The sequence below is a fragment of the Schistocerca gregaria genome, chromosome 1 (genome assembly GCF_023897955.1).
Source record: "Schistocerca gregaria isolate iqSchGreg1 chromosome 1, iqSchGreg1.2, whole genome shotgun sequence".
Taxonomy (NCBI): Eukaryota; Metazoa; Arthropoda; class Insecta; order Orthoptera; family Acrididae; genus Schistocerca; species Schistocerca gregaria.
Window position 1 is genome coordinate 579,437,438 of NC_064920.1, and position 576,716 is coordinate 580,014,153.

The window sequence follows — 576,716 nt, forward strand, 5'->3', positions numbered from 1 at the left end:
GCAAAATGGCTAAACAGGAATGGCTAGAGGACAAATGTAAGGATGTAGAGGCTTACCTCACGAGGGGTAAGAAAGATACTGCCTACAGGAAAATTAAAGAGACCTTCAGAGAACCACTTGCATGAATATCAAGAGCTCAGATGGAAACCCAGTTCTAAGCAAAGAAGGGAAAGCAGAAAGGTGGGAGTCAAGGGGCGATGTACTTGAGGACAATATTATGGAAATGGAAGAGGATGTCGATGAAGATGAAATGGGAGATATGATACTGCGTGAAGAGTTTGACAGAGCACTGAAAGACCTGAGTCGAAACAAGGCCCTTAGAGTAGGCAGCATTCCAGTAGAACTACTGACAGCCTTGGGAGAGCCAGTCCTGACAAAACTCTACCATCTGATGAGCAAGATGTATGAGACAGGCGAAATACCCTCAGACTTCGAGAAGAATATAATAATACCAATCCCAAAAAAAGCAGCTGTTGACAATGTGAAAATTACAGAACTATCAGTTTAATAAGTCACACCTGCAAAATACTAACGCAAATTCTTTACAGACGAATGGAAAAACTGGTAGAAGCCGACCTCTGGGAAGATCAGTTTCGATTCCGTAGAAATGTTGGAACACATGAGGCAATACTGACCCTACGACTTATCTTACACAATAGATTAAGGAAAGACAAACCTATGTTTCTAGCTTTTGTAGACTTAGAGGAAGCTTTTAACATTGTTGACTGGAATACGCTCTTTCAAATTCAGAATGTGGCAGGGGTAAAATACAGGGAGCAAAGGGCTATTTACAATTTGTACAGAAACCAGATGGCAGTTATAAGAGTCGAGGGACATGAAAGGCAAGCAGTGGTTTGGAAGGCAGTAAGACAATCTGTGTATTGAGCAAGCAGTAAAGGAAACGAAAGAAAAGTTCGGAGGACGTATTAAAATCCATGGAGAAGAAATAAAAACTTTGAGGTTTGCCGATGACATTGTAATTCTGTCAGAGACAACAAAGGATTTGGAAGAGCAGTTAAACAGAATGGACAGTGTCTTGAAAGGTGGGTATAAGATGAACATCAACAAAAGTCGGGTGATGCTGCGGGAATTAGATTAGGAAATGAGACACTTAAAGTGGTAAAGAATTTTTGCTATTTGGGGAGCAAAATAACTGATTATGGTCGAAGTAGAGAGGATATAAAATGTAGACTGGCAATGGCAAGGAATGCGTTTCTGAAGAAGAGAAATTTGTCAACATCAGGTATAGATTTAAGTGTCAGGAAGTCGTTTCTGAAAGTATTTGTATGGAGTGTAGCCATGTATGGAAGTGAAACATGGACGATAAATAGTTTAGATAAGAAGAGAATAGAAGCTTTCGAAATGCGGTGCTACAGAAGAATGCTGAAGATTAGATGGGTAGATCACGTAACTAATTAGGAGGTACTGAATAGAATTGGGGAGGAGTTTGTGGCACAACTTGACTAGAAGAAAGGGATCGGTTGGTAGGACATGTTCTGAGGCATCAAGGATCACCAATTTCTAACTGGGGGGCAGCGTGGAGGGTAAAAATCGTAGAGGGAGACAAAGAGATGAATACACTAAGCAGATTCAGAAGGATGTAGGCTGCAGTAAGTACTGGGAGATGAAGAGGCTTGACAGTATAGACCAGCATGGAGAGCTGCATCAAACCAGTCTCAGGACTGAAGAACACAACAACAACAACAATGTCAGCCTTAGATGTAAGCCATTGTAATATGCATTGTAATGTCAAAATGTGTATGTGCATTTTAAGTGTATATTGAGCCATATGTAAAAGATGAACTTGAAAAGCTAACAAAAAAGGAAAAAACCTCAAGGACTAAAAACATTTCTCGCGCCAAAGTGAACAACGGAATAGAATGTGGTATCTAAACGCCTGTGCAATAGTGCAACGAACCAATTATGGTAATGTCATGCTTCGCAAAGTGTGATACATTAATCAGCAAACTACAATTGTGTAAGCATCACTTACCTTGATGTCAGATGTTGATGTGCAGTGTTCACCCCACTGAAAATGTGGATACAAAAGAGAAGATCCTTCCCGGGCCGTATCAAAGGTGAATTCTCTACCGCAGCATTGGTTCCTGGAGAATAAACGCACATGCACTGCACTCACAATCGAAGACCACGCCATAGCAAATTATTCGACGGATAGTACGGCACTCAATGTGAAAGTGACCCTAAAACTGTGAGTGGATGCGCGGGCGACTGTACCCAATAATTTGTGGAACATTTAACGGTTGTTGGGCAATCAACAAACATATTTAGCGTGCATGAGCACCGAGACTAGCAATGTTGCCGAAGAGAGAAGTAATTGCTCTTGGAGTGCCCTCATGCAAATACTTGGTAAATTATCATTCTATATGTAAGTCGTGTGTTTTCCTATAAGATAATGTATAATCAAAACAAACTGACGTATCCAGCCCAAAAATACACAGAGAAATACACTGACAAATAAAGGTCATTGTACCCCCTTTAGCACAAACTTAAAATTAATTTATACAAATATATATTGAAAGCACTGTGCGCCTCCGTTGCATGTCGCCGCACAGAGTGGGGGCAATTGTATTGGTATGTAATTAAAGCCCTGACAAAAAACATTAGAGCGACCACTGTAAGTATCAGCAATATTTGTATTTTACTATGATGGAAGACGGTAACAAATGAGGGAAACCTCATTCAATTTTTTTGTCAATTAATAGAGAGACTTTGTCTTTAATTCTTGTGGAGAGAAGACGTTTTTCTTATGAATCAATGTGTTGTCTGAATAATAATCCTATGAAAACATTAAGTCTAGAAGTTCGTTTTTGTGCAAAACCATGAAAGTTTTCCTTTCTTCCGTGCAATAGCTCAATGTCAGGTAAACAGGCGGCCTTCATCGGAAGAAGAATCTCTATCAAGAACTAATGATTAACACACGGTCAAGAGATAAATACTCATGGCGGAAGAAGATGAATATAACCAAGAATACCAGATGTAAATTCACGACACCACTGGTTCAAAAGTGAAAGAGAATAATAACAGTGTTAATAATATGGCACAGTATCTGAAGTTGAACAGAAGGAACATCGGATTTAATCACTGCAAAATTCATAAAAAACATCAAGTATGCCAATGATACAACCAATCTGTTTAACAGAAGGTAACAGATGTGGAACCCAGTTGAGATTTATCATGGTTGGTCGCCACGTGGTTGGCAGTGAGGGCCAAATGGACTGCAACAAGGTGAACTTGATGCTCCTCAGTGGAGGAGGAAAAGATCAGTATATCATCTATTTAAGTATAAGCAAATGACAGAGGGAGCAAAATGGAATCAATGAACTGCTGCCACGTCTGCGGAATATTTTCAGTCCATAAGGCATGTAACAGTATTGAAATAGGCCAAAGCGTGTGATGATGGCCATCTTCAGATTATCTGGTGGATGCATAGGAATCTGATGACACACTTTGGAACAATCTAAAATGGATAACAAGTTAGAACCATGAAGTAATTGTGTGGAATCCTGTATATGGGGTATGGGGTAGTTATCAGTAATGATGTGAGTGTTAAGGGACCTGTAGTCCCTGCACATGTGTACGGTGCCCACTTTTTTGAGGAACAAGATGAACGGGTGAAGAACAGTTCTTATCGGTGGGGTGGAGTACACTTGGAGCCAACAGATCCTGAATAATGTCCTCAGTGCACACATGTTTGGAAGTGTTAAGGCGTCTGGTCTTATAATATGCAGATGGGCCATCGGTGGTACAGATCCTGTGACAAGTGTCATTACTGATGGCCGATACTGGCGAAGAGGGATCGGTAAAAGGGGCAAGAAGGGATCTGCAGGCAACGTTGAATCACTGAACTTGATGAACCAGAGCCATGTAGGCGAGGTGTCGAGTGTAGTCGACAACGGAAGGTGTAGTGCAAGAAGTGTGCAGTGCAAAGAATCAGGAGGTGCGCATGCATGTGCTTCTTGGAGATTCTTCTGCGGTGATGCGAAAATGACAGCAGGCTGTGGAATGCTCGACACAGGAGCAGGTTGGCAAAAGGACATAGAAGAAGCGTGTTTTGGGTCGCCTTGTTGTGTTTCTACAGATAGGCAACATATTGTATGTTGTGCATGTGACAACTCAGCAGAGGTAGAGGCAATGCGGGTACATAAGGCGGCATTCTGGACTTGGAGTTCGTCAATTTGCGAGCGCACATCCAACAGGTCAGAGAGCCGTGTAAGGGACCTTGCTCGAGCAGGGATGCACATGTGGAAAGCATAGGCAAGGAGGTGGAGAGTGAAGTTGTGCTAAACTCGTGTGAGCATGGAACAGTAGAGCCAGCTGTCTGGTGGAGTGCAGTGGCTTGCAGGCCTGGTGAAAGTCATAATGATGATGATGATGATGATGATAATGATCATCATCATCATCATCATCATCATTACATTCTTTCAAAATTACTTTATCAACAACATCAATAACAACACAAATCTCATCACCATCAAAGTCATGTCCCTCACCTACATTCATTTGCAATAATCTACCAAACTCAGACTTACCCACCTCAGTTATTTCACAGCTCTCATTCACATCTACATAAAAAAAATACCACCTAATTCAGAACCAATACAGTCATGCTCAGTTTTACACACATCCATAACACTGTTTTCTTTCCAAGAGAAGAAATCATTTGTACACACTACATATAAATTCTCATCGCTCTCATTTTCTGGTTTGTGAATAGTATCTACAGCACTATAATTAAACATAGTATCCCAAAACTTGTGATCAAAGCATAAGAAATCTGATGTTCCTTCTGTTCAACTTCAGATGCTGTGCCACATCATTAACACTGTTATTGTTCTCTAATTGCAAGTGTAAATTAGGGGCCCTGTACTTGTTGTTTTCCCTTACCAAAAAACTGTGGACCTTCATTGAGGCAGACTTCTGCTTCCTGCTTCCTGCTTAAATTGCCCATGGTGATCCCCATTATTCCTATTTTGCTGGTGTTCAAAATTTCTTCTCTATTAATGTATTGACCCTGATAGAATATACCACTATCTGTAGTTATTACCACTGTGATCCATATCACTTCACTTATTATGGTGCATGCTTCTTTCTGATGCTCTATCCAGCCTGTCAACGTAAAATAAAAATTGTTCAAGGCAATCATCAGGTCTGTGTACCAAATCCCACTGCATTCTCTCTGGTAATCTCATTTTGAGTGTGCGGCATCTCTGGCACAGAGTGCCCTATCTTTGATTCTTTATTTCTTTGGACTGGTTTGTTCTGCTTCTAGCTCATTCTTTGCAGGCAAATTGTTCTACTTGTAATGTTTGTTCATTTTGTCTCAGTAATTAATAAATACATATTAGATACTTAGTGTGTATTATTACCGACCAACCATCTGTGATAACCACAGTGGTGATCCCGAGACCATCATCGTCTCATCGCGAGTTATTTTGTGCTAGTTTTCATCATTTATGATCTTTGTGTGCCACCTCGCATTGTTTCGGTCACAATGGATCCACCAGTTGTAACATTCCGGGCTTATGGTTACCACCCCTGTGTTGTGTATTACTAGATCAATACTCTTATACCTCCAGCTATAATTAAATTCAATTACTTTTTGATAATAAGAAAAAAGCTTTTAGAAGAATAATAGCAATACCAAGCAATAGTAGTTGCTGTACCATTTGTACCATAAACAATTAAAATCAGGTTCAGGAAATTAATATATGGTAAACGTTTAGATAAAAGGATAATATATTTTGTTCTCATGATCTATAAATGGTAGGAATTAAATCTCAAGCCTAATTAGCAAAATAAATTGATCATTTACCATTATTAGAATGCTTCTTTCTGTAATTTCAATATTAATGTGCTTTTCATGTGTTTAGAAAATGTCTTAAACTTGTTCTACAAAGTAGGGAATATTATAGAATGTTTGTTAGTTTTGTTAAGCTATTTCATATTATAAATTATGTTTTGCATTATTGTAACCAGTAGCACATTGTAGGAAGAGTACTGTCAGGGGGAAGAGTGCTGGACCCAGTAGTGGACAGACCTGTGCATATAGCTGAGATAAGTTCTTGGTGCATGATTCATGTTTGGATTAACAATAGAGCAACCCGTGTGTTGTACACTGTTTAAAACAGCATATTAGAACAGTGCAGTGATGGATTATTTCAGAGCGGTAAACAGTTTTATTTGATATAGCAAAAGTCAGAATGATATGTGACTTTATATTCATACTATGTTGAGTATTAGTATTGAACAATGCAATGAACCTCACACACTCGTTTCTATCAAATTACTGCATCTGGACTATTTAATATGGCCAGTGTGGTATGTGCTACCATCGGTTAACTGTAGTAGTAACAACGAGGCTTATTACACTGAAGATTGATCATGAGCTCATAAGATACAGGTTTTGAATTGAATAAATCTACATACTTACTTTACTTCAGTTGTGGCCTACATCATTGTAGTGAAATCCATAATGGTAACCTGTATTTATTGAACTAGCATATTTTAGCTCATTCATGCAGTCGTAGAGGGACACTGAAGGCAAGATATTCATAGGTATTTAAGTCTTTCGGTGCAAGTGTTACATGCCCTATTAACTGTGCCTGCGATCATGAGTGGTAAAGTGTACCTAAAGCGAGTTTGGTTAAAACTGAACAATTATTTATACCTGGCCACCTAACCTTACCGGCTCAGCATGGCCACCATCTAGTGTAGCGGCACAACAACAGCCACGACATGGACAGTGCACACCACCTAATGACATTGTGGACAATCTTCCAGTTAAAGACATTGTGGTTTATCCTTCATCTACTCCGTTACATTCAGGTTGGTTTTACATGCCAATTAAGTTTCAGAACTGCGAATCAAACATATCTATGCACGGGGTAGCAAATTCTTATATGCCTAGTGTCACAGCATCGCCCTTGCATGTTGTCTTGGCAACGCTGGTCGCCTCTACTGTGCTGGTTCCTGCGACTGTTGCACCATGGTTGCACCATAACCACCTTCCGCCCATTTACATAATGGCACTGGCTGTTCTGCCTGTGCCGGTTCCCAGGTCAGCTCCCCCATGGTTGTGCTGCAACTGCCTTCCACCCACTGTTGCAATGGCACTGGCCATTCACCCGTGCTGCGTTCTTCATCGGTCCTGCAGTTTGGACACACCAATTTGACTTTTACACCCGCCCCCTCCACATCAAGTGCTGCATGCGGCCACTGCTCCACACAGACCTCAGGCGATGCATCATTTGCTGCTGCTGCACTTCTGGTGTCAGAGGCGACCTGCTCTGCTCTCCTGACTGATTTGCAAAAAGATAACCCTAAGACTTGGTTCACCTTAATGGATCACCTACTGGACATCCACGGCATTTCAGACAACAACTCCCATTTTGTCAGCCTGGTGAGTAACCTCCATGCTCATCCGGATCTCATCAGCGACTTGCGTCTCTCACTGCCCACCTTGCACAAGTATTTGATGGCGAAAGCACTGCTCATAGAGCACCTTTCTCACCCTTTGGCGTAGGCTATCCACCACATTATTCACAACGAGCATCTTGAGGACTTCACTCCTTCACAGCTTTGGTGGCTCCTACAAACATTAATTGATGCTCGAGCATTGCCTGATGCCGCACTTTGGGCATTTTAATGGTCAAAATGCCTTTGGATCTGCAACTTCATCTACTGTCTCATGTCGCCGACCCACTTGAGGTTCGTTTATGCATGGCAGATCAGGCTTACATTATCATTTGTCACCAACACCCCCTGTCACGGACATCTCCTTCACCCTCAGTTGAGATGCCTGTACCTTCAGTTCAGTGCCCTGCCGGCACAGGCCAGTGCACTCACCTTGGTGTCTCAGCTGCCAGTCAGGAGCTGCCACCCAGCGGCCTACAGGAGGTACTGCCTGCAGTCTCCCTACAGCCCCTGACCTCGCCCAAGCAGTAGCCCGATTGGCTACCAACTATGATGCAGTCAGCTGCGGCCCCTATCCGCTCTGCACCACCTCGCCTACTGGTCTACCCACTGTAATGGTTCCACGCTACTTACAAGGATGCCGCCCACAACTGCTGCGTGCCTTGCACCTACTCAAATGATTCTGGCAGGTACATTTAGGTGCCACGTTCCTCTGTGGCACGTACCATTTGATGCTGCACCACTTGCTTCAGCAACACGATGCCTCTATGCCCAGACATGTCATCGGGCATTCGCTTTCTCATTGACACTGGTGCCGATGTTAGCATTATCCTGGCCAAGCACACTGGCGACACACTTTCAACTACTACCTTCACCTTGACCACCGCCAATCATTCTCGTATTGCCATCCATGGCTCCATCAAGATGTTGCTTCGCTTATCACCAGTCCACACGTTTCCTTGGACATTCCACATTGCCAGTGTGGATGAACCTGTGATGGAGTTGGATTTTGGCAAAACATGATGATGATGATGATCACTATGACCTATCACCAGACCTGCAAGCCACCGTGCTCCACCACACAGCTAGCTCTACTGTTCCGTGCTCACACGAGTTTAGCACAACTTCACTCTGCCCCTCCTTACCTATGCTTTCCACATGTGCATCCCTGCTTGAGCACATTACTGCCCAGCTCTGACCTGTCAGACATGTGCTCACAAATTGACGAACTCCACATTCTGAATGCCGCCTTATGTACCCGCATTGCCTCTACCTCTGCTGAGTTGTCACATGCACAACGTACAGTGATGATGATGATGATGATGATGATGATGATGATGATGATGATGATGGTGAGTATCAGGTATTTGTGGAGTTTAAGAATAATGAAGTTTTATAGTTATTTGCGGATACAGATAAGGTAACTGATGTTTGTGATGATGTAAGTGGGAGCCATGGTATAACAGTTGAATCAAAGGAGTTTTTCATTAATGTCATACAGAGTAATGATCCAAACAGTATAGGTGAGTTACTTGTAAGCCTAGACAATAAAGGTAAAAACATTTTGAAGTTTGTTAGGGACCAGATTGATGATAACATGGATAAATGTGCATTGTGGAATAAATTAGCTGTGGTTACTCAAAATTTCTATCCAAATTGGTGGAATAAAGTGCAAGAAGATCTAAGTAGGACATGTAATTTTGATAGTAATGTATTGTGTGCTCTTTCTGTGATAAGTGATGTTAGTTGTGCTATAGAACCAATTCAGTGTTTTCGATCTATACCTGACAACATGTGTAACCAAAGTAATGTTATGACAACAGTAAAACTGATAAAACCCTGCAAAAACAGTATGGATATAGAATTTGATGAAATTGGAAGTGATCTTTTACTAGAAGTGTCAAATAACAGAGATGATGATTCAGATTTTGGATGGTCTTACATTAAGATTAAAATTGAACAGTGGGAAGGGAACTGTTTGTCTGATACAGGTAGCCTGATTTGTGGCATATCTGAACAATTTAGATAAGAGGTGCTAGTGGTAAGCAAAGCATGTATGTAAAATGTGAAGTACTGTTAATGTTTCATATAGAGGACAAGACCTTTGAACGTGGATGCATATTGATACCTAGTCTAGAAGAAAATATACACTATGTCTGTAGATTTATAAGACTACATAAGTGTGTTTTGTTTGTCATTAATGTAGTATGTAAGCTGAAGTAATTTTTAAAGATGTCTCTTATCTATTGACTGAGTTAAAATCTATAATACACCATATAAATATGTTCTCTAATAGATTTGTGCTTTAGAACTTGGTACATATATGCCATAAGACCAAATGAGTAGATGCAATTTCGAAATGGGACAATGTTCATAATATGTGCAGTAAAAATTAGGAATAGTATCTTAGTATAACTGTGTATATCATCTTGTTAGTTCATTTTTTTATTGCATTTAACTCGGTTCATTAATGTTTCATATGTGAACACTTTTTAATCTCAACTGACATAAATCCCACATAGTTGACTATCAAATATGAATAGGGAGAGCTTATCTTATGTGATGTGTAAAAGCTACTGAACAGCGTATGTAGTACACAAAACAATGTTTTAGGATTTGATGTGAATGCTAGACAGGCAGTTACTTATCCACTGGAGCGTGTGATGAGAACTCTAAGGAGGAAACTGAAAGATGTGGGTGGTCCTATCTCCAAACTGCTGTGTGACTGTACTGTGCTGGACCAGTCAACTTACAAGAGATCATGGGGGGCTGGGTAATGTACTCAAGCATCTGTCAACTATATATGTATTGTAATTGATATTTGTGAACTGTTAGCCAAGGCCGCTGAAGATAGTGTTATTCAGCATAAATGCATGTTTTTTCAGGTAGGGGGATTGACTTTCCAATACATAATATAACTTTAAATCAGTACATATTTTTTATCATTTGTAAGTGAATCTTCTAGATCTTTATGTAGGTTAGTTGTATGGTCAATCAGCAAACAGTGTGGAAGACATTTACTAGTATAGACAGTATAACAATACGTATACATGTCTGCTTCTGTACACAGACTTTGGTACACAAGCTACTGGATTTTGCTAATGACTCTGTACCTGTATTTATCCTAATATTGTATCTGATTGGAACTTGAGTTGTGGACAGGTTCATTCTTAACTCTGTTTTGGGTAACCATGATCATTGCGACAGAGAGAGAGAGAGAGAGAGAGAGAGAGAGAGAGAGAGAGAGAGAGAGAGAGAGAGAGAGTGTGTGTGTGTGTGTGTGTGTGTGTGTGTGTGTGTGTGTGTGTAGGCGCGCGCGCACTCAAGGAGTGCATACAACCATTGACTGAGGCTTCTCACAATTACTCTTTGCATATAATTGAACTTATTGATTTGATTATGAACGTTATTCATTTTGTTGTGTCAAAAGTATGTTTGCTGGTTTGTACCCATACTAGTATTTTTCCATTATTTTGTCCTTTAATGAATTAACACATCCTTAAATACTATGGTTTATGTGGCTGATTGATTCCTACTCATTATTGATTATATTCTCCTGGTCTGTACAAATTGTTGTGAGTTTTGAGTCGGCTCACTTGTCATACACTTAGGCTCTGAAATTTTTCTCTTCTCTTTTGAAGATTTTGAAAGTTCAGTTGTACAGATGTCAACTTACAATTTGTAATTATAGTAATTCACCTTGTCTCTGTAATTATTTCTATAGTTTAGTGGTGTAATGTTGTAGTTTTGACCTGAAAATCTGAATGCCATGTCCTGATATATGTATAGATCACAACTTATATCATAGATATTTTTTTATGTTTTCTGTAATATGTTATGTATGATATACTTCTATACATCTGTAATCTATCTTTTGGCATTATTTTGTACATTGTTTGGCAAACCTTATAGTCTGTCACAAAATGTGTAAACACACTGTTTCCAAATTTTGTGAGGGGGGTATTATAATAGGACACCCTTTTCTAACACAACTTATTTTCTTTTTCTTATAGAAGTAGCTGATACCAGGGTTAATCTGGAATGTCATATACGTGAACATTATCTCAGCTGTTTCATTGAAAGAATTTCATATGATTTTGTGTACAATGTATTATATTTCTGGCTAAAAGGTATAAAATATATTAATTTGTTACAATCGATACAGCTAAAATTACTTTTCCTTTAAAAATACACATATCGAAAACAATTTTGCATCACCCCAGTTCCCAGAACTCCTGAAGATAGACATTGACTGTGGATATTGTATCACAGACACAGTCCCTTAGACTGTTCAGGCATATCTCTAAACGTGCCCAAAGATGTAAACAACCATGCATGAGCAGTGCCTATTAGACGGAGGAGGTCCGACAGCCAATCAGTTCCAGTCATTCCACCAGGAAGGAGGTACACGGCTCGTATTGTCTGTAGTTCAACAATGCCTAAAGAGTCAATACCTTGGATCGATTGGGTCTGCCTTGTTACTCTGTGACAGGAAGGGCTCTCTACAAGGAAAATGTCCAGGCATCTCGGAGTGTACCAAAGCGATGTTGTTTGGACATGGAGGAGATACAGAGAGGCAGGCCACTCAGGCTGCCCAAGGGCTACTACCGCAATGGATGACCATTACCTATGGATTATGGCCTGGAGGAACCCTGACAGCAGTGCCACCATGTTGAATAATGCTTTTTGTGCAGCCACAAGATGTTGTGTTATGACTCCAATGGTGCGCAATAGGCTGCGTGATATACTCCTTTACTTCCGACGTCCATCACAAGGTCCATCTTTGCAACCACAACACAATGCAGCACAGTACAGGTGGGCCCAACAACATGCCAAATGGACCCCTCAGGATTGGCATCATATTCTCTTCACCGATGAGTCTCGCATATGCTTCCAACCAGACAATTGTCGGAGACGTGTTTGGAGGCAACCCAGTCAGGATGAATGCCTCAGACACACTGTCCAGCAAGTGCAGCAAGGTGGAGGTTCCCTGCTGTTTTGGGGTGGCACTGAGTGGGGCCGATGTACAGTGCTGGTGGTCATGGAAGGTGCTGTAACGGCTGTAGGGTACGTGAAAGCCATCCTCTGACCGATAGTGCAACCCTATCGGCAAGGCATTCACCTTCATGGATGACAATTTGCACCCCCATCATGCACATCTCATGATTGACTTCCTTCAGGATAATGACATTGTTCAACTAGAGTGGCTAGCATGTTCTCCAGACATGAACCCTATCGAACACGCCTGGGATAGATTGAAAAGAGCTGCTTATGGATGACATAACCCACCATCCATTCTGAGGGATCTATGCCAAATTACCATTGAAGTGTGGGACAAACTGGACCAACAGTGCCTTGATGAACTTCTGGATAGTATGCTACGATGAATACAGGCATGCGTCAATGCAAGAGGACGTGCCACTGGGTATTAGAGATGTGTGGTTTTCAAGAGCAATAAAAAGGGTGAAAATGATGTTTATGTTGATCTCTAATCCAATTTGCTGTACAAGTTGTGGAACTCTCGGAACTGAGGTGATGCAAAACTTTTTTGAAGTGTGTATTTGAAATTATGAAATATCTGTCATACTTACAATTCATATTATTAATTGCACTTGGTGAAGATTCTCCTTTGATCAAGAAAATTTGTAAACTCTTTTATTTTGTAAACTCTTTTATTTTGTAAACTCTTTGGACTATTGTGAGTACCGTGGAATGAGTTAGTAGTAGTGGGCATGCCTCTGATGGAAACAGAAGTGTATTTAATTTTGTCAATAACAATGTAATTGTTGGTTTTATGGAAATGGAGATTGTGAAGTCAGTGCCACCTAGAAGAAAGGGTAAAATAAAAAAAAAAGTCATAGCAACAAAAAGTACTTCATCAGTTATTCAGATCAACTGGATTATGATAATGATGATGATGTTTGGTTTGTGGGGCGCTCAACTGTGCAGTTATCAGCACTTGTACAAATTCCGAACCTTGACTCAGGCCAATCTCACCACTTTCATAAAGGATGATGAAATGATGAGGACAACACAAACACACAGTCATCTAGAGGCAGGTGAAAACCCCTGACCCTACCGGGAATTGAACCTGGGACCCAGTGCTCAGATCAACTGGAGCCCACTAAGTAAAAAAATTACAGCCTCAAGAATTTACCCCCAGATGTCAGAAATGCAACCAACAATAAGAGAAAATGAAGATAAGTAAAAAGTTTTTTATATATATCTCATGCCTCTCAAAGCTTTTGAAAATAATAAAGAGACTAAGAAAAAATTTAATACTGACATATGGGAGGGTAAGATTACAACTGCCATTGCACAAGTTATGCCTGATTTGTTGTAATGATTGTGGGAAGAAATTGATTACTGATGGGATGTTTGACACTTCATAAATGGTTGTAACATCAAAACAAAATGACGCTTGCCTCTTCTATACGAAAAGTGAGGTTATTTGCTACAAAATGGCTTATCTGCTGATTCTGTATGTTGTGTCAATAAATTTCTATATTGTTCCAAAGTTGTAAAGTCTTTTTTGACTCATCCTGTATTTGATAATGAGATAATACTGACTTTTATTTCAATTTGCTAGCTGTATTAAACTCTTTCATATTCTGTATAGAAATTTGCCTGTTTTGTTATTTTTGTGAAGATTTATTTAATAACGATATATAGGTGTAATTACTTTTCTGGCAAAGAAGAGTACTAATTTTATTAATGTTATTTTTCAATCTTCTAATATTTGAACAATAAATTTGCATATGTCTAGAGTACAAGACTTAAATTTACAAGCATAAATCTCATTTTATACTACTATGATGACAATTTTGGAAACCTTGACTTAAGTAGTAAAATCCTTTTGCAAAATATAAATATAATATGCCATTTTAATTTCTGTAATTGTATTAACTGAACACCATTGTAGTGACAACACCTACACACATCATAAAATTTCTCTTTTAGGAAAATGTTTTTCAGAAAATTAATTATCTCTGTGTCAAAAGTAACATTGGACAGTTCGGTTATCTTGGCATCAGTATTTTGTTCGTATTTCCATGAGTGCAAAATTATTAGTGGGCTATTGTAACTGAACTGCTCAGTGACCCACTTTTGTCATATATTGTTTTCAATGCACACAGTCAACCTGAATATCCGATACATTACGACAACAAGATCACTCAACAACAAACATTTGTCTGAGCTCATAGGAATATTTGCTTCTTATTTTTGAGGAAACAATTAGTAAAGTATTATTTTATCTAATTATAAAAATGTAAAAACATAAAAATACTACAAATTTATGGTAACTATATTTTTCTAAATTTTGAAAGGACAATTAAAATTATTATTATTATTATTATTATTATTAGTAGTAGTAGTAGTAGTAGTAGTAGTAGTAGTATGGTCATTATTAATTCTGTATTTTTTGGAACATAGCTTGAAAAACATTTGTAATGTAAGCTACTAGTCACATAAATCTCTGTGAATGTGAAAATAATAATCTTTAAAAAAGTTGTCTTTGTAGTTATAGATTTCTGTCTTTGGTGCACATTTTATTTTTGTACTGTTTGGTTTGTAAAGAGCAGTACATGCTTGGTGTGAGACAATATGTGTTTGTTAACTTTGGTTTATGTACTTGTGTAGTTGTGGCTAAAAATGTTAGACTGAAGGAAAGTGGAATAAATTTGTGTAGACCACCTACAGATTTTATTATTCATATTAATGTCCATTGCAAAAGCTGAACCTATTTATACTACTGCAACCAACAGCAACAAGTAATCCTTATAGGCAACAGAGCCTACATGATGAAGAAACTCTCTGTAGATTAGTTCAGATGTTCTTTGCACAACAGTTTTTAGCATGGATAGGGACTGCAACTGCTGTGTTCGGATGCAGGCTGAGTTGGCATCCCTTCGCTCCCAGCTTCAGGCAGTGTTGGCTTTGGTCACACAGCTTGAGGCTGTTGCCAATGGGCATCACTGTGGATGTCCAGATGGGAGTTTGTCGGGGATGGCCAGCTCGTCCCACGCATCCCCCAATCGGACTACGACTATGGCTGCCCGGGATACTGCCCACATTGAGGCTGATCCCTTACCTGTGGTAGAGTGGGAGATCATCTCAAGGTGTGGCAGGGGGCGAAAGACATTCCGGAGGGCCGAATGGAAGGCCTCTCCAGTTTGTCTGACGAACCGGTTTCAGGTTCTGTCTCAGGCTGATACTGACTTTGGCCGGACATGGCTGCTTGTCCTGTTTCAGAGGTTGCCCCTCAGTCTGCAAGATCAGGGCGGTTGCAGAGGGTGGGCATACTGGTAGTTGGGAGCTCCAACGTCATGTGCGTAATGGGGCCCCTTAGGGATATGGCAGCAAGAGAGGGGAAGAAAACCAATGTGCACTCCATGTGCATACTGGGGAGAGTCATTCCAGATGTGGAAAGGGTCCTTCCGGATGCCATGAAGGGTACAGGGTGCACCCATCTGCAGGTGGTCGCTCATGTTGGCACCAATGATGTGTGTCACTATGGATCAGAGGAAATCCTCTCTGGCTTCGGGCGGCTATCTGATTTGGTGAAGACTGCCAGTCTCGCTAGCGGGATGAAAGCAGAGTTCACCATCTGCAGCATCGTCGACAGGACTGACTGCGGACCTTTGGTACAGAGCCGAGTGGAGGGTCTGAATCAGAGGCTGAGACGGTTCTGTGACAGTGTGGGCTGCAGATTCCTCGGCTTGCGCCATAGGGTGGTGGGGTTTCAGGTACCGCTGGATAGGTCAGGAGTCCACTACACGCAGCAAGCAGCTACATGGGTATCAGGGGTTGTGTGGCATGGACTAGGCAGTTTTTTAGGTTAGATGGCCTCGGGAAAGTACAGAAAGGGCAACAGCATCAAAGGTTGTGGGGCAAAGTCAGGACATGCGGGGACCAAGCAGCAATCGGTATTGTAATTGTAAACTGTCGAAGCTGCATTTGTAAAGTACCGGAACTTCAACCACTGGTAGAAAGCACTGACGCTGAAATCGTTTTAGGTACAGAAAGCTGGCTGAAGCAAGAGGTAAATTCTGCCAAAATTTTTACAAAGGCACAGACGGTGTTCAGAAAGGATAGATTGCATGCAACCTGTGGTGACGTGTTTGTCGCTGTTAGTAGTAGTTTATCCTGTGGTGAAGTAGAAGTGGATAGTTCCTGTGAATTATTATGGGTGGAGGTTACACTCAACAACCGAGCTAGGTTAATAATTGGCTCCTTTTACCGACCTCCCGACTCAGCAGCATTAGTGGCAGAACAACTGAGAGAAAATCTGGAATACATTTCACATAAATTTTCTCAGCATGTTATAATCTTAGGTGGAGATTTCAATTTACCAGATATAGACTGAGATACTCATATGTTTAGGACGGGTGGTAGGGACAGAGCATCAAGTGACATTATACTGAGTGCAGTATCCGAAAATTACCTTGAGCAATTAAACAGAGAACCGACTCGTGGAGATAACATCTTGGACCTACTGATAACAAACAGACCTGAACTTTTCGACTCTGTATGTGCAGAACAGTGAATCAGTGATCATAAGGCCATTGCAGCATTCCTGAATATGAATGTTAATAGGAATATAAAACAAGGGAGGAAGATTTATCTGTTTAGGAAGAGTAATAGAAGGCAGATTTCAGACTACCTAACAGATCAGAACGAAAATTTCTGTTCCGACACTGACAATGTTGAGTGTTTATGGAAAAAGTGCAAGGCAATTGTAAAATGCGTTTTAGACAGGTACGTGCTGAGTAAAACTGTGAGGGACAGGAAAAACCCACCGTAGTACAACAACAAAGTTAGGAAACTACTGCGAAAGCAAAGAGAGCTTCACTCCAAGTTTAAACGCAGCCAAAACCTCTGAGACAAACAGAAGCTAAACGATGTCAAAGTTAGCGTAAGGAGGGCTATGTGTGAAGCGTTCAGTGAATTCGAAAGTAAAATTCTATGTACCGACTTGACAGAAAATCCTAGGAAGTTCTGGTCTTACATTAAATCAGTAAGTGGCTTGAAACAGCATATCCAGACACTCCGGGATGATGATGGCATTGAAACAGAGGATGACACGCGTAAAGCTGAAATACTAAACACCTTTTTCCAAAGCTGTTTCGCAGATGAAGATTGCACTGCAGTTCCTTCTCTAAATCCTCACACAAACGAAAAAATGGCTGACATCGAAATAAGTGTCCAAGGAATAGAAAAGCAACTGGAATCACTCAACAGGGGAAAGTCCACTGGACCTGATGGGATACCAATTCGATTCTACACAGAGTATGCGAAAGAACTTGCCCCCCTTCTAACAGCCATGTACCACAGGTCTCTAGAGGAATGGAAGGTTCCAAATGATTGAAAAAAAGCACAGGTAGTCCCAGTCTTCAAGAAGAGTCATCGAGCAGATGCGCAAAACTATAGACCTATATCTCTGACGTCAATCTGTTGTAGAATTTTAGAACATGTTTTTTGCTCGAGTATCATGTCGTTTTTGGAAACCCAGAATCTACTCTGTAGGAATCAACATGGATTCCGGAAACAGTGATCATGTGAGACCCAACTTGCTTCATTTGTTCCTGAGACCGAGAAAATATTAGATACACACTCCCTGGTAGATGCTATTTTCCTTGACTTCCGGAAGGCATTCAATACAGTTCCGCACTGTTGCCTGATAAACAAATTAAGAGCCTATGGAATATCAGACCACCTGTGTGGCTGGATTGAAGAGTTTTTAGCAAACAGAACACAGCATGTTGTTATCAATGGAGAGATGTCTACAGGCGTTAAAGTAACCTCTGGCGTGCCACAGGGGAGTGTTATGGGACCATTGGTTTTTACAATATATATAAATGACCTAGTAGATAGTGTCAGAACTTCCATGCGGCTTTTCGCGGTTGATGCTGTAGTATACAGAGAAGTTGCAGCATTAGAAAATTGCAGCGAAATGCAGGAAGATCTGCAGCTGATAGGCACTTGGTGCAGGGAGTGGCAACTGACCCTTAACATAGACAAATGTAATGTATTGCGAATACGTAGAAAGAGGGATCCTTTATTGTATGATTATATGATAGCGGAACAAACACTGGTAGCAGTTACTTCTATATAATATTTGGGAACGATTTGAAGTGGAATGATCATATAAAATTAATTTTTGGTAAGACGGGTACCAGGTTGAGATTCATTGGGAGAGTCCTTAGAAAATGTAGTCCATCAACAGAGGAGGTGGCTTACAAAACACTCGTTCGACCTATACTTGAGTATTGCTCATCAGTGTGGGATCCGTACGAGATTGGGTTGACGGAGGAGATACAGAAGATCCAAAGAAGAGCGGCGCATTTTGTCACAGGGTTATTTGGTAACCGTGATAGCGTTACGGAGATGTTTAGCCAACTCAAGTGGCAGACTCTGCAAGAGAGGCACTCTGCTTCACGGTGTAGCTTGTTCGCCAGTTTTCGAGAGGGTGTGTTTCTGGATGAGGTATCGAATATATTACTTCCACCTACTTATACCTCCCGAGGAGATCATGAATGTAAAATTAGAGAGATTAGAGCATGCACGGAGGCTTTCAGACAGTCATTCTTCCCGCGAACCATACGCAACTGGAACAGGAAAGCGAGGTAATGACAGTGGCACGTAAAGTGCCCTCCGCCACACATCGTTGGGTGGCTTGCGGAGTATAAACGTAGATGTAGATGTAGATGAAACTACAATGCACTTTGACAAAAAAGACAACACAAACTAGTTTGATAATTATCATCCCATTCACGTATGAACTCTTAATGTTTTTCCCCTTTATTCTTCAGTGGTTTAAAACATTGCAGAACCTCATACTGTACAACATCATTGTGTAATTAGTCTTTGAGAAGACACTTTTTAAGTTTCACAAAATTCTGTATCTTTAAAGGTGGAAAGCATCAGAGGTTGTAGGCAGCTGCCATTGTGTGGGAGATACCACAATACGAAAGTACTTATGATACTAGTCTAGAATGGAAAACCTTTCCACAATCATAAATCATCACATGGATGTTACGTGCTTCAAACTGGTGTCTTCTACAAGGAACCTCACAATTTCCAAAGCTACAGCAATCAGCACACTTTGATGACACCATTTCGGATATAGGGAATCAGAACAGATTATTATTCATTGACTCCCATTTGTTGATTTTAGAAACATCCCCAAGATGTCAGTTTCAATTCAGTGGGATTGCACTGCTGCAGGCAGAATGGGCACCATATGTGGCATGTGCTTCACTTGCTGACATAGCTTAACCTTGCTCATGCAGTGTCTAGAGGATTGATGGAGACCTTTACGTGCATCTGATTCTGTCTATAGTCTTCACGAATCCTAGATGACCAGATGGTGGAGTGTCATAGAAAAACTTCATACTGACCAACTATTTCTGCCACATCATATCATCCTTCTTCTTATACAATATTCCATTTGTTAACTGGAACCCTTATTTGATCAGTTCCTCTGCCTCTTCTATGGTTTTCAGCAATGCTCGCTCTTCCCTCTGTTCAGCAGCAATGACATTTAATGCAGCAATTGCTGACAAGGAACCTCTTGAGTGCGAGGTCTCAAAAGGCCAATGATGTCTATGGCATTCGACACCCCAAATATTGTCTACCATGCAATCAAAATAAGGGCTGCTAACAGCAACAGTGGGTAGGACATGAGGTATCAAATGGTGGGCACAGAATAAGGCTATGGAGTGTAGCTGAACTACTTAGTCAATGAGTAACTCACAGTAGTCCTACAGTGCTAGTAGTTTTGATACAAAGCAGAGCAATGCAATGATAAACAAAGCAAACATTGCATTATAGCAAGATGAGGCACAGGGATGTGTGGTGTCATGTATGCTCAAATGTGTGGACAATGTACATGAGGATTACAGTGACGCTGATATGTAATTCACAAGTGAAAATGATATTGAAACAGATGTTCAGCCACATAGTTCATCATCATTGTCAGACAGGGAGCCACAGATCCTGTCTCCAGTAAGACATAATAATCATTGTCCAACGGGTGAGTACTAAACATAACTACATACATGGAACAATATGTGCAGCATAGTTAAAAAAAATGTTATGAACAGATTTAGAATAAGTCCACAGCAATATAACCATGTAGTGCATAAGAAAGACACTGGATATTCAAGGGAGGATAAAACACACGTGTTATGAAAACTGGTGTTTGCACATTTCAAGGATGCTCGATGCAATTTACAGGATGTGCATGATAGTGACCTACTACATTATGCACATCGAACTGTGCATGATATGGATTACAGTACTTCAGTGTAATCAGTGAATGCTTGCATAACTTCAGATAGTTCTACAGAAATGGAAAACATAAGATAACAAAATTTCAAACAAAGCATCAACTTGATGATGCAGCAAACTGCAGAATCACCCTGAAAAATTATAAACTCCAAAAACAAACTTTTGCCACTGTTTGGTAGGGAATTTGTTTTCAACTCCGACCAACTGAGACTGGAAGAGAAAATGCATATGAAAGGAGCCCTGGAAATTAGAGTTAACAAGAGAGTTGTATCAATATCAGCTAACATCAATGGCATAAAACATGCATATACAATTATGATGACTTTTAATCTGGCTGGAAAGTTATTTACTGTGCTGCAAGAAGCAGGAGGTGCTCTGCTTCCTATAATTCTTTCTAATACACAAGTTACATGTCTGTTTACATATGAAAGTTGATTTTGGAATTTTTGTTTGTGTGAGACCTAGTGTACAAGATTCATGTGCCAATTTGAAATTCTAGATTTTACTTTTCCTATCACTTCTGCATAATCTCTTATTGATTGTATCAGTACCTGTTGTATTGTGAAATTACCAACATTCACAGGTGCTGCAATAAACTTGTGCTGTTATTGTCAATTGCAGGCTTAAACTAATTTGTGCTCTTGGAAAAGTTTTGGAAGAGTGGGCCTATCCTCGTTCAGAACAATAGTTCTCTATTTCATTTTATAATTGTGTGAGAAATATATTATTTTTGAGAATATTCAGACGCTTATAAAATATATTTTCATAGAAAGTATAGGATATATGATCACTTGTCCACTTGACTGTGAGAGGCATTTCAATGGTAAAACTAGACGTCCTGTACAGGTTGGATGGGAACCAAGGGGACTCGGAGCGTTGTACCAAACTCTCTAACCAACAAGTCTGAGCTGCTGTCTTTCACTGAAACTGAGGTGACTCACTTCACATATTTGAGGGAAACCTGTTTTGTCTGGTGTCAAGAGGAGGCAAAAGCAAAAATGGTAGGGGTCTATTAATTGTTAGCAGTTAACATGTATGGCAAGTGATAGTACTCCTTAGGGAAATGGAAGCAAGGGACAGGAAAGAACACCAGACACACTCAGTGTGTATGCCTGGAGGCCTCATTAAACATGTTGAAGAGGCTATCCTGTCAGCCATTGAAGGAACAGGTTGCAACCAACTGCAGATTGTCGCACATGTCAGAACAAATGATGCCAGTCATCTGGGCTCTTTGGTCACACTTGGGTCACTCCAACGATTGACAGAGAATTTGAGAAGACCAGGCTTGCACATGGAGTTTCAATTAAGCTCACAATCTGCAGTATTCTCCCCAGAACTGATTAAGGCACTTTGATTCTGAGTCAAGAAGAAGGACTGAACCAGAGACCTCAAAAGTCCTGCAACAAGCTAGGCTGTGACTTCCTGGACTTTCGCCATAGGATAGAGAACTGTATGGTCTCCCTAAAGAGGTCAGGGGTGCATTACACTTCAAAGGCTGCTACTTTGGTTGCTGACTGTGTGAGGGGTGTACACAAGAGTTTTTTTTACTTATTTATTTATTTATTTATTTTTTTTTTTTTAGATTAGGTGACTCTCCGTCCAGTCCAGATAACAACAGCTGTAGGAAACCCAGAAGTAACAGTGTAAGATCAAAAGAAATGCCTCCCATGGGTTAGTGTATTAAAATCCTAATGATAAACTGCTGAAGCATTTGCAACAAAATGTCGGAGTTTGAAGCACTCCTGAAGAGCAGTGAAACTCACATAATACTAGGTACAGAAAGCTGGTTGAAAGCTGAAATTGATAGCAGTGAGATTTGTTGGGGAAATTTAAGTGTATATCAAAAGGACAGGAATATGGGTAATGGAGATGGTGTATTTGTGGCAGCAGACAAGAAACTTAAATCCAATGAGAGAGAAATTGAAGCTGCATGGATATTCTATGGGCAAGACTTATTATTGGCGGGGAGGAGTCACAAAATGATAATCGGATCCTTCTGTCCCCCACCAGACTAATCTCCTGACATAACCAAAAAAGATAGAGAAAAACCTCACTTCACTTGTTCCCCAATCATACTGTAATCACCAGCTGAGACTCTAATCATCTGACAATTAACTAGAAAAATTAGTTTTGTTAGTGAAGTGGGTGATAAGACAGCCTGTGAAACATTTCTAAATTCTTTCTCTGAAAACTACCTAGAACATACAGCTCAGAACCCCACTCGTGATGTAAATACATTGGACCTAATGCCAACAAATAGACCTGACCTCTTTGAGGACATATAAGTCAAAACTGGTATCAGTGACACATGGTGCAATTGTTGTAACAATGATTACCAAAGTACATAGTACAACTATGGTTGAAGTTTAAAAGAGTAGCTGAAAGTGCACTGAATAGATAATTGTATACCCAGTAGAACAGTTCATAACATGAGGTACCTTCCCTGGTATAAAGTCATTGTAAAGAAACTTCTAAGGAAACAGAGATTACTACATACTAGGTAAAACAAAGCATAGGGTTATAGACAGACAGATGATGATGATGATGATGATGATGATGTTGTTTGGTTTGTGGGGTGCTCAACTGTGTGGTCATCAGTGCCCGTACAAAGTCCCAATTTTAACACAGTCCAATTATATTACACACTCAAATATAGCCACAGTCACAAATGATGATGATGAAATGATGAGCACAACACAAAACCCAGTCCCCCAGTAGAGAAAAATCCCTAACCCGGCCGGGAATCAAACCTGGGACCCTGTGATCCAGAGGCAGCAATGCTAGTCCATAGACCTTGAGATGCGGGCAGACAGACAAATGCTGAATGAAACTTGTTTGGCTGTCAAGAGGGCAATGCATGAAGTCATCAGTAACTACCATAGCAGATTACTGTCAAATGGTCTTTCACAGAATCCATAGAAATTCTGGTCCCATGTAAAGAGACAGGAACTGAAATTGATCATTATGAACTGAAATTGAAGGCAGCAAATCAAAAACTGAAATGCTTTAACTCTATTTTTGAATATTCCTTTAGAAAGGAAAACCCAGAAGAATTTCCCCAATTTAATCCTTATACCACTGAAAACATGAGTGAAATAAGCATTAGTTTTAGTGTTGTTAAGAAACAGCTGAAATTGTTAAAGCTGTACTGAGCACCAGGGCCTGATAAAATTACAGCCATAGCCCCTCTTCTAACTATAATACAGATCTACCATCCAATATTCTTGACATCAGTTTGTAGTAGAATCTTAGAACATATTGTGAGCCCAGACCGAATGACGTACCTCAAACAGAATGGATTCCGAAAACATCGATCATGTAAAACCCAACTTGCACTTTTCTTACATGACATACTGAAAGCTTTGGATCAAGCTAGGCAGGTTGATGCAGTATTTCTTGTTTTCTGAAAAGCATTTGACCTATGCTTATTATCAAAATTATGATCATATGTTGTATGAAGTGAAATTTGTGACTGGATTGAGGGCTTTTTGGTAGGTAGGACGTAGCATGTTATCTCAGCTGGACAATCATCATCAGATGTAGAAGTAACTTTGGATATGCCCCAGGGAAGTGTGTTGGGTCCCTCGCTGTTCTTGTTGTATCATTATGATCTTGCATACAATGTTAACAATAACCTCAGAGATTATGCAGATATGCAATTACCTCTAATGAAGTACTGTCTGAAAGAAGCTGCATAAATTTTGAGTCAGATCTTGATAAGATTTCAAACTGGTGCAAAGATTGCCAACTTTCTTTAAATATTCAATAATGCAAAATTGTGCACTTTACAAAACACAAAAACGTAGTATTCTATGACTATAATATCAATGAGTCACTGTTGGAATTGGCCAACCAAACAAATACCTGGGTGTAATGCTTTGTGGGGATATGAAATGAAATGATCACACACACTCGGTCATGGGTGAAGAGGTGGTATACTTCAGCTTATTGATAGAATACTGTGGAAGTGCAATCAGTCTACAAAGGAGATTGCTCACAAATCACTCGTGTGACCGGGGATATTGAACATATACTGAGAAGAGCAGCACAAATGGTCTCACATTTGTTTGATTCATGGGAGAGAGTCACACAGATACTGAAGAAACTAACCTGGCAGACTCTTGAAAATAGATGTAAACTATCCTGTGGAAATCTAATTAGGAACCAGCTTTAAATTATGACTCTAGGAATATATTACAATCCCCTGCACATTGCTCAGATAGGGATCATGAGTATAAATTTCAGTAATTACAGCATGCACAGAGGCATTCAGTCATTTCCTCACACTCAATAAGTGAATGGAATGGTAGGAAGACCTAATAATCAATAAGTGGAACGTGCCCTCTGCCACCCGCTTCACAGTGGTTTGTAGAGTATAGATGTTGGTCTAGGTGTAGATGTAGTGTGTGTGATCTCACAAGGGAAGTAGGAAATATTTATGTCACGGGAACAAGATTGGGAAAATTAGAATAAGAGAACTACAACTATGGTATGATAACTGGTTTTGGGCAATAACTGGTCAAAATAACTTTCATTTACTTGATTCCTGGTCTGTGTATAAAAATCATACTCCTTTAGAGGAAACTATCCCTCTTGAAAAGTGTGTGACATCGCAATTTCTCTCACCTGGAACCACTGAACAATTTCAGCCTCTAGATGTTTGTTTTTTTAATGCCTGTAAAACATATTATTGCACTATCTGCAGCTATGACTTGAATGATGATAAGCTTCACAACAGACTGTTTCACATTCAGTTGCATGCCATCACATTCCATCAGCTATCATCCCATTACTCTAGGTACTTCAAGATTTTTATTCCTTTAACAACAAAGAGGCACTTTTTTTTTATTCAGGCAGAGGCCAGCAGTCCAAAAAAATTTCAATACAGTTGTCAGGTGATTTAGATGTTCTTCAATAGCTTAAAAAATGATAATTTGATCCATATAACAAAGACACATTGAAATGGAAGGCTTAAACCAGAGGCTCAGACGATTCTGCGGAGATCTAGGGTGCAAATTTCTCGACCTCCGCTATCGGGTGGAGAAATGTAGGGTCCCCCTGAATAGGTCAGGCGTGCACTACACGCCGGAAGTGGCTACACGCCGGAAGTGGCTACAAGGGTAGCGGAGTAGGTGTGGAGTGCACATGAGGGTTTTTTAGGTTAGAGAATTCTCTCCCTAGGCCCGACAAGACGCCTCCTGAGACGTGGCAAGGTAGGAGTAGGCAAAATGCAACAGGGAATAACAATATTAATGTGCTAATAGTAAACTGCAGCAGCGTCTATAGGAAGGTCCCAGAACTGCTCTCATTAATAAACGGTCACAACGCCCATATAGTACTCGGGACAGAAAGTTGGCTGAAACCAGAAGTAAACAGTAATGAAATCCTAAACTCAGATTGGAATGTATACCGCAGAGACAGGCTGGACAGTGAAGGGGGAGGCGTGTTTATAGCGGTAAGAAGTGCAATAGTATCAAAGGAAATTGACGGAGATCCGAGATGTGAAATATTTGGGTGAAGGTCACGGTTAAAGCAGGCTCAGACATGGTAATTGGATGTCTCTATAGGTCCCCAGGGTCAGCAGCTGTTGTGGCTGAGCACCTGAAGGATAATTTGGAAAATATTTCGAGTAGATTTCCCCACCATGTTATAGTTCTGGGAGGAGATTTTAATTTGCCGGATATAGACTGGGAGACTCGAAACGTTCATAACGGGTGGCAGGGACAAAGAATCCAGAGAATTTTTTTTAAGTGCTTTATCTGAATACTACCTTGAACAGTTAAACAGATAACCAACTCGTGCCGATAACATACTAGACCTTCTGGTGACAAACAGACCCGAACTATTTGAAACAGTTAATGCAGGACAGGGAATCAGTGAGCATAAAGCAGTTACTGCATCGATGATTTCAGCCGTAAATAGAAATATTAAAAAAGGTAGGAAGATTTTTCTGTTTAGTAAAAGTGACAAAAAGCAGATTACAGAGTACCTGACGGCTCAATACAAAAGTTTTGTCTCAAGTACAGATAGTGTTGAGGATCAGTGGACAAAGTTCAAAACCATCATACCATCATACAACATGTGTTAGATGAGTATGTGCCAAGCAAGACCGTAAGAGATGGAAAAGAGCCACTGTGGTACAACAACCGAGTTGGAAAACTGCTGCGGAAGCAAAGGGAACTTCACAGCAAACATAAATATAGCCACAGCCTTGCAGACAAACAAAAATTACGCGATGCGAAATGTAGTGTGAGGAGGGCTATGCGAGAGGCGTTCAGTAATCGTGAAAGCATTACGGAGATGATAGATAAACTCCAGTGGAAGACTCTGCAGGAAAGACGCTCAGTAGCTCGGTACGGGCTTTTGTTAAAGTTTCGAGAACATACCTTCACCAAAGAGTCAAGCACTATATTTCTCCCTCCTACGTATACCTCATGAAGAGACCATGAGGATAAAATCAGAGAGATTAGAACCCACACAGAAGCATACCGACAATCCTTCTTTCCACGAACAATACAGGACTGGAATAGAAGGGAGAACCGATAGAGGTATTCAGGGTACCCTCCGCCACACACCGTCAGGTGGCTTGCGGAGTATGGATGTAGATGTAGAGACCATTTAAGGTGTCAAAGCAGGTTGCCCATCTTATGTTCGAAGGTGGCTACAGTGTTGCCCATCCTATGAATTCGAAAGTAAAGTTCTATGTACTGACTTGGCAGAAAATCCTAAGAAATTTTGGTCCTATGTCAAAGCGGTAGGTGGATCAAAACAAAATGTCCAGACACTCTGTAACCAAAATGGTACTGAAACTGAGGATGACAGACTAAAGACCGAAATACTAAATGTCTTTTTCCAAAGCTGTTTCACAGAGGAAGACTGCACTGTAGTTCCTTCTCTAGATTGTCGCACAGATGACAAAATGGTAGATGTCGAAATAGACAACAGACGGATAGAGAAACAATTAAAATCGCTCAAAAGAGGAAAGGCCGCTGGAACGATGGGATACCAGTTCGATTTTACACAGAGTATGCGAAGGAACTTGCCCCCCTTCTTGCAGCGGTGTACCATAGGTCTATAGAAGAGCGTAGCATTCCAAAGGATTGGAAAAGGGCACAGATCATCCCCTTTTACAAGAAGGGACGTCGAACAGATGTGCAGAACTATAGACCTATATCTCTAACGTCGATCAGTTGTAGAATTTTGGAACATGTATTATGTTCGAGTATAATGACTTTTATGGAGACTAGAAATCTACTCTGTAGGAATCAGCATTGGTTTCGAAAAAGATGGTTGTGTGAAACCCAGCTCGCGCTATTCGTCCACGAGACTCAGAGGGCCATTGACACGGGTTCACAGGTAGATGCCATGTTTCTTCACTTCCGCAAGGCGTTCGATACAGTTCCCCACAGTCGTTTAATGAACAAAGTAAGAGCATATTGACTATCAGACCAATTGTGTGATTGGATTGAGGAGTTCCTAGATAACAGAACGCAGCTTGTCATTCTCAATGGAGAGAAGTCTTCCGAAGTAAGAGTGATTTCAGGTGTGCCACAGGGGAGTGTCATAGGACCGTTGCTATTCACAATATACATAAATGACCTGGTGGATGACATTGGAAGTTCTCTGAGGCTTTTTGCAGATGATGCTGTGGTGTATTGAGAAGTTGTAACAGTGGAAAATTGTACTGAAATACAGGAGGATCTGCAGTAATTGATGCATGGTTCAGGGAATGGCAATTGAATCTCAATGTAGACAAGTGTAATGTGTTGTGAATACATAGAAAGATAGATCCATTATCATTTAGCTACAAAATAGCAGGTCAGCAACCGGAAACAGTTAATTCCATGAATTATCTGGGAGTACACATTAGGAGTGATTTAAAATGGAATGATCATTTAAAGTTGGTTGTCGGCAAAGCAGATGCCAGACTGAGATTCATTGGAAGAATCCTAAGGAAATGCAATCCGAAAACAGAGGAAGTAGGTTACAGTATGCTTGTTCACCCACTGCTTGAAAACTGCTCACCAGTGTGGGGTCCGTACCAGATAGGGTTGATAGAAGAGATAGAGAACATCCAACGGAGAGCAGCGTGCTTTGTTACAGGATCATTTAGTAATCGCGAAAGCGTTACGGAGATGATAGATAAACTCTAGTGGAAGACTCTGCAGGAGAGACGCTCAGTAGCTCGGTACGGGCTTTTGTTAAAGTTTTGAGAACATACCTTCACCAAAGAATCAAGCAGTATATTGCTCCCTCCTACGTATATCTCACGAAGAGCCCATGAGGATAAAATCAGAGAGATTAGAACCCACACAGAAGCATACCAACAATCCTTCTTTCCACGAACAATACAGGACTGGAATAGAAGGGAGAACCGATAGAGTTATTCAGGGTACCCTCCGCCACACACCGTCAGGTGGCTTGCGGAGTATGGATGTAGATGTAGAGACCATTTAAGGTGTCAAAGCAGGTTGCCCATCTCATGTTCGAAGGTGGCTACAGTATTGCTTTATCAGATATAGTATAACTTTGAAATCTTAGAGCCCATCAGGAGATATGAAAGCAGTTTTGCCCAGTTAGCCTTGACAACATAAATGTGTAAATAGCCTGCCTGCATGTCCATAGTTGAGAAAAACTTCGCTACTTTCAACAGACAATTATGTCAACAATGAGCAGAAAGTCATTGGTAGTGAATGAGAAATCTCATGTGCCATGCTTCTCCTTCACAAGGACCACAGGAGATGAACAAAGACTCTCTGTAGGTTCAACACTGTCATCTTGCAGCATCTCCTCCACTTTTTCACAGACTCTCCATCGTTCAGTTGGCAACATGCTGTATGAGTGCTGGATAATTGCTTGATGATCCCCAGTTGTGGTGTAGTGTTTTATTGTGAGCTTCTTGGTCTTTTTTTTTTTCTTTTTTTCTTCTCCGCTCCTGATCTGAAAGCATCTGGAAATTGTTGCAGAATGGCTGTCACTAGCCAGTGTTGTACCTCAGACAGGCCAGTGCCATTGGCAGTTTGATAGTTAGCTTCCTCCACTGCATTCCCTGTAGTGGTAGCAGACCTTGAATCATCATCATTGTCACTGAGCTGCCCATCTTAGACTGGTTCAGTTGCTCCCATGCACATAAATTTAAGGATGAGTTGTGGTTGGTCATGACAATTAATGATCCAAATTTCTTCTTGACCACTTAGAATGCTCAGAATCGTCATTGGCATGTGAATAGTGCCAGGACAGAGGGGGGGGGGGGGGGGGGGGGGGGGGGCATAAAATATAATGGACAGTGAATGATAACTGCTAACTGAATAATTAAAAAATATTGGAAAGAATAACTGAAATAAATTGGAAGGTACATATATCTCGGGTGAACTTTATCTTGCACTAATCAACAGACCTCCAATGTCAATACATTTTTGATCAATATTCATTATTTAAATTTACGTACTATATGTTATCCCCACTGTGCACAGAGCTGTTTATGACAACGCTGTTACTGGATCACCCCTCCAGTGCTCACACTAATTCCTCTTGTCTGCTTTGATCCTCTTGATGCAGGATTCTCGGCACGGGCAAAATAATGAACCGATGATTTTTTAAGTAGGGTTAGAATACACAATTTTTGAACAATACTGGCACAATGGAGCTCATCATACATCTGTTCACTACCATACAGAAATGAATCAATTGGAGAGTGTATCTCTACTCTTCTCTTTACCCCATATTGTGGGTAACCAGGGAAAGTATCCGACTTCTCTAAAAGCATAGGTTTGTTTTGTGTCAAATGCTATTTTGAAATGTCAGTATTTTAACAATTCTGCCTCATAACCTTACCTCTGCTTCCTTTAAGCCTGAATTTATTTTAGCTAGAAATTGACTTTCTCTTTTACAGATTATTCCACAGTATATACATAGATTTTGCATCCTGACACTACCTTTTCAGCAAGGGTGCTGCCCCTATCCAGCATCCAAGCTTCAGCTTTTTTCAGTTATTTCCTTTACATCTGCACATATCTTATCTCTCTGTTTTTTGGCAAAGTTTCACTTTAAATTTAACTTGTCTACTCTTAGACTTAACGTTTGCACTTCTGTAGGTAAGTTTTTACATATGTCTTGCAGCTCACGTACTGCATTCGTCACATTTTTTACCAACACATCCACTTGGGATTGCATCTCCTGAATTTGAGAATATGCTTCATTAAGGTTTTGTAACTCATCTGCAAGTTGTTCCTGTTTATCGTCTGTGGATGGTACTTTTTCCATTAATGTATTTATATAGTGGGACATGTTGGTAATTATTTCTTGTTTTAGTTGTTTACCTAGCTCTGCCACCTTCCCAGATACTTCATCCGATAATTCAATGCATATAGTTTTGCTCACCTCACTGAACAGTTGACTAAAACTATTCTTGAAATCATTAAATGCCCAATTTCGTTGTGTAAACTGTTGTCCTATACCCTTAAGTTGTTGTGTTACACTTTGCTGAAATTCCTGTTGTTTTTTTAAGTGTTAGTTGCACGAGTTGTGTCAAACTGTGTGTGTCACTAGTATTTACATTGTATTTATGAAGTGTTTCCTGTTCTTGCATTTGTGACATCATGAGCAAATAGTCAAGGAAAGTTTTGCTGTGACTAACTTCAGTTTCACTATTTCAAAAAATGTTTCCTGGTTCGAACTGAGAAATTGGCTCATTAAGCATCATAAAAGTGACATCATAATTAGTTATATTACCAGTGTCATCATGTTTTAATAGTGGGACACCAACCTCATTGTTTTGGTAGCCATCGGCCAATCCACAAGTTAGTGTGTTACTTTCAACTGTTGCCAAGCTCAGATTTCTGACATCTTGCATTTTGTAATGAGTTTTCAACAATGACCATTTCCTTTACTCAACTGTGAATAGTGTTTAACAAAATTATGAAATAAAGTTTTTGAAATGAAATTTTGTCTTTATTGGCACTTTATCTGCATATTCACTAAACAACATAATTATTCTCTGATATTGTCTTATAGAACTTGATGAGCTATCTTTTACTGTAATGTTGACTTTATACAAACTTTCAACTTTTCTTTTGAAATGCACTTTCTGTATAGAATATTAATTGGAAGGATGAGAGATTATCTACTGGGAGAGAGGCAGTGCCAAGCATGGCATATAAGAATACAGCGTAACAGCTTAACCACTGAAATCAGCATTCCTGGCACATTTCGTTTTTAGGCAGATTTAATTATAATTTGCTCCTTCAAGTTTTTATTGGTCCCAATCTCGTGAACATGCAACAAATGTCTCATTAGTTTCTTGTAATGTTAAATGCTTTATTTATTTCAAAAAAAATTTTTATCTAAACAATTGAAAGGTCAGGTCATATTCTGCTCAGCGCCATGACTGACATTGAATAGTGGCAGAATAGGGGGCGGAATAAAATATAATGGAAATTGATTGATAATTTCTGACTGAGAAATGAAAAAATTGGAAAGAATATTTGAAAGAAATTGGAAGGTACACATATCCTGGGTGAACTTTATCTGGCACTAATGTCAACGGACCTCCAATGTCAATGCATTTTAAATCAATATTCATCATTTAAATTGATGTACTACTTCTTGTTATCCCCACTGTGCACAGAGCTGGTTATGACAATGCCGTTACTTGATCGTCACTGCCCTGCTCACACAATTTCCTCGTCTGCTTCAATCCTCTTGATGTAGGATTCCTGGCGCGATTTGGTCTTCCTAATAACTTTTTTAACACTTTTTAATGTACGGTTAGAATACACACTTTTGAACAATTCTGGCACTGTGGAGCACGTCGTATGTCCGTCCACTAACACTTATAGAGACAAACAGGTGAAGATACAGAAATTAATCAATTTCTAGACTTGACAAAAGTTTCACCAGTCAACTCAGCATCTAGATTGATGACTGAAGTTCAGTTTGTTGATGACAGTGGAATGACAACAACTTCAATAATAAACAACCATCCTGAGCAATCTCTGTGTGTAATTTTTGAAACAACTTCTTCAATCTGGGGCTCTGATCTTTCACAATCTATTATTGTCTGTGATCCCTTCAAGAAGTCCGAGATCAACACTATAACTACATTCTGTGAAAATGACAAATTCAGAGGGTTGTGTCCACGACTGGTTGAGGATAAAACTACTGCAGAAACTGGGCATCTGGGAGTGTAAGAAATTACAAAGTGTGGCACCAGTGAGGCCACCAACAGACTAAGGGGCATCTTACCTGAGAGAGAGATGAGAAGGCACATATCTGAATTGGTTTTTGATTGGCTGCTAAGAGAAGTTAAAGTCTGTTTCAGCTCACTCTCACCAGTTCACCCTGTGGCCCCAAACATGACCATTTGCAACCCTCTGATCGGTTACTTGAGGGTGCTTCGGAAGTAAACATCCATCAGTAATGCTTCACTGAAACATCACCCCATCTACATTACTGACTATGAGGATGAGATGCATGTGAACAAGGATTGGGTTGGCAGTGACATCCCATGGTGTCCAGTACCATATCAGCACAAGCCTAGTTATGACTCCCTAGTGAAACACAGTTACTCTATACAAATAACAAAAACTGAAAAGTAAAAGTTTCATTTGGAAAGTAAAGCTTCTCCCAGTCAGTCTGTTGGGCCACTATGCACATTATCTCTCCCTTATGTAGGAGCAGTTTAACTGACTTCAAGATAGCAAATACAATAGTTGAATCATTTAAATGATTAGAATGGTTAACTTTATAAAAGTGATCCCTTGGACAGGTGGCATTTACTACAGGTTGCTGAAAATCTCTTAAGTCAGTAAAAAGGGGCAAGGGTACAAACTCTGGCAATTTTAGTTTCTTTACAGATAATACTACAATAATTTTTGAGATCAGAATTGACTGAGTTTAGTTATCAATATTGGAATTGTGTAGCTAATCAAAGTGGTTTGCTTATATGGTGGTGTGGCGGTGTGGAGATGAGACCAGATGCAGCGACGATGTTTGGTTTGTGGAGGGCTCAACTGCACTGTCATCAGTGCCTGCACAAAGTCCCAATTTTTATACATTCCAATTCTTTTACACAGTCCAATCTAGCCACAGTCACAAATGATGATGATGATGATGATGATGATGATGATGATGATGATGATGATGATGACAGCGTGCCATACCCAGGTGGAAAGATGGACTACTGTGGTTGGGAATGACAGCACGGGGGCTGGCAAGGGTGGTTGTCAGGTGTAAAGGTCAGGCCACAGGTTATGCAAGACTGAAACACTCCATCAAATGGGAACATCGGTGGATGCTTTTGGAAGTTTATTTCAACACAAAATGAGGGGGGGGGGGGGGGGGGGTACTTTGATTAAGTTGATAAAATTTACTATATCTTCTGTAAATTCCACAGTTCTGTTGTATTAAAGTTCTAATGTCAAATATTAATGAAGAATCCAGCATGAACTAACTATCCATTCATGTGGTCTCTATAATGTACTAATACCACCACTACAGTCTTTTAGAACATTTTTTAAAAATTGGTTCATGTATTTATCCCAATGAGGTTGATATTAACTGATAAATCCAAATTTCCTACTAGAAATTACTCATTTGGCTTTCTGCCCATACACATTATAACATAACATTCTACATATCATTCCCTTCACCAATGTATGACAGCTGATATACTTTCCGTATTACAGAGTATGCAAGAGAACAAGACCATTTAATGGAAACGAGCTAATATGTAAACATCTTAAACCTAACCCTTAACAATAAGAGGGTCTCATGCCTTGAAGAAGCCATATTTCAAAATGTCTTTAGTTATGATATTCACATGATGGCCATTGCTCGGGTACAGCTGGTTTTGGCAATTTGAATCACTTATGTATCTTCTGTCACATATTTAGCAGAGCAGGTATGTTCTGGGATAACTACATTATGCACATATTCATGTGTGTTCCAATCAGCAATGTACAAAGTGACATGATGAGGAGTTACCTGGCTTCACTGTCATGCTAATAATTCCTTTGAAGAATGTGAGCATTCAAGTTATTAGGCAGCATAGTAGGCTGTGGCAGCACAATAGGTATTTTAGGCAAAAGCAGTAGAAAATATCTGAAAATTGTATTATGTACGTAAGTTAAACAAGTAGATAATCAAACAGTGGGTGCTACAACATCACAATAAGAACTTTTGACTAGAAGTCCACTGTCAGCTGAAATAACTTAGCAAGTTGAGATGAATGGATAATTACAGCAGAGAAGAGCTACTATTGTTAGCCATGGTACTGAGTACAGAAAGCTATCATCAGCAGGTACAAACAAGGGTTCACATATCACGACAACCATGCAGAAGCAAGAGGGTGTCTTGGTTTCTCATGTAAACAAAGTAACTTCACTATCCGTGGCACCAGTATGGAGCAACCAGCTTTTATGAATGCAAAGCTGAAACTCAGTGAGTTGCATGACAGAGTGTGTTTGATGATCTTTACTAACAATCAGAATGTAATTTGTTTGCCAAACAATAGGTTTCTGAACAGCTGTCCAGGCAGCTGGGAGGGTCTGAAGGTGGTAATACCAAAACTCGCAATTAGCACAAGTGAGAGGTAGGGATATCCATGCGTTTAACACATACATAGACCATGACATTCAAGAGAGTTAACAAATGAATTTGTAAACAAAGACAGCTAATTAAAAATTCTCATACTTGTAAGAAAAATTGCAACAAGATCATTGTAATGTACACTGGGGTAACAGTCTCTCCAAACTTGTAACATTTTACGCAAACCACCACATTGCACACCACATCAGGTAACCTACTATGTGATGAACTGGAATCAGGTATTAACTACAGAGAAATGAGAGATAAATGGTTAGGGAGGTTTAGTCAGTTTCTTCCTCTCAGATGAAAAGAACATCTGGCAGAACACAAAAATTTAGTTCAAAAGATTGCAATACATAAATAGAAAAAAGGGTTTCTTCCTGGCTTCTTATGGTGTTGCTGAAACACTTGCTGATCAACTATTGATATACTGAATCATACCATATAAAGTAACACTGATCACTTACTGAGATAACTGCTTAAGGACAGATGTAGGGCAAAATGTGTTCTTGTGCTTAAAATATATATATCTCCAAAGATACTACAGCTATAATAGTAAAATTTGACACTATTTTGTACAACATAATGCTTGATGTTTTGTGCAATTTATGTTTGAAAGTGCACATCGACATACATTTTATAAGGATTTGCATTTTTAATTACCATTGTATCTATAATGTACCTTTTCTTATAAACAAATCAATCAATTCACGGGAATTTCACATTTTATACTTGTGTAAGAGGCTAATAAAAAGTGTAGACAGATTTTTATCGATGCTGCTTTGAAACTAATTTTTCAGTTTTGTGTTACCTAGGACTGCTTTATTTTTTACAAATTTGAAGGAAACGTTTTTCAGAGAAAAAATAACGGAAAAGTGCTGCATAGGGGTATTCAATAATTAATCCTTCAAACTATGTCAAATTTCAGGTTTTTAGCTTTTATAGTTCCTGAGAAAAGGTACATCATAGCTCAAAAAAGGTCATTTACAACAGTTTGCCTTTAAAGTGTGTATTTCAAGTTTTGAAAATATTGATGTATCTCTAGTGACTAATGCTGTCCATATTCATACTCTGTGTTCTCTTCCTCATCTTCCTGGAGTAATATCTTCCTTTGGCTAGCCCACATTTGCATTTTTTCTTCTGCTGCTTGAGATTTGCCCAGTAGTACCTTCATCAATGCTTCTGAGTATCTTCAGTGTGAATGCGACTGGGTGGAAGCCTAGTTCCTGCAGGCACTTAATCCTATTTACATTTCCACTATTGAACATAAGACAGTAATCACAGACAGCTATATTCACAGCAATTGAGGATACAAATAAAATTTTTGGTCGACACATCCATATGGATGTTCTCATTTGTATTATGTGTTTACCCATGTACAAATTTTTCAGCAATTCTAGATTGGCTAGCTACCTGCAAGTTGTTTTTATGACATCTAAAACAGCAAGTGGCAAATCATGTTTCTGTGTGTATGGCTTTCCACTGTCTTCTGCCTGAAGATATTTGCACCGCGATATGTCACAAAGAGAATGTTGAGGATTATCATCCATCTTCTAATTTCTTGCCTTTCATTGACAAGTTTCTAGAATGAAGTATATCAAGCAGATACGTAGGTACATCATGGCAACAAGTGGAGGCAAGGGTGGGGGAGGCAAGTGTGTGTGTGTGTGGGGGGGGGGGAGGCAAGTGTGTGTGTGTGTGTGGGGGGGGGGCAAGTGTGTGTGTGTGTGGGGGGGCAAGTGTGTGTGTGTGTGTGGGGGGGCAAGTGTGTGTGTGTGTGTGTGGGGGGGCAAGTGTGTGTGTGTGTGTGGGGGGGCAAGTCTGTGTGTGTGTGGGGGGGGGAAGTGTGTGTGTGTGGGGTGGGCACAAAGTGTGTGTGTGTGTGGGGGGGGGAGCACCAAGTGTGTGTGTGGGGGGGGAGCACCAAGTGTGTGTGTGTGGGAGGGGGCACCAAGTGTGTGTGTGTGGGAGGGGGCACCAAGTGTGTGTGTGTGTGCGGGGGGGCACCAAGTGTGTGTGTGTGTGCGGGGGGGCACCAAGTGTGGGTGTGTGTGCGGGGGGGCACCAAGTGTGGGTGTGTGTGGGGGGGGGGGCACCAAGTGTGGGTGTGGGGGGGGGGAGCACCAAGTGTGGGTGTGGGGGAGGGGAGCACCAAGTGTGTGTGTGTGTGTGGGGGGGGCACCAAGTGTGTGTGTGTGGGGGGGGGGCACCAAGTGTGTGTGTGTGTGGGGGGAGAGCACCAAGTGTGTGTGTGTGTGGGGGGAGAGCACCAAGTGTGTGGGTGTGTGGGAGGAGGCACCTAGTGTGGGGGGGCACCTAGTGTGGGGGGGGCACCTAGTGTGGGGGGGGGCGGGCACCTAGTGTGGGGCGGGCACCTAGTGTGGGGGGGGCACCTAGTGTGGGGGGGGGCACCTAGTGTGGGGGGGGCACCTAGTGTGGGGGGGGGGCACATAGTGTGGGGGGGGGGGCACCTAGTGTGGGGGGGCGCACCTAGTGTGGGGGGGGGGCACCTAGTGTGGGGGGGCACCTAGTGTGGGGGGGGCACCTAGTGTGGGGGGGCACCTAGTGTGGGGGGGGCACCTAGTGTGGGGGGGCACCTAGTGTGGGGGGGCACCTAGTGTGGGGGGGCACCTAGTGTGGGGGGGCACCTAGTGTGGGGGGGCACCTAGTGTGGGGGGGCACCTAGTGTGGGGGGGGCACCAAGTGTGGGTGTGGGGGGGGGCACCAAGTGTGGGTGTGGGGGGGGGCACCAAGTGTGGGTGTGGGGGGGCACCAAGTGTGGGTGTGGGGGGGGACCCAGTGTGGGTGTGTGGGGGGGGCACCAAGTGTGGGTGTGTGGGGGGGGGGCACCAAGTGTGTGTGTGTGGGGGGGCACCAAGTGTGTGTGTGTGTGTGGGGAGGGGGCACCAAGTGTGTGTGTGTGTGTGGGGAGGGGGCACCAAGTGTGTGTGTGTGTGTGTGTGTGTGTGGGGAGGGGGCACCAAGTGTGTGTGTGTGTGTGGGGAGGGGGCACCAAGTGTGTGTGTGTGTGTGTGTGGGGAGGGGGCACCAAGTGTGTGTGTGTGTGCGGGGGGGCACCAAGTGTGGGTGTGTGTGTGGGGGGGCACCAAGTGTGGGTGTGTGGGGGGGGCACCAAGTGTGGGTGTGTGGGGGGCACCAAGTGTGGGTGTGTGGGGGGCACCAAGTGTGGGTGTGTGGGGGGGCACCGAGTGTGTGTGTGTGGGGGGGGCACCAAGTGTGGGTGTGTGGGGGGGGCACCAAGTGTGGGTGTGTGGGGGGGGCACCAAGTGTGGGTGTGTGTGGGGCACCAAGTGTGGGTGTGTGTGGGGCACCAAGTGTGGGTGTGTGTGGGGCACCAAGTGTGTGTGTGTGTGTGTGTGGGTGGGGGGGGCACCAAGTGTGTGTGTGTGGGGGGGCACCAAGTGTGTGTGTGGGGGGGGGGGGCACCAAGTGTGTATGTGTGGGGGGGGCACCAAGTGTGTGTGTGTGGGGGGAGCACCAAGTGTGTGTGTGTGTGTGTGTGTGTGTGTGTGTGTGTGTGTGTTTGGGGGGGGCGCCAAGTGTGTGTGTGTGTGTGTGTGTGTGTGTGTGTGTGTGTGTGTGTGTGTGTGTGTGTGTGTGTGTGTGTGTGTGTGTGTGTGTGTGTGTGTGTGTTTGGGGGGGGGGGGCGCCAAGTGTGTGTGTGTGTGTGTCTGGGGGGGTGCCAAGTGTGTGTGTGTGTGGGGGGGGCGCCAAGTGTGTGTGTGTGTGGGGGGGGCGCCAAGTGTGTGTGTGTGTGGGGGGGGGGCGCCAAGTGTGTGTGGTGGCGCCAAGTGAGTGTGTGTGTGTGTGTGTGCGCGGGGGCGCCAAGTGTGTGTGTGTGGGGGGGGCGGCAAATGTGTGTGTGTGTGTGTGGGGGGGGGGCGCCAAGTGTGTGTGTGTGGGGGGGGGGGCGCCAAGTGTGTGTGTGTGTGTGTGTGTGTGTGTGTGTGTGTGTGTGTGTGTGTGTGTGTGTGTGTGTGTGTGTGGGAGGGGGGCGCCAAGTGTGTGTGTGTGGGGGGCGCCAAGTGTGTGTGTGGGGGGGGCGCCAAGTGTGTGTGTGTGGGGGGGGGCAGTGTGTGTGTGTGGGATGGGGGGGGGCAGGGGGCCAAGTGTGTGTGTGTGTGTGTGTGTGTGCGGGGGGCCAAGTGTGTGTGTGTGTGTGTGTGCGGCGGGCCACGTGTGTGTGTGGGTGGGTGGGTGGGGGGCCAAATGTGTGTGGGGGGGGCCAAATGTGTGTGGGGGGGCCAAATGTGTGTGTGGGGGGGCCAAATGTGAGTGTGGGGGGGGCAAATGTGTGTGAGTGGGGGGGGGCAAGTGTGTGTGTGGGAGGGGGGGGGGCAAGTGTGTGTGTGTGTGTGTGTGTGTGTGTGTGTGTGTGTGTGTGTGTGTGTGTGTGTGTGTGTGTGTGTGTGTGTGTGTGTGTGTGTGTGGGGGGGGGGGCAAGTGTGTGTGTGTGTGGGGGGGGCCAAGTGTGTGTGTGTGTGGGGGGGGCCAAGTGTGTGTGTGTGTGGGGGGGGGCCAAGTGTGTGTGTGTGTGAGGGGGGGGCCAAGTGTGTGTGTGTGTGTGGGGGGGCCAAGTGTGTGTGTGTGTGTGTGGGGGGGGGGGCCAAGTGTGTGTGTGTGTGAGGGGGGGGCCAAGTGTGTGTGTGTGTGTGTGGGGGGGCCAAGTGTGTGTGTGTGTGTGGGGGGGGGGGCAAGTGTGTGTGTGTGTGGGGGGGGGGCAAGTGTGTGTGTGTGTGGGGGGGGCAAGTGTGTGTGTGTGTGTGTGTGTGTGTGTGTGTGTGTGTGTGTGTGTGTGTGTGTGTGTGTGTGTGTGTGTGTGTGTGTGGGGGGGGGGGGGGGCAATTGTGTGTGTGTGGGGGGGCCAATTGTGTGTGTGGGGGCCAATTGTGTGTGTGGGGGGGCCAATTGTGTGTGGGGGGGGCAAGTGTGTGTGTGGGGGGGCCAATTGTGTGTGGGGGGGGGCAAGTGTGTGTGTGGGGGGGGGCAAGTGTATGTGTGTGTGGAGGGCCAACTGTGTGTGTGGGGGGGGGCAAGTGTGTGTGTGTGTGGGGGTCAAGTGTGTGTGTGGGGGGCCTAGTGTGTGTGTGTGTGTGTGTGTGTGTGTGTGTGTGTGTGTGTGTGTGTGTGTGTGTGTGTGTGTGTGTGTGTGTGTGTGTGTGTGTGTGTGTGTGTGTGTGGGGGGGGGGGGGGGCAAAGTGTGTGTGGGGGGGGGCCCAAGTGTGTGTGTGTGGGGGGGGCCAAGTGTGTGTGTGTGTGTGTGTGTGTGTGTGTGTGTGTGTGTGTGTTGGGGGGGCCAAGTGTGTGTGTGGGTGGGGGGGCAAGTGTGTGTGTGAGTGTGTGAGTGTGTGTGTGTGTGTGTGTGTGTGTGTGTGTGTGTGGTGGGGGGGGCAAGTGTGTGTGTGTGGGGGGGCAAGTGTGTGTGTGTGTGTGTGTGTGTGTGTGTGTGTGTGTGTGTGTGTGTGTGTGTGTGTGTGTGTGTGTGTGTGTGTGTGTGTGTGTGTGTGATTGTGGGGGGGGGGCGGGGAAGTGTGGGAGCAATGGCTCATTGTCGTTGTGCTTGTTGAGACATTTGTAGTGTCTGACGTCAGTGCACTGCTAGTTGGCTTGCAAAGCACTTGGTTACATTAGTTATCAATTGCTGGCACACATAACAGTTCTATTGTATTTGTTCAGGTGTAGTGGTGTATGTATTTTCATCATGAGTAAATGAGAACATACAACATTAACTCTCCAAGAAAAACTGATGCTTTGGAGTGGATAGACAATGGTGAGAAAGTACCTAAACTGGCAACAGAACTTGGTATTAGTTAAGAAACCATTTGTGATTGGGAGAAGAACCAAGTGAAGTTTGAACAGTCCTGTTCAATGTCTTCAGGAAAAAACACTCCAAACTCAGCAGACTTTGAAACAGTCCCAGTACGATAAAGATCTTTCAGTGGAGCACTGGTTCAGGAGAAGGCTGTGTACCTGAACAAGTTAATGAATAGTGATGAGTATGGGTTGGCTCGACATATTCAAAATTGTCATGGGATCCGTCAGCTAACAATTACTGGAGAGAAGTTTTCCTCTGACCATGATGCAGTGAAGGAATACTTGGGTGAGTTTGAAAAGTGATAAGAGAAGGAAAGTATTCTCCCTAAAAAATTTATAATGCTGGCGAGACTGGCCTTAATTTTAGGGCATTGCAAAACAAAAAGCCTGGCATCAAAAGCAGAAGACCATGCTCCTGGTTTTAAAATGTTCAAATATCATGCGACTTAATTAGTGTGCAGCAATGCTGCCTTTAATGCTGATTGGCAAAGCTGCTGAACCCAGAGCTTTTAAAAACTGCAACATGGAGTCCCTGCCCACATATTATTGCAACCAGAAAAAAACATGGATGGATGACAAGCTGTTCAAAGAATGGTTTCACAGCCAGTTTGGTCCCTCTGTTTGACAGAGACAATCATTGGTCTCCCAATGCAATTATTTTGATTGATAACGCACCAACTCACTGCAGAACTGAGGAATTATCTGATGGGGAAATTGTGGCGAACTTTTTGCCGCTGAATGTTACAGCCGATAGACCAGGGCGTACTGCAAACATTAAAACTGATTTACAGAAAATAATTTTTAAGAGTGTTGATCCAATATTTTAGCATTACTTTAGTGGACAAAATAAAAGGAGACAATGTGAGGGATGATGATTATTGGGGCGGGGGTGAGGGGGAGGAGTAGTAGGACGGGGGCGGCGGTCGAGGAGGAGGAGTAGTAGGACGGGGGCGGCGGTCGAGGAGGAGGAGTAGTAGGACCGGGGGCGGCGGTCGAGGAGGAGTAGTAGTAGTACGGGGGCGGCGGACGAGGAGGAGGAGGAGGAGGAGGAGTAGTAGTAGTACGGGGGCGGCGGTCGAGGAGGAGGAGGAGGAGTAGTAGTACGGGGGCGGCGGTCGAGGAGGAGGAGGAGGAGGAGTAGTAGTACGGGGGCGGCGGTCGAGGAGGAGGAGGAGGACGAGGAGTAGTTGTACGGGGGCGGCGGTCGAGGAGGAGGAGGAGGAGTAGTAGTAGTACGGGGCGGCGGTCGAGGAGGAGGAGGAGGAGTAGTAGTAGTAGTACGCGGCGGCGGTCGAGGAGGAGGAGGAGGAGTAGTAGTAGTACGGGGCGGCGGTCGAGGAGGAGGAGGAGGAGTAGTAGTAGTACGGGGGCGGCGGTCGAGGAGGAGGAGTAGTAGTAGTAGTACGGGGGCGGCGGTCGAGGAGGAGGAGTAGTAGTAGCACGGGGGCGGCGGTCGAGGAGCAGGAGTAGTAGTAGTACGGGGGCGGCGGTCGAGGAGCAGGAGTAGTAGTAGGACGGGGGCGGCGGTCGAGGAGGAGTAGTAGTAGTAGTACGGGGGCGGCGGTCGAGGAGGAGTAGTAGTAGTAGGACGGGGGCGGCGGTCGAAGAGGAGTAGTAGTAGTAGGACGGGGGCGGCGGTCGAGGAGGAGTAGTAGTAGGACGGGGGCGGCGGTCGAGGAGGAGGAGTAGTAGTAGGACGGGGGCGGCGGTCGAGGAGGAGGAGTAGTAGTAGGACGGGGGCGGCGGTCTAGGAGGAGCAGTAGTAGGACGGGGGCGGCGGTCGAGGAGGAGCAGTAGTAGGACGGGGGCGGCGGTCGAGGAGGAGCAGTAGTAGGACGGGGGCGGCGGTCGAGGAGGAGCAGTAGTAGGACGGGGGCGGCGGTCGAGGAGGAGCAGTAGTAGGACGGGGGCGGCGGTCGAGGAGGAGCTGCAGTAGGACGGGGGCGGCGGACGAGGAGGAGCAGCAGTAGGACGGGGGCGGCGGTCGAGGAGGAGCAGCAGTAGGACGGGGGCGGCGGTCGAGGAGGAGCAGCAGTAGTACGGGGGCGGCGGTCGAGGAGGAGCAGCAGTAGTACGGGGGCGGCGGTCGAGGAGGAGCAGCAGTAGTACGGGGGCGGCGGTCGAGGAGGAGCAGTAGTAGTACGGGGGCGGCGGTCGAGGAGGAGGAGCAGTAGTAGTACGGGGGCGGCGGTCGAGGAGGAGGAGCAGTAGTAGTACGGGGGCGGCGGTCGAGGAGGAGGAGCAGTAGTAGTAGTACGGGGGCGGCGGTCGAGGAGGAGGAGCAGTAGTAGTAGTACGGGGGCGGCGGTCGAGGAGGAGGAGCAGTAGTAGTAGTACGGGGGCGGCGGTCGAGGAGGAGGAGCAGTAGTAGTAGTACGGGGGCGGCGGTCGAGGAGGAGGAGCAGTAGTAGTAGTACGGGGACGGCGGTCGAGGAGGAGGAGCAGTAGTAGTAGTACGGGGGCGGCGGTCGAGGAGGAGTAGCAGTAGTAGTAGTACGGGGGCGGCGGTCGAGGAGGAGTAGCAGTAGTAGTAGTACGGGGGCGGCGGTCGAGGAGGAGGAGCAGTAGTAGTAGTACGGGGGCGGCGGTCGAGGAGGAGTAGCAGTAGTAGTAGTACGGGGGCGGGGGTCGAGGAGGAGTAGCAGTAGTAGTAGTACGGGGGCGGCGGTCGAGGAGGAGTAGCAGTAGTAGTAGTACGGGGGCGGCGGTCGAGGAGGAGGAGCAGTAGTAGTAGTACGGGGGCGGCGGTCGAGGGGGAGGAGCAGTAGTAGTAGTAGTACGGGGGCGGCGGTCGAGGAGGAGGAGTAGTAGTAGTAGTAGTACGGGGGCGGCGGTCGAGGAGGAGGAGTAGTAGTAGTAGTAGTACGGGGGCGGCGGTCGAGGAGGAGGAGTAGTAGTAGTAGTAGTAGTACGGGGGCGGCGGTCGAGGAGGAGGAGTAGTAGTAGTAGTAGTACGGGGGCGGCGGTCGAGGAGGAGGAGTAGTAGTAGTAGTAGTAGTACGGGGGCGGCGGTCGAGGAGGAGGAGTAGTAGTAGTAGTACGGGGGCGGCGGTCGAGGAGGAGGAGGAGTAGTAGTAGTAGTAGTACGGGGGCGGCGGTCGAGGAGGAGGAGGAGTAGTAGTAGTAGTAGTAGTAGTACGGGGGCGGCGGTCGAGGAGGAGGAGGAGGAGTAGTAGTAGTAGTAGTACGGGGGCGGCGGTCGAGGAGGAGGAGGAGTAGTAGTAGTAGTAGTAGTACGGGGGCGGCGGTCGAGGAGGAGGAGGAGGAGTAGTAGTAGTAGTAGTAGTACGGGGGCGGCGGTCGAGGAGGAGGAGGAGGAGTAGTAGTAGTAGTAGTAGTAGTACGGGGGCGGCGGTCGAGGAGGAGGAGGAGGAGTAGTAGTAGTACGGGGGCGGCGGTCGAGGAGGAGGAGGAGTAGTAGTAGTAGTACGGGGGCGGCGGTCGAGGAGGAGGAGGAGTAGTAGTAGTAGTACGGGGGCGGCGGTCGAGGAGGAGGAGTAGTAGTAGTAGTAGTACGGGGGCGGCGGTCGAGGAGGAGGAGTAGTAGTAGTAGTAGTACGGGGGCGGCGGTCGAGGAGGAGGAGTAGTAGTAGTAGTAGTACGGGGGCGGCGGTCGAGGAGGAGGAGTAGTAGTAGTAGTAGTACGGGGGCGGCGGTCGAGGAGGAGGAGTAGTAGTAGTAGTAGTACGGGGGCGGCGGTCGAGGAGGAGGAGTAGTAGTAGTAGTACGGGGGCGGCGGTCGAGGAGGAGTAGTAGTAGTAGTAGTAGTACGGGGGCGGCGGTCGAGGAGGAGGCGTAGTAGTAGGACGGGGGCGGCGGTCGAGGAGGAGGAGTAGTAGTAGGACGGGGGCGGCGGTCGAGGAGGAGGAGGAGTAGTAGTAGTAGGACGGGGGCGGCGGTCGAGGAGGAGGAGGAGTAGTAGTAGTAGTACGGGGGCGGCGGTCGAGGAGGAGGAGTAGTAGTAGTAGTAGTACGGGGGCGGCGGTCGAGGAGGAGGAGTAGTAGTAGTAGTAGTACGGGGGCGGCGGTCGAGGAGGAGGAGCAGTAGTAGTACGGGGGCGGCGGTCGAGGAGGAGGAGCAGTAGTAGTACGGGGGCGGCGGTCGAGGAGGAGGAGCAGTAGTAGTAGTACGGGGGCGGCGGTCGAGGAGGAGGAGCAGTAGTAGTAGTACGGGGGCGGCGGTCGAGGAGGAGGAGCAGTAGTAGTAGTACGGGGGCGGCGGTCGAGGAGGAGGAGCAGTAGTAGTAGTACGGGGGCGGCGGTCGAGGAGGAGGAGCAGTAGTAGTAGTACGGGGGCGGCGGTCGAGGAGGAGTAGCAGTAGTAGTAGTACGGGGGCGGCGGTCGAGGAGGAGGAGCAGTAGTAGTAGTACGGGGGCGGCGGTCGAGGAGGAGTAGCAGTAGTAGTAGTACGGGGGCGGCGGTCGAGGAGGAGTAGCAGTAGTAGTAGTACGGGGGCGGCGGTCGAGGAGGAGTAGCAGTAGTAGTAGTACGGGGGCGGCGGTCGAGGAGGAGTAGCAGTAGTAGTAGTACGGGGGCGGCGGTCGAGGAGGAGTAGCAGTAGTAGTAGTACGGGGGCGGCGGTCGAGGAGGAGTAGCAGTAGTAGTAGTACGGGGGCGGCGGTCGAGGAGGAGGAGCAGTAGTAGTAGTACGGGGGCGGCGGTCGAGGAGGAGGAGTAGTAGTAGTAGTAGTACGGGGGCGGCGGTCGAGGAGGAGGAGTAGTAGTAGTAGTAGTAGTACGGGGGCGGCGGTCGAGGAGGAGGAGTAGTAGTAGTAGTAGTACGGGGGCGGCGGTCGAGGAGGAGGAGTAGTAGTAGTAGTACGGGGGCGGCGGTCGAGGAGGAGGAGGAGTAGTAGTAGTAGTAGTACGGGGGCGGCGGTCGAGGAGGAGGAGGAGGAGTAGTAGTAGTAGTAGTACGGGGGCGGCGGTCGAGGAGGAGGAGGAGGAGTAGTAGTAGTAGTAGTACGGGGGCGGCGGTCGAGGAGGAGGAGGAGTAGTAGTAGTAGTAGTAGTACGGGGGCGGCGGTCGAGGAGGAGGAGTAGTAGTAGTAGTAGTACGGGGGCGGCGGTCGAGGAGGAGGAGGAGGAGTAGTAGTAGTAGTAGTACGGGGGCGGCGGTCGAGGAGGAGGAGGAGGAGGAGTAGTAGTAGTAGTAGTAGTAGTAGTAGTACGGGGGCGGCGGTCGAGGAGGAGGAGGAGGAGTAGTAGTAGTACGGGGGCGGCGGTCGAGGAGGAGGAGGAGTAGTAGTAGTAGTACGGGGGCGGCGGTCGAGGAGGAGGAGGAGTAGTAGTAGTAGTACGGGGGCGGCGGTCGAGGAGGAGGAGGAGGAGTAGTAGTAGTAGTAGTACGGGGGCGGCGGTCGAGGAGGAGGAGGAGGAGTAGTAGTAGTAGTACGGGGGCGGCGGTCGAGGAGGAGGAGTAGTAGTAGTAGTAGTAAGGGGGCGGCGGTCGAGGAGGAGGAGTAGTAGTAGTAGTAGTACGGGGGCGGCGGTCGAGGAGGAGGAGTAGTAGTAGTAGTAGTACGGGGGCGGCGGTCGAGGAGGAGGAGTAGTAGTAGGACGGGGGCGGCGGTCGAGGAGGAGGAGTAGTAGTAGGACGGGGGCGGCGGTCGAGGAGGAGGAGTAGTAGTAGGACGGGGGCGGCGGTCGAGGAGGAGGAGGAGTAGTAGTAGGACGGGGGCGGCGGTCGAGGAGGAGGAGGAGTAGTAGCAGGACGGGGGCGGCGGTCGAGGAGGAGGAGGAGTAGTAGCAGGACGGAGGCGGCGGTCGAGGAGGAGGAGTAGTAGCAGGACGGGGGCGGCGGTCGAGGAGGAGGAGTAGTAGCAGGACGGGGGCGGCGGTCGAGGAGGAGCAGTAGTAGCAGTACGGGGGCGGCGGTCGAGGAGGAGCAGTAGTAGCAGTACGGGGGCGGCGGTCGAGGAGGAGCAGTAGTAGCAGTACGGGGGCGGCGGTCGAGGAGGAGCAGTAGTAGCAGTACGGGGGCGGCGGTCGAGGAGGAGCAGTAGTAGCAGTACGGGGGCGGCGGTCGAGGAGGAGCAGTAGTAGCAGTACGGGGACGGCGGTCGAGGAGGAGCAGTAGTAGCAGTACGGGGGCGGCGGTCGAGGAGGAGCAGTAGTAGCAGTACGGGGGCGGCGGTCGAGGAGGAGCAGTAGTAGTAGTAGTACGGGGGCGGCGGTCGAGGAGGAGCAGTAGTAGTAGTAGTACGGGGGCGGCGGTCGAGGAGGAGGAGTAGTAGTAGTAGTACGGGGGCGGCGGTCGAGGAGGAGGAGTAGTAGTAGTAGTAGTACGGGGGGGGCGGTCGAGGAGGAGGAGTAGTAGTAGTAGTACGGGGGCGGCGGTCGAGGAGGAGGAGTAGTAGTAGTAGTACGGGGGCGGCGGTCGAGGAGGAGTAGTAGTAGTAGTAGTAGTACGGGGGCGGCGGTCGAGGAGGAGGAGGAGTAGTAGTAGTACGGGGGCGGCGGTCGAGGAGGAGGAGTAGTAGTAGTAGTAGTACGGGGGCGGCGGTCGAGGAGGAGGAGTAGTAGTAGTAGTAGTACGGGGGCGGCGGTCGAGGAGGAGGAGTAGTAGTAGTAGTACGGGGGCGGCGGTCGAGGAGGAGGAGTAGTAGTAGTAGTAGTACGGGGGCGGCGGTCGAGGAGGAGGAGTAGTAGTAGTAGTACGGGGGCGGCGGTCGAGGAGGAGTAGTAGTAGTAGTACGGGGGCGGCGGTCGAGGAGGAGTAGTAGGACGGGGGCGGCGGTCGAGGAGGAGTAGTAGGACGGGGGCGGCGGTCGAGGAGGAGTAGTAGGACGGGGGCGGCGGTCGAGGAGGAGTAGTAGGACGGGGGCGGCGGTCGAGGAGGAGTAGTAGGACGGGGGCGGCGGTCGAGGAGGAGTAGTAGGACGGGGGCGGCGTTCGAGGAGGAGTAGTAGGACGGGGGCGGCGGTCGAGGAGGAGTAGTAGGACGGGGGCGGCGGTCGAGGAGTAGTTGTACGGGGCGGGGGTTGAGGAGTTGTACGGGGCGGGGGTCGAGGAGTTGTACGGGGCGGGGGTCGAGGAGTTGTACGGGGCGGGGGTCGAGGAGTTGTACGGGGCGGGGGTCGAGGAGTTGTACGGGGGGGGTCGAGGAGTAGTACGGGGGGGGGGCGTCGAGGTGTACTACGGGGGGGGTCGAGGAGTAGTACGGGGGGGGGGGTCGAGGTGTACTACGGGGGGGTCGAGGAGTAGTACGGGGGGGTCGAGGAGTAGTACGGGGGGGTCGAGGAGTAGTACGGGGGGGAGAGGAGTAGTACGGGGGGGAGAGGAGTAGTACGGGGGGAGAGGAGTAGTACGGGGGGAGAGGAGTAGTACGGGGGGGAGAGGAGTAGTACGGGGGGGAGAGGAGTAGTACGGGGGGGGAGAGGAGTAGTACGGGGGGGGAGAGGAGTAGTACGGGGGGTGAGGAGTAGTATGGGGGGGTGAGGAGTAGTACGGGGGGGTGAGGAGTAGAACGGGGGGGGGGCGAGGAGTAGTACGGGAGGGTGGGGTGAGGTGAGGTGTAGTACGGGGGGTTGGGGTGAGATGAGGTGTAGTATGGGGGGGGGGGTGGGTTAGTACAGGGAGGTGGGGTGAGGCGTAGTACGGGGGGGTTGGGTGGGGTGAGGCGTAGTAAGGGGGTGAGGCGTAGTACGGGGGGGTTGGGTGGGGTGAGGCGTAGTAAGGGGGTGAGGCGTAGTAAGGGGGTGAGGCGTAGTAAGGGGGTGAGGCGTAGTAAGGGGGTGAGGCGTAGTAAGGGGGTGAGGCGTAGTAAGGGGGGGTTGGGTGGGGTGAGGTGTAGTGGGGGGATGGGGTAATGTGTAGTACGGGCAGGTAATGTGTAGTATGGGCGGTTAATGTGTAGTACGGAGGGTGGGGTGATGTGTAGTAGGTGCGGGTATGTGGGGAGTATGGGGGCGTATGGGGGGTACGGGTGGATAATGGGGGGCTACAGGGGGAGTACGGGGGGGTACGGGGAGGCGGTACGGGTGGAGTACGGGGAGGCGGTACGGGGCGTACGGGTGGTACGGGGGATGTACGGGGGGTACAGAGGGTGTACGGGGGGTACAGGGGGTGTACGGGGGGTACAGGGGGTGTACGGGGGGTACAGGGGGTGTACGGGGGGTTTACGGGGGGTACGGGGGGTGTACGGGGGGTACAGGGGGTGTACGGGGGGTTGAAGGGGTGTACGGGGGTGGGTTGGGGTCGTGTACGGGGGGGTTGGGGGTGTGTACGGGTGGAGTATGGGGGGGGGTTAGGGGAGTGGGTAAGGGTAAGGGGGAGTACGGGGTGAGGGTACGGGGGGGAGGGTACGGGGGGGAGGGTACGGGGGGGAGGGTACGGGGGGGAGGGTACGGCGGGGAGGGTACAGCGGGGAGGGTACGGCGGGGAGGGTACGGGGTGGAGGGTACGGGGTGGAGGGTACGGGGCGGAGGGTACGGGGGGGAGGGTACGGGGGGGGGGGAGGGTTAGGGGGGGAGGGTACGGGGGAGGGTACAGGGGGAGGGTACGGGGGGAGGGTACGGGGGGAGGGTCTTGGGTGTGTACGGGGGGAGGGTCTTGGGTGTGTACGGGGGGAGGGTGTGGGGTGTGTACGGGGGGAGGGTGTGGGGGAATATGGGGGAGGGTATGGTTTGAGTACGGGGGGAGGGTATGGGGGAGTACGGGGGGGAGGGTATGGTGGGAGTACGGGGGGGAGGGTATGGTGGGAGTACGGGGGGGGAGGGTATGGTGGGAGTACGGGTGTGGGGGGAGGGTATGGTGGGAGTACGGGTGTGGGGGGAGGGTATGGTGGGAGTACGGCTGTGGGGGGAGGGTATGGTGGGAGTACGGGTGTGGGGGGAGGGTATGGTGGGAGTACGGGTGTGGGGGGAGGGTATGGTCGGAGTACGGGTGTGGGGGGAGGGTATGGTCGGAGTACGGGTGTGGGGGGAGGGTATGGTCGGAGTACGGGTGTGGGGGGAGGGTATGGTCGGAGTACGGGTGTGGGGGGGAGGGTATGGTCGGAGTACGGGTGTGGGGGGAGGGTATGGTCGGAGTACGGGTGTGGGGGGAGGGTATGGTCGGAGTACGGGTGTGGGGGGAGGGTATGGTCGGAGTACGGGTGTGGGGGGGAGGGTATGGTCGGAGTACGGGTGTGGGGGGGAGGGTATGGTCGGAGTACGGGTGTGGGGGGGAGGGTATGGTCGGAGTACGGGTGTGGGGGGAGGGTATGGTCGGAGTACGGGTGTGGGGGGAGGGTATGGTCGGAGTACGGGTGTGGGGGGAGGGTATGGTCGGAGTACGGGTGTGGGGGGAGGGTATGGTCGGAGTACGGGTGGGGGGGGAGGGTATGGTCGGAGTACGGGTGTGGGGGGAGGGTATGGTCGGAGTACGGGTGTGGGGGGAGGGTATGGTCGGAGTACGGGTGTGGGGGGAGGGTATGGTCGGAGTACGGGTGTGGGGTGTGGGAGGGTATGGTCGGAGTACGGGTGTGGGGGGAGGGTATGGTCGGAGTACGGGTGTGGGGGGAGGGTATGGTCTGAGTACGGGTGTGGGGGGAGGGTATGGTCTGAGTACGGGTGTGGGGGGAGGGTATGGTCTGAGTACGGGTGTGGGGGGAGGGTATGGTCTGAGTACGGGTGTGGGGGGAGGGTATGGTCTGAGTACGGGTGTGGGGGGAGGGTATGGTGTGAGTACGGGGGGGGAGGGAATGGTGTGAGTACGGGGGGGAGGGAATGGTGTGAGTACGGGGGGGGAGGGTATGGTGGGAGTACGGGGGGGGAGGGTATGGTGGGAGTACGGGGGGGGAGGGTATGGTGGGAGTACGGGGGGGAGGGTATGGTGGGAGTACGGGGGGGGGGAGGGTATGGTGGGAGTACGGGGGGGGGAGGGTATGGTGGGAGTACGGGGGGGGGGAGGGTATGGTGGGAGTACGGGGGGGGGGAGGGTATGGTGGGAGTACGGGGGGGGAGGGTATGGTGGGAGTACGGGGGGGAGGGTATGGTGGGAGTACGGGGGGGAGGGTATGGTGGGAGTACGGGGGGGGAGGGTATGGTGGGAGTACGGGGGGGGGGAGGGTATGGTGGGAGTACGGGGGGGGAGGGTATGGTGGGAGTACGGGGGGGAGGGTATGGTGGGAGTACGGGGGGGAGGGTATGGTGGGAGTACGGGGGGGGGAGGGTATGGTGGGAGTACGGGGGGGAGGGTATGGTGGGAGTACGGGGGGGAGGGTATGGTGGGAGTACGGGGGGGAGGGTATGGTGGGAGTACGGGGGGGAGGGTATGGTGGGAGTACGGGGGGGAGGGTATGGTGGGAGTACGGGGGGGAGGGTATGGTGGGAGTACGGGGGGGAGGGTATGGTGGGAGTACGGGGGGGAGGGTATGGTGGGAGTACGGGGGGGGAGGGTATGGTGGGAGTACGGGGGGGGAGGGTATGGTGGGAGTACGGGGGGGGAGGGTATGGTGGGAGTACGGGGGGGAGGGTATGGTGGGAGTACGGGGGGGAGGGTATGGTGGGAGTACGGGGGGGAGGGTATGGTGGGAGTACGGGGGGAGGGTATGGTGGGAGTACGGGGGGGAGGGTATGGTGGGAGTACGGGGGGGAGGGTATGGTGGGAGTACGGGGGGGAGGGTATGGTGGGAGTACGGGGGGGAGGGTATGGTGGGAGTACGGGGGGGGAGGGTATGGTGGGAGTACGGGGGGGGAGGGTATGGTGGGAGTACGGGGGGGGAGGGTATGGTGGGAGTACGGGGGGGGAGGGTATGGTGGGAGTACGGGGGGGGAGGGTATGGTGGGAGTACGGGGGGGGAGGGTATGGTGGGAGTACGGGGGGGGAGGGTATGGTGGGAGTACGGGGGGGGAGGGTATGGTGGGAGTACGGGGGGGGAGGGTATGGTGGGAGTACGGGGGGGAGGGTATGGTGGGAGTACGGGGGGGAGGGTATGGTGGGAGTACGGGGGGGAGGGTATGGTGGGAGTACGGGGGGGGGGAGGGTATGGTGGGAGTACGGGGGGGGGGGAGGGTATGGTGGGAGTACGGGGGGGGGAGGGTATGGTGGGAGTACGGGGGGGGGGAGGGTATGGTGGGAGTACGGGGGGGGGAGGGTATGGTGGGAGTACGGTGGGGGGGGGTATGGTGGGAGTACGGTGGGGGGGAGGGTATGGTGGGAGTACGGTGGGGGGGAGGGTATGGTGGGAGTATGGGGGGGGTATGGGTGGGGGTACAGGGGGAATATGGGAGAGATATATCCTCCACTGCTTGTGCAAATTCCTCTTGCCTGCTCCGAACCTCCTGATGCAGGATATCTGCAACGGGCAAAATGATGAACACACAGGGATGCACATCTCACATGTGAATTAATTTTTGCCATTTTTTAATAATTTTTTATGACTTTCAATGTACAGTTGAGATACACATTTTTTTAAAAAAATAATGATGGTATGACGGATCCAAGCATACATCCACACACTACCACTTATCGAAACAAAAAGGTGAAGATACACAAATTACTGAATTGAAGAGCTTATTTATTTTTTCATGGAGATGTATCAAAACAATATCCTTGCAACCAAACAACTTTTTAATTTACCTTCCCCATTGAGTACATCCCATTCACTTTAAATAAAGCTTACATGTTGAATAGTGTTGGGGGGACTAGAAAAGTGATGTATATATACTGGAAATCCTAATAAATTCTGGCTGGTAATTGTTCAGGTATTGGAGTTGTGGGTATGATTATATTTTGCAATCTTCAAATGTCACTGGTACCTGCTGTGGGACTCTTGACAATTTGTGAATCGACACCAACAGGTTGTCGTTTGTTCGCTGTAGCCTGTGTTATTTACGTGCATATTTTGAGATACGGTAATATTTTCTTCTCAAAATTGCAGCTTTTAGGTTAATGTTTACTTCGTTCATGATTTCATTTTCTTTTTTCTGAATGTCCTTTTCTACTACATCTGTGTATAACTTACAATCTGTAACTAACTTCTCTGCAATGGTGTTACCTTTATCTAGCGTACCTGCTTCAGCTTGACTAATGATATCACCGAGATTTTCCATTAATATCTCTCTCCTTCTTAGCACATGCTGAGTCAACTTCTAATGTTACTACCCTTAAAGTCCTCTACAACTACAGGTATGCCTCCATAGTCTTTATTTAATTTGTTAATGACAGTGGTTACCTTTTTTTATTGTCAAAACCAACTGGTTTTGTGTTGCTTCAATGTTTGTGTTGGCATCTGATTTTCTTTATCTGTTCTACTAGATTGGGCTGGTCATTAAAACAATCTACCTTCTGTTTTACCTCTGTAATGTTACTGTTACCTTAAGAAAGTACTTCACGGTTTACCTGCGTTTTCATATCATTCAATTTTTTGTCTATTTCAGTGTGAAAATTTTTGGCTAAGTCATCGAATTTCTGTGAGACTGTGTCTTGTAAATCCTTCAATACTTGGTTTCATTCTATTTAGATCTTGTGTAACAGTGTTTTGTTGCTGTTTTACCATGTTAACAACTTGTGTAACAGTGTTTTGCTGCTGCTTTACCATGTTCATATCTTGTGTCGAATTACTGAAACTGGTGCTTATATGGTGTTTCATATAATCAAATTTCACATTTATGTTAGATAGTAGCTGCCATAGCAGTGCTCCAGTTGTACTACTGTGGTTGCTATCCGCTGTACTTCCCAAGTGAATGTTTGTGTTGCGACCAAGTGGTGTTTGTAACATGTCAAGATTCATATTTAGATTGCTCTCCGACGTTTCATTCATGTGCAGTATGTCACTCTGGGAGATGTGTGACTACTGTCTCATAAACTGTAAACACTGTGTCATCAAGATTATTCTGTTGTGGGGCGTCGCTATCATTTGTTACTCCTGCGACACTCATCTCTGGTCTACTTAAACCTTTGGCAGTAGGCATGCATGGCACCTGAACTTCAATTGTTCGATCTCACATGGCGTGCAGTGAACGCAAGGACTTTCCCTTCCAGCTGCGGTTTGAGAGTGCGAAAGGCTGGGGGGTAATTCTTCGTTGCAGTGGCTCAAGCACAGTGCTCAGCAACCGTCTTTGCATCGGTAGGTAACAAGCCATTTATGTTAACACCAAGAACACCTGTTGGGGTCTGGTACCAGAAAACACGTTTGATTTTTGTCCAGGCTTGGGACCCAATGGTCGAGACATATCTCTACCAACACTCCTGCTTCCATCATTTGATAAGTTGGTCAACATGGGCACGGAGCTGTTTAAAGGCAATGAGGTGCTCCAGGGAAGGATAAAACTTATGCCGCTGTTGAGCTCGCTGATGCTCCTTAACTGCTTTAGCGACGACCAAGGTACTGACTTTTGCCAGAGGCACCCTTAAGAGCAAGGGATCATGTTTTCTGCCACAGAAACAATTGTTGTAGTCACCTGCTCAACTATGACATCGATGTTAATATGTGGGGAAGATTCCACGGTGACAGCAGATGTGTGACAGTCTCCCAGTCTCTCTTGTTTAAATCCTATCTGGAAAGGCAACCGTGGTCCTGACACCAGGGCAGTGACAGGAAGATGGAGAAATGGTCATTACCACACAGGTCATCATGTGCTCTCCAGTGGATACATGGGAGATCAAGACCCGAATATGTGCCACATGCCACACTGAAATGTGTAGCGGCCCCAGTATTTAAGAGGCAGAGGTCGAACTGAGACAGAAAAGTTTTGACATCTCTGCCTCGGCCAGTAAGCATGGTGCCACCCCACAACGGGTTACAAGCGTTAAAATCTCCCAAAAGTAGGAAAGATTTTGGGAGATGATTGATCAGTGCAGCCAATGCGTTCAGGGATACTGCACCATCTGGAGGAAGATATACGGTGCAGACAGTTATTTCCTGCATCGTCCTTATCCTGACAGCCACAGCTTCAAGAAGGGTTTGATGGGGCACAGGTTCACTACAGACTGAGTTTAGGACATAAACGCTAACTCCACTTGACACTCTATTATAGTCGATACGGTTCCTGTAGTATCCCATAGCTACAGCTACAGAGGGCAGGCATCTGCATTGCCAGCAACGAGGTTTCCTTGAGGGCAACACAGAAAGCAGGTGTAAAGCTGAACAGTTGCTGTAGCTCAACCAGGCGGTGAAAAAAACTGCACCAATTCCATTGGAGGATGACATCATTGTGAGACTAAGAAGGCATGGAACATCACCTGCTTTTTGCTTGAGCAGTCTACATCCATTGCATCTGAGGGTCCTGCGAGATCTAGGTCCTCAGCGGAGGCCCCTCCAACTCATCCGCAGACCTGTAGGTTAGCGGTGGTGTAGGTGCCATCGCAGTTCCCTTAGTCTTCGGACCTTTTTTTTCGGTTTCTCTCACTGTTCTGTGGGTTTCCCTGGCTGGGAAGACTTTACTGATTCATTCTCTGGGACTGAGGATGAGCATGACACCCTACGACCAGCTGCTTTTGGGCTCTTCAGACACTGGCGGGTGCCACCGTTCCCACTAGCAGAAACCTGGGAACTGAGTGACCCAAGGGACCCCATCCTAGCAAGAGAATCCAAAGAAGACTTATGCTTCTCTGACTCTGAAGTGGAGACTGATATTTCTGATGGTTGGGGGGGGGGGGGGTGTTGCTCCAGAAATAGGTGGTGCGGGAGCAACAAGGAGGGACGAGCCCCCCCCCACCATCAAGGGGGCAGGTGTAGTCTTCTGGTTCTGAGAGGCGACAGGAATGCGAGGAACTGATGGGGGCTACAACTGTTCTCAGTAGCGGCAGTGCAAGAGGTGGTCACAGCGACAGGATGGAGATGCTCAAATTTCCTCTTAGCCTCAGTTTAGGTCAGTCTGTCCTGGGTCTTATATTCCAAGCTTTTCCTCTCTTTCCGCAAAATCCTGCTGTCTGGTGAGCAAGGTGTATGATGCTCTCTTCGGTTGACACATGTGGGAGGGGGGGCACGTGGAGAATTGGGATGTGATGGACGTCCACTATCTTGACATGTGACACTGCAAGTGCAGTGGGAAGACATATGGTCAAACTTCCAGGACTTAAAGCACTTCATCAGGGAGGGAGATATGGCTTCATGTCACAGCAGGAGACCATCACCTTGACCTTCTCGGGCCATTTGTCACCCTCGAAGGACATGCCGGAGGAAATAAACATCTCACCACTCTAAATTGGCACACTGCTCATCGTCAGACTGTAAAAGAATGTCCCTGTGGAATGTAATACCCTGGACCATATTTAAGCTCTTATGGGGCATGATGATACCAAACATCCCCCAACCTGTCACAAGCGAGTAATGCCCGTGACTGGGCAGAGGATGCTGCTTTTATCAAGACTGACCCAAAGCACATTTTTGGCAACCCTCCACCTCCCAAAACTTGTCCTCCAAATGCTCCACAAAAATGAGGCTTCATGCACATGAAAAGATATCCCATCAACTCTAGTATATACAAGAAACAGGTAGAAGAGATTAAAACGACGAAACAGATTACCATGGCTGGCTCGCTCGCTCGCTCATCTTGAGAATAAAAAGGAGAAGGCAGCCACTCTGCAATTATGCATTTAACGCACTAGGGTGGAGGACACAGAGGCACAAAGAACATGCAAATACAACGTAAAACTAAATCAGCCGATAAGGCATTGTCAGATAAAATTAGCGGTGAGTTCGGTAACTGGAGATTTTGTTGCAGGGCTGTCAAAGTGGGACAGTGCACCAGAATATGGGCCACAGACAACTGAGACAGGTCCCTGTGAGAGGCCCGCATGGATGACTGCCCCACATTCGCAGTCTCCTCAATGGCACGCAGTTTGTTCTGCATACTGATACTATGTCATTCAGACTCCCAAAGCCGGAAAACCTGGTGACATAAAAACGAACACAGGTGAGTTATTGGAATTTCAACCTCCATAAGTAGTTTCCGTGTAGACTTTTTGGCCAGACTGTTAGCAAGTTCATTGCCTGGGATTCCAATGTGTCCTGGGGTCCACACAAACACCACTGGATGACTACACCATTCCAGGGCATAGATGGACTCCTGGACAGTCACAACCAAAGGATGATGAGGGTAGCACTGGTTGATAGCTTGTAGGCTGATCAATGAGTCAGTACACAGAAGAAACGACTCCCCAGGGCATCAATGGATGTGCTCAAGAATACAAGATATAGCCACCATACATGAAGCCGATGTGACCATCAGCCATCTGTGTAAATCACTTAATAGCCTTGGTACATGTCAAGAATTGAGATGAAGTGACACCGGAGAGCTGCAGGGTGAACAGAGGCCTTTGGGCCATGGGAAAGGACCAGGTGAAGCTGTGGCCTAGGTGTACACCATGAAGGTGTATGTGATTGAACCTTGAGTATAGGTGGTAAAGGCAAAGACTCCAGTTCAGATAGAAGGGATTGGACGCAAACTGCAATTATAAGACCTGACCTGGGCCACCGATGTGGGAGATCAACCACAGTGGGTGGGAAAAGGATATGGTAAATCGGATGCACAGGAGAACTACGAACATGTGCAATGTAACTAGTGAGCAGTTATGCATGCCTGACCTGCAATGGAGGAACTCCAGCCTCCACAAGAGCGCTGGTCACCAGACTCATCCTATAAGCTGCCATCACTATGCTAACCGCACAGTGGTGCACTGGGTCAAGTAAATGCAATGCTGAGGGCGCCGCCGAAACGTAAACCACACTCACATAGTCAAGGTGGGATTGAACAAGAGCTCTGTAGAGCTGCAGCAGTGTAGGGCGATCAATGCCCAAGTTGGTGTTACTCAGGCAGCAGAGGGTATTGAGGTGCTGCCAACACTTCCGCTTAAGCTAACGAAGGTGAGGAAGCCAAGTCAATCGGCCACAGAAAACCATTCCTAGGAATCGCTATGTCTCCACTAGAGTGAGTGGATCATCATTAAGGTGAATTTATCGTTCCAAATGAACGATAAAACACCAACGTAAGTGCAAAACACACAACTTTGCGGCCAAAACTGGAAACTGAGGGCTAGAGCAAATTACTCCACCTTGTGGATGGCTCCCTATAGGTGCTGCTCAGTAACACCAGTACTGATGGAGCAGTATGAAATGCAGAAGTCTTCTGCATACAGAGAGGGTGAGACAGCCAGCCCTACAGCTGCTGCTAGACCATTATGAGCCACTAAAAAACAGAGATACAATCAATACAGAGCCCTCCAGGACCTCATTCTCCTGGATATTGGGGGAACTATGAGAGGTGCCAACTTTGACATGGAAAGTATGGAGTGACAGGAAATTGTGGATAAAAATCGGGCCTCGGATACCCCACTCGTAATGTGGCAAGGATATGATGTTGCCAGGTGGTGTCATACGCTTTTTGTAAATCAAAAAAGATGGCAACAAGATGTTGGCATCTGAAAAAGGCTGTTTGAATGGCAGACTCTAGCGACACAAGATTATCAGTGGTAGAGTCACCCTGGTGAGTAGGCCACGTGACAGATGTTTAATCATCTCACTGTGGATCCGATTGGGCCCAGGAGCTGTGTTAGTGCCCTTGCACATTGCCCTGAGGAGCTCCCACTCTGTAAATGTGGTGTTATAGGGTTCACAGTGGCATGTAGTGAACAAGAGGACTTTCTCTTCCTTTCACCGTTTGAGAGTGCAAAAGGCTGGGGGTTAATTCTCAGATGCATAGGTGCGAGCATAGTGCTCAGCAAATTGCTTGGCAACCGTCTTTGCGTCGGTAGATAACATGCTATTTATTTTAATACCCAGAACACCTGTTGGTGTCTGGTACCCAAAAACTCGTTTGATATTTGCCCAGACTTAGGAAGGTGACATGGCACCCAATGGTCGACACATACCTCTGCCAACACTCCTGTTACACCTTTTGATAAGCTAGCTAACACAGGCACGGAGCTGTTTAAAGGCTATGAGGTGTTCCAGGGAAGGGTGCCACTTATGTCACTGTAGAGCTCGCCAATATCTCTCTAACTGCCTCAGCAACTTCCAGGGGACTGTCTTTTACCTGGCGCACCCTAAGTAACAAAGGATCACATTTTCTGCCGCAGAAATGATCGTTACTATGTAGGAGAGATTCAACAGTGACAGCAGAGGTTAAAGTTTGACAGTCCGTCTTGTTTAAAGCCCATCTGGAGAGGTGTCTGTGGGCCTGACACCGAGGCAGTGACAGGAAGATGGGGAAATGGTCACTACTACACAGATTGTCATGTGCTCTTCAGTGGATAGATGGGAGAAGGCCAGGACTGCAAATCTGGAGATCAACGGCCTAGTATGTGCCATATGCCCCAGTCGACTTGTGACAGTAAATTTTCGAAATCTCTGCCTCAGCCAGTAACAACTGTGCCACCCCACAAGGGGTTATGACAGTTAAGATCTCTCAGAAGTAGAAAAGATTTCGGGAGTTTATCAATCAGTGCAGGCAACGCGTTCAGGGGTACTGCACCATCTGATGGAAGGTATATGTTGCAGACAGTTATTTCCTGCGTTGTCCTCATCCTGACAGCCACAGCTTCAAGAGGGATTTGAAGGGGCACAGGTTCAATGCAAACCGAGTTAAGACATAGGTAAAAGTCACCTGACACTATTATAGTTGCTACAGTTCCTGTAATATCCATTACAGCCACAAAGGGCAGGGGTCCGCATTGCCAGAAACCAGGTTTCTGGAGGGCATTGCAGAAAGCAGGTGTAAAGCTTAACAGTTGCTGTACCTAAGCCAGGTGGTGGAAAAGCCACCACAATTCCACTGAAAGATGACGTTATAGTGAGGCTGGGAACGCATGAAGAGGCAGGTTATGCCTCAGGGTCACCTGCTGCCACTGAGTGAGTGTTTGTAGCCATTTCTATGATGGACAGGCAGCAGTGAGATCCAGGTCCACAGGGGACTCCAAGATCTCCACTGCATCCTCAGATGCAGCATTGACAGGGAGTGGTGGTGTTGGGGCCACCAGAGGGTCCTGTTTCTTAGCAGACTAGTACTTAGTGACAATTTCTCTTTAGGAGCTTGTTGGGAAGGTTTCTCCAAGGCAGCTTCAAACACAGAGGAAGGCCATGAAGCTCTTTGTCCAGCAGCTTTTGGCTCCTTGAGCCACTGGCAAGTGTCCAACATGGCATTAGTGGAGACCTCAGAAGAGAGGGGCCCAACGGACCCCTGCCGCACAAGAGGAGCTGGATGATGCTGTTGCTTCTATGGCAGGGGACCTATGTTACCTGCGTTTGTGGGGCCTTGCTGCAGAAGTAGGTGCTTTGGGAGCAACGGAGGAATATTTGGCCCCTACCACCAAGGGAGTGGGTTTATTCTGGTGGCCCAGAGGTCCCACTGTTCGTGGCACAGAGTGAGGAACCACTGGCACTTGGGACGGCGATGGTGATGTGGCTTCAGCATACGACGACATCAACCGGATGGCGTGTAATCTTTCAAATTTCTGTTTAGCCTCTGTGCAAGTCAACTGGTCCAGGTTCTTGTACTCCACAATTTTTCGCTCCTTTTGAAGTACTGGACAGTCTGGCGAGCAGGGGGAGTGGTGTTCTCCGCAGCTGACGCAAGTGGGAGGTGGCGCACATGGAAAGTCTGGGTGCAGTGGACGTCCACAGCCTCGACACGTGGCGCTGGAAGTGAAGCGGGAAGACACGAGCCTAAATTTCCAGCACTGCATAGGGGGAGGGACGTATGATTTAACGTCACAGCAGTAAACCATAGCCTTGACCTTTTCAGGCAATGAATCACCCTCAGAGGCCAAGATAAAGGCACCAGTAGCAACTCTGTTGTCTTTGGGTCCCCTGCACACGCGAAGGATGAAATGAACAGCCTGCCAATCTAAATTGGCGTGGAGCTTGCTGACAGACTGCAAGAGGTGGTCACGATGGAAAATAATTCCTTGGAAAATGTTGAGGCTTTTACGGGAAGTGACGGAACAGGAATATCACCCAGCTTGTCACAGGCGAGTGACACCGGGATTGGACTGGGAATGCTGTCTGTATCAAGACTGCACCGTTTCGCATCTTGGACAGCGCTGTCACTTCACCAAATTTATCCTCAAGGTGTTCAACGAAAAACTGAGGATTTGTCGATAGGAAAAAAAGTCCCCCCCATCGGTTCTGCTACAGACTAAAAACCAAGGCAGAATGTGGCTCTCTCCATTCTGTAGCTTTACGTCCCACCCATGGTGTAGCAGGGGAGGGAAATGATTTATGGTCATACCTGTCGGCATTGTATTCTATCTTGCCTGTACAGTCACCAGCAAGACATGACTTATTCCGCTTCATTGTGGGTCATCCGCCCTGATGCTACCCACTCCTACCAGGGACTCTCCCCACGGGCGCCACCCAGCCTCAGCAAGGGCCACCAGCAGTATGGCCATTGCCGGGAGTCCCGATGCCCCAGGGAGATGGGCATCTACTCCATGGCACATGTCACGAGTTTATAGCTCAGGTATCAGCAGTGTGATCACTGTGTTGTCAGGAGGCTACTACCAAATGGGCATATGACAGTCCCACAACGGGTTGGCTACAATGCTGGATATGAGGTGCTAAGAAGTCAATCGTCATTGTCAGCACAGAAAGCGACACTGCATAGTGCATGGAAGAAAACGTGCCCAGGAAGGTGTCCTCGCCTGAGAGATGGGGATGAGCAGGACCACAATGTCACAACAAGAAAGTGGGTTGCAGATCTCAATGGACAATGGACACAATGAACCATGTAAAGTGCCCTTCTCCAATTGGCTTGCTCTTCAGGAAAATTTTGAAGAATGGAGGTCAGATCCTACAGGGGACCATCACATAAAGGCCAGAAGGTGAGACACTTTTTAGTCACAACAGGTAGGAATACCTCGGTCCTCTTCTAGGTCCTGGGCCCACCGGAGGAAGGGGAGGACCATGGGTGGGGCTTAGCATATGGATAGCTGTGGAGGGGGGGGGGGGGGTGAATGGGTGGTACTTGTGCCATATCTGGGGCTGTTGCTAACATTACGTGTTGTTTTGAAAATATTGGAACAACGGCTAAGCAATGTGTTTCACGCAATTCAAATTGCAAATCGTCTCCAGTTACAAATGATCTAAGCAATTACTAACTTAAACAACAGACATGACAGTCTGCAATATAGTTGGGAATGTCGTGAAGCCTTCACCACAGCAAAGAACTGAGAGGCTGCAAAATGTGGAAATAAATCAGAGGTACAGAAACTTTGCTTGACTGATAGTCAACTGCTAACACAAAGACAATATGAGATTAAGTATATTCAAGAGTGTAAAAGTAATCAGTACCAATACTTTGTTTCCTGGTCATTAGAGCCAAAGCATGAACTCTGATTTTACTGAAGGAACACTCCTTACTTGTTCAATAGCTTCATCAGTTTGCACTTTACTTGATATTTCCCCTTTTCTTGGGAGTAATGTAGCCTTTGTCATCAAAAATGCTGAAATTCACTCCTGGGGAATGTCTAGAGAGATATAATAGGAAATTGCAGACTCTTTAGATGTAAATTATTTATTTTTTAAAAGCAAGAAATTAACAATGGTTACAAATTATGCATATATGATATCTTAACCGGCCAACAAAAACTTTTCACAATGGTCATACTGTGGACAACATTCATTATTACTACATAATAGTAAAAACTACTTCCACTGTTGTGATACAAATGAATTTATTAGCTATTTTGTTAGCACTTTAAAATGAATTTGAAATTTCAATTTTCATACAACGCTGTTTAATGTTAATTAGGTGACAAAACAAGCAGACATATGGCAAGGAAGCCTCGCACCAAAACCAGCAGTAAAGTATATCTAAGATGTCAATTAGGATTAAGTGGCTTTGACCATTCTGCATTCAGTATCAAATGATCATATCCATGCCCATTAAGAAATTTAATGGCCTTTTCAGCATCACTTCTGCTCTTGAAGTGTATGTAGGCAAAACCCTTGCACAAGTTTGTGTTCTTATCTTTTGCCAGATAAAGTTTTTGTACGGGACCAAACTGTCTAACCAAATCTTCCAAATCAACATCTGTAGTACTATCAGATAAGTTAGAAATTCTAATTGCAGCTTCATCACGTCCTCCACGGAGATCAAGTCGTTTTGCGCCCCCATCGCGAAAACCAGGAGCTACATATTTATTTCCTGGTTTCTTATCATCTGCTCCAATTCCTCCCAGACCTGGACCTTTATCAATAGACTTATCTAAATTTAGATTTGTTGTTCCATGTGGACACTTTGTTGTCCAATGGTCACCGGCACAGTTGCGGCATTTAACGTTTCCTTTGTCTTTAAGTTTCTCCAAAATATTTTCTTCTGGCTTGTCTTCTTCCTTGCTTGATACAAACTGCATAATCACATCTTCAGCAACAGTTGTAGTAGCAGCATTGGGACCTGGCTTATCATTTTTGGATTCTCCAAATTTCTTCCAGGTTTTCCTCTGGGCAACTGAATTTGAAACTTTAATGCGTTCAATTTTGTAAGTGGTAATGACTTTCACTTTACGATTATCTTCATCTACTTTGTAATCTGTGACAATTTTATAACCATTTTCAATAACTTCTGAAGTAGGTGGTAGGGCAGCAGATGATGCTGGTCCTTCTTCTTCAACATCATCAGCCCAACTGGATTTCACTTCTTCCAGAGCAGGCATTATTTAACTCTTGATACCTAAAAACAACACAATATTTGAATAAGTGTTCAATACGCAAAATGTATTTTTTTTATGTTGGCAGAAAAGCAACAGATTTTATAAAGGTTATAAAACACATCTCTACTATCATCTGGGATGGAGGGGAGAGGGGGTGAGGCTGAAGTGGGCTAATTCATAATACTGCACTCTTAATTAAATAAAAATTTACAAGCAAGCTAAATTTCATTTTATATAGTCACAACTAACAAAACTAGTTTAATAAACTAATGGACATATGATATCTGACATATCAGATGTACCATGAGGCTGGACAACAGAAAGATGGAATAATGGACAGTATACAGCACTACCATCTGCAAACCCTCTAATAATGCTTTCCAGATTGTCTCTGAAATCACTTATATAGATTAAGTACAGCAGAGGATGTACAACACTTCCCTGAGGAACCCTGGATATTACTCCGAGGTTTCACTCAATGACTTCCTATCAATTACTGTGAATTGTGACCTTTCTGGAAGGAAATCTTTAATCTAGTCACCCAACAGACGATACCACAGAGGCACGCAATTTGATTGAAAGCAGCTTATGAGGAATGGCGTCAAATGTAGAAAGCTGGAATCAACTTGAGAGCCCCTGTCTATAGCACTGATAATTGTGTGAACAAAGACACTGAGTTACACAAGAACTATATTTTTGAATCTGTGTTGGTTTGATGCCAATAGATCATTTTCTTTAACATAATTCATGATGTCTGAACTCAGTATACATTCCAAATTTCTTCTGCAAATCCACACCAACGACATGGATCTGCAATTCAGTGGATTACTTCTATATCTTCTCTTGTGTATTGGTGTGACCTGTACAACTTAGGTGTTTTTAGATACGATCTTTTATCGAGCAAGTGTCTGCATACAACAGCTAAAAAAGGAGCTATTTCATACGCATATTCTGAAAGGAATCTAACTGGTATACAATTTGGATCAGGAGACCTGCCTCTACTAAGTGAGAAGTTCTTTGTACAAATATGGCATCTCTTCCAAAGTACTTGTGTTGGCAGCTGTTTGAGTTTATTCTGGAACATTTACTGCATCTTCTTTGGTGATAATTTTGGGAAACTTCAGTAACTCCACTTTTGTGGCACTGTCAACAGTAATATCATTGCTGTTTTGCATTCTGTCTTGTTACTGGTATACTTTAATAACACCTGAATCTCTTTGGATATTCTGGCAGGTTTAGAGAGAGATATGTTGTGGAAATGACTTAATGCATCTCGCTTTGAAGTCAGTACTAAGTTCTGAGCATCTGGAAACTGTTGAGTGTCAAGAGAGCACTGTGTGAAGCCTTCAATGACTACAGTAGCAGAATACTGTCGAATGATCTTTCAGGAAACCCTAAGAAATTCTGGGTAAGTAAAGGCTGTTAGTGGCACCAAAGTTATTGCCTGGTCCCTAGCGAATAAGAGAAACTGAAATGGAGGGTATCAAAGCAAAAGCTGAAATTTCAATTTAGTTTTCAAATGTTCCTTTACAAAGGAAAACCCAGGAGAATTGCCCCAATTTAATCCTCGTACTACTGAAAAGATGAATGAAATGAGAAGCAGGTGAAACTGTTAAAACTGAACAAAGCTCCAGGGCCCAATGTAATCCCTATCAGATTCTATACTGAATTTGCAACGGAGCGAGCCCCTGTTCTAGCTATAGTCTCTTATAAAGCCCTCATAAAAACTGTGTCCAGTAGTTGGAAAGTCACACCTTTCTACAAGCAGCATAGTAGGAGCAATCCACAAAACTACCATATCCTTCACATTGACTTGTCCTACAATTTTAGAACATATATCTCCTCCATGTCAACCAGTATGGATTCTGAAAACATTGATCACACGGAACCCAACTCACATTTTTCTCCTCTTATGACATACTGAACGCTTTGGATCAAGGCAGGGAGATAGCTGCAGTATTTCTTCATTTCTGAAAAGCATTTGACTCAGTACCACACCTACACTTATTGTCAAATGTATGATCACAAAGGGTTTCAAGTGAAATTTGTGAATGGATTGGACCTTTTTTTTTTTTTTAAGGGAGGATGCAGCAAGTTATCTTGGACGGAGACTCGCCAACACATGTAGAAGTAACTTTTGGCATGCTCCAGAGAAGTGTGTTGGTACCCTTGCTGTTCATGTTGTACATTATTAACCTTGCAGACAATATTAATAGCAACTTCAGGCTTTTTAAAGATGATGCAGTTATCTATAATGACATACTGTCTGAAAGCAGCAGCATGAAAGTTCAAATAGATCTTGGTAAAATTTCAAAGTGGTGCAAACATTGGCATCTTGCTTTAATTGTTCAAAACTGCAAAATTGTAGACTTCATAAAATGAAGAACATGGTATCCTATGACCATAAAATCAATGAGTCATAGCTGGAATCTGCAAATTCATGGGGCTAACATTTTGTACGGATAAGAAATGGAATGATCACACGGACTCTGTTGTGAATAAAGCTGGTGGCAGACTGGTTTATTGGTAGAATACTGTGGAAATGCAGTCAGTCTACAAACGAGATAGCTTACAAATCCATTTTAGAATATTGCTTGTGTGTGTGTGTGTGTGTGTGTGTGCGCGTGTCTTACCAAATAGGGCGAGGCACACACCACGGGGGTGTACACAGAGGGGCCCGGAAAAGAGGTGGAACAGGGAAACACCCAAGCCAGGAAAGAAGCTGTTTGACACGTACGGTGATCGGACAACCCAACCGGGGATGACGTTCTGGCAGATGAACGACTGACTGCGGGAAGAGGACACGTTAATTTGGATGCCCGGGCAAGCTAAAAACATGGGCAACATAAGCAGCCAGTAATTGTTGGCGTCGTAACCGCAGTGGAGGAACACCTGTCTCCACAAGTATGCTGTCCACAGGGCTGGTTCGAAAGGCACCAGTGGCAAGGCGTATCCCGCTGTGGAGGATTGGGTCCAGCACCCGCAACGCAGATGGGGATGCTGAGCCATAAGCCAGACTTCCGTAGTCCAGACGGGACTGGATTAACACCTGGTAAAGCCGTAGGAGAGTAGATCGGTCGGCGCCCCACCTGGTGCGGCTCAGGCATCGCACAGCATTTAGATGCCGCCAACACGCCTGTTTAAGCTGCCGAATATGAGGCAGCCAAGTCAACCGGGCATCAAAAACCATTCCCAAAAACCTATGTGACTCCACCACTTTAAGAAGCTCGCCGTCAAGATAAAGCCGCGGCTCCGGGTGAACAGTGCGTCGCCGGCAGAAATGCATAACGCAGGTCTTGGCTGCCGAAAACTGAAAACCATGCGCTACAGCCCAAGACTGCGCCTTGCGGATTGTGCCCTGTAGCTGACGTTCTGCAGCTGCAATGCCAATAGAGCTGTAGTAATGGCAGAAGTCGTCAGCATACAGGGAAGCGGAGACAGTATTTCCCACGGCTGCAGCGAGCCCGTTAATAGCTATTAAAAACAGACACACACTGAGAACAGAACCCTGTGGCACACCGTTCTCCTGGACTTGGGAGGAACTATATGAGGCCGCGACGCGCACGCGGAAGGTACGATACGACAGAAAATTGCAGATATAGATCGGCAGAGGGCCCCGAAGATCCCATCCATGAAGCGTAGAAAGGATGTGATGACGCCATGTCGTATCATACGCCTTCCACATGTCAAAAAAGACAGCAACCAGATGCTGACGGCGGGCAAAGGCAGTATGGATGGCCGACTCCAGGCTCACCAGATTGTCGGCAGCGGATTGGCCTTTACGGAACCCACCCTGAGACGGAGCCAGAAGGCCCCGAGATTCCAGTACCCAATTCAAGCGCCGGCTCGCCATCCGTTCAAGCAACTTGCAAAGAACGTTGGTGAGGCTAATGGGACGGTAGCTGTCCACCTCCAAAGGGTTCTTCCCTGGTTTCAGAATGGGGACAACAAGACTTTCCCACCATTGCGACGGAAACTCACCCTCGACCCAAATGCGGTTGTAAAGATCGAGGAGGCGTCACTGGCAGTCCACTGAAAGATGTTTCTGCATCTGGGAGTGGATGCTATCTGGCCCAGGAGCGGTATCAGGACAAGCGGCGAGGGCACTTCGAAATTCCCACTCACTGAATGGAACATTGTACAATTCAGGATGGTGAGTGCGAAAAGAAAGACTCCGACGTTCTATCGGCTCCTTAATGGAGCGGAAGCCCAAGGGGTAGTTGGCAGAAGCGGAATTCATAGCAAAGTGCTCTGCCAAGCGGTGGCGAATCTTGGCCCAGACCTGCGATGGAGTAACATGGAGGCCAATGGTGGACACATACCGCTCCCAGCACTCCTGCTTGCGTTGGCAGATAATGCAGCAGGCTTGCGCACGCAGCCGTTTGAAGGCGATAAGGTGGTCGATTGAGGGATGTCCCTTGTGACGCTGGAGCACCCACCGGCGAGCTTTAATCGCTTCAGCGATCTCAGTCGACCACCAAGGCACAGTCCGCCGCCGAAGGGACCCAGAAAAACGGGCAATGGCAGATTTGGCGGCAGTAACGATGCCGGTGGTGACCGATTGAACCACTGCTCAATAGCGGCAGTGGAGGAGAACAAATCCCAGTCAGCCTGATTCATAGCCCATCTGCTAGGGCGCCCAGAAGAGTGATGCTGTGGCAGTGACAGAAAGATTGGAAAGTGGTCACTACCACACAGGTCGTCATGCACTCTCCATTGGACAGATGGTAAGATGCTAGGGCTACAGATGGAAAGGTCAATGGCGGAGTATGTGCCATGCGCCACACTGAAGTGTGTGAAGGCACCATCATTTAAGATCGAGCTGCGCCAATAAATGCTCAACGATGGCGCCTCGACCTGTTGCCACTGACCCACCCCACAGATGGTTATGGGCGTTAAAGTCACCCAGTAACAGGAAAGGTGGAGGCAATTGGGCTATCAGAGCAGCCAGGACATGCTGCGCGACATCACCATCCGGTGGAAGGTAAAGACTGCAGACGGTAACAGCCTGTGGCATCCACACCCGAACAGCGACAGCCTCTAAAGGTGTGTGGAGAGGTACAGACTCACGGTGAAGAGAGTTCAGGACATAGATACAGACGCCAATAGACACCCTTTCATAAGCTGCCCGGTTCTTATAATAACCCCGATAGCCACGGAGGGCGGGGGTTCGCATTGCCGGAAACCAAGTTTCCTGCAGACCAATGCAGAGGAAAGGGTGAAGGCTGATAAGTTGGCAGAGCTCAGCTAGATGGTGTAAGAACCGCCACAGTTCCACTGGAGGATGGTGTCGTCCATGGCTGAGAAAGGCGTGACGGGACTGGGAACGGAGATTACGCCGCTGGGTCACCTGCTGCCTCCGATTTAGCACCTGTGATAGTGCTTTCCATGGCGTCTGATGGACCGGTGAGATCGAGGTCCTCAGCGGACGCCAGAATCTCCACCGCATCCTCAGACGCAGAGCTGGAAGGTTGCGGTGGGATGGCTGCCACTGCAGGTTCCTTGGGCTGAGAGCTCTTCTTGGGTTTCTCACGCCGTTCCTTGGGTGGCACCGGCTGGGAGGGCTTCACCGATTCAGTCTCCGGGACGGAGGAGGATCGTGAAGCCCTACGACCAGCTGATTGCGGGCACTTACGCCATTGTCGGTCGTCAGGCTTCTCGCTGGCGGAAACCTGGGACACACCGTCAGGTGGCTTGCGGAGTACGGATGTAGATGTAGATGTAGAGGGACCCAAGAGACCCCTTGCGAGCATGAGAAGCCGAAGAAGTTGGACACTTCTCCGGCTTAGAAGTGGGGACGGACGTCCCCGATGGGTGGGATGGTATTGCTCCTGAGGTAGGTGGTGCAGGAGCAACCCGGTGGGTAGAGCCCCCCACTGGCGAGGGGGCAGGAGGAGTTTTACTACTCGTCGATCCACGCACAATTGGAGAAACAGACGGGGCTAGCACAGGTGTTGCAGCAGCAGCGTAGGAAGATGTCATTCTCACAGGATGGAGTCCGTCGTATTTCCTCTTGGCCTTAGTATAGGTTAGTCGGTACAGGGTCTTGTATTCCATGACTTTACGCCCTTTCTGGAAAATTTGGCAGTCTGGTGAGCAAGGTGAATGGTTGGTTGGTTGGGTGTGGGATTGAAGGGACCAGACTGCTAAGGTCATCGGTCCCTTGTTCCACGATAAAATCACACGAAATAAAAACTGTCAGTCGTTAAAAACGGAGAACTGAGACAAGGGACGACACAATACAAGAAAGACAGACAAAGACCAGACAAACGGAACTAAAATCACACCGAGTGTGAAGGTGGTTGGCCGACCATGAAAATAAGGAAAAGCCAACCACCAAATGACATTAAAACCCACAGTTTAAAACCACAGGCCAAAGGCCCAAGTCAATACAGGAAATAAAAGGACAAACACTCAAATCATACGATAAAAACCCCCTGCCCGAATAAAACTCAACACGAGGTCCGCCATAGCAACGTCATCACATAAAAGGGCAGGGAGGGTATCAGGCAGCGCAAACGTCTGCCTGAGTCCTGTTAAAAGCGGGCAGTCCACCAAAATGTGGACCACCGTCAGAGCTGCCCCGCAGCGACATAGCGGTGGGTCCTCCCGGCGCAACAAATGGTCGTGCGTCAGCCACGTGTGGCCAACGCGCAGCCGGCAGAGGACGACAGAGTCCTTCCGAGAGGCCCGCATGGAGGAGCGCCACACACCGGTCGTCACACACATCCATGCCCAAGGCAGGATTCGAACCTACGACCGTAGCGGTCCCGCGGTTCCAGACTGAAGTGCCTATATCAGCACGGCCACTCCGACCGGCAAGACAGAAATAGTTCAGAGTGATGCCTATCATCACTGTGCTCATGCACTAGCTTGGAAATAGGTTTATCCGATTCGCAAGGTTTGTAAAGTAGATATACGACACGGAATCCGCGCCTGCCGCTTACGAACATCGGCATGTGGTAAACTTGTTGGGCGTGGGCAGGGTGCGCCACTCATCACCCCAGGCACCAAGCACTTTCTGGCGCAAAAGCGACAGGAGATCACACTCCATAAGGCCGAGTTCCAGAGCCGGTGAACTCACTGCCTGTTTAGCCAGCGTGACAACCCGCTCATTGCCCGTGATGCCGACATGACCTGGGGTCCAAACAAAGACCACGGAGCGGCCGCAACGGGCAAGAGCATGGAGCGACTCGTGGATGGCCATCACCAGACGGGAACGAGGAAAGCACTGGTCAAGAGCTCGTAAACCACTCAGGGAGTCACTACAGATGACAAAGGACTTACCTGAGTGGGAGCGGATATACTCTAGGGCGCGATAGATGGCAACCAACTCGGCAGTGTATACACTGTTCCCGGGTGCCAGGGCTGGAGGAGGGACCGAGTCTTTCGGACCCTGTGCCAAATCCAGCCGAATGCATGGTCGGCGCACACACCAAGGGGGCAGATGGAGATTGGCCCGGAAAACAGGCGGGAGAGGAAAAAACTCAATCCCACACAGTAGAGCCCGGATGCGAACCGCGATCGTACACCCTGACCGGGGCCGCCTGTCTGGAAGATGGACGATCGAGTGCGGGAACAGGAGACGGTAGTTGGGATGCCCTGGCAAGCTACAAACGTGGGCAGCATAAGCGGCCAGAAGTTGGTCGCGCCGGATCCGCAATGGAGGAACACCAGCCTCCACAAGTAAGCTGTCAACAGGGCTTGTCCGAAATGCTCCTGTGGCGAGTCGGATCCCGCAGTGATGGATGGGATCCAGCAATTGCAATGCTGATGGTGATGCCGAACCATAAGCCACACACCCATAATCAAGGCGGGACTGGATCAGCACTTGATACAGCCGGAGAAGGGTGGACCGATCGGCACCCCATCCGGTGTGGCTAAGGCAACGGAGAGCGTTTAAATGCCGCCAGCATGTTTGTTTAAGCTGCCTAATATGAGGCAGCCAAGTCAACCGGGCATCAAATACCAGTCCCAAGAACCGATGCGCCTCTACCACAGCAAGAGGTTCACCGTCAAGGTAAAGGCGTGGCTCAGGGTGAACCGTGCGACGCCGGCAGAAATGCATAACGCAGGTCTTAGCGGCGCTACAGCCCACGACTGCGCCTTGCGGATAGCGCCCTGCAGCTGGCGCTCAGCAACTGCAATGCCAGCGGAGCTGTAGTAGAGGCAGAAGTCGTCTGCATACAACGAAGCTGCGACGGACGATCCCACCGCCTCAGCGAGCCCATTGATCGCAATTAAAAACAGGGAGACACTGAGGACAGACCCCTGTGGGACCCCGTTCTCCTGGACCCGGGACGAACTATGGGACGCAGCAACTTGCACGCGGAAGGAACAATACGACAAAAAATTCTGAATAAAAATCGGGAGCGGGCCCCTAAGACCCCACCCATGAAGTGTGGCCAGGATGTGATATCGCCAAGTCGTATCGTACACCTTCCGCATGTCGAAGAAGACGGCAACCAGATGTTGGCGGCGTGCAAAGGCTGTACGGACGGCACACTCTAGGGAGACCAGATTATCGACGGTAGAGCGGCCTTTACGGAACCCACTCTGAGACGGAGCCAGAAGGCCTCGAGACTCGAGGAGCCAACTCAACCTCCGGCTCACCATACGTTCTAGCAACTTGCAAAGAACGTTGGTGAGGCTTATGGGGCGGTAGCTGTCCACCTCCAGCGGGTTCTTGCCAGGTTTCAACACGGGGAGGACGATGCTTTCTCGCCATTGAGACGGAAACACACCCTCAACCCAGATGCGGTTGAAAACATCTAGGAGGCGTCGCTGGCAATTCACAGAGAGGTGTTTCAGCATCTGGCTGTGGATGCGGTCTGGCCCAGGAGCCGTATCAGGGCAAGCAGATAGTGCACTCTGGAATTCCCAGTCGCTGAAAGGAGCATTGTACGACTCCGCGTGGCGCGTGTGAAAGGAAAGCTTCCAACTTTCCAACCGCTCTTTCCGGGAGTGGAAGGCCAGTGGGTAATTCGTAGATGCGGAACACTGAGCAAAATGCTCTGCTAACCGGTCCGCAATCGTGTCGGAGTCGGGACACACCACTCCATTCAGCGAAAGCCCAGGGACAGAGACAGGTGGCCGATAGCCATGGAGTCGCCTAATCTTAGCCCAAACCTGCGATGCAGAGGTACGGACGCCAATGGTGGAAACATACCGTTCCCAGCACTCCTGCTTCCGTTGGCGAATAAGGCGTCGGCCACGGGCACGGAGCTGTTTAAAAACGATGAGGTTCTCCAAGGACGGGTGCCGCTTATGGCGTTGAAGAGCCCGCCGGCGATCTCTAATCGCCTCTGCGATCTCGGGCGCCCACCAAGGCACAGTCCTCCGCCGAGGGGACCCGGATGAACAGGGAATCGCAGATGCCGCCGCAGAAACGATGCCGGTGGTGACCGACTGAACCACCGCATCAATGGTGTCAGGGGAAGGAGGTGCGATAGTGGCGAGAGAGGAGAACAAGCCCCAATCAGCCTTATTCACAGCCCATCTGGAGGGGCGTTCAGAAGAGTGACGCTGTGGTAGTGACAGAAAGATGGGGAAATGGTCACTACCACATAAGTCGTCATGGACACGCCAGTGGATGGATGGTGAAAGTCCGGGGCTGCAGATAGAAAGGTCGATGGCCGAAAATGTACCATGGACTACACTGAAATGTGTCGGCTCTCCCGTGTTTAAGAGGCAGAGGTCAAGCTGCGAGAGAAGAGTCTCGACATCTCTACCCCGGCCAGTAATCTCGGCGCTACCCCACAGGGGGTTATGGGCGTTAAAGTCGCCCAGTAACACAAAAGGAGGAGGCAGTTGTGCTATCAATGCAGCCAACACATGACGCGAGACATCACCATCTGGCGGAAGATACAAACTGCAGACAGTAATAGGCTGAGGCGTCCACATCCTTACAGAGACAGCCTCTAAAGGTGTGTGAAGAGGTACACATTCGCTGTACACAGAGTTAAGGATGTAGACGCAGACTCCACCAGATACCCTCTCATAAGCTGCCCGGTTCTTGTAATAACCCCGATACCCACGTAGGGCAGGGGTCCGCATTGCCGGAAACCAAGTTTCCTGTAGGGCAATGCAGAGGAAAGGGTGACTGCTGATGAGTTGGCGAAGCTCAGCAAGGAAAAAAGCGCTGCAGTTCCACTGGAGTATCACTTTGTCCATGTCCGAAAAAGGCGTGAAGGGACCGAGGAGGCAGATCACGCCACTGGGTCACCTGCTGCCACCGATGGAGGACCAGTACAATCTGCTTCCATGGTGTCCGAGGGTCCGGCGAGATCCAGGTCCTCAGCGGACGCCCGGATCTCCACCTTATCCTCGGACGCAGGGCCTGTAGGGAGCAGTGGGGTGGATGCCACCGCGTGTTCCTTGGCCTTAGAGGTCTTCTTCTTCGTCTTGTCTCTCTGGTCCTTGGGTTTCATTGGCTGGGAGGGCTCCAGCGAGTCAGTCTCCGGGACGGAGGAGGAGCGGGAAGCCCTGCGACCAGCTGCTGGTCTGCTTTTCTTCCAGTGGCTGACGTCACCCTTCCCAGAGGCGGAAACCTGGGAAGGAAGGGACCCAAGGGACCCTTTCCGTGCTATTCGAGCCGGGGAAGTTTGAGGCTTCCCCAGCTTAGAAGTGGGGACTGATGTCCCCGATGGTTGGGGGGTTGCTGCTCCTGAGGCAGGTAGTGCAGGAGCAGCAGGGAGTGAAGTGCCCCCCACCAACAAGGGGGCAGGTGTAGCATTCCAGCTCTGAGAGGTGGCAGTCTGAGGGAGAGCTAATGGGGCCATAAGAGTAGCAGTCATTCGAACAGGATGGAGGTGTTCGAACTTCTGCCTGGCCTCAGTGTATGTCAGGCGGTCCAGTGTCATACTCCATGATTTTGCGCTCTTTCTGGAAGATACTGCAGTCCGGCGAGCAAGGCGAGTGGTGCTCTCCGCAGTTTACACAGATGGGAGGCGGAGCACATGGAGTATTGGGATGTGATGGGCGACCACAATCTCGACATGTGAGGCTGGAAGTACAGCGGGAAGACATATGCCCGAACTTCCAGCACTTAAAGCACCGCATCGGGGGAGGGATATATGGCTTGACTTCACAACGACAGACCATCACCTTGACCTTCTCAGGTAAAGTATCACCCTCGAAGGCCAAGATGAAGGCACCGGTGGCAACCTGCTTATCCCTTGGACCACGATGTACGCGCCGGACGAAGTGAACACCTCGCCACTCTAAATTGGCGCAAAGCTCGACATCGGACTGCAATAGAAGGTCCCGATGGAATATTATGCCCTGGACCATATTAAGACTCTTATGGGGAGTGATTGTAACCGGAACATCCCCCAGCTTGTTACAATCGAGTAACCGGCGGGACTGGGCGGAAGACGCCGATTTGATCAAAACCGAGCCCGAGCACATTTTGGACAAGCCCTCCACCTCCCCGAACTTGTCCTCTAAGTGCTCGACGAAGAACTGAGGCTTCATGGATGTAAAGGATTCACCATCCGCTCTCGTACACACCAGGTAGCGGGGCGAGTATGTTTCGCTGGCATCCTTAGTCTTTCGTTCCTCCCATGGTGTAGCCAGGGAGGGGAACGATTTGGGGTCATATGTAGTTGCGTTGTATTGAGCCCTGGAACGCTTAGAGACTGCTGGAGGCTGACCGCCAGCAAGAGATGATGTACCACGCTTCATTGCGGGTCATCCGCCCTGATGCCACCTACTCCGACCAAGGGCCCTCCCCACGGGCGCCACCCAGCCTCAGCAACGACCACCTGGCAGGATGGCCATTGCCGGGAGTCCCAATGCCCCAAGGAGATAGGCATCTACTCCTTGGCATACGTGGGGAGTTAACGGCGCTGGCATCATCAGAGCGATCCCTGTGCAGTCAGGGGGCTACAACCAACAGGGTACATGGCGGCCCCACCACAACGGACTGGCTACCGTGCTGGATTTCAGGTGATGTAGTCCAATATCGTCATTGGCGCATAAAGCGACACAGCATAGCAGACTGCAATAAACTGCACCCAAGAACAAATCCACGCCCAAGAGATGGTAGGTGATCGGGACTGCTAAGCGATGACGACAAACCTGGCTAGAGATGGTAATGCATGATGGGCACATCGCTCCTTGTAAGGCGCCCTTCCCCAATCGGCTCGCTCTTCGGAAAATTTAGAAGGATGGAGGTCAAACCCGTTAGGGGACCATCTCACAAGGCCAAAACGTTTGAGACTCCTTTTAGTCGCCTCTTACGACAGGCAGGAATACCGTGGGCCTATTCTTACCCCCGAACCCACAGGGGGAAAGGTGAATGGTGCTCCCCGCAGTTGACACAGATGGGAGGCGGGGCACATGGAGTATTGAGATGTGATGGGCATCCGCAATCTCGACATGTGAGGCTGGAAGTGCAGCGAGAAGACATATGGCCCAACTTCCAGCACTTAAAGCACCGCATAGGGGGAGGGATATAGGGCTTAACGTCACATCAGTAGACCATCACCTTGACTTTTTCCGGTAATGTATCCCCTTCGAAGGCCAAGATTAAGGCACCGGTAGCAATCTGATTTTCCTTCGGACCCCGATGAACACGCCGGACGAAATGTACACCTCGGCGCTCTAAATTGGCGCGCAGCTCTTCATCAGACTGCAAAAGAAGATCCCTATGGTAAATAACTCCCTGGACCATATTTAAACTCTTATGGGGTGTGATCGTAACGGCAACATCCCCAACTTGTCACAAGCGAGTAACCGTCGTGAATGGGCAGAGGATGCCGTTTGTATCAGGACTGACCCAGAGCGCATTTTTGACAAGCCCTCCACCTCCCCAAACTTGTCCTCTAAATGCTCGACGAAGAACTGAGGCTTTGTGGAGAGAAAAGACTCTCCATCAACCCTTGTACAAACTAAGAAGCGGGGCGAATAACTGCTACTGCCATCCTGAGACTTACGTTCCTCCCACGGTGTGGCCAGGGAGGGGAACGTTTTCGGATCGTATTTCTGAGCGTTAAACTGAGCCCGAGAACGCTTAGAGACTGCTGGTGGCTGGCCACCAGCAAGAGACGATGTACCACGCTTCATTGCATGTCATCCGCCCTGATGCCACCTACTCCGACCAAAGGCCCTCCCCACGGGCGCCACCCAGCCACGGCAAGAGCTACCTGGCAGGATGGCCGTTGTCGGGAGTCCCGATACCCCAGGAGGATAGGCATCTACTCCTTGGCATACGTGGGGAGTTAACGGCGCAGGCATCAGTAGAGCGATCCCTGTGTTGTCAGGCGGCTACAACCAACAGGGTACATGGCGGCCCAACCACAACGGACTGGCTACCGTGCTGGATGTTAGGTAACATGTGGTCCATGGTCGCCGTCGGTGCAGAAAGACGCACTGCACAGTGCAAGGTGTTATCTGCACGCAGAAAAAGAGTCATGCCCAAGAGATGGAGAGCGGACAGGACTGCAGTTCAACAGTGTATAAGCTGGCGAAAGGTCTGATCGCAAGATGGACACAATGCACCAAGTAAGGCGCCCTTCCCCAATCGGCTCGCTCTTCGGAAAATTTTGAGAGATGGAGGTCAAACCCAACAGGGGACCATCATACAAGGCCGAAAAGTTTGAGACTCCTTTTAGTCGCCTCTTACAACAGGCAGGAATACCGCGGGCCTATTCTAACCCCGAACCCGCAGGGGGATCCGCTGCAGAGTGAAAATTTCATTCTAGATTGAATTGAACTGGTGAATTATCGTGACAGAAAGACCAGGATATCTGCTAAGGTGATCACAACTTTAACATAAAATTTAATAGGGATAACAAGAAAAATGCTGGTGAACAACACCAAGATAAATAAAAATCCACAACTCACCACATTAGTTCAAGCAAACGCTCCTATTAACTCTGCAGATGAGAATAAAAGAGGATGGGACAAAAATTATTCAGTACGTTAAGGGAGAAAAAAGTATAACATTACAGGTCAGGACTGATCTATGAAGTCTTGAATATCTTACTTGTATTTGTCAGTTGGTAGGAAGAAATTGAGATTTCGGGCATTTCTTTATATAGTTTTGCGTGTCCTGACACTACGCAAAGCTGTCATTTAGTTGCATGCGATTTGCGATCTGCTATGTTTCATTTTCTGATAATAAATAATATTTTTTTCTTATTAGCATTAAAATATAATGACGATAAAGGTTTGAGATCATTTGGAATAATATTTTAATAACTATGTAGATGATGGACGCCATTCTTTCACTCTTAGGAAAAAAAGTGTTAATTGTGCGTTTAAGTATGGTCAGTGTCGGGATCAGTGATTACGATTCGAGAAATAATTGATTTGACGAAGTTCAATCGCACACAATCACATGGGGCGAATTATGACCTTGGAATTAATTGTAGATGTATGCAGGTCAATTTTGTGACAGGCTAGCAAGTGTTGTCAGTGTGTCACGGTATCAAGACTGCTTTCGCGGCGCCGATGGTTTGCTTTAAACTTGCGAGAGTTTACACGAATTCTTAATTATTGCTAAAGGGTAGAATATTTGATGGTTATACCACTGTTGATGGGCCATTGTGGAGGAATTAAGTTTGGATAGAAAGATCAATTTCAAAATCCAATATAAATCCTATTGATCGAGGTAGCCTAGCAACCCAAAAGTTCATATGTGGTTATCAGCAGAAACAGTGTACTATTTTTCATGCACACATTTACGCTCTACATCGAGGTGAGAATCATTTGCGGGTGCGAAATTAACATTCAAAAACATTTGACTGAATAAAAGGCAAGACATAAAGAAGTTTATTTGTATATTTTGTTATTTCATGAACAGTGATATTTTCTTATACTGGTGTAGAGTCTTACGTATTATTAATATTATGACAGACTGGTCGTAAGTGCTCTTATTACAAGTAGAGTTTTTGGCTTGATTTAGAGTAGCTGGTTCTTAGAGTCTCAAAGATTAAGTGAAGAATAAAATCACACTCAAATAATGCTGCATCGAAACCCATTATCTTTATACTATATTAAGCTATTTATCCTGGAATCAGGTGGTATCATGGCCATGTAATTGTGTTTTGTCAACAACAAATAGGTAAATACAAACAAAAATTTCTCATGCTCTGTTATTGATGAGGGAAAGAAGCGACGACAATGATGACATACACGTATACATATACAAACGGTATATGTGGCGCCTTACAATACAACATGACGACGTCACAGTATAATGGGACATGCAATCAATGGTGGGAAGATGAAAACAGTATGACAACATGGACTGCACGAAAGACTGAAAGAGGAGGCCACTTCATAGACTTTTAAAGCGTCTAATTCAGTCACTGCAGACACTGGACTCAATGCTAAAAAGAAAGTGTGTGAGTGTGTGCGTGTGTGCGCGCGCGCGCGTTTTTTGGCACAGGGACAATACTTTGGGTTCCATTATCATATCCTCTTATCTTGTTCCATTCACAAATGGGGCATAGCAATGACAACTGACTCACTTCCCAAGATGTATGTGGAGGGAAGTGATGTACTACAATTAATAAAACATTCCGAGCTATTATGCCATGGTTGAATGGATTTCACTTTACAACCCGATATTTCATCCCATCTGCAGAGGACAATTTCAACGCAAACTGTAACTTTGTTGAACGTCCGATTCACACCCAACTGAAAGACATACTGTTGTCCTAAAGAACATCCATATCACGTCTTTTAACACTGACTGGTGAAGAACCAAGACTTATGAGAAATACTGAACAATCAGTCACATGAGGTTTTGAAAGTCACTTCTTTCGTGGAAGGCTTACATTTCCTAAGGATTCCTGCAATGAATTTATGTGGCATCTGCTTAACCTACAACTAGTTTTTCCTTGTTTCTCCACATAAAACAACAGATATTCTACTGTTGCTAATGCTTCCACTGATCACAAATTGTGTACTCTAACAATGTCACAGGAATGCTATGTCAATCTGCCTATTTAAGTATAATACAACTGATAGCTCTGATCCAAGCATCTATCCTCTACAGATCTTCCAGGAATTTTCTACAGCTTTCTTCTGCCGAGACTCTGCTACCAACCAATACCACTGGAGGCAATTTCAGAATATGGCACCTTTAATCTGCTTTCCACTGAGACCATAGTTTCTGTTAAGGCTGTAAGTATGTAGCATATGATATCAACGTCTCAATTTTCTTTTAGGCAAAGTCACACATTAGCACCAAGGATCTTATACCTTAAGATGAATTCGAAACCACAATGTTCCACTGTAATACTTAAGTAATTTTATCAGTGACATTTATCTAAGTCTTCTTTTTGTGAAGGCAAAGTCCAGTGAAGGAGGCTAGAATAGAGTAAACTTGATAAGCTAGACAGTTCTCATACGCAGTTGCCCTAGTCCAAAGTTTCTGAATTTATTAGACTTATAAAAATGTAGGGAAGTCATTATCAGGTTGTTTCAGACTAGTTTTCTGCACAGTCCAGCTTTTTGAGGTACAATTGTCCGTTTGTGGTGCTTTCACTGCTGGGGATATTCAAATATGTTTTACTTCATCGGATTGGTGGCCCACATTCCTTATGTGGGTTTCCTGGAAGAAACTACAGGTTTAGAGGCAAATTCACCTTAGGAATTGCACATCTAAGACAATTTATTTCAGCTAAGACAGCAATCATGTGAGACACAGGCTTACAAAATGAAACCAAAATCAGTGGTTGCATTTATTAGGTTCTGGACAAGAAATCCACCTCTTTACAAGAACTTCTTGTTCAAACATTTTTTTAAAACTTTTCTTCCTCCTGATATGGTAACAAAGCAAACAACACACTAAGGCTATGATCACATGTGGCATTTTCCCACCAGAATTCCATCAGGAGAAAACATGGCAGAAATTTCAGCAAGAGTCCTGGTCACACAGAGCAGGAAAAAATGCCACGCATTGGCAGTGAGGCTTCCAGGTATACACACTGGAGTACCAATTTATTGAAATCGGCATTGAACAGTGTGTCATTATACAACATATAAGTTTTTGCATTAAATTTATTACTCCCTCATTGTCAAACCTCCCCCCATGAACCATAGACCTTGCCGTTGGTGGGGAGGCTTGCGTGCCTCAGCGATACAGATAGCCGTACCGTAGGTGCAACCACAACGGAGGGGTATCTTGAGAGGCCAGACAAACGTGTGGTTTCTGAAGAGGGGCAGCAGCCTTTTCAGTAGTTGCAGGGGCAACAGTCTGGATGATTGATCTGGCCTTGTAACATTAACCAAAACGGCCTTGCTGCACTGGTACTGTGAACGGCTGAAAGCAAGGGGAAACTACAGCCGTAATTTTTCCTGAGGGCATGCAGCTTTACTGTATGATTAAAGTATGTTGGCGTCCTCTTGGGTAAAATAGTCCCCCATTCGGATCTCCGGACGGGGACTACACAAGAGGATGTCGTTTATCAGGAGAAAGAGAACTGGCGTTCTACGGATCAGAGTGTGGAATGTCAGATCCCTTCATCAGGCAGGTAGGTTAGAAAATTTAAAAAGGGAAATGGATAGGTTGAAGTTAAATATAGTGGGAATTAGTGAAGTTCAGTGGCACGAGGAACAAGACTTCTGGTCACATAACTACAGGGTTATAAACACAAAATCAAATAGGGGTAATGCAGGAGTAGGTTTAATAATGAATAGGAAAATAGGAATGCGGGTAAGCTACTACTAACAGCATAGTGAACGCATTACTGTGGCCAAGATAGGTACGAAGTCCACACCTACTACAGTAGTACAAATTTATATGCCAACTAGCTCTGCAGATGACGAAGAAATTGAAGAAATGTATGATGAAATTATTCAGATATTGAAGGGAGATGAAAATTTAATAGTCATTGGTGACTGGAATTCGGTAGTAGGAAAAGGGAGAGAAGGAAACGTAGTAGGTGAATATGGACTGGGGCAAAGAAATGAAAGAGGAAGCTGCCTGGTAGAATTTTGCACAGAGCACAGCTTAATCATATATAACACTTGGTTCAAAAATCATAAAAGAAGGCTGTATACATGGAAGATGCCTGGAGATACTAAAAGGTATCAGATAGATTATACAATGGTAAGACAGAGATTTAGGAACCAGGTTTTAAATTGTCAGACATTTCCAGAGGCAGATGTGGACTCTGACCACAATCTATTGGTTATGACCTGTAGATTAAAACTGAAGAAACTGCAAAATGGTGGGAATTTAAGGAGATGGGACCAGGATAAACTAAAAGAACCAGAGGTTGTACAGAGTCTCAGGGTGCAATTGACAGGAATGGGGGAAAGAAATACAGCAGAAGAAGAATGGGTAGCTTTGAGGGATGAAGTAGTGAAGGCAGCAGAGGGTCAAGTAGGTAAAATATGACGGCTAGTAGAAATCCTTGGGTAACAGAAGAAATATTGAATTTAATTGATGAAAGGAGAAAATATAAAAATGCACTAAATGAAGCAGGCAAAAAGGAATACAGACGTATAAAAAATGAGATCAACAGGAAGTGCAAAATGGCTAAGCAGGGATGGCTAGAGGACAAATGTAAGGATGTAGAGGCTATCTCACTAGGGGTAAGATAGCCACTGCCTACAGGAAAATTAAATAGACCCTTGGAGATAAGAGAACCACTTGTATGAACATCAAGGCCTCAGATGGAAACTCTGATCTAAGCAAAGAAGGGAAAGCAGAAAAGTGGAAGGAGTATATAGAGGGTCTATACAAGGGCGATGTACTTGAGGACAATATTATGGAAATGGAAGAGGATGTAGATGAAGACGAAGACGAAACGGGAGATACGATACTGCGTGTAGAGTTTGACAGAGCACTGAAAGACCTGAGTCGAAACAAGGCCCCCGGAGTAGACAACATTCCAGTAGAACTACAGACGGCCTTGGGAGAGCCAGTCGTGACAAAACTCTACCATCTGGTGAGCAAGATGTACGAGACAGGCGAAGTACCCTCAGACTTCACGAAGAATATAATAATTCCAGTCCCAAAGAAAGAAGGTGTTGACAGATGTGAAAATTACCGAACTATCAGTTGAATATGTCACAGCTGCAAAATACTAACGCAAGTTCTTTACAGGCGAATGGAAAAACTGATAGAAGCTGACCTTGGCGAAGATCAGTTGGGATTCTGTAGAAATGTTGGAACACGTGAGGCAATACTGACCCTACGACTTATCTTAGAAGCTAGATTAAGGAAGGGCAAACCTACATTTCTAGCATTTGTAGACTTAGAGAAAGCTTTTGACAATGTTGACTGGAATACTCGCTTTCAAATTATAAAGGTGGCAGGGGTAAAATACAGGGAGCGAAAGGCTATTTACAATTTGTACAGAAACTAGATGGCAGTAATAAGAGTCGAGACATGAAAGGGAAGCAGTGGTTGGGAAGGGAGTGAGACAGGGTTGTAGTCTCTCCCCAATGTTATTCAATCTGTATACTGAACAAGCAGTGAAGGAAACAAAAGAAAAATTCTGAGTAGATATTAAAATCCATGGGGAAGAAATAAAAACTTTGAGGTTCGCCGATGACATTGTAATTCTGTCAGAGACAGCAAAGGACTTGGAAGAGCAGTTGAACGGAATGGATAGTGTCTTGAAAGGAGGATATAAGATGAACATCAACAAGAGCAAAACGAGGATAATGGAATGTAGTCGAATTAAGTCTGGTGACGCTGAGGGAATTAGATTAGGAAATGAGACACTTAAAGTAGTAAAGGAGTTTTGCTATTTGGGGAGCAAAATAACTGATGATGGTCGAAGTAGGGAGGATATAAAATGTAGACTGGCAATGGCAAGGAAAGCGTATCTGAAGAAGAGAAATTTGTTAACATCGAGTCTAGATTTAAGTGTCAGGAAGTCGTTTCTGCAAGTATTTGTATGAAGTGTAACCATGTATGGAAGTGAAACATGGACGATAACTAGTTTGGACAAGAAGAGAATAGAAGCTTTCGAAATGTGGTGCTACAGAAGAATGCTGAAGATTAGATGGGTAGATCACATAACTAATGAGGAAGTATTGAATAGGATTGGGGAGAAGAGAAATTTGTGGCACAACTTGACCAGAAGAAGGGATCGGTGGTAGGACATGTTCTGAGGCATCAAGGGATCACCAATTTAGTATTGGAGGGCAGCGTAGAGGGTAAAAATCGCAGTGGGAGACCAAAAGATGACTACGCTAAGCAGATTCAGAAGGATTTGGGTTGCAGTGGGTTCTGGGAGATGAAGCTTGCACAGGATAGAGTAGCATGGAGAGCTGCATCAAACCAGTCTCAGGACTGAAGACCACAACAACAAACAACAACATTGTCAAAGAGTCAAAGCCAACAGAGGAAATTGTTAAACCAGCCTGTACTAAGTGACAGAACAGACGAGATGAAGTTCGTTCTACTTCGGGAACTGAAGGCATATCCCAGTATCATTCATTCAAAGTATTATTGAATGTGTCAACTGATTTACTATAAAACTGATAATTCTGGGAAAAATAAAAAAAATACAATGCTCAGGCACTGTTTATTTTGATTGTTTAAGTAGCTGTGGTAGATGGCCATCCTTGTTTCAGATACACTGATGTGGTAAGCTGTGACCATGAAGTAGATTTGGATTTGTTTGAAGCAACTGACTTTGGGAAAAAACTTTAGACACAGACATTAAATTTGTCTCAATCAAAATCCTTTGTAAACTGGCCTACCCATAGACTCTTCATTTGCACTTGGGGCTAACAAGTTCTAAATTTCCCTATCTGAACACAAAAAGGAGGAAGTGAGAATGTTAGCAATCTCATTGTTTCATCATGGATAACACTCCGTGATAAGAGAATGCCCCAAATTCAAAGCAATAATCCTAACATTTGGCTGGAGGGACTAATCTGAATCTGTGGCCAAAGAGGTAGCTGAACCCTGCTGGTCCTGAACTATAAATAATTTGAAGACTTATTATTTATTCTATCTAGGCTATGACTTTGATGTGCTTACCACTAAAATCAATTAGATAACAAATTTGAAAATTTCAAAGGTGATGTATAGTTCATTATAATCCAGCATTATAATGCAGGCACACAGTAGACAGCCAGTAAGGGCCACAAAAGAACTTAAAAGCAAGATCGTTACTAACAACATTGTTCACAATCATGGTTAACTTTAAGGGCAATAACAGTGGCATGTAAGACAATAAAATGAACATGTCCAGATATTTCAACATCATCTGGTGAACAATTAATAAAATTAATGAAACAACCACAGTCACTGAATAAGGAATCAAAATTTAGTGGTATTTGTAACAGTCCAAGAAAAACAACAAGCTTATAATATAACAACATTGTTTGAGACAGTTATAACTTTTGAAAAGTGAATACTGCTTTGACAATGGGTACAAATTAAAAAGAAAATAAACATTTAATTTACTGATGAATTTTTATTTATCTACAACAAATACTTCAACTTCTCTATGAAGAGTGTGTGTGTGTGTGTGTGTGTGGGGGGGGGGGGGGGGTGGGAGAGGGAGAAAGAGAGAAATATTTATCATGAAAGATTTTTCATTACCACATTTTGAAAGTATTGTAACCCAAGTCTCATTAGTAACTGCAAAACTGATGCGAGCAGTAATTAGTTCATCATGTGTGAAGTGAACCAATATGGAAGGTCCGCTGCTACCACTTTCAATTTAAATACAATGTACCTAAAGAAAATACCTCTAAGTTTCAGTTGCATCTGTAACACTGCGATCACACTAGAACTGTGTTCACAAGGGTCATTTTCTTTGAAGCTGGAATTGTTTGAGGGGGGAAAAAAAAATCATGAAGATTTGCTAGCTTTTGTTGCTGAGTTAAGTGAGCTAGGATACTTCAAACTTCGTCATCATGACTTTTTTGTCTAGTAGACAGAAAGATCTTAATCTTCGCCCAGCTGAGAAGCTGCATGTGACAATAACTATGCGAACAGATCAAAGATAATCTATACTACAAATCTAAACCAATTGAATGAATGAAACATATGAAATGATACAGATGGTTTCATTCTTCATTAAAATTACTGTGGTCACAGTTCCGAGACCTTTCTTCAATTATAAGATATGGTAAATTTAATAGTTTCAGAGGCTTGATAAAATAGAATACCATGTTGGCGGTGCTTTCCACTAACTAATGGGCAAATTTGTTGAAACAAAATTTAATTAGTGTGCCTCTTTCCAGGCATTGTTTCCTGATAGGTAGATCTACGGTTATTTAAGAACAATTATTTGTATGAATGGCAAGTTCCGGGATCTTAGTTCTACGTATTTTCTAATTCTGAAGAGGGTGGGCATCGGAGAAATGGGTTTAGTATATACGCAAAGAAAATGATGGATTGTGAACTTTAAATTCAATGCATGTTTTTTGGTTAAGTACTATAAAATTTCAACATATCAGAAGTTGGTCGAACTGAGATCCCACATCACTTGACACGGAATGATCCAATTTCAAGACTTACGCGCACAGTAAAATGATTGAAAATTACAAGTAGCAATACGGCAGACTTAAAACAATTTTTTGGGTAGACGACATGGGTATACACGGAACTATAAGTGCTAGTCCACATGCTTTGTAGAATTCAAATCGAGATAAACTGATAGTCATTTCACTGGCTACACTGGATCAAACTAATCTTCCTAAATGCCACGTCTTCTTAAAGTAAGTCAACTGTCTACTTGTTGGTTTACAAGTGTAAAAGGTTCAATAAAAAAGGGACAAAAACCTTTTTCAAAGTCGAAAGTACAATAGTCTCACTGCAGAAATCTACACAATTGTCTGGTGCTTGTACGTCAACGGATATGCCCCTATAACTATAACGAATTATGTCAACGTCAAAAAAACATCCATGTGACATAAATATTACCTTCTAGCAAACGTTGTATAACACTCACGGATGCAAAACTGATGATGGGACACGATTTAATATACAATATGGATGAAGCCAATCACATTCACCTTCGGTGAAAAGCTCGCACGTCTGAAATTCTCTATATAGCGTAGTCAAAGATTACAGAACCATCAGAGACGTAGTATTTCATTGAGCTACCGCCTATGGCTAATACTGGAGATAACCGGTTGTCACGTTTAAATTAATAGCAGAAATAGTGATAATTCAAAGAGACTGTATGCGATAAAGTATATTGAAGAAACAGAATATTTTAAAAATCGAATATAGGAGAGCAATAGTTGAAAATGTTTATTGTGTAATATTATCTTTGGAAAGAAGCTAACTGATCATAGGAAAGAAGATGTTTTTGAAAGAGTGTGTTTGATAGCGTACTGTGTTATTGTGAAGTTTATATTTTGAGAAATAAACCTGTTTACGTGGAGCGATTAATTTTTGTTATTAGTTTGTTCGAAAAATGGAACTTCCGAAACCACCACAAGGTAGGGACGCTTAGCAGATCAACAAACATCTGAAGCGGCACTGTACCTACTTGCAAATACGGCAAACGTGATTCGGTAATGGTATTGTAACTCAAAGCGTTTGGCATTAGAGTATGGAGCGTACACTTAAGGATTTAAACCAACATTGGTAGTAAATGTTGGTGCTCCCTAAATTTGTACCAATAGCAGGAAAAAATAAGACTTGTGTTGTGTAGCTAACCTCGTTAACATTTATTTATTGACTTTTTCATTTCTGTTTTAGAAATTGAGCAACGGAATATAATTGATAAACTAGCACAGTTTGTAGCACGAAATGGACCGGAGTTCGAGCAAATGACAAAGAACAAACAGAAAGGCAACCCTAAATTTGCATTTCTTTTTGGAGGAGAGCACTTTAATTATTACCAATATAAAGTCACAACAGAACAAGCTAGTAAGTACATGTCGTTTTGGAAGCTGCAAAATATGTAACCCCACTATTAGAAAAAGAAAAATACATACACCATTCCAAACTGAATATTAGTCATTTCATTCTTTTCGCAAGTATTATTTTGAAAGTGGTTTTCCCATGTTAGATTTCACTGGTTCCTTAAGGCCCTCGTTTTCTGTACTGCGGCATATTTTCATGCACACAGCTTATCTTGGGATAGTTTGAAAATTGTGGATTGGCGCTTAAATTTAGCAGTTGATTGATCTGTGTGTGCATTAATACCTATTCGCGCACAACCTTTGATTGATTTGTGTTGTACAGAATTTTGTGTCTAGTGAAAGTCTGTGATGAACTCACTCTTACAGATGTGTCACACCGTCTACTTGTTCTGCATAAATATCCATTTATAGTGACGGTTTGTACTTGGAAAACTTGCTTTATTTTCTGCATTTTGATGGATTCTTACATAAATTGGAAAATTTGATGACAGGTGATCCACAGAATAGCCCTAGGTTTGAATTGTGTTGGAAGGTGACATTTTGGTTGTGAACTGATGAAGTCAATGAATATGAATATGTAATAAAGGTTCTGGTAACAGATTGATCTTTAGTGTCATCCAGTGTCTATATTCTCCCCGTATTTTACACCTTTCATTACAAATGTTTTAAACTGTTAGTTAAATTCAGAAAACTTCTATCGTGTGGTACACATCAGTCTGCGATGGACATTTTGGTGTGTATTATGTACACACATCTTTCATCAACTATGGAAAATTAGGGGGTTTGGGAGGGGAGTGGCAGCGAAGGGGCCTCTACCTAAAGATTTAACATGAACTCAGTCTGCAGTTAGTAAGTCTTTGATTATCATCAGTTATATTGAAAATGTTGTTGGTTGTTGGAGGTGTCCTGTTCCACTCTTCTAATTTGACCTGTGACATAATGGTGGGCGGTGTGTAAAATCATTGTGGCATAGTGTTAGTGACATGGTTTGTGTTTGTAGGTGTCACGTAGTAGTATTTTGTGGTGTGCTCTTTTGATGTTGAGGCTTGAAGTAGTTTGTGTTACGTGTGGTATTCGGTCACTGTACTCTAATTAAAACCATTGAATGAACTTTTGTTCAGAGGACTGTTTTTTGTCAACAGTGAGTTATTATTTTTTTTCATTTTATATATAGTGTTGTATATGTTCTATGGAATGAAATGTAATAGTGCTTTCTTTTTCTTTTTTTTTTTTAAAGATCTTTGGTGGCTGGTGTTACTGTGATAATAATTGGTGATTGAGTCAATGTGGAACCTTGTTCGAGAGAGCTGGGTTGCCCTTGAGGCAGATTGTTTCGCTGACCTTTTATTTTTGTAGTCGGTTCTCTTTAAATTTTTGTGCATGAGACTGGAGTATGAGAAGTGTGTTTCATTGCTTTTCCTTTTGTAGGGGAATCGGTTCAGAATATATTAAGTTCAGGGAAATATGGAAGTGTCCGATCCCACCCGTCTGCTTTGACCAATGATGTCACAAATATGGCGGAAACGACCATAAAACACAATTCCAATATGGCACACACAAAGTCGTTTCATACACATTATGAGGACGAAAATACATCGAAAAACAAACACACACACTTTCCACAAAAAGCCTAATGACACCAACAGGACAAGTGCGGAAAATGGTGTGTTTTTGGGTGGGGCCAAACTAAATATAAACAAATTTAGACACCCACCCCCATACAAAACCACACAAAATGATGAAAAAAAAAAAAAAGACATCACAAAACTCCCCACGTACCACTAAACAAAATGTCATCTGGAATCGGACACTTCCCTTGACCTATATAGCTCAACAGCGGCTTCCGATCCCATAAATTAGGATCAAACACTTCCTTTGGCCTATATAGTTCAGAAACATCTCCCAATACCAACACCAACATACAAAGCCACACATTGGGATCGAACACTTCCCTTGACCTGTGCAGTGTTAATTTTATCTGTCATATCCATTCCTGAACAAAAACAACAACCAATTAACTTTACTAAAATTACCACATTACATGCAGCGAACAACACTAAATTAACCTTCATACAAAATTGTTAACTCACTGAAACGAATTCCACTACAAACACAACCGACACTCGAACAATTCTTGATAATGAGCAAAAGCAAACTGAGCCCATTACACCACACAAACGAAAACCCCTGAACATACTACCAGAGAGCACAACAAACCACACCACGACGACATCTACAAACACGCCACACTCACAAACCAAACTCCACGCCATCATGACGCCACACACGACAACACCTTATGTCACGGGTCGAAGCCGATGCATGGGATTGGACGCTTCTGTCGACCCAAGTTCAGGAGGAGTTGAGCGGTGGAGGGGGGGACTGGGTTGGTAGAGGAAATTGACAGGTCTCAATTTGGGAAGAGGACATGTGAGATGGGTAGCTCGTGAGTTGGTTTGTGGGTGTAGGGGGCTGTTATGTCGGGTGGTGGGTATGCAGATTGTGTTTTGTGTGGACATACTAAGAGGGAACTTGTGGGACGGATTGAAGAATACATTGAGGAGGAAAGTACAATGACGTCAGATGCATCTTTGTCTTACATGGGTTTGGCAAAAGGAGGTATGGTGGTTAACCATAGTATTCAGTTAAAGGATTAAGACACTGGGTCTTGCACAAATAATGTAGAGGGTGAAACTCCTGGCAGATGAAAACTGTGTGCTGGACCAACACTTGAACTCGTGGGCAAGTGCTCTACCTCTTCTCATAAGAGCTCATGGAAACTTCCTGGCAGATTAAAACTGTGTGCCCGACCAAGACTCGAACTCGGGACCTTTGCCTTTCGCGGGCAAGTGCTCTACCATCTGAGCTACCGAAGCACGACTCACACCCGGTACTCACAGCTTTACTTCTGCCAGTACCTCGTCTCCTACCTTCCAAACTTTACAGAAGCTCTTCTGCAAACCTTGCAGAACTAGCACTCCTGAAAGAAAGGATATAGCGGAGACATGGCTTAGCCACAGACTGGGTGATGTTTCCAGAATGAGATTTTCGCTCTGCAGCGGAGTGTGCGCTGATATGAAACTTCCTGGCAGATTAAAACTGTGTGCCCGACTTCGAGTCTCGGTCGGGAACACAGTTTTAATCTGCCAGGAAGTTTCATATCAGCGCACATTCCACTGCAAAGTGGTTGTTTCATTCTACTATAAATGGTTTCATATGGGGGGGGGGGGGGGGAGGAGCATTAAATCTGTGATAGGGAGGGGAAGAGGCACTCTACCAATTTGCAATCTCATTTAGATGAGTATTGTGGGCACAGAGCGTGCCAGACAATTTTTTTTCTTTTAATGGGGCATGTTTTGTGGGGGTGGGTTTGGGGGTTATTTCTTTTTATTTTTTTCTGAGGACTTACTTGGATTTTTTTAAAAGAAAGATGTGAATGTTTTTTTTATTTTGTTTGTCATATTTTTTTAATTGTGTTTTGTTTACGAGTGGTATAGGTTGAGTTGGTGTTGGCTTAAGGCTGGGAAGCTGGGGGTCTAGGGAGTTCTTGGAATATTTGTGTTGTGTGTGTGTTGGGGGGGGGGGAGGGTGGTCACATAGGTGTATTTGTCAATGGTTTTGATTGGTAAGTAATTTTTTGTTTTGTTTTGAGGCATTTTTTATGCTGTGTTTGTTTTGGGTTCATTATTTGTGTTTTAATCAGTCTAGTGAATCTTGGAGTTTTGGGTTTTTGATTAATGAATGGGGTTTTGGTATCATTGGTTGCATTTGAGCTATATATGTATATATATTATTCATACAAATTAAGTTGACACTCAGCACAGTGACTGATGGGAATGGCTATAAATGGGAAATGCCTTTACAGTTGCTCCCATGAGCCACTGCACTGAGTGTGGACATAGTTTGCACCTATAGTATGTAGACTGAAGTGATGAATGATGATTTCTACCGAAGCCAGGATTCAACAACGAGGCTTCTGATGTTCGTTAATGACTTGTACCTGAATATATACATCATAGAGTTTTCAGATTTGAAAACTTATCTGGAACTGTGTAGTTTTATTCGAGCTGTATAGGTCATGTGAAATCTGCAGTACTGGGATTTTTTATTTGCATTTGCGTTCTAGGTATCGGGTGTTTCGTTTGTGCCATATGGATACAGTGAAATTCACAATAAACTACTTTGGAGTTCCATGTGTTGGTTTTTTCCTAGTAATGGCTTTGTTTGGGCTATGTGGCATAATTTTAATTTGCAGTATCTCGTTTTAATGTTTTCAGTATAAAGGGCTTTGTCTGAATGTATAGATCAAGCGAAGTCTGCTAGTTCTGTGGTCTTTTATGTCTGCTGCATTATGTCATATTTTGCAAATGTTTCCATTTTGATTTTGTGGATAATGTGTGTTTTCAGGTGGTGCTATTTTCCTATTACTGTATTTTTAAATTGTCCCCGCCCTAAACCCCCTACTTCCCATGGTTGTCCCAATAGTTTTATTATTTTGCTTGAGTGATATGTTATGCATGTGCTGTTATGATTGCTATATTGAATATGCTGGAAGTAGGGATGTCTGCCATGTTGATGATGTTATGGGTCAAAGGACACCGGTGGAATTGGATGCTTCAGTTATACCAGTGTTAATGTTGTAATGTGTAAGTGACCTGCTGCTGAGATAATATCAAGAGTAATTTCAATTTGTACAAAATATTTATCAAAATTCTCTCTTGATTGAATGTGTTGCTGTTACTATTTTATTTTTGAACTTACTGAAATGTGTTGGCAACATAATTCCCTTGTATGAGCTTTAGTCCTTTTTTGAGACCATAAGTTTGGCACAGTATAGGAGACTGTCTGAGACTACATCAAATAAGTCAGTACACTGATGATTAAAATCGGAATGACAATTATAGATTCTGGTAACATCAGTGCCCAAGAACATTTGAAGTCCGTGGACAGCAGATGAGCTGTTATTGTTATGCTCTTTTCTGTCTGACACGGACAATGAAATTCAATTAGGAAGTGTATAATATCCGTGTAACTGTGTGGAAGTGCTCTGTCTTACTAAAAGGTGAAGTTGTTGTGCTCATCTTTGTGTTACAGGGAACATTCATAATGTAGTTTCCTTGTATAGAAACTGTCCACTTGTTGCTCATATAAATAATGTCTCTAAATCTCTGTGCCTACCGGTAAATTAATGTTCAGCACAGTACTATACTGTGTATAGTTGAGGGTTACAAAACACTTTGGAATCATGCCTATGATACATGGACTTGTGTAAATTCTGTAATCAGCGTGTTCATAATTTCTAGTATTTAACACTATGGATGGAAAAATTCGCTTCATTGAAAGGGCAGAAAAATAAATTATTATCACACATGATGCTATGTTGTGTGTGGAAAAAGAAGAGCCTTGCCATCTAGCATCACTGATGCCAACTTTCAGCTGTGAAATGCAAAAGACTGTTAGTGGTGTTGAAGCTATGTAACTGAAAACGATAGTCGCTGAATTGCGGAGACACTCAGGGATTGATTGCTACACAGATCTTTGGCAAAACTGCATTATACGATTTGTTATGATAGACATGTAAAGCTGACGTGCCAAACCTATGGTATTTATCTGGGCTCTTTCTTTTGTTTTATAGTTGGTACTTGGCTTTTCCATTGTTGCTCCAGAATGAAAGTTTCAGTTATCAGTATGCAAAATGGAGATAAATGACAGAATAAAGCTGCATGATGGGGCATAGTTTGATCACATACTGAAAATACTGCTATAATATTAAGTCTATTAGACGGAGTCCTTCTCTTGCAGTAGAGACCCTCACAGTTGCACATCTCCAACAAACTCGGCCAATGTCTTTGGGTGCTAGCGTCTGACATAGGTAAGAGTACATAGTGGCTTACTCCCCAACTGTTTTTACATTTTCCATAGTTTTTGTGTGTGACATAAACACATAATATGTACCACAATTCTCGCCAGAGATTTAACTTCCATGTAAGACGGCTTTTCTAAATTTTTATTTCCATCGTAGTTTTTATATACAATAGTACTTCAGAATTGCACTAGTTTAGAGAACAATTTACACTACAGATCAGTCTCCTGCAACCATTATTTTGCATTCACATTCTTTGGCTTAGTGCCAATTTACACATTCCATAAAGCATACACTAAAATGAAGGGGAAACGTTGTGTGTGGTTAGATGGGCCACAAGGCGCATGTCAGTACTGTGCACACAGTTCAAACAACGTATAATTGTGTCAAATGCTAGCAGGAAATCAACAATTCTTGCTTTCTCTGTGGCTGCTGAGTGACTTGAAAGTAAACGTGTCATTGTGGGTGTAAAAAGGGGATAAGCAGACTGGAGAAGTGGGAAGCTTGACACTTAATCAAATATTATTTCCTTTAGAGGATGGGTACTCATTTAAAATTAAATGAGAATGAGGTAGGATTATTATGGATTCCTACTGGATCTTGTGCAATAGAAATGAATGCAGCAGTACATTGTCATTAGAACAACAGTTACTTCTTCCGAGACGTTACTGGCTGCTATAAGATTCCACAGCTGGTGAATTGAAGTCTGTCAAAAACCCAGACTTACGATATGTAAGTGTCCTCATTGTCAACACCATTTGTCCTTGAGATCTGTGTGACACGCAGTTCTCAGCAGTATTCTGAACACAGAGTTTTCTTTCTTTTTAATGTCCTCTACTGTTGTCTATGGCCTATACTCTTTTTAACATGAAGTATGTTATGTTCAGTGCTGAAGCATGTTTCTTACTGTTGTTATAATTGTTACTTCTGCTGTCAAAGAGATGTAATATTGTCCAATTAAAATATGTTCTTTGCACCAACTTGTCATTTATACCTTCTTTCTTCTTTAAATCACTTTGTCAGCATGCTGTAGGAGGCGCAAAGTTCACAGCACACTTCTATCAGCAGCATTTATGTAACATACAACTTTTCATGCATGGATATAGTTAGTATAAATAGTATAAATATATGTAAAAACAAAGATGATGTAACTTACCAAACGAAAGTGCTGGCATGTTGATAGAAACACACAGAATTCAAGCTTTCACAACCAACGGTTGCCTCATCAGGAAAGAGGGAAGGAGAGGGAAAGATGAAAGGATGTCGGCTTTAAGGGAGAGGGTAAGGAGTCATTCCAATCCCGGGAGTGGAAAGACTTACCTTAGGGGGAAAAAAGGACAGGTATACACTCGCACACACCCTAGTTAGTTGGGTAGTTTCATGTTTCCATGGATCATTTTGCGTGATAAATTGTGGTGGTGTGGAATAACTCATTTTTTATTCACATTGCAAATTAATTTGAAAATTTGGCTACATGCTGACCATTCATAAACTACTTTTATTTTTTAAAATATACAGATATGTATCACTAATTCCTACCCACCACCATTCACGCGTTACAGTAATAGAAATTCTACGAAGTAGGGGGAGTTGTCAAGGAGGAACTTTTTCAGTTCATTTTCAAAATTTCTTTGCTGTCTGTCAGACATTTTATATCACTGGCTTAGTGATCAAAAGTTTTTGTTACAGCGTTTTTTGCCCTTTTTTTTCTAAAGACAACATGGAGTAATGAATGTCTTTTTTTTCCTTCTGCCATTCCAATTATGTACATCATTGTTTCTTTTGAACTGTGGTGGATTATTTACAACTAACTTCTTTAGGACGTAAATTTATTGTGAAGCAGTAATCAGAATATCAACTCCGTAAAAAGATGTCTATAAGACGATTATGAGTGAGCACCACATTTTATTCTCACAGCATGTTTTTGAACAATGACTACATTCTTTCTTAAAGTTGGGTTACTCCAGAACATTATTTCATATCACACTATTGAATGAAATTTTGCAAAAATGTCAGTTTACTGATTTGTCTCTCTCCAAGATTTGCAATGATTATAAATTTAAAAAGTTTCTGAACTAAGTTGTTTTAAGCATTCCAAAATGTGCTTTTTCCTTTTTAAATTCTCATCAATATAGTCATTTAAGAATTTTGAAGTTATCACCCTATTTATTATTTCCTCACCAGATGTTATACTTATCATTGGTGTAGTGCCCCTAGATGTACAGAACTATATATATTGTGTCTTTTTAAAATTGAGGCTGAAACCATTTGTAAAAAATGGTTAACTTTATTTACCATTTCTTCTGCTTCTGTTTGTTTGCTTTGATTGATTAAATAATAGTGTCACCTGCAAAAAAGAAAACATAATTTGCTTATTGCATATTAAATGGAAGACTGTTTGGATATGACATCCCCCCCCCCCCCCCCCACACACAAAAAAAAAAAAAATGCTCACGAAACAACTGTGCAGACGGCATCAGTGTGTAGATGAACATGTAAGTGTTGTGTTGTGTTTCTCTGTCTATTGGCATATTCTGCTTGTGAAGCCATTATGACAACTTTAAAGAACAAAGAGTGTGTGTGAAATTTCGTTTCCTGCTTAAAAAATCGATAATGGAGAATCACAAGGGCTTCAAGAGGCTTTTCAGGAGCATGCTATGTGTATGGTTTGGGTGCTTTCAACAAGGTGAGATGAGTGTTGCAGACTAACCTCATTCGAAAAGCCCTGTGACATTTCAGAACAAGGAAAACATTGAAAAGATCACAAAAAAAAAAAAAAATCAACGAGAATAATCATTTCACAGTCAACCAAATTTCAGCAGAGACAGGTGTGAGTTGGAGCTCTTGCCAGCAGATTTTGAATGAGGATTTGTACATGTGACATAATGTCACTAAATTTGTTCCGCACCTTCCCACAAAGAAGGAAAAAACCATGCTCATGATTGTGTGCTAGGATTTGAAAACAGAGATTGAAAGGGATCCAAACTTTTGAACATAGTCATTACAAATAATGACAGTTGCTGTTCCAGGAACAGAAACCAAGCAATGTCAAGCCAATGGATTCCCAACTCTCCCAGACCCAAAAAGAAAAAAAAGAAGAAGGGCAAGTGAGGGCAAATGTGAAGATGATGATTATTGCATTTTTTGATAGTCATGGAATTGTGCATCGGCAATTTGTACCCACTGGCCAAGTTGCTAACTAGCAGCTTTATTTAGAAATTTTAAGGTGTCCACAAGAGGATGTATGGAGGAAATGCCTGGAGCTTCGGCAATCAGATGGCTGGGTCATTCATCGCAAAAATGGTCCCATACATGCAGCCTCACGAGTGGCCCACTATTCAGCATCTCAAGGGTGGTCTTTTGTTTCCCAATCCACCTTATTCATCAGACCTATCTCCATGGGACTTTTTCTTATTCCTATTAATGAAAAAAATGCTATAAGGGAAGTGTTATGATTATGTAGAGGTGCTAAAACCAGCTTCCCAAAGGGTACTGGACGATATCAAAGTTATAAGGTTCGAGACATGCTTTGAACAGTGAGGAGAAAGACTTCACAAGTGCATTGCATCTAATGGACAGTACTTTGAATTTGACTGAAAGAATTTTGTAAAAAGGTTCATAAATAAATTTTTTATGTGAAAAATCCATTTTTTGCCATATGTGAGGAATAATAGTGAATCTGTTATTGTGCCTTGGGGTACCCCTAAGATCATTTCTCCCCAGTCAGAATTACTTCCATGGACTATATTGGTTGATTTAATAATTATAACTTTCTGCAGTCTCCTGGTTAGATGTGACATTATCCATTAGTTGGCTATACCACCAATCGTGTAAAACTTCAATTTACCTAGGCAGTCAAATGCGTTAGATAGGTCACAGAAAATACCAACTGGAGCTATTTCATTACGTAATGCTTCTAACATTTGGCTAGTGAACATGTAAAAGGGTTATTGCGTGTCATATAAACCAGAAAAATGGCAAAATGCAACCCACCAACTTCGTTTTGCATGAAATTAGGTACATGTAGTTTGTTTATGCATATAACGACTAGTTCAAAAATTCAGACCTCTATCTTAAGCCAGTCCAGAGCTAAAGCAGCCTGACTTTCAGCCTAAAATACTAGAAAACTTCACCTGTGGCTGTTGCGAGTTCAATAAGTAATTTTAAATTTATTTAATTTATCCTAAAATTAAAGTAGGAAAGATGCACTTATGTAAAATTTCCTGCAGAATTCAAATATTGTACAAGATTTATTGTAATCACATTATAAAGTGCCATTTGAGTCTTTAAAATAGAATTATTACTTTCTTTGAAATGTCCGCATCTTGAATTACATGTTACTGTGTGCAAACTATAGTTACAGTGTCCCATTATTCTCGCTGGTATCATTGGAAAGAGAAGAAAATTGCCTTTAAAACAGACTTAAAAAATCTTTGGGAAAGACTACTCTAGTAATCATAAAAACAATATTTAGGTCATATTAACAAATTATTCCACTATTACATGCAGAAACAAAAATGTATTCAAGATAATATCCACATTTACATGTGCAGGTATAGAAATTTATTCAGCTGATTATATAAAACTACAGTTTAGAGTACAAAATGTCATTGGATAGATAAAAAAACCTACTCACTAAGCGACAGCAGGAGAACACATACATGAAAAAATACAAAGTATTCTAAAAAATTAGTTAGCTACAAAATACTCCAGTCCTCATTTGTCAATTTTTGCACCCTACGGAAAATTGATTTTGCTCACCTGCCATTGTTGTTGGTTGTTCTGTAGAACAGTACATACTATATTTTGAAATGGGATCTGAGAAATAAACACATCAAAAAAAGTTTTGCATCACATCATTTCCGAAAGTTCTGGAACCAGTCCAGAAAATTGCAGTAGAGATCAACATAAGCATCATTTCCGCCCTTCTTATTGCACATTAAAACCACACATTGCATGTTGTACCACCATACAGCGAGACCTTCGGAGGTGGTGGTCCAGATTGCTGTACATACCAATACCTCTAATATACAGTAGCACGTCGTCTTCCATTGATGCATTCCTTTATTTGTCATGGCATACTATCCACAAGTTCATCAAAGCACTGTTGGTCCAGATTGTTCCACTCTTCAATGGTGATTCAGCATGGAACCCTCATACCGGTTGGTAGTTCACATCGCCCATAAACAGCCCTTTTCAGTCTATCCCAGGCATGTTCGATAGGGTTCATGTCTCGAGAACATGTTGGCCACACTAGTCGAGCGATGTTGTTATCCTGTAGGAAGTCATTCACAAGATGTACACGATAGTGACGCGAATTGTCATCCATGAAGATGAATGCCTCACAATATGTTGCCAATATGGTTGCACTATCGGTTGGAGGATGTCATTCATGTATCATACAGCCATTATGGCGCCTTCCATGACCACCAGCGGCATACTTCAGCCCCACATAATGCCACCCCAAAACAGCAGGGAACCTTCACCTTGCTGCACAGTGTGTCTAAGGCATTCAGCCTGACTGGGTTGCCTCCAAACACGTCACTGACGATTGTCTGGTTGAAGGCGTGTGCAACAATCATCTGTGATGAGAATGTGATGCCAATCCTGAGCGGTCCATTCGGCATGTTGTTGGGCCCAGCTGTACCGTGCTGCATGGTGTTGTGGTTGCAAAGATGGACCTCGCCATGGACATGGAGAGTGAATGTGCGCATCATGCAGCCTATTGTGCACAGTTTTGAGTCGTAACACAATGTCCTGTGGCTGCACAAAAAACAGGCATTGCTGTCAGGATTCCTCTGAGCCACAATCCGTAGGTAGCAGTCATCCACTGCAGTAGTATCTCTTGGGCGGCCTAAGGGAGGCATGTCATCGACAGTTACTATCTCTCTCTATTTCCTCCATGTCCGAACATCATCACTTTGGTTCCCTCTGAGACGCCTGGACACATCCCTTGTTGAGAGCCCTTTCTGGCACAAAGTAACAACGTGGACGCGATCGAACTGCAATATTGACCATCTAGGCATGGTTGAACTACAGAGAACACGAGCCTGTATCTCCTTCCTGGTGGAATGATTGGAACTGATTGGCTGTTGGACCCCCTCTGTCTAATAGGCACTGCTCATGCATGGTTGTTTACAACTTTAGGCAGGTTTAGTGACATCTCTGAACAGTCAAAGGGACTGTGTCTGTGATACAGTATCCACAGTCAACATTTGTCTTCAGAAGTTCTGGGAACCTGGGTGATGCAAAACTTTTTTTGCTGTGTGTATAACCCTATCTGGCCAGCAGAAAGACACTGTTGGATCTGCTGGATGCATAAATCTAATGCTCGCGTCTCCCTGATCTAAATTTGTAATTTCAATAGTACCAGTACATGAATTAGAATCGTATTTACAGCAAACAAATGAACTTACTTTGAAGGACTCTGCACTATGTGTTTGCATATTAGAAAAATTAAATTGCAAAGAATAGTTGCTGCACTGCTAACTCTTTTTGCAGCCAGAGTATTAGTTCATAAAGGTACAAATTGGTAGAGATTTGTGGTGCATGCCTCAGTTTTTGATTTTGTTAATTACTGTCACAGATTAGTTCATGTAGAATTTACTTCTTTTTCTTCTAAATTAAAAAAATGGATTTTAGAAAAATTTTCTCTGGAAAACTCAAGCTTTTTTTAGGATCAAAAATTTGCTCCTTATATGTCTCTGTCAATTTGCCTCTATCACCATCCATTGCATGCAGTCCCCAATACCATCACAAAGGGATTTTCCGTGACTTGTTGCAAAGAAAGAACACATGGCAGTGATTCCAAAATCAATCTCATGATCATTAAAAAGCTGTTGCAATTTTTGTATTTATTGCTGCACCCATCCATGGAGTACCCTATTTTATTAACAACAGGGCAGTGATACGTAACTGACTCTACAATTATGGACTGAATGTTATAGACAAAAGCAGCATCATGATTTAAATCATCAGAAATATAACAATTCTTGCATCAGGATTTTTATAGTATATAACAGCAGGATGTAAGTGCATGACATACGAGTTCAGTGAGATTTTGTGCTGCATCTCGTTGTATAAGATCATAATTTTCAGTGGTAGCTATTAATACTACTACCTCATTTTGATTCATATTATTTTTTTCTCTCTTTCAAAAATGCAGCTTGACTTTTTGTCATGTAACTATGTGGAAGTAAAGTTTCTAGTTTAATTACTAAAATATCAGTAAATTCATTAAATGGTAGGATCATATCAATAAGCTGAGTTCTGTCAACTGACGTCCACTAATAGAATATTTTTCGTCGTCTTCCTCAAGTTGAAATTTAGTTTCAGTGTAATCTGTTGAATTTCTTGGAGGAGGACATTTCTCACAAATTCTTAACCTGGAATCCCAGTTTTCTTTACTACAAACTATTTTATCTGTGAAAGAATTTACTTCATCCTTCGTATTTAAATTTAGACCTCATAAAAGCAAATCAACTTTATGGTGTATGGTGCATACACAAACAGCATGTCTTCCTGATGAATCAGCAAGTACCCACCATTTAGTATGCATTTCACAAAATTTTGAATATCCCAATGTAATGTGAGGATGAATTTGCTTCAATGCTGTGCATATAGCTCATATGAATTACTAATTATTAAATGTTTCTAAGCATGACCATTTCTTACAAGTAATACAGTTCCAACAGGTAACTGTCTTCTTTGTTTTGGGTCCAGTAGTGAGCAGATTCCTTTTGCATTATGAATGTCCCTAGATTCATGTATCGTTCTTTGTGACACACCAAAGGTTCCTTGAATTTTTTTCTCTTTCCACAATTCAGGAGCATACAAATCTTTTCCTGCCTACTGACAATTGGTAAATTTTCTTTAATTAATTCAACCAGTCTGTCTAAATCATTAGTCTTTTGTTTTTTGCCATGTTTAGTCACTATACTTTCAGGCTCAGAACTGCTGTCTTTGCATAATTTTTTTCTCGTACTTTTCTTTCATAAATTTTACCTAGCTGCCTTTATTTTACATTTCCAATAACTTTCTTTCTGGTGTGGAGGTAGAGGATGCACATTAAGTTTATCCAGCTCCTCTGTATCTTCTGCTGCTTTGCCATCCGCCCAATCTTCATTGGACATGGTCTTCACTTTGCTGTTACTTTGCAGACTGTTGTCTTCATTTGTCTTCTTTTGATCTGCATCTGAAATCTCACTTATGGCATGCTTATGGCATGTTGAACACATTTTCTGCCGAGGGATGACAGGGGGCTTAACATGTAATATCTCATGGAACTGTTTAGCAAGATCAAGTGAAACAACTCGCAAATCCTGCTTTATTGTTTTTTAAATGGATTGCAACAATGCAAATGAGCATAACTTTCATCTGATTCAGGTACTCAAATTTTCAGTGTTTGCAAACATTCCTTAACTTATCGTGTTGCTCAATTCCTGTTCGCCAGGCAGCTGTTCTTTCTGTAAATCAGTAAATGTGGTAGCTGCATTGTTCGTTACAACAAGTGAACAGATAGTCTAAAGGCACTCTGCTTGTAGGAAAGAAAGTACCAATGCTGCATGGTGAGTGATTTGTGAAATCTACAGGTCTACTTACCAAACTCCTCCACTTAAGTTAATTTTTTACAACAAGGGATTTATTTCTCCTTTAAAATGCTTAACAGTAAATCAATCATGCTGCTTTATAAGTATTCAGTTGTAATTTACCAATGTAATTAAAGTATAGTGTTCAGATTGTGGACCAACCACAATAGCTACAATTTCTCTTGGCAGCCACTTTGAAAGAGGCATATTAAGCAATGACACATGGTGTGGGAGAGAAATTTGAGAAGTTTTCTGTGATGCAGTGATATTTTTTGTAATTTGCCATTTTTAGCTCTATCATAGGCCTAGCTGTCATTTCCCCAAAGATTTTTTTAGTCTGTTTTATAGGAAATTTTCTCCTCTTTTCCATTATAGTAGCCATAATATTGAGACACTTTAACTGCAGTCTGTACACAGAATTTGTAGTTTAAGTTATGAACGTAATATTTCTATTTTCAAGGCTCAAATGACCTTTCGCAATGTTATTACAACCTGATACAATACTTGAATTGTGCAGAAAATTTTATATAACTATAAAAAATCTCAAATCTTTCGTACTTCAATTTTAGGATAAAACTACTTACTGAATTCACAAGCACTGTGGATGATCAGGTTGTTATTGTTGTGGAATGGCTTAAGATAGAGGCCTGAAATTTTAAACCAGTCATTATATATATAAACCAACCATGTGTACCAAATTTCATGAAAATCTGAGTTGGTGGATTGTGTGCCGTGATTCAGTTGATATGGAATGACTCGAAAGGCATTCTCAGTAGAGCAACTCTTCTGAAGCCTGAATGGTGATTTGCTGAAGATATTATTGTTGCTAAGGTGAGATTCTATCTAGAATACACCACCTTCTCAAAGATTTTGGAAAATATCAACAGTGAACCAGGTGGAAGCTAATGACTTCTTACTTTGATTTAGTGATGCATTACATGTTTTAGATAAGACCAGAGTTATTATATGGGAACAGATCTTTAATACTCTATTGGAAGCAGCATTGAAACCAGGTGAGCTTTTATGCAACATGTAGGGGCAAGGTTGTGTGGCGAGTTTAGGCAGTCTGTAAACTCGACAGCCTCTTGTACTGTAAAAGAAGTGTGTAAATGGGCTCTTAGACAACACTCAGCAAGGTTATCATACCTCAGCCATACCTGCTCTTTGTGTTGTGCTACAGACCAGTCTGTCACCTCAATCAAGATTTCATAGGGGCAGGGGAAGGCAGGTGCAGATTGGCACCATCACCTATTGACCAAAATTCTAATGTTATAGGGAAGTTTATCATTGTTGCTTTCTTCACACTGTTTCCTTTGATCAGTGTGGCACTCGGAGAAATTCTATGACGAACTCTCTCTTTACAGGCTCTGTTAGGCAAGAGATGTATTATGAATAGTTTCAGATATGAGTAGTTGTAAATAAAAATTTCATTAAAAATCTCCCCAATTTTCAGCACTGCAGCTTTGATTATTTCAATGTCTTGTGTGAAATAAATCTTCCAAAACTGATCATGAGTGGAAAAAATTCATTAATTTCCAGTCACGTAAAATTATTTTTCAACAATCTCACATCCATCTTCAGTACTCTTTTTCACTCGTATGTGTATGAAGAGTACATGATTACTCGTGGGTATGGCCTTAGGAAATCCCTCTTGACGTTTCCCCCCCCACCCCTCCACTCCGCCCTCTCTCCACTTCCCTCACCACTTCCACCGCCATTTTCTTCCATTAGAGTAGAGATGTGCACGTTATCTGTGGAGGTCGCTTTTACTCTAGACTTCACACAGTATTTACATGTACACTTGATAAGTCACCCTACGATATATGATGGAGAGTTCTTTGGGTGATATTGAGAACATTGTTCTAATTTTTAAAGAAATATATTTATAGACCTCACATTTTGATTTTGAGGTTGACACTTCTTAAAAGGACATAAAATTACTGTCACCAAGAGCAGTGAGTGCTATTTGCACAGTCCTAGCTGACATTCGGCACATTGATCAATGGGAGGCACTGTATTGACAAATTCTTTCATGGCCCCTCATATCAGCCACAGCACTGACTGTTGACTTGGGCTGTGTGTGCAGTATTTTATATTGCAATGTCATAATTTATAGGGAGTAAACTGTACCTACCTGCTCCAACGTGTACAGTCCTAGTTTGGTTAAAGGTGTATGATTCATTAGTCTGCTATGCCAACATATTTAGATATAATAAATAAAAAATTCAAATGTGGTAAACCCTGAGGGAATTAGGATGATCATTGGGGCCTGTATAATTAGCCTTTTTCTCAACATCTGGGTTGAAGCTGGTGAGCCACCACGGTGGTAGACTCTCATTGAGGAAAACCAATGAAATACTGTACGTATAACAAACACTTCATACCGCACTGTTCATTTTCGCTTGTGAAAGAATCTTTTGTTTTTTTAGAACTAAAAATGAGAGCAAGAGGAGGGGGGGTTTTATTATTAAAATTTTCATTGTTTGATTATTTTCAACCAAATTTGTCTCATAGTGTCTGAGCACTCGAGATGCGGTTATCATGTAGCTAAACAAACTACAGTAAGATATTTTAAGATGTTTTCAAGCATACATAAGTAAACCACATGTTTAGAGAAAAACATCTTACGTGGGAAGCAAATTTTTTTGCCATAGTGTCTGTTTCTGTAAAAAGTAACCTAAATAATTATCTACATAAAAATGTTCCATTTATTATAAAAAGAAGTAAATGCAATATTATAATTAAAATTAATTTGACTAATGCATCTGAGGAGGTTAGAGACATGAGAGTTAAATGTTTTTTAAAAATGTAATGAAGTTTCACTGTTTCAGATTGTATGTGATTAAACTGACAGTTAATATCATCAGAGTATTCAATATTTTCTTCTTAAAACAGATCCTGACATTTTTTGAGGGTGCAGGCTCTGATTTGTTCTATATTTTTAGCCAAAAGTGAGACGGACGTGAGTGCTGTCTGTTGATTATATGCTTGTAATCCTTCGGGCTCAGATTATAATTTACAAACGTAAGAGGAATCTATGAAGAAAATGTCAACATTTGTAACCTTCCAGTATCACCAGTGATATTACAAATTATAGCTTGGGAATGTAGCTCTTCTCTTTCTCCCCTTTAGAACTAGCTTAAGCATGTCCACATAAGTGACGTTCATTTTGCAGAGTAGACACAGTAAGAGAACTTTATTCAGATGTCAGAATAAAAATACTTTTTACCATGTATATGAGACTCCTCTGCTTCCTGGCTCTGAGTCAGCAAAAGCTGCGAGACTGTGAGTGAATTATTTTTTCTGTGGTTCATACTAATTTCTGCATTGGAAGACTACTGAATGGCCATTATGTAGACTGCTGAATGCTTTATTTGATTTTTATGTACTGTGATTGGATTCTTTGCGCTCAAGTGATTGCTGAAACCATTTCTGGTACATTGTTGGCTCTACCCAGCTTTATTCCTTGAAAAAGAAAGCATTAATCCACAGAGAGGGCCGAAAAATAGGAAATAGGAAAATCTTGTGGAAAGACTGGAATGGAAAGCAAATCTTACATATCCTGCACTACTCCTCTCCCTGTCTGTCTCTATGCAGGGTGCAGTATCCTCTATATACTCCCCAATAAAAAAGGACCAGAACAAGTATGTGCACTGTATTTAATTGACTGACTGATCTACTTTTAAGATTACAGAATTACTACCAGTGTTTCCACAAAAACATTTGGTGTTATGACCATTGATTTTCTTAATGCAATGGCTTCATTCATATTCATGTTGGTTAATACTGTTCGCCCTACATGTTGCACTGTAGATGTTTGCTTTGGTATTTCAATTTTTGGTATCAACTGCTTTGAACTCAGATTTGTTTATTATGTGTGAGGCCGTGTATCATTGCCTGAACTACTTCAGATAAAGTTGTATGGTGTGAGAAGGGACTGTTGGCTCTGCGACTGAGGCTTATGTTGTCACATGTCAGGATGATATTTATTCACTTTAACAACATCATTCCATTACACATATATACTGTTTTGGAATGCAGCAGTATTATGAAAAGGAAAGTTGCTACTCACCAAATAGCGGAGATGCTGAGTCGCAGATAGGCACACAAAAAGACTGTCACAAACAAGATTTTGACCAGCAAGGCCTTTGTCAAAAATAGATCACACACACTAAATCACACAATCAGATGCAACTTTCTCAAGCATGACTGCAGTCTCTAGCAACTGAAGCCAGTTGCCAGAGGCTGCAGCCATATGTGTGTGAGTTGCATCAAAATAAACTAATGTGTATCTGATTTGGGACATTTGTATGCTCAAGAACTACTTTTTCTTTGCAGTTTTGAAACAGAAAGCTGCTAGAGGTGACAGCAACATTATCCCAGGAGGTGGTATGAATGTTTCGCAGCAACAGCAGCAGCAACAACAACAACAACAACAACAACAACAGGCACCACCTCCTCAGGCACAGCAGCAACAACAGCCCCAGCAAGTTCTAATGCCTGCTTCCACGGTTATTGCTGGCGGAGGGAACCCCCTTTCGCTGGCAGCTGCCACTCAATGGCTCGTTGTGGCACAGCAGCAGCAACAACAGCAGCAGCAACAGCAGCAGCAGCAGCCATCACAGCAGACACAGCAGCAACAGCAACAACAAACACCAGCAACCATAACACTTGATGCATTATCTCTTCAGCAGAACCAGTTACAAGAACAGATTGTCCAGAGTGAGCAAAATTTAGCTGCACAGCATACTGTAAGTACATTGTTCACTGAAACATGTAACTTCCTCTGTAATATGGCAGTATATTTTGCAACTGTTCTACACACAGCGCTCTCCCACAACTGTTTGTTTAGTTCCTTTTGTAGTCACCTTCTGTACGACAATTCCATGCCCATGTCAATAGAACGGAAGATTTTTCAGAGTGATGGAAGACAAGAGTTTGTGCAGAGTCCCTTATCCTATGATCAGATTTCCCCTTTTAATTCCCCTGTACATCAGTTACCATATGTTGACATCAATATATTCCAGCTGCTGGAGAACAATTTTAGAGAATAATGAATGTGTATCATTGATGCATGTAAAATTCTGGTTGAAAATTACTAATTATTTAGGAATAAAGGAGACCACTGACCAAAAGGCACAAGTGCCGCTTCTTCGATAGGCACATATTTGTCTCCCTACATTGTGTTAGCTGGCAGTTGTCTGAGCAAAATGTAGGGAGACAGGTGTGTGTGTGTGTGTGTGTGTGTGTGTGTGTGTGTGTGTGTGTGTGTGCGTGCGTGCGTGCGTGCGTGCATGCGTGCATGCATGCATGCAAGGTTTTCCTGCAGCTAGAAAAAAGAAGTGCATCCCAAAAGCCAGTCAAGCTCCATACCTTTTGTTTGTGTGCCTGTAGAAGATGCAGCACTTCTGCCTTCCAGTGAGTCGTCTGCTTTATTCCTGAATGTTTATCATTCTCTTGTAAGCACTTTTCATTTTTATGTTCAGCACTCCTTTCTGGAAGGTGAATGTGTAACAGACTTTTCTGTTTGAAATTCTAGACAAATGCTTGCCAGCTGATGTACATTCTGCCGTTAGGGTGGGGTGAATAGGGGTGAGGATACACGATTGTAAAGCTACTGTGTGAAACTATTGAAGTAGATCTATTGGAAACTGTTGTCACAACTTATGTGTTGAAATAAAATATTTATCTACAGCAGTGACACACTTTAACCTCTAAAACTTAATACCCTCTAATTTCTAATGATTAGTTATCAGACTGGACACTTGTACTCACTAACGAACCAAGTAACACAGACAACATTATGCAGTAGAATTAAAATACTCGCATTGGGCAACACTGTGACAATGAGATCTTTTGCAATTCTGCTCTCATAAATAATTACTTAAATAAGAGATTAGGAGCTAATTTTAGACGGAGTATCAACAATTATGAAAAGGGTGGATTGCTACTCACCACAAAGAGGACACATTGAGCTCAGACAGGCACAGTGAAGAGACTGTTACACACTGAGCTTTCAGCTGAAGCCCTTTTCAGGAAAGAAAGGAAAACACATGCATGTTCGCACACAGACATGCGCATGTGCCTGCTTGTGTGAATGTCTTTTCATTGTGCATGTGTGCAGCTCAATGTGTCCTCTTTGGAGTTAGTAGTAATCTATCTTTTTTCATAATTGCTGTTACACATGTAATTACATTAGTGTAAGTGTTAGTGTCATGTCAAAATAAGGTAAAATTGTGCAAAAGTATATTTTCTTATTGTGCCTCCAGCCATAATTTTAGACCTACATTTACACGCAAGAATTGTATCAAAACAGTAACCGAAATTTCCTTGTAATTTGTTTAATTGCATCTAGCATCAGAATCAACCAACTGTGTGAGATAAGTGTAGAAGTTGCCTAAGATCAATTAAACCAAGTGTGTTCTGTGAATCTTACAGGCTATTGTTTCATCAGGGTGGAAGCAGTGGGGAAGAGAATGGGGTGACGAGTGGGACTCTCCCGTAGAATTGTAGGTTATGCCAGAAATCCTGGAAAATCAATGAACAGGAGGTGAAGATATGTGGCTTTCAGTCAGAGTTAAAAAGGGTAAAATTTGAATTATGACAGCTGTATGGGTAAGGGGTATTAGGGAAAGATGGCAAGCAGAGAGCAAATGAGAAAATTGTTACCAAATTTGAAATTCAGTTAAGCAATAGACTTTGCTTGTTACCAGAACTGGAGAAGGAAGAGCATTGTGCAGATGTAGAGAAATGAAAGATGCAGTGGAACAATACTCAGGAACTTAGATTAGTTGGGTGAAAGACAGAAAGAGTTCTGCTGCTAGGTAGCAGACATGGGAGACTGTAGGCCACCAGCTACAGGATAAATTAGATGTAGAGCACCAGATCACGAGTTTTCAATAACCAAGTGTGAGTCTTAGGCAGGTAATGGAAAACTTAAGTTAAATTTGTAAGGCTTTCAACAAAGATAATTAGTTGTTAGTAGTTGAGAGAGGTGGAAACAGTCTGGCTAAAAATGTAAAATACAGGCTAGTAGTAGCCTGGACAAAATAGGGACAGCTACTGAGCTCACAAATGTTGGTTTTGTCTGTGGCACCGTGAATAGCCTTGAGTTAAGCCTGCTGTGAAGCAAGTAAACATGAGGAGGTTACATTAGATGGATGCAAGGTCTCATATTGGTGCTGTTCCAGTAGCTGTTAGAAGATGGGGAATACAGGGTGATTATAATTAAAGTTAAACTTTAGAACCACTGTAGAAAAAACACCACTGGTCAGAATGATGTCAAATTGCAATGGAATATTATCGGAGAAGAGGGAAAACATATGTCAGAAGAAAAATAAATAGTTACAAAATGTAACAATAGATGGTGTTGTAAGTGTCATAATTTAATAGTGGTCGACTACAAATGACAAATGAATCATACAACAATGCCTAAGGTGTATGTTTGATGTTAAACAAACTGTACTACTCAGTGTGCATGGGTGTACAAGTGTGATACTGTTATTTACGTAAGCCCATCCACCATGGGAAGGTCATATCACATTGGATGGGAAAAATTGGTTTTTAATTGTCCTGAGGCCAAAAACCGCATAAAATGCATCACTCACATTGGTTTTTAATTGTCCTGAGGCCAAAAACCGCATAAGAAGCATCAATCATGTCGGTTTTTAATTGTCATGAGACCAAAAACTGCTTAAAAAGAATCAATTGGATTATTAACTTCCATGTGACTGGCACCAAGCGTGTTCAATATGCTGTCCACCATTTTGTGCATCAAGGTGAAATTGAGAAACAGCAAGTTCCACAACTGATTGAAGTTTTTCCAGGGTCACATTCAGAATGTGTTGCGCAATGCGTGCCTTCACTGCAGCTAAGTTTGCAGTTGGAACACTGAACACAACATCTTTCAGGTAGCCCCACAGCCAGAAGTCACATGGATAAAGATCAGGTGATTGGGACGGCCAGGCTCTAGAGAAATGGCAGCTGATAATTCTAGCATTTCCAATATGGAACTTCAACAGCTGCTTAACTGGATCTGCAATGTGCGGAGGCAAGCCATCTTGCATAAAAATGATCCCATCCACACATCAACACTGTGGGAGAGCTGGAATGATGTGGCTGCACAAAAGTCACTCATAGCACTTACCATTTACGGTACAGGTAACAGGACTGGAAGCACGTGTCTCTTCGAAAAAATATGGCCATATGATAAATAATGTCGCAAACCCGCACCACACAGTGATTTTTCAGGATGAAGTGGTACTGGTTGATTTGCATGTGGATTTTCCATTGCCCATAATCGACGATTCTGTGTATTGACATATCCTGTCAGATGGAAGTGGGCTTGATCTGTCCACAAAATCTTCCACGGCCAATCATTGCCCACTTCCACGCGAACAAGAAATTCTCTTGCTGGCAGGTCAACAGGATGCAACTCATGCACAGGGGTTATTTTGAATGGATAGCAGAGAAGGATGTTTCATAGGATTTTACGCACCATGCTCTTTGGTATGTCCAATTTTCGGGCAATTCTCCATTCACTACACATTTGCACACCACCATTCATCTCCTCCTGCATTTCTGTGGCCACTGCTTCCACTGATGTTGAATAAATTTGTTTCCTCCCTCTACCAGGTTGCACACCAGAAGAACCTGTCTTCGAATTTCCAAATAATTTTCTCCAGACCCTTGGCAGTCATCGGACCAACGCCTTTTTTCAAATCCATCATTGTCCGGAACTTCTGCAGAACGTGCACAGTCATCATACTTGGAATACAGCTTTACAAGCAGAGCACGATTATGCATTCAGACAGTCATGACAAATGTCACAGACCCGAAAGGAGGAAAAGTCGTGTACCCGACATGTTTATACCAACTTCAGTGGGTCATGTGCATGTCAGATGTTTTCATTTACGTATTCTGACACATACAGTGCCATCTATTGATCAGTTTTCACACTAATTTTTTTTTCTTCTGCCATACATTTTCCTCCTCCTCCAGTAACATTCCGTTGCAATTTGACATCATTCTGACCAGTGGTGTTATTTCTACAGTGTTTTGAAAGTTTAGCTTTAATTATAATCACCCTGCACTTCTTATGGTCTACATCTGAATATCAGTGGTAAGGACAAGTTAGCAGAAAACATAAGGGAGCCCACAAGCACACAATGACAAATACCTGTGGTTGGGGTAGGTGAGATACACATTAGGTCGGTTGGGGTAGGTGAGACACACATTTGGTCAAATTAAAATATCAGATTGACAGCATAAGGGAAATTAAATTGGCCGAAACTCTCAGTTCATTTCATGATAATAGACCAAAAGCCGACATCAACTTGCTTCATCAAAATATTAGGAGGTGAAAAATACAATAAATGAGTTGTTAATTTGTTTGCAACATCTTAGTAATTGGAAAGAAATTGACACCTTCTGTCTGTGTGAACACAATAAAAGAAATAAAAGCCCAAGGGGAGGAATTTAAAAAGTTAGATGGGTTGTCTAATAGTATTACAACCCAAAGGACAAGCATTGTCAGATTTAAAAAGACAAGGGGAGGAGGTAGCTACAGAAGTAGTCAGTATCTCTAATATAGAAGAGTCCTTATTAAATTTACAAAAGGAGTTGCAGATTACAATTGTAAAACAGTGTGATTTAGTCAGGAAAGAGGTTCAAGAACGGTTTAAAGATGTAAACAATAAGAAGCTACAAATGGAGGAATTGTGTAATGATGAATTAGAAAGTGTACATAATCAAAACTCAGCTACGCGAGGCTGAGTAAAGGCTTGAGTACAAAGTAGAGATTGTGGTGAAGTAATTGGTGCCCCAGATGCTTTCATTAGTTTGGAGGGGCACCTACAAGAATTAGTTGAACAAAAGGCACAAGAGAAAGTTGAATCCACTAGTGCTACAACTAATTCTTTGGACCCTACCGTTGAACATTAGAAAGTATACGATGATCGTAAACCTAGGTCACAAGTTCAATCTTTAGTAAGGCTCATTTGAATGTGTTAATAATTATGACACGAAAATAATTAGCTTCTAATGACTCACCGTGTGCATCAGGAGAGTGACAGAAAATCGATGTCTGGGAGGTGCAAAGATCCACACTGTGAGATGTATGTATTGCACTTCACAAAATGGACATTGTTGACATTAAAGAAATTTTCGAAACAAACAATTTACATGTACCATGAGTACCAAATGAAAATTAGCATGGCACAGTGATCACAAAGGTTTGCATCATCAAGATAAAAGGCGAACCCCTTGGGAGTTAGAAACTCTGCAGGACATTGAGCCAGGTATCCACTCTTAAAGAATGTGTAAAGAATTATATTGGTGTAATGGGGTAGTGAGAACTGGTGGAATGTGATGCAATGCAACTGCCATTTTACCACTCTTGCTTGCTGTGGTGTAGATAATGCTTGTTGTCCTTGCAAGATCACGCACATGAAAAAAAAAATCATATTGGGCAGAGCATCTCCAACTCCTTGCAGCTCAAAAAATAACTTTCCAGACAAATTACCATGCAGATTAACAGTCAGCATAATTGTGTGTGGATTTGTTAAGAGATTGATGTTAATTGATCTTGGATACAACTCTCTTGGTTCCTACCTGCAATTTCCAGGGTTATTTTCATATGCATTTTCTTTTCAAATCCTGATTGCTCAGAGTTCAAAACAAATTCCTTACAAATGATATGTTGTTGTTGTTGTTGTGGTCTTCAGTCCTGAGACTGGTTTGATGCAGCTCTCCATGCTACTATATGCTGTACGAGCTTCTTCATCTCCCAGTACCTACTGCAACCTACATCCCCTGATGCCTCAGAACATGTCCTACCAACCGATCCCTTCTCCTACTCAAGTTGTGCCACAAACTCCTCCCCAATTCCATTCAATACCTCCTCATTACTTATGTGATCTACCCATCTAATATTCAGTATTCTTCTGTAGCACCACATTTCGAAAGCTTCTATTCTCTTCTTGTCCAAACTATTTATCGTCTATGTTTCACTTCCATACGTGGCTCCACTCCATACAAATACTTTCAGAAATGGCTTCCTGACACTGAAATCTATACTCGATGTTAACAAATTTCTCTTCTTCAGAAACGCTTTCCTTGGCATTGCCAGTCTACATTTTGTATCCTCTCTACTTCGACCATCATCAGTTATTTTGCTCCCCAAATAACAAAACTAGCAAACTTTAAGTTTCTCATTTCCTAATCTAATTTCCTCAGCATCACTCGACTTAATTCGACTACATTCCATTATCCTCGTTTTGCTTTTGTTGATGTTCATCTTATACCCTCCTTTCAAGACACCATCCATTTCATTCAACTGCTCTTCCAAGTACTTTGCTGTCTGACAGAATTACAATGTCATCGGCGAACCTCAAAGTTTTTATTTCTTCCCCATGGATTTTAATATCGTCTCCGAATTTTTCTTTTGTTTCCTTCACTGCTTGCTCAATATACGGATTGAATAACATTGGGGAGAGACTACGACCCTGTCTCACTCCCTTCCCCAACCACTGCTTCCCTTTCATGTCCCTCGACTCTTATAACTGCCATCTGGTTTCTGTACAAATTGTAAATAGCCTTTTGCTCCCTGTATTTTACCCCTGCCACCTTCAGAATTCCAGTCAACATTGTCAAAAGCTTTCTCCAAGTCTACAAATGCTAGAAATGTAGGTTAGCCTTTTCTTAATCTAGCTTCTAAGATAAGTCGTAGGGTCAGTATTGCCTCACGTGTTCCAACATTTCTACGGAATCCAAACTGATCTTCACCGAGGTCGGCTTCTACTAGTTTTTCCATTCGTCTGTAAAGAATACGCATTAGTATTTTGCAGCCATGATTTATTAAATCTATAAATTTTCAGGGCTATTCTGGAGTTTGATATGCATCTTCAAGTTTATACTTCGTTTGAAATTTCATTATTTTATGTCTTCCAATGCTGTATCACTGTTTGAAATTATGCAACCATCCCCTGCTTACCTTGAAATCACTGTAATCTGTGTTGTGCACAAGTTTTTTGCATAACTAGTTAGGTGACTATCATGTGCACATTCTAAACTGTATTGAGGTTCCTTGAAATGCAAACTCTAGTTTTTGAAACAAATGTCCGTTGTCTTCCCTTGAATATCTGTAGTTTTTCTTGTGTACTACTTGGTCATATTGCTGTTGACTTATTTGAAATCTGTTCACAATTGTTTTATTTTATTTTATCTTATTTCTTATTGGTATGCTGTGAATGATTTTCCATGTGCATAATTATGTTTAGTACCCGCACCGTGGACAACAATTGCCCTTTACTATGTTTCACTGGAGATGAGAGATTTGTGGCTCCCTGACTGACAAGGGTGATAGACTACATGGCTCGACACCTCTTTCGATATCACTTTCACTTGTTAAGAATGTATCATCATCAAGGTACTCCTCAAGTACATTTTCCACACAGTCAAGTGTATATGACACCACATTAGAGGTCTGCGCGGATGAGGATATATCCGCAGATATCCGCGGTATTTGTTACTTGGCGGATAAAATCGCGCCCGGCGCGGATATCCGCGGGTCACCTGCAGATAATGAACAAGGCATCTGCCCAGTACGTATGTTGCAATGTTAGTTCAAAACTTGAAGTCTATTGACAGTCTTGGAATCTTGCAGGGCCCCGGTAGAGCGGATATCTGTTGTCCTTAGCCCCTGGCTACGACCGACGTAACTGTACCCAAGAGACCTGCGCCTAATCCGTTTCTGCGACCGTGTCTTTTGTGGCCTGTGAAATGCTCTGGGTGGCAAACCTGCCCACTGTCTACCAGACAGGTGCCCGTTGCAATTTTCCGCTGCCTTCAGTTAGCGCTTTGTAATGACCGTGTGACAACGTGCATCGTAGCAAACATCAGTGAGAGTTCTTCAAATGAACACCATATCGATTGATACAATTTCGAGTAAGGTGAAAAAAGGTGATTTTACATTAGTGAAGTAAAACAAATTGAAATCGCTAATTTGGAAAAAATTCGCATATGTATTTGATGGCAACGAAAAGATAAAAGATATAGTGGCTTGTTTTACAAGTAAAAAAAGTATATTCCTACACTTGACACAAAAGTGGAACTTTAAATTTGCTAGAACATTCATGTGAGGCTCGACAAAGTAGCATAATTACTTATTTAAATGCCAAGAGAGACGTGAAAGTTACTGAAGCCAGGAAACCCATTGTAGGAATAATTAGATAGGGTAAATAGGCCATTGGCAAACTTCAGTATTTGGAGAGTAAAGATAAGGCTCAGAGGCTGTGCATATGGTTGAGGAATTCGGGTGGGGTATATCAATTTTTATGTAGGCATTGGAAGAGAGAGACAGGTGAACCCAAGGAAGGGAAGGTCTGTTCCTTCGTCAGGTGAATCCATGTATGGAATGACCAGAACCATTTTTATGTATAAAGGGATTAAAAATACAGCACTAACAACAAAATACAATAAGATATGTATACAATATCTGCCCATAAGAGAAGCTGTAAATGCAGCTCTTACAGAGGTAGGAAGCTGGACACTTGACAGTTAAAGTCACACAATTGAAGCGTTCTCCAAAATAGTTAAAGGCTCAAAGACTTTCCTGGGCACTGATGATTCTATGAACTGATGTTTCCACTCTTGGTTGACTTACCCCAGATCTGAGATTTGAAATTGTGTGAAGTCCAAATGTAACTCATTAGGGTAAAGATGGATACAAACAAGTTTTGTCTCAATAAATTTGAGAAACATATGTGGTTGTGACCAGTGAATTAAAAGAAATCATAAATGTAATGATAGGCTGAATAAACAAGGCAAGTATCTCCCGTGTTCTGATGTACAGAAATGAAACAATGTACATGTAACATTATTACATGATTATACAAAGGCAAGTCTCATACACAAGAGAAATGAAAAGCAAAAGGGGAAAAACTGTTTGCCAGTTGATATTTTTAATGAGCGACAGTATCATGAATCAGGCATACACTCCTAACTTCAATGATGTTGAGTGTGAAAGAATCCTGTTATAAAGACACTCTTATCTGTTAACTAAGCAACCTGAATTATGTAGTATATATATTTTCACTAATGGAAATGGAAAAGGGAAGAAGTAAGCTCTTGTAAAGTCCAAGATAAGGGAAAGAGTATGTGAGAAATGATGAGTCGATACATAAGTTACAAAGCAAAGGAATCATGATGGTGATGGAGATTTTGGTAAATATTCTCTAATTATAAAGTATCAACAGAAATCAAATATATTTAAACATGTTTTGGTTGTTTTAAGAGGTATAAATGGGTTTAGTCTTAAGGACATTAAGGACTGAGAATAATAATAAGAAAATCAATATGTAGTCAGCAAATACATGGTTGACCTCTTATTTAATAAATTGGATGCTGAAAGTTACTTTAGGCTGTTCAAGTAATACAAAGAGGTGTGCCACATCATCTGCGTGGGGAGATACTACAATGATTGGCCCACTACCTTGTTTGCTTTATATTAATTATCTGCCATTTCATTTGAATCAGGAGGCAGAATTAGTCCTGTTTGGGGATGATACAAGCATTATTGTGAAGCCGAACAAAGGTTCATCAACAGAGAAAATAGTAAATGATGCTTTTGTGAAAGTTAGCGAATGGTTTTACACAAATGGGCTAGCTTTATACTTAAATATGTAGTTTACTCAGTTTTGTTCTTTGGAAAATATCTCACATCCTTTTAATTGTGTGCACCAACCAGAAATAATAAACAGGACAGGAACTTGTAAGTTCTAAGCTGTATGTATCGTGGTTCAGCTACTTTTGCCATAAGAATTACTGCCAACTTCAGGGGTGTAGAAGTCAGTACATTAACATATGTTCACAGCTTGTGGTTTAGTGGCTAGCGTCACTGTGGACTGGGTATTTGTGTTGTTTTAGTCATTGCATCTCACCTTCATTGATGCGCAAGTTGCTGAAATGGCATCAAATAGAAATATTTGCAACAGGTGGCCAAATAGCACAACAGGATCACCTGCCCAGTAATGCCACACAATCATTCCATTTCAGTTAACATATTTTGCATATTTTCATCCATTGATGTCTTGTAGGGTAATATTTTGGAGTCACTCATTGCTAAGGCAAAAAGTGTTCATTGCACAAAAACAAATACTTGGAATTATGTGTGGAATTTACACACATACATCTCTTTAAAATAAGCAGCTGGGAATATTAAATGCAGTCTCACGCTACATTTACTCGGTTAAGAAATTTCTTGTCAGCTGTCCATCTAAGTTTAGGTTAAATATATTGCAAACAAAGATTCCAAGACTTACCAAGCGGGAAAGCGCCGGTAGATAGGCACGATAAATAAAACACACAAACACACACACAGAATTTCTAGCTTTCGCAACCGACGGTTGCTTCTTCAGGAAAGAGGGAAGGAGAGGGAAAGATGAAAGGATGTGGGTTTTAAGGGGGAAGGTAAGGAGTCATTCCAATCCCGGGAGCGGAAAGACTTCCCTTAGGGTGAAAAAATGACAGGTGTACACTCGCACACACTCACACATATCGATCCGCACATACACAGACACAAGCAGACATTTGTAAAGGCAGAGAGTTCGGGCAGAGATGTCAGTCGAGGCGGAAGTACAGAGGCAAAGAAGTTGTTGAAAGACAGGTGAGGTATGAGTGGCAGCAACTTGAAATTAGCGGAGGTTGAGGCCTGGCGGATATCGAGAAGAGAGGATATACTGAAGGGCGAGTTCCCATCTCCGGAGTTCGGATAGGTTGGTGTTGGTGGGAAGTATCCAGATAAGCCGGACGGTGTAACACTGTGCCAAGATGTGCTGGCCGTGCACCAAGGCATGTTTAGCCACAGGGTGATCCTCATTACCAACAAACACTGTCTGCCTGTGTCCATTCATGCGAATGGACAGTTTGTTGCTGGTCATTCCCACTTAGAAAGCGTCACAGTGTAGGCAGGTCAGTTGGTAAATCAAGTGGGTGCTTTCACACATGGCTCTTCCTTTGATCGTGTACACCTTCCAGGTTACAGGACTGGAGTAGGTGGTGGTGGGAGGGTGCATAGGACAGGTTTTACACTGGGGGCAGTTACAAGGGTAGGAGCCAGAGGGTAGATAAGGTGGTTTGGGGATTTCATAGGGATGCACCAAGAGGTTACGAAGATTAGGTGGACGGTGGAAAGACACTCTTGGTGGAGTGGGGAGGATTTCATGAAGGACGGATCTCATTTCGGGGCAGGATTTCAGGAAGTCGTATCCCTGCTGGAGAGCCACATTCAGTGTCTGATCCAGTCCCGGGAAATATCCTGTCACAAGTGGGGCACTTTTAGGTTTCTTCTGTGAGAGGTTCTGGGTTTGAGGGGATGAGGAAGTGGCTCTGGTTATCTGCTTCTGTACCAGGTCGGGAGGGTAGTTGCGGGATGCGAAAGCTGTTTTCAGGTTGTTGGTGTAATGGTTCAGGGATTCAGGACTGGAGCAGATTCGTGTGTTATCTTCATAGTCTTAGATGTTATTGAATTTAGCATATGTTAAAATTCAGGAGTAAGAAACATGTATTTTTTTGTTTTCTCCAAAAAAATTCTGCCCCGAGATACAGGCCTCCAAAGATGACACTGCAAATGCCATTTTGAAGATGCAAATTTTGGATTTTTTTTATTTTTATTGCTGTATCTCTGTAACAGTTATAGATACGTTGTTAGAGTTTTTTATATTTGGAAGATAATTCCTCTATGGTTACAATGGTATCCTTTGTTTGAACATATGTCAGATTTCTTTTACTGCCACCTTTTGAATTTTTTTTTTATAATTTACATAAATTTTTTTTTTCAATAATGTCAATCCAGAAAAGTTGATTTTTTTTCTGTTGATTAGTACCATGTAGTAATACATTCTCTGTCTAGGAGAGCTTCCACTTTTAAGTTGGACAAGTTTATTTTATAAAAATGGGTAATGTATGTTTTCACTGAAGTTGTTTCTTACTAATTTCTTTGTTACAGTGTTTATTTTGATTGTCTTTGTTGCAGTTATTTCTTATTAGATGTTTCATTGCAGTTTTCTGTATTGTAGTTGTTCAGTGCTAATTTGTTTACTGAAGAGGCTTCTAAGAAATCTGAGGTCATCCAGTGAGTTCTGTGTTTTCGCGAGGAATTTGCCATTTGACACAGTTGCAGTGTGTTTTGTGAAAAGGACTATTTGAAATGTCATCTGACTTTGGCCACAGGAGAGTGAAATGTGCTGACTATTTGCATATGTAAGATATATAAGACAAACAAAAAAACACACTTTGTTCAGGTTGGGAATAAGTGTTCTCATTTGAAGACGCTGTTCAAAGTGAAGATGTTTCCAATGACGACCTTTTGTGTTCTAAATGTTTTGACAGAATAACAGCAATGAATCTGAACAAGGTGAAGCCTCCCATGGTGCAGATGATGCAGATTTTCCATCAATAGGTGAAGAATTAAATATCCTGAATCAGTCAACTACAGAGGTAGAAACTGTGGTCAGGGAAGTCGAGTCATAAGCTCTGTGCATCAAAAAGTGTAGAGCAAGTACTAAAGCTATGGATGAATACACCGCAGCAAAACTGACCACACCCTTCAAAGCGGAAATTCCATCTTCAGAAGAAAATGAACCTAAGTAGTCTTGCACCTCTTGCCAGGAATTTTTCACAAATATCAATTCAGCTGTTGAATATTGTGCATCCTACAGTGAAAAGGTGCAAGTTTTAACTACTATTCCAGACACATTTTCAAAGATAACAATTTTGAACCACGTTTCATCAGACAAATCAAGAAATGTGAGGTCTGTAAAAGGAGTCTTTGGAAGACCAGATCCCTATTATGGTCATCGTATAGAAGCAGCTCAAGTTCAGATAGTGCAGTCATCTTATCAGGAAGATAAATGAGATTGTTCTCACCAGAGTGCCAACAAAAAAGACACTATAACTGTAACAGTTCAAAAACTTGTGGAAGTGAAGAGGAACATGACTCGCAGTATTAAATAAACTTTTAAAATTTATAAGAGCAACTATATAACTTCACCTATTGGGAGATCAAAACTTTATGCACTACGACCTAAGTGGGTAGTTCCACACCCACCTAGAGATGTCTGTTTATGTGTGTACTGCGTGAGTTTTGAACTTTGTGTGGGAACTTTGAAGAACTTAGTGTAGCACGTGACATATGACACCTTGTTTGGCTGTGTGAAGTCATTAGTAGTCTGTGGTGTAAAGTGAGAGACTTGTTTGTTTCAAGAATGTGGTGACTGCCCTGGAAAGGGAGGACTGTCTTTACAGACACTTGGCCTGAAAGATGTAGCAGATAACTCTGTAGGAATTACATATGTGACGTGGGAGGAAAATAAACTAATTAAGAAAACTGTTGCCTTTGACAGTTTCATTGATGAACGTGGTAGTTGGTCAGTGAAAGCAGTAATACACCAGCACCTGAAGAAATTGCAACATATTGTAGAAGTGAAAGGCTGTGTACATGCTGAAGAACTATTTTTAATGCTTCACTGTGATTTTTCTGAGAACTGGTCTGTAGTTCTCCCACAAGAAGTAAAAAGGTATCATTGGGGGTAATGACCAAGTTTAAATTTGTATAGGATTGACATATTTTCAAAACAAGACCACAAGTGTTGCAGTTATAAGAGATGACACAGGACATGACTCAGCACATGCTTTGCTAGCAATGTGCAAAATTCTTCAACTGCAAACAGGAGCAGAGAAGATGATCATTATTTCTGATGGTGCTCCTAGTCATTTTAAAAATTCTTTCCAGCTGTTTGAATTGAGTAAGTCGCTTGTGCCAACTGACTGGATATACAATGCTACTGGTCATGGGAAGGGGCCTTTTGATGGTGTAGGAGGGCTGCTGAAGCACCATGCTACAAAACATAATCTTTCCAGACCAAGTACAGCAGCTGCAATTCAGAATACTGATGATTTTATGAGAGTCGTGAAATCATACACACCCACAGCCCTCATTCTTCTGTCTAAAGAGGAAATTGAAGTATTCCGTGAGTAGGAAAAAGAAGAATGGTCCAGACAAACTACTCCTGTGAAAGGCACTCAGAAGACACATTTTTGGACTCAAAGTTAAGGGCGAACTTATATTGCACGCAGATAGTAGTAGTAGTAGTAGTAGTAGTAGCTTTATGCATCCGTAGACCTCTTTTCAAGGATATAGGACATGTCAAAGCATTTACAAGTTTAGAGCAATTTAAAATAAGCTAATTCATATACACATATATATACAGACTTCTAGTTAGAGACAATCATTAGATTTACTCCTAGTATACAATACTTTTTTTTTTACAAGTAACTTACTGCCACACTGTTCACTCACATGTCACACACACACACACACACACACACACACACACACACATGGTGATCTCTGGACCATTTTCTGTACCACAACTTCCCATTTGCTATCCTGAAAAACTGAGTAAGCATCCCTCCATAATGAGTGAGATGTTGAGCTCAGAAAGAGGAAGAGGTGTTAGTATTGTGCTATGCATAGCTTGGGGGTAAGTATTTCTAGAAAGGAAAAAAAAACATAAAGTGAAAGTGTTATGTGGAATGTTGGATGTTTGATAATCATTATTATTATTATTATTATTATTATTATTATTTATTTATTTATTTATTTGTATAATATTTTTTTATCAATTCCCTACCCTGTTTTATCTAAGTAATCCTTCATTGTATAAAATCTATTGCATAACAGATACTTTTTAGCTGCCTTTTTAAATAAGCGTATTTTTGCAATTTTTTAAACTTCTTTTGGTAATTTATTGTACAGTTTTATTCCTTGGCAGAAAATGATGTTTTGAGTTGTATGTTTATTTTTTCGTGGTAAATGTAAGTTGAGTCTCTCTCTTGTTACATGGTCATGGACAGAGCTGTTTGTGCAGTAATTACCTATGTTATTTTTGATGTGTACAACTGACAGGTAAATGTATTCACATGGAGCAGTTAAAATCCCCAGTGTTTTGAACAGATCTTTACAATGAACTCGACTAGTATTTTTGGTTATTATTCTTATGGCTCTTCTCTAGAGTTTGAAAATTGTGTTCATATTTTGTGCATTTGTTCCCCAAAAAAGAACGCCATAGTCAAGACTTGATCGTACATATGAATAATGTGTAACTAAAAGACACTGCATGTTACACACTGATGATAGGATTCTAAGGGCATAACATTCTGATGACATTCTGTTTGCAAGTACCTTCCAGTCTTCACACCACTTCAACTGAGAATCAGTATTCATTCATAGAAATTTTGCATTTGTTACACAGTCTATAGAAGTGCCATCTACATTTAATTTGACATTGTCTTTTTTGTCTTCAAACTAAAAGACACTGCATGTTACACACTGATGATAGGATTCTAAGGGCATAACATTCTGATGACATTCTGTTTGCAAGTACCTTCCAGTCTTCACACCACTTCAACTGAGAATCAGTATTCATTCATAGAAATTTTGCATTCGTTACACAGTCTATATAAGTGCCATCTACATTTAATTTGACATTGTATTTTTTGTCTTCAAACTGAAATTCATGGCATTAGTTTTCTTTATGTTCAGTGTTACTTTATTGCTTATTGACCAATCATAAACTTCCTTGAGAGTTTCATTTGCTTTCTCGGCAAGGAGTTCTCCTGTTTTCTCAGTGACTATGATATTGCTGTCATCAGCGAAGAGAATTTTTTCACCATGAGTAACACTACTGGGAAAGTCATTGATGTATATCAGGAATAGTATTGGTCCTAATATGCTACCTTGCGGAACCCCTATATTAATGTATTTTGGTTCTGATAAGTGTTTTACTGATTGCTTAAATCTATTTCAAGTATGTGTTATCTCTACTCTTTGTGCCCTATCTGCTAGCAAGAAAGAAGAAATTTCTTTCGTTTGGCCAACACATCAGAAACAGCAGGATCGTATTCAGATTCACAACTTGGGAAGGGGGGTGTTTGTGGCGTGTGTGTTTGACTGTGACTGGTTGATTGCAGAGGTTATAGACACCAGTTGTGAGTTAACCAAAATTGTAGTGAACTTTATGCTACCACATGGGCCAGCTGCTGGATGTAGGTTTCCAGCTGAAGGACAGCACCAGTGTGATGTGTGATCAGTGCTCACTTCCTGTTCACAATGTTTGGAAGAATGTAAGTGCTCCATTTTCTATTGGTTCAACAGCAATGCATCACTCTACCTCAAAAGATGAATACACACTTTTAGTTAATTGACTCTCTAATTTCAGTACAAAACAGGGTGCACAGAAGTTATATAAATTGAAACCTTTAAGTCTCTGGACCCTTCACATACATTTTGGGACCATTTAAAATGCTTGAAAAATGAGTCTTTTAATCATATTTCAAAACTAAAATTATGTTTAATAAGGCTAGGTTTTGATTTTTGTGAACTTGTTATATGGTAATTTGGTAATAAAGCAGGTTTTATGTATGGCAAAAATTTCAATTGTTTATAAAACCTGTTCAACCTAAAAGTGGAAGCTCTCTTTTTCAGAGAATGTAGAGCTATATGGTACTAATTAACAGAAAAAATCAAAATTTTATGGATTGCATTTTTGAAGAAAAAATCTTTTTCCATAAATCATAAAAACAATTCAGAATGCTATAGTAAAAGAACTTCGACAGATAAGTCCAAATGGAGGTTTTTTTTGTAATCATAAAGCAATTATCCGTCAAATTAAAAAAGAAAAACAATAAAATATGTAGAACTGTTCCAGAGATACAACTTTTAAAATTTTTCCAAAATTTGCATCTTCAAAATGGTATGTGCATTGTCATCTTTGGAGGGCTGTATCTTGGGGCAGAAATTTTTTTGGAGAAAGCAAAGAAATGCTTCTTCTTTACTTAGTCGTTCATTTTAATATATGCTAAGTTCAATAATGTCCAAGACTATGAAGGTAAGATTTTTTTTAGCCTGTCTACATTGATACAGACTATCCCAAATAATGATAGTGATATTGTTCATGAAAGAAAATGATATACTGTTAAGAGCCTACTTTCTATGGATTTCGTTTCAAACAATACAATTTGGGACTATCAGAATCAACCATTTAAGACTATCAGACAACTTGATTGTTTTATCACCCTATGCTAATCTCTTCTGTTTTTGTTTACCTGTGTATGTGTTCCATAGTGTTCTTTCACGAGAAAATTGTGGTGTATCTAATTTGGACCCAGGTCAGACTGTATAGGAAAACAATAGCTTTTTTCCTTCCTGTACAAACAGATTAATTTAACCTATTGCTATATTAGTGTATTCCTGTTGTCTGCATCATTGAAAACCACTGTTTAAATAATGTCAGTTACTTGAAATATTATTTGAATTGTAAATGCAAATGAGGTAGTTTCCACTGACACAGAAAACAAGAATTTGATAGTCAAATGAAGGGGATAAACCGAAGCAGATGTAATGCCCAAAGAATTTCAACTTTGTCTTTGATAATGAAGTTAAATCTCCAAAAGAAGTCAGATTAGAGTAGGAGAGTAAAATATTGTGACTAAAGTTGGCATCCTTTTGATAAAAATATTTGTAATCAATGAAATTTCGTCTTTGTGATCGTGGTACATGTTTCCAAATAGTGTAATCAGATGCCAGCTTGATCTACTGAATGATTTTCTTTCCGTGGCTTTTGAAAGTAATTTTTGTCTGCATATTTCATCAGATTCACAAGCTGTAGTACTGTGCCTTCATAAAATTCTCTGGATTGTTTATTGGCAACACAATTTCATGCAGGGTTGACCAAGTTTGAAGAGGAGTCTGCTTTTTCATTTCAGATGTTAATAAACGGACTGCAAAATTCAATATGGCTGTAATTATCATGAAGAGAACCCATAAAAAAAAAAACTTCTGAAAACTGCAACTTCAGATGAGAACTTGGGGAAGTACCCCTCTGATGAAAGATGTATGAATTAGCTGGCATTTCCGTCATATCAGAAAATGAGATGGCATACTGTATTTACTGGAATTATTAACTGTGGGATTGCTTCGTGTAAGGCAGATAACCATTTATTAAATGCTGAGCAAAATAAAATGGAAATTATTTTCTCGGGATTTTTATATCATTTAAAAAAAATTTCCCTGATATCCTAATTTTTTATTCCATCTTTCCTTTTACAGTCTTTGGTACTCTTAAAAAGTTTCCTTCGAGTACTTTGAATATGTCTTGTCTTCTTTTCATGCAAAAATGTTCTGCGTTGTTAGGGCGTATCACATTCCTCTTCAGACTTCATCAGTGCTTGACACTTGGGTCCTTCTGTTGCGACTATCTTCAAGATTCTACTGGTGTCCCTGGACGGCAGACCACTTGGGGGAGACAGAGTCACATTCAGTTAGAAAAGACTATTTTCCTGTACTTTTGTAAAGAAGTGGAATTAATGGGAAAAAATCATTGGACTGTCATTGCAGGACTGTTATCTTTGGGTAAATACTGAAAGCAGATATTGAAAGAGAGAGGGAATCCAAAATATTATCATAGTTGTGCTGCCTTGTTTGCTTCACAGATGGTGTTTGTGTTCATCATTTGCCACATCTGAGTGTTTACTTCCTTAATAGAAGGTAGCTCCAAAGATGGAAGCCTGTAGCCATCATCTTTTCTGAAATTCCTCTTATTCTTCAATATTTAAACTGCTTACAGACTATCTTTTTATAAATATTACTCTTTCTAGCTAGTGCTTGTATGTTCTTAAAATCCTTAATTTGATTTCATTCTTCATGGTGGTGTGCTACTGCTTATTTTACATTTTGTCTTAAACATGTGTGGCATTCCTGCTCTTCAATACATTTTCTTGTTGTCCTTCCAGTTTCATCCATAGGTTCCTTGTCATACCCACATGTCACTTCATACACTCTCCTAGTGTGGACTTGGCCAGGCAATTTGTTGCAGCCTTCTATTTTGTGCTGGCTGGAAAATGTAGCCCTTCTAACATTCTTCAAAAGGATCCTACCAATGAGGACATTTATTCTAGTAACTAGTGGTAATCTTACAGAATGTGCAGGAGATTCCTCATTCTTCTTGTTTGCCTAATTATTATTATTATTATTATTATTATTATTATTATTACTACTACTACTACTGTTTCATTTTAGGGCTCTATTTATGGAAAGATCATTATAGCCATTAAATAATAATGTTTCCTTCAGGAAAGCCAACTCTAATCACAAGGTCAAACTTTCACAAATACAGAATATTTATGGAAGGGAAGTCCAGGAAACAGATAAAATATCTAAGAATGAATGGAATTTCAATACAGATGATGGCTATAGGCTTCCATTTCCACAGCTATCTGATATCGAGCAAGTAAAAAACCAGCCACAGTAAGCAAGGAACATAAACAACTTCAAAGAAATATACGAGATGGCATAATAACAAAAATATTTTGTATTCTGTGAAGTCTCTGTTGAAAATATGATAAATTTTCAGCAGTTCTCAAAATGAAATTTTCACACTGCAGCTGAGTATGCGCTTATATGAAACTTCCTGGCAGATTAAAACTGTGTGCCCAACCGAGACTCCAACTCGGGACCTGTGCCTTTTGCGGGCAAGTGCTCCACCATTAATTTCATTCTGGAAACATCACGCAGGCAGTGGCTAAGCCATGTCTCCACATTATCTTTTCTTACAGGAGTGCTAGTTCTGCAGGGTCGTCAGGAGAGCTTCTGTGAAATTTGGAAGGTAGAATACGAGGTACTGGCAGAATTGAAGCTGTGAGGACAGGTTATGAGCTCTGCTCGGGTAGCTCAGGTGGTAGAGCACTTGCCCGCAAAAGGCAAAGGTCCCAAGTATGAGTCTCGGTCCGGCATACAGTTTTAATCTGCCAGGAAGTTAAAATAGTTCTAGCTGTTGTACACTGCACCTGTCCATCAAAACTAGGGAAAACCCATTAAAATAACTTTGTGACATTCTACGAAGTTTCTCTGAATTCTGGCTCTTGTAGTTAGATGTAAACAGCATATTAACACTCCAATTGCAACATATGAAATCATGGTGCACTAGAATTTGCTTCAAACGCTTGGTCATGCCACGTGATCTTACTTTTTCACAGGTCACCTGTGCAGTGTCAAAAAGCTGACAGTACGTATTGTTTAACATTTACTACTAACTAGAAATTAGACTTTTCTTATTTTCACAGGTAAGTAAATAAAATAAGCGGAAGACATACTTTTTACACATTGTAATAATATTTCCAGTTATCTTCCTGTTCACATACAATATTTTCATTTGTTTCTAAAGTTGATTTTGATTTCTTTGCGAGAACGAGCATACCTCTCTCCTCTATAAAATATCCTTCAGCCCATCGTTGTCGTGCATAAGGTCAAAAAAGCCACTTCCAAAATTAATTCTCTCTGGTTCAACTGCTGCTATCTGCTTATGATTCCTATTAAATCCTCATCACATCGTCACATTTTTCATAGAGCACACTTGTCTTTAGTAAAATCATCTTTCGACGAGCCATGCCCACACAGTTATGTATTGAAGAAAATAATAATGCGGACTTTTGTTTATAATATTAAGATAATATTAGTATATTCATTCAGTGGCAGCCAGAAGATTTTATCCAGTAACTCTACTTATTCAGGAAATTGGGGGAAAATAACCTTTTGTTAGGTTGGTACATAAGTACATAGCATTTTTGTTTTGCATGTTGGTACTTAGTTTGCTATCAGTTTATTTATTGACTGTCATTTTTGTAGTTCACTGTTGCTGTTTGAGTTTACGTATTGTCATTATGTCAAAAGGAGGTAGTGAATAGAGCTCTGGACGCTAGAAAATGGTGTGTCAAGGGGAGAAATCAGAACATTTCTGACAAAATTCTTGTGTTTGAGTTCAATAGAGGGGTGACAGCAATGGAGCCAGCCAGGAACGAGTGCACCGTGTACATGGGGATGATGTCGTTGGGCAGAGCATGACAAGAAAATGGTAAATTCTTGTTTTAAGGAGGATTGTTTTGACATTAGTGACTCTCCCTGTTCATGAAGACCTCCGAGGTTTGATGAAGATGTTTAAATGAATTAATCCACATTGGTCATTTCAGCATATTCGAGAAATGGCAATTGTGATGGACTTCGATCATTCTACCATCGGGAGACGTTTGGATGCGATGGGCAAGGTTGAAAAGCCATTCCAGGCCCAAATCTAGGGCAGGGCAAACTGGGGTATCTGCCCTGGGTGGCAGTTTCAGGAAAAAAGTGCTTAGCATCCAGCATATGTAGGTCTATCAATTATTCACATGATTTTAAAACAGATCCCAGTTGGTTTTTTGAACACATTCTTAGTTGATTTCTGAATGAATCAAAAGTTGATTTTTGAATGTGGAGTGTAGTGTACCTCCCTGTCACATCTAGAAATAAAAAACTTTCCTGCAGACAATGGGGATTGGGCTGTACAGAATGAGCCAAATAAACCCAAACAGGTGAATCCCAATTGCTGTTTGTGTATGTGGTGGACTGAGTTTGCGAATGATTAGTGTTGTTATAATTTTTAGTGAATCCATAGCTTCAGAACACCGTAGTGGAAATAAATAACCAGCAGAAATAACAGGTAGAAAGATTACACTTATCTTCTTAGTGTATCCAAGAAAACGAACTTCTGAGGGAAAATTTTTGCCAGATTGCTACACTACCAGTTGTACAGTCCCCAGTTAGTGGCCGCTTTAAGTTATGTTCTCAGAATAGTTCGGAAAACACATTGTACAAACATGTAATAACACCTTACTAAGGAATAAATGTGGGATAACTGATCCGTTGATCTGTTCTCCTAATAGCAGAGAAAACATGTTGGATGAACATGTAATAACGCCTAATCGGAGAATAAACCCAGGATAACTGATCTGTTGAGTGTGGCAGGGTTAGTAAAGTTAATTGGGGATGAAGTTTTGACAATGACAGGAATAGTTACAGAATTAGTGATGACAAGATTGATTGTTAGAATGAAGAAGGAGAAGAAATGGGGACATTACAGAAATTATGTGGTTGAATATGACGATCCATAGGTAGAATATGATGATCCCAAATTTATATAAAGATTTGATACTACAACTTTTCGATCTCGTGCTTGAGAAACTGGAGCGCATGAGTGAAATGTGAAACTATTTCCTAACATAAAATGTTTTGCTGGTAGTAGGCCTAATAGGCATTTGATATTAGTATTTATGAATTATGTTCTGTCATGTTATTTATGTAAATGAGCTACATGAAAATGGCCATTTGTGCCTAAATGGTCTTGCTTATTTAGTGTGTGTTACAATTGCTGCGATATTAAAAAGGTCTGTTTTGTTTTATCTAGCAGACAGCAACTCAACAAATGTAATCAAATCGAGAACCAAACCGATCTTGGGTACAATTTGTATTAACAGCTTTTTCAGTATGTATTAGACAATGACATTATGATTTTTCATGTAACAAAACATTTGACGAACTTTGATGAGAATAGATTCTTTTACAGAAAGAAAAGCACACTGTGTAAAGCTGTAGTAAGATAGAGAGAAAAAAAATGCTGGGACCTAAAGACTGAAGAATGTATACCGTCTTGCTTGTCTCTTGTGTTTACTGGTCTTATGTTTCCTATAGTTAATTTTATGTCGGACAAAAGAGAAAGTTATTAGCTAATAGGGAATAAAGAGTGCAAATTTTCTGAGGAGTTCTTATCCTCCCAGTCACAGAAGAGTTCTTATTATCCTGGTCACAAATAATCTCTCCCAGTAATCTTTTTTTTTTTTCCTTAAAAAAAAGGGGGGGGGGGGGGGGGGTAGGCTGTCAAACTAGCCGACTGGAAGCAGGAGAGGTGCCACAGAACATTTCAATGTCCACTGTCATGAATATAGGTTTGATGGCTTGCAATATAAAATTTACACATTTGAATACCAGTGATGTGCGATAGAAGAATGCTGTGTGAAAAGGTGTGGCACTGTGCTTTCACAAACTTAAGACCGAATAACAAGTTTTACATTCCTCGAACACATACATTTTATGTATCACTTTCTTCAGAAAGATGTGCACTACAAAATGAACATATTTTTGAAAGATTTATTTTCTATAAAATTTTTGACATCCTATCTCAAACGCTTGAGGGCGTCGGATAGCTGGGATCCCACTATCTAGTTTTTGCTCTGGTTCGGAAATATCGTAAATCTGGGGCTGCCACATGCTCTGAGCCAAAATCACAATTGGTTGGTCACATATGCATCTCTGCTTGCTCATCATCAATTGACCCGTGGACAACACTGCCCATTCCTATTATGTATTATTACTGCTGACAAGAATTGGTGTCTTTATACTAACATAAGGACAAGAAAGGAATGGCTGAGCCAAAACAAAGAAGCAACTCCCCATAGTAGCACGTGCACACGTTCATAAAAGGTAATGTTACACATCTGGTGGAACAGCAACTGTGTGATGTACTACAAATTGCTTCTCCGAGGTTTAAGCTTCACTGCTGACATTTATTGTCAACAACTCAGATGTCTTGTGGACGCAATCCAAGAATAGTGACCAGGAAGACTGCGAGAAGTGATGCTACTCCATGATAATGCCCACCTGCATTCTGCTAGACTGACAAGTTACTCTGCACCCACCTTATTCCCCTGACCTTGCACACTCAGATTTTCATCTTTCCCGCAGCTTTCAAGGGACTTCCTTTCCAGATGAAAATGTGCTCCGAACACATCTTGATGAGTTCTTTGCCTCAAAGCCAAGTGATTTCTGCAATTGCAGAATTGAAAATTATCCTGTTGTTGACAGACAGTTGTAAATGGCGAAAGAGAATATATTATTGATGGCTAAACTCTATGTCTATGTTATGTGTGTCTGTTGTGTTTATTAAATTTATAGAAAAGAACTACAAGCTTATCCACTAACCCAATATAAGCCAGTGCAACACTGTCTTCTGAAAGTGTTCACTTGTCCAAGAACACCAGTGGAATCTTTAAGAAGATCCCAGCAGAGGTATCAAAATGTTGAGCGTTGGAGAAGTGTGGAGAGGAATATGACACACCATAATGATGTGTAAGATTTTACTGTCAATGACAGTGGCCATGAAAGCCTGCAGACCTGTATGTCTTTTGTTTCTAATACCATCGACTGTGAGGGGAACTCAGTCATTAATTTTCTGTAATAATAAAAAGAGGCCTCTCAGGCATTCATTGTGATATTGGCGATTTATGAAGAAAATATTATGAATGACATTTGGGTGAAACTAAGATGTTGCACAATTCAGAACAATGTGATGTGTGTGTGATCAGACGAAGATTGGATAACAATCTAGTCACCAGTGAACTACTGCAAAAAGTGCACAAAATACTTGGAGAAAATAGACACTTCACATGATCATAATTTAACAGACCCTTTTGCTCACAATCCACAAGATTTGTTTGACACTGTAATTAACAGATTAGGTTAGCTCAAGTTTTGAGCACACATAATCCAAAATTTCTTCTCAACAATAGTAACACCCATAGAATTGGTGTCGGTCTTGTTCTTTAGTTGTATGTGGAATTGTTACAGGTGAAGAGACATGAGTTTTGTATCTAGATGTTGAGATGAAATGGTAGTATAATTGTAATAGTATCACACAAGTTGTAGATTGTCATCCTACATCCTTTCTCCCCTCTCTTTGTGCTCAGTGAAGATGAGCGCCATAGACTTTTGGGGCTATTATTAAGTGTTTGGTTGATTCTGTTTATGGAAAGAGGCACCACAGTCAATTTTACAGTTACAGTGAGGAGTTAAAAAAATAATTGGCATGTTGAGTTACAGAGTTCACCATCTGAAAATTTGAGTAGTTAGCAAGTTTGAAACGAGAATTGTTTGTTTATTTCCCATACAACCACAATTTGGTTACCAATGATCACTACCTCTTTCCCAACGTGAAAAAATGGCTTTAATTGCGGGGCTTTAAATACAGTGGGGTGCTTTGGAATTCCACCAAATCATGGGTAAGGTTTCTGGACACAGAGATGTAATTTGCATGTATACAGAAGCTAGTTCATAACTGCTATACATGCCTTAATGTTGCTTGATATTATGTTGAGAAGAAACTTAAGCTTATAACTTTAAAAAATATATATAGAGAAAGTTTGTTATATGTCCTATTGTTATCTTAATAACCACATGAAATTTATTTTCTTTAATGCTGTTATGTCTATCACACTTTCCAAAGTACCAGCATAATTCAGTGATTACTCAGTATAGTGTAGCCTTTCAGGTATGACCATTAATTATTTCCAGTGAGTATGGGGCAGTATGGAGAACCTCAGATTTAATTGAATTTTCCTTTCTAGAAGCAATCTTATGGCCTATAGTTTTTACATACATTTTTTGCCCTTAACATGCCATGTAGGTGATGTTTTATTCAGTATTTCTTTGCAGGTTCTAATGCAACAGCAGCAGGGGCAGATTGAAGAAGCTTTACGAAAGGCACAACATGATTCACTGAACCAGGCAGCTGCAGAGGCCAATATCAACTTTTCTGAATTGGATGCAGTCCTTCAGCCTATTATCGACTCTTGCACCAAAGATTCAATTTCTTCGGGAAAAGGGTGGATTCTTCAGCACTCATCTCCCCATTCGGACCATGTACTCGCACAGTACTTGCTAAAGAAGTGAGTGGTAATGTACACTGTTGCTAGTTAGCTGCAAAATATTAATTGTATGCCACATTTCAATGGGAGTTCTCTCTCTAGGGGTGGAGGTCAAGTGAAAGAGATGGCTCGTGAAATAAAACATAGTGTACGGAATTGAATGATAAGCGCAACACATTAGTGCAAATTTGGAGATTATTAGAGCTGCGTGATTTTGTGCCTTTGTAACAGTTTGAGGAACAAACATGCAATATTTTTTTTTTAATACACTGCAGAAATTTCAACCTTCTGTGACTATTAAGGGGACTGAGGAATCACCATTATCTTCTTCAGTTGGTATTAGAAAAGGGATTAAAACAGAAGAATTTATGTTTCATATCCCTACAAAGTGCTGCACCCAGGTATTTTTATGAGTTGAATGATTCCAGTCATGACTTGTTGGTGCTGTATTCATAGGATACTGTGTATTTTTGTTTATGTGAAATGCATAATTTTACATTTCTGAACATTTGAAGCAAGTTGCCGAATGTTACACTCCTGTGAAACCTTACAAGGTTCAGCTCAGTATTTGTGCAGCTTTTCTCAGCGAGTACATCTTTATAGATAACTGTATCATCTGCAAAAAGCCTGAGTTTACTATTAATATCAACTGCAAGATCTTTTATATAAAACGTGATAAAGTAAGGGTCCCAATGCACTTCCTAAGGGCACAGTTGCAGTTAACTTCTCTACTTCTATATCCTTCGATGACTGTCTATCTCAGGTAACACAGTGTGTCTTCCCTACCAAGAAATCTTCAAGTCAGACACAAATTTCACTTTATACCCATTTGACCATACTTTTGACAATAATTATAGGTGCTCTACAGAGGCAAATGCTTTTTGTAAATTGTGGAATACTGTCTGCTTAGATGTATGGTTTTTGGATGTCATGTGAGAAAAGTGTAAGATGAGTATCACATGATCGATATTTTCGGAATCCCTGCTGATAATCATGGTGGAGGTCATTCTGTTCGAGGTACCTAATTATCTTTGAGCTCAAAATATACTCTAGGATTCTACAGCAGATGAATATCAAGTATACTGGACGGTAGATTTATGGATCACTTCTGCTACTCTTATTATAGATGAGTGTGACCTCTGCTTTCTTCCAACTACTGGATACAGAGTTTTGTTCAAAGGATGCATGGTTGGTTAAAAGAGGGACTAATTCAGCCACGTAATTGGTGTAGAATCTATAAAGAGACCATTCGGACCTAGAGCTTTGTTCAGTTTTTGCTGTGTCTACTGTTTCTCATCACCACTGACACTGAAATCCATAATGCTCATTTTTGCAGTAGTGGAACAATTAAATTGGGGCCACAACACTAGACTTTCATCGGTAAAGGAACATTTGCAAATGCAGTTTTGCTACCCTCAATTTGAGTCCCTGCCTCATCTCTGGGTGTCTGGGCACTATCTTTGGAGCCACTCATCCACTAACAGCCTTTAAATATGTAGATAGTAGCTGGAAATTTAGACCTCAGTTCACACACACATAAATCACGCATGCAAACTGATCCTCCCCTCACTCACACACACACACACACACACACACACACACACACACACACACACTCTTAATATATAAGTGTATTATTTTATGTTCACTTTTGACACATTGTCTTTTATCAAAAATGTCAACAACCTTGAATGATGATAACCGAGTGTATAGTGTATATACTGATAAAACCAATGCACTGAAAATGCTCAGTTTGTGTATACAAGAACAAAATAGAGAACAAATGTGTTTTCTAACCTTTTCTCGCTGGAGAAGGAACACATAAGGATAGCAGGACTTTTTAAATAAGGATAGAACTCGAACTAGTTTAAATTTGCCTAGTTAACTGTAAGGTGGAAAATTATTATACATTTCACAATTGACTGTCATCAATTCAGCTCTAGATAAACCCTGGCCTAGACCTTTCATCTATTACATACTTCAGCAAGACTTACCAAGCAGGAAAGCGCCGGCAGACAGGCACATGAACAAAACACACAAACACACACACAGAATTACGAGCTTTCGCAACTGGCAGTTGCTTCGTCAGGAAAGAGGGAAGGAGAGGGAAAAATGAATCAATCATGTCTGCTTGTGTCTGTGTATGTGCGGATGGATATGTGTGTGTGTGTGTGCGCGAGTGTACACCTGTCCTTTTTTTCCCCTAAGGGAAGTCTTTCCGCTCCCGGGATTGGAATGACTCCTTACCCTCTCCCTTAAAACCCACATCCTTTCATTTTTCCCTCTCCTTCCCTCTTTCCTGATGAAGCAACTGCCAGTTGCGAAAGCTCGTAATTCTGTGTGTGTGTTTTGTTCATGTGCCTGTCTGCCGGCGCTTTCCCGCTTGGTAAGTCTTGGAATCTTTGTTTTTACACATCTTCTATAAGATCGTAGTCCCAGTCATTTCTTATCTTTTTGAATTCAGCGGAGGGCTTCCAACAACCACCTGTTTTTTACTATGTTTTCTGCTCATCTCCATTTCATTTTCAGCACCTTTATAGTTGTGTCTTCCACTCAATTTTTTTTTTTTAATTTTCCTCTCTGTCTTAGTAATTCTCAAAATGTGTGTCTCTATTGCTCACTTAATAACCTTTAGTTTTGGAATGGTTTTATCATTAAAAGTGCATGTCTCACAGTCATAGATTCCAAATTGGCTTTATACTCTGATTGTATATTTTCTGTTTCAGTCACATTGTGATATTCAGTTTGAAAGCTATATTTGCTTTACCAAACCCTCTCCAAGCCAATTGTACTCTTCCTTTTTTTCCTCACCTATCCGTTTTCAGTGAATGGTGTTTTGCAGATTATGTTTGAACATTTGCATTCTTGCACACTCAAAATAATTTATACTTTAGAAAGTAATGAATTTAAAGTGATTGGAATGTCTTTCTGTTGTTTCCAGAGTTATAAATCCTGCAGCTCAGTTCACTCAGAAACTACACATTATTTACTTAGTTAATGATGTGCTTCATCATTGGTGAGTATCTACTGTAAGATATTGTTACACTTGCTAATATCCAAATGTACTATATAAAATGTTATGTTTGTGTTGAATATGAGGGACATAGTTTACTGCAAAAGATGGTTTACACTTCTAGAAAATGTGAATTTATATTATGCTTCCAAGTCGCACAGGCTTGCATTCCCTTTGTTGCTAACAGCAAACTTTTAATTTCTAATGTTGTTCTCAGAATAATTTTGTCTTAGTTTATAACATATTTATACAGGGTGTAGATGTCAATTGTTTACAATTTACTACGTTGGCCTAAATTACAGCTCATGCATGCTGCTTGAGATTTTGATTACCCTCTGCTCTCTTATTCCACCACCTATTTTGTTGACATTGTTAATTTAAACTGTCCGGAGAGACAATGGGGGGAGGGGGGGGGAAGACTTATGTTAACATCATTCAAAAACTAATTATGTTTCCAGTTCAGTCTGAATTGATATTCATACCTTATGAGCACAATAGTTTTGTTGTAAAATGGCCAGACAAACAAAGCGATTTAATTGTTAAATTTATGCTGTTAAAATTTACAACATTTTGAGGTAAAATTTACACAAATATAAATTCTACATTTAGTAAATGCAGTAAGAAGTGGTTTTTAGCATTCAAAGATCATTTATCCAAAGTCTTGCATGTGTGCATTTGCTGCAACTCAGGTGGCTTTTGTAGGCCAATTTGGAGCTGTTTCCTGGCTTACTATGGCAGAAGTGTCCTGTGTCACTGTTGTATGTTGTAAACAGCTATTGCTTACACCCTCTATACTGGGTCACTGGTTGATTAGCTTTTGGACAACATCTTTCTTTAAAGTGCGTGCGTGCGTGAATTATCCTCTTGAACTGTTCCCAAGTTGTTTCTTCTTTTTGGATGCCTTAGTGGCCAACTTTGCTGCATACCCTGCTTTTTCAATGTGAACCTTGTCCAGCAATTCAAGTTCTCAGATGCAGTTTCCTCCAGGATTAATTCCCACCGTAGCACTTTCACCCTACCAATGTTACCATCATTAAAAGCAATAACAGCATCACTGACCCCCTACTTTAGTGTCTTTATTCCAACAAAGACATTTTATAGTAGGAGAGTCCATATAAGATTATTGAATGACTCATTGGGATTTTGAGTCTGACCATGCAGACACTTCTTCAGCAATCCAGGATTTGCTAGGTCTCTTTAAATAGGTTTTATAATATCCATGACTGCTGCTGATATGTAATGTTTATGGCTGTATGAACTGTTTGAGTACTGGGCATTGCAGTAATTGCACCATGAATCAAGTCCAGGAGGGCAAAGGTGGTGTACTGGTTTTTCATCAGTTGACTGTCTGTGGAAGAAGGTAGCCCATATTGCCTGCTTCATTCTCAACAAATTGTCAGTATTATTTCTAACACCCATCCCATAATACTGCTGTAGTTCATCAATCATTTTGTCTGTCAGCCTGTCTCTTATGGTTTTACCATCAGAAAGTTTCTTGTTTCTCAAACTTTGTTTCAACTTCCTCAACCTGGTGCCCATCCTCTCCTGGACAGTACCAACACATTCCAGTTTTGTGATAATCTTCCCACCACAAGGCTGAGTGGCTACTACACTGTCATATGCTTTTGAGTCTCCATCACCTAAGAACTTAGTGTAACACACTCCCCTTTGGTTCACAGTTCAATAACTGCAGAGACTTCCATACCACCACTTGTTCCTTCATAATTTCTGTGACAGATATGGCCCTCTTCTTTTCCTGATTTACACTTATAACAATGTTTGGTTAAAATCTGGAAATCTATTACCTTTCCAGTATCCAAACTGGTCACTCTAGCAATATAATTCTTAGAACTGTAGCTATGCTTCTGCCAAGTGCCATCAAAAGCTGCTGGTATATCAGTCATACCATCATTTATTTCAACAGCTTTATTTGCAGCACCCTTCATTGACTCACATGAAACAGATTTCACAGCAGCTCCAATAAATCCTGCATACTTGTCGATTTTACAAGGTGGGCGTGGCATATTTATCATGGCACACATTGTTTCTGCTGCAGTGTGTCCTTTGCCAATAGCTCTCAATCCATTAAACCACCTAACATTTACTTCAAAATAATTATCTTTACACTTACCAGAATTCCAAAATGTATGCATATATCTACAACAGGCACACTCAATAATAAGTTTCCTGGCTAGTCCATTTGATACCTCACTATCTTCATGTAAACTAACAGCCCCTCCACATATTTTACAACACACACATTCACCTAACACACTTATTAGGATGTGTAGCCAACCATTTACATCACTTATGTTTTGAGAAAACTGTTAATCACAAGATTTTATTTTAATCTTCGAAACACTAATGGATGTTTCTCTAGATACTGACAAGTGTGCCTGTATTTCATTGTAACTTTACGCGCCACATGTTGAACACAATGTTTCCCTTTATTCGAAAACCTGTTACTATGAAACCCACGTTTCTTAAAAACACTTCGTTTTGGCGTCATATTTAAAACACTCCTGGAAATTGAAATAAGAACACCGTGAATTCATTGTCCCAGGAAGGGGAAACTTTATTGACACATTCCTGGGGTCAGATACATCACATGATCACACTGACAGAACCACAGGCACATAGACACAGGCAACAGAGCATGCACAATGTCGGCACTAGTACAGTGTATATCCACCTTTCGCAGCAATGCAGGCTGCTATTCTCCCATGGAGACGATCGTAGAGATGCTGGATGTAGTCCTGTGGAACGGCTTGCCATGCCATTTCCACCTGGCACCTCAGTTGGACCAGCATTCGTGCTGGACGTGCAGACCGCGTGAGACGACGCTTCATCCGTCCCAAACATGCTCAATGGGGGACATATCTGGAGATCTTGCTGGCCAGAGTAGTTGACTTCCACCTTCTAGAGCACTTTGGGTGGCACGGGATACATGCGGACGTGCATTGTCCTGTTGGAACAGCAAGTTCCCTTGTCGGTCTAGGAATGGTAGAACGATGACGGTTTGGATGTAGCGTGCACTATTCAGTGTCCCCTCGACGATCACCAGAGGTGTACGGCCAGTGTAGGAGATCGCTCCCCACACCATGATGCCGGGTGTTGGCCGTGTGTGCCTTGGTCATATGCAGTCCTGATTGTGGCGCTCACCTGCACGGCGCCAAACACGCATACGACCATCATTGGCACCAAGGCAGAAGCGACTCTCATCGCTGAAGACGACACGTCTCCATTCGTCCCTCCATTCACGCCTGTCGCGACACCACTGGAGGCGGGCTGCACGATGTTGGGGCGTGAGCGGAAGACAGCCTAACGGTGTGCGGGACCGTAGCCCAGCTTCATGGAGACGGTTGCGAATGGTCCTCGCCAATACCCTAGGAGCAACAGTGTCCCTAATTTGCTGGGAAGTGGTTGTGCGGTCCCCTACGGCACTGCATAGTATCCTACAGTCTTGGCGTGCATCCGTGCGTCGCTGCGGTCTGATCCCAGGTCGACGGGCACGTGCACCACTGGTGACAACATCGATGTACTGTGGAGACCTCACGCCCCACGTGTTGAGCAATTCGGCGGTACGTCCACCCGGCCTCCCGCATGCCCACTATACGCCCTCGCTCAAAGTCCGTCAACTGCACATACGGTTCACGTCCACGCTGTCGCGGCATGCTACCAGTGTTAAAGACTGCGATGGAGCTTCGTATGCCACGGCAAACTGGTTGACACTGACGGCGGCGGTGCACAAATGCTGCGCAGCTAGCGCCATTCGACGGCCAACACTGCGGTTCCTGGTGTGTCCACTGTGCCGTGCGTGTGATCATTGCTTGTACAGCCCTCTTGCAGTGTCCGGAGCAAGTATGGTGGGTCTGACACACCGGTGTCAATGTGTACATTTTTCCATTTCCAGGAGTGTATTTTGAGAGATTTGACAATCTATTCGTCACTTTTCCTTGGAAAAAACATTAGCACTTTGACATACATCGCGTGTTTATACTATGAAACGATATGATACTGTTTTTGACAGTGCTAGCAGTACAAACACATAATTTAACCTTTAGAATACAGCAATCCACAGCCTTGTAAATAAAAAATTACCGATTTCATTAGGTCTTGAAGTAACGCACGTAAAAATTTTAACATTTTCAACCGGTGTAGATTATATTTAAAAAAATAAAATAAAATACTACCCATGTGAGTTTATAAGTGAACTATATATCATTTTATTCAAAAAATTACAAATTTTATATTGAGAAAAAAATCCGAAAATGTGAAAAAAAATTCCATTCTAACTCCCCTTAAATGTCTTATCCTTGCACACTATCTCTTTTTGTTTTTAAGAGCTGCGACCTATTCTCATGCAGATGTTGTTTGCCAGATTGAATTTTATGTTACCATGGAGGATAATTTGAAGGATAATTCATTTATAAATTGTAGCTATGTCACCATGCACTTTGCATTAGAGGCTCTGCAGTAGTACAAAATACTTGCCAGCTTAAGTTACTCCCCATTCAGTAACTGTTGTCTTGCAATATGATGAGTGACTATGTCAGAAAAAGTCCCTACACTGACAATGTCACCTGCAGTTACAGGGTCCCCAAAAAAACTGGGCTGAGATGTGAGACTACGGTCTTCATATCACATTACTTGGAGGCACAAGCGTTCCCTGTAGTTTAGATGCTTAATTGGTGGAGAGTGACTGTTTACACTTGGGTCATGTTTGTCGAAATTCACACACTGCTCTAGTCACATACTTTGCTCTTCGCACAATATCTGGTGGTTGTGACTACAGTGTGTAGGTCATGGAAATTAATGAGTATGTCACGGTATGTTCCACGTTGGTGTCTGCTTCAGCAGTGTCATATTCCGTATAAAGACTTTCTTAGAGAAGCTTCGTAAAAAGTGCTGTTGCTGTCTCTTGACTGTTGGCTGTACTTGAAAATGCCCGAGCAGCACACTGTGTCTTTCATTTAGTGGTTTATAAAAGTAACACTGTGTCTTTCATTTAGTGGTTTATAAAAATAAACTAGTTGTATGTATCTTATTTTTCATCAAACATAATTTTGTGATAGTATGTACACTTAAGGCTATTTTGCTCTCACTCATTGTCTAAGCTATCTACAGTCACAGCAAATGAATATAATTGTTGCTTGTAACTTCCCACTTATTTATTTTAGATCCATTCAACAAGTTAGGTGAATTACTGTCAACAACTTTTCAGTTATGCTTTGCACTGTTATTTTGAGCTCACTCTCTTCATAAATGCTCAAGTTGTGTATTCTGTTTTTGTTTTTATGGATATTTTCTTTGCCATCTTCCTAATCAAAAACAGTCAAATTTTGTTACTTGTCTTCTTATTTTTGATGATGGTGTTTACAGGTATTTAAAATGTCTTATGTGGTACTTATTTTGTGTATGTTCATATTTTCAGTTGGATACTACACAGTGCCCTTTATAAACCATTTATTCAAGTGGTGGTAGATTTAATTTCTATACACGTAATTGCTGAAGCAATATTTGAGTTACACTATGCTAACTTTATGTAGTTTAATTCAGGAAATGATTCCTTTTACAAAGTACTATAGCTTCAATTCTTCCAAATTTTAAATTGCTAAGTGACTTATGTTACTGAAACTTTAATGAGTCTCATTATAAATGGAACACCCAAGAGGCAAGATCTCATCAGAGTAGACATAGGTAGTCAACAGTAATATTGGCAGTATCCTCGCCTTTAATAATACCTTGGAACCTCCTGTAATAATCATTGTGCCCATAGGGGCCAGATGTGTGTCCTGGATAGCACAACACTGCCACCACTATCCTATGGTGGTCCTGTAATGTAATTGTTCACCAGAAGTACTGGAAGCTGATGTATCCTGCATGACCATCACTGTTTTGAAACTGGTAACATGAGTAAGCAGACTATGTTCCTCAGCCATCATTGTTGGTAACTGGTGGTTTCAGTTCCACAGAGGCACGTAAACAGATTTTCAGCCACAAAATAATAGGAGACTTGAACAGATTGTCCACTACAAACGCTGCATCAGGCCTATGGACGCCTGCCGAGATGAGCCTTAAATAAGGCGGACTGAGAAACTTTCGCCTCTGCTGTCACCATTGAATCTCCCCCATGCGGGAACATCGATGTGAAGGTTGAACATGCGACTACAACAATTCTTTTTGCAGCAGAAAACGCAGCCTCTCGCTCTTTAGGAGCTTCAGCGAGCTCTACAGCGGCATAAGTGGTACCCTTTTCCGGAGCAACTCATAGCCTTTAAACAGCTCCGTGCTTGCATTTTCCACCATGTCTAATGACAGAAGCAGGAGTGTTGAGGGAGATACGTCTCAACCCTTGGGTTCCGTATGTTACCTTCCCAAGTCTGGGCAAGGATCTAATGTTTTTTCGTGTACCAGAACCCAACAGGTGTTCCCGATGTTAACATAAATGGCTTGTTATCTACAGACGCAACCACGATTGCCGAGCACTTTGCTGAGCACTATGCTCGAGCCTCTTCATCAGAGAATTATCCTTGACCTTTTCACACTCTCAAATGATGGCTGGAAGGGAAAGTCCTCTTGTTCACTACATGCTACAATGAATCCTGTAACGCCCCATTTATGGAGTGGGAGCTTCTCAGTGCCCTCGCACATTTCCCCTACACTGTTCCTGGGCCAGATTGGATCCACAGTCATATGATTAAACATCTCTCATCTGACTACAAGCGACATCTCCTCGTCATCTTCAACCGGATCAGGTGCAATAGCGTCTTTCCATCGCATTTACAGGCGAGCACCATCATTCTGGTGCTGAAACCCAGTAAAAACCCTCTTGATGTGTATAGCTATTGGCTCATAAGCCTCACCAACATTCTTCGTATGCTGCTGGAATGTATGGTGTGTCAGCAGTTGGTTTGGGTCCTGGAGTCACGTGGCCTACTGGCTCCATGTCAGGGTGGCTTCCATCAGGGTCGCTCTACCACTGATAATCTTGTGTCCCTCGAGTCTGCCATCCAAACAGACTTTTCCAGACCTGGTTACCGTCTTTTTTTATTTATGAAAAGCGTATGACATGACCTGGTAACATCATATCCTTGCCACATAGCCAAGTGTGGTTTCCGAGGCCCGCTCCCGATTTTTATCTAAAATCTCCTGTTGCTTCGTACTTTTCATGTCGATTTTGGTGCCTCCCATAGTCCCCCCAATATCCGGGAGATGGGTTCCCTAGTGCTCTGTGTTGAATGTATCTCTATTTTTAGTGGCTCTTAACGGTCTAGCAGCAGCTGTAGGGCCGTCCGTCTCACCCTTTCTATATGCAGATGACTTCTGCATTTCGTACTGCTCCACCAGTACTGGTGTTACTGAGCGGCATCTACTGGGAGCCATCCACAAGGGGCAGTCATGGACTCTAGCCCACAGTTTCCAGTTTTCGGCCGCAAAGTCATGTTTTACGTACTTATGTCAGTGTCGTATTGTTCATGCGGAACCAGAACTTTACCATAATGACAAACCACTCACTGTAGTGAAAGTGCTGGCAGCACCTCAATGCCCTCCACTGCCTGAGCAACACCAACTGGGGTGCAAATCACTCTACACTGTGCAGCTCTACGGAGCCCTTGTTCAATCCCACCTTGTCTATGGGAGTGTGGTTTAGGGTTCGGTGGCACCCTCAGCGTTGCGTTTACTTGACCCAGTGCACCACTGTGGCATCGCCTTGCGACAGGAACTTTTAGGACGAGTCCGGTGACCAATGTCCTGGTGGAGGCCGAAGTCCTTCCAGTGCAGGTTAGGCGTGCACAACAGCTGGACAGTTACGTTTCACATGTTCGTAGTTCTCCTGCGCATGCGAGTTCCCCTCTCTTTTTCCCACTCACAGCGGTTAATCTCCCGCATCGGCGGCCCAGGTCAGGGCTTCCAATTGCAGTTCGTACCCGATCCCTTCTTTCCGAAGAGAGGTCCTTGCCTTTTTCCACCTATATGTGAGGTCCATTCACGTACACATTCATGGTGTACACCTAGGCCACAGCTTCGCCTGGACCTTTCACATGGCCCTAAGTACTCAGTTAACCCCGCGGCTCTCCGCTGCCACTTGCTCTCAATTATTGACAGACTCCGAGGCCATAACGTGGTTTACACCGACATCTCGATGGCTGATGATCACGTTGGCTTTGCTTATGTCCATGGAGCACATATTGAACAGAATTTCTTGCCCGATGGCTGCAATGGTTTCACTGCCGAGCTAGTGGCTATATCTCGTGCTCTTGAGCACATCTGTTCGTGCCCTGGTGAGTCATTTCTTCTGTGTACTGACTCCTTGAGCAGCCTACAAGCTATGGACCTGTGCTACCCTCATCATCCTTTGATGGTGACCATCAGGAGTCCATTTATGCCCTGGAACGGCCCAGTCGTTCAGTGGTGTTTGTCTGGAACCCCAGTCACGTCGGAATCCCAGGCAACGAACTTGTTGACAGGCTGGCCAAACAGGCTACGCGGAAACCGCTTATGGGGATTAGCTTCTCTGCAACTAACCTGCGTTCAGTACTACGCTGCAAGGTTTTGCGTCTTTGGGCATGGCATAACCTCAGTACGCACAACAAACCGCATGCCGTCAAGGAGACTACGAATGTGTGGAAGACCTCCACGTGGGCCTCACGCAGTGACTCTGTGGTACTTTGTGGGCTCTGCATTGGCCATGCGTGGGTGGTACAAGGCTACTTCCTGCACCGTGAGGAGCCATCTCTGTGTCACTGCAGTGCCCGGCTGACAGTGGTCCATATCTTGGTTAGCTGTCCTATTTTTGCTTCCCTGCAACGAACCCTTCAGTTACCGAACTCGTTGCCATTAATTTTAGCTGACAACTCCTCATCAGCTAATTTAGTTTTACGTTTTATACGTGACGGTGGGTTTTATCATTGTATTGAAGTTTTAGTGCATGTCCTTTGTCCCTTTGTGTTCTCCACGCAAATGCTTTTAGGCTGGTGTTTTAATGTGTCATAGAGTGGCTTTCTTTTCCTTTATTCTCGAGCTCGACCAGCCACGGTCATCTGCTCTCTTGTTTTTAGCCCTTCTACCTGTTTCTTGCTTCTCTATATGGTTTTCTTTTCCTGTTTTGTCCATATTGGTATTTGTTGTCCTTCTGTCATTCATCTGGTTCTTCCATTCTCCTGTTATTGTGCTGTATGTCTCTTTATTTCTTCTTTCCCTTGTTTAGTCATTTTACTGGGAACAAGGGGCCTATGACCTTGCAGTTTGGTCTCTTCCACCCCTCCTTTAAAACAACCAATCACTACAAACTTACATTTGCATATAAATGCTTCTGTGGTTGTATTATTCTAAGCTTATCCTCACAATCCCTATGTGAGCTATACGTAGGGAATTCTAGTGTATCCCTAGAGTAAGCATTTAAAGCCGGTTCTTGAAACTTTGTTTATAGACTTTCTTGGAATAGTTCATGTCTGTCATCAAGAGTCTGCCAGTTTGGTTTCTTCGGTGTCTCTGTGACACTCCCTCATGGATTAAACAAACCTATGACCATTCGTGCTGCCCTTCTCTTATATATTCAATATCTCCTGTTAGATAAGCATCCCCACACCTGAGCATGAGGAGGCAAACTCTTCTGTAAACTGGCAGCATTTCCCCAGTAATCTACCAATAAACTGAAGTCTACCACCTGCTTTAGCCACGATTGAACCTATGTGATCATTCCTTTTCCTATCCGTACAAAGTGATACACCCAGTGTGCTTTACAATGTGACCTTGGTGTGCTCATTACAATGCTTTTTCAGACCAGTAAAGGTGGACATTGTCTTCAAAAAATGAGTGTGTGTTTATCTTGAAGAACTGTCTTCAGAAATTGTTTCTGTGGAGTCCAGTTAAAGTGTAACTTTATCTGCTTGCATACCAGAGCACTTTAAATCCTTGATAATAATTTTGTGGTGCGTGAGCTGAAACTAAAAATGTAAAGTCCAGAATGGAATAAGAGCAGTATTATCAAAATGATATATCAACGAAAATTATCCGTTTTTGAAAATAAAATATAATTTAATACAAAAAATATATATACTCACAAAGTTGTGAGAGGAGAACTCTCATATAAATGTATAGATGTTAACAGGCTTTTGGAATGAGTGCCTCCCTCTTCTGCCAGAAGTTTTGAAGTAGCCCAGAACTCCGGGCTAGGGAAGACTTAATGGACGGGATGAGAAGGAAAGGTCGATTGATGGGGTCTTCACCATACGAGATTTGAAAATCTGAGAGCTTAAAGATGGAAGATAGGGCAATAGCAATACAGAGGTTACTGAAACAACATTTAGCATGAAGAGCGGAAATCTAAGTGCATTAGCGGCGGCGGGAGGAGTGGGGGGAGGGGGGGGGGGGGCAGGGAAAAATAGACAGGTCAGAAAATAAAACATATAGAAAACTGAAAGAGAGTGAAGAATTGAATATGGAAACCAAAGAAATCAATGTAAATTCAGGCCAGGAGGATGGCAAGGTCCAAGGATGTGCTGTAACATCTGTTCCCACCTGCAGAGGTCCGAGAACGTGCTTTCTGCTGGGGGATAAATCCAGATGGCACCTGTAGTGAAACTTGTACAGGGTGTATACGACCCGGGACAACCGGGAAAAACCTGGGAATTTTTTCATCTGGGAGAAAACCGGGAAAAACCCGGGAATTTTTCAGAATTCCGGGAATTTTTCATTGTTTTAGCTTCCAGTTAAATTTTTGTAATGTTGATTGCAGAAATGATTCTCTAGCAAAGAATGTTATTGTATCCTGCTACTGGAGAAGATACTGCAGCAATAAAATAAAACGAGAGGGAAATAATAAATCTTTAGTGGCAAAGGAAATGTACAGTTTACAACAACAAAACACTGTGCACCCACAAGCGTCTGCAAATAGCAAAAATATCTCAAAATCTGTAGGACACAGATTGTAATTCTTCGTAACAATAAACTGCTTGCTATGAGCATGATGCCACAACAGTTCACATTAGGTTCGTTTGACCAGTTGCCAGCGGTCTGTTGCGCATGCGCATTTGACTCGCGTATAAGCAGTGCCTTCTCCCGTTTCCCGCTGCTTGAAGTTTGGGTGTTAGCTGTATCGGTAGTAGCAGCAAGCAGCCAGATGCAAACGAGAAAAATTTTTCTCGCGCGCCATAGCTGCCAGATTCGCACTTTCACAGAGTTGTCTGAGTTGTAGTGGGGAGGGGGTTAGTCTCCACGTGACCCGTGTTTACGTTAAATGATTTCTCTGCTTCTCTTCGTGTGTAGCTCCCACGTCAAATGAAAATAAGACGGATTTCTGTGGCCGGGAGCTATCAAGTGAATTAAAATACATTCACATAATTACGGAGGGCAAAAATATATTATTAATTTCAGTTTTCTGTTTTGATTTTATTTCCAAGTTAGTAGCAGACAGGCATTAATCTCCTTGCAGAACAATGAAGTTAGTTTTGCAAGTTTGCTAAAGAAATTTGGCTTTATTAATCTTTCCGCTGAGGAAATCATTTTATTTGAAACGAAGTGTTTCATTCTACAGTATTGGCTAGTTGCAACTGTTCGCTGAATTTCAAGTGCACGTTATCTTCTGCCATAATAAAGAACCAAAAATGAGATTGTAGAGTACTGCTACTCGAAGAAAATTTACATCCCAAAAACCACAATGAAAAGTTTAATATCAGATGGGACCTACTTCATTGTGAATCTGGAAAAAGCCAATTTGCACTTCAAGCCGAATTATGCATTTTAGTATGGTTCACGAAATTCCGATGCTGTTTGGAGTATCCTCTGATGCCCTCTTTCTTTTATGGTGCAATGTAAGCTCTCTTAGTGCTTTATACACACGAACATGCACGCTTCCTACACCACTGCAGTTGCCCACGCAGAATAATGCCTGTTTTCTGGCGCTCTCTGGCAACTGGTAAATCGACCCTATTTGTAACAGTCTCCGGATAGTAATGCGAACCGTGCTTAGAAAAGCATTACTTTCAAAGTAAATTTCTTTTTACGCAAGATGAAATAAGTTACGTGTTAGAAAGTGGGATGGATATCTAAATCACACAGCATTCGAAACTGAACAGTTTGAGAACCAGCGACTTACAAGAATTTCGAGCCGAGACATTTATGTCATAATTTTAAATTTACTGGCACAGTTGTGTGATGTATCTTAAAGTATAACACACGCAAAGAAAGATCAGTATTACATGTGAAAGCCTAACTTCTGTTGTAGCGTGTTAATCTTAGAGACCAATATTATATGTGAAAACTTAGCTTTTCTTGTAGATATACGGTACTGTGTACATTAATGTAAACCGTTAACTTTTCCTCTTGTGTGTTCGCGCCATGTAACCAGTGATCTTGCTATTGGTTGACTATAACACGTGTCCTGTGCTCTAAATAGCTGCTGTCATCGGCTGGCGAGACCTCGTGGCTTGAGATATGACTCGCTTACAAAAGGAAATTGCAACCTCGGTTTCAACGCTCTGGAAACTAACGCGCTGTGTTTGGTGCAATTTGAATTTGTACTTTCGTAATACGAAAATATGCAGCGTACACGTTGCTGCAAATCAAAGGTCTTTCCAAAACTTCTCTCCCCCGGGAAGTTTTACACGATTGTATAAAACGTTAACCATTCAAAGGATTGATTAGTTTTACAGTTCTGAGGGAAAATCTACTGAAAACCTACTATCACCTAGCACGGAAAAAGTGTATTTTCGCCTGGGAAAAAGCATATTTTATAAACAGGATATCCGGAAGGAAGCCGAGAATAATCAGGGAATTTTTTTTCCTTGTCCCCGTATACACCCTGATGTAACGCGACTATGACTGTCATGTTGCAGAGAATGCATACCAGCTCCATAAGTGATAAAAAATCTACTAGCAAAGGGAGAGCCACATGTGAAACGACATATCTTTTACCAGCTGTTATGTAAACACCATTCACCTTTTTACATTTTCACGACTACCACCAAATTATCATTCAGGATGAATGGACATTGGGTGCATATGGGCAGCATGCAGTAACCTGTTGCAGCGCACGCTGCACAAGACAGTTATGACCTTGATGCCTGTTTCACCACACATGCTACCTGGATTCTTTCCCCAGACACAAGTTTCTCTGAACTCAGCAAGCAGGACTTGGCATTGCAACATGTCCTTCTTGGTTCTCGCCACCAACCTGGCTTTCATTAACACTAATTTCTTCAGACTTAGTATTCCTTTCTTCTCTTCCTTTAAGTCTCCTATATCTTCTATTTTCTGACCTGTCTATTCTCCCCCCCCCCCCCCCACCCCTTTTCTACCACATACAAAGCACATAACTTTCTGCTCTGATTAACTCATGCACAATTTTTTGTCAGAAATCTCTGTATTGCTATTGTCCTATTTTCCACCTTTAAGCTATCAGGTTTTCAAATCTGTCTGGTGCAGTCCCCAACAACAAGTCTTTCCTTGTCATACTGTGTGGTAAATCTCCCCTGACCCGGGGTTTCTGGGCAACTTTTCTGTACTCTCACCACTTTCTAAACCTAACCAGTCCTCTTCCTTCCCCTTCAGCCCATCTGCCAGAAGTAGTCACCTGCTCCAAAAGCTTGTAGATTTCTTTATAATTATAAATGTATTCTCCTGCCACTGTTTGGTGAGACGATGTTTTGTCTGTCCAGTGTCAAAAGGATAGATTGGTGTGCACCGCATAGGGGAGGCCTAAGTCACAGATAGGCAAAATGAAAACACTGCTAAACATTTAAGCTTTCCAATAAAAAATTTTTTGTGTGGAAATAGAAAATGAACACACATTCGCACAAGCACAACTCGCACCCACATGGCGACTCTCTCTGAGTCGGGCCACAGGGGCCAAGTGTGTATGCAAGTTGTGTTTGTGTGGTTTTTATTTCTGGAGAAGGACTTTTTAGTCCAAAATCTGCATCAGAACGCCTCCTCCGTGTGGTGAGTAACAATCTATCCTTTTCATAATATTGAAATTAAAATTGTGTTTGTTCCATTATTGTTACACATGTTTATATTTATCTGTGATATTAATTGGAGAGCTTGTCAGGTATCACTTGTTAAACACGAGCTTCTGATTATCTTGCTATTGATCAGCCGTTAAACTCCATTACAATTTTTTTTGCCTTCAATGAATGCTGTTTGGCTTTTTAACAATATCACAATTCTGCTGACAACTGAATTAGTTTTGGAATACAAGTAAGATATGCAATACTGATTGTGAGTGTTGTATACATCTATATAAATAAAAATATAATTTGTTTTTTGCCCCCCCCCCCTCCCTCCAAAAAAAAAAAATCGTATATTCTGAAAATTCTCGCCCAATTGCTTTGAAATTTTGGCACTTATATATTTTGAGATCTTTTGTAACAACATTTTGCTGTTATTAAATTGATTAAAAAATTATGTATTATATATATAATGGGTGTTCAAAAAGAAACAAGCCGGAGTCATAATTACAGAGACCAGTACCTGTATGTTAGAGGTATTGACCCTGGCTGTTGAGACACTTGTCCCAATGCGACACAAAGCAGTGAATGGCTGTCTTATAAAATTCCCGGGTCAGCGATGTTAACCAGTCCCGCACGTACAGCTGGATGTCGTCGTCCGAGGTGAATCGTTTGCCCTCAGAGACACTTTAAGGGGACCAAAAATGGTGTAACCACAGGGAGAGAGGTCCGGACTGTATGGAGGGCGGCCAAGAACCTCTCATTTGAATTTCTGCAATAGTGCTGTGACTGTGTTGGCTGTATGAGGCTTTGCATTGTCATGGAGCAGAATGACGCCATGGTTGAGATTGCCTGGTCATTTTGATTTGATCGCTTGGCAAAGGGTGGTCAAGGTTTGCGAGTAATGCTGGGCATTCACTGTTGTCCTGTGCTGCATGAAGTGAATCAGAAGATTACACCATTTTTGGTCCCTTTAAAAAGGCTCTAAGGGGCAAACGATTCACCTCGGATGATGAGGTCCAGCTGTACGTGAGTAACTGGTTAATATCGCAGCCCCGGGAATTTTATGAGACAGCCATTCACCGTCTTGTGTCACAGTGGGACAAGTGCCTCAACAGCCAAGGTCAGTACTTCTAATATACAGTTACTGGTTTCTGTAATTACACCTCCAGCTCGTTTCTTTTTGAAAGCCCCTTATATTAAGAGATTAGGTACGTAAAAATACATTCCAATGGAATAGTGTGTCAAAATTTCAAAGCATTTGGTTTTTCACAGATTGCTTTGAAATTTTGACACAACATTGCATTTGAATACTCATGTACTTTTATATACCTATTGGAATGCTGTATGGTATACATGTGATAAAAGGGAAAACGTAAATGTAGATGTTGGTCTATTAAAAATCATTACTCTCTGAAAGTTTGTGACCGATTACTTTGAAATTTTGACACAGTGATCAATTCCAGTACAGATGTGTTTTTAGGTACTTATTTTTTAACACATGTATATTTTAATAGATATAATATATAAATGTATATTTCTGATACTTAAAATTTTTCTATGTTACTGTAATAAATGTTTATACGCATATAGACTATATATTTTTAACACACACACACACACACACACACACACACACACACACACAAAATAGTGAGATGTTAGCTAATAGGCTGACAGGAAAGTTGTATTCATGGCTTATTGGTTTATGATTAGAATACTGATACAGAATCTGAATTTGCAGTAACAATAAACAAAGCTTAAGGTCAGAGAGAGGGGGAAGAGAAGATGGACAGAGGGGTGGGAGGAAAGGGATGTAGAAAATGGAAAGGAGGGCATGGACTGAGAGAGGGGGGGGGGGGGGCAGGAGGAGATGGGCAGAGAGGAGGTGGAGGAGAAGACGGATAGAAAAAGAAGGGAGGAGGTGATGGGCTGGGAGAGGAGGAGACAGAGAGAGGGGGAAAGGCAAGGATATGGGTAAAGAAAGGGAGAGGGAGAGATTGACATAAGACAGGACAGAGAAGGAGGTTTGGACGTATGTCCGAATTCCCATACATATTAGAAACATGTGCTTTCTCTTTTCTTTCTTTCACATTTAATCAGACTGAGCCTTGTTAATTTATAAAGAAGAATAAGCTCTATGGTCAGTTACTCTCACTGATGCTTTTTTTGGTCACAATGAATTTTAGAAAATGGTCTCCATTCTTATTAGATGTAGTCACATCTAAGTCTTGCTTTAGCTACATCAGTTCGGCATAAATACAAAAACATTGAACATATTCTTTACAAGGCATAAAAAGTTCTTGTGTGTGCTATGGCGATAACAGTTTTCTTAATATCTGGCATTTGTTTTGGTATTTGCTGGTTGAGTTCTACTGAAGCAATACTAAAAATGTTGGAATCATTTTTACTGAGGAAACTACGTTCAGAAATATTGTGTGTACACCAATTTCAAAAGTCACACATCTTAACATTATTGCTTTATATTAATTGTGTTTTATAACTTTACGTCTAAGTGTATGGCCTCATGTTCCTACCTGAGTGAGGTAATGCAGTAGACAAGGTACTGGACTCATATTCAAGAGGTGTTGGTTTCAAATTTCTGCTAGATTTCATTTTCCCATATTAGCCTTAAATCACTTCGGACAAATGTTGAGGTGATTCCTTGCACTAGACAAAAGCTAATGAACTTGCTATCAACAGTGTATTAAAAATGTAACCACTCTTCATTCACTGTATCAAAGACTTAGTCTTTTCAGCATTTTTGAAGTAAAGTCTTGTGCAGCTGTCTTTTCTGAAACAGTGCAAAACCAAATGAAATGAAAGACGTAAGAGTGTCCTTTTACTGGATGAAACAGACATTGGCACAACAAAGGTTGATGAAACACTAGCTTGTGGAATCTAGGTTTATAAGGGAGAGATTTGGGCACAATGAGATGATATGTGAATCAAATGGGAGATTCACCTTGGACCACTGATCGAAAGATTTGTATGGGTGTGACAGAGAAAAATTGTATGAAATGTATAATAAGGTAAGGTTTCTAAACTGGCAGCTTAAAGCTGGCAGATTGGGCAGTCAGCTATTGAGAGATAGGTGAAGGATGGAATGTAATAGATAAATCAAAAGTGTGCAACAGTAGAGAAGGGAAATGTTAGCTAATAGCATGCGAGAAGAAGTCACAGAAAAGAAGCAAGTTAAGGTGCAAATTCTGTAAAGCAAATGAAAATTTAATTTTAGTCTGAAGAAAGGGGATGTGATGTCAAAAGCAAAGGACTTAGATGAAAAGGCTATAGCCACTGATTATGGAACATTGGTGTGGCCACGTGAACAGTAGGAATCAAGTAGTGGCATAGAATAAATTCCTTTGACCAATAAACTGAGGTATCTCTGCGCATGTGGTGATGTAGATGCATGATAATGACTGCTGTATTGCAGAACATTGTCTGCAAGAAGGCTTTGTGTCACACTAGTATAAGCATGTTGCCTCTATCCAGCCTCAGCTTCTGTATTTATCGACTGTAAAATGACCCCCCCCCCCTTTTTTTTTTGAAGCAGCTCCTTGGGAAATTTTTATTTTAAACATATTCTGACTATTAAAATTTACAAACTTTTTTTATTGATATACAGCATCTCAAAAAGTTAATATATCCTATTGCAAACAGTTGTGGTGTTCTCTTACATAGTTTGTGACAATGATGTGCAAGTAGTTTTCTGTCAAACAAAAAGTCACTGAGTTAGTGTTATTCTGCTTCTTAACATGAGTTTCACTCTCTCAATCATTGTCAAACACCAAGTCATACTAGCTTCGAATTCTGCAATGCATGCATTAGGTAAATTCCTCTTTACCTTCAGCACCTTCAGTGGATAATTTCTCGAGTAATTAGGAAGCCTTAATTGTTTCTCCCTTGCACATTTTGTACAATCTTTTGCCCCTAATTTGGCCCCATGAAAGTCTGTCATGCAGAACTGGCAATTTCTAATTTAGTCTCCATCTGACACCAAATACGAACATTCGCTTCTGTGACACCAAAATTTTTCTATGGCTGACGTATTTGTCTCTAGAAAATCAGCAACTATATTGATATTTGAAACAATTCTTATTCATCCTTCAGTCTCAGCTGCACATTTTTAATTACATGACATGTTTCAATCTCTCTGAATTGTCTTCAAATATGAAACAAAGCTATTTTGTTTTAGGTCTATAAAGATGATGCAGAGAGATTAAAACATGTTGTGTAATTAAAAATACACAACATAGACTGAAGAACAAATGAGAATTTTTTAAGAATCAAATTTTCTCCCTGGTGCACAGTTGTTTGTGGTCCTCGCTTCATGAACAACTGTTAACTAAAAATAATATTGTGTTGTCTGTGTGGACATAGATCAACATTTCTCATGGCAGTGATTTGCATTCATTATGAATTGCTGGAATTTACTGTTCTTACAATCCTGAGCAACCTGAATAACAGCAATATATTATCCTCTTGGCTCCCTAATACTGAACCAACTTTGGGTTAGCAGTTCATCTCATCATTTGCTGCCAACCTTGAAAATTAACATGCCTGTTGTGCAAAAATGGCTTTTGTACCATTGTTAAACATTGTCTTTCAGTGTTGTGTTGCATTTCGAGTGTTCTGTGTGGACATACTTATGTTAAAGTTGATTTGTCTCCTGTAGAAATGTATATTATTGTGGAGTATTTTTCGATTTGTGGTCAGTTCAGTTGCGCCTTTAGATTCAGGTGAACTGAAGTTTAGACATGTTAGATATTCATAGAAAGAAAAAGAAAAAAACAAGGTGTGTGGAATGCATTCCCATAGTTGCCAGTATGATGACATTTTCTGTACAATCATCACTACCCTCCCTACATTCAGCCAAACTGTTGTCACAGCACCGTGTTCCACTTCTCTGAAATCATCAAATTAAGTCTGCATGTGATCTCAGCGAAGTTTCATCTGCGATTGTAAGACAGTCCTTATGTAAATCTAAAACACAATGTATAGCCTTGACTTGACAACGGAAGCTTTATTTGCAAACGTAAGACAACCCTCTCTGTTTTACATTTTTGAAAAATGAATTTGGGGGGAAAAAACATTGTCTAATAGTCTGGTAAATATGGTAGGTAGTCGTAATACTGACATTGAATATTGAAATGTGATTTTACATCTACTGTTACAAGATGTTGCTTGATTCACATACAGCTCTCCCTTTGTTGAATTTGCCGTCTGGTTGTTGCCCCTGGAGCAATTATTGACTGAAAATTTTAGGAAATAAATTTTGTAACCAGTGCTTACACAAAGATGTGAAATATGTGGCAAGTAAGTGAGCATAGGATGGACATAGGGCATTAGCAAGATGTTACAAAGATTGGAAAGATGAAATAGAACTGGTACAAGAAATATAATGTGCAAAATGAAGGAACTCCATTTTGTCCCTACTTTACATTGCTGCTGACTCTTCTTGCTTCTCCTAGCACCATTGTCATATATGAGAAATTACTTCATAGCAGATCATGTTTTCCCCTGCCCCTCTTGCCTCTTTAGATTCTGATCTCTCTCCCTGTCGATAGTTCATGTCCCTACCTCTCCCTCAAATCAGCTACTGTCATACCACTTGTTCACATTTATTTATTCCTTGTCTTTGCATTACAACCCCCCCCTCCCCGTGAACATACGTTTTCATTTTCTTTTTTTATGTATGTGGCTTTTCAACTCTGCACTGTGAAGGACTTATTTTGATATTTTCTATGCTCCGGCTTTTGTAAATGCATGTATCCACTAGCAAGTAAATTTCCACAAGTTACTTACAGAAGCTACTTCTGCAATTTCTTTGATATTGGGAACACCCCTGCATCAAGTCGACTTCCAACTTCCGCAGGCTAGGGGGGACAGTTTTTTGCATCTTGCTGCACGTACTTACCAGTTGTTAAAAGTTTTTCTCAGACTTAAAGAAGTTTTGATCTTAACCCCCTCAGTACAAAAATATCAGTGTTCAAAAGAACTTGGAAACTTGAAAAATGTGTAATTGGCAACTGTCAGTTGAGGGAGTGTGAAATGAATTCAAAAATTGCATTGTTTCATCAGAAGGGGAACTAGAATGACTGCACATTCATCAAAATTTTATCGATTTCTTTAATGTTACTGTAAACATAATGTATTATATTTGTGATAAAAGTAACAAATATCCTTTGCAAAAAAAGTGATTAAAATGTGATCTCTTGATGGTATAGCTTGCCACATTTTTGTATCCTGGTTTTGGATATTTGATTGTTCAGTAGACTAGTGATGTTCAAAACTTGCACGTGACATTCTCAGAAAATTTTTAATCAAGCCAAGGAAAGTGTTTCGCGATAACTTAATATGCATGCCTCTCTATCAATTTTTTTTTTCATACATTTCTCTTTTCCTAACTTCGTGGTTTCTGTCACAGTTTTTCTTTAGTAATAATAATATAACACTGTCAAGGGCTGCTGTGTTTTTTTTGAGCATCACGCCATTGACTGCCACTTGTTTTTGTCTATCTCACAATGCGACTCTAGTCAAAACACTTCTATTAGTACTTGCAGCAAATTCCTGAAATTGCTCAAGTGACATGTGAAAGTAAATTTATGCAAATTTTTGTACTACTGCAAACATCTCAGAAATTGCAGCTAGTGAGCACACACCTTTGCATCAGAAAGCAAAACAATGAGTAGGAATTTGTAAAACTGTTCCATCCGTTGTGTAAAAGTGTCTCCAATCACATCTAGTGCCAAAATCTGTAATGTGTAAGTATGTTTCACTTCGATGTCCCCCGAATTGAATAATTATTGCAACATTTTGCAGATTTTCGTCTGTTTTTGAGGTTAATGGATGTCCTGGATGTTGCTCGTCTTCTGCTGACTCCCTTCCACTTTTAAATCACTCGTAGCACTGGATAAATACATACCCGACAGAACAGTTCATAATGTGAAGGAACCTCCATGGAATACAGTCACTATGAAGAAACTTCTGAAGAAACAGTGATTACATAATAGGTGTAAAACAAAGCATAAGGCTATAGAAAGAGAGATGCTGAATGAAATGTGTTTGACTCTCAAGAGAGCAATGCATGATGCCTTCAATAACTACTGTAGCAGAATAGTGTCATGGTGTTTCACAGAGTCCAAAGAAATTCTGGGCTTGTATAGAGGCTGTTAGTGGCACCAAAGTGTGTGTCCAGTCCCTAGTGAATGAGACAGAAACTGAAATTGAGGGTAGCAAAGCAAAAGGTGGAATGATTAATTCAATTTTCAAGTGCTACTTTACAAAGGAATACCCAGGAAAACTGCCACAATTTAATCCTTGTACCACTGAAAAATGAATGAAATGAGTATTAGTGTTAGTGGTGTTGAGAAACAGCTGAAATTGTTAAAATTGAACAAAACTCAATGGCCCGATGCAATCCTTGTCAGGTTCTACTGAATTTGCAAATGAGTTAGCCCCTCTTATAACTATCTGTTGTATATCCCTCGAGCAAAAGAATTTGCCCATTTCTTGGAAAAAAGCCCAGGTAACTCACGTCAACAAGAAGTGTAGTAGAACTGATGCACGAAACTCCTGTCCAGTATCCTTGATATTGATTTGTTGTATAATCTTATAACATATTCGGAGTAAAAACATAATGAGGTATCTTGAACAGACTAATCTCTTCCATGTCAACCTGCATGGATCCTGAATACATCGATCATGTGAAACCCATACTTGTTTTGTAAATAAAACTACCTTTTCGTGGTGAACTGAATTTATTTTTCCCAGATGTGCTTCGCTTTTTTTTAACTCTAAGGCATCTTCAGTGGGATCTAGAACAATACAGTTTTGTTATTTTCGAGCAGTTCACATCACATTTTTTTGTGTAAGTAAGTAATTACTTCCAGCTTTTTGGCACCTGCGTTTCATCTGGTCTGGAGGTTGCACTACCAATTTATTTCCGAAACATAAGCAATTTTGTTTTCCGAAGTTTTTCTTTCACACTATTTACTGTGTTCCTCTTTGTTTTTCGTGGTGCACTATTGTTCTTTCATCACTATTTCTAACTATTTGTTCAAACACTGATTTTAACAATGTAAATAGTGTGACTTCATTGTGTGTTTCCTCCTGTTTGGTTTGTTTACCTATTTATTGCCAACCTTACAAAGTATATGTTGAAAACCAACATCTATTCATTATGTTTACATCTGTGTGTGTGTGTGTGGGGGGGGGGGGGGGGGGTTGAGTTGTAGAGTTCTGGATATGAATGTAAAAGCTGTTAAAGAGTTAGAGAGTGATTGAAAGCTTTAGTGATCAGCTGATTTGTCTTTTGATTTAAATGTTCTCTGCAGGGGGTTCACAAACAAATGAGTGAAAAGGTGTTGGGTGGTATTATTATTATTATTATTAGCATCATCATCCACTTTTGGAGTGTTATTCTATGAGGGTTGACTGAAAAGTAATGCCTCCACCTTCATTACTCTTCAGTATTTGGCAGCATTGGTATGTGACAGGTACTGGCTTGTTCCATACCCTCTTCTCAACAGCTCCAGTTGGTGGGAAGTCATCACTTTGAACGGTTTCTTTGTTACAGTGTAAAGTTTGGAACCCTACACAGACGGTTGGTCAATGCAATTTAAACAATGTGCAGTCGTTGAATTCTTGACAGCAGAAGGTATCACCCCAAAGGAGTTTCATCAGAGAATGAAAGCAGATTATGGTGATTGTGTTGATGTGAGTACTGTGCATCATTGGGCATGACAAGCAAAGGAGTTGGATTTCCTGTGATAGCAACCACTGAATTTCATAAGCAAAATGTGGACAGATTGATTCAGGACAATCGTCGTATCGCTGAGAGAGAAATTGCAAGCACAATTGGCATTTCACAAGAACATGTGGGTCACATTAATGCTTTGCTTGGCTATTGGAAGATCTGTGCACGATGGGTATCCCGAATGCTGACTCCTGATATGAAAGTGCACAGACTTGAAATTTGCCAGGAAATCCTCTCGCATTACAAGAATGAAGGTGAGGCCTTTCTCCATTAAATTGTGACAGGAGACGAAATGTTGGTACATCGTTACAACCCGGAGATGAAATGTCAGTCTGTGGAATATGGACACAAAGACTCGCCCCAGAAAAAGAAATTCAAGACGCTGCCCGCAGCTGGAAAAATCATGGGCACAGTATTCTGGGACACAGATGGTGTTATCCATGTTGAGTTCCTTGATCATGGAACAACAATAAATTCAGAGCGTTACATCACAACACTGCGAACTCAGAAATGACGGCTAACAAAGGTCCGAAAGGAAAAGGGAAATGTTTTCCTGCAGCATGACCATGCCAAACTACTCACTTCACGTGCCAACAGAGCAGAACTTTAGAGACTGAATCTCACCACCGTACGGCATCCTGCAAACAGTCCAGATTTAGCACCATCTGACTTCCATCTGTTCCCGATAATGAAAGATGATCTTCAGGGACATCATTATGCTTCTGATGAAGATGTTGAGATAACTGTGAGACTATGGTTGCGGAAACAGTGTGTTGACTTCTTCCAGGACGGCTTGAGAAAACTTGTTCATCGTTGGCAGAAATGTATCCAATTGGCTGGTGATTATGTGGAAATGTGAATATTGGTAATTTCTAAGGATTATTTCTGCATTTGATTTATTAAAATATTCCCATCCAAACCCAATTAACAATGGTGGAGACATTATTTTTTATTCGACCTTCATATTATGTATGTGTATTAGTGTAAACAGTGACTGGTTTGGCATGTGTACTTGGCCGTTCAACAGGTTTTCCTATCTGCTTTGGATTTCTGTATGTGGTAATTTTCTTGCGGGGTTAGGAGGTGTTTTTTATTGTTGATTCTTATTATTTTCATGTCTTCCTCTCTAGTGCTTGGTTAGTGATTATGTTCTCATAGGTGTTGTGCAGATGTGGAGTGGTTTGTCCATTACTTCCAGGCTCTCATTTGTTTTTTGTATCTGACATCAAATGTTCTACCAACAAATTTGTTAAATGAAACATAACTTGCCTTTTTCTCACATGACATACTGAAAGCTTTGGATCAAGGTAGGCAGGTAGATGCAGCATTCCTTGATTTCTGAAAAGCATTTGACTCAGTACCACACCTATGCTTATTATCAAAAGTACAATCATATGTGGTATCAAGTGAAACTTGTGACTTGGTTGAGTACTTTTGGTAGGTAAATACAACCTATTATCTTGGGTGGAGAGTCATTAACACATGTAGAAGTATCTTTGGTTGTGCTCTGGTGTAGTGTGTTGTATATTAATGACCTTGCAGACAATGTTAATAGCAGCATATGGCTTTTTGCAGAGGGTGCAGTTATCTACTATGAAATACTATCTAAAAGAAGGTACATAAACATTCAGCAGAACAGACACATAAAAGACGGTTGTAATTGGCAAGCTTCCAGGCAGAAGGGTTGAAGGAGAAGGAAGCAGGGTGAAGGAAAGACTGGAGAGGTCTAGAAAAAGGGGTAGATTTTGGGAAAGTCACCAAAAATTGCGGGTCAGGGGAGACTTCCCATACGGGATGAGAAGGGAAGACTGATTGTTGGGGAGTGCATCGGACAAGATTTGAAAACCTGAGAGCCTAAAAATAGAAGACAGGGTAATATGCAAGACAGGGATTACTACTAAAACATTGTGGAAAAGTTAATAAGAGTAAAAAACTAAGTGCATTGTACATAACAGAGATGGGAAGGGGGCGATGAAAAATAGATGGGAAAGACAATGAAAGATGTAGCAAACTAAAAGAGAGTGAAGCAAAGAGTAGTTGCAGTGACGAAATGCTGTGGCAGAAGTAATTAATGCAAATTAAGCCCAGGTGGATGGCAAGAACAATGAACATGTTGTAGGGCTAGTTCCCACCTACGAAGTTCTGAGAAACTGGTGTCTGGGGGAAGAATGCATATGGCAAATATATACTATCAAAGGGAGAGCCACCTGCAAAATGACACGTCATATGCCAGCTATTACGTGAACGCTGTTTGGCCTTCTGCATTGGCATGACTATCACCAAATTATCAATTAGGATGAATGGGCATAGGCAGAGGGTGCATTCTGGCAATTCGCAATATCCTGTTGCAGAGCATGCTCTACAACATGACATTCATGACCTCAGCGCCTGCTTCACCACACGCGCCATCTGCATTCTTCCCCCAGACTCCAGTTTCTCAGAACTTCTTAGGTGGGAACTAACCCTACAACATGTTCTTTGTTCTTGCCACCCACTTGGCCTTAATTTACAATAATTTCTTGTCATAGCATTTCTTCAATGTAACTACTCTTTGCTTCACTCTCTTTTAGTTTTCTACATCTTTCAAATTCTTTCCCATCTATTTTTCATAACCCCCTTTCCACCTCTCTTATGTACAGTGCACTTAACTTATCACTCTTATTAAGTCTGCAGCTCATGGTCTCGCGGTCGCTTTCTTGCTTTCCGAGCATGGGGTCCCTGGTTCAGTTTCTGCTGGGGTCAGGGATTTTCATCTACCTCGAGATGACTGGGTGTTGGTGTTGTCCTCATCATTTCATCATCATTCATGAAAGTGGTGAGATTGGACTGAGCAAAGGTTGGGAATTTGTACAGGCACTGATAACCACGCAGTTGAGTGTCCCACAAACCAATCACCACCACCACCACCACAACCACCATCATTCTTATTAACTCATGCATGACTTTTAAGCAGTAATCTCTACCTGCATGTTACCGTGTTTTCTACTTTTATGCTCTCAGGTTTTCAAATCTTATCCGATGCAGTCCCCAACAATCAGTCTTTCCTTTTCATCCATTATGGTAAGTTTCCCCTGATCTGCAGTTTTGTATGACTTTCCTGAAATCTACCCCCCTTTCTTATGCCTCTCCAGTCCTTTTCCTTCACCCTTCTTCCTTCTCTTTCAACCCATCTGCCTGAAGAAGGAGCCACTGGCTCCGAAAGCTAGCCAATTATGTGCGTGTTCTGCCTGTGCTTGGTGAGTAGATTTTTTGTCTATCCAATTAAATAATTTTGTCAGTAACTGATTGTTTTCGTTGTTACGTATAAATATTCAGTAAGATATTGATAAGATTTCAAAGTCGTTCAAAGATTGGCAACTCACGTTAGATGTAAACTATCCCATAAAATACTATTAACAAATTTTCAAGGACCGGCTTTAAATGATGACTCTAAGAATGTACAACAATCCCCTGCACATCACTCACATAGCGATCTTGTGATGACAAGATTAGAATAATTACTGCATGCACAGAGGTATTCAAACAATCATTCTTCCCATGCTCCACAAAATGGAATGGGAAGAAACAATGCTAACAGGTACAGTGTGATGTACCCTCTGCTGAGCATCTTGTGGTGGTTTGCAGAGTGTAGATTTAGATGTAAATGTAGATGTAAACAGCCTTTGGATCACAGCATTGTCACTGTACATCAATTTCGACATTTAATGAGTTTCTTTGGCACTTTTCTGCAACTCGAAACAGAACTTAGTGTTCATGAATTGTTCAAAATCCTCTATATCCAAGAGACTTAATAAGCACAATCTCACTCTAGTGTCTCTGGATGCTGACTGACAAGTCTGAAATAGTTTCACCTTGGCACTCATTGTCTCAACAGATCAGGCTGTCAGACAAATTCGCCCGTTGGTTGTAGTGTCAGCAGTTGCTGCTAAAAAAATTCGTTCACCATGTTTTTTAATCACACCTCATATGTTGAATAAGGTGGTGCAGCAGGAGGGATGTCATACAGTGGAAAGATTTATTCTCAAAATACGGATAAGAGTAGTTCAGGAATAAACAGGAAGATTTTGCAAAAAGTGGTCAAACTGCAAGAAATGATCCCTGACAGGATAAGGAGCAAATAAGGTCATATGGATATGTGGCCAGAAATACATTGTAAGAGATACTCCCACCTGAAAGTGGATATAGATTTTAATGTGTATGTTTCAGTGACTGAAAGCACAAGTGAGAACACACCAGGCAGTTGTGAATGTGCTGGCTGTACTAGTGTTTTAGCTCCACATACAAGGGTAGTGACCTGAAGTATTGTCATCTAGTAGCCACATTACCCTTCGTACTATTAAAGTCCCATCTTCCTGCAGGGAAGGCAGGTCACCTGGAGGAAGTGCGTGTATGTCTCATGCGTGAGGCATTGTAGAAGTGTGACTTGACCCAGTAGTCACTTGTCACTTGCCAACTTGTACTGATGAGTCACTGCCACTGTACCGTGGGGATTTTCCAAAGCCCACAGATGGCTACTGTGAATGTTGGCGATAACACCCTTCATTTGGTAGCTTCGTCTTTGAGTAGGACGGACAACAGAAATCCCAGCACTATGGCAACCTGTGCAACAAACTAGTGACAAAATTGTTACTGTGGAGCCAAGTCTGTAGGTAACACAGGCTGCACATGTAATTGGTGTGGATAGTGGCAGTTGTCATGGAGAATGGCTTACCTCCTGCTGGCAGACCATCTGCGTGATGCTGGTATCACAGCCACTGCCAAAGATATTTTTTGTCCACCTTTGAGTGGCTCTACCTCTTTAAGAATGCATTTTGGGCTGTATGTCTGACTGACCTCTGTTTGCTCCATATCCTCGCTGGGATCGTTTCCTGCAGTTTGTCCCCTTTTATCAAAATCAGTCTGTATTACTATGTCCTTCATACATATCATGTAATGGCAGTGCCGAAAATATATTAGGGCTTTTTGAAGTGAGGTATACTGGTAATCTGTCCATTTATGGACCATATTAAGAAGTGGAATAGGGAAGACATACATTGTGCTGTGTGGAATGTAAAAGTAAGTGTAGGTCTCAGTTTCATTTTGCATCAAATAATACAAAATTTTTTCAAAACATGTATCTCAAGTTGTCAAGTATTTGATAAACGTAGCACTATTTCAATGATAAAAAATTTCCTTGGGCATGTCATTATCACTAAAATCAGTTTTTATGTATGTGTGATTACTGTTACTGTTACAGGAAGTTCTATACACTTTGCCTTTGAAGAAGTGACAGTATATCACTACTTGCAGTATAGCTTCCAGACTAGCAGTACTCTTCAGACAGCATCGAAACCCATTCTGACCCCAACACCTCCCCCTCTCCACACTTCCCACCCCTCCCAATTGCCCCCCCCCCTCACACACAGAATAAACAGATACAAATAAATACAACAAATATTACTATCAAATGCATGGTGTCTCCTGTTCTTTCAGATGGGAAGTAAGTTTGGGTTGGATGGGAAATATGTTTGGATAGTGGTTATAAAGTGGAAAATCCCAAATTCGAGCTCCAGTCTGCTGCGAGTTCTTCACTCGTCACCATTGAATTATTTAGTGCTCTCAAGCAGCTGATGTTGGTACTTCTCTTTCATCAGATACAGCTAAGGTGTAATATATGTCACTCATGCACATGGATCATACCTGTAACAGGAGTACCTTAAAGGGGTTGGGGAAATTTTTATAACTCGGGCAAAAATAGACTTCCTGTTAGCATAATCTTATTGCAAGGATACTGCCCTGGATAACAGTACAAATATTGACTATAGATTTTTTAATGTGAAAATAATTTAGAGAAGTTTACATCCTTCTGTGTAGAGGAATCATTGAAAAAAACAATGTGAATGCAAATTCATTGATTTATTAATATTTTATGGGTTTGTATACTAGCGTAACAATCTGTATCAGTACACATTGTTTTGTTGGAAATGCACCACAATTGTCAGGGATATGCAACCAAATTCCATTTGATTGATGTGACATTGTAGTTTTGGAAAATAATTGTTTTTTGAGAGTTTGTGTACAATTTTTATGAAAAAAATGCAAATTTGTCATTTTCTGAAAATACCTTATCAACGTACTCTCTTTCAAGTTATAGGTACTGGTTCACCTGGTTAAAGCATTTTGTGACAGTCTTCAGGAGTGCATTGTAATTAGAAATATATATTTCTGATATGACTCAAACCGCTGCTCATCAAGGGTTTCTTTCACTTCCTAGAAGGGAAGGAAATCATTTGAGGATGTAAGGCAGAAGTGTAACTGAGAAGAAACCTCTTTAAATGACAGAAAATACTGGTATCGAATGGTATTGATGTTGCTCATTTTTAGAGAGGCTCATCAATTTCGCCTCAGTTCTTTGGACAGTTTTGTCCCTGGAATGAAGCGGTCAGCTCACATTTCAATCACATTAAAAATCAGTAGGAGTTGTTGAAAGTGGTACAGTTGTTAATTATTCATATAAAACGAGGTACTCTTTTTTTATTTTGGCACCTTTAAATTACAGTACAGTAGCACGTGGTGCAGTGTTTTGACAGTTTCTTCAGTATATTATGTGGATAGTGAAAACAAAACTAGCCTCAGTGTGGCAGAGCGCGCGCGCGCACACACACACACACACACACACACACACACACACACACACACACACAGATGCGAAGTTGTTAGCTTTTAGAATGAGGGTGCCTTCTTCTTGCAGAAAAGGAAAGAGTTTGTGCATGAGAGATTGATGACGCTTATGATTAAAGTCACACACAAAACCACACCTAAGAGAAATATACTGAGCTCAGTGAGAAAGATAAACAGTTGGAATTGGATGAGATTTGAAAACCTGGTCAGTTAGATGCTACAGAGCATGTGGTAGACAAGTCACAAAAGAGCTGAAATACATCAGAAACAATCTAAAAAGAGGGAATAAATGAAAGAAAAATGGTAGCAAAGGAGAAAAAAATAAATGAAAAGGGAAGACAAAAAATAGAAATGATAAAAGAAAGAAAGAGAAAATGTAAATTGAGACAAAGTAGGCAACAAATACTGAGCATAAGTTGTACAATAAACAAGCAGCTGCTAGGGCCCTTATTCACAACGTGGTGGCTGTTATATTGACGTAAAAGGCTGCAGGTAATTTTAGGAAGGTTTTGATGTGGTCAAGTAATTGAATATGCAATCAGAATGTTATATAATAATTATAACTCTTAGTCTTCATCACAAGGATGACAATGATCCTCACAATGTGTTTCAATGGGATTGAAGTTTCTCATAATGAGGAAGTGGAATGAGCGATCTATATTTAACCTGAAAAAACTTTTTCTAACCAAGATCGCAATAATTAATTCTATTACTGACAACTGGTTTTGCCAGTTGAAACTGTTATTTTCTAATCTTCAAAAAATTTTTTGATTATGAATGAGTTTATCATAATGATGATGTGGTGTGAGTGATAAACTCATTATGGAACACAATTTATAACCAAAAAATTTTTGAAAATTAAAAGATGACAGTTTCAACTGTCAAAACTACCTGTCAATAATAAATATTAATCAGTGTAATCTTGATTATAAAAAGATGTTTCAGATTTCAATTGGCTACTATAACCTTCAAATCACTAAAAAAAGCAAAAACATAATATCTTAGAGGGGCACAATCAAGAAAAATAATTTTAATTGAACAGTAAAGATACAGAAATATCATACCTACAGTATCCTAATTACTGTAGGAAGATGATATAAGCATTGTATACAGGTGAAGACTGTTTTGTCTGCCTCTGTGCTACACATTAAAAAGTGGAAAGATTTTAGGCCACTAAGGGAAAAAGAAGCAAACACAGCAACACCAAACGAAGGTATGAAAGGAAAATTTAGTCTTTGTACTGTTACATATACTAGCAGTAAAAATGACTCAAGGAGATACTAAACTTAAGTGTTCATAAATTATACATAATAAGAAGGATGCGTTGCACAGGTCTTAACTGCAGAGGCAGTCAAACGGATGAGAACAAGGCAAGGCATGGTCCGGTATGGCCTTGGTATGTGATTAGGATCCTGTAATCTTTCTCTGGTTTTGAGATGATCTCTGCAACCTCAAAGTTTGTTGAGTTGACCCAGGATATTTATTTATGAACTAGATTTGTGGGGCGATTCCAGGCAGAGGTGAAACTGGTGGTGTATTGCTGTAAGCAGACAATATCTGAGCAAACACGTTTGCACTGAAGCCAAGACTGATGGAAAGAGACAATTTCACATGGAAAGCGTGTAACTGTCAAAGTGTAAGTACTGCCCCATGTTGGTTGATTTGATGCATGCTGAAGTGTTAAAATGGTTGTCATTTATGTGGAGTCCATCATTAAAGAACATAGCAAGAGATTTGTAAAAGGACCATTTGAAATTTACGTTTTAAAATAGTTGCAGAGCTTCTAAGAAATCCTACCATCTCCTCACAGTCACCTACATGAAACAGTCATACATTAGACAAAACTATCATGTTTTGCATAAGAAATATATTCAGTGGGTGAAAATAAAGAAAGCCTTTCCAGTTTAGGTAGCTGAATCGCTGAATATTTTTTTCACCCACCAGTGCCACACAACATTATTTTGGGGAAGTGATGATTTGTAGCTTCTAGAAGTTTTTGGAAAATCATGCTTTCAACACATCTGTATCTTTATGAAACTACCAGTTTTTGTCAGAAACAGGCCATCCTTAGCTATAATGTGACATCATTTATCAGATGCATGACATATCATAACTACTAAGTGCCATGCCATAAATCATCATATTTAAACCAGCTGTGATGCTGGCGCACGTACAATGCACAGTAAGTCGTGACTGAAGATTGCATGCCTCTCCTGTCTTGCCGTGTGCTTTTCTCCATTTTTTTTCTCCATTGTCAACTGAGTGCTGTATGTATCCCAGCATTATAGTTGGGTATTACATGTTGGATTATGGTATAATACTTGTCAATAATTGTGATTTGTCATACATATGATTAACAATATCACATTATACCAGAGGATGTACCGTTTCTGATAGAAACAGATTGTTTAATAAAGTGGTAATGTAACTGTGTGCAAATAATGATTTTCCGAAAATGCAATAAAACATTGACATTTTAGTCTCACCCTGGACCTATATGGTATGAATGTCATCATTTACTGAGACCCGCTAGCGATAGAAGGTCCATGACTTTCAAGAAAGCCCCATCCAATTGGCTGATGAAAAGGCAGGAGCCATCACAGCTCCCATGACAATACCCTATCATATTAGAAATGCAGGCAAAGCATGTACATAATTTACAAATTTGTGTAGTAGATCACTTACGTCGTAGTCTACAAGAAGTCTGAGTGGTTTCCAGGGCTCGAATTCTATAGCACCTTTCAACTATATGTCAGACAGTCTGTCTTGGAAAGCTGCAGGTGCACTTCACATTGCTTGTTTTTTCCCATCTGTATAATAATTCACCGCATTTCCCATAGTTAGATCCTGTTAAGTGTCCTACTGAACAGTTCAAGTTCCCATGATTTATTGTTGTCTTGGAGAAAGCTATGAAGCTGTGATGGACTATTATTATATACTTTTCTTGCGTCCAAGCTTCGCGGAGGTTGAAGTTTGCTATCTATTCTCAGTGGGAATGTGTGGAGTGTAGTCTGTTGGATCGTATAGCAAGTATGTCTTTATGAATAGGCAGCTGTTGATTATTGCAAATTTTCTTTTATTCCCTCAGAGGATATTCTTTCTTCTCAAGTTAGATGGCGGAAAGTGGCTCAGAGCAGATAACCAGAATACTGGAGTGGACTTACTTCTACTAGTAATAATCCGCATTGTTTGATGTAGTCGCTCGTGTACTAGTTTTGTGTGGCTGCTCTTTATCCAGGCAGGCCACAGCGTTCTGCCAGTAAGTAGAAAAAGCCAAGGGCAGATAATTGTAAGGTTGAAGCTACAGAACCCCATGTTATACCCCATATTTGTTGCAGAATATTATTTCTTGACCTATATATAGCTGTAGTCTTTGTTACATGCTGTTTAAATGACAGGATTCTGTCAAATATAATGCTAAATTAGTGGGTATTTGTTATGGGCTAGGTGATTACTTCAGAATATATGCCCAGTTTGTGATTGGCCAGGATATTACTCTGATGAAAGCATGTGGATTCAGTTTTTTAGGGTTTGGTGGAAGTCGTTGTGTAAGAAAATTTTGCCCCATTATACTTTGTTTGTGCAGTATCGCTCACACCTAGTTATCAGAATAGCCAAGCTTCCTGGACTGGGCATCTGACATTAGTGTAAAGGTTCACTGTCTTTGAACTGTACAAAACAAGTTCTGTATGTCCACATGTCTTAGATTTCAGGGATGTATGAACATATCATTTATGTAAACAGTTGCAAGAAACCATCTGAAATACTGAAGCTGTGCAGTGTGACTGGCATATGATGATTAACTTTCTGTGTGGGTTTAGCATTTATCTTTTTTCCCCGCGTTATATGGAAAGATTAAGGGTAACTTGCGATATTTGATACTGCATACAAAAACTTAAGTGTACTTGCAGTATATGTATCGTTTTCTCTCCTATCACCAGTGTGACATACTTGTAAAATGAATATAATGTTGGTTGCAGCTTGAAACATTGGGTTGTCAAATGTTACTACGTGAGTGAAGTACACATTTGGCAAGACAACAGAACTAAACAAGTAAACTAAATGATCAAACTAAAGAGTACCTGCAATTAGTTGTACACCATTTGATGATAGAACAAGTACAACAAGGCACAGTTGTAGTTAATCACATGGTTGAATTTATCTATGATCTCAGCTTTTTGTTATTATCCCAGAAATCTGACTCAGTTGCAGGGAGCAAATTAAAATTACCAGATCAGTGGATCTTTTGGCGGATGATGGGGGAGGAGTGCTTAAGAAACAGCTGCAGTAGAAATTGTAAAAGTAATATGTGGCCTGTGCTATGATGCATTTTATGTGATTCATCGAATTTTCTTCTAATTGCATGAATAGTAGTGTTGTGTAATGCCTAGGGTATCTAGAGGAAATCAGAACTGAATAGATGTCCCATCTACCCATGCACTTCTCTCTCACTAGGTAAATGGATCTGCTCATGGGTCTGTAATTTCAGAGCTCAGTGTTGTTCAATTGTGCTGCACGCTTATACTTTATACAGCATATTATCAACATTTAGCCATTTGTGAGTACATTCTCTTCACGATGATGTTAAATTCACAACAGAGAGATCATAGTTAAGATAAAAAGAAACTTACGTTTTGTAGAGGTCATATTTTTGTGGAGTTTTGTTGGAACACACTTAATGAACTAAAAGGAAAGTGTCTTTACAAATAATTGGATTTTAGTAAGAACAACATTTTTAAGTTATTTGAATGCCATTGACCCATAAAATTTCTTGCTGTAGGAATGAAATTAGGATGGTACAATATTAATCAAATGGTTAAATGAAGCATGCAGGCTTCATATTCCAAGAGGAAAAACTCATTTATTACAATCTGAGAGTTGACTTTTGGTGAGACTGATAAATGTGAATGAGACAGTGGGAACAAACAAAAACAGTGATGATAGGGAGTGGTAAGAGTAATTGCTTTGCAAAACCAAAAATTGAATAGATAAAAAGAAATGAAATAATTAAGGAAGTCCCAAAATTTGATGGGTACAGAACATGGGATGTTACTAGAATGTTTGAAAAACAGTAGGGTGCGGGGAACAAAATAGAAGTGTTCGGTGCAGTGCAGTAGACAATAAGATAGCCAGTCTTGAGCACAGAGCTTGTTTGGTGTTGCCAGGTATGAGTGTTACTTCTGTCACAAACAAGGGTTTCACTGCTGCTCTAATTAAACTTCCTGAAAGTAGTCAGTACAGTGATATGCTGTCACTTAATAAACAGAATGCAGCTGCAAGACATATCAGTGGATATGGAATAGTTCTGAGAACTTTGAGATTTGCTATGTGGTAAATTAACAGTGATGAGGTATATTGACCATATAAAGTGAATATTCAAGTCACAGAATCAGAAACATCACTGCCAATAGCAATGTGTAATAATATAATTAAACAGATGCATTTGAAAGTTGAGTGTGTAGCATATTGTGGTACTGGGAAAACACAACTGATTTATGAAAGTGTTCTCAAAAAGTTGGTACAGTCTGTCCTAGAGTACTGCTAGGTGTGTGCCATTTGAATGCAGTAGAGTGATAAGGTGATTTAGCTGTCTGTTGAGCAGGTTGGCTTGACTTACCATTTGTTTATTCTGTTGGCATTATAGTGCTGCAGAAAAGTTCTACATTATCAACTTTCATTGAGAAATAATAGAATATCCTTCAGTTCCCTGTGTCTTGCATACAGTCATTTCAAAGAGAAAATTAAATGAATAGAGATATACATGTGGTGGTCTTAATAATTTGTCTTGTCATGGTGTTTTCACTATGCCAATGTACAATTCAAAGTCACAATGTCATCAGCTCTTCTGTTGTTATGTAAGAACCTCAATTGCAATGTCAAAATGCCAGAAACATGTACCAATGAATTTTGTTGATTTCTTCTGTCTACAACATCACAGTGACGTAACCTTCAACTGTTCAATATTTTGAATGCCAAAATTTAACAAACATGTCCAAAAAAGGGTGATTTTTTTATAAGTGGAAAAATTGCTAGGCTGGTGCCAATTTTAAATGTAAAAATTTATTGTGAACACAGCTGTATATTTGTTAGTTGACCACAATATTGTTTGCATTTGGGAATGAGGTTACTTCGATCGACTCGTGTGTTTTCCTGTGCAATTGAATGCCAGTAGAATGTGCTCTGCTGCTGTAAAGACCTTACAGTTTGCTCATGAAGCTCTCTGGACATCCATAGCATGCACAACGGTTAAAAAAACAGATAAGGTTTTTGTTGCTTTAACTTTGCCACATGTTTCCAATAACTGCCTTGGGAGGGCGAGTGCTATAATATCGCAGTTTGGTAACATAAAAGCCACTAAAACTAAAAACTCTGCCTGAACAGGACGTGAAGATCCAATGGTACCAATGGGCTGTCATGTCATCCTCAGCCCAGAGGAACCCCTGGACGCGGGTATAGAGGGACATGTGGTTAGCATACCACTCTCCTAGCCGTTTTGTCAGTTTACGAGACCAAATACAAAAGTCACAGTGTATAGGAATTGTGACACATAAAACTCCTGAAATGCATTCTAGAAAACTGTAACCTACAGTAGAACCCCCCTAATCCGACCTTGGATGGTCCATCACTCCAGTTAGTCTGACCATGCTCAGGCTCGCGAGCCTGTGTCTATCGCTGTGCATATTGTTATAGTGTACGTTATTGTGCGGTTTTATCCTTCGTTGGGATTAAAAAATGTCGTTGTTTGCTTTACTCCATGTTCTCTACTTTACTTATTACTGTAGATTCATTGTGTGTACAGTTGTCTGTTTTTCAACATGTCTGGATTCAAATGCAAACACGTAACTCTTTCACTAAATGAAAAATTAGCAGTGCTACAAAGACTGGGCGAAGGAGAATCGCTCCAAAAAATTGCAAAGATACTGAATGTCGGTGTAACGACAATTAAGGATTGGAGGAAGAATGGGAAAGACGTTGAATCCTATACAGTTAGGATTGATGGTGAAAACACTCTGAAGAATCGCAAAACATTTAAAAAGCCTAAACTTGAACTACTTTAGAATGCATTGGGGGTGTGGTTTTGTCAAGAAAGAAGGAAAGGAACTCCAATATCTGATCAAATTCTCAAAGAAAAAAAACGATAGTTTTGCACAAAAAACTGGATGCCGAAAGTAAATTTGCTGCCAGTGAAGACTAAAATCATAGGAAAACTCGTCATGGTGTCCGATTTGTTTCTATTTCCGGTGAAAAACTATCTGCTGATGCCGCAGTTGATAAGAAGTTTTGTGTTAAGTTTATAGAAATTGTAGAAGAAAATGTGCCAAGTGTATAACATCGATGAGAAAGGGCTGAACTTTAAAATGTTGCCTACAAAAATGCTCACAGCTTCAAATGAATCCGTGGTAGGAACGAAACTTATAAAAGATAGAATAACAGTCATTCTTTGTAGTAACGCAGATGGTACCCATAAGCTCCCCTTGTTCATCATTCGCAAATCTAAGAAGCCAAGGGCATTGAAAACTATAAACTTATCTTCCTTGCCAGTTTATTACTGCAATCAAAAATCTTCTTGGATGGACTGCTAAAACCTTTTTAAATCCTGGTTTTTCAACGAGTTTGTACCATTGGTCGAAAAAGACTTGAAGCAAAAAAATCTGCCTGTTCGTGTTCTACTGCTGTTGAATAACCCACCATCACATCCAACTGAGGAAGATTTGGTGAAAGGGTACATAAAAGCTCTCTCTCTGCCTCTTAATGTGACCTCACTCATCCAACCAATGGATCAGGGCGTTATCGAATGGTTAGAAAGGCGATATCGCAGAAAGTATATCAGCTCAATCTTGGAAAAATCTGAAGGAGGTCATAACTTATTTGAGGCAATGAAATCCCTGAACATCAAAGATGCTATCTACACAATCGCTGCAGCATGGGATGAACTGAAAACTTAACACACTACGGAAATCATGGCGTAAGGTTTGGCCACAAGTTATGACTGGATATTAGTACACCAAAGATGAGCAAAATAACAATGCACTTGAAATCATTAAAGATATACAAAGTCTGGTGCTGAACGTCCCAGCCAATGAAGTTGAAGAGTGGATCAACGAGTGTGGCACAAACTGTGACACTTTTGAAGAGCTCAATGACGACCAGATTGTTGCCGCTGTTACCAGGAAACTGTAAATGAAGACTCAGGCAGCGAAGACGAACCCCCCCCCCCCCCTCCCACCCAGATGTCACACAACGATGCAAAAATGCTTTTGACACTACCTTTCAATACATAGAGCAGAATCCGCCTTCAACTCCTATGGACGTTTTGTGGAAAAAAAATGGAGGACACTGCAGCTAAATCTAGAATGTTGTTGTTGTTGTTGTGGTCTTCAGTCCTGAGACTGGTTTGATGAAGCTCTCCATGCTACTCTATCCTGTGCAAGCCTCTTCATCTCCCAGTACTTACTGCAACCCACATCCTTCTGAATCTGCTTAGTATAGTCATCTCTTTGTCTCCCTCTACGATTTTTACCCTCCACGCTGTCCTTCAATGCTAAATTTGTGATCCCTTGATGCCTCAAAACATGTCCTACCAACCGGTCCCTTCTTTTTGTCAAGTTGTGCCACAAACTCCTCTTCTCCCCAATTCTATTCAATACCTCCTCATTAGTTATGTGATCTACCCATCTAATCTTCAGCATTCTTCTGTAGCACCACATTTCGAAAGCTTCTATTCTCTTCTTGTCCAAACTATTTATCGTCCATGTTTCACTTCCATACATGGCTACACTCCATACAAATACTTTCAGAAAGGACTTCCTGACACTGAAATCTATACTCGATGTTAACAAATTTCTCGTCTTTAGAAACGCTTTCCTCGCCATTGCCAGTCTACATTTTATATCCTCTCTACTTCGACCATCATCAGTTATTTTACTCCCTAAATAGCAAAACTCCTTTACTACTTTAAACCTCTCATTTCCTAATCTAATTCCCTCAGCATCACCCGACTTAATTTGACTACATTCCATTATCCTTGTTTTGCTTTTGTTGATATTCATCTTATATCCTCGTTTCAAGACACTGTCCATTCAGTTCAACTGCTCTTCCAAGTCCTTTGCTGTCTCTGACATCGGCGAACCTCAAAGTCTTTATTTCTTCTCCATGGATTTTAATACCTACTCCAAATTTTTCTTTTGTTTCCTTTACTGCTTGCTCAATATACAGATTGAATAACATCGGGGAGAGGCTACAACCCTGTCTCACTCCCTTCCCAACCACTGCTTCCCTTTCATGTCCCTCGACTCTTATAACTGCCATCTGGTTTCTGTACAAATTGTAAATAGCCTTACGCTCCCTGTATTTTACCCCTGCCACCTTCAGAATTTGAAAGAGAGTATTCCAGTTAACATTGTCAAAAGCTTTCTCTAAGTCTACAAATGCTAGAAATGTAGGTTTGCCTTTTAGAATATCTAGAATAACATCTGCTAAACAAAAATGTATCACTGACTTTTTTTTCCAAGTAATTTGTTTTAGTGTTTACTGTAAAAACAATGCATGCAGTACAATCATTTCATAAACAGTAGTTTATTTCTTTGTAAAAAATTTCTTTTTTATATACAGTGCTATAAATATTTTTTAGTTTACAGTATATATTGTTTATACAGTACTGTAATTTGTTTGTCATTTTTCCTTTTAAAACCGATACATATTATAGTTTGTGTGGACGTTTTTTAGTTTATATATTGTTTAACACTGTGTAAAAAAACATCTTTTTATATTACTGTAGACGTCTTTTAGTTCTTAAATCGTTTAATTTTTTGTAATAAATGTCTTTTATATTTTTTGCAATAAATATTAGATTTTTTGGATAATCTGACCTTTTTTACGTTCCGATAATGGTCCTGGTCTCGAAGGTGACGTATTAGAGGGGTTCTACTGTAATTCACTTATTGGGAAAACTCGTGAAACAAATAACTTTAATTTTAAACTATACTTGCAATCACTCAGCAGACATTAAAACATAAAGCAGGAACAGTTTATGTTTTTAAATTGTTAATTAGATTGTGATTTGTTGCAGTATCTATTGCATCAAGGATTTTGACTAATATATGATCCAGCCTCTTTACAATTTCTTCCTCACATCCTACTGCCAATGTGCGTGTTTCTGATAGTATATCTCCTTTCAGTGGTTCCTGGAGGAGTGTTCTTGTATGGTATCAAGAGCCATTAATAAGATGTTTTTCTCCTGCTGAAGTAGTTAGGCAAATTATCTAAAACATTTCGTACAGCTTAAAAAATTGTGGCAAATTGTAGCATTTTTTAAGATTATTTGTAAACTAAGTCTTTTAATTACTACATACTTTAGTTTTCTGGCTGGGGATATTTTCTGTATTTTCTTTTTACTTCATACGCCCCACTAAAATATTTAACATGTATCTGTCATTACGTTGTTACATTCCGCCCTGGATTTTCCATTGTTTAATGCCTCTCTGTCATGCCTATCATTAGATAATGTACAATAATAATGTGGCATTAACCATTCATTTGTACTATTTTGTTTTTGATGTCTTGATTACACATTTTTTACTCTAATTGTGTTTCATTCTTATGCCTACTTGCAAACTTGGTCTATTCAGTTCTCTCATTAGAACTATTTGATGAGTTTTTGCGTTTTGGGGAGTTGAAGACAACTATTGTGTAGACAGCAAAAGAAATAAACAAAATGTAAAAATTACTTCAGTGCTTTGAGGTAAACTAAACAGTGATTTCAAAATTAAACTTCCAGTGTGTCTGAAATGTAAAATGTACAACCACCGTGTATTACTATTTTTTCTGGCAGTAAGACATGGACTTAATACAAAGACAATTTGAAACCAAGGGCTACTCGTAGTATCATGGGGAGAGGTATTTTGTGAATCAGAAGGATAGATGAAAACAAATAAATGGATCGTGGAGCAGACTGCAGTGTAATTATGACATTAACCAAAATATAAGGGGGCAATCAGAAAGTTTTCATTCAAAGGCTGTACAGTCGAGTTGTATGGCAAAATCACTGTCAGCATTGAGGCAATCATCCCACCAACATACCACATTGAACATACTCATTTGGAGAAACATTGTGCCCTGCTGTGTGTGAAGACCTTAACAGCGTGTTTCACATTCTTGTCCGATAGGATCATCAACCCTTCAGTTCCTCGGGGAGAGATCAGGACTATAGTACGGGTGCCTGAGTGTCTCCCACTTGAGTTGGCATCATCTGGATGAGGCTGGCCTCCCAGATCTAGCGGCATTCTTTGTCAAATCGCAACCAGCATGGAACTTGGCACAACATTCCACAGTGGTGGTTTTTGACAGGCGTGCTATCACATACACATTCTTCCTTCTCTGCTGAATGTCTACCAGTGTTTGTCCTTCAGCAGGCAAGGAAACAATAACAGCACGTTGGTCCTGTTTGGATGCATTTGGCAGTTACATTGCTGTAGTTGATGTTTCCACATTTACCGCTTGCACATCGGAAGGACAAGAATGCCACACTGATCCCTTGCCTACACATTGGTACTTATATACCCATACCGGAGTTGTACTGTGTTGCATATACACTGCTGCAACATCCTCAAACGCAAAGTTTTTGTTCACCTTGTACAATAATTGTTGGTGGGAATTTTAGCCAGGACAGTGAGTGGCACATGGACTAAAGAAATTATTTGCTGGGTTCCATGAGAAAAGATATACCACCATTACAACTTAATGGAAGGTGTAAGCTTGTTGGTAGAAAACTTGTAGTAACAGTGTCAATGCATGTAATTGAAGAACATAATGCACAACAAAATCTAAATGAGGCCTGTATCTATTAGTGAATGTCAAATGATTAGTGATAGTGATCAGCTACTAATCATCTAATGTGTGAAATTTCTATTTCTTGAAGAAATGATAAAGATTCACTCACCGGAAATAAATTTTATAACAACAGTATTGATAAACTTAGAAAGCGGATCATTGTGTGCTCCAAATATCTCTTATGTGTTAAAAACTCATTTCTACCTCTTGGAACTTACTGCCACCACATTATCAATAAATTGAAATTGTATCCCTCTTTTACCCAGGTGCAGTTCCCTTTCCTCAATGTGCTTTCCAAACTCTGCAGAATCTGATGCTATTTGTATGTTTAACATCAATAGTAAATGAGATACCACAAAAACTTCATCTTGCAACTGTTCCATTACTCTAAATTCTGTCACCACTGAACTGTTTAACTGTGTGCAACATTTTTATTGGGCTCATGTTATGTTTTGGCTTCTTTAATGGAGACAACAAAGAAAAATTATACAAAATACAGGAGTCATATGTAGGAAGATCTGCACATGCCAACCCCAGTGATGTACTATCAGATCTGCAATGCCAACCCCAGTGATGTACTATCATCACAATTTGCACCTCATCTACCAAATTCTTAATTTGCAGCAATTGTGACACTTGGTGTTCATAATTTGCCTCGTCGCTGCCAGTCCTAGTTCTTTGGGTAAGCAGCAAGTCCGCATCAGTGTCTGCTAACCTTATGACTAAATGTTACTGCTGAGCAGTGCCATCAGAGTACTGTTGTTGAACAACTTTTTTGTTTCCTTGTTCTCAGTTTTAAGTATTTTGTACAACAGTTGGTCAATATCTACATCCACTTCTCACAGCATCTCTCACCATGCAATCATGAAATTGGACAGTTTTATACTCCCCATGTGAAAGTACCAAAGGAAGGGTGCACAGGTAATCTACCTACTACTATATCTACAACTATATTGTGCATATTGCCGTGAAGTCCGTGGCAGAGGGTACCAGTTATTAGGGATTTTCCCTGTTGCATTCATATATGGAGCATAGGAAGAATGATTGTTTACACCTCTCCATGTGCGCTGAAATTAATGTAATCTTCTCCTCATGATCCCTACAGGAGTGATATGTAACAGGTTGTAGTAATTTTATAGGGATGTTCTTGAAATTTTGTAAGTAGTCTTTCTCAGGATAGTTAACTTCAGTCTTCAAGAGTTTGCCAGTTCAATTTCTTTGGCATCTCTGTGGTACTATCCTATGGATCAAACAAATGTATGACCGCTCATGCTGTCCTTCTCGTGCACATTCAGTATCGCCTGTTATTCCTGTATGATGCAGGTTCCATGCACTTTTGCAGTATTCTAGAATAGGTCATACGAGTGTTTTGTAAGCAATCTCCATTGTAGACTGTCTGCATTTCCCCAGTATTTTACCTGTAAACTGAAGTTTATCACCTGCTTTACCCATGATGCCATAGCCTTTGAGCAAAAAGTCTGCTGAATCCATTTCATGTCCCTACAAAGTGTTACACTAAGTTACCTGTATGAATTAACTGATTTCACCTGTGACTCGTTGGTATTACTGTCATAAAATACTATTTATTAAGTAATGGAATTTGTATAGGATTAAAAGGTTGAATTCCTATTGGAGGTCATAATATTCCTAGGTTTTATTGTTTTGTGAAGCGCACAGTTTTATATTTCTGAACATTTAAAACAAGTTGCCAAACTTCGCACCACTTTTAAATCTTATCAAGATCTGAGTTAATATTTCTGCAGTGTCTTTTAGACAGTACTTCATTATAGATAAATGCAAAAAGTCCTTCCTACAAAAAAAAAAAAAAAAATCCTCAGTCCACTCAAATTTCACTTGATCCCCATAGAGATAGTACTTTTGGTAATAAGCTTAGATTTGGTGCTGAGTCAAATCCTTTTTGGAAATTAATAAGTACTACATCTGTCTCACTGCCTTGATCCAAATCTTTTAGCATGTCATATGAAACAAGTGAGAGTTGGGTTTCACTTGATGGATGGTTTTGGAATTCATGCTGATTGACAAGAAGGATCACTCTTTTCGAGGTATCTCATTTTGTTTGAGCTCAGAATATGTTCTAAAATTCTGTAACAAGTTGATGTGAAGGCTGTTGGATGGTAGTTTAGTTGATCACATGTACTATCCTTCTTGTAAGTGGGTGTGATTTGTGCTTTCCTCCAGCTACTGGGCACAGTTTTTTGTTCGAGATATCTGTGATAGATAATAGTTTGAAGAGGGGCTAACTTGGCCACAAATTCAGTGTAGAATCTGATAGGGATTCCGTCCGGCCCTGAAGCTTTGTTCAATTTTAATGATTTCGCTGTTTCTCAACACTACTGACACTAACACTTATTTCACCCATCTTTTCAGTGCTATGTGGATTGCATTGGAGCTATTTTCGTGGTTGTCTTTGAAAAGGAGCATTTGAAAATGCACATAGGCATTTCAGCTTTTGCTTTGCTTTGCACCCTCATGTGCTATCTCTGAGTAACTGGATGCTAACTTTGGTGCTACTAACAGCCTTTACATATGCATGGGTTTTGTGAAAGATCATTCGATAGTATTCTGCTATTGCTCTCTTAATTTCCTTCCGTCTGATTTTGTTCAAAGACAAACAAAGAGACAGTTTTGTCAAGATATATGAGAATAAGTTGTCACAGTTGCTAGTCCGGGTGCTTTTTTGTGTGAATCCCGTTTCAGATTTTGTCCAGAGTAATAGTTCTGTACTTGTACTTCAGCATCAGCGATGCTTCACCCAATCTTTTTGTTATTTTTCTTTTTGTGCTTTGCAAATGGTCTGACACATTTATTCACCTATTATCTTCTAACCAACAAATAGCTTAAGCTGTACACTCTGTTTCTCAATACAGCTGATACTTTGATGTGTCCAATATAGGATGGCAGCTTTTGCTTGTACAAAAATAGTGTGAGCATAGTATGTCAGTGGTGGTGATAATACACTATAGCTTTTGGAGGATGAAATGAGGAGAGTGAACAAGAAGAAACTCTTTCTGTATGGAATGGTTAAAATGGAAGAATTGAAGAAGAAAATGATGATTGTGCACTTGCAGTTGGATATAAAATTTACATATAAATCAAAATATTATTATTGAATGTAATGAACAATAGATGTGATGACCTTTGTATGCCTTAATAACTTAAAACTGCCAGATCATAAGGAGCAATTCACTAACCTACTCTCTGCCCAAAAATAAATGAAGCAGAGGATACACGTTTGGTAGAAAATTCTGTTGTAAAGTATCAAAAGTGCACAGTACCTAAAATATGCAGCTCTGATAATCATTCTTCAATATTGCATCCACACATGGAATGAGATTATTGCATTGAGCTGTGTTCCTTTGCTAAATGCAGTTGCATATGAAATTGCAAAAGATGACGTTTAGTCATGGATGCTGCAACTTCTTTGATGGCTTGTGAAAAAATTGGGAGAAGAGGAAAGATCATAAGGTTTCCTAACTAACAGAAATGCAGGTAGAGCAGGACAGAGCTCAGTCTTGTCTGTTATATTCTGCTGCTAGGCTCCAGTTTTTTGCACCATGCCCATAGTGTGTTCCTAAAGTGTTTTCTTCTAAGAAACTGAGAAAGTAACTTCTAATTATGAAAGCATTTGATTTATTGCACTACTTGTGTTAAAGCTGTCAGCCACAGCATAGCTCTGCAGTGGTCTGCTGTGTATAATTACTTTTTATGTCAATATAGTTTTATGTTTTTATTTCTGGTAATTTTTGTGTGTTATACTTTCGAGTAACTGAAAAAATGGGTCAGTTGTCTGCATACTTATTCGTAGCTGCAACTGTTTGGACACCAAAGTGAAACTGAATACTGTGGCAGTTGTGAGATGGTGCTGTGTGCTAAGACACTGTTTTGCATCCAGGAAGAGTGGGGTTAAGTTCACTAAATTATTTAAGGTGAAAATTGGTATTGTTTCTTCATGAATGATGTAATTGACCTACTTCCTCATACTTGTCCAATCAGAATTAATAGTCTCTCCACCTCCTCCTCTCAATAATTTTATTGCCAACAAAACCATGTACTCCACTTTTCCTTCAATCTGGGTGACTTGTTGATTAGTTGTCAGTGTTCAAACTGCATAGTATGTTATTTAACATTAGTGGGAAGACGTGGTGCCTATTTTGTTCTTGAATGTTTAACAGTAATTTAGGGACTTAAAATGTGATTGCATTAGCGCTATATTCTCCTTGATTGGTTCACATTTTGTAATACTTTTTGTTGTACATGAGCTATGAAATATACAATACTATCAGTGTTGTAACATGAGACAGCAGCTAATGTGCTTCAGTACCAAATTAGCTGCAAGTCAGGCATGTTACATCCCAACTCCAATATTTTTGGTGTCTCTGGCAGATTTGGCATGGGACATAGAGAACAAAGGTACTGACATACAAAATTGAAAGCGTGCATGAAAATCTTCAAATACTGAACTCCTGTATTTACAATAAATAATGGATGTTTTTGCTTAGTTTACAGTAAATAATATGTCGCGATTTAAATTGGCTCTTCCTGCATATCTCTGTGTAGGAGATACTGATACTGATACATGTTTCAACCAGTCGTTAATCTGATCTGGAGGAGCTAAATCTTGTAGAATTCTGCCAAGAGGCGTTCAGGACAAAAAAAAAATTATATAAATGTTGTATTTAGGATAGATCTACAAAATGTTGAAACCTTATGCATGACTTTGATATGGACAGATATTTCATAGCAGAAAGCCTTTGTATATTTAGGTTCTGTGCAGTTTTTATTGTTCCAAGAGACCTTTCAACAGATGTTATTGACTTATGCGGTTTATGTTGAAAGAGTTCTATCTGAAGTCACATACTGTTTTAGCTTTTGATGTAACGTACCATCTGATTTTAAAGAACTATATGCTTTGATTTTCTGTTCGTAGCGTAATGCTTTCATCTTAAGAATAGGAGTGTGATTAGTATGTCACCATAGTATTCTTCAGAATTTTGAGCAGAAGTTTTAAAAAGGACCCTGTTATCGCTCTTGTAGTTTGTATAACCACGACTACTGTGGAATTTAATCACAGCTGGTCCAACAGAATCAAATATTATGTCCTTTTCTGCATTGCTCCATTTAGAATTTATACTATACTAGAGCTCTTGTAACTCCAACTTTATAGAGGTGTAAGCTGAATTTTAAATGATATTTTTTTGTAATACAGTGCACGAAAGAATGCTGAAAACTTGAAAAAAGCAATGGAAAGTGTTGTGGTACCCATGTTTTGCAATACAGCTATTGGCATCACAGAGGACCAGCAAAACAAATTAAATAAGGTAATGTTCTTAATTGCTATGAATTATGGAGTTCCTGAAATTCCCTGACAGCGTAGTGTCATCTCTCATGCTGGATTAATTTATCGTTTCTGTCTTTTTATTTTGCATTCCAGAAGTGTCACTTGAAATAAGTGTGTGGGTTTGTCATTGCACTTACACAATAATACCTTTTCAGTATACGAGTAGGATAAAATCGTCTCTTACAAAGTGTTTTACTTTGTAGGGCCATTCTTTCACTTTTGCCATCCCAAGCTATGATTTCTAGACGATATTGAACAATAATGGGACACATGTTAGTGAAATTTTGGGATATAATGTCATTTTCTGTTTATACTTAGGGATTTGTCAGCTGGAGAAAGTAGTTGTCATATCTAATTTTAGAGTTGTGTGTTCATGCACAAGAATTTGGAAGCAAACGTTCATGAGTATTCTCTGTTCCATTTCATGTTACAGCTGTGCATGAAAGAAATTAAACTACCTTACTCATTTCACTTTGTACTGTTTTCTTGCTCAGTTCTTGTGTTTCTTTGTTTATTAGGCTTTAAATTGACATAACACATGCAATTATGTCTTAATTTGTGAGCCCAGCAAAAAAATTCCATTCTAATATATTTTATTTTATGATGTTACTAATTGCGTTAATCAAATCTCAGTTGTCAGGTTCAGGCCACCACTACAATGCTGCATTGTGGTTTCTTATTTTTCAAAAGTGCCATATCTCATGGTAAATTTTTTGAGTTTTGTGTTTCCGGTAATATTTGGTGTGTCAATAGATCTCAAAATTACATTATTTAAAAATGGTTCAAATGCCTCTAAACACTGTGGGACTTAACATCTGAGGTCATTAGTCCCCTAGGTGTAGATCTGCTTAAACCTAACTAACCTAAGGACAGCACACACAGCCATGCCCGAGGCAGGATTCAAACCTGTGACTGTAGCAGCAGCGCGGTTTCAGACTGAAGCACTTAGAACCACTCGGCCACAGCAGCCGGCAATTACATAATTGTTTACCACTATCCACGCACCTTTTTGATACAGTGTGTGGAATGGTGTTACTCCATAAATAACAAAGCAGGCAGATTAGTGTTGGAAGCAACATTTATACTGGGAAATGTTAAAGTGTTGGAACTGGTTACAGTGTAACAGGACAACTAACATACAGATCTTTCACAATGAATGTCTCCAGAACTAATAATCTACAACACTTTCAGGGGTGTTGGTGACGATCATTGTGGACTAAAGGAATCAGACACATAAACACACAGGGCTTTTTGAATCTTGAGTCCTCATCTCTGTGATGAACTAAAAACATCATAAATCTTATTGCAATTGATTTTTGTTCTTAACAGTGTACTTGAAATAAAATTTTTGGCAGTCATACCAGTACATCACCTCAAAACATGCAGTGCTGTAGGAGAACGTAAACTGATGAGCAAATTCAAGTTTGGTAGCTGTTGTACATTGTTGAAATTGCTGATTATATCAGTAAACAGCGATGTGTCATTGTCTACATGTGGTTGCTTTTAGTACATGTCTCACTCTGAACTTTAAAAAATAATATGTTACTCCACTGCCTCAGTGAGATACAGCAATAAAATCTCCCAGCCTTCCAGCCGTGTCGTGCGGTTATACACTCACCTGCTTTCTGCTAATTGCTCCCGGGCCATTGTCAAATTGTAACTGACCCCCATGTGGCTGCTAGACTCATCCTTAACTAGCTTTGGTACCTGCTGTGAAGTTGCTGGTGCACAATTCACTGCTGTTTAAGGCAATGTTTTCATACCATGCCTACTGTAACATCACAATGCCCAAGTTTTGTGCTGCACTCAGCTGCAAATTTCTGTTTTTATTGATGGTGTTAGTAGATATGTGATCTCCAACAGGTCCTTTAATTAATTTATCTGAGAAACAGATATTGCAAGCATTTTAGCAAGTATCATCAAGCAGAACAACATCAAAGAGAAGAATAAAAAAAGCTTGCATTTTTGTCATTATGTGGTTCAGTGATGGGGGTTATTATCTATTTCCTGAAGAGACATAACATCTACCCAATTTTCAGTTAAAATACTTCAACTCATGAGACCTGTGAAAGACAATGCAGGGCTCAGAACTCCTTGTGTTTACAAAATACAGTGCAATTGCAGTATTAATTTCGGTGGGCTGTGTGTTTGATAGAACAATGTCGGGTTGAACACAAGAGGTGTCTTTGATTGTGATATGAAGAGAAATTGGAGATAGCTGAAAATGGGGTAGAAATTGAATGTAAAATTTCTTTCAACAACATTTTTGTCATCACACAGACTAATGGTTCCTGGGATGGTATCACAATTGAAATAGCTTTAAGGATCAAAATTGCTAATGATACTATGAATAAATATCATGGTTTGTAGCACAACATGGAACCCAAGCATTGTGATGTTAAAGCAGGTGCTGCAGACACAGAACTAAAACATTGCTTCACACAGTTATGAATTGAACACAAATAAAATCACAGTATGTACCACAGCTACATAAGGATGAACTCAGCAACCATATGGTAGTCAGTTGCCAATAGACAGTGCATGAGGTGCAATCAGCTGAAAGCTCGTGGACATATAATTACTTCAATGTGACCCACGGCCTGAGAGTATTTTATTAAAAATAATAATTTGACAAATATGTTAGATATTACTGATTGAATGTGTTACATGTAGTGATACATAACAATATATATGGCATTCCACTTATTTTTGTTGATGTTCCATTTATTTTTGTTGACAATTGTTTACTTACCACTCACATCATTGACAAATAATGAACTGTTTGTTTGTCTTTGATGCTGCTGGTACGTCCTCACAATAATTGTAACCATATGTGGTATATAAACATATTACCATTCTCTGTGAATTCAGTCCCTTTTTTTTGTGTCGTTTATTCTCTCTAAAGTGTTTTCGCTGTGGTCTCTATCTATCATGATCACCTGTTCATCCCCCATTGCCTGCTTTTTTAATATGTAACATGCCGCTATCTGTGCCTTTAATTGGACGAGTTCTTTATTATTATATAGCTATTATCTAGCTCTGCTGACCCTTCCTATCTCTTTCCTATATGCCTTCCACATTTTCTATATCTGCTCCAATCAAAACCAAAACTCAGCAAAAATGAACCATGTTGAACCATAGAGAGAATCCCCCCTCCCCTGCACCCTCTTCTCGCCTCTCCTCTCCTCCCCCTCCCCTTCTACTTCTCCCAGTCACCCCCTCCCTCCCCCCTTCCCCCTCCACCCTCCCCTCTGTCTCTTCCTATCCCACCTCTCTCCCTATCCCACCTCTCCCCTTATCCCACCCCCTCTCTCCCTATCCCACCTCTCCCCTTATCCCACCTCTCTCCCTCTCATATCCTTCTCTCTCCTCCCCCTCTCCTCCCTCTCTCCTCCTCTCACCTCCTCCCTCTATCTGCTCCCTCTTTCTCCTCCCCTCTCTCTGCTCTCTCTTTGTTCTCCCCCTGCTCTCCTCCTTCCCTCTCTCTCCTCCCCCTCTCTCCTCCCCCTCTATCTCCTCCCCACCTCTCCCCACCCCCTTTCTCATCCCCTCTCTCCTCTCCCTCTCTTTCCCCTCTCTCCTCTCCCTCTCTTTCACCTCTCTCCTCTCCCCCTCTCTCCTCTCCCTCTCTTTCCCCTCTCTCCTCTCCCTCTCTTTCACCTCTCTCCTCTCCCCCTCTCTCCTCTCCCTCTCTTTCACCTCTCTCCTCTCCCCCCCTCTCCTCTCCCCCCCTCTCCTCTCCCCCCCTCTCCTCTCCCCCTCTCTCCTCTCCCCCTCTCTCCTCTCCCCCTCTCTCCTCTCCCCCTCTCTCCTCTCCCCCTCTCTCCTCTCCCCCTCTCTCCTCTCCCCCTCTCTCCTCTCCCCCTCTCTCCTCTCCCCCTCTCTCCTCTCCCCCTCTCTCCTCTCCCCCTCTCTCCTCTCCCTCCTTCCTACCCCTTTCTCCCTCCTCCCCTTCTCTCCTTACTACCCCTTTCTCCCTCCTCCTCCCCTCTCCCTCCTTCCCTCTCCCTCCTTCCCCTCTCTCTCCTTCCTGTCTCCCTTTGCCCCCTCTCTCCGTCCTCCCCCTCTCCCCCTCTGTCTACCCCCTCTAACTCTCACTTCCCTGTGTGTGTGTGTGTGTGTGTGTGTGTGTGTGTGTGTGTGTGTTTGTTTTACACAGCTTTGGAAGTTGAAAAATAGTGCTCAGTATGTCTTTTTATGTGGCCATCATCTGCCCAACACTTTTTGTATACTAATCGGTATTCATTCGTCATAGTATTTTTCTAGTTACTTTATTCATGCTGAAACAGTTATTTTTTTTATTGTAGCTATGTATACATGTGTAAGCTATATACAATTAAAATGTCCTTGTCTAGTCATCCAAATTTAGGTTTCCTGTGATTTCCCAACATTGCTGCAGGCAAATGGTGGATTGGTTTCTTAGAAAAGGGCCTGGCGATTTTCTTCCCCAGCCTTTTATAACCTGAGCTCATGCTGTATTTCTGATGACTGTGCTGTTGATAGGACTTTAATCTTCTTACTTTTCAGTTAAAATATTGGCCCTGTTGTGTTAGAGTTGGCCGTGTTGTGTTAGAGTATCAATTAAAGACAGTAATACTTCAGTTATGTTGTAAACTAATCAGTGTTCAGTACAGAGTACTAGCACAAAGCACCTCCTTCAATACTCAACAGTATTGCATATTCGTACATGATTAGCATTTATTAGGTACAAAATGCAGTTTATTGACCAAAGACTGAAATTACAGTTCAACAGGCACACTCAAGATACCAATTCTATGCAGAAAAAGTACGCATAGGGCATTTTATGTGTTGATGTATAAGCACAGGCATAGTATATTTTCCTATTATTTCTTGATTTGGGACATCATTTGTTCAGTGATATCTTTAACTTGCAGTGATGTTCATGGGTGGTTTTTCTTCTCAAGCATTGATTTCATATTTTTGTACAGATACAAACTGTGGACGCTGCTGTATGATTTTGAGAGGTAGGTGGTGTCTCATGTACAATTAAGATTTGTTTTCCAGTAGGCTGTTCATAGATTGTGCATAAGAACAAAAGTTGCATTTACATCTCTGTGCTTTTTATCCTTCTGTAATTTGCCTGTTTTGTATGTGTTACATCGTAACATGGATAGGTTAAAGTTAGATATAGAGGGAACTAGTGAAGCTATGTAGCAGGAGGAACAAGATTTCTGGTCAGGTGAATACAGTGTTATAAATACAAAATCAAATGGGGATAATGCAAGAGTAGGTTTAACAATGAATAAAAAAATAGGAATGCGGGTAAGCTATTACGAACATCATAGTGAACGGATTACTGTAGCCAAGATAGATACAAAGCCTACGCCTACCACAGTAGTACAAGTTTATATGCCAAGTAGCTCTGCAGATGATGAAGAGATTGAAGAAATGTATGATGAGATAAAAGAAATTATTCAGATAGTGAAGGGAGACAAAAATTGAATTGTCGTGGGAGACTGGATTTCAATAGTAGGAAAGGAAGAGAAGGAAAAGTAGTTGGTGAATATGGAATGAGGGTAAGGAATGTAAGAGGAAGCCACCTGGTAGAATTTTCCACATAGAATAATTTAATCATAGCTAACACTTCGTTTAAGAATCATGAAAGAAGGTTGTATACATGGAAGAGGCCTGGAGATAAGATAGATTATGTAATGTTAAGACATATATTTAGGAACAAAGGTTTAAATTGTAGGACATTTCTAGGGGCAGATACGGACTGTGGCCACAATCTGTTGGTTATGAACTGTAAATTAAAACTGAAGAAACTGCGAAAAGGTGTGAATTTAGGTACCTGGATGAACTGAAAGAACCAGAAGTTGTAGAGAGTTTCAGAGAGAGCATTAGGGAACAATTGACAAGAACAGTGGAAAGAAATATAGTAGAAGAAGAATGGGTAGCTTTAAGAGATGAAATAGTGAAGACAGCCTCAAGATCAGGTAGGTAAAAAGATGAGGGCTTGTAGAAATACTTGGGTAACAGAAGAGGTGAAAGGAGAAAATATAAAAATGCAGTAAATGAAGCAGGCAAAAAGGAATACAAAAGTCTCAAAAATGAGATCGACAGGAAGTGTAAAATGGCTAAGCAAGAATGGTTAGAGGACAAATGTAAGGATGAAGAGGCATTTATCACTAGGAGTAAGATAAATACTGCCTCCAGGAAAATTAAGGATACCTATTGAGAAAAGAGAACCACTTGTATGAATATCAAGAGCTCAGATGGAAAACCTGTTCCAGGCAAAGAAGGGAAAGCAGAAAGGTGGAAAGAGTATACAGAGGGTCTATACAAGGGCGATGTACTTGAGGGCAATATTATGGAAATGGAAAGAGACGTAGATGAAGATGAAGTGAAAGACCTAATTCGAAACAGGGCACCGGGAGTAGACAACATTCCATTAGAATTACTGATAACCTTGGGAGAGCCACCCCTGACAAAACTCTACTTTCTGGTGAGCAAGATGTATGAGACAGGCGAAATATCCTCAGACCTCAAGAAGAATGTAAAAATTCCAATCCCAAAGAAAGCAGGTGTTGACAGGTGTGAAAATTACCAAACTATCAGTTTAATAAGTCATGGCTGCAAAGTACTAACACGAATTCTTTACAGAGAAATGAAAAAACTGGTAGAAGATGACCTCGGGGAAGGCAAGTTTGGATTCCGTAGAAATGTTGGAACATGTGAGGCGATACTGAACCTATGAATTATCTTAGAAGATAGTATAAGGAAAGGCAAACCTATGTTTCTAGCATTTGTAGACTTAGAGAAAGCTGTTGACATTGTTGACTGGAATAATCTATTTCAAATTCTGAAGGTAGCAGTCATCAAATACAGGGATCCAAAGGCAATTTACAATTTGTACAGAAACCAGATGGCAGTTATAAGAGTCGAGGGGCACGAAAGAGAAGCAATGGTTGGGAAGGGAGTGAGACAGGGTTGTAACCTATCCCCGATGTTATTCAATCTGTATATTGGGCTGGCAGTAAGGGAAACAAAAGAAAAATTCGGAGTAGGAATTAAAATCCATGGAGAAGAAATTAAAACTTTGAGGTTTGCCGATGACACTGTAATCCTGTCAGAGACATTAAAGGACCTGGAAGAGTAGTTGAACGGAATGGACAGTGTCTTGAAAGGAGAATATAGGATGAACATCAACAAAAGCAAAACAAGAATAATGGAATGTCGTTGAAGTAAATCAGGTGATGCTGAGGGAATTAGATAAAGACACTTAAAGTAGTAAATGAGTTTTGGTATTTGGGAAGTAACTGATGATGGTCGAAGTAGAGAGGATATAAAATGTAGACTGGAAATAGCAATGAAAGCATTTCTGAAGAAGAGAATTTTGTTAATATGAAGTATAGATTTAAGTGTCAAGAAGTCTTTTCTGAAAGTATGGAAGTATGTATTGAAGTGAAACATGGGTAAGATAATGATATTTCATTTCTGACAGCATGTTCCATTATTCTGCTGGTGGTATCTGTTGTAATTGTTTTTGAGCCCATGCTCAGCATTTTTATACCCAAATATCACATTTTTCAAAAAGCCCACCGGGGTATATATATATATGAGACTGCATCTATGTGAGAAGAATGTCTTTAACACCATAATGTTTTAGTTTCCATAGTAGAGTTTTATGAACTCCACAAGTGAAGGTCATGGTGAGGCCATAGAAAATATCAACATGGTAATTTTTATTATTTAGCTCTATCGGAAAAAGTTGTTCTTCTTCCAAAAGTTCAAGCCTTGTCTTTACCACCTCAGCTTTCTCTCTTCAATAGTACTCTTCATCTCCATGTATAAGGGTTGCACCAAAAGTAAGGTTCCCATATTTTTTTACAAATAGAAAACATTGTTTATTGTTATTAATTTATACATAATCGAAAAGATTACACTTTTGTCTATTTCTCAACATAGTCTCCATTTCTTTCAACACACTTTTGAAGATGGTGCTCCATTTTTTGTATTCCTAAGTCAAAGAAGTCTCCCGCTGGGGGCTAAGACCGGGGTGTGTGGGGGATGGTGCATAAAAGTCCATCCAAATTGCAAATTGCTTCAAAAACTCTTACATTTGACTAGTGACATGCGGTCAAGCATTGTCATGAAGAAGCACTACTCCCTCCTTCAGTTGTCCTCCCTGGCGATTCTGGATTGTTCGCCAGAATTTGGTCAATGTTTCACAATATCTGTCTGCGTTTATTGTCGTCCCAGGTTGCTCGAAATCAGTGAGAACACCCCTTTCTGATACCAAAACATAGTCGTCATAACCCTTCCTGCTGACTGCGTTTGTTAGAATATCTTTGGTGGATGTGAACCGGAGTGACGCCATTGACGATATTGTTGTTTTGTTTTGAGGATGTAATGAAACACCCACATTTCATCTCCTGTGATGATAGAGTCCAACAACTTCTCCTTGTTGCCTACCCCCTCACATTGTTGATGGAACTTGCAAACACACTCAAGTCATTGCTCCATGTGTCCGTTAGTCAGCATCTAGGGGACCCAGTGAGCACACACCTTGCAGTAACCCATTTCTGTTAAAAGTTCTTTCAACTGTGCTGTGGGAAGCTTCAGGAATGGATTCAACAAGTTCACAGTCAGTGAGCCTCCAATCTTCTAGATAATCGCATCCGAACCCGACATTCTTCCACTGCATTCTTCATTGTGAACTTCTGTGCGACCCTCAGCAAAAGCCCTGCACCATTTGCGGACATGCTGAACAAACATGCAGTCTTCACCACAAACCCCAGTCAGTTATCAATGAATCACCATAGGTGGTAACTTCCTTGCGTGGAGAAACCAGATTGCTGCTCGAACCTCGCACTAGGCGGGAGCAGCGACCAATACTTCCGTCTCTGATAGCTGCCAAGCCAACACTGAGCGACATAGCGAATCGTAGATGGTCATCCTTTCATTTTATTTCCTAGGATTCTTTGAAAATGTTTTGTAGAAGAACACCATGTCCGATTAAGTGTCCAGTGCATTTTACTTTGTGTTGATCTATAATTTTCAGTAGTTTTTTCTTCTCTCCTATTTCCTGTAGAGCCCTCTCATTCGTTTTTATGGTAGTCCAGCTAGTTTTTGTAATTCACCTCCAGAATGACAATGCTGCAGCTTCAAGGGGGTTTTCTCTTGCTTTACTAATGTGTGGGTTTCATACCTGTATGTCAACACACTCCACACACGGGTTTCTACAAGTCTTTTCTCAGAGTGGAAGCTGATGTGCTTGTTCAATAGAAGGTTCCTCTTATTTTGGAAGGCACTCTTGCCAGTGTTATTCATCTCTTGATTTTCTTGATGCATCTGTTAGTTTTCTCTGCAGTGCTACAGAGATAGTTTAACTTGGTTACTTCCTCATGTTCCACAGTGCCTATTTTTATGTAATTCTTACCTCCACCACAATCTTGGCATAATCATGACTTTTGTCTTATTGGTATTTAATTTTATTATCTCTTTATTTAAGACTGTGAGCATTTTATTTAGTTCTTTCTGTGAGTTTGCCACTATTGCATCGTCATCTGACAAATGTGATGCAGTGAATTTGAAAACCATTAATTTTGATTCTACTCATGCTTTCTTACTCTTATTGTTGCCTCCTCAGTGAACATAGTAAGTAAATAAGGTAAATATGGCCCACTACCCCCGTCCCTGTCATACTCCCCTTCTGATTTTTGCTTCTTTCGTGGCCCCATTAACTGCAAAATTAATTGCTTGTCCTTCCAGTCAAGTTCTACTTCACACATTTGCATGAAATAGTAACTTCCAATCAACATCATCTGATGCTCTTTATAGGTCAGTAAATGCTCAGAATTTGACTTGCTACTAGTATTGCTGTGGTCGTTACTTTCATTGTTCTGAAGGGCAATTGGTCTTTGCCTAAGTTTCAATCTATTTTCTTTTGTATCCTCTCTTCGCCCATTAACTGTTAACAACTATTTGTTACTAATAAAAATGCATTAACCAAACATGGGAAGGATGGTGATGTGTCTATAATTGATCATTTGTGTATCCTCACTTCCATAAATGGCTCTTATCTCCATATACTTCAGAATTTCAGAAAAAAAAACAGTTTAACTCATCAATTGATTACAAAGAGATTCCTATGGAAGTTATCAGGCTTTTAGTGCTTTAGTTGAAATAATATCAGAGCAGAAGAATTATTCCTTTTCAGTGATCTAATAATTTTTTTGATCTCTTTTTAAGTTGATTTGGCACTGGTGGAGTCTTTTATCCCTTCTAAGGTTCTTGCAACATAAATATAATATATGTGCTTCCTGTGGGCCATTTTTCCTATGCTTTCAGCTATTAATAGGGACAATTCATTGTATCTGGTGCTCAGTGAACTAAATTTTCACATGTGCCTGGCTGCTAAAGTCATCAGGAAGTTGAATTATTTGTCCTGCTTAGTTGATTTGTTTCATACCTAATAATACTCCCAATTACAATTAATGTGTTCTTGAAGTTTTAATTTTTTTGTGCATAGTGCTTGGTTTCCACTTTTCTGATGACACAGTGAAAAATTTTGCAGTGTTGTTTGTAGTGTGTCTCAAAATCTTGGTTAAAACTAGTCCTGAGCATTGATTGAAAAATTGTCTCTTCCAGACACAGGATACTTTTATCTCAAAAGCTAGCCATGTCTTGACTTGCACTGTGGTTGTCCTGACCTGTAGTAAAGAAAAGCTGGATTGAAAGTGTTTTAAAAACATTTTTGGGAAACATTAAATTTTTCATCTACTGCATAGCCTTGACAAACTTATTCTCACACTTAATTCAATAAATTTTCCCTAAACAATATGAGTGAGTTTGCATTTATAATTCTTGGAGAACATGATTATGGGGGTGCTTTATTGCTGCCATTTGACCGCCAATATCAGACTAACCATTTATTATTCTAAGCTCACAACTATTTGATGAAAGATAGTCGAATTTAGAAATAAATTATCATTGCTGTTGTGTTATGCCATCATACTTTTGTTGGAATGTTACTGTGGGGCATAAACCAAAGTTGTATGTCAGTAACTCTGGGTTCCCTTAATAAGTACTATCTGAGATTAAGTAAATGCTCAGTTATTTTATTGAAGTCATATTAGTACTCTCCAATTGCCTGCCTTCTTGCAAGGGGTGTGTATGCTGTCACAGCTGCCAACTTGTATGTTTCCAAGTCTGTTATTAAAGCACTGCAATCAAGAGTGTTACAATAAGCATATATTTAGGCCTGTAATTTTATTTCACAAGCATACATTTAGGCCTGTAATTTTATTTCACTTCTGTGTGTGTGTGTGTGTGTGTGTGTGTGTGTAGCTGTTCTTCTCTTATGTATTATGGCTACAGTAATGTGATGTCAAATTGTATCTAACTCGGTGCATCTTTTCAATTTCTGTCAATTCTAAAAAATGATTTGTTATACAATAGTTCATGTGGAGGTATACCTTTAGACTTTACAGATTTCTGTAATGATGACAGAAGCTCATTTTTTCATTTAAAAGGCTGCTTATGTTTTAATGAAAAAAATCCAAATTTATTTTAGTTGCTACCTTCATGCTGTACAAGTAACCGTTTATTATTTCTCTTTGTTGTCACTCAACTGCTCTGTCTTTTGGAAACAGTTATCACAAAAAAGGGAAGTGAAAATATTGACAGTCATAGGGGTTGAACAGACACTGCTCTAATTATATTAAATGTTGTGGGAATTTAGTCTTCGGAAGTATTAAGATGTGGACCTTTTGTGTGGTGTGTTCCTGTGAGGGGCCAATGCGCCAGTGACACCCATGAATAATTGCCTCACACTTTCAGCAACTCCTGATGCTCTACATTTGCATACTTCACATAATCCACCTTCTAGGGCTTTTCATGTTGCCAAAAGAGTGATGCAGTCTTCACATTAGTGTGAGGAGTGCTCTTAGATATGTGCCTGATGTCGTCCTCAATTTTGTAGGTATGGTTACAGCTACAAATGGTATAGCTGTGGATTTACCTTAAAACATTAACACCTCTGACTACCTTCTTTACTGCTTTCAGAAGGCACGACTGTAGATTATGTATGAGTTTGGTCCAGCACTGGCTGTGCACTCTCTCTTTTGCCCCTCATACTGCTGGTAATCTCTGTTACCCTTTTTCATCTACTCAGGGCACCTTTCTGTGATACTGCTGCTGCTCTTTTTAACTGTCACTAATTCACTTACTTGCCCTCCCCTCCCCCTGCCACACACACACACACACACACACACACACACACACACACACACACACACACACTTTTGTAGCATGTTTTATCCATTGTCTCACACATATAATTAAATTTGCTCTCAGTTCCTTTCATAATCACTTATGTCAGCAGTTCATAGCTCTTGATACTTTTCACTTAAATGTTGTGAGGACTTTTGAGATGCTGAACAACATGGATCCCCACACCATCTCATAACTACTTTATTCATGATTGTGCCATCTGCCTATTATCTTTTCATGCCTCTTACAACTCCAATAAATTATGTAAAAACAAAAACAATAAATTTTTTACAAAATAATGTAATTGGATGGATAAAAAATCTATTCACCGAGCGGTGGCAGAACACACAAAAAGAGGGTTGTAATTAGGCAAGTTTTCGGATCCAGTAACTCCTTCTTCAGGGAGAAGGGTTGAAGAGGAAGGAAGGAAAAGGACTGGAGAGGTCTAGGAAAAGGGGTAGATTTTGGGAAGCTCACCCAGAACTGCAGGTCAGGGTAAACAGGCTGCACGGGATGAGAAGGAAAGACTGATTGTTGGGGACTGCATCGGATGAGATTTGAAAACCGGAGAACTTAAAGGTGGAAGATAGGATAATATGGAAGACACAGATTACTGCTTAAACATAATGTGTTTGCTAATAAGAGTGAAAAGCTACTGCTTAAACATAATGCAGGAGTTAATAAGAGTGAAAAGCTAAGTACATAATGTAGGCGGTACAGAACAGAGGTGGAAGGGTGCAGGTGAAAAATAGAAGGGTAAGACAATGAAAGATGTAGAAAACTAAAACGGAGTGAAGAAAAGAGTAATTACTATGAAAAAATGCTGAGATAGAAGAAGTTAATTAAATTTAGGCCAGGTGGGTGGCGAGGTCCAAGGACATGTTGTAGTGCTAGTTCCCAGCTGCGGAGTTCTGAGAAACTGTTGTCTGGGGTAAGAATCCAGATGGTGCTTGTGGTGAAACAGGCACTGAGGTCACAATTGTCATGTTATAGAGTGTGCTCTGCAACAGGGTATTGCATGTTGTCAGTATACAATCTCTGCCTATGCCCATTCATCCTAATTGATAGTTTGGTGTAGTCATGCCGATGTAAATGGCCAAACAGTGTTTATATTATAGCTTTTACATTGGCATAACTATCACCACATTATCAATTAGGATGAATGGGCATAGGGAAATGGTGTATACTGGCAACACACAGTATCCTGTTGCAGGACATGCTCTACAACATGGCAATCATGACCTCGGTGCCTGTTTCACGACATGCACCATTTGGATTCTTCCGCCAGACACCAGTTTCTCAGAACTCCACAGGTGGGAACTTGTGCAACAACATGTCATTGATTCTCGCCCTAATTTACCTTAATTTCTTCTGTCTCAGTGTTTCTTTGTAGTAACTACTCTTTTCTTCACTCTGTTTTAGTTTTCTACACCTTTCATTGTCTTACCCTTCTATTTTTCACTACCCCCTCCTACCTTTGTTATGTACAATGCAGTTGGCTATGCACTCTTATTAACTCTTGCATGATGTTTAAGCAGTAATCTCTGTCTTGCATATTACTCTGTCTTCCATCTTTAAGCTCTGAGGTTTTCAAATCTTGTTCAATGCAGTCCCCAACAATCAGTCTTCCCTTCTCATCCCATGCAGTAAATCTACCCTGCCCCGCAGTTCTGGGTGAGCTTCCCAAAATCTACTCTTTTTCCCATATCTCTCGAGTCCTTTTCCTTCACCCCTCTTCCTTCCCCTTCAACCCTTCTGCCTGAAGGAGCTACTGACTCCAAAAGCTTGCCTATTACAAGCCTCTTTTATGTGTGTTCTGCCATCGCTTGGTGAATTGATTTTTTATGACTCCAATTAAATTATTTTGCCAATAAGTTATGTGTTTTACAGTACATTTAAATTCTAGTCATAGGAGCTCTATGTCCTTGCAAGCAGTATTCTCATCCAACTGCAGAGATATTTTGTACTTTTTTTTGCAAACAAATTGAGATTTTTGGTTGTTTTTCTTTTTTACTCTGTCTTTCCAGTGCAACTAATCTATAATACTAGAACTGGCTGGTGATCAGTGTTTCTTTGTTTCTTTCTGTCCAGTAATAGAGGACATAATACTGTGGATTCAGTGGAAGTTTGACTATTATCTGTTCACTTGAAAATACTTAATTCATACTTTGCAATCATGAGTAACCAGATACCACTTCAGAAAAATGTTCATACATTCAGATTTCATTTATGCCTTCTATGAAACATGTTTGAGTGCCTTTCAATTATTTTCCACCACTCTTACCTTCATTCTCTACCAGTATCTTCTCAGTAAGATTTTTGTTCTGCTCTTCTATGTTGGCTCTATACTTACTTACCAAATCATTCTCAATCTTCTGTAAACCTCTTTAATTGCACACACAACTCTATATTTAGTTCTATTTGTTGCATTCTCTATTTCTATTCTTAATTTCTTTTTTAAATTCTTTTCAGCATTTTTTTATTGATATGTTGTCATGGATTCTTAATAAATGCCCATAAAGTTGTTGTCTTCATTTCTTTATCAGTGCTACAACTCCTGTTTTCTGGTACACGTTTCATCTCAAGGCACAAGATATTTCAGACCATTTTTCTCTTTATCTGATTTCCCGTAGACGTCTCTTCCCAATCCTGTTCAGTGTTTCCATTTGATGCAAGCCTGAAAATTGTATCCATTTATTTTTAATTCAGACCCATCCAACAAATCTTTCTGATTATTTTGTAAGCGATGTCCGTTTTCCTGAGATGCTCTTTAGTCTCAATTTTATCCTGTCCATTCTCTTGTATTATTTCTCGTAGGCAGTTGAATCTTTATACTGTCTTCATTTCCACATTACCCATCTCCAGTGGGCATGGGACATCTTTGATGTTGATCATAAACTCAATCTTAATGTAAGTGATTTGTAGGGGTTGTGGGAAGAAAGCGGGGACACATGAGAGAGTATTTTATATTATTGCATGTTACATGTTTTATGAAATTAACAAACAAAAACATAATACAATAAGACAAATCAATTTATGTTGGAGACAGCGTTTTCTAGTGGTACAAATGGAACTAATTGTCACCAGAATGTGGTTCATTGGAAAACGCAGATAAAGTGATCAGGTTAATCCATATGAAACTGAGGATTAGCACTATCTTTCAGCTGTAACTTTGCTCATCTCTTAGTCTACACTTGGAAGCTGTTCTGGCATTGAGTGTGGACAGTTCTTTCTGTTGTGAAAGTATCTGATGGGCATATGTCAAATAATGTACATCACACTGCAATAATGAATATTCATTTTCTTCCAGTGTGTTTATAACCAGTGCCAATGTTTGATGCCAATGCCCTAGCCTTGTGAATACTGTTGGCTGCTTTCCCTTTGCCTTTACAGCAAAGGGAAGTGGGATGGTGATATGTATTACCTAGTCACAAGACTTTACATCAATGTCCTGGATTAAATTCCAAATCTCTTCGCAGCTTTTCATGAAGTGGGTACATTTGACACTGTTGATGGAGATCCGTCTGTTGAATGGGCACATTAATTTGAGTATGGTGTTATTCAAGAGGATCAGGCTGTGTGCTGACAGCAGGTTTAACCCCCCCCCCCCCCTCCCCCCAGCTCCCTGTCTCTCTTCTAACCCCCATCGCTCATCATCACCATCTTATGCAAACACACTCACATGCTCACAATCTTTTAAAATTACACATCACAAAGAAGAGGCACTGGTGTAAGCTAAGGGTAGGGAAGACCTTACCAAATAGATGGCTGAACTTTCCCTTCAGCATCTCCTAGCCAACCATGCCATATGGCTTCACTTTCTTTACTACTTGATGATCAGTATTGTTATAAGCAACAATTTCAGCATATAGGTGGGCAGTTACATTTCAAGACATTGTATGGTACAGTTTACAGGTGGCAGCTTGATACATAGACTCACACTATTTAGAGAAGAAATGCTTTTTTTTCCCCTCTCTCCATAACCTTGTTATTTACTTTTGAGACCATCCTGTTTCTGAGGCTCATTTGGGTATTGGGAGTACTCTGTGTTTTCTGAGAGTTGGTTACCAGCCATCTGCCCAACCCCCTTGTAAGGGGACTAAGATTTTCTTTCGGGGTTATCTCCCTTAGCCGATATGTTCCGGTTATTTAAAGGCACTGGAAATAAGTTTGCCTTTGATCCTCTCCCATTGGCTTTGTAGTCTGTAGCCACTGTGTGTCATACATTGTCTAGGGATCTCACGACTCATGCCTTCTAGGATGTGGGAGCAGGGTCTGTTGGCAGAGCTGCAGTGAAATCCTGGTGGTCTGATTCAACTCTCAAATTTCAGTGGACATTTCTCAGGGTTTTGTTTCTGCAAACAGGTATCGGCAGCCTTAGCAGGCTCCGAGGCCCTTTGCCAACCCTTGCTTGTTGGAGAATAGAAAGGAGAATTGCAAATCTTTAGCCTCAGTGATAAAATTTGAGATTACACAAGAAAATGGAACAAACATCTACAGAGAATGGAGAGTGAGGGACTTCCCTTAAAGGCAAGGAATTATAAGTGCCATGGGAGAAGAGACAGAGGAAGACTCCGACAGAGATGGGTACCATAACAGGCAATTCCTGCTGAATACCTGAAGAGAAGATGAAGATGAATGCTCATTTTTGGTCATTAAAGCACATAGTAGGTTAAACTTTGATAATTGAACACAAACCAAGTTACTGACAGCAACACGTACATGGCCTGGCTGATTACATCATGTTAACAAAATAATTGATACCCGCTGACTGACTAATAGTGACACAGGAACATTTACAGTTTAGCTGTTGGGCACTGACTCGCATAAAGTAACTGTACATTTTGACTGCTAACCAAGGGCTGATTGACAATGACACAGAAATGTTTATCATTTGACTATAGGGTGCTTCCTGACTTGGAGAAGTTAACATTTTGCTTGCTGACCATGAACCATCTCAGTAATTGTCCATCATGCGTACTTACACAGGGTGTTTCAAAAATGACCGGTATATTTGAAACGGCAATACAAACTAAATGAGCAGCGATAGAAATACACCGTTTGTTGCAATATGCTTGGGACAACAGTACATTTTCAGGCAGACAAACTTTCGAAATTACAGTAGTTACATTTGTCAACAACAGATTGCGCTGAAGTCTGGGAAACTCTATAGTACGATATTTTCCACATATCCACCATGCGTAGCAATAATATGGCGTAGTCTCTGAATGAAATTACCCGAAACCTTTGACAACGTGTCTGGCAGAATGGCTTCACATGCAGATGAGATGTACTGCTTCAGCTGTTCAATTGTTTCTGGATTCTGGCGGTACACCTGGTCTTTCAAGTGTCCCCACAGAAAGAAGTCACAGGAGTTCATGTCTGGGGAATAGGGAGGCCAATCCACGCCGCCTCCTGTATGTTTCGGATAGCCCAAAGCAATCACACGATCATCGAAATATTCATTCAGGAAATTAAAGACGTCGGCCGTGCAATGTGGCTGGGCACCATCTTGCATAAACCACGAGGTGTTCGCAGTGTCGTCTAAGGCAGTTTGTACCGCCACAAATTCATGAAGAATGTCCAGATAGCGTGATGCAGTAATCGTTTTGGATCTGAAAAATGGGCCAATTATTCCTTTGGAAGGAATGGCGGCCCAGACCAGTGTTTTTTGAGGATGCAGGGACGATGGGACTGCAACATGGGGCTTTTCAGTTCCCCATATGCACCAGTTCTGTTTATTGACGGAGTCGCCCAGTTAAAAATAAGCTTCGTCAGTAAACCAAATGCTGCCTACATGCATATCGACATCATCAATCCTGTGCACTATATCGTTAGCGAATGTCTCTCGTGCAGCAATGGTAGCGGCGCTGAGGGCTTGCCGCGTTTGAATTTTGTATGGATAGAGGTGTAAACTCTGGCGCATGAGACGATACGTGGACGTTGGCGTCATTTGGACCACAGCTGCAACACAGCGAACGGAAACCCGAGGCCGCTGTTTGATCACCTGCTGCACTAGCTGCGCATTGCCCTCTGTGGTTGCTGTACGCGGTCGCCCTACCTTTCCAGCACGTTCATCCGTCACATTCCCAGTCCGTTGAAATTTTTCAAACAGATCCTTTATTGTATCGCTTTTCGGTCCTTTGGTTACATTAAACCTCTGTTGAAAACTTCGTCTTGTTGCAACAACACTGTGTTCTAGGCAGCGGAATTCCAACACCAGAAAAATCCTCTGTTCTAAGGAATAAACCATGTTGTCCACAGCACACTTGCACGTTGTGAACAGCACACGCTTACAGCAGAAAGACGACGTACAGAATGGCGCACCCACAGACTGCGTTGTCTTCTATATCTTTCACATCACTTGCAGCGCCATCTGTTGTTGAAAATTGTAACTACTGTAATTTCGAAAGTTTGTCCGCCTGAAAATGTACTGTTGTCCCAAGCATATTGCAACAAATGGTGTATTTCTATTGCTGCTCGTTTAGTTTTTATTGCCATTTAAAATATACCAGTCATTTTTGAAACACCCTGTAGTTATGCATGAGATTAAAAATCAAAAGTCAAGTCTGTAGGGACAGAAAAAAATGCAAAATTTTATGTACTGTTTTCTGAAAATGATTTCTACTTATGTGGACTTCCACAAAGCCCACCAAAAAGTTTCTAGAAGATGAAAATTTCCAAATTGAGTAATTAACAAACTAATAAATTATTCTAGTGAAAGTAGGCATTTTTAGAATCAGGAAAATGTAGGCTCAAAACTGTGCTACTGACTTTTGAAAATAATTGTTATTTAAGATTCAAACATTCTGGAATATGAAAATTCTGAATACGAATATATGTTGAAAAAGAAATGTCTGGAAAAAGTTAAACATTTGTTGAAAAGAGAATGAACGATATCAGTTTAGAAACAAACTGCTGGTTGCTCACTGAAAATTTCACTTCTTTGTTTTTTGTATGGATCTGATATGAATATTTTTTTAAATAAAGTATTTCCAGATGAACTGAATGTACTATTATCATTAGTAGTCCAAAAACTATAATAATAAAATTCAATGAAAGAAAGAATGGATAGGGAATAAGGTATTTTGTGTAATTATGTACAGTTGCTACTTTAAAAAAGTCAAGATTTTCAATGGCCAGGAGTGGATGGACACTATGGTGAGTGGTAGAACTGGCTTTTTAGTGTCAGAAGGTACTGGGTAGTTCACCACACCAGGCAGGGTAGCAATGGAGCAACATGTAGTTATTTGGGTGCAGTCCAGTGTATCACAAACAAATCATCGATTAAACATTTATTTCATTGCTGATCATACAACAACAGCCTTAGTGATGCTCAATAGTGGAAACTTCCTCTATGATGTGTGCTGTAGATGACATGTGCAAAGGCACTGAAGCAAGCATGTGGCCTGCAGTCTCTGGTTAGCTCTCAGTGTCACGTGCCAAGAGAAACGATGATGGTGGTAACTCACCCAGAGCACTGACATGAGGTGTGTGCAGCACCCTAGGCTGCCTGTGCGCTGACTGGACGCAACTTCACAGTTCAGAATAGGACATGCTGTAATGTGGAGAATCCTGTCACAGGCTCTGTGAGGAAGACAGCTCTGGGCAATAGTGCCTGCTCTCGCAAGCGGAGGAAGATGGTGACAGTATGCCCACACGAGCAAAGGTGACCAAATGGCTGCCTGACTCTAGTCTTGAAGAGGAGCCCTCCCAGGTAAGAGGCTGACTGTGATTAGAAGTAGAGCCAGAGGTGGCTTACAGGTTTGATGGCACAACATTCACAACCATGGACTCAGAGCCGGCAGTACACCTGTAGTTAGTGAAGGCCAAGCATCGAGTGGCAGCTTGTAGGTTCATGTCAGTTTATAGATGGGCATAGACCTCCTCTTGTGGCTGACAGACTGCATCTATTTATCAAAGACTAAGGGTATTTATATGGGCTATGGGCATACTTGTTTTGCCATGGCATTGGTTCTCATCATGTAAACTCAAACAGATCCCACAGATTGGACATGAGGCAGTGAGGCTACGAACACTACAGAGGCTCTGACTTTCAACTTTATCAATGGTATTGCAACTCTGCTCACATGTCTGCCCTGGAGATGTGGTAATTGCCCGGTGTCGTAGTGTCTATTGTTGTTGTGTCAGCAGGCAACCCTCATGTACAACATCTGTTTGACCTCGGTCTGACCTACTTCCCTGGCATCTTCTATTAGCTGTGGCAGAGTCATTACTTTATAGCATAGTTGGGAAAGTACACAAGTCCCATTTTCAGTAGATTCAGCCTCCACATGTTGGCTCGTGGTAATTCTGCAAAGACTTGAGGTACATCCTACAAATTGATAATTGTGTACAGTACATTCAGCTTTTTCTTTTCAGGAGTTAGCTTAAACCACAAGTTACACTGGATGTGTACTTAGCCTAAATAACACACCCATGATTAGCCCACTGGCTTTTCTCCTTTCTACATGTGACCATTACTTCATCAAATAACCACTTACAAAGTAGCAGTGTAGTGTAACCAGATTCTTAATTCTTGACTCATTCCCTAATAAGTACTTAAAAATAAATTGATTTACTCAATAAATTACTCATGTTTACCAGGCAGTATCTATACCAAATTACACATAACTGTTCCTTACTGACCATGTGTTATCCAGTCTTGTATAGCCATATGTTCTCTAAACTTCCTTAAGTTTTTTACCCATAAACATTAATCATTTGACCCAAATTGCAACAAATTAAAATTGAAATTGGAAACCTCTTTTCCTCTTCACAAATTGTCTTTTCGCAGCAAATGGTTGTATTCAATTGATCTCTTACATTCGGCATTTCTTCCTGTCTGTCCAGCGGCTTCTTTACTTGCTGATATGGTACAGCTCTCAGAACTTTGCATACACTACAAAAGTTTCCTATGTTTTCTAGAAACCACGCCCCTAAGAGTGTGCACAGGTAGTTCCGCTTAATGCTCTCACTGTGTTGCTAATCATGCACTGAATTCTGCTGGTAAAGTTAAGATTCCTTGCAGCATGCAGTACTACAGTACACAAAATGTGTCTTATTGAGTTCACCTGCTGTTTAATTGGTTGGTTGTGCATGACAGACAAATGCTACTGCTTATCACTGCTGACAGTTTCCCCTATCTGAAAGAGTGGTCTGTGCTTCCACTCCTGTTTTTCCGTAAGCTATGTGCATGCTTCAGTAATTACCATCAGATCCATTGGTGAAATGGTATACCTTTGAAACAAAGGTGTGAGGATTGTTGAAATTTATTAATTCCAAGCAGATCTGTGGACATTGGGACATCAACAGAATACAGGAGTGCCACAAGAGGAAGGGAAAGGGAGATAACGCTACCATTTGGTTTTTGTGCGAGACACTCCTCTGAAGGAGACAGCTCTAGGTAAATGTAAGAACACATTTAAAAAGTAGAACTGAATCATATACCAGCAGAGTTCTAGTTCTATCGTATAGTGATGATTGCATCATAGATGATACTGAAGTTAATATATCATTGAAAATAATCAGTTTTTGAAAATATAAATATAATTGGATAGATTAAAAAAATCTATACTCCTCAAGTGGCAGTAGAAGAAAACTTGTAAAGGTTAAGTAACTGTGCAAGTCACTCCGCCTCCTGGCAGAAGCCTTGAAGTGGAAGGAAAAGGACTGATGAGGTTTTGGAAGTGGAGAGAATTTGGAAAAGCCACCAAGAGACAAGGCCAGGGGAGACTTACTAGATGGAAAGAGAAGGAAAGACTGGTCATTGGAAATTGCACCAGACGAGATTTGAAAAACCTGACAGCTTCAAGGTAGAGGCTACGGTAGTAAGCAATATAGTGATTGTTGACAAAGAGTTATAACAGCAGAAAGCTAAGTGCGTTGCATTTGATAGAGGTAGAGGGTGGGGAAAATACATAGATCAAAAAACAAACTATGCAGAAAACTAAAAGCAGCGATGAGAGGAATAGTTACTGAGAAGAATGGCTTGAGACCAAAGCAAATAATGTAAGTTAAATCTGGTGGGTGGCAAGAACAAATGACTTATAAGGCCAGTTCTCACCCGCAGAGTTCTGAGAAACTGGTGTTTGGGAGAAAACCCAGATGGCATATGTGGTGAAAGCGGCTCCAAGGTCATGACTTTTATGTAGTAGGGTCAATCCATATGAAGTTGTCCAGTTATGGTTGCTTGACCATTTTTAAATATTTTAATTTTTCTAATATGTGATTGCCCTATATTTGAGAAGTTCAAAACAGTTTATTAAAATAATTTATTTTGCACCTTCACTGGATGGTGGCCATTTTTATTTGTAGGTGCGCAATGATTTTTCAGTCTGGAGACATAAGAGAAAATTTGAATATCTCTGCACTGGGTTAAGTTACAACATTGCAATTGACATGATTGTTTTTAGAAAAGTGTCCTCTACAAAATTGTCTATTACACAAAACACCCTAATTCAAAAATAACCAGTCAAAATGACCTCCAAAGTCTGGTATACAAATTTTCAAAAATCCACTTTTTAGGCCCAAAAATAACAAACAAGGAGTGATTTATGAGAGTCAATTTTTTTCCTACAGTTAGATATGATACACTACTAGCCTCATATAGAGCAAGAACACTTACAAATGTTTCCTTAATTTTTAATGGATTTTTGAAATGTGAAAATTTTCACTTTTTGTAAAGTTTGGGGTTAGTTATCTCAGGTAGGACTGACTATAAAAGTTTTGCATACTTTGTACACCTATATGATAGCAATGTACTGTAAAAATTTCAACATTGACCTATGTGACTGTAAACAAAGAAATGAATTTTTGAAAATGAGGAGATAATTCACATTACTCTACAACTGATCATATGGCTGTTACCTGTTTAAATGGCTTATTGTTTCATTGTAACAAAATTTAATTGACATATATTTAGTTAATACTAGCACCCGAAATTCATTTAGTTTATTTGTTTTTAGTAATGCAATATTAAACAATAGGTGCTATTGCTTTTGTTCTATGGTAATAAAAATGCCCGTTTAGGTTTATTGTCAATATAGAAGTACATTATTGCTGGGTGTGACTTTGTAGAAGTACATTATTGGTGGGTGTGTCATTGTTGTTGTCAGTCTGTTCTAAAACCTCTGTTAGAGTGGATGTTCATACTTTATCGAGAGTGTAGAATGTGTTATGTGCTTTGTTCTGTGTGTAATTTGTAATTAATTTTGAGAGGTTAACTGGAATGCAATAACATGAATGAACAGTGCTCTGTTAGGCAGTTAGCAAGTGAAGTGTGTCACAAAACAGTTTATGGTTCAGTTTCAAAAAACTTGAAAAATGTCAATGACTTTGATGAAGCTAGACAAACTTTGTTAAAATTTCGAGTAAGTTCTCCTGTAACAGCAGTGTGTGAGTATCATGAGAAGAAATATATTCTGAAGTACAACCACATTTTTGGAAGAAAGTGCTGTGATTCCCTTAAAAAATTCATAAAAGCATATTACTAAATGTTTGAGGGAAATAAAACTTGAACATTTGTACTTACTATGTGAGAGTGAAACAGCTTCCCAAGTGAAACATAGTGTGGCTCCTGGAAATTCCCTGTGCCCCAATTGTTACTCAAAAATATTTGTTATGAATCCGAAACCAGAATCATGTAACCTCGTTAATGGTACTTATAGCCCTAATGAGGAAGCTGTTAGCATATTGGTGTTTGCTTGTTCTAAGTTAGACGTATCTCCTGCTTCGAAAATAATAAAATTAAGTTGCAGAAAAAGAAAAGCAGCTATTGAAAGTAAGGCACAACAAATTTCAGACAATGTTAGAAAGGACTTGGAATCATGCTTTAATAATACATATACCAACATTATTTCTAAAGAAGAAGAAAACCTACCACCAGCATCATCTGACACTGAATATTTGAGCTTAATAGAGAAATTAAAAATTAAATGTTCAGTGACATCTAAAGAGGAAAAAGTTAAAATTTTAAGTTTGCTCCCAGACTCATGGTCAAAATAGTTCATGAATTCAACATTTCTCATTGTTTGGTTAAACTAACCTAAAAATTAGTGAAAAGGCAAGGCATTCTTCCAGGTTTAGGAAAGAAGAAAGGAGTAGGTATAAGTGAAGAAACAATTAAAATGATCCAGCAGTTTTTTGAAGATGCCGAAAACAGTAGAATTTGCCCAGGTTGCAAGGATAGCAAAAGAGTTGTTATAAATGGAGTTAAAGTAACAACGTAGAAACGACCAGCACTGTCAAATTTAAATGAACTTTATGTAGCTTTCAAAAATTCTCATACTGGATGCAAAATTGGAAGGTCAAAATTTTGTGACCTCCACCCTAAGTGGTGTATTTTGGCTGAATCCTCAGAGACACACTCCTTATGTGTTTGTAACATCAAAATGTCAAACTAATGATTGCAGGTACAAAACTCAGTGATCTTAATTACAAAGAGTTACTAGATTTAATCGTCTGTGACACTAACAGTTATGACTGCATGATGATTTTGTGCAATAAATGCCCTGGTAAGGAAACCGTTATTGAATTGTTTCACGAATATGATGAGTAAATGCCAGAAAGTATTGCATTCAAACAGTGAGTCACAACTGACAGAGCAGAAATGATAATAGTGGTTAAGTCTCAGGAAGAGTACTTGGAATCTTTAATTGATAACTTACAAAAACTCAAAAGTCACCACTATGTTTCTAAAATCCAAAGTAAGTTTTTGAAGGACAAAAAAGCACAACTCCATGAAACTGAATGCATAGTGCTAGCTGATTTTGCAGAAAATATACATTTGTGGTTCAGGATGCAATACAAGGGTACCACTGGGTCAATGACCAGGCAACTGTGCATCCATTTATTCTCTACTTTAAAAATGAGAAAGATGAAGTTAGCAGTTTTTCAATTTGCATTCTAAGTGACTACTTGGAGCACAACACTTTGGCTGTGCATGTGTTTCAAAAGTATGTAATAAATTAAGTAAGAGAAATTTTTCCCAAGGTTGAGAAACTGATATACTTTTCAGATGGAACTGGTAGTCAATATAAGAAAAAAAAGAATTTTTCAAATCTGTGCAATCATATAGTAGACTTTGGGCTGGAGGCTGAATGGCACTTCTTTGCATCTTGCCATGGTAAAATTGCATGTGATGGAGTAGGAAGCAAGTAAGTAAAGCCAGCCTACAAAGACCAACTACAGACCAAATTCTCACAGTACAGGACATGTCATTTGCGAGGATAATATTAGAGGCATTACCTATTTTTTGATCAAGAAAGAAGTGGTTCTGCATATGAAAACAAAACTTCAAACCAAATTTAAAAACTGTATAGCAGTAAAAGGAACAAGGCATTTCCACAAATTCCTTGGCTTTGCAGAAAACTTAATTTGATGCTATGTAACATCAGAAACCAAAATTTATGAGGAGGATCATTGTGCCAGTAAAATTACATCTCTGTCTTAACCGTTGAATGACATAGTGACATGTGTGTATGGTGGACAGTGGTGGTTTGCAGAGGTTGAAACAGTAATTTTGGAAAACAATGATGTTATTGTGCATTTTTATAACCCTGCTGGCCCAAGTACGTCATTCAAGAAATGTACTAGTCACAAGGTTTGGATACCAATGAAAAATGTTTTAAGGAAACTTTCAGTGCTTGAACTTGCCACAGCAACTGGGAGGTCTTATTCTATATCACTGAAGCTGTCTGAAGAAATAGGTGTTCTTAGCATTCACCACCAAGTTTAGGAACAGTCGCATCTTGAAGGGTGTTAATTGAAAATATTTATTTTAAGTGTGTCAAAATAATATAAATGTTAATTTCAGTGATGTTTCCATTCTTTGTATATAATTCAGTACCTTACTTCAGTAATAATTGATTATATTGCACCAATATCACACATGAATAGGCAACAGTTGTAGAGTAATGCAAATTATCTCTTCATTTTCAAAAATTCATGTTTTTGTTTACAGTCAGATATCAATGTTGAAATTTTTACAGTACATTGCTATGATATAGGTGTACAAACCATGCAAAAATCATATTTTTATATTCAGTCCTACCTGAGATAACTAACCCCAAACTTTACAAAAAATGAAAATTTTTCAAATTTCAAAAATTCATAAAAAATTAAGGAAACTATTGTTAAGTGTTCTTGCTATATATGAGGCAAGTAGTGTATGATATCTAACTATAGGAAAAAAGAGACATTTGGGGCTAAAATGTGGATTTTTGAAAATTTGGATACCAAGCTTTGGAGGTCATTTTTGACTGGTTATTTTTGAATTTAGGGTATTTTGTGTAATAGACAGTGTTGTAGAGGACACTTTTGTAAAAACATTCATGTCAGTTGCAATGTTGTAACTTAACCCTAACATCTCTAAACTGAAACATTGTTGCGCGCCTACAAATAAAAATGGCCGCCATTCAGTAAAGGTGAAAGCTAAATTTGTTTAAAAACTTTTTTGAACTTTTCAAATATAGGGTAATCACATATAAAAAAATTAAAATATTTAAAAATGGTCAAGCAACCAACTTAATTTTTATTGGACCACTTGAGTTGGATTGACCGAGTAGGACATTGGTGTTGCTATTATAAACTGTCCATCTATGTCTATTCATCCTGACAAGTTGATGGTAGTCTTACCCATGTAAAAGGCCAAACACAGGTGGGTCTCTCTTTGATAGTATATGTTTTGCAATTTACAGACCTGGTATAGATGATGGAAGCAGGTTGCATTGGGCAAATCTTACAGTGGGGACAGTCACAGGGATAGGAGCCACAGCGAAGGGAAATGGGTACAGAAGGAGCATAGGGTCTGACCAGGACATTGTGGAGATTGACGGGGTGGGGCTCAGGGGAAGGGCAAAAAGCTATTGTAGGTGTGGTGAGCGGTGACGGACAGAACACACCTCATTTCAGGGCATGATTTTAGCAAGTCGTAGCCTTATCGAAGTAGCTTAATAATACATTGAAGACCAGAATGATATGAGTTACAAGAGGTGTACTCCTAAGCTATTTTTGGAAGTATCAGCAATACCTGGAACACGTGCTTTCACAACCGGTGGTTGCTTCGTCAGGAAAGAGGGAAGGAAAAGGAAAGATGAAAGGATGTGGGTTTTAAGGGAGAGGGTAAGGAATCATTCCAATCCTGGGAGCGGAAAGACTTACCTTAGGGGGAAAAAAGGATATGTATATACTCTCGCGCGCGCGCGCCCACACACACACACACACACACACACACACACACACACACACACACATCCATGTCTGTATATGTATGGATGGATATGTGTGTGTGTGTGTGTGTGTGTGTGTGTGTGTGTGTGTGTGTGTGTGTGTGTGTGTGGGTGGGCGGGCGCGCGCGAGTATATACCTATCCTTTTTTCCCCCTAAGGTAAGTCTTTCCACTCCCGGTATTGGAATGACTCCTTACCCTCTCCCTTAAAACCCACATCCTTTCATCTTTCCTTCTCCTTCCCTCTTTCCAGACGAAGCAACCGCCAGTTCCGAAAGCTCGAAATTTTGTGTGTGTGTTTGTGTGGTTTCTTTTCTCTCTTTTAAAATTGTGCCTGTATACCGGCGCTTTCCCGCTTGGTAAGTCTTGGAATCTTTGTTTTTAATATATTTTTCCCATGTGGAAGTTTCTTTCTATGATCTTCCTCTGCTGAGTTCTGTGCTATTGTTTGAATTTTTTAACCTATGAAAGCAATGAAACCCATGAAAGTCCTCCAATTGCAATTGTCCTGCAGCAGCCAAAGCCATCTGCTGTAACTACTTTGTTGTTACCTGAAAGGTAAAAACAAAGTTTAATTTCCTTAGTGTAATTTCTTATTCAAATACAGTTGTTGAAGATAAAAAAAAAATTCGATGTAACATTGATAGAAATGTACACTTACATGGGAATGGAATAGACAGGTAGTACAGATTCTAGCGAAGTTTGAGGTCAGGGTATTATGAGAGCAAAGGATACATTGTAGGAAGAGTTCTCATCTGCAGAATTCAGAAGGGCTGGTGTTAGTAGGAATAATCCAGATGGCGTGGGCTGTGAAGCAGTCATTAAAGTGAAACACATCGTGTTGGATAGTATTTTGAGCAGCTGGGTGGTCCAGTTGTCTCTTGGCCACAGTTTGGCTGTGGTCGCTCCTGTGGACAGTTAGCTTGTTATTAGTTGTGCCCACATAGAGTGCGGCACACTGGTTGTAGCTAAATTTGTTGATCACAAGGCTGCTTTCACAGGTGGCCCTGCCTTTGATGTTATAGGAGATGCCAATGAGAGGACTGGAGTTGGTGGTAGTTCTAGGATGTATGGGACAGTTCTTGCATCTGGATATATTGCAGGGGTATGAGCTATGAGGCAACGGGTCAGGAGCAGGGATAGTGTTGTGACAGACAAGGATATGGCAAAGATTGAGAGGACAGCAGAATACCACTTTGGGAGGGGTAGGTAGGATGTTTCTCATTTCAGGACAGGATGAGAGATAGGCAGAACCCCTGCAGAGAATGTAATTCAGTTGCTCCATTCTCGGATGGTACTAACAAAGGGAGGCCATGACATTGGGGTCACAGATTTACTTCAGACTTTGTACACCTTTACTAGGCCATTAGAACAACATAATCTGAAAGTGGTAAGTTGCACACTCTGGCACCTCCAAGAAAGTCACAACAGAAGTTTTTCGCATCTATTATGTAAACCATGTATCTGTGCAAAGTGGCTGGCTGTAAGAATTCTTTGTGGTCATATGGTTAGCGTTCATGCATGGCAAGAGGGTCGTAGACGGGGTGACGGTTTGCATCCCACTGACACTTATTTCATAATCTATATTTCTTTCATAACTGTTCTCGTTATTTAATCTGTATGATATTTAAGAGGTAATGTAATGGGAAAAAAAGAACATGTGTATTTGCATGAAGTTTCAATTTATGTTTTCCATGTCTGTATGACAAATAATATCCTGCAACGTGTGATGTCGAGAGCACATCCCACAAGTAATTCTACATTACACTTTCAGTCTGGCATACTGTGACTTACTGTATCATTATTTTTGAATAACGTCATTTGCATAGGAAATACCAGTTTCGGTCTTAAACCATCTTCAGCTGCAGAAAAATTATCGCAGGCCTTTTGTCATCGGGCCATCGTATTGTAATCTTGCTACAATTTTTTATTTATGTTGGCAATTACGATTTTCAGTGTAACATATATCAAAGCATGTATGACGTGATAATCCTGCAATAATTTTCTGCCATTGAAGATGGTTTAAGACTGAAACCAGTAGTAGAATAAATATCATTATCACAGACAACACAGTGTAATGTATTTTCTAAAATTCGTACATGCTGTTGACTAGCACCTAAACAAGATGTTCAAATAGTAAATAGTCAAATAACATATAAAATTTGCTACAACTTCATGAAAATGCATGTAGGATTTTTGCATTATATTATCTCTCAAATGTCATATAAATAAACAATGAGAGCAGTGATGCAAAAAATAAAGATTTTTTTTAAAAAAAACGTGTTACCAGAATTCAAACCATCGCCTCCTCCATGACCCACTTGCCATGCACGAACGCTAACCACATGACCACAATGAACTCTTACACTCAGCCCCATTGCAGAGATACATGTTTTACATAATAGATGCATAAAACTTCTCTTGCGATTTTTCCTGAATTGCCAGAGTGGTGCACCTTACTACTTTCACATTCTGTTGTTTTAACGGCCTACTAAAGGTGTACAAAGTTTGAAGTACATCTGTGATCCCAATGTCATGGCCTCCCCTTGTAAGTCATGACAGGAATCCTCATTTATATCCCAACTGTGGATATGTAGTGGGTAGTAGGTGGCTGTCAAACAAGGTGTGGGAGATTTGTTTCTGGACAAGTTTGGGAAAGTAATTTCAGTTTGTAAAGGCCTCAGCGAGACCCTTGTCATATATGGAGAGTGATGATGATGATGATGATGATGATGATGATGATGAAGTCCCATACTCCGTGACGGAGCATAGGGGAACGATGCGAGAGACCCGCACCGCCGAACTAGGCAAGGTCCTAGTAGAGGTGGTTTGCCATTGCCTTCGTCCGACCCTAATGGGGATGAAGACGACACAACACTTAGTCATCTCGGGGCAGTAAAAATCCTTGATCCCACCGGGAATCGAACCCAGAACCCTGTGCTCGGGAAGCGAGAATGCTACTGCAAGGCCACGAGCAGCGGACATTTGGAGAGTATCTGCCCATTACTACAGTATGACCACCATGGGTGTCTTGGCTGTGTGGAAGGGACTTCTTGAGGGGAAACGAGTGGCAGCTGTCAACGTGGAGGTATTGTTGCTGATTGGTAGATATGCTGTGGACAGAGCTACTGATGTAGCCTTCCTTGAGGTGGAGGTTGGCATTACTGAAGTAGACTGTTTAGGCTGAAGAAGACCACGTCATGTGACTGGGGGAGAAGGTGTTGAAGTTGTGGAGAAATGTGGATACGGTGCTCTCACCCTCAGTTGAAATCATCAAGATGTCATCAGTGGTTCTGAACCAGGTAAGGATAGGATGGTGCCATATGGGTGCCCATTGCTGTACCATAGATGTGTTTGTAGGTAATGCCTTTGAAGGATAAATACGTGGGTAATCCCAAAAGTAAGCTCTCCTATTTTTTATAAGTATATAGCCTTTTTTATTTCTACAATGGTTTATAGCTGTTTACAGCTTGAACATTTAGCTATTTTTCGACATAATCACAATTTCTGTCAATGCATTTTTGTAAGCACTGTGGCAATGTTTGTATGCCGATGTCATACCAGCTCACTGCCATGCTGTTTCGAAAGTAGTGAACCTCTTCTTCCACCTCGTCGTTGGAGCTGAATCGCTTTCCAGCCAAATGTTCTTTTAACCTGGGGAACAGGTGATAGTCACCAAGCGCCAAGTCAGGACTATAGGGTGGATGGGTGATTATATTCCACTGAAACTGTTGGAGGAGAGCAACAGTTTGCCGAGCAATGTGTGGGCAAACATTGTCGTGGAGAATGTGTACGCCTTTGTTCAACATTCCTCTTCTCCGGTTCTGAATTGCCTGTTTGAGTTTTTTCAGAGTCTCACAGTACTTGTCAGCATTAATTGTGGTCGCAGTGGGCATAAAGTAGACCAACAATACCTCTTTGCAGTCCCAAAAAACGGTTGATATGACTTTACGGCTGACTGTGCTTGTTTGAATTTCCACGGCTTTGGCGAAGAAGGATTCCGCCACTGGAATGATTGTTGCTTTTTCTCAGGTGTAAAGTAGTATTCCCAGGTTTCGTCACCCATGACAATTGACTCCAGAAAGTTGTCCTGCACGGGAAGCATCAACTCGTTGCTGCATGTGGTCCTCAGTCAGCATGCATGGCACCCTTCTTGCGCACACCTTCCGGTAGTTCAGTGTTTCTGTTAAAATTCTGTGAGCAGTGCTTCGGGAAACCTCAGGGACTAACGTGCAGAGATCATCCAGGGTGACCTGTCGATCTTCATGCATGCTTCGCTCAACCTTCAACACTGTCTCCTCAGAAATTGACGGTCTCCTGCTCCTTTGCTCGTCGTGAATTTCAGCCCGGCCAGCTGCAAACTCTCTACACCAATTACGAACATTTTTGACATCCATGCATGACTCACCATACACTTTCGTCAATTGGCGATGGATTTCAATCGGCACAGTGTCCTTTGCGTTCAAAAACCGAAAAACTGCATGCAATTCATACTTGGCGGTAACATCTAATGAGAGATCCAGTCTCAACAGCTGCCAATCTAAGACTTAGGGCCTCAGTGCGGTGTGTGCATGTTCACACACAGTGCGTGAAGCACTCTTCATAACAGTGTGACCAACTGCCACACAAACAAAGTTCTGTACTTATAAAAAAATAGGAGAACTTACTTTTGGGATTACCCTCATAATTATGGGTGAGAATATTGTTGGTTATGTTGACCAGGAAGAAATTTGTAGATTTGGAGTGAGTCAAGCATTGCAAAAGGTCTTATTCAATATCCGCAAGGCCATGGGCATTGGGCATTGTGGATGTTAATGCTTAGGGAAGAGGTATTGACAGTGACGATCTGGGCACTGTGTTGTAAGGAACAGGAACTGTGGAGAATGTGGTAGGTGTCTTTTATTTAGGAGGATAGGTTACAGGTAATAGACAGAAGGCTCTGGTCCATGAGAGCAGAGATTCTCTTGATGGGGGCACAGTAACCAGTCCAAAGGGGTATTCTGGGTGGGTGGGTTTAAGGACTTCAGGAAGCATGTAGGAGGTAGAGGAGTGCAGGTAGTGGTAGGTCGAGTAGAGAGACTCGGGAGAGGTTCCATGATGGACCTGAGGATAGGAGGAGGGATGAGATCCTGCTTTATTTCTGGAATTGGATCACTGTGGCAGGGATAGTAGGTGGATGTATCTGACAGCTGTTGAAGTCCTTCCACCTATTAATATCTGCTGTTTATAACCATTGTGTTAGAGCCTTTGTCAGCAAATATCAATATTATGTCGAGATCAGTTGTAGATTGTAGTTTGCAATTTTTTCTGTGGATGTGAGGTTGTAATTCCATCCTGTAGTATCCATTGTTTCACTGAATATACATCTATATCTACTTAGATACTCTGCAAATCACACTTAAGTGTATGGCAGAGGGTTCAGCGAACCACCATCGCAGTGATTCTCTGTTGTTACAGTCCAAAATAGCACATGGAAAAAAAACCAACACCTATATCTTTTCATGCAAGCTCTGATTTTCCTTATTTTATTATGACTATTGTTTCTCCATATGCAGGTCGGCATCAACAAAATATTTTTGCATTTGAAGGTGTAAGTTTGTGATATAAACACAGGTAGCTGACCCGATTTACTTATGATATATTTGTTTACGTCGATAAACCAGTTTTGGCACCTCTTCAGGCCCCTTTTCAAATGGGGCATGCAGAAGTTACACATCTATTGTCATAGCACAATGCTGAGTACTTGGTCTTTGGCAAGATGATATAAGTCATTTTAATGTAGTGCCACGAGTGATAGATATATGGCAAGTTGTATTGACAAATGAATCTCTCTATGTAGTGTGGCAGTATAGGTGGTGATGTATTATGGATTCTTTTATCAACTCAACTTGCTAAATAACAATCATTCATGATGATATATTAATGAGTTTCCTTTCTTCTTGTCACAGAGCCAGTACCCAACATCACACTATAAAAATAAGTATATAACTACTGGAAGCACTAACTGAAGGCTCTAAAACCAATTTATGGTAATAAACAAATATATTGTAAATGACTGGTCGCACTTACCTGTGTTTCTGTTTAATTAATATACAGTCATATGTTCTAAATGTTTCTTAATTGATAAGCATACCTCATTGGTTTGGCTTTTGTCTAATCCAGCCTTTGGAGAAGTAATTATTAAACATGTCAGGGTTATTGTGTGTGTGAAATTTGGCAAACTATTTGCTAGATTACGTTCATTTTCTGGTTTTTGTCTTATTAGATTAGATTAGATTAATACTTGTTCCATAGATCATGAATACGACACTTAGTAATGATGTGGAACGTGTCAGGTTAAAGAAAGATGTCTGTACAAGATATTACATTACACAAAATATTGCATGACACTAATGCTTAAGTTAGTTTTATTTCCCTCCCTTAATTTATATCTAAAAATTCAGCCAATGAGTAGAAGGAGTTGTCATCTAGAAATTCTTTTAATTGCATTAGCATTGTTACAGTATTTGAATTTATTGGTAGGCTCATTGACCAGTAATGTTTCAGTCTCTTTGTTGACATCATCAATTTAGAGTACTATTATTCCTTTATTATTTTATTGTTCATTGTGTTGACAAATAAGTTTTTATTACATAGTTATTTATGAGTACTGTAGTATTTTTAACCTCAGATTATGATAATGGAATTGATTTTGTTAAACAATCTACTTTCTTTATTTACCATTATGCAACTATGTGATTTATTCATGCTGCTGTCATTCAGTGTGTAAACATCAATATGTACTACTGACTAGTTAATCTGTGGGTTGCAGATGCTCCCTTTTGTTATTCTTGCTACCACACTATGACTTTACTTTTTACAGCCGCATTTGTATTTTAACTGTCTCTAGAACTGGCACAAATGAAGTAATAAAAGTTATTTTTATTAGTGGTTGCAGCTATTGCCTCCATTATAAGTATTATTTCTGTCATTTGCAATGCCACCCTTCATACTCACTCTTAATCTGAATTTGTGGCATTATACAGGATGAAACATCTAGGATGTTGTTTTCTGGAAGTGTTAGTTGGGCGTGTTTCATGCCAGGATTGGACTGCTAAGCCATCCTGGGTACTTCCATACCTGAACTGTGACACAGTAATAGCAATGCAGGAGAAAAATGAAAACTGGACTACAAGTATCACTCGAAAATGTTGGGAATTAACAGTGGTGCAAAGCAATACTATGGATAGATTTACTGAAGAAAGATTGGCTGACGTGCACCTCACGTATGGGTTCACTGAATGCAGTGGAAGAGCAGCATGATGACAGTATGCTGAGCTGTTTCTGCACTGACGGCAGCCAAGTCACACTAGTTTTGTATATGTCTGAGGGTTGTTGCATGACTTTTTGTTGTACATTTTGGTTATTGCATGTTATAAGCTTTTTCACTGTTGTGAAGGTATTTTCACAGAAACAAGGGTGACCGTGGTAACTAACTAAATAAATCATATTTATATTACTCTGTATGAGCCCCTGGAGACTCTTGGTCCCTTATACCAAAATACTCAGAAGATAACCCTGAACAACATCTGAAAGTTCGTCAGTGGAATTCTTGTTTACCCTTTATAAAATTCATGTGTCTATGATTTGTTAACAGGTTGTAAAGTAAGACTACCATTATTTATAATGCATATCACTACTGTGACACGGCATCAGTTATTTGTAAGGATGTGTGTGTTAACAGTGTTTAGAAATTTAAGTTCAAACTAGCTTAGCGCCCGCTGTGTTGCTTGCATGGACTGTATGGCCTGGTGAGATTTTTTTATTTTATTTTTTAAAATATCGAATTTTTATGTTGTTCACAAATTGCAACACCTTCCAAGCTTTTCATGCTAATTAAGGCCCTATAAGCTTGGTCTTTCGCAAATGTACTTCTAACCAAAAAGCGATTCTGGTAGCTGGAGCCCATAGCGTTTGTTAACCATGCCTTTTGTGTTCTTGTGGATATACTTCCACAGCATCATCCATGCGATAACAAAATTTCTTTACATCTAACCAACAAGTGAAATAATTGCTTTCATAAATTTGCTTTAAATTTTTTTTATGTAACAAAATATTTTCTTAAAAATCTTTGACCCTTATTGCACTCCCTTAGGGGTTGAATCTCCAGAAACACTGCAAAACACATTTTTTTATTGCTAACAGAGAAGACAAATACCAATTGTCATAGATGTAGCCTAAAGAATTGATTAGTAGTTTTTTTAGTAATTATTTATTTCCAAAAAAAGTTTCACACGCTGTTTTACGCTTAATGGTTGAATTTCTGAAAATGCCGAAATTTGTATTTTTCAGTTTAGACTTGCTGTTGCTGCTGCTGCTGTTGCTGCTGTTGTGGTCTTCAGTCCTGAGACTGGTTGATGCAGCTCTCCATGTCACTCTATCCTGTGCAAGCCTCTTCATCTCCTAGTACCTACTGCAACCTACATCCTTCTGAATCTGCTTAGTGTATTCATCTCTTGGTTTCCCTTTACGATTTTTACCCTCCACGCCGCCCTCCAATACTAAATTGGTGATCCTTTGATGCATCAGAACATGTCCTACCAATCGATCCCTTCTTCTAGTCACTTCAGACTAAGAAACTAAAAACCGGTTTTGTAGTTCTAGCTACAAAATTTCCTTAGTAGACACATACTTTCGGAAAACCTTTCATCCCCTATTTCATCCCCTATTTAATCCCCTTACAAGTGGAATTTCGGACAATCTATTCTTAAATGTTGGCTTCAGTAGAAGATTCACACCCTCTCCAAATTTCAAGTTTCTACCCTTAGCAGTTTGGGCTGACCGATGAGGAGTCAGTGAATCAGTCTGACCATATTTCACTCCCTTAGGTGTTTTCAAAAACAGTGAAACATGTATTTTTTTCATATCCAACCAAGAAGCCAAACACCAATTTTCAAAGATTTAGCTTTAAAAATGTTTTCACAATGAAATATTTTCATAAAATGTTTCACCGCCTCATTCACCCCCTTAGGTTTGAAATTCCAGAAATAATGACATGCATATGTTTTATTTCTAGCAGAGCAGCCAAATATAAATTTCCATAGATGTAGCTTCAAAAATGCTTGCACAATTAAATATTCCTATAAAAACTTCCATCCACCATTTCACCCCCAAAACCTTTAAAAATGCTTCAGTAATAAGATATTTTCATAATAAATCTCATCCCCTATTTCTCCCCCTTAGGGGTTCAATTTTCAAAAACACTGAAACATTTTTTATTTGGAGTTGGAGGAGGGAGGAGGTTAGTGTTTAACGTCTCTTCGACTATGAGGTCATTAGAGATAGAGCGCAAGCTCGGGTTAAGGAAGGATGGGGAAGGAAATCGGCTGTGCCCTTTCAAAGGAACCATCCCAGCATTTGCCTGAAACGATTTAAGGAAGTCACAGAAAACCTAAATCAGGATGGCTGGAGACGGGATTGAACCGTCGTCATCCCGAGTGCGAGTCCAGTGTGCTAACCACTGCGCCATTTTTTTATTTGTAACGAAGAAGTCGAATACCAGTGTTCATAGCTGTGGCTTAAAAATACTTTAGTTGTTCTTTAATAATGATATACTTTCAAAAAGAGAGAAAGGGAGAGGGAGAGGAAGAAGCAGCAGCAGCATCAGCAACTTTCATCCACTACTTCATTCCCATACTGTTAAATTTCAAAAAATGCTGAAACATGTATTTCTTTATTTTGACCAATAAACCAAATACCAGTTTCCACCAGTCCAGCTTCAAAATTGTCTTAATAAGGACATTTTTCAAAAAAAAAAAAAAAAAAAAAAAATCTTTCATCATCTATTTTATGCCCATAGGGTTGGAATTACGCAAAATCTTTCATTGCATGACACCTACAGTGTAATATCCACACCTTCTGGTTTTGTGTTTTAGCAGTTTAGGCTGTATGATGATGAGTCAGTCAGTCAATCAGGACATAGTCTTTTATGTATGGAGATTGTTTGAGTCTTCCCTTTATCTATGTCTTTCTGATACATGGTTGATAATGGCATAAACACTGAAATTGCAATAGCAAAAATAAAACAGTAAATTTATTTGTCTGGCACAAATTAATATGATATAAGTAGATGTATGCAGTTGTTATAATCTTAAACCTCAGCTGCTGCATAAATGAAAGAAATCCTGCAACCTTATTTCTTCTCAAAATTGTGGAATAGTTGTGTTTGATGAATGTAATTTACTCAGCACATAGCACAGTGAAATAAGATGACAACAATAACAACTTGCATACATTAAGAACTGTGTCTATAACTTTTAATTAACAGATTTTTTTCTTTTTACATTACATCAGAATGTGTATGCTCAGTAAGCATGCAGTATGCATTTGAAATGTCCATCTTGTTGATGTAAAATGTCTTCGAGACAAATTGTGGTGTTTCTCACCGTGCTATGACACGAGTCTTCTGTTGTTCCATGGAAAATTGTTGTGGTAATTGCTTCTAGTTGCATTAGATTACATGGTTTGTTGCAGTAGACTGTCTTCTTCAAAAATGTCCCACATGAGAAATAATCACAGTGACTAATACCCAGGCTGTGTGGCAGCCATATTAGACCACCCTGAAAATATTCTGGATTTCAATGGGACATCACACTGTGTTTGAAATGCCCATGTTAGAAATTTAAAATTATGTTTGCTGTGGGAAGATGAAATCCCTCTTTCATGAACCATTGTGTCTCCATTAGTAACCCTGTTGCATTAAGTTCTGGAAGAAAATTATCCTGCAATATGTCTATGTAGCGTGCATTATTAACTGTGCTGTTAAAAAGATTGGTGCAGTGATTCTGTGGCTGGCAATGACACACCATGCACTCACTTTTTCTCCACCATTTTCAATCTTGTGTAGAGCAAAGGGAGCTTCTCATGCAAGAAATCTGATATTCCCTCTTGCTGCAGTCATTCAGGTGAATGTATACCTCATTAGAGAACCATGTGCTATGAATCATTTCATCATTACCAAAAGCGAAAGCTGCAATTTGTAATCGCCGTTTCATGTCATTTTCAGTCAGCAAGTACAATTTTGTTATTTTCTATCAGAATAATTTCATGTCAACATGAAGTATTCTCTGAAAAGAACAAGAAGATATGCCCAATTTGCCTGAAGCTCACCTCATGGATTTCCTAGGACTTCCTTTCAAAGTCACTTTTAGAGCCTCAGTATTCTGTGGAGTATGGATTGTGTAGGCATGAGGTCATTTGTGCTTTAAAGTACTGCTATCAGTTTCAAATTTTGTGGTTAGTCTATACACTCTCTAGTCCGCAGGGAGCCCACCTCGTACAAGAACGAACATAAAACATCACTGAGTGTCTGCTACACTCATTGTTTCCACATAAAACAACAGTCTTTACTTCCATTTTTAATGTCAACTAGCCGTTGTTCATCATTTTACCAAACTGAAGCAGTGGCAACACACATGATTGATATTGACAAATCCTGTCTACTTGTGAGCCGTGCACAAAGTATGGCTACTTGTCACAACATTTCAACATTTGCCAACCTGCAAATAAAATATTTATTAGGAAATGTCAGAGTATGACATTTCATGTGCCACCCTGTACAATGCACTAATAACCAATATCCGTGCTAGAATTATTTCATGGTAGCAAATATGATCAATTTAGATGTGTTCCATAGTAATTTTATTAATTCAGTTTTGTTTTCCAAACTGATTGATTCCTTATTTTCAGTTAGCTTGATAGAACTTGATTTGAGACTGGAGACATTTCTCTCATGAATTTTTGCATCCATAAAGTATTTTGGAACCCTGAGGTCAATGCCATGTATTTTTCTTCCCTTTTAGGACGACTATTCCTGAGCTCTTGCTGCAGTTTCTTGGGACTGCAACAGCACCTGCCTTATAAAAATCAAGTTTAAGTTGCATTTGTTTTTGTTTCTGTTTCATACGGAATAAAATTCTCTTTGCTGCTTGGCATTGAGTGTCCCAGGGTTATTACAAAAAGTATGTGCCACATCATGGGGTAAATTATTATCTGCTCAGAGCTTTTTAGATTGATTACTCGTTATAAAATTAATGAGAATATTTCAAAAGTACACCTTTTTGTATCATTAATATAAATGTGGATTCCACCTTTCCGATTCAGTGAACTGGAATTTTATCCTCATATTATTTAGTCTAAGGTATCCAACGACTTATGAAATATAGCTATCAAATATTCTCAAAAAAAAATTTACCCATATTCCAGTAAAGTTACTGATAAATTGAATTTCTAAAATTGAAAACAGTCTGAACAGTTGACAAAATCCTAGCTGATATGAATAAAAAATGCCAGATTAAAGTTCTTCGAAGCGGAGAAACAAGTCTGTTACACTAGCTCTGCCATATAAAAACACTACTTTGACTTTGATGGCATATATAACGATTTGCTTGCTAAAAAAATTCATTTCTGATGAATATAAGGGATTTATTGCATTACTCCCATGATTTATATTTTCTAATGGCGGCTGACCCAACAGAAGTCGAATAAAATATGTTTTGGAAGCAACTTTTTTTTGGGACAGTTGGGTAAAGTGTAATACAACTAGATGACTGGGGAAATAAGCCAAACCCAACCTCAGATTGCCTGGTAGAATCAACTTTTAATGGCCTAGGAGTGAACCAAACTAGCCCCTGTCAATTCAATTTTATCACCTTGTTGTGCAGCCATGCCAGTTAAACTGTATAATTTATAGCCCTATGACTATATGTGGCATTGTGTTTGCATCCCATAGAATTTCAGTAGGTCCCAATTCGTGGAGAGGAACCCAAGGACTCTCCACTTTGAAATTTCACACTACCGCCTGCCGCCCCCTCCCTTTCCTTCTTTTATTGCAGAAATAGATTTCTTTCTTTTTACAGTATAGCACGGTCATGTTCTTCAGATTCTGTAACACTAGCTGTGCCATGTAAAACTGAATGAATAATCAGTAAGCTATCACTGGCCTTCTCAGTACACAGATACACAGCAAGTTACTGTTTTGAGGTCTTTGTGCAGCAAAGGGAGGTGGTGTCCTTGTTGAGGATATGTGTATTGGCTTAGTGCATAAATTCATAACATTTTTTTCGTAAGTCTAATAAGTACAACAGATACACACAGCAGAGAGTTAAGTCATCAACAAAGTATACTCCACTTTTTACAACAGTCTGTTACTGCTGGAGTAACTTTGTGATTCCCAAGCCGTAGAAATCATGGTTTTGAGTCAAAAAACACGATGAGTCATGTTCATGGTGCATTTTCTTCTGGAAAAGGTGGTCCTTGAAAGTTGTTAGAGAGCAAAAAAAGGTGAAAATCTGAGGGTGCGAGGTTAGATGAATAACGTGGATGCAGAATTGCTTCCCATCTAACCTCCTGCACAGTGTTTTTTGTCAGTCTAGCAGAATGCAGATGGGCTTTATTGTGGAGTAGCATCACTTCCTGTTCATTGTTGTTGGAATGCGTCTGCAGGATGTCTCAGTTGTTGACAGTAAATGTTAGCAGCAATGGTTACATCTCAGAGAAGCAGTTCATAGTACATAACACACAGTTGCTGTCCCATCAGATGTGTGACATTATCTTGAGTGGGTGCACGCTGGTCTATGCACGGTGTTGCTGCTTTGTTTAATCTCTACCATTCCTGTCTTTTCCTTATGTTAGCTTAAAGACACCATGTCTTATCACCAGTAATGATACAAGACAGGAATGGTCAGTGTTGTTCATGACCCAATGAGGAGGTAGGGATACACATGTAACCACTCACTGATTTTTGTGATTTTGGCTTTGAGTTTGCAGTACTGATACTCTCTATTTTTGAACCTTCCACATTGCATGCATATGTTACACAATGGTAGAATGATCACATTTGCGAATTATCGGATACACTGATGGGGGTCATTGTGGATTAATGCATTTAAATGATCTTCATTAAACCCTGAAGGTCTTCCTGAAAGGGGGGAGTTACTAATGTCAAAGCAATTCTCCTTAAAACAAGAAAACCATTTTGTTGCCATACTCTGTCCAATAGCATTATCCCACATTTAAACAATCTTCTTCAAACGCTTAAGGTCTTCCTGAATAGGAGGAGTTGCTAGCGTTAAAACAATCGTCCTTAAAATGAGAAAACCATTTTCTTGCCAAGCTATGCCCAATGGCATTATCCCTGAAAAGATTCAAACATTTCTAGCTGCCTATGCTGCTGTCACCCCTCGGTTGAGCTCAGATGGAAGAATATGTTGGAAATATTTTGATTTCTCCACTTACCACTCTGTTTTCTAGCATCCACAGTTCCACTCACCATCTTCAAATGACAAAATGGCAATATGTTAACTCAAATAGCAACAGTGAACTACAAATAAAAAATGACAATTGATAAATAAACCCATAGCAACCAGAAAAACAATATACAAAACAAAATTTCTATGAACTCATACACGAACCTAATATATATTAGGTGCTTCAGCATGGGGTACAAACCTTCAGGAGAGAGAGAGAGAGAGAGAGAGAGAGGGAGAGAGAGAGAGAGAGAGAGAGAGAGAGAGTGTACACCTAGGTGACCCAACAAGATATCAGATTATAATGTGGGAACTGCAAGAGTCTGACAAGGTGGGCAGTTTTCCCTGTATTCTCGTTGCCGTGTCAGATCTTCCCTGTTATTGGTACCAGCATAACACTAGCAGTGAGCAGGAATGGTGGGATACCGCTTATTTTTGGGGTTTTAAAATGTGTGATAAATGTGCAATCTTACCAGGTTTGAGGCTTGTAGTGTATTAAGTACAGTTTCCACATAGGGGAAAAATAATAATGACAACATTAATAATAATAATAATAATAATAATAATAATAATAATAATAATAATAATAATAATAATTATTATTATTATTATTATTATTATTATTAAATTTTATGGACATATAACTAAAGTTAATGGAAATGTGTTGTCTGAAGCCTCAGTTCAAAAATGGCGGATTGTGTTTAATTGCAACAGTCATCCTGACTGTCATTTTCAACTGGTAAACTCTAATCAAGGACTGAGGGAAAAATTTGAACAGGATAAATGTTTCAGTAGTGAAGTATTGAGCTTGTGGTTTCCTGAAATTCTGTTGTTAGTTCTTTATCAAACTGTTAGTGGTGATTTGGGTTATAGAAAAGTATGTACCAGGTGGGTTCCTCGACTCTTGACAGATGAACAGAAAAAACAGTGAAAGGGAGCTGCATTGACTTTTCTCACAAGATGCGACAAAGGTGGTGAAGAGTTTTGAACCATTTTGTTACTAGTGGTAAGAGATGAGTTTTCCACAAAAGTCCAGAATCAAAGCGCCAATCAGTGAAACTGAGTCACTCGTGGTCTCAAAATCTGAGCCCCAAGAATGTTATGGCCACAATGTTTTTGGGATTGAAAGGGTGTCCTGCTCACTGACAAGCTCGGAGGAGAGACCATAAATTTCTTGACAAAGGATTTGCTTCAGCTTTTTATGTTTTGAATATTCACCTTATAGCTCAGCTGCTTAGCCTCAAATTGTTACCATCTTTTTCCCAAATTAAACAACTTTTTGGTCGGACATCCCTATAGAAATGACATCGAACTGAAAGTGACTAGCTCAACAACTTATAGGCAACTATGTATTGAGAGGGCATAGGAGAGTAGGAGTGCTGCAATAAATATTTGAATTTGAGTGGCAGCAGCATAGAAAAACAGCTAAGATGTTAAAATATAAGGTAAGTTTTCTTTCATTGTGTAATGTACAAAAATGAATATTTTTTTGTTTATTTTCTGTGCGTTATTGTGCCATTCATCTGATTATGATGAAACTTTGATGAGTTGTGTGCACTCACATGAAGATTACAGAGAGGGTAAGAACCAACTATCACATACAGGGGTGGGGGTGAAAGGACTTAACTCGGAAACATCTGAAGCAATTTCAATCAGATGTGTGTGTGTGTGTGTGTGTGTGTGTGTGTGTGTGTGTGTGTGTGTGTGTGCATGCGTGCGTGTGTTTATATATGACTCACAATTTGTATAAAAATAATATGCTGGTAATTTACCTCAACCAACTCTGAGTGCTGGGTTTGAGAAGACATGGCTTAAAATGTTCAATAGCGACTGATATTGGTATCAAATCAATAGTTTTTGAGGTTGTTGAGTTATTGGTGACAAGAAATTTCAAAAAGAATTGGCACATATGTGACTTGCTGTTTACTGTGACAGTAAGACATTCTAGCTCCCATGTGGCAGAGGGTTTGGGGTGAAAAGGAATGACATGAAAGTATAACTCAGTTACACCTGGAGCAATTTCAAACAGATTTGGTATGTCATGACTCATCATTTGCATAAAAATGGCCTGTTGGTGTTTCTATCATGTAATCAGTTGACTTAGAATACTTTAAAATTATATTGTGTCAGTCACGTTATGATCATTTACAAAACAGCGAGACAAAAGTTTTTCAACGTGTTTTGGGGCCAAAGATCATGTCCCACAACTCAGTGATACAGAAACATTTAACATCTTCTCTAGAGTCACACGGTACAAAGTAGCGGAGAATCAGACAGGTGTCAGTGACATCTCTTTTACCGAATTGAATTATTTTATTTCTTGTCTGGCAGGGTTTTAAAACAACAATGTAAGAAACATCTACAATGTTGGAAAAGACAGATTGCTACTGTAAGGACAGATTGATAATGTAAGGAAAAGATAATTGCTGCTTACCATAAAGATGACACATTAGGTAGCAGACAGGCACAACTAAGACACACATTGCACATAGTAAGTGTCTTTTAGTTGTACTTATCTGCAACTAACTGTATCGTCTATACAGTAAGTAGCAATCTGTCTTTTCCCTACATTTGTTGATATTCCAACTGAGAGCTTCCATTCTTTCAGTTTATATTGAAATCTTGGAAACTTCTGTTAATATTCAAATCATTTTAATAAAGTAAATGCCAGGATAACATTGAAATTAATTCTCAGGGCAAAATTTTCTAGTCCCTGAAATTAATTTCTGCCACTTCTGTTTGGTTTGTGTGTTCTTGATTGCAAGTTTGACCAAATGTTAATAGACTGCCAGCATTTGATTTTAGAAGCTCTGTTGTTAATATTCAACATATGTACAGTTTGCACCTTTCTTTCACACATGTGGTTCATTTCTCTTCTATCAATTTTTGTGAATGAATTCTTTTAGCATCACAACTTTTTACATAAATAAGGGAGGCCTGGCCCAAGCTGCTGCTGTAGTTGTTTATTAATGTTTTACTTAACAAGCATTTTTTCACTCTTTGCAGTGTCCCTTTCTTCAGTAACAATTCTAATTCATCTTTTTTTTTTTTTAAATACAGTTGTTAAACCTGTGGGAGTCCAAGAATAACTATTTTGACTCTTCAGTTGTGGAGAAGTTACGAAACCCATCACGTTCTTGGTCTGAATATCAAGCAGCACTCATTACGCAGCATGCTGCTGTCATTACCCCAATAATGGCTGCAACAAAACAGACCTATGAAGGTTACCAAGCACAGCACCAGGCATTTGTTCAGCATGCTTTACAACAGATACAGGTACTGTTGGAATCTCGTATTTTCGCATTATTGGCTGTTTAGGTTAAATGGTAAATTTGTTATTGTTAGTCATTAAGGTATTGTAACTTTTGTATTCCATGTGACTTTCTCGAACTGAGAAAAGTACAAGACAAGACAGTGAGCCAGATCTAGAACCAGTGTCAGTTTTAACAGCCGTTGCTCTGGTACACTGCCTCTCCTGAGTGGGGTTTGCACATGGTTTTCCAGAGACTAGCCTAGAGGTGCTTTTTGTTCCAGTTGATCCATAGTGATGCAGTCCTCTGGGCTGTGGAATATGTCAGAAAACAAGAATACACAATAAATATTTACAAAATAAGAACAGATATGCTGTTTTACAGCACTTATTTACAATGATCACATTACTGCACAAAATTTGTGCAGAAGTTAGATTGTACACAATATTCACATTTATGTGATATCACTATTAATATGCAAGCATCAGCTGGTTTTGCTTTGAAATTGATCACTAGACTAGAAGGAGTTGGTCACCAATAAAATCTTTAGACTCTTCTCAAACGGAACTTTGTTATTAAACTTTTTATGACTGCTGGCATTTTATAGGTAATGTGTATTGCTGAAGAGTGGACATCTTTCTGGACCAAAGTAAGGGACTTTAAATCCTTGTGAAAGCTAGTCTTATTTCTAGATTAATTCTATAAACTCAGCTGTTGGTTTGGGAGGGAAAAAATGTATGTATGTTTTTAATGACAAATTTCACTAAGCAACCGATATATTGGGAAGCAGTAGTCAGTATCCTCAGTTCCTTAAACAGTCCTCTGCAGGACGTTCTTGAGTTGACACCACAAATAATTTGAATGGCATGGTTTTGGGCTTGGAAAATTTTAGCTTGGTTTGATGAGTTACCCCAGAAAATAATCCTGTATGATGTTATGAAATGAAAGTAAGTGTAAGTGTGCTAGCTCCTTAATTTTTATATCATCTAGGTCTTACTACACTCGTGTAGCAGATAGAGATTTGTTTAGGCACTTCAGCAGTTCTGTGGTATGCTCCTCCAAGTTAAATTAATTATCAAGCTGTAATCCCAAGAATTTAACATTTTGAACTTCTTCTATCTACTTGTCATCATATAGCAGGAAACCTTTTATGAGTTCCGTACTGCATATATTATATTCTCTCTCTTTTTCTTTCTCTTTTTCTTTCTTTAAAAAGGTTTAGCTACAGAGAATTGACTTGGAACCATTTATTAATGTCCATGAAAATTTCATGAGCCAACCTTTCTAAGACTATACTTGATTTACTATTTATTACAACATTTGTATCATCTGCAAACAAAACAAATTTGGCATCTGGTAGTGTTACTGATGAAAGGTCATTGATATACACAAGGAAAAGTAATGGTCCTAAGATGTAACCTTGGCGGACACAACGTGTTACTGGTTTATAGTTGAATGATACCTGGTAGCTTAATGCACATCTATTTCCTATTGACCCACTTTGTTTTATGTCAGAGAGATAGGATGGTATATATTTATCTTGTTTTTTACACAAAGGTTTAACTTCAGTGTACTTCAACCATTCAGGAAATGTGCCACTGATAAAAGATTGATTTCACAATAACTTCAGAGGTCACTAAACTCAGAGGCACCCTGTTTAATCAACTTTGTTGATATATTATCAGAGCCACAATAATTTCTTGATTTTAATGATTTTATGGTGGACATTACTTCTGCTGGTCTTGTGAGGGCCATACACACATTATTGTCCTTATTTCTAAGGACTGGTCTTAGTTATTCCTTTGCAGCATCTACTGAACCTGACAACCTCAGCTTTTCGCAAACATTTATGAAGTGCTTATTGTAAATTTCAGCAACACTACACACACCTGTTATCCATAGGTTCTACCAGTCTCTTTCTTCACTGTATCCCATATTGTCTGTATTTTGTTATCTAATGTGACTATCCTTTTCGTATAATGCATTTGTTTTGATGTCCGTATTACGTTCTTCAATATTTTGTGGTACGTAAGTGTTGTATTTCTCATTCATGCTATGAGGAGTTTCCTAAAACAATCAATTTTTAACTTACTAACTATCCTCTTGAACTGAGGTTTAGTAGATTTTATATCCTGATCAGTATTAACATTTAGCAAGAGGAACTGCACATGATGGTCTAAGGTGCTACTTATTATTGGTTTTATAATATAATTTTGTTCATTAGACATTTCTGTAAAGATATTATCAATAGCCATGTTCAAACTCTTAGCTTTTCTAGTTGGAATGTTAGCATTATGAATTAAGTTGAATGACAAAGCTGACTGCAAGTTCTTACGGAAGGGTTTTTGAGAAAATCTACATTAAAATCACAAGCAACCACGAATTCTTTCTTTTTTGTTGTCAGATAGGCCAATAGAGCTTCAAAGTGATTTATAAACTGATAAAAAATTATGTGCTGATAATTGATGTACACTTACTGTTATGAATGATTTATTGTGAAATTCTACTTCTGTTGCACATGCTTCCCTATGCTGCTCTAGGCAAAATTTTTGAATGTCTGTGCTATTAAATTTATGACAATTCCTGATGCGTGTGGCAACTCCTCCATCCACCATTTCCACCCTGCAAAAGTGAAAATCTAATCTAAATCCTTGCAACACTTAACAAATCTATACAGTTGGTCACTTGATGTTCAGAGAGGCAGATTATGTCAAATGGGTTGGCTGACTCTAATTCATCAGTGTAGATAAGTAATTCATTAATTTTATTTATTAGCCTCGAATATTTTGATGCGCTGGAGATAGTTGGCATTTCTTATTGACTGAGATAAAACTGGGTTGAAAGAAAATTTTAAGCAACAGCTATGTTTGCTGATACATTGTGCCAGAATCATGCTGTTTAGTTTATTTCTCAAACTGAAGGTTCATTTCATTCCTGATCTTTCACAGGACTTGACTTGTTTCTGTCCTTTCTATCCTAAAAAAGCTGCTGCTCCAAGACCTGTAGCCACTGGTGTTTTACCACTATGGCAGTGCCTCCCTACCTTAAATTATCTGTATTGGCCCAGCCAGTTTAACCTTCCCTTTCCCGTTGAGGTGTGGGCCATACCTAATATAATCCCACCTACTGAGGAAATCAACAGGAGTCACACCAATATGTGACCCCCACATCCGACCCAAGCAGCCGTTCTGACTCCAAATTAACTTTCCTGACATGAGAGTCCAAATGATGTCGGAGACACAAACTCCACTCTTATTATTTTGTGATGCTGATGCAATCCTTATTAGTGTATAGTTTGCACTCTATATTGTACCTATAACAGAGTGAACCCACATCCTTTGTCACATGACATAGCCCGGCATTAGGTTTAAAAACATTGGTGACCTGGTTCTCTGATCCTTAGTCGTCATTCAAAAGCTGGCCTACACTTCTGGCATGAGAACTACCTTACAACAGAACTTTCTTTCTATTTGCTGACTTCCCTACATTCTTACTCAGTCTTTAGCTGGAAGTTTGTTGTGCCCTGCCTACACATAACGTCTGCATGAAGCTCATCAGTTTCTAACTGAAGCAAGAGGTCAGGCTTATTTTTAACATTCACCATAAAGCTGTCTAAACCTGTTCATTCTCTTACCTGTTGCCACTTCCCACTCCACTTTACCAATCTCCCTCCTTAACATGCCCAGATCTTTCCTAGCCCAATCTAACTCTACCAGGAGGGCAGCAATTTTCCTTTCCTGTTCCACTTCCTTCCAATCTCTAGTACTTATCCTACAGAACCACTGATGAGTCTGATTCACTTCCCCAATTCCCATGCCACCACAGCCATCCCAGTGGAAAAAACTGCTGCATCATCACACCAAGCCCCAGAGCTAACAATTATGTGGCAAGTCATGCACTTTTTGCTTATGGCAAAAATAATACTTTGGTGAGGATAAATCAATTAAATTATGAGAAAACACGAAAACACATTTGTGAAAGTTATGTCTACTGGCAACTGTGTATAAAAAAAGCTACCATGCTCAAAGTTTGTAGATCCACAAAATTAAATTTATGCTGAGCTGCACAAAAAAGAATTAAAGCAGTAAAGGGATATGCTGTACTTAACTGACCAGAAAGAAAAAAAAGCGCAATTAAAGGAGATTCTTTAAGTTTACTAGTCCAAAATGTGAAACAGAAGTAAAACTGTAATCGTACTTCACGATCTTCTCGTGTTTTCTACAAAAATACACAAAGAAAAGTGAATCCTTTTTGGTAAGCTTGAAAACCACACTAACAGACGTATTTAATTAGTTATCACTATAAAACTAAGTTTTATTTCGGTCTAAATCTCTTATCTGTATGAGAGCACAAAACACCGTGTCTCATATGGCGCAGCACTACCAGACTAGTCCCTCATCGCCATCTGTGAAACTCAATGTCCATACAATAAAAACACCAAACCTTTTGATTGAAGATAAATTGATGTACATACAGTTGTAAATAAGTTATTTTAATCATTAATCGTTTGCTATTAGCTGCTTGTTGGTATTTATTTTACCAGACAAGTTTCAGGCATTGGTCATTATCAGCAGTGTCTGTGTTACGCAAAAACATGTATTTCTTATATGTTACTTACAGTGTTTGTTGTTGTTATGGTCTCCAGTCTGAAGACTGGTTTGATGCAGCTCTCCAGTGTAAGCCTCTTCCTCTCCAAATAACTACTACAACCTACATCCTTCTGAATCTGCTTACTGAATTCATCTCTCGGTCTCACTCTTAGTTTATAACCCCCACAATTCTATCCAGTACTAAAATGGTGACACCTTGATGTTTCACAATATGTCCTATCAACCGATCCCTTTCAGCCAAGTTGTACCTCAGTTTTCTTGTCTCCCAAGTTCTCTTCAATACTTCCTCATTAGGTACATGTTCTACATATCTAATTGTGAGCATTTTTCAATAAAATCACAAAGCAAAAGCTTCTCTTCTCTTTGTGGCTGAAATGTTTTTTGTTCATGTTTACCTTCCATACATTGCTACACTCCAAACAAATACTTTTAGAAAAAGACTTTCTAGCACTTTAATCCATATTCATTGTTAACAAACTTCTCTTCTTCAGAAGTGCTTTCCTTGCCATTACCAGTTTACATTTTATATCCTCTTTTCTTTGAGTGTCACCAGTTATTCTGCTGCCAAAATAATAAAACTCATGTACTACTTCAAGTGTCCTGTTTCATAATCTGAATTTCCTCAGCATCATTGGATTGTATTTGACTACATTCCATTATATTAGTTGTGCGTTTGTTATCGTTCATCTTATATTTTCCTTACAAGACACTGTCCATTCAACTGCTCTTCCATGTGCTTTACTGTCTCTGACAGAGTTGCAGTGTCACGAGCAAACCTCAAAGTTTTTATTTCTTCTCCCTGAACTTTAATTTCTTCGCCAATTTTTTCATTGGTTTTGTTTACTGTTTGCTCAGTGTAAAGATTGAATAACATCGGGGACAGGCTACAACCTCATCCCAAGAGTATCCCAGTCAGCATTGCCAAAAGCTTACAGTGTATGTATATAGCAGTGTTTTATGCAAATGTGATTTTTCAACTCATTGTAATGTGACTTACTTTATAGTAATGTTCTCCAGCACATGTTGGTGTCAAAATTTCATAATATTCGTGTAATAATATGATTATTTATATATGCATATTGTAATCAGCATAAAGATTTTTACATGAAAATATGTCTCATTGTCATTGGCAATTGCCATACATATAGGGATTATTTTTGTTGTACATCATGAAATGCATACATGTTGGAGAAAAATTGAGTCATTAAATTTTAACCCTGGATAGCTGATGCCAGTAGGAATAAAAATTATTAGTGTTGTGTAAGTCGCCAACACACATTTTTAAACTCCGGAAAATTGGCGCCACACGCTCCAATTGGCCATGGGATTGCCCTGTTGCCGGATGCTCTGGAAAACGCGTGACTGCGAATGCTTTGCCTGTTAGAGATCGCAATGTATTCAAGGCAGCTCGCATGCTCGGTGGTATTCGACACTTGTGCATATCACATTGGGGCAGTGACGGGGCGAGGCATGTTTGTACAAGGGGTGTTTGAAAAGTCCATGCAGAAATAAAAACTAACGTGTTTGGGGTAAACCTATATTTTTCGACATAGTCTCCTTTTCGACTTATACACTTCGTCCGACACTGTTCTAAATTTTGATCCCTTCTGAATATAGGAATTGTCCCAAGTTGAAGAGTTTTTAGCAAACAGAACAGAGCATGTTGTTCTCAATGGAGAGACGTGAGACGTCTACAGACATTAAAGTAACCTCTGGCACGGCACAGAGGAGTGTTATGGGACCATTGCTTTTCACAATATATATAAATGACCTAGCAGATAGTGTCGGAAGTTCCATGCGGCTTTTCGCGGGTGATGCTGTTGTATCCTTTATTGTATGATTTTATGATAGCGGAACCGTGATAGTGTTACAGAGATGTTTAGCAAACTCAATTGGCAGAATCTGCAAGAGAGGCGCTCTGCATCGTAGTGTAGGTTTCGAGAGGGTGCGTTTGTGGATGAAGTTCGAATATATTGCTTCCCCCTACTTACAACTCCCGAGGAGATCACGAATGTAAAATTAGATAGATTCGAGCATGCACGAGGCTTTCCTGCAGTCGTTCTTCCCGCGAACCATATACGACTGGAACAGGAAAAGGAGGTAATGACAGTGGCACGTAAAGTGCCCTCCACCACACACCGTCTGGTGGCTTGCGGAGTATAAATGTAGATGTAGATGTACAAAATAACTATTGGTTACTGCAATCACCTCCTCGTTTGAATAAAATCTATGTCCCGCCAGTCATTTCTTCAAATTGGGGAACAAATAGTAGTCCAAGGGAGCCAAGTCTGGAGAGTAGGAGGGATGTAAAATGAGTTGGAATCCTATTTCCATTAATTTTGCGACCACAACTGCTGAGGTGTGTGCTGGTGCATTGTCGTGATGGAAAAGGACATTTTTGTGGTCTGATCGCCGGTGTTTTTCTTGCAGCTCGGTTTTGAAATGGTTCAATAATGATGAATAATATTCACCTATAATAGTTTTAGCATTTTCCAGATAGTCACTGAGTATTATCCCTTGCGAATCCCAAAAGACAGTCGCTATAGCCTTTTCGGCCAAAGGAATGGTCTTCTTCTTCTTCTTCTTCTTCTTCTCCTCTCTCTCTCTCTCTCTCTCTCTCTCTCTCTCTCTCTCTCTCTCTCTCTCTCTCTCTCTTTTTTTTTTTTTTTTTTTTTTTTTTTTTTTTTTTTTTTTTTTTTTTTTTTTTTTGCAGATTCTCCCTTGGAAACCCATTTGTTTAGATTGTTTGGTCTCAGGAGTATAGTAATGTATCCATGTTTAATCCACAGTGATGAAACAACGCTTAAAAAGGCCTGCAGATTCTTCCTTAACAGCTGCAAACCATCCTTGCATCACTTCACACAATTCCGTTTTTGCTCAAGCGTTAGCAATCGCGGAACCCATCGTGCGGATAGCTTTCTCATGTCCAAATGTTTATGCAGAATATTATGTACCCACTCATTTGAGATGCCCACAGCACTAGCAATCTCGTGCACCTTAGCTCTTCTGTCATCCATCACCATATCGTGGATTTTATCAGTGATTTCTGAAGTTGTAACCTCCACAGGGTATCCAGAATATTCAGCATCACCTGTGCCCATACGGCCACTACGAAAATTTGGAAACCACTGTTCTCATCGAAGGTGCAGAGTCACCGTTTGTTTATCAAGCTTCTCTATAGTCTCCTAAGGTGTTTTGCGTTTCATAAAGTAATGTATAGTCACCGCACAAAATTTTTTCGTCCATTTTTTGACAATCAGTCGACATCCTTGATTCACAAGAATGCCAAACACAAAAAAATACACCAATATGGCTGAAACTTGGTGTGCGTTCTTTCCAAAGATGCTGCTAACTGAACATGACCTCAATACATGCCGGTGGTGCCATCTCTTGGACTTTGCACGGACTTTTCAAACACCCCTCGTATGTGTGAACTGACAACCATAGGACTGCCCATCAACCAATGAATGGCAGCAGGGCAATCCCTCAGCCACTTGGAGCACATGGTGCCAAGATTCCGTAGTTTAAAAATGGTGTGTTGTGATCCTACACAACATTAATAATTTTGGTTCCTAGTGGCATCAACAATCTGGGGTTAAAATTTTCTGACACAATTTTTCTCCACCTTGTTTAATGCTACTTCTAGTTTGTATTATTTCTGTTAGCAGAACGTAGAAATTTGTTGTCATTAAAGAATACTAGCAAAGTTTTTAACTTTTTTGTTTTGTTTTTTAAATTAGTCTGTCCTTATAAAATAATGTTAGGATCTGTCATGGACATACGCTAAAAACATTACCATAGGGCAGTTCACATTACAATTAATTGAAAAGTCACATATCCATAAAACTACTGCATACACTGTAAGTAATGTATTATAAAAAATAACTGTCTTCTTTGTGATACAAATACTGCTGATGATGCGCAATGCCTGAAACTAGTTGCGAAAATAAACTACCACCAACAAGCAACTTATTCCGAACAATTTAGTGATTATTATGATTTACATATAATCTCTATAAGCTACAGGGCACCACATGGACAAGACATTCATACATACAGTTGATGCTCACAAGTTTTCATGTCCTCTTATATCAAATGCTGATCTAGTGACAGTAATAAAATTCTGATGGCCAGTTGCCAGTCATCTGCAGATACTCAAAATAGGATGAATGCCAGTAAAGAGGGGTTTGGACCTCTTCATTAGTTACGTGATCTGCCTATTTAATTTTCATCGTTCTTCTGTAGCACTACCATTCAAAAACTTATATTGCCTTCTTCTCTGAACTGTTTGTCCCCGACATTTCGCTTCCATACAAGGCTTCTTTCCAGGCAGATACTTTCAGAAAAGACTTCCTAACACTTCAATTTATATTTGATGTTTAGCAAATTCACCGTTTTCAGAAACACTTTTCTTGCTTTATTCAGTCTGAATTATACACTCCTGGAAATGGAAAAAAGAACACATTGACACCGGTGTGTCAGACCCACCATACTTGCTCTGGACACTGCGAGAGGGCTGTACAAGCAATGATCACACGCACGGCACAGCGGACACACCAGGAACCGCGGTGTTGGCCGTCGAATGGCGCTAGCTGCGCAGCATTTGTGCACCGCCGCCATCAGTGTCAGCCAGTTTGCCGTGGCATACGGAGCTCCATCGCAGTCTTTAACACTGGTAGCATGCCGCGAGAGCGTGGACGTGAACCGTATGTGCAGTTGACGGACTTTGAGCGAGGGCGTATAGTGGGCATGCGGGAGGCCGGGTGGACGTACCGCCAAATTGCTCAACACGTGGGGCGTGAGGTCTCCACAGTACATCGATGTTGTCACCAGTGGTCGGCGGAAGGTGCACGTGCAAGGCGACCTGGGACCGGACCGCAACGACGCACGGATGCACGCCAAGACCGTAGGATCCTACGCAGTGCCATAGGGGACCGCACCGCCACTTCCCAGCAAATTGGGACACTGTTGCTCCTGGGGTATCGGCGAGGACCATTCGCAGCCGTCTCCATGAAGCTGGGCTACGGTCCCGCACACCGTTAGGCCGTCTTCCGCTCATGCCCCAACATCATGCAGCCCGCCTCCAGTGGTGTCGCGACAGGCGTGAATGGAGGGACGAATGGAGACGTTTCATCTTCAGCGATGAGAGTCGCTTCTGTCTTGGTGCCAATAATGGTCGTATGCGTGTTTGGCGCCGTGCAGGTGAGCGCCACAATCAGGACTGCATACGACCGAGGCACACAGGGCCAACACCCGGCATCATGGTGTGGGGAGCGATCTTCTACACTGGCCGTACACCTCTGGTGATCGTCGAGGGGACACTGAATAGTGCACGGTGCATCCAAACCGTCATCGAACCCATCGTTCTACCATTCCTAGACCGGCAAGGGAACTTGTTGTTCCAACAGGACAATGCACGTCCGCATGTATCCCGTGCCACCCAACGTTCTCTAGAAGGTGTAAGTCAATTATCCTGGCCAGCAAGATCTCCGGATCTGTCCCCCATTGAGCATGTTTGGGACTGGATGAAGCGTCGTCTCACGCGGTCTACACGTCCAGCACGAACACTGGTCCAACTGAGGCGCCAGGTGGAAATGGCATGGCTAACCCTTCCACAGGACTACATCCAGCATCTCTACAACCGTCTCCATGGGAGAATAGCAGCCTGCATTGCTGCGAATGGTGGATATACACTGTACTAGTGCCGACATTGTGCATGCTCTGTTGCCTGTGTCTATGTGCCTGTGGTTCTGTCAGTGTGATCATGTGATGTATCTGACCCCAGGAATGTGTCAATAAAGTTTCCCCTTCCTGGGACAATGAATTCACGGTGTTCTTATTTCAATTTCCAGGAGTGTATGTCCTCTCATCTTCACCCATCATCAGTTATTTTGCTGCTCAAATGGCAAAACTCATCTTCTACTTTTTGTATCTCATTTTGTATCTAATTGTCTCAGCACTGTCTTGACAGTTCCATTATCCTTGTTTAACTTTTGTTGATGTTCACCCTATAACCTCTCTTCAAGATACTACCCATTCCATTCCTCTGCTACACCCAGTCCGTTGTTGCGCCTGACAGAATTACAGTGCCATTGGCAAGTTTTTTGTTCTTCTTCCCAAACTTTAATTTCCAATTCAAATTTCTTCTTGGTTCCTACACAGTGTACACATTGAATGTTATTGGGGATACTACTCTGTCTCACTCCCTTTTCAAGCACTACTTCCCTTTCATGTCCTTTGAGTCTTGCAACTGCAGTCTGATTTCTGTACAAATTGCAAATAACATTTCACTTCCTTTGTTTTATATTTTCTGCCTTCAGAATTTCAGAGAGTAGGGTTGCCTTTTGTTAACCTGCCTTCTAGGATAAGTTGTAGTGTCATCCTTGAGGTAGGCCTCTTCCAGTTTTTCCATTGTTCTGTAAGTAATATGTGCCATATTGTGCATCCATGACTTATTAAACTCATAGCTTGACAATATTCACACCTGCAAGCACTTTTACCTATGGACTTCAAATCTATGGCAGTTATGTCATTACCTACTATGGTTATGCTGAACTCTTGTTAGGGATTTCCCCCCACACTACTGGGTGCATCATGCTATGGATATTACAAAAGAATTATTGTTATTTACCTTGACATTTCCCAAGGTCAAAATTAGATAATTGCTAATAATTGAATAAAGTGTATATTCTCAATAAAAGAACAGCCTATGCAAGTATACGACTGCCTCCACCTTTTTAGTTAATAATTCCAAAAGCTTGGAATAATTTTACACTTTTAAATGTATCTATTGATATTACTGGCCAGCATTCTTTCTCCTTGTAATTTTACAGTTTTCTCAAGTGAATTTTCTTTGTGATACAATACGAACAATAAACATTTAAGTTACTGGACACTAAGTTGATCTTCATTAGATGGTTGTTAACAGAAATGTAAACAAAACAACTGTTATTGAAGGTCTCTAATGTACTGATGGAGTATGTGGAGAAGTAATGTAATGTTAAATTAAAGTTCACACTCCATTACAACCAAAAAGTTCAAGGCATTGAAATGGCTACTTCCTCTCATTACTGTAGTACAATGATAGAAAAAGATGGGATACTCTTACAGGGACTGCACAGAACATGAAGTTTGTTAGTAAAAAAAAATATGATTTTACTGTTGCTCTTTTTAACATGTCATATTCTTTAACTGAGCACTTCTTAGTTTCGTGCAAAACCCATGCAAAAGTCAGAGAAGGTATAAGAGGTGTAAACAGGCAGCTCATTAACCAGTTATTGCAATTTTGTCATCGCTCTTTTGGGTGTACTGCTTGGGCAACTGTATAATAAGACAAATGTTCATTGTTCACTGACAGCAAAAAGGTGCAGTTGATGAAAATCACAAAAGTGTATCTATTATACTGAAGTGAAGAAAGCTCACGAAGTATCAATAACATCCTGCCTTTAATATGTGCTACACTTCAGTTATTAAAAAGGCTATGCCAAAAGTTCATGCAGCTATTCAAACACAGAGAACACTAGTGTTGATAATTCTGCTTGCAAGTGAACTTGCAATATGGTACTTTTCCAAAGGTTCCCATATGTCCGATCAGACATAGAAGATAAGGCAAACATGTATTATCCAAAAGAGAAACATTGTGTCAAAACTCAAAATATTGGGTTAGTGTGTAAGTTTGCAGTGTTTTTCCATAATTTTGATAAACACAGCAGTTCCACATAACAGAGTCATTATTCATCAATAATATATTTTCCTTTGCTCTTTACAAGAGTCTGCTAACACTAGGGTAACTTTTTGATTCTGCAAATGTAGAAATCAAGTGCTTTTCAGCCAAAGAATTCATCGAGCCATGTTCTGAGTGCGCTTTCATCTAGACAGGAACTTCCTTGAAAGTTGTTCCATAGAGAAAAGAAAAGGTGAAAATCTGAGAGAACGAGGTCAGGTGAATAAGATGAGTGTGGAATCACTGCCCAACCCAACTCCAGTAAAGTGTTTTATCAGTCTATCAGAATGCAGGCAGGCATTATCGTGCAGTAGTATCATTTCATACAGTCTTCCTCTTCATTATTTGTTGATTATCTGCAAGACCTCTCAATCATTGACAATAAATTTCAACAGTTACAGCTCAGGGAAGCAATTCGTACTATACCACGCTGTTGCTGTTCCATTGGATGCATAACATTATCTTTTGTGGTCACGTGCAGGTCTTTTTAAGGGGAGTTGCTGCTTTCAGAGACACCATTTCTCATCACCAGTAATGATACAGGATCGGAATGGTCAGTGCTGTTTGTGAGCCAATTGATGACGAGCAAACAGAGTCGCACTTATGCCCAGTCGCTGATTTTTTAATTTTTGCTTACAGCACATGGTACCTGTACACTCGATTTTTGAACCTTCCCCATTGCATGCAAATGTCTCACAATGGCGGAATGATCACAGTTCATCACATTTGTCAATTCTCAGGTACACATGAATTGGATCATTGTGGATTAATGCATTTAAATGATCTTCCGGAAGAACATGGAGAGCCACTGATGTCACAATGATTTTTCTTAAAATAAGAAAACCATTTTCTTGCCATGCTCTGTCCTTGACCATTATCCCCATATAAGGCGTAGATGTCTCTAGCTGCTCATCCATCTATTGAACTCGGACAGAAGAATATGGCGGAAATGTTCCAATTTCTCCTCATGGCATTCAATTTTCTAGCATCCAAAGCTCCACTTACTATGTCCAAATGACAAAATGGCAATCAATAAGTAAACCCATGGCAACTGGAATACCATCATGCAGAACAGAAACACTATGAACTTATGTACTAACATAATAATTAAAGGAAACAGATCCAAAGATATCTAACTGGTGGAGCTGGTGCAGTCTGATAAATGTGATTAAGATACCTGGAAATCTAGAGAACCAAAGATACCTTCTATTTTCTTCCTAAACATCACAAATTCCCCGTATAAATGGCTTGAAAAGCGGTGGGGGGGGGGGGGGGGCTTTGGAGGGGGTAGGGGGGAGGAGGAGTTAATAAGGAGTTAATAAGGGCCTGGAGAAACACTAATAGAGTGGGGCTCCCATATATTACAGTGCAACTTCCCCTCACATGAAGAAGCTGAAATTATTAACACAGTGGAGGTTGCATTTAATGTTTGTGCAAGAGATAGATTTAAAACAGTTGACACCACTCTGTTGAGAGATTACATTTTCCATAGGAAAAGTGGGTCTCAATAGAGAGAGGAAGTGGTCATATGAGTATTTGTCAAGGAAGAAAACCACTCCGCTCCACTCTCCTTCCCCTAGATACTGCTGCACAAGCAGTTGCTTCTGTAGAATATGCACCAAACAGGGTAGCAGTATGTTCCCATTACGTGCCTTCAAACATAGAGATACACACTTAATCACTCAACCATCTAATCACACATTTCCCTTTACCATTCGTCTTTTCGTCGGGACTTCAAGTCACGTAGTGTGCTTTGGGCTCTCATTACGACTCGCTCCATTGGCAGAGCTATTGACTGAATTGCGCAAAAGTGAATGTTATGCCTTTTGAATGTAGGACAGATTCTACAGAGGTCATCCCATGTTGTTAATATTCCAGTATGGTCCCCAGCCCTTCTTGAGATTGCTCAGTGGGAAGCGATGGTCAATTTTTCACTCAGGTGGTCACTATCCAATGTGTATACATGTAGCAGATTAGGCAGTGTTAGAATGCTGTTCAGCCAGCTGGTCGTTTTTTCATTCAAGAATGATTATGAATGTGAGCCACTGAGCTGATGTTGCATGTATTCCACAGTTTTCTGATCACCTGCCATTGACAAAGTGGATAGTGCTGGTCTGCGGTCAGATATGCAGCATTTCAAGGCCGACAAACTGTTGTGGGCCTCACAACTTTCAGATAATGAAGGCAAAAGCCAATAGTATAATGGGGAAAGCAAATGAAGATCCTATGAAGGGTTTATGAGCTCAGTTAAGCATACCATGAACCACTAATTTTATAAACTCCATTGGAATGTTGCCAGTATCTGTCACAAAAGGCAGTCTGCACCAAGCAGTGGCAGAAGAACACACGCACAAAAATGTTTAACTTTTACAAGCTTTCAGAGCCAGTGGCTCCTCCTCCTGGCAGGAAGCTCCAAAAGCTTGTAAAAGTTAATTTTGTGTGTGTGTGTGTGTGTGTGTGTGTGTGTGTGTGTGTTGTGTTCTCCTGCTACTGCTTGATGAGTAGCTTTTTTACCTATCCATTTATATTAATTGTCAATAGTTGATTGATTATTTCCATTGTTTTAGACTAGGAAATATAAATTTTTGGAATTACTCAGCCTTAATTATTTGCTGAAGCCAGGGATAACTGCACATCTCCATGTAGGTATTGTAGTGTCACTCTTACAAGCTGTGCAGGAAAGACCCTACTGTACATGGAGAAACGCCAATTAACTTGAGTTAAGGAACCAAGAAGCTCTTCAGTTGCTTCCAGTATGGATTCATGACATATTCATCTCCTGATAACCTGATCTGTCTGAACGTCAAAATACACAAGTCTTTCTTATGCAAACAGTACCTGGTTGGAGGTTTGTTCAACATATTGAAAGCTGCTGCTACTACTTGGAAATACATCATCTTCAGACAGTTCAGTGAACTGAATTCCAGTGACAACTATCGATCTTTTCACAATTATTTTTGTACAATGTTTCTTTTATATACTGGATTATGCATGTCCTATCTGATCGTTTTGGAATAGAGAAAGATGTCTCCCAAGGGTCCTTATTAAATACAACCAAATTTGCAGTAGCTGTTATGCAAGTTCCATTCAGTATTGGCTTTTCGTGGATGATTTTGCCATATTATTTCCTCCTCCACTATAATGATAAGATATTTCCAGCTTCTTCTTCTGATTAGTAGATTGGGCAAAATAAGCTGTGGTTACAAACTGTCTCCATAAAAAGAGTGTGTAATTTTCACTGTCTTGTGTTGCTTTCAGTCCACCTGAACTGAAAATAAGGAGTGCTGCTTTCAGTTTCGAAAATTTTTGTAGGTATCGGGGCCTAAGTTTTGAAGTGGATTAGCCTGGCTACAACACTTGATACATCTGAAAACAAAAGACAACCAGATAAAGAACATCTTAAATTGCCTCAGACACAGATAATTGATAGGTAGAGTGGCTAGCTTGGGAGTGTCTGTTGTAGTTCTACAAGGCCTGTGTGTGTTCCAGCTGGATTATGGACAGTCAGTATATAATCGACTTCAGCAGTTGTTTCTGAATACGGTTGATGCCGTGCATTAATGAGGAAATCGGAGAGCAAAAGAAAATTTTAAGGCCAGCATTATTCCCAGCTTTTGTGCTGAGGATTACCCCTCATCACAGGACAATGTTAACTTGTGTGTATATGTTAGAGCAAGCTTGATAATTATTAATACATTAACAAGGTTGTCTAGAGTTTATTTGTCTAATAATATTTTCAGGCACTAGAGCAACAGAAGCAAACCCTTGAACAGCAGCAGCAGGTTGCAGCTGCAGTTGCAAGTGCAGCAGTACAGTCAGTCACCAATGGTATGTAAGTGGTGTGATGTCAGTCTTATCAGTGTAGTTAAAATCAAATTGTACTACTTCAGTTTTATTATGATGCTAGTTTTAGTGTACGCACTAACTGTTAAATGCAAAACAAAATGTTTGTATATGTTGTCATAGTTCTGTCACCAGTAACGTGTTTTTCTCCATCCAGCTAGTTTATTTTCCATTGGTGTCTTTGTGGTATGATGCTTTAAGTGGAAAATTCTAACTTCTCATTAGTTACCAGTTTGAATTATGTATGAAGGCAGCCTGAAAAGTTCTTGCCCTTGCCCAGAGATCAAAGCACCACTCGTGTAATTTTTTTCACGTTGCCTTGGTACACACATTAGTAGATGCCACGTAAAATTGCAAGTCAGTCCAGGCAGCAGTCATCAGTAGGCAATCATTTGAAGCAGTTGTAGTGTGCGTGATGTTGGAGGCAGGGAATCAAGTATTGTACAGTGATTAAATTCTTCGTAAAATAAGATTTAATGCCATACGAACTTCATTTGCTAATTTTAAATGTGTATGACACCTTTTCACCTTCATTTCCCACCATGAAGAAATGGGCGGCCAATTTTAAACTTGACCATGAATGCATCCAAGGTTATCCATGTGATGTACAGCTAAAAAGTGTGAGCACACTGGAAATCATTGAAGAAGTGCATGACATGATTTTGGAAAATTGGTTACAAAGATGCATAAAATTTGCAAATGCTGTATGGATATCAAAGGTATGTGTTGCAATGTCTTGCACCAGAATTGACATAAGAAAGCTTTGTTCAAGACTGGTGCCACGTGAGCTTACTGCCGATCACAAAAACATTTGCGTTACACTTTCCAATAAGTACTTGCTGCATTTTAGGGAAAATAGAAGCGATTTTTTTCATCGATCTGTGACAGTGGATGCAATATTTGATTTACCACTACACATCCAAATCCAAACAGTAATCTATGATGTAGACAGAAGCCGATTCTTCAGCTCCAAAGAAGTCGAGGAAAGATCATGGTATTGATGTTTTGACATGCAAAATGAATTTTGCTGACTGACTATCTTGAAAAAGATGAAACTGTAGCTGGAGAGTAGTATCTCAACTTCTAACAAAACTGGAGGCTAGCATTTGTGAAAACTGGCGTGGCTTAAAGAAGGAAAAAAACGTCTTCCATCAGGACAATGCACCTGCCAACAAAAATTACTTGGCAGTGGGAAAATTGAACGATTTGCACTATGAAGTGCTGGGACACCCACCCTAGATTTGGCTACCTCAGACTTCCGTTTACTCTCAAAACTTAAGAAATTCATTGCTGGTCAGCACTTTTGTCAAATCAAGAAGCCATTGAGGCTGTAGATGGGTTCTTTGCAGCACTTCAGGGGGAGTCCTCTAAAGAGAGGATAATGACATTGGAACACAGCTGGATGAAATTTATTTGTATTAGAGTAGATTGTGTTGAAAAATAAGACTTCTTTGAAAGCAGAAATTGTCATTTTCGGTATCAGATCAAGAACTTTTCAGACTGCCCTTGTACATTAGTCTCTCCTTCATCAGTATTCCCAACCAGATTTCTTTCACATATGCTATTAGCAAGTTCTTAATTTTGCACCAGATGCATGTCTTCAAGATGGTCAATACATTGCTGCTAAAACTTGCCCCATTCTTTGACAGTAACCTTCCTGAGGTCATCTGACCTGTAATCAGAATTCCTGTGGCATCATGCTGCTAAGTTTCAGTCCCAAGCATGCTCAATCAGATTCGTGGTGGGAGTACTGCAGTTGATTCCTGAATCCTGGAGGAACGTGTTCATGGACTAAGGATGATGTGCTAATGCCTTATAGACTTGAAAGATAAACATGTCATCAAACATTAACTTTAGGGTTGGATAACAGGTTGGAGGGTCCTGTTCCAGTACTGCACAGCTTTCAAATTACAATTGATAGCCGTGAGAAAGATCCAGTATCTATGCGTGATAGGAACTCAACGCATACTGACCTCTCTCTCTTCAGAGTCTTTGGGACTGCATGTTTGAAATGTACTAAGATACCTGGCCATCTCTACCTTCTTCTGTGATGATTATCAGGTGTCAGACAAATCCTGCTCTAGTCAGTGAAGAGAACCCTAGACATTAATCCTGCTTCCATTCCAGGTGTTCCCATGTCCACATTCTACTCGCACCACAATTCTGCACAGATTGATCTGTTTTCATAACGGCTGCCTAGGAACCAAATTTAGTACCTGGAATGGCTGCAAGCTGTCCAGATCAATATATCTCATCAAGAACGTAGTATGCAGTACCGTTCTATTCTCCTGTGGGCACCTATGAATCATAATTGGAGGTAGTGGACAGCAACTGGGATTTGTGGCTGCAAACAACCACTACAAGATAAATCTTCAAAGTTTGTGTCTCATGATGTCCGTCGAGTGTCACTGTGAAGTATGCCAGTCCTGCTGGCATATGAGATATCGATAATTATTCTTGTCACGAAGTGATCCATTGAGATACATGACAGTGTGTACACAAGTTCTGTTGTCACATTTATGATTGACAATGGAGTGTAACAATACGAGAGAAAGAAAGTTGCTACTCACCATATAGCTGAGATGCTGAGCTGCGATAGGCACAATAAAAAAATTCACACAATCATAGCTTTCGGCCATTAAGGCCTTTGTGAGCAGTAGACACACAGACTCACGGAAGCGCAACTTGCACACACATCTGCAGCCTCAGAGAACTGAAATTACACTGCGAGCAGCAACACCAGTGCATGATGGGAGTGGTGACTGGGTGGGGGGGTAAGGAGGAGGCTGGGGAGGGGAGGGGGAGGGATAGTAAGGTGGGAGTGGCGGACAGTGAAGTGTTGCAGTGTAGACGGAGAGTAAGAGAGAGGGTGGAGGGGTAAGTAGCGGAAAGGAGAGAAATAAAAATAAAAGAAATTAAAAGACTTGGTGTGGCGGTGAAATGACGGCTGTGTAGTGCTGGAATGGAAACAGGGAGCAGGCTTGATAGGTGAGGACTGTGACTAACGAAGGTTGAGGCCAGGAGGGTTGCAGGAATGCAGTATGTATTGCAGGGAAAGTTCCCACCTGCGCAATTCAGAAAAGCTGGTGTTGGTAGGAAGGACCCATATGGCACAGGATGTATAGCAGTCATTGTGATGAGGGGAATCATGTTTGGCAGCATGTTCAGCTACAGGGTGGTCCACTTGTTTTTTGGCCACAGTTTGTCGGTGGCCGTTCATGCAGACAGACAGCTTGTTGGTTGTCATGCCTACATAAAATGAGGCACAGTGGTTGCAGCTTTGCTTGTAGATCACTTGACTGGTTTCACATGTAGCCCTGCCTTTGATGTGATACGTAATGTTAGTGACCGGACTGGAGTAGGTGATGGTAGGAGGATGTTAAGGAATTGGGGCAGGGGTTGTGTGAGGATGGACGAGTATTATTGTGTAGGTTTGGTGGACGGTGGAATACCATGGTAGGAGGGGTGGGAAGGATAGTGGGTAGGATATTTCTCATTTCAGGGCATGATGAGAGTTAATCGAAACCCTGGCGGAGAATGTAATTCAGTTGCTCCAGTCCCGTGTGGTACTGAGCTATGAGGAGAATGCTCCTCTGTGGCAGGACTTTGGGAGGTGGTGGTAGACTGGAAAGATAAGGCACAAGAGATTTGTTTTTGTACAAGGATGGGAGGATAATTACGGTCAGTGAAGACTTCAGTGAGACCCTCAGTATATTTAGAGAGGGACTGCTCGTCACTGCAGATGCGACGACCACAGGTGGCTACGCTGTATGGAAGGGACTTCTTGGTATGAAATAGATGGCAGCTGTCGAAGTGGAGGTATTGCTGGTGGTTACTAGGATTGATGTGGACGGAGGTTCGCTTCTTCAGAGAGGAATTGCCTGTAAAGTTTTCGACGTGACAAGGCACAAAAAATCATTTATATTTTTGGCAATCACTCTCAAATTTAACGCATTTGTATGGATACTTTGTACCCAAGATTCGACAATTATGCCTGTTCACTTTCCCATTAGTGTGAAAAATGGCTTCGTCACTAAAAATTAAGCAATCAATAATGCTATCCCCATCCTCATTCAGTTGTTGCACCTGTGAACAAAACTCAAAACGCTTGCCTTTGTCGTCATCATTGAGCTTCTGCACTAGTTCCAATTTGAATGGTTTCATAGACAGCTTCTGTCGCAGGACTTTCCACAGTCCCATTGGAGCCATTTCGAGTTCACGAGATGCGTGACGCACAAATTTCTTTGGACTCCTTTTGAATGTCTCTTGGATGCGCTCCACATTCACTTCACTCACACTGAGACATCCGCTTCTCTTTGCTGGGCACAAGCAACCTGGCGTAACAAATTTGTTGTGCCAGTGTTAAATGGCCTTCCTTGTTTGTGGCTTCTTACTGTACTTTGTACTAAACATCCATTGAATAGCTGTAGCACACTTGTTTTTGTCAAACTCAAACACACAGAAAGCTCGCTCCACATCTGAACTCTGCAACTATCGCTGACTGTCAACAAATTACCAAACTACGCTGTGGTGGTTCACATGAGAAAAAACTTACAGCGTTTCCGTTCAAAATAACGTATGTTTGATATCTGTACAGTGTTTGGTTCTTGTAGTGTGAATAATTGAAAGTGTTCCCGGACTATGTACACCCCGTATTTGGAAAAAACGTGTAGGTCATTCCAGTTTTCAAGAAAGGTCGTCGAACAGATGTACAGAATTTGGGAATGTGTTTATGCTTCGTATTATGTTTTTGGAGACTGAAAATCTGACATGTAGGAATTAACAAGAGTTCAATAAACAATGATCGATCACACCCGGCTTGCTCTGTTTGTTCGCAAGACCCAGGTAATAGTAGGTATTGGTGCTCGCATTGATACGGTGTTGCTTGACTTCTGGAAGACGTTCATTGCAGTTCAGCACTGCCACATAATGAAGAAAATGAGTATATGTAATGTCAGACCAGCTGGATGATAATATTGAAGACTTCCTAGCAAGCAGAGCACAGCATGTCATTCTGAATGGAGAGAAATCTGCAGAAGCAAAAGTAACTTATGGGATACCCCAATGGAGAGTAATGGGACTGTTACTTCTCACAATATGTATAAATGACCTAGTGGATAGTGTCAGGAATTTCATGAGGCTTTTTCTGGGTGATAATGCTGTGTTCAGAAAAGTCTCAACACTAGAAAGTTGGGAAATGCAGGAAGGACCTAAAGAGGATCGATGGTTGGTGCAGGGATTGTCAGTTGACCCTCAGCATGAACAAATGTAACACATTGCACATAAATAGGCAGAAAAGCCAGTTATTGTATGATTCACAATTGCAGAACAGTCATTGGAAGCAGTCACATCCACAAAATATCTGGAGTATGCATACAGAGTGAATTAATGTAGAATGACCACATAAAATTAACTGCAAGTAAGCCAGGTTCCCAACTAAGAATGGAAAAATTGCCAGGAAATATAAACCATCCACAATAGACGTGCCTTAGAAAACCCACATTTGACTCCTCAGTCTGGGATCCATATCGTAGGATTGGCAGACGGAACAGAGAATATTCAGAGAAGAACAGTGAGTTTCTTTACAATTTCAGTTAGTACTAACCATGAAAGTGTCATGGGGATGCTCAGCCAACTCCATTGGCACACACTGTGAAAGATCACAGTGTGATATATTGTTAAAACACCAAGAGCACTAGTTCCTACCGCGCAGGATTAGCTGAGCGGTCTAAGGCGCTGCAGTCATGGACTGTGCAGATGGTCCCGGCGGAGGTTCGAGTCCTCCCTCAGGTGTGTGTGTGTGTGTGTGTGTGTGTGTGTGTGTGTGTGTGTGTGTGTGTGTGTCCTTAGGATAATTTAGGTTAAGTAGTGTGTAAGCTTAGGGATTGATGACCTTAGCAGCTAAGTCCCATAAGATTTAACACACATTTGAATTTGAACTAGTTCCTAGCAGGGTTGAACAATATATTGCTTCCCCCTATGTCCTCCCATGCTCAAAAGTATCTGAATGATCCAAATTGCACTTTGCATGATTTGCGTGGAGCCCACATAACGTACTCACCATGTGGGTCTTCTAATCTTGTTCTGGTACAGTCATTTGACTGTACAAAATCATTACCATTAGTGACGACCAGAAAATACTGCTCTGTATGATGATAACACCAGATATAAATTAATACTATGATACTACAGACATCAGGAAATACCTGAGACAGTTCTTAATGCTTATAAAATCTAATTTGTTACAAGAAGTGAAATTTGTAATGTTTTACAATTCTCACTGGTGTTGATACAAATAGTGACTGTAATTCTAACACATCAGTGGAAAATCCAAGGATGGAATGAAACAGTATTACGAAAAGGAAAGTTGCAAGTCACAACATAGTAGAGATGCTGAGTCACAGATAGGCACAACAAAAAAGCTTTCGTCCAGTAAGGCCTTCGTCAACAATACACACACACACACACACACACACACACACACACACACACTCAAATGTGACTCACATGCATGACTGCCTTTTCAGGCAACTAAAACCACACTGTGAGCAGCAGCATCAGTGCGCGATGGGAGTGACGACTGGGTATGGGTAAGGAGGAGATTGGGGGGAGGGGGGGAGTATGGTAGGGTTGGCAGAAAGTAAAGTGCTGCTGGTTAGATGGTGGGCAGGGGAGAGTGGTGGGGGGGGGGGGGGAATAGTGGAAAAGGAGAGAAGTAAACAGACTGGGTGTGATGGTGGAATGACATTTGTGTAGTGCTTCAGTGGAAACAGGGAAGGGGCTGCATGGGTAAGGACAGTGATTAATGGTGGTTGAGGCCAGAGGGGTTACAGGAATATAGGATATATTGCAGGGAAAGTTCCCACCTGTGCAATTCAGAAAAGCTGATGTTGATGGGAACAATCCATATGGCACATGCTGTGAAGCAGTCCTTAAAATGAAGGATGTCATGTTTGGGAGTGTGCTCAGCTACAGGGTGGTCCACTTGTATCTTGGCCACAGTTTGTCAGTGGACTTTCATGCAGACAGAAAACTTGTTGTTTGTCATGCCCACATAGAATGCAGTACAGTGGTTGCAACTTAGCTTGTAGATCACATAACTGATTTCACAGGTAGCACTGCCTTTGATGGGATAGGTGATAATTGTGACTGGGCTTTAGTAGGTGGTGGTGGGACGATGTAGGGGACATGTGTTGCATCTGGTCTATTACAGGGATATGAGCCACAAGGTAAGGGGTTTGAAGCAGGAGCTGTGTAAGGATGGATGAGTATATTGTGTAGGTTCAGTGGATGGCAGAATACTACTGTCAGAGGGGTGGGAAGGATAGTGGGCAGGACATATAAAAACCCTTAACCACCAGTAATACCTCCACTTTGACAGTTGCCACCCGTTCCATACCAAGAAGTCCCTGCCATACAGCCTAGCCACCTGTGGTCATCACTTCTGCAGTGACGAGCGCTCCCTCTCAAAATATACCAGGGCTCTCACTGAACTCTTCACAGACTGTAATTATACCTTCCAACCTTCTACAAAAACAAATCTTCCATGCCTTATCTTTCCAGTCTCCCACCACCTTCCAGTGTCCCACCGTCCAGCCACAGAGGAGCATCCCCCTCATAACTCAATACCACCCAGGACTGGAGCAACTGAATTACATTCTCTGCCAGAGTTTTGACTACCTCTCGTTGTGCCCTGAAATGAGAAATGACCTTCCCACTATCCTTCCCACCCCTCCCACAGTAGTATTCCACAGTACACCAAACCTACACAATATTCTTGTCCATCCTTACACAACTCCTTACCTCATGGCTCATATCCCTGTCATGGACCTAGAATCAAAACCTGCCCCATACATCCTCCCACCACCACCTACTCCAGTCTGGTCACAGACATCACCTATCCCATCAAAAACAGGACTACCTATGAAACCGGTCATGTGATCTACAAACTAAGCAGCAACCACTGTGCTGCACTCCATGTGGGCAAGCCAACCAACAAGCTGTCCACCCGCATGAATGGCCACTGATAACTGGGGCCAAAAACAAGTGGACCAGCCTGTTACTGAGCACACTGCCAAACTTGACATCCTTCATTTCAGTGACTGCTTCACAGCCTGTGCCATATGAATCCTTCCCACCAATGCCAGCTTTTCTGAATTGCATAGGTGGGAACTTTACCTGCAATCCACCCTATGTTCCCGTACCTCCTGGCCTCAACCTTCGTAAGTCACAGTCCTCACCCATCCAGTCCCTTCCCTGTTCCCATTCCAGCAGTACAGTCATCATTTCACCATCACACCTAGTCTGTTTACTTTTCTCTTTTTCGACTTTTACCCCCCCACACCTCTCTCCCCTGCTTACCATCTAACCAGCAGTACTTCACTTTCTGCCACCCTTACCATACTATCCCTCCCCCTCCGTGCCCTGTTGCCACTCCCATCATGCACTAGTGGTGCTGCTTGCAGTGTGGCTTCAGTTGCCAGAGACTGCAGTTGTGTGTGTGTGTGTGTGTGTGTGTGTGTGTGTGTGTGTGTGTGTGTGTGTGTGTGTGTGTGTCTGTCTGTGTGTGTGTGTTTTGTCGTCGTTGTCTATATTTGACAAAGGCTGTACTGACTGAAAGCTTTAATTGTGACAGTATTTTTGTTGTGCCTATTGCCTATTCGGGAGCCGAGCATCTCCGCTATATGTTAAGGAACAACTTTTATATTCATAATATTCTAACACATCAGTAAGTTTTGAAATCTTTTCCCCTAATATATTTTCAGCCAGCTATTAACCATCATTCACAATCATCAAGTGCTCTATGAAAACCTCACTATCGACAATGAGTCTCTAGTAATTTCAACATCTTCATGATGGCACATTGATCTATGTGCTGTTCAAAAACCACTCATTGCACTAGTTGCCTAACATAGAGTGACATTATAAATGAAAGTTATTAATGAACAGGTAGCCATGCATTTGTTTCTAATTTAAATGATATGATGAACTATTTTGTTCTGGATGTGGATTGAGACCTAATATTAGCCAAGCAAAATATTCGTGCCTGAGCAAGATTCAATCACAGAACTTATCGTCATTGCTGACTAGCTCTAAAAAGATGTGATATAATACATTTTATAACCTGCCAGTAACAGCAAAACCTCGGCAAAACTTTTCCATGATGAGCTTGTGGCTCCTGACAAGAACAATTTCTGTCCCATCATCCTAAGTCCACCTTCCACTACCCAGCATCAGCCCAGGTGATTGTGATGGTTCGTGCCTATGATCTGCAGTGAATGTTTATAACCTCACATTGACAAACATCAGATTATTTAAAATAATTTCACCTTCAGCATGAAATATTTTCTATAAACAGTGTGTACACCAAGCAGTGAGAACAATGTTGTAACCAGTATCCTCACAGCATATTGCGTGAGGAATACTAAGTATGTAATGCACTACTATGGGCAAAATGTGCCAGGAAGGAGAAGGTTGGTGCAAAGGTTTGTGGCAATTTTATAGAAGTGGGAAGGTAGGAAGCTTGAATATCTGTGCTGTGTAGGGGGTGAGTGTTATCGAAGAAATGAAGTTGAATAACAGCTGGATGGTTGTAACATGAATTATTTGTGACAGTCAGCAAGCAGAACCACTGTAGCTCTGTCACATAAGAATTGACATTTTAGGCTCTTGTGAGATTAGAACCTAAAACCATCAAAAATTCAGCTGTGGTTGGTGATATTGTTTCCACTGACATAGGGATGTACTGTAGCGTTCACTTGTCCCTTATAGTGCTAGTGAAGGCTTTGAGGGATAATTTGCAAAGAAGATGACATTAGTTCCTGGACTTGAAACTTGCATTTGATCATTAGATGACAAACAGTAAGTGAGAATTGTTCATAATGTAGACAATATCAAGGAAATTTAGCAGGATAATTCTGTCTCCCTCCAGGAAGTATCCAGACTATTATAGAGTTGCCAGACTTAATCTACAATGTTTTCCAAGTCCCAATCATTCTTGTAGCAGGATGGAATACATGTCCAAAGCCCATGAACATTTTGAGCAGGCTAGCAACTCAGGAGTAAAGTTTCTGTTTCAAAGATGCAGTGTAAGCATCTCTCACATTGACAAATACTTGAAATATGAAAAGTGTAAGCAAGTGGTTGTAATTCATCAGAAACAACATATTTAATTGTTTGTTCTTTTCTTTTCTTCCCTATGCTTTTATCTGTTCACTATGTTTCTTCCTTCTGTTTTCAGACCATTTTGAACCAGGCTTTTTAACTACTCTATGTTGGAATCCTTCCATTTTCAATACTTTTTCCCAAAAGGCTTCTCTGTTTTTTACATCATCTGTTTTTACATTGTTTCTTTCTAAATCCTTTTTGACTTCATTGAGCCAGCTTGTTGTGGACTTCTTATCCCCACAGATATTTTAAAATCTTATTAGTTAATTTGCTGTCTTGTGTTCCGAATAAATGTCCAAAATACATGAGTCTTCTTTTTCTCATTACGTTTGAAATATTTTCTGTATTTTGGTATATTTCAGCACTTTGTAATTTCTGACCTTCTGCTGTGTTTCGTTGTCATAATATTTCCATTAGAATTTGCCTTTCTACTACTTCAAATCTATCTAAATTATAGGTCAATGCCAGACATTCATTTTTGTATTGACATTCTACCTTCACTACTGCGTTGTAATGCCTTATTTTTGCATTTTTTTTTAAGCTAATGAAAATATCTTGCAAGTGTTTCACAATTTTCAGTATTGCTTAACCCAGTTTTGCCATTTTCATTTTTGAAACAGACATTTGGTATTATTTTTTGCATAGTTTTTGTCTGTTTCCAAAAGTATCTTCTCCTCAAAGGCTCGTTTTGTATTTTTGATTAACCTGGCTGTTTCCTTTCTTTGTTATTTAAATTGATCTTAATCTTGAATTTTCTATGAACGTTTCCATTTTTGTCATTTTTTAGCCCCCTCTGTTATGGCTTCTTTCGAGATTCCATTCCAGATAATTTTGCTTTTATTTTGTTATTGGCCCAAAAGTTTTCTGTGCATTATTAGTTGCTGAGGATATTTCCTGCCATTTGCAATGTTTAACCACTTTAATTTCATCTTTACAGTTTTTAATTGATACTTTTGTTATAATAAGCCCTTCTGTATTAAATTTTATTAACCTTTGTGACTTTCTTCATTTGTTATTAGGTACAAGTTTGACTTTAATTTTAGAGAGGTAATACACCCTGCCACTGGTGTCATAGGTGGAAGAGGGAGTCTGATTTACTTCCCAATTGGAGAGCCTAGTGCAGTGAACCATAAACAAAAATTAAAATTTCGGACTAACAATCTGATATTATCTTGGATTTCAGTTCCTTACTTTGTAGGTAAGGAATTGCAGTATGGAAAGACTGCAAAATGGATTCACTACACAAAGTGAAACCCCGAGAGAGAAACCCACTGTTGCATCTGCAATGCATTGGGACCAAGGGTTTCGTGGAGTCCCAACAACTGCAATCGAAAGGTTGAATTGGAGCAACCTTTTGAAATTCTTCTAAAATGAAATTCAAAAAGAAATATTTGTAATTTAAATTCTCTAATTAAGACTGGTAAACAAAAAGAACTGGAAATACTTTGAGACAGAAACAAAATTCAAATTTGAAGCAATTCAAGAAACAAGTTTCCTAGATGAAAATGTAGTAGATAGTAGTAACTACAGAATCTTCAAAGGCAAACCAGCAATGAAAATTATGAATCAGATGCCATTACTGCATACAGCTTTCTATGTTAATATAAGCGTAATAGGAAATATAGCAGAATTTAAATCCATCTCAGAGAGAATATCTTTCCTATCATTAAATTGAAAAACAAGATACATGACTTGTTAATTGCCATGCACCAATAAGTGAAGAAAATGGAAAAATCCACAAAAAAAGAAAATTCTGGGATCTTTTAGAAACAGAAATATCCAAAATTCCAAAGAAAAACCCCATATTACTATTAGGCTACTTCAGTGTAGAAATAGGCAGAGAAGAGAAATTAAGAAATGTAGTTGGACAATACTCAGCTCATAGAAGAACCAATGTAAGGCTAATCAATTTGTGTCAGAGCTCTCACCAGAAACTAATGTCATCCTTCTTTACGAAACTCCCAAGAAAAACTAAAACATGGATATCTTGCAATCCAGTGTTAAGAGAATTTCAGTTAGAACACGTGGCTATTCCGCAAAAAAAAGTACAACGGAAATAAATCGTTATTTACATGAAAAATCATATTTGTGAGGTAAAAGTTCTCTCTATACAGGCTGTGTTGAATAGTATAATTTACAGTACTGTGTTTACTTACTTCACACTGAACAGAACTGGCAGGAGTAACAGGCAGAATCCTGACATTGCAGTAGTGTGACCACATAGGCCTACACACCACGACTTTGTCGACACTGGAGACTGCGACCTCAAGCTTCCAAAATAAGTCTCCAACAGAGACCAAGGGGCTGTGAGAACATTAGTTGGTGTGTCTATTTATCAGTCTGGATTTTCTGTATTTGAGTAACTGCAAATTTTTCTGTAGAAATTGAGCAGATCAGTAATATCTGAAGACTTTTTTTACTTGTTTTGGATGTGTCTAGCACTTCAGGAATTGAAATCAGGGGTCTTGTTTACCTACCATTGACAAGGCTTCTATACAACATCTGTCATGAAAGCTAAAACAGGGAAATATCGTCACATAACAGAGCATTAATTTGCATTCAGAATCATCATTTACAAAAAATCCACAGTCGAATATTGGAGGGGGATATTGGGGGTGCACAGTAATGTGATAAACTGTTACTCTTATCACCTCCACAATGAAGTGGCAGTCTGTTCTGGAAGATATTAAATTGTCTACGGAAAGCTATGAGCATATGGCATACTGCTGTGATTAACAAGTCACGCAAAAAACATGCAACCAGTATGCGTATACGGAAAATTAGCTTCTCACCACTTTATCCGGTTGCTGATAATGACAGGCCACGTGTCAAAAATGTATTTGTTTATGTGTTACGGGCAATGTCCACCATGAGAACGTCATATAAAAGGGCTTAATACACAGTTCTGCGCCACATGATTTCTCACTTAACTTTGGTGCTCTGTTAAGATTGAAGTAGCTTGACACGAACCTATGGCTTTTGATCAAAACCACCTAGACCATTTAATAAGATGGACATTTAATAATTAAAGAGACATACTGATGTAAGAAAAAATCTGTGCATTTTTGCAAACTGAAACTTTTACTGCTCCTCAACATAATCTCCACCAATATAGATACTCTTCTCCCAACAATGAACTTGTTTTTTTATACTTTATGCAAAGATTTCTTTTTCTTGCTGCCTGCGTCACTTTTCCACAAGTCATCGTCTTTTGGACTTTGGTTCAGAATGGTGAATCGTAGTTTCGTCAAATGCTGGAATTTTGTTTGGAGAAGGGGGTCACACTTCCTTCCATAGCATTCTTTTAAGTCTATAAGCTTTGAGTCTTGATTACTTGTGTTGTTGCATTAACTCTTTCCAGGCCTGTCTTTCACTTCTTTTGCTGTTCTTGAGTCTATTACTGATAATACGGTGAACTGTGCCTACATCTATTGGAATTGTTTTTGCGATAAGTCCAATCATAATGTGTCACTCTTCATGAATAATGTCATCATTGTGGGTATTAAGCGAAGCAGTTAACACTTCTACCTACCAGCCAGAACACTGCATGTCAGTCACTGAGGTTCAACTGCTTGTGAACTGTTCTGCCCTCTTACAATAACTTCCGAGATTCATTCAGCTTTCACCACAATATAAAAGTACTCGAGAATAGATTTTAGCCAGTTTTTCACCTTCAGAAAGCAAAATAGCGATTGAAATGTTGTTTAACTAATGTGGAAAGTTTAAGCATCCAAGACATCATTAATTACAATATTGAGTTATAAACAAGACAGTTTTTATCTGTCAGCTGTTAGCTCTTCCCAGTGATGGAAGTCGAAAGTCATGACAGTATTTAAACTTGGCTTCATCCTCGACTCTAACAATTACTCCCTGATAATTCTCGTGAATATTCTGACAACCTACAGGCTAAACCAAAAATAAAATAATGACAGCAATCCAATCATATCTTGTGATTGAACTCCGTACTTTGTACATAATACAATTTCAATTGCAATATGTGAAGTCCCCAAAATTAATGCACTACCCAAGGTGGTAACTCAAGAGAGAAATCCACCTTTGCATCATGCAATGCATTGGGACCAAGAGTTCTGAAAGTCCCAACAACTGCAATCGGAAGGTTGAATCGGAGCAACCTTGGAATCCTTTTAAAATAAAATTCAAAAAGAAGTTCTTTATAGGCATTTTAAATGTAAAGTCTCTTATCAAGATGGGTAAACAAAAGGAGCTAGAAATACTATTACAAAAAAAACATAATTCAGATTTTAGGCGGCTCAAGAAACAAGGTTCCTAGATGAAAATGTAGTAGATACGTGTAACTACAGAATATTCCAAGGGAAACCAGCAATCAAAATTATGAATCAGATGCCATTACTGGGTACAGCTTTCTGTGTTCATAAAAGTATAATAGGAAGTGTAACAGAATTTAAATCCACCTCAGAGAGAATATCTTTCCTATCAGTTAATGGTGGAATTGTGAATTCCCTGAGTAAATTAAAGTCAAACTCCTACCTAATAAAGAACAAAGAAAGTCACAAAGGTTAATACAGACAGACGTATTATAACAAAAGAAACAATTAAAAACTATCAAGACGAAATTAAAGTGGCTACACATGGAAAATGGCAGGAAACATCCCAAGCAATTAATGATACTGCACAGAAAATTTTTGGGTGATAAAAAATAAAAGTAAAATAAGGTGAAATGAAATATGCAAGGAAGCCATAGCAGAGAAGGCTAAAAAATGGGAAGGCTCAAAGAAAATTGAAGATTGTAATCAATTTAAACAACAAAGAAAGGAAACAGCCAGGTTAATCAGAAATACCAAACGAGCATCTGAAAGGGAGAAAGTTTTGGAAATAGACAAAAACTTTGTAAAAAAAATAATTTAAGAACAAATTGAAGGGGTACCAAATTCCAAATGTCTGTTTCAAAAATCAAAATGGTAAAATTGAAAATTGTGAAATACTAGCAAGATATTTTCATCAGCTTCTAAAGTGTCCTGAATGGAGTCATAAACCGGAATTCTCAGATATTAATGAAAATTTGGAAGAAGATTTACCTCTAAATAACTAGTGAAGAAATTGAAGAAGCAACTAAAACCCTAAAAAACAACAAAGATTGTGGAGAAGATTCTATTACAGCTGAACTTTTGAATTATCCTTGCCAAATATAGCACTTGAGCTAAATTTACGGTTTGAAGAAATATGTAAAACAGAAAAAATCCCAGAGGAATGGAAAGTTGTCTTGATATGTCTACTCCACAGAAAAGGTAATAAACAGGTTGTAAACAACTACAGAGGAATCTCTTTACTGCCAGTGGCATATAAAGTATTTTCCAAGATTTTATCAAGCAGAACAGAAACAACATTAGACAGACATTTAGGTAAATATCAAGGTTGTTTTAGGAAGGGGAGGTCATGATCAGAACAAATATTTAATCTGAAGTCAGTAATTGCGACAAATTATTTAATTCAAAGGAAATTGTAGTTATGATTGTGGATTTTAGGAAGGCTTTTTATACTGTTGACAGTGGAATTATAGATAACATAATTTAAGAATTTTGTGTAAAGTCTCAACTGGCAAAACTAATCCATGAAACACTTACAGATACTGTTTGCAAAGTAAAATATATTGGAGGAATTTCACAGCCTTTCAGAACAAAAACAGGTGTACAACAAAGTGATGGTCTATCCCAATTTTTTTTAATATTGTCAGGGATAATTGTAAGAATTTGGAATGAGAAGCTTATTGAACTCTACATCTTGCATCTTGCGTATGAGGTTAGGAAGAGGAAGCAAAAAGATCTACTTTAAATGTCTTGCATGTACAGATGATTTTCCTATACTTTCTAAAAATATGGCATCGCCTATAGCACAAATAAATCTCCTGGAAGAAATAGCCAGTGGAACTGGCTTAAAAATTTCTGTCAAAAAAAAAATTGTAACAAACGTTAAGGATGCTCCAAAATTCTTGAGAACAAATATTCACCAAATAAGAGGGTAAAAAAATTCAGATATGTTGGGGGGAGAATCAAAGAAAATGCTTTGAAAAAGTCTACAATAGAGGAAAGGGTTCATAAAATGGGGAGAGCATATGGTTTCACTAAAGACCTCTACAATAAAAAGTGCCTATGCAAAAATGCCTAAATAAGGCATTACAAAACAGCAGCGAAATACAGAATACCTATCTGAAAGCGAACATCTGCTATTAAGCTATAATTTAGATATATTAGGATCTCCTGTGATGTTTTTTTAAAAAATAAAAAATATTCATTCACTTTTGAGTGCGCAGCACTACAGCAGCATTACACAACAGTAGCAAAATACATAATACCTATCTGAAAGTGAACACCTGCTATTAAGCTATAATTTAGATAGATTAGGCCTGGCCTCGGATTGTTGTTGTTGTTGTTGTTGTTGTTGTTGTTGTGGTCTTCAGTCCTGAGACTGGTTTGATGCAGCTCTCCATGCTACTCTATCCTGCACAAGCTTCTTCATCTCCCAATACGTACTGCAGCCTACATCCTTCTGAATCTGCTTAGTGTATTCATCTCTTGGTCTCCCTCTACGATTTTTACCCTCCACGCTGCCCTCCAATACTAAATTGGTGATCCCTTGATGCCTCAGAACATGTCCTACCAACCGATCCCTTCTTCTAGTCAAGTTGTGCCTCAAACTCCTCTTCTCCCCAATCCTATTCAGTATCTCCTCATTAGTTATGTGATTTACCCATTTAATCTTCAGCATTCTTCTGTAGCACCACATTTCAAAAGCTTCTATTCTCTTCTTGTCCAAACTATTTATCGTCCACGTCTCACTTCCATACATGGCTACACTCCATACAAATACTCTCAGATGGGGTTGGATAAATCCGTGACCTGATTGGAGTACGAAGTACTGGGTGTGTGTGGACTCGTAAGTCTTGCCCCTGGGTCTCTCACTGGAATATGATCCCTGTGGCGACAGGTTGCAGCGGGAGTGGGATGGACTACTCTGTTGTGTAAGTAGAATGGGTGATGAAACACCTCTTTAGGAGGAGTGACAAGGGTCTTGGGTACAATGTCCTCCATTTCAGAGCATGGTGATAGATAATCAAAGCCATGATGAAGGATATAGTTCAGTTGTTCAAGTCCAGGGTGCTGTTAGATGTTAATGGGGGTGCACCTTTGTAGTTGATTCTTGGGGGTGGTGGGACGATTGTGGGTATTTCAAGGTATGGTGTGGGAAATTTGTTTATGGACTTGGTTTGGGGGGAGGGTGGGTTGGGTTGTGCCTGTCTTTGAAGGCCTTTGTAAGACCTTCAGCATACTGGGCAAGGCAGTTCTCGTCACTGCAGATACATCGTCCACTGATGGCTGGGCTGTAAGGAAGGGATTTTTGATGCAGAAGGAATGGTAACAGTCTAATTGACACATCTTGCCACAAGGAGGAAAGATCACTGCCAAACTAGTAGCAAGAGTAAAGTTGACCAACCAGTGGCACAACATGCACCTGAGTACAGCATGCTCAGTTTCAATGGCTGCTTCACAACCCAGCCCATCTCGATCCTTCCCCCACCACCAGCTTTTCTGAACTACACAGATGAGAGTTACCCTTGCAATACATCCTTTGCTCCCATAATCATTCTTGCCTCAATCTTCGATAATCCACTGTCTCCACGCCTTCCACCCATCAATTTCCCCTTCCCCTGACTTATTGTACCCTTCCAATTTGTGTCCCCATGTCATCTTCACCATGCGCAACTCCTCACTAGCTTCAACACCTGTGCATCACATGCCCAGCCAATGAACCTGCCACCCCTCCCTCCTGCATTCCTAGGCAGCAATCCAGGTGCCTCTCTCTGAGCCAGTAGCCATACACCCTCAACCCCTATTCCTGCCTGTCACTCTCTCCTTTGCCATCTCAATAGACAGAACCTTTGCCCAATCTAACCCACCTGTGAAACGGCAGCATTGGCATTGTGCGTCCAGCTGGCACCATGTAGGGGCATAGCCATGTGTATGCGTGCTTGTTTTTACTGTAGCTTGAGAGAGGATTTACTCCAAAAGCTTGCAAGTTTTCTTACTTTTTTGTGTGTGTGCCTTTTGATGACTTTTTGTTGAATGGTCTTCTTTACTCATAAAATATTTACGTTCCACCTAACCTGTCCTGCTGTAACTAAACTCTTAACCACTCTGTGAATGTTACAAGCACAGACTCGAAGACAGGCACACAAAAGAGATTGAAAACTTCACTAGCTTTAGGGCAAATTCTTTAACAAACTAGCGTACTCATACATATGTGCATGTTTGTGCCCACCCACCCACACAAACACCTGTGCAGCTTCATTGTGCCTGTTGAACATACAAGACCGGGTGTAAATTCTGTAAATATACTGTGCTGCATGTCATAATGCTTCACTACACAACTTGAGACATGAGAGGATAATTTTTGCATCAATAGAGTAGGTCAGAAAGAAATTTAGAAATCATACTTAATGTTCAGGTATGGCATGTGGTCACTGAATGGCCAGTGTTGCAAGACAGTTGTGAGAGAAAAATGCTTTCATCTTATGATATTATTTGTTGATTCTTGGGAAATATTTTGCTTCTCCACAAGTAGGACAAAAGCCTGGCAGATATTAGAATATCAACAATACATCTTTCATTGACCCACAGGACATGTTCATTATGATTCATGTCCAAGAAGAATACTTCCCATGCACTAAGTGACCTACCATAGTGTGTTATCAAACAGCTAACTCCATGGAGACAAATTCAGTTGTCCATACAAGTGAAAGAATCACTAACAGCATCATTTATAGCACAGTAAAACTTCATAGAAGCTTGTCTACATACTTTTCACTCATAATAAAAACCTTGAGCGTGTGTATACATTTGCTTCATTCTGCATCGGTGCGACTGCACAATATTAATTTGTTTCTTGCAAACATTTGGGGTCAGTTTTCAGGCTCACAACAAAATTGCAATTCATTAGGGCACTTGTGCACATAAACACACGCACACACTTCTCTGACCAGTGGCTTCAGACTATAATGTGTGTTGTTAATGGAATATGCATCAATGCTTTTTGTGGCTAGAAGACCACCTTCATTAAGATGACAGTATTTTCATTTTGTGTCCTGTTGCTTTTTAATAATGCTGATTGAACTTGAGATTTATTCTGTGATCCATGCCATTGCTTTTTAATAATGCTGATTGAACTTGAGATTTATTCTGTGATCCATGCCATTGGTTTTTAGCAAGAGGCGACCCTGGATGATTGTGGAGGACTTTGTTTGATCTGTGTCAAATACCTGTTGTTGATTGAAAGTGGTATCACATTCATAAAATTACATTTTGTGGTACACTCAATTCGCTACTTTATGCTATGACTCACCAGAATAGTCACTACAAACAGCTAGATCATGTTCCTAACACCTATGCTCATATTTAAGCAGCAAAAACAAGTGACAGAATACTTGCAAAAATGCCCTACTTGTCAGTCATGTGTCTGAGTTGACATGTACGAACAAGCAGAATGGCCACAATCATTTCCTGTAGCCCTGAATAATAATTCTTTTCGCTATCACAAACACAGCTTTCTTCTTTCTGTCATGCTTCCATTGATTCCTTCTGCACTCTGTTGCTGATTTGAATATTGCCCCCCCCCCCCCCCCCAACTTTGCTACCATCTATAATCTACATTACTTTGTTTTCTTTTTTCCCCCACTTTTTTCCCTCTGTTTGCTGTTTCTATGTTTTATGCCTGGAATTATGGAAGGACTGTTCTTCTATCCTTCACACATAACTTCCCCCCACCCCCACAAAAAATAAAAAATAAAATAAAATAACCGAAAACATTGCTCAATTTTCCGTCCCTCCTACTTAAGGAACAATTTCCAAGAGCATAAGGCTATTTTCCCTGTTCATATAGTTGTCAGTCTTGCTGCAGTTGCATATTCTGGCTCACCCAGTTTGGTCTTCCATATTTAACTTTTTATATTGAAAGTTATTAGATAACTTACTCACCTGACCACATGTTCACCTTACTTTTTGATGATTCTTGTATTAACAGACAATGTTACTGTTCACAGAACATCAACAGTTAGCTGCAGCCCAGAGTGTTCAGTCACACATCCCAGTTCTAGCAGCAACACAGCAACCACCTCCACCACCTCCACCACACCAACAGAATGAAGCTGGTCCTCCTCCTGAAATTAATTTCAGCCAGCCACCACCAGGCTACCCTCCTGTTAATTTTCCACCAGGTGAGTGCTCTTCTTTAAGTTGTACAGAAATTGTGAATAAAATTGTTGACAACCGTTTCTAATATGCTGTTACTCGGAAATTGTACACTCACAGATGAATCATATCTGGTTATTTGTGTTTGTAATATTTGTAATACTGTACAATGTATCATGTACTACAACTAAATTTTCTGATTGAATTTTGAATGTACATTACTATTGCATGAGGCATCATATTGGTTATGATAGAGAGTACTGGTAACATTTACTTTTTGCCCCATATCATTCCATTCACAGATGCTGTGCATATAAATGACAACCTTACCACTTATCTATGTGCTCTGATTCCTCCACTTTTATTGGTGTAGTTGTTTTACGAGTTTTGTTTATAGGAAAGGATGTGTGTTGAAACCCTCTTTGCCGACAAATATTTGGAATTTTAAATTCTAATATCATTCTTGTAGAGGCTCCCATAGGAACTTCTTGAACATCTGCTTAATTTTCATGTGTATTAGATAAAATCTACAGCAATTTCCATTGCTATTCTGTGAATTGCTTAAATTTCTTCAGTCATTCTGACTTGTGAAGGGTATCAGGTGGGTAGGTATTGTTCTAAGATTGAATGCATAACAAAACCTTCTAGTGGACTGTAATGTGACACCTGCTTTCTGACTGTGAGATTTATCCATTCTTTTCTCTCTCTCTCTCTCTCTCTCTCTCTCTCTCTCTCTCTCTCTCTCTCTTATTGTCACAATGGCACTTACATTCAAGATGAAAGTTCCCAATGGAGGGGTGGCAGCCTTTTCAGTAGTTGCAAGGGCAATAGTCTGTATGATTGACTGATCTGGCCGTGTAACAAGAACCAAAACGGCCTTGCTGTGCTGGTACTGTGAACGGCTGAAAGCAAGGGGAAACTACGGCCATAATTTTTCCCGAGGGCATGCAGCTTTACTGTATGATTGAATGATGATGGCGTCCTCCTGGGTAAAATATTCCGGAGGTAAAATAGTCCCCCATTCGGATCTCCGGACGGGGACTACTCAAGAGGATGTCATTATCAGGAGAAAGAAAACTGGCATTCTACGGATTGGAGTGTGGAATGTCAGATCCCTTAATCGGGCAGGTAGGTTAGAAAATTTAAAAAAGGAAATGGATAGGTTTAAGTTAGATATAGTGGGAATTAGTGAAGTTCGGTGGCAGGAGGAACAAGACTTCTGGTCAGGTGACTAGAGGGTTATAAACACAAAATCAAATAGGGGTAATGCAGGAGTAGGTTTAATAATGAATAGGAAAATAGGAATGCGGGTAAGCTACTACAAACAGCATAGTGAACATATTATTGTGGCCAAGGTAGATACAAAGCCCACACCTACTACAGTAGTACAAGTTTATATGCCAACTAGCTGTGCAGATGACGAAGAAATTGAAGAAATGTATGATGAAATTATACAGATATTGAAGGGAGATGAAAATTTAATAGTCATGGGTGACTGGAATTCGGTAGTAGGAAAAGGGAGAGAAGGAAACGTAGTAGGTGAATATGGACTGGGGCAAAGAAATGAAAGAGGAAGCTGCCTGGTAGAATTTTGCACAGAGCACAACTTAATCATAACTAACACTTGGTTCAAAAATCATAAAAGAAGACTGTATACATGGAAGATGCCTGGAGATACTAAAAGGTATCAGATAGATTATATAATGGTAAGACAGAGATTTAGGAACCAGGTTTTAAATTGTAAGACATTTCCAGGGGCAGATGTGGAATCTGACCACAATCTATTGGTTATGACCTGTAGATTAAAACTGAAGAAACTGCAAAAAGGTGGAAATTTAAGGAGATGGGACCTGGATAAACTAAAAGAACCAGAGGTTGTACAGGGTTTCAGGGAGAGCATAAGGCAAAAATTGTTAGGAATGGGGGAAATAAATACAGTAGAAGAAGAATGGGTAGCTTTGAGGGACGAGATAGTGAAGGCAGCAGAGGATCAAGTAGGTAAAAAGACGAGGCCTAGTAGAAATCCTTGGGTAACAGAAGAAATACTGAATTTAATTCATGAAAGGAGAAAATATAAAAATGCAATAAATGAAGCAGGCAAAAAGGAATACGAACGACTCAAAAATGAGATCGACAGGAAGTGCAAAGTGGTTAAGCAGGCATGGCTAGAGGACAAATGTAAGGATGTAGAGGCTTATCTCACTAGGGGTAAGATAGATACTGCCTACAGGAAAATTAAAGAGACCTTTGGAGATAAGAGAACCACTTGTATGAACATCAAGAGCTCAGATGGAAACCCAGTTCTAAGCAAAGAAGGGAAAGCAGAAAGGTGGAAGGAGTATATAGAGGGTCTATACAAGGGCGACGTACTTGAGGACAATATTATGGAAATGGAAGAGGATGTAGATGAAGATGAAATGGGAGATATGATACTGCGTGAAGAGTTTGACAGAGCACTGAAAGACCTGAGTCGAAACAAAGGCCCCGGAGTAGACAACATTCCATTAGAACTACTGACAGCCTTGGGAGAGCCAATCCTGACAAAACTATACCATCTGGTGAGCAAGATGTATGAGAAAGGTGAAATACCCTCACACTTCAAGAAGACTGTAATAATTCCAATCCCAAAGAAAGCAGGTGTTGACAGGTGTGAAAATTACCGAACTATCAGTTTAATAAGCCACAGCTGCAAAATACTAACACGAATTCTTTACAGACGAATGGAAAAACTAGTAGAAGCCGACCTCGGGGAAGATCAGTTTGGATTCTGTAGAAATACAGGAACACGTGAGGCAATACTGACCTTACGACTTATCTTAGAAGCTAGATTAAGGAAGGGCAAGCCTACGTTTCTAGCATTTGTAGACTTAGAGAAAGCTTTTGACAATGTTGACTGGAATACTCTCTTTCAAATTCTGAAGGTGGCAGGGGTAAAATACAGGGAGTGCAAGACTATTTACAACCAGATGGCAGTTATGAGTTAAGGGACATGAAAGGGAAGCAATGGTTGGGAAGGGAGTTAGACAGGGTTGTAGCCTCTCCCCGATGTTATTCAATCTGTATATTGAGCAAAGTAGTAAAGGAGTTTTGCTATTTGGGGAACAAAATAACTGATGATGGTCGAAGTAGAGAGGATATAAAATGTAGACTGGCAATGGCAAGGAAAGCGTTTCTGAAGAAGAGAAGTTTGTTAACATCGAGTATATATTTAAATGTCAGGAAGTCGTTTCTGAAAGTATTTGTATGGAGTGGAGCCATGTATGGAAGTGAAACATGGACGATAAATAGTTTGGACAAGAAGAGAATAGAAGCTTTTGAAATGTGGTGCTACAGAAGAATTCTGAAGATTATATAGGTAGATCACATAACTAATGAGGAGGTATTGAATAGAATTGGGGAGAAGAGGAGTTATGGCACAACTTGACTAGAAGAAGGTATCGGTTGGTAGGACATTTTCTGAGGCATCAAGGGATCACCAATTTGGTACTGGAGGGCAGCGTGGAGGGTAAAAATCGTAGAGGGAGACCAAGAGATGAATACACTAAGCAGATTCAGAAGGATGTAGGTTGCAGTAGGTCCTGGGAGATGAAGAAGCTTGCACAGGATAGAGTAGCATGGAGAGCTGCATCAAACCAGTCTCAGGACTGAAGACCACAACAAAACAACATTTTTTTCACAAATAATTCATGTTTCTTGTATCCTCATCCTCCAGAGATGTTCATTCAAGGTGATAATTTTTTGAAGCACGTTATTTTGAATTCACAGCCTATACTTTCAATGAAAATCAAGGTATGTGTAGCTAGTATACTCAAATCATTTATTAAATGCTATAGGAGTCGACACGAGTGTGTTTGTTCTGCTTTGAGATTTCGGGCTTTTTCAGATACACACTATCTGTGATTGCATTTTGTTCCTGGCTTTTACAGAGGTCCTTTCATTTTTGTAATGAAATATGTGCTTATTACTTTTCTAATAAAAGATTGCCGGTGTATCATCTTATTACAACACAAATGATTACTTCACCCCACCTGCTGCAGGCTAGAAATGGAAGAAGATTAGTGGCGAACAGTTCCAACCTTCTATGGAGTGAGTGCTTTCAACACTGTTGATAGTAATTCTCTCATAAGCTCGGCAGTCTCTGTATTGGGGGGGGGGGGGGGGACTCTGGCACCCGCTTTCATTCTTCCCTTCTCTTTTGTAACCATCAACTACACAAAAATGACAATAAATTCTATATGTACTCATCACAGTCACACTTCAGAAAAAGTCTTAAGTGAAATAAAAATAACACTGTTAGATATGGCTGAGATATTGAGTGGTCAACGGACTCATGAACAAAACTGAAATCTTTGCAAAGGTATCAGATAATGTGTAGATAATTGTCATTTATGTAACAAGTTCCTGCTTTTATGTTTTGTTGACCTGGAGACAAAACCATAAGCTGTTGATGTAAAACGGAGACAAAACCATAAGCTGTTGATGTAAAACTTACGTTTACTGGAATTTTCCGGATTTTCACTTAAACTTGGAACCTCTCAAGCTATGGCACCCAACATGGTTGCATTTGTTGCCTGTATGTTAGTGCTGGTCCTGCATCTGGCTTTCTCTGATTAGGCCATGCCCGATCTTCCTAATCTTAGCTAGTGCACCATGCATATTTACTTGATCAAGACAGGATATTGAAAACTACATTCCTTTATTCATTTTAAATTGTTATGACAAACAAGCTATTTGAATGTTTTCACAGATATATTGCAAGGTTGGTTCGCTTTGGCCTTTGTGTGTGTGTGTGTGTGTGTGTGTGTGTGAGAGAGAGAGAGAGAGAGAGAGAGAGAGAGAGAGAGAGAGTACGTGTTGGAGGTGACTACGTCCACCTTTAATACATAAACTTGTCAACAGCATACAATTCAAAGCAACAGAGTGGTTTTCACATAATTGTTGCCTCCAAATCCAGAAGAGAGGAACTCGTAAACCTCAACATATCCCTTCATATTGAAGCACATATATGTTGCACACTTCGAAAGCTGTCTGACATGAACAGTATTGATGTGCAGTTATGCAACTTAGCTGCACACCATACTCAACAATAGAGTGCATTGTGTCATCCTTAAATTTTAAGTGATGCACAGCTGCTTGAATAATCTTTGGTGAACAGTGACCAGCATTTGTGTAATCCTCTGTTATGTGTAGATTGATTGCATTTTCCTTTAAATTGTAAGAGTGATTTTACTCCTATATTTTCCTTCTGTAAATCAGTTGAGGAGAGGTATGTCTGTTATCTCCATAAGAATTACTGCCTTTCTTTTGCTATCAGTTGACTGTGCACCTATTTTTGTACCTGTAACTAGCCAGAAATTACATGTTGGTCCTTAATGAAGCATGGCATCAAACCTAACAGTTTTTTGATAATTCTCCTTAGATTTGTTGATGGCTTCTTACACTGATGGAAAAGAAATCGCAACACCTAAAAGTAATTAATGTAGAATAATGAAATTTTGGGCATACATTTTCCTTGGTATCATATTTAAGGCATTAACATTGCAAGATCACAGGTTAAAGTAAGTGCAAGATAAGACATCGAAAATGTGAAATGCTGGACATTCATAACTGGTGTAAATGCCAGAATGTTGCATGCAAATGTGCATACATTGTGTTGTACAGGTGATGGCTGTCAGTTTGTGAGATGGAGTTCTATGCCTGTTGGACTTGGTTGGTCAATACAGGGAAGCTTAATACTATTTGTGGATGAGGCTGGAGTTATTGTCTAATGATGTTCCATATATGCTTGACTGAGAGAGATCTGGTGATTGAGCAGGTTAAGGCAACATGTCGACACTGTAGAGCACATTGAGTTACAACATTGGTATGTGGGCGAGCTTATCCCATTGGAGAACACCCCCTGGAATGCTCTTCATGAATGGCAGCACAACACATCAGATCACTAGATTGACGTACAGATTTGCAATCAGAGTGTATGGGATAACCATGAGAGTGCTCCTGCTGTCATATGAAATCACACCCCAGACCATAACTCCAGGTGTAGGTCCAGTGTATCTAGTACGCAGACAAGTCGGTTTAAGTCCCATCAACTGACCTCCTTCAAACTAACACACGGCCATCACTGTCACCGAGACAGAACCAGCTTTCATTGTAAAGCACAACAGACCTGCACCCTACCCTCCATTGAGCTCTCACTGGACACTACTGAAGTCGCAGATATTGGTAGTTGGGTGGTCAGTGGAATACATGCTACAGGGCATCTGGCTTGGAGCTGTCCTTGAACTAACCAATTTGTAAAAGTTCATTGTGTTACTGTGGTGCCAACTGCTGCTCAAATTGCTGGTGCACATGCAGTATGATGTGCCAGAGCCAAATGCTGAATACGATGGTCTTGTCTCTCAGTAGTGCCACATGGCTGGCCTGAGCCTGGTCTTCTTGGAAACATACGTTCTCGTGATACTGCTGCCAGCAGACATGTACATTGGCTACATTCCTGCCAAGTCTTTCTGCAGTATTGAAGAAGGGACACCCAGCTTCTCGTAGCCCTATTACACAACCTCGTTCAAACTCTGTTAAGTGTTGATAACGCCATCTTTGTCATCTTAAAGGCATTCTTGACTAACATCCAATCTCAAAAGTAACTGATGTTCATGACTGTTACAGCATATGTCTAAAGCAAACCTGATTTGCATTCCCATAGTGGCACTCCTATGCAACTGGCACAAAGTCAGAATAGACATCATCTTTTAGATGTAGAAACATGCCTACCAACTTTCGTTTATGTTGCACATCTCCTTCTTGGTTCTGTTATTTTTTTCCCCATCAGTGTATATAGCGTCTTCTGTGGTCACATTGCTTTCGTGTAATTTCTGCCTGTCCACAATTTTAAATTTCTTATTAACTGTGTAAAAATACAGTTAATTTGGTGAGGGAGAGGTATGATGATAACACTGTGATTGACAGCTCCTGTCGAAAATTTTTACTTTCACACAGGCATCCTGCAGGACATGATGTAGGTAGTGCTTTCATTCTTCCACAACATGAACTAGGAATAATGAAAGTTTTCTTCCTGTTATTGGTAATTACCTCTTCTCTCTCGTACGACAATGTCGATGACGTTGCGGCAGTTGTCTTCTTGAAGATTATTCCCGTCCATCCAAAAATTTAACTTAATGGTTCATGATGCACATAGTGGGGAACAGGTGTGCTTAAAACTCGTAGAAATAAAATACTTTTCTTCCATGAGCTATCCACTTTTTATTTGTTAGGCATATATGGAAAAAGATACGTCCCTAGACCATGACAAATTAGAACAGAAGAACTATGTTACAAACATTAAAATAAAATTTTAAGTTATAGCATTTTTAATATTCCACTGAAGCCTGTATGAATTAACACTTTTTTTATCATATACAGATAGGCCTTATACTTACCTACTCACAACCCATTCTATATATCCTCTTGCTTTCTTACAGCCCTTCCAATATCAGTAAATTCACTCATTTATCTTGGTTTATGCATATTCAGCTGCATCAATGGAAAATTCAGTTGAGAATGCAAATAAATGCAAGACAGGAAGTGGGGAGGGAGGCAGACAAAACTGAGAAAAATAAAGGTATAATGAAAAACGAGAGGTAGGGCGTATTAACAGAGATTAAATTCAGGAAGATGTCGGGTGCAAGGATGGGTTGAAGCCAAGTTCCCATCTCTGACTTTCAGAGCAACTAGTATCGCTTGGGAGGACCCAAGTAGCCTTTGTAATGTAGTAGGCGTTGGGGGCATGAGTCATCTGGTAGAGCATTTTGGAAACTAGGTACAGAATCTCCCTAAGGTGGGGAGCTCTTTTCTGTCAATTCACATGCTCAGCCAGTTTAATGGTACTCCTGCACACATAAAATGCTGTGCAGTGGACATAATTTAGTTGATAAACAACTTGTGTGGTTTCATAAGTTGATCTGCATTTGATATTTCACAGTTTACCAATGATGAGTCTAGAATAAATAGTACTGGGTAGGTGATGGTGCAGATTTATCAGTGGGGACAGTTAGAGGGTTAGGAAACTAGGGGTAGGTATAATGGTTTGAGAATGTCATATGGTTTGACTAGGATGTTATGGAGCCTAGGCGTGTGATGGGAGCTGACGTTGGGTGATGTTAATAGGATATCAGGGAGGGAGGATCTCATTTTTGGGCTTGACTTGAGCATTGGGTGCTTCTGAGATTTTTGTAATTGAGAACTGACTCAGAGGAAGATACTGCTGCGGAGATGAGATTGTGAATAACATGTGTGGGGTAGTTATGGAAGGTGAAAGTCTGGGAGAGTTTGTTGGCGTAAGTGATGAAGGATTAACTAATGGAGCAGGTATATATATTGTGGATGCCTATGCTATATGGAAGAGAGCAGTTGATGTGGTGGGGTTGATAGCATTCAGAATGTGGTATTGTTGCTTATTGCTTGGTTTTATATGGACTGAGCTTTGGATGTGGACTTCGGTGAGGTGAGGTCAATGTAATGGAAGGTGGCTTTGATTGTGGGTTAGGTTGTTTGGGGAAGGAGACCAGACAGCGAGGTCATCAGATTAGGGAATGACAGAGAAGGAAGTCGGCCATGCCCTTTCAGAGGAGCCATGCCGGCATTTGCCTGGACCGTTTTAGGGAAATCACGGAAAATCTAAATCAGGATAGCTGGACGCAGGATTGAACCGTCATCTTCCCAAATGCGAGTCCAGTGTCCTAGCTACTGCGCCACCTCACTCGGTTGCTTTGGTTTTGGAAAGGTTCCTGGGAAAAGGAGTTAATTAGTTGCAGAGAATGTAGCAGTTCCTCTCAATGTAATTTATTGCGAATACATAGAAAGAAGGATCCTTTATTATATGATAGCGGAACAAACACTGGTAGCAGATACTTCTGTAAAATATCTCGGAGTATGCGTGCAGAACGATTTGAAGTGGAATGATCATATAAAATCAATTGTTGGTAAGGCGGGTACCAGGTTGAGATTCATTGGGAGAGTCCTTAGAAAATGTAGTCCATCAGCAAAGGAGGTGGCTTACAAAACACTCGTTCGATCTATACTTGAGTATTGCTAATCAGTGTGGGATCCGTACCAGATCGGGTTGACGGAGGAGATAGAGAAGATCCAAAGAAGAGCGGCGCGTTTCGTCTCAGGGTTATTTGGTAACCTTGATAGCGTTACGGAGATGTTTAGCAAACTCAAGTGGCAGACTCTGCAAGAGAGGTGCTGTGCATCGCGGTGTAGCTTGCTCGTCAGGTTTCGAGAGGGTGAGTTTCTGGATGAAGTATCGAATATATTGCTTCCCCCTACTTATACCTCCCGAGGAGATCATGAATATAAAATTAGAGAGATTCGAGTGCGCACGGAGGCTTTCAGACAGTCATTCTTCTCGCCAACCATACGCAACTGGAGCGGAATGGGCTGGGGGGGGGGGGGGTGACAGTAGCGCGTATGGTGCCCTCCGCCACACACCGTTGGGTCGCTTGCGGAGTATAAATGTAGATGTGGATGTAGCTAAATATGTATTGAGCCGGGATCCCCTGCTTCTGGGTCTTTAGCAATGTGTCTGCCATTCAGTCCATGAAAAATTGACATAGGATGGGCTGTTCTAGTTCCCACAGCTGTCCCCCTGATTTTTTGGAGGTCTGGCCCTCAAAAGTGAAGTAGTTATGGGTAAGGATGAAGTTGGGTGGTGTGACCAGGGAGGTGGATCCATTCGTTCTGGGGTCTCAGTGACCTGCCTTTCCTTCTTCACTTTTCCCCTCTGTTCTTCCAGTTTCTTTGAAAAAGAAATGCATAGATAATGTCATCACTTTTATTTTTGTGTTTATCTGTTGGCAGTACAAAACATTTCACCACCTGGAAGTTAGTACTGGCCAGCATTTCTGTTTTAAACGTGTTCATTTTCAAGCTGTAAAGTGTGTGGATATGAAAACCATTCACCATCTGTATAACAAATTGCAGTATTTGGCTACTGTAGTAAAAATGTTGTTAAAAATGTTCCCCTCTCACAAATTACAGTTGCATTGGAAATTGTTGCAACAGTCGTGTGTTTATTAAGCATAATCTAAAGAGGCCTGTGTGAGATGTTGCAGCTGAGCCTCAGTCACTGCCGTCTAGTACATACTGAGTCTAGTGTCTGTTGAATGACACAGTTTTCTGTAACAGCCCTTCAACACTAGGCAAACTTGAAGAAAGAATTGACTGTCCAGGCAAGCGTGTCAGTTTCGGATGACATATTCTAAAGCTGATTACTAATTTCATTATTTGCACCCTCTCAGTGCTGTGAATATGATACACATTTAGAATTGCTTTTGATGTTAGTGCAACAGGTGTGTTTGCAGCTTTTTATAACTTTTTCTTTGATCCAAGTGTTAAGGACAGTTTACATTGTCACTTTCAGCACCATTTAATGTTTGTTGTGAAACTTCTGAATTAGATTTTTGCGGTATATAATAATTGTGGCTCAACAGCAGGGTGCATCTTTCATTTGAATGGCAATGTTCACAATAAAGAAACCACTTGTAATATTCTTGTCCCCAAGCTATTTAACTTCAAAATGATACAGCTTTTCATGGAAAACTTCGTGCATCCAGCACGTGAAATATTATTTTCTTTCTTGTAAGTGCTGATACTTTTCAGTGAGGCTCAGAAGTTCCTAATTTCAATCTCACTTTTTATTGTGATGTAATACCCATTTAGTAAGGATCAGAAGCTCTTAATTTCAATCTCACTTTTTACTTTGATGTAACACCACCCTTTCACATAATCTGCACCATTGAATCTACCTGTAAATAATACAAGTGCTACACCACGGTATTTTCTACATGTTGTCCCATCAGCACTGCACAGTGCATATTGTTTTCGACAAGGATTAACTACTGCTTTATACAATACATGGAGAAGCATGTAGAGTGTGAGTTTATGAGATTCAAAGCATTAAAAAGTTAAACATCAAAAACAACAAAGATAAAGTGAAAAGCAGCAATAGCACCATTGAAGAATTTCCAATAACACTCAATATAATTTTTCCAAACAGTAACTATTTTTCCTTGTGAAAGGAGAGAAGAAATGTCTTGTAAACTTTGGTAAGGTTATAAAAGAAAGCCACTCGTGATCTAAGGAAGGGAACTGAAATGAAATAAAATAAATATTAACAGTGGAATGTTGTAGACAAGATTATAAAAACCTGAGATTAGAATGAAGATATGGCAGTGGGGAGCCATAGTTAAAAGCAAAGTATCGTGAAAGTACAGAAAGCATATAAAGTGGATAATAGGTAAAATAGTACGAAGTGTGACTTAAAATGTAAGAGAACAACATAACGTGAAAACACATGATGGGATTTATTTATTTTGTATGCTCAGGACATGAAATTATTACATTGCTGGTAGAGGATTAATAACATACAGAGGTTAATTACATACAAAGCATTCATTTTAGAAAATTCAATAAAGACAGAAAGTAACAACAATAAAAATACAAGGATTTATTTGCTCACCAATAATTCATGAAATACAGACAGTAAGGTAAAAAGATAGCAAGATAGTTCTCTTTCTTGTCCTGTGGAGAGCTCAATATTCAGCGGTTTTGGCTGCTGCTTTATTAGCTGCAGCAAGATCACCGGTAACACAGGTATCCTTTCAGTTCCTGCAGATTAGCAGATGCTGTTGGTCCTGTAGATTGCCACACAGGCTGAAGCTCTATTTCCTGATGATGATTTTGTATCATGACACCCCAGTTCTCTGTCTGCTCAGTGCCTTCCATGTCCCATAATGCAAGTGCGAGCCTCAGGCTGGTTCCTGTTTAACATTAATTTGGTGCAACTCAGGCAGAGATTATTTCTTGGTGAGTTCTAGGACATGAAAGAGTTGCTGTAGTTGTGTGGATAAAGCTCCTTCTTGATCTGAGTCTCAGTTGTTGAGGCTCATATCCAAACAAGGAATGTCTGGGATCAGCTTCCCGTTTTTTCTTTTCCAGTTCTGCAGCTGCATTCCTGTGAATGCTTGGTGGTGCTATGCCCTTCAACAACATGATGGGAGAAAAGGAGTTTGATGAAAGAAAAATGATTAAAATAGAGATAAAACTACTTTAAAGGCAGACCTATGATACTATGATAGGCAGGTGACTTGTGCAGTGAAGCTGACAATACTGACCCTTTGTTCTGCAGAGTGATATTATGTGATACCATTATATTCCTTGTGTAATCCATTCATCTTACTAAGATCGATTTAGTTGCCAATGACATGTAGATAATTTAAAACCTGGTGTCTTTTGTAAAACACCTGTATTTTGGATTGTTATTAAAGGTTCATGAGTGCTACATATCCTCTAGTTGCACAGTCTGTTCTTCCAGCATAAGATAGGTATTTCATAATTAGGGTTGAGGGGAACCAGTGTGGCTCTTTCACAATCCTAATTGCTAATAATGTCATAGATCTGCCAGGCAGGAATGTTCTCAAGTGCAAAGAAAATTACTTAGTATGCTGGATCAGAGTTTTCTAAATGTGCGTATAAGCTCAGAGACTTTAACAATATAGCTAAGTTTTATGCAGTATTTTCTTCATTAAAATTTACTTTTGAAACATTTAATCTGTTTTCAGGAGTGGAATTACCAGATCTCAGTAAACCGCCTCCAGGATTTCCTTTACCTGCGGTGACCACGCCTGTTCCTGAAGTCTTGTTGGATGAGTTAATGCCGAGTGTTCCGTATTTTGAATTGCCTGCTGGACTCATGGTACCTTTAATCAAGGTGAAGTACTATTTAAACAAACAATTGAAACTCCAGGTTGGAATATCAGCAATGTCAGGAAATGGATAGATTGCCTCTCACCATAAAGCTGACTCATTGAACTGCAGGCAGGTCACAAAAAAGAATGTTACACGTTGTAGCTTTCAGCCAAAGCCTTCTTCAACAAATAAAACACACACACATTCACAAAAGCAGGCACACCTCATGCGTGAAACTTTTACCACTGACGGCTCAAACCAGAGCTGCTGCTGGTAGTGGTCATGTTTGCATGAGGTACGCTTGCTTCTGCGAACGTATTTGTATTTTCTTTGCTGAAGAAGGATATGACGTTTAACAGTCTTTTCGTTTTGCCTGTCTGCAACTCAACAGGTCATCTTTACAGTGAATGTCAGTCTATTCTGTTCCTAATACTGTTGAAATACCATTTATATGATTTTGGTTTTATGCATTGTTGAATGTTTTTATTTTGTAAGTTTCCATACGCAGTATGTAACATCAAACTTGGTGTTGTGGAGTTTGAAATAAGATACAAGATGCCAACTTTGGCTATTTGGCATTTACAGAGAACTAAAAATGTCTAACATATAAATGAATCTGCTTTGTTTTACAGCAGAGTCTCTTAATGTGCAACCAGCATAAACACCAGTTAATAACTACCTATGACTCACTAGTAGCCAAAGCAAAACAGTTTCGTGTGACAGACTCCTGGTTCTGTAGGACGTTTCCTTATATTGCAAGGATGCCTTTAAACAAATAAGAATTTCTATAGTAAACTAGAACAAATCTTTGTTTTATCCTATCTGACCAGCCATACAGTGGATAAATTGGGGGGGGGGGGGGTGAAAGTGTTATAAGTGAAAAGCGTAATTGGCACACTTTGTCACATTTCATCACCTACCTGTGGAAGTACCTGCAGTCGGTAGCTGCGCACACACTCTTATTCGGTACCTGAAAACCTATGCGACATGATTCTGTGTCCAACAAAATGAAAAGTCAAACAGTTGCTTTATAGTTTCACATGGAAAATTCTTCCTATTTTTATTTATGTTGCTGATTTCCTTTAAACAATGACCAGTTGTCACACTGTCTAAATGTTTCTAACAGGTAAGGAAAACAGACTTTTGCTAATCCCACAAAAAAACATTAAATGTTATGCTCTCTGCTACTCATTACACTAGTGGCATTAACAAATACCTACTAATAGAAACAATAGCTGTTCATTAACAACCAATCTAAGCATTTCTGAAGTGTATTACCAGTACACAAAATATTAGTAATTTTCCCACCCCATACAGTGGCCATAAAATGTGCATGTACTTAAAGTGTTTTACTTGCATTCTAACAGATACTGCTTACAACCTGCAAATGAATTTACATTGTATTGGTTATGCAACATTATACTGCAATGTAATGGTTGCTGAAACTGATGTAAATAAACACAAATACTTTTCTGTTACAGAAATGTGGTGTCAAAGGAATAACAAACGTAATGCAATGATACGATCAATTCAGTGCTAAGACTGGGAAAGCAAAGCTCAGACTCAACTCATATTGACCGAAATTAACTCAAAAGCTAAGACTGAATGTAGAGTAATTTAGACTCAAAGCAGACTGTGTCAAATGGTGTGATCTATGGCCCTGTAAAGATTCCCACCGGAATATTAAGTAATTTTGGTTATCCATTTACAGTTTGAAAATCGCACAGGTTAAAAAATTCATTCCTAACAGGCAATTGAAACTGTGCTCAAGTTTGATGTAAGAAATATTGGCTATGAGCAGTAGCTATTAAAATGTACAGAACCAAACTATGTATACATATCGGGTTTCACTGGATTATCGGTATGGCACCCATATTGAATGATGAAATTAAGTTATTGAAAAGCACATAATTCTTAATTAGTGAAGGTTGTCACATAATATGGGTGTCATTGAATGCAGAAACTTCAGATTAACAAAAGTATATGAATGAATTGTGGAATGTTACAGTAATTTGGTCATAATCTCTTCTGGAAGTTTTGGCTGGGTGAATATTTAATTAACAATATCAGATAAACTAATTAAGTCTGGGCAGATTAATTACATTTCTAAAATTAGGGAAATTACACTTTGTAAGGAATGGAGTATTTCCTTTAGATTAATGTAATAGCTCACAGTGTTTTTGTTGAAAGGTGGAGGTAATTATAATTACAGTAACTTTTAACTACTGCATTTTTTCAAATGAAAGAGGACAGCAATCAGTTACCCTTTTCTTGCAAGATTTATTCAGTAGATCTATGTTTTGGCTAGTGCCTACCCATTGTCAGTGCACCATTTCATAGTATCAATGCATACTCTAGTAGATCAGCCCCCTGTTGTTCAGGCGTCTGTCACAGTTCTTTCAAGGCTACGTGAAATAATTGTGACTAACTCTCGAACAACATACTAGAACATGCATTGATACTATGAAATGGTGCATTGATAATGGCTAGGCACTAACTGAAATCTAGATTTGCAGAATAAAACGTGCAAGAAAAGGATGACTGATTGCTGCGCTCTATCATTTGAAAGTCATATCACAATCATTGAGTGCACTCACATTCCTAATGGAAGGTAACCTACTGCATTTTTAGTTAAACTAATTATTATGATACAATCAGAACAGTAAATAGCACGATCTGAATAATACGGTTTTTAAGGGGATTTCCGTTCATGCAAAACTGACATTTTATACAACAGGTACTCACTATTGTCAGAGTACCATGAATATTTGAATAAGAATATTAGGGGAAAAACTTATAAATTATGGGTGTAGATAAAGTAGAATGGTCTGGACCAGTCCTGCTTTGTTACAACTTGCATTCTAAATAAACTGCAAGTCATGTTCAGAAAGTAAATGTATTGTGATCATGATGGGTTGCGGTTTTTATTTTTTGAGTGTTTGCAAGACTGAGTGGCAAAGGGGGATCCCCCTAAGCAGAGCGATCACTGCTGCAACATGGTAGTATCCAAACTCACATTATAGTGTCTAGTTGTGTGAAACACGTTGTTGAGAAATCCCACCAAGTGCAAGCTACATGTTGTGATCCGCTTCCTACTTGCAAAAGGAATAACAAATATCAGAATTTTTTTGCAAATCAAAATGGTGTATGGTGAAGGTGTTATGGGCAGAACCAGTGTGTTTAAGTGATTTGTGAAGTTTACTGAAGGCAGAACAAACATTCATGATAAAAAGAGGAGTGGAAGACTTACCATTCCGACTGGTGCAAAAAATCAAGGAAACTGTTTGTGAAGACCACTTATTGATAGTGGATGAAATTTCTATGATGTTTCCACAACTGTCCTGAACTCTCTTAAAGGAGACATTTACAGACATGTGGGAGAACAGAAACTGTGCATAAGATGAGTCACAAAACAGCTGACAGAACAGCACAAGATAAATCAGATCTACATCACCAGCAATTTTCTTGAGCAACTTGAATTCGAATGTGAGGATTTTCTGGGCTCTGTTGTGACAATATGAAACAAGGGTGGCTATTTACACACCTGAGGCAAAAAGACAGTCATCACAGTGGTGTCACACCAATTCCCCAAGTGCCAAAAAATTCAAAACCACAATTTTGGACAAAAAAAAAATCATTGCCTCAATGTTTTGGGACCAAAAAGGCATCACTTTGTTTGAATTTCTACCTCAGGGGTACACCATCAATGCAGAACGACATTATGAGATGCTAAAAAAACTCAAGATGAGCATTCAAAACAAAAGGAGGGGGATGTTGATGCGAGGAGGGTGCTTGTTGCACGACAATGCCCATCCTCACACAGCCTTAGCCATCAATGCAATCTCAGAATCATTTGGTTGGGATGTTTTGATTCACCCTCTGAATTGCCCTGATATGGCATCTTCAGATCATCATCGTTTCATGTCACTGAAGGATTACACCAGTGGAATTAAGTTTTCAGCTGATAAGCAGGTGCGAAAACAGGTGCTAGTGTATCAACAATATGCTGCATTTTTTCTTTTTTTTTTTTTTCAAATACATTTTTTTAAGAAAAAATATAAAAACCTAGTATACTTATTTTCTATACATGCCTCATATTTGAACAAATATTAATCTGATCAAATAGGCCTCAGAAGGCCTGATGGTACGAGCCATCTGCCATGTCATCCTCAGCCAATAGTCATCGTCGGATGCAGATGTGGAGGGGCATGTGGTCAGCACACAGCTTTCGTAGCCATTCTCAGTTTTTGTGACCTGAGCCACTACTTCTCGAGCAAGTAGCTCCTCAGTTGGTCTCACAAGGGCTGAGTGCACCCCACTTGGCAAGATGCTTTCCAGACCTGGACAGTCCTGTACCCAAGTGCTAGCCAAACCCAACCTAACTTTGGTGATCGGATGGGAACCAGTGTTACAACTGCGGCAAGGCCGTTGGCATTTTAACTGATTACTATAACTTAATTTTTAGAGTGAAAAGAATGTACGTAGTACACAGAGTAATTACTAGTTTATGCTATCCAATCACACACTTAGGTCAAATTCCTATCTTCATAGATTAGAGATACAGAAACTGAGAGGAAGAATGTATATCCTTCATAAGATAAAGCAAACATTTTAAGTCCAAGTTATTTTGTTGGAGGGCGTACTTCATGACCGTGTGTGTTTGAGTTATCAGTTCAGACAGACTTTTGTTTCTGTTGTGTCGTGGTGGAAAGAGCAATACCAAGAATAAATGAACTATGAACTTTATTTACAGTAGAGAGAGAGAGAGAGAGAGAGAGAGAGAGAGAGAGAGAGAGAGAGAGAGAGAGAGAGAGAGTTATTCAGGCATGACTCTACAGTGCTAGCTTCCAGTCGACGATGCAGTGACAAGAGTTTTTACAATGGTGACGCCAGTGTGGCTGTATCACTTGAGACCGGTAGAGCTCGAGAACAATCCGGAAGGTGTGGTGGAAGCTTAGAGCTGGTTGGAGAGTGCATGGCTGCTGCAAATAATGTGGAGAGTTGAACTCCATCGGCTGAGCTGCAGACACAGGCGATATAATCCCGGAGTGAAGGTGAGTTGCACACTGGTGACCCAGATGGGTGGTGGGTGCGACCAACATAGCCCTTTGTGGATAACTTAGGAGGAGGCATGGAGTGCAGATTCTAATAGGGCTTGAAGTGAAGGACCACTGGGGTACAGGGAGCTCCAATAGATTGTCTGCCAGATGCTTTCAGTGCTGGGCCTGATGTGACTCATTGTGAAACTGCTGCAGAGTGGCCAGGCTGTGTCCTTTATACCTTTATAGCCATTTGATGGAAGAATATGATGAAAATCAGCAGGTGTGTGACCAGTAGAAGAAGAAATGCAGTTAACAACAAAAGAGTGTACTTATGTTGTCACCGTTAATGTTTTCCTGCCTCTACCTCAGTGGCGTTTCCAGTGGCCAGAGAGGCAGCAGCTCATAGTATATGCCTATGTTGCTTGCAGTTGGGTCTGGACAAGTCTCGCTCCAGGTGGAGACAATATCCAACCCCCTTAAGGTGAGGTGCTAAAGCCACCTTGAAGATAAAGTGGATGTCACTGGGAGGAGATGCCCTGGGACCAGTGAGCCAGCAGCGGCAAATGTTGGTGGTCATTGGAGGTTATGCTGAACCAATGGTGGGTGCCTGAGATGTTTCAGTGCCACCAAGGCACCCTGTGTGTAACTGATATGGCCTACACGTAAGGCCATGATGGTCTGAGACCTGAAAAACAACAGACAGGCAGGGTCATTGTTCACAAAGGCATACCGGCTACTGGGAGGTGGTGAGGGTGACAAGACTGGGTGTGGGCCAGTTAGCTGTGCCTGTGGCTGAAGGAGGCCTTGCCAGTTTTAGTGGGGCTGGCTGCAGTGAGAAGTGTGGCAGGGGCTGGAGACTCGGCAAAACCCATACGTGGCAGCAGAAGACATGGCATCTACACTACTGCCTGACTTGATGTCAGCCAACTTGGCTGGAAGGCGACGAGCAGTGGGACATCATGGGTGTGCCAGTGCTCTCGGCTGGCTGGGGATGGGATGGCAGCATGACTGACAATCTCAGCTGGAAGCCATGGACCAGTGGGTTGTCAGCAGGGGACCGACAGGCTCGTGATGTGCTGCTGTTATGTCAGCAGCGTGCTGATGGGCTTGGTTGGGAGTGTGGCAATGGTGTTGCTCGTGATGGTGAGCAACTTGCGGTTTAGCTTCTGTAGAATGTTGTTGTTCCATTGTATGTGCTGTAGTAGCAGCAACTGCCTAATATGGTCAGAGACAGTGAGGCCATACTGAAATAAGACACACATCTATAGCAAGAGAAAAAATGTCAGCAACCATTGCAGGTAGTCCCAGATATGTCAAGCTACTATCAACGAGCATGGAATGTATGAAAAAGTCTAATAGTCACAGATAGGATGAAATCCATACCTCATCTCCAACTTTTGTGTTACGGCCAAGAGGGGCATGCCAATTAATGTGTCCCAGATAGCAAGAATAATGGACTTTATTTTGACTTGGACATGAATCCACACTACTAGTTCCAATCCACTGATGGTCTGTAACGTTTCACTGACAGAGCTCTTCCAATCACGATGCCTGTGCAGCCATATCACTAGGGCATTGCAGAAACTGAGAACGATTCAGGAGAGAGAACTTGGCAAGGTGAAAGGTAATAGCTGCATGGGAATAACATGCTTGTTGTGGATAATCTGGAGAGTTGAGCTCCATTGGATGGATTATGGATGCAACCGTTGTAATATGGGAGCAACAGTGAGTTGCACATTGATGGCCTGGGTATCACCGACATTGTATTCTGCGTGGAGAACTTGGACCAGACATTGAGAGAGGACACAAACACAGCTCGGAGTGAATGACTGTACTGTGCCAAAGGTAGTTCCAATTGAGGAATGGCAGATGCGGTTAGTGAGAAGCAACTCCCAATGTGAAACTTGTGCAGAGTTGCCAAATGGTGTCCTTTATAGCTGTCCAGGGGAAGAACACTGCTGTGGCAATGGCCTGGTGTGTGACCTGTGGGGGAAGAATCAGTGCCCACAGTGGCAGTGCTTATTAGTGGAACCTCTCATGCTGCTAGCAGCAAAGCTGGCACCATATGTTTCCATGGCGGCTGCAGGAGATGCAGTTGGCAACAATGCAGATGCTTATTTTATTGCCATATTTTTTCCCTGCACCTCCCTCAGTGGTGTTCCAATGGCCAAAGAGGTGATACTTGCATGTATTGTTTGGATATGGATTCGAGGTGGAGGCAAAGGGATCCATTCATTATTACTAATACTTGAGAGTTTGTCATGCCAGATCAAGAACACTTCAGCTAATGTAAGAGTTCAGTCATCTGCCCCATTTATGTAATAGGTGTGCACCTGTGCTTGGATTGGGGTAGATTTTATGATCATTTATGTAATAGGTGTGCTTAAACTGGAGTAGATTTTATGCTGTCTACCCCAGGCAGATAGAAAATTGTTGCAGAGGTTGATGGGGTGACGAAATGTTGCTCAGAGGAGGTGAGTGAGGAGAGTAGTCGTTAGTGTGGGTCTCATATTCTTGTAAGGGAGTCACATATGTTTTATGGTACGAGTTAAGAAAGTGGTAACCAGGAGAGGTTTAAAGTTAATGCATACAAGGTCAGAATAGCATTGTGTGGCAAGAGGTACTCTCTTTGGTTGTTTTGGAGATTAGTCAGTTCTTCCAAAGTTGACTGAGATGTGTGAAAAATATAGTTGAGAATCAGATTGGTAGGGCAGTGGTGAGCTGTGAAGACAGTACTATGACTAGCTGTAAAATTTTTATAGCAAATATCAGAATTTATAACTTTGTCATATATAAGTGGGAAGAATGTTATATGGAAAGGATGGAAAGAGCCGAAGTTCAAGTACTCTTATGTTTTTTGGGATATTGACTCACACTTGTGTATGAAATTAGGCATTTATGAGATAGAGTTTAACTTTTCAGAAGGTGATAAGAGATTCATGAAAATACTTTTATAATTTGTTGCCTGGAAATATATCAAGTATTTTATTAAATTCAGAATTGGGTGTACCAAGGTTCTATATATTGAAAGTATTGGTTTTTTATAGAATCAGATAGTGCCCTTGATGGTCCTGAAGTCCAGCTAAAATCACTGTGTGTGACCAATGAGGCAGTTGCTGTAATAATAAAAAAAAAGTCCCTTCCAATGATACAACGTAGATTTGTTCATGAACCTGTCCTTCGAAATTTAAAGTCTATCATTAGGAGCTGTTTTCATAACTGCCCATAACTAAAAAAAGTGCTTTTGCTATTACTGAGTCCAATACATTATGTTGGGCACCATAGAAATAATGTAGAAAAAGTCAGAACGACTTTTTCTAATGAAATCAACTTGATTAGAGACTTTCTCAACTGGTGAAAGCAGACAATCTTGACGCCCCCCTGCTCCTTCTGACTAGAAACAGATCATACATAACACAGTAGTTACCATTGTCTTTCCCTTATTTCAATTTGGAAAAGATCCTGGTGAACAATATCTTACTCAAGACCTTTAATCTTTAAAGTTAGTTAGCAAATTCTTAAGGCTTTTGTATGCAGATAATGCATTATAGGTACATTTTTTTGGTCGTAAGAAGTACAGTAACACAAAATGGGGGAGTAATATTCTTGGATAGCTCTACCAATGGGGCTTCCATGGACAGATGATTTGTTCAACTATGAGGTCAGTAATAAAAATATATCAGATTGGCCCAAGGAAGAGAATGATGTCTCTCAAGAGACAGTTTTGAGTACTGAGATGTTCATCATAGCTGTTAATGTTACAGTATTTATAGTGTAATCATCAAATGGTGCTCATCCACGTAAATGAATGCTATTTCCTATTCTTACTTCAATATTTCAATAATTAGCCTTGAGCAGCCGCTGGTGAAGTATCAGTGCAGTAGCGAGTCGCTTATTTAGCTTTCAAATTTGTTTTGTAGTTTGATTCTTAATTTATTTCCGAGTGTTTGTGCGCTTGCATATTTAATTACATAAAATCCTTGTGTATTCTCGTATTTGAGAGGAGTAATATTGCTTATTGATAACCATAGAGTACACATTCGCGGAGTCGTTAGACATTAGCAGTAGGATGGATAGGGTGTGTGCGTGCTGTGTTCGGGTGCAGGAGGAACTGACTGCGGTTTGCGAGCAGCTGAGCGTGCTATTGGCCACAGTCAGCCGCCTTCTGGCTGCTGCCTCGAGGTGCAGTGACGGCGGAGGGTCTGCGCATGTCGCTTGAGACATCCCATGTGTCGCTTGCTGCGTCCGCTGACTAAGACGTCGAGGCCCCTTCTAGTGTACCCGGTTCGTTGGGGCCGCCCTCACCTCAGGGTGAGTGGCAGAGTGCAACGCGTTCACGTCGCTCGAGCCGAAGATCCAATGTGGAGTCTGATCCCACCTGTTCATCCTGTCAGTGGGCAGATGGCCACTCCTTCAGCAGGGCCAGAGCAGGCACACTGGGGCGAAGGCTTGCTGGTTATTGGGAGCTCCCAATGTTAGTTGGGTGATGGAGCCACTTACGGAAATAGCATACAGAGCTGGAAATATATCCAATGTGCACTCGGTTTGTCTGCCAGGGGGCCTCATCCAAGATGTGGAGATGGCCTTGCCTGCGGCTGTCGAGCTTACGGGGTGCAGTCATCTGCAAGTAGTTGCTCACGTCGGCACCAATGATGCCTGTCGCTTGGGTTCTGAGGCGATCCTCAGTTCGTACAGGCGGTTGGCGGATATGGTGAAGACCGCTGGTCTTGCACGCGGGGTGCAAGCAGAGCTCTCTATTTGCAGCATCGTTCCCAGAGTGGATCGGGGTCCTTTGGTTTGGAGCCAAGTAGAGGGTCTCAACCAGAGGCTTTGTCGAATCTGTGATGGTCTTGGCTCCAGATTTCTAGACTTGCGCTATTGGGTGGGGAATTGTAGGACGCTCCTAGATAGAACAGGGGTGCACTACACAAAGGAAGCAGCTACTCGGGTAGCAGAGTACTCGGGGTGTACACATGGGGGTTCTTTAAGCTAGGCAGTAGTATGAGGTGTCCTGATGAACACTCACCAGTCGACATGCAGGCAGGGAAACCAGGATGTGCTCAGTGTAAAGACACTTCAGCTATCAAGATATTAGCAGTAAATTTTCAGAGTGTTCAGAATAAAGTTCTTGAATTTACTGCCCTCCAGGAAGCGTGTGGCGCGCAAATTATTCTCGGGACTGAGACCTGGCCTCACCCTGAGATAGGAAGTTCTGAAATATTTAGTGAGGGTTGGAACGTGTATCGGAAAGACAGATTAGACACCGTAGGAGATGGTGTCTTCAACATTATGTCTACTGAGGTTGAAGTAGGGTGTGATTGTGAAGTTATCTGGACACGTTTAACAGGGCTAGGGGAAATAAACTTAATTGTGAGGTGTTATTATCGGCCACCAGGTTCCACCGTAACAGTTCTAGAATCATTCAAAGGGAGTCTACATTATGTATCGCAGAAGTACCCGGATCACGCTGTCTTAGTCGGAGGCGACTTCAACGTACCTAGTGTAGACTGGGATGTCGATGGATCCATTACAGATGGTACAGACAAGCCGTAATCTGAATACTTTTGAACACATTATCCGAAAACTGTTTTGAGCAGCTAAATCGACAGCCAATGCATAATGGAAATATTTTAGATCTGGTAGACACGAACAAACCAGACCTCATTTGACAGTGTCAGTGTTGAGACAGGGATTAGTGATCATGATGTTGGACATTACGACCATGGTTACGAAAGTTAAAAAGTCGGTCAAGAAGGCTAGGAGAGTATTCTTACTAGAAAGAGCAGAAAAGCAGTTGTTAGCATCCCACTTAGTAAATGAATTGACTTCATTTACTTCTGGTCTATGGACGTGGAAGAATTATGGGCAAATTTTAGACACATTGTAAATCACGCATTGGACAAGCATGTGCTGAAAAAGTGGGTTACAGACGGAAAAGACCCACATCGGTTTGTTGCAGGATTCTTGAAATTTTCTCAGTTTGAATATAATGAATTTCCTTGAGACAGAGAAGTTGCTGTCCATGCATCAGCACGGCTTTAGAAAGCATTGCTCCTGCGAAACACAACTCGCCCTTTTTTCACATGATATCTTGCGAACTATGGATGACGGGTATCAGACAGATGTCATATTCCTTGACTTCCAGAAAGCATTTGACTCGGTGCCCCACTGCAGACTCCTAAGGTACGAGCCTATGGGATTGGTTCCTAAGTATGTGAGTGGCTCAAAGACTTCTTAAGTAATAGAACCCAGTACGTTGTCCTTGATGGTGTACGTTGTCCTCGATGGTGAGTGTTCTTCAGAGGTGAGGGTATCATCTGAAGTGCCCCAGGGAAGTGCGGTAGGTCCGCTGTTGTTTTCTATATACATAAATGATCTTTTGGATAGGATGGATAGCAATGTGCGGCTGTTTGCTGATGATGCTGTGGTGTACGGGAAGGTATCGTTGAGTGACTGTAGGAGGATACCAGATGACTTGGACAGGATTTGTGATTGGTGTAAACAATGGCAGCTAACTCTAAATATAGATAAATGTAAATTAATGCAGATGAATAGGAAAAACAATCCTGTAATGTCTGAATACTCCATTAGTAGTGTAGAGCTTGACACAGTCATGTCAATTAAATATTTGGGCGTAACATTGCACAGCAATATGAAGTTGGACTAGCATGTATTGGCAGTTGTGGGGAAGGCGGATAGTCGTCTTCGGTTCATTGGTAGAATTTTGGGAAAATTTGGTTCATCTGTAAAGGAGACCGCTTATAAAACACTAATACAACCTATTCTTGAGTACTGCTCAAGCGTTTGGGATCCCTATCAGGTCGAATTGAAGGAGGACACAGAAGCAATTCAGAGGTGGGCTACTAGGTTTGTTACTGGTAGGTTTGATCATCACGCGAGTGTTATGGAAATGCTTCAGGAACTCAGATGGGAGTCTCTAGAGGAAAGGAGGTGTTCTTTTCTTGAATCGCTACTGAGGAAATTTAGAGAACCAGCATTTGAGGCTGACTGCAGTACAATTTTACTGCCACCAACTTACATTTCGCGGAAAGATCATAAAGATAAGATAAGAGAGATTAGGGCTCATACAGAGACATATAGGTAGTCATTTTTCCCTTGTTCTGTTTGGGAGAGAAGATGGTAGTTGTGGTGCTAGGTACCCTCTGCCACGCACAGTATGATGGATTGCAGAGTATGTATGTAGATGTAGATGAATTACTCACTAACCGTTGTTGATGATACAGCATTTGGAGAAGCAGGCAAAGATCACTGACACTGATTGAATATCTAGGTGTAACATTTCAAAGTGACATGAAATGGAATGAACATGTAAAATCACTTGTGGGTAAGTCAAATGGTTGACTTTGGTTTATTGGTTCATTGGGAGAACCCCCAGGAAAGCTTACCTCATCTGTAAAGAAGACAGCATACAGAATATTTGTGCAACAATTTCTTGAGTATTGCTTGAGTGTTTAGGACCCCATCAGGTCAGATCAAAGGAAGAAATTGACGTAATTCCGAAGCATGTTACTAGATTTGTTACCAGTAGATTCAATCAACACATGGGTAGTAAACAAATGCTCCATGAACTCAAATATAAATCCTTGTAGAAATGATGTCCTTTTCATCAAACATTTGAGAAAATTTAAAGAACCAGAGTGTGGAACAATCCCACTACCAGAAACATATATCTCGCATAAGGACCAGAAAGACAGTCTAAAAGAAATCTGGGCTCATATGGAAGCATATAGACAGTAGTTTTTGCCTCACTCTATTTGCAAGTGGAATAGGAAAGGCAATAACTAGCAATGATACAAGATACCCTCCACCATCAACTATATTGTGGTTTGTGGAGTATGTCTTAAGATGTAGATTTAGATTTCAGCCTAAGAAGCCATTATATGTGCATTTTAACTTTCTTATTATTTCTTTGATCCACCTTCATTTACAATTAAGCTTCAGGAAATCATAGACCTCTATTTTGATGATTTGAAGTCTAAAAAATCAGTATATGTGCATTTTAACTGTCAACAATAATTTTTTGATTCATCTTCATTTAAAATGAAGTTTTAAGAAATCATGGGCCCATATCTATTACTGGAAAGTTCATGTACTTACTACATCAAAAGGATCAATGCACAAGCAAAAGATTTGAGGGCAGTGAATATCCTAGACTCATTGACATAGGTAAGTGGGTTAAGGATGGGAAAGACCCGTTGTGTTTGAAATCAAAATTCAGAAAATGCTGGGGAGTCAAGAGACTGTTGCTATTTAGGTTAAAAGGTGAATGACAAACAGAAAATAGTAGAAATCTATGAGTATGTAAAAAGATCAATGTACAAAGCATGCAACAACTTGGGTTCTCATCAAGATCTTTCGCTAAGGTTTGATACCTTAGCGAAAGTCCTCAATTCGAACCCAAGAAAATTCTGATCCTATATAAAATGGCTTAGTGGATCAAAGGCTTCTAAACTGTCACTCATTGACCAGTCTGATGTGACAACAGAAGACAGCAAAAGGAAAGCTAAAGTTCTAAATTTCACATTTAAGAAATCATTCATGCAGCAGGATTTACTAATATTCTGGTGTTTGATCATCACACAGACTGCAATATGGAGGACATAATAATAGGCATCGCTGTTACAGAGAAGCAATCGAAAGAGTTGAAAACAAATTGGTCGCTGGGTCCAGGTGGAATCCCAGTTTGCTTTTACAGAGAGTAGTCTGCAGCATTCACCCCAAACTGCAGATGATTGTGTGTAAGAAGGGTAAAATAATGAACTTGCAAAATTACAGATCAAAATCCTTAACTTCAATTTGCTGCAATATTCTTGAACACATTCTGAGGTCCAGTATAATAAATTTCTTTGAGACAGAAAAGCTTTTGTCCACAAAGCAGCACTGATTTAGACAGCATTAGTCATGCAGACTGTTAATGAAGGTCCAAACATGGAGAAAAGGCTCTCGGATATGAGAGTGGCTGGAAGACTTCTTATTCATAATAGATTTACCAAAAGCCACAGCCAACCTTTTTAATGTGATGCCACACTTTATTCAATTTTTCAAGCAATATTTAATACAAATTCTTTGATCCATCTTTTTCAAAAGTAAAAATTCAACATACTGCTAATCTTTTTGACTGTCAACAGTAACTTAAATAATCAAATAGCTGAAAATGCAAACATAAATCAGAAACATGTATGTACAAGATAAAAAAAATGTTTCAGTTGGATATTTAAAGCTCACAAAATAAAAATAAAAAATTTCTGTTACTTTTTGATCTCACCTCCTGTGATGTTAGGGTCTAGGATCACTCAGATGGAACTGAAAGTCGTGGATCTACTTTAGCAGTGTCCCTTGAAAGAGAAGTTGGTCTTCTTCTTATTGAACATTTTACTGCTTCAATATAAAACTCCCAAAAAGCGATTTATTATTTTTTATTATTGTTTTCTGTGATAGTTTTGTAATTTTCAATAAAATAATACTTCTTGGGATCCGTATAATACAGCACCTAATACAAAAATAAATGGGATATGCCATTAATAATTAGATGTAATAATTTTTTTAGTTGGTAACACTGATTGACCTAATTCAACATTTTTAGTATCAGGTCAGAAATCTACGTGTGCTGCATGTAGTACATGTAGCAGATGTAGGTGGAAACTGACAGTTTTACCTCAAAGTGACTACCAGTCACTCTTCTACAGAAAAACATGCATTCACAGTGTTAGGCCATGTCTTCCTGATTTTTATTTCTGGTTAGATAATATTAATTAAAATATGTTGGAAATTTTGTTTGATTCATAACTGTCACGAAAAGTAGCCTGGATATTTTTTGATTGTCGATAGAACTGGTAGAAGTATCTGTAGTAATGAGTTCTGCAATCTATACACGCATTTCTTTCTCCTTACCCATAAAGATGTTGTTGCCACTATAGTCAGATGATGATGATGAGGAGGAGGAGGGTGAGGGTGATGAGAATATTGTTTTTGCTTCATATCACTGCACATAATTTATTCAGCTACTAATGTAATCAGCTGCATCATAAATGCTCCGGCAAGCAGTGATGTTCCTGCAGCAAGTAACAATGTACGAACAGCATAAACGTGCTCTAACAGGCTGAGGGAGTCGGTACAGTTATGAAGCTACTGACTTGCATTTGAAAAGACAAGGATATAAACATCAGTCCCCACCTCCAGATTTTGATTTCCTTCAAGAGCAACAAAGCGATGATTCGTTTGAAAAAGTAACTTATGATTTCCTAGCATATCCTTTCTCTCTTTCCCTGCCATTCACTGTGAGAGGGTGAAGGTGGCCACAGGTGTCAATAGCGTCAAATCCATAGCCAACCTCTACTCTGAGACTGAGCCATCAGAAACATGTATAGGTTGCTTCTGATTGAACATCATCTTCTGTGACGTTACAGTCTGGGATGAACCTTGGCCTTCCCAACCAGCTTCTGCCATCCATGAGGTTCATATGCTACCCTCCTCCAGTTTCTGCATCTGAGCTTCCGTAGGTCTTCTTCCACTCTGTCCATTCGTCTTTCTCAAGGTTGACCTCACCCTCTTTGTCCTCCTGGATTGCCAAAGAGAATCTTCTTTTCCACCTCAGACTCCTCCATTCCATTCTTGCCACATGACCTGCTCATCTTAACCTTCCTGATCATATGAGTTTTGTTACAGGAGCATCGGCGTATATAGTGTACAATTTTGCACTGTACCTTTTCTTCCATTGTTCTCTGTCATACACAGTGCCAGTTATTCTTCTCAAACCTTTCCTCTCAAATCTGTCGAGCAGCCTTGCATCGGTTTCTGTCAAGGACCATGTTTCCAAAGCATAAATGAGAGCTGGTCTCACGAGGGTTTTATAAATAGTGAATTTTGTTGGGTGGCTGAGGAGTCTTGACTGGAGTAAACTACTCAAGGTGAAATATACCTTATTTACTGACATCAGCCTAATCTTAATTTAGTTGAGATGTCATTAAAGCAAGTGACTGTGGAACCAAGATACTTGAAGCTGTCAACTCTTTCAAATATGTATCCCTTCACACTGAAAGTTGAAAGCATATTGGGTTCATATGCTATCCCATAGGCCATATATTTAGTTTTATCTTGCTTTATCATAAGACCCGTAAAAGCTTCTTTCAGTGCTGCTACTGTCCGTGCTATGATGTCTGTGTCATCTCTATATGCTAAAATCTGCACTGCCTTGTAGAAGATGGTGCCCCTACAGACAGGCCTGCTTCCCTAACCACCTTCTCAAGTGCTACATTAAATAAAAAACATGCTAATGCATCTCCTTAACATAGCCTTTTTTTTTATTTCCAGGGGGTCTGAGTAATTTGCTCAAACTCGAATGCAGCTTCTTATGTCAGAAATCACCACTTTAACCATTCTCAGGAGCTGTCCATGTATCCATATCTCATGTAAGGCATGAAATAACTGATTTCTATTGATGTTGCCGTGTGCAACCTTAAAGTCAATAAAGAGGTGATGTGTTCCACTTCTATATTCAACAGTTTTTTTTTTTTTTTTTTTTTCCAAAATTTGGCACAGATTGAAAATCTAGACTATTGTTGGCCTTCCACGTTGAAATCTGCTTTGGTATATCCCAATTTCTTTATCCAGCTATGGGAGTAGCCAATCAAAAATAATATTAGACAACACCTTGTGATGCCACGGTGGTTTTTACACTCCATTTGGTCACACTTTTTATGTATCGGACATAATATTCCTTCATTCAATTCATCTGGTATCCTTTCCTGTTCCCATATGAGAATGATAAGTTAAAACAGAGACTGCTCTAATGTTGCTCCTCTACATTTTAGCAATTCTGCAGGAAAGCTATCGGTGCTGGGGACCTTGCTGTTCTTCAGTTTTCTTAAAGCTTTTTTTAATGTGTTTCTAACCCCAGGAGATCCAGTGGCTGTTCATCATCCAATACTTGCTCACAATCATTAGATATATCCTCTGCTTGCTCTATCTCTCAATTCAGCAGGTCATTAAAGTATCTTCGCCATATTTCCAATGTCTGTTTACTCTCATTTGATATGTTTCCTTCTTCATCTCTAATCAAGCTGGTTATTGGAGCAAATTGTCTTCTAGCATAGCTTTGTGTACTTTCATAAAGAACTTCCTTATTTCATTCTTCTTTTTGAAGAGTTCCATGCATTCTACTTCAGCCTTAGTCCATTCCCTTTTCTCTCGATAATCCTCCAACAAGCTTCTTGTGCAGTTCGCCTGTGATGTCTTTTGGTATGCAGTGTTCTTTTCTTCAGTCACTCTCTTATACTCTTAATCAAACCATGTGGGCCTGATTGATTTTCTCTCCAATCCTGGTGTTTACTTAGCTGAAATGTCTGTAGCTCTTTTTGTAGTCAACCATTTTTGTTCTATGTCATTAATGTCTCGCATTGTTCCTTGTTCTTGTTCTAGGCCCTGAGAAACTTTCTGACAGTACGATTCGTAAGTTTCTGTTAATTGCAGTGCTGCAGTATTGTACCGTTCTTTCCTAGAATGTCTTTCTGATCATTTGATATCCTTGCTCTTATCTTGGCCATTACAAGAAAATTATCTGAATCCACATTAGGGCCACGAAAGATTCGAACATCCAATAAGTTACATGTATTCCTCTGGTCTATCAGTACTTGATCAATTTGATTAATGTTTCCACCATCAGGTGACTTCCATGTGCCCTTGTGTATCTCCTTATAGGGAAACCTGGTAGATCCCACTATCATATTCCAGGAGACTTCACAGAGGATCAATCTTATTCCATTATCATTAGTGTATCCATGTTTACTATGGGCTCCAATTACGGGCTGGAACATGTCTTCTCTTCCAAGTTGTGCTTTAAAATCCCTCAGCTCAATGTCATTCCTTGGACACTTTATCATAAGCTTTTTCGAGGGCATCATAGAAGTCATCTTTTATGTCTTCTGCAGATTCTTCTGCTGGTGCATGTCCATTAATTTGTGATATGATTAAAGAATCTTCCTTTAATTCTAAGTACTGATAGCCTGGGATTAATAGACTGTATAAAATTCATCTCCAAATGTTTCAAATCTTTATAAACAAGGAAACCTGTACCAACCTCATGTCTGTTACCATCACAGCTATAAAACATTATGTTATATCAAAACCATAAGTTATTTCAGAAAATTGTAAATTTACAGGAAAGAATGACTGGTCAACTCTTATCTGTCTGTCAGCAGTACTTCAAATTTTTCCTCCTCAAGGTAGGTCATAGCTGGCCTTTCTGTCTCTTTATTTTATACTTCCCAAATTTATAAATTTTAAAGCTCTTTTTGATAAATTTTTGTTGAATGACGACGTATTAACTCCATTAATGAGGTAATGGCTGCACTGCTGTAACCCCACCCCCTCTCCCACAAACACAGACAACAACAAAGTAGGAATCATTATTGTTTGGTATAAAATTGATTACGATGAAATGGAAGTATAGCATTGGCTTGCTGTAAGGTGAATGCTAGGCACGACCAATGTCTTTAACATACAAATCAAACTTTATGAGTATGGCTTACAGATGGTGACCAATCCAAAGTCCATAGAGATTTCATATGTGAGTGAGTGAGAGAGTGCTTGTTGAGGTTTTCAGACAATTTGGCATGTCACGGTGGCAAGTATTGTAAATGGTCATTTCATTAGAAACCCCTACAAAATATGTAAATGAATAATTATACCTTCAGTAAAAAATTCCGTGATTAATTTACAGGTGCAGTTGGTGCACCAACTTAAATATAATCTTAGAACATGCGATCCTTTCACTAAGGTTTTATTTGTCTAATAAAAAAATGAAATTTACATCTAAGAACATCAAACACTCCACATGTATGTGCACTGTGACTGATTATGACACCTTTCAAGGATCCTTAACTATTATAGACGGACAATGTGATTATGTGGGAAGCAGAAACTTTTTAAATGATCTGCAATAATTGGTAGCCGTATGTTGTAAATTCAACGTGAAGTATATTCCAGAATGTATTCATTCATGCCATACTTTCAGAAGTATAAATGTGGCTAGCTTTTTGGTAAAATAACTATCTGATGAATCTTAGAACACCTAAAATAAAAAATTGTGTGTATATTTTGTCAAAGAAATACACATAACAGTAGTTATAAATTTTTAAATAAGATTAACCTGACATAATTTGATGACTTATTCCACAGTTATATTAAAATAATAAACTAATATTTCAGAAAATTTTGGTTTTTCTCTCAGTTATTGACATTGTTTCACAATTTAAGCAAAACCTGGATGCAACATTTTTTGATTACACAGTCTATCTAATTTTTCTTCTTGTTTTTTATCAGCTGGAAGACGGTGACTATAAGCCACTGGACCCAGAAAAAATAAGACTTCCACCCCCTGCCCCTCCAAGTGAAAGGCTACTTGCTGCTGTAGAAGCATTTTATGCACCACCTTGCCATGACAGACCACGTGACAGGTAAATACCATTGGACTCTTTACATAGTGACAGCTATCGCATCTATGTTGTCAAGCGATTTAATCTCAGATCATACAGGTCAAGAGTGACTTGTGTCACATCATTATTCCAAAGTTTTCTGGAAAAAAAGTGTTTTTAAGTTCCACAAGACACCTCTCAAAACTGAAATATTTTTATTTTCTAATGATTTGTTAAAAGATTATAGGTCTCTCTAAATGAGAGTATTTGTGAAAATGGCATAATGAAAGGGAAAATCATTAAAAAAAACTACAAGCAATAGAGATCTGAAATTATTTTTTATAAAATCTTTGTTCACAGTACTATCAGACAAGTTTGACACATATATACTTTTGGGAATTTTTTCGACTTTAACTTGGAAAAATAAACTATGAACGTTAGTAACTTTTAGCAAATTTAAAAATTATGTTTTGAAAATATGAATAGTCACAGGATGTTAACTTTCTTGAGAAATGATGAGGTGGAAAGACTACTGTCAGCTATGACATTAATGCCTGAATTTTTTGATTCTTTATAAATATTTGCTCTAAAACCCCCATCCTGAAATTCTAGAAACTGAAGGGTGTGTTAGTTGGTAATTGTACTTATGGAAGGTACAATCAGAGTGGGCAGTATTTTGCGGTGCAGAATTTGAGAATTTTTTATGTTACACCTAGCTACTTTCAAGGTCAACAAATCCTGGACACTTAAAAATTTAAATTGATTACTAATGTTGAGTGCATGTAAAGCAAAAATTGTATATCTTGGTCAAAATGATTATTTGACAGCCTTGTAAGTGAGTAGGAAAACAGTTGTTCATTTTGTTTAAGCATTTTATAAAACAAATAGATGTAGAAAATAGCTTTGTGTATGCATTTTTCTGTTTCTGATAAATATTATTCACAAATTGAAATTGCCCATCAGTGTTTCAGATTTTATGCTACTCTGTTGAAACTATTTCTACAAGATATGAAAACTTCTTATTTTATTGGAGCTTATGGGCATTTGAAAATTTGGATTCAATGTGTTCTTTTAAATTTTACAGTGGTATGTCCTGAGCATAACACATTTCCTTGTAACCAATTATGTGCCTGACAGCAATGTGTTGTGTTCTGTTTCATTTGCCATAAGTATAATCCGTTATGATTTCTGTTCGTGGTTCCCCCTCCCCCCCCCCCTTAATCCGGGGGGGGGGGGACACAGCCACACAAACACCTTGGTCTTAAAGCACTTCATATAATTCCAGAATGTACCATTGTTCTGCCAGACATCCACTTCTTTCATTTGGAAGAAGTTTATGCCTTCTTTTACCTTTGACGTACACACTCTTTATAGGCGGAGCAACCAAGTGTCAGTGCCAGATTGGTATATCCAAAAACAACATGGGCACATCACATAATGCTAGTGATTTTTATCAACCCAATCACATAAATGGTGTTCTTGCTATTGATTGCATCAGTGATTTATATGAGTACAGTGTTGATACTTGAACTGTTGAAGCTCCAGTACACTAGGGCCTGCACTAAACAAAACAAAATACAAGGTGTCAAAATAATTTGAGGGACAGAATAAGAACAGTTATTTAACTCTACTTCAAACTAGAACAGCCACAACAGGACTGACAACACAAGGGACATGAGGTCAGTTCTGCAAATTTATAACTGTAGCAAAAGACCAAATAAAGAAGATGAACTGGCTTAGAAAACAGATAAAACTGTGTAGTGAAGAGAAAGTAATAAAGACTTTCCCTTCTTTTCAGCATACTAGTAATTTTTAAAATAATTGTGGGATTTTTTTGGATAATTGAACCTTGTTGATGCGCTTTATAAACGCTCTCAGTTTAGTTAGACTTTCACTTCTGTTCCAGTAAAATAACTCTGTTGAATAATTAATCTTATCAAATGGTCTCATCCCTGTAGCGTGTTGGTTGTTATATTAATGCTTTAGATAATGAAAGGAGTAATGGTAACAATTCATTGACTAAGTGAAGCACCGAGTCGTCAGTAGGCACATAAACAAGAATTGAGAATGTTACTGAATTTTTGGAAAAGACTTGCTTCATAACTAACAGAACACACACACACACACACACACGCACGCACACACACACACACACATCTGCACGCTACATTGTCCCTACTGACTACATTGTCTGCCCCCGTTAGCTGAGTGGTCAGCAAGACAGAATGTCAATCCTAAGGGCCCGGGTTCGATTCCTGGCTGGGTTGGCGATTTTCTCTGCTCAGGGACTGGGTATTGTGTTGTCCTAATCATCACCATTTCATCCCCATCGATGTGCAAGTCGCTGAAGTGGTGTCAAATCAAAAGACTTGCACCCGGCGGTGTGTATTCGGTATGAAAGGAAAATTTAATTGAAAAATCTAATAATTGATGACACAGAATTACTGATCTGTACTTACCTTGAGGCAGCAAAATGTATGATACTGGTGATAAACATATATAAAAGTGATAGTCTACTTAGTTATCGGGGAGGAGTGAGGGACACAGGTAAGTTGGGGAAGGTTACACCAGGATGAGAGGGAATCACCTCTAGTGAGGACAGGGGTAGGCTTGTCACATGGGCTGTATCTCCGTGGAAGACCTAGGTACGAGACCTGTTCTTTGTGCCTACCCTCCACATCCAGTTCCAGTCCCATCATAGGCACATTTTACCCACCAATGGGCAGGACCACATGTGAAAGCAGTCATGTCATACACCATCTCTGCTGCATATTCTGAACTGTCAGTCTGTTATGTAGATGGCAATTGTCTGTACAACACACCCATCAATCCCACAGTCCTCTACTAGCCCTGTCTCACCACCACCCCTTTCCCTATGCTTCCCACTTGATTCCATTAAGCTTCACCCACAGTGTTTTCCTTATGGTCCCCATTTTGCTCTGTTCTGTCGTTGTCTTCTTCATTGTATGCCACATGAGATTTCCCTTGCCTGATCTGAAGCGTGTGTGTATCTCTTCCCATTTACAACCCCTCTCTCTCCTAGCTCTTTGTGACATTTCCCTCCACTCATCACTTGTCCTCACCATCTTTTTTTCTCTCATGCTCCATGTGGCTAAACCTCTCACCCAGGCGAGTTGCAGTGTCAGGAGAGTACAGTGTAACCATGTGTGCTGTTTGTTAGCTGTGAAGAGAGGTGTAGCCCATAAGCTTATCAACTTTTTAATTTCATTGGTAGTTGCTTCCTTGGCTGTTTCAGAAGTTCTAACATTCTGACAACTAAGATTGTGTGACGTATATATGCAAACTTCCCACCTCTCTTATACAAGTCAACTTACTTGGTGCACACAGCCGATCTTCTTCTCTGGATAGCCGGCTTCTGGAAACACTATAAACTTCTTCTCCGAAGAATGATGCTAGTTACAGGAACCTTAAATACTGTCTCTCTACTTGCAAAATGATTTGGTACTTGAAGAATACTTTTCAACAACTATTGATATATTTGAGCTTCATAAAGAACAAAATTCACACTTCGCACATAAACGTTAGTCTTCTTGTAAGTCACTCGCATTGTCTCACATTAGAAAGAGATTTAAGTACATTTAGGAAAGAGTTGGCTTAGCAACCATAACACTATTAAAAACAAATCGTAAAATACATCTTGCCTCCAGCAAGCCCAAGATAAGAGTTTATTCACAATTCCGAATCTCATTTCTTCTTTAGTCACTAACAATAGTCACAATTATAAACAGCACAGAATAACACAGAAGTTCCTTGGTTCTTCCGTGTGCTTTCACTACGACTTCCATGGATCGCTCGACAAGTACTTCTCAGTGCCGTTCAGCCGCCGCGTCGACCTTATGTTCGTGACTGATTTCACACCTGCACACACAGACATGTGACACCCAGTAGGTAGGGTTCCTTTCTCCCACTCACATCTAAAATATTGTGTGTTCAAGATTGAAACACTACAAAGTCTGTCAATCATTCAGTGTTTGTCATTTTAGTACATACATCTGTCAGAATAATTTCAGGAGGAGTGTTGTGTGTCATTATTACATATAATCAGCCAGCACAATATATCCTCTCTCCTTCTCCCTCTACCTCTCCCTCTCCCACTTCCCCCCCCCCCCCCCCCCCCCCCCCCCTCTCACCCTGCGATCAGGAAACCACATGTTTGAGAGTTTATTTTTTAGTATTTTGCTCTGTTTTTGTATTAATTTTTAAATAGTTGTTTTTAATGCAACTGTTTCAGTTTTTTGTGCAATGAACATGATTTTGTTCTAGACATATGAAAAGCAGATAAGGTTTTCGTGAATTATGTTTAAGAGCACAAATAACCATGTTGTTGAGTGCTGAAAATAAAACCATGTTATAAATTAAGATAAGAACCTCAACAAACTCTTTGGATTTATTATTATTATTATTATTATTCAGTTTCACATCGTGTTTGTGACTGCATTATAATTAAATAATAGTTTTCTTGGGCATCAGTCTTATGTGTGTCACATGTAGAGACACTGAATTGTTAGTAACTCGTCTTGTGAACAGTATCGTTTTTGTAATGTGCAAGGAGGTACCCAAAAAAAGCTAGAATAACATTGCCACAGATGGAGCTTGTGTGTACGTATTTCTGCCGCTAGGCATTTATAGCACAACTCATTGCCAGTTTAGTGCCACCTGTATTGTCAACCAGGCTTGCTCTGTTCATCTGCTGTGATTATTTTTGCTAGCACTGTTTGCTCTTGTTTTGTTTTTTATTATGGCCAGCTGAAGTGAACAATGCACAGTTGTGAGATTTTGTTTTCTGCTCAGTAAAAATGTAGCTGAAATTGTTTTAATGTTGAAAACAGCTTACAAAGATGACGTGGTGGGGAAAGCTCAAGTGTATGAGTGGTTTGCTTGATTTAAAAACGCCAACATGTTGATTGATGACAAACCTCGTTCTGGACATCCATCAACTGCCTGAATCAAAGAAAATATCGAAATATTTCAAGAGGTTGTGCTCACAGACCATCAACAGACAATTGATCAATTAGCAAAGATTAGTGGGTTATTTTGGAGCTCTGTCGAGCAAGTTTTAACAGAAGATTTGGGGATGAAAAGGGTTGCTGCCTAGTTTGTTCCTCGAGTTCTGACTGACAATTGAATGAAATGTTGATTTGAAATATGTCGTGTTTTGAAGCATAAGCTTGAAACTGATCCAGATTTTCTGTCAAAGGTCATTACTGGTGATGAGTCATGGTGCTACGGTTACAATGCAGAAACAGAGCAGCAGTCAAGCCAGTGGAAGACATCATCACCACCCCATCCAAAAAAATGTCGTCAAGTCAAACCAAACATAACAATACTGATTTACTTCTTTGATGCCAAGGGCATATTTCTTTCAGAGTTTGCTCCCCCAGGTCAGAATGTCAATGAAACCTTTTATTTGGCAGTTTTAAGAGGATTGTTCAATAGTGTTCTTCAGAAAAGACCCGGTTTGTGGCGCGCAGGAGACTAGTTCTTTCATCATGACAATGCACCTGCACACACAGCCATCTCTGTTAGACAGTTTTTGGCTAAAAATGGCGTGGTTCCACTGCCTCACACACCTTACTTGCCAGACCTGGACATTGGAATTGCATTCGGGAGGATGGCAGTTCAAGCCCGCATCCGACCATTCTGATTTAAGTTTTCCGTGATTTCAAAAAATGTTTTGAACAGAGGAAGCACTGTTGGGACAAATGTATTAGTTGTAATGGGGAGTATTTTGAAGTGGATAAGGTTGTTTTATAAACAACAACAACAATAATTTTTTTACCCCCACATTTAGACAAGGTTTGAATTACAAATGAATTTGTACTTTACTGAATCCTATAAGTAATGAAGCATTGGGCGGTTTATTATTGTGATCACTCTTGAAACATCCTAATATTTTCATTATTTTCATTGATTGATTACTTCAAATCCTGATTCTTAGTATCTACAGCTACATATACATACCTACATACATACTTACTCCGCAATCCACCATACGGTGTGTGGTGGAGGGTACCTTGTACCACAATGAGCATCTTCTCTCCCTGTTCCACTCCCAAACAGAACAAGGGAAAAATGAGTGCCTATATGCCTCTGTATGAGCCCTAATCTCTCTTATCTTATCTTTGTGGTCTTTTCACGAAATATAAGTTGGTGGCAGTAAAATTGTACTGCAGTCAGTCTCAAATGCTGGTTCTCTAAATTTCCTCAGTAGCGATTCACAAAAACGCCTCCTTTCCTCCAGAGACTCCCACCCGAGTTCCTGAAGCAGTTCCATAACACTCGTGTGATGATCAAACCTACCAGTAACAAATCTAGCAGCCTGCCTCTGAATTGCTTCTATGTCCTCCCTCAATCCGACCTGATAGGGACCCCAAACGCTCGAGCAGTACTCAAAAATAGGTCGTATTAGTGTTTTATAAACGGTCTCCTTTACAGATGAACCTAATCTTCCCAAAATTTTACCAATGAACCGAAGACGACTATCCACCTTATGATGTTTCTATATATATGTTATTGTTTGGTAAGCTAAACTTTTGTGAGCTTGAAACTTCTGCACATGCTGTTGTTCACATAGTAGCATCCAACATTGGACTAGGAAACCTTCAAACAGCTACAGCATTGGAGAAATCTCAAACAATATTACCCAGAGTGCCCAGTTTCTTATATTAGGAAGGAGAGAAATAGAGAGAATGGGAAGCACATGCTCGTTATTTCAAAGATAACAATGCATTTCCCTCTAATGACATAAGGAAAAAATACCCTAAGAATGAAGATATGTTGCACATAATAAGTTTCAAAATTCCGGGAATTTAATAAATAAAAATGTTTGTAGAGTCTAAGGTAAAATTTCTATACTTCCTTTGTCTTTGACACAATTGAAAGCTAAAATAATACTGGAATAAAGGATGCAAGAGTGTGTATTATTAAGTCATTTGCAAAGCAATATATAGGAAAATATACAAAATTATGCTTGCAATTAATGTATGTGAATCCTTAATAACTCATGAAGCTCTAGCTTTCTGACTACTACATATTTTCATGTTGAAATTAATCTGATTTCGATAATATAGATTCATGTGCATGACTTTTTATATTCCTGTACTGAATACTTTTATGTGCTTGTGAAATGCTAACTCTATTCAGACGGATTATTGACAGCGAAGGCTGGGAGAAACTCGGACTTTATGAATATTATCGAGCCAAGAATGCAGCCCGAAAGAAAAAGGAGGAAGAGATTCAAGGTGGTCTGCGGGAACGTTCTAAATCACCCTCTCCTGTGATAAGCCGGAAGTCAAAGAGCAGATCTCCACCAAAGAAGAGATACCGCAGGTATTATGTTCAGTTATTCAGTTATGAACTTCATAAGCTATTTAATGTTGTTTGCCTGTACTAGTTATATGTGTTGAACGTAATTATTATTTATTTACCTGAAATTGCTTATTTATCAACTTACAACTTGACATTTTTCATGTAAAAATCATTGTCAAAGGGGAGAGAAGCAAAAAATAAGAGGGAGAAATCCCATGGCTGGCTGAGATTTGTATATTAGAGCTTTCTATTTGTAGCCTTGACATTTACCTTCTCTAAACATTAGGTCATCATACATTAGTGTGAAAAATTGTTATGTCATCAGTGTGATAGCAGGAAAGAGAAATACTGGAAAGGATTCCAAGAACCAGGGAAGAGAAAACACAATTATAAATGTGATGAAATTTACAATTAAAAAAAAAAAAAAAGATTTATTGAAAGTGTAATAGGATGTTGATAAGAAAGGATAGGTAAGCAACAAATCTAAATTAAAATCACTGTCAATACATTATTGTTGTTTTTGATCATCCTGATACAAATTTTATACTATGAACAGAGGGACATGATTGAATGTATACTTGAAAATAGAATTGTGTGTGTGTTATTTGAAAATAATGACAACAGAAAGTATAATATCCTTCCAGGAAAGACATATTATGTGAGTTAATGAGCAGTTTCCCCCTCTTTAGGATCCAAAATTTCTTGCTCACTCAACAAACATAACATATTTGTATCACAATTACATCACACTGTGGAACCTAACAAGTACACATACGAAGTTACGTCAATGAGATCACAGCAGCTCATCCATTCACAACAGCATCTGTTATGTTTGCATCTGTTAAACTTTTTCATGAGTGATTTTTAAACTTTTTTATTGAGCAAAATATTCATTCAGCGACTGGCATAAAACAATTCACATGTCTAGGTCTTATGTATGTCATGTAACCTAATGAATGCAGCAACAGTGTGACACATTGGCTACAGCAACAGTTGTTGGTAACAGTCTGGTGGTGGAAAAAGGAAGTCTTTGTTGCAGGTATTTGTACGTTAACGCGTGAATTTGTCATGTAGGTCGCAATTCTGTTTTGTTGTGTCATACTGTTGAAATCGTAAGTATTGTCAGTGTGAAAATTCCACATGTATACAAATGCTGATCAGGTAAATTGAAGAAATGTAGCCTGGAAGTTTTTCAACTGGATCTTACAGAAGTTTTATATAACGCAAAAGTAAGCATTAACAAGGCTTGCCAAGCGTATGAAATTCCCGAAGGAACCCTTATAGACAAGAGTAAAGGTTGTAATGATAAAACAAAGTTGTCAGTCAGTTTTTAGTCCTAATGAAGAGTGCATGTTTCGTCAGAATTGAAGGAGGCAAATTTGTGATCAGTTTTTTTCCTTAAACTTTCATTGTATGTTACTCTGTTATTAATATTCAAATTTAAATATTATGACAACTTTATTCTTCAGTTATTGATGAAATTTCAGAACAATTATAGTCCCCCATAGATTTATAAACAGTCCACAATCATGTAGCAGATAATTGGCCTGGTACAGTACAACCAAGCATAGAGGGGAGAGAGAGGGGGGGGGGGTTAAAAAAAATATTGCAGTAGGTACTTATTTGGACCATACCACTGTACTTAGTTAATGACATGTTCCATAGATCATTTGAATGATTCTTGTTATCGAAATGACGTGGAAATAGTCATTTTAGATAATATGTATACATGAATAGCATTAACATTAATGAACATTTTCTTTTATTTTTAGTCCTATTGAGCAACTTCTCTCTCTCTCTCTCTCTCTCTCTCTCTCTCTCTCTCTCTCTCTCTCTCTCTGGGTACTAGTTTTGAAGTAAAAATTCATCAGTGGGATAGAAGGAATTGTCCAGGAGAAATGATTTTAAATTATGTTTATAACTTGCTTCACTACTCTCAGACTTATAATATTATTGGGAAAAATTATCAAAAATTGTTGTTGCTGCATATTGACTCCTTTCTGAGGCACTGACAGCTTTAGCAAATTATAATAAAGGTGATTTGTCTCTCTAGTGTTGTAGATACGTATATCACTCTTCTTCTCAAACTGTGATGTATTATCTATGATGATATGTAAATGTGTGTATTATGTTTGTTGACATGAAAAATACTGAGTTGCTCTGTGGTTGAGAGTGCATTTACATTGTAGGTCCACCTGTAACTGGCTGGGTCAGTCAGTTCAAATGTCAAAGCAAGTCAGTGGTATAAGACCTCCAATAGGACTACGCCTAGTTGAAAGCAACCTTCAGGCATATGACAGCTTTACCTTAGCTATTACTCTACTTATCAGAGTAGGAGTCAAATAGTATGCAGTACACACAAAATATGAGACTGATAATGATACATATATCATTGGTTCTTTTCAGAATCTCTTTACCGGCGTAGAAAAGTTTCCACTTTCTCCATCATGACTCTTCTCAAATAAAATGTTTGCAGCAGTAGATCCAACAAGGAAGAATTATGGCTGCTCTAGGAACTGCAGCATCCACTTTTTTTCTGCCTCTGGGAAACAAAATTGCAGCCATGTGACCACTTTCACTTTTTGTATTTCTTTCCAGTCCGCTTTGACCCCTTCTGAGGACAGCATTCCATCTCATAGGGAAATCATGCTGCTCATCCGAGATGATGTTCGTAGTCAGACCATCTCACTCAGTACGCAGCTGTGAGCTGTTGTAGTCTGCATTTTCCTTCCTTGCTTCACGTTTTCTCATTTTAATGTCCAAATGTCTACATCTCTCCTCCATTCGGTCTCACCAGGGCAGACTATCTATTTGGTTAGCTACCTCACGCCTTTCTGCTGCCCAGTGCCTTTAAAGCACACCATCCCCTTTGGGGCTCTTCCAGAACCTGTCCAAAAGGTGCCGTGTTGGCTGACCTTCTCATTTAGCTTGACCTTATATGCCATAACACTGGATCACCCACATTCTTTTCAGACTCCAAGCACACCTATTCCCATTTGGACCTCTTGTTCTCCACTGTCCAGCTTGGTCCATTCTCCCTGACCTGTACTCGAGGAACCATTTCCCGTGTGCTATCCATTTGCTGACTCCTACCCCACCTTTGTGTAATCCCACTTCGCAGATTTATAAGGTCAACTGGAGGCTTTGCTCCTCCCTGGGACCTTCGGTGAATGACATTCCCCCAGTGGTAATGACCAGGCAGAACACCTTACAAGTGTTATCCTTACCACCGCAGAACGTTCCATTCCTCACACTTCATCCTTATCCCTCTGTGTCCTGGTTCCTTTGTGGACTGAGGCATGCTTTGACATAACTTACATGTGGAGACATGCTCTCCGTGCTTTTAACCATCATCCTTCAATGGCAATCTGTGTTCATTATAAGCAGTTGTGTGCACAGCCTCGTCACATTCTTCGGGATAGCAAAAAAGCTAGCTAGATTTCATTTACTAGTTCTTTTATCAGTTCCACTCCCTCTTCCTTCATGTGGACCAGCCTCCAACGCCTCTCTTGGACCAAGGTCTGTTCCCCAATTTGCTGCCTGACCATAGCAGAAAATGTTATTGTGGAATCTGTGATCTCCAACTCCTCAGGCCACTACTTTGCGGAGATGTCATCCTGTCTGCCTCCATCGTAAACGAGTAGAGGCAGCTCGGGTGATACCCTTCTCCTCTCAGAACTGTGAATGTTACAGTGCTGCCTATACTATGAGGGAACTAAATCAACCTCTCACTTCATCCTGATCTATCCCAGGCCGGATAACATTCACATTCAGATGTTGCAGCCCCTTTCTCTTGTGGGCAAGCACTTTCTTCTTCATATTTATAGTCACATCTGGGCAGATGGCACATTTCCCAAGTGCTGGCATGAAGGCATTGTCATACACATACCTAAACCTAGTAAGGACAAACACCTTCCTTCTAGCTGCCACCCTATTTCTCTCACCAGCTGTGTTTGCAAGGTGATGGAATGTATGATTCATGCCAATCTAGTGGCTGGCTAAAGTCTTGCAATATGCTAATCATGCCACAATGTTGATTTCAAGTGTGCCATTCTGCAATTGACCATGACAACCAAGTCATGAACGGTTTTCTGTGGAAATTCCATACTGTGGCCATGGTTTTTGATTTGGAGAAAACTTACGACACCTGCTCAGTGCTCTCTATACATGGGGCTTCCGAAACCACCTAACCTGTTTGCCTCAGGAATTTTTAAAAGATAAGATTTTCAGTATATGTGTGGGTTCTGCCTTTTCGGACACTTTTATCCAGGAAAACGGCTGCCTTTTCGTCGCCGAATTTGCGATCTATTGCAGTTTTCCATGGACTTGACTTCTTGAGTGGCATCTTCAGCAATGTCTCAATCATCATTACTTGTATAGAGTGAACACTGGCTTTCACTTTTCCACTGACAAAACTGTGTGTATGAATCTGTGGTGGATCAGTGAGTTTCTCCCACCATCTTCATGTCTTGGGCGTGTCACTCTTCCGTACACTAGAACTATAAAACTCTGGGGCTCACTCTTGGTAGAAAACTTTCTTGGTCCTCCCATGTGTTTACCTGGCCATCCGCTGTACCCAGTCCATCAGTGTCCTACGATTCCTAAGCAGTACTCCGTGGGAAGCAGATCGGTCCACCCTCCTCCGTTTGTACCGATTCCTGGTTCTTTCGAAACAAAAATATTGGTGTTTCGTCATTTGCAAGTCCATGCGTCTTATGTCATCTAAATACAATCCAACATCATGGAATCCATTTGGCCAGTGGCACATTTTACACTAGCCCGGGTGTAGTCCCTGTGCAGAAGCTGCCGAACTACCGATGTCATACCGAGGGTGATGTTCTCCTCAGCAAATACGAATACTGTTTGTCTGCCATGCCCAGTCACCCATGCTATGCCCCCTTCTTCGATGACTCCTTTGTCCGCCAGTATGAGGTGCATCCTCCTCCTCTGCTACCTCCTGGAGTTCACTTTCGGCTATTGCTCCGGTAGCTTAACTTCACGCTACCTGCCACTTTCCTGATGGAAGTAAACCATTCACCACCCTTCGTGTGGTGGCCTGTTTTGACATTGGATTTTGTTTGCTTCCTAAGAAAACTACACTGGTCGCTTTCAGACTGTTCGTGGTGTTGAGTAAGCCTTAGTCATTGGTACAATTTTTGATATCAGCTTCCGGAACACTTCTCAGTATTTACAGCAGAGCTCTTCGTCTTTTATCAGGCCACGCAGTACAGCCAAGACACATGCTTTTCAGTTGTGTTATCTGCTCTGATTTTCTCAGTGCCCTTCAGAGCCTTTGTGTGCTGTGCACAGTCCATCACTTAGTGCAATGGGTCCAAGAAAGCTTCCACTTGCTCACTCTTTACAGAGCCACTGTGATGTTTATGTGGTTCCTGGTCACATCGATCTGATAGGAAACTAGGTTGCTGACTCTTCTGCCAAGGCTGCAGTCGTCCTACCTCAACCCGCTAATTCTTCCGTTCCTTCCAGTGATCTCTGTGATACCGTCTATCAGCTAGTAGTGTCACTTTGGCATCACCATTGGTCTTCTCTTCATAGGAATAAGCTCCAGAGAATTAAACCTCTCCCAGCGGCTTGGCCGACCTCCTCTTAGTCCTCTCATTTTAGCTAGGTTGCGTATTTGGCACTGTTCTTTCAGCTATCACCATTTTTTAAGTGATGATCCCCACCACTTGCTACTCATTGTCATCAACCTTTGACTGTTCACCATTTCCTGACCAAATGCCCTTTTTTTAACCACTTATGTTCTAATGTATGTTTGCTGTCTGATTTATCGGCTATTTTAGTGAATGACATGCTGACTGTCAACCGCAGTTTACTTTTTGTCTGTCATAGCAATATGGCCCCCCCATGAACCATGGACCTTGCCGTTGGTGGGGAGGCTTGCGTGCCTCAGCGATACAGATGGCCGTACCGTAGGTGCAACCACAACGGAGGGGTATCTGTTGAGAGGTCAGACAAACGTGTGGTTCCTGAAGAGGGGCAGCAGCCTTTTCAGTAGTTGCAGGGGCAACAGTCTGGATGATTGACTGATCTGGCCTTGCAACATTAACCAAAATGGCCTTGCTGTGCTGGTACTGCGAACGGCTGAAAGCAAGGGGAAACTACAGCCGTAATTTTTCCCGAGGACATGCAGCTTTACTGTATGATTAAATGATGATGGCATCCTCTTGGGTAAAATATTCCGGAGGTAAAATAGTCCCCCATTCGGATCTCCGGGCGGGGACTACTCAGGAGGATGTCGTTATCAGGAAAAAGAAAACTGGCATTCTACGGATCGGAGATTTAGGAACCAGGTTTTAAGTTGTAAGACATTTCCAGGGGCAGATGTGGACTCTGACCACAATCTATTGGTTATGACCTGTAGATTAAAACTGAAGAAACTGCAAAAATGTGAGAAATTAAGGAGATGGGACCTGGATAAACTGAAAGAACCAGAGGTTGTACAGAGTTTCAGAGAGAGCATAAGGGAACAATTGACAGGAATAGGGGAAAGAAATACAGTAGAAGAAGAATGGGTAGCTCTGAGGGATGTAGTAGTGAAGGAAGCAGAGGATAAAGTAGGTACAAAGACGAGGGCTGCTAGAAATCCTTGGGTAACAGAAGAAATATTGAATTTAATTGATGAAAGGAGAAAATATAAAAATGCAGTAAATGAAGCAGGCAAAAAGGAATACAAACGTCTCAAAAATGAGATCGACAGGAAGTGCAAAATGGCTAAACAGGGATGGCTGGAGGACAAATGTAAGGATGTAGAAGCTTATCTCACTAGGGGTAAGATAGATACTGCCTACAGGAAAATTAGAGAGACCTTTGGAGAGAAGAGAACCACGTGTATGAATATCAAGAGCTCAGATGGCAGCCCAGTTCTAAGAAAAGAAGGGAAGGCAGAAAGGTGGAAGGAGTATATAGAAGGCTTATACAAGGGCGATGTACTTGAGGACAATATTATGGAAATAGAAGAGGATGTAGATGAAGACGAAATGGGAGATACGATACTGCGTGAAGAGTTTGACAGAGCACTGAAAGACCTGAGTCGAAACAAGGCCCCCGGAGTAGACAACATTCCATTAGAACTACTGACGGCCTTGGGAGAGCCAGTCATGACAAAACTCTACCAGCTGGTGAGCAAGATGTATGAGACAGGCGAAATACCCTCAGACTTCAAGAAGAATATAATTATTCCAATCCCAAAGAAAGCAGGTGCTGACAGATGTGAAAATTACCGAACTATCAGTTTAATAAGCCACGGCTGCAAAATACTAACGCGAATTCTTTACAGACGAATGGAAAAACTGGTAGATGCAGACCTCGGGGAGGATCAGTTTGGATTCCGTCGAAATGTTGGAACACGTGAGGCAATACTGACCTTACGACTTATCTTAGAAGAAAGATTAAGAAAAGGCAAACCTACGTTTCTAGCATTTGTAGACTTAGAGAAAGCTTTTGACAATGTTGACTGGAATACTCTTTTTCAAATTCTAAAGGTGGCAGGGGTAAAATACAGGGAGCGAAAGGCTATTTATAATTTGTACAGAAACCAGATGGCAGTAATAAGAGTCGAGGGGCATGAAAGGGAAGCAGTGGTTGGGAAAGGAGTGAGACAGGGTTGTAGCCTCTCCCTGATGTTATTCAATCTGTATATTGAGCAAGCAGTAAAGGAAACAAAAGAAAAATTTGGAGTAGGTATTAAAATTCATGGAGACGAAGTAAAAACTTTGAGGTTCGCCGATGACATTGTAATTCTGTCAGAGACGGCAAAGGACTTGGAAGAGCAGTTGAACGGAATGGACAGTGTCTTGAAAGGAGGATATAAGATGAACATTAACAAAAGCAAAACGAGGATAATGGAATGTAGTCAAATTAAATCGGGTGATGCTGAGGGAATTAGATTAGGAAATGAGACACTTGAAGTAGTAAAGGAGTTTTGCTATTTAGGAAGTAAAATAACTGATGATGGTCGAAGTAGAGAGGATATAAAATGTAGACTGGCAATGGCAAGGAAAGCGTTTCTGAAGAAGAGAAATTTGTTAACATCGAATATAGATTTATGTATCAGGAAGTCGTTTCTGAAAGTATTTGCTTGGAGTGTAGCCATGTATGGAAGTGAAACATGGACGATAACTAGTTTGGACAAGAAGAGAATAGAAGCTTTCGAAATGTGGTGCTACAGAAGAATACTGAAGATAAGGTGGATAGATCACGTAACTAATGAGGAGGTATTGAATAGGATTGGGGAGAAGAGAAGTTTGTGGCACAACTTGACTAGAAGAAGGGATCGGTTGGTAGGACATGTTTTGAGGCATCAAGGGATCACAAATTTAGCATTGGAGGGCAGCGTGGAGGGTAAAAATCGTAGAGGGAGACCGAGAGATGAGTACACTAAGCAGATTCAGAAGGATGTAGGTTGCAGTAGGTACTGGGAGATGAAGCAGCTTGCACAGGATAGAGTAGCATGGAGAGCTGCATCAAACCAGTCTCAGGACTGAAGACAACAACAACAGCAATATGGCAAAGGATATTTAATTTTTAGTTCGGGACCTCCATTGTCTCTACAGCGTATATTCTGGACCTTTCTCCAAGAGGAAGGCCTTTTTCTTAGCTCCCTTTCTTTCTGTCCATTAGGCTTAACACATAGTCACTTTTATCTTCTTTTTCGTATTAATGTTCTGAGTATCTGACGTGGGTGCATATGACCTCAGCTGTTTTTGTGCCCTAAAGGAAGACAAACAAATGTACCTATATACAACTATCCTTTCCCTTTCCCACTCCCTCCAGGTTGCTGCTTGCATCCAACATGATAGTTGCATTCTGGACCAAGATGCTGGTGTTGGTGGCCATGTGTGCATGAGGTGTGCTTGCTTGTGTGTATGAGTAGTGTGTGTTTCTCTTTGCTGATGAAGGCTGTGGCCAAAAGCTTATGTAAGTGTCTTATAATTGTTCCTATCTGCAGCTTAACGTGTCTTCTTTACAGTAAGTAGCAATATATCTTTTCCTACATTTTTGATATTCCTATCTGGAGTTTCCAGTGTTTGATTTTGCCAAATGGCTTTCCTTCCATCTTACGACCCTGTGAAGTTTTCCTTTCTTAAGCTTCTCTGTAACATTACTCTTTTCAGTGTCCATTCTTCTTATATTTATTTACTGCCTTCCAAACGGCACCTTCTTCCGAGCCACACTGTATCAACGATTGCCCATATACAGCACAGACTTCGTGACCGTGTGGATTATTAATGCAGAATCTGATACTCGCAAATTTTACCTCTTTCCTATTAACCCCACCTCATCCCTCATCCGGACATACTTTAGCATTCTATTTTCCACACTGCCCGTGACACATGAACTTTTGATCCTCAACCTAACCCATCCCCTGCCCACCCCTCTTCCCTTATCTTCAAAACACACACACACACACACACACACACACACACACACACACACACACACTCCCCCATACGCCATCATTTCTTTTCTCCCATGTTTCTGTATCAGGGTATAAATGACCCACGAGATCCGGGAAAACCCTGGAAATTTTTCATCCAGGAGAAACCCGGGAATATTTTAGAATTCAGTTAAATTTTTGTAATTTTGACTGGTAAGATCTGATACTCTTAACAAAGGACATTACTGTATCCCACTACTGCAGAATAATACTGCAGCAATAAAGCATGAACGAGAGAAAAACGAAAGTAAAACTTAAATTGCAAAGAAAATGCGCCATATACAGCAAAAAAAAAAACACAGTGCTCATACAAGTGTCTGCCAACACCAAAATGTGTCAAAGGAAGACTATGCAATGTTCTGTAACAAATTACCTCCGATGAGCATGATGTCACAACTGTTTACATTAGATTCATTTTAGCAGTTATGAGCGAGATGATGTGCATGCGCAGTTGAGTAGTACTTTCTCCCGCTTCTGGCTACAGAAATGTAGCTGTTGGCTGTGTAAGCAGTCACAGCAAACAGCTGGATGCTACTGGGATAAATTTTACTGGAGTGCCCAAGCTGCCAGATTCTTGCATGCGCAGCAGGCCCAGATCTAGAAGGGGGGTGGGGGGCAAATTCATACTCTTGAGGGGGAAAAAACCTTGTTTCACAAAGAGACTAGCATCCAGCGCACGTTAGTCTATCAATTATTCATATGACTGAAATGTATCCCTAACGGTTTTTGGACATTTTTGAACTCATTCTAAGTTTATTTCTGAATGAATCGTAAGTTGATTTGTGGATGTGTGCATAGTGTACATGATGTCTCTGTCGGGGGAATTCTTGTCGCTTGTAGGAACAAACTTTCCTACAGACAAAAAGGGCTATACGAGCTGAGTGGAGTAAGGCTGAATGGATGAATGCCAACCGCTGTCTGATTGTGTGGTCGATTAGGTTTTCGGATGATAGTGTTGTTATAATTACTAATCCATAGATTCAGACTATAGGAGTGGAAATAAACGAATAAAAGATAAGAAAGATTACGTATTACCTTCTCGGTGTATCCAAGAAAATGAAATTTTGCCAGAAAATTTTTAGCCTGATCGCTATACTGGTAAGGGCCAGTTGTACAGTACCCGGCTAGCATCCTCTTTAAGTTCCATTCTGGAAGAAGCGTGGAAAATGCGTTGTACGAACTTGTAGCAATGCAGGATAACTAAAACAGTGATTCTGGCAGAGTTAGTGGAGTTAACTTGCGAATAAGCTTTGACATTGGCGGTAATAGTTACAGAATTAGTGATAACAAGACCGTTTGTTAGAGCAAGGAAAGAGAAGAAACGGGGACATCACACAAGTTATGGAACAATATGATAATTCCAAGTTTATATAAAAATTTCGTACTACTGCTTATCGATCTCATACTTGAGAAACTGGAGCGTATGAATGAAGCGTGAAACTATTTCCTAACGTAAAGCTTTTTGCTTGTAGTAGGCCTAATAGACCTTTGATAATAGTACTTTGTGGATTATATTCTGTTGTTAGAAAAAGGACCGTTTGTGCCAAAACAGTCTCGTTTATTACATTTGTATTACAATCGTTGCAGTATTAGAAAGGTCTATTTTGTTTTATCTTGCAGACAGTGACAAAATAGACGTAATTAGATTGGGAAACCACACCAGTCTTGGGTGCTATTTGCATTAACAGCTTTTTCAGTATTAGACAACGACATTTAGACTTCCTGTAGCAAAACGTTTGACGAACTTTGATGAGATAATAGATTCTTTCACAGAAAGGAAAGCACGCCATGTAAAGCTGTAGCAAGATTAGAGAGAAAAAAATTCTAGGAGCTAAGAATTGAAGAAATGTGTATTGCCTTGCTTGTCTCATGTCTTTACTGGGTTTATGCATCCTAGATTTAATTTTATGTCACACAAAGCAGCAAGTTGTTAGCTGATAGGGAATAATGAGTGCAAATTTTCTGAAGAGTTCTTTTTTTTTTTTAAAAAAAAAAAAAAAGAGGGATAGGATGTCAAATCGGCCGATTGTGAGCAGGAGAGGTACCACAGGAAATTTTAATTTCCACTGTCCTGAATATGGTTTGATGGCATCCATTACAACATATACACATTCCAATTCCACAGAGTGAAGTACAGTGATGTGCGATCGAAGAATGCTGTGTGAGGGGGTCGAGGCAGTGCCCTTCGGCACACTTTTGACCAAATAACATGTCTTACATTTCCTCGAACACATATGTTTTATGCATGAGACTCTTCAGAAAAATGTGCTCTACAAAATGAACATATTTTTGAAAATTCGTTTTTAATTTTTGACGTCCTATCTCAAACACTCGAGGGAGGGGTGGGTCATTGCCCCGGTTCTGAAATATCGTAGATCCGCGTCTGATGCACCAAGCAGTCCGAGGTACAGTAGGGAAGTGGGTAGTCTCCACGTGACCTGTGTTTACGTTTAGTGATTTTGCTGTTCCCTCTTCTTTTACTGCTCTCATGTCAAATGAAAACAAAATAGATTTCTGTGGCTGGGAACTATCAAGTGAGTTAAAATACATTCACATAATTACGGAAGGCTAAAATATGTTCTTAGTTGCAGATTTTATTTTATTTCCACCTTTCTGACAGTCAAGCACTAATTGCCTCGCAGAACAACGAAGTTATTTTTGTCAGTTTGCTAAAGAAATTTTCTTTTATTAATCCTTTCTACTGAGGCAGACAATATAAATGAAATGAAGTGTTTAATTCCACACACTATTCACTGCATTTCAAGTGCACGTTTTCAACTTCTAGCACGTATGGCATTATGCCATAATAAAGAATCAAACATGAGATAACCCAGTACTGGTACTCCAAGAAAATTTACATCCCGAAAACCACATTGAAAAGCTTAATATCAGGTCGTGGCCTACTTAACTGGGAATCTGGACATACAAATGTGCACTTTAAATGTGCACATTTTGGTATGGGTCACGAAATTCCGATGCTCTTCTAGTATCCTATGATGTCTTGTTTCTTTTATGACATAACGTACGATCTTTTAATGCTTTACTCATACGAACATACAGGCTCCCTACGACATCGTAGCTGCACAAGCGCGGTGACACCTGTCATCTGGCGCTCTCTGGCAACTGCAGAAATGAACCTATTTTTAACAGGACATGGGAAAATACTCCAAATGGTGGTTTGAAAAGCGTTAGCATCAAAGTAGTATTCTGGCAGTTACAATGGAGTTATGTGTGATAATGTATGATAAATTTCTTAACTCACAGAGCGTTTGACTCTCATTTAAAAATCAACTCTTTGATGACAGGCCATTTAGATGAATTTCGAGACCAGAAGATCTAACATTTCTGTCGTTATTAAAAATTTTACTGACACATTTATGTGATATATCTTAAATTGTAATACACGCATAAAAGACCAACTTTTTGTGTGAAAGCTTATACCCGCATAAAAGACCAACATTGTATGTGAAAGGTTTGCGTTTCCTGTAGCAACACTATGTATATTAATTTAAACCATTAACTTTTTCTGTTTGTGTGTTCGCGCTACATAATAGTGATGTTGCTATTGGCTGACTACATCACATGTCCTAAGCTCTTAATATTCGCTGTCATCGGCTGCGAGATCACGTGTCATAAGCTATGACTGGCTTACAAAAGTGCATCGCAATCTCAATTTCAATGCTTCGCAAAGTAACATGCAGTGTTTGGCGGAATTTGAATTTATAATTTCGTAATACAAAAATATGCAGCATACATGTTGCTGCACATCAAAGATCTTTCCAAAATGTGTTTTTTCCCCTGTTTTTAGTTTTCTAAAGTGCCGGGAAATTGTACTCCAGTGTATAAAACCATAATCATTCAAAGAACTTATAAAAAATATAGGTCCGAGATATAATGTGCTGTCAGTTAACAGGGAAAAAGTATGTTTACTCCCAGGAGAAAGTGTATTTTTAACCGCAAAATCCGGGAATTTTTTTCCTTGTCCACGTATACACCCTGTGTATGTTTTAACATATTTGTGCATATTTTTATATGGTATCATGCATTGTTGCATGTTTTGTGTATTTGTGCCTATTTTCACTTATCTGTCCATATTGTTACATATCTGTGCATGTTTCTGTGTGTATTTGAATATTTTTCATACTTTTTTAAATTTACTTAGCTCCTCTCACAACCATCAACACCTATTTGCCCCATTTATGCATCATTCCTGTTTCCTTTACACCATTCCTGCCACAATGGACCTCTGCTCCATTTTCTGTACCAGTTCAGAAAAGTTTACCTTTCCCTGGCTAACACCCATTCTCACATCCTGCTTCTCAGATGCTGCCTAAACCATGGAATCCCCCCAAATAGCCTAACCAAAAGGATTCCTTTCTCTGGATATCACTCCTCCTTTCACAGTGAGCTACACCTTTTCCAATTCCGTCAATCACTGGCTATCGCAAACCTAGTACTGCAAAAACATGTGACCATGCCACAGGCATCCCAGAACTACCTCCCCTACCTCCACAAGATACTCCTGTGCAATCCCCACTCCATACATCACATCTCTGTAATTGAATCCCTTACTCTCCTGCACCAGGAGGAGCATTACAGGCACCACCTCCATAACTTATCCAACTTACTGAAATACTTCTGCCGCTTTGGGCCAGCGCTTTCCAGCCCCTATCCTACCCACAGCATTCCAGCACATCCATGCCTCACAGCATCTACACCCTGCGTAGCTGATCTTTTTAACTTCCCATGTTCCCCAAGACTCCCTACCAACTCTCAACCAAATCCAAATCCAGAGCCAAAACATTTGCATAATACTGTTGTTGACTTTTCCACCAAAACCCTCAGTTGATTGTCCGACACTTCCACCTTGCCAGAGTGATCCCATCCCAGAAGTCCAACAAAAACTCCAATCCCCACTTAAGGTCTTAGGTCCTTCCCAGAAAATCCCCCCCCCCCCCCTGAATCCATTTCCCTCCTCACTACTATGACACACCCACCTTCTACATGCTCCCTAAAATCCACAAACCCAACAACCTTGCATAGCCCATTACGGCTGGTTGTTGTGCCCCAAGGAAAGAATTTCGGCCCTCATTGACCAGTGCATCCAACCAGTTGCCTGTAATCTTCTCTCCCACATGAAAGAAACCAACGACTTCCTTCACTGACTCTCCACCATCCCCACCCCTTCACCTCCTGAATCTGTACTTGTCACTGTTGACGCCACATACAACAACATCCCTCATGCCCATGGTCTTACTGCTGTTCAACACTACCTTTCCCACTGTCCTTCAGACTCCAAAAAAACTACTCCATTCCTCATACACCTTACTACCTTTATCATATCCCACAACTAATTCTCCTTTGAAGGAAAGGTATACAAAGAAATCAAGAGGCACAGCCATGTGCACTTGCCGGTCACCTCCTATGCCAGTCTTTTTATGAAATATCTACAGAAACGTTCCTAGCCTCCCAAAAGGTCAAACCCCTAGTCCGGTTCAGATTCATTGATAATACCTTTCATGATCTGGACTCAAGGCCAAGACACCCTATCTCCATTCCTTTACAACCTCAATATTTCTCTCCCATCTGCTTTGTGTGATCTTCCTCAACGCAGTATGCCACCTTCCTAGAAGTTGTTCTCCACCTCTGTAATGGTTCCATCCGTGCCTTTGTCCACACTAAACCCACCAACCCCCAACAGTTCCTGCATTTTGACATCTGTCATCTCTTCCATACCAAAAAATCCCTCCCATGCAGCCTGGCCTCCCATGAATGCTGTATGTGACAAGAACTCCCTTGCTAAGCATGCAAAGGGTCACAGCAAGGCCCTCACAGACAGGCACTATCCCACAGACCTTGTCCGCAAACAGATGTCTCAAGCCATTTCGGTCTCACGCCTCCAGTGCTCCCACCATCCCCAAGAAACAGCCACAAAGAAGTGTCCCCTTTATCACCCAGTACCACCCCAGGCTGGAACAACTGAACTACATCCTTCATCAAGACTTCGATTACCTATCATGACGTTCCTCTGCATCTTTGGGGCCAGAGTTGACCTGCAGTATTCTTGGCTGTGGTAAGAGATAACTAAAAGGGTTTGACCTCCACTTTCCAAATTCTACAGAAGTGTGGGCCATTTGGTGAAGGACGCCTTACGTCTTGCATCTTGTATCCATCATACCCTGAGAGATTGTGTACCTACTATTTTAATGGAAATGTAAGTGCATCCATCATCCACCTTTTTGGGCAAGGAAGTCTTACAGGGTGCATACTTTACATCCATTGTGCACTGTCATCTCTTGCACCCACAATAATAATGTATCTCTTTGTGCCCAAAATCCAGTGCGGTGGCCAATCTGTCATGGCGCCCGGGGGGGGGGGGGGGGATGTACCCTCTTGGTTGTAGTCCCATGACAACACAGGGATCACACTACTGATGCCTGAACTACAAACGCCACACGTATGCGTAGGAGTAAATGCCCATCTTCTTGCGGTATCAGGATTCCCGGCAATGGCCTTTACTCTGACTAGGTGGTGCCCATGGAAAGAGCTCCAGATTGGAGTGGGTAGCATCAGGGCAGATGATCTGCAATGAAATGTATAAAGTTGTCCGTTGCTGGTGGTCGAACGGCTCCAGCTAACTCTTAGAGAGGTAAGGTGCAATATAATGCCGAGAGGTATGACAACAAATTGTTCCCTTCCCTGGCTACACAATGAAAGGAACATAGGAGAGGCATACCCTCGTAAATACTTAGTTTGTGCAAGGTAAGATGAGGAATCCTTTATGATGACAAAGCCTCTGTTTTTCATTGAGAACTTAGAGGACAAGTTTGGGGAAGAAGTGGGAATATCCAAACTGCAGAATGCGTCAGTTCTGATAAAAACAGCATCCCCTGCCCAGGCACGTGCATTGCTCACCTGTGCCAAGCTGGGTCATGTCCTGGTCTCCATCACTCCCTATACGAGTATAAATGTGGTCCAAGGGTTTATGTTCGATAGAAGGTCTCCTATTGCAGTCCGATAACGAATTGCATGCTAACCTACAGCGACAAGGTGTTCACTTCATTAGGTGTGTGTGTTTACGAGACCTAAAGATCACAGGATTGCTACCCATGCCCTTATCTTGGTCTTTTAGGATGATTCGTTGCCTGAAAAGGTCAAGGTGATGGTCTAATGGTGTGATGTTAAACCCTATGTTCCTCCCCAATGCAGTGCTTCAAATGCTGGAAATTTGGGCACATGTCCATTCACCAGTCCCCATACATCGGGAATGCTAATGTCTGTCTCACACAAACATTCCTTGTGCCACTCCCATTTGTGTCTTCTGCAGAGAGCACCATTCTCCCTGTTCACCAGACTGCACCATTTATCAGTAAGAGAGGAAGGTAACAGAATATAAGATCCTGGATAGGCTGACATTCAAAGAGGCAGAAAAGAAATACGACTGTCTTAACCCTGTACACGTGACATCCTCATATGCTATGGCTACGATGACATTTTCCTTTATGAAAATTAAAATAGCATCTCCATCAGCTATGCGTCTTAAAATAAGCCCCCAGGGATGCCAGACTATGGCTGCCCCCCAGATAGTTGGGGGCACACTTCCTCCCGCTGGTACTATAACATCTATTTCGGTTCATAGTCGTCGTCGTCATCCCCCCCCCCCCCCCCCCCCCCCAAGCCATTGGGGACATTGGTCCCCACTCTGTGGCCAGAGAAGCAACAGCCTCCTCTAGCTCCTCTCACAAGGAAGGGGTCCCTCGGACACTACCTTCCAAGGGTTCTGCTGCTGTGAAGCCGGATCACCAGCCAGTGGTTTCATGATCATCGTAGGTTCCTGAGAAAACTCAAACTGCCCACAGCCAGAGAGAAACCAAAAGAGAAGTGAGAGGACAGAAAGAAGAAAATCGTAAAGAAGAAAGAGCCCCAGTGGCCACCACACTACCATTTTCTGCAAGTTGCCATTCTGAGGATGAGTTGGAGATCTTAGTGCCCAACGAGGACCTAGGCTACTTCTACATCTACAGTCTACATTTATACTCCACAAGCCACCCAACGGTGTGTGGTGGAGGGCACTTTATGTGCCACTGTCTTTACCTCCCTTTTCTGTTCCAGTCGCTTATGGTTTACGGGAAGAACGACTGTCTGAAAGCCTCTGTGTGCACTCGAATCTCTCTAATTTTACATTCGTGATCTCCTCGGGAGGTATAAGTAGGGGGAAGCAATATATTTGATACCTCATCCAGAAACGCACCCTCTCGAAACTTGGCGAGCAAGCTACACCTTGATGCACAGCGCCTCTCTTGCAGAGTCTGCCACTTGAGTTTGTTAAACATCTCCATAATGCTATCACGGCCTCACTGGAGCCTCCAAACCAATTTACCTAGAGACCACAAGCCCTCAGTAGGTGAATGCATGTAACTCTGAGGCGTATATTGCCTCTGCCTTGCCAGAATGTTATGTCCAGCCCTATCCTCTTGCCACAAGGATCCTATCCCTGTGTAAGACCCAGGTGCAAGACCCAGCACTTCCTATTCCAGTCCTGTCACAGGTTTCTCCTAACGCATCAGGGGTCGGGCCACCTGTGAATGCAGCCATGTCATTAACCTGCTCTGCTGCAATCATTGCATAGCTTTTTATAATGGTATCACTACCAACCAGCCCTCCACCAGGATGAATGACCATGGCCAACCTAAGGCCAAGAGCAAAGTGGACCACCTTGTGGCACAACATGCAGCTGAACATATTGATTTCAATGGCTTCTTCATTAACCAAGCCACCCAGATCCTCCCATCCACCACAAGCTTTTCTGAACTGCGCAGATTGATGTTATCCTTAAAATAAGTTCTCCTCTCTTGTAATTATTCCGCGTCAAACCTACGGTAACATACTGTCCCCAAACCCTTCACCCAACAGTTTCTATCCATCCAGTCTGTCATATCATCTCCTCCCCATTCTAGTCTCTCAGTCTTTGTTTGCTTCCCTCTGCTAAAGCACCTGCCCATCTTTGCCCGCTCCTCTCCTTCTTTGTTCCTTTTTTCCTCACCTCCTTGCTGCACAATTTCCTGACACTGCACATGTTGACATGGTAGTCCACAACCAGTTTACCAGACAGTGTCTCTCTCTCTCTCCCCATCTGTACACTACCAATCCTTACCCTTCCCCATCCCCTCCAGATTGCTACATGCATCCCACATGTTAGTTGCATTCCTGCCCAAGATGCTGGAGTTGTGCATGACCTGTATCCTTATTTGTGTCTTTTAATGGTGTGTTTCTCTTTCGCTGATGAAGGTTGTGTGCGAAAGCCTTATGCAAGTGTCTTCTTAATCTCCTGTATTCAAGTAATCTTCATCTGTTTTTTGATTGGTTGATTTTATGTGCTGGGAATTTTCCGATTTTTTTCTGTCCTTTCTTTCTTTGCTTATCTGTGCATAGGATTTTGACATGAGCTTGTGTAATTTGAAATGTTATTTCTTCTAGTGTTTCCAGTGATGTGTGCTTTGCTCAGTCTGTATGCTTTATTTTCACAATTCCGGGCTGTTTACAGGATTTACATACGTCAAATGGAGGTTAGTATCTCTTTCTTGACTGCAAAAGAAGTGTGTTTTTTGGGACTTGTTTGACTGTTTTATTTCTGGAAAAAAAAGCCTGTAGTTCCCAAAATCCATTGCCTCTTCGTAAGTCAGTCTTGGTTTTTGGGATGTCAGTATCTATTTTTTTTGTTCATTTAGAGTCTGTTGTAGTTCATACAACTTCTTTGCTTATAAGAGAATATGTTAGGCTGGTGCATAAGTTCATAGCATTTTTCCACATGTTGTGTGGACACAACTGATACACATGAGAGGCTTTACTCATGAATAATATAATCTTTTTCACTATTTGCAATATTCTACCAATGCTGTGGCAACTTTTTGATTCCGTGACTGTAGAAATGACGTGATTTTGACATGCAGAACTCGTCAAACAATGATCGGAGCATGTTTTCACCCAGAAAGGAAGTTAGCTGAAGATTATTCGATAAAAAATAGAAATGGTGAAATTCTGAGGGTGTAAGATTAAGTGAATAAGGTAGACATGGAATAACTTCCCAACCCGACTCCTGTAAAACATCTTTTTGTCAATCTGGCAGAATGTTGGCAGGTGTTACTGCAGAATAGCATAATTTCATGCATTCTTCAAGGTTGTTGTTCTTGGACTGAATCTGCAAGACATCTCAGTTGTCGACAATAAATGTAAGAGGTGGTGGTTACACTGGGAAGCAATTCGTAGTACACTACATTGTCATTGTTCCACCAGATGCATAAAATACATAAAATTATCTTTTGTGGATGCATGCACGTGTTTGTATGGGGTTGTTGCTTTGTTTGGGCTGAACCATTGCTTTCTTTTCCTTATGTTAGCATAAAGACACCATTTCTCGTCAGCAGTAGATGTTGTTCATGGACCATTTGTTGATGAACAAGCAAAGATGCAGATAAGGTCATATTTTTGTGATTTTGTCTTAGAGCATGCGGTACACATACACCTGTTCTTTGAACCTTCCCCATTGCATGCAAATGTCACACGATAATGGCGTGATCGCAGTTAATCACATTTGCCACTTCTCGAGTACACTGACATGAATCATTGTGGATTAACACGTTTAAACGGTCATCATCAAACCCCCACAGTTCCTCCTGAATTTGGTGAGTTACTAATGTCAAAACAATTCTTGTTAAAATGAGAAATCCATTTTCTTGCCATGCTAGTGGTATTATCCCTATACAAGGCACAAATGCTTCTGACTACCTCAGCAGCTGTTACCTGTCTGTTGAACTCAAACAGAAGAATATGTTGGAAATGTTCTGATTTATGTACTTGGCACTCCATTTTGTAGCATCCACAGCTCCACTCACTATTGCCAAATGAAGACATAAAACTCTTAACAACAGTGAAGTACAAATAAAAAAGGCAACTGATAAATAAACCATAGCAACCAGAATACCGACATGGAAAGCAAAGACACCATGACCTTAGTCATCAACTTAATATACAGTGTGCTGAAAAAAAGATTTGGGTGAAGTTGGCCAGACATTTCTGTTTGTGTTGCAGTCCATATGCCCCAGAAACCAATTGTTTTTACTTTAATAATAGCAAAACATTTTAGAACATTATTGAAAATTTTTTTATTCCTGAATAATGGGTGCCTTTTTTTGAGCTATGGTAAGTGCCTTCAAATCTTTATGCAGATTGTTCTTATTCTTGGTATTGGTCTTGGGAACTGAGATGTAGGTTGAAAATAGGATGTAGTACTTTCAACAGTTCTCAGTAGGGATCATGTGAACTGAAAAGTAGTAGTTAATTTACCTTGTTCTTTGAGCAAATGTCTATATGATGTAATTTCATTGTCATATTCACGATAAAAGAAATTTTAACTGAACACTTTAAGACATGGAAAATTTTAGCTTCCCTTGGGGAGTTGTCCCAAAATATGATACTGTATGATATAATGAAACAAAAATGTCTAAAGAATTCCATCTTCTTATGTTTCCTCTTCTGACAAGTTTCGATTCCAAATAGTTATTTGTTTAGGCTTTGTAGCAGCTTGGTAGTATGCTCTCCAACCTAGTATTTATTGTCAAAGTATTTGAATAAAACAAACTGATGGAAGATCAGTAATGTCCACAAGAAAACACTATAGCCACATGACTGAAACTTGGCGACACCATGTTTAATTGTTTCCCAGTCAGATGATAACTGAATGCTTAATTCATGGGTTGTGAAGTTTATACCCATTGCTTACTGTAAATCAGATTCCAGAATTACATTTGATAATATAGTATTCTGTACATCATATAATATTCTCTAAATAATAGATAATATAATATGCTACTTTGGAAGGGCTCCTGTGTTGTGTGAACTAAATGTGGAAATTATGAGAGCAGCATAAGAGGTGGGTGCGCAATGATTGCATACAGTTGTGAGAGCCATATGAAAGGAAATGATGGCTCCAGAAGACTAGAAGAGGGCAATAATTGTACTTACATTCATGATAGGAAATTGAAACGAGTGTTATCCTGTGTGTTACTGTGCAAAAATCTGAAAGAAGAACAGTATGGCATCAGGCCAGGAATATTCACAGTAAATGTGATATATACTGTGAGACAACTGCAGTAACACCACCATGAGTATGGGAAAGGTATGCTTACGGTCTTCTTGTATTTGAAGAAATTATGTGACACTGTATTCAGAAGTAAAGTATGGAAGGCACTAAGAACGAAAGAGAGAGAGAGAGGAAATGACACTGAGGATAAAATGGTAGTACCAGGGAAGTGTAAGTTGTGTGAGAGAAGAGAGAGAACAGTACGACTGACACAGGGGGATGGTCTGAAATAAGCAACTTTTCATCATCGTGTTGGATATGATGACTCAAGTGGCAGGAGAGATTGGATACAGGATGACTGTGATGATATTTGCTGGTTACGTGAAATTAGATGCTTGGGAAGAAGTGCAATAATACGGCATAAAATTTAATGGAATGAAGTGTGAGGTGCTGCTCACAGAACATAAAAGGATGCACTATAGCTAACATGACTGGGTTGGATACAGCTGAAAGCCGTGGAAAATTTCAAGTACTGGGGAGACAACACAGGAAAATGGAAGAAATTACCAAGAGATAAGTGAATGGGCAAGCCAAGCTTACTCTTTATGACAAGTGTAAGTGGTGTGTTACAGTAAAAAGAAGTCCTCCATAAAAAAGTAAGTGGTGGTTACCAAACATATTATAGACCAGTTTTGTTTTACACCATAGAAACTGGGGTCATGAAGGAGAAGGAAAAAGGAAGAAGTGAGCAAGGGATACAAAGTTCTTGAGAAGTCAGATAGGTGTGACAAAAATGGAAAAGATAATAAATGAAATGGTCAAGGAGACAACACGAGGCATCCATACAAGAAAAGATTGGAGAAAGAGAGTGTAGGAGATGAGTATGCGTAGAAGATAAACAATATGAAAATGGACTGTAGGTCAAGGGGAAGGCCAGGGGACAAGTGGCTAGTGGATGAAAGCATCTGGAAGATGGGAGAGCCATGGGCCAGAGGAGTGTCAGAGAAGTCGTAGGAAGGCCGGAGGAGGTAGTGAGGCTTGTGTTCCAAGCAGAGTCTGCCATTGGTGGGAAACAGTGTTGTGTAGCTATAATTGTCAGAGGGCTGAAGGAGGCTGTCCAGGAGCTTTGTTTGTAAAAAGAATCGGAAGTGGCCCCCACCACCCAGTAGTACCCATGCCTTTATTGAGTGTCTCAATCCGTTATTATGTAAAGAGTGCGACTTTTTTGAGCCCCAAGCACAATATTAGATCATATTTCTCTTATATCCTCCTGACACCAATTGCTGTTGCCTTGTATTGCCCTCCTAATTTCTGCAACATCCTTAACAACTCATATACATTCCAGTGCCACTATCTCTATCCCAAGATTCATTCTTCTGCAACAGTTCCCACTATAAATGTGTCCCATGTAGGCTTCCATCCATCCATCCATCCATCACCATTTACTCTATTGCTGCCACTGCTAAGGCCTACAGCTTCAAAGACATACTGACATAAGCCAATTCATTTTGTTTACCAAATAATGTGTGTTCGCTGTAACGGTTTTTATATGGAAATGACTACCACTTAATTGAAATGTCTTGGAAAAGCCAGTTATCAGTTGCTGAATGTTCTCTACAGCTGCCCCAATTGCCTGCTATGCCACATTTGGATGCTCCCATACAGTACACGGTACTAGTTTCTCTGAATTCCATTCTTTAAATGTGTCTTTACTTCTCATTTTGTCACTTCTGTCATCCCTGTACTGAATACGGCACAGTGCTTAACAGTGTACGATCTTTGATGTCCCTCCTCTCTCTGAAACTTCTATTTCATCCTTGTGTATCTCATCCTTAAAACAATTGAATCCTTCTCAAATTAGGATGTGACTTACATGCCGTATATTTCCATCCTTCACCAATCAATCACATTTTCCATCCTGAAGAGTCAATAGACAAGTTCTGGAAGCTGAGAGTAGTATATACTACTTCAAGTTTTGCTACTGGCATTATTAGAAAATTTGTCTTCTGAAAGTATGGATTGTGACACAGTCCGTATCTTAATCATATTAAATATGAAAATAAAACTCAAAAGGAAATTAAATAGAAGCAGAGTGAAATTACTAGACATCACACAAGAAATCTGACTAAAGAAAATGTAAAAGAATACTTCACAAAAGAAATGGAATGTAACCCAACATAAATCAGACTGGCCAGTAGCAAACAACAATATGTTGAAAGCAAATGGAAAAACCTTAAGAACAGTATTCAAAAAAAAAAAAATTCTAAAGTTGTAGGAAAAAGAAAAGACTTAACAAAATTTGATTTAACAGCAAGTGCCAAGAAAAAGAGCTGGAGAGAATAAATTCAAGGGAACTGTGGTTTTAAGAAAGAAACAGCATGACACTGCCGGAAAGATGCTATAAAATCTGTCAGGAAACACAATGAACCCCAAAATAAAAGGAAAGTGAATCAACATGATAGGTGCGGAGGATGATTCAAGCATCACAGGGCAAGGCAGAAGTATTTTGGTAAATTAACTAAAAGGTAACAATTTGTAAAGGCTCAGCATAGGAAAATACTGACAAACAAGAGTTATATACAGAAGTGATGGAAAACATACTTTTCACAACTACTCAACTGCAGTTATCTACTTACATTAAATTTGAAGAATCTGATACAGTTGATGTACAAGTCAGCACCCCATCAGCAAACAAAATACAGTAAGCAATAAAGACATTGAAAAGCAAGAAGAATTGTTGTGAAGACCAGATGTACTACTAGATTTCACTTATAGAATACTATCAATTTGCCTATTAAACATGCTGATCCCAGTAACTGAAAAACTAAGTAGGGAATGCAAATGTAATTTCTGCATGAAGGGATCTGCAGTAGATCATTTATTCACTTTAAGACAAATAACTCAGAACAGGTTGGGATTTGATGTAGATGCCCACATATAATTTCTGTATTTCAGAAAGGCCTATAATACCTTACAGCGACACACACTTTTGAATATAATGAGGAAATTGGAAATATCCTCAAAGTTAATCAGATTAGTTAAAATGTGTATAGGTGTATTCTGGACTGAGATGAGGGATACCATTTCACCTGTTTTATGTAACCTTGTTTGAGAAAAGATCATTAGAGACTTCAGTAAAACTAATCGACAAGGGAAGCGACTGCAGAAGATGAACTTGCCTATGCAGATGATGGGGCATTAATAACAAGTTCCCAAAATAGAATTAATCAGAAGGAGGCAAAATTACTTAAAAATCTCTGAGAAAACAGGGGTGTGTGGGAATGAAGGAAGATGAATACCTGATCATAAGTAGGGAAATCGGAAGTAATGCACTTTCAGCTGTGGATGGATTCAGTTTCAAGACTGTTGACTATTAGAGAGACTTTTTAGTAATAATGGTAGAACGGGTATAGAAATAGATGCCCATCTAGCAACAGCGAACAAAGCACTTTTTATTTACATCAAAATTCTAAAGAAAAAATAACTAGGTACTAACTTCAAATTGTGCTTTTTAACAATCAACTACTGTACCCATTAAATTATGCAGAAATGAAGCATTAAATTTTGGAAAGAAAGGTAAAGAGAAACTCTTAATATCCCAAAAGAAAACATTAAGGAAAATTTTTGAATCTGTATATGTTGAAAATAATGTGGAACAGAAGGTAAGGGGGAAAAAAAGAGCACTCTTCAAACACTATGACGTCATTGAAGCACTAAAGAAGAGAAGGTTGAACTGGACAGACCATATAGCAAGAACAATGGCGATGGAGAATGCACTACCTACATTTTTTAAAACGATAGATGGAATGACAAGAAGAGGAGGGCTCAGAGTTAGGTGGTGAGATAACATCTGGGAAGATACAACTAGGATGAACATCAACACCAAATGGACAAATAGCTCACCTGACAGAGACAAATTGAAGAGCTTATAGAGCAGGCATGTGGTCGATAAGGCCCTTGCCACATATAAAGTAAAACAGTAAAAGTAGAAAAATTAGCTACTTGCTAGCCATTATATTCTATTTCCTTTTAATGTTAAGCTTCCTCAATTAAATTTTCCCCTTGATGCTGTCACCGTTCCTTGTGTGGTATCATTTTGTTCCTGAGGTTTCTCTGTAACAATATAATCAATAACTATCTTAGAGCATATAGCGAAGGTAGCTGAAAAGTTTTATGTAGCACTTAAAGTTAATAGCGGTCTTAATGCATGCAAAAATGTTTACTAGATGAGCTAAAAAAATTATAGTGAACTCACCAGCACCTACAGATTTTTATAATAATTATATTCAGTGTACTTCCAACTATTTGTGTGTGTATTATCTGTTTTGCAAATTATTCATGCATATAAGAAAGAAAAAGGATGTGCAATATTTTTCTACAGCAAACAGCAATACACAACCAGCTGCATGGCAATAAGTGTCATTTCCATTGTTTAAACAACTGGTGCATGGCAACAGAGAACAATTTTTGTTGTTTTCAGCCAGCCTGTTCCATGTAAATTGAAAACAAACTCGGTTTTCTGGTGTTAATTGTAATGTAAGTGTAAGTGAAGTAAGTTAAAAGAAATTTGTAGAAGAGATGATCGAGAAACAAAGGAAACATCTGTTGACATTAAAACAAAAATTAGAATACATTGAAAGATTTGAGAAGGGGGGAACTGCTGCAGAACCATGTGCTGATTATAATATTATAAGACAAGCTGTTCAGGAGATTAACAAGAATAAGCTGGAAATACAGGATTTTGTCAGAAAATCTGATTCTAGTTGTGGACCATCTTCACGAAAAAGCATGATGCTATTCTTTCGCAATGGCTTAGCCAAAAACGAGCAGAAGGTGTCATTGTTTCAGGCATGGTGTGTGCCAGTGAAGCTAGTTTTGTTTATGAAACCATAGGGCTAGAGAGAGAATTCATTACTTTATCTGGATGGCTAACAGATTCAGGGTTATGGGATTTGCAAACTCACTTTCCAAAGTGGTCTGATGATTCCTTCCAGGAAGAATTTCTCTGTAACTGCAATATATGATCTGAAGATGGGCAGCTAGCCTGAAACCGGTCATTGAAAATAAAAATTTGCGATCAAGGACTGAAATTCCATAGTTTTATTTAAAGAACGATCGCAGCAATCCCATTAAGACAATCATGTCTAGTTTTGGTAATGTTTACCTCCTAGCGTGCCTGCCATTGTACAACCAGTGAACCAGGGCATAATTGTGTCGGTAAAACAGCGCTACTGGGCTGGTCTGCTGAAAATGCAAGTTAATAAGGATGATTTGGTGGCTTTGTGAATGAAGTTGACACTCCTGGATGGTTTCTGATGCTTGGCAGGAAGTCAGGCCATGTACACCAGTTTGATATTGGAGGAAAATTGTTCCAGATATAGAAGAAAGTGATTTTATAGATTTTAATGTTGAAGAAATAAAAACTGACAGATAATGAATTTGGCAATCGATTTAAGTAGTTTTGAAGTTGTCAGTGAAGAAAAGAATGAGTGGCTGAAGATCAAACATAGAAGCAGCCCATGAATGATAAAATGGGGATGAAGACAGTGACCTTGTCAGTAATTGTACCACACTGCAATGTGTTGATACTATTCCATATTATATGGGCCAGAGGGGATTTCGGTACAATGACATTGTTGCTGCAAGGAAAATTCGAAAAGTTGTGCAAAAATGTCAACTCCTCTCAGAAGCAGACCAACATACAGACTGATATAAACAGGCCTACAGTACCTATGCACAGAACTAGTATATACTCGTGAACAAAGGATACATGTTTGAAATTATCTCAGTTAGCCATGTTTTCCATTTATTCGAGTGTCTTCTCCTCCACATTACATTGCAAATTTTTTTGCAGGTGCTCACTACATAGTTAATATTAAAAGGATTTGTTATGCAAGTATGTTTATATTGAACAAGTTTGTAGATACTGCTAGAAGTTGTTTTGTAATTTATAGCAATTTCTTGTAAATATGGAAATTCATCTTTTCTCCATATCTGCACTATTAAAATGAGATGGTAAACATTCTGCAAAGCCTAAAATTGTGTAGCAAGAGTGACTTGCTACTCAGAAAGTAAATTATGTTAACTGGTTTTGACAAGTGAATAAGTACTTCAGTAATGTTGCACATTATTCCTTGAATATTCTTATATTATTTCTGTCACTAATTTAAGGAAATTACTAATATCAATGCTCTTTCCATTAGCAAATCGCGAAGTCGCAGCCGCTCAAAAACTCGTTCACATTCAAGATCAAGGTCGAGAACACCACCAACTTCAAATTCATTTAGTGCAATTGGCAACATCAGTGAAAACAATTCTTGGTCAAGTGTGAATGCTGCATCAACTCCCGTAACAAACAGCTCTGTCAACAATTCAAACAGTACGCCTGTGAACAACAGTGAAAGGCGATCACCTAGAAGACAGCCAAGGTCTTACAAGGCCAGATCAAGGTAACTGGGTGTTATTATTGTGGATTGTAAAGTGTTCCTGAGTGACTTAGTTACAGTCATGAATTGCTTCATCCCCAAAATGGAAATCACACGAGGACATACAGAGACATTTTTATATATTGTTTAAATGATTTTTAATTTTAGCTGTGTATATATTCCTGAGGGGAAAGAATTAAATAACAGTATCTGCATTGCAAGCAGTTTTTTTGCACCTTTCCTGTGATATCCATAAAAGTAATAGTACTATTAACTAGTAAATACAGCTACAGATATGAGGGACATAATCAAAGAAGTCTATATGTTTAATTATTTCATCAGTGGAACTATAAAACCAAATCACATTCTGGATCAGTGCAGTGCAATTAAAAGAAAGAGATTGAAATATAGAATTGTAAACTTGGGTTTAATTGCTTGTGTGGTCAGTTTACAGTAATGTGACATCATTATTGGATGGAGTGATACAGATGTATAACACCAAAGGAAGTACACATGAACTCAAATTTGATAAGTTAGCCCAATTTCATAATATTATGGTAATTCAGGTATATGTAACTACCTCATATTAAGTGTTGTACCTTCACAAGATATTCATGAACTTTGTAACTTGGAAACCAGACGATCCTAAAATATATCGAAATTTTGACAACTTTTTAGCATGCAGTTTTGTGAACAATCTGATAGTTTAATCCATCTATATTTCTTATTGCACCAGATTATTTCATGTTAAATATTCATGATGCTCTGAAATTTTCTCTCTGGCTGAAGAAAATAATGTTAAAGGAGCAGCATTTTTGAGAGATTTTGTTTGAAATCCAGGAAATATTTTATAAAAATATTTAATGTTTAAAAATAACATTTAAAGCTTCTGGTTTAGGATACAAGTGAAAGACACAGTTCAAGGTCATACCTATGTTGAAGTTAGTGAACATTCAGAATAAATTGATGAACCAATTTATTCACAGTATTGATCAGCACTTAAAAATTTGTGTGAAAAATTAATATAAAAACCAAAAGCTAGTGTATGTATCTATTTTCTGACTGATATTTGCATCACAGTAGTTATTGGAAGATGAATGACGTGTGACTGCAAGTGAATGAAAAGCATTTGAGTGAGGTCATGCTTGTGTAGTACAATGAACTTTGAAGGAGGAAGTTGAGTAAGATGTAAATTGAAACAAGCAAACTCCCATATTAATTTATAATTTTATCTGTTAAATTAAAAAAAAAACCTGGTAAATACACTTCATCAGCAATATTTCATTCATGGAACTCAATTGATTAAGATGAATGCAAGCTTTTGATGATTTCCATCACCACCATCATCAGATTTAAAAATTAGTTCTTTTCTTCTTGAGAGTAATGGATAGGGATGTCATCAAAAGGTAAGATTTTTCAACCAAGTTGATGGCATTGAGTGCCTGAGAAAATATTATCCATCAAGTCATTGGAGAAAAATGAAAGGTTAATTATCATCCTTTGATATTTATATGAAATATAATTGATTTGGTCAATGAAGAAAAACCATTTTTGTTACCATTTTACAAAATCAGGTGTTAATGGATGTGACCACATTGCTGTGAAGTTTCATTATGAATTTACTGTTTGTCACACACCTGCGCATTGAAATTTTTTTGATGGTACGAAATTCTGAGTGAGTGAAGAAGAGTACACACATTTGTTTTAAAATGACTCTCTTTTCGTTGACACAGGTTCGAATTATTGAAGAACTTCTGATTTATCATTCTTAATACGTAAAACTCCTAATTTTCTAGCAAAATAATTGACTGAAGTAATTTATTTATGAGACATGAACAGTGATGTCGTTCCAAGCTTACAATTAAGGAGAGATAACATTAAAGAAGGCTTTGCAGGTATGAGGGCACTATTGGCTTACTGTCATTAACATTACTCCACATAGTGTTTATCTGGTTCCATTAAGTATAAAGCAACTGGTGATACTAGAACGTTGCATTGAAATTTCTCTGTTTCTGAGAAAGTAAACCCATTTTCTGCGTAGAAGCTGTTAAATTTTGAAGCTGAGTTTACTAATGTAATCATTCCTTTTTTTCAAATTTCATCTTTATCTTATGCTTACTGATATATCTATTGCTAAATAATATAAATTTGTTAGTTATTGGCTACCTCACAACAAATTAACTAATTTTAAATTTCAGTGGATGACACACGCTTTTCATGCTTTTCATTTTGACTAACAAAGCATGTAAACAGAAGGAAATGTAAAAGGCACAAAAACTGTAAGTCGTGGTACATTATGGAAGTACTCTGTGACCCAAAGACCATTCACAACTTCAATTACTGGTAGAAATTTTGCCATAGGAAATGTTTGTTTGCATTGCTTTTGTTGTGATGTTCAGACGACTGCTTTGACGCAACTCTCATCACTAGTGTATCATGTGCATGCCTCTTCATCTCAGCATTGCATAACTACTTCAACCTGTTTTCATTTTAAGCTGCTGATCGTATCAAGTCTTGGTCTGTCTCTACAGCTTTCACCCTCCCCATGTTTTCACACTGATGATTCCGTCATGCCGCATGATGTATTCTATCAACCAATCCCGTCCTATCAATCAATCCCTTCTTTTAGTCACATTGTGCCATACATACCTTTCTCTCCCTGTTTGATTCAGCACCTACTCCTTGCACATCTCATTGTTTGTTAGATCAATATTATTCTATTTAAAAGTGTTTCACGTTAGAGCAGTATCTAATTACAAATCTGGCAACACACATTTACCCATCAGGAAAGGCTGAATTGTCCAAAATTTTAAATTATTGTCTGTTGCTTCTTTTGCATTCTTCCTGGGACTGTGTGCCTCTTAACAATGTACTAAGTGTTATTTCTTCCATAGTTTTGCAATATATTATGACTTTGCTGTCTTCATTGGTTGCTGTTCCTCACCTGGGACACTAAATTCTTGATTGCAATTTCTGGGGCAACATTTTTCTCTCTTTCAGACAGTTCTGGTTAGTTCGTTTGTACACTTCATGAACATATAACTGTATACTTTCCACACACATGTACTGTATCTGTACTTTTGTTAACATGAACTGACTTGTATATTCTATGGTTAAAGTGAGCGAGTGATGTCCTTTCATGGAGGAGGACGTGTTCATTTATGAGAAGTTACCATTTTCATCCTCGTCCTTTAGAAAACTGTTCAGTCCATATTGTTATTAATCTCTTAGCTTACAAATGTATAGCTTAAGATCACGACAATGTTTGGAAAATGTTGATCAACACAACTTTGGCGTTGTACTAATAGGATTTTGATCAGGGATTTTTTTCTCTGCTGTCACAATATTTTCACATTTTGTTCCTTTGTACACGATCATAAACTTAAGAAAAGAAATATAACCTCAATTTTTTCACCTAGTAACTCCCAACCTTTAGCTGACAGCAAATATTAAATATGGCTTAGTGCTGGCTCTTAGTATACTGTTGTAAAATTAAAGCTCTTGATCTGTGATGTATGACACTTCCCATTCATGGCAACAGGCCCACAGAGCCTAAACATATAATATAGCTCAAAAATTTCAGGGTTACAGTGGCACCTGATTTTCGCAGGCACTCTATAAATAAGTCCATATGACACAAACATGTCCTCCTTTCTTTTGTGCATTCATTCATTTGATCCTTCTTCCATTCTTTGATCCATTCATGCATCATATGCTGCATATCCCATCAAGCAGGAGAACATTCAGAAATGTAGAGATGTGGAACAAGTAAAAATACAAACAAATTGCAGAAACTTTGTCCATTGTAACACTCATTAGATAGAATTTAACTGTGCACAAGATTTTTGCCATATAAGTTAACTAGTGTGCAGATGGGGACACAGAACAAAATATGTCACATAAACATGGCATGGCATAAGGTGATAAGAAAACAGACTGACCAGAATACCATTCATTTGACCTAGATATGGTACCATGTCTCAGAAACTATATGACTTAAAATTTTGCTTCTGCATGGGTCCACAGCCTCCAAATATGTTACAAATGAAAATACACGCTATTGTAGGCTGCATATTAATGCTCTTTATTTAATTTGTGTGATTAGCTGATTTTGACATTGCATAATTTTCAAGCACCTGAAATTTAAATACACCAATTGTGGATTAAAATAATATTTTCTGCATATGTCGCTATGTGAATATAAAACATTACACAGATTGCATTATTTGTGTAACAGCTCTATTTACATGCATGAAGTCAACTTATGTGCCTCACATTTTACATTGTGCAAATGTTGGATACATCGTACACATACATGGTTACATGTCATAATCCATAGACAAAAACATAGACAGAATCCAAATCATAATTCTACACCATCCCATGTCACATAATAGCACCTGTAACTACTAGTACTGTAGCCTGACAACTACAATAGCTGTTATAATGTTGTCAAAGATATGCTTAAGCCAACATCACGGATCTAATGATACAAGAAGTACATTACATTTGTCACTGGCTTATCAGATTTAACTAACATATTGTATCCTATGTAATCATTAATCAGTGATGGGAGACTACATAATGTCATACAAACAAACATTAAATATATTTTCTTTAGTACATAGAAAAGCTAGAATATCTGGTTACCATCCATTTTTCTTTGAATAATTTGATGTGATGCCAAGTAATTTGCTTAAAATAAGAGGCTTATACTTGGCCTTGAGAGGAATGTTTTGGTGTCTCGGTGAGTGCATTAGTGCATTTCGCAGTGAATGTTGATTGTGTGTTACTGCTGGCGTATTTCTGTTTCTCTTTTATTGTCATCTTATTTGGTACCTATGATTGCTGTTTATGTACCTTTTGGTGAAATAGAAGATGGAAGTAGAGGTACATACTTGTTGTTATAGAATGTCCTTCGTGCGAAGAATCTCCTTATTCTTTGTTGATAATATAATTTCAGATTTATTATAACTTCAGCCATGTACTAAATGTGAAACTGTCACATGTTTTGATGTATATCATGCTAGTTTGTTAAATAAAATGTAGCTGCCATTCTTTTACTACAAGTAATAAATGGTAAAAGTGTCGACTAATGCCGACATAATAATGTATGGAATATTTTATGAAATTTGTATTTATTTGACGAATGGCTTTTGTAGTACTGTGTTAAGTGTCAATAGGTTTGCTTGTACGTCCATACATTTGTTAAGTCTAGAGTTCCAATTATTAATATAATGCACATCTTCAAATATTTTATAAAGCTTGTATTTATTTTATGAATTACTTTCAATGTACTGTAGAAAATACATTTATACATTTGTTTGTATGTCCTCGCATAATCTTCAGTCACTGATAAGTGATTACTTAGTATACAATATGTCAGTTAAAGCTAATATGCCAGCAATAAATGTAATGTGTCTCTTGCCTGTTGCTATTGATAGTTCTGCAATTTTTACTGTAAGCTTATCTTTGACAACATTATAAAAGTTGTTTGTAGTTGTCAAGCTGCAAAACTTGTAGCTGTAACTACATTTATATGACGTGTTGGTTCAGCATTATGATTTGGCTTCTATCCACATTTATCTATGGATTATGACATGTAGTCATATATGTATAATGTGACTACAATATTTAAACAGTGTAAAACATGATGTACATAAGTTGATGTCATTCATTTAAGTAGAGCTATCACAGTATAATTTGATTATTTTAATGTGATTTTCGTAGTGGTATATTTCAATATCAGATGCTTGGAAATAACACAGTGTAAAAATTAGGTAACTTCACAAATTAAATAATGAACATGAATATACATTGTAAACAGACATATGACTGTTACTAATAATAATAATAATCATGTCGTGTGACAAGAGCCTCCCATCAGGTAGACCGTTCGCCTGGTGCAAGTCTTTCCATTTGACGCTACTTTCATGCTTAGGTATTACTGTAGAAGTTCACTAAGGCACCAGAAGGGTCATGGCACTGGTCATCACATGTCTGAACTGTGAATGCAATGTGGTACTCTCAGTTTCTGGAGGAGCACCTTGATTATGTCATTTGTGTGAAATATTCTGGTTCACAGGTACAGTTTTTATTGTCGTGCATGGTATTTACGAGGGTCACTCCAAAAGAAATGCACACTATTTTGTAAAAATACAGTTTTAGTCTCCGTGTGTGAAAGTTTAACAGTGTGTAGATACATCCTTCCCTCTTGTTTTCAAACTTAGTGCAACCTGTTCCGTGAGTGGCGCCATCACAGCATGTCTTCAAAATGGCTGCTACACTTGACATTCGTCAGAAGCATTGTGCTGTTATACAATTCCTGTGCTGTGAAAACGAGACAGTGGGAAACATCCACAAGAGGTTGAAAAAGGTGTATGGAGATGCTGCTGTCGATCGCAGTACAGTTAGTCGGTGGGCAAGCAGGTTACATGATGAAAGTGGTCATGGCAATATTGAGGATTATCCTCGCAGTGGCAGGTCTCGTACTGCATGCACTCCAGACAATGTGCAGAGAGTTAACGAATTGGTGACAGACGCATCACAGTGAACGAATTGTCACACTACATTGGGATAGGGGAAAGAAGTGTTTGCAGAATACTGAAAGTGTTGGCGTTAAAACAGGTTTGTGCTAGGTGGGTTCCCAGGATGTTGACATAGGCTCACAAAGATACGAGAAAAACAGTATGCAGCGAACTTTTGGGACAGTACGAGAAGAATTGTGACAGGTGATGAAACATGGCTCCATCATTTTTCACCAGAGACAAAGAGACAACCAATGGAGTGGCATCATGCAAATTCACCCAAGAAAAAAAAAAAAAAAAGGCACCTTCTGCTGGAAATTTTTTGGCTATGGTGTTTTTCGATTCCAAAGGACTCTTGCTTGTGGACATCATGCCAAGTGGATCCACCATAAATTCTGGTGCATATGTGATGACACTGAAGAAACTTCAAGCTCGACTAAGTCGTGTTCGACCACATCAGCAAAAGCAGGATGTTTTTCTGTTGCAAGACAATCCAAGGCGACGTGTCAGTCAAAAAACCATGGAAGCGATCACAAAACTTGGATTGACAACACTGAAACACCCGCCTTACAGTCCTGACCTGGCTTCATGTGGCTATCATCTCTTTGGGAAGATGATGACTCCCTCGTGCATCCTGCCAAACAGTGGCTCCAACAGGTTGGTCCAGAATTTTACCTTGCGGGTATGCAGGTGCTGGTTACAAGATTGAGTAAGGCAGTTGAGAGGGATGGAAATTATGTGGAGAAATGAAAATTTTGTTCCTACAGGATGTATCTACACACTGTATAACTTTCAAACATGTAGAATAAAAGATGGATTTAAAAAAAAAAATAGTGTGCATTTCTTTTGGAGTGACCCTCGTGACATGGACATGGAGTTGAGTCGGGATGGAGCTGCAGTGAGCTCCAGATAGCCATGACTTGCCCGACCATTGCCGACACATAACTTGAGTGGGGACAACGATGGTTGGTCGTTTAGTCGGTCGTCTCATCGGACGACGTGAATTTGGTATCGGTAGAACGTGCCTCCGACTCGTTGGGTGTGCTAACTTCGGCGTCTGGTCACTTTCTTCGCCACTCCTTTTGAGTCACCCCTGTGTCACGACGTTTCACACTTGCTGCTCCACGTCGTCAGTCCTCCTCTTCAGAATTTTTAGCGATGGTGCACGATGTCGTCCAACGTGTACAGTTTCTTCTTTCATGCGACTTTCTCAGTTCGTCCACAGCTTATATTTCAGTATTTTTTTAGTAAAGTACTAAATCAATTCGACTGAATTTACGTCCCTGTGGTTACAAGGTAATCACGAAACTAGTTTAATTTTGATACTCTCTGAACTTCTTGGAGTGACAAGGTAAGTACCTTGTTGCCCTCTCGTTTGTGTGGCTCACAAACTGGTGGAATTTTTTCTAGTTGAAACCACTGCACTTATGAGTTGGGTGTCTTCTAACTGTTTCTGCTTCATGTTGGTGATTGTGTGTTTATTACTCAGAAAAGTGAAGTGGTAATCTCCTCACTGTGGCAGCATTGTTGTGTGTATGTCCAAGAAGTAAGGAGGGGGAAATAGTACTGGCATTCAGTCCTCTGAATCTAATTTTCCTATCCCAATGAAATGTCAGTTTCTGAGTGTTACTTGTCTGGCACAAATAAATTATATAAATCTGCTGTTCCAATTTAGTTAACTCTGAAGTGACATTATCAGTGCCTTGTCCCTTCTTTTAATTTTTAAGAGCTCACTGGTGTTCATTATTGTAAACACATTTTGGATACTTACAATAGCTGGAAATATTCCAAATTTGTAACATTTTAAGTAATTAACAAAAAATAAGTAATGTGACGTGGTGTGTTACAGCATAAAATTGTTAGTGTTATTGACAGCAGTAGCTTAGTGTAGGGATTTAAGTACAATAGAACCCCATTAATCTGTCCTCTATGGAACCGGGAGTATGATCGAAACGCAAAACATGTCTGATTACCAGAGGAACACTTTTATTGACCCATAACATCACAATACATTACAGTACATCTTTGATTTTCAACTGGAAATACTGTCTGATATATTCTTCCATGTCAAAACAGTAACAAAACGAAAAGAAAATGTCAACACACTAAAAAAACTTACACGAAAGTGTAATTTACAGTAGTGTCCAATCTGTGAAATACATCTTTATAATATGGTACTTTATAGCCAGCTTTCACCAGTAAACTTTTCATTTTCATTGGCTACATCTAATTTTTATGATTGGTCCAAACAAAGGAGTTCTTTGTCTTCTCTCCTGCTCAAAGCATTGTCTGGAATTTCACTTTTAGGGTTCTTCTTGCATATTGTATATTTTTAGTTTTTTCTGCTTATCAGTTGTCATTGTGTGACTTTCAAAAATTTTCCCAATTTTTCACCAGTCTTTAACAATTTTTTACTTCAACACCTACCTAACTTTCTATGTTTTGAAGAGACTCATTTTCTCTAAGCTTACAAGTACATTCAGTTTCTCCATTAATGACAGTGTCACATGTTTACCTTTAGTTGATGCCGTAATTTAGCTTTACACACTTTAATATGAAAGAAGAACAGTGTCACTAATTTATGAAACATGTGTGCACAATAATAATTATTTATCGAGTTAGATACTAAAACTGTTCGAACTAACACACTTATCATCAGTCAACTGCCTGTTGATCCATATCACAGATGATGAGTCACTGACAAGTCCAATCAATCACTGGAAATGGAATGGTCGGACTAAGTGCGAAGTTGGACCATCCGAGGTCAGATTAACAAGGTTCTACCACACATTTGTGACTAGCAAAGGATTATGGATTTGATTCCTTTCAGGTGTTACACAGTTTTGTTTTTAAATCTTTCAGAATGGCTTTATTCATTATTTTTATTCAGTTATTTTATTTTATTTAGTTTTTCTAATCATTAGCCATTCCATTTTTATCATCATATCATCTTTTTTATTTGCCAACCACTTTATAGATGTTTTATTCTAAATCCAGTCACAAACAACAAATGTTTATTAATGAAGTTATTAATTTCAGTCAGTGATGACCATTTCAGGCCTTTAAATCAACATACAGCTTGATGGACTGTGTTCCTAAATTCTGCAAAATACAGAAATCACTAGAAGCAAATATGACAGCATTTCTGTACCTGAGTAAATGCAGTGTATTACACAAGTTGTATTTTCTGTAATTTGGAAACATTGTACATCATGCTAACTGTGTTGCTCATTTTAGATTTGAGTGTGGTTATCGTTGTCTGAAATTAATAAACATTTGTGATCCAAGACTGGATTTATAATAATCTAAATAATTTCGTGATCACCGGAGAACCTTACTTCGACGATGTCACAATTCTTGAACTTATAGATAGTTTCTAAAAGTCAGTCCCACTTGTCTCCTTGTGAGTTACAGGATGGTTTTTCCCAGCAAATGATTGTGGACGAGACTGTATGAAATAAGAGAAAGTGTGTGTAATAATTTACAAATTAGCCTACTGCAAGGGACATTACAGTTGTAGCCACTTACTTTGTTTTGTTAATTCAGAAAATATTTCAGGATTGATTATGATGCTTCATTCTTCTGTAAAAACTTAATTTAATATGTCCTTCTGTCCTCTCATTCACACATAACAAAAGTGTATGTTTGTTGGAACCTTTTAAAATTCAAGTCCCATAGACAGATTCATTTTTCCAGGAGTTTCCTTGCTAGTCTTAAAGTTCAGTTGTGCGAGACAAAAACTGTTTTTGCGATCATACTCAGCTTTAACATTTTGGCTGCACACTACACCACCTACTCCAACTGTTTGTTGGAACCTTTTAAAATTCAAGTCCCATAGACAGATTCATTTTTCCAGGAGTTTCCTTGCTAGACTTGAAGTTCAGTTGTGCGAGACAAAAACTATTTTTGCGATCATACTCAGCTTTAACATTTTGGCTGCACACTACGCCACCTACTCCACTGGCACAATAAATCCATTCTCTTTCTCATCATCAGTAAATTTAATTACGTTAATTGCAAGCCCTCCTGCCTGTCTGCAAAGACATTTCCCACACTCACCTTCCATGCTCACTCTGTGATGTAACAGCATGCACTAATTTAACTGGAATGTGGCTGTACAGTGGTTCTTCCTACATCCACATCACCATTTCAGCTTGCCAGGTAACAGAGTATGTGTTATTGGTTGGTGTTTTTTTCATTGGCAGCGGTGGTGGTGGTGGTGGTGGTGGTGGTGGTGGTGGTCGTGGCGGCGGCGGCAGCAACAGTAACGACGACAACTTGTTCTTTAGCATAGAAACTCTATAACACTGTTGGGATCAATGCCACTCATAATACAATAAATGTAAATAAATAAATTATTATGATAGAGGAGGAATAGTGAAGAGTCAAATAAACAGTGGTGGAAGCAGCAAAGGAAGTGTGTGAAAGAATCTGTGATAATAATAGGTGGAGAGTAAACCTCTGGTGGAATGACAGAGTAAGAGTGGATGTTGTTAAGAAAAGCAAATCAATTCATATATGGTTTCAAGAGAAAACAGAGGAAGCAAGAAATGAATACACTGAGAAGAATGAGGTGGCTGTGGGAGTGGTAGCTGGCGAGAAGGGGAAATTACTGGAAGAATGGGCAAAAATTGTGTTAGAAGACAGTGAGGGGAGTACAAAGGTCCTCAGTGGAACATCAGAATGAATAAAGAAGGAACAGAAATTGAGAAAATACAGGAAATCAAGGAGATATCAAATAAACATTGTGAAGAGTTACTAAACTCCCATAGATATATGGTAAGAGGAAAATGAGGAGCCTGGGCATGTGGAGAATGCTAAGCTCGATCTAACCTGGACAGAAGTAGAGGAAGTGATAAAGACCACAGAAAGAGGAAAAGCACCTGGACTGGACGAGAGGTTGATGCGAAGCTTGAGAGGGCAGATGGTATTGGTGGGGTATAGTGTCTCTGTCAGGTCATGAGAGCAATATCAAAAGAAAAAAAAAGGATGCCTGAAGACTGAAAAAAGAGAATTGTAGTGCCAGTTTTCAAGAAAGATTGTGGGAAACTGTGTCAAAATTTTAGGGGTGTTACTTTGATATGTCATGCTACCTAGATATTTGAGATCTTGGAAAAGAGAGTATGGAAAACAATAGGAGGTGCCATAGAGCGGAACAATATGGATTTAGAGCACGAGGGGCAACAATCGATTTAATTTTTAGCATAACGCAGTGCAAGGAGAGACATGGTGAGTATGATAAGTATTTAGTAATGGTGTTCCTGGACATGTAGAATGCGTAAAAGAAACAAGGTCTGGATAAACCCCCTTCCCCAGAAAGGGGGAATTGGAAGGCTGATTCGAGAAGAATAAAAGAAATATATTGAGAAATGTGAGTTGGGTAAAAGTATGTGGTGAGAAGACAAACTTGTTAGATCAGAAAAAGAGCTGCATGGATAGAGTGCACTATCCTCACCATTTTGGATGGGATAATGGCAGAAGTGGCAGCATGAAAGGCAGATGGAAATGTGAAAGCAATGGTGTTTGCTAAAGATTTAATGGTGCAGGGAAGAGGAGAAGAAGAGACAAGATACACTGATTAGCCAAAATATTATGACCACAGCCCACCGCAACACTGGCTGCCACATGACACTCTAAGAAAAGTATGTTACTGGAGCAGACACAGGAAGGAGATCACCTTAGTGAAGATATTGGCTGCAAATGGGGAGACGCATAGATAAGCAACTTTAACAAAGGACAGATTATTATTATGCAGAGCCTGTGAACAAGTGCCTTGAAAACGAAGCTGGTCAAATGTTCATTTGCTACAGTCATGAGCAACCATGGAAAGAGGTTGAAGAACAGTGAAACTACCACTAGGCACTAAATGGTTGCATGTCTACAACTCTTCACAGAACGTGGGGTTCAGAAGCTTATTTGCTCATTAAAGGAGGATAGATGGTGATCTCTAACATTTTTGCCAAAGCAGCACAATGCTGCTTGCGGAAATGTTTCGGAGCACATTGTTCATCATACATTGTTGAACATGGAGCACCGCAGCAGACTGCCCCTGTGTGTTCACATGTTGACCCAATGACATCGTCAATTATGATTTCAGTGGGCTTGGGACTATCAGTATTTAACCATCAATCTATGCAAATTTGTCGGCTGTTTGAGTGAATCACAATTTCGCCTTACTACTTCGCTTTTCGTCTCCAAAACGCTGTCATTGAAGTGAACAGCAGCTTGAAATGTTCAGTGAACCACAGATACCAGCTTGTGGGAGCTGTATTACGCTACAGGAGACATTCTCCTGCACTTGTGTGGGACCTGTGGTAATAATCAAAGACTTGCTGACAGTTGCGCCCCTCCTGCATCCTTTCACGTTTGATGCCTTCCTTGACAGCCATGTCATCTTTCAGCAGTATAGTTGTCCATGTTTTGGAGCCAGAACCATCCTACAGTGGTTTGAGGAGAATTTTAGTGAACTCAAATTGACGTCTTGGTAACCAAATTTGCATGATGTAAATCCTGTGGGACCCATTGGGCCGCTATCGGGTGCCACCACCATGTATGCAAATCAGTGGCTCCTTACTTACGTGAATTACATGACCTCTGTTTAGACATCTAATGCCACATACCTTGACAAACCTACCAACAAATTGTCATATTCGTGATGCATAGAATCAGTGATGTATTTCATCCCAAAGATGGAAAGACAAGCTATTAACAAGGTGGTCATAATACGAAACTTCCTGGCAGATTAAAACTCTGTGCCGGTCCAAGACCGAGACTCCGCTACTGAGTGAAAATCTCATTCTGGTCATAATATTTTGGCTCATAATTGCATATGGGAAGAAGTAATATGACATTATGGATTGAAATTTAATGCAACAAATTGTGAAATTATTGTGAGTATGAGGAATAAGAGGACGGAAGAAATAGAGAGCAAGTATTGAAAAAAGTAGAAAATTTCAGGAGCATGAAAGAAAACATCTGGAAGAATGATAAGAAGATTAGTGAAAGGGGAAGGCAAGCATGGGGGTTTCAGCAGAGTGTAAGAAGTACGGAGCAAGGATGTTCCACCAAAAATCAAGCAAATGCTATACAGCAATACCAAGCATATAACACTTCAGTGCTCGTGTTTGGGTTTCATGTTCATGATTTTTGCTATTCATCTTTGCATAATAAATTCTTGAATTACAGTTGTTGCAACTTAATAATTTTGTTTTATTGTAGCTCTGTTATCTATCAGTACTACCATCTTGTCAATATGATGTCTTGATTATATATTATGCCTTGCCTCAGTTCCTGCTGACTTCTTGGATGGAAAAATTGGTCATGAGTAATTACCGTAATGGCAGTCCCGCCTGCCAGTATACAAATGTACAAGGCTACAGAAACAACTCATTATAAGGCGCATCCAATAAAACTTCCTTGTGGTAAACATGATTGTCTATAATCATTTTCAGCACTTATGAATGCAGTAAAACTGATGTATATCTCAGCATTTTAAAAGATGCCTGGATATTATTCTTTATGAAAATTTCTCCCCAAAGCCTGAAATACTTTTCAGTTTACAAGAATAATTAACTATGACATTGAAGTTATTAATCAGAAATGTGTCCATTCCTGAAATATCTTCCTCCAAATACAGTACAATCAGACACATATCCGCCATCCCCTTGCATGGAATGAAAGTACTTGAAAATTGTGATCTGTACTAAAATAGATGCACTTCTTTGAATGTCATCATCATTACCTAGCTTACATTGTCAAGTCAATATTAAAAAATTAACCAACTTTACATGTTTTTGGTTAGTAATACAGTAGGATAAAGAGAAACAATGTACCTGCAAAAGGCATCTCAGTTCTCACTGATCTGTTTACTTGTCTGACACAACCAATAAAAATATGTATTTAAAAAAAGAAAAGAAAAAAGCCAGCTATTGGTATTTGACAAGAAACCATTTAGGGGGAGGAAAACTTGATAGTCACGCAGCTGAAGAGAGCCTTCAGCTGAAGAGAGCCTTGGAGGCACCAAAATGTCATTCTGCTTCAGAAAGTTTTATTTTTTTCCCCCAGATTGACTGGTATCATATGAGAATGGATTAAATAGTGTTATTTTGATTGTTTGTGTGAACACAAGGACAAATAGTATCTGGAAATATAGATGCTGTGAATGGAGAACTTTTCATTAAGTATTGAATGAAGAGGGAAATAATTTATTGGAACTGACTAAGACAAAAAGAAAAGCCATTTCATACGAAATGGCACAAAGAGGCATTTATTATGCAGTGTGCATATTACAGTCCTCCATCACAACTATATTTTCGTCTCTCTTAACTATCTGAATAATTTCTTTTATCTCATCATATATTTCTTCCATCTCTTCATCATCTGCAGAGCTAGTTGGCATATAAACTTGTACTAATGTGATAGGCATCAGTGTCATGTCAGTCTTGTCTATGATAATGCATTCACTATGTTGTTCATAGTAGCTGACCTTTATTCCTATTTTCTTATTCATTATTAAACCTACTCCAGCATTCCCTGTGTTTTATATCGTATTTAAAACCCTTTATTCAACTGACCAGAAGTCCTGCTCCTCTTGCCAACGAACTTCACTAATTGACAACACATCGAACTTTAACCTACCCATTTCCGTTTTTAAATTTTCTAACTATATGCCCAATTAAGGGATGTAACATTCCCCACTCCAGTCTGTAGACTGCCAGTTTTCTTTCTCCTGATGCTGATATCGTGCTGACAAGGGAAACTCCCCATTACAGCCCCCTTAGATTTAGTGATGAAATGGCCCAGTAGAAAACTGAACACAGATCAACCATGAAAACGGGAAGAACAGGTACTGAACCATGGAAAAAAGAAGCAAAATAGAATCGGTGAACTGACCAAGCTTAAGATGTGCAACATCGAGCACATTGCAAAAATCACGACGTCCTTGTTGTGTGGTCACAGTGTTGAACTGCCAGGTGGGAGATCCATGTTGAGATCTTCCTTGTGCTCCTTTTTCTTTTTTTCCATAAAATTACATACTTTCCATCCTGTCACAGACGTGTCCGTTCTCTTGGCAATTGTCATTCGTTATAGAATATGAGTCATGTGGTAAGAATATATTACTGTTACAAGTTGATGTGATAAATAGGTGTCATACAGACCTCTCACTGAAATGAAAACAGCAAAGAATTGAATGTGAACATAGCATCTTTGAAGAATCAAACCAGAGGCCTTACAATTACAAGACAAAAACACTATGTGTGCAGCTGTTGGCAGCTCTGTTGAAAAGCTCAAAATTTTTTGTATGTAAATGTGTTTATGATCTTCAAAAGCAAATTTTTAGTGTGTTTTTGAGAAGTGTAGTGTACTTCATCTAGAAATAGATGTCTGGGCTCTTACCTTCTGATCATGTAAGTTTGAAGAAAATATAGCTTAAAGAGAATGTGGTGGAAAGATCTTTTTACCTGCAGGTGTGAAAAAATATAGGTGTTAATTCCAAAAAAGAGAAACAATACAGATATTTTACAATGTAGTGATATGATTAATTATGTTTATATTCTTCCTTTATTACTGTAAACATAAAGGAGTGAAATGAAAGTTTAAAACCGTTGTTTCACTGACTTTTAACACTTAGTGTGTCCTACTGACTGCTAAGCTGTCCAGACATGATTCACAATCTACCATCACAGTTTCAATTCTAAGAGTAGCTCTCTACTGCCTTTGAAACTTTGGAGGAACACTTCTGGGCACCTTGCTAGACTAGTAATTCTAGAAGAAATTTTATAGCAATGAAATATCTTGGTCATAACTTACAGGTTGTTTCCAGAAAGAATGTCTCACTCTTCTGTAGTGTGTCCACTGTTGTGAGACTTTTTGACAGATTAAAACTGTGCCAGATGAAGACTCAAAAATGGACCAGATTTGAGTCTCAAGTCTGGCACAAAGTTTTCACCTGTCACAAATTCTCAACAGTTCACACATCACTGCTGAGGGGAAGATTCAGGGCACCTAAAATTTGTAATAAAAATGAGCCGTAAAATAAACTATAACATTTATCTAAAACATAATTTTTTTAGTTCAAACACTAATGCAAATGTGAAAGACAGTAGTATTTTAATTATTTTTATAAGTTGTGCGGGTTTTTGAAATTTGTGTGTAAGAGGACAAGATCCATTAATGCAAGTGTGATCACATTGTTGGGCAGGATGCCAGAAACTGTTTTTAAAGTGGTCAGATAATTTGAGTTAAACATTATAAGATGATGTTTTGAGTGATGTGGTAAATAATTCTAGCATCAACATGATGAATTGTTTTAAGTTTGTAATGGAGGATGAGAAAATGGAATGAATTTGATTTCAGTTTCTGTTCTTGAGACCAAAACTTTCATTCATTGTTAACATGACATTTCTTTGACGTCTACTGTCTTCCATTACTAATGTAAAATGTAGGACAAAGTGTTATTGAATATCACACACACACAAAGCTGAGTTGTTGTTGTTGTTGTTGTTGTTGTTGTTGTTGTTGTGGTCTTCAGTCCTGAGACTGGTTTGATGCAGCTCTCCATGCTACTCTATCCTGTGCAAGCTTCTTCATCTACCAGTACCTTCTGCAAACCTAAATCGTTCTGAATCTGTCTAGTGTATTCATCTCTTGGTCTCCCTCTACGATTTTTACCCTCCACGGTGCCCTCCAATACTAAATTGGTGATCCCTTGATGTCTCAGAACATGTCCTACCAACCTATCTCTTCTTCTAGTCAAGTTGTGCCACAAGCTCCTCTTCTCCCCAATTCTATTCGATACCTCCTCATTAGTTATGTGATCAACCCATGTAATCTTCAACATTCTTCTGTAGCACCACATTTCGAAGGCTTCTATTCTCTTCTTGTCTAATCTATTTATCGTCCACGTTTCACTTCCATACATGGCTACACTCCATACAAATACTTTGAGAAACGACTTCCTGACACTTAAATCAATGCTCGATGTTAGCAAATTTCTCTTTTTAAGAAATGCTTTCCTTGCCATTGCCAGTGTACATTTTATATCCTCTCTACTTTTAAGTTCTGATATTTTTCTCATGGCAAAGCCTATGTATAACTCCAAGCTACACTCTTAATTACCTGTGAAAATCCATCCACCGGTTTTGGAGGTTAGTGTTTTCAAACGGATAGACATGATAGCTTTAGAGAAAACTTTAAATTATGTTGGCTTTTATACACAATTTTAATGAAATAATGCCTATATGATGCTTGAAGCTGTGCCCGAGTTCTGTGGGAAAACTCCTTGAAAATTCATCTAGTAGTTTTGGTGATTAGTGTGTTCAGACAGCAGACGCGACGGTTTTAGATAGAACTTTAAATCACAGTATCTTTTTCGCATGATCCAGTTTTGATTAAATAAAGCCTGTATGTTGGCCCAAGCTACACTAAAATTACCCATGAAAACCCAATGAAAATTGGTCTAGTATTTTCAGAGATTAGTGTGTTCAAACAGACAGGCGAGCACAAAAGTTTTACAGTATTACTATTAGTGTATGTGTCAAATGACATAATTGGGATTTCACCGCTTGGAAGTACGTTTTGGCCAGCCATTTTGTATCCTTGATGTGATGTTCTGTTGATGTGGTGACGTACTTGTGGGAGATGTTTTATTATTGCTTTTATGATTGTAATTATCATCATCCTGATTGTTGTCATTGCCATCTTCTTTTTATTATTATTATTGCTGTTCTTCATGATCTGAAAGCTCTCTATTCACACAGAAATGTTTTGCAATAAATGTACACAATGAAGAATGTACCATTACACAGTAAAAATCATGGTCATGTAGTATGAAGTCCAGGTAAGAGCACTCGTCTATGGACAACTGACCTCGCATTCTTCTTTAATTATAACATAGAATTTTAAGATATATTAATGCACCCAGAAGTCATATACTCAAAATGTCTTATGTTATCAAATTTTTACGCATTATTTCCTAGTACTTGTTGCGTCAGTTGTAGTGTGCATTACATGAAATTTTTGGTTGATATTTATTAGTTTCATACTTAGTTGGAATCTCTCACTGTAATGTGGAATGTTTCAGTGAAGATTTTTTTCCTTTTTGAATATGTAAGTACATATTAACAATAGTCTTGATTCTTTGTTATTTTGAAGTAGTAATGAATGATAAAACTACATGTGAAACAACAGGACACCATAACAGCATGAAAGCAGAAAGTTAAGAACAGGGAAGAAAGAGAAAATCCTTTCATATGTCTCACAATTCTTCTTCTCGTAGAATGATAAAACTGTCTTGTCTTGGAGTGTACGATGAAAATGTGTGATGATGGTAAATTTTGTTTTGTTTGAGCCACAAGAACACACAGGAATGAGATACAGATAATTAACATATTTTCATTTAGTGTTTACTTTTGGGAAGTAGTACATAAGTTCTCCCCATTGCTCCTTTCCTCAGAGATGCTTGTCATGCCAAACTGTGATTCAGCCACAGTGAATTTTGGAGTAACTACAGAAATTTTGTGTCATATTTATACTTTAAATCAGTTTAAATTGTGACAGCATGGAAAGTCTTTCATGGCCAGTTTCTGTGTGGTGCGCAGCTGCTGGCAACCAAAGGGGTATACTATATAGGCTTCTTACATGAACACTGAAAGTTCCATTTTTAGAAGCAGCTTGAGAGCTACTTTCACAACAAATCCTGTTTGTGTACCCTATGCGTGAAATTATTCTCCCTTACTCTGTTCCCTTATCTGTATATCTTTAAGTGTTTTTGGTTTTCTCTTTAATGAATTGTCAGATCGAGATCACATTCACGATCGAGATCCAGGTCAAGATCCCGGTCGGCCTCGCGAAGTCCTGACAGCCGAGACAATCGCAAGGAAAGGAGCCCAGATAGGAGTCCGACACCACCATCATTCCTGTAAGTATAGATCATCTATTGACAGAGTGTAAGAATTTTGAACTGATTTAATGCAGACAAACTTTTTTTATATTAGTTAATCTTTTGAAAAGTTTGTGGGTTTCATAGTTTATTGAAAGTTATTACATAGCGAGTTACAGTGCGTATGGAACAGTGCATGGAGGGAGAGGGCTTATTTCTCTCATATTTCCTGCATTGTAGCAGGAGTACCAACTTATCATTCTTCCACATCACTATGTGCCATACACATCTTACTCCTTTGTGCACCAAGTTATGCTCAACAGTGCCACTTTCGTATACTGTCTCGTTGCTGCCTCTCCATCCGAATTATCAGACATATTTATGGATATCTTATTGGTCTTGCAGCAGTCCGTCTGGCCTCTTGTGTTCAGATGAGAGTACTGTTTGCCAACTCTTACCACAACCTATTTCTACTGTGAACATTGGCCCCTTTATACAACACAGGGAACCAAAACTGCTTGCACCAAAAATCGTTGCTGCCACCCCATAACATAAAGCGAGGGTACAGTGCCCAAGTCGTGAAATCTGGTAGAAATGATGAATCGTTACTTAGTATGTGCCTCTGCTCATGAAGTCAAAGATAATAACATCAAATAAAACAGATTCCATATTTTATTTAAAGTATAGCCCTTCTCTCTGTTTATAACATTATCTGTCCTTAAGACACAGTCCCAATAATGAGACACAATGTCTCTTCATAAATTAATCCATGTCCCTTGGTTACAGTGCTGTAACATCACAGATTTCTCAATTTGTAGTAATTGCGTGTGGTGATGGTACTCCACACATGTGTCGTGAATGATGCAATCAGGTAGCCAATATACTTTTACTGCAGTGGCAAGGGACTATAAACATAGTGGACTTTTTGAGCCAAAGAGAGCTCTAATCTCTGTTGACAGAAAAAACACACTCTCATGTTGTATCTTTTTAAAATATTTCCTGTTGCTGTAGATGCCCTACCATCATGTGAAAGGAATGTGGAAGGAAAACAACCAATGTACGTTTGTTTTATGTTGGTTCCAGAGTTGATCCAAACTCCTAAGCATGGCAGATCCATTTATTATTGTGTCCATTCTGGGCAGACATGAGGCAAGTTTTCATGTCTAGGTGTCCACAACTAAGATGGCATAAACCCTCCTTGCTACATCCTCAGAAGCCCAGTGCCTTGATATTATGGATAATAACTCGTTGCTTGTAAATACTGGTCAGTATGTGTTGCTCTTCAATAAAGTGCAGTCAAATGAAAACAAGAAAAACTGCACAGTGCGGAAAGAAGGAACAGCATGAACATTCTCTGCTGTGTCATTTGACGTGTGTGCTCGAACTTTGCTGTGGAGGCTGAGAAAGAGGAACAGCGAGGTGTAGTGCAGTTTTTGGCTGTGGAAGGAGACTTGGAAAGAAAAATTTGTACCTGATTCTCTGTTGTGCATGACCATCACAGTATGTCTTGTTTACACGTATTTGTGTGGTATAAATGATTTTAAGGTCAGGCTTCATTACCCCATCTGTTATTGCTGTGATGGATACTGCCATTAGAAGTGACTGATGGCGGATGATGAAAGACATTAGTTTCATGGTAGGCATGAATCACAGTACTGCTCATACCATTATGACAGAGCAATAGAAAAACTGGAAAATCAATGCACAGTGAGTTCCCCAAAGCATGGTGGAGAAGGAGAAGTTGAACAGAATGTCAATATCACTGCTGCCATTGGAGTGGTACCACAGCGAAGAATATTTTTCATATTCCATATTGTTACGTGAGAAGGAACATGATGTCATCATGTTGAGCGAGAGAGCAACCCTCAGAGCCAACAATGAGAGCATATTGATTCATTCCCTCTTAACAAAATCCAAAGCCATGCACACTGGCCGTGGGAAAGTTAGAATGTTGACGAAAAGCATCATTCTGTTGCCGCACAGAGTAGCCATGTAGTTTGAGGCGCCATGTCACGGATTGCAGGCCCATCCTGCCAGAGGTTCGAGTCCTCCCTCAGGCATGGATGTGTGTGTTCTTAGCATAAGTTAGTTTAAGCAGTGTGTAACTCTAGGGACCGATGACCTGAGCAGTTTGGTCCCTTAGGAATTCACACACACATTATTCTGTTGCAGGATAATGCCCACTCACATTTTGTCGAAGTTGTTTTTATAATGCTACGGAACTTTCACTGGGAAGCCCTTACACATCATTCACATCATCCCAATCTCTCCCTATGTGATTTCTATATTTTTGAATCTCTGCAGAAAGACATTCATGACCACTGATTTGCTTTGGATGCAGAGGTGCTCATCTGGGAACAACCGTAGTGCTGAAGGCAACCACGTACATTTTTCCATTAAGGCATTGATCATTCTGTCTCGAGAGTGAGATAACTGTATTAGCAGCTAAACAGCTATGGTCACTACTTTCGAAATAATAAACAGTTTATCCAGTTCATAACAGGGTTGTTACAGCAACCAATATCACCCTTCAGATTTGGGAGTTGGAAGAGGCCCGATGTATTCCTGCCTGTCATTAAGAGGCAACTAAAAGGAGTCTCAGACTTTTTGGCCTTTCTATGATGGTCCCCTTTAGGATTTGACCTCCATTCTCCAAAACTTTTCCAAAGAGCAAGCCAGTTGGGGAAGGGCGCCTTACATGGTGCATCGTGTCCATCTTGCACTGAGATCTTTAGCATACTTTATCATCGTGGTCATCTCTTGTTGGTAGTCAACCACCTGCAGTCTCTAAGTGTTTGAGGTGTCAATTTAATGCAAAGAAGTATGATCGAAATCATTTCCCTCCTTGGCCGCACCATGGGAGGAATGCCAGGCTAAAGGTGGAATTGAATCTTATTCGCCCCAGTACCTCATATGTACGAGAGTTGATGGGGTATCATTCATGTTGATGAAGCCTCAGGTTTTTGGGGAGCATTTAGAGTACAAGTTTGGGGAGGTGGAGGGGTTGTCCAAAATGTGATATGGGTCAGTCTTAATAAAAACAGCATCCTCTGCCCAATCACAGGCATTACTTGCCTGTGACATGCTCGGAGATGTTTCTGTTTCCATCACATCCCTTACGAGCTTAAATATGGGCCAGGGTATTATATTTCACAGGGACCTCCTTTTGCAGTCAGATGATGAGCTATACACCAACTTAGACTGACGAGGTGTTCATTTCACCCAGTGCGTCCATAGTGGTCCAAAAGATAATCAGGTGGCCACTGGCCCCTTCATCTTGGCCTTTGAGGGTAATACATTACCCAAGAAGGTCAAGGTGATGGTATACTGCTGTGATGTAAAGCCATATATCCCTCTCCCAATGCAGTGCTTTAAGTGGTGGAAGTTGGGGCATATGTCTTCCGCTGTACTTCCAGCAGCATATGTCACAATTGTGGATGTCCATCACATCCCAATACTCAATGTGCTCCCCCTCCCATCTGTGTCAACTGCGGCGACCCCACTTCTGAGCTGGAGAAGCCTCTGTCTTCTTCAGGTCCTTTCACTAGGAAGGGTTTCCTTGGGTCACTTCCTTCCAAGATTCCTACCAGTAAGAAAGAGGACATCCGCCAGTGGCTGAAACGCCCACAGGCAGCTGGTCGTAGGGCTTCAAGATCCTCCTCAGTCAGTGAGACTGAATCAGTGAAGCCCTCCCAGTCAGGGAAACCCAAGGAGCAGCGAGAGAAATCTAAAAAGAAGAAGACCCCCCAAGAACAAAGAAATTGAGGAGGCGCCCACACCACCGCTACTCACAAACTCTGTGTCTGGGGATGAGGTGGAGATTCTGGCCCCTGCTGAGGACCTAGATCTCACCGGACCCTCAGACACAGTGGATATAGAATGTACAGGTACTCAGCCAATGGCAGCAAGTAACCTTGGGGCATAAATTGCCTCCTTGATTGCTTCATGCCTATCCAGCCTCATGACAGTGTCATCCTCCAGAGGAATTGCGGCAGTTTCTTTCACCACCTGGCTGAGCAACAACTGTTGAGTTTCACACATGCTTTCTGCATTGCCCTCCAGAAAACCTGGTTTGTGGCAATGCGGACCCCTGCCCTTCATGGCTATAGGGGAAGTTACAAAAACCACAGCAAATATAATTAGTGTGTCAGGTGGAGTTTGCGTTTATGCCCTGCACTCGGTGTGTATCAAACCTGTGTCCCTTCAAACTCCTCTTGAAGCTGTGGCTGTCAGGATAAGGACAGCACAGGAAATAACTATCTGTAACGTATTCCTACTTTTGGGAGATTTTAACGGCCATAGCACCTTGTGAGGTGGCACCATGCTTACTGGCCGAGGTAGAGATGTCGAACATTTACTGTCTCAACCCGACCTCTGCCTCTGAAACACTGGGGCCCCCACACATTTCATTGTGGCTCATGGTACTTACTTGGCCATTGATTTATCACTTTGCAGCCCAGGACTTCTCCTATCTGCCCACTGGAGAGTGCACGATGACTTGTGCGGTAGTTACCACTTCCCCATCTTCCTATCACTCCCCCAGTGTCTTTCCCCCCGGACGCCTACCCAAATGGACTTTAAACAAAGCAGACTGGGAAGCTTTCACCTCTGCTGTCACCATTGAATCTCTCTCATACAGTAACATCGACGTGGTGATTGAGCGAGTCCCCAGAACAATCATTTCTGCAGCGTAAAACGCGATCCCTTGTTCCTTACAGTGCCCCTGGTGAAAGACAGTACCTTGGTGGTCATCAGAGAATCAATGAGACCATTAAAGAGCATAGGCGGGCTCTACAGTGACATAAGTGGCACCCTTCCCTGGAGCACCTACTAGATTTTTAACGGCCCCGTGCCCATGTATAGCAGCTCATAAAAAGACAGAAGCAGGAGTGTTGGGAGAAGTATGTCTCGACCATTGGGTACCATTTGTCGCCTTCACAGGGCTGTATGAAGATCAGATGTGTCTTTGGGGTACCAGATGCCATCAGGTGTCCATGGCATTAACATCAGTGGAGTGTTATCTACCAATGTAAACGCAATTGCCGAGCACTTTGCTGCGCACTACGCTCGGGCCTCTGCATCGGAGAATTGCCCTCCAGCTTTTCATTCCTTAAAATGGCGGATGGAAGGGAAACTTCTCTCATTCACTATGTGCCGCAGTGAACCCTATACTGCTCCATTTACTGAGTGGTAGTTCCTCAGTGCTCTTGCACATTGATCCAACACAGCTACTGAGCCAGATAGGATCCATGCTCAGATGATTAAACATCTCTCATCAGACTACCAGTGACATGTCCTCATCATCTTCAACTGCATTTTGAGCGATGGCGTATTTCCAATGCAATAGCGGGAGAGTGTCATCATTCCAGTGCTCAGATCTGGTAAAAGTGTGATCGATGTGGGTAGCTATCTGCCCATCAGCCTCACCAATGTTCTTTGCAAGCTGCTAGAAAGTATGGTGAGTCAGTGTTTGTGTTGGCTCCTGGAGTCACGGGGCCTACTGGCTCAATGCCAGGCAGTTTCTGCCAGGGTCGCTCTGCCGCTGATAATCTAGTGCCTCTCAAGTCTGCCATCTGAACAGACTTCTCCCAATGCCAACACCTGGTCGCCATCTTTTTTGATTTAAGAAAAGAATACAACACACCCCCCGACACCATATCTTTGCCGCTTTTTGCGAGTGGAATCTCTGGGGCCCACTTCCAGTTTTTATTCGAAACTTCCTCTCACTCCTTACTTTCCATGTTCAAGTTGGTTCCTCCCATAGTTTCCCCCATATCCAGGAGAATGGGGTCCCGTAGGGCTCAGTATTGAGTGTGTCTTTAGTTTTAGTGGCCATTACAGTCTAACTGCAGCTGTGGGGCTGTCCGTCTCACCTTCTCTGTTTGCAGAATACTTGCGTTTTGTACAGCTGCTCCAGTATTGGCACTGCTGAGCGGCACCTACAGGGAGCCATTCACAATTCGCAGTAAGACACGGCTTCCAGGCTTTAAGCCATGAAGTTGTGTACCATACGCTTCTGTCGGTGACCTACTGTTCATCCAGAACCAGAACTTTACCTTGAAGATGATCCACTCACTGTGGTAGAGACTATCGATTTTTAGGACTGATTTTTGATGCCTGATTGACTTGGTTTCCTCATCTTTGTCAGCTTAATCTAAAGTGCTGGCAGCACCTCAATGCCCTCCTCTGTCTGAGCAACACCAGCTGGGGTGCAGATTGCTCTACACTGCTGCGGCTCTACAAAGTCCTCGTTCAATCCTGCCTTGACTGTGGGAGTCTGGTTTATGGTTTGTCGACAACCTCAGCATTGTGGTTACTAGGCTCCAGTGCACCACTGTGGGATTCAACTAGCAATGGGAACTTTTAGCACGAGTCTGGTGATCAGCCTACTGATGGATGCCAGGGTCCCTCTGTTGCAAATCAGGCACTGACAGCTGCTCGTTAATTACATCGTGCACATTCGTAGCTCTCCTGAGCATCCAAATTACCATCTACTTTTCCCCAAGGTGGTTCCTCTCCCACATCAGCGGCCCAGGTCAGATAATACGATCACAGTTTGCATCCGATCTCTTCTGTGTGAACTGGAGTCCTTACCTTTACCACCTACAGTCCAGGCCCATTCACATACACCTCCATGATATAGACCTAGGCTGCAGCTTCATGTGGACCTATCGCATGGCCTTAATGACTCAGTTGCTCCCAAGGTCTCCGCTGTCACTTCCTCTTGATTCTTGATGCATCTCGGGCTCTGAAGTAGTGTACACCGATGGCTCAATGGCTGATGGTCACGTTGACTTTGCCTCTGATCACAGAGGACGTACTGAACAGCGCTCGTTGCCCGATGGCCATGTCTCGTGCTCTTGAGCATATCTGTTCTTGCTCTGGTGAGTCATTTCTTGTGTGTAGTGACTCCTTTAGCAGCTTACAAACTATCAATCAGTGCTACTTGTGCCATCCTATGGTAGTGACCATCCAGGAGTCTTGTCTGTGCCCTGGAATGATCTGGTCATTCAGTGTTGTTTGTCTGGACCTCAGAACACATCAGAATCCCAGGCAAAGAACTTGCTGTCAGGCTGGCCAAACAGGCTATGCAGAAACCGTTTCTGGAGATCGGCATTTCTGAAACTGACCTGCATTCGGTATTATGCTGGAAGGTTTTTCGACTATGGGATACAGAATGGCATAACCTCGGTATGAACAATAACTGCGTACCATAAATGAGACTACAAATGTGTGGAAGGCCTCCATGCAGGCTTGTCGCAAGGACTCTGTGGTGCTCTGACGGCTCCGCATCGGCCTGGCTTGGGTGACCCATGGCCGTCTTATGTGGCTTAAAGACTCACCTCAGTGTCAGTGCGGCAGCTGGTTGATGGTGGCCCACATTCTGTTGCGCTGACCCACTTTGGCCGCCCTGCGACGAAATCTTCCGTTACTGGACCCGGGGGGGGGGGGGGGGGGGGTGTTATTGTTCTGTCTAAGTTTTAGCGCACATCCTTTGACACTCTTGTGTTCTCTACCCTAGTGATTTTAGGCTGGAGATTTTAATGTGTTGCAGAGTGCCTGCCTTATCCGTTTTTTGTCTCTTGATCAGCCAGCCATGGTCATCTACTCTCTTGTTTTAATCCCTTCTTCCTGTTTCTTGTGTGTCTCTGTGGTTTTTTCATCGTATTTTGTCCATTGCAGTTTTTGTTGCCCTTCTGTCATTCTTGGGCTTTTCCTTTTCTCCTGGTTTTGGGCAGTAAGTCTTGTTTGCTTCATTATTTCCCTTGTGGACTTGTTTTGTAGGAACAAGGGACTGATGAGCCAGCAGTTTGGTCCCTTCCCCCCTTTCAACCAACAAACCCACAAACCAGCAACCACTATGCCTGAGATGAAGAAACAATCTGTCTTGGTTGCAGTATTAAATTTTTTTTTAATTATTTCTCAATGTCACATTTCTCCTTTTTTTAGGCATTTCGGATTGGCCTACGGCAGAAGTTCAAAATTTCATAATAGTGGCATGACCCCATTTAGTGAGACTGGATTACCAGGAAAGATTGAACAACCTACTGATATTTGGTAGCAGTGGGTAAATGGGGTTTAGTGCATAAAATATCCGTGCGGATTATTACCCCTTGCCAGAGGCGTCCTATAAAATAGAATAAAACAGAAGATGACCGAAACATATTTTAAAAAAAAAAATGTAACCTGCTTTGCTCCTAAATTGACAACCCACATAGAAAAAAGTGAAAAATAGCAGATTACCTTATTATGTTACAGCATGTGGTGCAGCCCAAAGCAAATCAAAAGGGATCAGGCCTCATAAACATGCCGGTGGTGTAGTGCATATTCTGGTTGCACATGTCACACTGGAAATGAAAACATACAAGGTCCCTATGACTAGTGCACACAGCTCTCAACAGATGGCATCTGCAGGCTGTGAGCTATGATAGTTTTCATTTGCTAAATCTTGTCAGTTATTATAGATGACTGGTGTTGTAAAACTTGCTGATAAAATGTTTACATTAATCACCAGAATAACCAGGGCAAATAAAAATTAAAACATTGCAGAATTCAAAAATCCTCCACTATGCACAAAAAGGAGAAACACACAACAGCCTGGAAGAAATGGGATTAGCTAAGCACATTGGGAAAACATTCAGGTGGCTCCTAAACAATCAGCTCGCTGGAGGGAACGCTGTGTATCTCCACACTATGAGATCATTGTTCAATGTTAATTGCTGAGCCCTGTATGCTAATTATTGAATTGTGCCACCTGCTACATTATTCAAATGTTATCCTTTTAAATTTCTAATTTTTAAAGTTTACAGATTTTTATTTATAGTTTTTACACTCAGTGGGTGTTCTGCATTATGCACATTATTGCATGTAGCTGCCGTTGGCACTCTTGTGCTGACATAGCTTTACATTTTGTAACAAAGAGGCCATTATAGTTTGAGGTATGAAACTTTTTTAAGTTCATTGATTCTTACTATGCACCCTGTAACAAACAGCTGCCATTGGCACCCTTTTGCTAATGTAAATGTTTTTAACAAGAAGGTTCATTATTGTCTGGAAGGGGAATTTTTAAGATCGATTTTTGCCATCAGCTTTTATACTGTGGGACCTCTGTGTTTTATATAGGATGCCATATTGTTAACACTGGCAGTTTTTAACGCTGATGTGACTGTATTATATTTAATGTTTTTATTTGCATTTATCACCATCCCTCTGAAGTACATTTTATGACTTAGATGCCACACTTGCTTGGCATCCAGACGTAGCACTGACACTCCTAGTCAGTAGTGATATGGTACAGTCTCATGCATCAGGGGGAGGGGCGTAATTCTGGTTTAAGGGAGATTCACATATGCATAATGTAGTTGGCTGTAATACTACATGGGACAGTTGAAATTGGTATCCAAAACTCGTCTATGTACTTTTACGTTTTAATATTATTAAAAGGAAAGTTGCTACACACCATATAGTGGAGTTGCTGAGTCGCAGATAGCCACAGCAAAAATATTGCCGTAAATAAACCTTAATGGCTGGAAGCTTTATTTATTTGTGACAGTCTTTTTTTTTCCTATCTGTGACAATTTTCCTTTTCTTAATATTGTTCCATTCCATCCTGTATTTTCCATTGTTTGATTTACTTTTATGTTTTCTCATTGCAACAATGTATTTTTTTATATACATTAGTTTTTAATTTTCATTCACCATGATTATTCTGGCTATTACTGTAAACATTTTATCACCAGTTTTTAGAACAACAGTCATCGATAATAATTGTCCTGGTTTGTTGTTGTGGCAAGATTTAGCAACAGAACGCTATTGTCTGCAGGTACCATTTGCTGAGAGCTGCATGTACTAAAGTGCGCATCATTTATGTTGGCGCCCGAGTTTAGGTGCGTTCTGCACATCTGACGTCACTAAACACAGTCAGCCAATGAACAGAGAACGACGTTGCCAGATCTCGACTGTAGTGCAGAGCACGGACGAGTGTCTTCAGTTTTAGAAACGTTCAGTCACAAATAAAGTAATAGAACAAAAGCAATGTCTTGATAGCAGACTTTCTTTTATAGAAAATTTGGAAAAAGTATTCTTTATACCAATTGCTTCATATTCTATTAATTAATTAAACCAAACAAGCAATAAGCCCTAATTAGGCGATAGCAAGGAAAGGTGTTTGTATCAATCTCATGAACCGTTTTTCGCAATAAAGAACAGCGGTAATTATTTATTTCCTATTGTACTTCGACGAAGCATGAGTAATTCATAGTCATGCCAACAGTGTTTGTCAGGATTTTGTATGACGTGTTAGATTCCTTATGGAGTTACATTGCTAGATGAGCTGCGTTAGTGTAACGGTTAAGGTGTTGGGCAATGAAGTGAAAGGTTATGAGTTCAAACCTTGCCTGGTGCTTGATATTTTCTTTATTTAAATACAATATCGAAGTGTCTTACTTCACGAATTTTATTCGTTTGAATGCAATTTTTTGATATTTCTAGTACTTCGTCTCTTCATTAACCATTTCGTTGCTGCAGACAAGTGCTCCCCGCATTCTGCGCTGTGCGCAATTTTGTCATTACTGCGCTGAGCGCCTGTGCAGACACATGGTGTTTCAACTGCTTTGACACTCTTATCATTCGATTTCACAAAAACTATTTGGCCAGAAAATTTGATTTTTGCACATCTTCTTGACTGATACCTTCCCCCCATAAATGACTTAATTTTGTTTCGATGTTCAACGCAGTTATTGTGCAGCATTAAATGTAGTAAACCATTGCACGAAATTTTGAAGAGTTTGCAGAGGTAAAAGTCCATAGCGTATACCTTCCGTATGGTTGATTTTAATTGCCACAATGTTTAGAATGAAATGTAGACAAGATACCTAAATTTCATATAAAATTTACTGTATAACAATATCTCATTTAATTTAAGTACCACATAGGTGTTGTATGTAATATTGAGAAATATTCCGTCTTTCGCGAATTTAATAAAAGTTTTATTTACACCGGGCGCGAATGATAAGAGTGATAAAGCAGTCCGAACACCATGTGTGTGCACAAGCGAGCAATGCAGTGACAAAATCGCGCACACTGCGGAATGCAGGGAGCACGTCTTTGTAGCAGCGAAAGGGTTAATGCGGCCGTGGTGGCTTTACTTCATGAACTGCGTGCTTCCCCCTAAATGTAAGCTTCCGAAATATACTATATTATGGCGCTGCAGCTCTTGGCGCGTGCGTCGTGTGCAACTGGCAACGCAGCAATCTCCCGCAACTGGGCGGGCATGTGCGAGCCACCAAGATAAAAGAATTGAACTATAGTTGTGTGCACCTTGTATGTTGTCATATCCAGTGTGATGTGTGCAACCAGTATATCGCTATAAATCTGGCATGTTTGCTATGTAAAGTTTTACTGCTTGACTTCTCTTATTTCTACTGTAGGTTCTCAGCTTAGGGACAAAACAGGTTACATATTTTTTTCAAAATACCTTTTAGTCCTCTTTTATTTTATTCAGTTTTATAAGATACAGCACAGTGCTTTTAAAGCTTTGACAAGCAGCTACCTGCTGGGACTTTTTATGCATGGTATCCCGTGTATCCATCATACCAAATATCAGTAAGTTGTTTAACATTTCTTGGTAGTCCAGTCTTACTAAATGCAGTCATTCCACTATTATGAAATTTTGTATTTCCTCTGAAGGCCAGTCTGAAGATAATAAATAAAAGTGACAATATTATGAGAAGGAAAGTTGTCATTCGCCATATAGTGGAGATGCTGAGTCGCAGATAGGCACAACAAAAACAGTTTCACACTTGAACCTTCCAGCCAATGGCACAATGGCATTTGTCAACACACACACACACACACACACACACACACACACACACACACACACACACACATATATATATATATATATATATATATATATATATATATATATATATATATATATAAAAAACAGAAAGAAACTTCCACATGGGAAAAATATATTAAAAACAAAGATTCCAAGACTTACCAAGCGGGAAAGTGCCGGCAGACAGGCACATGAACAAAACACACAAACACACACACAGAATTACGAGCTTTCGCAACTGGCAGTTGCTTCGTCAGGAAAGAGGGAAGGAGAGGGAAAAATGAAAGGATGTGGGTTTTAAGGGAGAGGGTAAGGAGTCATTCCAATCCCGGGAGCGGAAAGACTTCCCTTAGGGGAAAAAGAGGACAGGTGTACACTCGCACACACACACACACACACACACATATCCATCCGCACATACACCACAGGTGTATGTGCGGATGGATATGTGTGTGTGTGTGCGAGTGTACACCTGTCCTTTTTTTCCCCTAAGGGAAGTCTTTCCGCTCCCGGGATTGGAATGACTCCTTACCCTCTCCCTTAAAACCCACATCCTTTCATTTTTCCCTCTCCTTCCCTCTTTCCTGACGAAGCAACTGCCAGTTGCGAAAGCTCGTAATTCTGTGTGTGTGTTTGTGTGTTTTGTTCATGTGCCTGTCTGCCGGCGCTTTCCCGCTTGGTAAGTCTTGGAATCTTTGTTTTTAATATATATATATATTCAAATGCAACCCACGCACATGACTGCAGTGTCAGGCAACTGAAACCACACTGCAGCAACACCAGTGCATTACAGGGTGGGGGTGAGGAGGAGGCTGCGGCGGGGAGGGGATGTGTAGTAAGGTGGTGGTGTGGGGCACTGAAGCACTGCTGGGGAGCGTGCAGGGGCTGGAAGGGGGATAGATAGTATGTTGGCGATGGTGGACAGTGAAATGCTGCAGGTTAGGCGGAGGACAGGGGAGAGGTGGGAAAGGGGGGGGGGAGTAGTGGAAAAGGAGAAAAAAGGAGAGAGAAAAATAATAAAAATGAAAATACTGGGTGTGGTGGTGGAGTGACAGCTGTGTAGTGCTGGAATGGGAGCAGGGAAGGAGCTGGATGGGTGAGGACAGTGACTAACAAAGGTTGCGGCCGGGAGGGTTACTGGAACATAGGATGTATTGCAGAGAAAGTTCCCACCTGCACAATTCAGAAAAGCTGGTGTGGGCGAGAAGGATCCATACGGCACAAGCTGTGAAGCAGTCATTGAAATGAAGGATATCATGTTTGGCAGCGTGTTCTTCAACAGGATGGTCCACTTGTTTCTTGGCCACAGTTTGTCAGTGGTCATTTATGTGAACAGACAGCTTGTTGGTTATCATGCCTACATAGAATGCAGCGCAATGGTTGCAGCATAGCTTGTAGACAACATGACTGGTTTCTCAGGTAGCCTTGCCTTTGATGGGACAGGTGGTGATCATGACCGGACTGGAGTAGGTGGTGGTGGGAGAATATTCAGGACAGGTCTTGAATCTAGGTCTATTACAGGGGTATGAGCCATGAGGTAAGGGATTGGGAGCAGGGGTTGTGTAAGGATGGACGAGTATATTGTGTAGGTTCGGTGGACGGCGGAATACCACGGTAGGAGGGGTGGGAAGGATAGTGGAGAGGACATTTCTCATTTCAGGGCAAGATGAGAGGTAATCGAAAACCTGGCAGAGAAAGTAATTCAGTTGCTCCAGTCCTTGGTGGTACTGAGTTACAAGGGGGAATGCTCTGTTGTGGCCAGACGGTGAGACTTTGGGAGGTGGTGGTAGACCGGAAGGATAAGGCACAGGAGATCTGTTTTTGTACGACGTTGGAAGGATAATTACGGTCAGTGAAGGCTTCAGTGAGACCCTCGTGAGACTCTCGGTATGTTTCGAGAGAGACTGTTCGTCACTGCAGAAGCAACGACCACAGGTGCCTAGGCTGTACGAAAGGGACTTCTTGGTTTGGAATGGGTGGCAGCTGTCGAAATGGAGGTATTGCTGGTGGTTAGTAGGTTTGATATGGACAGGGGGTACTCATGTAGCCATCTTCAAGGTGGAGGTCAACATCTAGGAAGGTGGCTTGTTGGATTGAGGAGGACCAGGTGAAGCAAGTGGGGGAGAAGTTGTTGAGGTTCTGGAGGAATGTGAATAGGGTGTCCTCACCTTCAATCCAGGTAACAAAGATGCCATCAGGAATCTGAACTAGGTGAGGGGTTTAGGATTCTGGATTTTTAGGATGGCCTATGAATAGGTTGGCATGGGATGGTGCCACACAGGTGCCCATAGCTGTACTGTGAATTTGTTTGTTGGTAATTCCTTCAAAGGAGAAGTAATTGTGGGTGAGGATATAGTTAGTCATTATGACTAGGAAGGAGGTTGTTGGTTTGGAGTCCGTCGGGCATTGGGAAAGGTAGTGTTCCATAGCAGTAAGGCCATGGACATTAGGAATATTAGGGGACAGAGAGGTGGCATCACTAGTGACGAGCAGGGCACCATATGGTAAAGGGACAGGAACTGTGGAGAGTCAGTGGAGGAAATGGTTGGTATCTTATATACAAGAGGATACGTTGTGGGTAATAGGTTGAAGGTGTTGATCTATGAGGCACAGTAACCGGCCACAATGGGGCTTCCTGTGTGGTTAGGACTATGGACTTTAGGAAGCATGTAGCAGGTAGGAGTTCAGGGAGTGGTAGGGGTGAGTAGAGAGATGGACACTGGGGAGCAGTTCTGGGATGGGCCTAAGGATTTGAGTAATGACTGGAGATCATGCTGGATTACTGGAATGTGCTAGGTTTGTAGGTGGAAGTATCTGACAACTGGTGGAGTCCGTCTGCCAAGTAATCCTTGCGGTTCAGAACAACAGTGGTGGAGCCTTTGTCTGCAAGTAGGATAATAAGGTTGGGATCAATTTTTAGATGGTTGGACTGTGGTTCTTTCTGCAAATGTAAAGTTACTCTGCATGTTGAGGAATTTGGGGAATGATGGTGTGGTTTGAGGTTAAGAAATTCTAGAAAGTTAACAGGGGGTGGTTTGGTGGCTGTGGGGGTGGATCACGGTTAGATGGAGGAGTGAACTGAGTTAGGCAAGTTTCAGTATTGGTCTTCGGTTGAGTCTGATTGGTGGATTTGGTGGAGAAAAAGTGTTTCCACTGTAGGGGCCGGGGAAGGAGAGAAGGTCTTTAACAAGTCCAAGATGATTGAATTTGGCAGTGGGACAAAAGGTGAGACCTATGGAAAGGATTGATATTCCTGTGCGGCTAAGGATTCTGGAGGAAAGGTTCATAAGAGTGTTGCAGGTCTGTTTAGGTTCTGGATTCTGTGTGGTGGTGGGAGGGAATTTTTGAAGGTTGGATAAGTGTAGTAGGTTTGCGAGACAGGGTTTATCAGCTGTGAGGGGGTGTGGGGGAGGTTTGGAGCTTGTTGTAGAGGTGGTGGACATTGGTACTCCAAGGCGGAAGCAGGAAGTGAGCAGGATGGAGAGCTTTTTGAGGTGGTGGTGTGCATGTTGCTCAAGTTCCTGCAGGGAAGAGTTTGAATGTGTGTTATGGGTTCCAGGAATTTAAGATTGCATAGCAGGAGAATCTTGCAGATGGAGCAAAGGTACTACAAGGAGGTTTGGGCTTGGTCAATGTGGTTTTGCAGGACTATGTTGGTGAGAGTAAGGATTGGCAGAATTTGAACAGGTGGAGGTTATTGTGGAAGGAGAAGTGGCAGCCAGAGATGGGTAATTTGATGGTAAGGCCATTAGGGGGGATTCAGCGAGGAAACAACAATGCAGGAACAGTATGCGGGACTGGTATCTGGTGAGTCTGGAATGAGTCATTGGGAAATAATTGAAAAATTTAATACTGCAGCCAAGACTACTTTTTTCTTTATATAAACAGTTTACTTACTATTTTCCATCTGTCTCATTTTCATTTGACTGCTGTTTATATAAACATTGTGACCCAGAGGCCCATCATCCTTTCCAGAAAGGAAAGCTTTCCATCTCTTCTGCCCACCATTGTAAACTTGATGCTGGGTGAAAGCAATTAAAGTGATCAAAGAAATGGTTGTGGGTATTCAATAAAAGATCAAGTCAGTGTCAACACATGATGGCAAATTTTCTACTTCTACATCATATAGGCACATGCACGAGACTACTCTCTAATTCACAATTAAGTGCCTGGCAGAGGGTTCAGTGAACCACTTTATCATTTCCATGTCCGGTTTTTTTCTAATTAAGATGAAGAGCCACGTGGGGTAGCCGCGTGGTCTAGGGGCACCTTGCGACGATTTGCACGGCGCCTTTAGTCGGAGGTTCAAGTCCACCCTTGGGCATGGATGTGTGTGTTGTCTTTAGCGTAAGTTAGTTTAAGTTAGATTAAGTAGTATGTAAGCCTAGGGACTGATGACCTCAGCATTTTGGACCTATAGGAACTTACCATTACCACTTCGATCAAGAGCTCTTCTAGAGGAACCCAGGTAAAAAGGCACACTATATCAAAACGTATAGCTAAATTGAGGACCCAAGACATAAACACTTCAAACACTTGATAAATACCATTGACTTGGTAATAATATGGGGTTCACATTTTCCAATGTGAGGGCTACAAATAGGCACCTAGATACTTAGCCAAGTTGTAAATGGGCTCACCCAAATTACTCACTTTACACTGCAGTGTTAACCATTTTTTGTGAATTTTTGGCAAACTATATAATCTCGACAGAATGGCAGCACATCTTCTGATAACAAGCTGTTTTTCAGAAATGAAAGTGTCTCAGTCTCATTTATGTGTGTGTTGACTTCCCGATGCCTATCTTTACCCCTTCTCTTACTTGTATTCTACTCTAAACTTCTGATTACCATATTGAAAAGCTAACAGACTCATTTAGTTCATTTATATAGTTTTGTATTCCCTCATAAAGGTTTGTTTGCATTTCATAGCAGGCAAGTGTTAAATAAATGTAATAATTGGAGACAGCTTCTAACATAGTGGTTCATGATGAAAAAATTGGTTGAGTTTTACTTTGTGAGCAGTATTTTGAGTGTAGTCTACTGTTGTTTGCATACCAGCTGTAAAATACCTTTATAACTTTTTTGACACTATTGACGTACTATCACTTTTGTTGGTTGCATTTAATGATTTAACTGTAGAGGGATTTTAAGTTAGTCGTACAGTTTTTGTTTCATTGTATGGACTTACATATTTAAGTTAACATTATATAATCAATATTTTTCTTTAGCGGTTCAACATATTCGAAAACAGAAGCTCAGCGTCAGCTGGATGAAAGTAACAAAGGACATCAAATGTTACGTAAAATGGGTTGGAGTGGAGCGGGCTTGGGTGTCAAAGAACAAGGCATTGAACAACCTATATCAGGTGGTGAGGTAAGACCTGACTCTCTCTCTCTCTCTCTCTCTCTCTCTCTCTCTCTCTCTCTCCGTGTGTGTGTGTGTGTGTGTGTGTGTGTGTGTGTGTGTGTGTGTGTTTCTGATTATGTCAGACATTAGTGTTTTTGTGAAGTTTGATACTCACTCCAAGCTAAACGTATTGTAGCTTCATATTCTGATGTGTGTGTAGATACTGTATTACATGTTTTAAGGCAAATTCAGTTGTACACTGGAGATCTCATAAAGTAACAAATTAACTTTGGCATGTAAAAAGTTAGTGTTAGACTACATATTGAGAGGTCCAGTATTCAGTCCACAGTCAGGCCTAGGACGTTTTCTGCAATATTATTTTAATGTGAAAAATATGAAATTTTACTATGATTCAGAGTCCATACTAAACTGTAATCCTCTTGTAAATTACTGCGTTAGTTATTTCAGTGGTAAGGGAGAGGTCAGCTCATACCACCTGTAGCAGAATTGTGCATAGTAAACCTATGTGGTGTTCAGTCTAACATTTGGGTCTAAATCTGTTTAAATACATGGTCAAACTGAGAATTTTTCCAAAAATGGTAGGTAGAAAAAAGGAACCTGCCAAGCAGAGATAATTTACTCATCCTCCTTACCCATTTAAAGCAAGGAGTGCGCTGACTTGGGCACCTACTCCAGAGAGCACCGAAGGCTGAACATACAATCTGTCACTAAGCTAATTATTAATTTGTACTGAAAGCTCTGATATTACTAATGGTATTTTACATTTAAACATTGTCAACAGACCTGTTATACATGGGTGACGTGCTTTGAAACACTTACGACTCATTTTCTCAGTTGGGCCTTCCTTTTAAGTTGAATTGAAATTAGTGACATTGTCAAAAAATTTTAAAAGCTGAAGCTTAGAAAGTAAGCTTTAAATATTTTTGTTATTTTAAAAATTGAATGACTAATTGTTTGTGTTAGTCTTTTTGTGTGTGAATAAATGAAGATTCTGCACATTACATTTTTTATCTAATCTATAAAACAAAATTACTATCTCAATAAATTTTAAATACTGGTGCTGGATTCGCTGGTTAATGTAACTTCAATGTCACCTTGGGCAGCAAGGTAGTGCACTTATTCCTGTATGATGTAGACTAGGGTTGGACATTGTATATCAATGAGGCAATTTGAAAATTTGTGCTGGTCTAGGATTCAAACACGGGTCTCCTGCTTACTAGGTTGATGCACTTACCACTGCACTATCCAGACATGGTGGACACCACAACCACATTAACTACCCTAGCGCGCCTCTCATCAGACCCAAATTCTCAACTTATACCACACACTACTGATTAGCGCTCCAGTTCATTAGTCTCGTTACTCGCGGCATCTCAGCAATTCCCATAAGATTTCAGGGTTGGTGTGCATCCACATTGAAGGGATCATTGGCCATCTTCACATTAATTATCTGTATTTAGTGTCTATTCTTTCAGACATGCCCAGAAGAATAGACACAATTTTGATCCTTCAGCCACTATGAATCAAGATGCAAAGGAATTAAAGGCGTTACTGCCAGTGGACGTTGATTTATACTGAGCTCGGACTCTTAGTGGAATCGAAGAGTTGCTGAGAATAATGAGGCTAATGAACAGGGGCACTAATCAGTAGTGTGTAGTATACATTGAGGATTTGGGTCTGACAGGAGACATGCTAGGGTAGTCATGTGGTTGCAGTGACCACTGTGTCCGGAAAGTGCAATAGTCAGTGTATCTGCCTAGTAAGCAGGAGACCTGGAATGGAATATAGATCTGGCACCAATTTTTGGCCTGCCTCATTGGTATAAATCAATGCCCAATGGTACCTAATGTCTTGATGATTCGTAATGGCTGCACGATCAAAATGTTTTCTGCTATTTCAAGCATGTCCAAAAGAACGGTCACCACGTATAGATTAGATTAGATTAGATTAATACTTCTTCCATAGATCATGAATACGACACTTCGTAATGATGTGGAACGTGTCAGGTTAAAGAAAGATGTCTGTACAAGATATTACATTACACAAAATATTGCATGACACTAATGCTTAATGTTTAATGTTTAATTTATTTTTAAGTGTTGGTTGACTATCTGTCAGGCTTTTGATGCTGTTTGGTAGGTGACCAAAGACTTAACCCCTTTTGTGCCAAAGTCAGATTTAACCCTGCATAGTGAAGATCATCCTTTCTCCTGGTGTTATAGCTGTGCACACTGCTATTACTCTTGAACTGGGCTGGATTATTAACAACAAATTTCATAAGTGAATATATATACTGTGAGGTTACTGTGAGGATCCCTAGATCCTTAAATAGATGTCTGCAGGATGACCGTGGGTGGACTCCAGCAATTATTCTGATTACACGTTTTTGAGCAATGAATACTTTTCTACTCAACGATGAATTACCCCAGAATATGATACCATACGAAAGCAGTGAATGAAAGTAGGCATAGTAAGCTAATTTACTGAGATTCTTATCACCAGAATTTGCAATGACCCTAATAGAGTACGTAGCCGAACTCAGACGTTTCAGCAGACCATCAATGTGTTGTTTCCAGTTTAACCTCTCATCAATGGACACACCTAAAAATTTTGAAAATTCTACCTTAGCTACAGACTTCTGTTCAAAGTCTAGCTCCTGTTGTAAAAAGTGTAGGAAGACCTATTCAGCATGGGACTTTCCATTCATATCATCAAACATCCCTGTGTACACAATGCACTTATTTATAAAAGCATTCAGATTTTTCAGAATGTACATTTTAGTGTCACATTTAGGTCTTTTGTTTTGAATATAGAGTCTAAATGGCAGTCTACCCCTCCAAAGAACTAGCGATTTAGGTCTCTTCCTGCATAATGCACTCGGTATATTCTGTTGTTAAAATAATTTAGTTTAGGTCATTTTTTGTATAACTGAATATCTGGCTTCGCATGTCGTAGCTCTGAATTATTATCAAACTGTAATGAATGTAAGATGATCGTATCTCTGTCACTGTTCATACTCACCACTATTAATCTTTTTTGAAACAGAGTATCTTTCTTCCAGTAGTCTTGTAATCAGATATATTTCGCTTTACAGGTACATAATGTAATACCCAGGAATATAAATATTTTGTCAATACTAACAGGTTTCCAGCTACAAATCCTAGACCCATTCTTTGCATTATCACTCAGAAATATATTCACAATTTTGTTTGTTTCATCAGCTAGATACTGGAATATGTCATCTGTAAGTCATAGCCTAAAGAAGTCCATTGGTGTATTGCTAGTAACACTGAATAAGTAAACATTCTCATTTTGTAAACTGATTATACTGCATGTTGTGTGCTTCTACATATCAAGTCTTGCCTGATTCATTAATTTCTGCCAGGTGGCTTCTTCATTAATTATTTCATTACCGTAATTATACATATATTCCAATTCTGCATTGTCACAAAAGGTATTTGAAAACTTTGCTTCCACTCCATTGTGACTGTGGAAAGTTTCCGCTTGTGACTATGGCAAGTTTCTGCATTTTTGAGATTCATAATTTTTTATCATCAAACTCAAAACCACTATCTTCTAAAATGTTCAGTAACTGATTGGCAGTGAATTTTTTATTCTTCCTACTCTTTTTAGCATTATGAGATCCAAGTGTCAGTTTAGTAGCTGTCGTTTTGAATAATGTATGTCACAGACAGTTATGCATAATCAAACAAAATTGCTGGAACAAAAGAACTCTTTCCAGAGGTTTCATTGCTTGACCGAACCTGTGTTCACAGTTGCAAAATTAGATTTAATGATACACCTGTGGATGCGCACCCTTATAAGCATCTGCTGAAGTGGGGTGGAGGCTTGTGTTGATGCTCGTAAGCATCAGCAACAGTAAACATGTTATGTGATTCTTCAGACATTTCTTGGTAGAACAATAAATTGTCCCTAGACAGTCTTAACCAGAAATTCAAAGAAGTTCAAACTGTTGTTGTACATTGGAAATAGGCAATTACTTATAATTTTTGTTTAATTAGTGCATCATGTGTATTGTTATATGAGATAGATACTACAGCATCTGAAATTCCTTGTCAGTGTGTTTGTGAATGCAGTCATTCATTTAGAGAAGCTTCAAAGTCAGAACTTCTTAGCATCTAAGTATTTTTTTACAATTATTAGATATGCATCAATTTAATTTCATATTTTCTGTGCAGCTCCTTCTGGTTAGTAATTGTTTTTTGTGTGACAGCACAAAATGGTATGTCATAGGCTTCGCTATCATGTTGGATTTCTCTGTGTGTTTTTTGTTTTGAACAAATTGTGTATATACAGTACATAAACATACATTCATTGGAGTGTCAACTCTCATTAGCACTTGGAAAATGGATCCTAAAATTTGGTAGAGCATCTTGGTTATCAGAACATTTTTCTCTGTATAAACTACTTTTTTTAGAGGCAAATGAGAACTCTGCTGATGATGATGGGAGTATGAGCGTTTGAAATGTGCAGGTGTGAGAAAAGATGTTATACAATTTCATTGTCTGATGCACTGTTTTGTTTAAACTCATTAATATATGAGAGTGTTGCAGTTCCAATGGTTTTCAGTTGCACGTTAAAACACATTGAGGTTTCCAGAACGAATCGTTCACTCTGTGGCAAATTGTTGCTTTCTGACAGACCAAAGCTGTATGCTGTTCTGGAACTCATATTAGGAATCTTGCCTTTTATGAGGAATGCCATTACCAGTTGAGATGTCATACTGAGCCCACCTTCACAGCTTTCTCTCAGCAGTATTATTTCTTACAGGAGTTCCATTCGATCTTTGTATGCAGTAGAGCCTGTGTGAAGTTCAGAACTTAGGAGAGAGATATAGTTAGTATTGAAGTTATGAAGGTGGGTTGCGAATTTTTTGATAGCACACTAAGAACATTGCCTGCAAAGGGCAAAGGTCCAAGTTCAAATGCCTGTCTGGAACACAGTTTTAATCTGTCAGTCTGCTCATTACTGAGGTTTCTTGGTGGTTCCAGAAGCTTTCTTTTCAGTATTTTACATCTCAAACATGTCTGTGGGCTCACAGGTAGCCAAAAAGAACAATTCTCTTTTGTTGCGGCTCATGCAGCAAAAATTGTATTGTTCACAGTGTAGGATTTAGCTTGCTTTGTTTTCCCTGTTTTTCCACGTAACATTTATTCCTGTAAGTATTACTGTGAGATGATGTCCTATGAGTATAAAAATAAAGAAACGGGTATAGGGATGAATAACAGTTGTCAGCATAGAGAATATACTTAGCTTCTTGTAAATGTTTTACTAGTTAGGCACTGTTTCTCAAATTGTGGAATCTGATTTTTGTTTTTGCTCGTAAATCTATATCTATACTACTATGTTAAGAGAAACCGATGTCTGATATTGTTACCAAACATCTTTAGTTGACTGATTGACTTCAAGTTTTCTCATGATACACTAATAAACATTTTGTCGGACATAGGCTACACATATTTTAATATACATGATATGGAATGTGGCACGTAAAACTGGCCCATAAAGTCAACACGTGAACATAAAATTAAATGTAATGTTTTGAATATGACTACTCACTGTCACAATAGGTGCTGAAAGCGTCCTCTACCCACTTCAGCATATGTATGAGCGCACTTGAGGAGATTCGTGTTTAGCCTTGTCAATTCTTGTGTTGTGATGCTATTGATGACATCCTGGATCCTGGTCTTGAGTTCTTAATAGTGTGTGGAATTGCTTTGTATACTCTTCCCTTTAACAGTCCCCACAAGTGAAAGCCACAAGTGGACAAGCCTGGTGACCAAGGAGGTGACAAGCCTTTGTTAATGGTCCTCTCTAGTGTAAAAATCTCATGCACATGAGACAATGATACAGCTGATGTGTGGCATGTTGCACCACCCTGATGGAAGTAACGCACCTGACACTCCTCTTCTGTCGAGTTAGAATAAAACTCCTCCAGGGTACCTAAATACAGGTCACTGTTCACTGTCATCTTAAAGAATATGGGCCACATAATGCATGTGGCAGAAATGACACACCAAACATCAATACTCTTCTCATGCAAGTGTACCTGGTGGATCGTGTGTGGATTTTTTGTTGACCAATACCACTTGTTTTGGAAATTTATGTATCCAGACCGGTGCAACCACATCTCGTCACTCAAGATATGCTTTAGTGGGTCCAAGATACCACTGGCACAATTTCTCAACAGCCAGGAACAGAAGTGCACCATCTTCTGCAGGTCAGGCTTCTTCAGTTCTTGCACAACACTTAATCTGGAACAGTTTTAACTTCAGTCACCGTGAAACATGTCTGCAAGATCTCTCACTTGCATGAACCTGTTAACTCAATCTTCTGGTTGATTTAGGAGGACTTATCATTATCCCCTGCACCTACCTCTTTAATTAAAGTGTGCAGTCAGGTGGTGGTTTGATCCTGGGAGCATTTTGAACCGATCCAGTATGCCACTGCTTTTTGATCAATTCCTGTATGGGGTTCTTTGCTGCCACAGAACATCCTGGAAATTTCTCCTGAAACAAATTCTTTGTGCATTATCACATTAACCTGGCTTCACTTTATGAGGCCTTTTTCTCATCTGGTTTCAACAAATTTCACTGGCTGCAGCTGCAGCTGTGGCTGCTGTACACAACAACAAAGTTCTGTGCAGTGTCATCACATCAGAGGAAATCGTTGAAGCAGGACTGTTTGGACGGGGTTTTTTTGTTCTCCATTATTGTTGATGAACATTATCATTGTGTACGAGAAGGTCAGTTTTACGTGCCATGCTTATGTATGTAGATATATATGTCTAACTAAATGGGAAATGCTGATAGCAAAAAGTCAAAAAGTTCTTGACCAATTACCTTCAGATTGGTACATGATGCTCTAGTAAACTTTCAAATGGATATAGGAAATATTTTCTTTAAACAATAATGTAAATATTTTTTATTAAAACTGACTATGGTAAAGAAGATACTGTACTGTGAAAATCAGCAGTTTCATTTTCTACCTTGCAATCAGTTTTAACTACAGAAGCAGGACACTAAACCATTAGACAACTTGTTTCTCCCATATACAGTATGTTCTTTCTCCATATATATAATTTTAAACAAAAATTGTATACACAACAATGTTGTGTTTTGTTTTCCTTCTCATAGTCGGTTTTAAGAGAGAACAAGAAAGTTGTATTTATGGCTTATCAGCTTAAGATTAGAATACTGCTATGGAATCTATATCATCAAAAACTGCATAAGCCTATCCCTTTCTAGATAAAACCTATGTGAAATATTGTCACTGAAGCTACTATCCTGACAGGTCCAGCAGCAAGAGAGATATCTCATACCCTGTATACTAATGACCCCAACATATTTACCCGTATATTTTAAGTGACTTCAGCTCCCAGTCAGAGTTTTATTGGTCTTATCAATAAATGAGACTCCGGGTGCGAAAATGAAGTAGAAGAAATGAACGAAGGAGTAGGGTTGGGGAATTAACATAGAGAGGGAGAAGGAAAAGATGGACAGGTGGAGGAAGAAAGAGGAGTTGGCGAGAGATAGGGGACGAGGAGAAAACAGCGGGGGGTGAGGGAGAGCGAGGGACAGAGAGAGGAGGAGGATGAGGAGAAGATGGCCAAAGAAAGGATGGAGAAGGAGATTAGGACATACATCCTGTTCCCATATATATTTAAAAATTGTGAAGCATTGCCAGTTTTGCTAGTAGATAGTAAAATCTAAGACAAATGTAGTCACACTTGCACTGAGCTTGAATGTTGTTGTACCAAATATACTTCATTCAAGTAGAATAAATTCCCAAAATGTGATATCCTTTTAATACAAATGAAATTCCCTATGGAATGCCATGCAAATTTTGCCAACAATGTTCCTAATTTTGAATAATCTGTGTACCAGGTAGTAGTGGAATCGTCACGGAAGTAAAACATTTAAAAAAATAAAACCAAATTATCTTAGGACTAAGTACAGTCACATCTGCAACACAAAACATTGTAGCACAACATATTAACATATCAACATAAATAAAAGTTTCTAGACTTCAAACCTCATCTATTACATTGTTAATAGTTAAACATCCCATTCTTAATTACTGGTACTTCTCTACTGACATTGATCAGATTAATCTTTCGATTTGAAATGTCTGTTATTGAAGTTTACAGTGATGACAACCCTAGGTTTTTGAACTATTCACAAAGCAAGGTGGCACGATAGTTCGCCCACTGAGGTTTTATTTGGGAGGAGCAGGAGAAAAAATCCTGCCCAGCCATCTAGGTTTGAGTTTCCTACAGTTTCCTTAAATTAGTTGAGGTGAATGCTTTGCTAAAACACAGCTAATTTCTTTCACCACCTGTGCCGAAGCCAAACCTGTGCTCTCTCTTTAATGGCCTCAACATCAACAAGATATTAAATGATAATTTTTTCTTTCTGACCATTCCACTTATGCAGTAGCACCTTTAATGTAAGTAACATAATCATGAGAAATGCGAGATGTGGAAGTGTAGTTTAACTATATTTTAGTACTGCTATTTGGGCTGTAAAATAACTGAGGATGTCTGATGTAGAGTGTATATAAAATGTAGACTGGCAGTGGCAAGGAAAGCCTTTCTGAAGAAGAGAAATTTGTTAATATCAAATATATTTTTAAATGTTAGGAAGTCCTTTCTGAAGGTAGCCGTCTGGAGTGTAACCTTGTATGGAAGTACAATATGGGTGATAAAACAGACCAGGTAAGAAGAGAATAGAAAATTTTTTAATCTGTTGCTACAGGAGAATCCTGAAGATTAGATTTGTAGAGTGTGTAACTAATGAGGAGGTACTGAAAACAATTAGGTAGATAAGAAATTTGTGGCACAAATTGACTTAAAGAAGAAATCAGTTGATAGGACACATTCTAAGGCAAGACCTCACCAATTTACTATTGATGGCAAAGGCGGGAGGGGGGGTAAAAATCCTAGAGAGAGACTGAGAGGTGAATACAGTAAGCAAATTCAGAAGGATGCAGGTTGCTAGCACAAGATAGAGTTCCTTAGAGAACTGCATCAAATCAGTCTTCAGACTGAAGATCACAATGACAACATTAAATGGGGGAACCAACCACAAAATGACCGAGGTTCCTGAACAGATCTTCATTTATAATGTGAATGTTGTCAGACACAGGTTGTATAAAAATAAGAGCCAGCATATGTCACTTAATTTCATTCCATAACGCCATTTAAGATTACTTCTTTAGGTAGCTCGTTAAGCTGGCTAAAGTTACAGGGATCCAAAAGTTCGTAAAGTTGCATCCACACCTGGACGCACCACGTCATGCATCACCGTGTGGTGCAGATCAGCACAGAACTGTGCAGAATGGAGCAGAGTGTTTGTAGGTGCTCAGTAATGTTCCAGTGTGCTTGCACATGTGTCAGTAACAATGGAAAATGAGAAACTCTGTCCAAACAGAGCCTGGTACAAACACTTCATTTCCTTTGATGTACCGATGTAGTGTAGAACTTGTTCATTTTCGCTCAGTGCAACGTGTTTTGACATCCACTTGTGTCCTGCTGCACTGCACGAAATTTCTTTCTATGGTTTTGCATGGCCGGTGTGGACAAAAACCTTTTCAAGGAACTGGGGATTCTAACTATTGTTTCCAGTATATTTGTATATTGTCATAATTATCTATTTTTCAAACTAAAAGTTCAGGTCATGGAACAGGTACCAGAAATAGGATACCTGCCGCGATGGTAAGATGTGCCCTCAAGTACACTACACAATCACCTCTGGTTCAAATAGCTGGTATTTGGGCATCAGTTGTTACATATTTCTAACTTTTTAAGCTGGTAGCAGTGCCCTACCTTTGAGAGGTGCCCATGATGTCATCTTTCAATGAGATAAAAGAAGACATACGACCCACATGCAGTATTGACATATCTTGATACAGTATGTGTTTGACTGTTGCCCTGACCTGCACATTCTCCAGATTTCTCACCTTGAAAACATCTGTTTGTGGGTTGCCAAGAGACAGTCATGCCACCATTTGTGAGCCGCTATGGTTGATGAATGCGGGCATACAACTGAAGCAGCATGGAATGACATACCTGTATCTGCCATGCAGCGTGGAATGACGTACCTGTATCTGTCATCTGAGCTCACTTCAACTCGTTGTCCAGACTGGTTAGAACCACTGTTGCTGCCAGATGTGGCTGTTCTGTGTACTAAATATCATATCCTGAGGCCACATATCACCTATAGATTTAATTAGGTATTCTTCCTGCTACATTGTATATGCACAGTAAGTCAAATTTTGTTATTTTTCAATCCTTTCTTGTGCTGCAGTTTAAATGGCCAGCAATGTAGTCTGTAGTTTATGGTAGGTATCCTGAAGAAACATAACTATTGAGCAATAGAGAGGTGGAAGAGACTAGAAGAAGTAGAATCCACTAGTTTCTTAGGTATTACCGTGGGTAACAAGCTGAATGGGAAACAACATATTAATTCTGTCTGTAAGAAACTCAGCTCCATCGTATTTATCATGAGGCAGCTAGCACAGAATGAAAACAAACAGCTTCTCTGCACGGTATACCCTGGACTCTTTGAACCATATCTAAGGCATGGAGTGGTAGTGAGGGGAAATTCAAACAAACAAGAAATAAAAAGGGCACTCACATTTCATTTTTTTAAGGGGGGGGGGGCAGTCAGAATCATATTAAGAAGAAAGACTTCTGAAACATTCAGAAACAGCTTCAAAGGACTAGGTATCTTAACTTTTTCCTGCTTGTGCATATATAAAACTACAATATATGTCACAAAAGATAGTGTAGAGTGTACTACAAATGCTAGTGTACACACCCACAACACACAGAGGAAGAATGACATATGAAGCATACCTCACTGACTGACAGTGCTGGAAAAAGGACCTCACTACTGAGGTACCAAATTACTAAGAAATTTGCCTAAAAAAGTGCGTGACAACGTACATGACACTAAGTTTTCAAAGAACCTAAAAGACTACCCGGTGGAAAAGGAATTTTACAGTGTTGATGAGTACTGTTCACATTAAATTTTTAAATATTGTTAATTATAATCAATGATGTTAGAATGGTTAGGAGGGATGTGATAATGAAGGTTTTTGTACTTTTGACATGTCCTATATTACATGTACATTCTCATTACACCATGTAATCCTACAGGATCAAATAAAATTAAGTTCAATTCAATATATTATGTGCACATTCTATTAATTTAACAGTTAGTATTGGAGATTTTTCAAAATCAGTAATATGTATGGGATCCATATTGGGATAAGGAAATGATCTTTGAGGTAGGCCTTGTAGTATTCTGCATTGCCAATATCTCTCACAGGTCAAACATATCTTTGCCCCCAAAGGTGTGAAGTAGCTGCAGATAGCATGATTAATGTGGCTGGAATTAGATAGCATGATTAATGTGGCTGGAATTCTAAGTGAGACAATTTTGGCCATTATTATTTGGACTTTTACATAATCATGCACAGCTGATACATAAGGAGGACTACTGTGAAGAAACTCCGCTAGACATACACAGTTGTTAATATTCCACAGACATGGCTTCTAGTTGAAGACTCTGAGGTGGAGCCACCCCAGAAGACGAATTAAAATATATCTTTTAGTAATGTAGTACAAAATTTTGAACATTTTCCACTTGAATTTAAATAATGGCAAACTACTTGTTTAAACTGTTGATACCAATCGATGTTTTTCAAACAGGTAATAGCTTGAAACTCCCTGGCAGATAAAAACTGTGTGCTGGACTGAAACTCGAACTCAGGACCTTTGCCTTTCATGGACAAGTGCTGTACCAACTGAGTTGCCCAAGCATGACTCACGCCCCATCCCCACAGCTTTAATACCGCCAGTACCTCGTCTCCTACCTTCCAAACTTCACAGAAGCTCTCCAGGAAGTTTCATATCAGCGCACACTCTGCTGTAGAGTGAAACTTTCATTCTAGGTAATAGCTTGTCTAGAGGTTGCACCTTGAAATGCCATTTATCTCTGTGTATTGGCACGTACACTAGTTGGGTTTTCCTAACCATTTCAAAACAGTGACCAGTTTTCTCATTGTAATATAAGGGAAACTTGTCAGTTGGATGCATTGTAAATGACGAGTGCAACGCTAACAACAGATCAATAGAGCACCTTAAAATACACATTCTCATAAAGTCAGTTCTAGGCCTCAAAACCAGAATGAAAGTATTGATATTTCTAAATTATTGTGGAAGTAACTGAAATTGTTATATACTTCACAGCTGTGATGCATTAATGGATGTCATTCGTTCCAGGTTCGAGATCGAGTGGATATGTATAAAGGAGTGGGCATTAACCTCAATGACCCGTATGAAAATTTCCGTAAAAGTAAGGGACAAGCGTTTATCAACCGTATGAAAGCAAGGGCCGAGGAAAGGTTATAGTGCTGATATGCAGACTTGGTAAGAACATTATGTTTTATAATGTTGCCCATTTTATTTTTATATTTTATTTGTCTTGCAGCTAAATGATGTTACACAAATAGCATTGCTATTGCTGTTATAGTAGTGGTCTTCAGTCCAAACACAGCTTTGATGCAGCTCTCCACACTATTCTGTGCTGTGTGTAAAGCCTCTTCACTTCTGCCTAACTACTGCAACCTACATCCATTTGAACCTGCGTACTGTAGTCAAACCTTTGTCTCCCTGTACAATGTTTACTCTCGCGCTACTCTCTGTTACCAAATTACTGATTCCCTCTTGCCTCAGGATGTACGTTCTATTGCCAAGTCAGCTTCAGATGATTTCCTTAAGGGTGCGAGTGTTGTTGCCAGCTTTCAACTGCAATGTACAAACAACTGCATGTGAAACAGTGGTCTTCTAATAGAGCTGTGGCAGCACTGAGGCATTGCCATAGAGACATTTACATCATCTTATTACATGACTGGTTGAGGTAGACACGGGAAGCAACTGTGCTGAGCTCACTGCACTTGTCTGGCATGTTCTTACACAGCCTCAACTGCAGCAAGTGGATCCCTTCCTTCAGCTACCTTGTGTTATAAATTTCTTTTGTCTCAGATTTGATTCAGTAATATTTTCATTTATTATTATTCAATCTACCCATATAATCATCAGTCCTCTTCTGTAGCACACACCTCAAAAGCTTCTATTCTCTTGTCTGTACTGTTTATCATCCACATTTCATTTCTATAGGGTGATTTCTCTCTCTCTCTCTCTTTTACTACGTACATACTCTAGGGACAGGTCGAATAGAGGATACAGAACAAAAAAATGTCTAATAAACTTATGTTCAGAAATGCATGCTTTGTGTGCTAAAGACCATTTATTCAATCGTGCATTATTACAGAAATTGCAGTCAAATATGCGCTGTACCATGCAGCCACAGTTACAGCATGTGCTGAAAATAGATTCCATGTCTCTCGATGCATGCGTGTACATGCCTTAGCATATTCTGTCTCTCACGTTCACGTCAGCCAGGCTGCATCTGAACAGTGTCAAAGGCAGCATGACTACCCTGATAGTGTGTCTCCACATCTGGAATCCGCTCTATATAGATGATATTTTGTTATGGCCCCGTAACAAGAAATCGCTCCGATTGATATCCGGTGAGCGAGGAGGTCATGCAACTGGACCCCCTCATCTGATCCATCAACAGGGAAGACACGATTAGGATGTGTCCGGACATTGACGGTGAAGTGTTCTGGAACAAAGTCATGTAGCAGCCACGTATCCCTTTGAATTATCAGTGGCACTTCTTCCAGCAGGATAGGCAAAGTCACATGCAAGAAAAGCTTATAATTCCAGCATGTTAGGTGATGTGAAAGGAAGACTGGTCTCAAAATGTGGTCGCCAATTATCCCAGCCCCCACATTCGGGCTGCACCGATGGTGATGATTTTCTGTCACCATACCGTGTGGGTTCTGTATACTACCCACATATGACTGTTACAAAAGTTTGGAGGGGGGGGGGGGAAGCTCATCTGTGAATATGATGGGTGACGAAATACCAGAATCATGGTTGCCTGGTGAAGAAACATGTGACAAAACTGCTCCCGATGTGGAAATTCTGTTTCTAGTAAGTCCTGCACACATTGTAACTACTAAGGCTAGTAATAGTTGTCATGGAGAATGTTCCACATGGTCATCTGCCTTTCCCTGTACTGGCGGGCCAACTGCCCGGTACTGACATGGTGGTCATCTTTCACAGTGTTAATCACATTTTCCTCCAAGTCTGATATCTGAATGTTCCGGATACACCCTTCATGTTTTCTTGCTTCCTGAAATGACCCTGTCTCAGACAAATGGTGAAACACTGTTGCAAACATTAAAAGCTGTGGTTGTTGTCGGTGAAGACACGTCTTCTTATACAACCTTGCTACTTGCTGCCTGTTGCCATTTGCCTTTCTGTAATTAAACACCATGTTGACAATGTGAATATGGAACTATTGTGTACAACACTGTATCACATCCACTACAAGATGAGTCAGCAAGAGAAGTGAATCAGAGACACAATTAACAATTACTATGGCAGGAAAGGGCATGATGAATGAGGAACAGTACCACACTCTAGCTGGAAACTATGCATACTGTAACTGTGGTTGCATGGCACAGCAAGTATTAGACTGCAGTCTCTGTAACAATGTATGACTAAAGAAATGGCCAGTAGCATGGAAACATACATTTCCGGACATAAAGTTCTTTAGACCTTTTTTGTTCTGTATCCTCTCATTAATCAATCCCTAGATTTTGTACACTGTGGAAAAATGGCCCTGTATATAAGGCTACACTCAGGATAGATATTTTTCCAAAAGACTTGTTAACACTTACATTTTCATTTGAAGTCAAAAAATTTCTTTTTTTGCAAACACTTTTCTTGTAATTGCCAGTCTGCGCCTTACTACCCTTTCTGCTTCATCCACTGTCAGTTAATTTTCTGCCTCACCCCAAAACTCATCTACTACTTTTGGTGTCTCATTTTTGAATCTTATTCTTTTGGAATCCTCTGATTTAGTTCCCTTACATCCCATTACCCACATTTTACTTTTGATGAAATTCATATTATAACCTCATTTCAACTGATCTTCCAATTCTTTGCTGTCCAGTTTCATTGGAAAACCTCAAACTTATATTCCTGGTTATGTCTTATTGCCAGCAGAAATATTGCTTATGTGGATGTAGATATTCTGACCATAACTGCTGCATGACTGTTGATTTTTTTCCACAGTGGCAGCTGCCAGAGTGGTTGGCACATTGTAGGAACTGCATCTAATGTCTCTTATATATGAATGGCCAAGTAGAATTACAGTTTTTCTTCTGTACATCTTTGTGTTAGGTCCAGTTGGTGACCTTGATAGAGCATCTGTGTTTTCATTTTGGTAGCAGTTCTAACTGTGTGTCATAATTAAAAGAACTCAAGATATTACCCACATCTGTTATCATTTGACCACATTTTCTGGAACTCAAAATAAATTAATAATGGTTGATGATCTGTGACAAGATGAAACTTATAAATGTTGTTAACAATTGCTAAGACTTCTTTCTCAATTTTACTTTACACAAGCTGCATTTAGTGTTTTTGATTTATATGTGATGGGCCATTGAAATCCTTTGGGAATCTTAAGAGGCAATTAGTTCCCATGCCATACAGTAAAGTGTCCGTCACCAGCATCAAACATTCTCTTTGTATGTGGTTCTTATTGATTTGAATCCGACCTTCAGTATCAAGAGCATTGTTTTGCAATATCATGTCCAAGGAACATTATGCCTTTCTTTTTCTGTTGCTTAAGAGCAAGAAGCTGGCTAGGTATTTGGTGTGAACTTTTAATAGTAATACACTTTTTACCAAAAAATGTTGCACTTCCTTCAAATTGCACCACTGTGAATTTTCTCTCTGGCTGTTAGCTAGTCATTTGTTAGTTTCATCCATCATTACAGATGTTACCAAAATATTTTGTGTGTTTTCATGAAAAAAATGTACTTTGCTCAGATTATGTTTTAAGCCTGTTGTTTCTGACTGAACAGGATGCGTAAATTTTTGGGGATTCATCCCGAATAAGCATCTACAGTATCAGATTTTGAGAAACGTTAGCCTTCCACTCTTTACAAGTTATGACTAACAAACTTCTCCAGTGACATTACAGGTTGAAGCAATCCCCCCCCCCCCCCCCCCCCCCTCCTCTCTCTCTCTCTCTCTCTCTCTCATCCTGACTCCTTTAAAATAGCATTTTGTAAGTGCAGCTGCTTTGTAGCATGAGTGGTGTACTTGTTCACACAGACAATCCTGAAAAGTTGAATCATAATTGATCCAGATCATGAAACCATACTGAACTGATATCAAAGCTGTGTGGTGAATGGCAGATCCAGAAGTTGTATATGCTCCAAACCAAATTTGCTTTTCCACAAAAGGACACCTGTTTGCCCAGTGTAACAGTGGGGAGCTTAACCACCTAATTTAGAATGGAATTTGGGACACCTGTGGTCTACAGATCAACAAATTACATTCAAGGTTATGCATAAAAAACTGAACAACATTTTTGTGGTTGATAGTCAGCCTTCATGACTATCATTCTGTTTATGGCTACAGGAACATTAGAAAAGGAGATGTCAAATGTGGCTTATAATAATGTATATAGCTAGGGACCTGAAAAGTTTGCGTCTTGCAATAAATGTGCCTATAGATGTGAACTGTGCCTCAGATTGCAGTAATGCAAAAAGTAGACACTATTTCATAGTGATTTGTATCTAGATGAACAATTTTATCAGATACAGTTTGAAATCTTTATTTTCCACATATAAATTTCAAAAATGTAACCAATTTTCAATTCCTGATTTTGCACATCATCTGGCGAAACACCATTTGGAAAGCTAATATATGAACGTAATTGCTAAATTAAAAGTGCGTAAAATAACTGACATATCAATGTACTTGATGTTCAGCTGCCATGTCAGTTGTGGACAATAGAATGTCTGTATTAGATACACATAGAGAAATGCAATGTTGGACTCTGCTGGGAGACCTAGCATCTTGGAACAAAGATATATGCACATTTTTCTGCTGGCTAAAGTTCAAAAGTTGGTATGACGCAGACACTTCCATGGCAATTTTAAGTGGTGGTTGTTTTGAACTGTATCAAACACCAGTAGTGGTCAGCCCTGAATTATCTCGTGTATGATACTGCCAACCTCAGCATGCAATTGCATGGAGGCCTTCACTGAATGCTTTGAATTGTGTATTGCTCATTGTTTCTTTGCTAATTTTGAAAAAAGCGAAAAGTGAATGATATGCTATCGGAAATATACTTACGTGCAAATTTTGAGCGTAATCCAGAAATGAAAGCCTTTATCCTGAGCAAGATATTCATCAGGTTACAGAACATAGTAATGCTCACTAAAAATCAATTGGCATGCTCCAGTGCCCAAACTTTTAGTTAGAAAGAAATTGTATAATGGAAGATACACACCATACAATTTGACACAGACAGGCTTTATGGTCTTCAAAATGTTGCATCTCATTTCTCTGTATCTCTTGGCATTAACAGTACTTCCCCAACTGCCAACTTGGGAGTGAAGCTCCTCATGTCCATATAGCGTGATGCATGCCAAAACCAAGACACCACCAACATCACCAAACTAGTCTCTTTCTTGGTGTTCCTGTTGAATCAGTGATGTGAGTAATTCTGCAAACTAAGGAGGAATTCTTCCACTTGTTTATGCTCAAATCTCAATTTTGTTGGCTTCACAATAAACGGATATGCCACTGCAGTGCTCTGGGTGGCCAAAAAATAGTTCATCTGCGAACTATGAAGATATTATGAAAAGGATAGATTGCTACTCACCATATAGAGAAGATGCTGAGTCGCAGACAGGAACTATGAAAAGACTGTTATACATTTAAGCTTTTGGCCAAAAGGCCTTCTTCTCAAGTAGAAAAGACACACACACATTCACACGAACACAACTCTCACACACATCTGGCTACTGAGACCAGGCTCAGTGGCCAGAGAGAGTAACCATGTGTGTGTGACTTGTGCTTACATGAATGTGTGTATCTTTTCTACTTATGAAGAAGAGTTTCCGGCCAAAAGCTTAAATGTATAGCAGTCCTTTCATAGTGCCTATTTTGAGTCTCACATCTCTTCTATATGGTGAGTAAGAATCTATTCTTTTCATAATATTATCGTTATTCCATCCTGGATTTTCCATTGTTTTATTTCATCTGGAAACTGCGACTCTTTAGGCCGTCATACACTCTCAAGACAGTTTTCTTGAAAGCATGAAGCTAATGCTAAAAATCGGTCCAATGGTCATTGGCATAACAAGGGTATGGCAGCCAGTGTGGAGTTTCGTGACAAGCAAAAATTGGTGGAAAGGCAGAAAGAAGGAGAAGGCACACCAAACTGTAGCAACGACTGGTTGCAGGAAAAAATACGTAATTATATTACTTTAAGGCAGTGTTTTTGTTTTTATGACTTACTAAAGGCATTTTATGTTGTATGTTCCTGTCTTGTTAATAGATCATATCTTTGTGTCATATTCAGTATGACATCAGTATGAAGACTGTCTATGTCTACTGCTTCAAAATATACAAAACTGTAAATCAGGGTCCAGATTGTGTCTGTGTGGCACTGTGTCTGAAACCTTATGGAGACATGACACCCAGTTCATAATGACTATACACATACAGCTAAGATATTGCAAGCTAAATGCACTGATTTCATTGCAAAAAGGGAGTGTTCCTTTTTTACAGTGACTGCTTACCATTTTTATTCTTACTTTCGTCATTTCGCAGTTATGCTTAATTTTGTTACGGTGATGTAGTGATTGTAACTGTGCATACCATCTGCAATGATTTTGCACATTATGTGTTATATGCGGGGGAGGGGGCGGGGTTGTCTTTTAATCTGGACTTCTGTCATAAATGCAGTGTCAAGCATGTAGTACTATTTTTCATACTTTGCTTTATTTTCAGTCAATCTCAATCAAATATTTTGACTCTGTGAATGTAATCCTTTTTTTCTTTTTTTTTTTATTACAGGAAGTGATGAGACTAATGCATGTAAAATATAAATATATGAGACAAATGGGATAATCATCGTAAGAGAGAGAGAGATCACTTTCTGCAACTACTGTGCTACTGTGTATCTATAGTTTAAAATGTGAACTAAATCAAATGTACATTTGATGTGACTGTTCTACAGCTGAAAAGTTTGCATTTTTAAATGTGTGTTCAAAGCCTTTGAACATTCATCATCTCTTCTTAAATATATGATTTAAAACAAATCCTGATTTTACTTTTCTCTGTGCATAAATGTGCTAAGAATAAATTTAAATAATTTTCATTTATCCATAGAGACTGTTTATAATAATAATAATAATTATTATTATTATCATTATAATCATCATCATCATCTTCTTCTTCTTCTTCTTCTTCTTCTTTTTAGGGTGTAGTATTATGCCATTCATACAAGGAAACATCAGTCAACAGTAATAAGGTGGCAAGTGATCTATGGTAAAGAATTTGTGATGTTCACTTTTTCAAGAACTATCTAATTTACACTAACTCCCTACTGATGAGTGATTGTCCTTCATTTTGACTAGGCCAGAATAATAGGATAAGATGTGTGTGACACTTATGACACAGCATAAGATGTGACGATTGGAGAAGATTTCAAAACCAGAGTGCCATGTTGACACTGCAGAAACTAATACTAGACAATGTAGAGAGCTGAAGTGCATATTGAAAATACAATTAATTTTTACAACAAGCTACACAGTTGTGGTGCCCTGTCCAAGCAATTGCAGGCAAGGGTACAAGGTGGCTCACGCATTCACAGAACATGTGCCATAGTACTGTCCAGCAGATAACTTGTATTAGCCATGCTTGCACTCATGAGGCAGTGTTGAAATAGTCTGAATTAGGGAAGTCGTTCCTTTCTCAAAAATTCAAGACACCCTGTATGGTATGTTCAGCAGTCCTGATGGTGTAAAGGGGACTCTGATGATAAAATATTACATAAGAACATTTATAAGGAAACAGTCTATTTCCATTTTAATAGAAACATGAGTTAATTTTGTTTTTCTTTTATTCTGTGAATATAGATATTAGTTTTCTTTTATGGCAGGTTACCTGTATGGAGTGCTGACGTCGTTCATTCTACTGTTGTAACTTGCTGTTTGCACTACAGGTAGTGGTGGTCTGTATACACCCACATACTGATCATTTATGGCAAGCTATGCTGAACCCCGTTAGTTCACCATCTTGAACAATGATGGTGGGAAATAGTGAAGTTCATAGTCAGCCCAGTAAACTGTAGGGCTCCATGGAGTCAACAAAATGTGTATATAAATAATAGAATTGGAGGGACCAGCTACTTGCCCCACACTGTTCGCATAATTGCACTTGACGTGAAATAGGTTCCCTAAAGGGCAGTGTAAGTTATGGGTATCTACTGTTACACCAGAATCAGTATTCTGGGCAAGCCAGTCCATTTCAAGAATGTTATTGTCCACAAACTATTGCTCCAGAGATGCTGCTTTATGACAGGGGGCCATGCTACTATAAGTGATTGACATCTCTGAACTGTTCCTCTAGTGTACGTAGTAGAGAATGCTGATAAATGTGTTCATATCCTTCTGTATTTAGTGTTTTGTTAAGTGCAATAAGGGTACCATGCTCTAACCATGGAAAACGCTTCTACACCGTAACACCACTTCACTGTTTGCACTACGTGTGAGGCAGGCAAAATTCTCTCCAAGCATTTGCCACATCCAAACCTTTTCATTGGATTGCTGAGGGTGTAGCATGATTCATCTCTCTGAACAGTTGTATCCAGCCATCCACTAGCCAACAGCATAACTCGTTACATCACCTCAAGTGTCAGCACTGACTACAGAAATATGTGGCTTACAAGGAGCTGCTTCACTGTTGTAACCCAAAATTTTCAACTCCCTATACACAGACATTGTGCTGGCTGGACTGCTGGTGCACTTTGGAACTCATGAACTATTCCTTCTGATCATTTCCTGCAATTTCTTACAAACATTCTTCGTAGCGCTTGGCAATCCTTGCCTCTCAGTACATGAGTGTGCCTTATTTTGGTCTAGCTGTGATTGTATCTTCACATTCACATCACTAACAGTCCTCTTCACAGCTTTAGGAGGAGTTGAAGTGCCCCTGAATTGGAGTGTTACTCTTGTGAATAATGATGAATTTGTTATTCACATGACCTCCAATGAGACACTGAGCTCTCCTGACCAAACCATTCTGCTGTTACTGTTCCTTTACTGACAACACATCTCACTGCCTGTCAAGTCTGCCTCATGTAACATCTGGTGGTCAATTCCACATTTCATAGGAGTGTCTGTATACTTTTGATCAGACACTGTAGGTTCAAAATGTTGCTATATTTGAACCTCCATCATTGTTTATAAAGCTTTCTGTCATATTTATTTGGATAGACTACTTAATTACAATGCCCAAGAGACAAAGTCTGCACCACAATACTGGTGTTTTCATGTCTTATTTCACAGTTACACTCCAGGCAGTCTAAATGACAGCTAATTTGCTTTGCTGAGTCAATCAGATGTGACACTGATTTCTCTTGCACTTCTTCGCCACACAACATGTCATACTGTTATGGAACGTGACCTACATCTGTTGTTTTGAGATGTAGACAGTCTTAACATTACAGAGCAGTCTTTTTGAAAGTTATTGTTCTTTCTTGGTCCTGAAGTCTTCCACTTGCATTGCCGATTTGTCTCAATGTGTGCTTGATTTGTTATTATGATTATTTATTCCCTTAAGACACTTCTTCTAGGTGTTTTAGTTCTGCAGCAAGTTTGTGCTTATCTGACTCTTATGTACACTAATGGAAATTAAAATTGCTACACCAAGAAGAAATGCAGATGATAAACGGGTATTCATTGGACAAATATATTGTACTAGAAGTGACATGTGATTACATTTTCACACAATTTGGGTGTATAGAGCCTGAGAAATCAGTACCCAGAACAACCACCTCTGGCCATAATAATGGCCTCGATACGCCTGGGCATTGAGTCAGACAGAGCTGGGATGGCGTGTACAGGTACAGGTGCCCATGCAGCTTCAACACGATACCACAGTTCATCAAGAGTAGTGACTGGCATATTGTGATGAGCCAGTTGCTCGGCCACCATAGACAAGACGTTTTCAATTGGTGAGAGATCTGGAGAATGTGCTGGCCAGGGTAGCACTCGAACATTTTCTGTATCCAGAAAGGCCCATACCGGACCTGCAACATGCGGTCGTGCATTATCCTGGTGAAATGTAGGGTTTCGCAGGGATCGAATAAAGGGTAGAGTCATGGGTCGTAACACATCTGAAATGTAACGTCCACTGTTCAAAGTGCCGTCAATGCGAACAAGAGATGACCACGACGTGTAACCAATGGCACCCCATACCATCACGCCGGGTGATACGCCAGTATGGCAATGACGAATACACGCTTCCAATGTGCGTTCACCACGATGTCGCCAAACACAGATGCAACCATCATGATGCTGTAAACAGAACCTGGATTCATCCAAAAAAATGACGTTTTGCCATTTGTGCACCTAGGTTGGTTGTTGAGTACACCATCGCAGGTGCTCCTGTCTGTGATGGAGCGTCAAGGGTAACCGCAGCCATGGTCTGCGAGCTGATAGTCCGTGCTGCTGCAAACGTCGTCGAACTGTTCGTGCAGATGCTTGTTGTCTCGCAAACGTCCCCATCTGTTGACTCAGGGATCAAGACGTGGCTGCACGATCCGTTACAGCCACGAGATTAAGATGCGTGTCATCTCGACTGCTAGTGATACAAGGCCATTGGGATCCAGCACGGCGTTCCGTATTACCCACCTCAACTCACCAATTCCATATTCTGCTAACAGTCAACGCGAGCAGCAGTGTCGCGATACGATAAACTGCAATCGCGATAGGCTACAATCAGATCTTCATCAAAGTCGGAAACGTGATGGTACACATTTCTCCTCCTTACACGAGGCATAACAACAACGTTTCATCAGGCAACGCCGGTCAACTGCTGTTTGTGTATGAGAAATCGGTTGGAAACTTTCCTCATGTCAGCACATTGTAGGCGTCGCCACTGGCACTAACCTTGTGTGACTGCTCTGAAAAGCTCATCATTTGCATATCACAGTATCTTCTTCCTGTCGGCTAAATTTCGCGTCTGTAGCATGTCATCTTCGTGGTGTAGCAATTTTAATGATCAGTAGTGTATATATTTAATTAGTTATTTATGTCCTAGAGTTCTTGAAGTCTATACAAAGAATTCAGTTACTTATGTTCTTGAATTGCTGAAGTACAGAGAGAGAATATACAAAGAAGAAACAACTTTTTCTTCATTAAGGACACAATCCCCCAAAACTAATAACTTTTTAACAGTATACTACAGTAATTGAAGATTTTGCTTTTCTGATCATGCTGGATGTAGGATGCAGATTTCTTTTCCTACATTGTGAAGCCAACCACATTTGTGGAAAAATCAAGTACACAAAAACCTGATGTACTACTTGATGACTGTATACATATTATCTGCCTCTTGATTCAAACAAAATGTATGAGAACTAATATGGCATGCACTAAACCATATATTCCCAAAATAATGTACAGAGAGAGAGAGAGAGAGTGAGTTTGACAGCTCACTGAAGGAACTCAGACTGGTGCTGAAGAGCAATATACCATCTTCTTATTAATATTATCTCTCTCTCTCTCTCTCTCTCTCTCTCTGAATTTTTTAGCAACAAATATTGACTCCCATTATACAGTGCTGTGATTTACACATTGGAGTGCTACATATAATTTGCTGAAGGTCTCAACTGGTGATGTTCTATCCATAAAAAAATTAATGTGTCATCACTGAAATTATAAATAGCTGTTTCAGTACTATACTCCTTCTCAAAATATGAGTACAATCTATGATTGGTTTAATAACCCAATATTTCGTAGTTGAGATAACTTTCCTTTACTAATTGAGTTGACAGTGGAACTCTGCAATCCTATGCATGAAGATTACATCAAGAGCCAAATTATGGTGGACCTAAGTTTCTCTGTATAAATTTTCTTTTAAGCTCTATTGAAATGACATATTTCAGCAGAACAGACATATCATTTATAAATGTGATATCACACGAGATAGCAAATGATTCTGTGAGTTAGTGTTCTCCAACCAATCTGTAATTACACACTTTTACCTAAGTCAGGAAGAGTTACAAACTACAAAAAGTCTTCATCTGGTCTTATTCTATGGTGAAGTTGCATGCTCACTATCCAAGAAGGTTGTAGAACGTAACCATATACAGACAAAACTAGAAATCACTAAAAAAATTAAATATGCATACTTGCTTATCTGACTTTTTATGGAAGCGGTGGTGGTGGAAGATGCCACATAAGCCAGGGACATTTTGCTTTAAAGAAGAGCAGAATTCAGTTCTCTAATTAAACAGTGGAGGTTATTCACTGTCTGTAATCATTACACTTGTTATATAGAGACCTAACAGTGGCATGTATTGATGATATGAAAAAAGACAGTTACATTCAGTGCGAGTGTACACACACACACACACACACACACACACACACACACACACACGGGGGGGGGGGGGGGGGGGGGCACCATAATTTTACACCCATCGCATCCAGTGTCCTCAGTGCTATGTTGGATGTATTTCAATCATCCTATATGGTTTTCACATCCTACAGCTCTCTGTAGCATCATGGAAGTTATTTCGTGATATTTTAATGCATCTACTTCATCCTGTCCCTTCTTCTTGTCAGTGTTTTCCATATGTCCCTATCTTTGTCTGTTCTGTGGAGAATCTCCTCATTCCTTATCAGTCCACCTAATCGTCATTGTCTTTCTGCTGCACCATTACATCCATGAGTCATTACCATACAATTTTGTGCTACAAACATATATTCTCAGAAATTCCTTCCTCAGATTAAGGCCAGTGTTCAATACTAACAGATTTGTCTTGGCCAGCAATGTCCCCTTTGCCCCTGCTAATCTGTTTGCTTCATCTGACGTGTTATTTTGCTTTCAATATAGCAGAATGCCTTAACATTGTCTACTTTTTGATGTTAAGTTTATCGCTAATCTCATTTTTGCTACTTCTCATTACTTTCGTATTTCTTTCTATTTTCTCTCAATCTGTAGTGTGTACTCAATAGACTGTCCATCCCATTAATCACACTGTGTAATTCTCCTTCACTATCGCTGAAGATAGCAAAGTTGTCAGTGAATCTTATCATTGATATCCTTTCCCTCAGAATTTTAATCCTGATCTTGAAACTTTCTTGTCTAAGTGGCAATGAAATGGAAACAAGACAGAGGGAAAAAAACGTAACAAAACTGTTCCTTATTTGAAAAGAAATCACCATAACCGTTAATACATCTCACTGTGAGACAAGACAGTCAGTTACTTCGTAGAAAAATGTGCAGTTGCCTAAGAAAGCATGATTTCACTCCGGCATGCATCTCTTCATCCAAAGCAAATAACCAGCCACAAATGTCTTTCTTCAGGGCCCCAAACATTTGGAATCACATAGGGAGAGATCAGGACCATATGGAGGGGTGGGGGCTGGCCAACTTATTGCCAAGATGGTTTTAAATACACTACAGAAGTTTCACTGGGAAGCCACTCTCTCCCCATGTGATTTCCACATTTTGGAGACCTGAAGAAAGCTATCCGTGTATATTGATTTGCTTCAGATGAAGAGGTGGGTGCCAGAGTACAGTCATGGTTCCATAGACAACAGGAAACATTTTTGTATGAAGGCATTGACCATCTTGTCTCACAGTGGGATAAATGTCTACGGTAATTACTTTAGAAATAAGTAACGGTTAACTTTTTTTTTTCTATCTATCTTGTTTTCATTTGACAGGCCCATATGTCACTGCCATTGTTTCTTCGGTGTATAAAATGAACTACGGTAGAGTAAGTATAGTGTGCGAGTATGTGGTGACAGTGTTTGCGCAGCAATCGCCAGCATAGTGTAACTGAGGTGAAATAAGGGGAACCAGCCCGCATTTGCCAAGGGAAATGCAAAACTGCTTTAAAAACATTCCAAAAGCTGGAAAGCACACTGGACCTCGACACTAATCTGCCAGGCAGATTCGTGCCAGGGACCATCTTCCCACTCAGAAAGCAGCGTGGTAGACTGCGCAGGCAACAATAGGGGTGATAGACTACATCCATATCTTCCACCCTTTTGCACCGAGCACTTTGTTCTTGGTCTTCCAGTCTTACTGACCCCTCTCAGTTCTTGTGCATATTGTATATTATCTGTCTTTCCCTATGGCTTACTCCTATTTTTCAGCTGTTAATGTGATTGTGCAACAGTTCTTGCACTTCTCTGCCTGCTGTCTTTGGGGTTGTGTGAATGATATTTTTATGAAAATCTGGTGATATGTCTCCATACTCATAGAGTCTGTATACCAACTTGAATAGTTGCCACTGCCCCAAATCACTTCCAAAATTCTGAAGGAACCCCGAACCCCTTCTGCATATTTGATCACAGGTCTCCCAAAACTCTGCTAAATTCTGTTTCTATTGCTAGATCACCCTGCATCTTCCATATTGGGTCCCCTTTCTTCCTCAGTCACATTTCAGACAAATCTTCCTCCTTTTGTTGACACCCTTGCTTTTAACATTGCCAAAGATTGTTTTAACTTTTGACTCTGCTGAATTAATTCTTTTGACAACCATTTCTTTTGATTTCTCTTCATTTTTACTAGAACCACTTCACCTCGGTTTTAGTGCATCACCCATTTATTCACAGTATAAGGAAAAAGAGAGATTGCTACTCACGGTACAGACAAAAAATACAGTTGCACTTTAGCCTTTACCCAAAGCCTCCTTCAGAAAATGAAATACACTCATTCAATCACACATGCAAGCACACACACACATGACTGCCATCTGTGGTAGCTTGGGCTGGAAGTCATGTTCAGGGGGTGGGGGTGGGGGAAGAAAACCACCTGAACTACTAGAGACTGGCTGTTCATAATTACAGGACGTTTATGTTCTATAGAAATGATTAACATTTCAATCACCTTGGTTCAACATGTTTTCTGTTCCTGGTAGACACAGGGCTCACCATGGGCCCTGATAACTAGTTCCATGCGTGATAGTATCAATGTGTATGAGGTACAAATGGCGTCCTGTGGTATGGCCATCCATGCTTCATTCACATGGTTCCAATGTTCATCTGTGGTGGTTGGCATTATTCTCAGCGGTGCACCCATCATTTCACCATGTCCCATACATTTTCGATTGGCGACAAGTCTGGTGATCTGCCAGACCAGGGCAAAAGGCTGACATCCTGTGACACCAAAGGTACGGGTTCATGCAGCAGCATGTAGTTGTACATTGCCTTGCTGATAAATGGCTTCTATGGTGCTGTACAGAAAGAGTATGGCCACAGGTCGCAGGATGTTATTCACATAGGACACAGTGCCCTGGACATCCACCAACTGTGATTTGTGGTTTGTATTAGATTGTTGGTCAGTTTTGGAATAGCCATGCTGGGAGGCAGCCCAGTAGCTAACACAGAGTACGAATCAGCATGAAATTTATGTAATGAGAGATAATTACTACTTACAGTACTAGAATTACAGCATGGATTCTTACGAAACTAAATTGGTGCCATGTAGTCTAAGAAAAATGCAATGCAACGTACAAATACTACAGTCACAAAAATGAAAAGTGTATACAGGATAATTTTTCCTACTCTGTCCGTGGAGACTTTTAGAATGTCTGATTTTGCAGCAAACTTGGTACTTATCAATAAGTCCATTGTTTGATTATTACAGATATATATTTAATAGAAGTTGTGACAAAGAGTGTGTGATAATTTTACTTTCCCTCGTTTTGCCATCTGCCACCTTAAATTTGTTTTTTCAGTTTTAACTAATTACCATTAACAAACGTGAGTGTAATTGCATTTTCATGGAAGAGAAAGGTTGGCCCTCAGTTTTAAAAAATATAACACCAGATCTAATTAGTGCTTAATTTTATATATGTAATTGATTTTCTAATTTTTTCCGGGTATTTCTAGTTAGTATCTTTTGTTATAGGGTGAAATCAGAAATTATTTTGTAAATTAAATTCTATTGTTGACACACAAACAAATTTGAATTGTGTACTAAGTATAAACATTTGAAGGAACAACTAATAGTATTCTTAAACGATTTATTTGGCTCTATTCGAAAACATATTAGCAAAGCCAGCCCTTAATTAATTCCAAAGTAATTAACAGTTTTGTCAAAAGTATTGTTCGCATAATGATATGTGTTAATTTCATGATTTAAACAAATAATTCGGCCACACTCTTGTAGTAGAAGAATTGAGTTAAGTTTTAATTGTAATTTCTGTAAATATAACTTTGAACAATGTGTAGTTTCAGCACCTATTATTGTGAGAATATATAAGGGAAACCGAGGGTGGCGCAGTGGTTAGCACACTGGACTCGCATTCGGGAGGACGACGGTTCAATCCCGCGTCCAGCCATCCTGATTTAGGTTTTCCGTGATTTCCCTAAATCGCTGCAGACAAATGCCGGGATGGTTCCTTTGACGGGGCACGTCCGACTTCCTTTCCTAATCCGATGAGACCGATGACCTTGAAGTTTGGTCTCTTCACCCAAACAACCACCATATAAGGGCCCGATTTTTTATCCCGGGTCAGTCAGTCCATAGACAAGTTTCAAATGAGGAACCTGTGTTGGTTAGAACAACAACAATGCGTCAACTTAACAGTGAAATAATAAGTGTTACACCAATAGGCCGTGTGTTAAAACAATTATAGTGTCTGCTCCGTACGTACCTTCCTATTCTTCAAGAGCTGTGAACTTTGTGGTTAGGTTTTTACTGTTCATAAATGTTCAACAATAAACTACTGTAGCAGTATGTGGATGTTCGCCTGTTACCTATTAATGAGGCTTATTGAAAGTTAAGTAATGGTGCACAGGCCATATTATTGTGAAAAGTGAAAGTAAACAACTGTGTAACACAAATGTGCACCTGTCGGCTTCATCTTTTACAGTAGACAGTACTGCACTTCTACCCCCTATTTTTTCAGCCAGTACGTCGACACTGAGGAAATCAACAAAGAAACAAAGAAAGAAGACGAACCGTCACAAAGTCACTATTAGATTGCACTGATATCATCATGCAGTCTATCCACTAAATCTTGATGATTAGCACGTATATATTTTAAGATGTCTTGCTGGGTGGAAGAACTTACTGCCTCTTCGAATCTTGGAATATTTTGGCTTAGTAAATAAAAATATTTTTGCGGCTATAATGATTTGTAATATATATTTTTTTCATGCGTTTTTATACACACATAGCATTTACTATACACATTGTTGATGCATGAGTAAAAATTACATGTCCTACTTAGAGAGATCTTAAACATAAGTACTCTGAAGTGAGATTGAACCAAAAGTTGTTAAAAAAAATTGAATATTCTCTGGACATCACTCTTCTGTTCCGAAGTTAATTTTAAAAGCCTATCTCTGCCATCTTCTGCGGCAATGTACAGATTTTGTATTACTAATGAGGAAAAGAAAACATTCATACAAATTAATAAGGAGAAAAAATAAAAAGATATGATATTGGGATCTGGTTGTTTAGGTATTACACAGTTGCCTTCCATTGTACACTGACAATGTATAGAGGTGTACAGTGTTAGGTAGCATCATATGGTTAATTGGTTGCTATCTATTACCGATGTGGGGGAAGGGGGAGTCAAAGCTCTTTATCTCTTGGGCTTTTAGATAGATTTATGTCATGTTAAGTAGAGATGTCAGCTTTGGTTATTATATCTACATATGCTAATACAGATAATTAAAAGGAAAACAAGTTATAAAAAAGGGTACAAATATCAAATACTGTGCATATTCAACAACGCTTGGTTTAGTCATGTCTCATTCATTATTACACCCATGGCAAGTAGTTGGCGGCCTGGCCCTGGGACTTTAATGACTGCATACTCACTGAATACTTTTAACTCGTGCACGTCCATTTCATGTGGAGTGAAACAGCAAAGTAGTCGTATGTTGCACAGTGGATTCCTCCAGAAATATTTGTTTATTTCTTGAAAACGATGTGTGTACTTGTGGTAATTTCGATGCTGTGACAGAAGATCTCCAATTTTATGGCCCAGGACCCATTGTTTACGTGTTGTAACGTGTTTATTCAGCAGTGAGGAAATCCGCCAATCAGCACCCGCCAGTAAGGTAAGTTCCTTATAAAACACTTCTCTATTTATTCAGAGTTGAGTGTAGTTTAGTAAAGAATTTTGTTGGTTTGCACATGCATATTTTTGGGGAAAAAAACACTTTTACACAGGTTCCTTGCCTAACTGCCATCCAACTCTATTAATCCTTATTTTGCATAAAGTGTCTGGTTTTGTATGCTGTTACTCTTTAAACAAATCATTATTTACATTGTTACAATTTTAATACATTAATATATATGACATATTATTGCCGACATTCCACTAACACTTACTTCATACTGAGTTTCATTTCCGGGAATAGTTAAAACACTGCATTAGCTTTGATTATTTTCATAAACAGTCATATCAGTTTAGTTTGTAAATAATAGATTCATTTACATTCAATATTATAGAATATACATGTGTAACCTCAGTTACATCAATCATCCTTATATACACACACATACATCCCTATGTTGGGGTATCATAAATCTTTACATAAGAAACATTATACATAATTCCTTTCATATTGTTCATGGAAGCTTGTTATTTATTTATGGAGCAGGTGAAAAGCATCGGCATCTATTTCAAATACAATATGCGCTGCTTGCCTAACTACACTTAGCATCACCTCTAGGAATGAAGGAACGAATCTACGAGTGGCGTTTGAAAAGTCAATGCAAAAATAAAAACTGCTTATGTGTTTGGGGTAAACCTTTTTTTTATTTTTCGACATAGTCTCCTCTTAGACTAATACACTTCATCCAACACTGTTCTAATTTATGGTCCCTTCTGAAAAATAGGAATTTTCCAAGTCTGCAAAATAACTATTAGTTGCTGCAATCACCTCCTCGTGTGAATAAAATCTTTGTCCCGCCAGCCATTTCTTCTAATTGGGACACAAATAACAGTCCAAGGGAGCCAAGTCTGGAGAATGGGGGGGGGGGGGGGGGGGGGGATGTGAAATGAGTTGGAATCCTATTTACATTAATTTTGCAACCACAACTGCTGAGGTGTGTGCTGGTGCATTGTCGTAATGAAAAGGGACATTTTAGTGGTCCAATCGCCGGTGTTTTTCTTGCAGTTCGGTTTTCAAATGATCCAATAACAATGAACAATATGCACCTGTAATACTTTTACCCTTTTCCAGATAGTCGACGAGGATAATCCCTTGTGAATCCCAAAAGACAGTCGCCATAACCTTTCCAGCCAAAGGAATGGTCTTCACCTTTTTTGGTACAGATTCTCCCTCAGTGACCCATTGTTTAGAATGTTGTTTGGTCTCAGGATTATAGTAATGTATCCGTGTTTCATCCACAGTGAGGAAATGATGCTTGAAGTCCTGTGGATTCTTTCTGAACAGCTGCAGCTGCAAACCATCCTTGCAACACTTCACACGATTCCGTTTTTGGTCAAGTGTGAGCAATTGCGGAACCCATCTTGCAGATAGTGTACTTGTGTCCAAATGTTTATGCAAAATATTATTTAACTCTTCTGTCATCCATTACCATATCACGGATTTTATCAGTGATTTCTGGAGTTGTAACCTCCACAGAGCATCCAGAATATTCAGCAGCACTTGTGCTCGTATGGCTACTCTGAAAATTTTGAAACCACTTATCAACTGTTCTAATCGAATGTGCACAGCCACTTTAATGTTTACCTTTAGTCTCCTGAGGCGTTTTGCCTTTCATAAAGTAATGTTTAATCACCACATGAAATTCTTTTTCATCCATTTTTTGATAATCACTTGACTTCCTTGATTCACACAAATGCCAAACACAAAGAAATAGACCGATATGGCTGAAACTTGGTGTGCGTTCTTTCCAAAGATTCTACTAACTAAACATGACCTCGATACCATCTCTCGGACTTTGCACAGACTTTTCAAACATCCCTTGTATTTGACTACAGGCGCATCGGATTACTAAGGGAAGGATACGTAACTCGTACATCACGTTACAAGAAGACTCTCACTCAGCGTTATTCATGGTAGATTCTTGTTATATTCCCACTTCATGAAACAGGCATTTTTTACTCCAGAAAATGTGTAGTTTAACTATTCATGATATGTTTAATTTCCATAAATGTCGTTGTTTATAATGATCACGTACGCACGCACACACACACACACACACACACACACACACACACACACACACACACACACACACACAGGTACCATGCCACTCTCAAAGCTTATCGTCTCTTCTTCCACACCATGTCGATGCACTGGTCATTGAAAAGAAAAAAACTTAAAACTAAATATGTAGTAGCTCAGTAGCCACTGATTCAGTCTTTCTTTTACATCAGTATGCAGCCGTTATATTTGCCTGTTCTGTCCGGCACATCACCAGCTTCACTTAACTTTACCCTGTGAAGAGAAGTATCCACAAAATTCTATAAACTGTGAGATATTTATGCTCCTCATCTGTATATCCTGCTTTAATCTTAGCTGTCATTGTTCATGTCCTTAAATGTCTCTTAACGCATTCACTTTCTGTACGTATCTGTGTATAGTAGGTTAACATTATTATTTTATGTAGATATTACTCATAGTCCCTTGTACATTTCCTTAATTCTTTCTTCCTAACGCATTCACTTTCTGTATGTATCTGTGTATAGTAGGTTAACATTATTATTTTATGTAGATATTACTCATAGTCCCTTGTACATTTCCTTAATTCTTTCTTCCTATATGTATATAATTCTTAAAAATACGAGTGTGGGTGAGTTGCGTTTAATTATGTTAGCTGGCGCTCATTTAACATGTCAGCCATCTAATAATTAAACTTCCTGTGACTGTATTTACACGCGCACAAGCGTGAGTCATTGCTTTCACCTCATCTGCTGACGTAGCTCACCGTTGCGATTACACCACAGCATGTATCACGAGTTCTGCTCTTCTTTGCTTTGCTGCTTCTCGCATCAAGTGAAGTGCTGTATCATTTAATATCTCTCTGTTTCACTTACCTGCTACTTTATATATCAAAATACAAGTAAAATTTCTTATATCTAAACATGCTTCCTTAACACTAGCATTCAGAAGAAAACAGAAATTAAATTACTACTGCGTACACTATGTACAGTCAATGTCAGTAAAAATACTTGTCAAAAATGTTTATTCCATAAATGCCTTTAAGTCCTTGTCGGGGTAGAGACCTTTGTCTCGACCTGTCCTCTCGTAGATCAGTCTGTAACCTTCAGGATATGGGATTTTGGAAATTATATAGGGCCCTGTAAAAGTAATTGCCACTTTTTGTTTAACTTCCCTATTTTTGTTGTCTTAGGATGGTTTGTAACAGAATTCATTGGCCTTCACTAAACTTTGTAAAATACTTCAGTTTCTGATTGTAGATTTTCTTCCTATATTCAGCCCTGTTTTCCAGTGTGATTACTGCTTATTTAGTTTTCTCCTCTAATGTCATTTCCACTGCTGGTATTTTTGATAGAAGTGACTCCCATTCCTCCTTTTGTCTCGTGTAAAACACTAATTCATTTGGCGTGAAACCAGTGAAAGTATTTGTAAGACTGTTAATGACCTGCATGAAAAGTGTGACACACTCTATCCATTTTGTGTGTGTGCACGGTGTGTATATTCTTATGAACCATTAAATTCCTTGAATACTCTTTCTATGGGCAATGTCTTGGAGTGGAATCTTGATACTAAGATGTGTTTTATGTCCTAAATTGCTTTCATTTCTGTCCTATAAAATATCAGGCACTATCATTAAGTATCACTTGTGGCTTTCCTATGTTCCTCAAGTAATCTTCTTTGATCCTTTTTTTAATGGACGTTGCTGTTGCGCTATGTACAACGCACATCTTAGTATGCTTTGTAAAAACATCATATAGTGCTACAACGTTTCTTGCTTCACCCTTGCCTCTTGGATAGGGGCCAGCCACATCCAGAGACACTGAATCTAGAGGTTTGTTAGTTAAAATCACATTCTGACACACTATACATTTTCGTAGTACTTGAAGTACTCGTCATCTCAAATTTGGAAAGTAGCCATGTTTACCTATCTTCTCTGTACATTTACTTACCCCTTAGTGTCCCTACACTTCATGGGTGTACATTATGAATTACGCAATGTACTTCTCAGGAAGAAAAACACACCATTGTTCTGAATCAGGATGTTTGCGATGGAATAAAACACCTTTATATTCCTGTACCACATATTTACCTGTTCATTGCCTGTGTTAGTTTTTGTTTAAGCTTGCTCCAGTCCTGTTGTTACATTGTTTTCATTTGTTTACAAAACTTACTGTAGTCAGATTGCAGTATTTTACTTTGCATAAGAAAAGTTCTTACCTCAGAGTCCTGTTCCAAAAATTCACCAAAGTCATCTAGACCTTGAAGTAACCATGATAGAGCAACTACTCAAATTTTTCAAATGCCCAGACTACTGCCAAACTTTCTAATTCTGGTACAGAGTATGATATTTTTGCCTCATTTAATGTGCGGCTAGCGAAACTAATTACCTTTGGCAATATCCTACCGTCTTCCTGTCTCATCTGGAACAGACATGCCCCCAGACCCTGCAAGGAGGCGACTGCACAGACAGAAGTCTTTCTGCATATCGAGGTGGCTAAGTATATTTGCATTTATTAATGCCTCTTTCTTCTTCTTCATCATCATCTTCTTCTTCTTCTGCTGCTGCTGCTGCTGCTGCTGCTACTACTTATTCATTAATGGATGTTGGCAACCCCATGTTGCATCTTTCTTCTGTGAACTGCAGTATGTAATAGCTGGTCTACACTTTGAGGTCCTGTCCACTGCTTTATATTGTCCAACCAGGATGTTCTTCTTCACCTTTGTCTTCTTTTTCCTTCAATCTTCCCTTTTATTATTAACTGCAGAAGCATATATTTGGTGTTCGATACTATATGTCCTAGGTATGCAGTTTTTCTTCTTTTAAGCACTGTCAACATATCTTGCTGCTTGTTCATTCATTCCAGTACTTTGGTGCTGGTTATTCTTGCAGTCCACATTATTCTAAGCATTCTGTGACAAATACACATTTCAAAAGCCTCTAACTTCTTCGTTGTTGTCATATTTAGTGCCCATCAATGCCTCTTTAATATTATTGAAATCATTTTGGGCCTTGTCACCCCGCAGCCATGATTTCTTTTTGGGTAATAAATTAAGCAGGGCATCACTGTTCATCAGTTGTTTGGGTATGAACTTAGGGAAAAATAACACTAATCCTAAATAAGCTCTAGGTGTTTCTTGCTCCTAGGTGCAGGACAATTGTGTATTTTGTGTGTGTGTGTGTGTGTGTGTGTGTGTGTGTGTGTGTGTGTGTGTGGGCGCGCGCGCACATTTGTGTTGGGGCTTACGGGCACTCAACGTTGAAGTCATCAGTACCCTGACACACATTAAAAGAAACGAATGTGGACAAATTTAGTAAAATGGAAGCATACATGTCAAGAAAGTGGTAAAAAATGCAAAATGCTTTATAAGAAAATAAAACGTAAGGAAAATGAGAAAGGAGCATCAAGGATGCCACAGGAAATTGTCACTGGCTGGCCATTTATGTAAAATATTGGCGAGCCAGTCATCCTGTGAAAAAATTAAGACTCTCTCCCTAAAAACTTGGTAAAAACATTGGACAAGTCACAGAACTTTAACCACATTTGTTTGAGTATTTCCTAAAGGAGATGGCAGATGTGCTGGCAAGTAAACCGCAGCTTGCTGGTCAGAAAATAAAACATGGCACACAGTGACCTGGACGCCACAAGTACCATACATTGGAGGGTCCTCTTGCTGGAGCAGGAAGCCATGTGTCATAGGACTGTGGCCTATCCGAAGCTAAGTAAGGAGAACCTTGTCCCCTCTACGGGGCTGGAAAGAAGTACACCACAAATACATCATGGACTTGACTAAACGGAGCTTATTGTCAGTCATTTCTAGCCATTCATCCTCCCACCGACGCATGACTCGTGAGCTCAGATAGCGAGGTGAGTGCGTGCCGGGGGAAGGCACACTGAAATAATAGCATATTGAGACATGCCTTCTTGGCTGCGAGATCTGCCCTTTCATTCCCACCAATGCCGACATGGCCAGCTGCTCTGGCTTAGCAGTTCTAGGTACTTCAGTCAGGAACCACGCTGCTGCTACAGTCGCAGGTTCAAATCCTGCCTTGAGGATGGATGTGTGTGATGTCCTTACATTAGTTAGGTTTAAGTAGTTCTAAGTTTAAGGGACTGATGACCTCAGATGTTAAGTCTCATAGTGCTTAGAGCCATTTGAATGCCGACGTGCCCTGGAACCCAGCAGAAAACCACCTTCTTCCCCAGTCGTAGTTGGAGGAGGGCATCCTGGATGTCCTGGACTATTTTATCTGCAATGAGTGACGGGTACTTAGAGAATCGGAACAGACACGAAATTTAGGACATGAAGAGCATCTCAATCTGCTCCAGTGCCCGCAAGATCGCAGACAATTATGCATTAAAGACAGTAAATGCTTGAGGCAGTCAGACCTTGACGACATGATCTGGAAAAACAACAGAGCAACCAACAGAATCCTCCTGTTTTGACCCATCCATAAAAACAGCTACATAGTTGTGGTGCTCAGATAAAATGGCAGAAAATGTTGCATTAAAAATGGTGTCAGGAGTAAAATCTCTCTTGTACTGCACCAAACCTAAAATCACTCTGGGCCTCTCCAGTAACCAGGGTGGCAGGTGGATAAAACCCTGGATTTGGGGCTGTATGGGCTCCACACCGAGGGACTCCAGCACACATTGCACACGGATCCCTAACGGCATTGTGGCTCATGGACGGTTAGAAAAAAGGCGCTACAGAGGCGGACGAGCAACAGTATGGTGAGCGGGTAAGATTGGAGCTGCAAGAAATTTACAAGCCTGGCACACCAACAGAAGCTGCCACCGGTTGGTAAGTGACAGTTCTCCCGCCTCAGCACAGAGACTGGGTATGGGACTAGTCCAATAAGCACCCATGGCCAGTCGAATGCCCGCATGGTGGACAGCGTCAGGGATCTGCAAATAAGAGGGTTTTGCTGACCCCTACACTGCACACCAATAGTCCAGCCGAGAATGCACAAAAGTCCGATGAAACTGGAGAAGACGCGCCCTGTCCGCTCCCCAAGACCTGTGGCTAAGGCACTTGAAAATGTTCAGGGCCTTCAGGGTTCTGGCTTTCAAGTGTTGCAGGTGTGGCAACCATGACAATCTGGAGTAAAAAATGAGGCCCAGATTTATTACATCCTCGCGATCCAGGTGATCAAGCCAAGATCCCCATTCCCAGAGACACACAACATTCCACCGCCACACCATACGGTGATCACTGAAGCATGCCGAGAGCTTACGGGTGACTGGCGGCACTTACCAGTCCCTAGCTCAGGAACCCCATTGCGTATGGCATGGAGTTTCTTAGGCTCAAGGAGAATACCTTGTTTGGAGATAACATGATGAAGAAATTTTACCTTCTCCTTGCCAAAGTCGGACTCTTTTAAATTGGCTGTCAACCCGTATTCTGAATAAAGGAAAACGTTCTCAATTAGCTGAATGTGTTCTGACCAAGTGGGGGTGGCAATTTACAAGTCGTCAACAAAGACCGTAACCTTGCTAAGTAGCTCTGGTTCTAATACTTCATGTAGCACTGCAATAAATGCACCTGCACTTATATTCAGGCCAAATGGTGGGATGCAGAAGTCAAAGCTTCTACCACCACACACAAAAGGTATGTACATTCTACGTTCTGGATGGAGTTTGATTTGCTGGTAAGAGGCTCATGGGATCAATATGGTAAAATACTGGGTATTATGGAACTTCAACAGTTGTTCATCCAGGTTGTCAGGCCTGATTTGAACTCGTACTAGGATTTTAGTAATACCACGAGCAACCAGAACCAATGTTACTGACCCATCTGGTTTACTTACAGGCAATATGGGGTCACAATAAGGGGAAAAGGAAGGTTGAATGATTCCCATATAATCATTCGATTGATTTCTTATCGTACTGCCTCTCTTTTCGTCCAGGGAATAGGATATGATGATACACAAAAAGTTTCATGTGGGTAAACATCCATTTTGTACTGATAATACTTGATAACTTCGGGTTGTTTTCCAAATACACATGTATACTGAAATAACAGATCTGTAGGTTCCTGTTCATTTAAGGTGCTGGAGTCGCTCACCTTTTGCTCCATCAGTTCATAGATTACATCTGATTCTGACACTTGTTCATTATAGTGAGTGTTTACAAATAATGCAATAGGAAATACAAACTAAACTGTCACATCAGACTCCTCCTCCTGCTTGACCTTCTTGTCTGACATTTTTATTAAATCGACAGAAAAACCTGTTCATTAACACTGAAGTAGCATTTTTCCACTTCCTACGTCAATTCGAATCTTAAAAGTTCAAAATATGTCAATTTCAACCAAACAATTTACTATTAATTTTTCAATGATGAGGAAATTACATTTAAAGTGTCCTATTTTCAATGGAATAAGTGATTGTAATTCACTACTTTTGATTTGTTTCCAGTGGCCATATGTATTCTACAACTGTGAACTGTGGGAATTTTACCTCTTTTCTTTAACTGTTGGAAAAATTCAGTTGACATTAATTTAGTGATTGCATCTGTGCCTAGAAGTAAGTTTACTTCCATATCTAATATTGTTGTCTTTGTAACTGCCTGAACCTCCTCCTGATGTCGGTATAAATCACGTTTCATGTCACCTTGTTCGTGATATATCACAAAACGTGTTTAGAAGTGTATTGTCCCCACTCCCTACCTGGTCAGCAGTGTGGGGCCTCACTGCGACCAGTTGGAATTTTCCACCATTGCAGGAGCATTGACCTTGGTGGTGGAGTAATTTCAGTTGGCTGTACAGTGTGTGTTGTGTTACACCAACTCGTGTCAGTGGCTTGTTGTGACCCATCTTTGTGTGAATTCATGTTGGTAGTTGCGAAATTATAGTTTTCACTCTGTGGCACAGCGTGCAGGATATGATTGTTGCTGACCACTTGCTGCTGCATCAGCTGGCCGTTACCACTCACGGGCGCGGATAGCCTTGTCCTGGCGGACCGTAGTTTGCTTGGCCGTCGTCATTGTTCCTGTTGTTCTGTTAACTTCACTTAAATGTTTTGTTTTTTCCATTTCCATTACCGTACCCATTCCCTTTTTGTATGTACTGTGTCGGATGTGGTTGACATTCTTGTTGTGTTGTAGCAGTAGTATTTACGGGATGGCTTCTAAAGATGAGTTGAGGTGTTTGTTTATCTGCTGCTTTACATTGCCATAGCGTCTCTTCATAAATCAGGTCAGTGTAATCCAAAACTGTCGAAAAGTACTCAGTGTCGTGTTCTGGTGTGGTTACTACCTTTTCCTTTATGTGTGGCCGAAGTCAGCTCTTTAATACATCCACCTATGATTTGGGATTGGTCCAATATCTGGTCTTACTTAAGTACTTTATAAAATAGCCATGTGACCAGTACGTGTCTAAGAAAGCATGTTCAAATTGCTCATGCTGTAACAACGCTCTGCCATTTCAGTGGTCCACAAAAGAACGTCACCTTGGGTATAACCAACAACAAATTTTATCTTTTGAGCCTCTGTCCAGTTACACAGAAATATGTTGAGGAACGTACTGCACAAAAACTACTGGGTTCATCCGCTTTCCATCTGCCGAATATGTGGGAAATTGCAACCCTTCATCAGCAAAGATGGATGTTAAACTTGTGGCATTATCTGACAACAGTGTGTTGTTACAAGTGTGCGGAGCACTGTGTGGCAATTGTGGATGTGTTGTAGGTACTGCTGTAAGTAAATTACAAATTTTGCAATTTTCACTTTCACTTGGTATCAAGCTGCTGACAAGATGTGGATAACTATTACATGCATCCATGGTGGACACAGGTAGTTGAAAATTAGCAGCTTGATATACTTCATTTGATGATTCGGTTTCCCTTTTCTTCATGGCCTTTTCTACCACCTCCACAAATACTTCGCATTCAGATACTGCCTTGTGCGCTAATGTACTACTTTGATCTAAGGTACCTACTTCTGCTGAATTTTTCTCCTTTGGCATATTCAGACTCAAAATTCCAACCTCCTCCTCTTAATGTTAGCTCCTCTGCTGCAAATGGTAATCCTTTATAGTCCATGTGTAGTTTGCTAACAGTAGTGGACACTTTTTTTCAGTATTACACACTTGGTTTTGATTTGGTCTTATACTGTTTGTTATTTGTGTCCGTGATATTCTTTAATTCACTTTCTCCGTGTTCTTGATTGTCACTAATTGAACCTACCTTTTCGTTCGAAACATCAATACTTTCTTTAATGTCAGAAATAACCTCCTGTTTTGTTTTGTTTTTATTTTTTTTTTTAATTTTCACATTGCTCTGTGCGTAGATTTTTTGTCAGATCACTGAATTTTTTGTGTGACACTGTTTTGCAAATCTTCCAACACCTCTTCTTGTTCTGTTTGGAAATCTGAAAAACTTTGTGACAAATCGCTACCATTTTGTGTTCAAGTTACTAAGCTGTTGTGTAACTGTATTGAATTTCGTGTTCATATCATGGAATTTAGTGTTCACAGTTGTCAATAATTGCTGTAACAGCGCATTGGTGGTACTATTATCATTGCTAACAGCTGTACTTAGCATGTTAATATTCGCATTACCGATAATCGGTGCCCGTCCTATGTTGTCAAAATACACTGCTGTTTCACTTTCCTCTGTTTCGTTCAGCAGTGATATATCGATTCGTGAGATGCGTGAAACAGTCTCATCTATAGTCACCCGAGGCCAGCGAGAAAGACCTTTGGCCTCGATAGTCATCGTGGTATCGTCATAGTTCGTCTGTGTTTTTGTGCTGTCATTTGTTACATCTGTCAGACTTATTTGATTTATGTCAGCTTTCTGCTAGCTGCGCGGTTGGCACTTCATTTTGATTTATTTGTTTGTGCAAATCAATGGGTAATTTTTGGTCAGCCGTTTTGATGGTGCTAGCAATTACCAAAAAACTAATAAAAATCAATAGAAACATTCTTAAGTTAATAAATCTACACCTGAAACCTGCAATTTCCTGTGAAATCACATTTCAATAAATTCCTGTCAATTTGTCGAAAAGTGTTTCGACACAAATGATTGAAATTTTTGTAATGATTTATGCTATACTGATGAGTCAAAGTTTGGTATGACTTTTTAGTCCTTTTGATTAATAAATTTTGTACTAGCGAAATTGCGAGGATGAAGGAAAGAAAGCTAACTACTCGAAAGGCGCTACTAAGAGTAATCATGCAACCTAATGCGCAAATTTTCTACCTTTTCTGCATAGTCAAGTAGCTCACTTAAACGTCTCCTGTTGGTGGATAAATTGGTCTTTTTAATCCTGCCATAAGGAAATACACAAAAATTAGTTTTTCTTTTACACAATAATGTTAAAATTTTTGCAGATGTTCATTTAACATTTACTAGAAAAAGTCTGTTCTTGTTTAGCTATGACTTTGCCCTGAAAAATCGGCCGCCAATTGTATTAGTCTGTTGGTCGGTTTTGGAATAACTATGTTAGGAGGCAGCCTAACAGCTAACACAAAGAGTATGAATTGGCATGAAATTTACGTAATGAGAGACAATTACTACTTGCAGCAGAGCATGGATTCTTGTTGAAACAGAATTGGTCGTATGAACAGTCTTCCTCGAAACGTAAGAAGAATAACAATACCACGTACAAATACTGAAGTTGCAAAAATGAATAATTATACGGGTAATTTTTCTTACTCTGTCCATGGTGATTTTTAGAATGTCTGATTTTGCAGCAAACGTGGGACTTAACAAAAAGTAAATTGTTCTATTATTACACATATATATTTAATATAAGTCACTATTACGTTGCACTGATATCATTAATTTACCTCTAATTTTCTGTGGTTGCTGATCATACACTAAATCTTAATGATTAGCACATATATATTTTAAGATGTCTTGCAGGATGGAAGAAATTACTGCCTCCTCCTATGATTGCAGGCAAAAGTCGTGCTTATGAACGAATCTTGGAATATTTTGGCGTAGTAAATAAAAATATTCTTGCAGCTATGATGATTTTTAATATATAATACACTCCTGGAAATGGAAAAAAGAACACATTGACACCGGTGTGTCAGACCCACCATACTTGCTCCGGACACTGCGAGAGGGCTGTACAAGCAATGATCACACGCACGGCACAGCGGACACACCAGGAACCGCAGTGTTGGCCGTCGAATGGCGCTAGCTGCGCAGCATTTGTGCACCGCCGCCGTCAGTGTCAGCCAGTTTGCCGTGGCATACGGAGCTCCATCGCAGTCTTTAACACTGGTAGCATGCCGCGAGAGCGTGGACGTGAACCGTATGTGCAGTTGACGGACTTTGAGCGAGGGCGTATAGTGGGCATGCGGGAGGCCGGGTGGACGTACCGCCGAATTGCTCAACACGTGGGGCGTGAGGTCTCCACAGTACATCACTGTTGTCGCCAGTGGTCGGCGGAAGGTGCACGTGCCCGTCGACCTGGGACCGGACCGCAGCGACGCACGGATGCACGCCAAGACCGTAGGATCCTACGCAGTGCCGTAGGGGACCGCACCGCCACTTCCCAGCAAATTAGGGACACTGTTGCTCCTGGGGTATCGGCGAGGACCATTCGCAACCGTTTCCATGAAGCTGGGCTACGGTCCCACACACCGTTAGGCCGTCTTCCGCTCACGCCCCAACATCGTGCAGCCCGCCTCCAGTGGTGTCGCGACAGGCGTGAATGGAGGGACGAATGGAGACGTGTCGTCTTCAGCGATGAGAGTCGCTTCTGCCTTGGTAACGTGTTTGGCGCCGTGCAGGTGAGCGCCACAATCAGGACTGCATAGACGGAGGCACACAGGGCCAACACCCGGCATCATGGTGTGGGGAGCGATCTCCTACACTGGCCGTACACCTCTGGTGAGGGGACACAGAATAGTGCACGGTACATCCAAACCGTCATCGAACCCATCATTCTACCATTCCTAGACCAGCAAGGGAACTTGCTGTTCCAACAGGACAATGCACGTCCGCATGTATCCCGTGCCACCCAACGTGCTCTAGAAGGTGTAAGTCAACTACCCTGGCCAGCAAGATCTCCGGATCTGTCCCCCACTGAGCATGTATGGGACTGGATGAAGCGTCGTCTCACGCGGTCTGCACGTCCAGCACGAACGCTGGTCCAACTGAGGCGCCAGGTGGAAATGGCATGGCAAGCCTTTCCACAGGACTACATCCAGCATCTCTACGATCGTCTCCATGGGAGAATAGCAGCCTGCATTGCTGCGAAAGGTGGATATACACTGTACTAGTGCCGACATTTTGCATGCTCTGTTGCCTGTGTCTATGTGCCTGTGGTTCTGTCAGTGTGATCATGTGATGTATCTGACCCCAGAAACGTGTCAATAAAGTTTCCCCTTCCTGGGACAGTGAATTCACGGTGTTCTTATTTCAATTTCCAGGAGTGTATTTTCTTATGTTTTGAAACACACATAGCATTTACTACACACATTGTTGGCCTACGAGTAAAAATTATATGCCCGTTTTATGTACAGGGTGTATATGACCCGGGACAACCGGGAAAAACAAGGGAATTTTTTCATCCGGGAGAAAACCGGGTGAAACCCGGGAATATTTAGAATTCCAGGAATTTTTCATTGTTTTAGTTTTCAGTTAAATTTTTGTAACATTGCTTGGTAAGAACCAATACTCTAACAAAAGATATTACTGTATCCCGCTACTGCAGGATAATACTGCAGCAATAAAATATGAAAGAGAAAAAAAAAACGAAAATAAAACTAAGTTGCACCATATACAGCAACAAAATAAAGTGCTCACACAAGAGTCTGCCAACAGCAAAATTTCAACGACTTCAGGAAGACAATGCAATGCTTCATAACAACAAATTGCCTCCGATGAGCGTGACGTCACAACTGTTTACATTACATTCGTTTGAGCAGTTGCGAACGAGTCCATGCGCAATTGAGTCGCATATGAGTAGTACCTTAGTACCTTCTCCAGCTTCTAGCTACCGAAGTGTGGCAGTTAGCTGTATAAGCAGCAGCCGCAAGCAGTCAGATCGAGGCTACCCAGAAAAAATTTTACTGTTGCGCCCAAGCTGTCACATTCACGCATGTGTAACAGGCCTGGATATAGGGGTCGGGGCAAACCGGGATACCTGCCCCTGGCGGCAATTTCTGTTGGGGGGAGGGAAGACCTTGTTTCAAAAAGTGCCTAGCATCCAGCACACGTCGGTCTATGGATTAGTCATATAATTTTGAAATGCATCCCTGTTGAATAACAGGTAACAAAGATTACGTATTATCTTCTCAGTGTAACCAAGATAATGAAATATTTGCACAAAATTTTTTGCCAGAACGTTACACTGGTAAGGGCCAGTTGTACAGTCTTCGGCTAGCAGCCGCTAAGGTTCTATTCTGGGAGTAGCACGGAAAACACGTTGTACGAACACGTAATAACGCCTAACCGTAGAATACATGCAGGATAACTAAATGGAAGAACTTGGGCAACAGAAAAATATTGAATTTAATTGATGAAAATATAAAAATGCAGAAAATGAAGCAAGCAAAAAGGAATACAAACGTCTCAAAAATGAGATCTACAGAAAGTGCAAAATGGCTAAGCAGGGATGGCTAGAGGACAAATGTAAGGATGTAGAAGCTTATCTCACTAGGCATAAGATAGATACTTCCTACAGGAAAATTAGAGAGACCTTTGGAGAAAGGAGAACCACTTGCATGAATATCAAGAGCTCAGATGGAAACCCAGTTCTAAGCAAAGAAGGGAAAGCAGAAAGGTGGAAGGAGTATATAGACGGTCTATACTAGGGCGATTTTCTTGAGGACAATATTATGGAAATGGAAGAGGAGGTAGATGAAAATTAAATGGGAGATACGATACTGCACAAAGAGTTTGACAGAGCACTGAAAGACCAGTCCTGACAAAACTCTACCATCTGGTGAGCAAGATTTATGTGACAGGCGAAATACCCTCAGACTTCAAGAAGAATGTAATAATTCCAATCCCAAAGAAAGCAGGTGTTGACAGATATGAAAATTACCGAACTATCAGTTTAATAAGTCACAGCTGCAAAAATACTAACGCGAATTCTTTACAGACGAATGGAAAAACTAGTAGAATCCGACCTCGGGGAAGATCAGTTTGGATTCCGTAGAAATGTTGGAACACGTGAGGCAATACTGACCCTTCGACTTATCTTAGAAGCTAGAGTAAGGAAGGGCAAACCTACGTTTCTAGCATTTGTAGACGTAAAGAAAGCTTTTGACAATGTTGACTGGAATACTCGCTTTCAAATTCTGAAGGTGGCAGGGGTAAAATACAGGGACCGAAAGGCTATTTACAATTTGTACAGAAACCAGATGGCAGTCATATGAGTCAAAGAGTATGAAAGGGAAGCAGTGGTTGGGAAGGGAGTGAGACAGGGTTGCAGCCTATCCCCGATGTTATTCAATCTGTTTATTGAGCAAGCAATAAAGGAAACAAAAGAAAAATTCGGAGTAGGTATTAAAATCCATGGAGAAGAAATAAAAACTTTGGGATTGTTAAGGCTTTTGTTGACAAACTGCCTATAAAAACTTTGAGGTTCGCCGATGACATTGTAATTCTGTCAGAGACAGCAAAGGACTTGGAACAGCATTTTAACGGAATGGACAGTGTCTTGAAAGGAGGATATAAGATGAACATCAACAAAAGCAAAACGAGGATAATGGAATGTAGTCGAATTAAGTCAGGTGATGCTGAGGGAATTAGATTAGGAAATGAGACACTTACAGTAGTAAAGGAGTTTTCCTATCAAAGTAGAGAAGATATAAAATGTGGACTGGCAATGGCAAGGAAAGCATTTCCGAAGAAGAGAAATTTGTTGACATTGAGTATAGATTTAAGTGTCAGGAAGTCGTTTCTGAAAGTATTAGTATGGAGTGTAGCCATGTATGGAAGTGAAACATGGATGATAAATAGTTTGGACAAGAAGAGAATAGAAGCCTTCGAAATGTGGTGTTACAGAATAATGCTGAAGATTAGATGGGAAGATCACATAACTGATGATGAAGTATTGAACAGAATTCGGCAGAAGTGGAGTTTGTGGCACAACTTGACAAAAAGAAGGGACCAGTTGGTAGTACATGCTTTGAGGCATCAAGGGATCACCAATTTAGTATTGGAGGGCAGCGTGAAAGGTAAAAATCGTAGAGGGAGACCAAGAGATGAATACACTATGCAGATTCAGAAGGATGTATGTTGCAGTAGGTACTGGGAGATGAAGCAGCTTGCACAGGATACAGTAGCATGGAGAGCTGCATGCATCAAACCAGTCTCAGGACTGAAGACCACCAACAACAACTAAACTGGTGATTGTGGCAGGTCTAGTCAAGTTGATCGGAGAATAAGTTTTAACCCTGGCAGGAATAGTTACAGAATTAGTGATAACAAGATTGTTTGTTAGAACGAGGAAGGAGAAGAAACGGGGATATCAAACAAATTATGGAAGAATATGACGATTCCAAATTTATATAAAAAAATTTGTATTACTACTTTTCAACCGCATCCTTCAGAAGCTAGAGCGTATGAATGAAATGTGAAAGTATTTCCTAACACGAAACTTAAGCATTTGATATTGGTAATTCGTGATTGTATTCTGTCGTGTTATAAAAATGACCGTTTGTGCCAAAACAGAGGCGGTGTGTTACAATTGCTGCAATATTAGGCAGACCTATTTCGTGTTATCTAGCAGACAGTGACAAAATACACGTAGTCAGATCGAGGAAGCACACTAGTCTTGGGTACTATTCGTAGGTATTAATAGCGTTTCCCGTATTAGACAACGGTATTTGGTTTTTCATGTAGCAAAACCTTTAACGAACTTTGATGAGCTAATGGATTCTTTCCCAAAAGGAAAGCACGCTATGTAAAGCTGTACTAAGGTTAGTGAGAAAAGCAATGCTTGGACTTAAAGATTGAAGAAATGTGAACTGTCTTGCTTGTCTATTGTCTTTACTGGTTTTATGTATCCTATATTTAATTTTATGTCACACAAAACATCAAGTTATTAGCTAATAGGCAATAAAGAGTGCAAATTTTGTGAAGAGTTCCTGTTCTCTTGGTTACAAATAATCCCATTCAGTATTTATTTTTAGTTTTTTTTTTACCCTTTCACTGCACATTAACTCTTAGCGGCTCCCGCCCTGTGCGCGTTATTTTCACCCGGTGCGTATATATACGACTGTAGCAGTCTACCGTTATTATTGAGATAAAATTGAGACGCAAAAGCCAGTAGTGTCGGTGTAAATCGTTTCCTTCTTTTAAATCTTTGTTCAGAAAGCCTTATTTTGTTCAAAAACGGTACTTTATTAGGAGAAAAAAATACAAAACATATTACATTAGTAATACTTCAAAGTGTGATACCTCTCGAAACAAAAATTCAAACATAAAGGAACATCACATTTTACACAAATGTATCTTGTGTTACTTCGTTATCATGTTTTGCACATACAATACACATTCTCTGGGCGGCCTTCTTCTTTTGAAGTTCCTGGGATTAGCGAGATAAAGTGGTGCTCGGTTAGGCGTAAGGGATTGTCACCTTCAGCCGATCTCCTTCCACGACGTCCATCAGTTTGCGGTTGGTGATGAATCTCTAGGATCTCCTTGATAAGTTTCTGTTGAAAATCAGATACTGAAACATTTCGTCCCGTTTGAGTTTTATATAATGCATGCGCAATGAGCAGAGACAGATCCAACCAAATGAAAAAATACTGTTTTATACCATTTTACAGTTTTTCGTACACATTTGACTGAACTTAGCATCATGTCGCTCCTGTCGACGGCCGTCATATTCTCAGTGTAGCTTACGATGTAAGCTGGTTTTGTTTTTGGTTCATTCGTGGTCCTGTCAGTTTTGTCAGTCGCTGTAATTTCGCTTGTATGAAGAGTTGAAAGCATCCTCACTTCCCGCTTGTCCTGCCATTTCAGACCAAGAAGTTTATCTGTTGACATAAACTTGATCTCGCCTCTTCTAAGTTTTTTTGATAAAGCAGGCATGCCTTTGCGGTTTGTTCTCACAGTTCCACAGGCATTAGTCACTCTGTCATGCAAATAAGAAAATAACGTTTGGCTAGTGTACCAATTGTCAACATATAATGTGTGCCATAGAGGTGGGCCAAACGGTTATTCTGGAGTAACCGTTATCACAGTTCCAGTTATTCTTTGATAACCATTATCGTTAACGGTTATTAATAACTGCCAAGTTACCGAATACCGAATACTCCGAGGGACTACAGTTAAATAACGACATAGTTGGAATCCATCAGTTTAGTTATCAGTATAACTGCGAGTAGTGTGAAATGGCAGAAATGTATGAATCGTGTCATAACCTTAACTTATTAACTCCGGGTACATTTTAGTTGATGTTAGAACGATTATTAGTGTTTCATATTATATGTTTGTAGGTTATCGGTCGCTATTAGAAATATTATCTTCGCAGCTGCGGCAGAAAGTTCGTGGAACTTCGCCACAGCACTGTTTAAGTAAAATGTTAACAACATGCGTTTTTTAGTATGAAGTAATATGTAAACTGAGTACTGTAGGTTAAAATCGGAGCTTAATTTCTTGTGCTGCTCACATAATAGAATAGCCTTATAATACAACAAAAAATATACGTAATGTGACAGATTCGTTTACTCCTGTTCTGTTAAAGCTAGTCCTATTGGGGAAAGTGTGAGTACGCTAATCCAAGTTTTATGTCAGATTTGGAAACTGCTTGATTTCTCCAGCTACGGCATGTTTATAACATATGAAGACATGCAGATCGAAAATGTCGACAGTGTTACATTTCTGGGACTACAACTCGATAATAAATTCAGTTGGGAAAGGCACACCACATTTTTTTACTATATTATTTCATAAGGGAGCATATTCTGTGTTAACTTATCAACCGTAGCAAAAGTTTTTCGCATGTAACACCGTGTAATAAAAATCGTTTGTGGTAAAAATTCAAGAACATCATGTAGGAACCTGTTCAAGGAACTTTGTATTCTAACCACTGCTTCCTAGTATATTTATTCCTTAATGAAATTTGTTACAAGTATTTCCAACCAATAGCTCAATACATAATAACAGTACTAGAAATGGGAACAGCAATCTATATAACGACCTAAAATCACTTACCTTGGTCCAAAAGGCTCCAATATTCAGGAACATGCATTTTCAATAAACTGCCAGCAAGTCAGCAACCATTAAAAACTTGGTTTCAGATAAAGCACGGTTTAGTGTGTGTTTGAAAGACTGATTCCACCCATCATCAATATGCCGGAAATGGCTATTTTAAGTGTGTATGACGTCACTACATACACATGGCAACAAACATGAAGATGCATATAAATAATACAATAACATCTCCCACCAAAAATACAATCAAACCAACGGGATAACTGCGGGAAGTTGGGTGTTTTAGGGTGAGGACAAGCTAGTAAAAAAAACACCGTGATCCCAAGACACAAAATGAAGAACAAAAAGAAAAAAAATACAGTACTCTGCTACACCAAGAAAAATCTGCAGGAATCGGACGCTTCCCTTGAACAATATAGGTCAACCATATGTAACCATACCAAAACAAAACACCAATACCCACAACTAAAAGTACGAAAATTGGAATCGGACATTTCCCTTGACCTACATAGGTCAACCTCAAATAACGATACTAAAACATCAACACTTACAACTATGAAAATGGGAATCGGACATTTCCGGCGACCTATATAGGTCCACAACAGCTACTGATGCCAAAAAACCAACACCTACAACTGCAAATAATAAAACCACAATCCCAAAAGTCCACAAATCAATCATCCCTACATAAATTAAATCGCATGCAATACTCCATAATTACGCAAAACATCACAGGTAGAAAAAAAATTAATTACCACCAGCAAATTCCAGCACTGCAGACTAGATCGGCAGACCCCCCCACACACACAAAAACCAACTCAATAAACACCGTGCCGTAATGACATTCACACACAACACCTTTACGTCAAAGCAGACGGGTGGAATCAGACGCTTCCATTGACCCCTCCTTCTACTCTGTAGATGAATATCATAACAGAGACTGATAGACCAGCTTGGGTAAAAATTCTGCTATATTTCAGTTTTGACAGCACTTGGTTGCAACAGTCAAGATTGGGTATTCTGTGTATGATAAATTTATTAAAAGTGCTTAACTGTGTTTTATTCTGACAGCGTATCAATTCTGTAAATATTAGCAGTTACTGTGATATATTCACATATTTTGACAATCTCTTTACAAATGATGAGGATAATAATTATTATATTCAACTGTATTGTGTTATTTGTCATTCGCGATAGCCAGCGGCTATTTCCGAAGAAGTACGTAAATATATGTTCGCTCCAGTAACTATCGTAATATCACTGAGGTCTAAGACTGGAGTCACTGTATCAGGAACACAGACACACAGTTATTCCGTTACCAACTTCCAGGTTACCTGTAATGGTAGCCCGATAACTGCCAGAGAGCGAGAGCTGTGAGCCAATAACGATAACTGCCAGAGGAAAATACGGATATCTGACAGCTATTTCCATAGTCGCTCGAATTCGTTATGGTACCTTTCTTTGTACAGCCCGTCCAAGCTAAATTGACATATGAGGCGGTGGCTTAAGGGAACGACCGTACTTGTTAATGTCTGTACTGCAGCTCCTATCAGCCACCCCCCGGAAATTAACTTTATTTAATTGTTTGTGCGAAAAGAAACGAAGGCGCAAGATATAGTACACAGTTCTTATCAACAGATGGCGCGCAGTCTCACGGTTATTCCCTTGACCTATAGAACGCCTTCCAAATGGTCTACCCTCTCCTTAGTTCCTAGCCAGATCTCCAATGAGTTGACGGGAAAGCATAGTACGATCTTCGGTCAACAGATGGCGCGAGGCACTGTTGACATTAGACAGTTATTGAAATAACTGCCTGTATCAGAGAAACGGTTATCGCAGTAACCGTTACTTTTCAGTAACCGGTTATTTCTATCAGTTACGTTATTTTTTGCCACCTCTACTGTGTGACCTTTACCAAGGTAGCGCTCAAGTAAAGTGAGAACAATGTTTCCATAAAGTCAAGAATATAGCCAGGTTTACAATCACATAACAAAATTTTTTTACCAAATCTGTGGCGTTTGAAGGAATGTACTGCTTGAAGAAGACACAACCTTTGAAGAGAACTAAACTTTCGTCAATGCACAAATTTTAAAAGGATAGACAGCACCTGGAAATATTTTTCTTCAGTGATCCACAACTCGACGTAATTTCCAGATTTTGTCATCTGCAGGGTCCTTACTGTTATCGGCAAAATATAACATTCTAAGTAACAGAAGATATCTATCTCTCGGCATGATTTTCGCAAACACTGGAGTAGACAGTAACTGTTCATTGGTCCAATAACTGTTTATTTTATTTTTTCTCACTTGAGCCATCAGAAAATTTACAGCAAGGACACAGTAAACATCGTCACTGTTCGTGTTTTTCCAATGTCGCACTATTGATTTTTCACTGGCCTCATTGCAAAGGTATTCATAATATAAATTACATTGCTCAGCTATGTAGCTCACAATTTCTTGGCTAAAAAAACTTGGAAGCAGTCGTATACAGTACATAAATCATCTAAATTGACGATTTTGCAACCATAGCCACTGTTATCGAAATTATGTACTGTATGTTCCAAATCAGAGTCGTACCACCTAAAATCAACTGTTTTGTGTCTCGTAGGAGATTTTTCAGGTATACGCTCAGGCTCTTCTTCGGAATCGGAGAAAGAATCGACGATAACATCAAAATCTGCATTTACTGTTTCAACGTTTGTTGGTTCACAAACATTTTTTTATATTTGTGGTGACAGATTTATCTCCCAACTCGTCGTCATTATCTGCCCATCCATAATCAGCTAGATTGGGCATGATGATGTCCTCGTCGTCACTTTGGTTTAAAGTACTCAGCAGCTCATCGTCTGTAAATGGATCGTCATTTTATTCGGTAACGCGGAAACGGCCGCACACAAACTAGGTAATATAGCGATACGAATGAACTCTGCAGAAAGAGAATTGAGCATTCAATAGTCGTTCAGGTATATTCCTGGTATTCCAACAATTAAACTGCATACTTGCGCAACAATTACCTCCGACTCGCTGGCCCAATTTTCGGCGTTATACGTAACTATACGACTGTAGCAGGTAACCGCTATAAGTATTTTTTTATAGCAAATAGGATATATACGTCTGGAGCACTGAAACGATTATCGTATATTGACGTCTGGAGCAGTGAAAGGGTTAAACAGGGGCAGTTTGTCAAACCAGCCGACTGGGAGCAGGAGAGGCACCACTGTCCTGAATACAGTTTGATGGCACCCATTACAAAATGTTACACGTTTGAGTTCCACAGAACGAAATACGGTGACGTGCGATAGAAGAATGCTGTGTGACGAGGTGTGGCACTGCACCCACGAACGCACTTTCGACACATCCATAACTCCATCACCACATGTCTCCTTCAACTGTCGATGAATTTCAATTGGTTTCACACCACACTAATTCAGAAAACGAATGATTGCACGCTGTTCAAGTAAGGAAAACGTCGCCATTTTAAGTATTTAAAACAGTTCTCATTTTCGCCGCTGGCGGTAAAATTTCATCTGCCGTACGGTGCTGCCATCTCTGGGACGTATTGACAATGAACGCGGGCTCATTTTAAAACAATGCGCATGTTTCTACCTCTTTCCAGTCGAGAGAAAAAAAATCGGAGGCCTTAGAACTTGAATGCACCTTGTACTGTTTGCTGGTTTCACCATTCTCACATGCTTTCCATCAAGAGCACCGAGACAGTTTGGGAAATTGGCCTTAGTTTCAAAATCTTTTGCTATTTGCAACCAATCGTTTTTGGTAGGTTCTGACAAACATTCATCTTTCAAGGTAATCCAGATTGATGAACATACTCTTCTTACAATTTCTCTGATTGTTGTTACTCCAAGTCGAAAGGTATGGTGCAATCAACAAACGAATTTCCAGTTGTTAGATATCTGAAAGGGAGAAATTACTAAATCAGTTCACACTTCTGGGAAACAGGTCACATTTCAAGCAACCTTTTCCTGAACGTAATTTCGTGAAACATTTTGCTAAGATAATCTAATAAGCAGAATTATTGTAATCTTTTTAAAAAAAATTAACTTATGGTATGTGGAAACTCGTTAACATATCACTGCTTGCGGTTTCAGTTTACAAACAGTGGACTTTATTCGTAGTTAAAATAATGTTTCGTCATTACAGGTATGCAATTACAGAAGAAATGGCGCAATATCAAAGACTCATACAACCGAGAGAAGAGGAGATTACGTGGTAAAAGTGGTTCTGCCACTGCAAGGAAGACACAATATTTGTATTTCAATTTGCTGTCATTCTTAAATATCACCAGTCCACCCTCCCATATGCACAGCAGCGTATCGCCTGAACATGTTGAGAATCAGGCCTCACAAGAAAGTGAAGCAGCAAGTGGACCGTACACGGCTAGGGTACTAGGCAAGAAAAGGAAGCCACAAGATGAAATTGGTAGAGAATTAATCAATGTGCTGCAAAAATCTGCTGAAGCCAGACAGCAACTATACGCACAAATGATGACAGACTCTTTATGTTATCTTTTGTCCCCGATTTTAAGTAAATACCACAGCACTTGAAGTTGTAGGTAAAACGACGTATCTTAAGTACTATCGAAGCAGCTCAATGTAAACCTAGTTATCAAACCACATCCAGCCATAAACACCTCTGACAGAACTTATTTCAGCCTTCACAATCATCAGTGTATTTCTCACAATGCCATCCTTTAGTTACATCGCTACCTTGTGAAGCAGAAGGGTATTATCAGCAAAGCTACCCTGCGCAACCTGCTTGTTGTTCTTCCTCACAAGTCAACATAGCGAAGTCTCCACAAGAAACCATCAATGATGGCAGTATTTACAATAGTGCTACGTCACTTTTACTCATTTGTTTCATGAATGATGAAGTCAATATTACTAACTGAAGTGAAATTAAATTTTTTATCATTTTCATAAAATAACTTTTAATAAAACTTGCCTTAGGGTAACTAGCAATTACTCTTTATTTCCTATGCATTCTCTTCATTTCCTATGCATAGCTGCATTGTTGTGTTTATACCCCTTATATTGTCACCAAATTACTTTAACAATTCATCAAAAGTTTTTGTTGACATTCTGGTGAAATTGAAGAATTTATCTTCGTGATCGCTAAGTTCACAAAAAAAGTAACAAACATTCTGTTTGTAGAGCGGGATTGCAACATAGGACGTACCCAATATCGCTTCTTCTTTCGTTTTTTCTCATGATTCCAGAGTTACACAGCCGTAGCTATCTCCGTGACGTCCATCGTGCCAGTGATGTGCGGCTAGTCGACACTCGACTGCCAGCCGTGCCGGCCAGCCGCAGACTTGGTCCAACGCCACCTAGGTGGCATTGCTTGGTCGCAGTAGCTGCGGCCACGGCCAGCCGTTGGTTGTGACTCGTGGCCGTGGCTGCACTAATGCGCTATCACTCTTACACATACCGACATACGGGCTTCCTGCGTAGCTGCGCAAGCGCGGCGGCGCTTGTTATTTGGTGCTCTCTGGCAACTGCTAAAACGAACCTATTTCTAAGAGGCCGCGGGAAAATATTGTTGAAAACCGTTACTTTCAAAGTAAATTTCCAGTTACGCAAGGTGAACAATGAGTGAGAATGTACGATGAATTTCTGAAATCACAGAGCGTTTGACTCTCATTTAAAAATCTGCTTTTTGAGTACGATGATTTAGAATAAATTCAGGCCCATAGCTTACATTTATGTTGTTCTTAAAAATTTTACTGTCACATTTGTGTGATGTATCTTAAAGTATAACACGTGCAAAAAGGGACAACATTATATGTGAAAGCTTTTCTTTCCTTGTGGCAACACTACGTAGATTAACTTAAACCATTAACTTTTCCTACTTGTGTGTTCGCACTACTTAGTGAAGTGACTACACACGTGTCCTATGATCTGAATATCCGTCGTTATCGGCTAGCGAGATCACGTGACATGAGCTATGACTGGCTTACAAAATCGCATCGCATCTCGATTTCAATGCTTCAGAAAGTAACATGCGGTGTTTGGTGGAATTCGAATTTATACTTTTGTAATACGAAAATACAGTGTACATGTTGCTGCACATCAGACGTCTTCCCAAAACGTGTTTTCTTACCTGAGTTTCTTTTGCTAAAGTCCTGGGAAATTCTACGCTGGTGTATAAAATCATAACCATTCAAAAGTCTGATAAATTTTACAGTTCCGAGGAAAAGTATCTACATCTACGTCCATACTCCGCAAGCCACCTGACGGTGTGTGGCGGAGGGTACCCTGAGTACCTCTATCGGTTCTCCCTTCTATTCCAGTCTCGTATTGTTCGTGGAAAGAAGGATTGTCGGCATGCTTCTGTGTGGGCTCTAATCTCTCTGATTTTATCCTCATGGTCTCTTTGCGAGATATACATAGGAGGGAGCAATATACTGCTTGACTCTTCGGTGAAGGTATGTTCTCGAAACTTTTAACAAAAGCCCATACCCAGCTACTGAGCGTCTCTCCTGGAGAGTCTTCCACTGGAGTTACCCTCACTTAACACGGTAAATGTTTATTTTCACCCAGGAGAAAGTGTACTTTTAACCAGCGGGAACTCTGGGAATTTTTTTTTTCCTCGTCCATGTATACATCCTGATGTGTGTACTCTCGAGACTGAAACAAAAGTTGTTAAAAAAAATGAATATTCTCCTGACATTACTCTTCTGTCACAAAGATAATTTTAAAAGCCTATCTTTGCCATCTTCTGCGCAATGTACAAATTTCTTATTGCTAATGAGGAAAAGAAAACAAATATACAATTAATAAGGAGAAAAATAAATAGGTATGATACTGGGAGATAGGTGTTTAGGTATTTCACAGGTTGCACCCAGTAGCACTCCAGACCATAAGGCCGTTAGTTGGCACTGTATGTATTGTGCGAATGCAGTCACTGTGATGCTGCTCCCTATTTGTGGCAAACCAAAATGTGGCCATCATTTTCAAACAAACAGAACCTGAGTTCATCCAAAAACACCATCTCCTGCCGTTCCTGTCCCCAGTCATGTTCCTTCACCATTGATGTCTAGCATGTTTCTGCACATTTGACAAAGGTAGGTGGAGTAGTGGATGATGACTTGCATGTAACCCATGTCCTAATAAACAGTGACGAACTGTCACCCTGATGTGTAAGATGTGTTACACTGTTCCACAGTTGCGCCAGAGCCGAGGAGAACTCAGATCTGTTCTGCAGTGCCATTTATATGTGGTGTCGATGTTCGGATGGTCTGGGTAGTACGACCTGACCCGTCTCATCGCATTCTGCGGCCTTCTGTAAACCATTCTGCACACACCTGTTGCACAATCAAAACACTTTGTTCCACGTCAGCAGCAATTTTCCGTATGGATGCGTCACATTGTCTCATGCCCATAACGCGCCCTCTTTCAGACACAGCTCTGGGAGGCGTTCTGTATGTCCACTCAAATCTCGCTTGCCCATTACCTACAAATGTTCGTGTCCTGTGAATACGAACGTCTTATCTCTAGTCATTCAAGGTGTTCTCTTTTCCTAAACATGACTGTATTTCATTCATAAATGACCTATATGTTGTTGTATGCCTAAGTTTCCATGAAAATTTTTGACTTCCCTCTTTCGTCCATCAACTAAATTATTTCTTCTGTTATTCAAAGTTTCTTCACAGTTCCCTTCCTTGTACTTCTGGTTGTCTATCTAACTAGTGTGATTGCCAGTTTTAGAGATGGCCATTGCTCTTCAACTGAACTGCTTACTGTGGTTTCACTATCGCAATACTTACAGCCTCAGATAACTTCAAACACATGTCATCATTCTTCAGTATCCCAACTCTTTGCACACTGATTCTTCCAGAGGAGTCCCTTACATGTTGTCATACAATTCATCATTACCAAGTTGTGTGCTGGGTCTATACCTTCTCCTGGGATGCCTTACAGTAGAATATCTGATTCCAGAATCTCTGTCTGATTATGGTGTAATCCATCTGGAATCTTCCTGTATCTCAAGGCCTTTTCCAAATATACCTCCTTCCTCGTGTGCTTTTTGATCAGTGTGTTTGTTATTACTGGTTGTAATTTATTGCCAACTTCAATTAGTCTTTCTCAGCCCTCATTTGTACTACCAAACTTATATTCTCCTGTAACTTTTTCCTATATTCCTTCCCTGACCACCTTGTTCTAACCCCCATGGCTATTAGATTTTCATTTCCCTTTATGTACTGAATCACCCATTCAATATCCTCATATACTTTCACTCTCTCTTCATCTTCTGCTTGTGATATTGGCATGTGTATCTGAACTATTGTTGTTGGCGTTGGTTTGCCATTGATGATAATGAGAACACTCCTATCACTGAACTTCTCAGTGTAACTCACTTTTTGTCCTATCTTCCTATTTATAATGAATCCCACTCCAGTTATACCATTTTCTGCTGCTGTTGAAATTACCCTATATTCATTTGAGCAGAAGTTCTTATCTTTTCTCCATTGTCCTTATCTCTTTTCCAATTTGCTTCATTAACACCCCATTATATGTAGGTTTAGCCTTTGCATTCTCCTTTTCAGATTCCTTAGCTTCCCTAAAATGTTCAGGCTTCTGACAAGCCTCATTCTGAATCATAGAATGTTACCCTTTCATTGGTTATTCCATCTTCTTCTCATGGTTTCCTCTCTCCTGGCAGTTCCCTCCCAAAGATCGTCAAGGTGAACAAATCTGAAATCTTTTGGCAGTTTTGTTACAACTATGAGGGGTAGGCAAGCAACTGTTTTGTTGTGAGTGAAATGAGCAAAATTTGAAAATTATCATCAGAACTGTGTTGCAAGAACTGTTATAAAATGATTTATTTATTCATACTATCACATTTCAACAAATTAAATTTTCGATTGCAACGACATAGCAGGCTATTCTCAAAGGGGTGATGGGGGGGAGGGGGAGGGAGCAATTTGTTAAAGAGGACCTTAAAAATGCTCATGCCTTGCATTTTATGCTGAAAATACAAGTATTTATTTATAACTTTATGTTTATAATTTACTTTTGGGAGGCCGTCAAAAATTGTATTTAGTCTATAAAATTAAGCACAAAAATCATATCTAGGAATCTTAAAGTTCAGTTAAATAACTTACAAAGTTGAACAGGCTCATATCTCTTTTGACAATGGCTATCTTTCTCCTACTACAATCTTGTATTTAAATTTACAGCTTATCTGAAACCAAGTCATAATTTCTTCAGCACATCAAAGCATCTCAAGTTTCTCAATTCAGTCTCAAATTTTACTGAAGTATCTTTCATTTCATTAAAGTTCTTAATTTCCTTAAGTCATCAAAACTTTTTAAAATTATTATTTCAATGGTCAACTTGAAATTATAGTAGCCAAATTTATTTATAAATGAAAACAAACTCCATAAATATTATGAGCTACAAGTGTGCCGGACCAAGACTTGAACTCGGGACCCTTGCCTTTCGCGGGCAAGTGCTCTACCAACTGAGCTACCCAAGCACGACTCACGCCCCGTCCTCACAGCTTTACTTCTGCCAGTATCTGTTCGCAGGAGAACTTCTGTAAAGTTTGGAAGGTAGGAGATGAGGTACTGGCAGAAGTAAAGCTGTGAGGACGGGGCGTGAGTCGTGCTTGGGTAGCTCGGTTGTTGTTGTTGTTGTTGTTGTTGTTGGGATGTTTAAGGGGGGACTAAACAGCTAAGGTCATCAGTCCCCCATTCCAAAAAACCGGCGAAACAAAATTTACGGAACAGGTAAAACCCCAAGGGGGGAGGAGACGCCCCTCCCCCCAGTCACTGAAAGAACACCAATGTGTCAGCGAACACTAGAGACAAGAAGAGTACAGACGAACACTGGACAGAAAGAAACGGAAGAAAATAAGAGGGTCGGAGACTGGTTGACTGACCATGGGTACAAAAATTGGGAAAGAGTCAACCATCGGAATACACACATTAAAATCTGCAACCAATGAGACACTCGAGGACAAGATACACAGAAAGGGAAAGGGACAGGTCCCCCCCTAAATGGAACCATAAAAAGGACTACCACGAATAAAATTTAAAACGTCGTCAGCCATGGAGGCATCGTCGCATAAAACCAAAGGCAACGTGCCCGGGAGATTAAAAGTCTGCCGGAGGATGCGCAGGCAGGGACACTCCAACAAAATGTGGGCGACCGTCGACCGGGACCCACACTGACACAGGGGGGGATCCTCCTGACGCAAAAGATGTCCGTGCGTCAGGTAGGTATGGCCGATGCGGAGCCGACACAGGATGACAGAGTCCCTGCGAGAAGCCCGCAGGGAGGACTGCCACACATCGGTCGTCTCCTTGACAGCCCGCAGTTTATTCGGAGAAGTCAGGCTACGCCACTCGTCACGCCACATCTGAAGCACCTTACGGCGCAACGCCAGCTGCAAATCACGAGCCGGGAGGCCGATCGCCAAAGTGGGGGCGTCGACCGCCCCTTTGGCCAGCCTGTCGACACGTTCATTCCCCGGGATGCCAACGTGACCTGGCGTCCAAACAAAGACCACCGAACGACCAGAGCGGGTAATGGCAAAAACAGACTCCTGAATAAAGGATACCAGAGGACAAGAGGTATAGCAGCGGTCGATAGCCTGGAGGCTGCTCAGGGAGTCACTGCAGATGACGATGGACGTACCTGAGCAGGAACGCATATGCTCAAGAGCGCGCAATATGGCCACCAGCTCTGCAGTAAAAATACTGCAGCCAGCCGGCAAGGAGCGCTGTTCAACATGGGCAGCGTGAGCAAAAGCGTAGGCAGGACGACCATCCACCAGGGAACCATCAGTGTAGACAGGCTCACAGCCTGAAAACGAGGCGACGAGCGCAAGAAAACGGTGACGGAGGGCCACATGCGGAACCGAGTCCTTGGGTTCCCGTGCCAAGTCCAGGCGGACGGACGGACGGGTCATACACCAGGGAGGCGTGGGTGCACAGGCCCGGAAGGGCGGCAGAAGAGGGAACGACCCCAGTTCCGACAGCAGGGACTGGACACGGACAGCAATGGAAAGCCCAGACCTAGGTCGCCGGTCGGGCAGAGGGAGGACCCTGGCAGGGAAAAGCAGGCGATGATTGGGATGGCCCGGTGAGCAATGCACATGGACAGCATAGTCGGCGAGCAGTCGGTGGCGGCGAATCCGCAGCGGGGGAACCCCGGCCTCCACCAGCAGACTATCCACGGGGCTCGTACGGAAAGCACCAGTTGCAAGCCGAACCCCACAGTGGTGTATGGGGTCCAACAACGTCAACACTGAGGGCGATGCAGACCCATAGGCCAGGCTCCCATAATCAAGCCTGGACTGCACAAGGGCTCTGTACAATCGCAACAGCGTGCTGCGATCTGCACCCCAAGACGCATGGCTCAGGCAGCGGAGGGCGTTGAGGTGCTGCCAGCACTTTTGCTTCAGCTGAGTAATATGAGGAACCCATGTGAGCCGGGCATCAAAGACGAGTCCTAAGAAGCGGCTAGTGTCCACCACTTCAAGTAGGTGACCGTCGAGGTAAAGTTCCGGATGAGGGTGGACCGTCCGACGCCTGCAGAAGTGCATAACTCGAGTCTTGGCCGCAGAGAACTGAAATCCATGAGTCAGAGCCCATGATGCCGCCTTGCGAACGGCTGCTTGCAGCCTGCGTTCGGCGACTCCCGTAGTCGTTGAGCTAAATGAGATGCAGAAGTCGTCGGCATACAAAGAAGGAGACACCGACGACCCCACAGCTGCAGCCAGACCATTAATGGCCACTAGAAATAAGGAAACGCTCAATACCGAGCCCTGCGGGACCCCATTTTCCTGTATATAAGATGAACTAGAGGCGGCACCGACTTGCACCCGGAAAGAGCGGCGCAATAAAAAGTTTTGAAGAAAAGCTGGAAGCTGACCACGAAGACCCCACTCGCGCAACGTAGCAAGGATGTGATGCCTCCATGTTGTGTCATATGCCTTCCGCAGATCAAAAAATACAGCAACGAGATGCTGACGGCGGGAAAAGGCCGTACGGATAGCAGATTCCAGCCGCACCAAATTGTCCGCAGCAGACCGGCCCTGACGGAAGCCACCCTGGGATGGAGCGAGGAGACCGCGCGACTCAAGGACCCAACACAAACGCCGCCCCACCATACGTTCGAGCAATTTGCACAAAACGTTGGTTAGTGTAATGGGGCGATAGCCGTCCACCGCCAGAGGGTCCGCACCGGGCTTCAAGATGGAAACGATAACACCCTCTCGCCATTGCGACGGGAACACGCCCTCGCTCCAAATGCGGTTAAAGATGGTGAGGATGTGTCTCTGGCAGTCCCTGGAGAGATGCTTCAGCATCTGCGCGTGGATGCAGTCCGGTCCTGGCGCTGTATCAGGGCAATTGGCGAGGGCAGCAAGGAATTCCCTCTCGCTGAAAGGAGCATTGTATTTTTCAGAACGACGTGTGTGGAACGATAACGGCGTCCGCTCGGCGCGCTCCTTTAGAGAGCGAAAGGCAGGAGGGTAAGTTGCAGTCGCAGAGCTCGTAGCAAAGTGCGTGGCAAGGTGGTCAGCAATGGTGGCGGCGTCCGTGCAGACAGCGCCATCCAGGGAGATTCCAGGGACACCCATAGGGGTCTGGTATCCATAAATCCGCCGGATGCGGGACCACACGAGCGACGGGGAGACACGGGAGCCCAAGGATGAAATGTACCTCTCCCAGCATTCCTGCTTACGCCGTGCAATAAGACGACGGGCCAAGGCACGGAGCTTCTTAAAGGCGATGAGGGTCTCCAGAGACGGGTGCCGCTTATGACGCTGGAGAGCCCGCCTACGGTCGCGAATAGCCTCAGCAATCTCCGGCGACCACCAGGGGACAGACTTCCTCCGAGGGAGTCCAGAAGAGCGAGGGATGGCAGTCTCGGCCGCAGAAATAATTGACGAGGTCAAGACACGGACCACCTCGTCAATGTCACCCTGTGGGAGAGAAGCAATGGTGGCAGCGGAAGTAAAAGCCGGCCAGTCAGCCCTGTTGAGAGCCCAGCGGGGCAGGCGACCAGAAGAATGACACTGGGGCAGTGACAAATAGATGGGAAAATGGTCACTACCACACAGGTCAGGATGCACTCTCCAGTGAAGGGATGGGAGAAGTCCGGGGCTGCAAAGAGAGAGATCGATGGCCGAGAACGAGCCATGGGCCACACTGAAATGCGTGGGAGCACCGGTGTTCAATAGGCTAAGGTCGAGCTGAGCCAACACATGCTCCACAGCGCGACCACGGTCATCGGAGACAGTCCCACCCCATAGAGGGTTGTGGGCATTGAAATCGCCCAGAAGCAGCAATGGCGGCGGGAGTTGAGCCAGCAGCGCAGCCAAGACATGTCGGGGGAGTTGCCCATACGGAGGAATGTAAACAGAGCAAACAGTAATAGCCGGCGAGAGCTCAATCCTGACAGTGACTGCCTCTAAAGGCGTCAGAAGGGGTACTGGTGAGCTACAGACAGAGTGGTGAACAAAGAGGCAAACTCCACCTGAAGCTCGTTGACAGTCAGCGCGGTTCTTATAGTATCCCCGATAACCGCGAAGGGCAGGGGTCCGCATTGCTGGAAACCAAGTTTCCTGAAGAGCAATGCACAGAACAGGGGAAACACTCAAAAGCATCCGGAGCTCAGGCAGGTGGCGGAAATAACCGCCGCAATTCCACTGGAGAATGGAAGCAGGAAGGGACTGGGAGGGCGTTAAGTCCACTAAGAGGCAGACGGCGCCGCAGAGTCAACGGCCGCCACCGAGCGAGAGTCAGCTGTGTCCATAGGAGACGTCCCCGAGGGTTCCGTGAGGGCGAGATCCGCGGCAGAGGCGAGGATCTCCACCGCATCCCCAGAGCCAGAGCTATTGACAGCAGGCGGTACTGAAACTGCCGGAGCGTCCTTCTTCTTGGACACGTTCCGGTCCTTCTTCTCGCGTCTGTCCTTTGGCTTAGAGGGCTGGGAGAGTTTCTCTGAAGGAGCGTCGGAGGCTGACGACGACGCAGAAGCCCTACGACCAGCAGGTGGATGAACCTTCAGCCACTGGCTGACATCCGGCGGGGTAGCAGAAGAAACGGAAGAAGGGAGGGCCCCGAGGGACCCCTTCCGCGAGAGAGGAGCCGGCAGAGACGACGCCGGCGGAGACGACGCCGGCGGAGACGACGCCGGCAGAGAAGGGGGAGGGGGAGGGGGAGGGATCGAGCCCCCTGGTTTTGGAGCAGATGTCACTCCTGAAGCATGTGCGGGGGGAGTGACAGAAGGGGGTTTGCCCCCAACTGCTAAGGGGGCAACAGAGGAAGGCTTGCCCCCAGACACAAGGGGGGCAGACAGAGATGGACGGCCCCGAGGGCCAACTGAAGGCGGCACAGAGGAGGCGACAACTGCCGCCCGCGAGGGCGACGATAACGTAGCTGCAGCATAAGAAGTTTGAAGAGGGACAGGATGCAACCTTTCAAATTTCAGTTTTGCCTCGCGATAAGTAAGCCGGTCCAGGGTCTTAAATTCCATAATCTTCCGCTCCTTATGAAGAACGGGGCAGTCCGGCGAGCATGGAGAGTGGTGTTCCCCACAGTTGACACAGACAAGCGGAGGCGCACATGGAGAATCGGGATGGGAGGGGCGTCCGCAATCTCGACATGTGGCACTGGATGGGCAACGGGAGGACATATGCCCAAACTTCCAGCACTGGAAGCACCGCATCGGGGGAGGGACGTATGGCTTGACGTCACAACGGTAAACCATTACCTTGACCTTCTCAGGCAATACAGCACCCTCGAAGGCCAAGATAAAGGCACCGGTGGCCACCCTGTTGGTCTTGGGTCCTCTGTGCACACGACGGACAAAATGCACACCACGTCGTTCCAAGTCAGCTCTCAGCTCGTCATCGGACTGTAACAAGAGGTCGCGATGGTAAATAATCCCCTGGACCATATTTAAGCTACTGTGGGGAGTGACGGTAACAGGGACATCTCCCAGCTTATCACACAAGAGCAACGCCCGTGACTGGGCTGGGGAGGCCGTCTTGAGGAGGATGGACCCATTCCTCATTTTAGACAAACCCGCCACTTCCCCAAACTTATCCTCCAGGTGTTCCACAAAAAACATAGGCTTTGTCGAAAGAAAGGAGTCACCATCACTTCTGCTGCAGACAAGGTATTGTGGTACATAAGGCTCCTGCTTGGCAAAAGATCTGCGTCCCTCCCATGGCGCAGCCAACGAGGGGAACGACTGAGGATCATATTGTGCAGCATCGAATTCAATTTTACCTCGCTTAGAGACGCTGGTGGCAGTGCGGCCACCAGCTTGCTGAGATTTATTGCGCTTCATTGCGCCACATCCGCCCAGATGCCACCTACTCCGAACGAGGGCTCTCCCCAAGGGCGCCACCCAGCCAAAGCAACGGGTACCTGGCCGATATCCCATTGCCCGGAGTCCCCGTGCCCCAGACAAGATGGGCACATACTCCTTGGCATGCATGGGGAGGAAACAGCTCTGGCATCTGTAGTGCGATCCCTGCGTGGTCAGGGGGCTACCACCAAGAGGGTACATGACGACCCCACCACAACGGACTGGCTACCGTGCTGGATTTTAGGTGTTGAAAGGGTCCACAATTGCCGTGGGCGCTAAGAAGGGGATTGCGCACAAGACGAGGAGGCAACCCAGAAGACATGGGGTGTAAATCCCTCCACACGACAATAGATAGCATGCAATATGGAGGTGCACGATGGACCAATAGAAAAACACCACGTAAGGCGTCCTTCCCCAAATGGCACGCACTAACAACGGAAATTTTGAAAATGGCAGGTCAAACCCAAGTGGGGACCATCACATAAGGCCGAAACTTTGAAGACTCCTTTTAGTCGCCTCTTACGACAGGCAGGAATACCGCGGGCCTATTCGTACCCCCGAACCCGCAGGGGGGGTAGCTCGGTTGATTGAGCACTTGCCCGCAAAAGGCAAAGGTCCCGAGTTCGAGTCTCGGTCTGGCACACAGTTTTAATCTGCCAGGAAGTTTCATATCAGCGCACACGCCACTGCAGAGTGAAAATCTCATTCTGGATTATGAGCTACAGTTTTGGGATCTTCACATAGATTAACCCAGTTACTTCAATTAGGCTTCTAACGTTTGCTGCAACCTCATAAATGAGTTTGTATTTATTTATGATAATATGGTTATACAACCTTTGATGCCAATAATGTCCACTATGATGTACAACATACGTCTTTGTTTAAATAACATTTATTTTCAAATACATCAGAGTTGTGAGTTGGACTCACTGTTCCAAGAATATTGCAAAGAAGACATTTCACAGTAGAACATCTTTCTTGTAGTAAAACTGAAGACATGATTCTGTATATCACTGTTCCGCGAATGAGTCACATTTATGCACAGGTACATAACACAAAGTTACCATCGCAAGCAGCATTCCAAAGTAAAAGCGGCTCTTAGTGCTGGGACTCTCCGAAAAGATGTTTGGCTCACCTTCGATGCAGCTCTTTTCATTTAAACAGAGAGGTTGCATCTTTAATGAAATTGAAATCTGTCGGGAAAGAAAGGAATTCAGAAGGAACTGGCCATGACCTGTACTGAGGGACCAACCCTGGCTTTTGCCTAAATTAAAATTGGGATATCACAGAAAAGTATTTTGAAGTTTGCTGGTGGATGGATTCGCATCACCTTGCCTCCTGAATCCAGGGACTGTTAGCTCAGTGTCACAAGATGCAGAGCTACCCTGCTTGGTGGAGAATTTGCAAAAGCTGGTTGTTGTACATTGTTTCCAAATAAAGTAAAATGCATCACAACAAAATATAGATTTCTGATAGTGCATATATATATATATATATTAAAAACAAAGATTCCAAGACTTACCAAGCGGGAAAGTGCCGGCAGACAGGCACATGAACAAAACACACAAACACACACACAGAATTACGAGCTTTCGCAACTGGCAGTTGCTTCGTCAGGAAAGAGGGAAGGAGAGGGAAAAATGAAAGAATGTGGGTTTTAAGGGAGAGGGTAAGGAGTCATTCCAATCCCGGGAGCGGAAAGACTTCCCTTAGGCAATTTGCCTTTAAATATGTCTGCTTGTGTCTGTGTATGTGCGGATGGATATGTGTGTGTGTGTGCGAGTGTACACCTGTCCTTTTTTTCCCCTAAGGGAAGTCTTTCCGCTCCCGGGATTGGAATGACTCCTTACCCTCTCCCTTAAAACCCACATCCTTTCGTTTTTCCCTCTCCTTCCCTCTTTCCTGACGAAGCAACTGCCAGTTGCGAAAGCTCGTAATTCTGTGTGTGTGTTTGTGTGTTTTGTTCATGTGCCTGTCTGCCGGCGCTTTCCCGCTTGGTAAGTCTTGGAATCTTTGTTTTTAATATATATATATATATATATATATATATATATATATGAAGCAACTGCCAGTTGCGAAAGCTCGTAATTCTGTGTGTGTGTGTTTGTGTGTTTTGTTCATGTGCCTGTCTGCCGGCGCTTTCCCGCTTGGTAAGTCTTGGAATCTTTGTTTTTAATATATATATATAAAGATTTAACTGTGCAGGAGGTTTGTGGATTCAGTTATTATAGTATTACAAGAGTGTAAATAGATTTTGAATTATTGGGGGGGGGGGGGGGGGAGGGTGGGAGGGTGCAGTTGTTCCATATGAATTTGAGCAGTGCACTGAAAAAGTATTTTAGAAATGAACTAACTGTAAAATTTGCTATCATCACACACTCCTTCCACTCTCCAAAAAATTGGCTGTTGCTTGGGTGACCAGATATTTTGCCGTTTGGGCTACTAATGATGGAATTTTGAGCAAATTTTTTAAAGAAAACTTTTGTTGTTCGTCGAGATTTTTGGGCGATACAGGAAGTCAGAGACTATTTTTATGCACTGATTTTAATTTAGTGTTACTTGTAATGATATTTAACACTCTGCTGCATTGTCAAATACAGAAATATTGCCACCTCAAAGTTCTACCCATCTCCAAATAATGCCTCAAGTGACAACATTAAACTGCTATGGATAGATAATTAGTCTATTATAGTAGTATGTGCATATTTTTAAGTAATCACGATGTTAGCAGACAAATGAGTATTAGTTTTCCTATATTTCCTTGTGAGAAATTTACCCATAATTAGAAAGCATCAGAACAGCATGTATCACCAAAACAATAAATGACAGCACTTGCAGTAAATAAAATGCAAGTATGAACTGAGCTCAAGTAAGGCCAACAATCTAGAATAAGGTTGGTCTTAGATAAAGTAGGGGTGGGCGATAATGCTATTGCTATAGTGATAGTTTAAATCTGTCGAACGCCTTTTTCAATGCCAATAGTGCATTCTCTTTTCCATTGTAAGACTGAAAATCAAAATTTAAGCAATGATCAAAAATTTTTGTTCAAAGGCAGTACAGTCCAGTATTGATATGCCACTCAGGCAAATTGCCACGAGTATTGAGGCAATCATCCCACCGATACATCAGGCTGAAGTCACCTGTTTGGTAGAACACCTTGTCTTGTTGCATAAAGATGTCTGTAACTGTCAGCTGCACATCCTCGTACAGTGGGAATCGTCGACATTTCAACGCCTTTTTTTAAGGGACCGAAGGTGTGGTGTGTAACTTCTATGTTATGACATTTGCTGTTTGGGAATGTGTGTTTTCATGAAGTGGCAGCACCCTTTGTCGCGCTATTCCATAATAATTCTTTTCGACAGACATGCTGCCCCATATATATTCTTCATTCTCCGACGGATGTCTACCACTGTTTGTTCTTTGGCAGCCAAGCAAAGAATAACAGCACACTGGTTGTGTTTGGGCGCATGTGTTAGTAATGTCCGCATTTACTGTATGCATGTAACAAAGACACGAATGCCACACTGAGCCCTTGCCCACATGTCTGTGCTTATATATCTGCATCAGACTCACACTACATTGCACATATATGCTACACAAATGCTCTCGAATGGACGCTTTTGCATCTCCCCCTTTTATCTTTCAATTTGAATGTATGGCATCTTGGTCATGTGTTATTTCATTTAGGTGAATGCGGGATTCAGACCACCCCTTTGGCTATATCCTTGCCAATTGAAATGTAAGATATTTGCAAAGTGATTCAAAAACCTACTATGACTTTTATTACATATTAGCCCCTTTGTAAGAGTTACATCTGCAACTATTTAACTGCAATACAAATGGAAAGTTATCCAAAAAATTAATGATATGTAACCATTTTTGGTGTGATTTACTTCCTTGAACATCTCATGTGTGAGGAGCAGGGAGGAGAGGGGAGTTAAGCACCCAGTGATATGGATTCCTGTGCTATGTCCTCTTGCCACAGTCACAGCTGCTTATGCTTGTTCACTGCCTAGACAGACTGTTGTAAACACACATAATCTTCTTTCTACCTGCAAAAGTTGTTTTCAAGACTGATATGGAAGATACACGAGATACTTATCGTGTGATCCTGAAAATTATTTTAAGAATGTAAATTGGTAATAAAATGTACAAAATATACAGAGTAATTTTTGATGTGTTCAGAAATTTCCGTCTTGGAAAGTACAGACAATTTGCAGGATGAAATTTTCTCTTGAAATTGTAATATGTGTACCAGCCTAGTGAATAAAACTTTTTGCCGTATGCCAAAATGATATGCAAGTTTTTTCGGACTGCTATCAAGAAAGTGGCTGCAGCTGTAATAGGTAGACAAGAAAGGGTGTTTTATAAATTAGAAAATGGCATTCAGCTTTTTCCTTTCATTTCCCCTTCAGTATTTCAGTCTACATTTACACACAAAAATATCTTTCACCAGTGTATTACATGTTCAAAACTCTTGTAGAAATGCAGGCTTCAAACCTAAACAGGAACTGAAATAAAAAGGATGAATATTTCATTCTAATTCATCAGACAGCTCTTTTTGTGTGTTTGTATATTCAAGCTGCAGTGGTTTCTCACATTTAGCTCTACAGACTTAACATTTTGGCATAAACAGTAATTTTTATGCCTAACTCTTCACGAAAAAACAAAAGAGATATTTTAGATTAGAAATTCATTGTACTTTCCACAGGTAAAGTTTCACAACACACTGAAAAGTCACTCAGTGTATTACTAAGGCACTGTTAAATCTGAAATGTGACAGTCCCAGGAGTCATACATTTTTTGTCAGTTTCATACAAAATTGTACCAGAGTAAGGACTGTTGTCAGCATACTATCAGTGTAATCAAACTGTTCCAAGTGGATTTAATGAGGTTTAAAAATCCCCATTAATTTCCTACAAAATTCTTAGGACAGATGAAAAAAAATGTAACAATCAAGACTTACTTGTCATTGGAAATAAATGTTATTTTTTTCTCAGGGTGTCCAAAATGTAGCTACCAATTGCAGATCAAGTGATCGTGAAATGAAAGGAAAGAGTGGCACATAAAAAAGTTAAAAAAACTTTTTTCACTTTTTCCAGGTTTTGTTGGTAGAACCACAACATTACCTCCAATGAACAATGACCTGCATACACACAGGCTAAAGTTCTTGGACAATATTTGAACACAAACATATATTAAGGATAATATTGAACCAGCCAGACCAGTCACAAGTTTTATAATCATTGAACTGTAAGTGCAGGAATAAAATAAAAATCAAGAATTGACACTCTGTTTATAGCAACAGAGTTGATTTTTCAGTCTATTCCTGTTCATTACAGCATTCACTTAATACTTTCTATAATTACACTGTGGTGCACTGTATGCCCAGGATTCACATAGACCAGAGATCAAATTTATTGTGTCTGTAACAAATTCTCGAAGCACATTGTTCTGAATGATTTCACTTGTACCATTTATTTTGATGCCCTTCTAACAGGATATAGGCCTACTACCAGATTTCGATAACTCTGTTATTTGCCTTATCTAAAGGCCACCTTTGCAAAATATTGTCACTGGCACTAAGCTGTGCATGTTCAGCTGGAGATAAACCTGTAAAAACTGGAGGGTAACACCTTTTTTCTGCGAATGAGCAATAGATTTCATGAGCAGCGAGAAACCCTACCTGCAGAGGAAACCACAGCTAGTTATCTGCATTCATGGATGTATATACCTTCTTTGTAAGTGCAAAGTTAAAAAATGTGGTCATATGTAGGTTTCATGTGATGTTAAGTATGTATAATAAAAAAAGCATCCCTTGCTTTGACATGAAACAACATCCCATTTTTGTGAGAGTCAACTTCAGACTCGTGATAATGCTTTCCCAAGTACTGTCATCTATTTTGCACACTAAGCAGGAAGGGCTGTACAAGCAATTGTTAAAAACTGTTCTCCATGCAGCAACTTCAATAGATTTTTTTTAAAAAAAATATGTACAGTTTATCTCAGCTAACATTTTGATATTGCATTCCTTTCAGTGGATGCTTTCTGCGTAAAAATTTCAGTACAGGTTTTGACATGTGAGACTGGACCACACACTTGTTAGTTTGTTAGTCAAATATATGCATTATTTGTGTTCCTGCCATAAATTCATTTTTAATATTAATTCTACAGTTTATCAGAAACAGGCAGCTGAAGTGGAAGCTGGTCATCTGTGATACTGGAGATACTGTTTTACTTACACTTACACTTCAAGCGTAGATGCTGAAATTGGTAGTAAGAATTTATACAGACACACCATTTGTTTTTTAGATGATAAGCTATTTCTCTTACTAGCTGCTTCTGAAAAGCAACTTAGTAAGCTTGATATAAAAATGCCTTCCATTTAGTAGGTAACACAGAAGTGTCCATATCTCATGAGGATTAAATAAGGTGAGAAGAAGATTACATTTAACTATGTGAATAAGGACTGCACATATGTAATGCTGGAAATAAAAACAAATCTATGCAACAAGTTTGAGCAATGACAAAAATTAAATATTATTTTGCAAAAGCAAGATTTCTAAAATAAAAACAGGAACAGCAAGAACAATAACACTGTCAATTTCATTGCAGTTCTTTGAAAGTATAAATAAGCTTGGAGGTCCAAATGTTTCTGGCATGTTGAGGAAGACCGTAAAATCTCTTGCAATATTTAGTAATAAATTCAGCTTTAAAGAAATTTACTGTCCTACAAGTTGAAAATCAACAAAAATGGCTGTAATAAATACTATCAAAAATAACTAAAATTATAATCTGTGATTGAACTGAAAGTAAGATGAGTAAAAGAAAAAAATATACCAAAGAGTCATGGAAAAGTTAACTACACCCATTGAAGTACCACACAGATGTCATTATGTCTTAATTAATGTAAAGCTACCATAACTCCTGTTAGTTCAAAGTGGAGATGGTCTGTTGCAGAATTCAATATATAAAATTATCGCGAAGGAAAGTATTCACAGAAGTACAACAGGCCTTAAGTTTAAGGATTGGAGCAATTTTTAATATTATTAAAACTGCTATTGAACCGGAAACAAAATATTTACTAAAGTATTTATGAGCACAAAATACTGAACAGGGAATTATAAATACAAAATGAAGAAAAGCCAACAAAATTTTTTTTTTAAAAACTTTTTTTACTTTGATAGCTGATCTTTATATATTTTTATGAGTTGAATCCAAGTCAAGCCTTAGTTTTTTTTGTATCACCCATAGTTTTCGAGCAATATGATTTTTATTATATAGTATGAAAATCCTATGCTATATGCTAAACGGGGAAATTAATGAAATGCTTTGTTACAGCATAAGCATGGTTTGTATTTACAGTAAGCTACTTAAAACAATGATGTGTGTTAATAAAGGTTTCACTTGTCAGCTGGAATTGGTTTGTATTTTCTTTCCATTTTTTCTTTGAAGCTTCTATGATGAGTCGCTTGCTGAACCTCTCGGTGAAGAGGCCAACAATAGTCCCCCATGTTCCAGTGGCCTTGGTAGTGTTTTTCCATCACTTTAATGTCTTGGTGAATGCGGTCACCTTGCTCCTCACTAACATCTCTCACATTGTCTGGGAAGTAATCAAGGTGACTGTTCAAAAAGTGAACTTTCAGGCTCATTAAACATCCTAAAGTGTTAAACTTCTTTAAACATCGTAGTTATAATAGAAACATATTCTCGGTCTTTTTCATGTCCCAAGAACTTTGGAATGACTTGCTTGAATGATAACCATGCTTCTTTCTCATTTAAGTTCATTGTGGATTCAAAGTTAACATCAAACATCAATTTTCTAATGTCAGGTTCAACAAAGATGCCTTCTTTTAGTTTAGCTTCTGAAAGGTGTGGAAACTTTTGGCAAAGATGCTTAAAACATGGTCCATCTTTAGGCAAAGCCTTTACAAACTGTTTCATTAGGCCTAACTTTATATGTAGAGGTGGTAGGAGTACGTTTTTTGGATCTACGGGGTTTTTGTGTAGAATGTTCTTCTCACCAGGGTTTAAAGACTGCCTCACAGGCCAGTTCTTTCTGCACCAGTGTTGATCCCTAACCCTACTGCCACATTCACACAAGATACATGGAAATTAGGTAAAACCACCTTGCTGACCAAGGAGCATGCATGTTACTTTTAGATTGCATGTTACTTTTAGATCGCTACATATCATCCAACCATGAGCAGAATAGCCTATTTTATTTAGCACTATTTCAAAGTTTTCATAGCTTTCTTTCATATATGCAGAATGTCCAACAGGTATAGATGCATACATGTTACCATTGTGTGATAAAAAAGCCTTTAAACTAGTTTTGGATGAATCAATAAACAGCCTCCAGTCTTCCTTTTTGTATTCAACACCAAACTCATTCATCAGAGCGGGAATGTCTGAGAACTACACTTAATCACCTTCTTGTTGGAAAAAAACTCGGACAATTGCTGCTCTCTCTTCCTATACATGTATATGCTGGTTCCAAGTGCCAGTAAGTTCTTTTTTATTTTAATCTAGAGCCAAGAAATTCAGATTTTTCTTTCGTTAAGCCCAGATCTGTAACCAAATCATTAAGCTAGGTCTGAGTAAACAATTTGGGCTCTAAACTTTCTGTATTACAATGGAATTCATCATCAAATGGCTAATGTGAATCAGATTGTACATCATAAAATATTTCTGTTGGAATAGAATTTAAATCATCTGGCAGTTCAGGAACCAGCATATCTACACCATGCCCTACTGGTCGCATGGCGGACGGAAGGTTAGGGTAGGTTATTACCTTCTTGTTTATTGAATTATGACCAGTATATTAACATTGCAAAAGTAGCAATCATCTGAATGATTTCTTGGCTCCCTCCATATCATAGGAACAGCAAATCTAAATGCTTTTTTCTCCTTTTTGTACCATTTTCTCAGATCTTCAGCACACACATAACATACCTTATGCAGCATCCAAGATTTACCTTGATCACCAAGTTTAGATCTAAAGTATGATAGATAAACCTTTTTCATAAAGTCTGTAATGTTTCTTTGGTGTTTTTAATCACAGATTCACCACAAATATAACAAAAACAGTGAGCAATTTTTACAACCACGATTAGACATTGTACTGAGCACATGTACAGGAAACGGGAAAGTGAGGTTATGTCGGCAGTAAACAAAACACCATCTGTAAACAAAAAATTAGAATCGACCTTTTTCTTGCTAGCAAATATTTTTCAGCAGTGCTACCAATGTCATCTGCATTCATTACACCTCCTTTTTAAATTATTTTAACTATATAAAAACTGTTAAATTCTTTAAAAAATCGGTTACTTTAATAAATTTAACTGTAAAATGTGAAGAAATGGTGTGTGATACAGTTTTTTAAGAATCGTATTTGGATTTCCCACCCTAAAAAACATGAGATTAAGGTATTTTCAGCAAAAAAGTTTTTCCATCGTTGGCCTGTGTTATATGTCACATATTTACTCTATGGGAATGGGATCAGTAAACGGGATATAGCAAACTTGATTCCCATATATGTTGTAGTTCGCATATATTTACACTTTACACTGCGTCTGTACAGAATGAAGTATAACAAAGAACTGACTAAAGTAAAGTTAAGATGGAGGTCTAACAGAGCACTTAGAGTTTACAGATATTAAGTTTTGTGGTCGAGACGAACAATCAATGCCATAAACAGCCCCCTCCCCCCCCACACACACACAACCAGTACAGCGTACTACAGATGTCCAAGGGTGAGTGCAAGCGGGCATCGACGTTGGTGGAAATCGTGCACGTAGGCAGGTGCACCACAGGTACTTCCATCTCAAACGAGGTGGGTTGTGCAGGTGGAGCAGCGAGAGGCAGGTCTACTTCGTAGTCAGCCAGCCACCATGGCTGGCTGAGACGGTGGCTGGCCCAGGAATAATTAGGCGGGGCAGTCGATGGCGTGGTGGAGCCATGTGTGGCCTTTAAGTGGATCGAGCCGTCCATAGAAACGAAAGTAGGGAGAGATGCTCGGTCACACTCATGTGGGAGTTGTGTGCAATGTTGATGTGTAAGGGACCATCCGATGGTGGGACCTCGGTACCTGTCAATAGAATGAGCACTCAGTCGGCGAACTTCACTATAGAAATGTCATTCACTCGGTGCGGCAGCACGCTGCAGGACTAACTGGTAGTAGGTGTTTGTGTCTCCGACATTAGAGCTGAGGGTGCGAAACATGCACAGGGTGAAACAGGAGGTGAGGTTAGGAAACCAGAAAACGATGGCGAACAGTCTTTGGTGGAAGAGGTGTGCGGTGAGGTTGATGGGAGCACAGAATCATTCTCGATCAAGGATGGATCATCTGCAGAGTCCGACTGCAGCGCTGTGAGACCATCGGGGTTGATGAAAGCTGATTTCAGGCGATGCAGAGAAACTGTCTGTGTAAGGTCTTTAATCATGATATCAAAAGTTGTGTCCCCTGCCGCAGGACCTTGTAGGGGTTGAAGAGGCTGCGTAACTGCATCATCACGCAGCATGACGTGGGAGCAGTCGGAGAGTGCAGTGGGAACATAAGTCTTGGGCAGTGAGTGTCTGATGGGCGGGTGCAAACAAATTTGTTGAAAATGCGTGCGCATCCAGCTAATGAAATATGGTGACAGCGAAGAATAAGTTCCCCCGGTAGGACCGGATTCTCGCCAAAAACAAATTCAGATATAGTCCTCTGTAGGTCAGGTTTGTAAGTCAAGTTTAGACCAAGTAGCACCCATGGGAGACCTGACCACAGATAATCATGGCATCAAAGGGCCTTCTTGAGGGTGCGGTAGTGTGTATTTTTCTAATATTGCAGAGGATGGTGAAAAGAGAGGATTCGAACTGTTGAACCTGATTGGTGGTGATAGTGGTCGGGCTCCCGAAACGAGCCATCCACGAGCCAATGAAAGCCTTGGTTACCATCTCGGCAGTAATGTTAGGGAGAGGGACAGCCTCGACCCACCAAGACAAACAGTCGATAGTTGAAAAGATATATCTATGGCCCTCCGAAGGAGGAAGAGGACCGATCACATCAATATGTAGGTGACGGAATCATGCTGCGGGAATGTCAAACTTGCCCAGAGGCAGCGAGGTGTGGCGGCTGACCTTGTTGTGCTGGCAAGCAACCCAGCTGCATGCCCAGGTTTGACAGCCCTGTTTGATATTCTTCCAAACAAAACATTCTGATAAGAGACGTGTCGTGGCTCAAATGCCCAGATGGGAGCAAAGGGTGTAGGGTGCCGGTCGAAGAATCACAGCACACCTCGTTGAAAACCTCAGGAAATTTAGCCTTTGTGGAAACAAGTGACATTTGTGGGTCTCCTAGGAGAGCTTGAGAATCTTCGTCAGAAGCTTGGAGGGAGGCCAGGTTGGAAAGATCAACAATGCAGGAAACAGCACTGATCTGCGTGTCGCCCTTGCATTGTTGCAACACTGCCCCCACCGCGATGTCACTGGCGTCCGGAGTGATGAATAACTCGGCCGAGGCGTCGGGGTGGGCGAGTGGCACAGTGTGAGCTAAAGAAGTCTTCAGAGCCTTGAAGGCCTCTAGCATTGGAGCAGTCCAAGAGATGGGTTTGATACTGGAAGTTTGTTTGCCTGATAGAGCGTCCGTAAGGGGTGCCTGAACAGCAGTGGTGGAAGACAGATGGCGATGATAGTAATTCATGGTGCCAAGGAAATGGAATACCTTTTTGTATGTAGCCAGGGGCGGCAGAGACTTGATAACCTGCACAGGAGATTTGGGAGGCTGTATTCTGTCAGCAGAGACGATGTAACCTAGGAAGGAGACTGACATCTGTCGCAACTGAAACTTGTTTTTGTTCACCTCGACACCATTGGAGTTCAAGGTCTGGAGGACTGTAGACAGATAATTTTCATATTCCTCCGCAACTGAAACTTGTTTTTGTTTACCTCGACACCATTGGAGTTCAAGGTCTGGAGGACTGTAGACAGATGATTTTCATATTCCCCCGCTGAGCTGCTGAAAACGAGAATGTCGTCCAGATAAGGAAACAAAACTCGAACTGTTACAAGATAGAATCAGTGAAATGTTGCCATGTTTTCGCCGCGTTCTTTAAGCCGAACGACATGAAGTGGTATTGGAATAAACCAAGCGGCGTGTTAATAGCCATCTTAGGAATGTCTTCCGGCGCCACAGGAATCTGGTCGTAGGTGCGTTTACAGTCAATAACACTGAAAATTATGGCACCCGATAGCATATGAGTGATGTCATTGATGTTTGGCACTGGGTAATTGTCTATGATGGTACGAGTGTTTAAGCGTCTGTAAGTGCCACTCATTTAAAAAGATCCATTGTGTTTGGGGATGAGGTGGATTGGTGAAGATCAGTTGCTGTCTGATGGTTGCAGAACACCTGCCGCCAAAAGTTCATTAATCTGCAGCCGGGCCTTGAGCAATTTGATAGGGTTGAGGCGTCGGACCTTATGCCTTGTAGGAGGGCCAGCAGTGGTAAATATCTTGTGTGTCATTCCATCAGTGATGGAAGAAACAGAGAATTGCAGATGAGATTGGTTAATGTCCTGGCGCCCAGTCTTTGAACGTATAAGGCGTGAGTGGGGAAAGGTAGCACAAAAGTCACATGTCTCGTACGGGAGTGCGGCGTGCGCTTTTGTGTGTGTGTGTGTGGGGGGGGGGGGGGGGGGGGGGTGCGTGCAACGCCGAGCAAAGTGGAACGGGCGGTATCTGTCCGCTGTTAACCTTGCACTGGACAACTGGCGCAGGCGAGAGCAGCGCTGGCGTCGCATGTGGGGCCACAATGGCTGCTGGGTCATGTGGCTGGTGACAGAGAGGGGGAATGTTTATCAACATGAGCAGTAGTAGCTGTCCGAGAGGTGGGCGTGCTCGCAACTGTCATTAGCAGCACTGTTTCACTGTTTGAAACACACGGCACTGGATGAGGCTAGCACGATGGGGGGGGGATTTGGAACGTCACAGGCAAGTAACCTGGTGAGAGTTCGAGCTAAGCTCAGCCGGGCAATCTTGTTTAGGTGGCGGCGTGGTGGACTGCAGTTGCAGAAGTGAGGTACGGGCCCTGGTGAGTTCGCTGTAAGTGGATGTGATGCGTTGTTTCAGCTTCTCGTTGTCCTGGAGATATTGTGTCGCCAAGTAATATTTTGACAGTAGGTCGGTAACGCAGGTCACAATGTTGCCCGCGAGGGCAGAGCACTCGCATATATCATATGTTGTGGTGGAAAGAGAGCGTTGGACATAGGTGCGGGTGCAAGGAATGTGTTGTTCATAGGGTGGTGGGGCACTGAACCGTGTATGACGTTCGGAGATAGTTTGTAATGAAACAAAAATCTATACTGAGGATTGGTTCATCGATGTCGGCAATGTAGAATGTCCACTGAAAACGTAGAGGAGGAAATGGAGTCTCTGTAACCTTTACTGAGCCTGAGGAAGGTAACGTCGACGCGTTAACAGCTCGTAGAAGTGACTTCATTTGTTAAGAAGCGGGTGGAGCCATTGAGGTAGCTGTGATCGACACAGCACCAGTGTCGACCAGAAAAGCTAGACGCAATGTCAATGATATAGATATGACCACTCGACTGGGTGGACGAGTGAACTGAGTGTAATGTAAGAGGACATCTGTTAGGTTCCCCGCAGGAATTGGTGTCTCTTAGTTCCTGCGGTTGGTGTTTGGGTGTTGGCAAGGCAACTTGCACTTCTTGGTGTCAACACCGAACACTTTGTGGTACCAGCAAAAAGCGTGAGGAGGAGGTGGAGACTGCGACAGTGGGAGCTGCTTGTCCTCGTTGATTTGTTCTGGTAAATAGACTGGTACGTAAGGTGCATGGGCAATCCTGGAGTGCTCAGACAGTGGAGAGAGTGAGCCGATGCTGCCAGAAGTAGATGAGGTGACGGTAGAGCAAGCCCTGCCTCTGCCAGCCGAAGGTCGGTATGCAGAGGCGACTGTGCTGATGAACGGTGTGGAATGAACTGGCTGATGTTGCTGTAACAGCGAATACAACTGGTCAGCGCTGCGTAGGCGGGAGCCAATGGACTCGAACGAGTGTGGTAACAGATGGATATGTAGATCAGTATGTAGTTTGGCAGAACACACAGCCCATAGCGTGGCGTCAGGCATGCTCATTCACAAGCAATCGAAGGCAGCTCCAGAGTTGTGATGGGATGCGTTCCCTCATGTGCTCCTCGTAGAGAATTTTGATTATTAACTCTTGTGGCGAGCAGCCAGGTCGTTCCATTATGGTCTTCTTTGCAAACTCGTATTTTGTTGCAGGCGGCAGTGAAAGGAGCAGGTCACAAATCCAATCCTATTGGTCATGGATGTGTGTTACGAGGCAGAGAAACTTTGAGTAGTTGTCTGACATATGATGTAACTGTAACGGATGCTCGACGAGTGCGAACCGCAATGCCGGGTTGTTCTCGTATAAGGATGGTAGCTTCAGCAGGCAGCCAAGAAGGGGTGATGATGGTGGCTTCGGTGTCTCGTGGGATAGCAGCTGAACTGATGTTAAGTCAGAGGTCAGCGTGGTAGGCCCGGATTTAAACCAGGTGAGCGAATCTGTAGTAGCAGCAGCTGGCACAGTTGACTGTGTGTCACAAAAACACGGCATGGCAGGCACGGACGGCACACGAGGGGAGCCCAAAAACTGGACCATGAGTGACGAATGCTGGATGGAAACACCCATTTCCAGAACAGGGTGAGAGACTGGTGTGGCAGGCGGTTGAGCGACCAGAAATGGGGACCCCTGCAAGTGAGGTGGGTTGGTTTGAGAATGCCACCTGTGTGGAAACTATCTGATGCATAACATGCCTGTGGTGCATGTGGCGGGCCACTGAGGTGAGGTAAGGGGTCCATGTTATACAAAACACTGAATTGTGCATGTAAATTACACACAACTGGAACACCACATGTGTGGAACGGATCCGGCACGGTTTGTAGTAATGGCGGCATTGCACATAGCCTGACAGTAACTGATGTAGCATGCCGGTGGGTGGCTAAACATGTGTTCAAAAGGAGATCACTTTGTTCCGATTAGAAGAGACACAATTCGAAATATTTTTCAGTTCACATTTCACTGTCGGATGGGCATAATCTGGCGACATGAAGCCTGATTCCATTGTTTGCTGTAACGACGTAGTTGTCGACCATTGAAAATTAATGAGGTTAGCACACAGTGTTGGTTGAGAGTGCGAATCACTGCATAAATAATTATATACTGTTGGCGAAGAAACGACGAAACTCAGTGGGTGGAGTAGTGCTTCTACATCTTTGAACAAGGCATTGTTTGGCATGGTCATTGCGTAGTGCATATAACCTGCATAAACACCGGTGCAGAAGATGTGAAATACGAACATATTGCGGGGTCACCACTACGGGAGCGGGAATTGGTAATCAAGCTATAGAAAACTTAATTCCCACCTATGTTGTAGCTCATATATATTTACACTTTACACTGCATCCATACAGAATGAAGTATAACAAAGAACTGACTAAAGCAAAGTTAAGATGGAGGTTCGACAGAGCACTTAAAGTTCTCAGATATTAAGTTTCATGGTCAATACAAACTATCGATGCCACAACCGTGATAATTGCAACAAGTTAAAAGACTGTGTCACAGCAGGACAAGAGGTGCCTGTCAAGCAGTGTGCAACTAAGTGCAACATCTAACACCGCTTTATGAGTGTCTAACGAGTTTCAAAAACATAGAGAGGAATGACTGGCAAGTTTTCTAAGTGCAAATGTTGTATTGCCTGCTAAGTGGTCATATCTGTATTTTAGTCATGGTACAGCTTACTATATTAAATTGTCGCAAATGTTCAAAAGAATTACTGCTTCGAAGATCGCTCATAATGTGTCATCTTGCCTCTCCTTTGTAGATTTCAACTACAGTACTTCATTGTTGTTGGATATGCTTATCTATTTCTAAAGTTTGAAAGCAAAAAATGATGGTCAAAATAAATTTAGCAACTGAAGCCATCACCCAAAGAGTTCTTTATGACCACACCTGGAATCATTTGCAGTAGGGCTAATCTATACTTATTTCAAAAACAATGACCTACTCTGTATGTCTACTACTTTTTTAAAAATATTTATTCAGCAATCTGTAACCATCACTGTTATGAGATTTGTTATGCCATGTTAATTTCAGGATATCATTAGAGTAAAGGGCCACACATTCGTCTGAGTAGACTATTTTTGCAATGAGCATCTGCACATCAGTTTGCAATTGCAATTGTCAATTTGCATTTACACTTTCCACCCACGATGTAATGTCACCACCTGAAAAGAATGCACGTTAATGTGGCTGTGAATTCATCTGGTCTTGACAGGATAGATGCACTGTTCTAAAAATATTTTCATAAGAGCATCTAAATGGCAACTGACTTGAAGAGTTTTGAGCAATGTAAATATACTAAATTGTCTCATGTCTCCAGAGCACTGATTCTTCTGAAACAATTGGTTAAATTCTCCATTTTGTGTACGTGGTATCTGTAAATGCTGTATTGATAATTTAGTAATGCTGATACTGTAGGCAACTACTGAAATGTCTTTTTTTTATTTTTTCATTACAATACATGTTTCATTTTATTCAGTTGAAACACCACCAATAGTAGGATTTTCTCATAGGTTTTTTGATTTTAATGCCGATATAAGGTATGCATTAAGTTTGAACTAGAATTTTCCCTTTGGCAGAGCAGCAGTTAATGAAAAACGAAAGAAGCTCTGAGACCATCATCAGTGAACAATGACACACAACAAGTTTGACAGTCACGTCTATGAAAATAAAATAAATGATTGTATGGCATTGTCAGCTGGAAGGTCGCAGTCAGGTTTAACTGCCAAGTGCAATTCTTATTTCAGTCGGCGCCACATTGAGCGACTTGCGGCCAATGATGAAGATGTGGACAACACAACATCTCGTCCACGGGTGGAGAAAATCTCCAACCTGGCCGGGAATCGAACCCGGGCCCAGTGCATGGGAGGCAAGCACATCACCACCCAGCTAAGCAGGCGGACAGTCAAGTCTATTGGTAATGTAATATTTTTTGGATGGCCAATGGCACAGACACAGGCAGCCACAGGGATGAAAGGGATTGAGGAAAAGGACTGTTTCCCCTCACACGCATTCTTCTCACTTGCTACTGAAGTGTTTGCACATTCCTGCATCAGGAGTCCATGAACAAATTAAGTAAATTTGCTGATAAGATAAGATAATAATTTTTCTAGTGTTATCATTTTGAAAGTCTAAAAAGAAAAAGATAACAGGGGAAAAGACCGACAAGAGAGTGGCTTCTAAAATGTGGAATGCTTTGGTATTTTAATCTTTAGAAGAGCTAAAAATTGAAATACAGAACTGGTTTTAACTACGTAAGAATGGGCAAAGAGACGGTCTTTGCTTTGTTGCAGTATGTTACACCATTTATGAGGAGAAATACAGATCATCTTATTGCAGTGAAGTGCTTGTAAAAGACTTATACTAACATTACAGTATTTGGCAAATGGCTGAAGCTATGCAGATCTGAAATTTTCTGCTGTGATATCACCTTCATTGTTGAGCCATGTAATTCAGGAAACATGTTCGCCATATGTGGAATACTAAAACACAAATACCTAATGGTGAGAATTGAAGTTTAGTTATTTATTGTATTAGGCTTCATATTAATACACTCTTGTTATAGAGCTATGCTTCTTTATTCTTGTGTGTAATGAGGACATAGTCACTTATACAGGGTGTGACAGCATTCATAGTAGGATATTAAAAACACACCATCATGCAGTATCTGTAATTTATTTATTACATCTTATGTCAATTAATAGTTAAAGGTATGCCATTTACTAATGTGTAAGTGATTGTCCATTGTGTGGATTACTTTCTGAACACAACTCCTGTCAAATGATGCCCCCTCTGTATAACACATTCATCTAGGTGGTATTGCAAGCTTTTCATAACTCGGGATAATGTATTCCCTCAGGCATTGCCGACAGCAGTTCTGATGCAATCGTTCAACTCAGGAATGGTGGCACAACATGTTCAGGACACTTCTTGCTTCAGGTAGCCCCAAAGGAAAAACTCTGCACATGAAGGTCAGGTGAGTGAGGCAGCCAGGAAATGTCACCAAAACAGGAAATTACTCTACCGGGAAATGTCTGTCGCAAGAAATCCATGCAAATTCTAGCTGCATGCAAGGTCTTGTTGTCTGTATTGTTGAAACAATAATTGTTCCACATCCACATCAACCATACCTAATTGGCGAAAAATGAAGTCTTGCAGTATCTTTAGGTAGTGTTCACTGGTGACAGTTGCAGCCACACTGCTGTCATCCTCAAAGAAGTTAAGGGCCAATAATTCCAAAGGAAGCAACTCCACACTACACTGTGATATGAGAACTGTGCAAGGGCTTGATGTGCAGTTCATGTGGGTTAATATCTCTCCAATAACGCATATTCTGTTTATTCACTGAACCACATAAATCAAAATGAGCTTCATTTTACATCAGGATGGTGTGCAACATTTGTGGATTTCAGCGAATGAGATCACAGATGGTTAAACAGAATGTTTCACGTGAAAACCAATCATGAGGCCTAATTTCCTGAACAATCTGCAGCTTAAATGGATGAAAGTGGAGATCTTCATGCAATATTCTCCTGAATGATATATCGGACATATACACAGTTTGTGCATGACGACAAGCAGATCTTTTTGGGCTACGCAATAGTGCAGCACGAACATTTTTTATGGTTTCTGGTGTCTGCACACTTCTTTCACTTCTTCCCGGTTTGCCATTGCAAACAGAACCTTTAGATCGAAATGCATGTACCCACCTCACAATGGTCCATCCATCTGGAACTTTCCCATGACATCCCAAGTTGAAATGTTGCTGAAATATACGCTGGGTAGCAATAACAGAGTCGTTATTCTTGAAAAACCTTTCAACAGCAAAGGCACAATGCCGTGCACTCCACCGCTCCATATCACTGTCACACTCGAAATGTCAGCTCATTAGTACATGAATGCGGCACGAGCTAGCATGCATTCCTGCAGTATGTCATTGTACTACGCAAGTCATATTACGCTATGAATGCTGCCGCACCCTGTACAAGACAGTAGGATATAATGTGAAATTATAGAAACACGTTTTATACATATACCTGTATACACAATGTGGTAATAATAATAATCAAAAGGAGTTTTGACGAAAATGACATTGACCCTTTGTTGTTAATTAATATATGCTGTTGTCATTTGCTTTGAAACTTTGTAAAAAGTGAGTTACCAAGTTGTTTGAGGTCCGGTAGCTGCTAATTGTTCACAACTTATCAACTCAAACTGATTAGTCCCTTGAGGTGACTGCATGTGGAACCTAGATTGCCAAGAATTAATCTGGTCTTCCAATACTGTTAGCCTAGGGTATCTAGTTAGATTGTTGAGCTGGGCCTTGAACAGAATGTTACCTATAAGCTTCTTTGCAGTGAATCTGTACACCTTAGCATATGTCTCACCAGCGGCATCAGTAAAATCTTCTTTTTTCTATTTCATTCAGTTAACAGGAGACTTTTTTAAATTGGTGCCTTGATAAACCTCCTGAAAGAAACACAACATGATGTCGATGGAATGCTAATGAACAAGAAAGCTGAAGCTTCTTCGAATGCACTGTAGTCTCCTTAGTCTAATTGCAGTTTATTCAGTTCATCCTCATTTGCATCTGCATTATAAGATGAGGATATGGCACATCCTGTGTCGTAGAAATAGATTATTACAGTGTAGGTCTACTCTTAAATAAAATAATGAAGGAGGAAATTTCACAACCAGGCCCTGAAGCCCACACAATAATCGACTGGCTGCTCATCATTGTCGGGCATTCATCACTGGATGATGATGACAACATTTGATTGGTGGTGCGCTCAACTGTCTGGTTATCAGTGCCCTTACAAATTCCCAATTTTTTCACTGTCCAGTCTCACCACTTGATGATGAAATTATGAGGACATCATCACCCTGACCTGGCCAGGAATCGAACCTAGGACCTCGTGATCCAGAGGTAGCAATGTTAGCCACTAAACCATGAGCTGCACACAATGTGGTATGGAGGCAAATGGGGTCAGCACATGGCTCTCCCGGCCTCTGTTAATATGGACCACAGGTCCAGTCCTCCTAACAGGGAAAAAATCCATGGCAGTACCAGAAATCAAACCCATGGCCCCCACATGAGGGACTGTCATTGACCACTTGGTATGACAGACAAATAAAATAATATGAAGTGAAATTTAAAAATGCTAAAGCAAAATAAACTGAAATAAAATAAAAATTAAACAGATGTAGGCTATAGTTAGCACAGGGATGCATTTACCAACAGTGTAGTATATAGATTCCTGTAGTGATCAATCTATGGAATATCCTACTGTGAATTTTGTGTTACTTTTGACTGAAGACAGATTGGAAAGGAGTTTGAAGAAAAATGGAAATTCCAAAATACGTGGGAGGCTGCAGATGGATAGCATATAAGGATAACTCCTCCAGCAGATAATAACTAAGAAGGTTACCACAGTTTAGTTTAATTTGGTACAGCTAACACCACCTATGAACTTATTTTGCTTTAGTTTGGAGTGAACAGCTACATAACTAATTGTGATGTCCTTGAGTACACAAAAGTTTTACAGAAGGCTGGAGTGTAATAAGCTCAATATTCCAAAATTTGAAACAAGTGAGGGCTCAAAGAGCTGTGGAAAATGCCTTAGAATTTTATCTGCCAGATTCAGAATTTTCCATGCTCCTATTGCCTTGAAAGCAGAAAACAAAGTTAATGTCGTGTATTGCATAATTTCTTATGAGGAAATGGTGGTTCTGCTAACATTTCACAGATCTGGAAGCTCCTGGCACCGAGCAAAGTCATGCAGCAGGATTACGAATAGGGCACAATAGGAAATGTTTTTCAGAATCTACATTTGTTTCCAATTTCATATATATAGCGCTGACTGATTTAAATTCTGTTATGAACAGGTTTTGGAATGGGATGTATTTAAGATAACACATATTGGTACATGTTTAACATAACACAACATTAATTATAAAATTGAATTTTTGTTGTAGAGCTATATTTGTACTTAACCACGGTAGTGAGCTACACCTACAAACACTAGAGTCACTGTGTGTTGTGACGGTTTGTCCATATGTGACATAGATGGCCATAGCAATTCTTGATCTCGTGGGAAGGATAGCAAATCATAATACCTCAATACTGGAATGTGTACATCATCACTTCCAGATCCTGAGTGCACTGACTGCTTCTGTATGTGCTCCGATGGTTGTTAATTTTCTTTAGAACCATTTCACAATCCATATTATGTTCGAAATACTGACATTTGGAAACTAATTTCTCATAGTATAAACCTTTTTAGTGTGGAGACTATAGTCTTTGCTCTTTATTTTCCATACATTTGGCAATGACTTATGCAGTTCTACGAATACAATCATAAATTCACATGTTTAATGAAGTAAATCCTGTGAAGATTACTGCTAGCTTTACTTCAAGGCAAAACACAGAATGGTGCCACTGGGCAAAAATATGCATAGCATTTACATGCTCAGACTTGCACAGATTTGTCTGAACACAGAGTGCAACACAAATTTTTCAGTCAGTGATTCACTGATATGCAACAATTTATCAGTCAAACACTGCTCAGGTCAGCTGATGAAAATACCTGAGTGTGTAAACAGCATTTTAGACATTACAGTGGAAGCAGAACTACCATCAACAAGAATGAGGGTATGTGCTGAGTGACAATCACATGAAGTATCCCTGTTAAAAATATTCAGCATTACTGTTTCACTTTTTATGCTTTCTAAAAGCGAATCAGCTTAAATGATAATTATGTGCTCAGCACTCTGGAAATTTACCTTTATAACTTCCTACAAGTTATATCCTCCAGTGTGTTTCCCTCAAAGTACCTGGTGAAGGCTCTACAATGTGCTTCCTTAGGTAATTTGTTCATGAATGCTTTGTAAGCAAAAGTGAAATGATGGCTATAGATGCTTGATTTGCTTTTGGGAAAACAAACAAATAATAAGAGTTCATACCTGGTTATCAGATGGAAGCAGGAGTGTTTGGACTTGGGGTGGGTCAAGAATATGCGCATTCACGTTGACCTTTGAGCAAATAATCTGTCAATCCTGCACAGGCTGTTTTTCTTGGAATATTTTGAAAACCTCAGAAATGTATATTAGGTGGGCCCATCTGCTGTTACAAATCTGATTTTCTTAGAGTGTGTAACAACAAAAGTGAAAAACATTCTTTTCCCATTGTTGATGTGATTACCATTTCTGCACTGGGTAACACTGATGTAGCCATGTTTTGTCATAATTTATGATCCTGAATATCAAAATATCAGAATTAAATTTACCAAACATCTGCTGACTTGTAGTCTTTCTTTTCCTGTATAAGACAGCATTAACTACCAATTTTTAATGAGGGTGTGTTCTCAAAGTATGGAAGGTTCATTACACAAAAAATTAAATACAAAACTGTTCACATTTTATTGTAAGCTATTCACTTCCCTCAACTTTATATCTAACCACTGTATAACAATATATAATGCTACAAATGTACTATTTCAGCATTATTACAATTTCCCTGAGTTTCTTAAAGCAAACTTATTATGGAACATACTGCAAAGAATACTAATACAGAACACTGAGAATCAAACAGTTCTTCAGTAATATAGTACCAGTATTTTATCAATACACAACTTATTTGAGGAATGAGAATTTTTTACAATAATAAAATCACCAGAGATTGCACTTAAAACTTACCCATATATGAAAAATGAATTAGCATGGCATAAAAGATATTTAGCACAGGAGAAAAGTGTTGCATGCTTAAAATATGAAATATTTCACATTTTTCAATAACTGCATGACAAGATCAATTACTTTTCTCAAAAGATATAACAGCACTCATAGACTGTCTCTCCCATTTAGATTCACTTTACAACTTCTTCCTAGTGGTATACTGGCACTTTTTGTAACTGTTATTTGAGCTTCTTGGCTGCACGGCCTCTTTTCCACAAGAAGTCTTGTATTTGGTAGATGTAGCCAATACTTTCCAAGAGCAGGTTTCACATTAGAATAATTCTTTGTTTCCTCACAAGCATTCTTAATTTTCCCTTCTGAAAGCAGTCCATCTCCCTCAAAATATTGTGTAGCAAGATTTACTACAAGGAATGCAATATGGTGCTCCTGAGCCAGATGTCTTATGAGATTACTTAGATGGTTCATTTGTGGTAAACCTGAAAAGAGTTAAGAAAAAAATGACAAATTACATGCATGCTTTCTATAAACCGACGTGACCCATGGTGAGGTAAGAAAATGCTCAGCTCTTTTGTGCTACTTAAAATGTCTAATTACACATGATTCTTCATAGCTTAGCTCTACAAATGATAAGTTAAAAATGGGACTTTCTTCCTCTACCAAATCATCCTCCTCCTTATACCTTACCAAGCGGGAAAGCGCCGGCAGACAGGCACAATGAACAAAACACACAAACACCCACAGAGAATTACTAGCTTTCGCAACCGATGGTTGCTTCTTCAGGAAGGAGAGGGAAAGACGAAAGGAAGTGGGTTTTAAGGGAGAGGGTAAGGAGTCAAGGAGTCATTCCAATCCCGGGAGCGGAAAGACTTCCCTTGGGGGGAAAAAAGAACAGGTGTACACTCGTACACACACACACACACACACACACACACACACACACACACACATATCCATCCGCACATACACAGACACAAGCAGACATATTTAAAGGCAAAGAGTAAGGGCAGAGATGTCAGTCGAGGCGGAAGTACAGAGGCAAAGAGGTTGTTGAAAGACAGGTGAGGTATGAGCGGCGGCAACTTGAAATTAGCGGAGGTTGAGGCCTGGCGGATATCGAGAAGAGAGGATATACTGAAGAGCGAGTTCCCATCTCCGGAGTTCGGATAGGTTGGTGTTAGTGGGAAGTATCCAGATAACTCGGACGGTGTAACACTGTGCCAAGATGTGCTGGCCGTGCACCAAGGCATGTTTAGCCACAGGGTGATCCTCATTACCAACAAACACTGTCTGCCCTTGTCCATTCATGCGAATGGACAGTTTGTTGCTGGTCATTCCCACATAGAAAGCGTCACAGTGCAGGCAGGTCAGTTGGTAAATCACGTGGGTGCTTTCACACGTGGCTCTCCCTTTGATCGTGTACACCTTCCGGGTTACAGGACTGGAGTAGGTGGTGGTGGGAGGGTGCATAGGACAGGTTTTACACCGGGGGCAGTTGCAAGGGTAGGAACCAGAAGGTAGGGAAGGTGGTTTGGGGATTTCATAGGGATGAACCAAGAGGTTACGAAGGTTAGGTGGACGGCGGAAAGACACTCTTGGTGGAGTGGGGAGGATTTCATGAAGGATGGATCTCATTTCGGGGCAGGATTTTAGGAAGTTGTATCCCTGCTGGAGAGCCACATTCAAGGTCTGATCCAGTCCCGGGAAGTATTCTGTCACAAGTGGGGCACTTTTGGGGATCTTCTGTGAGAGGTTCTGGGTTTGAGGGGATGAGGAAGTGGCTCTGGTTATCTGCTTCTGTACCAGGTCGGGAGGGTAGTTGCGGGATGCGAAAGCTGTTTTCAGGTTGTTGGTGTAATGGTCGAGGGATTCAGGACTGGAGCAGATTCGTTTGCCACGAAGGCCTAGGCTGTAGGGAAGGGACCGTTTGATATGGAATGGGTGGCAGCTGTCATAATGGAGGTACTGTTGCTGGTTGGTGGGTTTGATGTGGACGGATGTGTGAAGCTGGCCATTGGACAGATGGAGGTCAACATCTAGGAAAGTGGCATGGGATTTGGAGTAGGACCAGGTGAATCTGATGGAACCAAAGGAGTTGAGGTTGGAGAGGAAATTCTGGAGTTGTTCTTCACTGTGAGTCCAGATCATGAAGATGTCATCAATAAATCTGTACCAAACTTTGGGTTGGCAGGCTTGGGTAACCAAGAAGGCTTCCTCTAAGCGACCCATAAATAGGTTGGCATACGAGGGGGCCATCCTGGTACCCATGGCTGTTCCCTTTAATTGTTGGTATGTCTGGCCTTCAAAAGTGAAGAAGTTGTGGGTCAGGATGAAGCTGGCTAAGGTGACGAGGAAAGAGGTTTCAGGTAGGGTGGCAGGTGATCGGCGTGAAAGGAAGTGCTCCATTGCAGCGAGGCCCTGGACGTGCGGGATATTCGTGTATAGGGAAATGGCATCAATGGTTACAAGGATGGTTTCCGGGGGTAACAGACTGGGTACGGATTCCAGGCATTCGAGAAAGTGGTTGGTGTCTTTGATGAAGGATGGGAGACTGCATGTAATGGGTTGAAGGTGTTGATCTACGTAGGCAGAGATACGTTCTGTGGGGGCTTGGTAACCAGCTACAATGGGGCGGCCAGGATGTTTGGGTTTGTGAATTTTAGGAAGTAGGTAGAAGGTAGGAGTGCGAGGTGTCGGTGGGGTCAGGAGTTTGATGGAGTCAGGTGAAAGGTTTTGTAGGGGGCCTAAGGTTCTGAGGATTCCTTGAAGCTCCGCCTGGACATCAGGAATGGGATTACCTGGGCAAACTTTGTATGTGGTGTTGTCTGAAAGCTGACGCAGTCCCTCAGCCACATACTCCCGACGATCAAGTACCACGGTCGTGGAACCCTTGTCAGCCGGAAGAATGATGATGGATCGGTCAGCTTTCAGACCACGGATAGTCTGGGCTTCGGCTGTGGTGATGTTGGGAGTAGGATTAAGGTTTTTCAAGAAAGATTGAGAGGCAAGGCTGGAAGTGAGAAATTCCTGGAAGGTTTGGAGAGGGTGATTTTGAGGAAGAGGAGGTGGGTCCCGCTGTGATGGAGGACGGAACTGTTGCAGGCAGGGTTCAATTTGGATAGTGTCTTGGGGAGTTGGATCATTAGGAGTGGGATCAGGATTATTTTTCTTCGTGGCAAAGTGATATTTCCAGCAGAGACTACGAGTGTAGGACAGTAAATCTTTGACAAGGGCAGTTTGGTTGAACCTGGGGGTGGGGCTGAAGGTGAGGCCTTTGGATAGGACAGAGGTTTCGGATTGGGAGAGGGGTTTGGAGGAAAGGTTAACTACTGAATTGGGGTGTTGTGGTTCCAGATTGTGTTGACTAGAGTTTTGAGGTGTTGGGGGGAGTGGAGCTGGAAGTGGGAGATTGAGTAGATGGGAGAGACTGGGTCTGTGTGCAATGAGAGGAGGTTGAGGTTTGTTGGAAAGGTTGTGGAGGGTGAGTGAGTTGCCTTTCCGGAGGTGGGAAACCAGGAGATTGTATAGTTTTTTGAGGTGGAGGGTGGCATGCTGTTCTAATTTGCAGTTGGCCTGTAGGAGGATGCTATGTACAGCCGGTGTGGATGTGGGAGAGGAAAGATTGAGGACTTTGATTTGGGATAGGAGTTGACGGGTGTGTTCATTGGCCGAGTCGATGTATAGGTGAAGGATTAGGCGGGTGAGGGCTATATGTCACTTGGTGATGGCACGCTTAGACCATCCCTTTGTATATGCACAACAAAAGGTACAATCACATGAAGCATTGATTAAAACATCTTCCTGTATACAGAATGCCCCATTCATCACCCAGTACCACTTCAGACTGGAATAAATGAACCACAGCCTTCGTCAGGGCTTTGATCATTATGCCTTGGAATTAGGGACATCCTGTCTAAGATCCTTGCCACCCCTCCTAAAGTGGAGTTCAGTCACCCACCTAACCTCAACAAATCTCAGTATCCCTTAGCCACTCTCAGCCCTTGCCACAGGGATCATATCCCTGTGGAAGACTCAGGTGCAAAACCAGTTCAATCCATCCAACTAACACTTCCTATTGCATTCCTGTCATAGGGTGATCCTGCCCCATCAGAGCTAAATGTTAAGTCTATTTGTTGTGCCCATCTGCAGCTCAACATGTCATCTTTACAATGAGCAGCAATCTACCCTTTTCCAAATATTGTTGAAGTGAAACAGATGATTAACAGTACAGACATGAATAGAACAGGTTTTGAGATATAATACAGAAGATTACATGGGTAGAGTGAGTAACTATTGAAAAGTATTGGATCAGATCAGGGAGAAAATTGACTTACGGTGGAACTTGACTAAAAGAAGGGATCAGTTGATAGTTAGGGGAAGTGCGGAGGGAAGTTAGGTAAAGAGGAAAGAGGGAGACCAAGGCTAGACTATAGTAAGCCATTTCAACTGGCTGTATGGTTCAACAGTTACACAGATATGAAAAGACTTGTACAAGAGAAACTAGTGTGGAGAGCAGTGTCAAGCAAGTCTTGGAATTGAAGACCACAAAAACTGCAAGCTTTCAACATCTGCATATTACCACATCAGTGTGAAGCAGTGACGTACAACTTCAGACTAATAAGTTCAAATTCGGTTGATGAAAGAATTTGATTATTGGATCTATATGAGCGAAAAAGGGATGATGTCAAATGTTTTATATCTGCATGTTGTTCATCCCACTGGCCAAGATTTACTATCTAGTTGGAAGTTGAAGTTAAAATTTAGTGATCTGTCTGTATGATATTTTTTGGCAACAGTATGGGCTATGTTCTGGAACCAGCTTTTGTGCTCCCTCATTACTCCAGTCCCTTGTGCATCCGAAACAGCATGGACTATTTTCACATGTACTCACATCTTTGCCAAGATGGCATCAGAATTCTGATTTTGGTTATCTACATGGGTATAAATACTGTGGCAATATCTAGAGGAAGTGTAAACACAAACTCAAGCTTTCAAGGAGACTCATTCCATAATGTTATAAAACAGTGTTTTGTCTGCATGCTAAAAGTAAATTATGTTGAAAGTCTAATACTAGTTCAAAAAAGGTAAAAACTATTATTTACTTCAAGAAGGGCATCTTATAATCAATTTTATTCTGTGAATATTTGATCTAAGAGTTTCAAGGTTTATACTACTATGCAACTAACTGTAGCCTTCAGTTCCACCATTCAGAGTGAAAATATGTTTACATTCTGAGTGCCTCTCCTGTCCTATACAATATGACAATTTTGTTTCTGAAATGGTCACCATTTTCTCCTAAAGCGCTACTCCTAGTTCATGCAGCATGTTGTCTTAATGATAACAAATTGCTATTTTGCTGACTGCTCTCGCATTGTCATAATAATGACTTATGTTGATAATAAAGATGATTTGCTCAGTATCACACCTTAACTGAGAAAAAGTTAAGAATATTTGACTGATGTAATTAGAAATTATCATATGTGTTTAGTAGGAGAACTCAGTACCACTTTTGAGAGTCATGACAATCACAGGGTTGACAAACATTTCTCCAGCAGCAGAAATAAAGCCATCGACAGCTCTCAAGGTCTTACACTTGCTCTCCTAGCTGAAGCCTGTTCAAGCTAGCCCTCAATTATTCTGGCCCACAACATCCCTACCAAATACATAATTGAGTTTTATTATGATTATGGCGTGCTTCAGTCCACTGCCTGATAAGATTACATGAATGTGTGTAACATTGTACACAACTAGTACTTTCTTATGAGCAAAATAGACTGTGTTTTGTGATTGTATTATTGTACATTTATGTGCGTGGTTATATAATTAAGGTACACACGGTGATTTTTCCCAATGTGTACAAACACTAGGGACTGAACAATCCATTGACCAGGGAAGACATGACTGAGATGTGTCCGGATGACACGTGAAGTGGGCTGGAGCACCGTCATGTAGCAGCCACATAACACTTCAAACTGTTACTGGCACTTCTTCCAGCAAGTGAGGCAAAGGCATCCACAAGAAACACTGACAGTTCCTGCCTGTTAGACAACTTGGAAGGAAGACTGGTCCCAAAATACGGGCAACAATTATCATGACCCACACATTCCAGATGCACAGATGCTGATGATTCGCTGTCACAATACCATGTGGGTTCCGCATACTATCCCACAGATGACTGTTATGAAAGTTGAAGATACCATTCAGTGTAAAGGTGGTCTCATCTGTGAATAGGATGGATGACACAAATCCCAGAATTGTCATCACTTGATGAAGAAGTCAGTGACGAAACTGCTACTGGCATGGAAAGTCTGTTGCTAGTAAGCCCTGCACATGCTGCAAGTGATAAGGGTAGTAAAAACGGTCATGGAGAATGTTCCACACAGTCATCTCCCTTACCCTGTAAAGGCAGACCAACTACCTGGTACTGACACAGTAGTTGTCTTCCACAGTTTTAATCACATTTTCCTCCAACTGCAGTGTCAGAATATTTCAGGTAAGTCCTTCCTGATTTCCTGCTTCCTGAAATGACCCTGTCACAGATAAATAATGTTGCAAACATTGAATCCTGTGGTTGTTGTCAGAGGGGATGGGTTTCCTGATACAACCTTGCTGTCCGCTGCCCACTGCCATTTGCCTTTCCCTAAGTAAACACCAAGTCGGCAAGCTCTCGATTCGAATACGGAACAGTTGTCTGCAACACTGTATTACATACACTATGTGGTGAGTCAAACAATGGAAAATCCAGGATGGAATGTAACAATACCACAGAAGGAAATTTGCTACTCACCATATAGCAGAGAAGCTGAGTAGTGATAGGCACAACAAAAAGATTCACATAATTAAAGCTTTCGGCCAGTAAGGCCTTTCTCAGCAGTACACACACACACACACACACACACACACACACACACACACACACACACACACACACACACACACACACACTTATGTAAATGCAACTTGCACACATGTCTGCAGTCTCAAAGAGCTGAAACCACACTGCAAACAGCAACACTAGTGTTTGATGGGAGTGGCGACTGGGTGGGGGTAAGGAGGAGGCTGGGGCGGGGAGGGGGAGGGATTGTATGTTGGGAGTGTTGGACAATGATGTGTTGCAGTTTAGACGGGGGGCAGGAGAGGAGGTGCAGAGGGGGGAGGGGGTAAGTAGCGGAAAAGAGAGAAATAAAATGAAATAAAAAGAATATAAAAGACTGGGTGTGGCAGTAAAATGATGGCTGTGTAGTGCTGGAATGGGAAGAGGGAGGGAGATGGATGGGTGAGGACAGAATTAACGAAGGTTGAGGCCAGGAGGGTTATGGGAACGTAGGATGTATTGCAGGGAAAGTTCCCGCCTGCGGTTCAGAAAAGCTGGTGTTGGTGGGAAGGATCCATAAGGCACAGGCTGTGAAGCAGTCATTGAGATAAGGGGTATCATGTTTGGCAGCGTGCTCAGCAACAGGGTGGTCCACTTGTTTTTTGACCAAAGTTGGTCGGTGGCTGTTCATACGGACAGACAGCTTGTTTGTTGTCATGTCTATATAGAATGCAGCACAGAGGTTGCAGCTTAACTAGTAAATCACATAACTGGTTTCACAGGTATCCCTGCCTTTGATGGGATAGGTGATGTTAGTGACCAAACTGGAGTAGATGATGGTAGGAGGATGTATGGGACAGGTCTTGCATCTAGGTCTAGTACAGGGGTATGAGCCATGAGGTAAGGGATTGGGAGCAAGGGTTGTGTGAGGATGGACAAGTATATTGTGTAGGTTCGGTGGAAGGCGGAATACCACGGTAGGAGGGGTGGGAAGGATAGTGGGCAGGACAAGGTGAGTCAGCAAGAGAAGTGAATCAGATGCAACTTTACTAATTACTATGGCAGGAGAGGGTGCTAGGGCATGAGATATGATGAACGGTACCACCCTGTAGAAGGAAACCATGCATACTGTAACTGTGGCTGCATGGTACAATGCATATTAGACCGCAGTCTCTGTAACAATGTATGATTGAATAAGTGGTCTCTAGCATGGAAACCGTGCATTTCTGGATATAAGTTCATTAGACCTTTTTTGTTCATTTAAGTTCATTAGGCATTTTTTGTTCCATATCTTTTCATCAGTCAATCCCTATAGTTTTCACATGGTGGAAAAAAATCACCTTGTGCAACTGTCTCAAAAAAATTCTCACGTCAAACTTTTACACTGAGCCTACCGATGGTATGGATAGTTCAGGTATTGACTAGTATTATACAACATCAAGAAGTAGCCAACAACCACCCTTCCACCATAATGGTTTGCTGAGTGGAGTATTGTATGTAGTTAGGCTACTTTTTGACAAGTGAGTTGCAGCCAGTGAGAAATCTGGAAAACTGTATGATACTGTTTAAAAAAATTAATGGAAAATAAGCTAATTGTAAAAAGTAAACCACAATGTTTCATATGCAGTAGATAAATTATAGTCAAACATTCATCTTAGTAAAATAAAAAAGAATTTTAATCCACTGGATTTTGACACAATAAAAGCAGTTTTTCAAACCTGTCTTGCTTTCTTTCCAGTAAGATCTTAATGAAATCCTATCCACAGTTAACATTTTGTGAAATGTAAAATACATGTGAATAATTGCAGTGCATATTCATCAGAATAACTAATGATCAGTAAAATTTAGAACAGATAAAGTAGGACTGCAAAGAACTGATTATTAAATTAATTGTAGCTTCTGTAACCCAAGCAAAGAGCCTCATTTCAGATTTAAATCAGGCAATGTTACTTTATTAAACACAGTTATATGCAGAATAGAAGTAATTATCACAACAGTGAATTGAGTAGTAATTACAGTATCATTTTCAGCATTTTGAGTCATATTATTCAAATTTAATTTGACTGAGAATCTTACAGTCATTAAGCACAGTGGGTAGCCACGTCAGTTAAGATGTGGTTACTCTTAACAAGGACAAGTGAATTTTGTGAGCCAGAAGCTGCAGTTCACAAACTGACTGGAATACATTAGTTGGTATAATGTCACGGAGTGCCTTGCCAATGTCTGTCAGTTGTTCTGCTGATATGAGGATTTCCTATGATGTGATGGAAACTATGTTGGTGGTGACAGAGAAAATTACAGTTTCTAGAGCTTTAAGCAGGGCACAGTACATCAATGAGTAGTTCTACCAGGGGTAGAGTGGGCTGAACTAGGGCAAAGGTCCATGGCTGTGGCAAAATGTGAAATAAAATTGTAGTTGTGGACTGGTCAAAACAAACTGAAGTCAAAAAATTTCAAGGGTAGCTTTAAAATTGAGGACTCTTAGCACAGAGGTGGTGTTGTATGTGATGATTAATTTTGGTGCTGTAACAGTTTCTCAAGACAGCAGTCTTGAAATCATAAAGATCAGCCAAACTATGTTTCAAGTGTGGAAAAATTGCATGATATTTGACTTAAGTTCCCATGCACAGTTGTGGAATTGCATGAGCACTTTCAGGCTCCTGAAGACCGGTGTTGTGGGTTAACACAAGATATGTGACAGTTTCTAGTTGTGATAGCTGACTGGCAGTTGTAATTTTCAAAGAAGACTATATGGAGACTTAGCAGAAGCTGGTGTTATGAATCAAATCAAGCAAAAAGGGGAGGTATTGGTCATATAAACAGACTTTGTGAGGCCTGTTAAGGCGAGAATAAAAAATACTGTTTTCATCCAAATTGTTGTGTTTGACTGTCTGTGCTGTTGTCGTTGGCTGAGATTTACAGTGACACAGAATGATGCTAGCTGGGGATATTGATAATGGTGTATGTTTCCAGTTCAGTGGTCAGATTTTGAATCTTCATGGAATGCAAAAAAATGAGAGTTGATAAATGAGATACCAAAGATAGTATAGAAATGGTAACAATTTATCCTTGTCTAATGAGTCTAGGAGAGGCTGGTAATCCTTATCTAAATTATTTTAAAAATACTCAAGTGATGATCTGTGTCTGACAATAAATGTATCACTCATCAGTAATGGCACAGTTGCATCACACTGTGAGATTACATGCTCCATCATGTAGGAAATGACAGCAACAGTTAGCTGTTACTGCAATGAAAAGAGAGAAACTTCACCAAAAGAAGTCTTTAAAAATATTCAAACAGATCAGCAATTATGTGCACCTCACAGATGAGACTATTAAAATGCCGTGGATCAACAACCGAAGCATTTGGAACAAATTCCAAGTGTTGAAAGATGATGTAACACGTAGGGAAGATCACATTCCACAAGGAACAAAAAGCTGGCTAAAATCCAAAATGACCGCAGCAAGATTTTTGGGGTAACTCTTAGTGTACATAAAAAGGTCAGGCTAATGGGAAATGGAGGTAGTGTATCTGTTGCAGTACCAGTACACCAAAAATCCACTGAAACTGTAATTGAAGCTGCATGTGAGTGCATCTGGACAATACTTGGTTTCAAGGGTGAGCACAAACTCATAACCGCATATTTCTATTGACCTTAAAATGGGTGCCCTGTCATAACAAAAACCTTTAGAAAAAATTCTCAGCTTGCTTGCACATACATTTCCCAATCATGTAGTCATCACTAGAGGAGACATTAGTGATTCAACAATTAAATGGAAAAATGGCAAGAAATTGATTTGCAATTGTGAATAATATCAGACTCCAGATGGACAATGTACTTGTGACACTAAAAATTTGTGCCAGACCAAGACATACGTGCATGGCTGCAGGACACTGCAAAATAAATTTTAAAAATACCGGCACTGCGATACAGTGGAGAAATTTCAGTTTTGTAAGTGATGTGTGTGATGGGTGTGACAAGGCATCGTCTGAAACAATACTATTTACAAATTTAAAGCAATTGTGGGCCTGCAGCTGGTTATCATTTATTACACCTTTAGACATTTTGTCTGGAAACCTCACATAAGCCATTTAAGTATGATGAAGGCAGCTCTTGTCCTGCAATTTATTAGTGTACTGTGTCTATTCTCTGGCTGTGTCAAGATTGTGACGACAGACTCACCACACTATCCGGCAGCAGGATCATCACTCATGGAACTCAGCTGTCCTCAGAGATGCCGCTCACTGTCCTCTAACATCTTTGTTTAGCAAATTGTGGAAATGATGGGGTTTCAAGCATTAGCCAATTGATACCCACTATCATGACTCATTATATTTCCTGGCAATCATATTTCCATAGACCCTTTAATAACAGAGTCCTAAAAATGTTTCTATGGTCAAAATTATTGTTTTACCACACTCCATCAGTTGTCCAGTGGAGCTACAAGATTCAGGAATAGCAGACTTGGTGTGCTGCAAAAAGCAACTGCAGCATTGATATTTGGTGCAGCATGCCTCCATGGTGCACATTATCTGGTCTATGTAATCCATAACACACTGACATGGTATTTTGTGAATTCCAGCCTCCCACAATAGTAAGTAATCCTGCACTATTCCCAAAAGGTCTGCAGTAGAAGATAGTGGGTGGAAAACCAGTTTCATCTAAAACTTGTGGATTCCAGTAGTCTTGAAAGAAATATTGCCAACACAAGGAAGAAAACTAGGAATTTTGCTGGCATGATCTCCTCTGTATCTACATCCTGGTTTTTGGCTCTTAAAAGTGCATGGTATGTTTCCCTTCTTATTCTTCTGTAGTGTCCAAAGGAAGGTATCAACTGAATTTTGCACCTACATGAAAAGCACAACCTTTATAAATTTGGCGAGCATGCTGAAGAAACTTACAACACTTGCCTTTGGGTGCTGCAGAAAAAATAAGAAGAGAAACCTGCCATGTGCTTTCGAAAACTCCACCAGGCAGCAAATGAACCTCTGCAGAAAGGGCCACACTACACAGTCTTCATGGTTATCCAGACATAATGGCACTTAAGTCTAACAAAGGTAATTCAACAGTACAGCAACCTTGTAGTCTGTATGTGGATAAGGTGCATGGTCTATTAAGTGATTCTGTGTATAAGAAGATTGATTATGACCATAAAGGACATGTGCAATAGAGAACTTCTACATTCTCGATTTCTTCCTTATTACCTCAAGAAGCCATCAAGAGGTTTAGATCACATGACTGCGTAACGCCCAGTCTGTATGGTCTTCCTAAAACACAAAGATAATCTACATTTACGACCAACAGTAAGCAACATTGGTGTTCCTACATACAATTTAATCATGCATATTTCTATCTTCTGAGGCTATTACTAAGCAAGTAATCACATCATACATTAGACTAGACTGATTTTTCAATCGATTGGGGTCTCTTTATTTAAGTAGTTCAGACTGTTTACTTAGCTTTGATGCAGTATCACTTTTTATAAAGGTCCCTCTGCAGAGTCTTTGGCACTAGGTGGTAATAAATTTCAGGTGGACATTATTGCTTTGTTCTGGAATACTGTCTCTTCAACTTCTTTATCTTCATGAAGAATTTTTTTGAGTAGATTGCATAGTGCTTTTTATGGAAGATTTTGAGAAGAGAGCACTGTAACCAGTGACCTTTAAACTGCCTGTATCTTGTAGGTGTGTGGACGATACTTTCACAGAGTGGCCTCATGAAGAAGATAAAGTGACAGAGTTTTTACACCACTTCAGCACCAGTCAAAAGAACATTCAATTCACAAACAAAATAGAGAAAGGATGCTCTGCCTTGGACATTTTGGTTAGATAGATAAATGACGGCTCTCAGTGGAATTCAGTTTACAATGAGCCCACTCATGCCTACTCGGATTTACAAGCATTAAGTTGGCACCATTTGTTGCAAACTGTTGAGTGTACTTAAAACACTTGTGCACAGAGCTCACACAGTCTCAGATTCAGATAGTTTCATGAAGAGCTGGCCCACCTAAAGGCAATACTCGAGAAAAATGGGTATTCTATCCAGCAATGTCTCAAAAATGAGATCGACAAGAAGTGCAAAATGGCTAAGCAGGGATGGCTAGAGGACAAATGAAAGGATGTTGAGGCTTATCTCACGAGGGGTAAGATAGATAGTGCCTACAGGAAAATTAAAGAGATCTTTGGAGAAAAGAGAACCACTTGCATGAATATCAAGAGCTCAGATGGAAACCCAGTTCTAAGCAAAGAAGGGAAAGCAGAAAGATGGAAGGAGTATACAGAGGGTATATACAAGGGTGATGTTCCTGAGGACAGTATTATGGAAATGGAAGAGGATGTAGATGAAGATGAAATGGGAGATATGATACTGCATGAAGAGTTTGACAGAGCACTGAAAAACGTAAGTCAAAACAAGGCCCCGGGAGTAGACAACATTCCACTAGAACTACTGATAGTCTTGGGAGAGCCAGCCCTGACAAAACTCTACCATCTGGTGAATAAGATGTATGAGACAGGCGAAATACCCTCAGACTTCAAGAAGAATGTAATAATTCCAATCCCAAAGAAAGCAGGTGTCGACAGGTGCTAAAATTACCGAACCATCAGTTGAATATGTCACAGCTGCAAAATACTAACGCGAGTTCTTTACAGGCGAATGGAAAAACTGATAGAAGCCGACCTCGGGGAAGATCAGTTTGGATTCTGTAGAAATGTTGGAACACGTGAGGCAATACTGACCCTATGACTTATCTTAGAAGAAAGATTAAGGAAAGGCAAACCTACGTTTCTAGCATTTGGAGACTTAGAGAAAGCTTTTGACAATGTTGATTGGAATACTCTCTTTCAAATTCTGAAGGTGACAGGGGTAAAATACAGGGAGCGAAAGGCTATTTACAATTTGTACAGAAACCAGATGGCAGTTATAAGAGACGAGGGGTATGAAAGGGATGCAGTGGCTGGGAAGGGAGTGAGACAGGGTTGTAGCCTATCCCTGATGTTATTCAATTTGTATGTTGAGGAAGCAGTAAAGGAAACAAAAGAAAAATTCAGAGTAGGAATTAAAATCCATGGAGAAGCAATTAAAACTTTGGGGTTGTTAAGGCTTTTGTGGCCACTTGTTGACAAACTGCCTATTGGATCCTGTCTTGGGTTCTTCGGCCAATGTTCATCTAATGATCACACGGAATACGAATCAATTAATCAAGGCATCTTCTCTGCCGGCAGACATACAGAGAAGCCTACACAACACAGAAGCCCTACCACCTCAGCTGTATGGATTACCCAAGATTCATAAGAACAACATTCCACTGAGACCGATTGTTAGTGCTCCTGGCTCACCGACGTATAAACTGACAAAACACTTGGCCTCTCTGCTCCAGCCAAACGTGGGGAAGACTGACACATACATAAAGGACTCAGAACATTTCACTGAGAAGCTGAAGAAACTGAAACTTGCACCAAACGATATCCTTGTCAACTTTGATGTTTCGTTGTTTACGAAAGTGCCACACAGTGATGTTCTGGAGCACATTGCTTCCATTTTCCCGCAAGACATCGAAAAGCTCTTCCTTGCATGTCTCACCATGCGCTATTTCACATGGAATGGCGATTTCTACGAACAGCTGGAAGGCGTCGCCATGGGTAGTCCTCTTAGTACAGTGGTGGCCAACTTCTTCATGGAACAATTTGAAGCACAGGCACTGGACTCGGCGACTTGCAAACCTAAGGTGTGGTACAGGTATGTCGATGATACTTTCGTATTGTGGAGCCATGGTGAAGAACAGCTCGGTGACTTCCTAAGACTCTTGAACAACCTCCTTGCCAACATAACATTTATCATGGAAGTAGAAAAGGACAAGAATCTGCCATTTATAGATGTGCTGGCCACAAGGGATGGCGAAAACCTGGGACACAGCGTATATCAAAAACCGACACACACGGACTGATACCTGCACAAACTATCAAACCACCACCCGAGCCACAAAGAGGCATGATTAATACGCTCGTAATGAGAGCAGGGCGAATATGTGAGCCGCACCACCTTAGACGAGAATTCAACACCTGGAAAGTGTTCTGAGGAGCAATGGGTACTCCACAACTTATATTAGAAGTGTAACAGAGCCAAACACTTGGCGAAGTAAGGAATCAGAAAAAGAAATGTTGGGTACGGCCTTTCTGCCATACATTCCCAGAGTGATGGACAGAATCGGCTGTATATTGCGCAAACAAGGCATAAAGACAATTTTCAAACTGACAAAGATCAGCGAAGGAGAATAGGGACCCACTTGGAATGTCAGGAATATACCGTATACCATGCACATGCGGAAAAGTTTATGTTGGAATGACTGGATGATCAATTAACACCAGTATCAAAGAGCATAAGCAACATTGAAGGTTGGGGCAGGTGGAGAAATCGGCCGTGGCAGAGCACACACTGTGTGAGACTGACCACGTAATAAAATTCGCCAACACTGAAGTTCTGGCTGTAGAGAAGCACTATCTCATGCTTGTTCAGAGAAGCTGTAGAAATACAAAAACATGTGAACAGTTTCAACAAGAAAGAGGTAAGTCTTAAGGTAAATGGATCCTGGCTTCCCGTACTGCAGCAAATAACTGTTGCAGGTAGTAAGAGGAGAACAGCACCAGAAATGACCACAAAGAAGCTCTTGAATGCTGGCACATACAGTCTGCGACGTGAGCTCGACTCCAGTTCACCACTGGCAATGGAGGATGAAGCTTTGACAATGCCAGCCACTTGTACTGGTGAAACGTCAGTAAAATCATTAGATGAATGTTGACTGAAGAACCCGAGACAGGAGCGAATAGGCAGTTTGTATAACTTTGAGATTCACCAATGACATTGTAATACTGTCAGAGAGAGCAAAGGACCTGGAAGAGCAGCTGAACAGAATGGACAGTGTCTTGAAAAGAGGATATAAGATGAACATCAACAAAAGCAAAATGAGGATAATGGAATGTATTCGAGTTAAATCGGGTGGTGCTGAGGGTATTAGATTAGGAAATGAGATGCTTAAAGTAGTAAATGAGTTTTGTTATTTGGGGAGCAAAATAACTAATGATGGTCGAAGTAGAGAGGATATAAAATGTAGACTGGCAATGGCAAGGAAAGCATTTCTGAAGAAGAGAAATTTGTTAACATCGAGTATAGATTTAACTGTCAGGAAGTCTTTTCTGAAAGTATTTGTATGGAGCATAGCCATGCATAGAAGTGAAATGTGAATGACAAATAGTTTAGACAAAAAGAGAATAGAAGCTTTCGATATGTGGTGCTACAGAAGGATGCTAAAGATTAGATGGGTAGATCACATAACTAATGAGGAGGTACTGAATAGAATTGGTGAGAAGATAAATTTGTGGCACAACTTGACTAGAAGAAGGGATCGCTTGGTAGGACATATTCTGAGGCATGAAGAGATCACCAATTTAGTATTGGATGGCAGCGCAGAGGGTAAAAACCATAGAGGGAGACCAAGAGATGAATGCACTAAACAGATTCAGAAGGATGTAGGTTGCAGTAGGTACTGAGAGATGAAGAAGCTTGCACAGGATAAAGTAGCATGGAGAACTGCATCAAACCAGTCTCTGGACTGAAGACAACAACAACAACAACAACAACAACAACAACAACAACATCCAGCATGTTAAGAGGGTACTGTCAATTAAAGACAACAAATAAGAAGTTGATGGTGCCAAAATCCTTAGGTTTTCTTCCTTTGTTAGTAATAATTTTGTCAAGATGTCAGAGTCCTACAGAAACCTTTGGTTGAACTGATTTCTGTCCACTGTCTACTATTGTGGACCTTCTGGGACAATTAAGAATGATTTGTTTTTGTGGAAGGCTGGAATTTATAAAATACCATGCCTTTGTAGTATGGCTTACATAGGCATGAACTTTGCACTGAACATCAACAAAACACTTTCCTTTTGCAATCAACCAAGTCTGCTATAGCTGAACACTGTAGCTCCACAAGGCATTCAATAAAGTATCATAAAACAATAATTCTGGCCACAGCAACATCTTTTTAAAACTCCATTATTAAAGACTCTGTGGAATATTCTCAGCAGAAAATCTGATAACTGTCACAGCAGGTACAAGCTGGACAATGCATGGAACCCCATCATTCCTACAATTTGCTCTAAAAGAAGATATCAGAGTATGCTGATGGCTGCTGGGAGTGCCGACAGTGAGACAGGTGAGTTCTGCAATTCCAAAAGCGATGGCACTGCCTGCTACGTCATGTGGTCAGTTTGTCACCACACTCATAATGCATGGGAGTAATACATTCAGTGTGCTAATAATCTGCATGATGGGTGAAGTCTTCATCAGTGTCCAATGGCTCACCTGATGATGATCGGCAGGTACAAATTTGAAATAATGTGGAGTGCAACAAATGAGGATCTGCAGCAAGCCCAAAGCTTCTTCAAACATTCAACCTGCTGGTAATTTTTTTAAATTCACAATACTAAATGTTTTCCCTAAAAATTACTTATGGCAGATAGTTTGGAAGCCCATCCGTTAAGGAAATATATTTGATCTATTAGAAACAAATAGATCCTACTTCTTTGATGGCGTTCACCCTGGAACAGGCATCATTGACAAGAAGCAGTTTTAGCCAGAATGATTACCAAAGAAAAAAGGGCAACTCAAACAAGCAGAAACATTAACATATTCAATGAACAAGATAAAGAGGCAGCAGTGTCATAACTCAATGAAGAAACTGATACATTTAACTCTTGGCAGAAGCCTGTAGAGGAACAAATATTCAAGGTTACAAAAATACTTAATCAAGCAAATGATAGATATGTGCCTAGTAGAACATTTCCTGGTGGCAAGGGCCAGCATCACTCGAAGCCTGGAATGATCTCCATAATAAAATATTATCGAAAGAGTTCTCACAAAACCCAAAGAAATTCTGGTCATATGCAGAGCTTTCTGTACTGTCCAGACAATTATGTTTGATGAATGAACTAAACTTTAGAGTAGGAATGCAAAAGCAGAAATACTGAACTTGGTTTTCTAATGATCCTTTGTAGTGGAAAATCTCAGAGCACTGCTCCAATTTAATTTTCACACCACTGCACAAATGACTGATATAGATATTAGTGTTAAGGTGATGAGAAGCAGCCAAAAACACTAGAATGTCTGTAGCTCCAAGGACTGACAAAATCTCTTTCAGAGTCTACACAGACTTTTCTGCTAACATAGACCCTCTTTTAACCATAATCTATTGTAGACTATTCAAACAAACAAAAAGGGGGACCCAGTAAAAGAAGAATATAAGAATGGTATCCACAAAACTACCATCCACTATTACGGATTACTGACATCCATCTGTTGAAGAATCTCAAAACATGGGCCATGGCATTTAGGCACTGAAATACACTTTGTCCCTGAAAAGCATTTAATTCAGTACCATACTGATGCCTATGAACGGAAGTGTGGTTACATAGCACATCAAACAAAGTGAATGTATTTCGGATTTCCTTGTAGAAAAGGTCTATGGCAGTCTCTTATCCATGGAGTAGGAAACCGCCCCCAAAGTCGGAAGAATCAGCAACTATTAATGGCATGAGGATGCAGAAGGTAATGGAAACCACTGCATTAAAGACACATAACATGTATACACAGGACATGTGACCCATAATTGACAAAGTGTCATGATGGTCTCTCCATTGGCAAAAGATTCTGAAATAGTGCCCGAAAGATTCTGGAATAGCCCCCCATTCCGATCTCTGGGAGGGGACTGCTGATGGGGAAGTGACCATATGAAAAAGATTGAATAGCTAACAAAAGAATAATGTTCTACAAATTAATTATGTCAATTTCTGGATTCATTTATAAAATGATAATGTAAATTAATAGAAATTCATACGCCAAGAAAATTTATAGGCCCTTTGGAATTTTGTTAGTGCCGCAGAGTGAGGGAGTAGTGGGCATGCCTCTGATGTGATCAGATGTGTTTATTTTTTGGAAGAACAATGTAATTTTCTTCTTTGTTGATGTGGAAATCGTAAAGACAGTGTGATACAGAAAAATAAAATTTTTAGCATAAAACAAAAAAATACAAGGCTCACTTTAAATGTATTATGTGAATTCAAACCAAGAGAACCTATAGTGTTAAAAATTTCAGCTTCAAGAACCAGTCCCTAGACATAAAGAACTGAAGCCAACAACAAGAAAAGATGATAAGTAAAAATTTTATTGTAAATCTTACTCCTCTTGAAACTTTATTAATAGAGTTAACCATAAAGACAGTGACATTCAACAAATGATGTGAGGGAGTGTTAGATTACAGTGTGTAGAATGTATGAGTGTGGCATCATACCATCTGAGTTTCAGGAGATTATCTTCCATACAATTCTGAAGACTGCAAGAGCTGACAGGTGCGAGAATTATTGCACAACCAGTTTAACAGCTCATGCATCCAAGTTGCTGATAAGAATATTATACAGAAGAATGGAAAAGTAAATTGAGGATGTGTTACACGATGATCAGTTTGGCTTTAGAAAAGTTAAAGGCACCAGAGAGGTAATTCTGATGTTGCAGCTGATAATGGCAGCAAGACGACAGAAAAATCAAGACACTTTCATAGAATCGGTTGACCTGGAAAAAGTGTTTGACAATGTAAAATGGTGCAAGATGTTCAAAATTCTGAGAAAAATATGGGTAAGCTATACGGAGAGACATGTAAAACACAATATGTGCAAGAGCCAAGAGGAAGTAATAAGAGTGGGTGACCAATAAAGAAATGTTCAGATTAAAAAGGGTGTAAGACAAGTATGTAGTCTACTGTTCAAATGTACATCAAAGAAGGAATGATGGAAATAAAAGAAAGATTCAGGAGTGGGGTTAAAATTCAAGGTGAAAGGATATCAACGATACAGTTCACTGATGACTTTGCTATCCTGAGTCAAATTGAAGAAGAATTACATGATCTGTTGAATGGAATGACCAGTCTAATGAGAACAGAATATGAATTGACAGTAAATTGAAGAAAGATGAAAGTAATGAGAAGTAGCAGAAATGAGAACAGCGAGAAACTTAAGATTAGGATTTAGGGCTACGAAGTAGGTAAAGTTATGAAATTCTGCTACCTAGGCAGCAAAATAAAGAATGATGGACAGAGCAAGGAGGACATCAAAAGCAGACTAGCAGTGGCAAAAAGGGCATTCCTTGCCACAAAAAGTCTACTAGTGTCAAATATAGGCCTTAATTTGAGAACATACGTTTGGAGCACAGCATTGTACTCCAGTGAAACACTGACTGTGGGACAACCAGAACAGAAGAGCACTGAAGCATTTGAGATATGGTGCTACAGATGAATGTTGAAAATTAGGTGGACTGATATGGTAAGGAATCAGGAGGTTCTGTGCAGAATCAAAGAGGAAAGGAATATGTGGAAAACACTGACATGGAGGAGGGACAGGGTGATAGGACACTAGTTAAGAAATCAGGGAATGACTTCCATGCTGCTAGAGAGAAACTGTAGAGGACAAAAACCAGAGAGGAAGACAGAGACTGGAATACAACCAGAAATTAATTGAGGTCACCTGTTGTAACTGCTACTCTGAGATGAAGAGGTTGGCACAGGATCAGGAGACTGATGACCCAAAAATAAATAAATAAATCTGCAAATTCAATCAGATCTTGAAAAGATATCAAAGTGGAGAAAAGATTACCAGCTTGCTTTAAATGTCCAGAAATTTAAAAATGTGTACACTCAACAAAATGCAGAAAAGTGGTGTCCTATGACTTTGACATTAAAGTGTCATAACTCACACAAATACCTGGGTGTAAAAATTTGAGTGATTTGAAATGGAGTGATCACACAGACTCAGTTTTAGATTCATTGGAAAGATAATGAGGAATACACTAAGTTAACAAAAAAGATTGTTTAAAAGCTCTTTGTGACCCATTCAAGAATGTTGCTCAAATGTGTGAAACATGACAAATGGGGCGATTAAATTTATACAAATAAGGGCAGCATAAATGGTAACAGATGTGTTTGACTCATGAGAGGGCATCAGAGGAATGCTGAAATGCCTAAACTGGCAGATTTTTGAAGACAGATGCAAACTTTTCCATAAAAGCTTACTTTCGAAGTTCCAAGAACCTCAATTAAGTGAGGAATCTAGGAACATAGTAACAGCCTCGTATGTTATCATTCCCATAGGGACACAGACACAAGATTATAATGTAGTATAAACAGGGCTGAGCCCCTGCACATTTGGCATTCAGCCACCTCACTCACATGTGCTTTGTGGGCCACATAGGCTCCTGCTTTACCTCAGGAGGTTGTTTATCAACAGAAGATTCAGTGGGCTGTTTGCCGCCACACTTCTTGCAGCTGCTAGAGCATCTGGGAGCACAAGATGCACCAATACACAGCATAAAGGGCACGGCAAACAGTGCTGAAGTTGCTGGCACCTATTTGCGTCAAGTGTCCAGACTGTATTCCTCCACTGATGGCTCAGCTTTTTGACAGTAAGTTCACACTCTGTGACACAGACTAACCACTAGCCATCTCAAGTATATGCTTTGGACCACAAAGTCTGCCACTGCTGCTGCTGCTCCCGTCAGATAATGTCATCTCACCCCTTCGCTGTGATCATTCTGTACCAGGACCTGTGTCTCAATAGTTCACAAGCACACAGTCTCATGACACAGAGCTGCTGATCATCCACAGTACCTCCCAACGCATCACAACTTATGACAATCATGGACTCTGTCATAGTGGGCAATGGCTGCACATCATCAAGATGCACTTTTCTGTTGTACTCAAGTTTGGAATTTTGTCCTTTAAAACTGTACTGAGTTTAGTTCAAGTTTAATAAACAAAGAGTTGTTATTGCAGCATGTAAATTTATCATTACCAATCACACCACTTGGCTGGGGCTATACAATAGACTAATTACAGCTTGCTCAGAGGCATTTAAGGAATCATTGCTCCTGCACTCAATATGTGCATGGAACAGGAAGACACTTAACATATGGTACTACTGGAAGTTCTCTCAGACCATGCACTCACAGTGGTTTGCACACTACAGATGCAGGTGTAAATAAAGATTTTATATGGGTTTTGTTCACCACTTTGGGACAAACCAGTAAGGGAAAATATTACTACTTGAGATAGATAATCATAACTCTTGCAAAGGTCTCTTCAAAGATCATGGAATTCCTTTGTTAAATGTCCAGTACATTGTTTCTGATTGGGGGAAATAATAAATATCAGTTTCACACTGAATGTGAAATCTGTATTTGAATGGATATGACTTGAACAAGCTACTAGAAATGTGCAACAATAAATTGGAAAGTTTTGGAAATTGAAAGAAGAATTAAAAACCTCTCTCATTAGCCATTTCTTTGATATATTATCTGCTTATCTAAATAAAAAATCAGTGCTGTCATGTAAACATTAAGCAAGTAGCAGCTATTTATTATGACTGGGAAATCAGCTTTTTTCAGAAAAGATGGTCTTATACTATTGGTGCAATGTTTAACTGTAGTCCATGTTAACACAAACAAAAAATAGGACTTTAGTGGGGCTTAATGTGGCATAATGCCTGCTGCTTTTATTTATTAATGTTGTATTTCTTAAGTCAGTCCATGTACCTGACAGTTATCCCTCATGACAGAATATATGAAATCAGAGAATATCTCAACCTCTGCAGATCCTATAACACTCTTAGAAGCACAGAAAGAGACTGTCTTCCCTCCTGCTGACAACCCTCATACACCAGTCGGGCTCTAAAGCTTGACTGAATCTAATGATCAACTACTGAAGCATTAATAAGATTGCAATTTCACAGAAGAAGTTGTATTTCAAGCATGCAACAACAGTATAAGATTATCAAGTGAGAGGTCAGTAAAACGAACAAAAACCTCTTCACTTAAAACTTCCGGGCTGATAGGCCGTGGTCGAAGTATAAAACTCTCTCCTGATGTTTCGTCTCTGACTCCGGGAGACATCCTCAGAGGTAAAGAGGCGAACTGCAAAGAGAACTCGAGGAAGCGCTGATTTTATAGGCAGTACAGAGGGCGCCACTGTCGATCACATGGTGTTGGCTATGAGATTGTCTCTGGTAATGCCAACATTCTCGATTGAAAGTAATCGATCGTCATGCTTGCAGTGCAACACTAACGTCCAAATTTTATCCAGTTTAACACCTTCGTCTTTCCTGTTAAAATTATTACGATGTTTGTCAATCTTGATAGCCTCTCTATACAAGCGTGCATAATAATGCGAGGTTTTTGCTATGACACTTGTCTCGCTGAATTTTATTTCATGATCACCTTCCTGGTAAACATGTTCCACTACGGCCGATTTATCCCTGTGACCCAGGCGGCAATTCCTCTTATGTTCAACATGACGGATGTTCACACTTCTCTTTGTGGTACCGATGTAAACCTGTCCACAACTACAAGGAATTTTATATACCAATGGTGTAGTCAAAAGGTGTCATGCATCTTTTGCTGACCTTAAAAATTCTTTTATTTTCCTGGTGGGTCTCAAAATAGTTTCCACCCCATACTTGCCTCAAACTTTCCCAATGCGGTCTGTGACCTTACTAATGAATGGAAGAAAAACTTTGCCCTTGGACGACTGTTGTTCGTCTGATTCTCTGCCTAGAGCAAAGTGCTCCAACTATATCCGTGCTAGAATAGCCATTGTTCACGAAAGTTGACTGTAGATGTGCAATCTCATCTTTTAAATAAACAGGTTCACAAAATTTGTACGCCCTGTCTACCAAAGTTTTCATTACACCTCTTTTTTGTCTAGGATGGTGGTTTGAATCTTTGTGTAGATAACAATTAGTATGTGTGGGCTTTCTATGCACATTATGGCCCAACGTTCCGTCCCGTCGTTCAATCAGACACATCCAGGAAGTTCAATTGCCCATTCCTTTCAGTCTCCATAGTGAATTGGATTTTCGGATTAATGCTGTTTAAATGTGTCAGGAAGGCATCCAACTTCTCTGCTACCACAAAGAGAAGTGTGAACACCCGTATTGTTGAACATAAGAGGAATTGCCGCCTGGGTCACAGGGATAAATCGGCCGTAGCAGAACATGTTTAGCAGGAAGGTGATCATGAAATAAAATTCAGCGAGACGAGCGCCATATAAAAAACCTCGCATTATTGTGCACGCTTGTATAGAGAGGTTATCGAGATTGATAAACATCGTAATAATTTTAACAGGAAAGACGAAGGTATTAAACTGGATAAAATTTGGATGTCAGCATTGCACCCCAAGCGTGACGATCCATTTCTTTCAATCGAGAATGTTGGCATTACCAGAGACAATCTCATAGCCGACGTCACGTGATCGACAGTGGCACCCTCTGTACTGCATATATAATCAGCGCTTCCTTGAGTTCTCTTCGCAGTTCGACGCTTTACCTCCGAGGATGTCTCCCACAGTCAGAGACGAAATGTCAGGAGAGAGTTTTATACTTCGACCACCGCCTATCAGCCTGGAAGTTTTACGTGAAGACAATACCGGCCGTGAAAGTTTACATTGTATGAACAAAAACCTGTTCTCCTAGTTTTGCTAGGAAGGATACCCAACATAATACACAAGCACATTCACAGCTTAACCTTCACATACTGTCCATTAAAATTAAAAGCACAGTGAATGTTTCAAAAAAATGTTGTTGAAATAATAGAAAAGCTAATTAATTGATAATATATTAATTTTCTCTCACCATCATTATGGCCTTCTCCATAAAAATTAAAAAATAGTGGTGGTAATGAATCAATAATAACAAGACGAATGCTGTAGTCTCCCCTCATTTCCTGGAGATCTTCTTTCCATTTTTGTAAGAACGAAAAAAGCTGATAAATGTTTCTAACATTTACCACTTTTACTTTGTTCATTATATTACCAATTTCCTGAAAGAAGTAAAACAAATAAAAATACTAATTTAATTACTGTGGACTATTTATGTATATTGTAACATACAATTACCACAGGTAAACACACATTAAACACAAAATTATAAGTGATGAAATTACCCACTTGTTGGAATAACATATTTTTTTTATTAGGTTACCTTCCATTAGGAAAGTGGATGCACTCAGTGGCTGTTATGTAATTTATAATTGATAGAGCTCAGCAATCAGTCGTCCCCCCGCCCCTGCCCACAAAACCAGATTTCGGCTAGTGCTTAGCCATTATTAATGCAATATTTTTTAATCTCGATGCATGTTAAGTCCCTATTGCTCAGGTGTCAATCACAGTTTTTTGAATAGTAGTATTCCAAGAACTGTGATGCCCAAACAACAGGGAACTAACATGCATCAAGATTAAAAAATAGTACATTGATAGTGGCTAGACACTAGCTAAAATCTGGATTAGAAAAAAAGGGGGGGGGGGTGACTGGTTGCTGCATTCTATCATTTACAAACATATTTCTTTAGTTTCTGAATTCCTCAATTCCTTTCTGATAACAACATTAAAGGGTGGCTATTGTTGCAAGAAGCAATCCATAATGATCTGGAGCTTGTGAAAACATGAAAGCATCATCATTTGAATAGCTGAAATTAGTTGACATGTGCACTTTATTGCCACATTGTCAATTTAGTCAGCTCATTGTATGTAGCCAGACAGAGTGAAATATAGCGTGTCACTGAAGAAATTAGGGTTTATAGAATCCACTTTACCTTTCTTGAAAATTCAACAATTCATTTTCAATTGCTCTCTTTAATGACTGCAAAAACAGTTTATGGCACAACTCAACAATTGCAAAACACAATATTTTGCTTCTCTACTATGCCATGGAACTCTATAATGCACTGACAATCTTACAACAGTTTCAAATACACATCCCACTGTCACTTTGAGCTATAATACAAGGCCCTTCATGCACAAAATGCTCATGACCTTCCAGTCCAGAAATTTTCTGTGTCAAAACAAATGTAAAGTCAGTAGTCTGCATGGACAGAAATCAGAATACAGGCCTTGCAACATTCCTAAAATCCGTATACTCGGGAAGCAGATGGTTTCCAAACCAGCAGTAAATCAGCTGCACATCAGACATTCATCAGCCAGTGAGACTTGTCCGGATCCAATGAAATGGCTGAAAGGTTTCAACTGAGTTACTAAATAGAACAAATGGGATGATGTGAGGTGTTTGGCAAATGTGTACTTTTACTTTGATGGCACAGCCCAGTAGTGTTTCAAGAACAATGAAGAGTAGCTCAGTTGCTGGTACAAATACCAGGCTGAACTGAAGAAAATGTTTGACATCTTTCAGCAGCAGGCTCAATTTGTAGCAGAACCAATGAATAACAGGGCCCAATAACATGGAGAAACAACACAGTCATACATATGTAATGCTTTGGCCCTATGCCACATGATAAATCTGGGTATGACAGAAGCCAACAAAATCTCAAACTTTATGACAACCTAGACTTCTTGAAAGGAGCACAGTATTTCTCAGCACCTGCTTTGACACCTTAAATGGATGTCATGCCATTGCTACTGGATTACAATGTCATTTTTCTGAACACATTTCAAGAACATTTGGATGCTTGACGATCATGTTGAAGTATGTTCTGGCTGCACATCTCTGCCTGAATTCAAAAAAGTGCTTGTTCATTGCCCAAGAAATATGGCTATGGAGTTTGTCCCAATCCAGAGAAAATACAAGCAGTCAACTCCTCCACATACTCACGATGTGAGAAGTTTTCTTGGACTGTGCTCATACTACCAGCAATTCATAAGGAACTTCTGTACCAAGGCACATCCTTGCAAGAACTACTGCAGAGAAATACCAAATTTTCCTGGAATGAGGGACAAAGAAAGATCTTTTGTTGCGCTTAAGGAGGTGCTACCATCTTGTCCAGTTCTACCACTGAATGATGAGGGTGCCAAGGATGATTTCACACTGACGTTGGCGATTTTGGAACAATAAATATGTGTAAGTTAATGCACAACTGGACTGTGTGTGCATCCCTCTTCAGTTGTGGGTCCGAATAGATTCACACTCATTTACCTTTTCACTTAGTTTGTGGAGATATAAGTACTTTGTTTCAGTTTTCTTTTTATTTAGTATTAGTTTCTCTTTTTGCAGCTACTGTGCAGGCTTATCTACCATTGACAAAGTTTTCCTTTTTGCTTCTTCCATATTAGGATTGGTCATTATGAGGGTTCCACTGTCAGCTTATATTAATGATCTGTTGGTCAAAGAACTAGGGAGATAATTCGGGTGTATTAGAAAAAGAAAAGGGCCCAGGACAAATCTCTGTGGCACGTCTAAAGTAACAGGTATGGCATTTTACCTACAATTATTTAGTGACAACTGCTTTCCTATCTAATAGATAGAATTGGATTAATGATAGTCCATTCATTACGCGTGATACCATATTTTTCAAATTTAGGTCTTAAGATATCATGTGATTCAGTGACAAATGTTTTGCTCAGATTAGGGAGCATATCACACACAAACGAACAACTTTCAAAACATTTCAGAACATCTATAACTAGAGATTTTACAGGTTCACTGGTGGATAGACCAGGCCTACAGCTGCAAAAAATAGATAAGCTTTTTAGGGTTCCATATCTCAGTTGGTAAAAACTGAACCCTTATACAATCATTTTGTTGTCCGTCTGTCTGTCTGATTGTTGAAAGCTTTCTTTTACTCGGGAACAGGGTCATATATCAAGATATAAATTATGTCACATATTGAATTCTATGGCCCCTTGGAGGGATAAAATACTGAAGCTTCTAAGTCAATGCAATAAAAAGATATGGCCACTTATGTCACATATTTTGATATTCAGAGGCGATTGGAGTTCAACATCTCATAGACGATGAGGGCATTAGGCACATAGCACAAGCACATATATGGGGAAGGAAAATAAAACAAATTGGACATGTTCTTTTCAAAGGAACAAATCCAGCATTTACATTAAGTGATTTAGGGAAACCACAGATAAAATAAATCTGGCTGGAGAACTGATCTGCCATCATCAAAAATTCATGTAAAATGTCTTATCAGTTTATCACCTTTCTTGGTTCTTTCAGATGAACCTATACATATAAAGAGTGGATGGGGGAGTAGCACAAAGTATGGTCAGGATGCAGAAAAGGTCAGGGGGGAAACCAAAATGGACTCTGGGTGATATGAGAACAGTGGGTAAGATAGGCATCATTTATGACATGAGTTCAGGAAATTACGGCCCTGATGAAAAAGTTTTTTGATGCATTCCAAGCAATTATCTTATTTAGGGGCAAGAGGTAAACTCTCTTGCTTTTTAAATGGAGTCAGGCCTATTTGATGTAGTACCGGACACACTAGGGAAGCAGACAGGTGCGGAAGTGATGAGCAGTGAAGGCGGTCTTGAGACTGGCAGGTTAAGAATTGGCAGCTATGAACAAAATCTGGCACGCTAGTGAAGAAAAATACTGAATAACAAATCAGTAGCTGAAGATGTACATTTTCTGTAAACTCCAGGGCTGTAAGGGAGAGAATATTTATATGAAAATGATGGCAACAAATGTTGGTGTGTTTATCATGAAGTTAAGAGTTGAACCTTCAGTGATATGAAAGTCAGTACTGAGAAAGACGGTATGAGATTTAGGAGGAGGCAAAGAATCTTACTTACAGAAGAATATTTAGATATTACCTCAAATTAAGCTGTTCAGCCACACTGTGGGTCAATATCCCGAAAATAATGCTAATAAATTAGAACCAGACACACGGCAAAAGTGCGTGGATTACGGAATTAGAAAAAAAGACTGACTTGTTAATTGTCCTCTTAGTCATTTCCTACATTTTATTGGTGGTATTTCATAACTGATCCCCTGGTGTACTATTTTGCTACATATATCTGCCATAGATTAAAGTCCCGCATAACTTTTCTTATTTAATTCCTGTTTAGCCTCATTAATGCCAACCTTTTCATATGCACACAGTAAATTGTTAGCTGTATTGTACATGCTGTGTATACTGTGTAATTATTCATGTTGTATCTGAACTTCAAACAAATTTTCTTTTTTACATTTTACTGTTATGTGATGTAATTAATAATTTACAGGGAGGTTATAATTCAACTTTCATTACTTGAGAGGGCCCCCCTGAAAAACAAGTGATAATAGAACAATGAAACTTTGTAGAAACATTTGTAAGGATATGCGGAAGAGAAATACCAAATAAACCATTGAAAGAAACGCATTTTAATTCCCACATGAGAGAGTAAAATTTTTTAATTGCCTGCTATATTTAGATTCCAGGTTACAAAACTTGCTCAATGAGAAGACCACCTGCATCCACCACAGCCTGGAACCACACTACAGATTTCTCTACCGCTACCCAAGACAACAGGAGGTCATGGAATGTTCAGCTGTCATGACACAGCTCTTTCACTGCTTGAAGATTGCACATAGTGTGCATCATTCTCAATCATGGCAATAGTAACCTCTTCAACAATTAGAAGTGCAACTGGTTGTCATCCTCTCCTTGGAGCAATTCCCAAATTACCAGTTAATCTGAACTTTCAAATTATGTTCCTCAAACCCAGTGCAGAAAAAGGACCTCTCCAAATTCCTTTAATGTGTCAATAAGCATGAAGAGCATCAGCACTATTACTACTATTTCAGTAAAATGACTTGATAAATAAAGCCTGCTCATCTTGTCTGACTGCAACTGTAATGCACACTGATGCTTGTGTTTCAAACCTTGGTTTCTGTACCATAGCTGGCGTTTAATGGCAAGTCATGATACTAACATTACTAACACAACTCAAATCCTTCAGCACACAATTGGAGCATCATCATATAAATATGAGTAACCATAAGGTAAATAGCTTTCTGGCTACACTGGCTCAAGATACAAAAGTTTAACTGTAACCACCCTAGGCACTGTGTTAAATAAATAGGATTTTCAAACTACATCTGATTACCCACAGTTCCTGAATCATGTACAACTGACTTTCTAGAACAATTTAATCAGTTTCATAATGATAACACATTTTATATAAGCTTCCTCTTCAATTGTGTTGCATGAAACTAACTATGACAACTGTGCAGCATAATTTATGCCTACCACACAAATGCTCAAACTGCTAACCAATGTTGAGATGTGTCCATCCACGGGAGTTGCAACCATCTTCACCATGACAGAAAGTCCTCTTGAAGTGCTACAAATGCAAGCAACTGAATTTATTTAACAAGTTATGGCTCTCCAAATATGTCATTCCACCTCTGTATCACAACGGTAATGCTTTTCCAATAGGAACAAGTATTTGCCCAGTAGTGAGAATATCTGCTGGTTAACATGGAAAATTTAGAATTGCAGCCCAACAGTGTAAACCACCTTTTGACAAGAAAATACCACCAGAAATCTGTAGTGATAATGGTTGATTTCAAACTGGACAGTTGTTAATTGTTTATAGCACAGCATCTACCAAGATTCAGTTCCTAAATGGTACAGGGGCTAATGTCTCGAGTATGTCCATCTTCAGATCTTCCACAGTGAATATGTACGCTTCAAGTGGACCACCCAGGAAGACCTACAGCCATGTCACCTTGCCTCTAAAATTCAATCTTTGATGTACTTTTATTTTAAGATTTATTGTCACTGGTGTACTATACCCAACCGTTGGAGCAAATTTCTTACTATTTTATGGCCTCTTCCCAGATCTTTGCCATCAATTTCTGCTTGACTCTGCAACACAGTTTTCTAGTAAATGCACATTTATTCCATGCCAGTTAACCTGACACTTAAATGGTTGTCATGGATTGTCCAAAGTCACCCATTCATCACCCACTCCAGCACCAGAAGACACTTTTGGTACATCACACAGTCACTGTGATGGGATCCCAAGTCCATGTATGTTCTCATTCACTCACTCCAGACAAATTTAAGATGATAAAGCCAGAGTTCTCTTTCATATTAGCACAAGGAATCTGGCAGCACTCCACACTGTACTAAGAATAGTAATCAGTCATATTCTTGTGATGACTATGTCCTACTGTTACTATGAGTCGTATATCAAGGACTTTTATATGCACATTCATGGCGGAACATTTACTCACAATCAAACACATCTGTGCTTTTTATCATACACCAGTTTCATCAGGAGGCATTATCAAAAGCACTGTCTGCACTCTGTTTGGACTCCACACATTTCTTTAAATGTCATTTGGACTGTGCAATGACACCCAGACTTTCTAGTACATCATGGATGATACAACTAGAGACTTAAAGAGTTTTGTTATGTCTATATTGATGGCTCCTTGTAATGTTGTCTAGTGAGATACAGCATCTAGCCCAACTGCAATAGCTGTTTGGTAGACTAATAGAATAGTGTCTAATGAGTGACCCATCAAAATGTGTTTTGGGGCAATGGAAGTAAAATTCCTAGGCTGCTTAACCAATTAATAAGAAATTCTGCCACCTAAAGACAAGCTAGAAGCTATTGTTCAATTTCCATAGCCCACAATAATATATGAATTATTTCATTTCTTGTGGTTTCCAAATTTTCATCCATGTTTTGTGCATATGCATGAATTTTTTGTGGTGCCACTCAATGACTTTCTAATGGTTATCCCAAACCAGGACACATGCTACAATGGACTGAAAATGAAACATCATTCACCAAAGTAAAAGATGCTATTGCATGTCTTCATTTTTACCTCATCCTCTTCCTGAGATACCTATCACAATTATGGTACTTGCATCAGCAACTGACATTGGAGCTGTATTACAACAATGTGTAAAACATGGATGGCAACTTCTGACTTTCATTGGAAAAAATTATCACTATCTCAAACAAATTGTTATATGTCTGTCTGCAATCTGTATGTCAACTACGCTGCAATCATAGAGAAATGCTTGAAGGTATAAATTTATTTCTTATCATAACCTTAAACCATTAGTGACAGTCTTTCATCACAAGCCAGACAAGGCATCACCATACCACTTGCAGTATTTGACTTCATGGCTCTGTTTGCTACAGATATTCGTACATTAATAATGAGTTCACTGGATCAGCGGGCACAGTGCCACGCATTTACATCATTATGATGAAATTTCATAGCATTTTCTGGTGCTCAGGAAGGGGACAATTAATTGAATGTGATATTCAAAGAATCATCAGACTTACGGCTCTGATGTCTTCAAAAAACATGCTCGATCATAGCCCCACATTGCAAAATATAGACATCATAAGCAAGACTGTAGGTTACAGTGGATATCCAACAACATTTAATTTCCTCTCTCTGCACTCTTTCTTCTGCAGTAGTAAAGGCTACTACACAACTGGTGAAAATGGTATTTGTTTGGCCACACCTCAATGTGGATTGCAATACATTTGTATGCCAGTGCAATGCTTGACAGTGTACCAAAAGACTGCACCACACTACAGCTCCAATTGGTACTTTCAACCCACATAGTCAATGATTTGAACATATCCATACCGACATTACTGGGCCTTTATCATCACCAGATGTATACCAATGCTGCCTGACAGCTGATCTTTACTACTGCTGGACTGGAAACTATCCAACAAAAGATGCAACAGCAGCAACTGTAGTCACAGCCTTAATCATCAGTGGATTGCCCAGTTCAGCATGGTGCTCTGCAGCACCCATCAGGAAAAACAGTTAAAGTCATACCTCTCTGATGTACCTTCACTGATGACATCCATGATTTCAGAGCCATGCATCCATACAGTTCAGAGGCCTGCTTGTACAGGCCAACTGGGGCGGCCCCCTGTCACTCTCTGGTGAGCCACCAAAGAAATAGTAATTATTTAAATGATCACAAATGAGGGCTTGGTCTGTTCTGTAATTTACATTACTGTTGTCCAGTCACTGTGTCCAGTGATACACACAACCTGTACTTTATTGTATCTTACAAGTCGCTCTATAAAATACTATGTTCCATAAATCATGTTTGTCCTTGTTACAGCAAACTTGGTGAAGAGTCGGGGTTAAATTTTTTATCCCAACATGTCACTGCCCAGAAGGAAGATTTAGTGGAACAACAGCAGACTCTCATCAGCACTCTCAATAAAGTGGCATCTGCATGTTTGCAGCAGGTTATTGTCCTGTCAGTGCAACTGTTGCACTTTTTTTTGTCATATGGTGAATCAGCAGAAGACTGGGACTCCTATGAGACATGGTTATGTCAACATTTCCAGGTTTTTCACATGGATGAAACAAACCTGTGTAGGGCTTTCTTTCCTTGCTGTCTTTCACTGTGCATTTCTCAGTTGTTGTGCCATCTTGTCCTTTTGCAAGAATTGGCCAGCTTATCATTTGACGAAATGTGCAAGTTTCTTCCAACCTATTACCATGACAGAATGCATGTCGTTGCGATGCGTGTAGAATTTTATCATATTCAAAAATGCCCAAACCCATCTTGCACAACCTGGGCAGCAGAATTACAAAGGTTACAGCAACAGGACACAACAGCAGCTACAGGCCCCCCACCCCCTTTTCCATCCTGGCCACACTGCTTCATCGAATACAAGGGTGGACCCTAGGCATTGGGCTGTTTGCAGTAAGTGTTGAAAGAGAGGCCACACTTCATTGGTGTGTAACTCCTCTTCAACCTCTTCAAACATGGCAGACAAGTAGTACTGATCGACTTAAACTGTACTGCTACACTAACTGTCCCCTGAACGAGTTGTTTAATAAACCACTGAAAATTTAAGTGGATACAGGAGCTGCATTGACTTTAGTAAACACACCAACTTACATGGCCTTCGGCTCCCCTCCCCTCACATGGGTTTCACAGAAGTTTGATAGCTACAAAAATCAGCAGATTCCGATCCTAGATCAGTTCTCCATCTCCGTCTCCTTCCTTGTTGTGGATCATTCCCATACTGCAGACCTGTTAGGGTAAGATGCCATTAATGCTTCTGGTTTCTCCATTGCTGATGAGGTAAGCTCAGTATCAGATCAAGCTCTGTTTCAGCAACTTGAGACCCTCCACTCTGAGTTTTCATCTCTATTGTCCACCCACCTTGTTTTTCTTGAGTGCGGCAGGTGTCTGTTGCATTGTGCAACTCTGAAGTCACTCAATTTCGTTTGGCCTATTTATTCCAGTTAAGAAACCGATGGGTAAGCTTCGCCTCCGTGGTCATTTCAGTGTCATGATTAATGCACAGTCCATGACAGATGCATACCCTTTGCCCAGCTCTGACGAGTTGCTTGTAAAATTATCAGGCAGACACTACTTTTCCAAGATTGATTTGTCAGAGGTGTACCTCCAGTTCCTCTTGGACGAGGCCACTAGGTTCCTTCTTGTTGTCAATACATCCTTCAGTCTATACCAATATCAATGCTTGCCTTCTGGAGTTTCTAGCATGCCACCAATTCTTCAAAATTTTCTAGAACAGCTGACATCCTCTGTACCTGGCTGAATCAATTACCTCATCAAAATCATTGTCTCAGGTTCTTCCACTGAAGGCCACCTTAGAAATCTCTGGTTGTTGTTTTCTGTTTTGCAGTATATGGGTCTCCAGTGCAATCTCACCAAGTCACAATTTTTGAGCCATCAACTCAGTACCCAGGTTTAGAGGTTTCCACACAAGGGTCAAGCCATTGTGTCACTATGCTGATGCAATTGTGGCTTTGCAGTGGCCGATCTCCGTTAAGGAACTGCAGAGGTGTTTCTAGCTGAAGCTGCATACTACCATAAGTTTTTAACTGATACATATGCTGTTTCTCAGCCCCTGGATATGCTTTAGCATAACAATGTTCCCTTTTTCTGGTCATCAGCTTGTGACCGAGCATTCACTTTGTTTAAATCTAGGCTTCAATCTGCTCAGTGTCTGGCTACTTTTTAGCCGGGTCAGCATCTCACGTTGGCTACAATTGCCTCTCAGCAAGACCTTGGCACAGTGAAGGTGCACAAATACTGTGTGGCTTGTCACCACTTGCATTCACTGTGTTCAGCAACACGTGCCCCCCCCTCCCCCACAGGTGTCTTTTCTCCCCCCTGGCCCTTCCTACATCACTACTGACTCACTGTTGTGAATGCCTACTCCAAGTTACCCTATGTGGAATGCTTTCTATCCATGCCCATGGCAGCCACTATCTTGGCCCCGTCTAAAATTTTTGCAGTTGAGGGACTTCTGTATACCATGATTACCAATAATGGGCCCCAGTTTGTTTCCCATCTTTTTGTCAGGCTAGTGGTATTTGCCACTTCACAGCTCCCCCATTGCATTCTCAATCTAATGGTTAGGCTGAACACATGGTTCATATGTTTAAAGCTAAGATGTGGGGGTATTTATCTGGCAGCTCTCCTGAAGCTGCTTCAGACTGTTTTTATGAGTTTGTTCTGTTTCACCCTGGTGAGGGACAAGAGCCCAGCGAAGCCCCTAAATGGATGCTAGCCATGGACCCTCCCTCACCTGCTGCATCTGACACTGCATCCACCGGCATCACTGGTTCCATGATGGTTCTGGCCGGTTGCACCTCTCTGGGTTTGTAGTTTCGGACTCTGGCCGAACTGGGTTCCTGCTGTTATTGAGTGGCACCGAGGCCGGCGGCTGTGCATTGTCCACTATTCTGACAGGCAGACGTCCCATCACTTTGATCTGCTGTAGCTTCACACAGCGGGGTCTGTTCTGAAGGGCCTACTGCCTCCCCCCACCCCCCTACGATGCCTGTTCCTGTGTTGCAGATGGTCCAGTTTGCACTGCAGTTGGGGTCACTGTCTGGTAGATTGCTGTATAGGGTTCCTGCCTCTGCCCCCTCTCCTCAGCTGCCATTGTTGGTGCAGCCTCTACTGCACCTGACTCCAAATATGCCACTGCCTCCATTGTTGGGATGTCATCTCTGATGCCCCTGCTGAAGCAATAATGGATGCCTTAATATATGGACAAACATTGTGACAACCTGGAGAATCCCTCACAGGCAAGTCAAACAGTATCACAGAAGCATTCGACTTGTCATAAGACCTATGCCTGCAGATTTGCATACTTTTTCTTGCTGTATCGAAAGAACATAGTATTAAGTGATCACACATTTTCTACAACTTTAATTTCTGCAAATACGTTTATGCCCAAGACAGCATAATTTGGAAACCTCTGCAACCCCAACACAACGGTCAGAACACTGTACTGATGCACCAAGTCAGAACATTTGATGTTGACATCAGTGGCTCTTCCACCGTGATATCCATTGATGGCTCTGAACTAGCATTTTCTCCCAATAAGATTCACATCAGTTCAGAAACATGAGCTAATAACAAGACACTACTAATGTGAGATTCCATGTGAATGCAAAATGCAGCCAACAAGAGCCCCGCGTGAACCCAAGAAAACCTCCAGTCATCACTTGTGCTTGGTGTAGCATATGCTTCAATTCCAAATATCACTGATACTTAGGTATTGATCAAGGGTTCCCATATTTGCTGATGCTCACCTTTGGAGTATTTTCCACATAAAATTCCCTACGAGGATTGAAGGACACACCGCAACAGCTACCAACAATTTGTTTTTAGATCCAACAGCCTCCACTGATTTAAATGTGGAACCAATGGTCAACAGTTTATCTGACAATGATGGACAAATGTCAACAATAAAATTATTGACCAGTTAGGCACAGACCAGAGAAGAAAATTATTGGATTGCAGAAAATAAAAATGACTTGATTACAATGTTTAGAGACAAATTGTGGGAAGAACACTGGGGAGAAATTTATAAAGTGAACAAATTTATGGAAATTTTAACTCTTCTTAGGGTTCCTTGCCTCTGTCCATAATAACAGAACCTTTATAGGATCACTTTGTTGTCCATCCATCTGTCTGTCAAAAACCCTCTTTCTGAGGAACAAGTACCTGTATCAAGTTGAAACTTACGTCACGTACTGAGGTCTATGATCCTTGGTGCTGTAAAACATTGAAGCTTCTAAGCCAATGCAGTCAAAAGATACAGCCAATTAATTGCATGGAGAACTGCATCAAACCAGTCTCAGGACTGAAGACAACAACAACAACAACAACAACAACAACAACAACAACAATGTCCATATTTTGACACTCACAAACTCACTCATCAAAACATTTTGGGTACTTCCTGTTGACCTAGAACCATGAAATTTAGCAAAAAGTAAGATTTTTGCAGTACAATCAAAGAAAAAATCTGAAAACTGTAAATCTGTAATTATACTGCATAAAGAAATTGTCGTTTCTTATCTGACTCTCTCTCTGTTTGTTCTTTGCTAAGACCCCTCTTTCTCATGAATGAGTAGGCTTACCAAGCCAAAATTTTTGTCACATACTAAGGTCTATTGGCACGATGGTGTAATAACTGTAAGCTTCTAAACCAATGGAGCCAAAAGCTTAGGCTACATATTTTCATGCTAGCAAACTCACTCATCATCAAAACCTAAAGCTTATTTCCCATTGATCGATAATGATAAATTTTGGCAAAAAAGTAAGATTCTACAGTACAATGAAAGGTAAAAATTTGAAAATTGTTGATTTGTAATTATATCACATGAAACAAATATTTCTTTTGTCAGTTGTTGTCTGATGTCAAACTTGAAGTTAAAACAATCAGTAATTTTGCATTCCGGCTGACTGGACTGAAAATTTAAATAGCAGACAAGAAATGGCTACATTACCCACATGACATTTTTCACAGACTAGTGTGCAAATGTTTGTCTCACACACAACTTGAAATACCATATCTACATGCAGTAATCGCTCCTCGATATCTGATGATGGGTAAATTCTGAAATGCGTCATATGAGCAATAAATTCATTCCTTGCTTGATGTTTGACTTTTACCATTCAAACCCACTAAGCCTTAATGGAGAAATAATGCTTACTACAAGAACAATCAATTGTCTCCTGCATCACTTTATGTCACATTTATGTTACCAAAATTAAAACATTCTCAAAAATCTTGGAATACCTGGGATCAATGTCTTGCCAGTATCAATGTCAATAACAGGCAAAAATGATTGAGATTTTTATTCCCAGAATAGATGAACTGTGTATATACATGATTAAGGTTGTACAGAGTCTTAAGTGCACCAGGCTATTTTAAAATAAATAAATGTTGTTACAGCTCTTGGAGTCTTGTTTTCCTAAAACAAACAAGTGTAAAACTGAACAGAAACTAGGATAAGGGGTGGATAACTATTATTACTGTATCTTTTGATGGAAAGAGAGTTTGACATAATTAAGAGAAGAAGCAATAGTCAAGAGTCGAGACTTCATTACCACAAATACTGTCAAATCCTCCACTCTGCGTGTAATATGTATTTACTTTTCTCCCACTATTATTTTATGTGAATGTTTTCTTTTCCTCATTAGTAATAGGAAACTGGTACATCACCGCAGAAGAAGGTGAAGACAGGATTGTGAAGTAATCTTTGTAACAAATGAGAAATGCCAGGAGAATATTCAATTTTTTTTAACAACTTTTGTTTCATTCCCACTTGAGAGTACTAATGTTTTAGATCTCAAACAAGAAGGACGTGTAATTTTCACTCCTGTGTCAACAATGAGTGTTGTGAATGCTATGTGCGATTAAAAGAAAAAGGGGGGGGGGGGGGGGAGGAAGGAAGAGATATATATTAATATATTACAAGTTATAAAAGACACAAATTTTTTTTAATTTCTACCTATGACTTTAACCTGCAATTGCAAGAGGAGACAGTAATTTCTCCTATGTGGCAAAACATCCACTAATCATCAAGATTTAATGGGTGGACGTATGATTGGCAACCACAGAACTTTAGAGGCAACATCAGCGTAATTTGATAGTGTCTGGCAGGTCGATAGATACACAAACAAACATAAACATACACACAAGATTCAAGCTTTCGCAACCAACGGTTGCTTCTTCAGGAAAGAGAGGGAAAGACGAAAGGATGTGGGTTTTAAGGAAGAGGGTAAGGAGTCATTCCAATCCCGGGAGCAGAAAGACTTACCTTAAGGGGAAAAAAGGATAGGTATACGCTCGCACACACACACATATCCATCCGCACGTACGTACGTACGCGCACACACACACACACACACACACACACACACACACACACACACACACACACAAAGATTTTTCATGTTTCCTATGAAAACAAAATGCCCTTGTACTCCAGATACCATTTATTTACCTTTCCAACAATTTCATCTTGTTAAGGGTTTTGCATGACTCTACTCCATCTGTGATCTTGCTGTTGTATAATGTTCATTTGTTTCATTTGCATGCAAAACAGACTTTTGTGTTGTACCTTGCACTAATAATGTTTTGGTTTCTGCATCTTGCTCTGTTAATTCACTAAGTTCCTTGTGATATCCTAGAGAAGACATCTGCAATAACATTCTGACTTCCTTTAATATACATGATCTCGAAACTGAATTCTTGTAAATTTGGACACCACCTCACTAATCTACAGTGCAATAGTTTACACGTTAAAAGAAATGATAGTGACTGATGGTCACAGTAAACTTTGGTATTCTTACCCCACAAAAAATATTCTAACTTTTTAAATGCCCATATTACCACTGAACTTTCCAATTCTGACACACAGTAAGATCTTTCTGCTTCTGATAATGTTCAACTAGCAGAACTGATGGCCTTGGGTACTTCTTTACCTCCTCCTTCTCGAATCTGGAACAAGTATGCCCCAGCCCCTGAGATGAGGCATCTGTGCACAGACAAAAATCCTTGAACATGTCAGGGCGGCTAAGAATGCATTGACTAATGCCTGCTTACTACTTTCGCTGCGGCTGACACTTATAGGCATCCGCGCTCACTGACGGATTACTCAGTCTAGTTGCAGCGTCTAAGCTAGTATCAAAGCGTGTAAACCTTTGTTTTGTGTGGTCAGTTATTGAGCATATATTGTTTGTAATGGTGGTTAATGGGCCTTCCAATGTGAAAAGGAGCAGAAAAAGTGTTTCGCTTACTAATTTCTACACATTCGGGCATCCTCTGGGCGTCTGTTATAAATGTAGACGGCTAATTCTCTCACATCAGGAGCAAACATACTACTACATTGACAACCGCTATCAGAGTCAATCTTAAAAATGCACATTTGAAGTAAATATAATTTCAAATGAATCCAGTTTCATTTTTCCTTTTTTCCTTCTTAAGAATATGCATTTTGGAATTCAAATAGTATTTTTTGTTACATTATCAACAAATCACGAACATTTGAATGACGCCTGTGACCCCTACAGGTGTCAGATAGCAAACAGACTTTAAAACTTGACCACAATACAGTCGAAGCCTATTTGAAGTAATACATCTGAGGTGTCCTCATTAAGTCAGTATAGAACATGATCCTACAGATCTTACAAGGTCTTGACGTCAGCCCGTAGCTGAGGTGTGCTTAGGAGTGTCGGCTGCGAGTGGTACCTGACGTTTCAGAGTGCTACCGGCCCGCACTCGAGCATTACCTGCCCGCACTTGCAATTGCCGGGCCGCACTGGAGAGTTGCACGCCTGCACTGATGCAGCAGCGAAAGTATTAATGTTGTTAAAGTCCTCCTGACACTTATCATCCCATATCCAAGGCCTATTTTTTCATAACAAGTTGAATAATGCATCACTGATCATCAGTTGCTGTGGTGCAAATTTACGAACAAAGGATGCAGGTCCTAAATAAGTTTGTAGTTTTTTATTCCTTGGAACTGGACAATTGTGTATGGCATCAAGGTTTTTTTTTTGGATAAGGTAATACACCTTGTTTAGACACAGCATGTCCTAAAAATTTGACTAGCTCCTTCCCAAAACTAGACTGTTTTAAATTGGCTGTTACTCCATAATCTGCTAATTGTTGAAGTACCTGTTCAATCAGACTGATATGTTCTAACCAAGTGGGTGTGGCTATTAGCATGTCGTCTACATAAACTGTAACTCTGCTGGTAGTTGCTCAGATGTTGGAGTTGTGGGTAAGTTTACATTTTGCACTCTACAATTGTCACTGGTACTTGTCGTGGGACTCATGACAATTTGTGGATAAATACTGACAGCTCGTGGTTTGTTCACTGTAGCCTGTGTATTATATATGTGCATAGTTCAAGATCCAGTAATATTTTCTTCTAACAGATTGTGGATGCTATCTTCTGCAGTTTGTAAGTTAATGTTTACTATGTTCACTATTTCATTTTCTTTTTCTGAATAGCCGTTTCTACTACATCTAAGTATAACTTGCAATCGGTTACTAACACCTCTGCAAGGGTATTACTCTTATCTAAGATACCTGCTTCAGCTTGACTAAAGATATCACTTAGATTTACATGATCTTCTCTCTCTCCTTTCTTAGCATACACTTTCAACTTCTAATGTTGCTACCCTTAAAGTAAGCTCTTCTACAGCTAGAGGTACACCTTCATAGTCTTTATTTAGTTTGTTAACTACAGTGGTTGCCTGTTTTACTGTCGAACACAACTGGTTTTGTGTGGCTTCAATATTGGTGTTTGTGTCAGTGATATTCTTTATCTGTTGCCATACTAGATCATGAGGGTCGTTAAAAGAATCTACCTTCTGTTTTAACTCTGTAATGTTACTGTTAACTTCAGAAAGTACTTCATGATTTACTTCTTTTTCCATGTCATTCAATTTTTCATCAATTTCAGTGCGAAAATTTTTGGCTAAGTCATTGAACTTCTGTGAGACCATGTCTTGCAAATCCTGGAACATGTTTTTGTTCTTGTTTATTATATTTAGATCTTGTATGATGGTGATCAGATTATGTGTTAAATTATCATTTTTTTGTTCATATTTTGTTTCACATCACTGAAATTTGTGTTGAGACTACCTAATTTCATGTTTATGTTAGATAATACAGTGCATTAGTACTACTGTGGTGCTGTCAGCTGTACCTTCCAAGTTAATGTTTGTGTTGTGAACAAGTGATGTTTGTAACGTGTTGTCAAGATTCATATTAGTATCGCTCTCCAATGTTTCATTCGTGACCGGTATGTTGCTCTGGGAAATGCGTGATACTGTCTCGTCAATTGCACACATTTTGTCATCAAGGTTATCCTGCTCTGTGGAGTATTGCTATCATTTGTCACACGTGTGACACTGATCTATGACCTACTTACACTTTCTGCGCAGAAGGCATGCATGGCACCTGAACTTCAATTGTTTGATTGTGTAATTCTAAGCCGTCATGGCTAATTCCGTTTTCACTATTGCTATCAAAAATGGACATATATTTTTCTGCCATGTAGTATAAATAAGCAAAAATAAAAATTTCACAAAAAATGGTAAAATTACATATGCTAATTACTGGACTTGATAATTTTAATTTACATGGTGTCAAACCCTCTTTTACGTCTACTGTGGTATGCAAACTATTGTGTCGCATTTCTTTATGTTTTATTGTCAACACATATCACACTGAAAAATTCCTGTAAATTTTCCACAATATAATTCAAGGGAGGGAATAATGAGGAAAAGGTTTCTATCTACATCAAAATAGGAACTGCCAAGCTTAACCATGCAAGCAACTTGCATAGCTGTCCTACCTCTGTTGCACCAAACACAACACCTTACTATAGAAAATTTTACATAACCTGTTTCCAATTCTTATTTCTTTCCAAAATTTTCTCCTCATTTTTTTCCTTTTTGCTTTACTTGCTTCCCATTGTGATTTGTGTAAACAGAAAATATGGACAATTAGTTTTTGTGACTAATAACAATGTCATAGAAATGTCTTACTGCAACAATAGTTAACAAACCCTACTTACAACTGGTGCCCTGAAGTCATGGCACTCAGGTCGACAGTTGTATTATAACACATAAAAAATTAAATGGAAAAAAATTGAAAGTATAGCACAATTGCATTATTAGAAATGTTCTGCATATACAAATTTAGGCTATTTGGACTTCCTCTCTTACATTTCAATTGTAGATGCAGGAAGCTAACTTCAAGAACACCAGTGTGTGTCAAAAATGAAGAAAATCCTCCTTACTTGGCTCCACTTCACTTCAATAAGTCTTATTCAGACTTATATATAACATTTGTAATACTTCATACCTTGAGCTATACATCTTAACCATCCTTCTACAGATGAGAGAGTGCAACAAAATCATGTACAAAGAAAACTGAATGGCGCTTATGGTCAATTGCTGTTTCTCTCTTCTTTTTTAATAAATTTTAACTTTCCCATATCCGGGGTCTTTCAACATGTACCTACACACCGTCCAAGTGCTAGCCCAGCCCAGCAGCAGTTAACTTCAGTGATCTGATGGGAACCAGTGTCACCAATGCGGCAAAGCTGTTGGTGAAATTTCTTTGCCATTACCTTCCTTAATATTCTGGAGTTTCATTGTTCTAATGGGCTGGTGGCTATTTGATTATACCTCTTTTTAGCTAATAAGTGTTTTTTTTGTAGTAATTATTACGTGGAACCCTTTGTCCACCCTGAGCAGTTTGTGAGTGGTTGCACTATATTCCACCAATTTCAAAACTATCATCAGTATTTAGGTTAAGTTTAGAATACACTCTTCCTTCAGAAGAGTCTGTTGTACACTTTCCTCCAACAAACTGATGTTATTTTCCTTCGGTAATGATAGCCTTACTCATTGTAAAATTTCATTAGGCATTTGCAATCATGGTCAGTTATATCTCAATCCCGTAAGCCGATTAGGAAGGAGGAGGTTATAAACGGACATTAGTGTCAAAAATACAATCCCTGATGAGATTGCAGAATTCATCATGTAATTAAAATGTAGTAATTTTGTTGGCTATAATAGTTTTTGTGCTAGAATATAGAAATCTTTTGCTCAGTTGAAAGCATTACCCTTAAGCTACTTTTGCAATTAATCAATAATCAATAACTTGGGGCATATTTGCCGACAGACTTAAATACGCTATAGTGACATCCACCTACAAAACTGGAGTTAAGCAAAACACCTGTACCACTCTTTCCAGATTTTTCAAAAGTGTTTGAGCAGAACTTGTTAACTGTCTGTCAGTTGGCTCACATAAGGGATTGTCTACAAAGCAAGCAGTACAAAACCTCATAACTTAAGTGCTAGAAGAATATCAAAATATTTTTCTGAATTGTCGGATTATGCTTAATTCATCTTTGTAATCAAGCAACAGCTCGGGCCACATTTATTGACACTTTTAAATGTGCTATGTGCTCACCTACAGAATTGAAGATAAGCAAACCGTATCAATACAAGACTTCAAAAATAAAATACGTAATAGCAGAGTTAAACAAGAAAAATTATTCTGTTGGTATATTGTGTAACCTAGACAAAACCTTTGATTGTATGGATCACAAAATTCTATTTAGAAAATGTAAGTGTTATGGAATTAATGACATCTATCTAGCACAGATGGAAACTTAACTCCATAACAGAAAGCAGAAGGTCTCATTCACATACTAGTTCTCAGAAATGAAACCAATCTTAGAACGGAGAACAAAACATGTAGAGTTCTACAAGGAACGGTACTAGACCCACTTTGTTTGTAACCTGTATAAATAATCTTACAATCACTATACAGAGAAGTTCAAAAATGTAATGTTTGCTGATGATACAAAAATATTAAACAAAGGCCTAAACTCAACATTATTAGACAAAGCTCAGTGAGCCACGGAGGCTCTAATTTTCCATGAAGGGAATTAAATTGTAACATAATCTGTGCGGGAGGCAAAGCAATTGTGGTATATGTGTATGCTCGAGTTATTGCATCAGCAGGTGCTGATATTTTCGCATTTGAACAACAGTAATTTTAAGGAGTGTTAAATTTGTAACCTATATTGGTAACCTCTTGTGCCATTAGTTCACATGTTCTACTTCTTAGGCATTCTTGTGTGTTAGCCTTATTTGCGCAGATTACTGTTCCCTTTTGATGTGTGTTGGGAGGGTAGCTTTGACAGCAAACGACGGGTTCCTGTTCCCTGGGCCCGTAGCAGAGGTGCGTTTGCTTTTTGCCGCGGCAACACTTCTGTCGTCACACAGGTTCTGGGTCGACCAGCAGTCTGGTGCCTATTGTGGTGGCTCAAATTAAGTAAAGTTGATTGTTTGATGCCTGTCACGGTGGAGTGTCACCGATTAAGTGAGAACCAGTAGTTTGCTCTATTTGGTGAAATTCATAAGCTCAGGAGGTTTAAGGTGTGTTTGCGAAGCCCAAGGTTCCTGCTCATTATACTTCTTTAACTATTCATTTAAACTTTGCACTATTATTACTACTTCTCAGAATGTTAAGTTTAAGATCTGTTACTTATCAATATAAACTGTCAAATCTTACCTTGCTCCAGAGTCATTAGCTAACTCCACTTATTGTGAAACTCGGCTGCTCATTCCTTGTTGGATGTGATAGCTGTCTGCTGTAGGTCTCAGTTTACTTTGAATTTTTGGCAATTGTATTTTTATTAAAGGTTATTGTCAACGTTTCTGCTGGTTTGTACCAGTTACATTGCTAAGTGGCCTTTTCCAACAGCTGCAATCAGTGGAGTGACTTGTGATCCTTCTCGTATTTGGACGAATGCTATCCAACTGCGTAATGATTTCCCAAGCTTGGAACTTGTTAGTCCATTTAATGGCTGCTATTTTAATGCATTTGGTTGATAAAATTGTTTGTTGAACCATCCAAGCCCAGTTGGCATGACCTTTTCTTTTTTTTTTTTGGAAACTATATACTTCCAGTTTCATGTCCTGCTCCTAATGGTATAGTTGCTAAAATTTGTTTTTAATGAATTGAGCCTGTTAAAGTTTGTTGTTAAGTAATAAAGTGTATTACATGAAACAACAAATGACAAAATATGTGGGTCCACCTTCCAAGAGTTTTCCTCAAAGCTATCCCAGCCCTAGTTGTGAGGTATCACTCAGATTACAGTTGAACATGACTACAGGTACACCATATGGTCAAAAATTTCTAGACAAGCCTATGCAATGTGGAATTGACCACTACATATCATGAGAGATGGAGTCAACAATATAAAAGGAGATAGGGAAGATACTGTTGTCAGTAGAGAAGCAGTAACAGCTGAAGTGGTCAGGCAGGAGTGCTCCGTGACTAGTCATTGGATATCAGTTGAGTAAAAAATCTCTCTGGGGCAAATTAGTCCTTCTGTAGCTACCCCTGTGGACTATTGGTGAAGTGATTGTGAAGCAACAACCACAGCTAAACCAAGACCGTACAGACCCAGTGTAGTAATGGTCAGAGAACAGCAAGCACTGTGGAGGTTGATTGCAAAAAATCACATGAAATCAACAGATACAATCACTCATGAGTTCCAAAATACTAGCACAGTTCTCCCAGTTAGCACAATGACTGTGTGTAGGGAGTTAAAAATAATGGTGTACCATGGTCAAATAGTTCCTCATAAGCCACAAATTTCAGTAGCCAGTGTTAAGCAACACTTGGGGTGATGTAAGAACAATGCCTCTGAACATTGGTTGATTGAAAATGAGTGATTTCCAGTGACAAATCACACTGTACCCTATTCAATATATTCAATGAAATGGTTTGGGTTTGGTGAATGTCTGCAGAACATTACCTGTCATCGTGCATAGAGCCAACAGTCAAATGTGGAAGAGACAATGTTGTGGTAAGGTAGTATTTTTCGTGGCCAGGTTGTAATTCCCCTATTGCACTTAAGAAAATACCAATTGAAGAAGAACACTAATACATTTTACAGCATTGTGTCCTGCATACAGCAGAGGAACAGTACGGAGGTTATGATTGATTGTATCAGCACAACCTCCTGTCCCCTATCATAACGAAGCATCTATGAGGCAGTAGCTCACGGACAATAACATTCTTGATAAGGACTCACCTGTCCAGAACACTGACCTGGACCCAATGCATTGGGTCTCTTTAGAATGAGCTAGAATGTCGACTACACTCTACATCCCAGAGTCCAATTTCACTATTTTCTCTGATTCTAACTCTTGAGGAAAAATAGGTTGCCATACCTCCACAGATATCCAGAAAACTCACTGAAAGTATACCAAGCAGAGTACAAGCCATTATAAAGGCAAAGAGTGGACATATCCCATATTAATGTCCATTAACAGGTGTCCAGAGAATTTTGATCTGCTAGCTGTAGTTCACAGCTAACACTTTACGTCTTAATGTCAAGGAGACTCATATTATGTAATTTCAAACAAGAAATCATTTTAGCGCCATTAATGGTCATGCACTAAATGAAGTACAGTGTGTAAAATTCCTTGGAGTACAGGCTGCAAAACAAGTTAAAATGGAGCCAATACAAAAATTAAAGAAGTTCCTCAGTTCAGCATGTTATGCCCATAGAACATTTCTCTTTGTGTAGACTTAAAGACAAGGGTGTTGGCTTACTTTATGTAACATTGCAAAGTGATATGAAATGGAAGGCACATGTGAGGGTTGCAATAGGGAAAATGAATGATCAACTTCAGTTTATTGGGAGAATTTTAGGAAAGTGTGGTTCATCACATAACATGTAGAAAACTAGTGCAATCTACTCTTGAGTGTTGCTTGGGTGTTTAGGATCCACACCAGGTCAGATTAAAGGAAGGCATTGAAGCAGTTCAGAGGAGGGCCGCTAGATTTGTTGCGAGTATTACGGAGATGCTTTGGGAATTCAAATGGGAATCCATGAAGCAGGTTGTTCCAATAGTGCCCCAGGAAGGAGGTGTACTCCGGAGTGCTTGTGGCAGCCTTGGACAGCAGCACATTAATTACAGGCAACACAGCCAATGGGCTGACATTCATCCACGTGTTCCCCCATGAAAAAGTACTATTAGGCCACAGAAAGGCAAGGATGCAGTGCTGACGAGTGTGCAGGACAGAAAGAGACACACCAGTGCGAGCTAGCCTTTGTGACTCAATGGCTGTCTGCACCGTTCTGCAATCTCATCAGACGCAGCCCACATGGGTTGAGCACAATGTACGCTCCCCACAATCACATATGCAAATCGGGCAGTCACCATTCATTCTCTATATTTCTCACGCCTGTGAATTAAACGGCAAGAGACAAGAAAGCATTTGCACACTCAGCAGGACACACATGCATTGTCTTCTGTGCCCACGAATCTGTACTGCGCGCTCACTTATTGAGGAGTGTATACCCTCCGAATTCAGTGCTTGAGTCATTCACTGTGGACACATGACTGTCCATATGGACAATTACAGTGTAATTATTGTAACTTTTCAGTGAATGAATATTGCTAGAATAAATGTGTTGTGTGTAATCACATGTATTTTAATTACTGTCACCTGTGCCTAAAGCTTGGGCTTACTAAGTGGGTGTGACAATAATCCGGCCCACAGTACGATGGGTTTGAAAGGGGCAAAGAATCACACATTGTTCACTTCAGTGGTGACCCTGATGTGACTGTTTGTAAGCAAAATCATGTTGTGATGGACTCGATAGGCGTGAATTACCAGGAATCGCAAACAGACTCACTTTCGAACATTGCTGTGCTTGCCCATAGTCTCAATATTTGGACCTCAAATGTTTATTCTTTTTGTGTGTGTTTTCTTTGCACATGTTTCATACTTTTAGCATGTCCCCTTTTGTGTGAGAACTTAGTGCAGTCATATAATGGCGACTATGAAGGATTTCCAAAGGCAACTAAAAGAACTGTTGGTACATAATAGGTTGTTGGAAAGTGAGCTGCTGGCATAGCTCATGTGTGCAGACACTGTCCACCCAAATCCTGCCCATGAAAATTCGTATGCACTGAACAGTGCCACACTGCCGTCCTCCACCACTTAACAGTGCCACACTGCTGCCCTCCACCACTGCTGGAGCAGCGACCAGTGCTGGATGTCTGTTGGTTAGACTGCCTCCTATTTGGACCCACGACCCATTCATTCACATGGTTTAGCCAAGTGGAGGCAGTTTTTCCAAGTAACAGTATCCCATGCAACCTCATGAAATGTGGACACACGGTGAGCCAACTGGACCAGAATTACACGGCCAAGGTACGGGACATAATAACTGTTCCGCTGACACAGTCCTCCTACAAGTGGCTTAAGGATGAGTTGATATGTTGGATTTCATTGTCTGATGGGCAACGAGTTCAGCAACTGCAGTTCTAACAAGAACGCGGCTACCAGAGGCTTTCGCAGTTCCTGCGCCATCTACGGAGCCTCGCACAGTCCTACACGGTTCTGGATTCACTGCTGCGCGCTATCCAGTTGTGTAGCCTGCCACCCAGCCCCCCCCCCCCCCCCCCCAACCCATGTGCAAGCAGTGTAGGGTGAAGTGCAGCTAGATGACATAGTGGACCTGGCAGACAGGGTGCCTGACACGCTGGCAACTGCACCAAGCACAGTACCTGCAGCCGCCTACAAGTCCTTACCGCCACCAGCCACCTTCACTCCAGGGTGACACGTGCCTCCCCCAGCCCAGGCAATGGGCACAGTCTTTCAATACCTTGTGCAGAACTTGGCTACCCAGATGGCAGAACTCAGCACACAGGTCGATGGTTGAAGCACTCACAGCAAGAAGGCAGCAGGTGTCACAGCAACGGCAGAGCTTGTATGGCCAGCACCACAGCAAGAGCCACTTTAATGGTAGCCCTCTGACGTCAGAGCAGACTCCAGATGGCATCTGCTGGTATCACACCCATTTTGGCAACAAAGCGACCAAGTGCTGTTCTCCTTGTTTGCACCCAAACACGCAGCTTTTCCTGGATGGTGTCTTGCAATGGTTAAAAGACACTTGAACTCCACTGCAGTCACCTAACAACTGTTTTCCAGTGCCTCAGTGAAGCAGGCGTAGTGATCAATCCATTGAAACGTGTATTCAGGGTCAGTGACAATGAGTTTCTCAGTACAATCACCCCTACTGGATCCACACCTCTACCAGACAAAGAGCAAGTGATCCTGAACATTCCATGCCCAGAAACTCGCAGAGACCTTCATTGTTAGCTCAGGATGGTCAACTTGTACCAGTGTCATCTGTGTAACACTTCTGTGGTGCTCAAACCCCTGACTACTGCATAATGTGGCCCTACATCGAAAGGAAGGGCTCCTGTTACCTGCACTCACATGAAATGGAGTAAAGTTTTATTGCGTCTAAACAGTGCCTCACCGAAGCGGCACTGCTCGCTCACCCAATACATGATGTGGAGTAAGCTGTTGATGTGGACGCCAGCCAGTCTGCTATTGGTGCAGTGCTTTAACAACATGTTGATGGCAGCTGGCAGCCATTAGACTTCTTTTCAAGGCAATGAAGTTGTTGACAGTGCTCCTGGAGTGCGTATGACTGTAACTGCTCACCATGTATCTGGCAGTGAAACACTTCCGCTTGTTGGCAGAAGCCCATCCATCATTTTCTTCAGCCTGTAACACAGGCTTTCTGGACCATCAACATCAACTGTTCATCACGCCAGCTACAGCAGTTGGAGTATGTGTCCCAGTTCACAATGAACATTCGACACATTTCCAGGATGGACAATATCGTTGTCGATTGCTTGTCCCGCAATTGTGTAGTCATGTCCAACCCGGTGAACTTTGAAGAGGTTGTAGAAGAACAGAAGGGCGATGGAGAACTGGATAGCTTCAGACATGATCCTTCCAGCCGCCTACATGTAGAACTGGGGCCCACCCCTGGCTCTTCTCACAAGATTTGCTGCCATGTTATGACAGCATGCACTGCACATTTCTCCCGACGAAATTCCGGCACAGCACTTTCAAATCTGCCCATGGATTATCACATCCCAGTTCTAACACTATGGTGTCACTCGTGGCAGCATATTTCATCTGGCCTGGACTCCAAAAGGACTGTCATCAGGGGGCACATGCCTGCATGGTGTACCAGTGCACCAAAGTTGGGAGATAACCCATACGCCAATCGGCACCTTCCCCAACATGATACACTGTTTCACACACATCCATGCAGACATTGTAGGCCCACTTCCTCCATCCCAAGGCAAGCGTTATCTCCTTACAATGGTGGACCACTCCACCCACTGTCCAGAGACAACACCCACAGTGGACATCATCACTGAGGTGGTCATTGACACCTGGGTGGCACAATTTGGCCCCATCTGATGCTGAAGGTGTCTCCAATGTGCCACGACTCCACCTGGATGAAAGCACTACCACCCGTACTCCTTGGCCTGCGAGTGACACCAAAGGAAGAGGTCTGAGTCTCACCTACAGACCTAGTCTACTGTCAGTCTGTAGGTACATGGTGAAAGACCCTCCCCCCCACCCCCCTTGAAAAGGTAAAGTTAAAATCTATTTTAAAAAAATGAAACAGCAATAATGTCAGAAGTAAGAACAGACCATAAGTGTCTGCAAAAGCATTAGTAATTAATGCGCAGTAAGGTGCAGACAAATGAACAAAAAACTTCATTCACTTTTCTTTGTACATGATTTTGTTTCACTTTCTTTTACGCAGAAGGATGGTTATGATATATTGCTTAAAGTAATATGTGCCACAAGTATTTTGTATTATATGTGATTCTGAATAAAAGAAGACTTAATAACAGTACTGAGTACTTTTATTGAAGTGAAGTGGAGCCAAGTTGGGAGAATTTCCTTAATCTTGAAAGGCACTAGTGTCCTTGGAGTCGGCTGTCGGCATCCACAACTGAAATGTAAGACAGGAAGTCCACAGTCCTATTTCATAAGATGACAAATATAATTAAAATATATATATAGTGAGGACACAAACATACACATAAAAAAAAAAGAAGTGACACAAGGTAAAGTGTATAAAGAATAGCACAATTTCGTACATGCAGAACATTTACTAAAACTACAATTGTAGTGTCCTCCAAATTTTTCCATTATATATATATATATATATATATATATATATATATATATATATATATATAAAAAAAAACAAAGATTCCAAGACTTACCAAGCGGGAAAGCGCCGCAGACAGGCACAATGAACAAAACAAACACACACACAGAATTACTAGCTTTCGCAACCGATGGTTGCTTCTTCAGGAAAGAGGGAAGGAGAGGGAAAGACGAAAGGATGTGGGTTTTAAGGGAGAGGTTAAGGTGTCATTCCAATCCCAGGAGCGGAAAGATTTACCTTAGGGGGGAAAAAGGGACAGGTATACACTCGTACACACACACACACACACACACACACACACACACACACACATATCCATCCGCACATATACAGACACAGACAGACATATGGAAAGGCAAAGAGGTTGAGCCTGAGAGATCTGGAGACTGTGCTGGCCAGGGCAGCAGTCGAACTTGTTCTGCATCCAGAAAGGCCCGTACAGGACCTGGCTACATGTGGTTGTGCATTATCCTGCTGAAATGCAGAGTTTCGCAGGGATCAAATGAAGGGTAGAACTACGGGTCACAACACACCTGAAATGTAACATCCACTGTTCTAAGTGCTGTCAAAGCGAAAAAGAGGTGACCATGACATGTAACCAATGGCACCCCGTACCATCATGCCGGGTGATACGCCAGTATGGCGATGACGAATACACGCTTCCAATGTGCGTTCACCGCGATGTCGCCAAACACGAGTGCAACCATCATGATGCTGTAAACAGAACCTGGATTCATCTGAAAAAATGACGTTTTGCCATTCGTGCACCCAGGTTCGTCGTTGAGTACACCATCGCAGGTGCTCCTATCTGTGATGCAGCGTCAAGGGTAACTGCAGGCATGGTCTCTGAGCTGATAGTCCATGCTGCTGCAAGCGTCGTCGAACTGTTCGTACAGATAGTGGTTGTCTTACAAACATACCCTTCTGTTGACTCAGGGATCGAGACGTGGCTGCAACAATCCGTTACAGCCATGCGGATGTCTGTCATCTTGACTGCTAGTGATGTGAGGCCATTGGGATCCAGCACGGCATTCCGTATTACCCTCCTGAATCCATCGATTCCATATTCTGCTAACAGTCATTTGATCTCAACCAACGCGAGCAGCAATGTCGTGATACGATGAACCGCAATAGCGATAGGGTACAATATGACCTTTATCAAAGTCGGAAACGTGATGATACGCATTTCTCCTCCTTACATGAGGCATCGCAACATTTCACCAGGCAATGCCGGTCAACTGCTGTTTGTGTATGAGAAATTGGTTGTAAACTTTCCTCATGTCAGCACGTTGTCACCACCAGCACCAATCTTGTGTGAATGCTCTGAAAAGCTAATCATTTGCATCTTTGAATCTTCTTCCGGTCAGTTAAATTTCGCGTCTGTAGCATGTCATCTTTGGAGTGTATCAATTTTAATGGCCAGTAGTGTAATTCTCTGTCATTCAAGGCAGTAATAAAACTATCACATTGACACCTGACTTGTTCTGCTATGTAGCCATGACCCTATCATATTCATAGCAGGACAATTATGTTTATACAAGCAATGTCTTTCTTGAGTGGGCTAACAATTTAGGAGTGAATCTTGTGCATCAAAGATGCAGTGGCTTAATTACTTTTGATACAATGTCATATGGAGTATTCTAGTGTTTCTGATATCATTCATCATTAGCGGCTTCCAACCAAACTGCTTTCCTGTGGACTATTGTCTCAGTTGTGCATCTGGATTCATGATTTCCTATCTGAAAGGTCACAGTTCACAATACCTGATGGGGCACACCTACTGCAACAGAAGCGTTGCAACAGAAGCGATGAGTGTAATTCCACAAGTTAAGTGATGCAGACCTTATGCCACTTGCCATATACAGGATGAAGCAAAATTCGCGCTGGAGCTTCACAGTGCAACACCTTGCATGCCAACTATAAAAAAATGTCTCTCCCAAAATTTTGTCTGGCAAGTACACCCGGCAGAAAAAGGATGTTAAAGACTGACAATCTGGCAACACTGTAACCACATGTATGGTGAATATCTTTGTCAGCACATTTTGGCTGTACTGTGCAAATGGTGCAGTGTATAAAGTTTTAGGTTAGCATGCAGGAGGTTGAGGATTCAATCCTAAGTTGAGGCACACGTTTTTTATTTGTTAAATGTAATCCACATGGTACAGTATCTGGCACCTTAATCGTCAACAGCGACTGCAGCAGGTCCTCTAGAAAACATTTGCACTTGCATACTACAATTGTAGAAATGTAAGACTTGTCAGCTTTGGAAGGAGCACTTTCCACATCGTGGGTGTGAATTTATTAGTTGATTAGTACCAACTATTATTCTTGCCTCGTTCAGGTCCATTACATTTCGTTAGGGCCTTACGTTACGAGTAGGATTATCAATGTGCTTTGTGAATACTGTTCAAACATGGTTACTATTTGTATGTGTTATCACCATGGGTCCCACTAAGTATGCCTTTCAACACTGAGTCTGGTAAGCGCATGTTGTTTAGTAGGTACCTCAATGCACTATTATTATTATTATTATTATTATTATTATTATTATTCTATCGATAGGATTGTGGAAACATCACATATGTTACCGTTAGGAAAACAATGTAATTCAAAACCGAACGTTTCACAATTAGCGGTGTTTGCTTGAATCATGCAGAACAATAACTGTCAGAAGGGTAATGTGAATTAGGTGGAACAGCGCACCGGACTGACGATGTGTTTGTACTGTATGCGCTGTCCACCAGACAGGGACTAGTTGTGATTGTAGTAACGTGCCCGTGACAGACTCCAATGTACATGCGTACATGTATCAAATTTTCTCACTGTAAATCTCTAAATCAGTGTGGCAGATATATGACATAGGCAAATGTTCTATATGTGGATATACTTCTGGTCCTTAGTGCATCTGATAACCTGGCTGGAGTTACTGCTCATGAATATGCTGTTAGGTATCCTTGTCGATGCCATTCAGAAAAAATGTGTTTTTTCAACTGGAGCTGCTCCTTCGGGAATCAGGTTGTCTGCTTCCACCATCGCATGACAGAGGCCGTCCACAGACTTGCTGTACCCCAGATACTGAGGAAGCTATTCAGCACGTCTTACACCAAGAACCTCAGCAAAATACACGTAGTGTAGTAAGGCAGCTGTGTGTCTTCCAAAGCATGGTCGTTTACATGCTGCACGAGCATGGGCTGCACCCTATCATTATGCTTTCATGCAACACCTGTATCCTGCACATCACCATCAGAGAATGCAATTCTGTGAATGGTTCCAACAACAACAGGAAGCCAATGATGACTTTGTGAACATCATAATTTGGTCAGATGAACCAGCATTCACTCGTAAGGGTGTCTTCAATATGCACAATGTCCATCATTGGTGTGAGGTTAACCCACACATCACCCATAAGCACAGATACCGAGTTTGCTTTAGAATCAACATCTGGACCAGAATATTGGGCAACAGGTGGTTGGGCCCTACATATTGTCTGACCAGTTGACTGCATGAAGGTATCATGCATTCCTCTTGAACTATCTGCCTGATGTGCTGGAAGATTTTCCACTACATGTCCGGCAGAGGATACGGTTCCAACGTGGTGGTGCACCTCCATCCACACTTTGGAATTAATGTGCGACAGAATTTGGATAGGGAAATGGCTCGGACATGGGGCTCCGGTTGTACGGCCACTGCTTTCACGTGATCTAAATCCCCTGGATTTCTTCCTGTGTAGACACCTGAAGGAGCACATGTACTCTATTCCACCGTTAAATGTGGAAGAATTGGTAGCGCATGTTCATGCTGTTCTTGTTACTGTGGTTGCACCTTTGGTGCAAAGGGACCAGAGCTGTATGATCCGGCGAGTTGCGCAATGTTTGGATGTGGAGGGAGATCGCTTTGAGCATCTGTTGTTTTGAGGACAACATATTTTGTTGTGAAGGTCACGCGGTCATTAATATGGACATTATAATTGTCACTAGTTGCTAATGTGCGAAGTCCGAGTGCTCATATTACATGTAGTATAAATGACAAGTAGACTTTGTGTTATTGTATTGTGCAGTCATCTTTAGCATTTCGAAACTGATATTGTTTTTGTAGTTATTCTGTCCTATGACAGGTCATTTGTTACAACTGAGCAAATAAAAAAAAAATGTGCCCCAACCCAGGATTGAACCCTTGACCTCCTGCATGCTAACCTAAAGCTTTATACACTGCACCAATTGCACAGTACAGCCAATATGTGCTGATAGAGGTAGTCACCATAGATGTAGTGACAGTGTTGCAGATTGCCACTCTTTAACGTCCTTTTTCTGCCAGATGTACTCGCCAGATGAAATTTTGCGAGAGACATTTTTTTTTTATCACTGGCATGTAAGGAGTCACACCGTGAAACCCAAGTACATGAATTTCGCTTCACCCTGTATATAAATTATTTAGTAGACAATCAGAACACTTCTTAGATTTGGTTTAGTAAACTCTTCACAAGAGCAAAGTGAATTGCAAAATGATGTTGAAAATAAATCGTATCAGTGCAGAACATGGCAATTGACCCTAAACAATGAAATGTGTGAGGTTCTCCACATGAATAGCAAAACAATTCCATTAAAGTTCACTTACATGATAAATCAGTCACATTTAAAGGTTGTTGATCAACTAAATATTTAGCAGATAAGGTCACAAACAACAAATTGGAACTGTCATATGGAAAAAAATGTGGGGAGGAAATGGGATCCCTTCAAGGTAGGGCTGACAGAAGAAATCGAGAAAGTTGAATGAAGGATAGCTCATTTTGTATTTTCATGAAATAGGGGAGATTGTGTTAAGGATATGGTAAATGAGTTAGGATGAAAACTATTGAAATGTAGGTGTTTTATATTGTGGCAAGGTGCTATCACTAAATTCCAATTGTTAACATCCTCTGCTGAATGGCGTGATATTTTGTTTAGCCCAACATACATGGGAGACATAACTGTTGTGATAAGAGACACTGGTGCTTGCACGGTAAGGTTTAGTTGTCCATTATTCCCATGTGCTTTTTGAGAACGGAGCAACAGAGAAATAATGTGACTGTGGTTCAAAGAGCCCCATGCCAACCACTTTATTGTGAATTGCAGAGTATTCATGTAGATGTGGAAGCAGATGTCAAGGAAGGGGTAGCAGGAAGGAGGAAGTGATCTAGGAATGGACAGGAGTGCAGAAGTGTAAAATAAAAGAGAGAAAAGTTCGCAAAGTATTCCTTACTTAGAGTTATGCTGCAGTTCATTTTATCTTAGGACAGAGAGAAAAGGAAGGAATGTTTTCAGAACGAAGAATGAATTATAGGGAAGGGGAGTAGAAGAATATGGCTTCATAGGTGTTAAAGGACTGATAGAGGAAAGTAAAGAAAGCAGAAACTAAACAAGAATGTATAGTTTCAATAGAAACTGCTAAATTTGTTCATAACGTTTTAGGAAGATGGAGTAGAAGGGCAACTGAAGTGATAATATAAGAGAGGTGAGAGAATGAGAGAATGAATGGAGGACAAATTAACAACGAATAAATGTAAGACAAAATCGTGTGTGCATAATTTTTGGAAGGTGAAGTGTGTATTTATGGATGGACGGTAAGAGAGAGAAGTATTTGAAATAACACAAAATTATTTTAAAGTGTCCATCTAAACAGATACTTTACAAGTATCTAGAGAGGGTAAAAATGAAATAAAAAAGAATATTTAACAAACTGTATATTCAAAAGAAAGTAACTTTAATTAAAAAGGCAACTCAAAGGAAAACTATCTCAAATTTTATCTGATCTGTTGCCAAGTGATCTTTCACTGCCTCTCAATGGGGAAAAATGAAGAAAAAGATGAGGTAACAAAATATTTAAATGACTCTAATATTTTATCCAGAATCCCACATTATTTTGTACTTCTCTCATGTGTCTTAGCGTAGAATCTATAAATCATCATATGTAATGGCCTGAAGAAGCAACTGCCTCCCAGGCTTCAAGAATGCAGTTCCAAAGAGCATCAGCTGTAGCTGGTTGGCTTCATGGCCAGTTCCCCATTAATGTTCTGGTGATCTTAGCGCAATTGTTTTCCATAGCGTTCATACCAGCAGCCCATGGCAACCAGCCCATGGCAACCAGCCCATGACATTGATGCAATCAAGGAGAGCTGCTGCTGAACGAATACAGACTTGTGAATGGGAGAATGGTGCTCTTGCACTGTGAAATCTCCTTCTCTGTACAGCATTTGAATTGATGGAAGCATCACATTTTCCAATATGTGAACATACTGCTCACTGTCAAGTTTTCCTTTAATCCTGTGAAGAATTCTTGCTCCTCTTGCAGAAATCCATCCGCAGCAGGAAACTGATGGCCGCCTACTTCTCATCATGGTTACACATTGCATCGATGGCGATTCCCTTGTGGCTTCTAAAGATTCTTGGACTGTCGTTACTGGTGGGTAACACCTTCTAGTCAGTGAAAATGATGTTTTCCCATGATGCACTAAGATGGAGTTCCACAAATGCCAGTCGGTGTAAGTTATTGTCTTTGCTGAGCTCCTGTTTCATGGCGGATCATAACGTGTCACTCAACACTCCCTCAGCCTTTGACAAATCGTGCCACTGGTGCTGGGGAAGTTGGTCTCCCACGACAACTGCTTCGCTTTCAGAATGGGATTTTTTCTGTTCTTGGACACTTGCTCCCTGTCCTCCTGCTTTGAGGTCACTCTCTTCTTGCCTGAGCCAGGAGATCTTTTGGCAGTGTCTCCTTCAATGTAGTTCTTCCACCATCTCATTGCCAGCTTCTCTGACAGAACATCCACCTTCTTCAACAAGAGCAACGACTCTATCTTGAGTTGATCTGCTCCACTGAGCCATTGCAACGAATAGCCTGTTGTGTATTTCTGCTTGTCACTCTTATACATGTGACAGGAGAGGAAGTAAACATATTTATGTCCACAGGAGTGGCAGAGGCAGAGCCATGCAAGGCGGCCTTGCTGGCCTGTCCCAGGTGGGGTTGACCCGCCACAGCCGGCGCACCTGCTTTGGTATCACCCAGGTGCCAGACTATAACTGGCTGGCCAGATGTCAGCCATCCAGCCTATCACTCCTTGAAGGATCAAATATTTCACCTATCCTACTCAAGACTGTAGTATAAACTGATGCAGCAAGAGTTATTTTGCTATAAAACGAGCAGGCACATCTACTTTTGATGATTCAATCAAACATTTCATGAATTATAAGTTAAAGAATACAATCATGATAAACATAGCTAGCAACCGCACGACACAGGAGACTATTCTTTCTTGTAAGCACTCTGCATTATATCTTGCCTTAAGAAAATATTTATTCTAGCAAGATAACAAATTGGATTGTAAAAAGTAAACTTTGGCAGCAGTCTTGTCAAGTAATTATGTATAAGTAGTATATCATTCAAATTTCAAGCACCTATAAAGTGTACTCAATGCTTCTGAAACAATAACTGCAACACAATGAAATTACATTGTGCTGCGGCACTTCATTTATATTGTGGCGATACATGATTACTCTGTAATTCACAGTTAAGTGTTTCATAAGGGATTCACAGAATTGCTTCAATTTCTCAACCATTCCACTCATGTATGAAGCTCAAGATAAACAAATGCCCAAATCTTTGTGTGTGTGTGTGTGTGTGTGTGTGTGTGTGTGTGTGTGTGTGTGTGTGTGTGTGTGTGTGTGTGTGTTCTAATTTCTCTTATGTTATTACAGTTGTAATATCATTCTTTGTACGATGGTCACAACAAAAACTACATTCGGAGGAGAAAGATGGTGGTTAAAACTCCAATTGAAAATGATACAAATAAAGTCTTTGGAAAAGTCATTAATTGGTTTGCTGCAAATGGGCTTGCTCTAAACTTTGAAAAAACACAGTACATCCAATTTTCTGCTGCAAAAAGTACAGTTCCTTCAATAAATATAGCACATCAACAGAAGTCAGTAGACAGGGTAGAGCATACTAAGTTATTGGTGTACATACAGATGAGAATCTTAATTGGAAAATTCATATTTTCGATCTTCTAAAGAGACTAGGTTCAGCAACTTTTGCAAACAGAATAATTGCCAATTTTGAGGATATAGAAATTAGAAAGCTAACATACTTTGCATACTTTCACTCTCTGATGTCATACGGAATAATATTTTGGGGTAACTCAACACTGAGACAAAAAGTATTCACTGCTCAAAAGAAAGTGATTAGAATAATTTGTGGGCTTGATAGTCGTATGTCTTGTAGGCATCTTTTTAAAAGATTGGGAATACTTACAACAGCCTCACAGTACATTTACTCATTAATGAAATTTGTTCTCAACAACATGGACCAGTTTGAAAACAACACTGACATTCATGATTATAACACCAGAAAAACAAAGTTTACACTATCCTTTACTCATCCTATCTTTGGCACAGAATGGGGTAAAATATGCTGCAATAATTTTTTTTAAAAAAATTACCAGATGAAATAAAATGTATGACAGACAGCAGTAATAGCTTCAAAAATAAATTGAAATAATCTCTCCTTGACAACTCCTCCTATACAATAGATGAATATTTGAATAGGAATAAATGAATCTATTAATATAGTACATGCATGTTGTGCCATTTAAGGCAATGGGGCAAATAGTAGAAATATTAATCTTTAACACTGTACTGCAAATATATATGTGCATTTCTTGTGCACTGGGCATGTGCCACATCATAACGGCTTCCATACCGTGCAATTGATCAATGGAACATGCAACTAATTAACTAACATAGAAATAATTTGCCACAGTGAAAAAGTGTGTGTGTGTGTGGTTTTTTTTTTTATATACTGCATTCCCAACTCATGCCCTAGCATCCCCCCCCCCAACTTCGCATGTCCTCTGTCAATCCCATCACGTAATGATTGCACAGTACCCAGCAATATTCCAGAAAAGGTTGAACAACCATAGTGCTGGCAATCTCCATAGTTCACTGATTGGGTCTTCAAGAGTTGTGTCAATAAACATTTGTTTCATCTTCACCACAACATGTGATATTTTCCAGTGACATTGTTTATATTTGTAACCCTAGGGCTTTCGTTAGATCTATAACCCTCAAATTTGTTTGACTTAGTGATTTCTCGAAGCTTGATTAAACTTTTTTAGTAATCATGTGGAGAACCTTATACATTTTATTATTTAGGGTCAATTGCCACGTCCTGCAATGTGAAGATATATTTTCAACATCATTTTGCAATTCACTTTGCTCTTCTGAGAAGTTTACTAGATGACAGCATTACCTGTTACAAATCTGAGACAAATGTTCCGATTGTCTGCTAAATAGTTTATATACAACCTCTGATAATAAAGTTTGATGATTAGTCCTGTAACGTTAATGTACATGAACTATTAACTACAGTTACCTTACTGTCCTTCAAAATAGTCACCTCCCATGACTATGCACTGCTGAGCTCTGCAATACATGTTCTGGAAACTTTGAACGAAGTCTTCCTTAGGGATGGTATTCAAAAGCTGCGTTACAGTTCACTAGATGTCAGAAATATCGTCAAATCTCTTTGCTTTCAAAGCGAAGGAGTCTGGAGGATTGAGATCCAGCAAGCATAGTGAATGTTCAAGTTGCACCACCCCCTTTTTTGCCAGGAACTCTATGACAATATTTGCTGTGTGTGGGTGAGTGTTGTCATGAATAAAAAACCAGGACTTTGTTGTGCGTACTGGGGTCATACCCTGCACAGACATTGCATGAAATGGGTCAAAACTTCAATGTTGTGTGCAGCATTCAAAATCGTTTCTTCAGGTGGAAAATCCTTATGGATAATGCTGTGAATATCAAAAAAGGTGAAGAGCATTATTTTGATGCATGATTTTTCAACTCTGACCTTTTTCCAACGTGATGTCAGAGAACACCATTCAGGGTCATACCGAAGACACCAGGTTTCACCCTCAGTGACAATACGGTTCAAGAAATTGGGTGTCGAATCCACCGTTTCGACAAAATCCTGTGAAGCCTCTAAACATGCCTGCTCCTGATTGCCAGTCAAGTGATGTGACAGAAGAGGACAACACGTTTTCCTCTTCCCTAACTTCTGGGTAAGGATTTGTCGTATGGATTCATGGTTCATCTGCTATCATCCGCACAGTTAATCGATGGTTGTTCTTGATCAATGTCCTCAATGTTTTCGTCACTAATGGTGGTTGCCAGTTGTCCCCTACAGGGATTGTCGGAAACACATTCCCAGCCTCCTTGAAAACGAATGAACCACTCATACACACACTTCATGGGCAGTGCTTGATCCCCATAAACACCTAACAGTATTGCATGCCTTTCTTTCGGTGTCTTGCCAAGCTTAAAACAAAATTTGAAATTAATCCTTTGCTCATTCATTGTCCTGTTATCAGTTCAGAACTAATGCACTAAACAAGCACTTCATCCAACAGGTCTAACACGGAACACACACGATGCTCAACTGAACTATGGGGGAGCAGGTTGTCAATACCGGTCGCTATGCAGGTGCAGCATTGTGACTCGCCAGTGTTGCCCAATCAATCGTTCTGACTTCATTCACTGAACTTTATTGTCAGACGTTGTATATTAGAAATAGCAAAAGGTCTACATCACTTTACTTGCGGAAACACACTCGTCACTTCATTTCGCTAGGTGATGTCCTGTCAGTTACTACGAACTGTGATCTTTTAGACAGGAAATTACAAAGCCAATCTGTAAGTGAGACAATAGTAGTCCATACGGAAGTATTGTGATAGGAAGCTGCTAATGAGGAATAATATCAAAAGCATTTTTAAAATACAGAGTCAATTTGAGAGTACCTGTACACAACACATTGTGCAAATAAAGTGCCAGCTGTCTCTCACAAGAGTGATGCTTTCCAAATCCATGCTGCTTTGATGTCAATAGTTGATACATTTCAGAGCATTTCATAACACTGGAACAAAGTATTTGTTCATGTGTCCTGCTACATGTCGATTTCAATGAAATGGACCTGAAATTCAGTGGATTATGTTTATTTTATTCATTATGTATTGCAGTGGTCTGTGTTACCTTCCATTCTTCTCCATTACCATAAATACTAAACTACTCCTTGTTGATGCAAAAGATGTGCTCCTAAATTGTTAGTCCACTCAAGAAAGACATTGTCTGGAAACAGAACTGTCCTGCTATGTCTATGATAAGGTCACAACATACTGGAACAAGTCTGGTGACGCTGTGATAGTTTTGTTACTTTCCGGAATGACAGAGAATTATCTCGCAAGATTCACTTGATATATTTGTGGTATACCAATCAAAAATTCTTAATAAATTCTGCTTTAATATGTCATCGACTTAGCCAACAAATGTTTACTGACAGTGGAGATTATTTTCGCGCAGCAGTTACAACTAATCTCATTGTCTAGACTGCAAATTGTCTGTACTAACCATCACAAGAGCAAGGAGGCGGTGATGAATGCTGCACCTGTTGCTCCAAGCACCGTAAAGAGGCAGAGGCAGTAGGCCTCAGTTCCAAACTGGTGCAAGAGTAACATTTTACCCCCTCTGTAACAGTGCTTTGAATGACACGTTTGGGGACTGAAGACCTCAGACGTTAAGTCTCACAGTGTTCAGAGCCCAATGACACCTTTAGAAATTTTGTCATCATAATACGTCTCACTATGATCAGTAACCAGTAGATCTAGAGGCAAGAAACATAAAATACTGTGGAACTGCTACACAAACGTGTCAATAAAATAATATCACTTAATACTCTGTTAACTGTATTTTCTTTTAGCAACTACTTTCACAGTCATATTGTCATATTTACATTGTCGGGTAAAGATACCTGAATATGACAAAACAATTCATGTTTAATTGAGATAGCCATTTGCTGTATGGTACTATGCAGAGATGCAAGTTGTATTGTTGTAGTGCATATTAATAGCATTTCTTGTTAAGTTATTGAACACAATAGACACAAATATCAGAGAAATTGTCAACAATATAGTCCACCTCATTATCAAAAACTGTGACAATTTGCAGGTAGTTTTATGATCCCATGCGTGTAACAACTTGCTGATTCTAAGTTAAGCCACACTTAAAGCGCAATTTCCAAAACAAATAAAAACCAACTTTCTTGGTGATTGGTTGATAAGGAGTGAGGAAGGTAAACGCATGCAGGTGCCAGATTAGAAGACTTTAGTCAACCCAGCCCCTATATGCTAGCTCCCACATCACATTAGTTGCTCTGTGACTGTGAGGCATCTCATTTGTTGGCAAAAAATGTCAACTCCGAGGGACACATCACTGTGAAGCAGTTCTTAACACAAAAAACCTTCTTTGTGCCACCAGATGTATATCAAGAACAATACATTTTGTTTTTAAACACAGCAATTTTCCAGGCACTCGAAATTCCCGCATTGCCTCAAAGTTTGTCCCAGAATTTTGTGCCATATGCAGATTTAAAGTCAATAAAAAATGCTGCACGCCAAAACTGAATGCATTGGTCTTTGCTACTATTTGCCAAAGAGTAAATATCTGGTTTACAGTTGACTTTCCTAGTCTGAACCCACATTGGTAGCTTCCAATAATGTCTTCTGCTACACGTGAAAGTCTACTAAACAGGATATTTGACAGTACTGTATACATACTATTCAAGAAGCTCAACTGAACTTGTGCGAAAGCACACACTATGCCCCGACTTGTACAGGACTTGATAGAATAATCTGCCACGAATAATGAGTGTGATGGGCAAACATCTATTAGGTGCAGTACGAATGTAGAAGTGTGGACATGTTGGGAATGTGGGTCTCACGGGGAGTGTGCAAGTGTTAAGTCCCTGCAGGCGCACTATCCTCTGTGCCCTCAGTGGCTCAGATGGATAGAACATCTGCTATGTAAGCAGGAGATCCTAGGTTCACAGGGCACACATTTTCAACATGTCCCCAATGATGTACATTGTTGCCTGTTTGCAGCCAGGGTGTCGATTTAATTATCATTTCATTCTAGAGAAACTGCACTGTCATCAATGGCATCTGTTCTTTCGGGAACAGACACTACCTTCATATATAACATTCAAGAGACCTCTCGCAAACATGTTTCTGCAAGATTTTTCCATTACTTGCTGGTTAAAGAATGAACGAAACTGTCTTTGACTTTCTGTCACACTGCTGCACTTAGCATACTGACAGAATATAAATTAAAAAAGAAAGGAAAAGCATGGGTTTGATATCACGGTTTTGCACTCGCACTGCATGACATTGACTACTAGAACATGAGTAGGTTATTCACAACAAAAGCTCAAATGGAAGTCAAAAGTTCTCATACCTTGTGCTGTGTATCTCATTATCACAAAAACATGATGCTAACACACTTTAATTTCAGTGGTTGGATGGACTGAGGCTAGCTTGGAATGACTAAGATGTGGATTCGATTTCCGTTCGGGGTACCAGTTTTAACAGCCACAAACGTACCTTGTTCACCTCCAGTAATGCCACGTAAAGGACACAGGACTGTGCTGTGGTTCCAAATTAGCATTAAACATGTCCATTTGCTACTGACTGGAACAGAATTGGATCAGTTTTGGCTGTCAGAGACTGAAACAACTGCTTGCAGAAACTCTGACTCTAATATGCTTTCTTATACTAGTAATGTTATTTTATTTCACAAACCAATCATCATGTAAAATCATAGGACCTTCACTTCTTATTTTAAGTGACATTGAGATTTTAAAAATACTGGCACTGGACTGGTATTCGAACACCAATTCCAATTTTTCTCCGGATTTGGAACCTTCGGGATCATACTGGGAATCTTATTCTTTGTTTCCTCACAGTGCCAAATTCGTCCAGGTCTCTGTGTATGATGTGATCCTAACTACTTGTAAAAGAGAATTTTATAGCTGACACCTCTTCGGTTGGGGACAACAACATCGATATACACAGGGCTGGAGTCTCAGACAGTACAGAACTATTTGTTGCATCACCTCTAGCCAAACATGTGCATATCTTGCTACTGGTGAAGGAAAAAAAATTTCAAGTCCTTTCGTAGGTATAAAACAATAATGAAAGGTGCCAGGTTTCATTTGTATTGTCATTTCAGGTTCTGCTACCACACAGTTGGTGAACATATTTAGTATCTGACATTTGATTGTGCACAATTCATATAGGTACTGAGTTCTACTCCACATCCATCATCATCATAACTTTACTTCATGGCACTTCACACTTGTGTATTGCACTTTATTACATAACTTTTGTGATTACTTCTCACGGCCAATATAAGCTTCATGGGGATCCCGCTGCAGTGCTAAACATATTGTCATTTATTTCCAGGTTTGGATATTCGGCCTTGCAAACTGATACTGGTGAACACTTCAATGTTTTACTTGTCTTCATGCCTAGTCGAGTCTCAATCAGACTCGCAAGCTTTGTCTGGTTTACAGTGGGTTCAAATTTCGAACACGAACCACTATTCATCATGTCATTTAATGAGTGTGACAAGACTTCTGAAGTGTCACTTATTGTAATGAAGTTTAATTTACAAGCATTAGAGTCTGCTTCACTTCTAACAGTGTGTTTTCTAGTATTTCTAGTGGTCTCTTGTGGTAACCATTGTGTATAGTCAAACAACTGTACCCCAGAGTGTCCTCTAGGACCTGCAACACAGCTACATTATGTTGGTTGCATTCAGCAGTACCTTTATTTTATTTTATTTTATTTTATTTTATTTTATTTGCTATCAGTGGTACATTGCTGAAATTCTTTATATGACCCTTGGAATAAACAAGTTAACCAACCATGAAGGTGCAACAAAAATGTACCATCCTTTCATGGAAATTTACCAGACTCATCAAACCACCCTTCTGGACAGTTGTTTTTCTCTCGCTCTATTTGCGAGTGGAAAAGGAAAGAAAATTAATAGTAATGGAACAGTGTACTGTCTGCCACATACCGTTTGGTGGCTTGCACAATATATATGTAGATGTTATCTTATGGAATTATCTTCTGGGGCACTGCACATAAAGTAACATTAAAGCTATTGAGGAGAGCACTCTTATTCCACAAAATTGAAGTAAATGAGTAACAACAGTTTCCTTGAGTTACTATGCTAAAACACAGAAATTTAAACTGTAATCAAGTGGGAACTGAGCAATGATTCTTCAAACATTATATTAAGAATTCTGTCCCTACGCCAGGTTTCATCGAAGTATACCTGTTAGAATGGGTCTCTCGGTTAACTGCCACTTCAACTTGCAGGCCAAAACCCCTTTTTACTCTGAGACACTACATTAAACCTTTGAAATAAAACAAAGCTATCTTAGCTCAGAAGTTGGTTTCAGCAGCAGACACCTTTACTAGCTAGACATGGTCTTGTTGTATGTGGTATGCCCTCATCTTCCTCCAACTGCAAAACTGATTTACTCAGTCAGTTGTAAGGGCACCTACAGTTAAACATTGACTCTGAATCACCATGAAACTTTGTGTTATTCACATAAACAAATCATTGGCAGAGGTGAAAGAAGTAGCAAGGGACAGAAAATAATACCTGTCTGACAGAAATGAATTCCAGACCTTTGGATACATAGCCTGACACCCACTTAGCCACTAAACCATACAGCTATGAAACATGGTAAATACAATTACTGTAATTTGAACAGGACAAGTCTTACTAAGGAAATGTGTCAGAAATACACTATCAGAGTAATAGTATAGAGTGTTAATCACTCATACTCAAACTGAAAATAAATTAGTAATGAATACAGAACAGTACCTCATCATCAAGGCATCTGGCATCCAATATTGACTGCATTCTTTCCCCTGAGAAAGACAAATTTGAATCAATGTAATATATACTTTGTTTCAAATTTGATGTTACATGTGCTGTTGTTGCAAGACAAATTTGGGTTTTCCCTGCACCAGAAAGACCACACAACTCATATATGTTTCCTGTAAGCAAGCCACCTTCCAATATTGTGTCAATGCTGCAAAATTTCAATAATATGAGTGAGCCATATTCTAACAAGTATTGATATTTATTGTGTACAAACAGAGGTAACTTTGTTACCATACCTTTTAATGCCTGTCTGTATAAGTGCTGAATTTGCTACTAAATCATTGTACATGCTGATTCCTTTATGAGGAAACGCTGAGTAATCAGTTATAAGAGAGCTGCGAATCTGTATCACATCCTGGAAAAACATATATAATGAAAAGTTTCAAATATGTATAGACATCCAAGCAAAATAAGACAGTAACATGAACTATGCTGAATGAGATTATGTTCTTTCTCATATCTTAACAGACACATGCATGACACTTCATGCAGCAAAAATTGGTAGCTAAGTAATAAATAATTCCAACCACAGAAGACATGAATTGAAAATAATAGTGAGTTTTAGTTTTATACAGCACTAAAATATCCAACTAAAGTTATTGCTGAAAATAAAAGTGCGTTTGACTTGTTATCGATAATGGGAATTCCTGGTTGAATCAGTACATAAAAGAAAGAAAAGGAAACCACTCACCTGGAGCACAGAAACATTTGATAGTAAAAACAACATTTACACTAGCTCTTTTTCTAGCAAAAGTATACACATTTACACACATAACTACAAAGTCACCAAAACACACACTCCAGTGGCCATGGCAAGACTCTGTGACAGCATAATTGACTTGTCCAAAATATGAAATATTTCTAGCATTTTATTCATTATATCTGCCTGTACCTCGAGTTCTCCTCTGTTTTGTGGGTAGCGATCTATCCTTTTCATGCTGTTGTTATTCCATCCAAGACATTCCACTGTTTTATTCCTATGTCTGTATTCCACAAAGCAGTTATATTAACATACATAAACTGTTAATACAAAATTCAATAGATGAAACCTAATGAATTTAAGGGATATAAAATGTAGACTGGCTGTGGCAAGGAAACCGTTTCTGATGAAGAGAAATTTGTTATCATCAAATACAGATTTAAGTGTCAGGAAGTCTTTCCTGAAAGTATTTGTATGGAGTGTAGCCATGTATGGAAGTGAAACATGGGCAATAAACAGCACAGACAAGAAGAGAATAGAAGGTTTTGAAATGTGATGCTACAGAAGGATGCTGAAAATTAGATGGGTAGATCACGTAACTAATAAGGAGGTACTGAATAGAATTGGAGAGAAGAGGAATTGTGGCACAACCTGACTAAAAGAAGGGATTGGTTGGTAGGAAACGTTCTAAAGCATCAAGGAATCACCAATTTAGTACTGGAGGGAAGCATAGAGGGAGACCAAGAGATGAATATACTAAGCAGATTCAGAAGGATGTAGGCTGCTGTAGTTACTCAGAGATGAAGAAGCTTGCATAGGGTAGAGTAGCACAGAGAGCAGCATCAAGCCAGTCTCTGGACTGAAGACCACAAAACACAATGAATTTGAGACAGAAATGAAAGGTATAGTACTGCTGATAGAAACATATAAAAGTAAAAGAGGAGGCTCTGTCTGTCTTTCAGAAGTAATAGTTTATTTGTCAGGTGGGGGAGAGGGAGAGGTTGGGGGAGGTTAAAAAAGTAGGGCAGCTCACTCAGACCCCAGTATGAGAGAGACTCACAAGCAGTGAGGAAAAGGGCACACAAACCACCTCATTCTTATTACAGGTGGGTCTGCCTCAATACTGGGGTCTGAGTGACCTGCCCTAATGTTTTACCCTCTCCCACCTGAAAAATGAACTACTGCCTTTGACATACCAGTAGAGTATATCTTTCACCTTATATGTATCTATCAGTAGTACTACACTTTTTGCACTCTGAAGATAGTGCTGACTACTGATTATCAATACAGTCACTCAACAACAAATATTCATATGAACCAGAAACTGATTATGTCATATAAGCAGTTCTGTACATTTTCATCAATTCCCATCAAGTGAAACTTCTCCCAGTAGCTTAAAAACAGACATTTTCTCAAAGATATTTTTTTAACTATTTATAATATGCTTCAAACCAACATTTTAAAATCATTAATGTACAAAAATGACAATCTACATTGATCTACTAAACAGTGCTTGGTATAACTTATTGGGGCACTAAATACTTGTATTTTCTTAGATTTGTAAAAGGCATTTTGTCCAGTTGATCACAATAACAAACAATGGAAAATCCAGCATGGAATGTAACAATATTATGAAAAGGATGGTGAAAAGCAACTATCCTTTTCATAATATTGTTACTTGTGATCACAATATGAAGATGTTAGAAGTACCTGAATTATTAGAAGTACCTGAATTAATAGATATGGGCTTTCCTCAGAGCCAAGTGGTAGAGGAAATTATTAAGGGCAGAAGAGATTAAGCATTTATGCATTAGTGTGATCTTTGTTAACAGGAACCTGCATTTGTTTCAAACCTGCAAGTCACTTAATAACTGCAATGCATGTTCCACTGCAAAAAATGCACCTTCTGAGCTAAAGATTTTCCAGGAATCCAGTTGGGGTTAAAAGTATGGGCAGTGTAGTCTACAATAACTTACCTCTAATTTCGTGTAAATACTAGTAGAATGTTCTATAATGGGAGGGAAGCCACAAGGTAGTTGCTGTAAGAGAAACTTCTACACAAACAGAAATTACTGCATAATAGGTGTAAAACAAAACACAAGGCTATAGATAGAGAGATGCTGAATGAAACATGTTAGGCTGTCAGGAGAGCAATACATGATGCCTTTAATGACCACCATAGCAGAATATTGTCAAATGACATTTCACAAAATTCGCATGTAAAAGTTGTTAGTGGCACCAAAGTCAGTGTCCAGTCCCTAGTGAATAAGCCAGGAACTGAAATTGAGGGTAGCAGCTAAGCAAAAGCTGAAATGCTTAAATCCATTTTCAAATGCTCCTTTACAAAGGAAAACTCAGAAAAATTACCCCAATTTAATCCTCGTACCACTGAAAAGATGAATGAAATAAGTATTAGTGTCAGTGAGGTTGAGAAACAGCTGAAATTGTTAAAATTAAACAAAGCTTCAGGGCCTGATGGAATCCCTGTTAGATTCCGTATTAAATTTGTGGCCGAGTTAGCCTCTCTTCTATAATCTATCATAGATCCCTTAAACAAAAAATTGTGCCCAGTGCTTGGAAAGAGGCACAGGACACATCCATTTACAGGAAGGGCAGTAGACATGATCCACGAAATTACCATCCCATATACTTGACATCAATTTGTTGTAGAGTCTTACTTAGTACATATTCTGAGATCAAACATAATGAGGTATCTTGAATAGAATGACCTTCTCAATGCCAGCCATCATGGATTTTGAAAACATCGAGCAAGTGGGAACCCAACTTGCACTTTTCTCACATGACATCCAGAAAGCTTTGAGTCAAGGCAGTGAGGCAAACACAATGTTTCGTGATTTCTGAAAAGCATTTGACTCAGTAACACATCTACACTTATTACCAAAAGTATGATTACATGGCATAGCAAGTAAAATTTGTGAGTGGATTGAGGATTTCGTATGGAGGATGCAGCAAGCTACCTAGGATGGAGAATCTTCAACACATGTAGAAGTAATTTCAGATGCTCCAAGGAAGTGTAAGGGACCCTTGCTGTTCACGTTTTATATGAGGTGTGTTTTTTAAGTAAGTACAGAGTTGAAATTAAAAAAAGACATGCTAAGATATCTCAATAATTTTATTTTTACATGAAAGCCTGTACCTTAATCTACTTTTCTACATAATTTCCGTCAATATTGAGGCACTTGCCATAACATTGTACCAGTTTTGAATAGCCTCTTCATAGAAGTCTGCCACCTGACTTGTTAACCACTGCATCACCACTTTTTTGACTTTGTCATCATCTTGAAGATGCTGCCCGCCCAGGTGTTTTTTCAAGAGCAGGAGCAGATGGTAGTCACTGGGTGCAAGATCAGGGCCGTATGGAGAATGATCTAGAGCTTCCCATCGAAAAGATGTGATGAGACCTTTGGTCTGATTCATCACATGCGGATGGGCATTGTATTGCAGCAAAAAGATGCCCTTCCTCAACTTCCATGGACTATTGCTTTGATTCTGGTGTGACGTAGGCCACCCATGTTTCATTGCCCATAACAATTTGGCTTAAGAAATCATCACCGTCGTCGTGATACCGCTCAAGGAAAGTCAATGCACTGGCTAAACATTTGGTTTTGTGCACATCCGTCAACATTTTCTGTACCCAATGTGAGCACATTTTCGATAATTCAAGTGCTCGGGCACAATGCCATACAAAACACTACGAGAAACATTAGGAGGAAATCATAAAGCGACTGTTTTCTCTCACCTTATTGTCCACTTCCTGCACTAAACTTTCATTAACGACCGAAGGACACCCACTCCGTTGTTCATCATGCCCATTTGTGGGGCCATCTTTAAATGCTCTCATCCACCATCACTCATAATGCTTTCTCCATAAACTGCTCAGATCTCATGATGAATATCGATTGCTTTTTGGTCTTTAGCACTAAGAAATCTTATAACAGATACTAACAAAGAGATAGAGGGGCTGGCCAGTACTTACCTCAGCTCAGTACAGCCGATAGATACACAAAAAACAACCGAAAATTTACGTTCCTAGCTTTCGGAATAAATGTTCCTTCATCAGGAGGAGAGAGGGGAAAGAAAGGGAAGATGGGAAAGTGGATTTAGTTACGGTGTACACCGTATGTGCCATTTGGCTTCTCCCACCCAACACCAGTCCCTCTGAAATGCGGAGATGGGAACTTGCACTCCAACACATCCTTTCATCCCGCCATCCCCCTGGACTGAACCTATGTTAAACATCCTCACTCCCATTTACTCTTCAGTCTTATCCTCTTTCCCTTTCCTCTTTAGCCATTCATGCATCTTTTCATCCTACATCTTTATACTATATACCTCTTTACTTCTGTATGCATCCTCTTTGGTTTGAAGCTGGCACAGTACTTACAATAGAATATCTTTGGCTTCCCTCTGACAACCATGCCTCCATCCTTGCTACCCTCCCTGTTTTCGTTTCCCTGTTGCTTCATAACCTGGATTGTGAGTAACTAAATCCACTTTCCCTTCTTCCCTTTCTTTCCCCCCTCTCCTCCCTGATGAAGGAACATTTATTCCGAAAGCTAGGAACGTAAATTTTCAGTTGTTTTTTGTGTATCTATCGGCTGTACTGAGCTGAGGTAAGTACTGGCCAGCCCCTCTATCTCTTTGTTAGTATTTGTTTCACATCTTTATACGAGATTTTCCATTAATTATTTAAATCTTATAACAGCCCATACTTCACAGTCGGCGGGACTCATGATTATTGGAGGCATCTTAAACACTCAGTACACAATGTAAACAAGGAAGAATCAGACTGTAATGGCGTCAGTGTGTAGATTAAGGTACAGGCTTTCATGTAAAAATAAAATTATTGAGATATCTTAGCATGTCTTTTTTAATTTCAAAATGGTACTTACTTAAAAAACACGCCTCATATTAATTACCTTGCAGACAATATTAACAGTAAAATTGGGCTTTTTGCAGATGATGCAGTTATGTATAATGAAGTACAATTTGAAAGAAGCTGCATAAATATTATGTCAGATGTTGATAAGATTTCAAAGTGGTGCAGATGTAGGAAACTTGCTCTATATGTACAGATATGTAGTATTTTACACTTCACATAATGAAAAAACGTATATAACATAAATGAGCCACTGTCGGAATTGGCCATCTCACACAAATACGTGCTCTTAGCACTTTGTAAGGGATATGAAATGGGCTCCTCCATGAACCGTGGGCCTTGCTGTTGGTGGGGAGGCTTTCGTGCTTCAGCAATACAGATAGCCATGCAGTAGTTGCAACCACAGCAGAGGAGTATTTATTGAGAGGCCAGACAAATGTGTGGTTCCTGAAGAGGGGCAGCACCCTATTCAGTAATTGCAGGGGCAGTAGTCTGGATGATAGACTGATCTAGCCTTGTAACAGTAACCAAAACGGCCTTGCTGTGCTGGTACTGCGAACGGCTGAAAGCAAGGGAAACAACAGCCATAATTTTTCCCAAGGGCATGCAGCTTTACTGTATGGTTGTCCTCTTGGGTAAAATATTTTGCAGGTAAAATAGGCCCCCATTCGGATCTCTGGACAGGGTCTGTGGAGGACATCATTATCAGGCTAGTGGTGTTCTACAGATCAGAGAGTGGAATGTCAGATCCCTTAATCAGGCAGTAGGTTAGAAAATTTAAAAAGGGAAATGGACAGGTTAAAGTTAGATATAGTAGGAATTAGAGAAGTTTGGTGGCAGGAGGAACAAGACTTCTAGTCAGGTGTTTAAATGACTATCAGCTCCGCAGATGATGAAGAGATTGAAGAAATGTATGATGCGATAAAAGAAATTATTAAGACAGTGAAGGGAGATCAAAATTTAATAGTCATGGTGGACTGGAATTTGATAGTAGGAAAAGGAAAAGAAGGAAAAGTAGTACGTGAATATGGAATGGGAGTAAGAAATGAAAAAGGAAGTCACCTGGTAGAATTTTGCACAGAACACAACTTAATCATAACTAACTGGTTTAAGAACCATGAAAGCAGGTTGTACACGTGGAAGAGGCTGGGGGACACTGGAAGGTTTCAGATGCATTATATAACGTAACACAGAGATTTAGCAACAAGGTTTTAAGGAGGAGATTAGTGTTTAACGTCCCGTCAACAATGAGGTCATTAGAGATGGGGAACGAAATCGGTTGTGCCATTTCAAAGGAACCATCCCTGAAGCGATTTAGGGAAATCACAGAAAACCTAAATATGAATGACCAGACGCGGGTTTGAACTGTCGAACTGTCATCCTCCTGAATGTGAGTCCAGTGTGCTAACCACTATGCCATCTTGCTCAATGGTTTTAAATTGTAAGGAAATTCCACGGGCAGATGTGGACACTGACCACAATTTATTGGTTATGAACTGTAGATTAAAACTGAAGAAACTGCAAAAACACAGGAATTTAAGGAGATGGGACCTGGATAAACTGCTTCAGGGAAAGCATTAGGGAATGAATGACAAGAATGGGAGAAAGAAATACAGTAGAAGAAGAATGATTAGCTTTGAGACATGAAATAGTGAAGGCAGAAGAGGATCATGTAGGTAAGAAGATGAGGGCTAGTAGAAATCCTTGGGTAACAGAAGAGATACTGAATTTAATTGATGAAAGGAGATATAAAAATGCAGTAAATGAAGCAGGCAAAAACGAGTACAAACGTCTCAAAAATGAGATTGATAGCAAGTGCAAAATGGCTAAGCACGGATGGCTAGAGGATAAATGTAAGGGTGCAAAGGTATATATCCCTAAAGGTAAGATAGATACTGCTTACTGGAAAATTAATGAGACCTTTGGAGAAAAAAATCAATATCAAGAGCTCAGAAGGAAAACCAGTTCCAAGCAAAGAAGGAAAAGCAGAAAGGTGGATGACGATGATGATTAGTGTTTTAGGAAGGAATATATAGAGAGTCTATACAAGGGCGACATACTTGAGGGTACTATTATGGACATGGAAGAGGAAGTAGATGAAGATGAAATGGGAGATATAATACTGCGTGAAGAATTTGACAGGGCACTGAAAGACCCAAGTCGATACAAGGCCCGGGAGTAGACAACATTCCATTAGAACTACTGATAGCCTTGAGAGAGTAAGCCCTGACAAAATTCTACCATTTGGTGAACAAGATGTATGAGACAGGTTAAGTGTCATCAGACTTCAAGAAGAATATGATAATTCCAATCCCAAAAAAAGCAGGTGTTCATAGGTGAAAATTACCGAACTATCAGTTTAATAAGTCACGGCTGAAAAATACTAACACGAATTCTTTACACACGAATGGAAAAACTGGTAGAAGCCAACCTTGGGGAAGATCAATTTGGATCATGTAGAAATGTTGGAACACATGAGGCAATACTGTTCATATAACTTATCTTAGAAGATAGATTAAGGCAAGGCAAAACTACGTTTCTGGCATATGTAGACATAGAGAAAGCTTTTGACGATGTTAGCTGGAATTTTCTCTTTCAAATTCGGAAGGTGGCAGAAGTAAAATACAGGGAGCAAAAGGCTATTTACAATTTGTAGGCTACAGAAAGCAGAGATGGCGGTTATATGAATCGAGGGGAATGGATGGGAAGCAGTGGCTGGGAAGGGAATGAGACAGGGTTGTAGCCTATCCCCGATGTTATTCAAGCTCTATATTGAACAAGCAGTAAAGGAAACAAAAGAAAATTTTGGAGTAGGAGTTAAAATCCATAGAGCAGAAATAAAAACTTTGAGGTTTGCTGATGACATTGTAATTCTGTCAGAGACAGCAAAGGACCTGGAAGAGCAGTTGAAAATGAGTTGAAAGTGTCTCAAAAGGACGATATAAGGTGAACATCAACTAAAGCAAGACAAGGATAATGGAATGTAGTTGAAATAAATCAGGTGATACTGAGGGAATTAGGTTAGGAAATGAGACACTTCAAGTAGTAGACGAGTTTTGCTATTTGGGGAACAAAATAACTGATGATGGTCGAAGTAGAGAGGATACAAAACAAAGACTGGCTATGGCAAGGAGAGCGTTTCTGAAGAAGAGAAATTTGTTAACATCAAATATAGATTTAAGTGTCAGGAAGTCTTTTCTGAAAGTATTTGTATGGAGTGTAGCCTTGTATGGAAGTGAAACATTGACAATAAATAGTTTGGACAAGAAGAGAATAGAAGGTTTCGAAATGCGGTGCTACATAAGGATGCTGAAGATTAGATGGGTTGATGACATAACTAATAAGAAGGTACTGAATAGAATTGAGGAGAAGACCAGTTGGTAGGACTTGTTCTGAGGCATCAAGGGATCACCAATTTAGTATTGGAAAGCAGCTTGGAGGGTGAAAATTGTAGACGGAGACCAAGAGATGAATACACTAAGCAGATTCAGAAGGATGTAGGCTGCAGTACCTACTGGGAGATGAAGAAGCTTGCACAGGGTAGAGTAGCATGGAGAGTTGCATCAAACCAGTCTCTGGACTGAAGACCACAACAACAAAATAGAATGGCACATTACTTAGGAAGCGCAGTTGCTCTGCAAAGGAAATTGTTTACAAATCACTTGTGTGACCAATTCTAGACTACTGCTCAATTGTATGGACCACACCCAATAGCACAAAGAGAAGACATCATAGTGCAGCAACCTGATGTGGCATGGGCTCAACAAGTCATTGGAAGTCACCAGCAAAAATATTGCCCCTATAGCTGTTCATAATTGCAGAAGTGTGTCCAGTGTACGATTTTGTGCATGAACTGACCTCTAGGTTATATCTCATAAATGTTTGATGGGATTCATGTCAGGTGATCAGGGTGGGTAAATTGTTTGCTCAAATCGTCCAGAATGTTCTTCAAACTGGTGAAATGGCACATTGTCACCATAAAAATTCCATAATTGCTCGGGAACATGAAGTCCATTAAAAGCTACAAATGGTCTCCCGGTAGACAAACACAATTGTTTCCAGTCAGTCATCAGTTCAGTTGGACTAGAAGACCCAGTCCATTCAAAGTAAACACAGCCCACACCATTATGCAGCCACCATCAGCTTGTGCAGTGCCTTATTGAAAGCCTGAGTCCACGACTTCATAGCGTCTGTAGCACCCTTGAACCCTAAAATCAGCCTTTACCAACTGAAATCGGGACTCATTTGACCATGCCACAGTATTGCAGTCATCTAGGGTCAAACAGATATGGTCAAGAGCTCAGTAGAGGCACTGCAGCTATGTCGTACAATTAGCAATGGCACTCGCATTCGTCATCTGCTGCCATAGCCCATCAACAAGAAATTTCTCTGCTCTATTCTAATGGATACATTCATCACATGTCCCACATTGATTTCTATATTTATATTACACAGAGCTGGTTGTCTGCTAGCACTTGCAACTCTATGCACACACCATTGCTCTAGGTCATTAGGTGAAGGCTTTTGTCCACTGCGTTGCCAGTGGTGAGAGGTAATGAGTGATATTTGGTATTCCTGGCACACTTTTGATTCTGTGAATCTCAGAACAATCAATTACCTAGTGATTTCTGAATTGGAATGCCCCATGTGTCTAGCATCAACTAACATTTCACATTCTTAGTCTGTTGATTCCCATCATACGGCCATAATCACATCAGAAACCTTTTGACATGAATCACCTGAGTACAAATGACAGATTCGCCAATGCCCTGATCCTTTATACCTTGTGTATGTGATACTACTGTCATCTGTATGCGTACATGTTACTGTCATATGACTTTTATCACAACACTGTATACTTCTTGTTAGTACTGTAATTCCTATTATCTTGAATGTTACAGTGTTACTAAATTGTAGTGTACAAGTTTGGCACAAAAGTTACATAATTTTTGCTCAGATGTGTCATATAATTTTATTATTACAATGATACTTGCGTTTTAATAACAGTTGGAAGTAGAATGTCCTTAGTATTGGCAGTACGTATTCAAGTAGCTCTTGTTACAAATTAGTTACAAATAAAAAAATAAAGAGATCTATTCACCAATCCCAGTAGTTCCTGTTTACACAGAAATGACAAAATACAAAGACTCGACAACATATTATTGAAACTAACACACAATGAAACTTTTACCCTTGAGGAACTACAGCAACAAATACAAAGCCACCTCAAAAAACTCTCCACCCTTCCCACTTCCTACTCCTCCCTTGGACTACCACTGTCCACCACCTCTACAACAAATTCCAAACCTCCCTCACATCCCCTAACAGGTAACAAACCCTGTCTTGCAGACCTACTACTTTTACCTCGTCCTCAAAAACTCCCTCCCATCACCACACGGTATCCAGAACCTAAACAGAGAAGAAACAGACTCATGAACCTTTCCTCTAAAAGCCCTAGTCCTGCAGAAGTATCAGTCCTTTTCAATGGTCTCACCTTTTGCCCCACTCCCAAATTCAATCATGCAGAACTTGTTAAAGACTTCTCTCCTTTTCTCAGTCCCTACAGTTGTAACACTTTCTGACCACCAAACGTAACAATCAGACTCCACCAAATAGCAATGTCAAACCCTGCCTGACTCAGTTCACTCCTCCATACAACTGTGATCCACCCCAATGCCCACAAATCAACCCCTTTTAACTTTCCAGAATTTCTTAACATTGAACCTTGCCTCACCATCATTCCTTGAATCCCTCAACATGCAAACCAACTTTACATCCACAGGAAAACTGCCACCAACCAACTAAAAACTGATCCTGCCCTTATATTCCCACCTGTTGACAAAGGTTCCACCACTGTTGTTTTGAACCACAAGGATTACCTGGCAGAAGGACACCCACCTACAAACTCTGCCACTGTGACCCCATTCCAGGAATCCAGTAGGATCTCTAGTCTCTCCTCAAATCCTTAGGTCCATTCCAGAACCTTTCTCCAGAGTCAGTCTGTCTCCTCACTCCTACCACTCCCGGCACTCCTACCTTCTACATGCTTCCTAAAGACCATACACATAATCACCTAGAATTCCCTGTGTGGCCAGTCACTGAGCCCCCACTGAGAGAATCTCTGCTCTTGTAGACCAACAGTAAACCTGTTACCCACAACCTACCCTTCTACACAAAAGATACCAACCATTTTCTCCACTGACTCTCCACAGTTCCTGTTCCTTTAGCATATTGTGCCCTCCTCGTCACTATGATGCCACCTACCTTTACACTAATATCCCTAATCCCATGGCCTTACTGCTATTGAACACTATATTTCCCAACATGCGACAGATTCCAAACCAACAACCTCCTTTCTAGTCACCATGACCAACTATATCCTAACCCACAATTACTTCTTCTTTAAAGACATTACCTAGAAACAAATCCAGGGTATGGCTATGGGCACCCGCATGGCAACATCCTATGCTAACCTATTCATGAGCCATCTAGTGGAATTCTTCCTAAATACTCAGAATTCCAAACTGCTCACCTGGTTGAGATTCACTGATGACACCATGGCGCGATCTGGATCAAGGGTGAGTACACCCTATCTACATTCCTTCAGAACCTCAACATCATCTTCCCCATTCACTTCACCTGGTCCTACCCAACTTAATAAACCACCTTCCTCAATGTTGACTTCCAACTCAAAGGGGGCTACATCAGTACCTCTGTCCATATCAAACGTAATAACCACCAGCAATACATCCACTTTGACAACTGCCACCCATTCCGTACCGAGCCTAGCCACCCCTGGTCATCACATCTGTAGTGATGACCAGTTCCTCCCAAGATATACGGAAGGTCTCGCCAAGATCTTCACAGACTGAAATTACCCTCTCAACCTTGTACAAAAGCAGATCTCCTGTGCCTTATCTTTCAAGTCGCCCACCATATACCAGGGTCCCACCATTCGGCTAGAGAGAAACAGTCCACTCGTGTCTCAGTGTTACCCAGGACTGGAGCAACTGAATTACATTCTCTGCCAGGGTTTTGACTACCTTATGTCATGCCCTGAAATGAGAAATATCCTACCTGATATCCTTCTCACAGTGGTATTCTGCCACCCACCAAACCCATACAACATTCTCACCCATTCCTACACAACAACTGCTCCCAGCCCCTTGCCTCAAGGCTAATATCCCCGTAATAGACCTAGATGCAAGACCTGTCCCATACATCCTCCCACCAGCAGGTACTCCAGTCCACTCACAAAAGTAACCTATTCCATCAAAGGCTGGGCTACCTGTGAAACCTGTCATGTGATCTACAAGCTATGCTGCAATCACTTTGCTGCATTCTACGTGGGCTCGACAACCAACAAGTGTCTGTGTAAATGGCCACCGAGAAAATGTGGCCAATAAAAAGCTAGACAACCCATTGCTGAGCACACCACCCAATACAAGGTTCTTCATTTCAGTGACTGCTTCGCAGCTTGTCATCTGGATCCTTCCCACCAACACCAGCTTTTCTGAACTGCTCAGGTGGGAACTCTCCCTGCAATACAACTATACCCTACATTCCCATAACCCTCCAGGCCTCAACCTTCATTAGTCATTGTCCTTACCCATCTATCCCCTTACCTGTTCCTATTCCATCACTACACAGTCCTCTATTTCACTGATGCACCCTCAGTCTTTTTACTTCTCTCCTTTTCTGCTACGTCCCCACTGCCTTGCTCACACCCTCCATCTAACCTCCTGACTGCACCTATCTGCCCTGTTCTCTCTCAATCTCATCCCAATACACTCCCATAAGCAACACTTTACTGTCCCCCACCTCTACCCTGCTATATATCCCACTCCCCAACCAGCCTCCTCCCCAACCCCACCACCGGGTTGCCTCTCCCATCACGCGCTGCTGCTCTCAGTGTGGCTTCCAGACTGTGGTTGTGTGTGTGTGTGTGTGTGTGTGTGTGTGTGGGGGGGGGGGGGGTTTCATTTTCGACAAAGGCCTTTTTGGAGAAAAGCTCACTTTCTGACAGCCTTTTCATTGTACCTACCATGAGATGAGTAGCAACTATCCTTTTGATAATATTGTTCCAAACTAAAGTTCTAGGTATATGTAGCTTAAAGGAAGTAAGAAAATTTAAACTTTAAGTCTTATGTGATAATTTTTGTAGCAAACCTCTAAAAAGCTTTATAAGCACAGTGTGTCCTAAACCAGAATAGAAGCAGATCCACAGTAATATTTTACACATTCTTCCATTCATTCTTAGGTACGGATTAACCATCTACAGAAGCTCAACCAGTAAACTTTATGACTGACAAGACCATTTGTAGCATGAGGAATTTAGAAGCAAGGAAAGACTTTAATAAGTTAAAAACAATCATTGTTTAATAACTGAAAATGTTGCTGTTGTGATCTTCAGTCCTAATGACCATTTGATGCAGCTCTCCATTCTCCAGGCATTGTTAGCCACCACACACAGGAAATGTGTGCTTCATGATTTTTGCCACTTTAGTGGGACAAACTGACACAACATTGTTCATATTTAGCACACTATAGACATAATGAAATCTGCCCATTGTAAAATTCGTGCATTTACATGTACCTCTGTAAATGAAGGTATTTTTGGAAGTTGAGCATTTACACGTATCTCTGTAAATGAGGTACTTTTGGAAGTTGATAAGTATTGTGCATAACATATTTCACAGTAAATCAACAGTTGTGTACTCTACAAATGGCAGAAGGAATATCTGGTTTAGAAATTCGTTTCCATTTAATTGCAGTATAGCTATTTACAAAATTAATGCATTGGTTATAAATCTAAAAAAGACTATGTACGCAGTTTAAAAACAAGGAAAAGGCTGTAAACATGGATTTAGAGGTTGATGGAACAATGCTGGAAGAAGTAGAATCTGCTAGATTCTTAGGTATTCTTGTGGATAATGAACAGAAATGGAAAAAAACATATTAATAATGTCTGTAAGAAACTGAGCTCTGTCATATTCTTAATGATGCAGCTATCACAGTATTCAGACAAGAACCTTCTGTGTACAGTGTGTCATGGACTTTTCGAACCATACTTACAGTATGGAGTGACTGTATGGGGAAACACAAACAAACAAGAGGCAAAACTAGTGTTCACATTTAAAAAAAAAAAAAGCAATTAGGACCATTTTAAGAAGACCTCTGAAACATACAGAAACTGTTTCAAGAATTTAGGTATCTTAACTTTTTCATCATTGTATATATACAAAACAATAATGTATATCACAAAAGGTAGTGAGGACTGGATTACAAATGCTAGTGTACACACCCACAATACAAGAAGGAAGAATGAAGTACGGAGCATACCCCACTGACTGGCAACGCTAGAAAAAGGACCCCAGTACTCTGGTATCAGACTATAAGAAGTCTGCCCAAAAACCTGCAAAGATAGTGTACTTCATAATGACTTTCCAAAGAAACTTAAAGACTGTCTCATTGAAAAAGAGTTTGACAGTGTTGCAGAATACTTATACCATTAAATTTGTATATATTGCTACTCATTATCAGTGATGTAAAAATGTAAGCTAAAAGTGTAGAAAAATAAGTGATAAAGAATGTTAATACTTTGACATGTCCTATATTACACGTACATTCACTGTACACAATGTAACCTTACAGGATCAAATAAAATTAAATTCAATTCGATTGAACCTTTTCTTTTTATTCATAGACTAGTTTGCTAAAAAGGAAGTGTTTATAAGTGTACGATTTTGACATAAATCCATCAACAAAATTGCAAAGCTGGCAATATGGATCAGAATAAGAGAGAAAGTCTAGTAAACATTGGCTCTAAAATGAATACCTTGAAGCTATGAGCACTTATTCATCTTCGATATTGTGAAACAAATTTCTTCTACTGCAAGCTCTTTGCTTTCCATATTTTGGGAGGCGGTAGTATGGACCAAAACAAGGAAAATTTTCTACTAAAAAAGGGCTCTAATATGGAGGAGGAGCTTAATGCTTAACGTCCTGTTGACAACAAGGTCATAAGAGATGAAGTACAAGCTCGGATTATGTAAGGATGGAGAAGGAAATTGGTCATGCCCTTTCACAGGATCCATTCTGGCATTTGTCTTAAACAATTTAGGGAAATGATGGAAAACCTACAGCTGAATGGCCAGACGCGGGTTTGAACAGTCTTCCTCCTGAATGAGAGTCCACTGTGCTACCTTGCTGGTTTTCTAGAATGCATACCTTAAAAGCTATGAGCACCTGTTTAGTAGAAGAGATGTGTTGCACAGTAGTGAAGATGAACATGTGCTCATAACTCTTAAGGCATGCATTTTAGAGCCAAGTTTTATATCAATTTTTTCATACTTTGGTCCTTATTACCATCACTCCAAGTCTGCAGGAGGAGTTCTGGTTACTCTGTATAGGTCTTACGAAGTCTGTCGCTGTAGCCTAATAGTGTGCTCTGCACCTATTATAACTGCCATTGTATGTTACATTTATTTATCCCTTGCAATAGCAGTTTATATTATCTGTATTTATCATATATTTCCAATAAGTTTTCAGTTTGTTGTGTTAATGACCATAATTTTAAAAAATTAGGCTCGGAATTCTGGGAGTCAGAAAATTTTATCCTTAATTTCTTCCTTGTTATAATACAAATTACTCTGTTCAGTGTTAATCAGTTCTTAAAGGTAAACTGTAATTCTTATAGCATAACAGATCCAGAAATTAAAAAGCTTGTATCAGAATTATTTCAGTAGGTAGAATGTAAAATAATTTAGAAGTAAAGGAGACTGCTCACCAAATAGCAGAAGCATTGATTGGTTGACAAGTACACTCAAGAGAGAGAGAGAGAGAGAGAGAGAGAGAGAGAGAGAGAGAGAGAGAGAGAGAGAGAGAGAGAGAGATAACTTGCTGGCTTTTGGAATTAATCCTTTCTCTAGTTAGATTAGAAAATAGACACACAAAATGCTTGCATGCATGTGCTCTTACATAAGCTGGCTGGACACACACTTCCGTGATTAAGTTCAGCGAGGGGATGAATAAGATTGGGGTTGTATTGGGTGGAGGAGGTAGAGGCAGAGAGAGGTGGGAGTCAGGCAAAGAGGATGGGAGTGAGTAACTAGCAGCACAGAGGGAGGCAGCCAGTTTGCTATGTAGGAATGTGAGTGGGACAGGTGACAGGCATGCATGCTAGGCATGTGATGCACAGGTGTTGCAGCGGGTTGGGAATGGTGCACAATGAAGATGTCAACAAGGCGTGAAGTGGAAGGGGTTGATAGAACATAGGGAGGGGAAACTGTTGGGTTGCAGGGACACTGGATTAAAGGAGATCAAGATCAGGAGAGTTATGGGAACAAGGGATGTGTTGCAAGAATAAATCCCATTTGTGTAGTTCAGAAAAGGTAGTGGTGGCGCGAAGGATCCAGATGGCCTGGACTGTAAAGAAGCCATTGAAATTGAGCCGGGTGGTCAATTTTGTTTTTGGCCACAGTTTGGTAGTGGCCATTCATTCTGGTGGACAGCTAGTAGGTCATCATACTGACCTAAAAAGTCATGCAGTGACGGTAGTAGATTTGGTATAAGACAGGGCTGCTTTCATGAGTGGTCCTTCCTCTGATAGAGTAGAATAAATCTGCAGACTGAAATAGGAAGTGCTGACTGGGGGGATTGTGTAGGTCTTGCACCTTGGTTTCCCACAAGCATATTAGCCCTGAAGGCGAGGGTTTGGGAGTGGGAGTGGTGTAGGGATGGACTAGGATGTTGTGGATGTCAACTGTATGATGGAACATCATTTTTGGAGGGGTGGGATGGATCTTGGGTAGGTTATCCCTCATTTCAGGGCATGATGATAGGTAATCAAAATCCTGCTGAAGGATATGGTTCAGTTGTTTCAATCTAAGGAGAGACTGGCGAAAGGAATGTTATCCTTTGTAGCTCATTCTTGGGGTTTGTGGAAGGGTTAGGGTGTGCGAGGATAAGGTACAGAAAATCTGTTTGGAGGTGGGGGGATAGTGCATATCTGTGAAGACCCTTGTAAGACCTTCACAATATTGGACAACTGAGTTCTTGTCACTGCTGATATGCTGCACATAGGTGGCAAGGTTGTATGGGAGGTATTCTTTGACATGGAAGAGATGACAGCTGTTGAACTGCAGGTACTGTTGGTGGTTGGTGGGTTTAATATAGACAGAGGTGTACAGGAAGCCATCATCAGAGGTGGAGGTCAATGTCCACGATGGTAGTACATTGGTTTGAGGAAGACCAGGTGAAATGGTATTCCGTTGCCCACCCAACTTACACAACTTTCTAGTTGATACCTATGCCACTCCCACCTCGTTGCCCCAGGAATCATAGCCTAGTGGGACAAACAGGTGCAGGACCTGCCCAGTTCACCTATCCAGGACTTCTTACTCCAGTCCGATCACAGGCTCACCTTACCCCATCACAAGTAGGGCCATCTGTGAAAGCAACCATCTTATACACCAACTCTGCTGCAATCACCACACAGCTTTTTATGAACGGCCATCACCAAACTGTGGCCGAAAAACAGATGAGCATAACATGCTAATTTCCAATGGCCACTTCACAAACCTGAGTTATCCAGATCCTTCCCTCCCATTCCCCGCTTTTCTCAACTCCGCAAAATGGGAGTTATCCTTGCAAAAAATCCTTCGGTCCTGTAATCCTCCTGGCATCAATTTCCATTAACCTACTGCCCCCATAGCCTCTACCAAACAGTTTCCCTTTCCTCTGTCCTACCACACACTCCAAGTTCACACATCCACATCATCTTCATCCTCTATCAATCCACACCAGCTCTGGCATCAGTGCATCACATGCCTACCTCATACACCTGTCACTCTCCCCCCTCCCACTCCTAGCCAGCAGACTGGCTGCTCCACTCTGAGCTGCTAGTTGCCCAATCCCAATGCCTCTCCTGCCCCTGCCCCTCTCTCCTCTACCCTGACAACATCCCAATCTTACCCCTTCCCTTGCTGAACTGCAATCAAGGTATTGTGCATCCGTGTGTGTGTTCGTACTCTAGCTCAAAAAAGGATTGATTCTGAAAGCTAGCAAATTTTCTTTCTCCTTTGTGTGTGCCTATTGACAACTCAGACACCTCCTATATTTGGTGAATGGTCTCCTTTAGCCCTAAATTATTTATTTAATTACCATTATGCAAAACACTGCCCCAGCCTTTTGCAATCGACCTGTCAATGCTGCTCTCAGACACATGACGAGATAGTTGCTACTCATAAGTAGTTTTGCTGTAACTGCTCTTAAACAATTAGAAGCAGCTGTGAATGGCTACATTGGGAGGGCTACCAAGAGGGATATAGGAGATATACTGAATAGGTACCTGTACTGGAAGTAAAAGAGCTATCGCCACTCGTCTACTTGACCATTCATGGAATGCCAGTGATTGGTCCGGGGTCCAGGGAAAACTCGAGATGTTACACCAGTCCCCCTAATTAACAAGTCTGAGGTGCTGTCTCACATTGAAATTGATCCAGCAAAACATACTTCATTTGCTGGAAAGGCTGCTGTGTCCTGTATCAGGTGGAAGGAATTGCAAAAATGTAGAGGCCTATTAAAGTTGTCATCTCAATGTAGGCCGAATGCAGTATGATGTTACATGTCACTCTGGAAGAATGACGTGTAATGCAGCATTTACTTTTCTGAGAAATAATGCTTGTGAATCATAAAATGGTATAATGGATTATAATATAGGAGAGTACGACTACTGTGTAAATTAATTATTTTTCATATGGCAAGTCATGTCAAGGGCAAAAAATCTTCAAAATGGAACTGTGTTCAAAATAACTTTGCAAAAGGAAGTACTCATGTGAACACGTTCTGTGTATTACTGGCCCACATTATAGTAGTGCATTGGTCCAGGAATAAACACCAGAAACGAACAATGATTATATAAACTTTGGAAGACGTATGAAGACTGTGTTGTGCTTTCATTCTGATTTTGAACCAGAAGACTGTGCTGTACCGATTTTGAACCACAATGTTGACATAATGTTCTTAGTTCTGCAATAAAGCTGGAAGTATTTGTAATGGAAAGACTCTTGCACTGAACTGGCAGAATACACAATGAGAAGTGGTGCCACATTTATTTAAGAAAAATAGATATTGTTCAAAATCATTGTCTTCCGGCATTTACTCCAGACTCAGAAGCAGAAATTTGAGTCTTTTGTATAAACAGCCTATGAAAAAATTGACGAATAACATAATAATGTTTTTAGTAGTCAACACTTGAACTAGAAACTAAACTTTGAAAATAACCAATGAGAAAAGTACAAAAGCTATCCACTAGAGAAATGGCATGAAGGGATGTGGAATATCACTTTGTGCACTCAGTGTGTATGTCAGGGCAGGAAAAACCAGGTAACTGCTATTTTTAAGCCAGTTGGAGAACTCAGTGATGTCACCTGTGATAGGCCCTATGGAAAATATCTTAGTAAAGAAGATAATCTAGTAATTTTTTGAAGTGCTATGAACACTTTTTACCATAATCTTAAATATGCAATTGAATATGACATCATGGATGCTACTCATACTAATGTGAAGATTGTGTCACTCTTCGATTGATATGACAATCAGAGGATGAATCATTCCATCAAATGTGTCAATGTAAAGCTATGGGCATCACTAAACAGGGTGGGTGAGTCACACATGAATGTGACAAATCCATCCACCACAAATGATCACACCCCATGTCCATGGTTTGCATATGACTGTTTCCCATAAGAGATTACTTGTACAACTAATTTCCAGAGCACTGGTTTGGTTCCCATAATATCATTCCCAATAAGAATAGAAGGGCATAATGCAACACGAAGGATACTAAGCAGATGAGTAATTTGAGTCTTTCTCAAAAATATTCTTACAATGTTATGAGTCCAATTTTCCTTTCCAACACAACAGGTACAATTACAGTGAAAGCCAAGAGAAAGCCTGTCTAACATTAAGGATCAATGCAGAGAGAGTATTTAATTTAATTTGGAGAACTAGATCTAATCAAGAATTTAAGGTGCAATAGCAGCAACACTACAAAATTCTTCAGCATGTCTCCAGAAAAGCAAAAACAATACACTATGCACAAAAAATTCAGAAGTCTGAGAACACAGCAAAAAGGCAATTAGGTGCATTATTAAGCATGAAAGAAATAAAATTGGTAGGGCAAATGATATTCAACTCTCAGATAAAAGTAGCAGCAAGAAAGATGATCTAATATTCATGTAACTGACACTACACTGAATAATTCTTCTTAACAGTAGCTGAAAACACAGTAGAAAAGTTGGAGCATTGGTGGCAGAAATATTAAATTTACTTAAATGGGCATTACATACACCACCAGAGATCAGTTATGTGAAATCAAATATTCAAACAACCAAAAACATCATTAGGTTACAAGTACCCAGAAGCAGTAACTCTTGTGAGAATGGTGGTGTTTCAACCAGACTACTGAAATCTTGTGCTGACTTGCTAGCCTCTCACCTCTTGAGTTTCCTTTATAATCATCTGACATGTCAAGCTGTATTTACTGATAGAACGAAATATGCAGTAACAACACTCAGTTCACAAAAGTAGAGGTACGTGTCACAAAAGTAGAGGTACGTGATCCCTGATTATGTGCTTCCTGATGTTCAGCTCATTTTTGGGTGCTGCAGATTATATTGTTATGCGTACTTGCTGCCTCGACTCCAACCAGACTATGGACTACTGTTAGTCACCCACCACTTAAAACTGAGTGCTACTCCCTCTGTTTATCAAAACATGTAACATTCTATTGCACATTGAAAGTATTTTAGGAAAGTAGCTTACAACCGAATACTGAACTACCTATCTGACGACAACCTTTTGATGACTACTAATCTTTTCTAGTATAAAGAACTCTTAAACACAGGAAGTAATGTATGCCCCCACTAACACAGTTCTGGTAGAACTTAATGAGAGAAATAACACAGAATGAAATTTTCACTCTCCAGTGAGTGTTTGCTGATATAAAAGTTCCTGGCAGATTAAAACTGTGTACTGACCGAGACTCGAACTCGGGACCTTTGCCTTTCGCGGGCAAGTGCTCTACCATCTGAGCTACCCAAGCATGACTCATGTCCCGTCCCCACAGCTTCAAAGTTTCATATCAGAGCACACTCCGCTACAGAGTGAAAATTTCATTCTGGAAACATCCCCCATGCTGTGACTAAGCCATGTCCCCGCAATATCCTTTCCTCCAGAAGTGCTAGTTCTGCAAGAATCGCAGGAGAGCTTATGTGAAGTTGGGAAGGTAGGAGAAGAGGTACTGGCAGAATTGAAGCTGTGAGAATGGGGTGCGAGTCGTGCTTAGGTAGCTCAGATAGTAGAGCACTTGCCAGTGTACAAGTTCGAGTCTCAGTCAAGTACACAGTTTTAATCTCCAGGAAGTTTCAGAAATTACCCAGTTCATAATTTATGTGATCTTGGAATGTTCTTTCCATGTTATTCTACTGAGATAAAGATATGACATTAAACTGAAATGATGGAGTCATATTGTGTTGTTGTTGTTGTTACCTTCAGTCCGTAGACTGGTTTGATGCAGCTCTCCATGCTACTCTATCCTCTGCAAGCTTCTTCATCTCCCAGTAGGTACTGCAGCCTACATCCTTCTGAATCTGCTTAGTGTATTCATCTCTTGGTCTCCGTCTACAATTTTCACCCTCCAAGCTGCTTTCCAATACTAAATTGGTGATCCCTTGATGCCTCAGAACAAGTCCTACCAACTGGTCTTCTCCTCAATTCTATTCAGTACCTTCTTATTAGTTATGTCATCAACCCATCTAATCTTCAGCATCCTTATGTAGCACCGCATTTCGAAACCTTCTATTCTCTTCTTGTCCAAACTATTTATTGTCAATGTTTCACTTCCATACAAGGCTACACTCCATACAAATACTTTCAGAAAAGACTTCCTGACACTTAAATCTATATTTGATGTTAACAAATTTCTCTTCTTCAGAAACGCTCTCCTTGCCATAGCCAGTCTATGTTTTGTATCCTCTCTACTTCGACCATCATCAGTTATTTTGTTCCCCAAATAGCAAAACTCGTCTACTACTTGAAGTGTCTCATTTCCTAACCTAATTCCCTCAGTATCACCTGATTTATTTCAACTACATTCCATTATCCTTGTCTTGCTTTAGTTGATGTTCACCTTATATCGTCCTTTTGAGACACTTTCAACTCATTTTCAACTGCTCTTCCAGGTCCTTTGCTGTCTCTGACAGAATTACAATGTCATCAGCAAACCTCAAAGTTTTTATTTATGCTCTATGGATTTTAATTCCTACTCCAAATTTTTCTTTTGTTTCCTTTACTGCTTGCTCAATATAGAGCTTGAATAACATCGGGGATAGGCTTCATCCCTGTCTCACTCCCTTCCCAACCACTGCTTCCATTTCATTCCTCTCAATTCATATAACCGCCATCTCTGCTTTCTGTAGCCTACAAATTGTAAATAGCCTTTTGCCCTGTCAAATTCTTCACGTAGTATCATATCTCCCATTTCATCTTCATCTGCTTCCTATTCCATTTCCATAATATCACCCTCAAGTATGTCACCCTTGTATGGACCCTCTATATATTCCTTCCACCTATCTGCTCTTCCTTCTTTGCTTAGAACTGGTTTTCCTTCTGAGCTCTTGATACTGATACAGGTGGTTCTTTTTTCTCCAAAGGTCTCTTTAATTTTCCAGTAGGCAGTATCTATCTTATCCCTAGTGATAATTACCTTTGCACCCTTACATTTGTCCTCTAGCCATCCCGGCTTAGCCATTTTGCACTTGCTATCAATCTCATTTTTGAGACGTTTGTATTCCTTTTTGCCTGCTTCATTTACTGCATTTTTATATTATCTCCTTTCATCTATTAAATTCAATATTTCTTCTGTTACCCAAGGATTTCTACTAGCCCTCGTCTTCTTACCTACTTGATCCTCTGCCGTCTTCACTATTTCGTCTCTCAAAGCTACCCATTCTTCTTCTGCTGTAATTCTTTCCCCTGTTCTTGTCAATCACTCCCTAATGCTCTATCTGAAACTCTCTACAATCTCTGGTTCTTTTAGTTTACCTAGGTCCCATCTCCTTAAATTCCCATGTGTTTGCAGTTTCTTTAGTTTTAGTCTACAGTTCATAACCAGTAAATTGTGGTCATAGTCCACATATGCCTCTGGAAAAGTCTTACAATTTAAAACATGATTCCTAAATCTCTTTCTAACCATTATATAATCGGTCTGAAACCTTCCAGTGTCTCCAGGCCTCTTCCATCCTTCAATCATGATTCTTAAACCAAGTGATAGCTAAGATTAAGTTATGCTCGGTGCAAAATTCTACCAGGTGGCTTCCTCTTTCATTCCTTACACCCGTTCCATATTCACCTACTAGTCTTCCTTTTCCTACTATTGAATTCCAGTCTCCCCTGACTATTAAATTTTCATCTCCCTTCACTACCTGAATAATTTCTTTTATCTCATCATACATTTCTTCAATCTCTTCGTCATCTGTGGAGCTAGATGGCATATCTTCTTGTACTACTGTGGTAGGCATGGGCTTTGTATCTATCTTGGCTACAATGATGCTTTCACTATGTTGTTCATAGTAGTTTACCCACGCTCCTATTTTTTTAAATTCATTATTAAGCCTACTGCTGCATTACCCCTACCCCTATTTTATTTTGTATTTATAACCCTGTATTCACGTGACCAGAAGTCTGTTTTCCTCGTGCCATTGAACTTCACTAATTCCCACTATATGTAACTTTAACCTACCATTTCCATTTTTAATTTTCTAACCTACCTGCCTGATCAAGGGATCTAACATTCCACACTCTAATCAGAAGAACACCAGCTTTTTTTTTCCTCCTAATAACCACGTCCTCCTAAGTAGTCCCCACCTGGTGATCTGAATGGGGGACTATTTTACCTACGGAATAGTTTACCCAAGAGGTCGCCATCATCATTTAACCATACAGTAATGCTGTGTGTCCTTGGAAAAATTATGCCTGTAGTTTCCCCTTGCTTTCAGCCATTCGCAGTACCAGCACAGAAGGCTGTTTTGGCTCATATTACAAGGCCAGATTAGTCAATCACCCATATCGTTGCCCCTGCAACTACTGAAAAGGCTGCTGCCCCTCTTCAGGAACCACACGTTTGTACGGCCTCTCAACAGAAACCCCTCCATTGTGGTTGCACTTACTGGACAGCTATCTGTATCATTGAGGCACGCAAGTGTCCCCACAAATGTCAAGGTCCATGGTTCATGGGGGGAGTCATATTATAAAAACAGAAAGTTTACATTAACAAATAATACCATGAGAAAAAACTAAATTTGTAGTATATATATTGGCCACGACATCTTGGTAGATGATTGTTGCAGTGTTTGTGTGTTTATGGGTTGCATTTTTTCATATGACTTGTCAAGCCAATGGCAGCACGACATCTCTTGCCGCAATTGTCAGAAGTGTATCTGGCTGCTGAGGCAGTAGCAGTGGTAGCATGCAAACTTTTTCTGCCTTAATCTGTCTAACAAGCCTTCATCATGCTTCAACATTCCAGATGATATATTATCACGCCACTCTGGTCTCATGCTAGCCCATGCCTCCCATCCGTTTGTGTCGATTCCAAAGTTCTCCATATCTCGTTTACAGGAGTCCTTGAACCTCAATACAGGGCGTCCTACAGGTCTTTTGGGTATGGAGATCTCTCCAAGCATCACCTCACGTGTTAATCTGTCAGGATCCATATGACAGATGTGTCTCAGCCAGTGGAGTCATCTCTGCTTCAAGATAGCTGAAATACTTTTGCAGTTAGTTTTAGATAGCACTGCTTCGTTGGTCACTCGGTCCTGTCATGTTACTCTGATGATGGATCTCAGGTGCCACATGTGGAAAGCATTAAGGCAACATTCTTGTTTGGCATAGGTAGTCCATGTTTCCAATGCATATAAAAGGATGCTGAGGACGCAAGTTTGATGTACAAGAATTTTGGTGGTCAAAGAGAGTTTGCCAAAAGTTGTCGCAGCTCTTCCAATGCGAGCATCAATTTCCTTGTCAACAGGCATGTTTGACTCTATGGTAGATCCAAGACAACAGAAGTTATCTACGACTTGCAGAGTAGTGCCATCTAGTGTGATATTCGGCTTTGTGTTAGCACTCTGAACCAAAATTATGGTCTTACTGCTGTTTACCCTCATCGAGAATAGGTGGCATGTGTGACTAAATCTTGATACTAGATCCTGCAGCTCTTCTGCGGAGTTCGCAACATTTGCAGCATCATCAGCATACAGGAGTTCACGAGCGACTATCTCGTAGCACTTTGTCTTACTCTTCAGAAGACTGACATTGAAAAGCCTTCCATCTTTCCTAGTATGCATATGCACTCCAACATTGCAATTCTCGAAAGCCACTTGGAGCAGACCCGAGAGGAAAATTCCAAAAACTGTAGGTGCCACCACACAGCCTTGTCTTATGCCACAGTTCATACTGAATGGTTTAGATGTACTGCCATCGAAGATTACAGAGCCACGCATATTGTCGTGAAAAGATCTAATTAAAGACAGCAAAGTTGGGGGACATCCAATTTTTTCCAATATCCTGTTGAGTGTCTCCCTACTGACGGTGTCAAAGGCTTTGTTGAGGTCAACAAAAGCCACAAATAATGGCACTCTGCATTTGCGGCACTTCTCTTGTAGTTGGCGCAAGGTGAATATTATGTCACTTGTGGATCTGCCAGTTTGAAATCCACACTGTGACTCAGGGTAGATCCGAGCAGCCAAGATTTCTAGTCTCTTGAGGATTATCCTTGCATACGCCTATCCAGCAATGTTCAAGAGATATATTCCTCTATAGTTGTTACAATTACCTCTGTCACCTTTTCCCTTATAGATTGTTACTATATTTGCATCTCGCATGTCTTGAGGTACTGTGCCTTCTTCCCAGCACTGCAGTAGAATTTGATACAATATTGGTGAAACGCAGTCAAGTTTGATGATTTCTGCTAGTAAGTTATCACGGCCTGTACTCTTGCCTAGCTTTAGACTTTTAAGATGTAACTGGGTAAGTTGATAAAGTACCCAAAGCTTCTGAAGAAACGTTGACCTCTTCTGAGTATAGTTTAGCACAGTCCTGCACCCTTCTATCTAGCTGCTGGTTTTTATTGTTGATTGGGTCTCCATTTAGATCTTTTATTGCAGCGAACTTCCTGCTTGTTGGTCCAATGGCCTTTTTGATGCCTTGATACATGCCACTATAATCTCCTTTGTCTCAGCAGATCTGAATAGTTTTACAAAGGTTGGTCCAATATCTATTTGCGCAATGGCGAGAAACTCATTGCAGATCTGCTTTGCAGGCCTTGTATTCAGCTATTGCTCGTTGGTCTTTAGGATTATTCATAACCTGTATATGAGCATTACGTTTCTTGCCTATATATGAATGCAACTCACTTTCACCTTCAGTAAACCAGTCACTTTGAGTCCTACCCTGCTTCCCAAATGTTCCGATAGCTGTTTGCATAATATTTTCTTTATATTGAAAACAAAGATTCCAAGACTTACCAAGCGGGAAAGCGCCAGTAGACAGGCACAATAAAATAACACACAAACATACACACACAAAATTTCGAGCTTTCGCAACCGGCGGCTGCTTTGTTAGGAAAGAGGGAAGGAAAAGGAAAGATGAAAAGATGTGGGTTTTAAGGGAGAGGGTAAGGAGTCATTCCAATCCCGGGAGCGGAAAGACTTACCTTAGGGGGAAAAAAGGATAGGTATATACTCGCGCCCCCCCCCCCCCCCCCCACACAAACACACATCCATCCATACATACACATATTTTCTTTAGCTAGACGTCACATATTTTCGGCACTATGTGCAGTTATAAATTGCTCAGGATTCAGTTTCATCTCAATTTCTTCACTGACCTTTTTGTATAGCGCATCATCTTGAATGACTTTGATGTTGATCTTCACTCTTCGACAAACGCTCTCAGCTGAGTGAATCTTCTTTGGTGTGACCCGTGATTTGGTCATAACTAAAGAGTGATCAGTATCACAGTCAGCACTGTGATTTATGCAGGAATTAAGGGCATGGCATAGGTCACTTCTTCTGGTTACGATGAAGTTGAGCTGATGCCAATGGCCTGAACGTGTGTGTTTCCATGTTACTTTGTGCACACCTCTGTTCTGGAAGTAAGTGTTAGTGATGCAGAGAGAAAGAGAGGAGCAAAGTTCCAGCAGTCGCTGGCCGTTTTCATTCATATTTCCAATGCCATATGGGCCAATGCAGTTGGTCCAGTTGTTCTGTTTATTCCCAACCTTGGCATTAAAGTCTCCCAGTAACACAAGTTTATCTGATCCACAAACATTCTCCAGGCATTTCCGCACGTCTTCATAGAACATGTTTTTGACTTCACGTGGCGCTTTCATAGTGGGAGCATATGTAGAGATTAATGTGACAGGGCCTGATGTTGTCTTTAATCGCTCAGACATAGATTTTGGTTGTTCACAGCAGCTGAGAAGACTGTTTTGCACTGCAAAGCCAACTCCGTGTTCGCATCTTTCTCCAATTTCTCTCCCTTTCCAGAAAAAGGTGTAATTCTCTTCATGCAGACTGCCTTTCCCAGAGAGACGAGTTTCCTGTAATGCAGCCACATCAACGCGAAGACGCAAGAGTTCTCTGTCAATTATGGCTGTTTTTCTGAGTATAAGGGCAGCATCTGTAGGAGTGTCATATCCGAGTAACATAGTTGTGACATTCCAGGTGGCAAATTGTGTTATTGAATAGTTGGTTTTGCTCATATGAGCTACTTCATTGTTGTTTTTTCCAGGTGCCACAGTAACCCACCTTGTATCAAGCACTGTGAGATGCTTGCTGCTCCATACGCCCATAGAAGCCCAAGGTGGGGGACGGACTGGTACCTTACTGGCTGGGGTTGGGTGGTAACCAGTCAGTCAGCCGCAATGGGCTATCCCACCGACGAGAGTCACCCCTGGCACCCGCACTCACGTCCCTCAGCGCAAGGCTCAAAACCGGTAACTGTGACTTCCCATGTTGTTATCCGTACCTTTGCAGTTGCAGGCGTAGTGTCCTCTCCACAGGCACTGCATCGCCTGGGTCGGATTTAAAAGCCACGAATTTGCCCAGCGTTCATAGCTTTCTCTTGACCCAAACAACTGTTTCCACAGGAGTGATGGGTCACTACGTGTGGAGTTGAGTGGGTTGCAGGAGTTGCCGACTTGTTCAGGTTGAACCCTACTGTCGCCTACGGTACTTTGGATCTGTTGCCCCATCCGCCAAGCATATGCACCGTACCAGAGATCTCCTCCTCCACCGCAGCTACCGTTGGGGACTTCACCCACAATCTTGGGCTAGGGTCCTGCATCAAACCCCGCAGAGCTGGGGTGAGAGAGATGGGAAACTGAAAGACACCCTCAGGCCTCGAAACCTAATACCAGTTGTAGTCGGTAAACACTACATATGCTGACCCAAAAAGTTCAGTGTTTGACTTCTTACAGATCTTTTTCTTCTTGTTCTTCTTTTACTTTGTGTTAATTCTGTCTATGTGTTAATTCTGACTAATATGGAGTCACATAGTCAAGTGTTGGCCAATATGTTTCTTTAATTTTGTGTCCAGATGTCCTCCCTATTGCCACAGTCATCAGTTGCCTCAGGAAAGGAAGATGTGTGTCACTTGCCTGTGAATTGAGTAGACTTTGTTCTGTGTCAGTTCATAGTTCAACAGTTCATGTTTTATATAAGGAACAGTCAAATGAGAATGAAACAGATAGAAAAAAGGAAGTAAACTGTTTATTATTTCAAAATTAATAGAGACGATTGTTAATACATTTACACCACTGTGAGACAAGACAGTCACTGCTTTCACGGAAAAATGTCTGCTGTTGCCTCTGGAACCATTGTACCCAGTTGTGTACCACTTTGTGCAAAGTAAATCAAATGTCTTTCTTCAGGGTGCCAAAAATATGGAAATAGCATGGGGAGTGATCGGTACTGTATTGAGGGCATGTATGGGCTTCCCAACAAAACTTCTGCAGTGTACTCAAAATGACCTTGGCACATGAGGACCTGCCCATATGTTTAGAGTACACTGCATAAATTTTTCCTCTATATAGTCCCAACCTCTCCCCATGTAATTTCTATATTTCTGGAGCCCTGAAGAAAGACATTTTTGGCTGTTGATTTGATGTAGAAAAAAGAGGAAGTGGGATAAATGCATTAACAGTTATGGTGATTATTTTAGAAATAAACAATTTTCCTACTTTTTTCCATCTGTCTCACCTTTATTTGACTGCTCCTTATACTTTCTGAGGTGGAAATTGGGGACTAGACCAGAATTTGCCTAAACAGGCGAAGGAAGTCACCTAGAAACAACAATCAGGCTCGCGGGTGCACCATACGTGGTCATGAATCTGCCACATTGATTCCATCCTGGTCTGGCTCACCTCCCGTCTCACAAACTAGAATTCTGTGCCATACACTTTATAAGTACATTGGTTTGCTACTATCCTTGACCGATATCAATGATTTATCAAAGACACTGAAAGACTATTCAAAAAATGTCTCATGTGCCATTGACACAAGTATACAGATTGAGGACCCAAAACCATCCATACTAAATGCAGCAAGAAGAATAATTTAACAGCCTTACAGTGAGTTCACAGCAAGTAGTTTTGCTCATAACCTAAGAAAAATTTGTATTACTTAATGTCAAACAAATAAAAATGATTTACAGGTACATGATGTAGATGTCAATAGGCACACACAAAATGGAGGAGGAGGAGATTGATGTTTAACATCCCATCAACCACTAGGTAATTAGAAACGGAGCACAAGCTCAGATTAGGGAGAGATGCGATGAATCTGCTCCAGTCTGGAATCCCTGAACCATTACACCAACAACCTGAAAACAGCTTTTGCATCCCGCAACTACCCTCCCGACCTGGTACAGAAGCAAATAACCAGAGCCACTTCCTCATCCCCTCAAACCCAGAACCTCCCACAGAAGAACCCCAAAAGTGCCCCACTTGTGACAGGATACTTTCCAGGACTGGATCAGACTCTGAATGTGGCTTTCCAGTAGGGATACGACTTCCTCAAATCCTGCCCTGAAATGAGATCCAACCTTCATGAAATCCTCCCCACTCCACCAAGAGTGTCTTTCCGCCGTCCACCTAAACTTCGTAACCTCTTAGTTCATCCCTATGAAATCCCCAAACCACCTTTCCTACCCTCTCGCTCCCACCCCTGTAACCGCCCCCAGTGTAAAACCTGTCCCATGCACCCTCCCACCACCACCTACTCCAGTCCTGTAACCCAGAAGATGTACACAATCAAAGGCAGAGCCACATGTGAAAGCACCCATGTGATTTACCAACTGACCTGCCTACACTGTGAAGCTTTCTATGTGGGAATGACCAGCAACAAACTGTCCATTTCTCATGAATGGACACAGGCAGACAGTTTTTGTTGGTAATGAGGATCACCCTGTGGCTAAACGTGCCTTGGTGCACGGCCAGCACATCTTGGCACAGTGTTACACCGTCCGGGTTATCTGGATACTTCCCACTAACACCAATCTGTCAGAACTCCGGAGATGGGAACTTGCCCTTCAGTATATCCTCTCTTCTTGTTATCCGCCAGGCCTCAACCTCCTCTAATTTCAAGTTGCCACCACTCATACCTCACCTGTCTTTCAACAACATCTTTGCCTCTGTACTTCCGCCTCGACTGACATCTCTGCCCAAACTCTTTGCCTTTACCAATGTCTGCTTGTGTCTGCGTATGTGCAGGTGTGTGTGTGTGTGTGTGTGTGTGTGTGTGTGTGTGTGTGTGTGTGTGCGCGCGCGCGCGTGTGCTTGCGCGCGCGTGTGCTTGCGCGCGAGTGTATACCTGTCCTGGGATAAACTCTATTACATGACTGATTAAGTGTCCTCATATAATGATTCCAACTACGTCCCTGTGACTTCTGTTTTAATTTGCCTACTTCCACAGCATTCTTCAGTACGAAATTATAATCTAGGGAAACACGCTGTATAAGTTGGAGAGATTCTTGATTCAGAAAAGACCTGTAAGAGCAATGAAATATACTCAACAAACAGATTCTATAAGGTCACTCTTTGGAATGTCTTCACCTCCCATTCCATATTTATATACCAAAGGCTTGCAAATATATGAGGAAGAATGTAAAAGACACAAATAAAAACTTGAACACACACAAAAATAATACAAGGCTGAAGTAGAAATTCCAAATGTATTCAAAAAAACCTTCAGTTTTTCAAGCTTCCATTACAAATTGAGCTATATACAAATTTATGATAGTTTATAATGAACTGAGTAAGTCAACTCATAACATACACCTATTAATCATCAGAAATGGGCACAGAACAGATTTCAAAAATTGGTATCATAAGCACTTATATAAAGTTACAGCTAATGTGATGGAGAAGTTTTCAAAAATCATTTAAGTTTTTTCCAAGAATGAACTGTTACATTTACATAACAGGGCTACTGATCAATGACATCACACTTATATTATCTGTTCGACTTTCAAAACATCTTCCACTGATTATTGCTCAGGTGAACATGGAGAGCACTGTTAAAAGCTCTAGGTTTTTAAATACTCGATGATGTGATTCTATTGGATGCAGAGAACACAAGTTTGTGATGACTTTTTCTGGGGGTTCTATACATACAACATATATTTCTTAAGCTCCCTAAAAGAACAAGGCCATACTTTATTACCAATACCACATATCTGTGGTAATTAATAATATTTGCATTACAAATGCAAAGCTATATAATTTATTTGCTAACAATGTAGAGAAAGACAGATCCCTACTTACCGCAAAGACGATGTGAAGTTGCAGACAGGCATAATTAAAAGACACTTACATATAGGTTTCAGCCAAAGTCTTCGTCAGTAAAAGAGGGACACACACCGTTCACACAAACAAGCAAGGACAAATTGTGTATGTGAATGGTGTGTGTATCTCTCTCTTTTACTGATGGGCTGTGGCCAAAAGCTGTATGTGTCTTTTAATTGTGTCTGTCTGCAACTTGACGTGTCTTGTTTGCAGTAAGTAGCAATCTGTCTTTTGCTACATTGTTGATATTCCTACCTGGAGTCTCCAATGTTTAATTTCCTTGTTTCACAAGCAAGATTGAAAACCTTGCTAGTCATATTGCAATTTAAATTATTACCTTATTTAATCCTAGGAATTTGACATTCTACTTGCACTATGTCCTCCTTTTTATGGTTGGTTTTAAGTTCTTGACATTTTGATTCTTGAATCTGAAATTGTGCAGTATGGTAGTTTTGAGTTGTTTGGAGTCAGCTAGGGTGAGTTGGGATACCCACAGAAATGATCAAAACAGCGTGTGGCATAATAGCAACTCCCCTGAGTAAAATATTCAATGAGTCTTTTGAGCAGGGATTTTTTCCTGATGTTTTGAAGTATGCCGAAGTCAGATATCTGGTTCCAGAAAGGGTCGAGGGAAGATGTGGGAAACTATCAGCCTATTTCTATTCTTCCAGTCATGTTAGAGAAAGTAGCTGGAAACCAGATCAAAAACTTTATTGTAAAAAATGATATTATTATAAGTAACCAATTTGGATTTCAACCTAGAAAAAACACTCTGGGTGCAGTGAATAACTTTATTGGAAAGATAGGCCAATCATTGGTTCAGAGGAGTAAAGTTGTAGGTATCTTCTGTGATCTCACAAAAGCATCTGACTTTGTGACCCGTGACTTGCTTACCTACAAATTAGACAAATATGGGATTAAGGACAATGCTCTAAATTGGCTAACATCATACCTACACTTCCCCATCAGTTCTGTTTGCAGACGATACTTCTGTTTTAACTGAAGATGATGATGATGCAGAAAAAATTTCGACACCCACTGTAAGCACACTACCTTAAAAAACTGGTTCCAGGTAAATGGGTTGAAACTGAACATTGTAAAAACCCATATGGTACATTTCAAAACCAAACACTCAAAATTTGTGGAACTTAAATTACAACATAACAATCAACCTATGAAAGAAGTTGACACGGTCAAATTCCTGGGATTAAATGTGGACAAAAACTGAAGTTGGAATACACATGCTGACTTCCTATCAAATAAAATAAGCAGTTTTGCATTTGCAGTGCAAATAATAGCAAATTTCACTGACTTGAGTACACGAAAACTGCTTATTGTAGTTATTTTGAATCTGTAACTAGCTGTGGTATAATTTTCTGGGGAAGTTCAAGTAGTGTATCTTGTATACTAAAACTGGAAAAAAAATTGCGCGATACATTTGTACTGCACAGCAAACAGAGTCTTGTTGCCCATTATTTTGGAAACTACAAAGCCTAAATGTTCCCTCCCTATACATTTATAAAAATTTATGATCTTTCTACACAGTAGACAAAAATTATTTGAGGTGAATCATTTTAACCATATAAATAACACAAGAAATAAAAATATATTAAAAACAAAGATTCCAAGACTTACCAAGCGGGAAAGCGCCGGCAGACAGGCACATGAACAAAACACACAAACACACACACAGAATTACGAGCTTTCGCAACTGGCAGTTGCTTCGTCAGGAAGGAAGGAAGGAGAGGGAAAAATGAAAGGATGTGGGTTTTAAGGGAGAGGGTAAGGAGTCATTCCAATCCCGGGAGCGGAAAGACTTCCCTTAGGGGAAAAAAATGACAGATGTACACTCGCACACACACACACACACACACATATCCATCCGCACATGAACAATTTTATGCTACCCACACACCAGTTGAAATTATATGCACAGAGTCCATACTATATGGGGATGACAATATATAACTAATTAATGGGCAAAAACATATTTAATATGAAACCAGAAATTTTAAAAATGAGGCTACAGCAGATTCTGTGGGAGAAATGCAACTATTCAATAGAAGAATTCATAGAGGATGAAATGATAATTTGAGGTATATATATAAAAAAAGTGTATTGTTGTTATGATGCTGTTTGTTAACCCCAACTGTTCAAATTTTACCACAATTTGATGCGTCTCTGTACCTGTATAAAATGGTTTAGATTATGTACGTTGTGAGACAAATAAAACACAATTCACAAAAAAAATCTGTTTCACTGAAACTATGTTACTAATCCATCGTGTAGATTAATGATGCAGTCAGGAATTTTTTTCTGCTTCATAATTTTCAATTGAAGCAAATGTGTAATCTGCAAACAGAACTGACGGCGAGCTAAAATTGATGGGCAAATCGCTGACAAAGAACAGGAAGAGAAAAGGTCGCAAGAGTCTTCAAGGACACCTTGTATTACTTTTCTCCATTTTGTAGTATAATTTGCTGCATTTTAGAAATTACACTTTATCATCTATTAAATAGGTATGAAATAAGCCACTGTAGCACACTTGTTTATTTGCTAGTTAAAATTATCATTTTCTGTTGCAAAAACAAACTTATGTTAAATACACTGTTTTACAGAGAGACTTTACAACTTGAAATATAAATGCCTACATTGCTATAGTGTGTGAAGATCAGAAATTATCGTTTTTGTGTTGCAAAAACAAACTTATCACATATACGCTGTTTTACAAAAGGAGATCACAAACTGAAATCTTCTACTGAATAACAGCTTTCCTCTATTAATAAATGCTTGAATTTAGTTTTTAAGGTGCGTAAATTAGCTGTCTTGGAGGTCAGATGGAAGTCTGTTACAAAATATGGTTCCTACTGTATGTGAACTATGGTCTGCAGATTAGCAAGGTGTGATTTACACAGTCAAAGACCTTTGTGAGTTCACGTAACATTCCTGTCACTTAATAATTCTCGTCTAGTGAGATGCTACTCTTGTTAACAAATTTACTTATAATGTCTGTAGAATTTTTCTTCCTGGAGCCTAAGTTGGTTCTGGTTACATTAAAATTTGGGTTCTGGTTAGCATCTGCTATATTCAAAGCAGCAGAGAGAGAGGATGATAATTACTCATATATTACCTTATCCCTTTCTTATAGAGTAGTTTCATTTCATTGGCATATTTTAATAAATTTGCACACTAACTTTGCTAAAAAGACTTATTCAGTAATACAGCTACTGGGTGACACTTTTATACATTTATATAACTATCTTTGTGAGTATTCCAATCTAATCTGAAATTTTTTTTCAGTGAAAATAAGTTATTTTCAATGTCTATCGTAAAAAAATTCTGAATTTTGTGAGATGGCAGCTATTTTTTCATTTCCTCTGTTTAAAAAAATCCCTAAGGAACTTTTTAACTCACTGCTTCTATTTCAAATTGCAAAATTTTTAGATCATGTGAAACTTGAGATACTAAACTGTAAAAAGAGGCAAAAATTAATTTATTTTAGTTTTTACAATATTATATTTAAAATGTGTGTGTGTGTGTGTGTGTGTGTGTGTGTGTGTGTGTGTGAGGGGGGGTGGGGTGGGGTGGGGGTGTTAGAGGAATGGGCCGCACGTGCATGCGCACGCACACGCAATACTTTATCACACAATATGTAAAGATTCAGTTGAATAAAAAAATAAAGTAAATACCATACAGCAAAATATTACTCAAAAGATAACTTTCTCCAGGGTCATGTCAGCATGTTTCTGTAACCCAATTATCCACAGTATATACATGAACACTTCCATGCCCTGCAATGGATCTGCCTGCATGCATGCCACAAACTTTGTATTATATTTCAAATGTCCTGTATGTAACAAAATGTTTAGTCTGCTCCCAATTACCAATATCTTCATTAAGTGCTCCAGGAGTGCCACACATGTTGAGCTCTCATTGAAAGTTGAACTCATAAGGCTCCTCATACTTTTAAAACTGTAAGTGTGTTCTTATTTGGAGTATGGGTAGATGAATTATTGTTTTACGACATCATGAAAGATTCTGGACTGCTCGCTTTCCTTATGCAGTGACAATTTTAACCAAAATAATTTAATTCAGTGGCAATGAAACAGCAGTTTTCTACAGTTCTATTCTTGTACTCGACCAGACCATACCATGCACAAGTTACAGCAAAAGGATTAAGACTGTTGCTGCATATTGTACTAGTTAAATTCAGTTACAGGGAGAAGCCTAAAAAGCAGTATGTCTGCACACACCTGAATTTGTTCTTCCCAAGGATAACATTTCTCTGTCTTTTGCATGTGACAGGACAGGAGTTTCATCACTTTTACCTTTTGGTGGAATGATAGTTAATAGTAAATTGCGAAAGTTACCACTGACTTGACTGAATTTGTGAAACTAGTTCCAATATAAGGACACAGACCAAGGTCAAAAATAGTTATGAAATAATATGTCACAACATACAGTTCCTTTGTAATGGGAATGGTCTTGTATATTTTTGTTAACGTAAATGTGTCACTACAGTGGAGTGATGATGTCATACTTTGACTGATATCTTCTGAACACACACTGGTTGTGGCTAAGTACTTTCCTGTATTCTAGAATTGATGGGACAGGAGCCAATTTGGACTTGCATTACAAAAGAAAAACAAACAAAAACTCAAAAGAGCATTATCTGCCAAGGAACAAAAGCATATAATAAATTACACAAGCAGATGAAAAATAATACTAAAAGAAATCTATTTAAAAAGGCAGCTACATAAGAAATGCACACTTTGCAATTTAAGATTACTGAGAGGATTCAGAGTAGGGGTAATAACAAACTGGGACAAATACAACATCCTGTCATAGTACAATAATAATCACAATGTAATGCTTTCACAAGCAAATGTGCCAAGATCCACAGTGCACGATGGTAATGTCTTATAATTCTCTTGAGATCAACATCTCCCTCATTGGGGGGATGCTGACTCAGTTTTCCAGACACACTGAAGGAAGAGCAAGGAAACCTGCATGTTTGTGGTTGTGGAGTCACCAGTGGGTGGCCACAGTGTGTGCAGTGGTACAAATGATGTACATTTCGCATGCGCAAGATTCGGAATAAATACCGCGACTGCACCTGTGCTCTTCAGTAGGTGTGTACTCACATCAAGATGGCCGGACGTCTCTGGGCCGAAATATCTTGGCAGAATGTCGACGGGATCTGGCTGCACACCCAGAAATTATTAGAAGTGGTAAACATGTTTCTGTTATAAGATATTTGGGGCAAACTGCATATGTTCCCAAGAGATAACTGTAGATACTGTAGATAATAACCAAATGAGACAGTTGCAGTTGTTACGACACTGATTTCAGATTTTGAAAGGTGGGTTTTCCTGTGTCCAAGAATCCTTATTGAGATTTTCTTAAGGCTTTTCTAAATCATTTACGACAAAGGCCAGGATGGTTCCTTCAGCAAGGCCATGGCTGACCATCTGGCCTAACCACTAGCAAACCATGACAAGTCATAATGACTGTGATGATGATGATGATGATGATGATGACGACATAGACTAGTGTGTTAAGGGATTACACTGCCTGACCATCATTTCCTCCAGTCACAAAGTGCTTTCATAGCAATAATGGTGTGGAAAGTTAAACATCTGTGACTTTCCACCTATCTGACAGCCAAGTTAATGAATGAATTGAAACAGGCAGTGTTGGAGAACTTGAGCATATAGGGTGTTACTCTAGGAATTATTATTGTAGGCTTGGAGAAGGTGATTTAGTTGGGGGAGGGGGGGGGGTTATTTTGGGTGTCAAAGGTGCTGGTGGCAATATATTGCTAACCCATGGAATCATAGTCAGTAACAATATCAAGAGTTAAGGATTTCAGGGTAAGGACAACAATGTGGAGATCCTCCTGGGCTGAGACTGTACGGAGAGGCACAATCCTAACGCCATCTGTGATGTACCACAGCACAGGTCATTAAATATTATGATAAAAACCACTTTCAGACATGGGGGAGTGTTCAAATTCAGTGCCTTACTCAGATTCGCCAAGAATGTGCATCTACAAGAATGTACCACTATCAGGTTGGCATCACATTTACACTGATGTGGGTAGTCACATAACAACATAAAAAGGTACTTGATGTGGCGAAAGTATAATCTGCATATTGTCACTGACATTTCCAACCAAGTTGTATGGAAGTCTTCACAGTGAAATTAATCATGCTCCACTGAAGTATGGGAGTTACTTATCAGTGAGGTTTTTCCTTCCCCTGTTTCCCTTCTATAAATTACAAAATCCGCTGAAAAGAAAAAAATGAAGACTTGATGGGTCAAGCAGGTAGATTTCATTATACATCACAGTATTGTTCTCCTCTTACATCACAGATGTCTTAATGTCTGCTTGATTTGACTTTTATTTTCCAGACATTTTGTTTTCATTTATGTTCGATTATTCTCTTCCTGATTTGATGGGGGCCAACTTAGGATGCACTGCACTGTTTCTCAAGTATTTCCCTTCGAGTGATGTTCCCATTTCATGTTTCATGGAGATGTGACGTGAGCAATGGGCTCATTTGCAGGTCTAACTCTACAATTACATTTGCACAGGCACCTGTGTAAAACAGTCTACATCTACATCTACATCTACATCTACATCCGTACTCCGCAAGCCACCTGACGGTGTGTGGCGGAGGGTACCCTGAGTACCTCTATCGGTTCTCCCTTCTATTCCATTCTCGTATTGTACGTGGAAAGAAGGACTGTCGGTATGCTTCTGTGTGGGCTCTAATCTCTCTGATTTTATCCTCATGGTCTCTTCGCGAGATATACGTAGGAGGGAGCAATATACTGCTTGACTCTTCGGTGAAGGTATGTTCTCGAAACTTCAACAAAAGCCCGTACCGAGCTTTTCATTTCATTTACCAACACTACTACAGGCCTTATGAGGCATAACCATTAACCAGTTGTGTATAGGAATAAAGGAGAACAGCCAAACTGCTACCACAGCAAAACTGACCAAAAAATGGCAGAACAGGCCACTGACCACAACAGCTTAACTTCACGCCAGATGTAACCCCCCTCCCCAACCTCTCCTCTTACTTTCTCTCATACTATCTTCTCTGAACTAGATAGCTTGGAATCGCACTTTCTTCGATCCTGCAATTCTTCTGACCTCTATCTCCATAAACTATTGCCCTGCGCCAACCTTCACCCTTTCCTCATGCATCCCACTACACTACACTACTCTCCTTCCATGCTGTTCACTTTACAGTCTCCTCCTTTCTCTGTCCTATAGCCCTCTCCCCACCTCTCAACCCACTCCTCTACTTAACAGTGTGTCACAAGCAACCTGCTTGCATTGTGACAGTCTCACCGGTGCTACATTCCTACCCTGTTCCTTTGGTGTCTTTCCCTACCACTTGTAAGCCTCCTATGCCTTCACCCCCTTCCTTCTCCTCCTCCTCTCACCCACTCCCCGTGCACGTGTGTGTGTGTGTGTGTGTGTGTGTGTGTGTGTGTGTGTGTGTGTGTGTGTGTGTGTGTGTGTTTTTTTCACATATACAGTGAGTCGTCCTTTGATTATTTGAGACCATAGTTAATTTGGCGCAGTACTAGTGATCTTTTAATGAAGATAACATTACTACACCCATACCAAAACTAATCCTGGAAGGTAGAGGAAAACTGTTACTTGCACATATTCTGGAAAAGTATTTTTTTCTGTTAACAACAAGATCTTTTGAGAAACAGAATTAGCTCTATTACGAATATAATAATAATGGGTGGCTTTGCTCATGAGCTTCCTGAAGGAACCAGTGCAACAAAATCTTGCCTTGATAGTCAGCTGAGGAGGGAGAAGTATGTCTCACAATTACCGTATAATAATAAGCATTATAGTTAAAACACAATGTCCAAATATGCTTTCACAGAGTACTCAACATGCGTAAAATACATAAAATTTCCTTTTTTGCACCTAAATACATTTATAGTGCTGATTGGTTGTTTTGGGAGAGGGGATCAAACAGCAAGGTTATCAGCCTAGAGTGCTGATATACTATACCTATTTACTAGTAGGCCTAAACAAATAAATCAATAATAAATGAAAAAGCATCAGTTTGCTTTTGTTCTGCAATATTACTATTATTGTGTTAATCAGTTTTCGGCTTAGAAGGCCATCTTCAGACATGTCTGAAGATGGCCTTGTATACCGAAAACCGGTTAACACAATAAAATATTGTAGAACAAAAGCAAGCTGGTACTTTTCATTTATTATAATGTTGATCTACCAAGAACCGATGGTAGGTTTTGTTAAAATAAATCAAATTGTGATTGAAACCAATTAACAAGACAGCAAGTAATACATTATGTACGAAAGTCATGAGAATTCCCTCAACATGCCAGACGATCACATTGCTTATTTATTTGATTATTCATTAAATTTCACTCACAAAACACATTATACAGAGAAAACATCTTTAAAGAAAGACAAAGATGACATAAAAGCACAACAACAACAGAAATATTAATCATTTACTTTTCTTATCAGTCTTGGATTGTGATAACAACTGACAACAATGACACTTTTTCCACTTGCTTCTTTATTACATTTCACTAATTACACTCTTTCTAAACAGCAAATATCTTTGCAGAAAGACAAAGATGACATTAGAGCACAACAACAATTATATTACTCATTTGTCTCATTGACACTTTCGGACTGTGGTACATATCAGAAATTTTACGACAGTCAGAGCAAAAAGTTCAATGTGGATTAGCTTTCACCAGATTTTGCAACAATATTTTGTCAGTCTTCTCTTTACTGTGCAGAACTATGCCTTTTCCTCTTGTTCCTAGTTCCTTTTTCTTTGTTTGTGTGTTTGTCTTCTGCTGCTTCTTCACATGTTCACCTACAATGTTCTATCTTCAGTTGAAGATCTCTGGGAATTCCTGAGATATCCAAGTTTCTTCGAACTAAGTGAGGCAAAACTAATGCATGAGGTAGCTGTTTCAGGAATTATTTTCTTCTGATAAACTCATTGTTGCCACACCGTACAAGGCAATCAACTTGTACATATTGTTGACTTCATCTTTAGTGCTATTAAACATTGTTACAATGGATGGCTTTTGTTTATCTCCAGTGTCAGCATATACTGAATTATCTTCATGCTAATATGATGCCAGGATTATACACTTCCCCTTTTCAGAAACACAGAAAACTAGAGTACAGCCTTTTTTGGAGCCAAAAAGGAAACTTTAGACAGCCCTTCCTCCACTGGTAACAAACTACAGGACAAACTGATGCTTGTTTTTCTGCATTGTTTAAACAAAAGACAGCAATTTGCTTCCTAATTCTCCTATCAAGCCAATACTGGTAAACAATTTGTCTGTTGTCTCATTCTGACCTAACTGATAAACAGTTTCACATACTCAAAGAATATCATCCAAATTTTTATTGCTTCCATGGTATAATAATCTTTCTGGTTTCCATATGATACAGGTAAAATACGTTGGAGTCCACAACAAGAGCACATGCCTTAATTCCATATTTGTTGGCAAAAACTGCACCTTCCACAGAATCCTTCCAGTTTCTCATCTACTGCAACATTTTGTCTGAGGTTATATGATTTCTGGCAGTTCTGTTCACACACAGAAAATATTTCCTGAATAGCTTTTATCTTCTTTAATAGTTTCCTTTCATCACGATTCACCTGATTATTAAATTTAAGGCACCACATAACGAACCTGAAACACTTTATGTTCATTAAGGTGCAAAATTTTTCAATCCTGTCCCCATCAGCCCAGCACCCCCCCCCCCCCTTCCTCCCCCGATCCTCAATAACATCTTCCAGTTTTACATCTTGGCAGTGGTGTATACAGAAAAACCTCAAGGAGGGGGCACTAAAGGTATCTTGAGCTACCTTTTCTCTTACCGTAATAAAAAATAATCAAGTCACATGCAAAGTTTAAGAAAGTTTTATTTAAACTGATTATACATATATACAAGACAATGCCATCTTATGATATAAAAAAGTTACAATTGTGGTTCTCTTCCTTAAATGACAAATTCTATGTGGCTATTCTTACTGGCAAATTGGTTAATTACATTGTCAATAAGACAATCAATGTCAGGATGTGTGTTCAACAAAGCTAAGCCATTAAGGCGATCCTCCTCCATTGTCAACCTCAGCCATGTATTTGTACACCACAATGTTGAAAAACTTCTTTCTACTGTAGTGATAGATGCAGGTAGACAAGCAAATAGTTTGTACAGTGAGTGCAAAGTAGGATAGTCAGCTCTATCACAAACAGACTAAGCTTGCATAACAGAATCATGATGATTAAGGGCATTTATGCTTGTTTGCTTGTATTGAATAATCTCTCCCATTAGTCTCTTTTTACTTACAAAGAGTGATTATTCTTCAAAGAACAGTAGTTCAGTTACGCACTGATTCAATTTATGTGCCAGATCATTACTGTCATGTTTCAGTAGTTGTGAGGGCAAAAGTATGTTGAATTTTAAATGATAAATATTTCCTTCAGCAAGACTTTCACTCATGTCAGTGGTAAAATGGTCCAGTGTTGGAACAAAAAGTTCTTTTGCAATATGTCATAGCATCATCATTATGATTGCAGTTTTCCCTACGTCTTTGTCTGACTGTAAGATGAGGAACACTCTTCTCCATGTCTAACTCTTCCATAACTGCCTTACCTCTTCAACGATATGAGGAAAGTGGCTATCAGCATTAGCTCTCATGCCATCATACACCTTGTGCGTCGAATCTAATTTTGCCTAGCTAGGGTCTTGTAAGATTTTGCTGACCGGATATGTTATGCTCACAATGCCACTCAGTGTAAACAGAGTGGGGATAAACTCGCAATTAGAGACAGCTCAAAAGAGAATATTGGCTTTGGCAGCCATTGTTCTATCCCTCCAACATTGTATTTCTTTAAGAAATCAGCTGCGAATTGAATAACAGCATCATGTTGCATAACCTATCTCATTTGACAATGTGATTTCAGCTAGTGTTTTAGGTGATTCTTCAATTATGTGAACCACTTGCTAGACGCTGTAAAGAACAATACTACTTCTTCAATAGTACCAAGTGAGTTTCTCACACTTGTACTTTGCAACTGTGAGAGACAACGAGGTTGAGCTGATGACTTCGACACGCTGCTACTTCCACGTTGATAGCTTTATTATTATTATTATTATTATTTGTAGCTACAGCTCCTTTCAATTCTGACATGGTATTAACTGAGCAATCATCACAGCCTATACCCGCACAGTTCTCCAGTGAAAGAGAAAGTCTTTCCATTCGCTTTAGAATCATAGTACCTAATACTTGACAAGTAATGCTACGCTCTTCATCTTGACTCTCTTGAGGTTCATCAACGTTTCCACTACAGTCACTGTCTTTATGGATGTCAAAAACCCAAAAATCTTTCGTGTAATTTAACATCACGATATCTTGCAGCTAAACTCGGTTGGGTGATGTGCGCTATGTCCATAGTCTCGTCGAAGATTATGCTGTAATAATGAGAATCTTTGATTTCCTCCAGTATTCTCAATAACATCCCTGTTTCACAGAGGGAAATAAATTTGTTACACATGGTTTTACTTATGTTAGTGGCGGTCACTTTAGTGGTCTCAAGGTGATGTTTTAGTTGCATGTCTCCAGCGTCAAATCTAAATCTCACAAGAGCTATAAAGTTTCCCTCGTTACTTACTATACTTTCACAATCATTTTCGTTTTCTATAGACTCCCAAAATTTCTATGCGCCCACAGAGCAATATTTTGCTTTTCATGATATATGATTATTTTTATTATAGGGACAAGATGGTCTCTCGTTTTCCCTAATGTTTTCCAATCTCTGTCCTGACAACCAATTTATAATCTCAAGTTCACGGCTGTCTTGTGTCACCAAAAATAATTTTGCATCTGTTGATGCTTAATGTGGTACTTGGCTGAGATTAGGTCTCAAGGTCACCATCTTTACCAGTAAGTCTGGCAAACTTAGTTAATGGTTCGGTCATAAGTTTCTTGATGATAATGGATTTCTTTCCTTCAATCATTTTATTACTCACAAAAATTGAACAGTTAATGCAAAGAAGTCCCTTCTTAACTTGTGAGAACACCAGCCATGGATACAGTTCAAAGTGATTATCGTGCACTTGTCTGCGTTCAACCCGTCCCCTCTTGTTGTGCTCAGAAGTAGGAAGGATATAACTTTTTTCAGGTTTTCTTGGAGCTGTGAGAAGCTTGTGTATTATATCATCACTAATATTTCCTGACACTAATATATCCAAATAAGTGCCAATATCTGTGGGATTAAAGGAATCAGTCGATGAACTTTGTTGTGGAAGTTTCGGCAAAGTGCTGGGCTCTGTCTGTATATCTGGTGGTGTTTTTGCAGCTGAATGGTGACCAGATCTTCAGATGTTTCTACTTTTGTTTTTTCTTATTACATAATGATCCATTTTATTATATTGTTATGACATAGGTAAATTAGATGCCAATTATTCTCGAATAAACACTTTATTCACACTGAAAAATGCAACACTAGTACACTTAGCACTAAAACCCACATCATCACACTCCACGTATTTCTAATATCACTAAGCACAACACTGACTGAAGTCCGTGATAATAGCCAATAATTGCAGTTGTTCGCTTTTTATGACTTCCAAGTTATGGCAACAATTTTAGCTTTCAAACTGACTACCTGGCAGCGACTCTGTTTGCCTTATATACATGGCTCGGTTGTTTCGAGGACATTTGCTGCCAGAATGTTCGCTTCCAAACTTTTATGGAATGTGGCCCAATATCTTCTGTGAAGGCGGCAAGCCAGTATGTATCTTATGACATATAACATAAGGGCGAGTTTCCAATGATGACGTAATCTGGCAATTTGTGTGTGGAACTTTACTTGTCGATTCTATTTCTTTCTAGTTTATTAGATAGAGGGCCTATATAGTAACAACGTGTTTTTAGGAATCTTCTCTAAAGTCACTATTGCCGGAGATATACACATCAATCTCGTAACACGAGATAGGTATGGGAAACTATTGTTATGTTATTAGTAAAAATACTGTTATGAGTTACTTATTCATTCTTCAGTCTTAATATTTCTGCTTCTGATTGTAAACTAGCATCCTATAAGGCAAATAGTTCTTATTTATAACATTACATATCGAAGGTTCTCCGTACAAGAAAACAATAGAATATTCTCAACTTTTCTCGAACAAGTGCCAGACAGAATAACGTATCGAGATCAGTAGAATGTTTGCAACTTTTCTCGTATGTATGTGTTAGCTATCTATGTGCCAGAGAGAAATATATAAAATCCAATGACGCGGATGCACGTGCTACATAGGAAAATACAACTATTCGATAACGCAATTCCGTCAAATTGACTGATGAAAGAAATGAACGAATAGCGTGCGACTGACTGGTGGGGGCAGCATGGGTGGCAATGTGAGAGACCCCACAAGGAGAGAGTGCGCAGCCCCCATGTGTGTCCGCCATTGCATCTCGCTCACATTGAAATGAAACTTTGATACTCTCAGAGTACTGATTTGTTTACAAAACTACAAAAGACAAAATGTTGTCATCTATAACACAATTTTAGCATTTGAAATGCATTGTCACTGCTTTTGCCACTCTTATAGGTCCAGTTAACTTTTGAACAATATTGTAGAACTCAAAACAAAAACTAATCTCTATGATGGTGGAACTTTATTCAATTTTGTCTCTTTATTGCTGCCAATATAGTAAAGGTAATTTAACTCAAGTACTTCTTTTATCATCTTCACTGTTTTCTGTCTCTGCTTCTGAACATTCCTGCAGAGCTCAAAATATGTCATCACAGTCTGTGTTCACTTCATCTTCAAAATCCTCCTGAACTTCATTATTATTCTCTTTAAAAAAAATCTTTTGGATTTCTCAAACATGATTTGGGTCAAGGAGGTTACAGGCTTATGTCCTACTGTAGCCTACCATGATCAAATATATCACAACTAAAATCATAAGAGCACACGCAGACAGGCTAGTGGCACTGTCATTATAGTATCATCCAAGTCTGACAGTAACATATCTGAAGTGCAAATATATGATGATCGTCTGATGAATATTCTGTACAACACAGATGGCAGAAAAATCCACTTTTTCAGTGCCTACGCTCCACAAACTAGCCAAGCAATTTCCTTCAAGGACACCTTTTGGAAGATGCTTGATGCAAAGACTGCTGAAGTGTCCCCAGAAGATTACATCATCATTGCTGGTGATCTGAATGGGCGCATACGGTGCAGAAAGGAAGAACATACTGCTCATGGTGGGCATAGATTCGGAGAAAAGAATGATGATGGTCAGCGTATCCTCAATTTCTTGGAAGCTCAAAACCTGAAAATTGTCCAAATCACATCTAATCATGCATTACAGCAGCACTTATGCCATGCAGATCAATTATATCCTCAAGAGATGCCATGATCTCGAAGGTGTGCTTGATGCAAAGGTCACCTCCTATGAAACTGTTGCGACACAATACTGTCCATTGATCTGCAAGCTACAAATCAAGTTGCCACCAAACAAGCATGTAGATTGCACAGGACCTGTAAGAATCAAATGGTGGAAATTCAAGGATAAGAAAGCTGATATCATAGCCCGAATTACTTTGCCACCAGTTACCACAGTTGAAGAAAGCTGGGAGAAACTGAAAGAATCTGCTCACGAAGCTGCACACGCAACTCTTGGGACAACAAAACCAGGACAATGGAGGATTGATAGAGATAAGTGGCTTTGGAATGACACGGCGCAGTACACACGAAGAAACTATTGTATCATGAGTTTCCTGCCGATAAAACACCAGAGTGACAGAATGCATATAGAACAGCCTGAAGAGATGCAAAACAGGTTATAGCAGCAACCAAATCCTCACGTTATGCTTATCTATAAGCAAAACTTGACACACGTGAAGGAGAGCGGGACTTATATTGACTTGCTGAAGCAAGACATCGCACTTGGGAAGACGTTCATCGGTTCCACGAAGTCAATGATGAGACCGGTAATTTGCTGGTTGAGCGGAAGGAGGTCAGAGAAAAATGACGCAGCTACTTCAAGAAGATCTCAACAGAAATGTTCCCTAATTCTCCAATACCCACCAGCCAGGCTGTTGAAGGGCCCGCAAGAGAAACTGCAGTTGAAGAAGTCAAGACTGCTTTGAGGAAAATGAAGTCTGGGAAAGCCACCAGCCCAGATGACATTCCAGCAGAGTTATGGTGTTCCCATCATTGAAAGGCAGCCGAATGGTTAATGGAATTCTTTAACAAGATCATTGATGAGGGATGAACACCAACTGATTGGCAACGGAGCACCACTATGCCTATCTTTAAGAAGGGAAACCCTGCTGAGTGCACCAACTACCGTCCAATTCAACTTCTCTACATCTACATCTACATTTATACTCTGCAAGCCACCAAACAGTGTGTGGCGTAGGGCACTTTACGTGCCATGTCATTACCTCCCTTTCCTGTTCCAGCTGCGTGTGGTTCGCGGGAAAAACGACTGCCAGAAAGCCTTCATGTGCGCTAGAATCTTTCTAATTTTACATTCGTAATCTCCTCGGGAGGTATAAGTAGGGGGAAGCAATATATTCGATACCTCATCCAAAAACGCACCCTCTCAAAACCTGGACAGCAAGCTACACTGCGATGCAGAGCACCACTCTTGCAGAGGCTGCCACTTGAATTTGCTAAACATCTCCGTAATGCTATCACGCTTATCAAATAACCCTGTGACGAAACGTGCCACTCTTATTTGGATCTTCTCTATCTCCTCTGTCAACCCGACCTGGTACGGATCCCACACTGATGAGCAATACTCAAGTATAGGTTGAATGAGTGTTTTGCAGCCACCTCCTTTGTTGATGGACTACATTTTCTAAGGACTGTCTCAATGAATCTCAACCTAGCATCTGCCTTACCAACAATTAATTTTATACGATCATTCCACTTTAAATCGTTCCGTACGCATACTCCCAGTTATTTTACAGAAGTAACTGCTACCAGTGTTTGTTCCACTATCATATAATCATACAATAAAGGATCCTTCTTTCTATGTATTCGCAATACATTGCATTTGTCTATGTTAAGGGTCAGTTGCGACTGCCTTCATCAAGTGCCTATCTGCTGCAGATCTTCCTGCATTTCACTGCAATTTTCTAATGCTGCAACTTCTCTGTATACTACAGCATCGTCCGCAAAAAGCTGCATGGAACTTCCGACATGCCACTCTATGAAAATCTTTGTGCATATTCTGGACCAGAGGATCCATGAGATCATACAGGTTTCCAGAAACCAAGCTGGATTTGTGAAGACTGCAGCACAACTAACACGATTCATGCTCCAAGAGTATTAGTTGAGAAACATCATAAGAAAGCCAAGCCGCTGCATCTAGCATTCCTGGATCTCGAAAAGGCCTTTGATCGGGTGCCATACAGTCTCATTTGGCTAGCACTTCAAAAGCTTATTAACTGGGTGCAGTTACTTTATACACAGCCAAGAAGTTATATCAGTGCAACCTCAGGGCTATCCAAGGACTTCCCCGTCATAATCGGCGTCCATCAAGGTTCTGCATTATCACCACTTCCGTTCATTCTCATAATGGACACCATGACAGCTGATCTGCACCAAGCATTACCATGGGCCCTACTTTATGCTGACGATGTGATGCTGGCAGCAGAAAACAAGCTTGCAGAGCCAAACTAAAAAATGGAGTGACTGGTTGATGCAACACAGTTTGTGCCTTAATTTGAAGAAAACCGAGTACACGACATCAGACAGACATAAAATGGGAACCACCATGACTAATGGTGAAGATCTGACTCGTGTGAGTAAGTTTAAGTACCTTGGTTGACGGCCAACATACCAAAGGGGTCGACACCAGAGCTCAGGCAGCCTAGATGAAGTGGCAAACTACAACCGCAGTCACTTGCGACTGCAGGATGAAAGATAATTTAAAATAAAAAAAATCTATTGCACTGTCATCTTACCAGTCGCCTGGTATGGTTGTGAATTCTGGCTGTCTACAGATGAGACAGAATGTTGCCTAACTGTAATGGAAATGAAGACGTTAAGTTGGACAGCGGGCTTTACTAAGTTAGATCATATTTCCAATGACAGCGTTAGGAAACAGTTTGGTGTTGCAACAATCCAAGACAGGATGTATGGGAATTGTCTCTGATGGTTTGGCCATGTTTTACGGGCCGCCAGTGATGACTATTGCCAAGGCAAGTTACATACTTGAAGTCGTTGGCAGAAGACTGAAAGGACGACCTAAACAATGTTGGGCTGATGTGATTCACAAAGAACTTTAATTGGTTAACATCCACCCAAATGCAGACCGTGGTAGAATGAAATGGAGGCATTAGACCCATGTAGTGGATCCCGGAGGCAAGCGAAACAAACGCTGAAGGAAAAGAAGAAGAAGAAGATTTATTCACTTTTACATGAAACACAACCATAAACAGAATAAGTAATGATGTCATCATGCCATCTTGAGCAATGATTCCATTTATAGTCAGCAATAACTTCACTCACTCATTGTGGTGAAGTAAATCTGTGTTGCTGCCACAGGACTTTCTCCAAAGACAACATTCGATTTTTAATTTCTTACTGACTAGGGAAAACTGGGAAAGCATTTCCATTCAAAATTCAGAAGAATGTTGATAGCACTGATTGTAAAATGTAAATTTTCACACCCAGAAACATCACAATTAATAACATGTTACGAGCTCTTATACTGTGGTCGAATGGATTTCATCTTAAAACCCAACATTTTGTCCCCATACGCAGAACACATTTTCAAGTGTTATCATAGCATTGTTGAATGTCCAATTTGCACATTGGCTCACTACTGACTACACCAAAACTCCACCTCTGTGCAGTGGTGTGACGTCACATTTTAAATACACAAGTGCAACTCGCCGTTGTCAACTACTGTCATCTGCTGTTGCTATCATCCCATGGTTGAAGAAAGGTACATACCTTCTTCAGCACCGGAATCCAAATTTCATTCAATTTCGTCCCGCCCCCTTCTCCTTCCTATTGAAATTTCTGGGGTGTTTTGCAATCTCTATGGCCTCTCTGTATAGCCTTCCATGGCATCTGGTTATGACTGCCAGTACTTGAACCCTATCAAAACGAATTTGGTTGTCTACTGGCTGTAAAGCATGTTCCGCAACAACTGACCTGTCAGTCTCCCCTCTTATGCAATTGACCGTGTGCTCTTCGAGTCTTTTTTGACAGTTCTTTTGATAGTATCCACATACACATCCCGCAAATACACAGAATCCTATAAATTCCAGATTTTTCCAGCACTTGGCGAATATCCTTGGCTGATTTTAGATGATCTTGTATCTTCCATGTGGGTGGGTACAGTACCCCGATGTTCCACTTTTTCAAGATTTCTCCTATGCGATCAGTCAAGTCCTTAACGAATGGCAGGAAAACTTTCAATTTCACTGATGCTCGTGCATTGCTACCTTTTCTTTGCGGTGGTCTTAACACTTTTTTCACCTCAGCAAAAGAAAAACCACTCTTGAGCAATGCATTGGTGAGATGTTTTAATTCCACGTGTAGCAGCTGTGGTTCAGATTTTTCTTGTTCTTTCCATCAATGGTTTTGTGTGTGTGTGTGTGTGTGTGTGTGTGTGTGTGTGTGTGTGTGTGTTTGAGGTTTACGGGCGCTAAACAGCGTGGTCATCAGCGCCCAAACGCATAGAAACAGGGCCTCGGTTCTGTTGTGGGTGGTGGTTCGAATCCTGATGTAGTAATGATCTGTGTGTGTGGGGGGGGGGGGGGGGGGGGTTGGCAAACAGTGTGGCCCAAGCTACCATTTTCTTTCTTGAAAACTAGCATATCAAAAAAAAAATTATCTTCCAACTGCCTACTCCTTGGTAAACTAACAGATTGATCCCATTCAGACGTTTGTGAAAATGATTCTTTTCCTCCCTGCCATGCCGGCACAAAACAAAAATATTATCCACATAATGTAACCAAATATTTGGTTTACTGTTCACAGTTTCCAATGCCTGTTCCTCAAATTTTTCCATAAAGAGGTTCGCAATAATCAGGCTTAAAGGGGTCCCGATAGTGACACCATCCATCTGTTTATAGAACTCTTCATTTCTAATGAAATACATAGTTGTGAGGCAATATTTAAACAGTTCTGCAATATCGGGAGGAACAATCCGATTCAGCTATTGCAACACTTAATTGAGTGGATTCATAATGAATACCGACACCACACTAAAACTAACTAATATGTTCTCCGGCAGTACCATTATGCTACTTAATTTAAAAAAAAATTCTTGATATACGAATCCGTTGGCAATCCATAAGTCTTGGTGCTATTGCAATTGAATTGAACAGACTTTTCTGAATGCTCTGTTCAATAGAGGAATTCTTTACCAACTGTGTAACAGTTCTAAGAACTTTGTCAGTGGTGTCTTTACTTAGTTTCCTATAGGTTTGCAGATTTAATTTATCATTAATCTTCCTATAATAGTTGGTCACATACTTAACAACAGTTGCATTTCCTTGATTGGGGCGAGAATGATAACACTATCATTCTCTTTCAGATATTTCATGGCGTTCCTCTCATCCACAGTTAAATTACTTTTTGGAAGCTTTGTGCAAGACAATACTCTTACAACTCCTATACAAATTTTTTTCAGCTGTAACCTTGTCCATGCTACCAATGCCTGTTTGTTCAATGGCTCGTATTTCTTCCATGGACACAACTCGAGGACTAATGACAAAATTTCCATCTTCTGCAAGCACAGATCTCTCATCGTCAGATATGTATATAAAATAGAGTGTATTTGTACGTCCAGCATATCATCCTAAATCCCTGGAATAATTTGAACCAAATTTGGCACAGGAGCAGCAGGTCTGACGAGTATGAGCATGTGGGGTTTACAACCTCCGAGTTCCAATAAGAGCGAGAATATAGCAAAAATCTTTTTTTCCCTTTTTTTCAGCCTCTGGCATATAGGCTGCACTGCATAGCAGGCTTGTTGTGTAGGAAGAGTATTGGCCTGCCAACACAAACTTCTTTCCAGCCTACAAGTCAGGGGCAAGAAATGGTTATCCAGGCTCCGACATGTAGGCTGCTCTGCAAGACATGTGTGTTGTATTGGAGTAGCATTGGCCTGCTTTATTGAACTGGGGATGGACTGAGCAAAGCGGAGGAGAAAATGGACAGAGAGGGGAGATGCATGAGGCATGTGGAAGGTATATGGGGTTAGAGGGCAGGTGGAAAAGGAAGAGGTGCAGGTGGAGATAGAAAGAGAGAGAAGAGGAGGATATGATAAGCGGGAAGGAGAGGACGATATGGTCAGAGAGAGACAACGTGGAGGAAATGGACAAAGAGATAAGAGGAGATGAAGAGTGAGAATGAGGATGAGCGTGTGTGCGTGTGTGTGTGTGTGTGTGTGTGTGTGTGTGTGTGTGAGAGAGAGAGAGAGAGAGAGAGAGAGAGAGAGAGAGAGAGAGAGAGAGAGAGAGAGAGAGAGAGATGGGAGGATGAAGTGGACAGCCAGAGGAAGGAAGAGGTTGACTCAGAGGGGAAGAGGATGATGTGTTCAATATATGTGTCAAACGTATACATGGGCAAAGTTACAGGAAAAAGGCTAGTTTCATAAATAAATATTCACTTCTCAGCTTTCAACATGGCTTTAGAAACTGTAAATCTACAATAAGAGCAATTTTTGGATTCTTTGATTGTACTTTAAAATACCTGAATCAATATGAAATAGGAACAGGATTTTCCTACACCTTTCAAAAGTCTGCAATGTACATGACCATAAAATCTTGCCCAAAAAATTAGAAAGATGAGGTGTAAGATATGTAGCACATAGGTGTGTTTGCAGTATCAACAGCACCTTCACCGACCTCCTTGGCATGCCGGAGGGAAGTGGAGGGTAGACCTGTGAGGGAAGGCAGGTCAATGGATTGTGGTCATCACCTCCCCTCTTTTGTAATTTGTGAAGTGAAGAGCAAGAGGGTGGGCATAAAATGTTGATTGGATCCTTTGATCACCTATCAAACTCTTCTTATTATGTAACCAAAAACTTTAAAGAAAGCCTCAATTCACTCAAATGTAAGTTCCCCAGTCCCACTGTAATCATCAGTGGATACTTTCATCGTCCACCAACCAAACTGAAGATTACAGTTTTGTTAGTGATGGGTGTGATAAGACATTGTGTGAAACAATACTAAATACCTTCTCTGAAAACTACCTAGAGCAAATAG

The 576,716-nt window shown here is 40.7% G+C and overlaps 4 protein-coding genes across 9 annotated transcripts in view; 2 read left to right on the forward strand and 2 right to left on the reverse strand.

Moving 5' to 3' along the window:
- The first annotated feature begins 50,962 nt into the window (after nt 1-50,962).
- Nucleotides 50,963-62,005, forward strand: LOC126362333 (ctenidin-1-like). Its single transcript, XM_050007875.1, has 4 exons — nt 50,963-51,043; nt 51,160-51,201; nt 52,215-52,271; nt 61,949-62,005. Exons 1-4 carry the CDS (start codon nt 50,963-50,965, stop codon nt 62,003-62,005), a joined length of 237 nt encoding a protein of 78 aa, XP_049863832.1.
- A 568-nt stretch (nt 62,006-62,573) lies between these two features.
- Nucleotides 62,574-86,736, reverse strand: LOC126356953 (eukaryotic translation initiation factor 3 subunit G-1). Of its 2 annotated transcripts, none has more exons than XM_050007411.1 (2): nt 86,586-86,736; nt 62,574-63,747 (listed from the first exon to the last, which is right to left on the reverse strand). In XM_050007411.1, the coding sequence occupies exon 2, from the start codon at nt 63,728-63,730 to the stop codon at nt 62,897-62,899; it is 834 nt and encodes a 277-aa protein (XP_049863368.1). In that variant the 5' UTR covers nt 63,731-63,747; nt 86,586-86,736; the 3' UTR covers nt 62,574-62,896. The 2 variants fall into 2 exon arrangements, with proteins under 2 accessions (XP_049863368.1, XP_049863369.1); XM_050007412.1 differs by having other exon boundaries at nt 86,614-86,719.
- Nucleotides 86,737-86,756: 20 nt separating this feature from the next.
- On the forward strand, nt 86,757-387,177 carry LOC126356897 (calcium homeostasis endoplasmic reticulum protein). 5 transcript variants are annotated; one of them, XM_050007406.1, is made up of 17 exons: nt 86,757-87,109; nt 87,372-87,542; nt 106,328-106,740; nt 132,402-132,634; nt 135,555-135,629; nt 182,056-182,167; nt 226,999-227,214; nt 243,263-243,350; nt 263,605-263,778; nt 276,370-276,518; nt 295,879-296,012; nt 303,150-303,320; nt 331,042-331,287; nt 350,587-350,709; nt 367,746-367,890; nt 380,195-380,341; nt 386,933-387,177. In XM_050007406.1, exons 1-16 carry the CDS (start codon nt 87,085-87,087, stop codon nt 380,321-380,323), a joined length of 2,604 nt encoding a protein of 867 aa, XP_049863363.1. In that variant the 5' UTR covers nt 86,757-87,084; the 3' UTR covers nt 380,324-380,341; nt 386,933-387,177. The 5 variants fall into 5 exon arrangements, with proteins under 5 accessions (XP_049863363.1, XP_049863362.1, XP_049863365.1 ...); XM_050007405.1 differs by having other exon boundaries at nt 86,764-87,109; nt 303,135-303,320; XM_050007407.1 differs by lacking the exon at nt 86,757-87,109 and adding an exon at nt 87,122-87,184 and having other exon boundaries at nt 303,135-303,320.
- Nucleotides 387,178-455,251: 68,074 nt separating this feature from the next.
- LOC126362488 (DNA repair protein RAD51 homolog 4-like) overlaps nt 455,252-576,716 on the reverse strand; it is a 129,979-nt gene continuing 8,514 nt past the window's right edge. Inside the window, exons 3-7 of the mRNA XM_050007889.1 lie at nt 560,564-560,623; nt 523,148-523,266; nt 522,849-523,059; nt 480,091-480,277; nt 455,252-456,027 (exon numbers count right to left, since the gene is read on the reverse strand). Of these exons, the coding sequence (XP_049863846.1) occupies nt 455,696-456,027; nt 480,091-480,277; nt 522,849-523,059; nt 523,148-523,266; nt 560,564-560,623 (909 nt within the window). The 3' untranslated portion in view covers nt 455,252-455,695. The remainder of the gene's footprint in view (nt 456,028-480,090; nt 480,278-522,848; nt 523,060-523,147; nt 523,267-560,563; nt 560,624-576,716) is intronic.

Bases quoted from the DNA above. Each gene is read 5' to 3' on its own strand.
- LOC126356897 (XM_050007405.1), top strand. From the start codon at position 87,085: ATGGAACTTCCGAAACCACCACAAG. The intron at 87,543-106,327 runs GTAAGTACATGT...TTTTCTTTGCAG, and splicing joins AGTCACAACAGAACAAGCTA to TTTTGAAACAGAAAGCTGCT. The intron at 303,321-331,041 runs GTATTATGTTCA...TCTTTCCATTAG, and splicing joins CCAAAGAAGAGATACCGCAG to CAAATCGCGAAGTCGCAGCC.
- LOC126356953 (XM_050007411.1), bottom strand. From the start codon at position 63,730: ATGCCTGCTCTGGAAGAAGTGAAATCCAGTTGGGCTGATGATGTTGAA.
- LOC126362333 (XM_050007875.1), top strand. From the start codon at position 50,963: ATGGTGGGAGTACGGGGGGGGGGAGGGTATGGTGGGAGTACGGGGGGG. The intron at 51,202-52,214 runs GTATGGTGGGAG...GTATGGTGGGAG, and splicing joins GGAGTACGGGGGGGGGGAGG to TACGGGGGGGGGAGGGTATG. The intron at 52,272-61,948 runs GTGGGGGGGAGG...GTCCTCTTCTAG, and splicing joins GGGGGTATGGTGGGAGTACG to GTCCTGGGCCCACCGGAGGA.